The 483,261-nt window shown below is 56.2% G+C and overlaps 31 protein-coding genes and 2 long non-coding RNA genes across 175 annotated transcripts; 15 read left to right on the top strand and 18 right to left on the bottom strand.

Moving 5' to 3' along the window:
• The first annotated feature begins 5,054 nt into the window (after positions 1-5,054).
• ZMYND19 (zinc finger MYND-type containing 19) lies at positions 5,055-19,719 on the top strand. Of its 2 annotated transcripts, none has more exons than XM_070594812.1 (6): positions 5,055-5,275; positions 6,503-6,562; positions 7,280-7,386; positions 7,949-8,089; positions 18,623-18,803; positions 19,098-19,719. In XM_070594812.1, the coding sequence occupies exons 1-6, from the start codon at positions 5,225-5,227 to the stop codon at positions 19,239-19,241; spliced, it is 684 nt and encodes a 227-aa protein (XP_070450913.1). In that variant the 5' UTR covers positions 5,055-5,224; the 3' UTR covers positions 19,242-19,719. The 2 variants fall into 2 exon arrangements, with proteins under 2 accessions (XP_070450913.1, XP_008523299.2); XM_008525077.2 differs by lacking the exon at positions 5,055-5,275 and adding an exon at positions 5,319-5,855.
• Positions 19,720-20,643: 924 nt separating this feature from the next.
• DPH7 (diphthamide biosynthesis 7) lies at positions 20,644-41,151 on the top strand. The gene is made up of 10 exons (XM_070595811.1): positions 20,644-20,667; positions 22,692-23,333; positions 24,060-24,193; positions 24,585-24,672; positions 26,574-26,665; positions 27,090-27,262; positions 31,397-31,466; positions 31,593-31,658; positions 31,975-32,147; positions 40,648-41,151. Exons 1-10 carry the CDS (start codon positions 20,644-20,646, stop codon positions 41,097-41,099), a joined length of 1,914 nt encoding a protein of 637 aa, XP_070451912.1. The 3' UTR covers positions 41,100-41,151.
• A 1,613-nt stretch (positions 41,152-42,764) lies between these two features.
• Positions 42,765-43,639, bottom strand: MRPL41 (mitochondrial ribosomal protein L41). The gene has a single exon (XM_008525112.2). It carries the CDS (start codon positions 43,449-43,451, stop codon positions 43,044-43,046), a length of 408 nt encoding a protein of 135 aa, XP_008523334.2. The 5' UTR covers positions 43,452-43,639; the 3' UTR covers positions 42,765-43,043.
• On the top strand, positions 43,605-132,557 carry PNPLA7 (patatin like phospholipase domain containing 7). Of its 49 annotated transcripts, none has more exons than XM_070594773.1 (36): positions 43,605-43,756; positions 44,669-44,825; positions 46,363-46,437; positions 46,597-46,684; positions 47,111-47,190; positions 48,733-48,824; positions 49,003-49,143; positions 49,721-49,880; positions 51,573-51,653; positions 62,588-62,716; positions 63,204-63,284; positions 64,158-64,284; positions 65,034-65,174; positions 70,119-70,219; positions 70,361-70,507; positions 82,189-82,266; positions 84,068-84,273; positions 85,929-86,060; positions 87,366-87,489; positions 88,093-88,206; positions 96,102-96,171; positions 103,047-103,196; positions 112,482-112,545; positions 112,777-112,945; positions 114,268-114,450; positions 115,372-115,490; positions 124,876-125,032; positions 127,864-127,980; positions 128,136-128,205; positions 129,385-129,501; positions 130,067-130,215; positions 130,632-130,784; positions 130,902-131,012; positions 131,496-131,580; positions 131,834-131,937; positions 132,100-132,557. In XM_070594773.1, exons 2-36 carry the CDS (start codon positions 44,799-44,801, stop codon positions 132,196-132,198), a joined length of 4,041 nt encoding a protein of 1,346 aa, XP_070450874.1. In that variant the 5' UTR covers positions 43,605-43,756; positions 44,669-44,798; the 3' UTR covers positions 132,199-132,557. The 49 variants fall into 49 exon arrangements, with proteins under 49 accessions (XP_070450874.1, XP_070450871.1, XP_070450867.1 ...); XM_070594770.1 differs by having other exon boundaries at positions 43,634-43,756; positions 65,031-65,174; XM_070594766.1 differs by having other exon boundaries at positions 43,634-43,756; positions 46,289-46,437.
• Positions 125,805-129,389, bottom strand: LOC103554166 (uncharacterized). Its single transcript, XR_011533243.1, has 2 exons — positions 128,591-129,389; positions 125,805-126,444 (listed from the first exon to the last, which is right to left on the bottom strand). It is a non-coding gene; the product is annotated as an uncharacterized lncRNA (long non-coding RNA).
• Positions 132,558-133,219: 662 nt separating the features above from the next.
• Positions 133,220-143,370, top strand: NSMF (NMDA receptor synaptonuclear signaling and neuronal migration factor). Of its 4 annotated transcripts, XM_070594795.1 has the most exons (16): positions 133,220-133,511; positions 133,928-133,989; positions 134,700-135,206; positions 136,395-136,470; positions 137,326-137,331; positions 137,646-137,714; positions 138,614-138,666; positions 139,521-139,614; positions 140,213-140,333; positions 140,792-140,875; positions 140,972-141,005; positions 141,098-141,168; positions 141,325-141,404; positions 141,664-141,766; positions 141,993-142,068; positions 142,156-143,370. In XM_070594795.1, the coding sequence occupies exons 1-16, from the start codon at positions 133,441-133,443 to the stop codon at positions 142,251-142,253; spliced, it is 1,605 nt and encodes a 534-aa protein (XP_070450896.1). In that variant the 5' UTR covers positions 133,220-133,440; the 3' UTR covers positions 142,254-143,370. The 4 variants fall into 4 exon arrangements, with proteins under 4 accessions (XP_070450896.1, XP_070450897.1, XP_070450894.1 ...); XM_070594796.1 differs by lacking the exon at positions 137,326-137,331; XM_070594793.1 differs by lacking the exon at positions 140,972-141,005 and having other exon boundaries at positions 141,043-141,168.
• Positions 143,371-150,765: 7,395 nt separating this feature from the next.
• ENTPD8 (ectonucleoside triphosphate diphosphohydrolase 8) lies at positions 150,766-155,761 on the top strand. 15 transcript variants are annotated; one of them, XM_070594801.1, is made up of 11 exons: positions 150,791-150,848; positions 151,571-151,686; positions 152,008-152,152; positions 152,239-152,356; positions 152,948-153,098; positions 153,231-153,384; positions 153,486-153,716; positions 153,807-154,070; positions 154,382-154,492; positions 154,767-154,901; positions 154,988-155,761. In XM_070594801.1, the coding sequence occupies exons 3-11, from the start codon at positions 152,027-152,029 to the stop codon at positions 155,177-155,179; spliced, it is 1,482 nt and encodes a 493-aa protein (XP_070450902.1). In that variant the 5' UTR covers positions 150,791-150,848; positions 151,571-151,686; positions 152,008-152,026; the 3' UTR covers positions 155,180-155,761. The 15 variants fall into 15 exon arrangements, 14 of the variants coding, with proteins under 14 accessions (XP_008523327.2, XP_070450900.1, XP_070450910.1 ...); XM_070594798.1 differs by having other exon boundaries at positions 153,231-153,390; XM_008525105.2 differs by lacking the exon at positions 151,571-151,686 and having other exon boundaries at positions 150,766-150,848; positions 153,231-153,390.
• NOXA1 (NADPH oxidase activator 1) lies at positions 155,716-166,072 on the bottom strand. Of its 2 annotated transcripts, XM_070594811.1 has the most exons (15): positions 165,541-165,678; positions 163,619-163,688; positions 163,362-163,444; positions 162,323-162,431; positions 160,934-161,068; positions 160,525-160,632; positions 159,449-159,508; positions 159,147-159,190; positions 158,428-158,515; positions 157,234-157,273; positions 156,990-157,048; positions 156,622-156,776; positions 156,218-156,332; positions 155,999-156,113; positions 155,716-155,891 (listed from the first exon to the last, which is right to left on the bottom strand). In XM_070594811.1, the coding sequence occupies exons 2-15, from the start codon at positions 163,622-163,624 to the stop codon at positions 155,809-155,811; spliced, it is 1,200 nt and encodes a 399-aa protein (XP_070450912.1). In that variant the 5' UTR covers positions 163,625-163,688; positions 165,541-165,678; the 3' UTR covers positions 155,716-155,808. The 2 variants fall into 2 exon arrangements, with proteins under 2 accessions (XP_070450912.1, XP_008523320.1); XM_008525098.2 differs by lacking the exon at positions 163,619-163,688 and having other exon boundaries at positions 165,541-166,072.
• A 127-nt stretch (positions 166,073-166,199) lies between these two features.
• EXD3 (exonuclease 3'-5' domain containing 3) lies at positions 166,200-261,670 on the top strand. 14 transcript variants are annotated; one of them, XM_070594729.1, is made up of 23 exons: positions 166,242-166,381; positions 183,730-183,782; positions 187,968-188,109; positions 198,256-198,320; positions 204,502-204,675; positions 205,068-205,235; positions 210,943-210,996; positions 212,101-212,240; positions 221,196-221,296; positions 227,472-227,545; positions 227,661-227,699; positions 229,722-229,888; positions 230,555-230,678; positions 230,960-231,152; positions 231,268-231,377; positions 231,820-231,982; positions 232,067-232,233; positions 233,359-233,520; positions 244,149-244,202; positions 244,439-244,570; positions 259,107-259,200; positions 260,991-261,029; positions 261,314-261,670. In XM_070594729.1, exons 3-23 carry the CDS (start codon positions 188,016-188,018, stop codon positions 261,607-261,609), a joined length of 2,610 nt encoding a protein of 869 aa, XP_070450830.1. In that variant the 5' UTR covers positions 166,242-166,381; positions 183,730-183,782; positions 187,968-188,015; the 3' UTR covers positions 261,610-261,670. The 14 variants fall into 14 exon arrangements, with proteins under 14 accessions (XP_070450836.1, XP_070450829.1, XP_070450826.1 ...); XM_070594726.1 differs by having other exon boundaries at positions 204,499-204,675; XM_070594728.1 differs by lacking the exon at positions 183,730-183,782 and having other exon boundaries at positions 166,207-166,381.
• LOC139079546 (uncharacterized) lies at positions 248,332-252,240 on the bottom strand. 3 transcript variants are annotated; one of them, XR_011533240.1, is made up of 5 exons: positions 251,013-252,240; positions 250,807-250,891; positions 250,611-250,702; positions 249,689-249,842; positions 248,332-249,165 (listed from the first exon to the last, which is right to left on the bottom strand). It is a non-coding gene; the product is annotated as an uncharacterized lncRNA (long non-coding RNA). The 3 variants fall into 3 exon arrangements; XR_011533241.1 differs by having other exon boundaries at positions 250,606-250,702; positions 251,013-251,151; XR_011533239.1 differs by lacking the exon at positions 250,611-250,702 and having other exon boundaries at positions 251,013-252,225.
• A 4,878-nt stretch (positions 261,671-266,548) lies between the features above and the next one.
• NRARP (NOTCH regulated ankyrin repeat protein) lies at positions 266,549-267,859 on the top strand. Its single transcript, XM_070594738.1, has one exon. The coding sequence runs from the start codon at positions 266,664-266,666 to the stop codon at positions 267,708-267,710; it is 1,047 nt and encodes a 348-aa protein (XP_070450839.1). The 5' UTR covers positions 266,549-266,663; the 3' UTR covers positions 267,711-267,859.
• Positions 267,860-281,852: 13,993 nt separating this feature from the next.
• On the bottom strand, positions 281,853-284,300 carry TOR4A (torsin family 4 member A). Its single transcript, XM_008539023.2, has 2 exons — positions 284,048-284,300; positions 281,853-283,284 (listed from the first exon to the last, which is right to left on the bottom strand). The coding sequence occupies exon 2, from the start codon at positions 283,245-283,247 to the stop codon at positions 281,991-281,993; it is 1,257 nt and encodes a 418-aa protein (XP_008537245.2). The 5' UTR covers positions 283,248-283,284; positions 284,048-284,300; the 3' UTR covers positions 281,853-281,990.
• A 2,846-nt stretch (positions 284,301-287,146) lies between these two features.
• On the bottom strand, positions 287,147-298,376 carry NELFB (negative elongation factor complex member B). The gene is made up of 15 exons (XM_008539006.2): positions 298,297-298,376; positions 296,832-297,432; positions 296,578-296,741; positions 296,281-296,380; positions 295,665-295,895; positions 293,619-293,804; positions 293,352-293,411; positions 292,837-292,949; positions 292,088-292,190; positions 291,754-291,849; positions 291,396-291,538; positions 291,188-291,294; positions 288,414-288,555; positions 288,208-288,316; positions 287,147-288,103 (listed from the first exon to the last, which is right to left on the bottom strand). Exons 1-15 carry the CDS (start codon positions 298,374-298,376, stop codon positions 287,957-287,959), a joined length of 2,382 nt encoding a protein of 793 aa, XP_008537228.2. The 3' UTR covers positions 287,147-287,956.
• Positions 298,377-299,426: 1,050 nt separating this feature from the next.
• On the bottom strand, positions 299,427-301,233 carry STPG3 (sperm-tail PG-rich repeat containing 3). Of its 2 annotated transcripts, none has more exons than XM_070595940.1 (6): positions 301,041-301,233; positions 300,780-300,937; positions 300,536-300,670; positions 300,348-300,436; positions 299,924-300,230; positions 299,427-299,801 (listed from the first exon to the last, which is right to left on the bottom strand). In XM_070595940.1, exons 1-6 carry the CDS (start codon positions 301,145-301,147, stop codon positions 299,668-299,670), a joined length of 930 nt encoding a protein of 309 aa, XP_070452041.1. In that variant the 5' UTR covers positions 301,148-301,233; the 3' UTR covers positions 299,427-299,667. The 2 variants fall into 2 exon arrangements, with proteins under 2 accessions (XP_070452041.1, XP_070452042.1); XM_070595941.1 differs by having other exon boundaries at positions 300,044-300,230; positions 301,041-301,226.
• Positions 301,224-308,656, top strand: CIMIP2A (ciliary microtubule inner protein 2A). Of its 20 annotated transcripts, none has more exons than XM_070595927.1 (9): positions 301,251-301,323; positions 302,295-302,427; positions 303,215-303,348; positions 304,488-304,702; positions 304,790-305,052; positions 305,141-305,267; positions 305,586-305,680; positions 306,008-306,125; positions 306,591-308,656. In XM_070595927.1, exons 3-9 carry the CDS (start codon positions 303,293-303,295, stop codon positions 306,677-306,679), a joined length of 963 nt encoding a protein of 320 aa, XP_070452028.1. In that variant the 5' UTR covers positions 301,251-301,323; positions 302,295-302,427; positions 303,215-303,292; the 3' UTR covers positions 306,680-308,656. The 20 variants fall into 20 exon arrangements, with proteins under 20 accessions (XP_008537234.2, XP_008537237.2, XP_070452022.1 ...); XM_070595931.1 differs by having other exon boundaries at positions 301,254-301,323; positions 302,295-302,479; XM_070595926.1 differs by having other exon boundaries at positions 301,259-301,323; positions 302,250-302,427.
• Positions 306,670-309,603, bottom strand: TUBB4B (tubulin beta 4B class IVb). Its single transcript, XM_070595919.1, has 4 exons — positions 309,014-309,603; positions 308,617-308,725; positions 308,422-308,532; positions 306,670-307,892 (listed from the first exon to the last, which is right to left on the bottom strand). Exons 1-4 carry the CDS (start codon positions 309,068-309,070, stop codon positions 306,832-306,834), a joined length of 1,338 nt encoding a protein of 445 aa, XP_070452020.1. The 5' UTR covers positions 309,071-309,603; the 3' UTR covers positions 306,670-306,831.
• A 3,403-nt stretch (positions 309,604-313,006) lies between these two features.
• Positions 313,007-319,380, bottom strand: SLC34A3 (solute carrier family 34 member 3). 15 transcript variants are annotated; one of them, XM_070595901.1, is made up of 14 exons: positions 318,637-319,380; positions 317,736-317,872; positions 317,425-317,514; positions 316,739-316,867; positions 316,514-316,657; positions 316,330-316,441; positions 316,049-316,244; positions 315,788-315,877; positions 315,604-315,691; positions 315,358-315,525; positions 315,168-315,284; positions 314,970-315,094; positions 313,913-313,987; positions 313,007-313,600 (listed from the first exon to the last, which is right to left on the bottom strand). In XM_070595901.1, the coding sequence occupies exons 1-14, from the start codon at positions 319,275-319,277 to the stop codon at positions 313,136-313,138; spliced, it is 2,577 nt and encodes an 858-aa protein (XP_070452002.1). In that variant the 5' UTR covers positions 319,278-319,380; the 3' UTR covers positions 313,007-313,135. The 15 variants fall into 15 exon arrangements, with proteins under 15 accessions (XP_070452002.1, XP_070452009.1, XP_070452008.1 ...); XM_070595908.1 differs by having other exon boundaries at positions 317,808-317,934; positions 318,637-318,721; XM_070595907.1 differs by having other exon boundaries at positions 317,808-317,934; positions 318,534-318,643.
• A 956-nt stretch (positions 319,381-320,336) lies between these two features.
• On the bottom strand, positions 320,337-321,242 carry RNF224 (ring finger protein 224). Its single transcript, XM_070595916.1, has one exon. It carries the CDS (start codon positions 321,116-321,118, stop codon positions 320,462-320,464), a length of 657 nt encoding a protein of 218 aa, XP_070452017.1. The 5' UTR covers positions 321,119-321,242; the 3' UTR covers positions 320,337-320,461.
• Positions 321,243-323,099: 1,857 nt separating this feature from the next.
• On the bottom strand, positions 323,100-327,483 carry CYSRT1 (cysteine rich tail 1). Of its 4 annotated transcripts, none has more exons than XM_070595918.1 (3): positions 327,353-327,483; positions 324,177-324,445; positions 323,100-323,827 (listed from the first exon to the last, which is right to left on the bottom strand). In XM_070595918.1, exons 2-3 carry the CDS (start codon positions 324,286-324,288, stop codon positions 323,400-323,402), a joined length of 540 nt encoding a protein of 179 aa, XP_070452019.1. In that variant the 5' UTR covers positions 324,289-324,445; positions 327,353-327,483; the 3' UTR covers positions 323,100-323,399. The 4 variants fall into 4 exon arrangements, with proteins under 4 accessions (XP_070452019.1, XP_008537240.1, XP_008537241.1 ...); XM_008539018.2 differs by lacking the exon at positions 327,353-327,483 and adding an exon at positions 324,711-325,254 and having other exon boundaries at positions 324,177-324,268; XM_008539019.2 differs by lacking the exon at positions 327,353-327,483 and adding an exon at positions 324,711-325,236.
• Positions 327,484-327,624: 141 nt separating this feature from the next.
• RNF208 (ring finger protein 208) lies at positions 327,625-328,847 on the top strand. The gene has a single exon (XM_008539025.2). The coding sequence runs from the start codon at positions 327,885-327,887 to the stop codon at positions 328,680-328,682; it is 798 nt and encodes a 265-aa protein (XP_008537247.2). The 5' UTR covers positions 327,625-327,884; the 3' UTR covers positions 328,683-328,847.
• A 645-nt stretch (positions 328,848-329,492) lies between these two features.
• LOC139079673 (ring finger protein-like) lies at positions 329,493-331,488 on the bottom strand. Its single transcript, XM_070595979.1, has one exon. The coding sequence runs from the start codon at positions 331,360-331,362 to the stop codon at positions 330,337-330,339; it is 1,026 nt and encodes a 341-aa protein (XP_070452080.1). The 5' UTR covers positions 331,363-331,488; the 3' UTR covers positions 329,493-330,336.
• Positions 331,489-331,829: 341 nt separating this feature from the next.
• Positions 331,830-341,284, bottom strand: NDOR1 (NADPH dependent diflavin oxidoreductase 1). 12 transcript variants are annotated; one of them, XM_070595972.1, is made up of 14 exons: positions 341,046-341,284; positions 340,672-340,700; positions 336,491-336,588; positions 335,274-335,372; positions 335,092-335,193; positions 334,802-335,011; positions 334,182-334,303; positions 333,795-334,015; positions 333,611-333,718; positions 333,315-333,429; positions 333,044-333,190; positions 332,827-332,945; positions 332,649-332,743; positions 331,830-332,566 (listed from the first exon to the last, which is right to left on the bottom strand). In XM_070595972.1, the coding sequence occupies exons 2-14, from the start codon at positions 340,675-340,677 to the stop codon at positions 332,422-332,424; spliced, it is 1,587 nt and encodes a 528-aa protein (XP_070452073.1). In that variant the 5' UTR covers positions 340,678-340,700; positions 341,046-341,284; the 3' UTR covers positions 331,830-332,421. The 12 variants fall into 12 exon arrangements, with proteins under 12 accessions (XP_070452073.1, XP_070452079.1, XP_070452068.1 ...); XM_070595978.1 differs by having other exon boundaries at positions 331,830-332,511; XM_070595967.1 differs by having other exon boundaries at positions 340,672-340,749; positions 341,046-341,282.
• A 113-nt stretch (positions 341,285-341,397) lies between these two features.
• On the top strand, positions 341,398-343,673 carry TMEM203 (transmembrane protein 203). Of its 2 annotated transcripts, none has more exons than XM_070595981.1 (2): positions 341,398-342,052; positions 343,535-343,673. In XM_070595981.1, exon 1 carries the CDS (start codon positions 341,548-341,550, stop codon positions 341,956-341,958), a length of 411 nt encoding a protein of 136 aa, XP_070452082.1. In that variant the 5' UTR covers positions 341,398-341,547; the 3' UTR covers positions 341,959-342,052; positions 343,535-343,673. The 2 variants fall into 2 exon arrangements, with proteins under 2 accessions (XP_070452082.1, XP_070452083.1); XM_070595982.1 differs by having other exon boundaries at positions 343,540-343,664.
• Positions 343,674-345,047: 1,374 nt separating this feature from the next.
• TPRN (taperin) lies at positions 345,048-353,898 on the top strand. Its single transcript, XM_008539027.2, has 4 exons — positions 345,048-347,068; positions 352,852-353,104; positions 353,201-353,307; positions 353,412-353,898. The coding sequence occupies exons 1-4, from the start codon at positions 345,149-345,151 to the stop codon at positions 353,472-353,474; spliced, it is 2,343 nt and encodes a 780-aa protein (XP_008537249.2). The 5' UTR covers positions 345,048-345,148; the 3' UTR covers positions 353,475-353,898.
• A 1,364-nt stretch (positions 353,899-355,262) lies between these two features.
• On the bottom strand, positions 355,263-357,091 carry SSNA1 (SS nuclear autoantigen 1). The gene is made up of 3 exons (XM_070595984.1): positions 356,902-357,091; positions 356,268-356,467; positions 355,263-355,838 (listed from the first exon to the last, which is right to left on the bottom strand). Exons 1-3 carry the CDS (start codon positions 356,951-356,953, stop codon positions 355,728-355,730), a joined length of 363 nt encoding a protein of 120 aa, XP_070452085.1. The 5' UTR covers positions 356,954-357,091; the 3' UTR covers positions 355,263-355,727.
• Positions 356,962-369,270, top strand: ANAPC2 (anaphase promoting complex subunit 2). Its single transcript, XM_070595964.1, has 13 exons — positions 356,962-357,270; positions 357,530-358,152; positions 359,169-359,301; positions 360,306-360,480; positions 360,908-361,027; positions 361,479-361,596; positions 362,271-362,452; positions 362,834-362,975; positions 363,353-363,428; positions 363,517-363,720; positions 368,178-368,307; positions 368,553-368,788; positions 368,898-369,270. The coding sequence occupies exons 1-13, from the start codon at positions 357,133-357,135 to the stop codon at positions 369,108-369,110; spliced, it is 2,490 nt and encodes an 829-aa protein (XP_070452065.1). The 5' UTR covers positions 356,962-357,132; the 3' UTR covers positions 369,111-369,270.
• Positions 369,271-371,688: 2,418 nt separating this feature from the next.
• TMEM210 (transmembrane protein 210) lies at positions 371,689-372,834 on the top strand. Its single transcript, XM_008539022.2, has 4 exons — positions 371,689-371,868; positions 372,011-372,146; positions 372,373-372,402; positions 372,588-372,834. Exons 1-4 carry the CDS (start codon positions 371,781-371,783, stop codon positions 372,787-372,789), a joined length of 456 nt encoding a protein of 151 aa, XP_008537244.1. The 5' UTR covers positions 371,689-371,780; the 3' UTR covers positions 372,790-372,834.
• On the top strand, positions 372,636-374,995 carry LRRC26 (leucine rich repeat containing 26). The gene is made up of 2 exons (XM_070595980.1): positions 372,636-374,473; positions 374,561-374,995. Exons 1-2 carry the CDS (start codon positions 373,801-373,803, stop codon positions 374,875-374,877), a joined length of 990 nt encoding a protein of 329 aa, XP_070452081.1. The 5' UTR covers positions 372,636-373,800; the 3' UTR covers positions 374,878-374,995.
• On the bottom strand, positions 374,961-400,358 carry GRIN1 (glutamate ionotropic receptor NMDA type subunit 1). 9 transcript variants are annotated; one of them, XM_070595954.1, is made up of 21 exons: positions 399,426-400,151; positions 396,764-396,898; positions 393,908-394,084; positions 391,662-391,724; positions 390,773-390,873; positions 385,977-386,098; positions 385,732-385,906; positions 384,385-384,529; positions 384,204-384,287; positions 382,077-382,218; positions 381,854-381,981; positions 381,457-381,621; positions 381,262-381,380; positions 381,036-381,148; positions 380,814-380,962; positions 380,559-380,716; positions 380,129-380,290; positions 379,819-379,928; positions 379,567-379,712; positions 378,215-378,325; positions 374,961-376,240 (listed from the first exon to the last, which is right to left on the bottom strand). In XM_070595954.1, the coding sequence occupies exons 1-21, from the start codon at positions 399,681-399,683 to the stop codon at positions 376,124-376,126; spliced, it is 2,880 nt and encodes a 959-aa protein (XP_070452055.1). In that variant the 5' UTR covers positions 399,684-400,151; the 3' UTR covers positions 374,961-376,123. The 9 variants fall into 9 exon arrangements, with proteins under 9 accessions (XP_070452055.1, XP_070452056.1, XP_070452061.1 ...); XM_070595955.1 differs by having other exon boundaries at positions 374,961-375,873; XM_070595960.1 differs by lacking the exon at positions 378,215-378,325 and having other exon boundaries at positions 374,961-375,873; positions 399,426-400,200.
• Positions 400,359-413,343: 12,985 nt separating this feature from the next.
• Positions 413,344-428,042, top strand: LOC139079680 (endoplasmic reticulum mannosyl-oligosaccharide 1,2-alpha-mannosidase-like). The gene is given in 14 exon segments (XM_070596016.1): positions 413,344-413,394; positions 413,397-413,561; positions 414,140-414,248; positions 415,921-416,036; positions 419,056-419,210; positions 419,491-419,600; positions 420,984-421,169; positions 421,886-422,034; positions 422,375-422,563; positions 424,732-424,922; positions 425,292-425,412; positions 425,919-426,116; positions 426,188-426,319; positions 427,089-428,042. Coding segments are annotated over 14 exon segments (2,076 nt in total). The 3' UTR covers positions 427,293-428,042.
• Positions 428,043-429,222: 1,180 nt separating this feature from the next.
• On the bottom strand, positions 429,223-434,322 carry DPP7 (dipeptidyl peptidase 7). Its single transcript, XM_008544785.2, has 13 exons — positions 433,035-434,322; positions 432,841-432,954; positions 432,619-432,758; positions 432,372-432,535; positions 432,008-432,143; positions 431,853-431,934; positions 431,567-431,733; positions 431,283-431,343; positions 430,802-430,920; positions 430,517-430,673; positions 430,294-430,358; positions 429,790-429,860; positions 429,223-429,666 (listed from the first exon to the last, which is right to left on the bottom strand). The coding sequence occupies exons 1-13, from the start codon at positions 433,099-433,101 to the stop codon at positions 429,531-429,533; spliced, it is 1,479 nt and encodes a 492-aa protein (XP_008543007.2). The 5' UTR covers positions 433,102-434,322; the 3' UTR covers positions 429,223-429,530.
• Positions 434,323-442,181: 7,859 nt separating this feature from the next.
• Positions 442,182-475,065, bottom strand: LOC103568009 (endoplasmic reticulum mannosyl-oligosaccharide 1,2-alpha-mannosidase). Of its 2 annotated transcripts, none has more exons than XM_070596015.1 (13): positions 474,361-475,065; positions 465,511-465,619; positions 463,724-463,839; positions 460,387-460,541; positions 459,997-460,106; positions 458,428-458,613; positions 448,199-448,347; positions 447,670-447,858; positions 445,311-445,501; positions 444,821-444,941; positions 444,117-444,314; positions 443,914-444,045; positions 442,182-443,143 (listed from the first exon to the last, which is right to left on the bottom strand). In XM_070596015.1, the coding sequence occupies exons 1-13, from the start codon at positions 474,880-474,882 to the stop codon at positions 442,940-442,942; spliced, it is 2,382 nt and encodes a 793-aa protein (XP_070452116.1). In that variant the 5' UTR covers positions 474,883-475,065; the 3' UTR covers positions 442,182-442,939. The 2 variants fall into 2 exon arrangements, with proteins under 2 accessions (XP_070452116.1, XP_070452115.1); XM_070596014.1 differs by having other exon boundaries at positions 460,387-460,538; positions 474,361-474,897.
• A 644-nt stretch (positions 475,066-475,709) lies between these two features.
• UAP1L1 (UDP-N-acetylglucosamine pyrophosphorylase 1 like 1) lies at positions 475,710-482,794 on the bottom strand. Of its 3 annotated transcripts, XM_070596017.1 has the most exons (9): positions 482,434-482,794; positions 481,538-481,742; positions 481,123-481,298; positions 480,640-480,812; positions 480,175-480,368; positions 479,561-479,701; positions 478,851-479,036; positions 478,145-478,211; positions 475,710-477,661 (listed from the first exon to the last, which is right to left on the bottom strand). In XM_070596017.1, exons 1-9 carry the CDS (start codon positions 482,720-482,722, stop codon positions 477,578-477,580), a joined length of 1,515 nt encoding a protein of 504 aa, XP_070452118.1. In that variant the 5' UTR covers positions 482,723-482,794; the 3' UTR covers positions 475,710-477,577. The 3 variants fall into 3 exon arrangements, with proteins under 3 accessions (XP_070452118.1, XP_070452119.1, XP_070452120.1); XM_070596018.1 differs by lacking the exon at positions 478,145-478,211 and having other exon boundaries at positions 482,434-482,776; XM_070596019.1 differs by lacking the exon at positions 475,710-477,661 and having other exon boundaries at positions 478,145-478,702; positions 482,434-482,777.
• Between the last annotated feature and the right edge of the window lie 467 nt (positions 482,795-483,261).

Raw genomic sequence — 483,261 nt, 5'->3', positions numbered from 1 at the left:
ACTTGCTTTAACTGGTAGAACTGCGGCAACAGACATGCTATACCAGTTGCAGGTTCTTAGGAGGCCTGGCAGCCTCTGTTTTCATTCCCTTGGAGTCCTGAGCTGCCAGGTAAAAATATCTGGTTACCCTGCTGGAGCGATCACACACAGAGAGAGAATGCCTGGACACGTGAGTGAAACCACCTCGAACTTCCTGCCTCAATCACACACCCGGTGTCTGTGGCTGCACAAGTGACCCTGGCTGTTTCAGCTGTCCGTCAATGCATAACAAACCACCCCAACTCCCTACTTATTATGAAAACTAGGCTGCACTCAGCTGGGAGGTTCTGCTCTGTGTGTTGTCTGCTGGGGATAGAATGTCCAAGGTGTCTTTTTCGCTTATACATCTGCCACCTTGTGTGGAGGTATCTCTTCCACAAGGCCTCTCCACAAGGTTAGTTTGGTCTTCTGCACAGCATGATGGTCTCCAGAGAGTGATACTGATTACCTGGCAGCATGCCCCCAAGAGAGAGGAAGGTGAGGCTGCCAGTCCTCGGGCCTGGGCTCAGGAGTCCCGGAACTTTCTACCACCTTAAATGCATCAAAACAGTCACAGGATTGCTGTGGGTGGAGCATCACACACTCACAGGGAGGGAAGGATTGATGGTATCAATGTGAGAACCTACCACGCCAGCCAACAACAGCAGAACCAACCATCTGAGCCCAATCTAGATTACAGAATCATGAGAAAATAAATAGCTTTTGTTTTAAGCCACTAAGTTTTGGGGTGGTTTATTATGCAGCAATAAATAACTGCAACAGACATTGGTACTTAGAAGTGAGGCACTGCCATTCCAAAATTCTAAAATATGGCACTGACTTTGGAACCAGGCGGCAGGAGGACACAGGCAGGGCAGTGAGAACATTGCTGTTGAAGGTTGGAGAAAGGCTGACCCATGTTGGGTATTAGCAGAAAAATGGCGAAACCATTGCCTGTAGTAATGTGGAAGACAGAGAATGTATCCAACAATCTGATTTTCCTGGCAGAAAGCTTAAAGGGCCAGTTGACTTCTTTCAGTTGTTTGTGATACAGTGAAGGAAAAGAGAAAGGAAGTAAAGAAGTAACTGTTGCATGTTCCAGCAGAAGTTAGAGGAAATAATTTCAAAGCCAAGTCTTGCTGAGTTGGAAAATAAAAACTATTTCTCATTCCCAAGCCTTTCCAGGCAGCAAGAGTTTCCCAAGGTGAGCGATGGTGTCCTGACGGAAATCAAATCCAGGATCCTGCCAGCAAAACACGGCCTCAGGGTTAAAACAAATTTAAGGGTGTGGCTGTATGATCCCTTGTTAAGACCTCTGAAAAACTGGGGGGGGAGGGGTCCTTGTAGACCCTGTCAGCCATACAAAAGCGCTTCTGAGGATCTTGAGGTCATTGTCCCACAGCCCTTGACTTGTAGCCCGTGGTAGAGAGGAGCCTTCTCAAAGACATTTGCAGTGTAGCTTTTGTCTAATGAAGTGAGTTTTAATTTGATACATAGAAAATTCCACAAAGTTTTTTTTTAAGGGTTGTATCTGCTTGAACTAAAATGGACAAGAGTTTGAAATAGAAGAGGCCTCTGGGCCGCCAACTTTCTAGAGGCGAGAAGCTGAGGAAGCTACTCAGCTGCAAAAATGGGCCATTTCCTACGGAAAAGGGAGGATGACCAAGAGTGCAGGGCCAAGAGCCCAGAAGGAGAAGCCAAGCACTGCTAAAAGAGTAGATTAGGGAACCACCTGCAGGGAACAGACAGGCCTGATCAAGGAACACTGTGACAGATGCCTGGCTGAATTAAAAATTGCTATGGGGGCTGGCCCGATGGTGCAGTGGTTAAGTGCGCATGTTCCGCTTCAGCAGCCCAGGGTTCGCCGGTTCAGATCTCGGGTGCGGACATGGCATGGCTTGGCAAGCCATGCTGTGGTAGGCGTCCCACATATAAAATGGAGGAAGATGGGCATGCATGTTAGCTCAGGGCCAGTCTTCCTCAGCAAAAAAGAGGAGTATTGGCAGCAGATGTTAGCTCAGGGCTAATCTTCCTCAAAAAAAAAAATTGCTATGGAACACTGACTACAGAGTGTACTCCTCCTTTTTGAACAAGGTGTCTATTCAGTTATCCTGTCCTCCACCATAGAATGTTGGGTATGGGGGGAGGCAGATAACATGCCTCTGGAGCAAAAGGGTGCCTCATCCTGAGGTGCCTCATCCACAACTGGCCCTGTTGCATATCACAAAATACTGGACTCTAAGCCTAACCCCTTTTCTTATTATTTTTTTTCCTTTTTCTCCCCAAAGCCCCCCAGTACATAGTTGTACGTTCTTTGTTGTGGGTCCTTCTAGTTGTGGCATGTGGGATGCCGCCTCAGCATGGTTTGATGAGCAGTGCCATGTCCGCGCCCAGGATTCGAACCAACAAAACACTGGGCCGCCTGCAGTGGAGTGTATGAACTTAACCACTCGGCCACGGGGCCAGTCCCTAAGCCTAAGCCCTTGACGAGATGGTAACACTGGGGGTCTTAGCAGGCACAGTGTGCAATCTTCACATGGGAAGAGCATGGATCATTAGGCGCCAGAGGGCGGACTGGACAGGCTGTTCCACTGGCAGCTCTCCAATGAACCACACTTCCCAAGCCCCCCAATGAACTTGTGCTCTTGTGCACAGCCCTCCTACATCGATTTTGGGCTTGCCCACATGACTTGCTTTGGCCTGTGAGATACTAGAAGCATGATTCAAGCAGAGACCCAATAAATGCTTGCCCAATGGCACTTGTCACATACAGCACAGCCTCCAAGCTGCAAGGAAGCCTTCCCATCCTGCCTGGCCATGTGGGGAAATCATGGATAATAAGCCAACACACAGAGAGAGGTTACATGGAAGAGAAATGAGGTGCTCCAGTCAAATTCCCAGCTGATACCATGTGGAACCGAAGATCCCTAGTTAATCAGAATTGTGAGAAATTATAAATCAACATTCTTTTAAGTCACTAAGTTTGGGGTGTTTTGTTACACATTGGTAGATAACTGAAACATATGGTGGTCACCGACAACTGCAGCTCTCTCACAAGCTCAAATCTACACATCTTTGACCACCACCTCCTGTCCTAGCTCAGTCCCTCTAGCGCCCTGACTCCTGTTTTCAGTAAAAAACACCTCAGGAGAATTGTCTGTCTCATGGTCTACAGTTGTCTCCTTCTACTCCCTCTTAACCTATTCAGGGACTCATTCCCCCACCACACACACCATCAAAATCGTGCTTGTCAAGGTAACTAATGCCCTTGTGTTGTGTTGCTCAATCTATTGATTAACTCCCAATCCTCACCTTCCAGGACCTCTCAGCAGCATTTGACATGCTGAGCCCTCCCTCTACCACATGTGCTGTCTTCTCTGGGCTTCTGTGCCACCGCCCCCCCTGGTTCTCCTCCTACATCTTCTTTCTCCTGGCTGGCTCCTCCTCTTTCTAGCCTCTCTTCCCCTTAACATGGGAGTATCAGGGCTCAGTCTTTGACCTCTCTTTATCTGCATTTTCTCCCATGATGATCTCATCCAGTTGTGTGGCTTTAAATACAACAAATATGCTAATGAATGCCAAATTTATATCCCCAGGCTGGACATCTCCCCTGAATTGTATACTCATATATTCAACTGTTTGTAACCTTAACATGTAGCATGAGTGAGAAATACATTCTTATTTTGCTAAGCCACTGAAAATTTGGGAGTGTTTGTTACTGCAGCATAACCAGGGCTACCCTAGCTGTTACAGAACACTACCACCATGTGTGTCCAAACACCATCATTTCTTGGCTTAGCCCTTGCATTCATTTCCTAAACAGCCTTCCAGTCTTTCCCAGTATAAACTATGGTCTCCATCAGCCAGCGTGAGTCATTGAAAGGCTACTCCCCTGTTCAGATCCTCCAACGTCCTCACTTCTTTCTGAGGTCAAAGTCCTCACAGAGCCTACATGACCCCCATTCCTACCACTCTGACCTTGTCATCTGTTGCTCTCCTTCACTCCAGTCTGGTCACAACTCCACTGCTGTCTGAGGCCTCCTCTGCTCACCACCTTCACTAGGACCCCAACCCCCTAACGCTTATCTACTTGTTTCTGCCATAGCATTGATCACTTTCTAACATGGTCCTCACCATGGGCCTTGTCTGCCTCCCTCCCTGGAATACAAGGAGTTTTTAATTTGTCTTGTGCACTAGTGTAGAGTAGTTTCAGTGGGTAGGGGGTGAAAGCCCAGCTGGAGTGGTTGCCAGGAGACATGGCTGGTGGGCAGAAGGGCACCCACAGCCATCAGGCCCTGGAGCTCCTGTTTCGGAAAGACCTGGACCATTCGGCGCCCTGGCGCCTCGCCCCATCTGTTAAGGAGCTTGAGGCCCCGGGAAGGTGGGTGCAGCCTGAGGATGGGCAGGGTGAGGGAGCCCAGGGCCCCGCGGTCCTGAGCCTGGCCCCGTGGTGAGGACGCGGCGGGCGGCCGGGGAGAAGGGCGCTCAGGCGCTCGCCAGCGGGCCGCGCTCCAGGTGGGGCTCGGGCCACCTTCCCGCGTCGCGCAAGCACTGCCCCGGCCGCTACTCCGCAGCGGCCCGCGGGCTCTGGGCCCGACCCCGCCCCGCGCCTCCTGCCCGGCGCCCTGGGCACGGGGAACGAACCTAGGGAGCCGCAGCGGGTCCCGCCCAGAGCCCACCTGCAGGGCCCCTGCAGCCCGCGCCGGGGCGGAGACGGGCGGGGGCCGCCGGGGCCGGGGCCAGGAGCGCCGCCGCCCGCACAAAGCTTCCCGCGAAGCTGACGTCGCGCGGGGCGGCCGCGCAGGCACCGCCCCCGGCCGCGCCCCTCCCCCGCGCTCGCCCTGCTCCTCAGCGCGCAGGCGCACTAGCCCTCCTCCCATTGGCTGCGGCGCGGCGGCGCGCGGCGGCCGGCGCAGGACGCGCCCCGCGATTGGCCGGGCGGCGGCGGGCGGGGGTGTGTCCGCGCCGCGCCCCGCCCTCGGCCCCGCTCGCGGTGGTGCGCGCGGCGGCGGCGGCGGCGGCGCGTGGCAGGTCCGGCGGGCGCGAGGCGGCGGCGGCCCGCGTCCGGCCCAGCCTCGTCCCGCCCGCCCGCCCGCCGGCCCCGGCCCCGGCCCCGGCCCGCCCGCTGGCGCCCCGCGGCCCCGACCCGGCCCCGACCCGGCGCCTCCCGAGGGAGCGGCGCCGCCGGCCGAGCGCAGGCCCGGCCATGACCGACTTCAAATTGGGCATCGTGCGGCTCGGCCGGGTGGCTGGGAAGGTGAGCGGCGCGGGGCCGGGGGCGCGGGCTCTGGCCGGGGCCGGGGGCCCGGGCGCCACGGGCGCGGGGGCGGGCGGTTGTGCGGCCGGCGGGCCGGCGGCGTGTCCCTGCGGGGCGGCCCTCCTCGGGCCGCAGCCTGGGGCTCGGGCCGTGTGCCTTGGCCGGGGGAGGTGGGGGCTGTCGGGCTGCACCTGCGGCCGCGGGGAGCGCTGCGTCCGTCCGAGGCGGCGCGCTCGCTCCCTGCCAAGACGCGGTGTGCGCGCCGCTCCGTGCCTGCCGGTCGGCGGTGGAGCTTCGCGCAGGTTTCACCCTGCCAGCGGTGGCCACGTCTGGCTGAGCCTCAGTGGCCCTCGCCAGAGTAGGGCCTCCCTCTGCTCTTCTCCCTCACCTGGCCCCGCCCTCCGTGTGTTCGAAGCTGGGGCTTCTGGCACCTGTGGGCATCCAGGCTTGGCTGTTTCCAGGAGCCGGCCGGCCGTGCTGCTGCACCAGCCACGGACCTTACCTTGGATGGGAACACTGTTCCCATCACCAGCGGCGGAAGCTTCTGGTGGGAGAGAGGAGCAGAGGCAGTCAGATGAAGGTAAAACCGATTCAGATCCTAGAAGAAAAGCTTTCCAAGCACGAGTGAGACTAAGAGTGAGACTGGTCGGTTTGGGACGTTTTCTGCCTTTCCTGCAGAGGAATGTGGCTTTCTAACTAGGGAGAATGGGCTTCTTTCAGCGTTGAGACCCTTTCTGACTCAGTGACTGGTTGCATTAATGTCGTCCTTTAAAACTTTTATCTGGAATGTTTCAGACAGATAAAAAAACAAAAAAAGACAATTTAGTGTGCACCTGTGTCTCAATCACCTACCTTAATAAATAAACATTAACGGAAGTCTTTTGGATGTTCTGCCTCAATACTGGTCCCCTCGCTCTACTCCAGTGAAGCCATCATCTTGGACTGGGTTTATTGCCACATTAAAACGCACAGCGTAGAGGTTGGCCAGTTCAGTGCCATTTCTTATGGTTAGTCTCATGCAGATGGGAAGTGACGCCCACTACCAGCTCCTCTGGTTCGGTCTGGAGTGAGGAATGACCACCTTTGGCACATCTCCCTGCTCCTTGGGGTAGACTGCCCCGTGCCCCTCACCTGCTGATCTCTCTCTGTGTGAAGGGGCCATTTCTGCCTGTTACTAATACCTTGCACTGACCCCAATTTGTAACTTTTTGAAACGTTAATTTCCAGACCAAGTACACACTGATAGATGAGCAAGACATCCCGCTGGTGGAGGGCTACTCCTTTGAGGTAAGGATGGCCGTCCCTTTGCCTGGGGAGGGTCGCAAGGGATGGGTTTTCTTGCCTGTGCTGTGAGGGCAGGACCATGCCTGTGAGCTGGCCCATGAAGCCTGTTGAGCCCGAGGCCTCTGCAATGCTGGCCCTGACCCGCCCCTGCCGGGTTGCTGGCTCTTCCTAGAAAACAGACCACACTGTGTCATGTTTGTGGCTGACTGTTCAATGGGACAGCCCCCCTTCTGGTGCCACCCCACCTCTCCTCTGGTGTTGGCCCCGTGTCCTCGCCACCCTCTGTCTGTGTGAGCCTCCCTGCCCTTGCCTCTTGTCTGCTTGATGACCTGCTCCTTCCCTTCCAGCCTCCAGGAGTCTGGGGCCACCATGCCTTTACTTCAGCTCTTCCTGCTCTTACGGTAGTTATTCAGTCAGGGATTTCTCTCTTTCAGTGGATTGTGGGCTTTCTTTAAGCGCAGAAAGCTTATTTCTCTTTCCATGGTGTTGTGCAGAGTGGTTCGCGAGTGTGTCTTACTTGAATGCAGGCGAGTACTTTTTGGGATGTGTTGGCTTCTTGGTGCCGTGTGTGGGAGCCTCCTCAGACCCCCAGCTTCCCAGGAACCGGCCTGGCATTTTCCCCTCTGGCTTCTTTGTTTCACTTGATTTTTCTGAGAGGGATTTGAAATGTTGCCGAGAATCAGAGGTTTTTTAGCAGGACTGTTCCTTGTCTCTTCTCAGGCCCGGATGGATGTCGATGCGGATGGAAATGGTGCTAAGATATTTGCATATGCCTTCGACAAAAACCGAGGAAGGGGGTCTGGAAGGCTCCTTCACGAGCTGCTTTGGTGGGTATTTTTGAGCTGTTTGTTTCCTGCCTTGGGTCCTACATGAGCCCTGGTTCCCACAGGGTGTGTGGGGACAAGTGGTGTTCTCCCCAAGACCCCCAGTTACTTTTGCATCATTTCCACTGACCCAGAGGAATGACTGATTTGAATCTCACGGCACTCAGTCTTCACACATCAGGTGGGCTTTCTGCTCTCATGCTCACTCTGGACACAGAGGCTTTTGCTGAGCCTGTTGGTGGGATGTGGGGAAGGGGCTGCTTGTCCTCAGTGTGCATGGTGGAGTTTGGAAATGCCTGGGGCCACTCAGTCGGGCAATCTCTAGGCTGTGTTAGATGGTGTGGGGTTGCATCCTTGGCTCCCTGCAGCCCAGCTCTTGAATCCAGGGGCTGAGTGGTCAACGTGCTCTGCCCTGTTTGGGGCACAGACTGACATTCGTGGATTCCTCTTGGCACCCTTGCTCCTGACACGTCTTCATCAATGTGATGAGGAGCCCATTCAGGTCATGTGACTGAGATGTCTAGGGGCCAGAGGAGGCTGACCTAGAGAGCTGTCTGTTTCCTAGGGAGCGGCACCGGGGAGGCATTGCTCCCGGGTTTCAGGTGGTGCATCTCAATGCTGTGACCGTGGACAATCGCCTGGACAACCTGCAGCTGGTGCCGTGGGGCTGGCGGCCCAAAGCCGAGGAGACCTCCAGCAAACAAAGGTGGGTCTTCTGAGGGCTGGTGATGCTGGCAGTGGTGCGCACCCCCAGCTGATGTTGCCCAGAGGGGTCATTGTCTCTGCTTTGTGCTCTGATGCTTCTGTGGGTTTGGGGACCTTGGTTATTTCCCTTCAAAGTGTGGGGTTCTCCTCTTCTTTGGGGCAGGATGAGATTTTGATGCTTCTTTTTTGGGGTTGGTTTTCTGATGCTTAGCTTTAGCAAGAACGGTTGTGTGGGCAGGACTTCTGCTCCATGCTCCTGGGAGACGTTGGACATCTGTCTCAGGGGTGCCCCTTGTGCTCTTGTGTTGAACAGTTTGCCTAAGCAGTGGTCTAAAGGGAGCAGGACAGTGTGGTTCGGGGCTCAGCCACCTCCTCTCCACAGTCCTGGAGACAGTGCTTCTGCCCGGGATGGCACAGGCATCCCACCTGGGCAGGTAGGATGCTTGAGGGGAGTTCCCGAGGCCCCAGGAGCAGTCCAACTGTGAGCTTCAAGGAGCCCTTGGAGAGGGCTGGGGGGCCCGCGCAGCGCAGGTGGCAACAGTGGGATCACTCAGCCAGCCACGCTTGGTGGTGAGGCGACAGTCCCCAGCCTATGAGAAGGCTATGCCCAGACCGACGCTGCTGCAGCTCTGGAGGGTATCCTGTGCTCCACACACCCATCATTTCCTACATGGCTTTGGCAGGGTGAGGGGACCAGGGGCTGGGGTCTCTGCTCTGATGTTAAAAGTTTGACCCTACAGTTCTCTCATGCTGCTCTTGAGGGAAGCTGACCTTTTTATAACAGTTGAGTAGGATTTTTATCTTCCTGGGGCTTATGTTAGTCTGGACTTTTGGTTGCAGGTGCCAGTTTGGCTGAAGCAAAACCAGGGCACTTATGGGCTTCCCCCAGCTGAGACATAGAAAGCCACAAAGGCAGCACCTCCAGTTATTCCTCTGGAGTAGCCACCTGAGCAGCAGACTCGCCTTCCACAGGTGGAGTGTTCTGTGGCATCGAGGAAGTCCTAGGGTCAACTCTGGTTAGCTTACTTCGAATCACTTTTTACCCCAGAGTTGGGGACGGGAGGGCTCTGTCATCAAACAGAACGAAGATTGTGTCATCAACAGAAGAGTAAGGGCAGCTGAGGAGGCAAACCAGTATCCACACACTTCACCCTGGGTGGTCCAACAGTGTAGATGCCGGGACCTGCCCTTCTGACTCCACGCAGGTGTCCTTCAGTGTGGACGCCAGGACCTGCCTCTCTGACTCCTCGCAGGTGTCCTACTGCCCATCCTTCACCCAGCGACGGAGCCCCTCCTTCCGGGATCTGGGCTGTGAAATCTCTCGTTTGAGGCAGGTCTCCATGTGACTCATGGGCTGGCCAGTCTGTGGCTGATTGTCACGTCTACTCATTTGAACACTCTTCGTAGTCGTGAGATAAGATATCCACTACTACGAACATCTGTTTGGGTGGAATAGGGCTGAATATTTGGTACTAAAAAGGGTGTCCCCTCCTAATCTCTTCCCCAACCCAAACTAGCTGTCTGTCCAGTGCTGTCCCTTCCTGCCCCTGCCTCTGGCCCAGCCTCCCGCCTTATGGGCCCCAACTGGTGGGCTCTGTGAACGACCCACGGGAGGGAGCCTCGTGAATGTGGCCTTGGGGCTGGTCCTGGGCCTCCTACGAGTGGCTTGGAGGAGAATGAGGCAGCCAAACTACAGCCCACCAGAGAATACCGGACAGGGTAGCCCTGGCGTATAACTGACTCTTTTCCAAACAAGCGTTCTTTTTTTTTTTCCCCTTTTTCCATTTTTTTGTTAATCGAATGATACAAAACAACCATCATTCTGTAAATGCCCAAGCCCCCAGCTGGTCCTCCTTCCCAGAGTCACACCCTACTCAGCCTCTCCCCAATCCTGCTGTCTCTCTTCCCCTGCCCTAGCCCAGGGACAAAGTCCTGGCAGGAGGCTGGGATGGGCATTACATGTGCTTCCATTTTTCAGCGGGTGGCCTCCACACAGCTGGTTCTTTTATTTTTTAACTGAGATTTAATTTAATTTAATTTTTTTGGTGAGGAAGAGTGGCCCTGAGCTAACACCTGTTTTTGCTTGAGGAAGATTGTCCCTGAGGTAACATCTGTGCCAGTCTTTCTCTATTTTTTGTACATGGGATCCTCCCACAGCATGGCCTAATGACTGGTGTGTAGGTCCACACCTGGGATCCAAACTCGCAAACCCTGGGCCACCAATCTGGAGCGCACGCTCTTAACCACTATGCCAATGGGCCAACCCCCAAGGCTGGTTCTTGTAGTGGGGACCACCCTGTCTGTGAGAAGCCCCCCAGCTTCTCCTAGGCCTGCATCTTCCACTCTGCTTTCCTGGCATCACTTTGGTGTGGGGCCTCTAGGGCAGCTCAGTAACAGGTGGTAGGACCTCTTTGCAAAGGTTCCTTTTCCTGCCTTTCTGCCTTTGAAGGCTGGCTGGGGCAAGACCTTGCTTCTTATAGGACTTCATTGAAGGGCTCAGAAAGTGGCCAGATCCTCCTACGTCCCGACTCCCCTTTTTGTCTTTAAGAAAAATTATCTATTTATTTTATTTTTTTGAGGAAGATTAGCCCTAAGCTAACATCCGTGCCCATCCTCCTCTACTTTATATGTGGGACACCACGACAGCATGGCTCAACAAGCAGTGTGTAGGTCTGCATCTGGGATCTGAACTGCTAACCCTGGGCTGCCGAAGTGGAACATGTGAACTTAACCACTGTGCCACCGGGCTGACCCCTAAAAAAAATTTTATTGTGGTAGAATACACATAACATTTATGATCTTGACTGTTTCTAAGTGCACAGTTCTGTGGCATTTAGTACATTCACGTCACTATACAGGCATCCCCATCATCATCTCCAGGACTTTCTCATCTTCCCAGACTGAAGCTCTGTCCCCATTGAACACTCACCCCCTCCCCTTCCCCAGCCCCCGGCACCACCCCACTTCCTGTCTGTATGGATTTGACTCCTCTAACCTTGCATGAGTGGAGTCCTACAGGATTTGTCCTTTTGTGTTGGCTCTTTTCAGTGAGCACGATGTCCTCAAGGTCTTTCCCTGTCGTAGCACATGTCAGGATTGCCATCCTTTCTAAGGCTGCATAATATTCCACTGTGTGGATAAACCACATTTTGTTAATCCATTCACCCGTTGATGGACACTTGGGTTGCTTCCACGTTTTGGCTGTTGTGAATAATGCTGCTATGAACGTGGATGTCCTATGAACAGGGTCTTTGAGACCCTGGTTTCAACTCTTTGATAGGTGCTCGGAAGTCGGATTGCTGGATCATATATAAGTGCTATTTTTAGTGTTTTGAGGAGCTGCCATCCTGTTTTCCACAGCAGCTGCACCACTTTGCATTCCTACCAATAGTGCACGGGGTCCCAGTCTCTCACCTCTGCGCTAGCACTGCTTTTCTATTTGTTTGTTTGGGGTAGCCATCCCAATAGTGTGAGGTGGGACCTCATTGTAGCTTTGATTTGCATTTCCCTGATGATCAGTGATGTTGAGCATCTTTTCATGTGCTTCTTGGCTATTTGTGTATTTCTTTGGAGAAATGTCTATTCAGGTCCTTTGCCTGTTTCCTAATTGGGTTATTTGTGTTTTTTTTAAGATTTTATTTTTCCTTTTTCTCCGCAAAGCCCCCTGGTACATAGTTGTATATTTTTAGTTGTGGGTCCTTCCAGTTGTGGTATGTGGGATGCCACCGCAGCATGGCCCAATGAGCGGTGCCATGTCTGTGCCCAAGATCCGAACCGGCGAAACCCTGGGCCAATCCTGGGCTGCCGAAGCGGAGCATGCAGACTTAACCACTCGGCTACAGGGCCAGCCCCGGCTTATTTTTTTTCTTGTTGAGTTGTAGGAGCTGTCTGTATATCCTGGATATCTCTTATCAGATACACGATTTGCAAATATTTTCTCCCATTCTGCTTGTTGCCTTTTTACTCTGGATAGTCTTTTTAAAAATTTTTTATTGAGGTTATGATAGTTTACAACATTATGAAATTTCAGTTGTACGATATTATGTCAGTCATCTTCACCCTTTGTGCCTGCCCCCCACCCCGCTTCCCCCCTGGTAACCACTAATCTCTTAGTCCATGTGTTTATCTTCCACATATGAGTGGAATGATGCAGAGTTTGTCTTTATCTGGCTTATTCCGCTTAACATAACACCCTCAAAAGTCCATTCATGTTGTTGCAAATGGGGCACTTTTGTCCTTTTTTTATGGCTGAGTAGTATTCCATTGTATGTACATACCACATCTTCTTTATCCAGTCCTCAGTGGATGGGCACTTGGGTCACTTCCATGTCTTAGCTATTGTGAATAAGGCTGCAATGAATATAGGGGTGCGTGAGTCTCTGAATCATTGATTTCAAGTTCTTTGGATAAATACCCAGTAGTGGGATGGCTGGGTCTTGTGTTATTTCTATTTTTAATTTTTTGAGAAATCTCCATGGTGTTTTCCACAGTGGCTGCACCAGTTTGCATTCCCACCAGCAGTGTATGGGGGTCCCTTTTTCTCCACCACCTCTCCAACATTTGTTATTTTTGGTCTTGGTAATTATAGCCATTCTAATGTATGTCAGGTGATATCTTAGTGTAGTTTTGATTTGCATTTCCCTGATGATCAGTGATGATGAGCATCTTTTCATGTGCCTAATGGCCATCCATATATCTTTTTTGGAGAAATGTCTGTTCATATCCCCTGCCCATTTTTTGATCAGGTTGTTTGATGTTTTGTTGTTGAGTTGTGTGAGTTCTTTATGTATTATGGAGATTAACCCTTTGTTGGATATTCGGTTTGCAAATATTTTTTCCCAGTTGGTGGGTTGTCTTTTCGTTTCAATCCTGTTTTCCCTTGCCTTGTAGATGCTCTTTAGTCTGATGAAGTCCTCCTTTTTATCCTTTCTGTTGTTTCCTTTGTCCAAGAAGACATGGTGTCCAAAAAGATCCTTTTAAGACCGATGTCAGGGTCTGACCCTGTGGCCGAGTGGTTAAGTTCATGTGCTCCACTTCAGCAGCCCAGGGTTTCGCTGGCTCATCGGGCCATGCTGAGGCGCCATCCCACATGCCACAACTGGAAGGACCCACAACTAAAACTAAACAACTATGTACCAGAGGGCTTTGGGGAGAAAAAGGAAAAATAAAATATTTTAAAAAGAAAAAAAAAGACCCATGTCAAAGAGTGTACTGCCTATATTTTCTCATAGAAGTCTTTTTGGTTTCAGGTCTTAACTTTAAGTCTTTGGTCCATTTTGAGTTTATTTTTGTGAATGGCGTAAGAGAATGGTCTACTTTGATTCTTTTGCATGTGGCTGTCCAGTTTTCACAACACCATTTGTTGAAGAGACTTTCCTTTCTCTGTTGTATGTTCTCAGCTCCTTTGTCAAAGATTAGCTGTCCATAGATGTGTGGTTTTATTTCTGGGCTTTCAGTTCTGTTCCATTGATCTACGTGTCTGTTTTTGTACCAGTACCATGCTGTTTTGATTACTATAGCTTTGTCGTGTATTTTGAAGTCAGGGATTATGATGCCTCCAGCTTCATTCTTTTTTCTCAGGAGTGCTTTAGCAATTCTGGATCTTTTGTTGCCCCATAGGAATTCTAGGATCCTTTGTTCTATTTCCATGAAGAATATCACTGGGATTCTAATTGGGATTGCATTGAATCTGTAGATTGCTTTAGGTAGTATGGACATTTTAACTATGTTTATTCTTCCAGTCCATGTGCATGGAATGTCTTTCCATCTCTATATCTCGTCATCAGTTTCTTTCAGGAAAGTCTTAGAGTTTTCATTTTATAGGTCTTTCACTTTTCTTGGTTAAATTTATTCCAAGGTATTTTATTCTTTTCGTTGCGATTGTGTTCTTGAATTCTCTTTCTATCAGTTTGTTATTAGAGCATAGAAATGCAACTGATCTTTGTAAGTTGATTTTGTACCCTGCAACTTTTCTGTAATTGTTGATTATTTCCAGTAGCTTTCCGATCGATTTTTTAGGATTTTTCTGTATATAAAATCATATTGGGGGTTGGCCCAGCGGAGCAGCGGTTAAGTGCACACATTCCACTTCTTGGTGGCCCAGGGTTTGCTGATTCAGATCCTGGGTGCGGACATGACACCGCTTGGCAAAAGCCATGCTGTGGTAGGTGTCCCATGTATAAAGTAGAGGAAGATGGGCCTGGATGTTAGCTCAGGGCCAGTCTTCCTCAGTAAAAAGAGGAGGATTGGCAGTAGTTAGCTCAGGGCTAATCTTCCTCAAAAAAAAAAAAATCATGTCATCTGCAAACAGTGAGAGTTTCACTTCTTCATTGCCTATTTTGGATTCCTTTTATTTCTTTTTCTTGCCTAATTGCTCTGGCCAATACCTCCAGTACTCTGTTGAATAAGAGTGGCTATAGTGGGCATCCTTGTCTTGTTCCTGTTCTCAGAGGGATGGTGTTCAGTTTTTCCCCACTGAGTATGACATTGGCTGTGGATTTGTCATATACGGCCTTTATTATGTTGAGGTACTTTCCTTCTATCCCCATTTTATTGAGAGCTTTTATTATAAATGGATGTCGGATCTTGTCGAATGCTCTCTTTCCATCTATTGAGATGATCATGTGGTTTTTGTTCCTCATTTCATTGGTGTGGTGTATCTCATTGATTGATTTGTGGATGTTGAACCATCCCCGTGTCCCTGATATAAATCCCACTTGATCATGGTGTATGATCTTTTTAATGTATTGCTGTATTCTGGTTGCCAATATTTTATTGAGGATTTTTGCATCTATGTTCATCAGCAGTATTGGCCTGTAATTTTCCTTCTTTGTGTTGTCCTTGTCTGGCTTTGGTATTGGGGTGTTGCTGGCCTTGTAAAACGTGTTAGGAAGTGCTCCATCTTCCTCAGTTTTCTGGAGTAGTTTGAGAAGGATAGATGTTAAATCTTCTTTGAATGTTTGGTAGAATTCTTCAGAGAAGCCATCTGGTCCTGAACTTTTATTTTTGGGGAGGGTTTTGATTACTGTTTCAAACTCTTTACTTGTGATTGGTCTATTCAGATTCTCTATTTCTTCTTGATTCAGTTTGGGGAGGTTGTATGAGTCTAAGAATTTATCCATTTCTTTTAGGTTGTCCAATTTGTTGGCATATAGTTTTTCATAGTATTCTCTTATAATCCTTTGTATTTCAGTGGTAGCCATTGTAATTGCTCCTTTTTCATTTCTAATTTTATTTATTTGAGTCTTTTCTCTTTTTTTTTCTTAGTGAGCCTGGCTAAGGGTATGTCAATTTTATTTTCTTGAAGAACCAGCTCTTTGTTTCTTTGATCCTTTCTATTGTCTTTTTTGTTTCAATTTCATTTTATTTCTGCTCTCATTTTTATTATTTCCCTCCTTCTACTGACTTTGGGCTTTGTTCTTCTTTTTCTAATTCTGTTAGGTGTAGTTTGAGATTGCTTATTTGGGATTTTTCTTGTTTGTTGAGGTGAGCCTGTTTTGCAGTGAATTTCCCTCTTAGGACCACTTTTGCTGCATCCCAAATGAGTTAGTATGGTGTGTTTTCATTTTCTTTTGTCTCCAGATAATATTTGATTTCTCCTTTGATTTCTTCAATGATCCATTGGTCATTCAGTAGCATGTTGTTTAATCTCCACATCTTTGCCCCTTTCTCAGCTTTTTTTCTTGGAATTGATTTCTAGTTTCATAGTTTTATGGTTGGAAAAGATGCTTGATATTATTTCAGTCCTCTTAAATTTATTGAGGCTTACCTTGTTACCAACATATGGTCTATCCTTGAGAATGTTCCATGCGCACTTGAGAAGAATGTGTGACCTGCTGTTTTGGATGGAGTGTTCTATATATATCTATTAAGTCCATCTGGTCTAGTTTTTCATTTAATTCTACAATTACCTTGTTGACTTTCTGTCTGGATGATCTACCATTGGTGTTAGTGGGGTGTTGAGGTCCCCTCCTATTATCGGATTGTTGTTGACATCTCCTTGTAGTTTCGTTAATAGTAGCTTCATGTACTTTGGTGCTCCTGTGTTGGGTGCATGTATATTTATAAGGGTTATGTCTTCTTGATAGAATGTCCCTTTGATCATTGTACACTGCCCCTCTTTGTCTCTCTTTACCTGTCTTGTCTTGACATCTACTTTGTCTGATATAAGTATGGTGACACCTGCTTTGTTTTGTTTGCCATTAGCTTGGAGTATCATCTTCTATCCATTCACTCTGAGTCTGTGTTTGTCTCTAGAGCTGAGATGCGTTTCCTGGAGGGAGCATGTTGTTGGGTCTTGTTCTTTAATCCCTCCCTCCACTCTGTGTCTGTTTTTTGGAGAATTCAGTCCATTTACATTTAGAGTGATGATTGAAATGTGGGGGCCTGATGCTGCCATTTTATCACTTGTTTTACAGTTCTGCATTTCCTTTGTTTCTCGTCCCATGTATTTCCAGCTACCAATTCAGTTAGGTAGTTTTCTTAGTTTTCTCTTTATTTGTAATTTGTATCTCTGTTCTAATTATTTGTTTAGTGGTTACTATGTGGTTTGTATAAAACATCTCATAGATGAGAGAGTACATTTTCTGATGACCTTTTATTTCCTTAGACCAAGCTGGTTCCATCCCTTTCTGCTTCCCCTTCTAAGTTGTTATTGTCACATCTTTTTTCTTGTGTTGTGAGTTTGTGGTTAAAATGACAAGATTATATTTATTCTTAGTGTTTTCCTTCCCTTTATTTTTAACATTATACGTAAGCATTTGCTAACCTGTTCTGATGGAAAGCTGCAATTTTCTGACTTTGTCTTTCTACTTATCTCTTTGCTCAGGGTTTTGTAACCCCTTTCCTTTGTTTTTTCCCCCCCAGTTATGAGGGCCTTCCTGAGTACTTCTTGCAGGGGGGGTTTTGTGGCTATGAACTCCCTTAGCTTTTGTTTATCTGGGAAAGTTTTTATTTCTCCGTCATATCTGAAGGATATTTTCTCTGGATAGAGTATTCTTGGCTGAAAGTTTTTGTTCTTCATAGATTTGAATATGTCATTCCATTCTCTCCTACCCTGTAAGGTTTCTGCTCAGAAACCCGCTGAAACCCTGATAGGGGTTACTTTCTAGGTTATTTTCTTTTGCCTTGCTGCCCGTAATGTTTTTTCTTTGTCACTGACTTTTGCCAGCTTTACTATTATATGCCTTGAAGTTGGTCTTTTTACATTGATGTAATTAGGAGATCTATTGGCCACACGGATTTCCATCTCCTTCCCCAGATTTGGGAAGTTCTCGGCTATTATTTGTTTGAACAAGGTTTTTGCTCCTTTCTCCTCTTCTCTTTCTCGGATACCTATTATCCTTATGTTGCATTTCCTAATTGAGTCAGATATTTCTTATGGCTAGTGTCTCTTGATGCACACAAACTTTAAATTTCCATGAAGCCCAATTTGTCTGATTTTTCCTTTGTTGTCTCTGCCTCTGGCTTCATATCAAGAAGTCATTGCCAGGGCCTGGCCCCGTAGCCGAGTGGTTAAGTTCGCCTGCTCCGCTTTCGTGGCCCAGGATTTTGCTGGTTTGGATCCTGGGCGCGGACGTGGCCCTGCTCATCAGGCCGTGCTGAGGCAGCATCCCACATGCCACACTAGAAGGACCCACAACTGAAAATACACAACTATGTACCAGGGGGGCTTTGGGAGAAAAAGGAAAAAGTAAAATCTTTAAAAGAAAAAAAAGAAGAAGTCATTGCCAAATCCAGTGTTGTGAAGCTGATGCCCCGTGTTTTCTTCTGAGAGTTTTATTGTTTAAGTCCTTGTCCATTTCGAGTTACTTTTTGTATATGGTGCTAAATGAGGGTGACCGTTTCCCTTTTTTAACCAAATTCCTCTAGGCTTGGCCCCTCTAGAGGGTGGGTGAGTTGAAGGGGATGGTTCACCTGTCCCTTTGCTCTCGCAGTGGCATCTCCTTTGAATCCCAGCTCCAGAGGTGGCTGCTCGCTGCCCTGCACTTGCCCCACCCAGCCTGTGCCCCTTGTGGGGCCTGTTACAGGCACCTCAGTTCTAGCATCAGGTACAATTCTTCAGTTGCAAGCATCTGGTCCACTCAAGCAAGATAAGTGTTTAGAAGGATGTAGAGCAGCTCACAGTAACGAAGGGGAGGTGACCAGTCAGGGGCAGAAGCAGATGGCTCTGGGGCCATGAGCAGGAAGAAGGGCTGCCTGGCCTGCTCAGGTGCCCTGGGCTCTGTCCGCTCCCAGGAAACACTGCACACTCTGTGCCTCTGTGTGCCTGTTAGTCCCAGGTGTTGGGGAGATTGATGGAGGAGGCAGACACAGCTCTGCCCTTATCTTAGTGAGAAGATAGGACACGCTCAGTACTTGAGCTCACATGGAGATGAGCCCATGCAGTGTGGGTAGGCCAAAGAAAAGTCAAGTTGCTGTAACAGAGATGGGGGCAAAGGGTATTGTGAGCAAGAAGAAACGGCCTGTCCCTCTTGGAGTCCTGCTGTGATCCTGTCTGGCTGGAGTGTACTGAGCATCCTCTTCTCTCTCTAAGGGAGCAGAGCTTATATTGGCTTGCGATTCAGCAGCTTCCCACGGACCCCATAGAAGAGCAGTTCCCCGTCTTGAATGTGACCCGGTACTATAACGCCAATGGGGACGTGGTGGAGGAGGAGGAGAATTCCTGCACCTACTACGAGTGCCATTACCCTCCCTGCACGATGATCGAGAAGCAGGTACACACCCTCTGCGAGCACTGGCTCTGGGCCGCTCCATACCCTGATGCCCCAGCCTTGGTCGTGGCGAGGGTCTCGTCACTGCAGACTCTGCAGTGCCTCTCTGAGAGCTCCCTTTTCTCACAGCTTCTCCTCTGGTGGCTGTTCCTTTGTGGTTGCCTAACCAGGCCCCAGACCCTCCAGCCTCCGTGCGTGGGGTTGCTGTGTCCTTCCTGATTCTTAGATGTAGTTCCTGCCCCACAGTGGATTCCCTGGCGTGACCTGAAGCCACGGCTGTTCTGTGTGTTCTTGCAGCTCCGGGAGTTCAACATCTGTGGGCGCTGCCAGGTGGCCAGGTACTGTGGCTCCCAGTGCCAGCAGAAGGACTGGCCTGCCCACAAGAAGCACTGTCGGGAGAAGAAGCGCCCCTTCCAGCACGAGCTAGAGCCGGAGCGGTGACGGGCAGCAGGGCGGCAGTGCAGCCCCCGTGCACGTGGCTTCCAGACCTTCCTCGGGCACAGCAGACACAGACTGGTGGTTGAACCTGGAAGTGCTGAAGGAGCCAGTGATGCGCACCCAGGACAGCCGCCGTGGAGCCCCTTGTCGTGGGCACTTTGTGCGGGCACAGCGCTCCCCTCCAAGTGTTAACCTCAAGCAGAGACAGCTGGGGAGGCTCCCGCCAGGATGCTTCTCATTATTTATATGTTAATATGTTTGTAAACTCATGTACAGTTTTTTTGTGGGGGGAGGCAGTGAGAGGGTTAGAAATTACAAATAGAATCATTTGTGGTAATCTTCAAATGGCAAACAGCCGGGCCACATGCCTAAAAACTGTCATGTGGCAGATGCTTCTCTCCTGGGCAGCTGCAGCCTGAAGAGCATGGGCTGTGTGGAGTCATAGCCACAAGGCAAAGTAAAGGGGTGGAGTCGTCTGGTGCCTTGGCTGTTCTCTGACCTCCTCTTCACCCCTTATGCTGTTGAGGGTTTTTTCTGAGTGGATCGGGGCTGTCTGGGTGTGGGGTGTGAGGCTCGCCCTCACGTCTGGAATTCCTGAGCGAGTGTGTGGCAGGCGTGGAATGTTTTTGGCCCTGGCACCGGTAAATCGTCACTGTGACTGAGGCACTGAGTGGCTGGGTGCTCGCCTTCTGGCCAGCAGGCCCGGGAATTGAAGCAGCAAGGGTGAGTGCTGCTTCCCCGTCCACGGTGTTGGGCTGTGGCCCCCTGGGCCAGGCCTCCTCCCTTCTGGGAGCCATAGTCTGAGGGCTGGGCAGCATCTTGTACACCTTGCAGAGTCATCTCGGAGCAGCGAGCCAGGCTGTGTGGCCAGGCTCTTGCTGGTCTCCGGGTCCAGCCAACCAGCCTGCTAGAGGCCTTGCTTCCTGGGAGAATGAACACTGGCCATCCCACCTCTGACTGTCTATCCTGGGCCTTCCTGGTCCCACATCAGTCCTGTGGGCTCCTGCTATACCTTCCCTCCTGAAGCTCTTCTGTTATCTTCCAGGATGCCCTCTGTGTTCTCACTCCTTCCCTGGCTGGGGACAGCCCCTTGGTGGCCTTTGTCCTGTAAGCTGAGTTTCTGGTAGCTTCTTTTGCACTACTTGAGTCTTCCTGGGCAGTGTGTCCTGGAGAACAGGACTGGGGAGACAGATGATGGCAGTGTGCAGAGAGCAGGAGGGATCAATCCTCACCCTGAGGAAGGGGTTTTCTGAAGGTGAGAACTTCACATGCCCTGCACGTTTTCGCCGAGAAGCTCCCCTTTGCCCCTGTGTGGTCAGGTAGGGCATATTTTCTTCATTGGGGATGTTTTTGCTGCATAGATAAGGTCTGCTCTAGGTCCCTCCAGATCCTAGGCTAGGCAGTAATGGGGGCTCTGAAAGCTATCGAGGTAGGGAATTGTGTGATCCTGAGAGAGTGCTGGCCCTAGAGACAGCAGCTGGCGTGAGCCCTCAGGACTTTCCCAGGGCTGGGGTAGCTCTTGCTTCCAGAGGCCAGCTCTGGCCTGGATTGTTGGCGTGGTGTCCTGTGTAGACAGGCGTGTTAGGGTTTGGTGGCCAGGCACTCCAGCCTGTGTACATTCCCTGACCAGCACAAATTATTCTGCAGTCAGCTGTTCATCAGAAAATCACATTGAAGGGGAGGTGCCCAGGATCTTTTGGCTGACCCATAGAATGCCATGCTGGGTCCGGATACCAGGTTGCTCTCTACTGGGTCACGTGGCTCATCTGGGATAGCCTTGACCTGGGGACTGCTATCTAACATAGCCACCAGCAGTTGGTGGCTGTCCCTGTGCTATTTGTTAGAGAGCCCCACGTCTGTGCTGGTGAAGGGCTCTGGGCCGGGGCTGGGAAGGGAGCCGTAGGGCTCTGGAGTTTGCCCGTGCAGCAGGGCCTCCTGGAGCAGATGCCATCATGAAGGTGCTGTGGGGTCCAGACTTTTTATCCGTTTGCTTCCCTTGTCCCTGATCTGATACGCAGCCCCTGGCTGCTTTTCTCATGGCTCCAACCTCTTGCTCTTTGTAGACATACATCTGAGAATGTCTATGAAAGTTCAACATTTAGGTAGTCAGAACACAGGGTTTGTTTCTCACCTGTTCAGAGTGAAGTGTGGGGCTGCTGGCCTGACCGTTTTTTGTGCCAGATCGACACGTGTGGTTGAGTCAGTTCAGAATGTCCTGGTGCTTCCTGAACAGCCTTTCCTGGTGCTGTGCTTCAGCTGCCGTCTGAGATGCTGACTCGTAGCTATATTTCTGGCCATAGCCTTGCTTCAGAACTGCAGGCTGAATAGCAAGGCATCCATGAGGATTTCGTTCAACAGGTCGTTTTCCTGGAGCTGCCATAACAAACTGGGTAGCTGCAAACAGCAAAACGTATTGTCTCGGCTCTGGAGGCCGTCAAGGTGTTGGCAGGGTCACGCTCCCCTAAAAGGCACTAGGGCAGGGTATTCTGGGCCTCTCCTCACTCGTGACAGCCTCAGACCTTGTAGGTGCATCATACCCATCTGACATCTTTGTATTGTCTTCCCTCTTTGGGTGTCTGTCTGTGACAAAGCAAATCTCCCCTTCATGAGGACAGAGTCCTATTGGATTAGAGCCCACCCAAACGACCTCATTTTAACTGGATTACTTCTGTAAAGACCATTTCTAAAGGTACATTCTGAGGTACTGTGGGATAGGACTTCAATATATCTTTTTGGGGGGGACACAATTCAATGCATAATGTCCAAAACATGCCTTTCCCAAACCTGTCCTTTAGAGCACACTAGTCTTTTTATTTATGTTTTCCTCTTCTCCCCAAAGCTCCCCAGTACATCGTGTGTATTCTAGTTGTGAGTGCCTCTGGTTGTACTATGTGGGACGCCACCTCAGCATGGCCTGATAACCAGTGCCATTTCCACACCCAGGATCTGAACCCGTGAAACTGGGCCGCAGAAGTGGAGTGCATGAACCTAACCATTGGGCCAGGGGGCCAGCCCCTGCACTCATGTTTTTAAATGGCGTCAGCACCTACTCAATTTTCCAAATCAGATGGGAGCTCTGCTGGGCTTCCTCCCTCATATCCTAAATCTAACTGGCCAACAGACCCCTGCCCCTTGGGCCCACATACTCCCCCTCCTGCCCTCTGTCCACTTTCCTGCCCAGCACCCTACCATGGGCTCTGCAGCTGGCCCTGTCTCCTTAGTCCCCTGTCCTCGCCCACCCATGCGCCCCAGTTCTTGCCCTATGGGCAGCCCCTAAAGTAGACATGAGGAGGGCAGCCAAGGCCCAACCCCTTTGGGGGGATCGTGGACTTCGCACACCCCCGCTTCCAGCGGCCGGCTTCCCTCCTGCTCCCGTTTCGGGGTCCAGCTACCCCACGATTCCCCGCGGGACTCACTCCGTGCGGACTTGGCGGTCCCCTCCCAAGCCCCTAGTCTCGCCGGCAGGGCCGGGCATGCACCCTGCCACGTGGGGTCCGCCGGCCGGTAGGGGGCGCGGGAGCCCAGCCTCGCGGGGAGGTGGCGGTGGCCGGAAGTCCTCCCCGCTGCCCGGGAGGAGTCAGGAAGCGACTGCGGAAGTGGAAGAAGTGCGATCCTTGGGCTGCGGCGTGCGCTGACCCCTTGTGTCCCGGGCCGCTAGCCTTAGCCCCGTTCTCCCCGCCGCCCCGGCCCACTGGCCCTGCGACCCCGCTCTCCCCGCCGCCCCGGCCCACTGGCCCTGCGACCCAGCTCTCCTCGCCGCCCAGACCCACTGACCTCGCGACCCCGCTCTCCCCGCCGCCCCGGCCACTGGCCCTGCGACCCCGCTCTCCGCGCCGCCCCGGCCCCGCGCCGCCTCCCATCCTGGCCTCGTCACCCCGTCTCTGCCGTCCGGTCTCCTCCACGTCGGTCCCCACCGGGTCCTTCTCCGACTGCTGGGCGACGGGCAGCCGCGTCCTCCTGTTGCAGACGGTGGACACGGAGTACACGGCGGACTCGGTGGAATGGTGTCCGCTGGAAGGCTGCAGGCACCTGCTGGCCTGCGGCACCTACCAGCTGCGGAAGCCAGAGGACCAGCCCGCCGACCCGGAGAGCAAGGTGCGCGGAGCCCGCCTGGCTTCGAGCTGTCTCCACCCTGGGGCTCGGGTCTGCGCTCCCCAAGTGCCGTTTCCCCAAAAGCTAAAGTTCCAAACTCCTCACGTAAGAGGTCTCAGGAAGGGCGAGAAAAGGCTGTAGAGAGGCACAGCTGACCTCAGGCTTTGGGATCTCTGTCTGGTCTGCAGCGGGGGAGGCTGAAAGAGAAAAGTCTCCTGTGGAGTGGCACAGGAGATGAAGCTACGACATTGGCTTTGTGGCCAAAAGGTAGGCTAGAAACGGGCATCTTGAAAGCAGAATGTCGTCCCTGTGCAGGTGAGGCTCGAGCTTGTGGATGAAGTCTAGAGGAAAGAGAAAATGGAATTTCCTGGGAGCTATACCTAATCTCTTGAAGGCGTCTGCGCGGATCCCAACCAGGCCTCCTATAAGAGTGTGAGCTGGCTCTGGAGCAGCAGGCCGAACCCAGGACTGTCCAGGCGAACTGGGTCCTGCGGTGACCCTTACCATAGCTGTTCCGTGCCAGCTGTTCAGAAGGAGCAAGTGCTGGGTCCCACAGAGCTTGTCTCCCTGCTCATTAGTCACATGCAGGAGAAGAGACAATAAAGGGTGCTGCTTCCAGGCAGAGTTCCAGACCCTTAGCAAACCTTTTCTTTCCCTCGATCCCTTTTTCCATCCTTTGGGTTCCTCAGTATCTATTAGGGTAATCAGAACACATCTGTGTTTTTATAGAGCGGACTGGACATAGACGAGCCTCAGGTCCGTTTAGGACGTCTCTACCTGTATAGTTTCAATGAGGACGGCTCTGCTTGCCCCCTGGTTGAGATCCAAAGAGGAGATACTTCTGCAATCCTGGACATGAAGTGGTACGACAGTAACAATCCCACTTGTGTGGGGTTTGTCATGAGTATCTTTTCAGTTAGCCAGGGAGCCTGATGCCTGGCAGCATGCAACAAGATGAGGAAGCCTCTGAACTTTGGATGCCTTTATTTACTATCCTGCTCACCTCTGGGCACTTGGATGCTTAGACTTGGGCTCATTTCCTTTGTCAGTTTTTGAGCCCTAGAGTTAGTATCAGTCTGGGAAGTGGTGTTAGTTTCCTGATTCGTAAGCTGAGGAAACTTTTTGGTGCAGAATTGTAGGCTCCAACCTGGTTTTGGAGCTGAAATTTAAATAATAAATTACTGGGGTGCATAATGCTCTTCTGTACTCTGGGCATATCCCGTATTCTGACTGGCATGTGAATTCTCTCCTCAGGTGCCACGTCCCGGTGGCCGGCCATGCCCTCTTGTGTGTGGCAGATGCTAGTGGATCCATAGAGCTGCTCCGCTTGGTGGGATCCGAGGTCAGTGACTGGGGCCAGGCTTTGTGGGGGGTGGAAGGAAGCTGAATGGAGAGGGTTTGGGAAGGAGGCTGGGCTGATACGAACATTCTTCTAGGATAGTTTCTGCTCAGTGGTGAACTTTATCATAGAACATTTGAAGGTAGCATGTAGTCTATTTTAAATTATTGGGTTCTGCATCGAACTCCAAGAGGAGGTCACCTTTGTGTAACCGGCTGAAAGACTGAAGTGACAGGCACTTCATTCACCTGTCAATGGATTTGAAAGTTCTTCCGTAAGGAAAGCCTGGACCAGCATTCTTGAGTTGATGATTCTGGGGCTAAGAATAGCAATAAATTTCCTATGTAAAAATGGTACAGTGGCCCCCCCCCCACCATAAGCATACATTCCAAGACCCCCAGTGGATGCCTGAAACTGCAGATAGTACCGAATCCTACATATACATACTTAGAATAAAGTTTAACTTATAAATTAGGCACAGTAAGAGATTAACAATAATAACTAATAATAAAATAGAACAAGTTTAGCAATATACTGTAACAAAACTTAATATAGATTTTAGCAACCTCAGCATGTGATTTTTTTTCTTATCCAGAACTTTCATCTTTTCACTTAAAGGAAGCACTTTCTGGCTTCTCTTTGGCATATCTGAGTTGCTAGCATCATTGCTCTTGCGCTTTGGGGCCATCATTAAGTAAAATAAGGGCTACTTGAACACAAGCGCTGCGATACCATGACAGTTGCTCTGTTAACTAAGTTGGCTACTAAGTGACTAATGAGCAGGTAGCATATACAGTGTGGATCCGATGGACAAAGGGGTGATTCACATCCTGGGTGGGACGGAGTGGGACAGCACAAGATTTCACACTGCTCAGAATGGTGTGCAACTTAAAACTTATGAATTGTTTACTTCTGGAATTTTGCATTTAATATTTTTGGACCGCAGTTGACCGTGGGTAGCAAACCACAGATAAGAGGAGACTAGTGCATTTGTCACTGATAATTAGGAAATCGTATGATCTCTGTGTGAATTTTTCCAAGAATTTGACAGTGATCCTGCAGTATGCATTTGCAAAATGACTGCATCTGAGTGTGGGGGAGGGAGGGGACAGGGAAGTCATATAGTGAGTGGGGTGAAGTAAACAGGCCACAAGACCTGACTCTGGGAGGGATCCACACTGACATGACTGCTATGAGTGGGATTGGAGCAGAGGTCCAGCTTGCATTAGATTCATGGCAACTGAGGGCTTATGTGGAAAGGGGCTTGTTTCATACCAGCTGAGAGAAGCAACCCTGTCTTAAGAATGAGGGAGGAAATATCTGAGGAAGTATGTGGGCCCGTAAATCAGAGTTCAAGGCAGGAGCAGATACACCCAAGAGAGGACCCTGATGAAGCAGCCTGCTGGGAGCCTGTTGACAGAGTTAAGCACTATCCAGATTGTTCAGGTAATGAAAGCTTACGTAGATCTTAGAAAAGAGAAACAGCATTTTAATGGCTAGTTGTGGCTTCTGAAAGGGAAACCAGAGGAAGGTTCCCATTATCTCCTCGCTGGATTCAGAACACGCGCGCATCCTTGGAGGCCTGGGGAGATGGAGAGTGTGTCCCAGAGGTGCTTCCCGGAGCCTGCAGAGTTGCTGTCGTAGTGTCTAGGAGTGCATGGGCAACAAAAGCTGAGGGCCCTGCTTCCTCTGAGGTCGTGTGTGGGAAAGCCCTCCCGCAGGTGTGTGAGCTCCTGGAGGTAGGGGCCAGTTTTCCATTGTCTTCAGGTTCTGCTATGAATGAGTGACTGAACTTGGTTCCCCCAGCAGTGGATGAGGGAACAATGGCACACCTGAACTGGAGGAGCAGTTTTCTCAGGGTTCTGGGCTGTTTCCCTTAGAATGCGTTCCTTTCTCTCCAGTAGAATACCTACACACTGCAGCCGTTTTCCACGTTCGCCCTGGACAAGCACTGTCTGGCCTTGTCCCTCGATTGGTCCACTGGGAAAACTGGGAGGTAAGGGCCAGCGTTGCTGAGGAGTCTGAGTCTTTCCTCTGAGGATCCGTTCCTATTTTCATGCATGCGAGCCTTAGGGCCACCTCTGCCAGGCTTGATTGTGTTTCCCAAACCTGGGAACATCATGACGAGTCCTAATCGGAAAAGAAAAGAATCCCAGCCTTTTACATGAAGAGGGACAGTTCTTTCATCAGGAGGAGCCGACACAGGTTTATTTTGACAAGCTAGGTGGTAGCTTTGGTCTCTGCCAGCTGTCCAAGCTGGCCCCTTAAGAGGCATGTCCATGTCCCAGGTCTATGGAGAACCTCTCCCATGACGTGTTTTAGGGGAATAAAATGTCACCAGTTGAGAACTAGAAGAGGGTGATGAGTTTGGGTCAATGAATAAAGTTCAGCTGGTTTCTCTGTTGGTTCTCTGTGTCCAGAGCCAATGACCAGCCCTTGAAAATCATTAGCAGTGACTCCAGAGGGAAGCTCCACCTCATACGTGTGAACGAGGCGGGGCCCAGACTGCATGATGTGGCCACGTGGCAAGCCCATCACTTCGAGGCCTGGATTGCTGCTTTCAATTACTGGCAGACGGAAATCGTGTATTCAGGTTTGTGCTCCTCCGCTGGGTGTCACCCCATGAGGCGGGGAGCCAGGTGGTCATCACGGCCCCTTTCTGGAGATGTGCTGAGGGAAGCACACTGGGCACGTGTCAGGGCCGTGATTCTGGACATGCTGAGATCTTGAAGGCCTTCTGTGGAGAGGGTCTATTCTGGGATGGAAGCTGTCGTTGGTGCTCACCACTTAAGTGTTCCTCTGGAGCCCAGTACGGCTTGCTGCAGGCCTTGCAGCGTCTGGGGAGGCACGGAAGCCAGTGCTGGAGCAGCAGGAGCCCTGCTTCTGTGGTGCTCTCAGTGTCAAATCCCTTTGCTGTCACTCTCAGAATCCAGGCAGAACTCCCACGCTCTCTGCCTGGCACTTCTGGGTCCATGTTGACTCTGTCCCGTTGGGTTTCAGGTTTGTCTGCTCCCTTTTGGGGTACAGTTTACCTTCCCAAAGAGAAGGAAGTGTGGGAGGGGTAGGATTAACCTCCTGGCATTGGGAGTGGCGTGGATTTGGGGGATGCTGGTGTGGGATGAGAAATGAACAGAACCAGTGGCTCCAGGAATGAGAACACATCGGTCAGCCTCTCTCACCCCGGTGCACATAAACTCATGGGAGGGGGAGGTGTTGGTCTCTGAGAGAAGACAGAGGAGCTGCTGAATTTTCAGAGAGGCAAAGAAGAGGCCTGACCCCTCGCCGCCTCCTCTGTCCAGTTGCTGGTCGTGTGCTGAATGAACTTCACACTGAGAGGTGAGGTCAGGGGTCTTCCGTTGCGGTGTCAGGAAGCCGCCAGACTCACCCCAGCCCGGCAGAACCACTTTTCCTGAGGTCTTCATTGAGGACCATGGAACCCAGTTCAGTAGGGGCCTTCAACTCTGTCTTACTTGGCCCCTCAGCAGCATTCAGCGTGCGCCCCCGATCCTGGCATGCTCTTTTCCCTGGGTTGTCATGACACCATGCTGTCCTGACTGTCCTCTCCTTTCTGATGGTTCTGCATTCTGCTTTGCTGTCTCCTTTCCCTCTGCGTGAAAGTCATCATTGTCCTCTGGCCTCTGTCTGGATCCTCTTCTCACTCTGCATTGTTCCTCTCTGGACTTACTGTCTCTCTTGCAGAAACAGCTGCGTTTTGGTTGTTTAATCAGACCTGTTTTTCTAAGCTCTTAATCCATTTATCTTGCCAGCTACCCAGTAGTCCTGCGAGGGTGCTTCCTGGGCCCACGGTTCTGGAGCTGAGCCCGTCACTCCCTGTGTCGCCCTGTTTGCACGTCTGCTCCTCCCTTCATGTCCTGAGCCCGGGACAGGGTCTGGTTGCCCAAGGCAGACATCTCTGCCCTCAGTCCTCCAGTGAGTCGGAGTCCTATTAGTTTATCTTCTAACCCTTTCTCAGAATTGGCCATCTCTTTCTCCCTCCACCTGTCCGGGCCACCCTCTCATCTCGTTTGTCATAGCAGAGCACTAAGTGATAACCCTGTGTTCATTCCTGACCCTTTCCAATCTGATCTCCACGCTGTAGCCAGAGCGATTGTTTTAAAGACACGCAAACTTTATCACACTTCACTCCTTGTTAAACCCTTTGCAGCTCCCATCCAGAATATTTGTTGAAACCCCCTCAGCCTTGCATATGTAATCAGGTCCGTGCCTACCTTTCTGGCCTTATTTTGAGTGACTCCTCTTTGTTCTCAGTCTTCTTTTCCTCAAACATTCCATGTTCTCTCTAATCTCAGTGTTTGATCACATGATGTTTCCTTCACGGGTTAATCTACTTTTCTGGCAGAGCTCAGCTTAAAATCTTATCTTTAGAAATGCTGGCCAGGTCTGACCCCCTGTCATTGCTCTCATGGCACCCAGTGCTTATCCTAATTATGATTATGTGTTTAATGCTTATCTTCCCCTGAGAGAGTCTTTTCTGCATTATTTGTTATTATTTCTGCATTATCTGCACAGCTTTGAGGAGTCTCAGTGAGAGCAATAAAGATTTAATTTTCTGAGGTCTCTCATTCTTGGGTAAGTTCTTGTACTTTCAAGTGTGGCTGATTCAGAGCAAGGATCTAATGGGGCGATGACATAATAACTCAGGAGCAATTCATTCACTCAGCGAATGTTTACTGAGACCTACTGTGACACCCTGTCTCAGGTGCCGGGGAGACATCAGTGAACAAGACAGACAGTGGTCCCTACTTTCCTTCAGTTCACACTGAGTATGAGGAGATGGACAGTGAACACTAAGAATACTGTGTAATAAATAAGGAATTGCACAGTAGGTCAGAGGTGATAAGTGCTTTGGAAAGAAGAAAGGTAGAAAGGGTGAGGGATCAGGGCACTGCAGGCAGATGCTGATAGTGCTGTTATAGAGTGTCATCACGGTAGGCGAAGGCCCTAAGGCAAGAGAGAGCCTGGTGTGTAGAAGAGTAGCAAGTAGCCAGTATGGCCAGAATGAGAGGAGTGAGTGGTAGAGTAGAAGGTGAGATCAGAGATCACAGGGCCTTGCAAGGCACAGGAAGGACTTTGCCTTTTGCTCAGAGTGAAATAGGAGCCACTGTGAGATACTGAAGAGAAGAATGACATTTTAGGACTTATATTTTAAAATTTAAGAGGATCTTTTTGGCTAATGTATTGAGTATAGACTGTAAGGGGGAGAGGGCAGAACCTGGAACCTAGAGACCTGTCATCCAGGTGAGTGATGAGAAGGACTCAGACCTAGTTAGGAGCAGTGGAGATGAGGAAAAGTGGTAGGACTCTGGATATGTGTGAAGGTAGATCAACAGGATTTCCTGCTGGAGTGAATGTGAAATGTGAGAGAAAGAGGAGAGTCCAGTGTGTAAAGAAGCCACAACCAGTTCTCTACTAATTTGTCACAGAATGGCAGCTCAAATTTGATGCTTGCCCACAGACTTTGTGCCAGGGTCGACTGATTCTGCTGGTTCATTTAGTCGTACATCCTGTTCATCCCCTATCCCTTCTGTTACAGGGATCTGTAGATGGGTGGGTGGGTGGATGGAAGGTGAATGGGTGGGTGGATGGATGGATGGACATATGGGTGGGTGGGTGGGTAGATGGATAGAAGGTGGGTGGATGGATGGTGGATAGATGGACAGATGAGTGGGTGGATGGCTGACTGGAAAGTGGGTGGGTGGGTGGCGGGTGGATGGCTGGCTGGAAGGTGGATGAATGGTTGGGTAGGTGGCTAGATAGATGGATAAGTGGATGTATGGGTGGTGGATGGAAGGTGGATGGGTGGGTGGGTGGGTGGGTGGGTGGGTGGATGATGGATGGATGGATGGATGATAGATAGGTGGTGAATGGATAGGTGGATGGTGGATGGATGAATGGATGGGTGTGTGAATGGATGAATGGTTGGGTGGTTGGATGGATGAAAGTGGATGGGTGGATGAATGGTGGATGGATGGAGTGGTCAGGTCTAGGTGTTTTTCTTGTTTTTTGTTTTTGCTTTTGATTTTTGCTTCTCTTCATCCTCCTTCTGGGCCCTGCTCATCAGCTTTTCTTCCCTTCCTCAAGTTACCGCTGTCTCCCTATATCTTGGTGTTGCTTTTCTTCGGAGACTGTTGTGGATCAGGGCACCAACTCTCCTGTTTTCCTGTTCTTTCAGTTCCCCTAAAACAAGCGCAGAGGTCCTTTTTACTGTAAGATTACAAAGAACATTTCCCTTTAAAACACATGAGGGTGTCCTGAAGGGCTGAAGGTTCCAGAACCATAAGAAGTCCTTGTGTTCGCTACCTCCTACCTGCAGTTCCTGTTCAGAGTTCTTTGATATGACAACTCTGGTTCACGGCAGCCAGGAGCATTGACTGCTGGGGCTTGAATAGAAGGCAGTTGAGCTACATGTGACCTGGTAACTCTACCCCTGTAACTTCCTGGTCTTCCCTTTATTCCTACAGATGTAGCCCATCGGTCTTTCCCTTCTTCCCTGCAGGCACCCTCTTCAAGTCTGAAGACACAGTTATGGCACAGGGTGACTGTTTCTGAGGTGCTGTCTCTGGGGCTCTTCTGCCTCATGACAACCTGAAACCACCCAGGAAAAGTCACCCATGGGAATTTCCTCACAGACATAAATTCCCTCCCTGAGAAATGGCCACTTCCTCTCATCGATGCCATTGTCACTGGGTGTTTCTGTTTCCACAAGGTGGGGACGATGGCCTTCTGAAAGGCTGGGACACCAGGACCCCTGGCACATCTGTGTTCACCAGCAAGAGGTAAATCATCAAGGGGCCAGCATTTGGCATGAAACGCCAACTGTCCCTGTCCCTCCTCTGTGGACTTGCCACTGGAGAAGTGCCCCTGCCTGGGCGCTTGCTCAGGCCTTGCCCTTTTGTTTATAGACACTCCATGGGTGTGTGCAGCATCCAAAGTAGTCCCCATCGAGAGAACATCTTGGCCACGGGAAGGTGAGTCCACTAAAGTTGGTTCACAGGGTCCTAGCATCTCTCACTCCCTTTTCTTGTGTTGACCATTGCAATGTTTCATCAGACCATCACAGGGTCCTAGCATCTCTCACTCCCTTTTCTCGTGTTGACCATTGCGATGTTCCATCGGGCCGGCTCTCAAACCAGAGTGTAGTATCTGGGTTTAGGGAAGGGGTCTTTGTCCTAGAGGGATGAGTGGGATGGGTCTCCCCAGGAGGTGTTCCCTGCCACCTAGGGGCCTTGGGGAATAAGTGGGCATTGGCTTTCCTGCATGCTTTCTCTGATTGATTGGTTTCAGCTATGATGAGCACGTTCTGCTGTGGGACACTCGGAACATGAAGCAGCCATTTGCAGACATGCCTGTGCAGGGCGGGGTGTGGAGGCTCAAGTGGCACCCTTTCCACTACCACCTGCTCTTGGCAGCGTGTATGCACAACGGCTTTAAGATCTTCAACTGCCGAAAGGCAATAGGTGAGTAGGGGACCCTTGGCAGCTGAGGCTCCCAATTTCCTGCCCCCTCGCTCTACCAAGCTCTTCCTTCATCCTCCCAATATTCCCAGTGTCACACCCTAGGCCTTACCATGATCCATCATCGCACCAACTCCGCAATCTCAGTTTCAAGCATTCTGCTAACTGTGGTTCTTACATGACCAGCTCTGTTATTCTAGAACCTTCTGCATTTTAGCCATTCTCTGACCCTATTGGGACCTCTGTCTAGAAGTGTTAGCACTTGTCACTTTCATGATCATCCTTGGCCCACCTTCTGCCATGTTCTTCCTGCCTGTGGACAGTGTGGTCTCCATGGGCTGGTATTCCAAACATGCCTGAATTCTCTTCCCTTGCTCCCTTTCTCACACTCTCTGGGCAGAACCCAGCACTGGTCAAAACCCAACTCTGCTTATGCCCGAGCCACAGAATGTGACTGGAGGGAAACAGTCATCCTGCGGGGTCTCACTTCAAGTTTATACTCCAGTACGTCCTCGGAATTGCTAGGTGAACCATGGCCTTTCTCTAGCCAGTAATTCTTCCCTGTCAGAACGATTTCATGTTTTCCTCTCTCTTCTCAAACCCCCAACACCCCATTTTCCCTCCTCGTTCTCAGTTCTTGATCTCCCCTACCCCTCCTCTGTACAGACACCCCTTGCCTGCCCACCATTGCTCCTATGTCAGTCTCAGCTTCGCCCTGGGCTGTCCTGAAGGATGTCCTTCCTCTTCTGTACCTTCAGTTCTTCTGTCTCTTCTGCGTCATTTCTGTTAGTTGTATGAACATGCTGTAATAGTTCTCATCTTCAGACAACTTGAGGTCTTTCTTCTTTTTCCATGTAGGTATTTACAGTGGTAAGTTGTCCCCTGAACACTGCTTTTGCCACATGCCATATGTTTTGGTATGTTGTATCTTTATTTTCATTCTTCTCAAAGTATTTTTTAATTTCCCTTGTGATTCCTTCTTTGACTCATTAGTTATTTATGAGTGTGTTGTTTAGTTTCCTCATTTTGCTAACTGTCCTAAATTTCTTTCTGTTATTGCTTTCTTTTTTTCTGGAGTGGGATGAGGGACATTGGCCTTGAGCTAACATCTGTTGCCAATCTTCCTCTCTCCTTTTTTTCTCCCCAAAGCCCCAGGACATAGTTGTATATCCTAGTTGCAAGTCCTTCTAGTTATTCTATGTGGGATGCTGCCACAGCATGGCCTGATGAAGCAGTGCTAGGTCTGCACCTGGGATCTGAACCAGCGAACCCCGGGCTGCCTAAGCAGAGCGCGCGAACTTAACCACTGTGCCACCCGGCAGGCCCCCTGTTATTGATTTCTAATTTTACTCCGTTGTGGATTCTTTTTAAGTTTGCTGACACTTGTTCTGTGGTGCTTCCGGAGCGTGCCCCGTGCTCTTTGGAAGAGTGTGCTCTGCTGTCATGGGCAGGGTGCCTGCAATGTCTGCTCAGCATCCTGTCTCCTTGCTGATCTTCCATCTGGTGGTTCATTGTTGAAAGTGCAATATTGAAGTTTCCAACTGTTAGTGTTGAATTGTCTTTCCTCCCTCATTTCTGTAAGTTTTGCTTGTATTTTGGGGCTCTGTTGTTAGGTGTGTATGTGTTTATAACTGTTGTGTTTTCCTAGTGTACTGACCCTCTTATCATTATGAGGTCCCCTCTTTATCTCTGCTCACTTTTTTGTTTCAAAGTTCATTTCGTCTGGTATCAGTAGAGCCACTCAAGCTCTCTTAACGGTTGCTGTTTGCATGATGCATCTTTTCTGATCCTTTGCCTTCTGTCTCTTCATAGCTTTGGATCTGAAATGTGTCTCCTGTATCAGGGTATGCATTTTTGTCAGGAACATTACAGAAGTGAGATTCTGCCCTCCTTCGTGTGCTGCGTCAGGGCACCTGGTGCCACTCTGTCCCTTTACTGCCGATGTTAATGCGATCACTTGTGAAGATGGTCTCCCCCGGGGTTCTCCATCACAAAGAATTACAAAGATCCCCTTTGTCATGAATAGCAGTCTGTGGTGAGAGTCTTTGCACCTGTGTTCCTCAGCAGACTTTCACTCAATCCGGTGATGACTCTTGACTGGATAAATTATTGCTGTAAGTACAAGATGGTGATTCTCTATTATCATCCTTTCTACATTTTTAAATTAATGTTCTTTTGTAAGGAAGAGCATTCTTTTCTCCCATATGTCTGTCTGTATTTAATATCCATAAAGATTCATGAATTTTTATGTTATTCAATTGGTCATAATCCATTATTGCCATTATTCATTATAATGTTCACATTGTCCTAGAGTTTTCCCATGAAAGCCCCTTTAAGCTGTCTCCTGTGTCCTTTTCACACGTCTCTGTTGATTTTTGAGTACTTCCTTGCTTTTTGGCACAAGATATTCCAGGTTCATTTTGTGTTTTACCTCTCCTATACCTGGAATCAGCTGTTCTCCACGGAATCCTGGATTCTTAGCCGCGAGTAGTGTTTAGAATCAAAGATCTGGTAATTAGTTGTCTTGTAATACTGGGATGTCATGTGTACGTGTGTATGTGTGTGTTAGAACATGAATTCATGTTGATGGCTCTAATTCCATGCCAACTTTCGCCGTCCCCATTCTGCATGTGTCTCCTTTCTCCAGGGAAAACTCTGGCTTCCACTGAATGTTTACTCACATGCTTAACCTTACAGAGTGGCCACTGGTGTCACGGCAAAGCAAGGCTGAGAAGCAAATTCAGGATACTCTTGCAGTTCTCTTTGTTAGAATGATTTGATGTAGTCAAAGTACTGTGTTCAAAAGTTACTTGGATTATGTTGGTTTTTTTTTTTTCCTGTGTAGTTATTTGAAATACAATTAGGTCCCTTTTTTTAAGGATTTTTTTCTTCATCCTCATTGATTTAATTTTTATCTTTTGAATGTGTAAAACATTAACAATGTTCTAGAAATTAAAATTACATTAAGAAGTATGCTCAGAGGAATATCAGACCCTCCCCACCTTAGTCCTGCTCACCTTTTATAGATAACCCATTTCATTAGGTTTCAGTTATAATTGTGTCTTTTTACAAAAATAAGCGTATACACATATATATACATATTCATACTTCTCCTTTCTTATACAAAAGATACACTGTGTACACTCTTTCATGCTTTGTTTATTTTATTTAAAAATATATCCTGGAAATCAATCCACATTGCTTCATAGAGGTCTTTGTTCTTTTAAAGTTATATAGTACTCCATGTAGTGGGTATACCATATTTTTTTCATCCAATTTTCTATGTGAGTATTCGGGTTATTTCTAGTATTTTGCATTTATAAATAATGTTTCCTATGTATCTTGTTTTGCATATGTATTTTCATTTTGTTGGAGGTATATCTTTAGGGTTACTGCCTAGATGTGGGATTGCGGGGTCAAAGGATCAACATAGGGGCTGGCCCAGTGGCGCAGTGGTTAAGTTCGCACATTCCGCTTCTCGGAGGCCCAGGGCTCAATGGTTCGGATCCCGGGTGCGGACATGGCACTGCTTGGCACGCCATGCTGTGGTAGGTGTCCCACATATACAGTGGAGGAAGATGGGCACAGATGTTAGCTCAGGGCCAGGCTTCCTCAGCAAAAAGAGGAGGACTGGCAGTAGTTAGCTCAGGGCTAATCTTCCTCAAAAAGGAAAAAAAAAAAGGATCAATATATATCCAATTTCATTATCTCACCAGCCACATATGAGAATGCTGGCTTCCCTACAGCTTTGCCAACAGAATATGTTGTCCAGTTTGGGGATTTTTGCATCTGACAGGTAAGAAATGGCATCAGAGTAGTTTAAATTTGCATATCTGAAATTATGAGTGAAATTGAATATTTTTTCTTATGATAAAGGGCTGGTTTTATGAATTATCTTTGTGTATCTTTTGCCTGTTTTTCTCTCTGGTTTCTGATCTTTTTTCCCCCTTGGTTTTACAGAGTTCTTATATATTACTGGCAGTAGCCCTTTGTCTCTGGTGTATATTAGAAATATTTTCTTTCAGTTCTTGATTTTGCCCATGGTGTTTTTTTCTCCCATGCAAAAGTTTTCTTTTTTCTTTTAATGTAATCAAATTTATAGATTTTGTTTTCACTGAATCTGGATTTTGAGTCAGTTAAAAAGCCTTTCCCCCACACACTCAGTTTATAAAGGAATTTACCAGCGTTTTTCTTCTCATGCCTGTATCATTTCAGTTTTTGCAGTTAGAACTGTTTTCTGGTGAGGAAGATTGTCCCTGAGCTGACGTCTGTGCCAATCTTCCTCTCTTTTGTACGTGGGACGCGCCACAGCACAGCTGCTGCTGCACGTACACTTAGCTGCTACAGCCCTGGGCAGGCCCCTACAGTTGGGACTTTGATCCAGGTTCTAACATATGGTGTGTGGAGCTGTCTGAATCGAGATGCCACCTTTGTATGCTCACTTTCCATGTGTACTTACATCAATTTCTTGTCTTCCTACTCTGTCCCCCTGGCCAGGGTCACATGCTTTGATCCTGGAGCTTTGATCCTGGAGCTTCACAGTGCACTTGTAAGAACAGGCTTGCTACCTCCTCTCACTCTTCTTTTTCAAGGACTTCTTGACTATTACTATATTTTGAACTTGAGCATCAACTTATCTTGTCCCAAAAAAAAGCTTATTGGCTTTTTCTTTTCTTTTCTTGGTGAGGAAAATTTGTCCTGAGTTAACATCCATTGCCAATCCTCCTCTGTTTTTGCTTGAGGAAGACTAGCCCTGAGCTAACATCTCTGCCAGTCTTTGTCTGCTTTATATGTGGGAGGCCTCCATAGCATGGCTGATGAGTGGAGTAGGTCTGTGCCCAGGATCTGAACCCACAAATGTGGGCCACCAAAGCAGAACGAGCAGAACTTTAAGCACTCGGCCACAGGGCTGGCCCCTTATTGGCTTTTTATAGATAGGATTGCATTAAATATAAATTAATTTTACAACTGACTTATTTTATCATCTGGGGTCATCTTATGCAAGAAAAGGGATATCTCCATTTGTTCAAGTCTGTTCTTGTATCTTTCAGAGGGTTTTAACATTTTTATATATATACATTGTACATTTCTTGTTAACTTCATTCCTAAGTAGTTTATCTTTTTTGTTGCTGTTGTGATGGGGTTTTCTCTTTCATTTTATCTTCTAAATGGATACTGTCTGAGTATTTGAAAGCTACTGTTTTTTTGGTTAGAAATTTCGTATGCTGCTACCTTACTAAATTTCTTGGTTTCTGTTAGTCTTATCATTGATTCTCTGAGTTTTCCAAGTAAATATCATGTCATCTGCAAAAAGATATGGTTTTATTCTTTATTTTCCAATTCTAATGCTTCTAATTGTTTTCTCTTGTTTCATCCACTGATATCTCCAATACAGTTTCAGAACGGTGAAGGGCATCCTGCCTTTTTTCTGACCTTGATGGGATGTGGTTACCATTGAGTGTGATGATGTATGAGGGCTAAAGTGTGTCTATTTTATTATATTGCAGAAGTATCCCTCAATTTCTGTTTTCCTGAGTATTTTTTTAAAATCAGGAATTGCTGAATTTTTGTCAAATGCTTTTATAATATCTATTGAGCTATGTTATTTTTCTCCTTCAATAATTAATATGGTAAATTTTATTTGTGGATTTCCTAATATGGAATATATTCCTAGAATAAATCCCACTTGATTATGGTATATTATTTTTTTTATGTAATATTGGACTCTGGTGATATTTTATTTAGGATTTTGCACTAATGTTGAAAGGTGACAAATTTTCTTATGTGCTATTTTTATTAAGATTAGGTATCAGCATTATCTTTGGTTCATGTTAAAATCAAAACCAAAAGTGTGAAAATTATTCTTCATTTTCTCTTCTCTTGATTAATTTATATATCATTTGGATTGTCTTTTCTTTGAAGATTTGGTAAAATTCTCCTGTGGACTGTCTGGGCCTGATCTATTTTGCATGGTAGTCCCTTGATAACTTCCTCTGCGTTTTTCTCTGGAAATTGGTTTGTTTATACTTTATGTCTCTACTGGGGTCAGTTTTGGTGAACTGTATTCTCCTAGGCTATTATTAATTTCATCTACATTTTAAAATTTATTTGCATTAAGATGTGTAGAGAAGTCACTTGTGATTAAAAAAATCCTCTTTAATGGTTATTTCCCCTTTGTCATGTTTTACTTTATATATTTATGCAAATATACAAATATATACGCAAAGTTCTCTCTTTCTCCTCAGTTAGGTTAGCTAGGGCTTTGTCATTTCTTCTGTAAAGAAGTGGGGTTCTAATTTTTTATTAGTTGTGTGGTTTTTTCTCTTCTCTACCTCATCACTCCCACCTTTGATCTTTGTGGTTTCCCTCCTTGTGCCTCCTTTGTTCTTTTTCTAGTGTTGCAGGTTGGGAATACAATTCATGTAACTTTATTATTTTGCTTATATTAATTTAAGTGTTTTTATGTCTGAATTTTTCTCTGATTTAAGCATATTTTTAGGTTCTGATGTGTAGTACAGTGATGCTCTGCATAATGACATTTGGGCCAATGACAGACCGCATGTAGGATGGGGGTCTCGTACAATTTGTCCCACGGAGCCTAGGTGTGCAGTGGGCCCTACCATCTAGGTTGTGTAAGTCACTCTGCGATATTCGCACAGTGGCAGAATCGCCCAAGGACACATTTCTCAGAAGGCATTCCCGTTGTTAAGTGACACGTAACTGTAATTTCATTTTCCCTTTTTTTTGTTTTTTAAGATTGGCACCTGAGCTAACGACTGTTGCCAATCTTTTTTTTTTTCCTGCTTTTTCTCCCCAAATCCCTCCTGTACGTAGTTGTATATTTTAGTTGTGGGTCCTTCTAGTTGTGGCATGTGTGGCATGTGTGGCCACCTCAACATGGCTTAATGAGCAGTGCCATGTCCGTGCCCAGGATCAGAACCAGCGAAACCCTGGGCTGCTGAAGCAGAGCGGAGCACATGAACTTAACCATTCAGCCACGGGGCCAGCCCCTCATTTTCACTTTTTAAAAAGGAATTTTGTGATTTGAGTTTATATTTCCCCTTTTACCCAAGTGTGGTTTAGTAGAACGTTTTAAAATTTCTAAGTGTAAAGACTTTTTTTTTGACTGTTATTAATTTCTAGTTTTATTGCATTATGATTAGAGAGCATTGCTTATACTATTTCTCCTTGATGGAATTTTTCAATCCTTTGTTGCCTAACATGATTGTTCTGTTTGTGTTTCACATGCACTTGAGTAGGAGATGTGCTCTCTGTTACTAGGTGTGCTATTACTGTGCAGCCAGAAGACCTGCTGTATTCACTGGGTTACCTGGGCCTGGAAGGGGTCCTGGCCAGGAGCAGGCGCTTTGAGTGGTTGTTGGATGAAAGACTGTTGCGGGCCCTTATTGTCCCAGCAACCCCATCTCTTGATCTTGTCCAGGCGTTAACAGAGGGGCAAGGATGGTCTCCTGGGGAGCTTCCTCCAATGCCTGTTGCCCGAGCACCTCTCCAGCTGTCTGTGGTCCAGCATCTGGCTTCTCTGGAGCCGCCTCTGCCCAGGTGCAGCCCTGGGTTAGGGAGTAGGATCTCCTGTGTCATGGTTGTGTTTTTGGCGTGTTTTCTAATTCCAGCATCGACCTAGTCTGTGCCTGGCCTTTCCTTATCACTGCTCATTCTGATTGCAACTCAGAGACTGTGGCATTTATCCCTGTACTTGAGAGGCAGCAGTGGCCACCCTTTCAGTGTTGGGGCTGTCCAGGCTCACTGAAGACCTGAATAGCCACCGGCTTCCAGCTGGTGACAGTTTTCTAAGTCCACATCCCCAGCTCACTGGCCACTAGTTTTCCACGGCTGCTCTTGCCAGCCTCAGCCTTGCCCTGGACCCTAGACCACCTCAGGGTTGGCGACACTTTATTTCTTTTTCTGGTCAAATGTCACTCTCAAACCTTCTACAGCTGGTACCATTTGGAAGGAGCTCTGACCTCCTTCCAGTCCCGCCCTCAAAGTTGCCATAGCAACTCACCCTAAGGATAACTGCTCATGTGTAAACTCTTGAATGACTCCTTTCCAAGCTAAAATCCGAATTCTTTAATGGAGCATGCTGAGCTTTGCATGATTCTGATCCTCCAGACATGTGTCACCACTCGACAGCCTTCAGCCATGTCCACTTGTTTGCAGTTCCTCACACACCAGGTTTTTTCTACCACTGTACTTCACAACGTTTGTTCCGTTTCTCATACATCTGCTTCCCTCCCATCTGGCAAACTCCTTTGTCCTTTGCTTTCAGTCTTAACTGAGAGGCTTTTGCCAAGTCCTCTGACTTGGAAAAGCACCCTTGCACGTGGGGTTCTGTGTCCTCTCAGGCACACACAGTGGTTGCTGATGAATGAGCAGCTGTTCTTGGCAGAGTCTCCCTTTGAGGGTGGGCAGGGACCATTAGTTGGGGTGACAAGACTGACTCTGGGTAACATTGCATTTCCCATGTTCTCCTGTCTCACTCCAGAGGAGAAGCAGGAATCATACACAGTCTCTGTGTCTCAAACATTGCCCAACTCACTGGTGTATGGAGCTGACTGGTCCTGGCTCTACTTCCGCCGTCTGCCACAGACCCAGCAGTCATTCTGCTTAGGGTCCTTTCCCTGCAGCGACCCAGAAGCCGGAACAACAGAAGTCTGTAACCAGAAGGTTGTAGGCCAGTCACCTGCACCCTCTTCTGATCATTTAGCAGATGATGATGGAGAGGGTCGTACTAGACTCCAGCGGGGAGGCAAACCGAGGTCTTCTTTCCAGCTACTCACAGAGAACTCAAAGAGCAGCGGCCAGCTGCACACTGTGGGGTCGAAAATCTCTGACGACGACCCTCGTCTGGAAGGAGCAAACTCTGACAGCACTCTTCTAGCCACATGCTCCTTTTATGACCACGTTCTTCACCTCTGGAAGTGGCAGAACAGCTGAGCTAGGGGAGAGGCTGCTTGGTTTGAAATAAAGACCATTTCCACAAATAAAACCAAGAGTGCAGCTTTACTTTGTCTGTGAATGAACTGCCCTCAGACCATCTCCTTGAGATTCTTACTGCAGTCTCTGCAGGTTACTGTGTGGGGCTCATTGCATCTTATGGAATCTACAGTGCAGACAGTTAATAAGCCCTTGGCTTCTCTTCTAGAAACCTATCTGGCTGGGGCCCTTGAAAATGGTGATTCTGTCTGGCAGCAAGGGGCCTTTGCCCAAGGCTAGCAGGCTGCTGGGTGCAGGGAGTAGGCGGGCTTGGTTCCCAGCTCTCAAACTTGTCAGTTTCTTGTATGAACTTGACTTTTAGTTTTTCATACTTATTTAAGCAACTATTTATATTAACTAAACGTTCTTTTTTTTTTTTTTTAAAGATTTTATTTTTTCCTTTTTCTCCCCAAAGCCCCCCAGTACATAGTTGTGTATTCTTCGTTGTGGGTTCTTCTAGTTGTGGCACGTGGGACGCTGCCTCAGAGTGGTCTGATGAGCAGTGCCATGTCCGCGCCCAGGATTCGAACTAACGAAACACTGGGCCGCCTGCTGCGGAGTGCGCGAACTTAACCACTTGGCCACGGGGCCAGCCCCTAACTAAACGTTCTTTTTAAAGCTACTTTATAACACCAAAAACAGTTTTATGTGAACACTTAAAAAGATCACCTCATCATGGCACCAGAAGTGCCTGCATTAGTCTCCTGTGCAGATAAGCAAAGGGAGCGTGTACATGTTCTGAGTTGCCTTAGTGGGTCACGAACGTGTATAGATTAATCACCCTTCCTCCTTGTGGCCTTAGTAAACTGAATAGCTTCCAAACCCTGGATACAGTAGCTCCAGGAACATAACTGGGTTTGTGACTCATCTGACTCCCACATCCTTGTCTCTGTGGAAGGAAAGGTACAGGCCACTGTTGAATCTGTCAAATCCTCAGCATCTGCTAATATGATACACGGGTGTCCAGACTCAGAACACACACTTCTATCCTTTGCCTTCTTGTTTTCTGATGATACAATGAAACATGCCAATATAGGTCAGATGTGTTATAAGAAATTATTCTATGCTAAAATGATCAATTCCCAGCTACTGGCCCATTTGTTTCAACAGAAAATTGTTGAATGCTTCTTCAGAGTTTGTGTTAGGATATTTGACTCAAGGGCCAATTAAATATTGAACAGAATACAAAAGATCTCAGGCACTATGCACTGAAACAGGCCAACACACAGAGGAAGGAAGCTGGATACTACAGGAATCCTAGTTTTGGCACTGTGTGGCCTCTTTAGGTTTGCCCCAAGAGGGCGGTTTCGTTCACCTGAGTCCCCGAAAAACAGTTGCTTTGGAACCCATAAAGAATGTGCCCATGGGTTGTTCCTTTGGGTGAAGAATTCGGGATGAATTAACCAGTGTTGACATGCGGCGCGATCTGCTTAGTAACTTCTCTCCTACAAGCTAAGGGATGTCTTCTCGCCCGTGGCCTTCTCCCCAGAACCTTTTGGCGTGGAAGACGACTGTTCATCTCTTAGGGAATGGTCTGACTAGAAGAACTTCGCCCAGGTCCCTACATTTCACCTGTTAGGTTGCATGCTTGCTTTTCAATGACCAGATGCCAAAATACACGCTGGATGGTAGCCGAGGTCTTTAATAGAATCGAACCAGGGGGAGGCCTCCCGACCCGCCCAACCTGGGACTGGCGGCCAGGGAGGACGGCGGGGCGCAGTCCGGGGAGGGCGCCGGGGAGGACGGCGCGGCGCAGTCCGGGGAGGGCGCCGGGGAGGACGGCGCGGCGCAGTCCGGGGAGGGCGCCCGGGAGGACGGCGGGGCGCAGTCCCGGGAGGACGCCGGGGAGGACGGCGGGGTGCAGCCGCGCGCAGTCCGTCGCTCGGCCCCGCGCCGCCCCCGCTCCTAGCGCGGGAAGTTCTTGGGGTACAGCTGGAAGAGCTTGCCCTCCTGGGTGGGCTCGAAGCCGTACTTGTCCAGGCGCTCGGGGTCGAAGGTGCCGTCCCGGAAGTCCCTCTCGATGGCCGGAGCCGCCACGTCCCGGAAGAGCTGCTCGGCCGTCAGGGGCGCGTCCGCGCCGGCGGGGGCGCGGTAGTTCACGTAGGGTTTGAGCCGGAAGCCGGCCAGCTCGGGCACCACCAGCTCCGGGACCATCTCCCGCACCTGCACGAACTTCCCGTCGCGGCCGTGGACGCCGGTGCCCTTGGCGCCGCGGCCCTTGCAGAAGGTGCGCGGGCCCCGCTTGCTGGTCCACCTGCTCATCCGGTCGGCGCCCCGCACCAGGCCGCGGGCCGCCCCGCTCAGGAGGCCCATGCTGGCGCTGCCCGACACGAGCTCTCCCAGCACGCGGCCGCAGCGACCGTCCGCAGCCTCCGGAAACTCGCACGCACCGGTCCCCGGCGCTGCACTTCCGGCGCCCACGACGACTTCCGGCGCCCAGCGTCCGGCCGCAGCGAGGGCAGCTCCGATTGGCTACGCCGAGTCCAATGCGCAGCCGGGGCGACGGCGAGCGCTGACGCCGGGGCGGGGCGTCGAGGGCGGGGCAGAGCGGCGCGCGCGGGCGTCGGGAGCGCGGGCGCCGGCAGCGGTGAAAGTGCGGGTGTTGCTGGGCGGTCCAGGTGAGTGGCCGCCGAACGTCCTGAGGTGGCAAGGCCGGGGTTCCCCCAGCCCGGCCGGACGCGCGCTGCCCACAGGCTCGCCCGGCCCTGCGATGCGCGGTGAGCCGCCTGTGGCAGCCGGACCCTGTGGGAGCGCCCTCTCGGACCCCGGACGTCAACAGCTGCCCCCAACCCCACGCCCCCTAGCGCCCACAGCCCCCCAAGCCTACGGCCCGGCCCCCCAGCCCCACGGCCCCCCAAACCCCATGCCAACCCCACGCCCCCCTCATTCGCTGCCCCCGCCCGGCCGTCCCAGCCCCCAGTTCTCCGGCACTGCTGTCCCAGGTGGAGAAGCGAAGGCTCCGTCCCACCGCAGGCCTGGGGCCAGGGAGAGGGGCCTGGCCGGGGTACTAGGGGAGCGGAGCTGGGGTCACGGGGCTGCTGCCCTTTAGGAGACCCATCTGAGAGAGAAGTGTTTTCCACGCGGGACGGGGAGGACACGGACCCCGCCCCTGCTTGCTGCGCCCTCCCTTCTGTGGGTGGGAGTTTGGAAGAGAGGGATCCTCCGTTGCTGCCACTTTTCTAGGGGGCCTGGGAGCCACAGGGTGAAGGCCCCAGACCTGGCTCCTCCCCACCGGACAGGCCGGGGAGCAGGGCCGGTCCCCAAGGTCATCATTCTGGACCCAGCACAGCACCTTGAGGCCTGCTCCACGCTGCAGGGGCAATCCCGGGCACAGGCCGCTGTGCCCGGCCCAGGTGCCCACGCCCGCCCTTGCCCGGCTGGCTGGGCGAGGAGCCCGGACTTGGCTGCGGTTCTAGGTGTCCCGGTGGCCCCATAAGGGCTGTTTACAGGGAGGGCAGCGGCTCCAGTGCTCGCGACCAGACGGCCTCTCTCCGTGGGGGCATGGTGTCTCACCAGGGTCTTCCTCGCAGTGAGAACTAACTTCAGTGGAGAGGACCCTGGTGGAAAAGGCTAAGAGCGGGGCTCTGCCACCCGAGCGCAGGCCTGTGCGTTTGAACCAGTCTCTCCTTTTCACGTTGGCTGTTTGTGTGATTCCCAGCCATGGAGCAAGAGGACACCAGCCCAGAGGTATGGAACCCGAGGATTCCAAGGATGCATCAGAGCCTTAGAATGCCCCGTCGGGGCATTTCTCGACCAGTAGAAAGGGGCTTAGCTCTGCTCTGCCGCCCGCTCCTTCCAGCCGCGTATGGGTGTGGCCCCTCGGCCCCTCTGCCCTTGTCAGTGCTGGCCCTGCCTCTTCTCCCCGCAGGTCACAACTGTCCAGCTTCTGCTTCCCCTGAGGACTTTGCCTGCCTGTTTTAGGGTCTTTTTCTCAGTGGACTGTCTGTAGCACATTACAAAAGGTTTTACTTCTAAACCAAAAAATTTAGATGCATTAGAACAACGGCAAAAAGCTAGAAGAGTCTGAGATGCCTACCTGTAGGAGACGGTGTAAATAAGTTAGGGGACACCGTGGGACCCTTTCCTTGAGTGGCCCTGGCTGTCCTCCAAGTGGTGATTGAGCTCTGAGGAACACACTTAAGTGAAGGGTGTGGTCGTGGGTGCTCTTCTGCTGCCTGGCTGATAAGTTCTTGAGAGCTGAGCGCACGGGCCAGGAGGGGCTGGGTACCTCAGCTCTGAGGTCCCGCTGAGCCCCCACTCTTCCATTTGCCTCCGAACCAAGTTTAAAAGGTTGAGTTTTCTGGACCATTTCCTTATTCTGTCTTGATCCAACATTCTGCTTTTGAGGTGCTTTCTTAGCACCCTTCGATTTCGTTGGGTTTTCTGGCATTGATGCTGTGTCTGGTCCTGGCTCTCTGAGGGATTGGGCAAGCTGCTTTAATCCTTGGCACTTATGTAGAAACTTGAAAGAATTAGCGAGTACCTCTCACTCCCACCCCATCCTGTTCCTGGCTGCTTGGGAGGAGGTACCAGGAAGAATGGAGACTGGCTACTTGTTTGGCTGGTTTCTCTCTTGTTTTCATGTTCATCTTGGGGAATGAGCCAGCATCCTCCGTATGGGTGGCACCAGCCGTCTACCCACTCACTGTCCTGCGCTCACTGTTCTCTCTTTCCTCCCTCCCTTGGGTCTGGACTTCTGGAGCCCTTGTGAACTCCTTCCTGGGGAGGTGGTAGGGGAGCAGGCACACGGAGCCCTTCTCTGCTGTGAGCTGGTATCAATCAGAATCCAGATGGCACCTTGGGGTTTCTCAGCTCTGCTAGTGTGTGGGATTCCCTGTGCCCTGGGACCAGCAGCACGTCGTCCTGTTGGTGATCAGAGGGCACTGAGAAATGGCTTTTGCACCCTGTGTAGCCAACTGGGTTCACTCCTCTACACTTGCATCTTGAGGAACTGGAAAGGCAAGGATTAGGGATTCAGATGCATTAATGATGCCTGGAGCATTTGTCGACACAGCACAGCTGCTGGCCCTGCCCAGCTGCTCCATGGGTGCCTGTGGGAGACAGGTTGCTCTCTATGGCTTCTGAGCAGATGGACCCAGAGGACCTCAGCAAACCGGAAGATGGCTGCTGACTTCCTCCCTGACCCACAGCTCTGCTCTTGCTGCCCTGGGAAGCCAGAGCCATGCCCGTCCTGACCCTGCCTGACTGCGGTGTTTTTCTCCAGGCTGGCTTCTGTCTGGGCGCCACCCTGCGATCCTGGGTGCTGCAGCTGATGGAGCAGCCTTCACAGGCCGCCATGGTAACCACCTCATGCTCCTGGGAAACGGGCAGGTCCCAGGTTCTGCGGCCTGTTTCACCCCTGGCTGCCCCGGCCCTTTTGTGCCCAGCCTGTGGTCAGGGCTGGGAGGGGCTCCACAGTGGCCTTGCTAACAGGTGCTCTGTCTATGACCTTGCCCAGCTGATGGGGATTGCGATTGGAGCGCTCCTGGCCCTGGCCCTCGTTGGCGTCACCGTCTTTTTCATGTACAGAAAGTTTAGTCAGTTCGGTGAGTATCTTGCTTCCGCCTCCAGCTTACAGGCTCGGAGGGTGGGGAGGTCTGGATGGCCTGCCATGTGTTCTGAGCTCCCTGGAGCAGCCCTCAAGCCCGTAGTGGCTTTTGTTGGAAACTGCTGGCTTCTCCAGGCAGAGGCTAAGCACGTTGGATCCACGGAATTTGAGTCTATTTGGCACTTTCTCAGCTCTCGTTTCCGAGCTTGGCTGCAATGAGAACAGATGCGATTCCTTCTTCCTAGGAGCTTATCCATCACAGCCTGGGACAAGAGGCTGCATGCCTTTCTTACGTGCTGTGTGATGTCACGGGGCAGGATGAGTTCATTGCGCACACCACCCACCATCCGGGTGGCCCTCCGAGAACCCTCATGCCTCGAGGTGGCCAGCCCTGGCTCAGGTGGTCCTTTTGCTCCCCTTGCAGGACAGGTGCAGCCCACTCCTCAGTACAGGTTCCGGAAGAGAGACAAAGTGATGTTTTACGGCCGAAAGATCATGAGAAAGGTAACTTGTGCTGCAGGCCCTGGGTGGCACGGCTCCCTTCCTGCAGGCTGCTGTGGAATGGGGCTCCTGGCAGTCCATGGCCAGAGGCCTTGACTCCACCTAGCCCAGGGAGCAGCTCCTGCCTGGGGGCCCTGGGGCCGGGGAAGGTCTGGGGCGGGGTGCAGCTGTGTTGAAGACTGCTTTGGCAAGTGTGGAGAGATGGAGGCCTTGTTGGCCCCGTGAGGTGGATGTTTGTCTTAACTGGAAAAGAGGACAAGAGGCCACTTCAAGAAACCTGGGGCACATGGGCACAGAGGGTCCCAGCTCTGGTGCTGAGATTGGTGGTCCTGCCGGGATTTGGGGCCAGGTCCCCATGAGGGAAGCTGTGAGGCTCCCTTTCCGTGTCAAGCACTCATCTCGGAGATGAGCAGCCTGTCCAGCCCTTCCTGGTTACCCCCAGCCCCCTGCCACTCAGAGGTCAGGAAGGGCTTAACAGACCACCCAGAGGTTTACTGGGCCTAAAATATAGGCTTAAGATACTTGCAGACATTTTAAAATAATCTCTATTTGTTACTTGTCTCTGGCTACATGATTGGTTCGTGTTCATTGTAGAAAATTTGCAATATCAGATGACAGGGTATGTGAGTGTCCTTGCAGTGTCAGGCGTTGTGGAAGGGAGGATGAATTGGACCTGCTGATGAGCTGTGGTGCCAGGTAGAGCCTGAACACAGCTGCAGCCTGCTCTGTCTGGTAGGGGCCAGGCTCTGGTGTGTGGGGACAGCGTGCAGGTCTGCCTTGCAGCCTCCTGCAGGGCCACACAGAGTGACCCACAGGTCTTGAAGGCACCCGTGAGTGGTTGGGTGGGAGGTCGTCCGCCAGTGGTCCCTCTGAGGACTGTGCAGTGGCAAACTGAACCTGGGCTGAGGAGGACAGGAACCTGGTCCCAGGGTGCTGCAACACCTGGCAGGGAAGGAGAGTCTTGGTGACCACACACCCACAACCCCAGCTGACACTGTGGAGCAGACACAGCTCGGGGAGCTGAGGGACAGTGCGGGGCAGTGGCTGCCGACAAGGGCCTGCCTGTATACAGGGTGGGAACCAGGCCCTCTGCGCTCCTCACCACCACTGTTCGGGGCAGTTGAATTAGCGTTGACTGTGGGGAAGAGGCAAAGAGCTTCAAGACCTGGGACGGTTGTGCAGGGACCTGGGCTGGAGGGGAAAGAGGTAGCCAGGCCGGCAGGGGCACAGAGGGCAGACTTTTAAAGGACTGTGGGAAGGGGTTGCCATGACAGAAGAGAGGCAGAGCAGAGTCAGCCTTGCAGGCAGAGGGGACACAGCCCTGAGGACACAGCTCTGAGAGCACTGGCTGCTTGGGGACATGGTCACATGGTGCGTCTTTGTCAACAGCACCAAGGGTGGTTCTCCGTTTCCTGGGCAGCTAGGTGATAGGACTGTGGGCGGTCCACAGGGCAAGTCCTGAGGGCTGGGACTTACCCCTGAAGTTGAAAACTGGATCCAGCCAGTTGCCACATCCTGACTTGGCGTCTCCCTTTCGCTCTGCAGGTAACCACGCTCCCCAACACACTTGTGGGGAACACAGCCGCACCCCGGCAGCGGGTGAGGAAGAGGACCAAGGTGCTGTCTTTGGCCAAGAGGTACTGGAGGCGCCCTTCAGACCCCATTGCATCCTAGTTGCCTTCCCTGGTGGGCGTTGCTGAGTCTCCTGGATGTCGCCACTGCCTGTGGCTGCCCCACCTTGGGGTTTGTGGCTTCGTGCTGTCTGCTTTGACCTCTGGGCTTCTGCTCCAGGTGTGTGGATCTCTGCTTTTGTAGGATTCTGCGTTTCAAGAAGGAATACCCTACCCTCCAGCCAAAGGAGCCCCCACCCTCCCTGCTGGAGGCTGACCTCACAGAATTTGACGTGAAGAATTCTCACCTGCCGTCGGAAGTGTTGTACATGCTGAAAAATGTTCGGTAAGAGAAGCCAGGCACGGGAGGCCTGCTTGCTGGCGACTGGCTGCAGCCTGGCATCAGAGGTGTGCACTTGCTGTGGCTGCTGGTGGCTGCAAAGCTGCTCTCCTTGTGCTGCCTCTGCCCCTGGCAGGCAGCAGAGCCTCCTTGCTGGCTCTTTCCTGTTGTGTTTGTTTGCTTGCCGGTGTTTTCACCTTCAGGAGGAGACTCAGAACAGGTGTGGGAAGTGTGTGGCTGGACCATCTGGGTTCCCTGCCATCTCTCCCTGGAAACCCCGTTCCTCTTTCTCACCCCGTTTCCCCATCCAGGGAGGGCTCTTCTCCACCTGCCGTTGGTTATGCATCGGGTTCAAATTCAATCACGGATTGAGAGTTCTTTGAGCCGATGGGAAAACAGCTTATGAGAATTCCTGAAGTTTGAGCTGCTGTCCTAAGAGGGATTCCAGGCTGCTGGTGCTGCGGGGTCTGCAGCCCTGTGAAAGCTAGCTCTGTGCATTTGGCGGTGGCCTGTATCCCCGTCAGCCTCTTTCAAAGGCTGTTCTTCCTGGAAGGCTCCCATGTGTGTGCTCTGGTTCCTGCAGGGTCCTGGGCCACTTTGAGAAGCCACTGTTCCTGGAACTTTGCAAACACATGGTCTTTGTGCAGCTGCTCGAAGGGGAGCATGTCTTCCGGCCGGGGGAGCCAGACACCAGCATCTATGTGGTGCAGGATGGGCGGCTGGAAGTCTGCATCCAGGACACAGTAAGAGCGCTTGTCACACATGCAGGAGGTTAGGGGCACAGAGTGAGGTGGAGGGTGTGGTCTGTTGTGTTTTTACTTAGAGGTTGCCACCTTAAAACTTTTTAAAGTTTTCCACTGAAAAAGTGCAAATTAAAAAATTTTAGTTCTTTAGGGAAGAAGGCATACTTTGATTGCAACATCAGAACACAGCTGCTTTTTTGATGTTGGCGTGTTACCTTTCATACACATGCCTGTCGTTTAGTGGTTTCAGTGGCATTTAGTGGTTTAGTTTCTGTGTTTCACTCCATATATCCTAAGCATTTTGAAATGTTTCTCCCACTTCCTCAGAACACCCTTCAGTGATTGGGTATTGATCTGCCATGATCAATTGCACCCTTGCCTTATTTCCAGGTTTAAGATTATAAATAATTTTAACTCCAAGAAAATAATTAAGGTATTAATTCAGCTGAAGCTAAATACTTGCTTGCTGCCTCTGTTAAATCACAATTGCCCTTGAATCACAATTGCCAGGGGATGACCTCCAGGCCAAACATACTGAGATCTTTTTTTTTTTTTTTTTTTTTTTGGTGAGGAAGATTGGCTCTGAGCTAATCATCTGTTGCCAATCTTCTTTTTTTTTTTTTTGCTTGAGGAAGACTAGCCCTGAGCTAACATCTGTGCCAATCTTCCTCTATCTTCTATGTGGGTCAATGCCACAGCATAGCTTGATAAGTGGTGTGGGTCTGGGCCCAGGATTCGAACCTGTGAACCCAGGCCTCTGAATTGGACTGCACCGGACTTAACCACAGGGTCGGCCCTAGCACTGAGATCTTGTTGCTTTTCAGGAGGGGCATATGGATTCATTTGCCCAGAGATGTGTGACCCAGGCTTCCCACCACTTGTTATTGTTTAAAGCAGACACTAGTGAACCCCAGACTGTATGAGGTTCCCCCCAGCCTTACGGAAGTTCCCACCTGCCAGAGCCCTGGGGTTGGGCCCTGACCCAGGACAGCTCCTGCATGTCCTTTGGGTTTCTAGACCCCAGTGTTTCAGGGTAGAACCCTCACCTGTGTGGCTTTAGCTCTGACTGGACTTGATGGGATCATTAGGAAGGAAATGGCCTTCATCCAGTTGCCTACAGTCAGTGCCGTCAGCGTCCTGGGCTGTGGTCATCTAGCTGGTGGGCCTTCCTCAGAAGTGCTGGAGCCTTTGAGCCGGATAGAAGGGCTCATGGAGTGTTAGCAGAGCTGGTCCAAGCAAGTTCCAAGGCTTTTCCTGGGCCTCGCTGAGATGAAGCTCCTGTGTTAAATCACCAGTACTGCATGGTTTTCTTTCTCTTTCTCTAGTGGGAAAATGTATCAAAATGCTACCGTTTATACTGAAAATGGCTAAAGTTGGCTCTCACAGCTCTTCTAGTTAGGCCAGCAAACTCACTTAGGTTTTGTGAAATTCAGTCTGAATTCTCCCAGTGAGGACATGCCGTGGGGCTGAAAGGCTGTGCTCAGGCTGGGCTGGGTTCTTCATTCTTCTTATTCCTTCTCATTTTTCTGTCCTCTGCTTCGGAGCTTATCACATCTCTAGTTCCCGCAAGTTGCCTGGGGTGCAGCCTCTGCCCCTCGAGACAGGCGGCGGTGGTGGCTGGCTTGCCCAGCTGGCCTGGGCTGGGCCAAGCCTCCCGTGAATGGACCACTCTGCTCTGCTTCCCACACACAGGACGGCACGGAGGTGGCGGTCAAAGAGGTTCTGGCTGGCGACAGCGTGCACAGTCTCCTCAGCATCCTGGATGTCATCACTGTGAGTCCCCTCGGGTGCCCAGCTTCACCTGGACTGCCAGCAGGTCCCTCAGCACCAAGGCCAGTTATCCACAGTGAGGGCCTGGTCTGGCATGGGAGGGACCCCCAGGAGGTCAGGGGTGCGTGTCGGAGCACCTTTGTCCCTGTGTTTAAGAAGAGCTGGGCGTTTCCGTACAGTTTTGACTGTCTCTTAAGTGATTATTTTTTGGACTGAGTGACACGTGCACGTGGTCCAAGATTGAAGAGGCACAAAATGTTGTGTAGAGAAAATGCTTCCTCCTCCTTCAGGCCCTGGGGCCCCTTCCCAGGAGGGACCGTCTCTGGATCTCCTGGGCTAACGTGTGTCTCTCTGTTGCCCCCAGTCTTTTGTTGTTCATTGTTGCAGTGAATGGTCTTGTGTGGACATCGTTTCATATGTTAGAAAACCAATCTTAGGACAAATCCTTAGGAGAGACTTGCTGGAACCAAGGGGATGCACCCCCACAGAGGCCAAACACCAGTCACGTGTGGGGGTGCCCGTTCCTCACCCCCACCAACTAGTGAGCTGTCTAATATTTGATCTTCACTAGTCCAGTCAATTGAAAAATAGCATCTCCCCTTGTGAGGTTTAAACTTTTTGTTATGGAACATCTCAAACCTCTTCAGAAGTAGAGAGAACAGTAACATCGATTTGTGTGCCCATCGCCAGTGGCAAAAGTCTCAGCTCAGCCCCTCCTTCCCCCACTAACCAGAATTTAATGTTCATTTAATTTTCTTCTGAGTAAAGTCGACAGACAAGAAAACAAGCCTTCAGCCTATATTAGCTGAACTTTGATAAATGCATACACTTGTGTAACTCAAACGATATATTTGATTTTAATCTTATCCATTGAAGCTATCCCTTTTGTTTTAATTTTTGCTGTATATTGAGGCAACTTGTCCTCAGTTTCTCCAGACATTGCACGGAGGGGTCTCCAGAGCACTCAGGCAGAACCTTAGGGGTGCACCCACGCAAGGCCCAGAGTCCTGATCCTTGTGTGACACAATGGTGGAGCCCTTGGCAGGTGTCTTCTGATCCAGCCCTTACTTTTTGTGCTCCACACAGAGACTTTAGGGGTGTTTCTGGTACTCACCATGTACTCATCAGACTGGCACAGACCTGCTTTGCGCTGTTTTGAGGCCTGGGGTGGAGGCGTGGACAGGACTCCGGCATCTTGCTGTGCCCCTGGGACCTGGCGTGTCTTCACAAGACGCCTGGCCAGGCTGAGAGGAGCACCACCTCCTCTGAGCAAGGCTGGCACATGGCCTGGAGGCAGCCTCTGCCTGGAGCGTTGTGCTGGGAGAAGGTACGGGGAAGTGCAGTTCAGGCCAGAGCAGGGTCTGGGCCGTGGCTCTGGCTGGTGTGCGTCTGGATTTGGAAGGCACTGGTGGGCTTGAAAAGGCCAGAGGTCGAGATGGGCTGTCAGTGCACGTGGAGAGGGATTAGGGAGTTGGCGGCTCTGCACCCCTCTCCACCTCAGCTGGGTTTAAGCAAAAAATAGCTTTGACACAAATGGGCTGGAGGCCTTCTCTGTTCTGCTTGTTTTTGGCTGATCCAGATCTCATTGTGTCTTTTGGGTTGAATTCCATTTCTTGCAGAGTTGTGTGCTGTGAGCAAGGCCAGGGTTCCCGCTGTCCCCCAGCCGGCTGCAGGTGTCTTGTCCTGGTGTTAGTGGTCAGCCCTGCCCCTCCTCCCTGCCAGCAGGACTCTGTCTCCCCTGAGTAGGTGGGAAAAGAGAATGGGTGACACTGGAGAGAAAATGAGTCTGTATTGTAACTAATTGATCATTTGGAAGGCTGTCACTTTTGCCTCACCAAACATTTTTGTCATTTTAAAAGAATTTTAATTCTTATTCAAATAACGTGGACAAATTCTAAAAACATATTTGATGTTTTATGCACCGCAGCTGTCTGTTCCACTGCACCTTCCCTGGAAAAGCCGCTCCCAGCTCTTTCTGGCTTCTCTGTGCAAACTGCTGCTCTTGCTGTTCCCTAATTCTTCCGTTTGAGACCCCTGTCGACTTCCTGCCCTGGAAAACGAAGGCAGTTCTTCTCTTCGTTGCCCTGCTCGCCTGCCTGCTCCTCCCAGCCCGTGAAGCCGCACCCCCGCAGTCTTCTTCTGCCCCTCACACCGAGCCTGTGAGGCCTGCAGGAAGTTTGTCTTTCTTCGAACTTTGCTCTCCCCGAGTTAACAGTCGCCTCCTTCTTGGTTGCTTGGTTCTCTGCGCTCTTCCTGCACTGACACCCTGACCCAGCGCTCGTCTGAGCCCCCATCCTGCAGTCCTGTCTGACCTCCACGCCCGGGGCCACTCCCCTCAGCTCCTTGCCCCTCACCTTGGGGTCCTTCCTTTCCTCTAGTTTTGGGGGGCAAATCCTCCATCAGCTTCCTGAGAGGGTGCAGGAGAGAGAGTGTTAAACCCTACAAATCTAGAACTGTTTTCTTCTACACTACCATTGTCTTTTGGTGGTGCTTTCCAAGAGAACTCCTCAACTCTGTTTTCCAAACCTTCCATTGAATTTTGAATTTCTGTCTCCATGTTTTTTATTTCAAGAGCTCGTTTTTTTCCCTCTGAATGTTTTTCTTTTTTTAAATAACATCTTGTTCTTTTGTCATGGATGAAGTAAAATGAGTTTTTCTTTTGCTCCCCATGTCAGCTCTGGCTCTCATGAACTTTTCTTCTCTGTTTATTTTGGCTTCCGTCTTTCAGATTGGGGCTTTTCTTGTTCCCAAAAGTCCACTTACTTGAGAGTGAAGTGCCCGTTGGACCTGGCTGCACAAGCAGCACAGCTGAGCGCAGACATGTCATGGTACCAGAACATGGGGCCAGAGAGGCCAGACACAGAGCGCGCGCTTACATGAGGCTTGGCATGAGTGAGTCTAACATGTGATGTAGAGCCAGGTGGTCACTATTTTAGGATCTGTGAGCCACGTGGTCTCTGTGCAGCTACTCGACTCAGCCGTCCTAGTGCCCATGAGCGTGCGTGGCTGTGTTCCAGCAAAGCTTTATCTACAAAAACAGGCGCTGGGTAGGATTTGGCCCTTGGGCTGTGGTTTGCCCTCTGTGACAGAGGCAGATTAGGGTTACATGTCAGGGCTAGGTTGATTTGGGCTTAGGGGAGGCGTACGGTAATGTGGGTTGCTAGAAATGTTCTATATCTTCATTTGAGTGGTGGTTATATGGGTTAATTATGAAAAGACAAATAGAGTGAGCTACTTGGAAGCTAGATGTGAGCCCACGTTTGCTCAGCGCCTGTCCCCTGGGGCTCCCTGCAGGAAGGCTGGCAGGGGGTCCACAGCTGAGAGTGTAGGTCTTTCTCTAGAGCAGAGTCCCAGAGGAGAACCCACCAATATCCTGCTGGGCTTGGAGTCAGGGAAGGCGTCTGGGGGTGCCCACATCCAAGTGGACACTGTCCTCTGGCCTGGGAGTGAGATGGCACTCCTCCCATGGCTGTGCCTGATGTCCTGGTGCTCACACCTGTCTGCTTCACTGTCTCCAGAAGAACACCGGTGGCCGGCTGCAGGGGAGGGGAGAGGATGTGGGCCAAGCAGCCTGCAAGGATCGGTTTTCACTGTCTTGGCTCTATACCCTGAAGAGAACGTTTCAGCTTTCACTGGACAGCCCGTCAGTTCCATTAGCTGCCCCTCTGTCGCTTACTCTGCATCAGCTTCCAGGATGTTGCTGACCTGTCTCCTCTGCTCTTAGCTTTTGTCTTCATCCTTGGAGGTTCGTGTCTTTCTAACAGAGCAGAGAGGAGCACATGTGCCCTGAGGGAATGGGGTTAGGCGTTTACCTTCAGACTGCCGTTTTTAATGGGTAGTAGGCTTTGTGATTATTTTTTTCCAGTTGAAGTAACAATATATTTTTTGACACTGAGGCAATTTTGATTCTTTTATTTACTTTTCTTTCCAGTTTTATTGAGAAATAATTGACGTATATCACTGTATACGTTTAAGCATGGTGGTTTGATTGACATGTATTGTGAATTGATAACAGGATGTCTGTGTCTAGTTAACATCCATCATCTCATATAGCTACAGTTAGAAGAAGAGGGATTTCTGCTTGTGATGGGAATCCTTAGGTCTGCTCTCAGCAACGTTCCTGTACTTCGTCCAGCAGTGTGGAGCTGCGGTCCCCATGTTGTGCATTACGTCTCCAGTGCTTATTTATCTTATAACTGGAAGTTTGTACTTTTGACCACTTTCCTCTAATTCCCCCTCCCCCTACTATTTTAATTTTTATAAATTTGTTATGAAATATTTCAGCTATACCAAAAGCACGCTATAGTAGGAAAACATATCAGCTGTCACCCAGCTTATGTAGCGATCACCCTGGCCAGCTGTCACTCAGGTTAGCTGTAAACCGTCAGTACCATGTAGTCACCCACCCACCCTCTGGTTTCAGCCCCTCCTTTCCTTGGGGGCAGCTGCTCCTCCAAGTTTTCTCTGGCCCCCTCGCACGTGTGGCATAATTGTGCAGAACTCTGTTCTGCAGCCTCCTTGGTTTGTGCAGGGTTCTTAGCATAAGAGCCCTCCGTGTGGATGGGGGTTGTTCTAGTCCAGTCTCTGTTCCACTATTGATCTCTCTGTTGCTGATTGACATTTAGGTTGTTACATTGTTTTCTGTTGCACCTTGTGCTGCTGAGAACATTTGTAAACACAGGCAAGTGTGAGGCTTTCTTGGGGGTCTGTACCTGGGCCTTGTTCATACCCGGAGTGACACAGCCTCTCCCTGTGGTTTTTATAGTTTCTTGATTTTAGGTAAGGGTGAGGGCACTTTTCTTCTGACAGGTCAATTTGAAAATATAATGCCCACAAGCCATTTTTGGCGATAGCTGCTAAGTTGTCATTCCTTCTCCTACCCTCCCTCCAAACATTAACACACTTTTCTCTGATTCTGGAATGGAGATGAGAACTCCTGTCTGATAGGGTTTGTGGAGACGTTCCTCCTTGGTTCTCCTAGGGTCTCCTAGCTGCTTGACTTGCTGGTGAATGGAGATGGACTGGCTTCACAGGGCCTGTAGAGACAGCCGGGAAGTGGGGTGAGGCCATGTCCAAGATACACCATCCACCCCTGTGAGCCAGAGGAAGAGGGTGTCCACTCTCCACAGAGCAACCAAGCAGTGCATAAATGGCGAGAGGCATGCCGGGAATCTGGAGCCGGCCTGGACACCTGGCAGGCAACTGCTCAGTATCATTCTGTGCTCATGTTTCTTGTGGTGTGGTTATGGGTCTCTTAGGGGCAACTTTCTCTTCATAAAGGATTTGAAAGAGCAGAAAGGAGTCCAAGCAGAAGAAATAGGACTGAGTTCTAGAGCTCACTTAGAATGTCCTGAGAACCAGATGCCCAGTGTTCCTGACACACAGGGTTGTGCAGCAGGAGGGGCCTCTGCCAGGTTTGCCTCAGGGTATAGCAGTGTCTGGAGATTGGTTTCACCTTGCTTAAATTCTCATTTGCATGGCCCAGCATCTGAAAGTCCTCCCTAACAGCAGCAGCAACAAGTCTCATCACACAAGTGAGCTGCTGTCTGTGGTGATTTATTAGGCTTCTTCATTCTGGCTTTCAAAGAAGAAGGAAATTGAGATTTTTATTTTTGATAAAACTAAAATAGAGTTCCAGTTCTGCTGTGGCAGGGTGCTGCCCCTACAGCCTCTCTCTCCTGCTGATTACAGCTAAAAACTCTGGACAAAATTCAAGAAGCAGTTACTGAAGACTGAAAAGTAGGCAGATTGTGGGTGGGAATGAAAGCAGGAGAAGCAGTCCACGCAGGGTGAGTTCCCAGGTTTTCCTCTGTTGTCTCACTGTGCTGCCTCAGTGGCGGCCCAGTCAGGAAGCCAGAGCTCTGATAGGAACCCGTCTTTCTGAGAGCGGGAGAGTGTGTGTGTGTGGATCCTGGAAGAAGACGTCTGAAGAAGCAGGTCCCCTGAGGCTGTCTGTGAACCTCTCCCAGTCTCCGAGCAGACCCAGCAGTGCAGCACAGACCCTGAGAGCTGGATGAAGAGTCAGACTAACCCCCGTGGAGGGCACCCACGCAGGATGGAGAAGGCCTCAGAGGCCACACTTTGGGACCCACTGCCCACAGGTGGTAGAACAGAACGTGTGTCTGAACCTAACCAGCTGATAACCTGCTAAAAAAATCAACATTCTCCAGAAACTTTTAACCTAAACCTAACCATATCAATAATAATGTTGAATACACAAATTAAGTAACCGAGGTGGACAGATTGGATGGAAATACCAAGATCCAACTATATGCTGACTTCATGAAACCCACTTTAAATGTAAACACTTAGATTAAAGATAAAAGGATGGGGAAAGTCCCATTATAACTCCAATTAACATAAAAATGAAGGGCTCTATTAATATCAGACAGAGTGGACTTCAAACCAAGAAATGTTACCAGAGGGGCTGGCCCCGTGGCCTAGTGGTTAAGTTCGTGCACTCCGCTGCAAGTGGCCCAGTGTTTTGTTGGTTCGAATCCTGGGCGCGGACATGGCACTGCTCATCAAACCACGCTGAGGCAGCGTCCCACGTGCCACAACTAGAAGGACCCACAACGAAGAATATACAGCTATGTACCGGGGGGCTTTGGGGAGAAAAAGGGAAAAATAAAATCTTTAAAAAAAAAAAAAAGAAATGTTACCAGAGATAAAGAGGGATATCACTCACCAAGAAGATATAACCATCCCAAAGGTGTGTGCACTTAACAACAGTTTCCAATACATAATTTCAGAAGTGGAACAGAAACTGACAAAACTGACAAGAGAAATAGACAAATCCATGGTTGTAGTTGGTGACTTTAACTTTTCTCTCAGTAATCAATAGACCAAGCAGGCAGAGAATCTGCAGAGATAAAAAGAAATCTGAACAACGCTATCAGCCACCTTGATTAGTTAATTGATTAACTTATCGAACACTGTTGAACACTGGACTCAACAACAGCAAAACACACGTTCTTTTCAAGGGCATGTTGGGCGCTCACAAGACATGCTGGTGTTCTGGGCCGTAAAAGAAATGTTAATAAATTTTAAGGAACTGAAATCATCAAAGTCTGTCCTCTGATTATAATGGTATTAAACTAGAAATCAATAACAGGAAGAAATATAAGAACTCCCCTAAATAGTTGGAAATTTAAAAATACATTTCTAAATAAAGCATTGGTCATAGAAGTTGCAAGGAAATAAAAATATTTCAAACTAAATGAAAATGTAACATATCAAGATTTGTGGAGTGCAGCTAAAGTAGTGCATAGAGGAAAATTTATAACATAAAATGCTTGTATTAGAAGAGAAAGAAGGTCACCAGTCAATGATCTAAGCTTTTATCTTAAGAAACTAGGAAGAGCAGATGAAAATGCAAAGCAAGCAGAAAGAAGACAATAATAAAGATAAAAGCAGAAATCAGTGAAATTGAAAATAGAGAAACAACAGGAGAATCAGTGAGAACAGAAGCTGGCTCTCAGAGAGCATCAGTAACATGGAGAAACCTATTGCCAGACCAGTGAAGAAGAAATGGAGAAGACAAGCTACCAACATCAGAAATGAAGGAGGGGACGTGTCTACAGACTCTATAGATGTAAAAAGATGAATAAGGGAATGTTATGAACAACTTTATGCCCCTAAAATCCACAACTTAGTTGAAATCAACAAAGTCCTGGAAAGAGAAGTACCGGAGCTCCTCAGTAAGACTTAGACTGTCTGAACAGTCGTGTCTACCAGAGATAGCAGATTTGTAGTTGAAGTCCATCCCACAAGGAAAACTCCAGGTATAAGTGGCTTCACTGTGGCATTCTGCTCAACATTTAAAGAAGAAATCATGCTAATTTTACACAAACTCTTCCAGAAAAGTGCAGAGAAGGAAATACTTCCCAAATCAATTTTGAGCCAGTATTACCCACGTACCAAACCAGACAAAGACATTCCCAGAAAAGAAGATTGCTGGCCAATATCTCTCATGAACAGAAATGCAAAATCCTCAGTGTTAGATAATCCTGAAACACTCTCATGTGTTAGATATCCTCTAAGATCCTCATACACTAGAGATCCTCTGATACCCTCGTACACTAGATACCCTCCAATACCCTCATGTATTGGAGGTCCTCCGGTAGCCTCATGTGTTAGAAATCCACAGTATCCTCATATATTAGATATCCTCTGATATCTTCATATATTAGATATCCACATTATCCTCAAATATTAGAAATTTGAGTCCAGCAATATATAAAAAAATGATAATACCTAATGATTTTGTAGAGTTTATTCCAGGAATGTAGGACTGTTACATCATTTGAAAATCAATCAATGTGATTCACCATATCAACAGACTAAAGAGAAAAACCATATGCATCTCAATAGTTTCAGAAAAAGCATTTGACAGAATTCAGCTTCCACTCATGTTAAAAACTCTCAGAAAACTAGGAAAAGAAGAGCATTTCCCATATCCAGTAAAGGACATCTATAAAAAGCCCCACAGCTAACGTCATGCTTAGTTGGGGGAGACTGAATGCTTTCCCTTGAAGATGGGAAATAAGCCCGGAATGTCCATTCTCACCGCTCCTGCTCAGCATCGTATCGGAGGTCCTCCTCAGGGTAATGAGGGGAGAGAGAAAGAAGCAGCACACATGTTGGAAGAGAGAAAGGTAAAACAGTCTCTATTTTCAAACAACGTGATTATCTATCTAGAAAATCCTGTAGAATCTACTAGAAAGCTACCAGAACTTATGAGTGAGCATGGCAAGGTTACAAAACCAATACTAAATAAAACCAATTGTATTTCTATATGTTAGCAATTAGAAATTGGAAACTGAGGTTTTAAAGAATGGTAGTGTTTATAATAGCACCACAGCCCACACAATAGTTAAGTATTAACAGAATATGTGCAGGTTATGTGTGTACAGCACTGAAGAAGGACGTCAAAGAAGGCTTGAATGAATTCGAGGAATATGTGTTTTCATGGACTGGGAGACTCAATACTGTTAAGAAGGCAGATTTCCCCAAATTGTTCAACAGAATTCCAATCAAAATCCCAGCAGGCTTTTTTTTTTTTTCCTAGAAATAGATTGATTATAAAATTATATGGAAAGGCAAAGGAACTAGAAGTAGCTAGAAGAATTTGAAAAAGAAAACAAAGCCGAAGGACTCACGACTTGATTTCAAGACAGTGTGATGGTGGACACTGACGGGCAGAGCTGGGCAGACAGTCCAGAAGTCGGTGCATATGTGGAGTGAGCCGATCTCTGACCGAGGTGCAGAGGCAGCTCGCCGGAGAGAGCACCGTCTTTTCAACAGGGTGCCAGAACAGTGGACAGGATGTGCAGACATGCGTCTCAACCCACACTTCACCCTAACTCCAAATGGATCACAGACCTAGATGTGAAACCTGGAAGTATAGAATTTTCTGAAGAAAACTTTTGTTCCCTTGTGATTTGCAAAGATTTCTCAGACGTGACACAAAAAACACGATCCATGAGAGAAAAAAATTGGAAAATTAGATTTCACCAAAATTAAAAACTTGTGGTTTATGAAAAACACTGTTAAAAGGATGAAAAGTCAACCTACAGACTGGGAGAAAATATTTGCAAAACATGACTCTGATAAAGGACTTGTATCAGAGTATACAAAAATCTCTCAAAACTCAATATTAAGAAAACAAGCAATTCACGAAAAAGACAAAAGGTCTAAACAGACATTTCACTATAGATAATATGACAATGTCAGAGAAGTACATGAAAAGTCACTCGTCATCAGTAGTCATTTGGGAAATGAGAGTTAAAACCGTGGTGAGATACAACCCACCTCTTGGAATGATGGATTAGACTGATAGAATCGAGGCCACAAGACAAAGTCTGCAGGCTCTCTCCTCCTGGAGGTGGGGAACACCCCAGCCCTCTAATCCTGGAGTCAGTCCTCCTGGTGTGGCCAGCCCCATCCTGAGACTGCCGAGGTCCACCCTGCATAATAGAAACACTGCTAACACTTGGGGACTTCCAAGGGTTGAGAGGCTCCTCTGAGGAACCGGAGAACAAGACTGGCCAAATTCTTCATCCTACAACCCTGACAGTGCAGGTATAGTGTGTAGGAGTCACCCAAAACTCTCATTTGTTGCTGGTGGGACTGCAAAGTGCTGCAGCCCCTGTGAAACAGATTGGTAGTTTCTTAAAAGTTATAGATGCATATACCATATGACCCAGAAGTCCCACTCCTAGATATTTAGCAAGAGAAATGAAAACTTTGTTGACACAAAACCCTGTATGTGAATATTGTAGCAGCTTTATTTATAATTACCAAAACTGGAAAAAATCCAAATGTCCTTCAAACTGCTGGATAGATAAACTGATGCATCTGTAAAACAGACTAGTTCTCAGCAGTCAAGGGCACAATGTTCTGGTACAGGAGCAGCATGATGAATCCCAAGTGCATCATCTCAGTGAAAGGAGCCAGACCCCCATGTCATTCCACGTAGGTGACATTTTGACAAAGGCAACCCCATCAGGAAAGAAAAGAGCTGAGTTGTTGCTGGGAACCAGCAGTGGGAGGAGAAAGCGATGACGGGACTCAGAGCTGTGCACCAGTCAGCGTGAAGCTCACTGCACAAGACAGTACCTTGACTGAAAGCCAGTTCCCAGAAGACAGAAGCCGAGTGCTGCCGACTCGTCCTCGTCCGTGTGGAGTCCTGTTGGCACTCTGCTTCTCAAGCCGAGCCTCCTCCTCAGAGGCCCTGTGCTCACGGCAGGGCGAGGCTCTGCCTCAGGGTTGTTTGGTGGGGTGGTCCTAGCTCCACGGGGTAGGGTGTCTCACACATCCTTTTGGAGAGCAGGGTTCTGAGAGGTGTGACAGTCGAGACCAGCACAGGGACTTGGAGAGCGGGTTCTGAAATCTCAGGACAGGCGAGAGCAGACTAACTGGAGCTGTTGTTACAGGGCCACACTGCACCGTACAAAACAGTGTCAGCCCGTGCCGCTGCCGCATCCACTGTCCTCCGGCTTCCAGCCGCGGCTTTCCAAGGAGTTTTTGAGAAATACCCTGAAACCCTCGTGAGGGTGGTGCAGGTGCGTTGCTCTTCTAGTCAAGCTCTCCGTCTGCCATGGGCTGTCTCAGGGCAGGTCCCAGATCGTCAGTTTATGTGTGGCTTCGGAGTCTGGTAGCTATGAAGACGCATCCCAGACTGTGGGATTGATGTCGTGGCAGGACAGACTGCTGGCATGGTGGGGTTCTGGGTGGGTGTAAGGAGGACTAAGGTGGTTTTTAAGAAATTTTGTAAGACATATTTTACAATAAAAATTCACCTTCATAACCTCAAAGAGGTCCTCAAATCTCCCACTAAACCCCAAAAGAGTGCGTTTTTTATTATTAAACTTCTTGTTTTGAAGTAATTTTAGATTTACAGAAAACTTGTGAAAACAATGAAAGTGTTCCCTCATGCCCCTAATGCTAACATCTTGGGGGACCACAGTGAGTTGTCACAACACCCCAAGGTGGCTCCGGGTGTCTGGGGGAGGTGCCAAGCCTGGTACAGGTGGCCCCTCTCTCTCACAGATCATCATGGTGCGGCTGCAGAGGGTCACCTTTCTGGCTCTGCACAACTACCTGGGCCTCACCACGGAGCTCTTCAACCCCGTAAGTGCAGCCTCAGCCTCCTAATCTCTGGTCCTGGGACCCTGGGCTTTGGGAGGGGATGATGGGCCAAGTTTACTTGTCTGGGCCTCGATTCTCCTGGGGTCTTGTGCTAGGAACCAGTTAAGTGGAGGAAGGTGGCATTCCTTCTCAGGTGGTGGAATGTGTCCACCCTGGAGACTCGCCACCTGTTTGCGAGTGGCCTTGTTGTACCTCCACTGTTCCCGTTCCAGGAGAGTCTGGGCTTGGCCTGAATGCGGCTCCTCAAATCACCCCATTCCGTAAGCACGCCTGCCCCTTTCCAGCTCCTCCGTGGCGCACACTGAGCTGACCGCTGTCCAGTGGAGCTGTCACCTCCTGTCCCCTCCCGCCCCAGAGAGTTCTTGTGAGAATGAAACGAGCTGATCGCTTTGCCTGCCTTGTCCCCATAGCCTGAAACAGTGCCTGGTACTGGGGAGCCCAGTGCCTGTTTGTGGACCCTCAAACAAATCCCCTGCAGGTCCCAAGTGCCAGCAGACATTTGTTGTCAGTGTCAGATTTCACTTGGATGTTCTCCCTAGTTTTGATGATATTTTAGGTTGTGTCTTCTTCCCTTGTTGATATTTCAGAGTATATCCTGTTGTTTTCTGCATTATTCTTCATCTTCCTGAAGAGTATGAAGGTTTCTGACAATTTTGACTGTCATTTAAACTTGATAGAGACGCTGGGATAGAATGCGGCTCAGCCTCGGCCCCTGACACAGACCAGGGCTCCTTTCACATCACTGCTTTCCTGGGCAGTGCCTCCTCTCTTTCTGGGAAATGGGGCTTTTTCTCAAGGGTTTCACACCAGCCCAGGTGTGCTCCTGGAGCAGCCTGCTTCTTTCGCATGTCCCAGGAGAGCCAGGCCATCCCCCTCGTGTCTGTAGCCAGTCTGGCTGTTGGAAAGACCAAGAGGCAGGTGAGCTGCAGCCCTGAGGAGCGACTCGAGAAGTCCCTGCGGCCTCAGGAGTCCTGCGACCCAGGTACTGCCCCGGGACTGACCTCCAGCCTTCTTCCCTCCCTCCCACCCCTCCAGTCACCACCTTTCACCTTCTGTCACTGTGGGAAGACCTGGCCCCCGGGAAAAGACACTCAGGGAGCAAGTTCCAAGCTTCGCTTTCTGACCACACTGCTCTGAGCTCTCCAGAGGGGCTTAGATTTGGGGAAATAAACTGTCCTTGAGGCTTCTTGGCCAGGAGTCACCTCCAGAGTGATGGCGTAACACGCAGCCACACTAATAGATGTGGGAGATGTCACCTGTTTATAAACAAGTGACTAACAAAGTCTGTGAAGTTCAGCGTCCTTACTGGAAGGTTATTTTGGATTCATTCACCTGAGGGACAGGTGGAGCCCTGAAGCTTGCCAAGCTCATCCCAGGTGTGCTCAGACGGCCACCTTGACTAAGAATGCCACTCACAAAGGGACATTGCTTCCACCTGGGGCTTTAGTTTACCCTCAAGGTGCTCGGCTGGCAGCAAGCAGCCAGTCAGTTCTGGAAGACCTTGGAGTAGGGGCGGAGCAGGGCCTGGGTCTGAGGCTGGCACTCACTCATCACTCACCTAGGCAGATGGGCACAGGTGATTGGCCAGGCAGGGCAGGTGATGAGGATGTAGCCCGAGGTGGCAGATGTGCAGGGCCACAGAGGGCTGTCTCTGGGCCTCGAGACAGGTGGTTGTGTGCTGCTGTGGGAACAGAGGCCTTGCTTCCTGTCAGTCTTGTCTCGTCCCAGCAGATCATGGGGGCAGCCGTGCAGCAGCCTCTGGGCCTCTGCTGAAGAGGAGCCATTCCGTCCCACTGCCTTCTGTCCACAAAGAGATCTCGGATGAGCTCGGCAAGGCCCAGGCAGGTGACAAGGCCCCTTCGGCTCCACCAGGTAAAGGACCTGAGCTTGGAGCGTTCATAAGGTGGGCAAGCCTTCAGGCCCAGAGGACCCTGCGCCCACACTCTGGCTCTTGATTTGAGGCAGTGGTGGGCTTCTTACTGCCCTGAACATCCTGTGGGCTCCTCTCCACATTGCCCCTGGCTCACCACTGCCCCTGGCGCCGGTGCACATGAAGCTTCTCCTGGCCAGGCCCTGTGTGCCCTTCCTGCCCCTGCGGGCATGTCTACCCCCGCACCGTCCTTTCTCCTTGTGCTGGGCTCTGCCCACCAGCATGCTAACATGCTGTGTCCTCCCCGAAAGGTTTTTCCTGGGCCCTCTGTACCCCTGAGCCGTCACCCAGGTTTGCTTTCATTGCAGCAGAATTCTCCCCAGGGGGCCCTGCACCGCTCCCCCCCCCCCCCCCCCACACACACACAGACTTTGTCTCTGCTTTGTTTTCTTTCCGGAATCTCAGTTGCAGAGTTTTCTTATCCCTTTGGTCATCGATTGTTTCTCTTCGCCTCTCCCCGAGGGCCTTCCCCTGTGAGGACCTTTGTTGTGACCTTTGCTTGCTTGTGAGTTTCACAGCCTGGATGGTTTGCGTGGGTGCATCCTGGCAGTGGCCCACGGGGCGGCTGGGAGTGATGTGCCCATGAAGCCTACAGCTAGTGGGCTGTCAACACTCCCCCACAAACCAGCTCACTCCTTACCACCTTTCTAATTTTGCTCTTATGTTTGTTAGAAAGTGTGTTTTGTTTTCACTTGCATTTTGTGGCTTGCTGGCAAGTTTCATCACCTCCTTGACAGCTCTTTGGTTCCCTCTTTAGGAGTTGTCTGTTTGTATTCTTTGCCCATTTTCTGCAGTTTCTTGAGGTTTTCTTGTTGGTTTGTATTAATTCTTTTTGTGCTCCAGGTGGAGAACCCTCGTCAGTGTTAGTTGCTCAGATGTCTTCTCCTGATCTCTGTCATCTGGAAGCACGGCCGGGGCGCCTGCACGCTGCAGGAGCCCTCATGTTCCTTTATTGAAACCTTGCACGTTGTGTTTCGAGTCTTCCTCTTTTCTTGTTCCCAGGTCATAAGTATATTCTAGAGTCTTTCTGTTAGCTTTTCAGTTTTGCCTTCCACATTGAGGTCTTTCATTCCTTGTCATTCTCTCTTGCATATGTTCAAGGTAAGAAAGTCAGCTTTTTCTTACTCTATAGAGTGTTAATTTGCCCAACACCATCAACAAAACACTCTTTCATTTACCTTGCTGTTTTGGTATCGTTTTCATTAGGTATCAAGTTTCTGAATCTACATGATGTTTTGTTTAATGACAGCTTTTTTGAGATATAATTCACATACCATAAAGTTCACCCTTTTAAAGTGTATAATTTAGTGGCTTTTGGTATGGTCACAAAATTGTGCATCAATTGCCACTATCTAATTCCCAGAACTTCCCCCCCACAAAGATTAACCCCTGAGCTAACATCTGTTGCCAATCTTCTTGCTTTTCTTCCTTTTTTTTTTCTTCATCTCCCCAAAGTCCCCCAGTACATAGTTGTATATTCTAGTTGTGAGTGCCTCTGGCTGTGCTATGTGGGACGCCGCCTCAGCATGGCCTGATGAGCAGTGCTAGGTCCACGCCTAGGATCGGAACTGGCAAAGGCCTGGGCCACCAAAGTGGAGCACGCGAACTTAATCACTCAGCCACAGGGCTGGCCCCTAATTCCAGGACATTTTCATCACCCAGTAAAGAAACCCTGTACCCCTTAGCCATCACTCCCCATGCCCTAGCCCCCAGCCCTGGCAACCACCAGTCTGCTTTCAATTTCTATGGATTTGTCTGTTCTGGATATTTCATAACTTGGATCTACTTTTTAGGTATTTTTGGTGTTCTGCTGGTTTATTTGCCTGTTTCTTTACTAACACCAAGTTATTTTTTGTTTTCACTAACTGTTTATGGATGTAAATATGTGTTAGAATATGTAAATCCTAAGAGGACAGTTTGATGAATTTTCACAAACTGAACTCATCTGTGAGACCAGCACCCAGATAAAGAAACTAGTGTCCCAAGCCCCGTTTGTGCTTCTCCACTTACCACCAGCAGTGATATTTAGACGGCAGCAGCCTGTCCCACCAGTGACACCTACTCTCCTGATCTCTGATGGTTCAGACTGCTTTTGAGTCTGGCTTCTTGTGCTGAGCCTTGTGTTTGTGACATCCATCCGTGTTGCTGTGTAGCCATATGCACCCGTCCTCACTGTCGTGCAATGTTTTATTGTGTGAATATACTGCATTTAGATGTCTGTTGAATATACATGTACATTTTCTCATCGGAACTGCTGATCATAGAATGCACATATGTTTAGCTTGGGAGATCCTGCCAATGGTTTTCCAAGCATTTGTCCTGATGTGTACTCCCACCAGCCTCATAAGACTGTCTGGTTGCTCCAGTCTGCACTGTTCAGCACAGAATCACCCGCCACATGTGGCTGTTTACATTTAAATTCTAACAATTTGATCCCCAGACCTACTCAGGGGCTCATTGGCCTTGTGTGTCAGACAGTGTAGCTTACAGGCCACACAGCCTACAGGCCACACAGCCTACAGGCCACGCCATCTTGCAGGAAGTCGTCCTCCCCAGCCTGTGCTGTTTTCCATCTTTTCCATTTTGGCCCTTCTGTGCCCTGCAGGGGGTTCTTGTGGCTGTAACTCCAGCTTCCTGATGACTCCCGAGCCTGAGCACCTTCCATCTCCAAGGGGATGGTGTTGAGTTTTCTTTTGCCTGTTTTCCTTTTAGGTTATCTTTCATTTTCTTGTTGATCAATAGGAGTTGTTTAGGTACTCTCTGTATGAGTCCTTTGTTGGATGTATGTATTAAAAATATTTTCTGCTCACTCTTCACTCTCTTAATGATATCTTTTGATGAATAGAAGTTTTTAAATTTAATTATAGTCCAATTTATCAATTTTTTTCTTTTGTGGTTAATATATTTTGTGTCCCATTTGGGAAATCTGCCTGTAAGATTGAACGTTTGCCTTTTGTATTCACCCATCTAGGACTGACTCTTTTGTCTGAAGTGAGTCGGGGTCAAGATACATGTTTTCCCATATGGCTGTCCAGTTGACCTGCCACGTTTAAAAATATATGTTTAGTGAATTTTTTCAAATAAAAGAAGCTTAAATGATAGATAACTGAAAATAATAGCAATCCACATATAATGACATTTGAGTGTGAATTATCCAGTTCCGTGAACATATCCAGTTAACATTCCTACAGATACAGAGCTGCCTTTCCTCTGGTCTATATAGATATGACACTCATATATATAGGACATATTTCTGGAAAACATCAGAGATACTCAACATTTTAAGTTTTATAAACTGTGTGATTATAACAAAAGCATTCTATAGAAATGTATAGCCTTTAATGTATGCATGTTCTTATCACAAGGAGTATGGTTGGGTTTTGTTTTTAAAATAGATATTGGTATCATTATACCTTGGCTTATTAGTAATAAATAATAACAAAACAGTAATATGATAATATGAAATGCACAACATAATATATGTTATATAACAATGTAATACTGTAATAAATGCTATGAATATATGGTATCTTAGAATGGACAAAAACAGCTATTAACTGCTATGTTATTTTAAACTTTTCAAAATCTTATTAATATGATAAGAAAATAGCTGCACATATTTAAGTATTTTCCTATGAAACATAACCTTTAAAAAAATTAGTGGAGGTTGGTCTTTGTGGTTCCTTGTAATGAATCTCACATTTTCTTTTTTCACGTGAGTACAGACTGTGCTCTTCTGCCAGTGAAGGTGGTAAGGCAAAGTCACTCTTGAGCCACAGGCAGACCCCACTGTTGCCAGGCAAAGGGCTTTAGTGCGCGTTCTGCACGGGCCGTGGTCTGGTCGGGCAAGTGCCCAGGGTGTCGTCAGCCCCCTCCCACGCTCTTCTCTGCTTTCGTCTAAAACTGGACATTTGCCATAAAACTGAGAATTTGCAATTTCTGTGTGGTTCTGACGCCAGCTTTCTGTGATTGCCTGAAGTTGGTTTAAATCTATGATTGCAGATTCTTCAGCTTTACTTTTTAGCTCCGTGCTTCCCTGAAGAGTGGTATACAGCCATTGCCCGACGGGCCTGTGCACACAGACACGCTGCGCAGCAGCTGCCTTCCCACGCCCCTTCCCAGAGGAGGCACTGTCCTGACCTTTTCACACTTAGGGTTTAAATGCTGACAGTACTTTACTGAGGCACGAGTAACAGAGTGCAGTGTGCCAGCCTCAGTGCGCAGCTCCCTGAGTCCTGACTGCCCTGCACACCGTGGGACAGCGGGAGGCCGAGGTCAGCAGTCAGTCCTCCCTACGCCTTACCTGCGTTTCTGGTTTGGACTATTCTGGAACTTCTGTGATGGAGCGTGCAGGATGTGCTCTCTGTCGGGAGCCCTCCACTCAGCGTCATGCCCTGGAGACTGAGCCGTACCACGGGCACCCGCCGTTTGCAGTGTTGGAGGCTCGTTGATCTCTCTTGTCGGGGCCGAGTGCTGTGTGCAGGATCTCTTGGCGTTTCAGAACGACCTGAGGAGTAGGCATTAGGACTTCAGCATTTTGGATGAGGGAACCGTGGCTTAGAGAAGTCGCTTGCACATACATGGTGCTCGTACATGGTGGGCCTGGGATGCAGACCTCGGTGTTTGATCCAAAGCTCATGTCCTTGCCAGAGTTCACAGCACCTGCTCTAGAGGTTTGCTCGTGCAGGGACTGAATAAAGTTGGTTGTGGCTTGTGAACAAGCAGGACAGCACAGAGGCTTGGCGCTCCCGTGATCTGAGCCTCATCTACCAGGGTCTGTGCTGCTTTGGGTTCCAGGGGGTGCTCAGCCAGCCTTCGGGGAGTGTGTACAGACCAGCGCGTCCGGTCGACCAGTGCGATGTCCTGAGTCTCCCCTCTGTTTGTAGGGAGCGTCGCAGGTGCCCCCTCAGACCTGAGGATGGCCTGTGACCGCGCCAGGGTTGTCCTACAGGCAGAGGAGCGCCCTGCGAGTGCCGTGGCCAGCAAGGTAGCCGCTCCTCTTCTTACCTCTGCTCTTCCGCTCTACCCTCCCCTGGTGCTGGTGTTCCTTTTGGGGTCCGAGGCTGGCGGGGCCCCCTACCCTTCCCCTCCCATGTCCCCTCTGATTATGCTTCTGTGTTCTCTCAAGTCCAAGAAAAGCGTGGTGGTTGCGGAGACACCATCTGCAGTCTTCCACTACGAGGACAGCACTTCGGATGAGACTGCTGCCAGCAGGAAGACAGATGCCATCTTCAGAGCTGCCAAGAAGGACCTGCTCACTCTGATGAAGCTGGATGTAAGTAGCCCTCCTCCTGCCTTCTCCCTGGCCAGGCTGAGTGGCGAGAGGTGCACAGTCTGTTGAGAGGTGGGTGGGCACCTGGCTCTCCTGCAGACGCTTCCTCCTTAGGAACCACTCCTCTCAGGCTGCGTGTCCCAGCTGGGGGCAGCCGCAGCCCTGCCTGAGCAAGACCCCCTCTGGGGAGGGCTCAGGAGAGCGTGGCTTCACAGACCCTCTCCCCTGGAGCTCTCCTGGCGTGTCTGTGCCCAGCAGCCCTGCTGGCCCTGCGCTTCTCCAGGTGCCTGCAGGTGGCGGGGCAGTGGGTGTGGGTCACATGTGTTCCCAGGCTTTGGACGCCACCCAGAATGCTGATCCAGGGCTGAAAGTGGTGGCACTCCCAACTGTGTCTTCATCACTTGCACATTTTTTATTTATCCTCTTTTCCCCTCACAGTTTAAAACGTTACGGATGCCTTACATACAGGAGAGAAGGAACACCTGTGAAACCCCAGTGTCGATGACTAGACAGTTAGCAGCTACCGACACCTGGTGCCCTCTGCGGCATGGCTCCTTCCTCTAGACAGACCGTGGCCCTGGGCCTGTGTGTGGGCTTTGTCTGAGTGGCTGCTCCTGTGTGTCCTTTGCTCTGCGTCATGTCTGTGGGTCGCCCACATCACTGCCTCTGGTGGGGGCTCTGTTGTTCTTGGGCCAGTATGTGAAAACACCGAGTGTGCCCATCTTTCGTCCCTGCTGGAGGGCACATGTGCCTGGTCACGCGTGTGTCTCCATCCCTGGGGTGTGCATCGTCCCCTGTCCAAACTGGCAGACAAGGGCTCCTGTGGCCCTGCATCTGTGCTGGTGGATTCGGACGTTTCCCTGTTGGGTCATGTGGGGCGTGGGGCAAGCAAGGCTTTGTTTTCCTGAGGTTCCCGGGTTCCTGTGTGGGTGTATTTGGTTCGTCTGCCTCGTGGGAGGCAGTGCTTCAAACCGTCTGCCCGTTTCTCTCTCTTTTCCTTTTTTACTTTTAGGGTTTCTTTAAGTTTCCTGAGTAAATCTTTGGTTGGTTAGGTCTTGCACATAGTTCTTTGCTCCAGGATTTGCCGTTTTTGCCTCTGAGTGCTGTCTTCAGTGGCTGGAAGTTCCTAATCGTGATGCTGTAAACTTATCAATCTTTTCCTTATGGTTAGTGCTCTTTGTGCTTTGTTTAAGAAACATTTCCTTATTTTGGCTTCATAAAGATTTTTTCTATATTGTTGTCTAAAAGTTTTATTGCTTCACCTTTCTTAAATTTTTTTTTTTTAAAGATTTAATTTTTATCCTTTTTCTCCCCAAAGCCCCCCGGTACATAGTTGTATATTCTTCATTGTGGGTCCTTCTAGTTGTGGCATGTGGGACGCTGCCTCAGCGTGGCTTGATGAGCAGTGCCATGTCCGTGCCCAGGATTCGAACCAACGAAACACTGGGCTGCCTGCAGCGCCGCACGCGAACTTAACCACTCAGCCACGGGGCCAGCCCCCACCTTTCTTAAATTTTAATGCAGATGGATTTAATTTTTCTGCACAATTCAAGGAAGGACTCGGATTCTATATATTTTTGCTCGTGGATTCCTGGTTGGCCCAGCATCATGCTTGGAAAGTCTGACCTTTCCCACTGTCTGCTATGCCTCTGTCATAAACCAGGTCTGTCTGGGTCCTCCATTCTGTTTCTCCACTGTTTTTTGGTGTCCGCACATGGTGGTGCAGCTTTGCACCGGGCCACCCTCCCAGGCACCCGGGAAAAGGAAACAAGGCTTTCTCCCCACACCCTCCCAAGGCACGCTCCGAGCTCTGAGGCAGTGACTTTCCCTCTGTCCAGAGTCTTCACTGAAATCCAAGGGAGACCGAGGCTGCAGGGGCTCCCCTCCTCCAGTTGCCTCTCTTCTCAGAGGCTGCAGGGGCCCACTCCTCCAGTTGCCTCTCTTCTCAGAGGCTGCAGGGGCTCACTCCTCCAGTTTCCTTTCTTCTCCCAGGAAACTCCACCACGGGAGGTTTAGGTTGCAGGCTGGCAACATCTCGCCGGCTCCGGCCCCAGTCTTGCTGCTGGACATCGGGTGCTGGTCTTTGCTCCTTTGAAAGTGACTCTTTCCTTTTGCTGCTCCTAAGATATTTCTTTTGTCTTTGGTTTTCTGCAATTTCACTATGATAGAACTGGGTGTGGATTTCTTTTTATTTATCTTGCATGAAACTCACTGGGCTTCTTCAATCTGTGTCTCTGAATTCCTTTTGAGAAATTTATCAGCATTACTCTTTAAATATTGTCTGTGCCCATTTTCTCTCTTCTCCTTCAGAAACTCAAATGAATGTATGTTCTCATTTATTCTTCGTTAGTCTTACCCTTTCTTCTGGATTTTCCATTAAAAAAGTCTGTCTATCCTTGAATATAGATATTTTTATTTAAGTTCACTAATTCTGTTTTTACAGTGCTAATCTGCTGGTAAACCCGTGTGTGGAGTGCTTAAGTTTCGTTATCCTATTTTGTGGTTCAAGAATGTCTACTTTTAAATCCGCTGTCACGGTTGAATAGTTTGTAGTTATGGCCAAATGTTCCAAATTTGGCTCTCATCTTCTTCAACAGTGAGCACTCCTGCGTTTCTGTAGGTGTCAGGCCTCTCCCTCAGAGTCCCTGGTTTGTTCCTGTGATCCTTGCCCAGAGTGCCTATCTCTCGTTGTGCCTTGTTGTCCTGGGTGACTGTGTGTACGGCGCTCACTTGTGGGAATCACCTGAGCCCGAGACGATGGCACCTTCTTGCAGGAGGGGCCCTGGTCCTTATATTCAAGCTCGAGGCCACCCAGACATCCCAAAGCTGGGCTTCGGAATTCCTCAGTTATGTTTAAAAAATTTCTATTTATTATATTTAATCCAGCAATAAAACTGTCAGATTATTTTAGTGACATTTTCTCAGTTTCATTTTAAAAACTTTAAACAAACTTATTTTTATTATTTTATTTTTATATTCAGTCATTGGTTCATCTAGAATTTATTTGTTTTCCGTCTTCTTATTCACCATGGAAAGCTTCAAATGCGTCAAAAGGCAGTGGTGATAGCCTTAGGAACCCCAGGTGCCTACCCCCCAGCCAGGGATCACTGCTCACAGCAAGTCTTTCTCCAGCTCCACTGCCAGCCCTCCCCAGTTATGTTCCGTCTGAAAATTTCAAACAGTGTCCTGGACATCCCTCTCTGAAGGCTGAGGATGCTGTTTTAAAACAAATCCATAATGTCATTCTCACAACTAAAATGTTGAACAGGCTCATATCATGATCCACCCAGCCAGTGTTCGTGTTTCCTCAGCTGCATTGTGAATGGGTTTTTTCAATACTTGTTAAATTTTTTTAGCAGACTTTATTTTTTAGAGCAGTTTTAAGTTCACAGCAAAATTGGGGAGATTGTAGAGATTTCCCATAGATCCCCCTGCCCATACACATGCACAGCCTCCCCCGTTATCAGCGTCCCCCCCAGATGTCCATTTATTGCAGTTGATGAAGCTACCCATCATTATCACAGAGTCCACAGATTACATTTGGGTTCACTCTTGGTGGTGTACATTCTGTGGGTTTGGACAATGTATAATGACATGTGTTCATGATTACGGTACTGTAAAGAGGGTTTTACTGCCCTAAAAATTCTCTGTGTTCTGCCTGTTCGTCCCTGCCCCCCCAACTGCTTACAACCACTGATCCTTTTACTGTCTCCATAGCTTTGCCTTTTCTAGAGTGTCATACAGTTGGAATTGTACATATGCAGCTTCTTCAGATTGGCTTCTTTCACTCAGTCATATGCATCTAAGGTTCCTCCTTGTGTTTTCAGGCCTTGATAGCTCATTTCTTTTTTTTTTTTTTAATGCTTGATTCCCCTTTTAAAAGAGACACTCATTTTATTTTATTTAATATTTATTTGTATTTTTGATGAGGCAGATTGTCGCTGAGCTAACATCTGTGCCAATCTTCCTCTATTTTATATGTGGGATGCCCCTACAGCGTGGCTTAATGAGCAGTGTGTAGGTTTGTGCCCAGGATCCGAACTGGTGAACCCTGGGCTGCAGAAGCGGAGCACGTGAACTTAACCACTGCGCCACCGGGCAGCCCCTCAATAACTCATTTCTTTTTAGTGCTGAATGATATTCCACTGTCTAGATGTACTACCATTTATTTATCCATCCGCTTACTGAAGGGCATCTTGGTTTCTTCCAAGTTTTGGCAATTATGAGTAAAGCTGCTATAAATATCTGTGTGCGGGTTTTTGTGTGGACCTAATTTTTCAACTCATCTGGGTAAATACCAAGGAAGATGATTGCAGGATCATATGGTAAAAGTATGTTTAGTTTTGTAGGAAACTGCCAGACTGTGTTCCAAATTGGCTGTGCTGTTGTGTGTTCCCACCAGCAATGGATGAGAGTCCCTGCTGCTCCACATCCTCACCAGCATGTGGTGTTTCCAGTGTTCTGGATTTTGTCCATTCTAATAGGTGTGTAGTAGTATCTCGTTGTTTTAATTTGCCCTTCCCTGATGACATGTGATGTAGCATCTTTTCATAGGCTTATTTGCCATCCGTATTCTTTGGTGAGATGTCCATTACAGCCTTTGGCCCATTTTTTAACCAAGTTATTTGTTTTCTTATTGTTGAGTTCTAAGAGTTCTTTGTTTGTTTTGGATAAAAATCCTTTATCAGATGTGACTTTTGCAAATATTTTTTCCCAGTCTGTGACTTGCCTTTTCATTCTCTTGACAGTGTCTTTCACAGGGCAGAAATTTTTAATTTTAATGAAGTCCAGCTTATCAATTCTTTTTCTAATGGATCATGGCTTTGGTATTGTAGTTAAAAAGTCATCACCCAAAGCAAAGTCATGTAAATTTTCTCCTATCTTCTAGGAGTTTTGTAATTTTGTGTTTTACTTTTGGGTCTATGATCCATTTTGAGTTAATTTTTGTGAAGAATGTAAGGTCTGTGTCTAGACTCATTTTTGCACGTGGATTTCCAGTTGTTCCAGCACCATTTATTGAAAAGGCTATCATTTCTCCCTTTTATTGCCGTTGCCCCTGTATCAAAGATCAGTTGACTATATTTATGGAGGGTCTACTTTTGGGTTCTCTATTCTGTTCCATTGGTCTTTTTGTCAATATTTCACCAATACCACACTGTTTTGATAACTGTCGCTTTACTGTAAATCTTTTATTGACAGGTAGTGTCAGGTTTCTGACCTTGTTCTTCACCTTCAATGTTGTGTTGGCTGTTCTGGGTCCTTTGTCTCTTCAGTATAAACTTTAGAATCAGTTTGTCAATATCCACAAAATAAATTGCTGGAATTTTGACTGGGATTGCATTGAATCTGTAGATCAAGTGGGAAAGAACTGACGCTGTGACAATATTGAGTCCTCCTATCCATGGACATGGTCTGTTTCTCTAATTATTTAGTTCTTGTTTGTTTTCTTTCATCAGAGTTGTGTAGTTTTCTCATAGAGATCTTGTACATATGTTGTTAGATTTAATACTTAAGTATTTCATTTTTTGGGGTGCTAATGTAAGTGTTATTGTGGTTTTATTTTCAAATTCCACTTGTTTATTGCTGGCATATAGGAAAGCAATTGACTTTTGTGTCATAACCTTGTATCCTGCTATAATTGCTTATTAGTTCCAAGAGTTTTTTTGTTGATTCTTTTGGATTTTCTACATAGACGATCATGCCATCTATGAATAAAGAGAGTTTTATTTCTTCCTTCCCAATGTGTATACATTTTATTTCCTTTTCTTGTCTTATTGCATTAGCTAGGATTTCCAGTGTGACAGTGAAACGGAGTGGTGAGGAGGTATCCTTGCCTTGTACCTGATCTTAATGGGAAAGCTTTGAGTTTCTCACTGTTAAGTGTTATGTTAGCTGTAGATTTTTTATAGATATTCTTTATCAAGTTGAGAGAATTCTCTCTTTGTAATTTACTGAGAGTTTTTATCATGAATGGGTGTTTGATTTTGTCAAATGCTTTTTCTTCATCTGTTAATAGGATCCTGTGGTTTTTCCTCTTTAGCCTATTGATGTGATGGGTTACATTAATTGATTTTCAAATGTTGAATCAGCCTTGTATAAGTGGGACAAGTCCTAGTTGGTTGTTTTGTATAATTCTTTTTATATGTTGTTGGATTCAGTTTGCTAATGCTTTATTGAGAATTTTTACATCTATGTTCATGAGAGGTATTGGTTTGTGATTTTCTTTTGTTATAATGCCTTTATCTGGCTTTGGTGTTAGGGAAAGGCTGGCCTCATAGAATGAGTTAAGAAGTATTCTCTCTGCTTCTATCTTCTGAAAAAGATTGTAGAGAATTGTCATAATTTCTTCCTTAATATTTGGTAGAATCTACCAGTTAACTCATCTAGTCCTGGTACTTTCTGTTCCGTAAGGTTGTTAATTGTTGATTCAATTTCTTTAATAGATATAGGCCTATTCAGATTGTCTCTTTTTGTGTGAGTTTTGGTGGATTATGTCTTTTAAGGAATTGGCTCATTTAATCTAGGTTATCAAATTTGTGGGCATAGGGTTGTTCATAGTATTCCTTTATTATCCTTTTAATGTCCATGGGATCTGTAGTGATGGCCCCTCTTTCATTTCTGATATTAGTAATTTGTGTCTTCTCTTTGTTTTCTTAGTTACCCTAACTAGAGGCTTATCAATTTTATTGATCTTTTCAAAGAACCAATTTTTGGCTTTGTTGATTTTCTCTATTGATTTCCTGTTTTCAATTTTATTGATTTCTGCCTAATTAATTTCTGTTCTAAATTTTATCATTTCTTTTCTTCTGCTCACGTTGGATTTAATTTGCTCTTCTTTTTCTAGTTTCCTAAGCAGAAGCTTAGATTATTGATATTAGATCTTCTTTTCTAATATGTGCTGTCAGTGTTACAAATTTACCTCAAAGCACTGCTTTCACTAGATCCCACAAATTTTGATAAGTTGTTTTTTCATTTTCATTTAGTTCAAAATATTTTCAAATTTCTCTTGAGATTTCTGCTTTGACCATGTGTTATTTAGAAGTATACTGTTTAATCTCCAAGTATTTGGGGGATTTTCCAGCTATCTTTCTGGGTTTTTTAAAATTTTATTTTTAAAAAATTTGTTATTTTTAAAAAATTTCCTTTTTCTCCCCAAAGCCCCCTAGTACATAGTTATATTTTCTAGTTGTGGGTCCTTCTAGTTGTGGCATGTGGGATGCCACCTCAGCATGACCTGATGAGCAGTGTCATGTCTGCGCCCAGAATCCAATACAGTGAAACCTTGGGCCGCCAAAGCGGAGCGTGTGAACTTAACCGCTCAACCATGGGGCCGGCCCCTATCTTTCTGTTATTGATTTCTAGTTTCATTCCATTGTGGTCTGAGAGCAGATATTGTACTATTTCTGTTCTTTTAAATTTGTGAAGGTGTGTTTTACGGCCCAGAACGTAGTCTATGTTGGTGAAGGTTCCATGGGAGTTTGAGAAGAATGTGTGTTCTGCTCTCATTGGACAAAGTGGTCTATAGATGCCGTTTGTATCCAGTCGATTGATGATGCTGTTGAGTTCAACTGTGTCCTTACTGATGTTATGCCTGCTGGTTCTGTCCATTTTTTTGAGAGGGGTGTTGAAGTCTCCAACTGTAATAATAGATGTGTTTGTTTCTCCTTGCAGTTCTATCAGTTTTTGCCTCACCTATTTTGATGCTCTGCTGTTAGGTGCATACACATTCTCTTTTGGATTGTTGTGTCTTCTTGGAGAATTGACTCCTTTGTCATTCATTATGCAATGCCCTTCTTTATCCTTGATAATTTTCCTTTTCTGAAGTCTGCTCTGTATGAAATTAATACATCTATTCCTGCTTTCTTCTGGTTAGTGTTAGCGTGGTATATCTTTCTCCAACCATCTACTTTTAATCTATATATGTCTTTATATTTAAAGTAGGCTTCTTGTAGTCAATGTCTGGATGGATCTTGTTTTTTTAGCTACTCTGACTATCTTTGTCTTTTAATTGGTGTCCTTAGACCATTGATGTTTAAAGTGATTGTTGATATAGTTGGATTAATACCTACCATATTTGTTATTGTTTTTCATTTGTTCCCCTTGGTCTGTGTTCCTATTTTTGTCTACCACTCTTTTTCTTCTTTTTGTGGTTTTAATTGAAAATTTTATGCGATTCCATTTTCTCTCCTTTCTTAGCTTATCTGTTATACTTCTTTTTTCAGTGGTTGCCCTACAGTGAGCAATGTACACTTACAGTCAGTCCAAGTCCTCTTTCTAATAACACAGTGACATAATAAGAAATATATATATTGGTCTCTGCCCTCAGTTCCTGACACAGAGCTCCTGAATCCTTGGAATTTGCTGGGTTCTAGGAAATGAGACAACTCTTCATAGGCTCCTGGATCTGGGCCTGGTCACCAGAAAGACGAAGCCATGGTCAGAAGCTTGGAGCTTTTAGCTCCACCGCCATCCTCCAGGGAGAGGAGGGAGACTGGAGATGGAGTTCAAAATCCGTTGTGCCTGTGTGATGAAACCTCCATGAAAATCCCTGAACTGTGGGGTTTGGAGAGTTTCTAGGTGGGTGGATACATGCACACTGGGAGGGTGGCACACCCCAGCTCCATGGGGACAGAAGCTCTTATGCTTGGGACCTTTCATGTCCTTCCCTATGCATGTCTTCATCTGGCTGTTCATCTGTGTCCTTTATCACATCCTGTATTATGTAGTAAACCAGTAAACGAGTTATGTGAGCCGTTCTGGCAAATTACTGAACCTCAGGAGGGGATTGTGAGAAGCCCTATTTATAGCCAAGCTGGACAGAAGTGTCGGGGACCCTCTACTTGCGATTGATATCTGAGGTAGGGGGAGTCTCGTGGGACTGAGCCCCTCTCCTGTGGGATCTGATGCTCACTCCAGGTAGTTGGTGTCGGAAATGAATCCTAGGGCACCCAGTTGGTGTTCAGAGAGTTGGAGAATTGCTTGGTGTGTGTGGGGAAAAAACCCACACATTTGATGTCAGAAATATTCAGTGTGTAGAGAAAAAGGGATTCTTTCCTTAATCGCTATACCACTTTGTAGGTAGTGCAAGTACCTTATAATAACAAAATAACCATAAACCCTCCCTCCGGTCCTTGCATGGTTGCTGTCTTTCATTTCCCCTGCATATAAATGGACGTAGTTGAGTACATTGTTGCATTTTCATTTTGAACAAACTTACCTGTTAGATCAATTAAGAATAAGAACAATGAAAAGTTTTACTTTACCTTGCTTCTTCCTTCTTTAACACTTTCCTTTATGGAGATCTGAGTTTGTGATCTGTGCCGTCTTCCTTTTCTCTAAAGAACTTCTTTTAACATTTCTTGCAAGGAAGGTCTATTGGCAACAAATTCTCTGGGGTTTTTTTTTTCTTTTTATTGAGTTCATAATAGTTTACATCATTGTGAAATTTCAGTTGTACGTTATTTCCTGTCTGTCACCACATAAGTGCTCCCTTTCACCCCCTGTGCCTACACCCACTCCCCTTCCTCTGGTAACCACTGAACTGTTTTCTTTGCCCATGTGTTTGTTCATATTCCACATATGAGTGAAATCATATGGTGTTTGTCTTTCTCAGTCTGGCTTATTTCACTTAGCATAATTCCCTCCAGGTCTTTCCATGTTGTTGTAAATGGGATGACTTTGTCTTTTTTTGTGGCTGAGTACTAGTCCATTGTATTTATATACCATATCTTCTTTATCCAATCATCAGTGGTTGGACACTTGGGTTGCCACGTCTTGGCTATCGTGAATAGTGCTGCAGTGAACACAGGGGTGTATATGTTACTTTGAATTGTTGATTTCAAGTTGTTTGGGTAGATACCCAGTAGTGGGATAGCTGGGTCATATGGTAATTCTATTTTTAGTTTTCTTGAGGAATCTCTATGGTGTTTTCCATAGTGGCTGCACCAGTTTGCATTCCCACCAGCAGTGTACGAGGGTTCCCTTCTCTCCACACCCTCTCCAACATTTGTTATTTTTAGTCTTAGTGATTATAGCCATTTTAACAAGTGTAAGGTGGTATCTTAGGGTAGTTTTGATTTTCATTTCCCTAATGATTAGTGATGTTGAACATCTTTTCACATGTTTATTGGCCATCTGTATATCTTCTTTGGAAAAATGTCTCTTCATATCCTCTGCCCATTTTTTTTTTTTTTGGTTTTTATTGTTTTTTTTTAATTTTTATTGAGATTACGGCAGTTTACAATCTTGTGAAATTTCAGTTGTACATTGTTGTTTGTCAGTCATGTTGTAGGTGCACCACTTTACCCTTTGTGCCCACCCCACCCCCCTTCCCCTGGTAACCACCAATCAGTTCTCTTTGTCTACATGTTTAACTTCCACATGCGAGTGGAGTCATACAGAGATTGTCTTTCTCTATCTGGCTTATTTCACTTAACATAATTCCCTCAAGGTCCATCCATGTTGTTGTGAATGGAACGATTTTATTCTTTTTTATGGCTGAGTAGTATTCCATTATACACACACACACACACACACACACACACACACACACACCCCCATATCTTTGATCAGTTGTTTATTTTCTTATTGTTCAGTTGTGTGAGTTCCTTATATATTATGGAGATTAACCCCTTGTCAGATACATGATTTCCAAATATTTTCTCCCAGTTGGTGGGTTGTTTCTTTGTTTTGATTCTAGTTTCTTTCAAATTCTCTCGGTTTTTGTTTGTCTAAGAAAGTCTTTATTTCTCCTTCACTTTTGAAGGATAATTTCACAGTGTACAGAACTTTGGCTTGGTGGTTTTTTTCTTTCAACACTTTAAATATTTCAGTCCACTCTCTTGCCTGCGTGGTTTCTGAGGAGAAGTCAGATGGAATGCTTATCTTTTTCCTCCATTGATAAGGTATTTTCACCTCTGGCTTCTTGCAGGGATTTTTCTTTATCCGTGACTTTCTCTAATTTGAATATGATATGCCAAGGTATAGTTTCTCTGCTTGGTGTTCTCTGAGCTTCCTGTGGTTTAGTGTCTGACATTAATTTCAGTCATTAGTGCTTCAGTGTTTCTTTTGTTTCTTTCTGTCTTCTCCTTCTGGAATCCCCATCATGCATATGTTACACCTTTTGTAGTTGACCCACAGTCCTTGGATATTCTGTTCTGTTTTTATCAGTCTTTTTTCTCTCTGCTTTTCAGTTTTGGAGGGTTCTGCTGACATGCTCTCCAGTGTGGAGATGCTCTCCTTAGCCGGAGCAGCCTGGACACCGGGTGTGAAGAGGCATCCATTGCAGTCTGTGCTCCTGACCTGGAGCGTGTGGCTTGTATGGAAGAGGGCATCCCACCCTTGTTCTTGCCAGTTGGTCCAGCACCGTTCATTAAATAAATCACCTTTCTCACTGAAATGAAATCCTCTCTCTGTTACATAAGTTCACAAAAATGTTGATGTGCATTTCTGATTTTCTGTCTGTCCCACGATGTTCTGTGTGTCCTGTGCCGATATCACCAGTTTGATATTGTGGCTTTACAGAGTGCCCTGGCATCTGCTGGGTCCCTGTTCGTGGTCGATCCCCAGAGGGTTTTATGTATTCTGTGCCCATGTGGCTCTGCCACTTTTGGAGCCAGGTGCAGCCTCCATTTAAACTTGTTTCTCTGTGCTCTTTGTGTTGACACTTGCATTTCTGTTTTTAGGACCCTTCACTGTTGGATGGCCGGGTGACCCTTCTCCATGTCCCTGGGGGCACGGTGGTGTCAAGGCAGGGAGACCAGGTGAGCGAAGAGCTGCGGGGTTCGAGGGAGTGGTCACCAAGGCTGCCCAGTCCTGTAGCCTGGTGCTGGACGGAGCTCGGAGGAGGCAGCCTCACTGTGGTCCAGCCTGGGTGTGTGCTGGACGCCCGATGCAGGGTCTGTTCTTCTATTCCTGGAGGGCTCTTTCCCTCAGGCTGTGAAGATGTCTACAGATGTGTCGAGGATCACTGGGCCTGTCCTCTTCACAGGAGTGGCACAGATCCCTGCTTGACATGTGTGCAGACACATGAGTGTTTACAAAGGGTCCTTACTGAGCTCACCAAGTCAGGTGCCGAAGAAATAATTTTGTTGTCTCAGTTTTCAAAACTAGATACAAATGAAAAGTAATTTTGTTTTTCGTAAATGAACCAAATTTCTGATCCTGAGAACCTTGCACTGCTCAGCAGGTGGTGGTGATCTCCAAAGCATCTGCCTCATGCAGCCCGTCTCTCCGGTCATGGCCGTCTGGCCCCTGCGTTAGCATGGTGGACAGTATTTGGTTTGCTTTGCTTTTAAAGCAGCTTTAGTGAGAAAGGTCTTCCTTGCTGGGAGAGCAGACCGAGCCTGGGTCTCCCACTTCTGCGCTGTTCCTCCACTGGAGCAGCAGCATCTGGGCCCGGGTGACCGCAGCTCCTGCCACGGTGCTGAGCTGAGCGCAGAGGTGGGGGCAGGGCATGGAGGACAGACCTGCCGGGCAGCAGGAGCCCATGGGTACCAGGACGGGAAGACGCAGAGGCCCCAGCCTGTGGGGAGCTGGGCACTTCAGGCCTCCTGAGGCCTCTCACGGAGACTTCCCCACAGGCGTCAGCAACCTTGTCCTCTCTCCCTCCCTCTTTTCTTTTTTCTCTTTGTCTTCACCATAAGCAAGAAAGACTTCTCCTTTTCCTCAGAGGAAGCACACTGCCGACTCTCCTGCACGGCTGGGAAGGCACTCTCCTCCCTTAGCAGGCCTCAGTCCTCTCCAGAACCTTCTGCAGCACTGAGCACCCAGGTGCCCCTCAGAGGCTGCGGCTGGAGCAACAGCTGGCCTCTGTCTGCCCCCTGGCCTCCCAGACCCTCAGGCAGCTCAGAGCCCATGAAGCACAATCAAGCCCCCCTGATTTCTGCACAAACCAGAGAGAAGGGGTCCGACTAGGGTAGGGTGAGCAGATCTGGAAGGAGGTTGTATGATGGACACAGTCAGCTGTGGTTGGCATCAAAGTGCCCTCATGGCATGTCTACAGACGTTGGACCCAAAATGCCCGTCACATGTGCATGGTGGTGTGGTATGGGGAGGGGTCTGCTGGCCGGTCTGGTGTCCACCCATTCACCAGCAAAGCCTGTCAGGGCTGCATGGAGAGAGAAGGCAGTACCCTCGGAGCTGCTCCGTGCTGCTGTTGCCTGGCAGCCAGGGACTCGGGGCCTGGGAGAGGCCCACCCAGCCACAGGCATGGCAGTGTGGGCTGACCAGCGTGCAGGCTGTGGGCCGCTTTTAAGGGAGAGGTTATGTCGTCATCTCTGGTGAACATTGAGCTGATCACGTATTTGGGTAGAACAGTTAAACACGTGGGCGCCAGGATGGAAAGCATGTGCGTCTGTGGCCAGGCTCACTGCTGTGGACCTACTGAAAAAGTAATCTCCTGTGTTGGCAACTAAATGATAAAACTATAGACATGCTGGAATATTTCCAGTGAGAGTCTGTGCCCAGGGCAAGTGACAGCAGCTTGCCTGGAGGCTCCTTGGCCCAGCCCGCTGCAGAGCCCGGGCCTTATGGGGTCCCCGGCTGACGCCTCTCGTTTGGCAGGATGTGAACATCCTCTTCGTGGTCTCGGGACTGCTGCACGTGTACCAGCGAAAGATCGACAGCGAGGAGGACACCTGCCTGTTCGTCACACGCCCTGGGGAGATGGTGGGCCAGCTGGCCGTGCTCACCGGCGAACCCCTCATCTTCACCATCAAGGCCAACAGGGACTGCAGCTTCCTCTCCATCTCCAAGGCACACTTCTATGAGTGAGTCCTGCCCTGTCCCCACTGCTGTCCGACTGCCAGGCTCCCGCCCTGCCCCGCGAGGCCTGGCTCCTCTATGTGGCGCTGCCTGGCCTTCTGAGCTCGTTGGTGTCACATGGGCTGTCGTGGGGCCCACACTGGGCGTCTCACAGGTCCTGCCCCTCACCCTGCTCACACTCGAGGAGACAGAGTCCAGGGAGAAAGGCAGGACAGGGGTGAGATGCAGGAAGGGGTGTTGTGCTGCAGGGCAGCCACCACGCCCCTCTGCCTCTGGAAGCTGAGGTGAGCTCGGGCTCCTTCTCAGGAAGGTGGTTAGTGTGGTCGTCTCCTTGGCTGGACGTAAACTGTGGTCAACCCCTGCCGGTCCCTCCAGGTGCAGACCTGTCCTTCGCCTGCCGGAGGAGCATGGGGCCCATGCCTTGCCTGATCCCTGTGTGTGTGTCATCTGTGTGTCTATGTGTGAGTGTCGATGTGTGTATATTTGTGTCCATGTGCACCCACATGTGTGTCCCTGTGTGTTTGTCATTTTTTATCTGTGTATGCCTATGTGTGTCTCTGTGTCTTTGTGTTCGTGTGTCCATGTGTCTGTCTGTGTATATCTGTGTGTGCCTGTGTGGTCTGTGTGTTTTTAAGTGTGTGTCTGTGTGTGTGCTCACAGCGTGAGTCCCCTGATATAGGCAGCTCCTGCCCTGCAGACTTCCTCCGACTGGTGCCCTGAGAAATCCCATGCCCCTGGGCTTTATATACCAGATTCACATCTCCCACCAAACTCCCTCCTGAGTTCAGGCTCGTGTGTTGGGCTGCCGTCCTGACGTTCCCCAAGATGTCTCAGGGGCTTCCACAATCTGACCTCCAAAGCAGAACTTCATATTTTCCCCCAATTTGCTCCTGTTCCTGTTTTTGTGATCCCAGCGACTGGTAGCTCCACTTGCCCCTTGCTCAGGCCTGAGTCACAGAGTCGTCCCAGCCCCTACACTCTCCATTGTCAGTCCAGCCTGACTGCAGCCTGTGAGCTGACCACTCCCCCTACTGCTGCCTTCCGGAAGCCTCCACAGTATAGTGGAGTGCCCTGCTTCTGCCTTAATCCTCAGCAGCTTGTTCACACATGGCAGCCAGGGAGACAGGCTGATCATGTTCCTGCTGGCCGGAGCCTGCCAGTGACTTCCATCACATCCACGATCGGCCTAGCACCTTTCCTTTTCCCGCTCAAGGCCCCGTGTGGTCTCTGCCCACCGACCTCTTGGTCACGTCCTCACTCCTGTGCCCTCCAATCAGCCCCCCAGCTCTCCCCACTCTGGTCTTCCTGGGACTGTCATGGGGCCAAGGGCTTTGCATCCCACTGCCAGTATTGGGGCCTTATGCATGGCCTGTGCTCCGAGGACATCCGTGGGGTAGGCAACAGCCTGGAGAGGGGCTCCAAAGGTTCTTCCAAAGCCGCTGGCCCCTGGGCACACATGGGCTGCAGTAGAGCAGGTGGCTGACCAGGTGCTCTGCCCTGTTCTAGCCCTTGGCCGGTATCTGCGTGCCCAGCTACATGGGCATTGTGGTTTGATAAGTGGGGTGCAGGTCCTGCCTACTGTCAAGCGCAGTGGTCTGGAGCGAAGGGTAGAGCGGTGGGAGTGGCTGTGTGACGTGGGGTGACTGGGCTGGCTTGGCAGGATCATGCGGAAGCAGCCAACTGTTGTGCTGGGCGTCGCGCACACCCTGGTGAAGCGGATGTCTTCCTTTGTGCGGCAAATTGATTTTGCGCTGGACTGGATGGAGGTGGAGGCGGGGCGCGCCATCTACAGGTAAGTGCACACTTTTCTGCCGTCTGTGCTGTCCTGACTGAAAGTAGGGCAGCTGTGAGCAGGGCTCAGGTGGGATGGAGACTGCTGAAAGGAGGGTGAGTCCCCTCTGGCTCTGCTCCCCGCGGCCACCCAGGAGCACGCTTTGTGGCCTCCTCCGGGCTTTTGTGCACACATGCACACACTCAGACACACGCTTTTTCATGAGCGTCTTTCCATATCAGTACATACGAATCCACACTGTCCTTTAAGATGAGCAACAGAAGCAGTGTGCAGACAGCGTCTGTGGAGGTTCTCTGTGCTGAACAGTCCCTGTGGCCTCAGGGGCATCCTTAGCTCCAGTGGAATGACAGCAGAATTCAGCCTCACACTCACCCAATCAGACAGACCTGTATTAGAGCTGTCAATTTTCATGGTACTAAAAATTGAAAGTAGGGCTTGGCCCAGTGGCGCAGCAGGTAAGTTCGCACACTCTGGCGGCCTGGGCTTTGCCAGTTTGGATCCCGGGCATGGACCTATGCACCGCTTGTCAAGCCATGCTGTGGCAGGTGTCCCACATGTAAAGTAGAGGGAGATGGCACAGATGTTAGCTCAGGGCCAATCTTCCTTAAAAAAAAAAAATTGAAACTAAGGAAATTTTAAGTATTTAATTTTTTTTTCCTGAGAAAGATTAGCCCTGAGCTAACATCTATGACAATCTTCCTCCCTTTTTTTTTTTTGCTTGAGGAAGATTAGCCCTGAGCTAACATCTGTGCCAATCTTCCTCTATTTTATATGTGGGTCACCGCCACAGCGTGGCTGACCAGTGGAGTAGGCCCATGCTCAGGATCCAAACTCGTGAACCCCAGGCCACCAAAGCGAAGCTCGCTGAACTTAACCACTACGCCACCAGGCTGGCCCCTAAACATTTCACTATTTATTTAAAAATCACAATAAACCTTTTACATGGTAGCATATGTATTTTTTAATGGAAAAATAACTACATTTTCCAAAACAAAACAATTTAGTAAGAAGACTGCATTCTTTTTTTTTGGTGAGGAAGATTTTCCCTGAGTTGACATCCGTTGCCAATCCTCCTCTATTTTGTATATGGGAGACCACCACATCATGGCTTGATGAGCGGTGTGCAGGTCTACTCCTGGGATCTGAACCCATGAACCCGGGCTGCTGAAGCAGAGCACACCAAACTTTAACCACTACACCACTGGGCTGGCCCCCAGACTGCGTTCTTTTTTTCTTTGCCACCTCCAGTGGCTGTGGGCTTCCCAGCGGTGCGCTGCTTACTCCCAGCAACCTCTGTCCCCACAGGCAGGGGGACAAGTCAGACTGTACCTACATCGTCCTCAGTGGCCGGCTACGCTCAGTGATCCGAAAGGACGATGGCAAAAAGCGCCTGGCGGGGGAGTATGGCCGAGGAGACCTCATCGGTGTGGTAGGGCCAGGCCCCCACCCCGCACCCTGCCTCGGGAGCCCTCATCCAGGGCGCAGGCCTTTCCTGTGTGGCCCCAGTGCTCCACCCACAGTTTTCAGGGTGGCTGGCCTGCCCCCAGCCTGGGCTGCAGCGCTAGGGGTGCATGAGCCGCAAGAGTTGCCTCCTGCAGGTCCCCAGGGAGAGTGGCTGGCTGGGTGCGGGGAGGCTTGAGAGTGGCCTCTTCGCCCTCCCCCAGAACAGGCCTGTCAAGGTGGTTCCTCCAAGACCCTTGTGTGTAGAATGAAGCCCTGAGTGAGTCACAGCTGACTTGCCTCTTCTTGGTGCCTTATAGGGCAGCCTGTCTGGGGGTGTGGGGGCCCCTTTGGCCTCTTGCAGGTTCTAGTGCTGCTGACAGTATGTCCACTTGCCAACGCTCACTGACGCTTCCTCCACCAGTGCAGGGGTGGGAGGATGAGCTCCTCTCCCTCCCATTTCTCACCTGCACGCCATGTTCTGGAAGGGCTGCCATGCACTCTGCTCTCCAGTTCTGGGCGCAACCAGCTGGGCCCTGCAGGGCTGGTGGGCATGAGCTGTGAGGCCCCAGCATCCCAGCTTCTCTTCCAGGTGGAGACCCTCACCCACCAGGCCAGGGCGACCACAGTGCATGCAGTTCGGGACTCAGAGCTGGCCAAGCTTCCGGCAGGAGCCTTAACATCCATCAAGCGCAGGTACCCACAGGTAAGGGCCCCTGTTCCAAGCTGCGTTAGGGAAGCAGGACATTCAGACTGAAATCATCATTGCCATGCAGTGGGTTGCATCCTGTACTAAGAGCCAGAGTGAGGTACAGATTGAAACATAACCTGGAACAGTCAGGTTTCATGGTTTGAAAGGAAATGTCAGCATGGACTAGCCCATAGGGATGAGGGCCTCAGGGCAGGTGGCCTGGGCACAGGCAGGAGGCGGGAGCAGCGTGTGGGGCCCAGCAAGTGAAGCTACCTGGCACCGCCATGTTCCTACGACTTCCCCCAGATGAGCCATCTCACAAGCGATATGTAAAACCAGTAAGGTTTGGGATTGGGGTTGGGGTTAGGGTTAGGATGTTTACAACAAGTGGGAACATGGCATGATGAAAGTGCAGTTTTAGATGGTGTGGGAGCTTTCCTACTCTCGCAACTCAGGAAAGGTGAAATTGAAATTTGGAGAGGGCGGATGTAGGCTCAGGCCAGCTGGCGGTTAGTTCAGGCAGCAAAATGAGGGGGGTTCGCCGTGCTTTGGGGGTAGTTGCTGTGGCTAGTTTTCTGATATTCGCCTCCCTGTCTCTAGGTAATAAGAGTGCAGCCAAGGAAATGGGGGAGTCTGTGACCTCAGGGGTCTGGAGGAGGTGGGACAGGGCTGCTGCTGGACAGAATCAGTAGTAGCGGCTGCCTGAGAAAGGACTGGCCTGAGGCAACTGTGAAGGCTCAGGCGCGCTCCTTCCCTGTTAGAATGCATGCACGTGTCCTGCAGATGTCTCCCTTCTAGAACATGGAAAATCTCCCGGTTTATTTTTGAAGTTAACATGACTTTAATACCAAAATTTGATAAAAATAAGGCAGAAAGCTTTTAATCATTTCTCTTAGTACCATAGCTATAAATACTCTAACTATTAGGAAATCAACTATAAAAACTATGTGTCTTATTAGGGTTTATTAAGGAATGTTAATCCAGTGTTGGAAAGTTATTAAAATATGCTTAATTATGGCAAGAATTAAAAGAGAAGCCCCTTACGATTATATCAAGATATTTGACAAAATTCAGCCATTACTAATAAACACTCTAAATAAAATAGGAGTGAAAGGAGACCTGTTAAATATAACAGAGACCGTTTATTCCAGACCACCAAAGTCTAGAACAAGACAGACTCCTCGTTAGCTAACACAAAAAGTTTAAAAAGTGAAATGACTGATATATATTTGGATAAGGACTAAAAATTATATTTGCAGATAATATATATCTTTTTTTACTAGAAAACTCCAAGGAAACAAACTACAAAAATTTGAAAGAGAAATTGGTAGAGTTCTGTGGATCAAGATCAACATACCCAAATCAAAAATTTCCTCTTGTCAACTTAAAAAGCAAATTTGCCTATTGCTTTACCCTCAAAATGAGTTTATTTGGGAATAGCCAAAAGAATTGCCATTTGGGACATACAAATGCAAACCACAGGCAAATCCAGACAACACAGGAGGGAGGAAAGGGGGAGAGAGAGGGTGGGGCTGCTCTAAAGGAAAGTCTATTGGGGGAGAGGAATAGATCAGGGCAGGAACGGCTTCCCATTGGCTGGGCTGTGGCATTTCTGGTTAGCTGAGCTGCAGCGTTTCTGATTGGCTGGGCTATGGTGTTTCTAATTGCCTGGGCTGCAGCATTTCTGATTGGCTGGGCTGTGACATTTCTGATTGGATGGGCTGTTGCCGGGTGGGAGAGAAGTCTTCCCTTGGAGGGAAAATGGTTGTCCTGCTTGTTTGAACTAGTTGGTGATGCATGGGCTGAGGCCTCCCCTGCAGGCCCACCCTACCCAGCTTAGTTTCGTTTTTCACTCATTTCACAGTTTGCACTTCAAATCCCCAGGTAGAAATGGAAAAGGAGCAGCCGTCCCAGTTAAAGTAGCAGCGTTCTTAAGAGATCAGTCAGGCAGATGCTGGCTTCTTGAGCAGGCGGCAGGAAGTGGCTGCAGGCCTTGCTATGTCCTGTGTGGGCTGGCCCAGTCCCATTACAGGGCAAGGCTTTTCACTCAGAAACCAGGTAAGGGATGTTTTTTTTGGACAGTGTAGAGTGCTTCCCTGGGGAAGCAGCTCGTGAGACCAGCTGGCTCTGAGGCCGGTACCCAAACGCCAGCATCTACAGGAGTCTTTCCTCGGGGCCGCCCCAGTCTCCTTGGTGGCACAAAGGAGCTGGCACCGGGAGAGGCTGGAGTCTCCCCTTGATGTGCTGCGTGGTTCTGGCTCCTGTGTTCACCCTTCCGTCTCTGGGCTGGTGCCCCTGCAATGACAACCCCAGGGGCTCTGTCTCCAGCCTCCTGGGATTGTGGGGGCTTTTGATTGCTCTGGTGATTTTGTCATTCATGCTGCTGCTGCTTCTTTTTCTTTGGCATCTGAGCTAACATCTGTTGCCAGTCTTTTTTTCCTTCTTCCCCCCAGAGCCTCCTAGTACATAGTTGTATATTCTAGTTATGAGTGCCTCTGGTTGTGCTATGTGGGATGCCACCTCAGCATGGCCTGTGGAGTGGTGGTGCCATGTTCATGCCCGGGATCCAAACCGACAAAACCCCACTGAAGTGGAGCTGTCAGAATCCCAGGCCACTGGAGTGGAGTGTGCAAACTTAACCACACGGGGCCAGCCCCTCATTCTTGCTTCTTTCCATGGTTACGGTCTGCGTTTCCTGTAAGGGAAAGCTTTCTGCTCTTCCCATGTATTTATTCATTGATTTTGTGTGTTGGTGTTGACTCAGGAGTCTTCTTTTACTATTAGAGGGTTTGTAATCCTTTGCTGTTGTCAACCTACAAAAATGGAAACCAGTTTAAGAGGCAAAGCATTTATTTGGGATCAAAGAATTGCAACTTGGGGAGCACAGATTCAGGTAGGAACCCAAATAGTGTCCTAGTAGAGAGTAAAATTCAGAGGCTCTTAAAGGCAAAGAGGGAAGGTTGTATTAGAAAGAATGTTAATTGGAGTTGTAGGCAGAGAGCTAGTCTTGGCTAAACACGGATTGACTGTTGATTCTATCTTTGAAAAGTCCACCATCCTGTTTTTGTGATCAGGATATCTGTTCTACTGACTTCTCCAATGATTGCTTGTAAAACAACTGCTGTTTTGGCCCAGCCCAAAGGTTTGGTCTAGTCTAAGGTTCAAGACAGCAAGGCAGTTTCTCTGGAAAGGCAGCTCCAACTCCATTTTAAAATGGCTCCACCATAGTCAACTTTGACACCATCATCTTTCATTTGGATATATGTTTCCCAAATTTGGCCCTGGGGGGCTCCTAGGGCTCCTTCCGACTACCCTTTTTGTTCCCTACCTTGGCACTGGTGGCTGCATTTCTGCCTGGAGCCGTGGTCCCTTTGGTGGAGCTGGGTCCTGGGGATGTTGGCCCACTCAGTGGGCAGAGCAAGGGACCATGGCAAGGGACCAAGATGAGCATCTCCCCATCAGCAGTGAGAACGTCTGCTCCCACATCCTGACCTATTTATTTATGAGCAAGTGCGGCCCCTCCCTCAGGACCACCCCCTACTGCCACAGAATGTCACTGTTGCCACCCCCTAAACAGACACTCCCACCCCACACCAGACTGCTGCTGTCCCCTCACACCCCTATCACTTCCAGTTCTTAGAACCCTCTTCTCTCTGTGTCCACTAGACCTGGGCTAGGGGCTGCCATGGGATGGGTGAAGTCCCCAGGCATTTCCATGGGAGCACCCAGTCTCACCCCAGGTCACCCAGCCCCACTCACCCTCCTGAGACTCACCAGAGGAGACCCCTTTCTTCCCTCCCTTGGCCTATGTCTTGTGGGGTGAATCGAATCTGATGGGACTCGAATCTGATGGCCCTGCTAATGTCTTGTTTAAGGACCAGGAGACCCCAACAGATGGCAGAATGCTCATCATGGTGGCTGGGGCCAGCTCGTGTGCCACCAGGAGCTTTGGGGTCACTGGGAGCAAGGGCGAGCAGGGCCATGTTCTGCCTGGGAGGCCACAGCTCCAGAGTGACTACTGGTTTGAGGGTTAGGGTATCCTAGAGGCTGGTGCCCTCGTCATCAGGAAATACCTCTCAGCTGCACCTTTTGAGGCCACTGCACAACACATGATGTGGTACTGTCCTGCCAGCAGTTTTGGGTGGCATGGTGTGGGGTGGGGCCCATGGGGCCCATGGTCATAACTGGCCCCTGGTTTTTGGTGATGCTCTGTAGAGTCAGATGCTTTGAGAGTCCTCAGATGGGGGCAGAAAAGGCCAACCACCACTGGAATGAGTGTGGGTCCTGTCGAGGCAAGCCCTGCTGTTGGGCCCTCCTGCTGAGGACAGAGGCTGGTCGTGCTCCCGTCGGCTGCCTCTTCTGCAGGGCTGCTCCCTCGTGGGCCCAGAAAAAGACCCTCTGCTCACACTCACTCCCTCGGGGGCCCCAGACCATCCCCATCTCCAGCAACCTTCCTGCTGCTTTCTACCTCTGCCTCAGCGCCTTTCTGTCTGCACAGTGGGGCCAGGGTCCTCCCACCCTTTGGGGGGTCATCCTCGGAGGGGGCTGCAGCTTTCAGCTTAAGCCAACACCCAAGTAGACCAGGCAAGCAAGCTGGAGTCTTCCTTCGTCCTGTCAGCAAGTTGAGTGGCAGCGCCTGGGTGTAGTGTGAGCTGACAGAGGAGTCAGTGCAACAGGGAGCTTACAGGGCTGGGCCCCAGCTTGTGCAGCTCACAGGAGCCCTGAGCCAGACCTGATGCTTCTTCTCTATCGCACAGCCGGTTGCTGCTGGGCTGCCCAACAACAGCTGGGGTGCGGTGGACACATGCTCAGAGCAACCAGGTGGGGGCTGCCCTGGTTGTGTGCTCTCCCGCAGGCATGTGCTCTCCTGCAGGCATCTAGCCTTGTCCTGGACTCTGGGCTGCACACTCTATGGTGGGTCGGTGAGCTCACCCCTGGCCCTCCAGCACAGGGAACCACCAGCCACACCCCCTGTGGTGGGGCTGCTCCCAGTCAGCCCCTGTCTCATCCTCAACAGCAACTGGCCACTTGCTGTCTCTTGGATTTCATATAAATGAAATAATACCAAACACAGTATTTTGTGTCTGGCTTCTGTTGCTGGGTTGGTATTTGAGGGATCCATGTTATTCTGGGTGTTGCTGACACGTTCTTTTTATTGTTACGTAATATTCCACTGTGTACCACAGCTCCTTGATCCACTCTCCCTTTGATGCGTATTTGGCTTGTTTCCAGTTTGAGGTTGTTATGAAAAGGCTGCTAAAAATGTTCTTGTATAAATATTTTTATGGCACATTTTTCATTTCTCTTGGTAGCTACCTAAGAGTGGACTTGCTGGGTGATAGAGCAGACATATCTAACTTTTAAAGAAATTGCCAACCAGTTCTGAGTCCCACCACCATGCTCTGCATCATCACCAGTGCTTAGAGTGATTATCTCCTTTGATGTTAGCTGTTCTCTTGGCAGGAAATGGCACCTGTTGTAGTTAGAATTTGCATTTCCCTGTTGAGTAAAGGTGTCGAGCACCATTTCATGTGTTCATTGGCCTACTTTGAAACTTTTTCACTTGGTATAGAAATGATCACTTTTTAAATTAGCTTTAACTTAGAATTATTATTAATTTGTAATTGTGAGAATTATATCGTGGTTATGTTTTTAAAGGCTCTTAGATTTTAGAGGTACAAATTCAAATGTTAATGGATAAAATGCTATGTTTGGGATTGGCTTCAAAAATTTTCAGGTTGTGTGTGTGATGTGAGATGATTGGAGCTGGGTGATGGGAAAGTGGGGTTCACTGTACTTGTCTCTCTGCCTTTGTGTGTGTCTGGAATTTTCCATAACAAAATGCAGTTTTTTAATTAGCTCCATTTAAGAGTTTGATGCTTGATTAGTTATATATAAACCAGACTCCTTTTTAGCTTCTGTTTTGGACCACTCTGCTCAAACTATTTTTTAACTCACATCCTAAAATTTGGAGAGTTTCACTTGCATCTTCTGTGGGTCTTTGGCTCCAGGCATCCTGGGGGTAAAAGTGGATCTCTGAGTTAGCTTTCAGGGGGAGGGCTGGCTGGCAGGGGCCAGGGGCCGCTGGTTCCTGTAGCATAAGGTCTCAGTCAACTGTGTCCAGAGTCAGCCCCAGAGCTCTCAGCTATAGACGGACAGGAAGCAAACCAGAGGCTGAGGCTTGGGAAGGCAGAGTGCAGGATGTCGATGTAAATAACCCATAATCAATCTATAAATCAAAATTGAGGTGAGATTATTATGAACCAGGTTTGAGGAGTGTGACCCGGGGCTTTCCTTCCCCAAGGAAGGCAGGGCACCAAGGAGTGGGTGTACAGAGTGGTTATATACAGTCTTGGAACAAAGAGCATTCATCACGTATGACAGGAATGTCTCTTTACTGCTGTCACGAGATGCTCAGCTGGCACAGCACGTCAGTGGTCAGCAGGTCAGTGGTCACAAGGTGAGACAGCAGATCGGTAATTAATCCTTAGTTTCCAGGAAGAGATGCTTGTCCTTAAAGACATGCCAATGTAGGGGAAGCTACATCCCTGTCTTTAAGGGTGTCATTCTTGTCTTTGGAACATAGTAAATGTTTTAAAGCAGATGTACAATGCATGCTTAACAGGCCACGTCAGGTCCTTTTGGAAAAACAAGGTCAGGCCAAATTAGTTTTAAACCAAATGGCTTCCTCATATACTCCAATATGTCCTATTGCTTTTGATTTATTTGTCAAGGAACAGAAGCAGCATTTGCCTTAGGAGCAGTATCAAAATTACGTCGTCAGTGCTTTCAACTTGCTATCCTAGATAATTTCAGTTTTGTTGAAGCTGACAGCAGCTTCTCTTTTCACACTGATCCTGCACTGTATCTAAGAGTCACAGTAATAGGCTGCCTGTACAGTACATCCTCTGTCATGTTGTAAACTTTAGCAATTAAAAAATATCTAACTCACTTTATTTTTATACAAAAGTATTTAAAAGTAAATTGCAGATATTTTGACGTTCCAACCTTAAATACTTCGGTCTTTGACTCTAAAAATTTAGTATTAATATAACCAACAATAGCATTATTATGTTGTCAACTTAAAAAGCAAATTTGCCTGTTATTTTATCTCAAAACGAGTTTTTTCAGAAATAGCCAAAAGAATTGCAATTCAGGATACGCATACTATGGTGAACCATAAGCAAATCCGGAGAACACAGGAGGGAGCTGCTTTTATAGAGAAAAGGGGGAGAGGGCGGGGCTGCTCTAGAGGGAAGTCCACTGGGGGAGAGGAACAGATCAGGACTACAGCAGCTTCTCATTGGCTGAGCTGCGGCATTTCTGATTGGCTGGGCTGTTGCCAGGTGGGAGAGTAGTCTTCCCTCAGTGTTAAAGTGGTTGTACTTCCTGTTTGGAGTAATTGACGTGCACCATGCGGTGAGGGCTCCTCTGCAGGCCGCCCTGTACAGTGTAGTTAGGTTTCTTTATTATTTCCCACAATATTTAAAATGTGGTATTTCCCGAGTATTATGTAATGCCCTGCCCATGTGTCCCCCAGGCCAGGTGCTCAGGAGTGAGTGGTGAGCCCCTGGCTCTGGGGAAGCCCCTCAGGGCCTGAGGGACACCTCTCCTGTCCTGTCATGCCTGCCACGTGGTCATGGTTTTCCCTGGTGTCGGCCCAGGTTTCCTGCCTTGGATGTGAGAGGAGCAGCCAGGGGTGCAAGGTCGTAGGGCATGTTCCCCTCACACCTGCCAGCCGGCCGCAGGGTCAGGTAGGTCCCAGTTCCCGGGACCAGACGGCTGACCCCAGTGCCTGCCCAGGCCCAGAGCAAGTTACAGCTGTGATGGTGTGAAAACGTGGATTCAAGGTACTTGCTTTTTGGTTTAAAATGTGTGGTTTGGGGTCTCAGTTCTTTCTGTGCCCCCAGGTTGTGACTCGGCTGATTCACCTCTTGGGCGAGAAGATCCTGGGCAGCCTTCAGCAGGGAACTGCAACAGGTGCGTCTCCGGGCCTGGCACCTGAGAGCCCTGCCCACCTCACTCAAATCCCAGCCCACTTCACCCATAGCTCCGCCCACCTCACTTAGTGCCACGCCTGCCTCACCCAGAGCCCCGCCCACCTCACTGGAGCCACACTCATCTCAGCCGTGCTCATCTCACTCAAGGCCCCTCCCACCTCACTTAGCGCCTCGCCCACCTCATGAGCCCCACCCAGCTCGCCCAGAGCCCTGTCGCATCCCCCAGAGCTGTGCTCGCTGCTGCCGGGAGCCCCGCCTCCCTCAGTGAAGTCCCAGCACCTTGCCTCGTGCCCCACGTGCGCTGAGCCCTGCCCACATGGCTGGCGCCCCGCCCACCAGCCCCGCACTCTGAGCTTGTTGAGGCTGCTGGGATTTTGGCAGCCAGAGAACTTGCTGAAATACACGTTGGTGTGGGCAGCACTGGGCAGGCTCTAGTCTTTGAGCTCCCTCTCCCGGCTGTGCTTGTTGGCTCGCGGGACAGAGGCAAAGGAGTCTATATGGATGGCGTGGACCTGTGCTGAGCAGCAAAGATGGTGACTCTTCTAGAATGTTAGGAGTTTTTCTGTCTCACCTTACCTATCCTCTTCTAGTTCTTTTTTTATTGCAGTAACATTGGATTATAACATTATATAACTTTCAGGTATACATTGTAATATATTTTGAATTCTGTGTAGATTACATCATGTTCACCACCTGAAGACTAATTACCATCCAGCACCACAAACATGTGCCTAATCACCCCTTTTGCCCTCCTCCCTCCCCCCTTCCCCCATGGTAACCACCAATCCAATCTCTGTTGCTATGTGTGTGTTTGTCATTGTTTTTATCTTCTACTTGTAAGTGAGATCATATGGTATTTGACTTTCTCCCTTTGAGTTATTCCACTTAGCATAATACCCTCAAGGTCCACCCATGGTGTCACAAATGGCCGGATTTCATCATTTCTTATGGCTGAGTATTATTCCATTGTGTATATATACCGCATCTTCCTTATCCATTCCTTTGATGGGCACCTAACGTTGCTTCCAAGTCTTGGCTATTGTGAATAATGCTACGATGGTAGGGGTGCATGTATCCTTATGCATTCTTGTTTTCATGTTCTTTGGATAAATACCCAGCAGTGGAATAGCTGGATCATACGGTAGATCTATTCTTAATTTTCTGAGGAAACTCCATACTGTTTTCCATAGTGGCTGCACCAGTTTGCACTCTCACCAGCAGTGTACAAGGGCTCTTCTAGTTTTTTTTTTTTTTTGAGGAAGATTAGCCCTGAGCTAACATCTGCTGCCAATCCTACTCTTTTTGCTGAGGAAGACTGGCCCTGAGCTAACATCCATGCCCATCTTCCTCCACTTTATATGTGGGACACCTGCCACAGCATGGCTTGCCAAGCGGTGCCATGTCCACATCCAGGATCTGAACCAGCGAACCCTGGGCCGCCAAAGCAGAACGTGCGAACTTAACCGCTGTGCCACCGGGCTGGCCCCTGTTCTTCTAGTTCTAATTATGAGAAAGTGCCTTCTTCAGGAGCCACTCACTATGAGCTCTAGGCTCACTGGCCTCAGACAGTTTGAGGACTGTGATTGCGCCATCTGAGTCTCTCCTGGTCAAGAGTGTGGGATTCCAGCCTTCTTGCTGTTTGATGACCACCTTCTTGCTTTGGCCTGTCCTCTCTGCCCTGAGCACCTGTCAGGAGAGCCTTGCCTCCCTCTACCCCAAGCCACCACCCCAGCGTCACATCCCTGACCCCCGTCCACCCCCAGTGTTCTCAACTCCTCAGTGCCCATTTTCCGCTTCTCCCAGCACTTGTTGCCACCTGACACGTCGCATGTCTTCCTAGTTAGCTCATTTATTGTCTGTCTGCAGCACCAGTGAGCGAGCTACAGCGGGGCCAGACTCTGTCTCTTGTCTCCAGTGGTAACCTAGGCACAGAACTGAACGTTCATTGAAGGCATGAAGGGTGGGCACGTGTGCCATGTGGAGGCAGCCAAGTGGGGTGGGCACCACCCCATTACACTCATCTCAGCTAACCACATCTGCACAGACCGCTTCCAAAAGAGGTCACCTTCGGAGGTTCCTGGTGGACATGAAGGGTGGACACGTGTGCCATGTGGCGGCAGCCAAGTGGGGCGGGCACCACCCTATTACACTCATCTCAGCTAACCACATCTGCACAGACCGTTTCCAAAGGAGGTCACATGCGGAGGTTCCTGGTGGACATGAATTTTTGGGAGTTGCTGTTTAATACGTCGTATATCTTTTTTTGTTTTACTTTTAACCAACATGCATGGTTGTGTTTGAAGTGAGTTTCTTGTAGAAAGCACACGAAACTTTCTTGTAGAAAGTTGGGTCATGTTTTTCTCATTCCTTCTGATAATCTGTGTTATTTGTGTTCAGACCATTTACATTTAATGTGATTATTCATATATTAGGATTTATGTCTGTCATTTTATTTGTTTTCTGTTCTCCCCCCTTTTTTTTTCAGTGTTACTCTAATTCCTCTTTCCCATCCTTTTTTTTTTTTTTTTTTTTTTTTTAAAGATTTTATTTTTTCCTTTTTCTCCCCAAAGCCCCCCGGTACATAGTTGTGCACTCTTCGTTGCGGGTTCCTCTAGTTGTGGCATGTGGGACGCTGCCTCAGCGTGGTCTGACGAGCAGCGCCATGTCCGCGCCCAGGATTCGAACCAACGAAACACTGGGCCGCCTGCAGCGGAGCGCGCGAACTTAACCACTCGGCCACGGGGCCAGCCCCTTTCCCATCCTCTTTTGAGTTGCTTGAATGTTTTTGAGTATTCCATTTTTATTCGGTTGTGGTTTCCAGTACATTTCTTCATACACTATTTTCAGTAATTGCTCTAGGGATTGCCATACTCATAATTAACTTATCCTTGTTTTTTAAGATCAACGTTTTATAACTTTAAGTGGAATGTGGAAACCTTATCACTGTTTAGGTCACTTTATTCTTCACTTTTGTTGTCTTAAATAATACTGCTACAAACATTGAAAACTCCCTCACACAGTGTTACAACGTTTCCTTTCAGCCATCAAACACAAGGTTTAAAACTTGAGAGGAGTATAGTCTATGATCTTTACCATTTCTGTCGCTCATTGTTCATCCTGGTGTTCGAAACTTCCTCCTGGTATCATTTCCTTCCTTTGTAGTAGTCCTTTTAGAGCAGGTCTGCTGCCTACAAATTCTCTTAATTCTTCTTTGTCTGAGAATGTCTTTACTTCACCTTCATCCTGAAGGTTATTTTTTGCTGGATGTGCAGTTCTGTTTTGACCATCCTTTTATTTCAGCACTTTAAAAATTTCGTGCCAGTTCCTTCTGGCCTCCATTACTCCTAGCAAGGTTCTGTCATTTGAGCTGTTCTCGGTTAACTGGCATGTCCTTTCTCTCTGGCACTGTCCTAGCAAGGTTCTGTCATTTGAGCTGTTCTCGGTTAACTGGCATGTCCTTTCTCTCTGGGGCTGTCCTAGCAAGGTTCTGTCATTTGAGCTGTTCTCAGTTAACTGGCATGTCCTTTCTCTCTGGCGCTGTCCTAACAGGGTTCTGGCATTTGAGCTGTTCCTGGTTAGGTGGCATGTCCTTTCTCTCTGGCGCTGTCCTAGCAAGCGTTCTGGCATTTGAGCTGTTCCCGGTTAGCTGGCACGTCCTTTCTCTCTGGGGCTGTCCTAGCAGGGTGCTGGCATTTGAGCTGTTCCCGGTTAGCTGGCACGTCCTTTCTCTCTGGGGCTGTCCTAGCAGGGTGCTGGCATTTGAGCTGTTCCTGGTTAAGTGGTGCCTCCTTTCTCTCTGGTGCTGTCCTCGCAAGGGTGCTGGCATTTGAGCTGTTCCCGGTTAGCTGGCATGTCCTTTCTCTCTGGCGCTGTCCTAGCAGGGTGCTGGCATTTGAGCTGTTCCTGGTTAGGTGGTGCCTCCTTTCTCTCTGGTGCTGTCCTCGCAAGGGTTCTGGCATTTGAGCTGTTCCCGGTTAGGTGGCGCGTCCTTTCTCTCTGGCACTGTCCTAGCAGGGTTCTGTCATTTGAGCTGTTCCCGGTTAGCTGGCACGTCCTTTCTCTCTGGCGCTGTCCTAGCAGGGTTCTGGCATTTGAGCTGTTCCCGGTTAGCTGGCACATCCTTTCTCTCTGCCGCTGTCCTAGCAGGGTGCTGGCGTTTGAGCTGTTCCCGGTGAGGTAGTGCATCCTTTCTCTCTGGTGGTGTTCAAGATGCTTTTGTCTTTAGTTTTTTATAAATCTGATTTTGCAGGGTCTGGGCATGAATTTCTTTGGGTGTATCCTGTTTGGTGTTTGCTCATCTTGAATCTGTAGGTGTATATCTTTTACCAAATTTGGGAAGATTTTGGCCTTTTTTCCTTCAAATATTCTTTCTGCCCTGTATCTTCCTCCTCTTCTGGTAATCCAATAATGCAAATATTAGACCTTTTGTTGTTGTCCCAAAGGTCTCTGGGACACTCTTGGCATTTTCCATCTTTTTTCCTCCCTGTGATGTTCAGATTGAGTAGTTTCTTTTGATCTTTCTTAAAAGTTATTTGCTCTTTTCTCTGTCTTCTTGATTCTGCTCTCAAGCCCATCCAGAGAGATTTTTGTTTCGGTTATTTATGCATTTGTTTGAAAACTGTTCATGTTTGCTGTTTCTGGCTGATTATGATCGCTGCTTTATTGTTCTTGTCAGGTAATTCCAAATTCTGTGACATGTTGTCACTTTTGTCTGTTGATTGTCTTTTCTCACATTAGCTGAGATTGTCCTGGCTCTTGGTATACTTGGTAGTTTTGGGTTGTATGCTCTATTTTGAGTATTCTGGTAAGAGACACTGGTTCCCAATTAAATCTATTTTAGCAGACTGTCAGTGTGCATATATTCACAGAGCATCTCCTGGCCTCATTCCTTGGCTGTTTGAATGTTTGATTCTCAAGGTCTTTGCAGAATCACTGTGGTCTTCCCTGCCTGTGCGCTACCCAGAGCCAGAGTGAAGGCCGCTAGTATTCCACATGTGTTCTATTCTCAGAGCCTCTGCTGTCCGCTTCCAGCTGGTTTCATGCATGGGCTACTTGGGGGTGAGCCCAGGACTTCGTATGAGCTTTAGAGGATTCCTTTCTCCACCTCCCTCCTCTCTGTGATCTCCCCCTTCTAGTTAGAGTGTCACCTCTGCTTGCTAGTGCAGGCCATGGAGAGTTGGGGGGCTCCACCTTCCTGTGTCTACAGCCCTCCATGCAGGTGGGGAGCTAGTGTTTGCTTAGTGAAGGGGGCCCCCCAGAAAGTCTCCCTGGAGGGAGCACCCAGTGGGGATGGGGAGGGAGAGGGATGGACCTTGCCTGGCCATAACTGGGAGGGGGGCACTGCTGCTTTTGTGGCATTAGTAGGGTGGTCTTCCTTTGAGTCAGGGTCCCTAGCTGATCCACCCTCCTCTCTGCACTCTCCTGCGTTTCCTGAGCACTGCAGTCAGGGTCTCCTTACGTCTCCTGGCAGTGGCTAGGTGGGATGTGCCTGCTCCATCTCCCTCTAGCCAGAACCAGAACCTCCTAAGAACCTTTCTTAAAGGCTAACAAAGAGCTACACAAAACTAGCAATAGAATCCCCCTTTGGTTCTACCTTAAATGGAGGATTCTGACATCAGAGGTCACTGGGAAAGACAGAGAGGAAGGGGATTCAGCAAGGAAAACTTCAGGAGAGCCAGTGAAAGGGAACCCCTCTGCTGCCCTGTGTGTGACCAGTGACCAGCTCACTTTTCTTTCCCTGCCCCCAGATTAGCTCTTAGCAGCCTCCTCTCTCTGCTGTCCTGCATCTTCCCAGGTGGCTTCTGGGTCAGGCTGTACAGGGACCCATGCTCCACTGCTCAGGAACTGCTGCCCTGCAGCAGCAAGGTGAGCAGAGGGAGAAATGGATGCCCTCTTGGAGGAGCTGGGCCTTTCTGGTGTGGCCAGTACCTGTGTCTGGCCGTGAACTTTAGTGGTTGACAGGGTCTGTCTGTGTGGGAGCCAGAATGGCTGGCTAGGCCAGGCACCAGCGTGGAGCAGGCTGGGGAGCGAGCAGTCAGGGAGCCAGGAAGAGAGCCCTCGGCATGTCCAGACCCCAGGAGACCAGGATCTGACTGGAATGTGGTGACAGGAGGGATGAGGCTGCCCTCTTGGCCACCTCCATGAAAACAGGAGATGCCACTAGCCAAGAAGTGACTTGGTTGTTGCAAATAAACTTACCCTGCCCTCTCTATGCCTGCTGTGGTAGGGCTTGTGGAGGCACCATGGCTTCCTGGGCCTCAGTGTCTAGGGAAGGAGAGCCTGTGGTCTCAGGGGCAGGAGGCTGTGCCTGCACTGACTGCCCCTCACAGGCTCGGGCTCCTGCCTCCAGGCCACAGCCCTGACCTCCCCAGGGGCCGTTCTGAGCCTGCCTTTGGTGTCTGGAAGCCCCATGCAGACAAGACAATAGAAATATGTCTGTCGACCTTGTAAAGGCTCACACTGTTGGCTGATTCTAGAGGGAGTGGTGGAGAACTCCAGGAGGGGCGCTTGAAAGGACGGTCCTCACCTGCAAAACATTTGAACTATTCAAGCTGTTTCTGGGCCTCACGTTCTTTCCAAACGCCATGCCTTGTCTCCATTTCCCCTTCAGTGTCCGGGGTGTGTGAGAAACAAGGGTACTCGCTGTATGGTCTGCTTCTTCAGCAGGACAGGCAGGCCCAGAGACCAGGTGGGCAAGAGAAGCTTTAGTTATGGAGACCAGGAGGACCCAGGCCTGTTCCCCTTGTCCCAGGCCACTTGTGCTGTGGTGTCATCTGACAACCTCTGGACACACCTAGACACTGTCCGAGTGGCGGCCCGACCCCTCAGGCCGACACACCTCCCTGTGCTTCGCAGGTCACCAGTTTGGGCTACATGCTGCAGGCGGCAAGTGGGACTCAGGGAACCCCCCCAGCAACCTGTCCACAGTGGCCGTGATGCCCGTGTCAGAGGACGTGCCCCTCACCACCTTCGCCCTGGAGCTCAAGCACGCCCTCAGTGCCATTGGTAAGCCCCACCTACTCCTGCCTCTGTCCTTCTAGGTTCTTCTGAAAGTGCAGTTGTCGCCTTGTGGCTAAGCCCTGGGTGCTGGGGAGGACTGTCCGCAGTGGGCAGAAGACCATCTGTCAGGCGTCTCTGGGCAGTCTCACTGGGGAAACCGTGTCTCGCAGCAGCTGGTGTGAGTCACGCAGCCCGCTCCTCCAGGACGCTTAGACCTTCCTGAACACAGAGCGTGTGCTCGAGACCACGGCGCTCAGACCCCCAAACTCCCCGCCGAGAGCCCGTCTTGGGTTCTGTGCCTCCTGGGAGGCACATGCCAGCTGCTCCACTACTTGGAGGGGACGCTGCAGTGGCTGGGGAGTTGGCTGACCACATGGAAAACACCCTTGTTTGGGATCAGGAAGCTTGGGCAGTGTTTCCAGATTCCTGACAGCTGTTAGACTTTGAGATTCAAGAATAAGAAATTGAAATTCCTGAGAACTCTTATGAATTCTCAAAATTATGAAGTATTCCATATTCTTAACACTTATTTATAAGTTTTTATAGACTATTTGTAACTAACCATTGACAGTAAGTCAATTTTCTGGGATAGGGTTATACTAAAAGTTTCAGGGGTTGTCTTTAAAAAATGATAGAATAATAAATGCAATAAATGTTATATTACTGTCATGCAACAATATATTGTGACAGGAGTATATATTTTCTTTTTTTTTCTTTTTTTTGAGGAAGATTAGCCCTGAGCTAACTTCAATGCCCATCTTTCTCTACTTTGTATGTGGGATGCCTACCACAGCATGGCTTGCCAAGCGGTGGCATGTCCACACCCGGCATCTGAACTGGCAAACCCCAGGCCACTGAAGCGGAACATGTGCACTTAACTGCTGTGCCACTGGACTGGCCCCAGGAGTATATATTTTAATATGAAAATGCCCTCTACCTGATACAGACATTTGATAATAGAAAGCATTAAATAAATGCCAAATAAAAATGATGTATAAAATTGAAAGATAGTACTATAAATATTTAATATTTAAAAGTTATTTTCACCCCAAAATGAAACTTTAAAACACAGAAAGGATTAATTGCCCTATTAGTCTCGCTCTTTGTTTTATGGCAAATATTCCAGATGTAGAGAATTCCATTCCTTTTCCCTTGACTTTGCCCACGTCGCTCAGGGTGCATCCAGAAGCATCTTCAGGTTGCACAGTAGAGATGCATTCCTTCCTAAAAGCTTATTCCCTTTTTTAAAAAAACTTTATTTTGAATAATTATAGATTCATAGGAAGTTGCAACAAATAGTAGAGAGACGCACATGCCCCCCCCCGGTGGCGTAGCTGCGGCGCCGTATCCAGGCCGGGAGACTGACGTTGGTGTGGCCTCCAGGCCTTCGTCTGAGGTCCCCAGTCTCTTTCTGTCTCTCTTTTTCTGGTATGTTAGAGTCTGTTCTGCCCTAGTCTTGTCTCTCCTGCTAGCAGCAAGCTCTAGAAGGCAGGGGACATATTCTACTTATTTGTGGACCCCCAGCGTCTCTCTCAGTTGTTTATAATTATTAACGGCAGTTGTTCAAAATATCTCGATTGAGTGATCATTAATAAGGCTGTTGGGTCTGACTGGGGCCAGACTGGATTCCCCTGGTAGCCAAGAGGCCGTCCTGGGCAATGGTTCAATTTCAGCTTCCTTCAGTTACTTCGCCATTTTCTGTCTTTAAAGAGAGGCAGTAGGTCCAGATGAAGAGCACCCTCACCAGAGCGTGAACGTCAGTCTGGCTGATGCTGCTCACTTCAATTTGCATAAAGTTTTATGGTTTTATTTTTTATTGATGTATAATTGACATACAATATGCTGTTAGTTTCAAGTGTACAACATAGTGATTTGGTATTTTTATATATTATGAAATGATCACCACACTAGGTTTAGGAACCATCTGTCACCACACAAAGTTGTTATAATATTATTGACTAGAGTCTCTATACTATGTATTACATCCCTGTGACTCATTTATTTTATGGCTGGAACACTGTACCTCTTAATCCCCTTCACCTATTTTGCCCATTCCCCAACCCCCTCCCCTCTGAGAACCACCAGTTCTCTGCATCTATGAGTCTGTTTCTGTTTTGTTTGTTCATTTGTTTTGTTTGTAGATTCCACATATAAGTGAAATCATTCAGTATTTGTCTTTCTTTTTCTAAATTATTTCACATAGCATAATACCTTCTATGTCCATCCATGTTGTCGCAAATGGCAAGATTTCATTCTTTTTTATGGCCGAGTAATATTCCATTATATACATACACTATAATATATATATATATACACACACACCACGTCATTTTTATCCATTCATCTTTTGATGAACACTTAGGTTGTTCCCGTATCTTGGCTATTGTAAATAAAGCTGTGATGAATGTAGAGGTGCAAAAAGCTTTTCGAATTAGTGTTTTCATTTTCTTTGCATGAATATCCAGAAGTGAGATTGCTGGATCATATGGTAGATCTACTTTTAATTTTTTGAGGAACCTCTGTTCTCTTTTCCATTGTGGCTGTACCAATTTACATTCCCAACAGTGCACAAGGGTTTCCTTTTCTCCACATCCTCTCCAACATTTGTTATTTCTTGTCTTTTTTTTTTTTTAAGATTGGCCCTGAGCTAACATCTGTTGCCAGTCTTCCTTGTTTTTTCTTCTTCTCCTCCCCAAAATCCCCCAGTACATAGTTGTATATTTTAGTTGTAGGTCCTTCTTATTGTACTATGTGGGATGCTGCCTCAGCATGGCTTGATGAGCGGTGCCATGTCCACACCCAGGATCCAGACCGGTGAAACCCTGGGCCACCGAAGCAGAGCATGTGAACTTAACCATTTGGCCACAAGGCAGCCCTTCTTGTCTTTTTGATAATAGGCATTCTGACTAGTTGTGAGGTGATATCTCACTGTGGCTTTGATTTGCATTTCCCTCATGATTAGTGAATTTGAGCATCTTTTCATGTGTCTGTTGACGACCTGTATGTCTTCTTTGGAAAAATAATCTATTCAGGTCCTCTGCCCATTTTTTGATTGGATTGTATTTTGATATTGAGTTATATGAGTTCTTTATATATTTTGGACATTAACCTCTTATCAAATATATCATTTGAAAATATCTTCTCTCATTCAGTAGGTTGCCTTTCATTTCGTTAATGGTTTCCTTTGCTGTGCAAAAACTTTTTAGTTTGATGTAGGCCCATCTGCTTATTTTTGCTTTTGTTGCCCTTGCCTGGGTAGATATATCCAAAAAACTGTTGCCAAGACTAGTTGAAGAGCTGACTGCCTATATTTTCTTCTTGGAGTTTTATGGTTTCAGGTCTTACATTCACGTCTTTAATCCATTTTGAGTTTATCTTTGTGTCTAGTGTAAGAAAGTGCTCCAGTTTCATTCTTTTGCATGTAGCTGTCCAGTTTTCCCAACTCCATTTATTGAAAAAACTATCTTTTCTCCATTGTATATTCTTGCCTACTTTGTCATAGATTAATTGACCATATAAGTATGGGTTTATTTCTGGGCTCTCTATTATGTTCCATTTGTCTCTGTGTCTGTGCCACTATCATGCTGTTTTGATTACTATAGCTTTGTAGTATAGTTTGAAATCAGGGAGTGTAATACCTCCAGCTTTGTTCTTCTTTTTCAAGATTGTTTTGGCTAGTTGGAGTCTTTTGTGGTTCTATACAAATTTTAACATTGTTTGTTCTATTTCTGTGAAAAATGCCATTGGTATTTTGATAGAGATTGCCTTGAATCTATAGATCACTTTGGGTAGTATGGATATTTTAACAATATTAATTCTTCCAATCTATGAACATGGTATATCTTTCCATTTATTTGTGTCTTCTTCATTTCTTTCATCAATGTTTCAGAGTACATGTCTTTCACCTCCTTGGCTTATTCCTAGGTGTTTTATTCTTTTTGATGAACTCGTAACTGGTATTGTTTTCTTAATTTCTCTCTCTGATTGTTCATTATTAGTGTATAGAAATGCAGCAGATTTCTGTATATTAATTTTGTAACCTGCAACTTCACTGAATTTTAATAGTTCTATAGTTTTTTGGTAGAGTCTTTGGGGTTTTCTATATATAATATCATGTCATCCACAAATAGTGACAGTTTTCCTTCTTCTTTTCCAGTTTGGAAGTCTTTTATTTCTTTTTTTAGTCTGATTGCTGTGGCTAGGAGTTCCAATACTATGTTGAATAAAAGTGATGAGAGAGGGCATCCTTGTCTTCTTCTTGATCTTAGAGGAAAAGCTTTCAGGTTTTCACCATTAGGTATAATGTTGGCTGTGGATTTGCCATACGTGGCCTTTGTTAAGCTGACGTATGTTCCTTCTACATGCACTTTATTGAGAGTTTTTAATCATAAATGGATATTGAATTTTGTCAAATGCTTTCTCTGTGTCTCTTGAGATGACAGTATGATTTTTACTTTCATTTTGTTAATATGTGTATCATGTTGATTGATTTATGGATATTGAACCATCTTTGCATTCCTGGAGTAAATTCCACTTGATCATGGAGTGTGGTCCTTTTAAGATATTGTTGGATTCAGTTTGCTAACATTTTGTTTTGGATTTTGCATCTATGTTCATCAGCAATTTTGGTCTGTAAGTTTCTTTTTTCTGTGTTGTCCTTGTCTGGCTTTGGTATCAGTAAGTTTGGAAGTGTTCTTTCCTCTCCAATTTTTCTGGAATAATTTGAGAATGATAGGTATTAACTCTTCTTTAAATGTTTGGTAGAATTCACCTGTGAAGCTGTTTGGTCATGGGCTTTTGTTTCTTGGGAATTTTTTGATTACTGATTATCAATCAATTCAGATTTTCTATTTCTTTATATATGTTTCTAGAATTTATCCATTTCTCCTAGATTTTCTAATCTGTTGGTGTACAGTTGTTTATAGCAGTCTCACGATCCTTTGCATTTCTGTGGTGTTGGTTGTGACATCTGCTCTTTTGTCTTTGATTTTGTTTGTTTGGGCCTCTCTCTCTTTTTCTTGATGAGTCTGGCTAAACGTTTATCAATTTTGCTTTTCTTTTCAAAGAACCAGCTCTTAGTTCCATTGCTCTTTTCTATTGTTTTTTTAGTCTCTATGTCATTTATTTCCACTCTAATCTTTATTAGTTCCTTCCTTCTGTTAGCTCTGGGTTTAGTTTGATATTCTTTTTCTAGTTACTCAAACTATAAAGTTAGGTTGTTGGTTTGAGATCTTTCTTGTTTTTAAATGTACACACTTATAAACTTCCCTCTTGGCATTCCTCCTGCTGCATCCCATGAGTCTTAGAATGTTGTGTTTCATTTTTGTTTGTCTCAAGGTCTTTTCTAATTTCCCTGTGATTTCTTCTTGACCCATTGGTTGTTTATGTGTGTGTTGTTTAATTTCCACATATTTGTGAATTTTCCAGTTTTCCTACTGTGATTGATTTCTAGTTTCATACCATTGTGATCAGAAAAGACACTTTGTATGATTTCAGTCTTAAAGTTTAAGACATTTTTTGTGGCCTCACATGTAGTCTGTGCTAGAGAGCGTTCTATGTGTGCTTGAGAAGATGTGTGTTCTGCTGCTGTGTGCCTAGCCTCTCTGTGCACTTGGAGAGTATGCAGTGGCGTTTCCTTCTGGCTCTCGTTTGCATTTCCCAGTGACTCAGAGGCCTGTTTATCTGTGGCCCTGGGGAGGCAGGTGGGTGACCCTCTTGTCCCTGTTGATGGCGGCTCTCTGTGTAATTTAGAAATGCACATATTGCAGAGACTGGTGCCTCTCTGTGGCTGGCTTTTTTATTCTTCTAATGATGTCTTTTGACAAACAGAAGTTCTTGATTCTAATGTAGACCAATTTTTTCTTATATTGTTACTGCATTTTGTGTTTTATTGAAGAAACTGCATCCTGCTCCAAAATCACACAGATGTTCTTCTAAAAGCTTTATGGTTTTACCTTTCCTTTTAAGTTTACAATCCATCTGGGATTGGTTTTGGTTAGGACGTGAGGTAGAAGTCAAGATTTGTTTTTTCTATAAGGTCTTCAGCTGACTCAGAACCCTTGTTTAGAAAGACCGGTGGTGGGGGGAGTGGGGGGTGGGGGGTGAAGCTGGCCCCGTGGCTGAGTGGTTGAGCTCAGTGCTCCGCTTCAGCGGCCCAGGGTTTCACCAGTTCAGATCTTGGGTGCACACATGGCACTGCTCATCAAGCCACGCTGAGGCAGCGTCCCACATAGCACAACCAGAGGGACCTACAACTAGAATATATAACTAGATACTGGGGGACCTTGGGGAGAATAATAAAAAAAAAAAAGACCCATCTCTGCCATGGCAGTGCTGTGATGCATTTGCTGAACGTCAGGTGACTGCCTTTAGGTAGAGCGCCTTCACTTCTGAAGGGTGTTTTTGCTGAGTGAAGAGTCCAGGCTGGTATGCGTCTTTGAAGGTATCATTCTGTTTCCTTTGGCTTCTGGAGTTTGGGAAAGAAACTGTTTGGCAGCCAGGCTGGCAGTGACTGCCCAGGCCGCAGCGGTCTGGAGCAGCACCCTGGCAGATGCCCACTTCCACCCAGCCCCACAGGGCCAGAGCACGGGTGCTGATGAGCCATCCTGCATCTCCTCCCTGCCCTGGGCCCACCCCCCACCTGGGCCTTAAGCAGACACCTCCCAGGGACAGGTCAGTCACCACAGCCCTGATTGGTGCGAGCTGCAGTCTGTGCCCTGGGAGCCCCGAGCGCCACCTTTGGGGGCTCCATACTTCCCTGAGAGCCCTCAGAGCCCCCCGAGTCCAGGCAGGGGCCTAGAGCAGGAGACGTGTACCGAAGCAGATAGAGCCAAGCCCAGGGCCCTGGGTGTTCCTGTAGCCAGACATTGCCTGCCTGTCTGTTGTGTCCTGGATGCCCAAGAGGATAGACAGGACGCATCACTGCGGTGCCCAGGAGGGCCTGCCCTCATAGGCACGCAGGGCAGTCTGGCCCGAGAGCCCTGCTCTCTGTCAGACCCATGCAGGATGACCAGCCTGAGCTTGGAGCTCTTCTCTGCGTGACCCCCCCACCCCACAGAGCAGCAGTGCAGCCCACCCTCCACCCCAAGCCCCCCGAGGAAGTGCTTCCTGCATCAGCAAGTTTCTGCCATTTAAGTCAGAGCTGTACACGCACACGGGTCAGACCAGGCTACCACATCTCAGTAGGGTCACCGCCAGTGTACAGGGCGCCCTTAGTTTGTGTGCCTCCAAGAAAGCAGATGCTGCCAGTTGAAATAAAGTGCAGTGATTTCTTGTCTGCTCTTGGAGAAGCTCAGGTATAGGAAGGAAGCCCTGGGGGAAGGCTCAGTTCCTACGCGCTCCCACACGCCTCCTGCACAGCATCGACTGCTGGGTCCTCTTCAGCTCAGGGTCGTGGTGCTTGTCCCTGGCCGTCCAGCGCATCTGTGAGGCAGCATCTTCTGAGACCCAGCCCCGCCCTTGTCTTGGCTTTTGTCCTGATCCCTGCCGCCTTTCCGCAGTCTGATGCTGGCCCTCCTGGTTGAGCAGGCCTCTGACAACTGTTCTGTGGACGCTGGCTCTAAAACACTGTAGATGGAAGAAGTGTGCTGATTTCAGACACAAAAATGTGAAAAGATGTGCATCTCGACACTACAGAGCTAAGCCACATGGAGTCCAGACTTGGGAAGTGACATTATCTTCGTTGTACAAGCTGGTGCTTCCCCTGCCCCAACACACACAGTCTCAGTGCTGCAGAGATTTGACTCCTCTGTGGATAGACGAGGAGATGGAGGTTCAGAGGGGCTGCCTGTCCCTGGACCTGGTGAGCCTGTGAGCTGGTGTAGCCCTCCTAGCTCCTTTTTCTGCATCATGCAGACTCACTGTTCAGAGAGCCTCCTTCATGGGCAGAGGGAAAGGTCGCCTCAGCCACAGGCACTTTCTCATTGAAAGGGGAAAGGCTTCTCATTGCTGTCAAGAAGAGCAAACCTCTAGCAGAGGGAGGGGGCACTCTTGTCTGCCGGCCCTGGGCTACTGCTGTGGACAGGCTGCACATGTCCTGGGGGTGGGCTGCTGCTGTGGACAGATCGCGTGTGTCCCGGGGGTGGGCTGCTGCTGTGGACAGGTGGGGCGTGTCCCGGGGGTGGGCTGCTGCTGTGGACAGGTGGGGCGTGTCCTGGGGGTGGGCTGCTGCTGTGGACAGATCGCGTGTGTCCCGGGGGTGGGCTGCTGCTGTGGACAGGTGGGGCGTGTCCCGGGGGTGGGCTGCTGCTGTGGACAGGTGGGGTGTGTCCCGGGGGTGGGCTGCTGCTGTGGACGGGTCGCGTGTGTCCCGGGGGTGGGCTGCTGCTGTGGACAGGTGGGGCGTGTCCCGGGGGTGGGCTGCTGCTGTGGACGGGTCGCGTGTGTCCCGGGGGTGGGCTGCTGCTGTGGACAGGTGGGGCGTGTCCCGGGGGTGGGCTGCTGCTGTGGACGGGCCGCGCGTGTCCTGGGGGTGGGCTGCTGCTGTGGACGGGCCGCGCGTGTCCTGGGGGTGGGCTGCTGCTGTGGACGGGCCGCGCGTGTCCTGGGGGTGGGCTGCTGCTCTGGATGGGCCACACATGTCCTGGGAGTGGGCTGCTGCTCTGGACAGGCCGCGCGTGTCCTGGGGGTGGGCTGCTGCTGTGGACGGGCCGCGCGTGTCCTGGGGGTGGGCTGCTGCTGTGGACGGGCCGCGCGTGTCCTGGGGGTGGGCTGCTGCTGTGGACGGGCCGCGCGTGTCCTGGGGGTGGGCTGCTGCTCTGGATGGGCCGTGCGTGTCCTGGGAGTGGGCTGCTGCTCTGGATGGGCCGTGCGTGTCCTGGGAGTGGGCTGCTGCTCTGGACAGGCCGCGCGTGTCCTGGGGGTGGGCTGCTGCTGTGGACGGGCCGCGCGTGTCCTGGGGGTGGGCTGCTGCTGTGGACGGGTCGCGTGTGTCCCGGGGGTGGGCTGCTGCTGTGGACAGGTGGGGCGTGTCCCGGGGGTGGGCTGCTGCTGTGGACGGGCCGCGCGTGTCCTGGGGGTGGGCTGCTGCTGTGGACGGGCCACACATGTCCTGGGGGTGGGCTGCTGCTCTGGATGGGCCGTGCGTGTCCTGGGAGTGGGCTGCTGCTCTGGACAGGCCGCGCGTGTCCTGGGGGTGGGCTGCTGCTGTGGACGGGCCGCGCGTGTCCTGGGGGTGGGCTGCTGCTGTGGACAGGCCGCGCGTGTCCTGGGGGTGGGCTGCTGCTGTGGACGGGCCATGCGTGTCCTGGAGCTGGGCTGTCAGGACAGTTGTCTGATTGGTTGTGTTTTCAGGCCCCGTCCTGCTGCTGACCAGCGACAACATAAAACAGCGCCTTGGCTCTGCTGCTCTGGACAGGTACACCAGCCTCCATGTAGGAAACAGGCTGGCCGACTTAGCTTCTTGCTCTCAGCTGGTTTAAGCACAGCCTTGAAATGCATACTCCATGTCTGTGCATACCCCAGCATCTGCATGTCCCTCTGTCTGCGCCCTCCTCTCTCTCTACCTCCCATGTCTGTACGCCTCTCTGTCTGCCTCTCTCTCTGCACCCTGCCATGTCTACACATGCTCTGGCATCTGTGCCCCCAGCATCCATGAGTATCGGCTGTCCAGCTGGCTGGGGCAGCAGGAGGACATCCACCGGATTGTGCTTTACCAGGCAGACAGCACACTCACGCCCTGGACCCAGCGCTGCATCCGGCAAGCTGACTGCATCCTCATCGTGGGTCTAGGGGAGCAGGAGCCCACAGTGGGCGAGGTGAGTTGGCGGGTGCAGAGGGGGGCGCAGGCTCCAGTGGGTGGAGCCGGATGTTGGTGGGGCCGGGCTGAGAGCCTGGCTGGGGGGTGGGGTCGCAGGGCTGCAGGCAGGTCCTGTCTAAGGGCTACCATCTCCTTAGACCCATCTGTTTCTCTGTCTTTTCCTTTGAATGCGATAGTTCAAGAATTCAGGAAAGGATGGATGGTAAGAGCTAGCACCCAGATGTCTGCTCTCCATGTTCTGAGAACATTTTGCTGTGTTTACCTGCTGGTGGTTTTAACACAAAACAGAGCAGGTGCCCTGTGCCTCCCGCGGCCTCTGGAGTTGGAGCCTCTGTCTGTGTTTCATTTTTGCTGTGTGTGTACAACACTGTTTTACAGGTCTAAATTTTATACAAATAGAGCCCTACTTTATAACATTTTGAAATTTCCTTTTTGCCTCAACACTTAGGTTTTAGGGCTCTATCCATAGTTTCACTCATTTTATGGCTGTTTAGTTTCCTGTGAATACCCTGCCATATGTGTTTTCTGAGCCAAGGGGCTGCAAGGTTGTTTCACTATGACAAGCTGTGTGCAGGCGTGTCTCCAGGGTCGCCACCTGGTGGAGCTGCTGGATCACAGAGGATGTGTCTTTGGGCTTACCAGATGCTGCCAAACTGCCTTCCCCACTGCGGGTGCTGTTTTCACTCGTGCTGGTGCTGCGGGCGAGGCCTAGGGCTATGCCCTGTCAGTCCTGTCTGTTTCCACCCTCATGGGTGTAAAGTGGAGTCTCGTCCTGCCTTTAGTTCACATCTTCCATCTCCTTCTTCTGTGCCGTCACTCTGTTCCCATCACAAGCTTCTGCCTCTCTGATCCTGGGGCAGCTAAAAATTCCTCGTCTCTGACGCAGGTTCCTGTTCTGCAGGGAGTGATGCTCCTTTGCAAGGGAGAGTGTTTGCAAGTTACATCATCTGAGAAGGCCACAGTGTGTGTTCTCCAGGAGGTGTGAGAGAAACAGGGACGGGGGCAGCTCCTCCCTTCCTGCATACCCCTGTAGCTCCCTCACAGCCACGCTTGCCTAGCCCAGCACACGGCAGGCACACAGCCGGGCAGACCCCTAGGTCAACGGCTTCGACAGCCAAAGGGCAGAGCACGCCAGTCAAACTAGTTTACAGAACCAGGGCTTCTGCCCTCAGACCCTCCTGGCCTATGTGGGGCTGGTCTGGGAGGCTGCATCCAGCATGGGAACTCTGTAGCCAGCCCCATCCTGGCCTTCAGCTCTGCCCTGCCCAAGTCCTCAGGGTCATCTGGGCCACCTGACACACACGCTCTGCCCTCCCTCAGCTGGAGAGGATGCTGGAGAGCACAGCCGTGCGTGCCCAGAAGCAGCTGATCCTGCTGCACCGGGAGGAGGGGCCAGCACCTTCTCGCACCGTGGAGTGGCTCAACATGCGGAGCTGGTGCTCCGGCCACCTGCACCTCTGCTGTCCCCGCCGCGTTTTCTCGAGGAGGAGCATGCCCAAGCTGGTGAGGCCTGGGCGCAGGCAGGGCCACTGGGGGAAACTCCGGCCTCTGGGCCACAGCCCTCTCCTGACTTGCTTTGCGATTGCATAGTTATTTCCTTCATGTTCTCTATCTTGCTCTCCGTCGTCTGCACTCGTTGAAGCTCTGATGGGTGGCTGGCCTCTTAGTGGGTTTGTCAACTGTGATTGTGAGCTCATGTTTGCTTGAGCTTGATCTTTGGGATTCTTGTGGCCACAGCATGGTGACAGGCCCCCCAGAGAGGCGGGGCCCAGCATAGTGGAGGCACAGGCACAGCTGGGCCACTGAGGGCCAGAACCTGGGAAATATGGGCCTGGCAAGGGGTCAGGGATGGGCCTGAGATTCTCACATTCAGCTGGGGCCTCAGAGGACCCCGGTGACATTGGGTCAGCACCACCGCCTCCTTCTTACAGAAGTGTGCACACATTCTGAGGCACCTCTTCTTTAGGGTGTCCTCAGCCCTAGGAGCCTGGGGCGGGTGGGAGGAGTGCAGAGGCTGCCCATGCTGCAGCCCACCTGGTCCCACCACTCAATGGACAGCATCCTGACAGCTGCATCTGTGCCCAGGAAACCATGCCCTGGAGCACCCTCCGCCTTGGGGCTGGCGGGGTTTCAGCTGGAGTTTAGGCTTGGTGTCTCTTTGGGGACAGCTCTTGGGGGCTCTGTGTCTCCTGCCAGGCCCATGGATATGTGGCCCAGCCACCTGCACTGCCCACTCACCCATGTGCCCTTTGAGAGCCTCCTCCCAGGAGATTCTGAGCACCAAGGTGCTGCCAGAGTCGGTGTCAGACAGATCACACTGTGTGCTAGAGAGAGCTTTGAGTCAGGAGCAGAGAAAACCAGCCTGCTCAGGTCAGGATGCATGGGAACACGGGCCAGCCCTCCATCTACTGGCCCCTCTCTCAGGTGGAGATGTACGAGCGGGTCTTCCAGAGGCCCCCAGACCGGCACTCGGACTTCTCTCGCCTGGCACGGGTGTTGACCGGCAATGCCATCGCCTTGGTGCTTGGAGGAGGGGGAGCAAGGTGAGTTCCTGCCCCCTTCCCATGCGTGTGTGTGTGTGTGTGTGTGTGAGTGTGTGTGTGTGGTGCGTGTGGTGCCTGTGAATGATGCCACGCATATGCTAATGAAGAGGTCTGAGCTCACCCTCTGAGGCAGTCCTCACAGATGAGCACAGTACACCACCAGGCATTTTCCAGCACCTCGGTGCATGTTGCCCAGTGGTGCTTCCCACAGGCTGTCCCTGCTGGCACTCCAGCAACTGCCCCCAGTTTTGATTGTTGTGATGCGGTAGAGGAACATTGTATCTTGTGATTGTCTTTGCTGGACATGTCTGTCTGCCTGCTAGTCATTCGCGTCTCCTCTTCTGAAAACTGTTCTTACCCTTTGCCAGTCTTTCCACTGGGCTCTGGGTGAGTTTCTTTCCATTTAACATCTGCTTTATACAGTAATGATCTGATCTGCTCACAAACCTCGTGAAGCATTCCTTAGTTCTTTGGGCTGGTGAGTTCCCTACAGGACTTGTAACCCAAACGACTTCTTCCCTGAGTTGTCATTCTGACACTCGCCATCCTTCTCCTGAACTTATTTAAAGAGAAATATACACTTGGAGCAGAAATGGAACCCAGGGACCTCAGGAGGTATGATGAGGCCAGGGTCTTCTGGTGACCCAGATGGCACGTGGAGGACTGAGCAGTGCCTCCTGCAACATCTGTGCTGCTAGCCTGGGTTCGGGGCTGGGGGTGCCCTGTGGGGTGGAGTCCCTTGTGCCCCTTGCCATGGTGGACATCAGCACTGCTGGCCAAGTGAGGCGCTCAGGGTGGTCCCTGGGCCAGCTGGCACGTGCTGCTGCTTCCGCATTGTAGCAGGGCCTCCTAAGTGCTCTGTGTCCCGAGTCCTGGCCCTGCCGACGGTGTTGGCCATCTCTCTCCAGTGCCCAGCAGAAGGAGCCTAGCTCAGCACCTTCTGTGGCCCAGGGACATCCCTTTCAAAGGGGACTGGTGGAGGGAGGGGCCCAGAAGGACAGAAGCCCCCTCGGAGCCACCATGTTGGGAGCCGCTCTGCAGAGAGATCTCCTGCCTCTGGAGTCAGACCTGGGTCACACTTGGCCCGTTTTTACCCTTGGCTCATTAGTCAGAGAGATGTAGTCTAGCTTTGAGGCCAAAGAGGACTCAGACCCTCTTCTTTAGAAAGGATCTAAAAACTGATGCAAAGAAGCCTCATAACTGCACTGCTGACTGGATTCACTCCCCTTGCTCCCTGACATTGCAGACTCTGAAGCTTGAAGCCTTGGTCTGTGACCCTACAGACAGGAAGGTGGGTGGAGACCACCCCCTCCTCACTCTGTGCTCCTTCACAGCACACAGTACTGCCTAAAACAGGACAGAAGTGTTGCTGCCAGGCTCCTGGGGCTGAGCCGAAGTGCCATGGACCTGGGGCCCAGGGCTGCATGGCGAGAGAGCCGTATACTGCCCTTGGCTCTGCTTCCACCGCCTGCAGGCAGCAGGCCCAGAACTGCGTGGGATGGCTCTGCACAGGCTGGTTCTGTCACCGTTGAATTCGGCTTGGCCTGGATGACTGCTGTGCTCGTCTGTCTTAGAACTCCAGAGCATCATCTAGTGCCATGCCACACTTTCAGAAGAGTTGCCCAAGGTTGCTGGGCTGAGGGGAGGACCTAGGCTGCATTCCACGGGGCTAGGGCAGGGAGGTAGCCCAGAGCAGATGGCCCAGACTTGGACCTGGTTTTTAGGCCAGGATGGCCCCATCAGCAGCATTTTTAATGAAAAAATACTTAATTGAAAGGCCATATGGCTATTTTCTAAGGCCATGTGGTATTTGTATAACACAAAATAGCAGTCCCCTGCCCATCCTGCCCTGTCACCAAATCCAGAGGGATTCCAGACATAATCACTTCTAGGTTTTTTTCAGTTTTCTGCTTATCTACATTACTAATTAGCATAACATTCCTATTCTACTACTTTTTTTTTCAGTTTTAGATTATTGAGTTCCTGACCTCCTCCCATGTACACAAAGTCAGAGTCTGTCTGTCTATCTCTATCTGTCTATCTCTATCATCTATCATCCATCTGTCATCTCTACATCATCCATCTGTCATCCATCATCTGTCAATCAACCATCTGTCATCCATGCGTCATCCATCTGTCATCCATCATCTGTCATCTCTGCATCATCCATCTGTCATCCATCATCTATCATCTATGCATCATCCATCTATCATTTCTGTGTCATCCATCATCTATCATCTATACATCATCCAGCTGTCATCCATCATCTGTCATCTCTGCATCATCCATCTGTCATCCATCATCTGTCATCTCTGCATCATCCATCTGTCATCCATCATCTATCATCTATGCATCATCCATCTATCATTTCTGTGTCATCCATCATCTATCATCTATACATCATCCATCTGTCATCCATCATCTATCATCCCTGCATCATCCATATATCATCTATATATCATCCATTTGTATCCATCATCTATCATCATCCATCTCTCATCCGTAGATCATCCATCTGCATCCACCATCTATCATCTCTGCGTCATCCATCTATCATCCATACATCATCCATCTGTCATCATCATCTATCGTCTATGCATCATCCATCTATCATCCATCATCTGTCATCTCTGCATCATCCATCTGTCATCCATCATCTATCATCTATGCATCATCCATCCATCATCCATCATCTCTGCATCATCCATATATCATCCATCATCTATCATCTATGCATCATCGATCTGTCATCCATCATCTATCATCTATGCATCATCCTTCTGTCATCCATCATCTATCGTCTAGGCATCATCCATCTGTCATCCATCATCTATCATCTCTGCATCATCCATCTGTCATCTGTTATCTATCATCTCTGCATCATCCATCTGTCATCCATCATCTATCATCTCTACGTCATCCATCTATCATCTATCATCTATCATCTATGCATCATCCATCTATCATTTCTATGTCATCCATCATCTATCATCTATACATCATCCATCTATCATCCATCATCTGTCATCCCTGCATCATCTATCTATCATCTATATATCATCCATTTGTATCCATCGTCTATCATCTATCATCATCCATCTCTCATCCATAGATCATCCATCTGCATCCACCATCTATCATCTCTGCATCATCCATCTATCATCCATACATCATCCATCTGTCATCATCATCTATCGTCTAGGCATCATCCATCTATCACCCATCATCTATCATCTATGCATCATCCATCCATCATCCATCATCTCTGCATCATCCATATATCATCCATCATCTATCATCTATGCATCATCGATCTGTCATCCTTCATCTATCTATGCATCATCCTTCTATCATCCATCATCTATCATCTATGCATCATCGATATGTCATCCATCATCTATTGTCTAGGCATCATCCATCTGTCATCCATCATCTATCATCTCTACATCATCCATCTGTCATCCATCATTTGTCATCTCTGCATCATCCATCTGTCATCCGTCATCTATCATCTATACATCATCCATCTGTCATCCATCATCTGTCATCTCTGCATCATCCATCTATCATCTATGCATCATCTGTCTCTCATCTATCATCCATCTGTTATCTATGTATCATCCATCTATCAGTCATCTATGTATCATCCATCTCTCTCTCTGTTTCCTATCTGTCTATCTGTCCCCCTCCTTAGCACTCATAGTCCCAGTATGGTTCTCTCATGGGTCAAGACAGTACCACTGTTTATATTATGGTGTCAATGTGGGTCTTTTTCAGAGCTGAGCTGTCTCCTACTGTACTGTGTGACTGTATTTCTTTTCTTGGAGTTAATAATTGTTGCAGTTGCCATTTGCTTGGTTTTCTGGGTATCGTTGAGTCATCTCCAGACTCTGCTGGAAGCATTAGCTCCTCTCCATGTCCTCAGACACACCGGGATGTCTCAGCTTAACTTTGCTTGGGATCCACATTCCCACCTCCTTCTAGCTCTGCTGATATGTGGCCCTGGAATTTCCCTTCACCGTCATCCTGAGAACTGCCTTTGTCTCTCTCCTGTGTTCAACTCCATTTCCTGGATTTCATGTCTTCCTCTTTCTTGATCTGTTCCGGATTTTGGTAGAGTTCATACTCTAGAGATTTCCTTAGGAGAAGATGCATGGGAAGTAAAAGTTTTAAGACTATGCACAGCAGAAAATGTCCCCATTCTGCTGTCATGTTTGGATGATGGTTTGAGTATGGAATTCTAGGTGGAAATAATCTTCCCTGAGAATCCTTAAAGCGTGGTTCCATTGTCTCTTTAGCTTCCAGTATTGCTGTTGAGAAGTTCAATGCCATTTTTATTCATGAGGCCTGTTTTCCCTCTGGAAGCTTGTAGGAGAGTCTCTTAATTCTCGTTATTCTGAAAGTGCTGATGCTCTGCCTGGGGGTTGTGCTTTTTCACCCAGTGTACCAGGTGGACTCCCAGAGGGCACTTCACTTTTGGAAATCCATGAACATCAGCTTCGCAGGCGTGGTGCAGTGTTTGCCCTCTTTGTTCTCCCTTCCTGGAGCTCTGATGGTTGGAGACCAGGTGTCTTGGACGAATCCTCTGATTCTCCTATCCCTTCTGTCCCATACTTTCCATCTCTGTCTTTTTGTTCTACTTCCTGGGTGGTTTTTCTCAAATGTGTCTTCTAATTGATCTTTTCTGCTAACATTTTTCTAACGTCTAAGTGCCTTTTTCATAGTGTTCTCTCTCAGCTGCACTAGTGAATGTTGAACTTCTCTGAGAATGTTAATGTAGGTTTTTGCTTGCTTCCCTAGGTTTTCTGCTCTGTGCTGGCTCGTGTCTGACTTTGCTCACGCTGCACAATGTGTGTGAGGCTGTCTGTGTGCTCTGAGCACATCAGCGGTGTGCAGAGTGCTGTTATGTCATCTACCACGCTTGCGTATCCCTGCTCCTGTCAATGGACATCTGGGTCATTTTCTGGTTTGGAGTATTATGAACAAACTGCTATAACCATTCTTGCATAAATCTTTTCTGTGGACGCTTGTTTTCTTTCCTCTTGGGCAAGTATGTAGGAGTGGAATTACTGGGTGTGAGGTCGTTGTACCATTGTACACCCCCACTGGCAATGTTTGAGAGTCCAGGCTGCTTACATTTTGTCAGCCCTTAGTATTGTCAGGATTGTGAATTGTAGCCGTTCTGCTGGATGTGCAGTGGCGCCTCATTGTGGTTCTAATTTGCACCTCGCTGAGGACTAGTGATCTCATGCGCTTGCTGGCCATTTGTGTGTCTTCTTTCATAAAGTGCCGCTTACATTCTTTACTCCTGTTTAACAGGTAGTTTGTCTTTTATTGTTGAGTGAGAAGAGTTACTTATATAGTCTGAATACATGGCTTTTGCCAGATATATTTATTACTAATATTGTTTCTCAATCTTGGACTTTTCATTTTCTTAAAGGCATTTTTCAATAAACAGCTTTTAATTTTGATGAAGTGTGATTTTCCAGTTTGTTTATGGTTGTTATTTCTGGTGTTCTGAGAGCTCTTGCCTATCCCAGGGTCACAAAAAGGTAGTCTATATTTTCTTCAGAAGCTTTATGATTCCAGCTGCACATTTAGGGTTAGGACCCACCTCCAGCGTGTTTGTGAATGGTGTGAGTGAGACTAGAGGCTCTGTTTTCCCACATGGTTATCTTGTTGGTCCACACCATTTGTGGCAGAATTTCCTTCCCTATTGTGTGGCTGTGGCATCAGTGTCAAACACCAAATCGCTCTCCAGGTGTGAGTCTGCGTCTGGGCTGTGTCATGTTCCACTGAGGTGGGTGTTCTCCCCTTGGCGACACCACCGCGTTGTCTCAGTTGCTGTAGCTTTACGGTGAATCTCGACCTCAGGCGGTGTAATTCCTTCAATTGTTTTTTTCAAAATTGTTTTGGCTATTCTAGGTCCTTTGCATTTTCCTGTAAATTTGAGAATCAGCTAAGTATTTTATGGGATTTTTTTGCTATTGTAAATGGTATTTTTATTTATTTTATTTTATTTTATTTTATTTATTTTTTATTTCTCTCTCTTTTTTTTTAAAGATTTTATTTTTTCCTTTTTCTCCCCAAAGCCCCCTAGTACATAGTTGTACATTCTTCGTTGTGGGTCCTTCTAGTTGTGGCATGTGGGACGCTGCCTCAGCATGGTTTGATGAGCAGCGCCATGTCCGTGCCCAGGATTCGAACCAACGAAACACTGGGCCGCCTGCAGCGGAAAGGGTGAACTTAACCACTCAGCCACGGGGCCAGCCCTGTAAATGGTATTTTTAAAATTTCACTTTCAAATTATTTGTTGCCAATATATAGTAATACAATTGATATTGGTAAATTGATCTAATGTCCTACAACCTTGCTAAATTCACTTAATCTAGGAGCTTTTGTGTAGATTATTTTTGGATTTTCTCTATATACAGTTATGTCTTCTGAGAATAAAGACAATATTTTTTCTTTCTTCCCAAAATATATATGTATGCCTTTTGTTTCTTTTTTTTGCCTTATTGCACCAGTTAGAGATTCCAGTACGAGGGTGAATACAAGTGGGGAGTGTAGACACCCTGTCTGTCCCCGGAGTTGAGGAAAAGCACTGTTTCATCATTGAGCTTGATTTCAGCTGTCGGTTTCTGTAGATGCCCTTAATCAGACTGAGGAGGTTTCCAGCTATTCTTAGTTCACTGAGTTTTTACCCTGAATGGTTGTTTTTGTGGATCTGTTGAGATGAATGTAATTTTTCCCCTTTAGTCTGTTAATGTGGTGAATTGCATTGATTGATTTTTAAATAAAAACTAACGTGAATTCTTGGGATAGACTCATTGCTTGTGGTGTGTTGCTGGGTTCCCTTTGAATCTGAGTGAGAATGGACTGCACTTGTCCTTTGAAGTGCATGCAGGTTGGTTTTCTGGCTTCAAAATCAAGTTGGGAAGTGCTGCTCCTTTTCCTGTTCTCTGGAAAATTTTATGTAAAATTTGTGTTATTATTCCTTGTATCTTTAGCAGAATTCACTAGTAAAACTGTCTGGGCATGAAATTTTCTTTGTGAGCATTTAAAAATTAAAAATTCAGTCATTTAGGTAGTTATAATACTATTCAGATTTTCTATTTCTTGTGTGTTCTAGGAATGTGTCCATTTCATCTGCATCTTCCTACCAATGGCATGAAGTTCACACAGCTTCTTACCTTTTTAACTGGAGTATCTGTACAGATGTTCTCTTTTTCATTGCCAATGTTAGTTATTGATACCGTCTCTCTCTTTTCCCTTTTCTTGATCAGTCTTACCAGCAGGTATCAATTGAATTAGTCCTTTGAAACCACCAACGTTTAGCTTTTTGAATCCTATTATATGTTTCTTTTCTGGTTTGTTAATTTCTGCTCTTAATTTTATTCTCTTTGATTCAAGTTTTTCTTCTTTTTCTAACTTATGGGCCAGCAGACATTATCTGTGAAGGGCCCACTGGTAAGTCTGTGGCCTCTGCCGTGACCACAGGGGATGGGGAGGCAGCTGTGTCTGTGCTGCACCTTTGAAGTGATAGATCTTTTTGTTCTCAGGCCGGTTTAAAGGTTTTTTCTGTCTTGGGTTTTCAACAATGTACGCATGGTTTTCTTTTGAATTATGCTTAGAGTTTATAATGCTTCTTGAATCTAAGGCCTGATGTCAATTATCAGTTCTAAAAAACTCCAAACTATCATCTCTTCAGATATTACTTCTGTTTCATCTCTTTCTGGGCTCCAATTATATGTGGGTCAGACCGCTTCACCAGCTCCCATATGTTTTCTAAACTCTTTTATGTTGTTTTTTTGGTGTGTAAGGAAGACTCGCCCTGAGCTAACATCTGTTGCCAGTCTTCCTCTTTTTGTCTGAGGAAGATTGTCCCTGAGCTGACATCTGTGCCCATCTTCCTCTACGTTGTATGTGGGACATCGCCACAGCATGGCTTGACAAGTGGTATGTAGGACTATGCCTGGGATCTGAACCTGTGGACCCTGGGCCATTGAAGGGAGCACGTGAACCTAACCACTATGCGACAAGGCCAGCCCCTCTTTTACATATTTTTTAAAGAATATTATTTTACATATTCCATCCTTTTGATGTTCTATGATTCAATGACTATTTCCTTCTGACCTATCTTTATTTTACCATTTCTATCTTTGGCTGTATGTAGTCTGCTTTAAGCCCATTCACTGAGTACTTCATTTCAATTATTGTTTCTCACTTCTAAAGTTCCCAGTTGGTTCTGTTTTATAGTTTCCAATTCTATACCAAAATTATCAGTTTTGTCTTTAATTTCTTGAACTTTTTCTTTTAGGCTTATCCCTGAGTGCACATTTAAACTTTTTGTGGTGATATTATATATTTTTTATTGTGTTAAAATATACATACTAGAAAATTCACCATTTTAACTATTTGTGAGTATGCAATTTAGTGGCATTGAGTATATTTACAGTGTTTTGAAAACATCACTACTATTCATTTCCAGAACTTTTTCATCTTCCCACACTGAAACTGCATACCCATGAAGCCATAACCTCCCAGCCCCAGCACCCACCTTCCACTTTCTCCAGGTCCCTCATGTGAGTGGAATCCTGCAGTATTTGTCCTTTTGTGACTGCCTCATTTCACTTCACACAGTGTCCTCAGGAATCATCCATGTTGTAGCACGTGTCTGGATTCCCTTCCTCTCGAGGCTGCACAGCATTCCTGCATGTGTGTCTGCTGCTCTTTGTTTACTCAGTCATCCGTCGAGGGGCACTCAGGCTGCTTTCATCTTTTGGCTCCTTGAACTTTTTATGCACAGTCATTTTAAAGCCTGCCTCTGACATCTCTGTTGTCTGGCTCCCTCTGGGTCCACTTCTATTGTCTGTCTTTTCTCCAGGCTTGTGGTTACATGGTATTTTCTCCTCATGTGATTGGTAGTTTTTGGTTGAGAGGTAGACATCACATGAAAAATGGAAGCAGTAGTTTGAGGCTCAGAGTGTCACTCTAGTCAGATGCTGGCTCTCTTGTCCCTGGGGGGCTCATCTGTGTCCCGCCCACCCTGATGCCTGGGTCACTGCCTTAGGGCATTCACCAGGACCCCGCTTTCCAGTGGCCTTGACTCATCTCCCCCACCCCTCCTGAGTCCATCCAAAGCCTGTTCAGCTTCACAGCCTCTCAGACCCCGGTGGGTAGAGGAGGCCGAGTGCTGACATCTAAACAGTGTCCGCAGTCCCTCTCGAAGTCAGTGTCCTCGCCCTATTTTCTGTGACTCGTGCAAGAGTCAGGCACTGAGGAGGGAGTGGGTGGAACACGACGGCCATCTCTGCTGCGGCACAGCAGGTGCTGGTCCTGGGGGCAGTGCTCACTTCCTGCTCTGTGCTCCTGGTTGGTGTAGAGGCTGTGCCCAGGTGGGCATCATCCGGGCCCTGGTGGAGTGCGGTATCCCCGTGGACATGGTCGGAGGGACGTCCATTGGGGCCTTCATGGGTGCCCTGTACTCTGAGGAGCGGAGCTGCAGCCAGATGCGGATCCGGGCCAAGCAGTGGGCCGAGGTAAGGGGCCTCCGCCCTCTCATGTGCACTGCCAGGTCCCTGTGGTGCCGTGGGGGCAGGAGGACATTGGGACTGCTAGCTCCTGCACACAGCTCTGCAGGGCTCTGGCCTCAGAACGTGACTTGAGGAGTGGAGGAGCACAAAGGAAGTAGGAACATCAGTGTTGGGGGGCTGGCTCTGGTTGGTGCCTGGTCTTAATTCATAAAAGTGAGGGCAACACAGAGAGGTCAGCGCCACTGAAAGAAAACTTTCCTGTTATCCACAGTTCCCCCAGAAATGAGAGGCCCTGCCCACCCCCTAGGTACCTCAGGGGAGTACCAGTGCGTGGCAGGAGGCAGAGGGGGCGAGGGGAAGGCCTAGGCCAGAGCCTTCATTGGGGTTTCTGCGGGAAGTGCAAGGCAGGGCAGGTACACAGTTTAAGATTGGTCGTGTGAATAATTCCTGCGGGCTTGGAGCATAGGGGCTGTCCCCAGTTGCCTGGTACCTGACCCCGGGTTGATTTAGGCAGGGGAATAGTGGCTTGGTGTGAGTTTGATAGAGGAGGTGGTCGGGGCTGTGGTTTCTGGATTGGTTGGTCTGCATGAAAGACACGCCCAGGGGCAAGCCCTCTGCTGACTCTTAAGCACTGGCTAGCCCTGGGAGTGCGGTGTGTCCCCGGTCTGTAAGACCCCAAATGCCAGAAAATCAGGACTATGGAAAGTAAGAAAATATAGGTCTTCCTCACTTATGAGGGGGTGATGTCCCAATAAACCCATTGTAAGTTGAAACTATCATACGTCAAAAGTGCATTTAATACACCCAACCTATCAAGTATCATGGCTTAGCCTGGCTTACTTTAACTGTGCTCAGAACACTCACATTAGCTTACAGTTGGGCACAATTGTCTCACACAATGCCTGTCTTATAATAAAGTGTTGGCTGTCCCATGTAATGTACTGAATCCTGTCCTGAAAGCGAAGCAGAGTGGCTGTCTGGGTCCAGTGTGGCTGTCAGGGTCTCGGCTGTTCCCCCTCGTGATCAGGGCTGAGAGGAGCTGTGCTCCCCACTGCTGCCCCGCATCATGAGGGAGGATTGCACTGCACATTGCTGGCCCAGGAAGAGATCAAAATGCAAACTCGGAAGCACGGTTTCTACCGAATGCGTATCCCGTTCGCATATCCTCGTAAAGGCAGAAGATCACGAGCGGAGCCGTCGAGTCGAGGACCATCTGTATAATTAACACAGTTGGCCCTATGATGAATGAAGGCCAGCAGACAGATCCAAAGTCTGAGAAGCTGCGTCTGGACCACTCCCATGGACAGAGCGGAGCATGTAGGCTGTCTGCCTTTCCCAGGGCTCTCCTGCTTGTTTTCGTGGAATAGAGTGGAGCCCGGGCTGAAACTCTGAGTGACATCGAAAGCGTCTGCATTCTCCTTTTAAAAAGAAAAGGAAATTGGTTGTTATCTGTGGTAGAAGCTGTCAGGGCAGGCTGTCTGCTCTGTCCACGTGGTCCCGAGGACACTGCTCCAGAGACGATGCCTTCCCTGAGATGACCCGCCCCGGTCACCCCTCAGTGGGTTGCTCCAAGGAGGGGTCCAGAGGCTGTGCAGCACAAGTCACTAAGGACAGCCTTTGAGAACAGTGGCTTCAGGGGACAGTGTGCTCTAGGCCCACCGAGGGCCTGGTCAGAGGCCGGCTGGCTGCCTCCTTCCCGACCCCTGCCAGTATGGTGCAGGTGTGGGAACGGTCAGGGAGCTTAGGCCTGATGCCCCAAAGCTGAACTGTGGGAGCCCACCGGTGGCCACCCTACAGGGCAGACAGGATGGAATTCTGGCTCTGCCTGTCTGCACGGGCCTGTGCCCCCTGCCAAGCTGAGGGGATAGGGTGGTTGTGGGGGCCACCAGGCTCAGCTCTGCTCTGAACCCCTCTGGTGCTGGGCAGGGGATTCCTCTGGAGTGAGGGCCTTGCTGACTGTGGAGGGCCCTGGGGATGTCCCATGCTGGCCTGGGTCCTTGTCCTCCAGGAGCATGTGTGTTCCCTCTGCTCCTTCCAAAGCAGGATTTTCATGTCAGTGAGAGCCCATAGAGGGAGGGGAACTCACCCCCAGCTGGGGGCCCACCCCATGTTCAGCCCATGCTCCGGGCTTTTCCATCCCAGCTTCTGTCCACACAGAGGCAGGGAGGACCCTTTCTCTCCATCCCTGACCCCTAAGGAGTGAGGTGGCCCTGAGCCCGGGCATTCCTGGACGATGCCCTGGGGAAGGCCAGCGCTGCCCGCCCAGTCGCAGGTCCTGCTCCTCGCAGGGCTAACTGGCCTCCGTCCTCATTGAGGAAGGACGGACCTGGTCCCACCGGAGAGAGAGTGGGGCCCTCTGCAGAGCCGCTGCTCCCCAGGACCCTGACAGAGTGTCCACCGTGATGGAGCATGAGGGCCAACCCCGAGCATGCCAGGGTGGGGCAGCTTCCCCTCCTAAGAAATCTTCGTGGGTATCGTAGCTCTCAGGGACCTCAGCGGGCCAAGACAGCGGTCCTCTTTGCCACTCGCCCACCCGGTGCTGGTCCTGGACTAGGCCTTGTCCCAGCCTCACCTTGCGCTCTCCTCGCTGAGCAGGCAGCAGGACTAGGCTGGCCGGGCCTGCTGGGGGCCAGTGGGTGTCCCTGTGGGAATTCCAGGTCCTGCCACCCAGGCCACAGCATTTGCTCCCCCAGAGATCCCTGCAGGGTGCTGCCCCACCCACAGGATACTTCCCGATGCCCTTGTTGTGTTCGCGGTGGTGCTCTGTCTGTGCCTGCAGGTGGGGGTGTGAGCCCTTCCTCCTCTCCAGGGACCTCATGTGTGCCCTGCCCACTCAGGGTATGACGTCTGTGGTGAGGACCATGCTGGACCTGACCTACCCCATCACCTCCATGTTCTCGGGAGCCGGCTTCAACAACAGCATCTGTAGCGTCTTCAAGGACCGGCAGATCGAGGTGTCCCCGCTGGGCAGGGACCACCCCGGGGAGCCCCAGCATGGCCTGTGACTGGATGCTTGGCTCCTTCCTCATCCCTCCACCCCCTAGGCTCTCAGGGTTGGGGGCTGGCAGCAGGGCAGGATAGCCCCACTGAGCCCTGCCTCCCGTCACAGGACCTGTGGATCCCCTACTTCACCATCACCACAGACATCACTGCCTCAGCCATGCGGGTCCACACAGATGGTGAGAGCCTCCTCCTGGGAAGCGGGGCTCCCTTGACATGGGGCCATGCATGCACAGGGCATAGCCCACTCAGGGCAGGGTGGCTCCAGGGGAGGGCTTTGAAGCACCAGTTTGAGGCAAGGGCAGGAAGAGAGCCTGGTGGCTCCATGAGCCTGGGGAAGCTTCAGATCACCCAAAGGAGGCCAGAGGCTCAGGGAGACCGAACACAGACGTGACCCTGCCATGGGCATGAGGATGGGGGTATGGGGACATAGCCTGGAGTCTGGAGACCCCATAGGCCAGCAGGGCACAAAAAGAGGTGGAGACGACCATGTGAACTGAGTGGGGAGAGGACTAGAAAGAAAGGCACCCTCAGGACATGGGTGCAGACGAAGGGCACACTCACGTTGTGGGTGCAGATGAATGGCACACTCAGGTCGTGGGTGCAGATGAAGGACACACTCAGGACGTGCGTGCAGACGAAGGGCACACTCAGGACGTGCGTGCAGACGAACAGCACACTCAGGTCGTGGGTGCAGACGAAGGGCACACTCAGGACATGGGTGCAGATGAAAGGCACACACAGGACATGGGTGTAGACAAACGGCATACTCAGGATGTGCATGCAGATGAAGGGCACAGTCAGGATGTGGGTGCAGACAAAGGGCACACTCAGATCGTGGGTGCAGATGAAGGGCACGCTCAGGTCATGGTGCTTGTGGTTAGCATAGGCAGCTGGTGGCACTACTAGGATGGGCACAGTGAATCCCTGGGTGGGCAGCTGAGGGCCCTTTCTCAGGCAGAGTGTTTTGGGAGCTGCTGGTTGTGTCTCCTCAGAGGGTGAGCACGGGGCATGTTGGCTGAAGGCTGTGGCACACATCAGCTTGGAGCCTGGCACATTGGAATGTGTTGAGATCGCAGAGCAAGCCTGGCCTTCCTTGGGCCTCCTGTCCCTCCTGTGCTCTGTCCATAGAGAGCCTCCCTCAGGGAGGGTGATGTTCAGGAGTGTGTCCATCTGCCCAGACCTGGTGCCCTCCACCAGAGGGCAGACACTCAGGCTTCATTCATTACCCCACACAGGCGAGGCTCTGAGCCAAGGGTCCACAGCAGGCACCCACCGTGGGTGGCAAAAGGCTCCTCTCCTGCCCCTTGGCTGGGTCCAGCAACCATTCCCCCTGACCCCTCTCGACTTCCTTTTAGGCTCCCTGTGGAGGTATGTGCGTGCAAGCATGTCCCTGTCAGGGTACATGCCCCCCCTCTGCGACCCCAAAGATGGACACCTGCTGATGGACGGTGGCTACATCAACAACCTCCCAGGTACTGCAGTGAGTGGGGAGGGACCGCCCTGGCCCCTGCCTCAGCCACCTCCACTCCTGGGAAGGCCAGTGGTACACGTTTTCCTCAGAGTGTGCCAAGGGGAAATGACAGGCTTGCACGGAGCACAGAGAACATGCACACACACAGATGCACGCCCGCGCACATGCTCGGGCACTGTGTGCTCCCAGCATATGGCTGTGTTTGTCAGCTCAGCAGCGCTCAGAACAAGGGCCAAGTAGCAGAGCTGGGAGCAATTACGTCCAGTCTGTGCCCACAGTCGGAACTAACAGCCTGCAGGTGTTGGGTTTGCTGTCTGGGGAGGCCCCTCCCTTGGGCGCACCTGTCACCTGTTGGACAGTTCTGTACACTCAGCTTCCCACCTCTATAGGCCCTGGTGTGACATGGAGAGGAGACCCTGTCGGTCAGGGCCTCTTGGGCAGGCTCTGTCCCCATCTGCCTTGCTCTGCCCCATTCCCCCAGCTCTGCCCCCATACCCCCAGCTCTGCTCCCACCTGGGACTCTGGTTACCTGTCCCAGCTGGTGACCAGGGCTGCCTCCTCCCCAGCGGATGTGGCCAGGTCGATGGGGGCAAAGGTCGTGATTGCCATTGACGTGGGCAGCCAGGACGAGGTGGACCTGACCAACTATGGCGATGCACTGTCTGGGTGGTGGCTGCTGTGGAAGCGCTGGAACCCCTTGGCCACGAAAGTCAAGGTGGGGCACACCCCTGTGCAATGCCCAGGCAGCGGTGCTCCTCTGCAGCTTCTTGCAGCCCCCTCACACTCTTGTGCCCGTGTCCCTGAGAAGGGGCAGTGCAGTGCCTCCTGGGTGCGGGGGCGGGGGGGTGCCTTCCAGGGAGCTGCTGTCACTCGCTCACCATCCCTGCCCAGCTGGGACCAGCTCTGGGGAAGGGGGACAGGCCTAAAGGCTCCACAGCTCCTCCGGACACATTTTAGGACCCCTCCTGAGTGCCTGCGTTGCCCCCAGGCCTGGTGGAGCTGTGTCTCTCTTGGGGGTGGGGAGGGGAGGGAGGCGACCAGGGCACGAGACACAGGTGGCTGTGCTCTCATGGGGCCCATGGGCCGTGTGGGCACCGGAGAGCATTGCTCAGCAAGCTGTGATGGCGGCAGGTGTTGAACATGGCAGAGATCCAGACGCGCCTGGCCTATGTGTGCTGCGTCCGGCAGCTGGAGATGGTGAAGAGCAGCGACTACTGCGAGTGCCTGCGCCCGCCCATTGACCGCTACCGCACCCTGGACTTTGGCAAATTCGATGAGATCTGTGTGAGTGTTGCTGGGGGCGCAGGGCCACAGGGCCCTCCCCAGCCCCCCACCCTCCCTTCTGAGGACACAGCAGGGGGGCTCTGGCCACCGGTCACGGGGTCCCCGGTGTGTGTGCAGGAAGTGGGGTACCAGCACGGGCGGACGGTGTTTGACATCTGGGGTCGAAGTGGTGTGCTGGAGAAGATGCTACAGGACCGGCAGGGGACGAGCAGGATGAAGGCCTGCGATGTGAGTGCCCAAGCTGATGCCCGCTCCTCCCTTCCTCCCTCCTGTGAGGGCTGGCCCTCCTGTGACCTGTCCTCTGCCCACTGGAGGTACAGGGCTCCCTGCAGCCAGCAGCACCTCAGCTGCTTAGGCCTGCAGAGATGCCCCCCCAGGAGCCAGAAGAAGAGGGCAGGGCAGCAGCCCTGGGGGGGCTGTCTCCTGGCCTCTGCCCTGGTATCCCCTCTCTTTGCCCCCCTCTGGCTCTCCACCCTAGTAGTGCTTGTGGTGGGAGAGGATGGTGGTCTGGATGGGGGTCTGCTCAGGACTCTGCCCATCCTCCATGCACCCACCCCCCTCCAGGGGCTCCAGTACCTCAACAGGCTAGGGCCACAGAGGGTGGCAGAGAGAGTGGGGCTGGGGTCCTGGCGGGGCAGCCAGGGCCTGTGATCCTGAGGGCGTGGGGTGTAGTGGCTTTGGCCAGATGTCTTCTCCACCCTGGCCCTCCAGGCTCTTACCTGCCCCAATGCCTCCTTCACGGATCTTGCCGAGATTGTGTCACGAATCGAGCCTGCCAAGGTGGCTGCAGTGGATGGTGAGTTGGATTCCTGGGATGTGTCTCTGCACAACTGAGGACGGTGGTGGCAGCATCCATTCCTTACCCTTGACACATTGAATGAGCCACCCTGGCCACCAGGCTCCCTCTAGCAGCCTCTGGACCTAGTTGGCAGTGCAACAGGACCCATGCCACTGTGGGAGTCTGTGGCCATGTCCTGCTCTGAGCTCCAGTGGTGCCTGGCATGGCCCCTGCCCTCAGGAGAGGATCAACACAGCCCCTTTCTGCCCAGACGAATCTGACTACCAGACTGAGTACGAGGAGGAGCTGCTCGAGGGCCCCCAGGATGCATACGCCGACTTCCAGTGCGCCCCGGCTGACTCAGGCTCTGACTCGGTGAGCTGCCGGCCCTGCCCTGTGCCCTTTGGCTAAGCCAGCTCTGAGGGCCCCAAGCAGGTGGGCTGCTCTCTCCCAGCTGCCCTGCAGCCCAGGGCCAGAGAACCCCAACCCAGGGTCAGCCCTCTGGGGTCACCCCCACCTTACTGTGTTTACTTCCAGGAGGATGAGCCCTCACTTCAGCATCAGGACCCCAGTCTGGCTTCTGCAAAACTGTCCCGGGACTCCTCATCCCTCTGGCTGTCTGACCAAGATGGGTAGCAATCTCTGCTCAGATCTCTGCTCTGATGTGCCCTGAAGCCAGTATCCCCTGTGGGCCTGTCGCAGAGACCTTGGCTCCTGCAGCTCCTGAGGGCTCTTCCCTGGCCCACCAGGGAGACCCAGCTGGGACCCAGGGCCCTGCCCAGTGGTGCATCCAGCTTCTCCCATGCTGGGGCCCAGCGCTGTGTTGGGGTGTCTCAGGCCTCTCTGCACTGGCAGCTCCCAGTGGAGCGCTCGGTCCTGGCACCCTGTGCACACAGCAGCCCTGGGGGCCCATGCTAGCCCCCGTGAGGCCACCCAGAGATGTTGGAGCCCTTAGTGCTTCCGCTTGGCAGTCAATAAAGGCAGATCTGACTGTGTGGGCCGTGTGGGCCGTGTGGTCCCTGCGCTCCCTGCGCCAAAGTCCCGCGAAGATGGCCAAAGTCCAAACACGAAGATGCACCCAAGGATCCGGGCTGTGGGGCCGCATCCCTGAGGCCATGGTGGGCGGGGCGTTGCCTGCCCTCCTACAAGGTCACCGCGGGGGCAGGAGGGCACCCGGGGCTGGGATGGAGCTGATTCTTCCACACCAAGGATGAGCCCGGCCCGATCTCTCAGGTGGCGTTTCCCCCAGTGCACACAAGACGCTCCCCTGGGACGTGAGACGCCCACACTTTCTTTCTCAGACCCTTAAATGGCACCCGGGGAGGGAGGACTGCCGGCCTGTGAGTCTGAGATCCGCGATGCCTGCAGGTCTCAGAGCAGGGAGGTGGGCCTGTGAGGGCTGGGGAGGCCCTGACCCGAGGGCCAGGCACCCTGCGGCCGGGTTACCGCCTCCCTCAGTTTCCCCGTTCGGGAGACGGGTGAAAGAGCAGAGCCGGGTGGTCCTGCCTCTGTCGCCTAGCCCCGCCCCCCTCCATGACGTCATTATGGGCGGAGCTCATGGGCCCGCGGAGTCGCGATGGGCGGTCCTGCCGAGCCCCGCCCCAGCCCTGACGTCACCGCGGGCGGTCCCTCCACGCCCCGCCCCTGCCCTGACGTCACGGTGGGCGGAGCGCCACCCCCGGTGCCGGCCGCACTCTCCTGGTGCTGCGGGACGCGGAGCGCCCGGCGAGGCCATGCAGGTTCCGGGCCCGAGCCCGAGCCCAAGCCCGAGCCCGAGCCCGAGCCCGAGCCCGAGGCCCGACGCAGCGCAGCTCCCCCGGCGGAGGCGGCGGGCGCGGGGCGCGCTCTGAGGCTGGGGGATGCGCCGCCGCCCCGACCATGGGCGCCGCCGCCTCCCGGAGGAGGGCGCTGAGGAGCGAGGCCATGTCCTCAGTGGCGGCCAAAGTGCGGTGAGTGCGGCCACCGGGCTCAGCGCCCCCGCCCCCTCGGCGTGTCCCGCGCGCCCTTCCCCCGAAACGGGTGCCCGCGCGTCGCCTCCCCGGGGCCCCGCCTGTGTGCGCCCTCCCGAGACTGCAGTGGGCGCGTCGCGCGACCTCACGACCCACGACCCCACATCGGGTGGCGGGGGCTGGACAGAGGAGACCAGGGCCGGGCCAGCAGGTCCAGACGAGGTGCCCCTGGACCCGAGGGTCCCGGAACTGCAACCCGCTCTTCCTGGGCTTTCCCGGTGGAAGGGGTGCCTCGGTGGTGACCCCCGATCCCTCCCTTGCTGGTGCCGAGGGCCCAGGTGTGGGTGGGCTCCTGCGGTAGGAGTGGCGGGGTGGGCCTGTGTGCCCTGATGGCGCACCCCGCTGTCCACCTGCAGAGCAGCCCGAGCGTTTGGCGAGTACCTGTCCCAGAGTCACCCTGAGAACCGGAATGGTGCAGGTAGGGCACGTGAGGTGGTGCCATGGTGGGTCCTCCACAGCCCCCCAACCTAGGGGAGGCTGTCCCTCCGTCAGGCCAGGCCGTGGGGACTATCGGGTGTGAGCTGTGGCAGCTGCCCTGCTGGGCTGGCTTCCTCACGCCCCCTGCCCTCCCTGGCCCAGAGCCCCAGGAGGAGCTCCGAGTCACTCATCACCATGGCACCCACCCAGCCTGGGCCGTTGGCATGGCAACAGGCCTCTTGGCACCCCCAGGGCTGGCACCACTGTGTCTGGGGGCCAGCTGGTGGGGGGGAGGGGAGAAGTTGGCACTGGGCACACGGGTGCAGTGACAGGCTGGGAGGTGGCCTGCTTGTTCCTGCCCTCCCAGATCACCCACAGGTAGCAGAGCCTGTCGCCCCCGCCATGCATGCACGCACGCACGCGCGCGCGCGCGCGCACACACACACACACACACACACACACACACACACACACGAGGGGTCTGGGGCCCAGACAGGAGGGAAACAGGAGCCTGTAGGAGGAGTGTGTAGCTCGGAACCACCTTTCTGAAGACATAAGAGACTTCATTTGGGTTTGGTCAGTAGGGCTTGGGGGTAGCCCCACCCTGCGTATCCAGGCTAGGCACCTGCTGGGTGTTTCTTGCTCTCAGAGCACTGGGAGACTGGAAGGGCAGGACCGGCAGGCTGCAAGCTCCCTGTGCCTCTCCCCCAGACCACTTGCTAGCTGATGCCTACTCTGGCCACGACGGGTCCCCTGAGATGCAGCCAGCCCCTCAGAACAAGCGCCGCCTCTCCCTGGTTTCCAATGGCCGCTATGAGGGCAGCCTCTCGGAGGAGGCGGTCAGCAGGAAGCCGGCTGGTGAGGGCCCCCAACCCCGTGTGTACACCATCTCCGGGGAGCCAGCCCTGCTGCCCAGCCCAGACGCCGAGGCCATCGAGCTGGCTGTAGTGAAGGGGCAGCGGCAGCAGGAGGGGCACCCCCACCACCACAGCCAGTCCCTGCGTGCCAGCCCGGGCAGCAGCCGGGAGGACGTCAGCACGCCCTGCCAGAGCTGGGCAGGCAGCCGCCAGGGCTCCAAGGAATGTCCTGGATGCGCCCAGCTGGCCCCTGGCCCCAGCCCCTCCCTTCGGACTTTTGGGCTGGACCAGCCACCTCTGCCTGAGGCCACCAGCCGCCGCAAGAAGCTGGAGAGGATGTACAGCGTTGACCGTGTGTCTGGTGAGGGGGCTCGTTGTGGGCATGGGCAGCCTCAGGCAGGGTGCTGGTGTCTATGAGCAGCAACCGCTGTGAGGCTTGGACAGGTAGATGGGCCCAGGTCACGGCATGCAAGTAGAGTCCTGCTTCCACATCCCACGCCCCATGTCAGGCCTTATGGTTGGCTTTGTCCTTGGCAGCACTGAGTCAATCGAGGAATGCTTCCTGGAGGAGGGGGCTTGGGAGGATCTTGAGGGTTGACCAGGCCAAAAATATGGCTTAATTGGAAGATCAGGCTGCCTTCAGGGAGTCCTAGGGAACAGTCCTTGCCCCAGGACCCACCCAGTGGGGCTCCCACTCACCTCAGGAGGTACATAACTGTCTGGGCCCTGTCCAGCCAACGGGCCCCTCCCCAGGATTGTTGAGCCGTGCAGGTGTCTGGGGAGCCCTGGAGGCCTTCTGTGTCTGGAAGAGGCCTCCCTGGGACCCCCTGCCTCCTGGTTCTGAGGTCACCTCCTGAAGAACAGAGTTCTAACTAGCTGAGCCACAGTGTCCTTCCAGGATACTTCCTGGGCCTCCAAGTCAGCAACCCACCTGGGCATCAGGGCACAGGCCTGGGGTGTGGGCAGCTCACCTCCATGACCTGTTGCTCCTCTGATAGACGCAAGCAAGGGGATGGGACGGGAGTCAGGGTGAGAGAGTAGAGCTCTAGAATGTGGGATGGGGCACTCAGTAAGGTGGTCTCCACACTTGGCGAGGCTTCCACCTCACCCTTCTGGGAGGGCCCAGGGCAGGGGAGATCTGGCCAAGCGGACGCCAGAGCATCTGTCTGCAGAGAAGGCCCAGAGCCCCCAGGAGAGGCTGCAGCCGTTGTCCCTGCCCTGCCCCCTGACCAAAGGGAGACAGTGAGTCCCTTCCGCAAGCAGCCTGGAGACGGCTGTGCTCTCAAAGAAACACTCCTCAGCTGTGGCAGCCAAAGGGAGAGCTAGGCAGACGGTCAAAGTGTCAGCAGCCACTGAGCTATCTCGGCTTGAACAGCCAAGCAGCTGCACGTTGCCGTGAGGCCCTGCACCCGCCTCCTCCCTCCTGGAAGAGGGCTGGGGGACCCTGCCCCCTCTCCTCCTGGGGCTGCGGCAGACAGCCCGACAGGTGGGTGGGAAGGCTCAGGAGCCCCCAGGCCACCACAGTCACTGCTCCTTTCGTCTCTTCCAGATGACGTCCCCATCCGCACCTGGTTCCCCAAGGAGACCCTCTTCAGCTTCCACACGGCTACCACAACTATGCAAGCGTGAGTCGCATGCCTGATGCGTGCCCACCGTGCGGGGCCCGGGCCGGGGGACCTCCTGCTGGCGCTCAGGAACTACTGCTGGACCCTCTCCCGCCCTCTGAGCCCCCTGAGTCACTGCTTCTGAGCAGCCCCATGTGCCCGTATTCCACCAGGTCTGCAGGAAGTGATGTCGGTCTGGAGGGAGGCCGGTCTGGCTGCTCTCCCCCGGCTCCCACGGCCCCCTGCCCCAAGCCCTCCATTCTCCACTGCCCTGCCCCGACTCCTGCCCCCACAGTCCCTCCAAGCTGTCCATCCTGTCCTCGGGGGACCTGGCCCAGGGCTGCAGCTGATGCAGTCGCCCCTGGCCACTGCCCTACCTCAGCCCCTGTGACCCGACTCTGCCCTCACACATGCCCCAAACAGCAGCCTCCTTGTGCTTCCTGTGCACCTCACGTGACCACAGCTTAGAGGTCCCCTGGGGGTCTGCTCTTCTTTACCTTCCACACACATCTGGGTGTTCTCTCATGGGGTTCCTTCCAAGGAGGCACCCTTTGTTACAGTGTCCCCCACACCAAAGAAGCTCTATCCCCACATGCTACCCCGGGGAGCCTACCGCTGCCCTCGGGCTAGCTGGGGCCACCATCTTTGCTGCCTAAGGCCAGCAGGGCACAGTCAGACCTCTGTGCCGGGCTGACCAGGTCACAGCATCTGGAGGCATGGGCTGTGGTTACCTCAGCGTCCACTGCCCTTTCAGGGGGTGAGGGACCCTCCAAGTCAGTGACAGGAAGGGAATTAACTGCAGGGGGCTTGGGGGCTGAGGGGTCACGGCTTACTGTATCTTCTCTCTCCCGCTGCCCCTTCCCGCCACGACTCCAGCATCTCGTAAGTACCCTGTGGGACCTTGAGCCTGAGGGCACGGCGGTTGTCCCTGGGGGGGCCCTCCCACCCCAAATAGGTTTGGGCAGGCCAGGGACCTGGGCCTTGACTGTGAGGGAGTGCTGTGTCCCAGTGAGCACCAAGGCCACAGTGCAGCCTGCCAGGAGCTGGACTGAGGACAGGGCAAGGCAGGCCAAGACCCTCTGCCTGGCCCAGGGCCCTGGATACCCCCCTGGGCCCTGCGCTCGCACCTCTGTCCCCACGTCTCTGTCCCTCCTGCCTGCGGCCAAGGGCAGTGCTGACTTGCAGCGGTTTCCCAGGGTGTTCAGGGGCTACGCGGAGAGGAAGCGCCGGAAACGGGAGAATGATTCCGCGTCTGTAATCCAGAGGTAGGGCCTGCCAGCCACTCGCCACCAGGGTCCGTCTCTTGTCTGTGCTGCTCTGGCCTGGGCATACCTGGCCCCGGCAGACCCGATGGGGAAAGGGCGGTGGCGACCACTGGCCTGGCCCTGCTCTGGGGACGCGGCAGGCAGGAGAGGTCATGTGGCCTGAACCCCTAGGCCTGTTTTGGGTGCACATTGACAGTTAAACTGCAGCCAGCTGGCCCATAGTGTCTGTCTCTGGTCCTTGAAGCCCAGAGCTGTGGGGTCAGTGGCAAGGCTTACCCTCTCCAGTCCAACCTCAGAGATGTGTCCAGGGAGCCTGTCCGTACGTCTTGGACACTGGGCCTTGGCAAGGCACAAAGTTTGGGGGCAAAGAAGACCTGCCTCTGAAGTGGCTCAGGGACACGGTGCAGGGGGGAGGAGGGCTCGTCTGCAGGCCCCAGACCGACCTGTGGGTGTTGCAGACAGTTGTGCTGCCCTGCCTAGCGGCTGAGTGCAGCAAGCAGGAGCCCTTCACCACTGCGGCGGGAGGCTGGCAGGGCTCAGCCTGTGCCTGGGCCCGAGGAGGGAATGCAGGGGTGGGTGGTGGCGGGGGCCGCCTGAGGGCAGGAGAAGTTTTGAGATGCGGGGTGGGGCAGCAAGAGAAGGCTTGGCCATCGTGCCTTTGTCCTGGCAGCAAAGGGGAGCCCTGGAAGGGTCTCTAGGAGAGGGACTGGGTGGGATTTGCCTCTGGGTGGGCGGTGGGCCAGTGGGAAAGCGTAGGGGCGCGGGGACGAAATTACTGAAAGGGGCAAGGACAGAGCCTCAAGCGCTGTCAGGGGCACTGGCGGGTGGGGAGCGTGGGGGACCCGGGCGCTGCTCAACCCCCTCGGGCCCTCACCGGCCTCCCGTGTTTCCTCCCCCAGGAACTTCCGTAAACACCTCCGCATGGTCGGCAGCCGGCGGGTGAAGGCCCAGAGTAAGACCCCAGCTCGGGGCGCGTTGTGGGGTGGGGGGCGCTGCTCTTGGCCGTCCGGGCTTCGCGTGCTGCTGCTGCGCAGGAAAGACCTGACTCCTGGCCAACCGCCCGGCACTCAGACCCCGCCCCTGGCCCCGCCCGTAGCCCCGCCCCAGCACGCATGCTCAACTCCCTAGGCCTGCCCCCGCCCCTAGCCCCGCTGTGACAGCCTTGGAGCACAGCCCCGCCCACCACTCCCAGACCTGGAACGCCAAGCCTGTAGCCTTCCCTTGGAGCCAGCCTCGCCGTTGGTCCCCATCTACTTCGTGCCACCTTAGGCCCCGCCCCTCCAAGGCCCCACCCCCACCCACTTCAGGCCCCGCCCCATCCCCGCCTCCACTCCAGGCCCCACCCCACCCCACCTCCACTCCAGGCTCCGCCTCTACTGCAGGCCCTGCCCCACCCCACCTCCACTCCAGGCTCCGCCTCTACTGCAGGCCCTGCCCCACCCCACCTCCACTCCAGGCTCCGCCTCTACTGCAGGCCCTGCCCCACCCCACCTCCACTCCAGGCTCCGCCTCTACTGCAGGCCCTGCCCCACCACACCTCCACTCCAGGCTCCGCCTCCACTCCAGGACCCACCCCCCCACTCCAGGCCCCACGGCAGCCCACCTCCACTCCAGGCGGCACCCGGCCCCACTCCCACTCCAGACCCTGCTCCGTCCCCACCTCCACTCAGAGCCTCCACTCTAGGTACAGCCCCTGCACCATTCTGCCTCTACTCCAGGCCCCGCCTCCACTCCAGGCCCCACCCCTGCCCCACCTCTACTCCAGGCCCTGCCCCACCCACTGACCAGTTTCCGCTCTCACTGCAGCGTTCGCCGAGCGGCGTGAGCGGAGCTTCAGCCGGTCCTGGAGCGACCCCACCCCCATGAAAGCCGACACTTCCCACGACTCCCGAGACAGTAGGTGCCGGGTGCAGGCCGGCCCACCTCCCCTGAAGTTGCCCTAGGCCTCCAGGCCCCGTGCTCCGCCGGGGGACCTCTGCCCGGTCAGCTAGGCTTCTGCGCTTCTGCTCTCTGAGTCTCAGTTTACCTGTCTATGAGGTGGGGCGCCTGGCACCTCTGACCTCAGGCAGGGTTAACTAATGGCGCAGCAGGGCCCGGCAGGGTCGCCTCTAGGGCCCTGCTCTGCCTGGGCTCGTGTGCTGCCTGTGCTCCAGTGGGCCTGAAAGGTAGGTGCCATGGTGCCCAGTCCTCCCTGGTCCAGGGCACAGGCTTAACAGGCTAGAGCCTACACTTGCACGCTGGCTCCCATCTGCCTTACACCCAGGTCCACTGGCCTCTCTAGTCCGGGAGCTCCAGTCTGGTGGCAGTGGCTGTTTTTGCTGGGTTGGTGGTCACTTTGGCTTGGCTCTGTCACCCACCCCGGGGTTTTTGGCTGGCCTGGAGGATCCTCCAGGATGTGGCTTGCCAGCACTGTCCACTGCCCATCGCTGGGGGCCACAGCTGGACAGTCAGTACTGCCAACGGTTTGCATCCTGGTGACCATCCTGCTCCGCAGGTAGTGATCTGCAGAGCTCGCACTGCACCCTGGGTGAAGCCTTCGAGGACTTGGACTGGGAGACCGAGAAGGGCCTGGAGGCTGTGGCCTGTGACACTGAAGGCTTCTTGCCGCCCAAGGTCATGGTGAGGCACAGCCACCCCAGTGCTTCTCCAGCCAGGCCTGTGCTTGTGGGGGGCCCTTTTCCTCCGGAAGCCTAACTGGTTCTGCCTGGGATTAAAGCAGCCACTGCGGGCTGCCCAGCAAGGAGAATGTCTCAGGAGCTACACCAAGGCCTGCCTAGGAGAGGGGGTCTCATGGGGCTCCACATGGACCCCCTAGCAGAGGGGGTCTCGTGGGGCTCCACATGGGCTGCCTGGTAGAGAACGGGTCTCATGGGGCTCCACGTGGGCTGCCTAGCGGAGGGAGTCTCATGGGGCCCCACATGGGCTGCCCAGGTGAGAGGGGTTCTGGTGGGGCCCCACATGGGCTGCCCAGTAGGGAGGGGGTTGGTGGGGCTGCACCCTGGGCTGCCTAGCAGTGGGGGGTGATCTCCTGGGGCTTCCACTCCCCTCGGCTCTGAGCAGTTTCCATGTTTCCCCAGCTCATCTCCTCTAAGGTGCCCAAAGCCGAGTACATCCCCACCATCATCCGCAGGGACGACCCCTCCATCATCCCCATCCTCTACGTGAGTGTCTGCCCAGCCCCTCCTTGTCCCCCGATGTGGGGTGGGGGTGCTGCCTGAGAGGGACTCTGACGCAGGTGTGGCCTGTGTCTGTCCTAGGACCACGAGCACGCGACCTTTGAGGACATCTTGGGTATGTGCCCTTCAATCCCACCGTCTTCTGGTCCTAGGCTGGGGGGTGCATGCAGGCCGCGGGGGGCAGCACTCACACCTCTCCCTCCCCAGAGGAGATAGAGAAGAAGCTGAACATCTACCACAAGGGGGCTAAGATCTGGAAGATGCTGATTTTCTGCCAGGTGGGGCTCGGTCCCTTCTGGGCCAGGAGTGGGGTGGGGGTCGAGGATGCCACCTCCGTGGGTGTGCACGTGTGTGCACATGAGCATGTATGGGGGGCGGAGCATGGGCAGATACCTCGTGTGCGAGGCCCTCCAGCCGACCACAGTCTCTTACAGGGTGGTCCAGGACATCTCTACCTACTCAAGAACAAGGTGGCCACTTTTGCTAAAGTGGAGAAGGAAGAAGACATGATCCAGTGAGCAAGCGAGGCTGCCTGTGGCTGGGGGGCCTGGAGGCGGTGTCCACCAGCACAACCTGACCCCACAGCCCCCTTTCCACAATATTCCTGTCTCTGGAGCTGAGCCTTGGGCCTTGGGCCCACCCTCCTCACACCTGAGGACCTGGACCCTGTCCTGCTCCTCCTCGCACCTGGGGACCCTGGGCCCTGGCCTGCCTCTCCTCACACCTGGGGGCCTGGCCTGGAGACTACCTGTGACCCTTCTCTCTCCCACCAGCTTCTGGAAGCGGTTGAGCCGCTTGATGAGCAAAGTGAACCCAGAGCCGAATGTCATCCACATCATGGGCTGTTACATTCTGGGGAATCCCAATGGAGAGAAGGTACAGGAATCCCAAACTCCACTCCAGGCTTTTAGAAACCCCAGACTCATGAAAAGACTTGACAAAACTCATTTCTCCTCAAGTTTCTTTTCCCTTTTCCTTTAATCCTCCTAGAGAAAACCCCTGCGCCTGAGACCAGCCAGTTGTGGGGGCTCCTGCCCCTCGCCCACCACTCCCCCTCCCTCTCCCTCCTGCCCTGAACTCACAGCCCCGCCCCTCCTTACAGCTGTTCCAGAACCTCAGGACCCTCATGACCCCTTACAGGGTCACCTTTGAGTCGCCCCTGGAGTTGTCGGCCCAAGGTGAGTTGGCTGGGCTGGTTCCCAGACTGCACGGTGGGGTCCGGGAGGCAGCGGCCTGAGCCCCCGGCCTTGCCCCTTCCTGCCCAGGGAAGCAGATGATTGAGACCTACTTTGACTTCCGGCTGTACCGCCTGTGGAAAAGCCGCCAGCACTCGAAGCTGCTGGACTTCGAGGACGTTCTGTGAGGGGCAAGGCCACCACCCAGCCGCTTCCTCGGACCGGCGGCTGGAACGGGGCTGCCACGTGCCGCGTGGGACCACATGGGTTGTGGTCTCCGCGCCCACTTCAGGGCACTCTCAGACGTCACTCAGGTTCCCTCCTGGGGTCGGGTCCTCCCTGCGCCATGGGCCACAGGAGCCACAGCCCCCAGGCTCCTCCGGGAGGAGCTTCACCCACCACGGCTGGCGGGCGCTCGGCAGCCAGGCGCTGAATGGGCCTGGCCCTGGGCGGAGGCTGCGCCTTGGGCCACTCCTCTGCGTGGGCTCATAGAAATAAGTGCAATTTTCTACGCCTCTGAAACAATTTAAAGGGAAGCAGCGTTACTAGTTAACTAGTTAAGTGCTATGTTACTAGTCACAGCGTAAACAGCCAGCCCAGCGTGTGTTCAGGACCCTCTCTGCCCCCTAGCCCCTAGCCCCCAGCCCCCAGCCCTGCGTATTTGATCACCAGCACCAGGAGACCCGTCTATGGGGCCAGCGGCGGCCGGCTGCCCTGTTCGGCCAGTCCCCATCCTCCGTGCTTGCACTCCTCTTGCCACCCCTGCTTATCTGATCTTGGTGGCACCGCCCAGCAGGGGTGTGGGCAGCAGGAGAGGGCGCACTTTCCCTTCTCAGAGGAGGCGCTGGGTCGAGCTGGGCCTACCTGCTCCTTGTCCTCTGGGGCCTGCCTGGCTCCCTGCTACTGCTGTCTGGTTCAGCTTTTGCTGGCTTGGGCTGGAGGCCACCCCCCCATGCAGAGGCCTGGGGGCTTGGAGGCCTGCCGGGGCTGGGCCCCAGTGGGCGAGAACCCCACCACATGCTGCAGTGGGGCCTGGACCCTACATCCCAGGCCCCAGAGCTGAGCAACTGGTGGTCGGTGGGCCTGCAGCCTTGCCCAAGCCCAGTGGGGCGGGCCCTCTTGTATATAGCTAGGGCTCGGGGGCAGGCCCCCCTTTGCAGAGCCTGAGTCTGAGGATGCCTGGCTATGCCCTCGGCCGAGGGTGGGGTGGGGCATGGGCCAGGCTCTGAGCAGTGTACGATACCCCTTAGAGTGACCATTAAACCTGACCCTCCGCTGCGGCCGCCGCATGGGTCTCCTCTCTCAGCACCGTCTGTTACCTCCCTGGGCCCAGGAGCTTCTGGGCCTGCTGGTCTGAGGCCACTGCTGTGATGGCCACCTGCACACCCCCACCTGGACTGAGGGGGCTGGGGCTCCCCTGCCGGCGACACACTCCATGAGGGTTGGGGACAGGGCTCCCAGGGCTCCCATAGTGTCCAGGCGGAGGGATGGAGAAGAGCAGATCCTTGAGATGGCTGCATGGGGTGGGAGGAGTTGGTTCTGGGAAGGGGCCGAGCAGGGTGTGGAGGGGAGAACAGAGACACCCCCACCCCCTGCCGCCTCTGCCCCCACCCCCAGGCCCCTAGCAGAGGGCCACTCTGCCCCTCAGGCCATTCTATGCAGAGAGTAAGCAATGTGGCTACAGTGGGAGGCCAAGAAGTGACCAGCTGGCCACCCTTAGCCTCAGTCATCCCTGATGTGCCCAGTGCTGCCCTTCTCCGTGGCCAAGCTGCCACTGGGCACAGCCAGATGTGACCACCCTGGTGGCTGCCGGTCCAGTGGCCTGGGGACAGAGTGGCAGATGCCAACTGGGTGCAGCCAGGGCCACCAAGGGCTGGGGAGAGCAGGAGGCCACCAGCAGATAGCATGGGCAAAGGCCTGTGGTACCAGGGACCTGGAGGCCAGCACTCCTTCATGGGGTGGACGTGCCAGCCCCAGGAGCACACAACTCTGCAGCCTCCAGCTGCTTCTAGGGCGTCCAAGGTGGGGCTGGGGCTGGGGAGCAGAGACATTGGTACCAACATGAATAGATACACTTGTAGGGATTTCTGTTAGATACCAAATGCCTGTCTACATCGTTTCACTTATGAAGTCACTCATCACAAAGTCACACGTGACTGGGGTGTCCTCTGCTCTGTTTTGAGACATGATGCTTCTCCCTGCTCCTCAGGCCTGGAGCCCGCGTGATGCTGCCAGGTGAGCTTCTGTCTGTAGACAAGCCCTACAGGTCACAAGGACAGCACCGTCCAGTGTGGCACACCTGCCCACACATCGTGTGCTAGGAAGGTTCATTCACCTGTCGCCTGCACTCCTGACCCCAGGAGCAGCCAGGAGCCCTGTCATGCACCCCTGCCCCTCGCCGGTCTCTAATGGGGACCCTGCAGTCGCGGGTCTAGGGCTGCTGCAGCAAGTGTCCACCCTACACAGCCCTGAGGGTCGGCCATGGCGGGTCAGGGCAGGAGGCTCACGGGCTGGCGTCTGGTTTACAAGATTCCATCCCTCACCCATAACTACCAAGGAGAAGCGTGATAGAGGAAAAGACGTCAAACCTGGGAGTTACCCAGGAGCAAGCCCAGTACAAACGTGGAAGGTGGTGGCAGATGAGGAGGTCAGCTGGGCAGGGCAGGGGGCAGGGCCAGTGCAGGTCACCACAGCCACCCACCCACCTGCCCCAATTGGGATGCAGAAGCAGAAGCACAGCCAAGATAGTTGGGGAAGAAATATTTGCAACACATGTGAGGGAGAAAGATTAAGGTCCTTAATATATAAAGAGCTGTTGTATATTGATAAGAACGAGAAGAACTGATAGGGAAAGTGAGCAGAGACCTGAGGAGATGCTCAGAAGATGAAGTGGCCACCAGGTGATGGGGTCTTAACCCTGTTAGGAATCCAGTAGGAGCCAACACAAGGAGTGAGGTGTTACTTCTCGCCTGTTGGTTTGGCAAAAATTGTGAAGGACATTGGTGCCCTATGCTGGTGAACATGTGGGAGAAAGGTAGTGGGAACTGCTGTGGCCTTTTTGGAAAATAATCTGTCACTAGCTTTTAAAATGTAATCGATAAACTGGCACGCTCGTAGAGCCAGCACCTGCCTCTGGGGCCTTCTGTGAATATGGCTACTATCCTACTGTTCGTGCCATTAATTGGGGCGAGGCCAGATCATGTGGATGAGCATGAGCAGATCATCCCAAAGGCTGATCATTAAGAGAGAAGGATGGTCATGTAAGAGGCCCAAGTACACTGTTTAAAGTGATTCAACGTTGGCGAAGCTGACACCGACGAAGCAAGTCCTGCACATGCACTGTGCGCATGTGCCTCCGTGGTCACCCACCCGCTGTGTGCTCATGCACACCCGTGATCACCCACCCCCTGTGTGCGCATGCACCCGACGTGATCACCCACCTGCTGTGGGCGCATGTGCCTCCGTGATCACCTGCCCAGAACAAAAATAGAGGGAACAAAGAAAAAAAAACCAAAATAATAAAATGCTGGACCTAAATTCGAACATATCAATAATTACACCAGATGTAAGTGATCGCTCTCATCACTTAGGAAATTCCAAAGATTTTAAGAGCTATGAGCCAGAAACAGATAAAGACAAAATGTGTGTTATATATATATATATATATATATATATATATATCTCACAATATCTCAATCTGTTTACAAGAAACTCACTTCAAATATGATATAGGTAGATTAAAAGTAAAAGGATGGGAGATGATATACATGCAAATACGAATCAAAAGAGGATAAAAGAGGCCATGCTAATATCACACAAAGTACACTTTGGAGCAAAGAGAATTACTGGCGATAAAGAGAACATTACATGTTGATAAAAGGGCCAGTTATTCAAGAAACTAACAGTTCTAAAGGTATGTACCTAACAACACAGCTTCAAAACATTTGAAGCATGGGAAAAAAAATGTTAAGCAAAAATTAGCAACTGAAAGTGGAAACAATATAAATGCACAATGCAGTTGGAGACGTCAGCACTTCTCTCTCACTAATACAACTGGTAGACAGAGAATCAGCAAGAATATGAAATAAATGAACAACACCATCAACCAACTGGACGTAGGGAGAATTATAGGATATTCCAATACCCAAGTGCATGTGGAAATTCACCAAGATAAAACACAACTTGATTCAAAAAAGTGAGGACCTTAACAAATTTAAAATAATCAAAAACATGATTATGTTTTCTGACTATAATGGAACTAGACTAGAAATCCATAAAAGGAAAACGTTGGGAAATCTCCAGTCACTTGGAAATTAAACAACACAATACTAAATCCATGGACCAAAGAGGAAGTCTAAAGGGAAATCTAAAATATTTTGAGCAGAATGAAATTAAAATATAGCCTATAAACAAATTGAGAGATGCAGCTAAAGTAGTGCTTAGAGGGAAATCTATAACACAAATACCTTAGAAAAGAAGAAAGGTCTCTGGGGTGGGCCCCATGGCTGAGTGGTTAAGTTCTCGTGCTCTGCTTTGGTGGCCTGGGGTTCAGCAGTTCAGATTCTGGGCACGGACCTACACACCACTCTTCAGGCCATGCTGTGGTGGCATCCCAAATAGAAGAACTAGAATGACCTACAACTAGGATATACAACTATGTACTGGGGCTTTGGGGAGAAAAATAAAGAGGAAGATTGGCAACGGATGTTAGCTCAGGGCCAACCTTCCTCACCAAAAAGCATTTCGAAAAAGAAAAGAAGAAAGGTCTCAAGTCAACCTAAGCTTCTACTTAAGAAATCAGAAAAGGAAGAGCAATATAAACCCAAATCAAGTAGAATAAAGGAAGTAAATGTAAGAGCAGAAACCTAAAGCAGGTAAAGACGAAAAAACAATCGGAAAAAACAGCGAAACAAAAAGCTGTTTCTTTGGAATGATCAATAAAATCGATAAGCCTCTAGAAACTGGCAAAAGAGCAGGCACAAATTACCAATATCAGGAATGAGAGGGGGCTGTCACTATAGACTTCACAAGGATAGCAAAGGAATGAATAACTGAATATCTATTCACACATTCAACAGCTTAGATGAAACAGACCAATTCCTCAAAAGCCACAAACTACCAAAACTCACTCAGCATGAAATAGATAGTTTGAATAGCCCTGTCACTACTAAAGAAATTGAATTTGTAGTTAAATATCTTCTGGAAAAGAAAGTCTACGATGGCTTCACTGGCAAGTTATACAAAACACTGAAAGAAGAAATAAACATTCTACAAATCCCTTCCAGAGAAGAAAAGGAAGCACAACTTCCCAACTCAGTTTACAAGTCCAGCATTACCCCAATACTGGAACCAGCCCTAAAAAGCAGCCTGTAAACCTTGTGAACACAGCTGCAAAAATCCTCCACAAATACAGTCATTCTCATTGTTTGAGGTAGTTATGCCCTAGAGAGTTGCTGCAAACACCTTTAGCAAACACTGAGCCCCGCTCCTGGGGAAACACGGGCTTAGGTTCCCGAAAGTTGCCGGACTTTGTCTGCAGTGTCAACAGTGGACAGTGTGAACAGTAAAAATAGAACCGCCAGTTATTTTACCAGCAAAATGGGTTTATTCTGGAATAGCAGAGGAACTGCCTTTTGGGACAAGCAAGCTATGGCAGAACCACAGGCAAGCCCAGCCAGCAGAGGGGAGGAATGTCACGCTACAGAGAAAAAGGAGGGAGTTGGGCGCAGGGGTGGGGAGGTGATGAGCAAAAGGCCCTTGGAGGAGAGCAGGAGTCTGGGGTTGCGACGGCTCCTCATGGGCTGAGCTGCGATGTTTTCCCATTGGCTGGGCCTGTTGCTGGGCCAGGAGAAAGTCGTCCCAAATCCATCTTTTTTCCTTTTTTTTTTTTAAGATTGGCACCAGGTGCTCAATCTCAGCTGAGAAAATGCACATTGGGGACTCACATTTTTTATTGCTCTGCACTTGTCCACAAATGACCCACAAAAACACTGCAAGAATTGATTTTGGAATTACAAAAAAATTTTGGTTAGCAGGCAAAATTGCTAACACAAAATCCACAAATAATGAGGACCAACTGCATTAGCAAATCAAATGAAATCCAAGTAATACATAACATAAGGCACCACAGTCAAGTGGAGTTTAATCCTGAGAATGTAAAGTGGTTCAGTATTGAAGAAAGCCAATCAATGTAAGCCACCCTATCGAGAGTCTGAAGAATACAAATCACACGAACATATTAATGGATGAAGAAAAAGTATTGACAAAATACAACATTCATTCATGATGGAAACTTCTCTGGCAAACTAGAATGGAAGTTCCTCAGCCTGATAAAGTCCTCTACCGAACACCCACAACTAACCCCACGCTCGATGGTGACCCACTGACGGCTTTTCCCTGGAGGCTGGAACAAGGCAAAGATGTCCACTCACCACTCCTGCTCGACACACAGCTGAAGCCTTAGCCAGTGCAAAGAGGCAAGGAAGAGTAATGAGAGGCGTGCACATTGGAGAGGAGGAAATGAGCTATCCCTGTTTACAGACATGATTGTCTGTGTCAAAAATTCCAAGGAATCTATACACAAACTCCTAGAACTAATAAGTGAGCTTAGCAGGGTGGCAGGACATAAGGTCAACACATAAAAAAATCATGTTTCTATTTACTGCTAATGAACAATTGAAAACTGAATTAAAAAAGAATACAATTTACACCAGCTCTCCCCAAAATGAAATACTTAGATATAAATCTAAGAAAACATATACTGGATCATTATTCTGAAAACTAGAAAATACCGATGAAAGAAAATTTTAAAAAGACTTAAATCCTAAATAAATGGAGAGAAGAGAAATTGTGCTCATGGAATGGAAGACTCAGAATTATAAAGACACCAATTTCTTCCCCAAATGATCCTTGACTTAACATAATGTCAATAAAAATTTCAGGAGAATTTTTTTGTGGACACGGAGGGGCTGACTATAGAGTTCAAGTGGCAGGGAAGAGGGACCGGAATAGCTCAAACAAGTCTGAAAAAGAAGAAGAAAGTTAGAGGACTCCTTGCACAACATGAAGACCTACTATGTGGTGGCCCCAATCACGACAGAACGGGGCCAAGAGAGACCCACAGGAGTGCGGCCATTTGCACACAAGAGCAAAGGACTTCATGGAGAAAGGATGGTCTTCTCAACAAACGGTGCTGGAGCGACCAGGCATCCATCTGTGGAGAAAGCGAGCCTGACGAGGCCACGCGTCTCATTCACAGAGGAACTCCGAATGGACTGCAGTCTAACGGTGCATCTGAGGCTGAGACGCTCAGCAGAAAGGAATCTTCACGACCTGGGGACAGGCGAAAAGTCCTTAGTAACAACATGCAAAGCACCATCCATAAAAGAACAAATTGATAAGTTGGGTTTCATAGGAATTTAAGAATTTGCTCTGTGGAATACACTAAGACCCTGAAAAGACGAGCTGCAGACTGGGAGAAAACATGTACAAACCCCTTAGCTGACAAAGACCTAGAGCAGAATGTATAAAGAAGTCTCTAAACAGGAAGAAATCAGACAATCCAATTAAAAAGTCGGCAAAATACGCGGCATTTCATCCGGGGATCTGTATTTGCACATGAACACGAGGGCGGGCCCTGCCTCACCAGCCATCAGTGCACATTAAAACCACAGTGAGGTCTCACTGCACCCACCAGATCGGCCAAAATGAGGACGTGTGACACATGCTGGGGGGATGCCGAGGAAGCAGATTTCTGGCCCTGGGAAACCTTTGGGCAGTTTCTAGTCAAGTGAAATGTGTCTTGATTGACCACACAGCCCGGCAGTCAGTCTCCTGGGGGAGGAATAAGTGTGGGTCCGACGAGGACTTGTGCATGGATGTCCACAGCAGCTCCACACGGTCGGACGTAGAAACTCCCCAGATGCCTTTGACGGGCAAGGGGCTCTGCAAACTGCGGCCTGTCCACCCGTCCGTGAAGCTGGACCGATGCGGCTGCAGAGGAGAGGTGGCTGGAGCCCACAACAGCCCTGAGCCCCAGGCCTCAAGCGGAAGAAGCCAACTCAGTCCATCTCTGTGACCTTCTCCCAAAGACACTTGTGGCAGGAGAGCCGACGGGTGGGGCTGGGGCGGGTGTGACCACAAGGGACACAGGACGGAGTGCTGGGTGATTCTGACTGCGGTGGTGGTCACATGAATCCACACAAGTGCACCAAAAAGGAGCAGTTTTACCACATGCTTAAAAACAACCAAACACGGCAGCACTAAGAGGCCGAACCTTGGCCTCCTCCCTGGACCGCAGGCTGGTCCGGCTCCAGCCTTTGCTCTGAAGGAGCCCTTGGCCTCTGGTTCTTTCCGGTCACCTGACTCCGACCAACCAGCCCTCAGCTGAGCCCTGGCACCCAATCTTCCCGCTGAGGGAGGGCAGGGTCAGAGGGTAAAGTCAGCAGCCTCCAAGGAGGGGCGGGGCCAACCTGGGCAGGTCACTGGGGTGACTCTGGGCAGCTGGTGGAGGGGACGACCCTGGGCAGTGGGGAGAAGACCCTGGGTGGGGGCCTGAGCTCAACCCCACTGAGCCTCAGTTGGCGGGTCTGCGAGCCAGGGGAAGGCAGCACTGCCTGCAGCGTACCCCACTCCAGGCTCCTTACCTGCCTTGCGCGGACCCAGGTCCGGGTGGGCGGTGACCAGCTAAGGGAGGGGAGTCTGGGGAGGCGGGGCAGCACCTGGCAGTGCCTGAGGGACAGCAGTCCAGCTGACTCTGCTCAGCCCGCTGTCCACCAGCCCAGGTGAGGGGGCTGTCCTGGTCTGAGGGGGGTGGTCCTGGTCTGAGGGAGTGGTCCTGGTCTGAGGGGGTGTTCTGACTGTGGGGGCATTTGCCCATCCTCTTTGCCCACCCACCTGGGGCTCAAGCTGGGGGTCTCAGGTTGCCATATTCCCTGGAGGTGGCATGTGAGGTGGGGTCCTGGTTCCCTGGCCCCTCCTGGCACCTGGTTGTCTCTGGGAGGTACCTGTGGCCTGGGTTCTGATTGGGGACACAGGCGGGGTCCCATCTGGGCCTGGCCAGGTCACCTGTGCTCTCTGAGCCTTGGTCTTCCCTCCTTAAAATGGGAGTATAACCCACACAGCCTGTCCCCGTGTGGCCAGGAGCCCTAGGACAGACACGGCATGGTCCCTGTGTCTCACCCCGTGTGGATGAAGTATGTTAGGAATGTTGGCATTCTGGCGGGACGTGCAATATGACACAAAATCACATGAGTCTCACGGTCCGGAGACCTCAGAGAGCTGCTCCCTTTGGGCAGTGGCGCCGGCTGGCCTGGGGCTCCTGATGACCCTGTGTGCACTGCCCAATGCGGGGACATCTGGGGCCACAGCCACTGAGCTGGGCACCTCCGCCCTGTGCAGCCTGCTTTCCAGGGTCAGCCACGGTCACCTGCTGAGGGACCATCTGGGGCCAACTAAAAAGTTTCAAAATCAGATTAGAGAAACCTGAGGTTAGGTTTTCAAATAGAAACCAGGCGTCTTTGTTCTGAATGCTTGGCATTGAGGTCCTTCAGCGGAGAAATCGTGCTTCCCGGGACCCAGCTGATCTCATTGCCAGGTCCCACACGGGGCCGCCTGGAAACAGTAAGTTGTCCAGGTGGCCACCTGCCCCCACCTGGTTCAGGCCTGACCACAGGCCTCCCTGGGGGGCGCTGCAAATAGGAGGCAGGTGGAGTCTGGGGGGTGTGGAGAGCAGGGCTGCCCAGGGAACAGGGTAGCTCCACTGGTCTTGAAGGGGCATTAGAAAGGGCTCTCCTGGACGCTGTCAGTGTGTGGCCTGGTCTCTGGACCTGCCCGCTGACCCAGAGGTGGGCCACCTGGGCCTCAGGGAGGACAGAGTGGCTCTCCAGGGCAGCAGCGTCTGCAGCCAGAGGTCTCGTGCCCACTGCTGTCCACCCCCCGCAGGTGCCCACCTTGCCCCACCATGGGGCTGACTCGGAGGGAGCAGGTCCTCAGGGCCCTGCTGGGGGCTGCGGCAGCCTCAGGCCTCACCACACTCATTCTCATCCTGGTGGAGGCCACCAACGTGCTCCTGCCCGCAGACATCAAGGTGTGCCCCAGGCCCGAGTGGGGCAGGCTGGGCTGGCTGAGCGGTGCACCAACCCTACATCCTCCTGACCCTGGTGTCACCCCCAGTTCGGGATCGTGTTCGACGCCGGGTCCTCCCACACGTCCCTCTTTGTGTATCAGTGGCCAGCAGACAAGGAGAATGACACAGGCGTGGTTAGCCAGGCCCTGGCCTGCCAGGTGAAAGGTCAGTGGGCAGTTCCATCAATGGTGGGCGTATGCTGGGAGCTGCCGACCACTGGCTAGGACTCCCAGGTGGGTGCAGGTTTGGGAACCAGCGCAGGCTGAGCCCTCAGCAAATCAGTAAATCAGTCTAAAGGAAAGGGGCCCATGGAGACAGAGCTGGTCCCCGGGGTGCTGGGCCAGAGCCTGCATTTGCCCCCAGGGCCTGGGAGATGCCCCCGCCTGGGGCTGCAGAGACCATGCCTGCCTCCTCCAGCTCCTAGGGGCTCCAGGAGCTCCTGGGCTTGTGGTCACGTCACTGCAGCCTCTCCCACCTCTTCCCTGTCTATCTTAATTCTCCCTCTCCTCTCTCCTATAAAGCCACTAGTCACTGGATTTAGGGCCCACCTGAGGAATCCAGGATGCTCTCATTTTAAGATCCTTGACTTAATCACATTTGCAAAGACCCTTTTTCCAAATAAGGTCCCTTTCTCAGGTTCCGGGTGTCAGGATGTGGGCATGTCTTTTGTGGGGCCCCCATTCAGCTCACCACAGGTCCTTTCAGCACTACCAGCCTTCAGGGCCTGGAGCCTCATCCTAGGGTGTTATGTTTCAGGGCCTGGAATCTCCTCCTATACCTCTGACCCTGCACAGGCTGGCGAGAGCCTGAAGGGCTGCCTGGAGGAGGCACTGGCACTGATCCCAAAGGCCCAGCATCAGGAAACGCCCATGTTCCTGGGGGCCACGGCTGGCATGAGGCTGCTCAGGTGAGCTGGGCTGGTGTGGGGCCTGCACGTGGCCGTGAGGAGCAGCCGTGAGAGCTGTGGTCTCAACACCTGGGGCAGGGTGGAGTGGGTGCGGGCGTCTAGCCAGCTTCAGCCCTGGTCATCTCTGCCCAGCCAGAAGAACAGCTCTCAGGCGAGAGACATCTTTGCGGCAGTCACCCAGTTCCTGAGCCAGTCTCCCGTGGACTTTAGGGGTGCTGAGCTCCTGGCTGGGCAGGATGAAGGTGCCTTAGGTTGGATCACCATCAATTACGTCCTGGGCATGCTGGTACAGGTGCCACGGGCAGCCCCAGGGCAGGGGCTGGATGACCAGGGGCTGTGGGTCACTGTGGCTGGTCCTGGGACTCAGTGCCTCTTGTCTGTGGTCAGTACTCCTTCTCTGGAGAATGGATCCGGCCTCCAGAAGGGATGCTGGTGGGTGCCCTGGACATGGGTGGGGCCTCCACCCAGATCACCTTCGTGCCTGGAGGCCCCATACTGGACGGGAACACACAGACCACGCTCCGGCTCTACGGCCTCGACCACAGCGTCTACACCCACAGCTACCTCTGCTTCGGGCGTGACCAGATGCTGAACAGGCTCCTGGCTGGGCTGGTGCAGGTTGGCTCACCCACAGAGGAGGCAGTGGTGCAACGGGGTGGCCCCATGGCCCTGGGCAGGTGCTCAGGCCACCTCCTGTCCTCCCTGCAGAGCAGCCCGGCCCCCCTGGTCCGCCACCCGTGCTATCATAGCGGCTACCAGGGCACGCTGTCCCTGGCCTCGCTGTATGCATCACCCTGTGTCCACACCACAGCCCCCCTGAACCTCACCCGGAACCTCACTGTGGAGGGGACAGGGAACCCCAGGGCCTGCGTCTCGGCCATCCGTGATCTCTTTGACTTCCTGAGCTGCGAGGGCCGAGCAGACTGTGCCTTCAACGGGGTCTACCAGCCCCCCGTGCGGGGCCAGTTCTACGTGAGCACTCCACACTGCCCCCCCTCAGGCTCCCAGCTTCCTTCTGGAGCCCCCGAAGCCTGGCCCCAGATGGGCCCAGGGCAGGTGGGCCCAGGGTGAACCCTGGACAGGTGGGACAGGGTCCCAGGACAGGTGGGCCCAGGGTGAGCCCAGGGTGGGTGGGCCCAGGGTGAGCCTGAGGCAGGGGGACAGGGGGCTCTGGGACCCCATGTGTTGGGGGTTGGGGAGCTAACCTGGTTTGTGCTGGAGCCTCCTCCAGCCCCACAACAGTCCCAGTGCAGACCCATCCGTCTCCCCTCCCTGCCCCCCAGGCCTTCTCCAACTTCTACTATACCCTCCACTTCCTGAACCTCACCTCCAGGCAGCCGCTGGCCACCGTCAACACCAGTGTCTGGGAGTTCTGCCAGAGGCCCTGGAAGCTGGTGGGTGGGTCCCAGGGCTGCCTGCCCCAACCCAGGCTCCCCGGCCTCCCCAGTCTGCAGCTGTTGAGGTGCAGACTTCACTGAGCAGGGAATTGGTGGGACCCCATCCGGGCAGTGTGGCCAACAGGGTTTAGGGGGAGCCATGGGAAGGGAGGACAGCCCCTTGGCCGTCCCCCTCCAGGCAGGAGTCCCAGGGTCACACCCCCAGGTGGGAGCAGCCTCTGGTGGGTGGGAGGTGAGGCCTCACCTGGATCCTTGCATCCCGGGCCCTCAGGTGGAGGCGAGCTCACCCGGGCAGGACCGCTGGCTGCGTGACTATTGCGCCTCGGGGCTGTACATCCTCACGCTCCTACTTGAGGGCTACAGGTTCAGTGAGGACACCTGGCCCAACATCGAATTCCGCAAGCAGGTGACTGCCTCCCAGGGACCCAGCCATCAGCCCCTGGGGAAGGGTGGCTCTGGGGCAGCAGCCCTGATAGCCAGTGTGTCCCACAGGCCGGTGGCACTGACATCGGCTGGACATTGGGCTACATGCTGAACCTGACCAACATGATCCCGGCTGAGGCACCTGCCCAGTGGCGGGCGGAGAGCTACAGCATCTGGGTGGCTGGAGTCGTCTTCACGGTGCTGACTCTCGTGGCCATTCTCGGAGCTGCTGCAGTCCAGCTTTTCTGGCCCCAGGACTAAGCTGGGCTGCCACCTGATGCTGGAAGGCAGAGACCCAGCTCCCATAGCTCAGCGGGGCTGCCCCAGCCTGGATGCCTGAGCTGGCTTGAGCCTTCCTGAGCCCCTGACCCCTGTGGGGCCTCCCAGGGGCTTGTCCTGTGGGCTCTGGGCTCAGGATTGCTCTGGCTATGGAAACTGCACCATGGTCCCCCATCCGGTACCCCTGGGTCCCCCTCTCCACCATGCTTCCCAGGCCAGCGGGTGCCTTTCTGCACCAGTGCTAAGCCACCAGGACCTCTGTGGCATTCCAGGGCCGTGTGACTGCAAAGTCAGTGGGACGTGGGGCTGGGTCGAGCCAGAGGGTGAGGAGTGACCACTGCAGCAAGAAGGGGCCTGGCTTCCTGGGAGGGGCTGGCGGTTGGGCCCCAGGGTCTCTAGGAGCTGGCAGAGCCTCGGGACGAGGCTGGGGGAGGGACCCAGCCTGAGGGACAGTGTCCATGCTCTTCTCCTGGAGCAGCCCCACCCCACACTCTTGGAATCGGAATGCGGACCACACCTTAGAGGGGGCAGATTGCTTTTATTAAAACCTTCTTTGCTGTTGGACTTCTTAGGGTGATCTTGCCAGGCTGGGGGCGAGGGGCTCCTCACAGTCAGCAGCCAGCCTGGACCACAAAGCACTTGGGGAAGATGCCAACGCGGCTGTCACAGTGGCCCTCCAGCCACTCCTGGTCCACTGCAAGGGGGCGTCAGGGCTCCTCAGGGCACCACACGGAGTCTCGCGGATCCTCATGCCCCAGGCCGCCCAGCGGGGTGACAGGAGAGGGTCGATACTGGCCCTACCTTCACACAGGACATCCACGGTGTCCCCCGGCTGGAGGTCCAGGTCCTCAGGCCCCTGGGCACGGTAGCTGTGCTGGGCCACCACCTGGTAGAGGACAGGCCGGCCGCCCACTCCCTGCGGCAGAGGGCAGGGCTGCATGGCCAGCCGGACACCGGAGAAGGGCCTGGGGCCTCCCCGGCGATGGCTGCCTAACCCACCCACACTCTCCGGAGGCTCACCCGGCACTGGATCCGCAGCCCCCCAGGGCCACCAGCCACGTCCCGCCAGGCCCTCTGCAGCACCTCCTCCCCGCAGAGGGGAACCCAGTGGCCGTCATCACTGGGGTCTCGGTAACTGCAAAGAGACCCCTCGGAGTGGGCAGCAGGGACTGCCACCCTATGCAGGGGCAGAGGCTGCGGGGACGGCGCCGACCTCTGAACTCTGCAGCCTCTGATGCCCCCAGCCCCTCTTTCAGCTGCTACCTTGGGACTCCCACCCTGGGCTGGAGCTGAGAGGGGCCAGCTCAGAGCCCCCACCCTCCTGCCCAAGGCAGAGCTCCCCGCTGCCCCTCACTTGACCCCTGGCTCAGAGCGCCCCCCTGCCAGCCCTGCTCAGTGGCAGCAGGGGTGGCTTTCCAGCCCACCTGAGCTGCCCTTGCTGAGCCTGGTGAGGGAGGGCCCGGCTCAGCAGGGCCCGCAGGCTGGACACGTCTGCACCTCTCGGGGCCTTCAGGGCCAGGGTGAAGGCGCACTGCACCGTGATGGTCACCAAGGCCTCGGGGTCCTCGGCAGCCATGCCCTGGGGCCAGGTGGGGAGGTGGCAGTTGGTCTCTGAAGCCCCAGGTCTCCATGCCCAGGGCCTGACCAGGGTGGGCTTCCGGCGGGGTGGGGGGCAGGGACTGAGAGGGTGGAGGGAGCCGGGGCTGAGGGCCTGGAAGGCTTCATCAGCTGGGTCCCTGGGGCCCTCACGTCCCTGGGGAGTGTGAGTGACGAGAGGACCAGTGCTTCTCACCCCAGCACCTGCGGGATCCTCAGAGGGGCCGGGGCTCGACCCGCCAGCTGCCAGCAGCCCTGAGAAGCGGCACAAAGCAGGGACTCAGGGGACCATACCCCCCAAAGTGGGCATTTTGGACTAGAGGAGCTGTGGGGTAGCTAGCCTGATGCCGCCAGCTTCCTCCTTGGGGACAAAGAGACTGTTCCCAGGGCTCTCTCCACAGAGCGCCCCCACCCACCACCTGTGCTCAGGACACCCTTACCTGGAGGAACCTGTTTGCCAGCTTGCTCCACGTGGGGCCTCTGCAAGGAAAGCCACAGGCTGGGGGTGCTGCTGGGCCTGGGGTGGGGGCAGCTTTCCTGGCCTGGGGCTTGTCAGGGGTGGTGCCTGGATGCTGTCCCAGCAGAGCCAGTGGTGAGGGGCGTGGCCTGTGAGCCAGGCAGGAAGCCACAAGTCCACAATTCAGGGCATGAACCAGGCCCCCACAGGCCTGGAGGCTACAGACTGGCTGCCTGGCACCAGCAGGGACAGACCTGTTGTCCCCAGGCCACCACGAGGCGGCAGCTCCAGCTGGGTGCTCCCGGGGACCCCAGGAGGCTGAGGACTGAGGCCAGGGACTAGCTGGACTTCACCCCCGTGTTGGGCACTAACTGGTGGGCATACTGGAGGGGCCCACGGTCCAGGCCACTCTGGCCAACTCAGATCCAAGGAAGGTTTGAGAGTTCGACTGAGTTTGTAAATGATACTTTTAGCCTTCATCAGAGTCCCCAGCTGGTTAAAGCATTTAGGAAGCTTGCCTGTTAGATCAGGAGGTCAAGTGTGTAAGAAGCCAATATATGAACTTAGTAAGTGCAGCTTGGACGGCCTGTGGGAATTAACTAAGCACAGGTGTAACGGGATGGGCTGCTTTTAAGGGTGCTGATCTCTGCCACTCAGGCTAATTGAGCATCGGTGGAAGCGAAAGTGAGGGTAGCCATCTATCTTTTCATCATGTCCCTCGATAAACTGAATGTTAAATTTAACCACCCTCTCTGTGCGTGGGAGGCTCCCGACACTGGCTGTGGGCAGTGGTCAGCCGCACCCTCCCACCACACCCGCCCGGGAGAAGCCTACGTCCTTCCTTCCTCAGCCTCGCCCCAGCACGCGGGGCATCGGGGGCAGTCCCGTGTCCAGGAAGGAAGGCTGAGGTGACGGTCACCCTGACTGAGGGGTGGGAGCCCCAAGGCCAGGATGTGCGGGCTACAGGCCCGGCCCCTCCAGACCCCAAGGAGGGGTGAGGACCGCCAGGCCCATCTATGCACTGCTGAACATCAGCACGTCCCTGACCCCTGGCAGGCGCCACCGCCACCTGCCCTACCCTGAGACCCTCACAGGCTGGTCCCCACACTCAGCCTGGGCAGAGGGTCCTCCCAGTCCTGCGGCCCCTGCTCGGCCTGCCCGGCCCCAGCTCACTCACCCACTTGTCGCAGGGGATCATCTCTGCATCGGGGGGCATCCTGGGGCCATGGGGGGTGCCAGCTCTGCAGGGGCCTGTCTCGCCAGCCCTGAGGGAGGAGCGGCCCTTGTTCTCAGGGCTCACTCTCCCCTGACACAGCCTGGCCAGGCCTCCTTCCCTGGGCTGAGAGCCTCTGTGAAAGGCGGGCCTGAGCGTGGAGACGGGGGCAGTGTGGGGCAGGGCCTGGGGCTTGGCGCTTGCTCTGCGTCCCCACATCCTTGCAACCTTGAGCACCCGCCATCGGAACGGCCCCATCTGTGAAGCCTGGGTCTGGTGGTGCCCAAGGGGCTGCTCGTGTCAGCCTGCAGCCCAGCCTGAGCCCCTCCCCAGTGCCCCCGCTTTGACCCTCAGTGCTGCCCAGAGTCACGGCGACTTCAGTCTCAGCCTCCCTCTGAGGCTTGCACGGTGGTTCTAGCGGAGGTGGGCAGGGGGCTCTTCCCCCAGGAGCACCCGCTGAGCACAGCCCGAGCCCCTGGACAGATGGGGAGTGGGAGAGAGGGAGGGGCTGGACGCCCATTCCTCGGCCCTGGGGCTCCAGCCAGTTTTGATCTGGAAGGGGGACGTGATGGTTCTGGGCCCCGGCCAGGAGTGACCGTGCTGGGTGTGTGCAGGGGTTCTGGCCTCAGGGGCTGGAACGCAGGCCCCCCAGCAGGGCTTCCACTCGACAGGCCCCTGCCTACCGTGGGGCAGTCCCAGGTCTGGTTTCACCAGCTGTATCCTGAACCTGTGGGCACAGAGTGACGTCCTCACTCAGGACTCAGAGGCCCACAGTGAGTGCCAGGCAGGCATGACTCCTCATTTCACAGACCCCCAAACAGACAGCACAGCCACCCTCAGCTCAAATGAGAGGGGCATTGGGGAACCCCCGGGAGGATCAGGGCACCCGTGGCATTCTCCTTCCTGGACAATGGAGGGTCTGGAGCCCTCTGACCCTCAACACGCCAGAGAATGAGGAGCCTGGGCTGGAAGGCCGCCCACCCACCTGGGGCCGCTGGCGCCAGACGCCCTTGTGCTGGTCCTCAGGGATGCTGGAGGTGACCACCTGGTGAGGGACAGCAGCAAGACAGTCAGGTCATGGGGTGCCCGGCCGCACCCCCAGGGACCTGCGCTGTCCACTCCCTGTACCCCATCTCCTGTCTGCTGGATGGGGGCTGCCCACACCTGGCCCAAGGCTGCCGGACCACTGCAGGGGGCTGGGAGGTGCGAAGAGCAAGACTGATAAACAAAGCAGCTGTGCTGATAATTTTAACTTAGTTTTAGTACAACTTTTAAGGTATTTTTGTTTCTTGGAAACAGTCTGCTGTGACAAGCGGACTGTAAATTGATGGGTTTGTGCAGCTCAGAGCCCCTCCTCCACTGAGCCCACCCACCACACACCAGCAAACATTTGCAAAGACGTGCTGTTGGCAGCGCGTGCCCTCACCAGTGGCTGCACACGGCCACACACAGCACACTGGCCCTCAGGTGACCCCAGGCACCACCAGCTCGAGACCAAAGTGAACTCCCTTTGTGCACACAGGGAGTCATTTCCCCGCGTCCCGCCACGGCCCCGGGGCTGGCTGCTCCTGTGATTTTGGTGTTGCTGCCTGGTCCTGACCCAGGGTGGGCATGATGTGGCCTTGCCCCCCTGCCCCCGCCCGGGATCTCGTTTCTGAGGCAGAGATGCAGGGAGACACAGAGACATGTGGCAACAGTGAGGCCAGGGATCGTGGCTGAGGTGGGGCAGGGGCAGCACCCCCGGGCTCACTGTCCAGAAGGCACGAGCCCGCCCTCTGCAGCCACCTTCCATTGGGTTCTGCCCCAGAGCTGTGAGCCCCACTGGAAACACTGCCCCAACCCGGGAGCCCAGGCATGTCCGCAGTTTGAGGGCAGCCTTGTGCCCACTCTCCACCCACCAAGGCTTTTATAACCACATGGACCAGACCCCATGTGCCCCTGGGAACGCAGCTCAAGACACCCTGCAAGCTCAGCACGAGCCTGGCCACCTGCTCTGGCCTGCCTGGCACTGCTGGCCCCTGAGCCCTTGCACCCGAGAAACGAGAACCTGCCTCTATTTACCTTGGCCTTGCCCAAGAAATCCACAGGCTCCAGGTGCTCCAGGTGCCGCCTTTGGGGCCGGAAGACCTCGCCCCTGGGGACTCGCCGGGGCTGCAATGGGGCCTGTTTCTGGAGGGAGACAGGCCAATGCAGACCTGAGCCTCTGACTGGGCCTGTGGCTGCAGGAGCCCCTGAGCTTGGGGCAGCTTGGGGCAGCTTGGGGCCCCTCACCCACTTCCCATAGGCCATGGGAAGCCCAGGCCCAGCCCCCACACCTTGGCACAGGGCCACCTCCTTCCACAAGTTTCTTCATCTCATCTAATTGGTCTTGGAGGGGCTGTTCAGACGTGAGCCCCAAACTGCAGGCAGTGGGCCCCAAAGCCCACCTGAGCCAGCTCAGGAGCCCAGGGGGCGGCCGAGCTCTTCTCACCTGCACTTGGCCCAGGGCAGTGTCCAGGCTGTTGCGGGCCCCTTCTGGCCCCTTGGAGATGGCTTCCTCTAGGCTGTGTGTGGCCTCGGCCCAGAGCCCCAGCCCACACTGTGCTGCAGCCACATTGAACAGCACCTGGCAGCGAGGTGGGAGGTGACAGCAGGGGCCAGGGCCTGGGCCCGGGCCCACTCCTGGATCAGCCCCACTGACCCCAACCATAAGCCGGCCAGCCCTGGCCCCACCCCTGGCCCCGCCCTGACCCAGCGCCCCGCTCCCCAGCGCCAGCAGCAGAGGGCTCAGTGCTGCCCTCTCCACACCCCCAGTTGGAGTGACTCATCGCTCTGGGTCTTTTCTGCTCTGGGTCACCCCATTCTGCGTCTGGCCCGACCCCGTCATGGCCCCCTCTTCCCTGTGCTGTCCTGTCCACTGCAACCCCAAGAGTCCAGGCTGTGTCTCAGGAACCCTTTTCTCAGCTGGTCCCCTCCCAGAGGTGAAAGGACGCTCAGAGGGACACACTGGATTGAGTTAAGGCCGTCGCTAGGCGGGATGTGCTTGGGCAGAAGCAAAGTCGCCTGCTGCTCCTGGGAGCCGACCCTCCCAGTGACCCCTCGCTGCTGTGGGGATGGCAAGTGCTCGCCCATCCTGGCCTCATGCCGACGGGAGAAACCAACTGGCCCCTTCCCACAGCCCTTTGTCCCCACAGGCTGCGTGTGGGTGACAGTGTGCTCCTGGAGCCAGGTGGCTGCCCTCTGGCGATCCTGCTACAGGTCCTGGTGGGGTCGTGGGGGGGCCAGCTCCCCAGGCCCTGCCCTGCACTGTTCAGTGCCCTGGGCTGGGGGACACAGGTGGGCTGTGCCTCAGCACCTGGCGGGACTTTCCCACAACTTGTTTACTGTCACACAGGCTGTTCCCAGGAGCTGGAAGGCAGTGTGTTTCCGGGAGCGCTCCTCCCTCAGCGCCAACCTGACCCAGGCGGGGCCCAGGAACAGGGCCAAGCAGGGCCAAGGTGGGGATGCCCCGCCCGCCCCTACCAGGGGCCCATGGCCAAGCTGTGTTCCCTCCTGACCCCCTCACCTTTCCCCACTCCGCTGACTCTCCGACCCACCTCTGCTTCTCCTGGGTGGAAGCGCGCCTGGGGGCCCCCCCGCCCCCTGCAGCCCCAAGCCTCCTCGGGGCAGAGGAGTGGCTAGCAGGGACTGCGGGCACTTCTGGCCAGGGGGACCATCTCAGTCAATGTGGCCCCGCCTGTGGCAGTGACAAGACAGAGGGGCCCAGAGCACGGGGCCTTAAGCCCACCTGGCCCTCTGCCCATGGACAGCACCCCTGGAGGCCCCAGCCAGCCCCAGCTCTTGGTGGCCAGCTCCCTGCACGAGCCCAGTGCACCCTCACCTCCCAGGCCTGCAGCTGGAACCGCAGGCCCAGCTGTGTGTAGTCGATGGTGGCATTACCCCTCAGCTGTGCCAGGGCCAGCCGGAAGTCGGACAGGGCCTCCTGGAACCTGTGGGAGGCAGGGGGTTGGGGGTGGGGCCTCAGTGGCCACAGGGAAAGGGGCTGAGCCCTGCCCCAGCTGTCCCCCGCCTTGGCTCCTGGGACCCTGCTAGGGGCAGTGGAGGTCACCCAGGTCTCAGCACACAGTGGGCACTCAAGTCCCGATGAACGGGTCAAGGGTCAATATGCGATGTGGCTGTGCAGGGCAGGGGGACGTCTCAGGTGTGAGGTGATGCCCAGCTCTGGTCCAGCTCTGACTTCTGGCATGTCACTCCCCTGCCCAGGGCCCCTGTCTGCACCCCGGACCCTCCTCCACACCCTGGCTGTGCAGGGTGCCCTGGGCATTTCCCTCCTGCTCCTCAGGCTCCCACCCCACAGGCCTTCCCCTGCAGAGTCCCCTTGGAAACTCCCCAGCCCCTACCAGAATGCCCCAGGCAGGCCCCTGGGTTGACAAGAGGAGGAGGTGGCCCCCAGAGCTGGCCTGCCCTGTCCAGGACTTTCTGTGGGGCTTGTCTTGGGGGTCAGGTGGGGGGCAGAGGCCAGGCCTGTCCTGCAGCCCGATTCCTTCTCTGGGAAGGGCCACGGTGCAGAGAGCCTGGGTGCGCAGTGAGGACCCCAACCCCCTCTGTGTCCTGGGACACACCACTCCTCTAGCCCTGCCCTCAGTTCCTGCCCCTGCAGCATGGGCATAATCACATCATCCCTGCTACAGCAAAGGAAGGGACACCCACAGCACAGAGCAAGGGTCACCGCGGGGCTCTCTCCCCCGTCCCACTCCAGCATGACCACAGCGTCCTACCCCAGGCTCCCCTGGAGCCATTGAGGAGGGGGTCGGCGAGAGGAGGCGACCCGTGGGGAGAGAGGAGGAGGGAGGAGAACAGGAATGGACTTTGCGGAGACAAAGCGCCATCAGAGAAGGAACACGGACCTCCGCGCTCACCTCTCCAGCTGGAAGTTGGCCACTCCTCGCTGGAAGAAGCCTACAGCCATGCAGGCGTCCTTGGTCACCGCTTGGTCAAATGCCTAGGTACAAGAATGCTCATGGAATGCTAAGGTCTGTAACACCATCACCCCCGTGTCACACAGTTCAGGCAGAAGACCAGAGTTGGGGCCCAGGGATTCTATCAGCCCTGTGACAGCTGCCTGCAGGTGAAGCCTCCTGCAGCAGCCCAGGGCTTCCACCCCCATGCCGGGCACCTGCATTGCTGTTCACGTCCCTCCACTGCCAGCGAAGCCAGCCTTAGCTCCAGAGGTGCCTTGTGACGGGCTAGAGCACAGCAAGGTGGTGTCACAAACCAATTTGTTTACCCAGAGAACAAAGAGAAACGATAGAAGGAAACACTCCAGCACATTAATAATAGTTATCTCTGGGGAATGAAGTTATGCAAGATTTTTGTCTTTTTTAAATCCTATTTTTGGTAGTTCATACAAAATGACACACTTCTTATCTATCAAAATCAAAAGGAACAAGAACACAAAAGTCTTAGTAGGTGTGTCAAGCACAGCTCTTCCTTAAACAGACTCAGAAATCACTTTGCCTGTTCCTGACGCGGACAGCAGTCATCAGCTAAACACAGGCAATAGGAGAAGGATCGTGGTCTTTCTCTTATGGTCTGGCTGAGCTGGGGGCTTGTTGTCGAAGTGAGTTTGACCAAGGGTGAAGGCACGCACAGGGGCACTGACGTGTGGAGACCACTCCGTGAAAACCATTTGTTTGCCACCTCGCCATGCGGAGCAGTCAAATCAAAGCTTACATCAGGTTCCTACCAGGAGACTGCATCCCAGCCACACCCCTGCTCACCCTGTCCGCTCCTCAGAGACAACGAGTTTGATTAACTATAGCTGATCCACCTGCTTTGTAGAATCCCCATATTTCCAACAAACATGACCCGCTGTTGTTACTTAATTTTAGTGACTTTAGACAGTCCTCCTCTTCCTGTTAGGGTAGAAAAAAATTTAACACTCAGACTGCTCGGCCTGCAACCTTTGTTCCCTCTCTAGTTAAATCACAGTTTATGAGTAGGTGATGACTGAGTTGGCCTAAGACCTGTGACTTCCTGCTGAACCACCTTAGCGTCCAGTGATTGGAAACCCTTTCTTGCCTAACATTTTAAAACTGAAATTGTTACTGAGAATTGTAGATTCATACACAGATGCAAGAAGCGACAGAGACGATCCTTGTACACTTTGCCCAGTTTCTCCCAATGGTGAAGTTTTGCAAGACATTGACACTGATACTCTCCGTAACATCCCGTCCTCTTTTCTTTTCACCTATGCAATTTTCCAGAGAGCTGTCATTGACCATTTGAACAACTGTGGGAACCTGGTTCTTTCAGCTGCGAGGATCGGGGAGCAGAATGATGGGCAGGGTGCTGCCAGCTTTCTGCCACGCACTGTGGAATGTGTATCACTGTGATGGACACGAAGCATTTAAAGGCAGAGTGGCCCTGCACTGCCCCCTGGGCAGGAGCAGGTGTGTGCGTGCCCGTGTGCACCCCAAGCTCTTGGTTCTGTTTTGGGGAGCAGGCTGGGAGACAGGTAAGCACCAAGATCTGGGCTTTTGGCACCAGTAAGACAGATCTTGTCCCCTCCTCATCACCACAGGTGTTTGCTGAAGCCCCTGCTCCAAACCCTACACCTTGGGGGGCAAGGAAGCCCCTCCCCAGTGCATCCTGCCTAGAGCCAGTTTCCAGGTGTGTTAGCACCTGATCCAGTGTTCACTGACCTTCCCCTGGGCTGTAGAGTCTGGCACGTGGTCATCACATAGTGGAGGCTGTGAGGGAGCCCTGCGCCCCCATCCTGGTCCTGACTCAGCTCAGGGTGGGGTGCCCCCACTACACAGCTCCCACCTGCCTTAGGTGTTCACTGAGGCGGAACACTAGGGAGACATCCCCAGGTGACCATCAGGAGGAAGAGCAGGGGATCCCCCTAGGTCACCATGGAGAGGTAGGTGGGTGGGGGACTCTGGACTCACCCCTGAAGCTGGGTCTTTATCACACTGCTCAAGGGCCAGGCTCACGGTAAGTAAGGACCCCAGGGCCAGAGATCAGCCCCTCTCGCCCCGCCCCCTGGTCCCTCTGCGACCAGTCCCGGCCGCCAGTGTCAGGCCCCTGGCTCACCCGCAGCGCGGCCTCTGGGTCCCCGGCCAGCAGGTGCACGCAGCCCACGTTGAAGCACATCCTGGCAGGCGGCTCTGGGATTCCCGAGAAGAGCCGCAGGGCGCAGCTCCAGTCCCCGCGCGCCACGGCCTGCGCGCCCTGGTGCCAGTCGCGCACCTGGTCCCCAAGCGAGGGCATGGCAGCGAGGACACGGCCGGCTACAGCGGAGGTCGGCGCTTCCGGGCCGGGGCGCGGTCGGCGGGGTGGGGTCCCGTGAGGGAGACCTCCCGTGGGAGGACCGGGCCGAGGACCTCGGAGCAGGGGCTGGGGGGCCCTCCGAACCGGGCAGCGGGCTGGGGCTGGTGGGGGATGCCCTCCGAGCTGGGCGGGGGTTTGGGGTGGGGGTGGGAGGGTGCCCTCAGAGCCGGGCAGAGGGCTGGGGCGGAGAGGGCACCGGACACTGGGCGCGGGAGTGTCGGTGGGTTCCAGGTGCGCCGCACCTCCTGCCGAGCCCCGCGCCAAGGGGCGGAGCGGCCCCGCCCCTCCCGGCCTGACCACGCCCCCCCAGGCCGGCCCCGCCCCCGACCTATCCACGCCCCGCCCCAGGCCGGCCCCGCCCTCCCGCACGGCCCCGCCCCCAGCCTGCGGCCGGCCCCTCCCCATCCGGCCGTGCCCGCCCCCTCCCGCGTCGGCCCCGCCCCTCGAGGCTGATGCCCCAGCTCCTTGCGCTCGCGCTTCCCTTCCGCCGCCCACAGCTCGCGCGGCCGCGTCGGCGCCCGTGCTCCGGGAAAAGCGGTCCGGGCCCGCTGTGGACGCCGCTGCCGCGGCCGGCCAAGGTTCCGGGCGGACCCCGCCGGCTGAGGTGAGGGATCCCGAGCCGAGTGCGGCGGGCGCGGGCTGGGCCGGGTCCAGGGGCTGCGGGGCGGGTGCGGCTCCGCCCAGCGCCGCTCTGTGGACGAGCTGGCGGCCTGGCCGGCCTCGGGCCCGCTGTGGCCCCCGCCCGCGAGCGCGCCAGGCCCTCGGCCCCCGGGCTATGCGGGAGGGGCGGGCACGCCCTGGGGTCGCCCGCCGGCAGCCGGCGCTGGAGGGGGACACAGCTGGACGCTCACCCCCCAGGTGGGGAAACTGAGGCCCAGAGTGGGGGAAGCAGGTCGTGGTTGCCGTCCTTAAAAAAAATGAAAGAGCCAGTTGTTTCGCCCCCGGAAATTAATAAAGAAACCGAACTACAGCACGCGGAAGGCCTGTAGGGGAGCCCGGCCCCGTCACGTGGCAATCACTCCAAACAGGAAGTACAACCACTTTAACGCTGAGGGAAGACTTCTCTCCCACCTGGCAACAGCCCAGCCAATCGGAAATGTCACAGCTCAGCCAACCAGAAACACCACAGCTGAGCCAATCAGAAATGCCATGGCTGAGCCAATCAGAAATGCTGCAGCTTAGCCAATTGGAAATGTCACAGCTCAGCCAATCAGAAACACTGCAGTTGAGCCAATCAGAAATGCTGCAGTTCAGCCAATCAGAAGTGCTGCGGCTCAGCCAATCAGGAATGCCACAGTCCAGCCAATCAGAAATGTTGCAGCCCAGCCAATCAGAAATGCCACAGCTCAGCCAGTGAGAAGCTGTTGACCCCTGATCTGTTCCTCTCCCCCAATGGACTTTCCTTTAGAACAGCTCCACCCTCTCCCCCTTTTCTCTATAAAAGCAGCTCCCTCCCGTGTTTGCTGGATTTCCCTGTGGTTTGTATTTGCACATCTGAGTTGTACTTCTTTGGCTATTTCTGAATAAGCTCGTTTTGACGGTAAAATAGCTGGAAAGTTTGCTTTTGAGTTGACTATAGACAAAATGAGTTTATTCGCGAATGGCAGAGGAATTGCAATTCAGGAAATATAAACTATGGTGAACCACAGGCACGTCCTAAGAGGAAGGGGGAAGGTCAGCTTTTATTAGGTTTTGGGAGGAGATTGGGGAGGATTGTGTTGAACAAACATTCACTGCAGGAGAACGAAATCAGATTGGTGGCTTTTCATTGATTGCAAGTGGTGGACAGTCTGTCATTACTGAGTCTTTCTTCTTGCTGTTGTTGGCCTTAAAAAGAAAACAACAGCCAGTTATTTTACCAGCAAAATGGGTTTATTCTGGAATAGCAGAGGAACTGCCTTTTGGGACAAGCAAGCTATGGCAGAACCACAGGCAAGCCCAGCCAGCAGAGGGGAGGAATGTCACGCTACAGAGAAAAAGGAGGGAGTTGGGCGCAGGGGTGGGGAGGTGATGAGCAAAAGGCCCTTGGAGGAGAGCAGGAGTCTGGGGTTGCGACGGCTCCTCATGGGCTGAGCTGCGATGTTTTCCCATTGGCTGGGCCTGTTGCTGGGCCAGGAGAAAGTCGTCCTTCCTCCTGCTGGGGTGGTAAAGTGGGCGGCTTCCTGCCCAGAACTGCGCAGGTTGAGATGGTGGTGTGTGCCTGAGAGCTCCGCCTACAGGGCTTCCCAGCTCTGTTTTAAATGAGGTTTTCTCTTTATTAATTTTCACACTAGGCAAATTGAGATGAGTGGTATTCACAGCTTCCTGACTCCGTTTTCCTTGCCTCTTTTTCACATTTTCCCCTTTTGAGCAAGATCTTTCTGTGAAAGCATTTATGGTCAAGTTCTGGTTGTTTATTTATCAAATTTTTTCCCCTGGTCCCTCAGCTGGGAAGGACCTTTCCCAGGAGCTTTGTTGCAGGGCGGGCGGATGGTGATTGGAAACCATAGAGGCCACATTCGAGCATCAGGGAAGCTAGAAGGAGGGGCTCTCAGGCGTTTTCCACTTTTAAGTTCGGGGTTTGTCTAGGTCATAGCATTGGGATTCATTTTGAAATGCTGGACTATCATCACTTTATTTGGCACACCATTTCTGCAGACTCAACAGGCAATAGTAGAAAATTTTAAAGTGATTATGCAAAATGAAATTAAAAGCAATATGACAAATTCAGTTTATATGATGGTTCTAAACTATGACCCTAGACCTGAAGGTAACCAGCTGAACAAATCAAAAGACCAGTCAGTTGAAATTTGTTGTAACCAATGGGCTTGTTCTCTAATTTTATGTAGTTGAGTTTCTACTTCCCAGAGGAATTTATCCAAGTGCAACAGGCAGTGTTTCCTATTGCACATACGCTTCCTTGTTCAGCAGGTAAATAATCAAGAGCTATTCTGTTGTCTAAAACCCCTTTGGCTAAGGAATCAAGTGATCTTTCTTGGGCAGTTATTGCCTTGGCAGTGGAATCCTCAACTTCTAGTGTCAGAGAGAGCTTTCTGATCATCTGTTCATTGGCACTTACCCCAATAAGAGGTAATAATGCCCTTTTCAGGGAGTAGGACATAGAATCAGGTGTGTGTCCTGGGAGTTCTCTTTTAAGACAATTGTGAGGGTTTAGTGGAGAGGACCAATGGGAGGCCTCAGATTTGTTATAAATAGAAAATAGAAAAGTAAATACAGCAAGAGCGCAGTGTCCTTTTATCCTCCAGCTGTCAAGACAATGAGTTGCCCAAGCATGGGGGCCATTGCTGAAGGCTTCGCATAAAAAAGAGTAGCCAGGATGTAAACATAGGGCTCCCTCATAAGTATTAGCATTTATGAACCCATTGGTCAGTATACAGAGTGGCATCGTTCAGCCAAGGCTCAAATACTGTATTATTACATATGGAAAGACTACCCAAATATCCGGATCTGACAGCAAGCCTACAAATGGTATGGGTTATGCTGCTGCTTTGCAGTATCTTTTATGTATTTGATGGATCTAGGGGCTGGCCCCGTGGCCAAGTGGTTAAGTTTGCGTGCTCCGCTGCAGGCGGCCCAGTGTTTCATTGGTTCGAATCCTGGGCGTGGACATGGCACTGCTCATCAAGCCACGCTGAAGCGGCGTCCCACATGCCACAACTAGAAGGACCCACAACGAAGAATATACAACTATGTACTGGGGGGCTTTGGGGAGAAAAAGGAAAAAAAAAAAAAACCTTCAATGGATCTAATTTTCCCTTTCCAGGGTTGGTTAAAATGAGGCAAGGAATGAGGGCATGCAGATTTAATATTCTAACCTAATAAAGGGGATGTTCAGAGCAGTTTAGGCATGCTGTGGCATTTGGGGTCCCGGTGAAATTGCTTATGGGGTGAACTAAGGGGTCACTGCTATTGTGGACAGATTGAGGTTTCTGGTGACAAATCTAACAATTGGAGAGGTTTCCCGCTTTTGCAGTAGATTGGGAAATGCGGCTAAGAGTATTGTCTGTCTAAGGAAAAGAGGGAACAGTAACGCTTTTGGACATGGGATTTGGAGAGCTTCCACAAATTTGCCAGTTGGGTCATAATGATGACATTGGTATGTTCAACTAGTCCTAAAGACTGAGACTGATTTAAAATGTCTGGGAGCAGTGTGGAAAGGTTTCCCAGGATTGTATTTTGGCAGGTGGGGCAAGCAAAGTAGCACTTTTTGTGACCTTATTAATATTTCCTCACCAGTATCAGCAGACAAATGATTTAATACATGTCCTGTAGTCAGTAATGGGAATTTTAGAGTCTCTGGCAGGACTGGATTATTATTTGGCCCAAACCAGAGTTCTCTCTTTTTTATCAAACCAACAGTTACTAGATTTCCAATTTTGTTTTTCCTTTTCTGGGGCCAATTGTTGGGCATCTCTGGCCAACTTTTCTAGATCATCATTTGGGGAAACATCCCTTTGGACCATGGCAGAGGCATGGCTATTGGTTTCCTTGAGAACAGTGTTCTTGGTGGAAATATCAGGGAGGTGGTTCCCTTTAGCTTCCAGGGAGCCAAGTTTGGAATGCACAGGGACCTTGATTATGGCCAGAGCAGCAGGCAAAAGTATAGCATCTAATAATTCCTGAGCATAAGGGCTGTTTTTAATTTTGTCTGTGCTAGAAGTAAAGAAACCATTTGTTTCCGTAACATTGCAAAATTGTGAGCCACTGCAAAGGCATATCTACTGTCAGTGTAAACGTTGGCAGTTTTGTCCTTAGCTAAAATGAAGGCCCAAGTAAGAGCATATAATTCAGCCTGTTGGGCCAAAGTAGCCAAAGGCAAATGTGCTGCCTTGATGACTTCAGAAGGAGTTGCAATTACAAATCCAGCACAATATTTGCCATTTTCACTTTCCAAGTAAGAACATCAGTGAACCATGAGAAATCTGCGTCATCCAAAGAGTTTCCTGCAAATCATCACGGGGAGTCAGGAGGTGATCTGTTGGAGGCAAACAGTCATGAGGAGTATCGTCTTTAGAGGAGGGAGAAGGGTGGCAGGGTTTAGGCTATTACAGGGAGAAAGGGTTATAGGAGGAGCAGTTAGCGAGAGGGTCTCATAGGAGGTGAGACGAGAGGCTGAAAGCTGTTGTGTGTGGTGAGAGATAAGAAGAGCTTCCACAGCATGTACACAAAGATGGTTGGGGGAGCCCATGATTGTTTCCTTGGTGGCCTTAACCAGGACAGTGGCAGGAATGGCTCTGAGGCAGGGGGGTATCTTCATGCCACAGGGTCTAGTTGTTGGCTATAATATCCTATGAGTCAATGATGGTCCCATGTTTTTGGGTGAATACCCCAAGGGCATTTCCTTCCTTTTCATACACAAAAAGGAGAAAAGGAAGTTGATAATTGCGATGTTGAAGGGCAGGGGGGTTTATTTTTAAGGTATTAAAAACTAGGTCATCCTGATCTTCCCATGTAATCGGGTCAGAGTTGCTGGTTTTGAGTAGGGCATATAAAGGCTGGGCCATGAAAGAAAGATTTGGAACCCAGTTCCAGCAATAGCTGGCCAGTCTGAGAAATTCTCACAATTGGTGTTTGGTTTTTGATTTTGGGAAGTTCAGGATGCCCTGACCTCTATCTGGATCTAAGTGTAGCCCTTGTTCTGAGGTCAGGTGTCTTAAACAGTGAAGTTAAGTTTGAACAAACTGCAGTTTTTCTTTGGCGACCTTGTATTCCTTTAAGGCTGAACATTTTAACAGGTGGATGCTGTCCTCCTCCGAAGAGGCTTGGGAAAGGGAGCAGAGAAGCAAGTCATCTGCATATTGTAATAGAGCAGAACCTTCAGGAAATCTTATGTCTCCTAAATCAGCTTGTAAGGTTTGCAAGACCAAGAAGGACTTTCAGTAAAACCCTGGGGCATCACTGTCCCGGTGTATTGTTGTCCTTCCCAAGTGAAAGCGAAGAGATGTTGCCTGGCCTTATCCACAGAGATGCTGAACAAGGTGCTGCATAAGTCAGCCACTGGGGAAAATTTGCCTTTGGTGGGGATGGAGGCCCATGAAGTGTGGGGATGAAGAACAGCAGGGCAATGAGGGATGACAGTAGTGTTTATTGCTTGGAGGGCCTGGACAAGTCTCCATCCTCAGCCCTTAGATTTTCTCACAGGTGAAATAGGGGTGTCACAGGGACTCGTGCCGGGGATAATGAGGCCTCATGGTCTTCTGTTATTGCCTGAATGCCTTGAAGTGTCTCTCTTTTTTTAAAAAAAAAAAAAAGATTTTATTTTTCCTTTTTCTCCCCAAAGCCCCTCGGTACACAGTTGTATATTTTCAGTTGTGGGTCCTTTTAGTTGTGGCATGTGGGAGGCCACCTCAGCATGGACTGATGAGCCGTGCCATGTCCGCGCCCAGGATCCGACCTGGTGAAACCCGGAGCGAACTTAGCCACTCGGCCACAGGGCCAGCCCCAAAGGGTCTCTTTATTTATAGGGTATTGCTGGATTCTGGGGAGAGGCTTTGAGGGATTTATTTGGATCTTAATAGGAGGTGCGCTCTGGATTCTGCCGAAATCAGTTGAGGGTTTTGCCCATAAGGAAGGTGACAGCTGATCCAACAGAGACAACTGGTTAGCGTCCTTGGAATTAGCTCTAGCCATCAGAGATGGAGCAAATAATGGGCGTTGAAGGGTCGTGTGGTTCACCTGATTGGCTATTTTGGTTGCTCCTGTTGAATTCTAGAATTATGGAGAAAGAAATTCCAGTATGGTATTTCTCTAAAAAATCTCAGCCCAATAAATGAATAGGGGCAGAGGAACTAAAGAAAAAGGAGTGGGCACCTTTTAGAGGGCCTAAACAAAAGGGGACGGTTTAGAGACAGGGGCCTCTTGAAGTTTGAGACCCACTGTCTGAACTGTTTCAGTTCTCCGAGGCAGGGGCTGTTTCATAACAGTGGGCTTGAGCAGCCAGAGTGTAGCACTGGTGTCAGTAAGGACAGAGAGAGACTCATTCCCAATCTGGAGAGTTGTTTCTCCAAGATGGGTCGGTCAGAAGAAGGATTGGGGAAATCCCCTGTGATTCCTCAGAGTCCCATCACTGGAAGCGGGAGGGCGCTGGAAGGATCGGCCAGAGGGCTGAAGCTGTTTGGAGCATTTCAGCTTATAACGGTTTTTTCCCAGTGTCCCAGCTTCTGCAGTAACGGCAGAGGCCAGGAGGGTTTTCAGTTCGTTTAGAGTTCTCCATTTGTTGTGGTTGCAAATTAAGGATCTCTGTGGTCTTCTTTTTTGTTGAATCCTCTGGGATACAGGCAAGCTGATTTGATATATTAACTGAATTTGGAGTGAGCGTAGTTTCCCATTCCTTCCTGGTCCTTTTAACTAAAAGAGAAAGATCCTGGTTCAATATGTTAATAAACATGGAGTTAATGGCTACCTGAGTGGATTCAACATTTAAAGGAAGACCAGAATTTTCCTTAAAAACAATCTGCAGTTGATTATAATAGTCGTGAGCAGGTTCGTCAGGTTTTTTCATGCAAGCCTGAATTTTGTTCCAACCAACAGGCTTAGGAAAAGCTTTTGTAATTGTTTGGTGAGGTTCTGTAGCAGTTGTTCAGGCATCCTGCCAAAAAGTGGAAGTCTGTTTTTCTAAATCCTTTGAGGATTTTCCCATCAGGCAATTTTCATCCAATGTTGGGCCTGACCTTCACTGACAAGCCTGTGGACTAATTGATATAAATCTGAGAAACCAAGTTGATAAGTTTGAATAACTATGTTAAATTCTTCAGCAAATCTATGAAGATCCTCAGTTACTTTGGGAAAGTCTGACTATGGCTCGTAATTCAGCCTTAGTCCAGGGAACATAAGAAATCAAGGATTTAGCAGCTGGATCTTCAAAGGGCTTAACTTTAAAGGGGTAAGTTCTGAGAGGGTCAGAGGAAGAGGGAGTGAGGAGAGGTTCAGAGAAACAGGAAAGTTCAGTGAGAGGATTAGAAGGGGGAAGTGGAGGGTCTAGAGAAGGTAGGGGCGGCTTGGAAAGGACAGAGGAAGATGGCGGAGGCAGAGCCTGAGCACGAGACAGCTGCTGCACATCCAGAGACACACGACCGGGGAGGGACGGCGAGCCCTCAGAAAGCGTTTTGACGTCTTTCGATTGTTTGTTCACGCCAGTTAATTTAGAAGTGTGTGTTGTAAAGAGGCAGTTTTCGAGTCTTGAATACACTTGGAAGGCTCCAGCTACCAGTTAAAATATGCGTGCCTTTCAATTTCTTTCATTTTAGAGCTGCGGTCTTCTAATTTAGTTCTGAGAAAAGCAAGTTTGGCAGATGGAAAGTTCCTCATAATGGCCACTGGAGTTCTAAATTATCTTTGATTAAGTTGGTCAATTTAGTTAAAATTGTGTATGAGGAGGGACCCTAGTTTTTAAACATAAAACTGGCTGGGGTCCCTGAAGGAGGGCTGCCCTTGGAGCATTTGGATGACTGGGATCCCATTTCTCAGAGGTTTTCTTGGAAGCAAAAGAAAAATTCCTAAATAGTGTCAACTTAAAAGGCAAATTTGCTAGTTATTTTGCCCTCAAAACAAGTATATTCAGGACTAGCCAGAAGAACTGCTGTTCGGGATGTGTGTGCTATGCAAACCATAAGCAAATCCAGAGAACGCGGGAGGAAGCTGCTTTTATAGAGAAAAGGGGGAGAGGGCGGAGCTGTTCTACTTTCTAAAGGAAAGTCCATTGGGGGAGAGGAACAGATCAGGATGACACCGGCTCCTCATTGGCTGGGCTGCAGCATTTCTGATTGGCTGAGCTGCAGTGTTTCTGATTGGCTGAGTGCAATGTTTCTAATTGGCCAGGCTGTGGCATTTCTGATTAGCTGAGCTGCAGTGTTTCTGATTGCCAAGCTGTGACATTTCTGATTGGCTGGGCTGTGGCATTTCTGATTGGCTTGGCTGTGGTGTTTCTGATTGGCTAGGTTGTGGCATTTCTGATTGGCTGTGCTGCAGTGTTTCTCATTGGCTGGGCTGCAGTGTTTCTGATTGGCTAGGTTGTGGCATTTCTGATTGGCTGGGCTGCAGCATTTCTGTTTGGCTAGGTTGTGGCATTTCTGATTGGCTGGGCTGCAGTGTTTCTGATTGGCTGGGCTGTGGCATTTCTGATTGGCTGGGCTGCAGCGTTTCTGATTGGCTAGGTTGTGGCATTTCTGATTGGCTGAGCTGCAGTGTTTCTGATTGGCTGGGCTGTTGCCGGGTGGGAGAGAAGTCTTCCCTCAGTGGTAAAGTGGTTGTACTTCCGGTTTGGAGTGACTGAGGAGGTGCTGGGGCCGGGGCTCCCCTGCAGGCCTCCCTGTACTGTGTAGTTGAGGTTTCTGCTATTAATTTCCACAATAGCCTGATTCCAAAGGAATTACCCTGAAATTCTAGCATGCTTCCAGTAAGAAAACAAAGGAGTACTCACCAAAAGGACAGTGCCTTCACAAAGAGTAAAAACAGATCCTAAATAAAGTCAGAGAGCTCAAAATGCAAGAGAGCAGAGCTTGATCCAGGAGAGTTACCCTCCAATTCCAGGGTCGGCAAGAAAGCAGTGAGCCTAGTGGGCTCTGTGGGTACAGGCCCCTGTTTGCTCAACAGCCTTGGAGTTCTTGAGGGTCTTCTTTTGATCCTACTTCTGATCACCAAGTAATGTCGTCCTTAAGAATGAAATAGTTGTTGTACCCAAAAAATGAATTTATTCAGCCACAGCAGAGGAATTGCAATTCAGGAAATACAAGCTATGGAGAACCATAGGCAAGTCCAAAGAGAAAAATGGGCTGTCGCCTTTATTAGGTTTTGGGAGGAAGCTGAGCAACTTGAGCAGGTTGAAAAAACAAGTTCATCGCAGGAGACGGAAATCAGAGTGGCAGCTTTTCATTGGCTGCAGGCGGTGAACAGTCTGTCATTCCTGAGGTGCGGGAGTCTTCTTTCTTCCTGCCAGCTATGCAAATTGGGGCGAGTGGCATATGCCTGTGCGCCCTCCTTTCATGGTTTCCCGACTCCATTTTGGAATCAAGTTTCCTTATCCATTTGTCACACAGTATTGCCCCAGCGTTAACAAAAATCATGACCACAGAAGAAGTACACAACTTTAACACAGACAGTGAAGGTACTGAAATTGTTAAAGATTTTGTTTACTTTGGTTCAGTCATCAGTTTAAATGGAGACTGGAGCTGAGAAATCAAGACAAGACTGAGACTTGAAAGGGCAGCCATGGAAGAATTAGGAAAGATCATCGAGTATAAGGAAGCATCATTAGAGAGCAGAGCCAAGGTCATCCACACCCTCTCTTCCCAGCTACGACCTACGGGTGTGAAAGTTGGGCAGTGAAGAAGGCCAGCAGGAAAAAAATGGATCCATTTGAAATAGGATGTTAGAGGAGAGCTCTCTGGACCCCCTGCCAGAACCTGAGACGAGTCCTGTGAATGGCTTGGAAGGTGCCTGCGCCACAAGGACCCTGCTTCCTCACCAGCTGGGACTCAGCCTCCCCAGCCGCTGGCTGGAGGCGGGCAGGCGCCCTCGCCTCCGCTCCGTCCCAGATTCCCGGTGTGGACGCTCAGGTCTCACAACACGCCTCCCCCTCTGCCATCCTCCCTGGTTTCCCAGCAGCGTCTACGTTTGCTCGGGGTCACTGTCACCCCTGCAGCTCTGCCCAGTCCTGCCTTGGGGAGTTCGGCTACCTCAGCTGCTGCCCCCATCCACCGTCCCTCCGTGGACTCCCTGTGGCCAACAGCTGCAGTCCTCACCCCCACCCTGTCCTTGCAGCTCACAGTCTCCGCCAGACAACCCCTCACCCACCGGGGCCTCCAGTCCCCCGAGGCCCCTTTGTCCGGGCTGAGGGGCCTGGTCACACTGACTGGTCTCTGTCTTGACCACGAGCCTCAGGTGGGTCAGGAGGGGCCTGGTCAGCTCACTCGCTCCTCCCATGACTGGGCTCCTTCCCCGTCCTTTCTCCTCGGCCCCACTTGGCCTGTCTTGCCTCCCAGCCCGGGACCTGACCCTCTGCTTCCTGGAGAAAATGGAAGCAGCCGGAAGGGGACCCCCCCAGTGTCTGCACCCACAGACCTGCCTCCCCCCTGAGGACCCCTGCTCCTGAGAGGGGTCCCCCCGTGCCCTAACCCTCTGGTATCCCCAAGGTGCCTCAGGGTGCTCCTCTCTCCTGGCATTATTTCCCCTCACTATAGGGTCAGCCCATCGACCTTACAGTTGTACTGTTATTCTTCCCATCTTAAACCAAAAACTCCCCCAAAACCGAAGACCTGACACCTCACACTTGTTCTTTGCTCTCCTTTGCAGCAAAACTCCTTAAAAGAGTTGTTGGTACTTAAAGTCTCCAGTACTTTTTAGAAATTAATATAATTCACATATCATAAAATTCACTTTTTTTTTTTTTTAAAGATTGGCACCTGAGCTAACAACTGTTGCCAATTTTTTTTTTTCTTCTTCTTTTTCTCCCCAAAGCCCCCCGGTACATAGTTGTATATTCTTCATTGTGGGTCCCTCTAGTTGTGGCATGTGGGATGCCGCCTCAGCGTGGTTTGATGAGCAGTGCCATGTCCGCGCCCAGGATTTGAACCAACGAAACACTGGGCCGCCTGCAGCGGAGGGCGGGAACCTAACCACTTGGCCACGGGGCCAGCCCCCTTGGTTGCAATTTTGACTGTAGTTTTCAAGATGGTAATTCTTTTGTTCATTTGTTTCAAGGTGGTATGGTCTTGAAAACTGGCTAAAGGGTATATGGGGTGTTTCTATAATAATTTCTTACAAGTACATGTATATCTACAATTATCTCAAAATAAAATGTTTAATGTTTTTTAAATAAAATTTTAAGAAGGTCTCAATTACAGGTTTTTCTATCTTACAGATATCCTGAAAGTTGGAGTGATTAAATCACTTCTAAGATTCTTCCAGCTCTAACATTCAATGATTTAAATGTTTTTTAAAAACTTCCTTATGTTTGAGCTAAAATCTATTCCCAGGTAGATGTTGAGGTGTCTGGAATGGCTGTGATGCACCGAGTCCTAGGGGCACCCTCATAAGGAAGCTGCACGGCCCCCTCCCCAGGCGGGCCGTCCTGTGGTTGCTCACAGCGTCGAAGGGAGACTGCCCAGGCTCCGGCTTGAATTGTGCCTCCTCCGTGTCCAGCTTTGTGTGGGCAGACCCGCCAAGACTGTTTGGCTCACACAATGCCTCTATCAGTGGAAGCGTCCAGAAAGGGAACTATTTCCTAAGGTGAGAAGATGACCAGAGGTCAGCCTGGTGCTGGAACTTACTTCCAAGGGAACTCGATAATTCTCTGTGGTTAATTCTCGAGCACAGATGTCAATCAAATGGTCAGGAGTGGGGTATTTGGGAATTGATTATAGCCCAATGCAAGGAAGTTTTTGTTTTGTTTTTTTTTTTTAACGATGAGCACTTTCCAAGAAAAAATAAAGTGCCGCGAAGGATTTTTCTCTCAGGAAATAAAAATAGCCTTGGGGGCTGGCCCCGTGGCTGAGTGGTTAAGTTCGCGTGCTCCGCTGCAGGCAGCCCAGTGTTTTGTTGGTTTGAATCCTGGGCGCGGACATGGCACCGCTCATCGAGCCACGCTGAGGCAGCGTCCCACATGCCACAACTAGAAGGACCCACAACGAAGAATATACAACTATGTACCTGGGGGCTTTGGGGAGAAAAAGGAATAAAATAAAAAATCTTTAAAAAAAAAAAAATAGCCTTGGATATGGTTTAGACACTTGGCGACCAAGATGAGCTCCATGGGACCTGGGTCTACCCTGGGCTGCGTCTGTAAGACAAGTTCATAGAGTGCCTCCCAGGTCAGGACGCTCACTGTCAGCCGCCTCTCCCTGAGGGCTCGTTGAGGTGGTACCCACTGTCGAGCTCACTGCTCAGGACTCATGTCTGCAAAACCCACCACTTCAGCCTGTTTTCAGGCTGCTGGCCTTTAACACATTAACTGAGGACCTGGCCCCCCCACCCCACCCCAGCAAATCATCTTAAAGAAGAAAACCAGAAAGGATGGGGAAGGGTGGCACTGAGACAGGTGCGGCGTGCTCTTCTCCGGCCAGCAAAGGCAGCCTGCACGGCAGGGGAGTGGTACAGACAGAAGTGGCTCAAGATTAATCTCTTTTGAGGTTCAGAGTTGAAAGAATATACAACAGGGAAATTTTTAATTCACTCCAGCAGGACTGCGTGGTGGTCAGGGGCTTCCTCCTCCTGCGAGGTAGGCGTCCCAGTGTCATTTGGACCTGGAGGCAGCGCCATTCATCTGTCTTTACTCTCAAGATGTAAACCCACATCCCTTCTACTCTCCCTGCAGCTTCAAACTAAAAATGTGCTGCTGCTGCTCTCTGAGCTGATTTCTACCCACAGGCCTTCCAAGTGGGTGTCCGTACTAGGACTGTAGAGTTGGACACGAAACCCGTCCGCCGCCGTGTGGCCACCACACCGTGACCGCTGAGGGCCGGGCCTGCCCCCGGCTGTGTGCTGCTGTCGCAGGGGGAAGTAGGACAGAGTGGGGGTGGGAACAGAGCAACCGGCCGGCGCAGTGCTACGTCTGATGAGTCTGGTGATGCGGAAACAGTCTGCGAGGAAGAAGACAGTCCACGGAACGCACTGCGCTCGGGGCTTCCAGGCCTGGTTCCCGACTTCCAAGCGTAAAGGGCCGGTCTGAGGAGCTTCCAGAGAAACAGCGGGTCATCTGCAAAGGAAGGAGGCCCAGGCCAGGAGCAGCTCTGGATGTCGGAAGGAAGAGGGACATCTACGGACTCTTACGAGAAAAAGGCAAATCCAGGGAGCCTGTATTTGACCAAAAAGTGTTTGTGGTGGAGAAGGAAACCGTGCCCCAAAAAGTCAGAAACACAGAAGAAACCAAAAGGAAGAAGAGGGGGTTAATAAAGTGAAAGCTTAACTAAATAATTAAGTCAGAAAGTGTGAAATTAATAAAACTAAAAGCTAGTTCTTTGAAAAGAGCAATGAAATAAGCTTCTGACAAGACTAATTAAGGGGAAACAAGAAAGAAATGAAAAAAAAATACTCAACATTAATGAGAGATGCACAGATGTGAAGATTTACAGCGTGCACACTGATATTATGGGATAACTTCTGAGCAAGACCATCTATCCAAACAGACCTGAGAAGACGCAGAAAACCGGAGCCGGCGCTAAGCATCAGACAAAACAGGTCAGGAAAGTTCCCGCCACACAGGCGCCAGACTGGCGCTGGTGAGTCCTTGCGGCCCGTGCAACTGTGCCGTCCTGGACGTGGGTCCCCAGCCCCAGGTGAGGCTTGAGGTGACGCAGCCCCTGCCTCATCCTGGCTGCAACCCCCAGAGACCCTGAGCCACGACCACTGGGCCCAGCTGCTCCCAATTCCTGGCCCCGACACCAGGGGACAGTAAATGCTAGTGGTGGTTCTGAGCTGCTGAGTTTGGGGCAGGCCGCTGAGCAGCACAAGATAACCGATAGGAGAGGGTACAGCCGTCGGGCTTGACCACGAGGGCGGAGCTGGAGCCGGGCTCCAGGAGACCGAGCTCTGCAGCGGGGAGCGCCTGGTGCCAGCGGCCGGAGTGGCCACCTCCTGCACATCCCGTCTGGTGGCCGGGCCGGGGAGCAAGCAGGCGCGACCATCTCCTTTCTGAAGCTGATTCCATGGTAGCTGATTTTACCTTTTGAAAATAATGTTTGGGGGGTGTTTTTCATGAATACAAAGTGGAGTGTGTTCATTGTATAATGTTTACAAAATAGAAAAAATAAAAGAATGGACAGACAGCTGGTGGTCTGCGCCCCCAGGGCCGGCTCGGGGGTCGGAGGCCCGGCGGACCCTCGGTCACACGTCCCACTTGGTTCTGACGAGGCCCCGCCCACTGCTGCACGGCCGCTTCAGTTAAATATGGCTTCATGCCACACTGGGAGGGTTTTATCCATGACGTTAAATATTTTTGTAAAATGTCATTTTTAAATAGCCGTTCATAGTTCATTGGATTTCTACCCCATTTTGTCCGTTAGGAGGCCCTCGGTAAGAGCAGCCGGGGAGTGGGGAAGCCACACGAACAGTGGGGTGGTGACCTCGGCCCTCTGCCCCTGCCGCATCTGGGGGGGCCGGTTCCTCCCTGTGCTGTGGGCGATGGGCTCGCAGAGCGGCGTGGGTGCAGGGAAAATCCAGATCCAGGGCTGAAGCCCACGCAGTCAACCCGAGTGACCGTGACAACATGGCTCACAGCCCGTATGCAGAAGACCCAGCCTGTCACTGCTGCTCGGAAGCCCTCGCGCTTCTTGCCCCCACGCCCCCCGGGGTCGCTGAAAAGTCACTTTCTTGTGTTTAAAATTGGCGGTCTTGACTTTTAAAGAAAGGAACGGCCCTTAAATCAGTAAGTGAAAAATCACTCCCGCTAAGATGGATAAAGTGAAAAAGACAGACCCCAACAGGTGTCTGTGAGGATGTGGGGCACCCGCGACGCTCCTGCACCGTGGCGGGAGCGTAAACTGCAGCCGCAGCCGTGGACGGTCTGGTGGGTCCACAGAAGGTTAAACACAGAGTCACGCGTGGCCCAGCAGGTCTGCTCCTAGGGGTCCACCGAGAGAAGTGACAGCCTGTGTCCACACGGAGACCTGTGCCTGAACGTTCACAGCAGCCAAAGCTGGTGACAGAGGGCCGCCCGGTGGCGCAGCAGTTAAGTTCGCATGTTCCACTTCGGCGGCCCAGGGTTCGCCGGTTCGGATCCCAGGTGTAGACATGGCACCGCTTGGCAATCATGCTGTGGCAGGCGTCCCACATATAAAGTAGAGGAAGATGGGCACGGATGTTAGTTCAAGGCCAGTCTTCCTCAGCAAAAGGAGGAGGATTGGCAGCAGATGTTAGCTCAGAGCTAATCTTCCTCAAAGAAAAAAAAAAGCTGGAAACAACCCCAATGTCCATTAACAAATAGACATGGTCCATCACACCATGGAACGTTACTCAGCCGTGAACAGGAATAAGTGCCGACACACGCTGCCAATGGCGAACCTTGAAAACATCAGCCGAATGAGAGAAGCCAGACAGAATCCTCACTCTTCATGTGGTTCCATTTGTATGAAATGTCCAGAACGAGCAAATCCACAGAGACAGAAAGTGGATTCGTGGTTGCCAGAGTGACTACTATGGGCACAGGGTGAGTCCTTCTGGGTGATGAGATGTTCTGGAATCAGTGGTGGTGGTTGCACACACCTGAATGTACTGAAACATGGAGCTCACTTGAGAAGGGTGAGTTTTAGGGTGTGTGGATGATGTCAGTACAGCTCTGAACTCACCAAGATGTTTCACAAACATTTAATTGTTTGAAAACCAATTGAAGAAGCTCTCAAGTGAGTGTGTTGTTTAACTGAAGAGGCCTGAGCGCCCCCTGTTTGCAGGGGTCCGGGCTGTGCACCCCCATGTCCCTGGGGATCTGGGGTGGTGACCGTGTCCCCACCTGCATTTGGAGTTTGGGGACAGCAGAGTGAATTTCCCGGGTGCGGCTGTGAGGGTCGGGGGCCACGTGGTCCAGGCTGTGTGCTTGTCCTGCTCCGTGCGTCCGGCAGGCCCCCCGTGGGCAAGCAGAGCTTTGTGGGGCCCGGGCAGCTGCGTGGGGGAGGCAGCCGGGTGCCTCTGGGCCACTGTTCTGTCGGTCGGCTGCTTTTCTCTTTCAAAACCAGGGTGTCCAGCAGAAATATGTGAACCACACGTGCAATTTTAAATTTTCTAGTAGACGCACTAAAAATATAAAAAGAAATGGGAAATTAATTTTAATAATAAATTTTATTTAACCCCAGTATACCCAAAATATTATCATTCCCACACGTAACCCACGTAAAAATCAGTGTGAGGCATTGTATGCAGTCTGTAACGTGTGCAGTTTGTGCTCACGGCGGGTGCGGCTGTCCCGTGGGACGGGGGCGGGCCGGTGTGAGGGCTGGGAGGGATGGCGCTCCAGGCCTCAAGGCCTCCCCTGTGGGGGTGACGGCTTCTCGGGCTCCGAGGCCAGTGCTGACTGGCCGCATCCCAGCCTGCCTCCACTGTGCTCCGGGCACGAGTCTTGTCGGTAACGTGGAGGGTAGCCACCGTCCACAGGGCCTGTGAGGGGTGGGCGAGGCAGGGGCGGCCCTGGCGAGGGGTCATTCTCTCAGAAGGATTCGTAGCACACTGGGCAGTGAGGCTGCTCAGGGAGGTGGAGCCTGGGGACTGCCAGCCCCCCTTATTACCCCCTCTTGGGCCCCACCTGCCACCGTGATGAAGGGCACAGGGAGCACCTGGGGGGGACATGTAGCCGGCTCCCTCATAATTGTGGAACACGTAGACCAAATAAAACAGCCAGTTCTTTTCCCAGCCAGATGGGTTTATTTGGGAAGGGCAGAGGAACCACAACTCGAGGGACAAGCAAGCTGTAGCTAAACCACAGGCAAGTGCAGCAAACGCAGGAGAGGAGCATTACTTTGTAGAGAAAAAGGAGAAAGCTGGGAGGGGTTGTTGGAAGGAAAGTCTATTGTCTGCTGGAGGAGAGCGAGGGTGCGGGGTGGTGACGGCTTCTCACTGGCTGGGCTGCTGGGCAGGGAGAACTCCTCCTGCTGGGGTGGTGATTGACGATTCTCCCTGTTGGGTCTGTAACTGACGTCCACTGGCTGCACTGAGGACTCCCTGGTTGTGGCCTCCTGTCTCCATGTGAAATAAGGCCTCCTTTATGCTGCTTCCCAGGCAGGAGTTGTGAGGGGCCCTGGGGCATGGGAGCCAAGAGCACGGCCGGCATGCAGGGCCCAGCGGGCTGGCGTCGACTGGGATGGGGTGCCCAAGCGTGGGGTGCAGGCTCCCGTGGCTGTGGTGGCTCTGGGACACGTGTGGAGGAACCTGCAGGAAGGCGCCAGTCCCACCTCGTTGTGGCAGAAGGGCGCGTCCCTCCACCTGGCACCGGGGCCCAAACGGAGCACTAACCCTGAGCGCGTGTCTCTGCAGAGACACAGACAGACACCCAGACAGCAGAGGGATGACAAGAAGGTGAAGGTGAGGTAAGTGTGGCTTTTAACAATTTTCTTTTGCATTAATTTTTCAAAATTTGCAGATTTGTTTAGTTTTCTAAGTAATCCTCTGTATGCTTAATTGCCTTTATAAACAGTAAAAGGCAATTAAAAAGCAAATAATAATGAACAGTGGAATAGTGGAGAGAACTGGGGTAAGGCCCGGGTTCAGGCCTGCCTGAAGCTGTTCTCATCTGTGAAGTGGATGGCAGCCCCCGGGCTCTGCTGAGGGTCAGAGAGAATGGGGTGTGGTGCCGCTGGCCCCCGGGCCCCCTCAGGCACTCTGACCCTTCCCCTCAGAGCCAGCATGGGGACCCTCTGCCACTCTCTGGGGAAGGGCACACGGGTATCCAGCCCCGCTGTTATGGTCGAATTGTGTCCCCCTCAAAATTCACTTGTTGTGGTCCTAGCCCCCAGGACCCTAGAATGTGACTGCGTTTGGAGATGGGGGTCTTTACAGAGGTAATTAAGGTAAGATGAGGTCATTGGGGGGGCCCTGATCCCACCCGACTGACGTCCTAGGAGAGGAGATCAGGACGCAGACAGGCAGAGGGGCAATCACATGAGGACACAGAGGGAAGGCTGGTCTACACACCAAGGAGAGGCGTCAGGAGGAGCCACCCCTCCCAGACCGGGAGAAGACGTTCTGTGGTTGGGCCGCATCTGTGGTGCTTTGGCCCCAGGGGCCCATCTCTGCATAGGGTAGGATTGTAATGCCCCATGGAGACCGTGTCCCACAGTCCCAGCTCTCCATTTCCTGGGGAGAAGCCCAGGCTGGGCGTCCATCCATCCAAGCTGGTGGTGGGAGAAGCTTGCACACCTCTGGGGCAGGTGGGGAGCGATTTCCGAGAAGAGAACGAGCAGGCCGACGTCCCATATGGACGCAGGTGCAACAGTCTTGGAGAGGCGGAAGGGCAGCCGGGTGTGCTGTGTGCGCCAGGTTTGCCCCGAGGTGCTGGTACTCGCGTGCTGGCTGCTTGTCCCTGGCCCACTGAGGCCCGTTAGAGTGAGAGTGAAGGCATTAAAAAGGAAAAGTGCTCAGGGCGAAGAGGAGGGAAGAAGGAAAACACCCATGGGAGAGGAGAGCAGAGGCCGGTGTGGCTGTCTGCCCGCCCGGGCCTGAAGCCTGCAGCCCAGCCCAGGACTCTTCCCAGGAAGGGCTCAGACCCCGACCCTCTGGGGATCCGAGCCGCGGCAGCCGATGCCCACCCACAGGTGGGGACAGGACGGTTTCTTCCTGACAGACTGGCCGAGAGGAGAGGCCTTCGGGCCCTGGCCTTCCAGGCCCTGTTGCCCACCGTGAGGCCCACCATTCCCAGGGGCGCCCCGCTCGGCTCCCCAGACAGCTGTGCGGTGCCTCACTCTCAAGTGTGAGCAGCCGTCCCAGACGCTTGAGACACTTCTGAGAGGAAAGACGGGCACTGCGCGAACAGGAAAGAAGGCGGCCGTGTGGAAGAACAAGGGCAGGACCGAGCCTCGAGGCCCTCAGAGGGCAGGAGCAGAAAGACTCTTGGATATTGTTGAAATTTTGACAGTAGAAGTGGATAATTCAATGAAAGGGTTGCAAAATACAGTTCAGGAAATTTCCCTAAAAGGCAGAGAAGAGGAAAGATAAGAAAATTAGAGGTTCCGCCAGGAAGCCTGCCGTGGAAGTCAGAGAAGTTCCAGGAGGAGAGGACGGAGAACAGAGGCAGGACGTCATCAAGGAAAGGTACAAGGACGTGTCCCAGAACAGAAGGGCGTGTGCACACCCGGTGCGCCCCGCACCCTCCACCCTCCTGAGACCCCGCATGCCGTTGGGGAAGACCCCCCCAGGAGAAGAAGAAAAGCATCCTACGTGTGATTCAGAGTCATGTGGCTCCAGACCCCTCAGCACCGACCCCAGGAGCTGGAAGGCGTGGAGGACCGTCAGCGTCTCGTGTCTGGGGGTGGCCTTTCACCTGCAGCCCGCGCGCAGCCTGCCTGCCGGCCAAGGGTTAGTGCCCAGTGAAGACGTTTCCAGACAACCAAAGACTTGATAATGTTCCTCCCCTCGTGGTTCTTCTCAGGAAGCTCCTGGAGAATGTGCTCCTCTAGAACCAGGAGGAAACCGAGAACGTGCAGACTTGGAAGCAGGAAATGCAGGACGTACCAGGAGAGAAGGGGGAAGGGGCCCCGGGGCTGGAGAGCAGCGTCCAGACTGAGACAGGAGGCAGGGCTGGAGAAGGGCGTCTCTAAGCAGTGGTGGGGTGTGCTGAGAGAGGCTCTGTGGGGCTGTCGGAGCGTCCCGTCAACGATGGCCACACGGAAACCTAGCGGCTGCGAAGTGGTGAAAATCTTTCTGTCGCCCTTCCACCCTCCCGTTCTTTAGACGGGATCATTCCTATTGATCCGTCTTCAGATTGACCGACTCCCTGTCTGCTGTCAAGCCCAGTAAGTGAACTCCATTCCGGTGATTATACTTTTTATTAGAGAATTACCTTTTAGTTCTTTTATGTAGTTTCGTGCAATTTTTGTTTCTCCCTCTCTGTACTCATCAAGACCATATTTTCCTTTAAGTTTTTGAACATTTTCCATTTATTCTTTGAACACACAATAGTTGCGTTTGCTAAATCCAACATCTGTGCCACCTTGGAGTTGCTTTCTATTATCTGGGTTTTTTTGCATTTTCTCCCTTTGACTATGGGTCACATTTTCCAGTTTCTTTGTAGATCTTGTGATTTTTATATTGTGTATTGATACATTGTAGAGATTTGGGGTTCTGTTGTCTTCCTGTGAAGAATGTTGATTTTTGTTCTCGTAGGCAGTTAATTTCTAGCTGATTACCTTGAACTGGCGGCCGTGGTGTGACATTTTGTTAGGTGAACCCTTGTCTTGGTGGTATTCAGCCTACGAAGGGTCCCCTGTGGGTGTTATCGGGGCTTTTGGTTTCAGATTTTGGGGCGAGTCTAGAATGGGGCTCACTTGGCTGGTCCTAAGGTGTGGTCTTTCTGGAGTCTCAGCTAGGTGCCGAGCTCTGGGCTGGGCTGGACTCCACTGTGTCCAGCACTGCTTGACTGTTAGCGTCTCTGTTGCGCTCGCGGCCCTGGGGCAGCTGCTCCTGGGAGCTTTGGGGGCCCTGCATTGCTCAGATGCACTTCTGGTGCCCTGAACATTCCCTCCTCCTGGCGCCCTGCCCTGAAGATGCGCCGCCACCTCCTCTCGGTGGGGCGCTGTCCCCCCGGGGCCCCAGGTCAGTGGTCTTGGCTGGGAGATTGCCCTGGGCAGCAGCCGGCCATCCTGGGGCCCACCTTGGGCGCGGCCCCGCTGTCAGGAGGCAAGGTGGTGTGTTGCCTGTTGTCCAGAAGTCAGGGGCCTAAAATATGTTGTCTGGATGATGTTGTTTGCAGTGGGAGGGCCAGCCCAGCACCATCGCTCCGCGTGGCTGGAGCAGAAGCCTGGAGCAAACTGTGCAAGAAAGGAAAGTCGCTGTGGTCCACACGCGGCTCAGCTGTGAGCATGTTTATGTGGCTGGGCTCGGCTCTTCGTAGATACTGAGTCAGAGCTGTTTTAGGAGGTTGCGGGATGTGGGGGCGCTGGGGTACCAGAGTGAATTCTTACCTTGAATTTGATTAGTAAGACGGGAGCCTCGAGAGAGAACCTATCAGCGTATTAGTTAGAAGTAGGGATGTAAATCTCCAAAGGAGTAGCCAAACCAGCTCCTGCGAGTGGTTCCTCTAGGCGGGAGCTGGGGGGAAGGAGGCGCGGTGGCGGGATCTGGGGTTTACACGCTGGGCCACGTGTGTGTTGCTGGGCTACAAATGAAAACTGCATGTGAGAAGGAAGTGTTTAAGGCCTCATGTGAACAGACTAAAGCAGGAAGAACAGGATGGTCTCCATAAATGTAGGAAAGTGTCTTGCATAAAACATGCCTTCACGGGAACCCTGTCGGCCACCTGGGTTTGGTCGCAGCTTGTTGCCAGCCTGGATGGTTAGAGCTGGTGAGCCCATGTGGGTTAGCTCGTGGGTCCTCATGGCAGGTCCACCTCTGAGTTCAGCACTAAGCGTCCCCAGGTCCAGCAGGGGGAGCCGAGGCCACCTGGGCCTCCCACCTCTGAGACCACAGAGGTGGGCCTGCATGGGCCCCCCCATCAGGATCCAATCTCCCCTCTGTGTGGAGCCCGCAGCCTCACTGCAGCTTGCTGTCTTCTGCACTAGCTCCTCACTCCTTGAGCTGCCTGCCGCCTTCCCCATCCTGCCCTGAGGATGGACCCAGGAGACCCCACTGCTGGAGACACCACTGCTGGAGACCCCGCTGCTGGAGACCCTGCTGGCGACGCCGCTGGTGACCCTGCTGGTGGTGAGTGCCGATCCACAGGAGTGCCCCTCACATCCCCAAGTCTGACTGGGTTGCGCTTGGCAGGGCTACCTGTGGGGTGGGTGTGAGCTGTGTGCAGGGTGCATGTGTGGAATGCACGTGCGTGTGTGGGGTGCATATGCCAGATGCATGTGTGAGGTGCATGTGTGGGGATGTGCACATGTAGGGTGTGAGTACACGGTCTGTGTGTCTGTGGTGCACACGCAGGATGTGTGCTCAGGGTACGTGTGCAGGGTCTATGTGGGGGGGTGCAGACTGCATGTATGTATATGGCGCCTGCGCTTGGGGCACATGTGCGCACACTGGGCAGGGACCCCAGGTGGGAGGGGTCTGGGCGCTGCGGCTGTGTGTGGGTCTGGGGCGCATGGGGCGGCCTCAGGTGTGGACGCGGGTGCCCAGGTGGCCACCAGCACAGCCTTCCTGTCCTGAGGGTCAGGGCAGGTGCTCCCCTTTGCCCTGGGAAGGGTCCTGCCGGCCCTGGGGTACAGGACCGTGGCCTCGCCATCCTGCAGTGGCTGCCTGCCGGCCCCTTGCTTGACAGCAGAAATGGAGGACTGTCTGTGGCTGGACGGACACTCAAATGTGGGGAGCAGGGGTGCGTGTGGACTGCTGGGAATGGTGGGCTTTGCTCTGAATCCTGGTGCTGCACCCCAGGCTAAGTCTGTCCTCCCCAGAGCTCTGGTCTGGATGCAAAGGCATTTTATCCGTCTTGCCGAGGAGGAGGGAGCTGGGACGTCTCTGAGAAACAGGAGCCCTGGGCCAGGCACGGAGAGCGTGGGAGCTCAGGGACCACTCGGACCCCACCTCCACCCAGGCTCCGAGGAGGGGTGGTGCAGGGCGTGGGCCCTGGGTCCTGGCTGGAGATGAGGGGCCTGTCTGGTCATAGAAGTCCCCTGAGCAGGGGAGGCATTTCACTTTGGCGGCTGTAGATGTGATCAGCAAAATGCTGTTTTCTTGTTTCCATCCTAAGAACTCGTCACAAGAGTCCCAGCATGCCCCTTTTGTCTGGCAGCCACTGTTCCCAGATGTTCCCCACAGTGGCCTCCAAACTGGGTCATCACGTTTAGGGCATCTGCTCTGGCCATCAGGACAACCGGAGACAGGAGCGGGGACCCAGGGGCTGGGGGTCCGGGGCCCAGGGCTGGTGGGGGGTGGGGTGGGCAGGGACCTGGGGCTTAGAGGGTGGCAGGTGGTGCCCGTGGGGGACATGGGCACATGGGGCATCTTCAGGCCCCCAGGCAGGACCACTCTCTCTCTTGGGGCTACATCCTGGCTGGCGTGTCAGGCCCTCTTGTGTCTGCCCTTTTCCCCTGGCCGCGTGTGGGGTGGGGCCAGCCCTGATGTCACACCTGGATGTCACACCTGAAGCTCGGCCTGATGGTGGGCAGAGCGGGGCCTCCTCCCCGGGCTCTTCCATGCTTCACCCTTCACCTGCTGGAGCTGGCAAAGGGGCAGGCCACTGGAGCAGTTCTGCTGGGGCCTGGGGCAGAGTTTCATCTCCTTTCACTCTGCGCTGCCTGGAATGACGTGCCCTGCAGAAGGCCCACAGTCACCCCAGACGAGTGCAGACCAAGGGTCTGTCGCAGGGTGGTCTCCTCTGTCACAGGCCGCCCCCTCATCCCTGCTGCTGCTCAGGCTGCCCAGGCACTTGTTCTGCTGTGACCCCTCCCCCCCTCCTGGAGTTGTCCTTGGGGGTCCGGACCCACCCAGAAGGCACCACAGCCCCCTGGTGGGGCCTCCAGCCTGCCCTTCCCAGCTGAGGCTCTCTGCCTCGGTTTCCCCCTGACACACCTGCTCCTGTGGGAGCTGAGACTCTCTGCAGGCTCCAGGGCTACACCCTGTGCGCCTGCCGTGTTCAGGGAGCGTTGCGGGCGATGCAGCTGCAGCGCCATGTGAGATCCAGCCTCGGCACTGCAGGACCATATCCCTGGGGCAGAAGAGGAGACTGAGGCTAGAGGGGTCGGGCTCCTCCCAGGCCAGGACTCCGCCTCCAGTGGGCGAGTGGCATCTTCGGGGGGCTGCCCCTGTGCAGGGCCGGGGTCCCCTGCTGGGAACTCGGGCAGGCGGGAGAGCAGTGAGTGAGCAGAGCGCTGCCCCGTCCTGCAGGTGGTGGGGAGCCAGGACCCCGACGGCCCAGCTGGGCCCCTCCCAGCCTCTGTGCCACCCACCAGGATCCTGGAAGGGCTGCGGCGTTGGCCCTCTCCTGTGGCGCCACCCTCAGGTGCACACAGCCTGTCGGAGTGGGGACCATCCGGGGCGGGGACCGGGCACTGCCTTCCCCTCCGCGTGCAGGGTGGGCTCGTTTCCTCAGGATTCCTGAGGCCTTCAGCCAGCACCTTCTCCCACTGTCCTCCACCCGCGGTTCCTCAGGCCCTTGACACCCATCCTGCTGTGACTCCTGGATCAGACACAGCCCCCCAGATCAGACACACTCTCCATGGAATAAACACGCCGCCCTGAATAGCCACAGCCCCCCCCGAATCAGACAACCCCCCCAGGAATAAACGTGCTCCGCCCGGATCAGACATGGCCCCTGGCCTGCCTTGTGCAGCCCGGTCCCCCGCCTGCTTGGGGAGTCCAGCTCTGTTGACAAGGCTGGCCTTAGGAAGGCCTCTGGGAGAGACCTCCGGCCAGGCCTTCTTGGTGGGCATCTCGGCACCAGGGTCTGGGGTGGCACCCCCAGGATGCTTCTGGACCCTCGGCTGGTTTTGCCAGTGAGCAGGACCTTCCTGTCTGTGGACCTGGAATTCTGACACCCTCGAAGCCTCAGGGCCTCGCTTTGCCTTGGACCGTCTCGAGGGAAGGCTGAGTGCCGGCGTCAGAGGGTCCGCCTCTGGGTAGTCCGAAGAGTGTCCGCTTGGCCTCCTCTGGCCTGTCCTGCTGCTGGGGGCGGGGACACCAGGGGCAGGTGGCCGTTTCCTCCCATCCTCCCCTCTCCCGAGGCCAAGAAAACCTTCTCCAGCTGAGAACGTCAGCAGGGCCCAAAGATCGCTTCCTGCCTGAAAACGTGGCCCTCGCGTGGGCAGACATGGCTGGGCCTTGTCGCTGAAGTCCGGCTGGTTCGGGTTTTGGGGGCGCTGGACGGGCCTTGGTGAGGAACCGGGAAGTCTGGTAGACAGAGTGAAATCGCTTCTCAGCGGAGGGAGGGCAGGAGCAACACTGCAGGAAGCCCATTCCTCCCCTCCAGTCCCTGCAGGCTTGTGCTGAACCTGGAACCTCCAGCTGCTTCCTGGAGCAAGGCCCTCCCAACGGCCCACCCTGTGTGCCGGCCACTGCATGGCTGGCTCCACCTGGTGTCAGCTGCTAAGGGGAGGGCTGCCCCTGGCCCCTGAGGCTGCGGAACCAGCCTTGGGCTGTGACAAGAGGGAGGCCATGAAAACAGGCAACACAGCCCCCTGCTAGGAGAGAGGGCTCGCTTTCCTTGCTGTGTGACCATGGGCAAGTTACTGAACCTCTCTGTGTTTCTTCATCTGAGAAGAATGGTGGTGACACTCAGCTCCATTTGTGTGTCCTGAATGAAAATCCACGAGAACATCAAGCTTGGAGTGTGTGCCTTGTGATCTCGTTTAGTGTTGGATCCAGGTGGAATTTATTTTGCTGTGAGACGTGAGGTGTGGGTCCAGCTTTACTGTATTTCCAGAAGACCGTTCAGATGTCCCAGCAGTACTCAGTGAACAGTCCACCACTAGTCCCGTACTGGACTCCCCCACGAGCTGGGGGCTCTCCAGCTTCCCCTTCGGTTCCTCTTTGTCTGTTCAGGTGCCAGTTTCACATGTTTTAGTGGCTGTGCTTTCATGATGTTTCAGCTTCTGGCAGGACAAAACCCCCTCCTCGCCCCTTTTTCAGTTTCCCTTTTGTTTTCCATGCAGATGGCAGAATGGGCTTGTTTGGTTCCTCAGAAACCCTGCTGGCGCCTTGAGTGGGTCTCCCCGAGTTTGTGGTGAACGCCGGCATCCGGCAGCTTCTCTCCTGTGGGGCAAGGCCCCTGGTCTGCTTCCCACCCTCGAGAGGGACTGAGGAGCAGCGGTGCCTTCCCTGGGGGTGCCCGCCCGGCTGAGGCCCTGAGGGACGAGCCGACCGCCAGTCTGAGTCTGATGCAGCAGCCAGTGCACTGGACAGGCTTCCGCGAGGGGCGTTTGCTGGCGCGTGGACGCAGCGGCCGGTGCACTGGGCAGGCTTCTGCGAGGGGGCGTTCACTGGCGCATGCTCCTTTGTCCTCAGAGGTGTTTTCTTTTAATAGATCTTGCACATTTTCGGCCACTTTTTAGCGTTAGGTGTGTCACCCTTTAAAACTCTTGCTGTTAGCAGCCTCTTTTCTTGGGCACATTTCCCTGCTTGGTGAGGGAACCCGGGGGCCCGTGCGCTGATGGGCGTGCACGCCCCCAAGGGACCCGGGGCTGGAGGAAGGCCCACTGCTTTGCTCAGTCCTGTCCGCAGTCCGCGAGGGCTTGCCTCTCCCTGTGGGGTTCAGCATCTCTCTGTGTGGACGCCCTGCCCCGGCTGTGTGCCACCGGTGCTTGGGGCTCCCGCGCTGAGGACGGGAAGGTCTGTCTGTGAGGCTCAGGGTTGGCTGGATGAAGCAAGATGACCCCGTGCAGACAACACCCCGTCACCCTGTTCCCAGATGGGGTGGGTCCTTGGGGCAGCCAGTGTGGACAGACTTACACTGCCTGCTGGGTTTGGGTGCCATGTGTGGGCGGCTCCGGCAGGTTTCTGAGCAGCAGCATTTGGATTTGGGGGCTCATGCGAGCTCCTGTCCCCTCACCTGCCACCTCTGTCCTCGCTGGGCCCCGCTTGGGAGGGGCCGAGTCCACCCATCGTGCCCCAGCCTCACCCGAGACCCGGGCCTAGAGGGCAGATGGGTGGGCTGGAGAGAGTGACGGCCCATCTCTGCAGAGGTGCCTCCCCCGCAGGGCGTCAGGAGGCCACCTGCTGCAGGGGTGTTGCTGCAGAGGGGTGAGCTCCCTCATCTGGTGTGGTGGGCAGCGCACTGGGGGCAGCCTCTCAGACCAGGCCTGTGGGAGGTGCAGCCAGGTCTGCAGATGCGATGGGGGCTCCCGCTACAACCCTTCCTCAGGCTGATGCCCAGGGTGGCCCCTGTGCTCCGCTCGTTGGCGGTTCCGCTGCTGCCAGCAGGTGCCCAAGGGCAGCGGGGTGGGGACGGCCGTTCCTGGGGCTGAAGGAGGCGGACGCTGCAACGAGCACAGATGTCCTGGTTCCTCCCTCAAGGGCCGTCAGGCCACCCCACAGAGAGGGCGGGTCTGGCCTGGGCAGCTGGGGCTCAGCGTACGTGGTGCTGCCCCAGCTGTGCCGACGGAAGTGCAGACTGACTGTGGGACCTTGGCAGATCCGTACCCAAGAGCAGCCACAGGCCCGGGTTACGGGGTCTCTCAGGGGGGCGGAGGGCCCAGGGGAGGCCCCCACTCAGGGTGGCTTTGTGGACGCACGTGCAGCAGGCTCCCTGCAGGGCAGCCAGGTGTCCACTGCTCGGCTCAGCCACACCCAGCCAGTTCCTGAGACCTCATTGCCCCCAACTCCAGCATCTTTTTAATCTTATTTCTCTCCACCAGCCTCACGACAGGCGGTAACAGGAGGTCTTTAGAGAAGGTAACTTAGCAGCTGAACATTTTCTAAAATGAGTCCGTCTCTTGAAGGGAAGGTGACTCGGTTCACGGGGTGTGTTCTGCACAAAGTGCTGTCTGCCGTCCTGCCCTTCCCTGACCCTGCGGCCCTCCTCCTCCCCTCGGCCATCTCGGTTGCTCCTGGAGGCAGCCCGGCAGCTCTCTGTGTCCGGCGGGCGCTGGGGAAGCACAGGGAGGACACAGCACAAGGATGGAGGGGCAGGTCGGAGGGCCGGCCATCCCCCTGCCCACCCCCACTCCCACGCAGTTGGAGCTGCTGTTCGCTGAGCCCCCAGCACATGTGGGGAGGGTGGGCAGGGACGGATGGCCCAGGGCACAGACGCTGATTCTTAAGCTTGAGTTTCTTTCCTGCATCCTGGACACACAGTGCCCCCCCCCCCGACCTCCCCACATGCTCCTTGGGAGGGGTCAGGGGTCAGGCTCCAGGCCAGAAGCCATCTGCCCTGCCGTCCCAGGTCCGGGACATCAGGGTGGCATTAGCTGTGGACTTGGGCCTGGGGCGGCAGGGCATCTGACGTCCACCCCGCGGACAGAGGGCCCTTTGGCGCCGGCCTCCTGCGCTTGCCCTGATTTAGGGAAGCTGGCACCCAGCCTGTCTGGCCCCTCCAGCTGCCTGCCGGGCCCTTCAGAGGAATAGCACCCTGAGCCTACCTTCCGGTGGGCGTATGTACCCTGGCTACCCACAGCACGTCTATGCCATGCCCACACCACCCACGTATAGCCAGACCCACACCCATGCCCACGCCACCCATGCCACGCCCATGTGTGGCCACACCCACGCCTGCCCACACATGTGGGCCCACTCTACCAGCCTGTCCACACCTCCCCAGGTGCCCTCCAGCTCCAGCTTCTAGGGTTCTCCTAGCAACCACATGAGCTGGCAACTACAAGCATGTGCGTGCGTGCCTGGCCCTGGCACCATCCGATGGTCACTATGGAGTCTCCCTTAAGCCCTGGGCCACAGCCTTGAACAAGGCCAGTGTGGTCACTCTCAGGAGCTGGCAGCATCTTGAGGGTACAAACACTAAATCAACAGCCCATGAGCAGGGTTGGCTGCGGTGGCTGGGCCAAGGGCGGGTCCAGGGGAGAGCACAGCAGGGCCGGTGGTTGCGGGTGCTTGGGGAGCAGGGGGCAGGCCTGGGGTCTGCGTGACGGCTGAGGCTGGGAGGGCTGTGCTGGGCTGTGGCTTCCACCCCAGAGGCCAGCGGACCACTAGGGAGCAGTGAAGGGAGGAGCAGCCTGGCCTGGCCTGTGTCTGTAGGATTTTCTCGGGCTGGGCTTGCTCTGTGGGCACAAGTGGGGAGCAGGGAGACCCCTCAGGCAGCTGGACCGCAGGTGGGGGCCGAGGACCAGGTGTGACAGGACGTGGGCCGCCTTTCACGCCCCTCACCTGCTGCCCTGAGGTGGTCCTCTTGACCGCAGGACCCCTTCATGTGAGTGTGCCCTTCAGGAGACCCGCCCACCCCTCGTCAGGGTCCTCGGGCGTCTCCCCGTCCATCTCGCTTGGACCTACGGTCCCTGGACAGATCGTTTGCAGGTATGAGGCAGGCTTGACATCTCAGCGTTCTCAAGGAGGGCAGACTCTGGGGCCAAACTGGCCACACAACAGAGTCCGCGCATGCCCTGCCTGGCTCAGGGTCTCCACACTGGGCCCTGTCTGCCCGTCTCTGGGCCAGCACCCTCCATCTTAATGACTGTGGCTCTGTCGTAACTCAGCCTTGGGTGGGGTAGGCCTCTTGTCTCCCCGTGATTTCTGCCTGTGTTCAGATCAGCTGTTAAAAGACAGGCACTTGCAGGCCCACCCACACACTCACATGCACACTCACCCCCCACACCCACATGCTCACACACTCACACACTCACTCACACACCCGGACGCACCGCTGCTGTTTTGATTGGAGTGGTATAGAAACCGTGAGTTAATTTTGGAAGAAATTCACAACTTTACGTTGTTGATCCTGTGGTATACCCCTTCCTTAATTAGGTCTTTCTGTTTTTGTTTTTACTTTCAAGGACTATATATTTTTTTGGAGCAGTCTTAGATTCGCAGCAAAATTAAGAAAGTACAGGGATTTCCCACGTGCCCCTTGCCCCCACCACGTGCACAGCCTCCCCCGTTGTCAGCACCCCCCCCAGAGTGTCTGTCTGATACAGCCATGCACCTCCACTGATGCCTCACAAGCGCCACAGACCGTGGTTTACGCTGGGGTTCACTCTGGGTGCGGTACGTTCTGTGGGTTTGGACAAACGTGTAAGGACACGAGTCTGTCACTATAGTCTCAGCGGAGTGTTTTCACTGCTCTAAAAGCCCTCTGCTCGCAAGTTCGTGCCCCCGCCCCCGCCCCCCGCAGCCCCTGAGCTTTGCTGTCCTGGCAGTTCGGCCTTTTCAGGTTGGCTCCTTCACTTGGAGACAAGCATGAAGGTTCTCCGTGTCTCCTTGTGGCTCAGTAGCTCATGTGTTTTTAGTGCTGAATGATATTCCATTCATGGAGGGACCAGAGTTCGTTTACCAGAGTAACGATGTTTTCATTTTTGCCTGTCGGAGTTTCATGCCTGTAATTCTCCTTGCTGCTCTGCTCTGCAGGGGCCTCCAGGGCTGGGCTGGTGGGCAGGGGCGTCCTCCAGGGCACCCTCTCACAGCGGGAGCTGTCAGCCTGCGGCTCTGTGTCTGCGGGGTTTGCAGATGCTTTTGCCTGGTTGAGGAAGTTCCCTCTGTTCCTAGTTTGCTGAGTTATTTCTTAAACCATGAATAGAACTTCCTTTCACAAACTGCTTGTTCTGCGTCTGCCGAGCAGGTGGTACAATTTTTTCCTGTATCCCGTGGACGAGCCACACCACAGGCTTTCCGATGCTCAGTCGGCGTTGGTTTCGGGAATGCGCCAGCATCGCACTCGGCTCCAGTGGCCTTCGTTGAGAGTCTGACTGCTGCTGTCTCATCTGGGTCCTGCTGGGCTGCCCTGCAGGGTTTGGTTCAGGTGTCCCCATGTGGGGCCTTCCGCTCTGCGTCTGGTCTTCTGTAGGAGCCTGGCAGGTTGCCGCTGTCCCCTCGATTCTTGGGTAGATTTGCTGATGAAGCCACCTGGGCTCCTGAACCCCCAGAGTTGAACTGGACAATCTGCTAGTGACCTTCCCTCCCCCAACGTACAGGCTCACAGTCAGGTCCTGACTCTGACCCCTGACCCCACCCCCCACCATGTGAGGGGGCATGACCAGGGTCCTGACCCCAACCCTGACCCCCACTGTGTGATGGGGCATGGTGGGGGGTCCTGACCCTGACCTAACCCCACCATGTGAGGGGGTGTGGCCAGGATCCTGTGTAGGTACCAGGGGCTTCTCCTGCCATCTCCTGGCCTGGGGTCGGGGCACACCAGGAGCCCAGCCCCCTTGGCTGCCTTCCCTCCTGTCCTCCACAGACTGCAGCTGTGTGGCCCCTGATGGTTCTTGACAAAAGGACAGGAGGTTTATCTGGACGTTTCCTCTGGGTCTTGCGTTCTGTGACTCCTCACTGGGGCTGGAAAGGCTTAGAGTTGGACAGCGACGTCGTATTTCAGCAGAACTTGCACAGTGAGGAGGGGCCGGGAGCTGCTGCTGGGGAGGTGCCCAGCCCTCCGAGGCAGCCAGGGGGCTGGTGGCTGTGGGTGACTCAGAGCTGGGTGCCTGGGCCCCTGGTCTCAGAGGTGGCTTTCTTTTCCAAAACCAAGAGCAGGCAGTGGCGACCTTTCCAGGCCAGCCAGCCCTCCTTGGCTTTGACCTCAGACCTGGTCTGAGGGCGCTGTCCCTTTTCCAGTGTGAGGGTGACCCTGACCTCCCGAGGTGGGCCCAGTGTTCTGGTGGAGTCCCTGCCATGGCCAGCACTTTGTGGTCTCCATGCCCAGTTCTGCCGCGGGGGCAAGGGCTCAGGCGAGCAAGAGAGGGTCAGGGCTTATGGGTGGGGGCTGCAGGGAGCAGTGGCCGAGGTGGTGGGGAGTGCTTGGGGGAGCAGCCAGCCTGCACAGGGTGTAGGAGGAACCAGGGAGGAGAGCAGGGTGAGGCAGAAGCCAGGACCTCTTCAGGACCTCAGTAGAGGCTGGAGGCCAGATATGGTGGGCAGTGGGTGAGGGTGGGCTGTGACACGGTGCAGAAGGATGGGCGTGCCATACCCCACTGGGCTTGCCCTGACGGGCTCAGCCAGCCTATTTGGGGCCGGTCCGTGCTGCAGGCATGGTCCTGGTGTCCGACACCCCTTCCCTGCTCGTACATCATGGCCATTCTGAGACCTGCAGCCCATGATGGCTGCAGTGTGAGCCACAGGAGAGGCCCAGCACTGCTAGGTGGCTAGGCTCTGGGTCCCAGGGAAGGGACAGTGGGGAGCTCTGGCCAGAGAGGGCACAAGAGGCTGTGGATGCTAGCGGCATCTGGGGGGAGCCCCCAGTGTTGGTGGAGGTGGCTCAGAGGGCTCTGTAGTAGCCACACAGCCCCTCCCATGGCCCTTGTCTTGTCCCCCCAGGCCAGGACCCGCTTCTGTTCCTGCAGGCCCTGCAGCCGCTCTGGTCCACGCGGGAGCTGCGGCAGGTGAGCACGTGGGGGTGGACGCCCGGCTACCAGCTTCAGTGGGCTGTCTTGTCTGAATGTTCTGGTGGCACTTGGGGGTTGGAGCCCTGGGGTGAGGCCTGCCAGACGCTGGTGGACACAGGCCCCTGAGGCTCAGAGTGGGAGGGAAGAGCCTGCGGCTACCACCCAGCTTCTGCGCAACACAAGGGACCTGGCAGGCCATGGCTGCATGTGCACGGTGTGGGGCCAGGGCGCCCACTGGCCCGCCCCAGGCCTGGTCTACAGCTGCCCTTCTCAGGGAGGGCAGCCCAACAGCTTATCTGGCCAGCGGGGGGCGTGTGTGGTCCGGCAGGAGGAGGCAGCCCTGGCAGGGTTCTGCAGCCACAGCCGCTGCCCCCAGACTGCATCCCACCATGGTGGTGAGGGCACTGCCCAACCCTTGGCCCTCCTGCCCTTCGGTTTGCTCCCTGAGCAGCAGAAGAGTGAGGTCGCCCGGCTCCCCGGGAGGACACAGAAGTCCAGCTGCTCAGGCTACAGGGCCCACGGGTGGCTCAAGGGACAGGGCTGCATCCTCGTGCCAGCCTGACGAGGGTGGGCCAGCGCCCAGACCCGGGGCAGGCTCGTGAGGGTGGGCACCCAGAGCAGGCAAGCTTCGGAGCACACGCATGCTCTGGAGGGGGTGTCCGTGGGCTCGAGGGGCTGAGGGAAGACGTGCAGAGTTCACAGCTTGCAGGACATCCTCTGGCTCCGTGCTGCTTCTCGGCGCGGGGGACACCCTGGGTCAGTGGCCAGACTTCCGGGCTCGACTTCTCTCCCTGCGTGGTTGAGCCGCAAGCACTTGGGCCTCCGAGTGGCCAGCTCACTCCAGCCATCAGCCAGAGAACCAGAGATTTTACAAAAACCAAAGACTCTTTGATTTTTAAATTTTTATTCCCTGTGGCCTTGAGGTTATGACTGAGGAGACGTGACCACGTTTGTGTGAACAGATCATCTGATGTCAGACGTCCTGTGTGTCCGGGGCAGGCCTCGCGTGGTCGCTGCACGTGGCCTTGTGCATTTCTACGTCTGGTTGTCTGTCCTGGTGTCAGGCTGAGCCGGCCTTGTGGACGGGGCTGGGAGTGCCCTTCTTGCCTGTCCTCCGGATCATCAGTTGATGACAGGGATTACTTGTTCCTCGGGAGTTTGGAAGGGCGTGTGCAGTTCTGCCTGGGCCCGGGGTGGAGGGGTAAATATCTAACTAAGACCCAGTTTCCTCAAGGGTCATGGCCCCTGTGGAGGGTCCGCTCCTGGTTTTATTTCTCCCGGAAGCGCCGTGCCTCCCACGTCATCACCATTGCGGCTAGGTTCTGCACAGTCTCCGGCCCCCGCTGCCTCTTCACTGCTCTCCTCTCTTCTGTGGCTGGTCTGGCAGGCCACGCTGCTGGTCGGCTCCACTGTCCCTTTGTTCTAGTTCGTCAAGTTCTGTCCTTGTCTTTGAAATCCTCTGCCAGCCCAGGGCGCTGCTGTTTCCCAGTGTTCTGCTCCCGCCCACGTTGTCCACTTCTGGCCACCTCTTCTCTGATGCATGCACCCCTCATTCTGCTCCTCGCCACCCTTGTCCTCCTTTTCGACTCTTTTCTGAGGCTCGTAAGGTGCCTCCAGAGGAGCCCACGGTGTATGTTGACACCACTGTGCTCTTTGTTGCTACTGTGGCACAGCGCTGTCCGCGAGCTTTAGTTTCAGTGCCAGGAGGCGTGCTCTGTGGCCACTTGGCACAGATGTTCCAGGTGTCCCTGGGCAGCGAGCTCCCTACCTGGCGATTGGCTCTCAGAGCTTCCACCTGGAGGGGACACACATCATCTCCCCTCTCGGTCCACTCACCAGAGCTGGACCTAGGGTCAGGTGAGTGGACGTGCACCATGCTGCCCAGTGTCCAGTGCCCCAGGGGGTGGGGCAGGGGTGGCAGCTCCCTGCAGTGTCCACGAGGTGGTGGGGAGGTGTGGGGGATGTACTCGGAGCATGTGGAGGGTAAGGGCCCACAAATGCGGGGTGTTGAGGGACGCAGGCTCCTGCCTGGCTTCAGGCTGCAGGCGGCTGGACACCTACATGTGGCCAAAGCCCTGAGGATGAGGTGCGGACAGCCCGGACGGCCCGGGGCCAAGGAGCGCAGGCTGTGCAAGAGCAGTGGGTCCCTGAAGGCCAGCCGTGCACGTGGAGGTTGCAGGGACCCCAGCAGGTCAGGACAGGGAAACTGGGCTGCGTTTGGAGAACTGGGGGTTTTGATAGAAGGATGAAAGAAGTGGGGCGCTGGGGAGAGTGGGGTGGTGTGAGGGCTGTGGTTGTCCTTGAAGACGGGAGCAGAAGCGGGAGGTTTGGGTGCTGATGGGAGTAACCAGGATAGAGGGATGGACAAGTGTCCTCAGAGCCCCAAGGGGGAATGGCGGAGAAATGGGAGGTGGAGGAGGGGTGAGTCAGCGGGAAGGACAGTGATCCTCAAAGGGGCCCCGCGCGGTACATTCCCTGGGAGCTTGTTGGAAATGCTGGTTCTGGGGCGCACCCAGTCCTGCCAGATCAGAACCAGGTTATTTTAACAGGTCCTCTGGGGCTCTGGTGCCACACAAACCCAAGGACCATGTGGGGTGATTTCAGCAGCACTGAGCTCACTAAGGTCAGGCGCGGGTGGGTGCTAGGGGAGCAGCAACTTCACCTCTGGAATACAAGCCAGGAATAGGGGGACTGAAGACACAGAGGGTGACCGGGCACAGGCCCAGCCTGGTGGGAGGTGGGAGACGGAGGAGCGATCAGAGGGGGAGGGGAAGTCGGCCAGGGTCTCAGGGCTGGGGGACCGAAGCATCATCGACGCGGATGCTGAGACCACAGGAAGAGCACGGGAGCAGTAGGGGAGAGGGGAACAAGGGCTGGGACCTGAGGGGTTGGGCGGCGAGTGACCAGCGGCTGCTGGGCCTGGTACGCTAGGGCCCCAGGGCTGTGGGGCAGAGGGGCCTTGGGCCCCGGGCTACAGGAGCCCAGCACGCCCTCAGGGCCACTGCACGTTGTTGTGCTCTTCGTGTGTTTATTCTTTCATTTCACTCATAATTTTAGGCACACTCGTTTTCCATTTCTGTTCCCAGGTTGGTGTTCTCTTATCCCTAATCTTAGGGCAACAGTCATCCTGCCTGTGGTGACCGTCCCTCATGTGTCTCATTTTTTACCATGAGCTCATTGGAGCGCAGCTTCTCCCTTGGTGGCCAAGGTCCAGGTCCAGGTCCAGCACCAGGTCCCCTGGGTGCCGCCAAGACTGGCCTCCCGGGCCACAGGTCAGCACACCCAGGCCGTGTGGCCTGCAGGCCGTGCTCGGGAGCGGCCTTGCCTTCCCTCCTGGAGTCCAGGACAAGGGACTTGCCGCCCAATTGCTCGTCCCTGCGGGGCAGCCCCTGGGTGTCCCGCGCCTCAGCCTGGTCTCCCGCTGCGCGGGTGTTGCGCCTCCCAGCAGGCTTACCCCTCATGCGCACGCCCAGTCCTTGCAGAGCCCGCGTCCTCCCTGGACATCTGGAGAGGGCGTCTCCTGGGCTCCCCTGAGGGGAGAGCCTGCCTCTTGCTCTGGCAAGTACGCAGACTGCTCGCATGTGGCGCCTCCTGTCACAATGAGGCTGAGTGCCCTGTGCCCCAGAGTGTCCTGGGGAGGCACCACCCACACCCTGGACTGGCCCGGCCCACCGCCTGCCTGCTGTCCTTGTGCAGTGGAGGCGCTCTCGTGGGGAAGGTGCGTGCAGTCAGGACGGGGTGATGCAGGGCTGCAGACCTGAGAGGCGCTCTCCCGAGGTGGAGTCCCTGCGGGCTGCTGGGAGGGCTCCTCCCTCTCGGGGAAGAGGCTGGAGCAGAGCCAGGGGGTGCCAGGGCCCCTGATGTTGATGCAGCCGTGAGCCAGGCCTGCGGACCCTGTGGGGTATGACACGTGCAGGCTGCCCCTGCTTTGGCCCCTGCGCCAGGCGAGTGCCCCCCACAGGGGTCTAGGGACGGTGCAGAGCTGTCCTGCTTAGGACACTGAGCCACGTCGCTCCACCCCGGCACCGTCAGCCCCCCAGTCATTGCTCTGAGCGCTTTGGGCCATGGGCTGGAATGCTCCAGCAGCGGGAGGGGGTGAGGCCTGGCTGCGTGGGGGCAAGACCCCCTGCGCTTTGCAGGCCAGGCTGCAGAGGGGCTCCCAGTGGCATTCCCAGCTGCAGGCTGCGGTGTGCATCCAGCTTCCCCAGAGCCCCAAAAGCTGATGGCCACCGGCGCTGCACTGCTGGTGCCCTCGAGCTGCTCTTCTGAGCCTTCTCAGGGGAGGGGGCAGAGTCGGCCCCCAGGTGCAGAGGGCGGAGCCCTTGGCCCAGCTGAGCCTGCAGTGGGCAGTGGGCATCTCGGAAGGACGTGCCCACTCACTCCCCTGAGCCTTCCCGGGGCTTCATTGGCCATCACAGGAGAGTCCCACTGTGGAGGGCGGCTGGCCCATATCTCTTCCCGCCTCTGCATGGAGCGAGTCTGGGGGCTTCAGGGGCCGCCCCGCTGGGAAGGGGTCTGTGTTGACTTGCAGGGTCCACTTGGGCATCCATCCTTCCTGCAATGCACCCAGGCCCAGCTGCCCATCACCCAGCCACAAGAAGGATGGTGGCTCCTTTGGAAAAACCAACGCTACTGGTCAGTGGGCACCTGGCCTGGAGCTGGGAGGTCTTTACTCAGGGGCTCTTCTTCCAGCCCCCTGCCCTGGCCCGTGGCCAGACGCACACCCTCTGCCTGCTGGTGGCGGAGGGCTCGGCCACGTCTAGCGCGAGGCCCATGGTGGGAGCTGCCCCGGGAGGAAGGAGACGTGACTTCTGCCTGAGCTGCCTTCTGGCGGGAGAACCAGCCAGGAGCCGCGCGTCCCCGTCACGCAGCCTCTCCACTTGCTCTTGGAGCCTCTCAGGGCTGCTTCGCGGAGGCCACGGATGGGAACTGTGCCTGAGTGAGGTGGGACCAAAGACTGGAGCAGCGTCTTTCTAGATCTTTCCTGTCCATGAGCCAGAAGGTGGCAATTACTCAGACTCAGCTCTTCCTTAACGCCCTCCTAGGGGGTGTTGAGCGGCTGGTGCAGACCCCACCCACTCCCTGGCGATGGGGACAGTGGCCCCAGGACTCTGTGGAAACCACGGCCCCTGCTGGGTACCCCCAGGCCCGTGGGATGTGCTGTGACCTCTGCCCGCCTGTCCCTGAGGGTGGCAGCCTCACAGCATTTGAGGCTCTTTTTGGTCTATCCAGCAGGTTCCAGTGGCCACAGCAGGGCAGTTGGGCCTCGTCTCCTTGCTCCTTACGGGGTGACCATTGGTGTGTGTGGGGAGTGAGTGCGGCTGCTGTTTCCTGAGCTCCCGGCCAGGGAGGGTGGGCCCAGGAGAGGTCCCTGTGGCCCGGGCACATCCTTGGTCGCAGTGTATTTCACTGACCTGGATGGCTGGGTCCGGCGGCGGATGCCCTGCTCGCTCTGAAGCCTGTAGTGGAGCACACCCATGTGCCCTGAGACGTGGGAGGAGAGAGCACACCCACGTGCCCCGAGACGTGGGAGGAGACAGCACACCCATGTGCCCCGAGACGTGGGAGGAGACAGCACATCCACCTGCCCCGAGACGTGGGAGAAAAGAGCACACCCACCTGCCCCGAGACGTGGGAGGAGAGAGCACACCCACGTGCCCTGAGACGTGGGAGGAGACAGCACACGTGCTCTGGGTTTTCTTTTTCCAGCTCTTACGTGTCTGGAGGTCTTCTGCAGCGCAGGAGACATAAAAGTAAACAGAGGGCACTTCTAATTTTGGGTTTTTCTTTCCTTTTTTGTTTCCCATTGCTTGCTGGCCCCGCTAACCGTCACTGTCACCAAAGGGCTAGCACTGTTTCTGTACTGCGCAGGAGACCGGGTCACAGATAAGTGACTGGAGCCTCTGGGATGGAGCCTGCCCTCAGTCTGGCCTAGGGAACAAGCTCTCTGTCTTAATGGGACCATTAGTGGGGACAATGACCGCCGCCTGGGGCCTGGGTGCAGTGGACCAGAACAGAATCTCGCGGCACGGAAAGCAGTGGAGGCGAGGGTGGTGCTGAATGGCTGAGCTGGCCCCTGCATAGACCACACTTCAGAGTCTCCGCTGGGGTGGGGGGGTGCTCCCACGAAGGTTTGAGTGTGACAAAGTGACAATGAGGTTTTGTGTCTCTGCAACAGCTCCGGGAGGAAGCCTGGCGGGGGTTTGCTGCCCTGGATAACCCGCTTGCCGGTCTCCTGGACATGCTGGAGGGCAGCCGGGGCTGGCAGGGGAAGGACCCCTCCCTGGAGGCCTGGGTCACCTGTGAGCTGCAGCGCTGGCTGCAGGCACAGCCGCGCCCGGGCCAGGCCCAGGTGAGCCCCACCGGAGGCCTCATAGGCCATGTTCCAAAGACAAGTCTCTTCCCGCCCTGCCCACCCCTCTCGGCACAGTGGGCTCCATGGTGGCCTGATCAGGACTCTGCAGCCGGTGGAGCCTCCCCATGGTGGGCGGCGGCTCGGGCACTTGGCCTTAAGACTGGCCTGTGGGCTTGACCCTCAGCCTCCTGACAGCCGGATATCCCCCTTGCCCGTGCCCTGCCCTCCAGACCTTGTCTGCTCCCAGCGTCCACCTGCGGGTGCAGGGCTGCAGTGCTGGACTTCCTGGGCCAGGCCTGCCCTGGCCCCAAGCCCCTGCCCATGTTAGGCCCCATGACCCTGACTGCAGGATGCCACCTCGTACTGAGGCCAGGTCTCGGGTCTCCCAGTGCAGCCTGGGGCTGAAGGAGCTGCAGGCCCGTGCAGTCAGGGTCCTCGCCGAGAGCCCCCCCAGCCTCGCCGGGCCGCTGGTCAGCATCTTCCAGCTGCAGGATGCAGACCGAAGCCCCCTGCTGGCCTACGTCCGTCAACTCCACCAGGAGGGCAAGTTTAAAGAAGTGAGTGTGGCTTTCCACGTGGTTCTGGGCCCGGGGAGGGGACGCAGGGCTCCTCCCGATTCCCAGGCCACGGGCAGGGTCTGCGCCTGGCGTCAGCAGGGAGGTGAGAGCCAGGCTGAGGGGCTCAGGGGTCCACCTCTCCCCCCTCCACTGTGAGGGGCTGCATGGGGGCTTCAGTTCTGGCACAGAGGGTTCCAGGGGCCAGGCCACCTGGAGGCCCAGCTCAGGGCCGTGTGGTGCCTCGGGGTCCTGGGAGCCCCTCACACTGACTGACCTGAGAAAGGGGCTGTGCACAGCCCCCCACGCAGTGCCTGGGCCTATAGCACCATGCCCGGGACTGTACCACGGCACCCAGGGTCCTTCCTTCTGTAAGCTCAGCGGCACCGGGATGCCCCGGGTCTGGCCTGGAAGGCCGTGTGGCAAACTGCTTGCTGTCCAGCCTCCAATAAATCCTGGAAACGCTCATGGGGGGCAAAGGGGAGTGAGGTTGAGGGGAAGCTAGCAACGATCCCTCTGCACACATCTGCCACCCTCCGGCCTAGATCAGACAGCCGGACTCCCCACACCTCAGCCCCGACCCAGAATCTCCCACAGCTGATCACCTCCAGGTTGGGGGCCCCTTCTCCCAGCTCCTGCCCCTGCCCAGGCCCAACCCCAGAATCACTTGGCCTCCGTGATGGCGTGGTCTGGGGCGGGAAGCCACGACCCCACCGAGACCACTCTGGGCCCAGCTGCTGCTCCTTGAGGACAGAACCAGCCCTGCAGGTCCTCATGGTGGCCCAGCCGGCTGCGCTAGGCTGGGAGACTGGCCACTTGGCTCCTGTCCCAGCAGCAAGGTCTGGTCAGGAACAGCATGCGTATCCAGGCGTCCACAGGAACAACCTCCCCAGGAGCCCTGGGCGCTGCACTTGCCGCCTCCCTGCACCATCAGGGGCCCGGCCCTGGCACAAAGGGACCGCACTCTGGGTGGTATCCACTCCTGCGTGTCTGCTGGTTCACTTGGACCAGGGCAGGCCAGCAGCGGAGACCCTGGGAGGATTCCCGAGGATGCTCTTGGCTCCTGGCTGTTGCCGGGCTGGGGCAGGATGCGTGTCCTGCTCGTGCCAGAGACCCTAGACCAGCCCCTTGGCGTGGCTCTGGGGTTTTTTGCTAAAGTTTAGTGTGGGCATCTCGGGGCACAGATCACTGGTCATGCCAGTCGAGAGGCGCCCAGGGTGTGTGAAGCATTTGGGCATGGGCTGCCCAAGGGAGAGGTCATTTGGTCCTGTGCCATGGGAGGGGCTGGTCAGAAATGACAGACGTGGAAATGTGGGTTAGTAGCTGGGAGTCTCTAGGTAAGAGCTTGTGGGGCTTCTGGAGTCTTGGCAGGTTCGCTGAGTCTCCTTTTTGAGCAGTGCCACCCTCACTGAAGCTCAGAGGGTTTGAGAGGAAGATAGAGCCCTGAAGTCGTGGACTCAGGCATCCCCAGGCCTAGCCAGCAGCTCTAGGAATGACTTGGGTCTGCATGAGGCAGCAGGGAGCAGTGGGGCCTACGGAGCACAGAGAGGAGGCGGCCCCATGTGAGGTGGCTCTGAGTGGCTGCTGCAGGTGCGAGGGGCCCCCGAGGCCTGTGTGCCTTTGTGCCCTGAGATGTGAGGATCACAGTGTGGAGCGGGAGAGGTGGAGGAGGCCCGGCAGCCCACTCGGGGTGCACCATCATTGAGGGATGAGTCCAGTGTTCCAGGAGGTCCAGACTCACTCCTGGCTCCCACCACCCCTACTGCCTTGTCTGGCCCAAGGACGAGCCTAATTCAGGAAGAGTGCTGCTCGTGGCGGCCAGGGGCAAGGCGGGCTCTGAGGCAAGATCCAGGTCCGCCCTGCATGGGTCCCTCTTCCCAAGAGTCCTGTCCAAGAGACCCATGGGAATTTAGGCAGTGGGGTCGCCCAGCCTTGCCCAGACCACTGGAACGCCCGTCCCTCGGAGGCGCGGGCCATGTGTGGGCAGCGCTGGGCTCTGCCATGGCCTTGTCGCCTGACACGCCCAGCCCAGGCCTTCATCTCCCGGCTGCTGAGTGGCGCTGAGAGACCACGATGGCCACGCCGGGAACAATGCGGGACTGGGCTCCCACTCAGGTGGCGCGAGGCCGTTCTCCGCAGGCCGGATGGGTGGCGGTGCCTGCGAAGAATGCAGGGAGGCAGAAGGCAGGCTAGTGTTTCGGCCGTCTTCTGTTACACTCAGCCTTTCAAAGAGTGTCTGGGGCCTGCTGAATGCTCCTCCCTTGCGCTCCGAGGCAGGAATCCCAACACAAAGGGGGCTCTTGTCCCGCACAGGCCCCTTCTGCGAAGAAAAGCCATTGTCCCGGAGCGGGGCCGCCCGGCAGGCGGTGCATGCTCCAGTGCCCACCGCCGCGCCCAGCCCGAAAGGGGCCGCATTCAGGCCTGTCCGCTCGGATTAGCAGGGGCTCATGACTTAATGTGCGGCGATATTTCATGTCCAGGCGGCGGCTGGCTCTGGGCGGGATGAATGCCTGCTTTTGTCTACTGCGTTATTTTATTTACATTTTTTAAACAGCTTATCAAGGTAAAAAGATAGCTTTGCTTTAAAAAAAAAAAAAAAAAGGCCCCTTGGCTCCAGGCCTGCGCTGAGCCGTGGAGGTGGGAGGCGGGCCCATCCTGGGGTCTGAGGCCGCCGAGTCCGCCCGGTGGAACAGACGGACCAGGGTCCTGGGGAATGCTTCTCTGTCGCTGCCGCCACGGCCGCTCTGGGTTGCAGCCAGCATCTCTCTTCTTAGTGGCCTACTCTCATCCTTCTATGAGGAGGTCAGCAAGCCCCACCAGGTGCCAAGTGGGCCCAGCCCTGGGCAGTTTCCTTCTTGGGGTCCCCTCCACCGGGCCTGCATCTGGGGCCAGCAGTTGATCTGCCTGCACCTTTGGGGCCTGCCGTGTGACCAGGCAGTGGGCAGGGGCGGCCTGGCCTGCCACCACCTCAGCAGAAGTTCACACTGAGAAATGGCCTGAGATGAACAGAACCACACGGAGCCCCTGAGCCCCAAGACGGAGGGCAGGCCAAGGGGCTTCCTGGTTCTGCTGCCAGTCGGCCCCCAGCTCACCACAGCCACCCCTGATGGAGCCGAGGTGTCCTCCCTGAGACTGAGCCGCCTCCCCCTTGTCCTGTGCCCACCCCTCAGCCAGCCTCCAGGCTGTGTATGCAGGGTGTGGGTGCAGAATGAGGGCATCTCCCAAACTCCCTGGGGTGTCTATGGCCTTCCATCCCCCAACACGCTGGCCCCCCCACCCCCTGCAGCGTCCACACAGGCCACCTGGCCAGGAGAGGGCACTCTGGGTGTGCGGAGAGCTCCAGCTGGGCCTGGACAGAAAGCTGGCTGCGCTAGAGGAATCAGGGAGGAGAGGAGGGCTGTGCTGTGCCCTTCAAGCTCCTCCTGAAAGCGTCACTGTGTGGCCAGGAAGGGTGTGTATGCATCTCACAGGTGAGGCCTGAGCTGCATGTCCAGGGAGGGCAGGCTCCAAGCATAACCTGCCCTTCCATGCTGGCCCTCCACGCCCTCCTCAGCCAGTGCACACTGAGAGCCCACTGCATAGGCACTGCAGGCCAGGGCCTGACCGCAGGGCCACAGCTGAGTGGGCTGAGGCTGGCACAGCAGGCCCCCTGGAAGCCGTTGGCTCCTCGGCGGGAAGGGAGTCCTGGCAGGCAGGAAGGGGAGCCTCCCCGTGGGCAGTGACCCAACTCCAGGCTGCCATACATGAGGAAGCTCCTGCTGCTGCTGTGAGGGGCAGTGCCCCCCGCGACCCAGGCCGCCATCCCAGGCCACCCCCAAGCTTGAGGCCTCACTCCAGGATTCAGAGAGTTCTTGGGTGCCTAGGGGGCCCACTGAGGGCTGGACCCACCAGATGATGGAGACTGATAACCCAGCAGAGATGATGGGGGAGCTCACGGTGCGGCTTCACGTCCCTGCTCACCTCTCCTGCAGTCCCTGGCCCAGGGCCTGGCCTGGGGGATGGGACATCCCAGGCCCCCAGGCCTCCCTCCCATGCCCTTTCTCCTCCTGCTGTGGCCTGGCCTGTCCAAGCCCAGGTCCAGGCGTTGGCCCTGGAGGAGCCTGGAAGCCAGGCCAGAGCACAGCAGACGCAGGACAGGGCAGGGGGCCTCTGACTATCCTAGGTTCTGAACTTGGGGTGCGAGGCCACTGGGTGTGCACACTGGCCTTCCTGGGTGAGGGTCCAGTGCGCTCAGCTTCTCAGCAGGTGTCCAGTCCAGAAGAGGTCCGAGCCATCCTGTGAGGGTGGAGCAGCCCACAGGGAAGTTGGCAGCACGGTGGCCCTGCCCCCCTCCCACCGTCCTGAGCCCCTCCCCCTCCCCTGGCTCCTCCCCAGGCCCTTCCTCCCACCCCTCTCCCAGCCTCTCCCCCAAGTTCTGCACTCCTTCCCAGCCCCTCCCTCTCGCACCTCTTCCCCATCCCCCTCCTGGTCCTGTCCCTAAGCCCCGCACCCCTTCACCAACCCTCTCCTCGTCTCCCCAGCCCTTTCCCCGCCCCCTCCCTCTACCCCCGGCCCCACGGGGCCTGGCGAGGCCGAGCCCTGGACACCAGCCAGGCTGTGGAGCTGCCGGGTCAGCGCCGGGCAGGGAAGTGCCCCGGCCCTGCGCCCCCGCCCCGCGCGACCGGGGCTGGAGACCGGAGAGCCTTTCCCAGGCCGCTATTTTGGTCCTCTCTGCGAGCGGGTGGCCGGCTGCTCTGCGGTTATTTTTGCTCATAATGGGAGCGCGATGTATGGAAATTATTAATAGCAGCGCTACGTGCGGGCGCGCAGAGCAGCGGCGTTTCTCTGCCGGGTACAGGAGAAGCTGGGCCGGGGTCCGGTTCTCAGGTTCTCAGCCGGGCGCGCTCCCCCAGCCCGGCGATGGCTGCCCCGGGAAGCGGGCGTGCGCGGCGCCTCGCGCTCCGTGGACCCAGGGGCAGCTCTGCTGGCCCCCAACACCGATCGCACCAGGTTCTCCTCCAGCGCTCCAGGGGGGGCCGCCCACTGCACGCGCAGACAGCCGTGTGCTCTTAGCGGTTTAGGGGCGCACAGAGTGTCCCTTGTGGAAAGTGCTCAGAGGCCAGGAGGAGCCCCTGCACGTTCTCAGGCCGCAGCCCCTCGCACCTCCAGAGTGCACAGAGCAGGGGTCCCCCGCCCTGGCCCCTTGCTGTGGGCACCATGGCTGCCACGCTGGGCACTTACCTGAGGGGGGGCGGTGCTTCTGGGAGCATTGGGGCAGGTGAGAACAGGTGTGGGGAAAGTAGCGTGTGCCAGTGTCGGGATTCCTGGGCATCCCGGCCCGTGGATAGGTGATGCCAGTTTCTGCCTCTGTCTTCTGCCCTTCCCTTTGAGTCCTCTACCCATTCATCAGCCCTGACCTGGGCCGCTTGGACCCAGCACCCACCTCGAGGCCCCATCCAGGCCACACCCCAGTCTGGGAGGCACAGGGGTCATTTCCACCTGCCCCACCCCATGTGGAACCTGGCTCAGTACAGGCGGGGCTTGTCAGCTGGGATGCTTCTGGATTCCAGGCCCCTTGGCCTGGAGGCCATGCCGCTGGACCAGAACAGTCCCCATCGCTGTGCCTACCTCGACTCAGAGGTGACCAGGCTTCAGTGCAGAAGGGCGGAGCCCTCACCGCGAGCTGCTGGTCCCTCCTGGCCCAGTCTAACCCACTCTCTTTGATTGCCAGGCTGTCATGCTGAGCACAAAGCTGAAGCTGCAGCCAGAACTAGATGTGGAAAAGGTACGTGTCTTCCCGTGTAAATTGTTTAGGTTCCAACTTGGGTAAAGGCCATATCTCCAGACCACAGTTTGGGGAGGGGAGTCTCCCACCACCGCGCCTTGGGCTTTGCTCCCCACAGGGTGGGGCCAGTAGTGCTGGAAGGCAGGGGTCACACGTGGCTGCTTGACCACGCAGGGGAGGCCCAAGAGGAGGGGCAGGGAGAGGCCAGCAAGTGCCTCTGAGCAGTGGGCTTCTGTGTGATGCGCTCAGAAACTGGCAGATCACTAGGATCCCACCAAGCTATCTTTCTCTGACGTGCAGTGGCCAGAAGAGATTTTTGGGGACAGGGGCTCCCCATGAAGACCCCCCCCAACACCTTGGGGTCCTGCCCTGGCGGATGGGCCCCCATCCAACCTGGGCTCTAGGCAGCCTGACCTATGTGACCTTGTGGGGGTGTGGAATGGAGGCCAAGAGGGGTCTTTTGTGGGGGCCACTGGGAGGGGGGCTTTGTCGAGGCTTGGTTCTTATTGGGGGAACAGCCAGCACGTCCCAAGGCCCAATGCCACAGTCAGGTTCTCCCTAGGGATTTCCTGGAGGGCCTATGCAGCTTGGGGATCTGGTTGGTGTTTGCCAGGCACAAGTGCTGACATGTTGTCTTTCCCGTGGCAAGACATTCCTGGGCCACCAGGGGCCCTGCTGGTGGTTGGTTTCCATCCTGTGCCCCTCCCCCAGCTCGGTGAAGACAAAGAGGAGACAGTTGAGCTTCCCCAGGATCCTCCTTACTTCTTGGGGCCTCCAGTCCTTTGTCGTGAAGATGGGGATGACCACAGAGCCCTAGGGACGAGGCCCAGGGCACAGTGGGGCCTAGGCGGGGGGAGTACATCATGCTCAGGAACCAGCGTGTGGAGTTTCATGGAGGTGCTCAGGCACTTGGCTGGACCTCTGAGCTCCCTGAGGACGGGGAGGGTGTCAGATGGACCCATCCCCAGGCCATCTCTGTGTGACACTCCGGCTACTCTGGCTCTGGGCTGGAGGTGAGTCTGGGGTCTTGGCTCAGGGATGAAGACTGCGTGTGGAGGCACCGGGCGCCTGTAGGGCTGTGGCCTGAGGGTCTGCTGCCCCCAGATGGGCACCCCGCTGCTCCTCCAGGACAAGGTGAACCTCGTGGAGCGCTATGTGGATGGCTTCCCGGATCTCCAGAGGCGGCTGCTGGTCCTCATGGACTCCTGGTGCCAGCCCGACTTTGACATCAGAGTCGTCGCCAGGTGAGCCCCCGGGAAGGGGCGTGGGAGGGACAGCAGGCACAGGGGAAGCCACTCGCACAGCCCCCGCAGGCTCTCACCAGGTGTGTGTTGCGACCCGGTCAGCAGTGGTCTGCTCTGGAGCCAGGGGACTGGGCCTGACAGGAACGGGTGTGAGAATCACCTGCTCTTAGAGGCACAAAAGTAATTCTCCTCGGTGGCTCCTTCCCTGTGCAGCCCTGGGAGTCATGCTGCCTATTCATTCGTTCGTTCCTTCGTTCCTTTATCTAACAAATGTTTTTGGAGCACCTGTGGTGTGAAATCTGTCCCCGCAGTTACAGAGAAACAGCAGTGCGCCAGCAGGGAGCCCTTGCGGGTCAGGAAGCTGTGTGTGCACGTGCCTGTGTTTGTGTGTGAGATACGAAGGTGTCGCCTGAGCGTGGGGCCGGGGGGGCATCTGGGAGGAGGAGACTTCCTGCCACATATCTGGGGGTGGCCCAAGGGTGAAGCGGAGCTCAGAGGTCCGTGAAGCTTCCCTGGGCCACTTCGCCATCAGCAGGCAGCAGTGGCCACCCCCTGCTCCGTGCGCCCACAGACTGCAGGCTCCAGCAGCAGCCGGCCCTGCCCACCCTCCCTGGAGCGATGGGCAAGTCACTTTCACTTCTGCATTTGTCTCCTCCTCCCCGCAGTGGGGCTGATGCTGCCTGTCGCAAAGGGTTGTTGTGACTTCACATCCTGTGAAGCAGACGGGCACATGCCTCACCAGGCCAGGCAGCGTGAGCCGCGTCCCTCTCACCACGTGTTTACGTGACAGATGTAGGCAGAGCAAACAGGAATGTGCTGATGGGGCCAGAGCAGAGTCCTCACTGTGAGGAGGGGACACAGGGATGGATGAGGGGGTGAGGACGGCCCTGGAGGTTAGATTTCACTGTAGATATTGGTTCAAATTAGTGATTTAAAATAATTTCCTAGGTCTGTGCTCTGAAAGGGCCTAGAAGCAATGGCATGCTGTGGTGAGGAGCATGCCTAGCCACCAGATCTTGGTTCCTAAGTGCCATTCGCCACTGAAGGAACCAGGGCTCCATGGAGAATAGACTGGGAATAAAAATAGTGGTGCTACTGGGGCAGATTACCTTGAATTGCTAAAAATTGATGACCCCAGGGGCCAGCCTGGAGGCGCAGCAGTGAAGTTTGGGCACTCCTCTTTGGTGGCCTGGGAGTCGCACGTTTGGATCCCAGGCGTGGACCTACACTGCTCCTCAGCCACGCTGTGGCAGCATCCTACATACAAAATAGAAGAAGATTGGCACACATGCTCGCTCAGTGACAATGTTCCTCACCAAAAAAAAAAAAAATCCACGAGTCCAGAGTGATACTCAAGGGAGGAAGGGAGGAAAGCTCTTTTCTACAGTATGCCAGCTAAGAAACGAAAGAGGAATGATGAAATTAAAAATCACCATTTTGTAACTACCAATAAAATAATTGATTCAGGCACAGATCATGAAGAGATGCTAAGAAAGAAAGAGATAAAATACAAATTACCAATATCAGGAATGAAAAAAAGAACATCACTACAGATCTTGCAAACACCAGAACAGTAATAAGGATATTGTTTACACCTTGATGCAAATGCATTTGATAACTTAGATGTAATAGAAAACAGTTTACCAAAATTGATACTGGGAAAAATAGAAAATTTGAGTGATCCTATATCTGTTAAATAAATATAATCTGTAGTTTAGAACTTCACCGCAAAAGAAAACTTTAGACCCAGATGGCTTCCCTGGTGAATTCTTCCAAATATTCGAGGAAGAGATCATACCACTCTCACACAGATTCTTCCAGAGAATACAAAAGAAGGAGTACATCCCACCTTGTTTTATTCAGCCGGTTTAAGCCTTGATACCAGAACTTACAAAGGACATTAGGAGAAAGGAAAATTAAAGCTTAATGTATCTCATGAACATAGGTACAAGAATACTAAACAAAATGTCAGCAGTCAAACCAACTGACATATTGAAGAATTAATCAAGAAAATGAGAAGACAAGTTCACAATGAAGAAAGTATTTGTAAAAGACACATCTGATAAAGGACTGTTGTCCACAATATACACAGTTCTCTTAAAACTCAACAATAAAACAAACAACCCAATTTAAAAAATGGGCCAAAGACCTTAGCAGACACCTCACCAAAGACATACGGATGGCAAGCAAATGAAAAGATGCTCCGCGTCACATGTCATCAGGTAAGTGCAAAATTAAAACAACGAGATACCACTACACACCTATTAGAATGGCCAAAATCCAGAGCACTGACGCCACCAAATGCTAGTGAGGATGCGGAGCTGCAGGAATGCACAATGGTACAGCCCCTTTTGAAGACACTTGGCAGTTTCTTACAAAACTAAACCTGCTCTGAGAGCCAGCCCGGTGGCATAGTGGTTAAGTTCTCGTGCTCTGCTTTGGCAGCTTGGGATTCATGAGTTTGGATCCTGGGTGCAACCTGTGCACCGCTTATCAAGCCCTGCTGTGTCAGCATCTCACATATAAAATAGAGGAAGATTGGCACAGATGTTAGCTCAGCGACAACCTTCCTCACAAAAAAAATGACAAAAAAACCCCAAACCTACTGCTGCCATACAATCCAGCAATTGTATGTATCCAAAGGCTTTGAAAACTTATGGCTACACAAAAACTCTATAAACATGGACGTTTATAGAAGCTTTCTTCATGATTGCCAAAACTTGGAGGCAACCAAGGTGTCCTTCAGTAGGTGAATGGATACATGAACTGTGGTCCATCCAGACATGGAGTATTATTCAGTGATAAAAAGATATGAGCTATCAAACTCTGAAAAGACATGGAAGAACCTTAGATGCCTATGACCAAGTGAAAGAAGCCAATCTGAAGAAGCTTCGTGCTGTAAGACTCAACTCTGACATTCTGGAAAAGGCAGCACTTGGAGACAGTAAGAAGACCAGTGGTTATGAGAAGGTGAGGATGGATGGGTGGAGCACAGAGGGTTTTAGGGCAGTGAATCTCCTCTGTATGGTTCTGTAACAGTGGATACACGTGATTACACATTTGTCAAGATTTGTAGCATATACATCCCCAAGGGTGAACCCTAATGTAAACTATGGGTGTTGGGTGATGATGACGTGTAGGTTCATCGGTTCTAACAAATGGGCACTGATGGGGGATGTTGATAATTGGGGAGGCTGTGCATGTGTGGGGTTCAGGGGTTATATGGAAATCTATGTGCTTTCTGCTCAGTTTTGCTGTGAAATTAAAACTGCCGTAAAAAAAGTAGTGTGTTTCTTTAAAAAGTACTGTTCCATGATCAAGTGGAATTTATTTCAGGAATGCAAGGTTGATTTAACATTCAAAGATCAATCGTAATTCACCCCATTAACAGATTAGATAACAAAGAATATATAAGTATCTCAATATGTAAAGAAAAAGGCTATAAAATTCAACTTATTCATGATTTAAAAAACTCTCAGCAAACTGCAAATAAAAAGAAACTTCCTTAATCTGATAAAATTACTGACCAAAAAAAACTACAGCAAGCATCATTTTTTTTTAAAAATAAAAGTCTTATTGAGGTATGATTACTGTGTCATAAACTGCGTGTTTGGACTGTATAATTTTGTAACTCCTGATATATGCGCATGTCCATGAAACCATCACAAGTGACATACTGCAGCCCTAGCGCCCCTCACTGTCCCCGGGGGGGGTCACTGCTCTGCTTTGTGTTACTGTAGATTCTTTTACATTTTCTAGAACATTACATAAATGGAATTATGTATTACAGCTTCTTTCTCTCAGCACAATTATTTTGAGATTCATCCTTTTTTTTTCCTCAATGGGGAAAAACTGAAAGCCATCCCTCTGAGAACAGGAACAAGACAAGGGTGCCCCCTCTCGCCACTCTTTTCCAGGATAGTACTGGAGGTTTTGGGCAGAGCATTTAGGCAAGAAAAAGAAAGAAAAGGGATCCAAATAGGGAGTGAGGAAGTGAAACTTGCTGTTTGCAGATGACATGATTTTATATACAGCAAATCCTAAAGAATCCATCGGAAAGCTATTAGAAATAATCAACAATTACAGCAAAGTTTCAGGGTATGAAATAGACTTACAAAAATCAGTTGTGTTTCTATACTCTAATAACAAACTAACAGAAAGAGAAGTCAAGAACACAATCCCATTCACAATCACAACAAAAAGAATAAAATACCTTGGAGTGAATTTAACCAAGGAGGTGAAGGACTTATACAATGAAAAATATAAGACATTATTGAAAGAAATTGATGGTGATGTAAAGTAATGGAAAGATATTCCATGCACATGGATTGGAAGAATAAATATAGTTAAAATGTCCATGCTATCCAAAGCAATCTACAGATTCAGTGCAATCTCAATCAGAATCCCAATGACATTCTTCACAGGAATAGAACAAAGAATCCTAAAATTCATATAGAACAACAAAAGACCCCCTAATAGCTAAAGCAATCCTTAGAAAACAGAACACAGCTGGAGGCATCACAATCCCAGACTTCAGAATATACTACAAAGCCACAGTAATCAAAACAGCATAGGGGCCCACTCGGTGGCGCAGTGGTTGAGTTTGCATGTTCAGCTTCGGTGGTCCAGGGTTCGCAGGTTCAGAACCAGGGTGCAGATGTGGTACCACTTGTCAAGCCATGCTGTGGTAGGCGTCCCACATATAAAGTAGAGGAAGATGGGCACAGATGTTAGCTCAGCGCCAGTCTTCCTCAGTAAAAAGAGGAGGATTGGCAGCAGATGTTAGCTCAGGGCTAATCTTTTTAACAAAAACCACAAACAAAAACAAGAAAACCCAGCATGGTGCTGGTACAAAAACAGACACACAGATCAATGGAACAGAATTGAAAGCCCAGAAATAAAACCACACATCTACAGACAGCTAATCTTCAACAAAGGAGCTAAGAACGTACAATGGAGAAAGCAAAGTCTCTTGAACGGTGTTGTGAAAACTGGACAGTCACACGCAAAAGAATGAAAGTACACCATTACCTTATGCCATACAGAAAAACTAACTCAAAATGGATCAAAGATTTGAATGTAAGACCTGAAACCATAAAACTCCTAGAAGAAAATACAGGCAGTATGTTCTCTGACATCGGTCTTAAAAGGATCTTTTCAAATACCATGTCTACTCAGACAAGGGAAACAAAAGAAAAAATAAACAAGTGGGACTTCATCAGACTAAAGAGCTTCTGCAAGGCAAGGGAAACCATGAACAAAATGAAAAGACAACCCACCTCTTGGGAGGAAATATTTGCAAATCCTACATCTGGCAAGGGGTTAATCTCCAAAATATATAAAGAACTCACGCAACTCAACAACAACAAAAACAACCCAATCAAAAACTGGGCAGAGGATATGAACAGACATTTTTCCAAAGAAGACAGATGGCCAACAGGCACATGAAAAGATGTTCAACATCACTAATCATCAGGGAAATGCAAATCAAAACTACGCTAAGATATCACCCATTAGAATGGCGATAATCACCAAGAGGAAAAATAACAAGTGTTGGAGAGGTTGTGGAGAAAAGCAACCCTCGTACACTGCTGGTGGGAATGCAACTGGTGCAGCCACTATGGAAAAGAGTATGGAGATTCCTCAAAAAATTAAAAATAGAAATACTGTATGATCCAGCTATCTCACTGCTGGGTATTTCTCCAAAGAACTTGAAATCAACAATACAAAGAGATTTATGCTTCCCTGTGTTCATTGCAGCATTATTCATAACAGCCAAGAAGTGGAAGCGACCCAAGTGCCCATCCAATGATGAATGAATAAAGAAGATGCGATGTATATATATGATGGAGTACTATGCAGCTATAAAAACAGACAAAATCGTCCCAGTCGCAACAATATGGATGGTACAACACCTTGAGGGTGTTACGTTAAGTGAGATAAGCCAGACAGAGAAAGACAAACACTGCATGATTTCACTCATATGTGGAAGATAAACAAGCACACAGACAAAGAGAGCAGATCAGTGGTTACCAGAGGGAAGGTGGGTGGGCACAAAGGGTGAAGGGGCACGTATGTGTGACGACTGACCAATAATAATGTACAAATGAAATGTCACAACTTTGTAAACAATCATAACCTTAATAAAAATAAATAAGTAAAAAAGAAGGGTGCTATTCTGTCTTTTTTTTTTTTTCAGTACATCAGGGCACTGAAGTTAGCAGTGAGCTCTCTCTCTTTTTTTTTGAGGAGATTGGCCCTGAGCTAACATCTGTTGCCAATCTTGCTCTTTTTTTCTCTCCCCAAAGCCCCAGCACATACTTGTATGTTCTAGTTGTAGGTTCTTCTAGTTGTGCTGTGTGGGACGCCCCCTCAGCATGGCTTGAGCAGTGTGTAGGTCCGCACCCAGGATCTGAACTGGCGAACCCCGGGCTGCTAAAGTGGAACGCACAAACTTCACCACACATTCACACAGCCGGCCCCCATATTGTTGTTGTTGTCAGGAGTTCATTCTTTGTGTTGCCGAGTGGCATTCCAGTGTATCGATGGACCATGTTTCTTTATCCTTCACCTGTTGATGGACATCTGGGTTGTTTCCAGTTTGTGCCTGTCACAGATAAAGCTGCTGTGAACATTCATGGCCAGTCTTTGTGTGGACGCGTGCTCTCATTTCTCTCAGGTGAATACCTAGGAGTGCACTGGCCGGGTCACATGAGAGATGTGTATTCAGTTTTTTGAGAAACCACCAAGGTGTTTTCCAAAATGGTTGTACTGTTTCGCATTTCCTCCAGCAGCAAATGCGAACTACAGTTGCTCCATATTCTTGCTAATACTTGGTGTGATTGATCTTTTGCCCTTTAGCCATTCTGATAGACATGTAGTGATATCTCATTGTGGTTTTGATTTGCATTTCCCTTATGACTAGTGATGTCAAGCATATTTCCATGTGCTTATTTGCCATCTGTCTGTCTTCTTGGGAGAAGTAGCTGCTCCATCTTTTGCACATTTTTAAATTAAGTTGATTGTTTTCATGTAACTAAGTTTTGAGAGATTTAAAAATACAATCTGGGTAAAAGTCCCTTATCAGATATGTTATTTGCAGACATTTTACCCTTATCTTTTCAGTCTTTTAATCATGTCTTTCAAAGAACAAAAGTTCTTAATTTATTGAAGTCCAATTTATCAATTTTTTAAAAAAAAAAATCATGGATCGCGCTTTTAGTGTTGTACCTAAGAAATCTTTGCCTAACTCAAGGGCACATTTTCTCCTATGCTTACTTCTAGAAGTTTTATAATTTTAGGTTTTACGTTTTTTAGGGAATTTTTTTATATATGATGCTAGCTATAGTTGAAGCTCTTTTTTCACATGTGGATGTCTAAGTGTTCCTTTGTTGTAAAAGACTGGGCGTTCCCGTGAGCTGTCCTCACATCTTTGTCAGCTGTCCGAATGTGTGCAGGGCTGTCTCGGGACTCCCCACTCTGTTCTGTGACTCGTCTGTCGGTTTACTGCCAGCACCGCCTGGCTTTGACTACTGTAGCTTTATGGTAAGTGTTAAAGTCTTCACTCTCCAATTCTGTTCTTCTGACTCAAAGTCATTTTCATTATTCTAGAACTTTTGCATTTCTATATGAATTTTAGAATCCGTTTGTCAATTTCTACCCCCCAAAAAAGCCTCCTGGGCAGGAGAGCATAGCCAGGGCTGGGAGACCTCAGTCAGCGGACGCGGAGGAACGATTAAAACAATCACGAATCTGTGATCCAGATCTTTACGGAGATGCTGCGTCTGTGATAAGTGACGGACTATACACAGGAGCTTTCAGAACACCGAACAGAACTCTGGTCAATAAAACATACGATGGCAAATGAAAAGCTTAACAAAAGGTTTGCAAGATAGATTTGAAGATTTCATCCAAAAAGTAGTACGAAACAAAGAGAAGGAAAATCAGAGAGAAAAGATTTTAAAAAAACAATTTGAGATTCTGTCAAAAAGGCCCAGTACCCAAATAAGGGGAACTCCAGAAAGAAAGAAAAGAGAACCTGGAAGGGAGGAAATTACCAAATAATTCAATGAGGGCCGGTTCCCAGTCAGAGGGATGTGGCAGCCAGGCTGAGTGGGTTTGCACTGTGGCCAGCGAGTGGACAGGAAGACCCACGCTGTGGCCAAGAAGAACCCTCAAAACCTCAGAAAGAGCAGGGGTCAAACGGGGCCCTGAGCCCAGTGCTCAGGGAAGTTCTTTCACCCCAGAAGTCTCAGCTCAGCCGAACCCCCAGGCAGAGTACAGGCCTCACACATGCACCTTCTCCAGATGCACATTCCACGCACCCCACCTTGGCAGACTGCTGTGGAGTCGCTCTGCCACAGCCTGGACGTGGGAGGGGTGCAAGGTGACACAGACCACAATGGGCAGGGGTCTGGGGGGCAGCCATCGGCTGGGGGTGGGTGTGGCCTGCTCACCCCGTGGTGAGCCCGGGGTAAAGTCAGCTCGGTTCTCAGGACGGGAAACTAAGGAAGCAATAAAACTAGACAAGTACCAACCCCGTGGAGAGCTGGCGATTGTGGCTTAGCTGCTGATAATATTTGCACAGTTGTAGTATTGTAAACGCAGCATGTACGAATTAACTGAAAACTCGGATATTATTATTTGGAGAGGATGAGGAAGGAGAGACTTCCATGGTGAGGTGTCCATACAAAATACCTAAAACTGAACAATCAAGAGATCACAATACAGGTGAACTGGGAAACATGGACACAAATTCTAGACCATGACAAAATTGTTGTGCAAGGAGCTGGCGCCAGGCGGGGTGGGGTGACATGCTGCCTTTTCTATCAGCATTGTAGAATTACTTGGCTTTTAAACTGTGCACGTGTATGACTGATGAAAATAAAAATCTTAAAATGTATTAACTTAAAAAGAAAGCACCGCCAGGCAGGAGCCATGTCTCTCTCCCCGCAGGCAGCACCTGAAGGTGACCTCCTTGAAGCTGGAGAAGCTGAGCCCCAAAGTGCTGAGTCGGCAGGTCCTGCACCTGCTGGAGCGGTTCGGTCTGGACCCAGGTGAGTGAGGCCTCCACACCCTGCAACGGGGGCGGGTGAGCCCACCTGCACACGCCCAGGGATGCACAGGGCTAGTGCGGCCTGTGGTTCAGCCCCACCAGGATCTGCCCACCCCTGTGTTGTCTTCCTGTCTCCTGCCCTGCTCCGCCTCTGCAGCCCACCCTAGGCCTGGTCACTGAGCAGCAGACTGGGGTCTGCGAGCCGCTCTGCCCACCTGGCTTGTCTGCAGGGAGGTTGGGCCTGGCCTGTGCTCCTTCCTCCTCCCCCGTGGTGATCATGGGCATCCTTGTCTTTCACTCACTTCAAAGGAAAAGTCTTACTGATTATGTTTTGTAGATTACTGATAATGTAGATTACAGATTACTGATAATGTTTTGTAGATTCACTTTATTAGATTATGGAAATTCTACTCAATTCCTAGTTTGCTGAGACTGTTAATCAGAAATGGATGTTGAATTTTATCAAATGTTCTTTCTGCATTATCTGTTGGGATAATGACAGGCTTTTTCCCTAGTGGTCTGTTAGTACGTTGGATTACACGAATTGACTTTACAATGTCAAACCGACCTTGCATTCCTGTGGTAGCCCCATCTCAGTCATGTTGCATTACCATTTATATACATTGCCAGGCCTACTTTGCCAACTTTTTTTTATTTAAGGATTTTTGCATCTGTTTTCACACCTGAAGTTGGACTCAGACTTTCCTTTCCTGAAATGTGTTTTTTTTTCAGGGAATTTGTCTATTCCACTTACAGTTCCAAGTGACTGTCAGAAGTTGTTCATCATATCCCCTTGCTGTCCTTCAAGTGTCTGCAGAATTCTTGATACTAGTTATTTGAGCCTTCTCTTTTTTTCTTATTTTATTTCTCTTGATCAGTCTCACTGGAACTTTTAGCCTTTTCAAGTAACTTTAGGCTTTTTTTCCCCAGTTCTGTTGAGATATAATTGACATATAACGTTGCGTTAGTTTTAGGTGTACCACCATATAATGATTTGATGTACATATATCTTGCAAAATGATCACCACAAAAGTTTAGTTAACATTCATCACCTAGATAGTTAGTTTTTTTTCTTAGCGTGAGAAATGCTAAGGCCTATATGATATGGTATTGTGAACTTTAGTCATGTGCTGCACATGACATCCCCAGGACTTGCTTACCCTATAACTGGAAGTTTGTACTTCTGACTCCCTTCATACATTTTGCCCACACTCCCCACCCCTGCCCCTGGCAGCCACCATTCTGTCCTTTGCAACTAGGAATCAGTTTCTTTAGATTCCACATATAAATGAGGTCAGATGGTATTTGTCTTGTCTATCTGACTTACTTCACTTAGCATAGTGCCATCAAGGTCCATCTGTATTGTCACAAATGGCAGGATCCTTCTTTTTTATGGCTGAATAATATTCCGCTGTATGTATATTCCACATCTTCTTTATCCACTCGTCCATCGATGGACACTCGGGTTGTTTCCATGTCTTGGCTGTTGTGAATAACGCTGCAGTGAACGTGGGGTACAGATATCTCTTGAGATAGTGATTTGTTTCCTTTGGATAAATACCCAGTAGTGGGATAGCTGGATCACATGGTATTTCTATTTTTAATTTTTTGAGAAATCTCCATACTGTTTTCCATTGTGGCTGCACCAGTTTACATTCCTACCAACGGTGCGAGAGGGTTCCCTTTTCTCCACGTCTTTGCCAACACTTGTTACCTCATGTCTTTTTGATACTAGCCATTCTGACAAGTGTGAGGTGATATCTCACTGTGGTTTTGATTAGCCTTTCCCTGATGATTAGTGATGTTGGCTCTTTGTATGTCTTCTTTGGAAAAATGTCTGTTTGGGTCCTTTGCCCATTTCTTATTGGGTTATTTGAGGTGTTTTGCTTCTGAGTTGTATGAGTTCATTATATATTTTGGATATTAGCCCCTTATCCAATACATGGTTTGCAGATACTTTCTCCCACTCCTTAGGTGGCCTTTTCGTTCTATTAATGGTTTCTTTGCTGAGCAGAAGATTTTGGTGGGACATCATCCCATTTGTTGATTTTTGCTTTTGTTGCTTTGCTTTTGGCTTTTTTGATCCTCTCTGTTGTGTGCCCGCCCCAGCCCACTAAACTAAATTTTAAGCCTTCTTTCTTCTTAAATATATTCTCCAAGTTTCAACATTATTATTATTTTTCAGCTCAAGATATTTTCTAATTTCTCTTGTAATTCTTTTCTTTCACCCATGGGCTAATTAGAAGCGTGTTTCCTAATTTCTAAGCTATGTGACATTTTTAGTTATCCTTCTGGTGTGGTCTCTTAGCCTCATTGTGATCAGAGACCATATTTCATCTAATGTCAGTCGTTTGATTGGGTTGAAATGTGCTGTTATGAAGAAATCTATCTTCTCATCTTTGAAAGCAATCTGTCTTTTTTCTCTGGATACTTTTAGGATCTTCCTTTGTCTTTGGTATTCTACAGTTTCACTGTCAAGAGACTAGTTATAGATTTCGTTTTATTTATCTTGCTTGGGATTTATTGGGCCTTTTGAGTCTGTGCATTGGCGTCCTCAACGAGCTCTGGAAGTTCTCGGTCATTGTCTCTTTAGGCATTGCCTCTTCCCCTTTCCTCCCTCGAGCCTCCTTCTGGGACGCCGCATGACCGCTCTTCTCCTCTCTCCTCCGTGGGTTTTAACGCCATGTGTATTTTACATCCCTTCTCTTCTGTGTCGTGTAGTCTGGGTAATTTCTTCTGCTCTCCCTTCTACTTCACTAATTCTCTCTTCATCTGTGTCCAGCGTACTATGAAATCCATGCACTATTTATATTTCGATTGTTGTATTTCCAGCTCTGGAAGTTATAACTTGGTTCTTTTTGAGACCTGCCATTTTACTCTGTATGGCTTCCTGTTCCCTGAAGATATTTATTTATGTATTTATTTTTGAGGAAGATTAGCCCTGAGCTAACATCTGCCACCAATCCTACCCTTTTTGCTGAGGAAGACTGGCCCTGAGCTAACATCCGTGCCCATCTTCCTCTGCTTTATATGTGGGACGCCTACCACAGCATAGGTTGACAAGTGGTGCCGTGTCCGCACCCAGGATCCGAACTGGTGAACCCTGGGCCACTGAGGCGGAACGTGCAAACTTAACTGCTGCACCACTGGGCCAGCCCCTGAAGATATTTCTGATTTTGCCTTTTTTTTCTTTGAACATCCTACTCCTAGTTGCTTTCTGGTCTTTGTCTGAATTTCAGCCCCCTCCTTGGCTGTCACTGTCTGATTTCTCTGCCTCACTGACTGGGAGGCTAGTCAGCATCAGTGTGTGTGTGAGTCTCCAGCCTTGCATGAAGGTGCCGGCCTCCAGAAAGGAGAACACTGTTTGTGGCTTTTTGCAAATATGGAGGCGCAACATTGAGAGGTTTTGGTTCATGATTTTAAACAGCCCCTCTGCTGGCATTAGGTGTGAGGATGGGAGAAACAAGAAGAGGTGTGGACGTCTGCAGACTGGCAGTGGGTCCATCAGGGTCAGCCAGGAGCAAAGAGCTGCTGGCCCTGCTGGCAAAGGGGACGCAACCTGAAGCATGGGCTGGATCTGAGAGGACTGGCAGGGCAGTGGGACCCCTGAGGCATGGGGAGGGGAAACAGCTGCCGGAAGGGGCCACCCTCAGGCTGTAGAATAAAATCAAGAGGGTGGAGTTTTAGACCCAGAAGCTCCAAGGAGGGGCCCAGCCCTGCAGTGCCAAAGTGGCTGGGCTGACTGGAGTGTGGGGCCACAGTCCCTGCAGCTGAAGAGCTGCCTCTGTGCTGACGCCAAAGGAGTGGACCGGGGGCAGGTCCCTCTCCCCTCTCAGGAGCCCTGCCCCATGCAGAGGTCACCTGCGGGCCTGTCCTGGGCGCCAGGTCAGGGAACCCTGCTGGTGTCACTGAGCGGGAAGGCGGAGTGGGGACACCCAGGCCAGGCTGCCTGCAGCAGGGGCTCCCCGGGGAGCTCGGCACAGGATCACCCGGAGGGGTGATGGTGGCTGCTGTCGAGGTGAGGGCTGTGCCGCCTCCCTGGCAGAGGCTCCCCGACCCAGGACCCAGGACCCTGCAGGGGGAGGGAAGCGGGTGTGAGGCCTACAGACCAGGCGTGTGGGCAGGCCGTGCAGGGGGCCACGGCTGGGCCTGGGGTGCAGGCTCTGAGCAGGGCCATCCTTCCTTCCGGCAGCCCTGCCACACCTCCCTTGACGGACCTGGCTCCCACTCGGGGTTGGGTTGTGGCCTCGGCAGGCCCGGGGCCTTTGGAGGCCTCAGACTGGCCTTAGCCCAGTGCCCCCAGGACAGAGTGTGCCCCCTTGAGGGTCCACCCCACACGCAGCCACAGCCACGCCCGAGGCTGGAGCAGGTTTGGTGCCCAGTTCCCCTGGATGGTAGGCCCTCCTCTCCTGAGCCTGTAGGGGGCTGGGAGGGCCGGCGGACAGAGGGCGGGGCACATGCTTCCTGTGGGTGTCCGGGCCAGTGGCCCCGCTGGGGAGCAGGGAGGCTGTCCGCCCGGGATACAGGTGCCCACCCAGGCCTCCCGCCATGTGCGTGATCCCCGGGCCCTTCGGCAGCTTCCCCAGCTGGCTCCAGGGGTCTGTCCCAGACAAGAGGCCTCAGGGTTGCAGGGCTGCCCCTTTGCAGGAGACCTGGTAGTTCCTAATTTGAGACAATACAAGTCAGCATTTCAAGGTCCTAAAGACTGCCCACCCAGAGGGAGGGGGAGCGGCGCCCCCTGCAGTCCTTGCCATGTGTCTGTCATCGCGGCGTGTCCTCTGTTGGTGGACAGAAAACAGATAGAGAACTGGAGGTCCTGCTCGCCCCTCCACCCTGAGCTGCCCCCAGCCCACCCAGGCCAGGGTCCTGGGTGGAGCCCAGGCACGAGGCAGCGGGACGCAGTGTGGCCCAGGTCTTCGTTGGACATCAGGTGGTCAGGCCTCACTTGTCTGCACCTTTGCCTGTGAAGATCTGTTTCCTGCAGCGTGAGCAAGAGCGTCCAGGTTTGGGTTGGCGCTCAGTGCGGGCTGCCGCGTGAATTCCTCCTGTCAGTGTGGCGCCGTCTCAGGAGGCATTGGACAAAGTACCCCACTGGCAAAATGATGTGTGAAATCGTAGGCGTGTCAGGAAAGCTGGTTTCTGTCTGTTTGCAGATCTGAGTGTACGTCCGCTGCAGCAGGAACCTTGGCCTTTGGCCTTTGTCTCTGCCCAGAGGGCTCCTCTTTCAGCAATTCCTTCCTTCTTTGAGGAATTCATTCATTTCTGCATGCCTGCCTCAGGTTTTGTCTAAGCACCACCTGTGCAGTGTTGTCAGGGTTCCCAAGTGGCCTGCAAGGCACATCCGCAGGGTCTGGAGCCCTCCAGGTCCTGCATCTGGCCTGGGCAGGAAGGGGAGTGAGGGCACCCTGCCCCCCATCCAAAGAGTGGCTGGTTGCCTGCCTGGCGAGCTCCAGCCTCTGGGCAGCACTGGCCTCTGTTGTGCTCAGATGACATCCCTGCAGCAAAGGTGCTCCCCGTGCTGGGCGTGGGTGCTGGCCGGGGCGGCCTCAGCCCTGACAGGCAGGTCCCGGCTGAGGTCCGGGGAAGACAGGCCCCCACCGAGAGGCGTGGGTGGGCAGGGCTCTGTGGTCAGCATCCCACCGGGACCCACCAGGGTTCGAGGACAGCCGGCACCATGAAGGAGGAACAGCAGCTGGCTGGCTGGCTGGGCAGTGCCCTTCCTGGGCCTCCTCGGGCTCTGGATGGAATATGGAAGTGAGGCTGTGAGCAAACGTCAGACTGTAAACACGTGAGCAGGACGCCCTTCCTCAAGGAGTTCACACTCCGGTGAAGGAAGGACCTGCGTGTCCTGAAGGGCCCTGCCCGGAGAAGAGGCGGGAACGTCTGGTGGGCTGCTGCCCTCGGGACACCTGTGCAGAGGGAAGCTCAGCCGGGGGCACCGTGGGACTCAAGGTGCTGGTTAGAGGGGCGGGCAGAGGGCTCTGGGGCTCTGCCCGGGCGGGGGGCACCCACCTTCAGGCTTGCAGGGCGGCTCTGGTGTTGGGTGGAACCAAGCAGAGGCCAAGGCCGCCGGGGGCGGGGAGAGTGGGGGGGAGGGGAGTGGGAAGATGGGCAGGGCTATGCGCTCCCCAGCCCGTACTCGGCTCCCCGGCGCTGAGCCCGGCCCTCTCTTTCAGCCTTGTGTCCCAACGTTGTCGCCCAGCAGCGCCTGGCTGCCCTGCGGTACCTGTGCTACAAGCGGTTTGTGGAGGTGCGTGGCCCTTGGTGGCAGGCGCGAGCTCGGGCCTGTGCGGTGGGTGTCCCGGCAGGCCTCTCGGCCTCTGGGCTGCTGCTGGAGAAGGTCACCTTGGTGTTCACTTTTGCAGAGAAGCATGTCTCAGGAGAACTGGGCCGACCACGTGCAGGTGAGTTTGGAGGGGTCCTGTCAGCCCCCACCGGGCTTCTGGAGGCCCTGCCTGGTGTGGGCACTCAACTGAGGCCTGGGCAAGGCCGGGGGCGAGTTCCCCTGAGAAAGTGTGTGCATGTGGCTCACGTGTGCGTGGGTGTGGCCAGACAGCTTCCAGATGGCTCACGAGCTGCTGGGTCGGTTTCCCCGATGGCCTGGCAGGTGGGGGAGCAGACGATGCAGAGAAAGGGCCCCTCCCCTCTGAGCAGAGATGCCACACCTGAGGGGAAGCTGGACCCCGGGCCTCAGGTATGCCCACCCCTGTCAGAAGGCGGTGTGCAAGAGGCGCACTCAGGGGGCGGGCTTTGCAAGAGGACCCCGCTGGGTAAGGCAGGGCCAGAGTGGCCCGGGACCCAGGAGCCCCCTTCACCTGTCCTGTCCAGGGCCCCAGGCGATGGAGGAGGAGAGGTTTGCTGAAGGTTCTGCCATGTTCACTGAGAGAAAACGCTAGACTGTCCTCGGGTGCCCTGCTTGCTCACGGCTCTGTACGCCCCCGAGGCCCAGTGAGGGTTGAGCCCCCAGACCCCTAGAAAAGAGGCAACTGCCCCCTGGGGTGATGCAGGGCAGCGAGTAGTTGGACTGCAAGGTCCACGCCCAGGGCTGGGGCCGCAGATCCCATCAGGACAGACCCTCTGGCAGCCCTTGTCCTTTAGACCTGAGCTGGACGCGGGGGTCACCATGGAAGCCAAGCTGTCCCCTGACCCCAGGGGTCTTCATGAGCACGGAGCTTCCTCAACCCCAGGTGAAATGGCCTTGGAGGAAGGTGGGGGTCTGTGGGAACCCGGGGGCAGTGTGTACAAGAACTGTGGGCTGGTCAGTGGACCTGGGAGTCACCTTCTCCTGGGCGGACAGCATAGCATCTGGTGTCCTGAGTGGCATCCAGTGGGGGGCAGCGCTGAGCCACCCCTGGAGTGATGGGGGGGGGGTGGTGAGTGAGTCACCAGAGAGGAACTCGGACCCGCGGGCAAGTCCCGGAAGGCCGGTCCCCCCTGGGTGCCAAGGCCGAGCCAGCCGGAAGGGCAGCGGACATCCTGAAGAATGTGGAGGGGTTTCCGCATATTGTCGTCCACGTGGGAACCCGCAGCCTGTGGGAAGCGGACGGCCTGCAGCTACTGGGGGCACAGTGCTGTCTGGGGAGGTGGCCCTGCCCATCAACCAGCAGGGCTTCTCAGGGAGCACGGAGGCCCCGGGGGCCGGAGGTCAGAAGGACGAGGGGCTCAGACTCCAGGCAGGGTGGGCTCCCATCTCCTCTCACTGAGCTACGGCGACCTGTGACTTCATGGACACGAGAGCTCAGCCAGGACTGAGACCTCCATCGGAAACCTGGTGGTGCAGCTGGCCAGGCCTCAGCCTAGGTTTCCTGAGGCTGAGGTGGGAGGCCCTGCGGCTGCGTGAGCTTCTCTGCTCCTGCACTGGGCACTGGTGTGGAGCCCCCAGCTGGATGAGAGACAGCCTTGTGTGGCCCCCATGGTCACTGCCTCCCCAAGGGCCACCTGTATGTCCAATCTCTGGACCATGGGTGCAGGAGTGTCCTGTGGCCTCACCCACCCCTGAGCCTAACAGCTGGTCAGAGGGCTGGGGGTGAGGAGGTGCCAAGGGGGTACAAGGGTGGAGAGGATGTTCTAGAAAGACGGTCCAGGGGCGGGGTGCCACGAGGAGGGGCTGTTGGCAGATCTGGGCAAGAGCAGCAGTGTGGGGTGGGGGCTTGGAGATGAGGAGAAGGGCCTGGCTGAGGCCGTGGAGTCGGGCTGGGCTGTGGGCTGAGGATGGTGGCCCTTCGCCCTGGCCCTGTCGAGGCCCCTCAGTATCTCAGTCACTGCAGAGTGGTGGTCACGGGAGCTCTGGCTTTCAGGGGACAGTCTCTTCCTCCCAGGGACTCAGAGCCAGGTCTGAGGAGTGAGCTGTGGGCCTGGGGCTGCCAGGACTGTCTCAGCCCCTCAGGGCAGAGCCAGGCAGTTCAGTCCACGTCCTGTCCCCCCAGGACCTAGTGGGGCAGAATGAGTGGCTGCAGGAGCAGCTGCTGAAGCTGCTGACCTCTCACAGCGACATGGCCACAGCCGCCCAGTGTGCCCTGGACCTTTCGCTGCCCGAAGCACGGCTGCCGGCCACAGTGGCCGCGGAACTCAGCCGACTCAGGCTCCAGGAGAGGTGAGCACCCCCCAGGCTCAGGTGGCCACAATGGCGACATACTCTTGGGAAACAACTCCATGGGTCACAAGTGCCAGTGGCTTAGGAATTAGAAAATAAGAGAAAACCAAGGGGCTGGCCTGGTGGCCTAGTGGTTAAAGCCCCACGTGCTCCACTTTGGTGTCCTGGGTTCCTGGGTTCGGATCCCAGGTGCAGACCTGCTCCACTCATCAGCCGTGCTGTGGAAGCATGCCACATACAAAATAGAGGAAGACTGGCACAGATGTGGGCTCAGGGCTAATCTTCCTCAAGCAGGAAAAAAAAAGGAAGATTGGCAACAGATGTTACCTCAGGGTCAATCTTCCTCACCAAAAAAAAGAGAGAAGAAACTAAGAATGGGCGCAGGCTCTCATTCCCAGAATGCAGGGTGCAAAGAGCAGATGGGATCCTAACCACCATGTCCACAGACCCAAGAGCCACATCCCCCACCAGGCTGCACTCCCCAGGAGCCGGAGGAACCACAGTTGGGAGGGCAGGGGTGTGTGGGTGGAGGATACAGGAGGCCAGACCCAGCAGACCCCTGCCCCTCCGGGTCAGCCCTGCTCCAGTCAGGCTGGACGTGCTGGGGTGGGTTGGGGGCACCAGGGACCCAGGGCACTGGGGGTGCCACAGCTCCACTCCTCCCAGGATGGCCGAGGCACCTTTTGAGGACAGGAGGGACGATTACTACCAGCTGCCCGTCGCCAGGGAGAATGTGCACTTCCTGGCCTCGTGGGAGGACCTGGCCAGGCACGAGGAGGAGCTGCTGCAGGTTGGTTACCAGCTCTGGCTGTTCGTCAGGCCTCTGGGTGCTGGGTGCACAGCAGCCCCCACCGCACCTGGCTCTCCATCCTGCCCCACCCCCAGGCGCCCCGCAGAGCGGGCACTCATCCCACCGACGTGAGGCCCACCCCGAGACACCTGCCCTTGGGCACTTAACCTCTTCTTGGCAGAGCTCACGGGGTGATGAGGCCCTCCCAACGCAGACCACCTCAGCTGGACTCTGGCCGTCAGGCTCAGCTGTGCCAGCTCACACTGCCCCTCTGTCTGCAGCCAGGCCTGGTCGGCGTGGACCTGGAGTGGAGGCCCTCGTTTGGCACGGGGGGCCGGCCCCAGGTGTCGCTCATGCAGGTGGCCGTGGAGGGCCACGTGTTCCTCCTGGACCTGTTGGTGCTCTCGCAGACGTCCCAGGCTTTCTCTCAGCTGGTGCTCCGGCTGCTCTCAGACCCCTCCATCACCAAGCTGGGTGAGCACAGCCCCTGGCCCTGCACCCCAGCCCTGCCTGCCCCAGGGGAGGGTGCCGGGGTGAGGCTGGGGCCTCTTCGTCCAGTGGCTGTCACACCGATAGCCCTTGCCCCTAGGTTATGGGATGGCAGGGGACCTGCGGAGCCTAGGAGCCTCCTGCCCTGCCCTGGCCCACGTGGAGAAGCAGCTTCGGGGCAGCCTGGACCTGCAGCAGGTGCACAGGCAGGTCAGTAGGGCAGAGGTGGGGACGGGGTGGGGGCATCTGTGATCCCAGGGGGTTGCTCCCCACTCTACTGAGTTACCCACACAGCCACGCCTGGGCAGGGATCTTCCACCACAAGCTGGTGGGCTGTCTGTGGTCAGGTCTTGCTCATGGTCTCTCAGTAACTTTTGGGCTGGCCCCAGCCCTGCTCCCTGGCCACAAGTCACCAGGGCCCCAGAGCACAGGGTCCCCCAGGGAAGGAGTGTCAGCACACAACCCCACACTTTCCCTAGAACCAGCTCTGGGCTCCTCTCCGAGGAGCTCCTTGCACACACCCTTGGGGGTTAAGACATCACCCCCAGAGCTGACCAGTGACTGCCTCGGCCGCCCACACCCTTCTGCCCCAGCACTGGCTGTTCCTTCTCCAGGGCAGGCCCCTCACCACCAGGGGGCACTGTCTTGGCAGATGCGGGTGGTGGACATGCCAGCCCCCAGCGTGGATGGGACCAAGGGGCCGCGGGGCCTCAGCCTCCTGGTGCAGCAGGTTCTGGGCAAGCCCCTGGACAAGAGGCAGCAGCTCTCCAACTGGGACCGGCGGCCACTGAGTGAGGCACAGCTGGTCTATGCAGGTGCGCAGCCCCCACTTCCCCCCACACTCCTACACCCCCACACCCCAAACACTGGAGGCTGACGCCAACCCCTGCCCACCCCAGCCACCGACGCCTACTGCCTGTTGGAGGTGTACCGAGTGCTGTGCAGAGACCCCACCCGCTTCCACCTGTCGGAGGACCTGGCCAAGAGCCTGAGGCCAGGGCGCAGCCAGAGACCGGGGGCCCGGGAGCAGCCCAGCCGACAGGAGGCCTCAGCCCTGCCGCAGCAGGTGGGTGAAGCTCCTCCGGGTCCCTTCATCAGGATCCTCAGGGAGGAGAATCACTGTCCTTAAAACTGGGACCTTACAGGGGTGGAGGCCTGGGGGGATCAGCTGCTTCCAGTAGGGCTCGGGTTCCTCCATGATGGACCCCCTGCCTGGAGAGAAGGAAAGCAGAACCATGGGTTAGCTTCCTGGAGGAGGAGGGGTCCCCAGCCCTCCTAACACCAGGTCTGATGTGACCCCGACCAAGGTTCAGGGCAGCATCTAGCTGTGTCCCCCTGCACACGCTTGGAGATTAATAGCAGAAACCTGAACTGAGCTGGGTGGGGAGGGCCTGCAGGGCAGAGCCCGGCCCCAGCACATCCTCAGTCACTCCAAACAGGAAGTACAACCACTTTACCTCTGAGGGAAGACTTCTCTCCTACCTGGGAACAGCCCAGCCAATCAGAAACACTGCAGCCCAGCCAATCAGAAACGCCACAGCCCAGCCAATCGGAAATGCTGCAGCTCAGCCAATCAGAAACGCCACAGCCCAGCCAATCAGAAATGCCGCAGCCCAGCCAGTCAGAAATGCCACAGGCCAGCCAGTCAGAAATGCCGCAGCTCAGCCAATCAGAAACACCACAGCCCAGCCAATCAAATGCCACAGCCCAGCCAATGAGGAGCCCTTGTCACCCTGATGTGATCCTCTCCCCGAATGGACTTCTCTTTAGAGCAGCCCCTCCCTCTCCACTTTTCTCTATAAAAGCAGCTCCCTCTTTGTTCTCCAGATTTGCGTGTGGTTTGCTTAACATGTGTATAGTGAGTTACAATTCTTTGGACTATTCCCAAATAAACTCGTTTGGGCCAAAATAACAGGCAAATTTGCTTTTTAAGTTGACAGCCCTGAGCCCCTTGCCCCAGTGCACACACAACCCAAGAATTGTGTGCAGGCCCCTCTTGGGGTCCGGGGTGGGTGACCTTGTATCATTTTGCCTGTCTGTTTTTTCTGCTGTTTTCTGCACTGAGTGCATATTGCTCATGCTTCTCTTTTTAAAGTGAAAAAAAAGAGCTGACCACATGGCCCTCAGGTCCCCACCACGTCCAGAGTGGGCCAGAGGTGGCCATGGGCTGCTGAGCAGGTCTGTGTTGCAGGTGCCTGTGGCTGAAGGCGAGGACACCACCCCGGAGATCCAGGCCAGAGCCTTCCGCGTGGTGTGTGACAGCATGCTGCAGGGGCTGGCACGGAGCCTCCGCTGTCTGGGCGTGGATGTGCTCGTGCTGGGCACCGGCGAGGACCACCGCAGGGCGGCTGAGGTGAGCAGACCTGGGGCTCAGGGCCCTGCTGTCTCCCTGTTTGGCCTTGTGTCCATTAGGAACAGGGCTGTGTCTGGGGTTGCCACAGAGGGCAGAGCTCCCCTGAGTTGTCAGGGACACTGTCGTCAAGGACAGAGATGTTTACAGCTTCCTGGCACATGGGGTCTGCCAGCTGCAGCCCTCGTGGCTCCTTTGGTGAGTGGGCCTGACACAGGAAGACCCTGGGTGGTCCCAGTCCCTCATTGGCCTTTGGCCCCTGGAAACACTGCATCCATAAGGCCCTTCCCTCCTCCCAGAAGCCAAGAGGAGATGCTGGTCATCTGGGGTGCAGGGTGCTCCCCCTGCAGGAGGCTCTGTTCACACCCACCGCAGGGAGGGACCAGCCCAGGGTCATAAGGAAACCCGGACCAGGGGTCTTAGAATTTCAGGGGTCTGAACTTGGATGCTGAACTTTTTTTTTACAGGTTTATTTAAATATAATTCATGCTACATAATTCACTCCTTAAAATGCACAATTCACTGGTTTTTTGTACATTAGCAGAGTTGTGCAAACGTCACCACAGTCAATTTTAGAACATTTTCATGGCCCATTAAATGGTCTCTCCCACCACCCCTTCCCCCAGCCCATGGCAGTTTGGTTTCTGTCTCTCTAGATTTGCGTGTTGTGGACATTTCATAAAGTGTAATCCTACAACATGTGGGCTTTTGTGGCTGGCGTCTTTCACTTGACATAGTATTTTCCAGGTTCATCTATGTTGTAGCATCTGTCAGTGCTTCACTCCTTTCTATGACCAAATAAAGTTCCATTGTACGGATGAACCACAGTGTGTTTATCTGCTCTGCCATTCATCAGTCAACACTTGGACTGTTTGTACTTCTTGGCTGTTGAGAATTGAGCTGCTGTGGAAGAGCACAGAGATGGCTGTATCATCATTTTCATTTTTAATATGTGGTTTCTTTCATACATTTAAAAACATTCTTCTGGGAAGGGGTCTCCAGGCTCACCAGAAAGCTGGCCACTGCACAGAGCTGTTCAGGGGCCCTGGGACTGCAGAGCAGTGGGGTCTGTCCATCAGTAGGTGGTGTGTAACAAGAACACACTGCCATTCCACGCACACTGCGCTAGGCCCTGGGAAGGCAGCCATGTGTGCTTCAGCTCACCAGATCCTTCCGGCACACCCAGGAACGGTATTCTTCGTGTCCCTCCCTTGCTAGTGAGGAAGCTGAGGCGGGAGAAATAGAGACCTGCCCGTGCTGCTGGCCTGAATGTGGGGAGGCTGCGGGGGGCAGGCAGAGCTGGGGGAAGACAGGCCCTGCCTGGTCGGAGCCCCGTCTCCTGTACTGGACCCTGGCATTCCTGGCGAATGTCCACTCTCTCCCCCATCCCTGGCTCCTCGTGGGCCGCGTCTCCTGGAGGCCTGGTCCCAGCATTTAGGAAAGGAGGAGCTGGTTGTGCCAAGGGTAACGCTGGCTGCCCTCCCTATAGAAACCCCTCTGTCTCCTAGCCAGAGTTGTTTCCACCTTATTGGGGGCTGCAAGGACCAGCCTTGCTCCTCAAGGACGCGAGGCAAGGCATCAGCAGTCCGGGACCCAGGGCTCAGGGGGAGGTGACTTTCCACCAGCCCCCGAAAGTGCAGGGGTCTCCACCAGATGGGAGGCAGGGTTGGCCCCTTGTTCTCCCTCGCCATATTATACCTGTGAATTTTTACATTATGTGGCAAAAAGGGTTTGCAGGTGTAATTTCCTAATCAATTGACCTCAAAATAGATTATTTTGGATTTTTCCAAATCCAAAATTTGGTGCACCCAGTGTCGTCATGTGAGCCCTTAAAAGCAGAAATGGAAGGCAGGAGCCAGACTGAAAGCCCAGGAAGGCTTGGATGTGCTGTCGTTGCTTGAAGGTGGAGGCCGCACGTCAGGGAGACAGGGACCTCACTCCTGCAGCCACCAGGGACTGGGTCCTGCCGGCGCCGAGGGAGCCTGGGAGTGGGTGCCTGCACGGAGCCCAGCTGCCAGCACCCTGGTTTCTGTGTGGAGCCTCTGAGCAGAGCCGCAGGGCGCACCTGGACTAGACTCCCACCGAGCTGCGTTTGATGCTGTGGAAGCTGCTGTGGCAAGACTAGACAACACCCAGATTGTGGTGCCTGAGGGGGGCGCTGCTGCAGCCGGCACCTAAAGACGGGGAAGTAGCGTTGAAATCAAGTAGTGGGCAGAGGCTAGAGGAGTTTTGAGGGTCCTGCTAGAAAAGGTGTAGACGGCCTTGAACAGGCTGCTGGTAGACATGCGGGTTTTTAGGGCTGAGCTGGTGAGGGCTCAGGGAAGGGAGGGGAAGAGCAGAGAAAGCTGGTCCATCTGGGCAGCGCCTACAGAGCTGAGAACAGACTGCTGGTGGGAATGCGGGTGTGGAGGAAGAAAGGGAAGCTGACCCGCTGGAGCTGGGCTGTCTATGCCCAAGAACATGAGAACAACAGGCACCCCAGTCCCCTCCCTGAGGGACACAGGACATGGGATTCATTGGTATTATTCATGACGTGAACCTGAGAGGTGCAGGCCAGGTCCTGGCCCTCCGTGTGCTAACCTGCTAGTTATGGCCGAGTCTCACCCGTAGGCTTTCCACAGTCCTTGTAACTTGTTCCATCTCCTAGGTCTTCTGATCCGAGTGCTTAGTGAATTCTGTATTTTCAGCACACGCTCTATGAAGTGGTGGGCTCTGTGTTCTCCTTCATCTGTCTCTGTAGCTTCGAGGCTTGTTTGCTCAGGTGAACATTCCGGACAATTGGGCAAGTGTGTGTCTGCTCAGTCACACCCGTAATGCTCTCTCTGACGCAGGGACAGCCCTTCCGGCATTTTCTGTAGAGAACAGCTTTTGCGGTGGGAGCCATTGCATCCCTTTGGCTGTTTTAATGTTTTATTCTATGGATCTTCCCAAATCACATGTTTCCCCATCAGACCTCCTGAGTCGATGGGTTAGTCCTTTTGTATAAAAGGGTTATGCTTTGGGTTTCATTTTCTGTACCTTTCGTGATGAGCATTCTCAATACACTTACAAGCATTACGAAAACAAGAAGGCACTGCTGGCGAGGGCTCAGGGAAGTGGGGCCACCTGTCCCTGGAGGAGGAGTGGTCCCTGCCGCACGGTGGCCGAGAGCGCAGTGGTGCTGTGTCCTGAGCTTGAGGGGGAGCAGGCCATTCACAGATGAACTGAGGGGTATTCAGCTGTGAGACCTCCCAGCAGCCAAAGGTGCGGCCTGGGTCTACTTGCTGCTTGTCATCAAGGGTGAGAGGAGATCTGTCAAGTGAGAAGGAGGCAGAACTCAGTGATTTGGGAAATTCTCAGCCTGTCCAGATGGCATAGGATGCTAAAATTTATGATCGCTCCCAAAAGCCTGGCTGCGAGAAGAGGCCGTGTATGTCTACACGAAAGCCAAAGGTCAGAGGGGGCAGTCACAAGAGTGGCGTGGGCCTTGAGGACCTCACCCAGACCTGAGCCCTCAGCCACCTCTTCGTAGCCAAGGTTAGAGGAGAAATTCCCTCCGGGGTGGACGGCTCCAGGCTGTGCGCACAGTGGTCCTGCTGCTCGTGATCCCCCGACGGCCTGCCCTACGGGCTCAGATGTGCCTGGGCAGCCCCACGTCGTAAGCCAGTTCTTGTGATCAGTCTCTCTCTGTCTCTCCCGCTGGTTCTGCTTCTCTAGGCGACCCTGACTCAGACAGTTGTTGGTTCCAGAAGTGGTTCCAGGGTAGGGTCTTCAGGATGCGTTCTCCGCGTCGGTCTCCTAATCTGATAGATTTAAAGGCACTGTCTCCAGTGGTAAAGAGGTCACTGGTGGTCCGTGGTGTGATGTGGCAAAAGTTACCCAAAGTGATGCCATTGGATGCCCCTGGTTGAATGCCTGCAGAAGGAGAGATTCTGAGTGACCGTGCATTTGCCGCTCAGGACACTTGAGTCACAGTAGCGAGTACAATGGGACCGGCTGGCCGCTCTCACTGTGCGGGGAAGTGGGAGACAGAGGGATGTGTGCAGGCTGCACGTCCCCGGCTCACGCTCTGCATGAGGATCCTGAGAGCTTCTACATCTCAGAAGCATCTCTTCTGCTGCCCCAGAAGCAGCCCTGCTCTCCTGAAGCCGCAGCTGAGACTGTGGAGACCACCCCAGAGTCATGCTGTGACGGGCTGAGTTACGACATGAGCTGCACTCCCCGTTGGTGGTGTCAAACCGTCCGTCTTCCCACTCCTGTTGGTGTAAAATTATAGTCCGTGTTTTTTTTTTAAAGATTGGCATCTGAGCTAACAACTGTTCCCAATCTTTTATTATTATTGCTTTTTCTCCCCAAATACCCCCAGTACATAGTTGTATATTTTAGTTGTGGGTCCTTCTAGTTGTGGCATGTGGGACGCCGCCTCAACATGGCCTGATGAGCGGTGCCATGTCCATGCCCGGGATCTGAACCTGCGAAACCCTGGGCCGCCAAAGCAGAGCGAGCGAACTTAACTACTCAGCCACGGGGCCGGCCCCTATTCCATGTATTTTAACTCGTCTTTCTCTGAGTCTCCGTGAAGTTGAGTGTCTTTTCACATGTTCACTAGCTCCTTGTGCCTTCTGCTCTGTGAACTGCCTTGTGCAAAAGAGGGTTAATGGAGCAGGTCGGACACTGTCCTGAGAACAGCCTGCTTGCAAGGCTGGTCCTCGGCTGGCCTTGGGAGCGTGGCTGGTAAACGGTTCCCTGGCTGAGGTGAACCTGTCGCTAAATGGTGAGGTGGCTCCCTGTGCCTGGACCATGCCACAGCATGGTCTCTGTGGACACTTGTTCCTTCTGGGCGTCTGCAGTGTGGGTGTCTGCCAGGCAGAGCCCTGGTACAGACATCAGGTGCTGAGTCTGACGGACAACACGCACTGTGCGTGTTATTACAGCCCTGAAGGAGCGGCTCTGCTTGTCCCAGTGGCTCTGCCGGGAGCGGACTCTGGAAGCTTCTGCCTGGTTTCCTCTGCTCTTTGCCCTCCACCTTTCCCGCTGCTGATGTCACTTCGCCTCCTTTCCCCGACATGAACCTTCGCCGTGAGCAGGACTGTTCTGAGTCCAGTCCACCTCATGAGTCCTTGGACCCGGGGGTGGTTTGGGACCCTCGGCCCCTCTGCCCGAGTCGCCCTGGCAGCACACTCGTCTTCGTCCCTCTGGCTTCACCGTCCCCTTGACATCTGGCAGGACATGCCCGCCTGGTCCTCCTTTGCCCTTTGCCCTTTCTGTAAGTTTAGAAAGAGCCCATAGGTGGGGCTCTGCTTGGCACTGCACCCACTCGTAAACCACGTCAGGGGACAGTGCGTCTCCCACCCACGATGTTTATCTGACATTTCTCTGACGTGTTCCACGCACAGTGAACACGCTGCACGAAGCCCTGTGCGTCGTTGGTTAGGGCTGCCCGGAGCTCTGTGTTTTTGCTGCTGTAGCAAACGTGCTGTTGTTTCCTGTTGCAGGCGTGCGGCAGCTCTAGGTTGCGTCAGAATTGGTCTCCTATCCAGAAACCTTGCGAAACGCCCCTCAGTTTTACTGAATCAGCTGTCAATTCTTTGGGGTTCTCTTTGTGGGTATCACCCCCGAACAATGATAGTTTTATTCCTTCCTTTCCAATCCTTGTAGTTTTCGTTTCTTTCTCTTATGCTATGACATTATCCAAGACAGTATTGAATCGGAGCAGTGGTTGTGGCCGTCTACCTCGTTTCTTAGTTAAAAGGGAATGTTCAGGGGCCCAGCCCAGTGGCGTAGTGGTTAAGTTTACATGCTCCGCTTAGGCAGCCCGGGGTTCGTTGGTTCAGATCCTGGGCGTGGACCTACACAACACTTATCAAGCTGTGCAGTGGCGTTGACACATAGAAAATAAAAGACTGGCACAGATGTTAGCTCAGTGACAATCTTACTCAGCAAAAAGAGGAAGATTGGCAACAGATGTTAGCTCAGGGCCAATCTTCCTCACCAAAAATAATAAAAATAAATGAATGAGTGAATGAATGAATGAATGGGAATGTTCACGTGAAGTGCAATGGTTGCTAGACAGACTCCCCATCCCGGGATCCCACGTTGGCTGCAGGGTTTTGTTACGAAAGAGATTGGGTTCCGCCTAGTGCTTTCTCTGCAGCTGTTGAGATAATCATGGACTTTTTTCCCTTTAATCTGTGAATGTGATGAACCACATGCTTAGCATCTTTAATTTGGAACTGACCTGGCGTTTTAGGGTTGAACCCCACTCAGCCGAGAATCTTCCCTTTTTATGTGTCGCTGCTGTGGTCTGTGGTTCTCGTTTGGAAATTTGGGTCTATCTACAGAGTACGTCTGACACAGAACTTTTCTTTCTCGTCATCATCTTTTCTAGCCTCATAAACAAGTTGGGAGTCTCTCCTCTTCTCTGTTTTCTGCAGCTTTGAGTACTGTTTAGATTATCTTCTCCTCAGATGTTGGCTGACTTCCTGCAAAGCTTCCTGGGCACAGCATTCCGGGGCAGGAGTTTCTAGCGCTGATCCTTTTTATGTAATAGTTGTAGGATACCTAGTCGTCTGCATCTTCTCCAGTCGCTTTTGGTAATTGTATCTTTTTCTGGAATGTGTCCATTTCGTCCAATGTTTCTGATGCCTAGAGAGGCTGATCCTCTGTTAAAGCTGGGCTGTGTCTGGGCTGTGTTCGCGCCCACCCTGCTTGCTGCTCGCACGCGTCCCCCTTTCTCCTGAGCTCACAGACAGCGTCAACTCAGTGAGTCTTTTCAGGGAGCCAGTATTTGGCTTTGTTGATCCTCTCGGTTGCATTTTTGTTTTCTATCTCATTAATTTCTATTCTTATCTTTATAGTTTCCTTCCTTTTGCTTTCTTGGGGTTATTTCCAAGTGGCGTGCTTAGCTCTGTAATTTTCAGCCTTTTAAATTTTACGATGTAAACATTCGAGACCATAAATTTTTCTTGAAGTGGTGTTTTCACCGCATTCCATCAGTTTTGATATATAATGTTTTCATTATTTTTTAGTTCTAGTAATTTTTGAGTGTCCATTATAATTACTTATTTGACTTAAGAATTCTTTAGAAGGCTGTTTTTCAATTGCAGAAAGCTTGGAGTTTTGGAGCTTTTTAGTTATCTTTTTTTTTTTTTTTTTTTTTGAGGAAGACTGGCCCTGAGCTAACATCTGTGCCCATCTTCCTCCACTTTATATGTGGGACGCCTACCACAGCATGGCTTGCTAAACGATGCCATGTCCACACCCGGGATCCAAACTGGCGAACCCCAGGCCACCGAAGTGAAATGTGCGAACTTAACCACTGTGCCACCAGGTCGGCCCCTTTAGTTATCTTTTTAAAATGGGTTTCTAACCTAACTGAATTATAGTCAAGGAGCAGAGTCGGTATACTGCCTATTTAGATACTTGTGAAGACTTGCTTTGTAGCCAAGTAGATGATCCTTTTTCTAAAGGTTCCGTGTGGACTCTAAAAGGATGCGTATTCTTCCCGAGTCGTGTTCATGTCTCTCTCTCTCATGCCTCCAAATCATCTGCGTCTTATCTGATTCTTTTTCTGCCCGATTCTGTCAGAGGCTGAGAGAGCTGTACTGCCATCTCCTATGATGGTGGATTCATCAGATTCTCCTTGTAGTCATGTCAGTATTTGCCTTCTATGTTTTAAAGTTGTGTTATTAGGTGCATGTGCATACCATTTTTAGAATTCTTTTATCTCCCTCTTGAGTGACATTTTCTCCAATCACAAGGTGAGCTTCCTTGGCTCCAGTAAAGCTCTTTGCCATAAAGGCTGTTTGAACTTAGAGCAGGACATTTCTCCAGCAGCCTTTGGTTCATGTTCGTACATCACATTCTCTTCCTCCACTTGCAACCCACCTTTTACTCTTATATATTAGGTGCATTTCATATAACTGCTTCTGGCTGGATTTTTTAAAACTTTAGTCTGACAATCTTTGTTTTCAACTAATTAGTTTAGTCCATTTACATTTATTGTAATTACAGGTATAATTTGAGTCTAGCTGTACTGTCCTAATTTGGGCTTTATATCCATCCTACTTTTTCTGTTCTTTTTTCCTTTTGTTTCTTGTATTCTTTTAGCTTCTTTACCCTTCTTCTGTTTTTCCCTGTATTAGTTTCAAAGTTATAAATTCAATTTCTGTTCTTCTAGGAGTCACCCTAGAAACCTCACCATGTGTATCTGAGTTGACAACATCTGAAGTTAAAATTAATACAGGGATCTTAGATCAGTTTCGCCTTCTGACCCCCTTCCCATCTTGCCTGCTATTATTTTCCCATATTTTAACACCATGCGATTTCTCTCAATTCTACACATTAGACACTATCGTATTTGTTTTGTGTATTCCGTGGCTTTTAGAGCTGATGTTGTGTGGACATGCACATGCATGGCAGACCTTGCATCAAGACAAGGCCAGCTCTTTCTTGCTAAAAGGACTTCCTTCACCAGGTCCCTTCACTGGGGCCGTTTTTCCCTGAAGAATCTCCATGCCTTCTCTCTCCTGAAGGAAGATGTTGCTGGGTTTATGATTGCAGTCTGACAGAACTGTGACAACAGCCACGGTCCTTTGGGGCCCACTGTCACTGCTGAGCCTGTCACCAGTGCTGCATCACCTCTGGTGGCCGGGCTGCTTTCCTCCTGACTGCCCTTCCTTGTGTTTACTTCAGCTGTGCTTGTTGGTTTTTAATTTTGTTTTTTATTCATCACGCAGGTGTATATTTGTAGCCACTTGATTTAGTGCTTTTTTCTTACCTTTTTGTGGTAAAATATACATAACTTAAAATTTATCATTTTAGCCACATTTAAATGTACAATTCAGTGGCATTAAGTACATTCACCATGTTGTGTAACCGCCTCCACTGTCTGTTCCCAGAACAACTTCATCATCCAAACAAAACCTCCGCAGCCGTGAAGCAGTCTTTCTCCATCTCCCTGCCCGGCCCCTGGTGACCGCTGTCCCACTTTCTGTCCCTGTGAATTTGACTCCTCTAGGTCCCTCATATAAGTGGAATCAGACGATATTTGTCCTTTTGTGACTGGCTTATTTTGCTGAGTTTAACTCTTTGAGAAACTGCCATACTGTTTTCTGCACCATTTTACGTTCCCAACAGCAATGGACAAGGGCTCCAATTTTTCTACATCTTCACCAACACTTATTTTCCTTGTTAAAAAAATAAAAGCCATCCTAAGGGGTGTGACGTTGTGTCTCATGGTGGTTCTGATCTTCATTTCCCTCATGACTAATGATGCTGAGCATCTTTTCAAGGGCTTGTTGGCCATGTGTGTCTCTTCTTTGGAGAAACGTCTATTTGAGTCCTTTGCCCATTTTTCAGTTGGGTTATTTGCTTTTTTGCTGTTGAGTTTTAGGAGTTGTCTATATATTCTGGGTAGTAATCCACGATCAGATATATGATTTGTAAGTATTTTTGCCCATTCTGTGGGTTGTCTTCTCACTTCCTTAATAGTGTCCTATGATGTACAAAAGCTTTTAATTTTCATAAAGTCCAATTTTCCTATTTTTGATTTTGTTGTCTTTGCTTTTGGTGCCACATCCAAGAAATCATTGCCAAATGCAATGTCATGACATTTTCCCCTACGTTTTCTTTTAAGAGTTTTGTAGTTTTAGCTCTTATGTTTTTGAGTTGGCCCCTAGCATGCTCCAAAGATAACTCACGATTTTTCAGGATGCATGCTGAGCACATCGATACACCTGTCCTTCACATTTCTGCCCATTGCAGCTGTCACCCCACTGATGTGCACTTGCCTCCCCCACTACCCCCCTATGGCATGTGGGAGCCTTCCTTGGACCCTGGGTCCTTCTGACAGGACACTTGTAGACTTTGACACTTCTTTGCTTTCTGATATGATGAGACATCCAAGCTTCACTTTGTGCATTTTCTGCTTCAAGCCTGGAGTCAGCTATTTCTTTAAAGAGCCCTGGTTCCCTTTGGCATGAAACCTATTTAGAAACCAGTCTGGGCACAGGTGCTCACGGCCACAGGGTTGGTTCTTGCTTGTAGGCCTTGGCAGTGGGCAGAGTGATGAAATATGTTTAAATATTTATTTATAAAAGACATCAGAAATTCATACTAAAGCTTTCTGTTCAGATCTGGGGTTTATTGTGTAATCTCCTTAATTTTAGTCCATATCTCCTTTCTCTCAGCTGAAAATCCTAACACTCAAACACCAGCATTTTCTGTGTGTTGTATGTCACAATTCACACACGAACGTTTCAGAATGGCAGTCTCAATATCGTCACCAACAACAGCACGACTGCAGAGTTTTTCTGTCTTTGGTCTGTAGTGCGGCCCCCTCAAGACACATGGTCAGTTTCCCGTGTTTTGATGTCACTTGGAATACTGCTCTCTTTGTGGTTCATTTGTTTCATCTTCTTTGGATTTTTAGAGATTGGTTTTTAAGTTTAATTTTGTTTGCGAGTATGTAAAATGTTTGCATGATTCTAAGACCAAATCTGTCAACCAAGGTAATGCCCAGGGCTTGGGCTGCAGGCATCTGACGGCTGCTCGGGTCCCAAGCAGAGGCAGCTCTGGGGACAAGCGAGGGCCTGCGGGTGTCCTGGGAGCCGGCACACTCCCCTCACCTGCCGCTCTTCCCTCCGGCACAGGTCGCCAGGCAGGAGGGGAGGGTCATCCTGACGTCAGGGCTGCCGTACCACAAGGTGAGGACCCCGCACACAGCTGACACCTGAGCCTCATCCTCCCACTGGGGCCTCGGGCCCGGCCTAACCCTCTGCCACCCCCACCTCGGGCTCTGCTTGCCATGGGGCCGATGAGGGTGGGGCTGACCCACCCGGGTGGCTGAGGGGAGGCTCTTGACCTCTGAGCTGAGGTGGGTGGGGCGGGCCTGGGCAGGTTCTGGGTTTGTGCCCACCTCTCAGCGGCCGCATCTCTGCAGCTCCGGGCCCAGGTCAGGGCTGGGCGCTGTCTCTCGGTGGACTGCTCCCTCAAGGCCCGGCAGCAGGCGAAGGCTGTGCTCAGGCATTTCAACGTGCGCGTCACCCACGCCGACATCTTCAGCCGCTGCCAGGTGGGTCCCACACGCCCCGGGCCTGCCAGGGAGCCACCTCTCTGACAGGCAAGGCCCATCATGTCTCTGGCCAGTGGCAGGATGGTAAAGGCCATGTGTCTGAGCAGCGGCTGCTGCCTAATTTGTGGCCTTTTTACCTCTTCCTCCCACCCCCACCCCGACACCCACACGCGTGGCCGGGGCACTGCATTCTGGGGTCAGGAGGTGGCAGAGCCTCAGCCAGCACAGCCATGAGGGGCAGCTGTGGGCTGAGGGGCAGCTCAGATGGGGTGTCCGTTCAGATTTGGGGTATTTCCTCCTGCACCCAGGGCTGGCCTCCTGTGGGGCTTCTGGATGGAGTAAAGGGACCCAAGGAAGTCACATCTGGCTGGCAGGTCCCATTTTCTGAGGGCAACGTCAAGAGGCCCAGATGGCCATTGGGTCCACCCTGACATCTTGAAGGGTCTGGGCGAGGAAATCCTCAGGTTGGGACAGCTGTGTCCAGGGTTGAGATCCACAAGGGGCCTGGGGCCAGGGCGCCGTGTGCTGACTCACGCTGGGGAGGGGCTCCCTCCTCTCCCTCCCCTGCGGGCCTGGGGGCACTGTCCCAGCTCTGGAGCCCTCATCCTGTCAGGCTGAGAGGGAGGTGACGTGGCCTTTGTGCCTGGCCCTGCCAGGCTGGGGCGTGGCTGCTTGGTGTTGGGGTCTCCCCGGAGTATGGCGGGCAGAGGGCCGTGGGGTCAGTCCCGGCGCGCCACGCTGGCTCCTGATGCGGAGCACCAGCTATTCCCAGAACATTCTGGAGTTCGGGCCACCATGATGACGTTCCATCAGGAGCAGCTCTCCAAGTCCAGCTGTTTGGTGGTAGCTCAGCCCCACCTCTGGGTGCCAGGGGAAAGGCTGGCCCCACCCAGGGCACGGGCGAACGCCGCCCTCCACTCCGTGGCAGCTGCGTAGTGCCATCTCCATCTGAGTTTTGCTGCATCCGTGCACTTCTGTGCCCAGTACCCGCAGGGCCACGCCCAGCAGAGTGAGGGAGGAAGGAGTGGAGGCTTCTGTTTCCAGGCCAAGCCCCGCCGCCGGCCTGGGGTGCAGTCTGTGCAAACCCCAGGCCCCTGCACTGCCAGGATGGCGGGGAGCTCACTCGGAGCCTTTCCTTAGTGTTGAGCTCTGGGAGGCAGGAACCCCGTCTGCCGTCTCTTTGTCTGTGCTCAAGCCCGAGTGTTGTAAAGACCCCAGGACGTCCGGACGCCTGGGAGGCATTTTAATGAGCTTTTCAGAGCCTCTGCTGGTGCATTTTCTTAAGAAAACAGGAAGGTGGGTAGCTGGGAGGAAACCCCCGCTGGCCCCCCAGGAAGCCGCGTGCTGGGGAGCAGCCTGACGCTCCTTCAGACCCGCAAGGGCCAGGCACTGCAGGCGCCCTCTGTGCCCCTGAGCAGATGGGGGGGGGAGGGGGAGCCTCCAGGCCTTGCTGCCCCCTCCTCCCCCCTCCCCACACCGTGGGCACTGCCTCTAGGCCCCGCCACCAGCCATCACCCCACCACAGCCACAGCCCCCTGGCTAAAGGTGCCCTGCCCTGCCTGGGGGGAGAGCAGGCTGCAGGACCTGGCAGAGTGAGAGAGCCCGTGGCCGCGTGGGGCCGCTTCAAAGGCTGAGAGGCAGAGCTGCACCCAGATCAGGGACCAGCAAGTGCATGGGCTGGAGAGGGCAGCGCTTGGCCGCACCAGGGAGGGCCAGCGTTGGGATCTGTCCCGGCTGCAGCAGAGGGGACAGACTCAGAGTGTTCTGACGCAGGTGGGGGGATGCGAGGATGCAGGAGACCCAGGAGCAGGTGCTGTGTGTGCCCAGGCGGGAGGCGGGAGCAGGTGCTGTGTGTGCCCAGGCGGGAGGCCGTGGTGACTTGCGCCTGAGTGGCAGCTGCAGCAGGTGAGGAGCAGAGCGTTCAGAGCACGATTCAGCGCCTGGCCAGCTCCTAGGGCTTAGGCCGAGCCCCTGGCTGGCGGGGAGGGAGGGTGCTGGCTCTGGGCTCTTGGGGGTCTGGTCTGGAGGGCATGTCAGGCACCAGCCTCCTGGGAGCACCAAGCCCTGGGCAAGGGTAGTGCGTAGGGAAGGGGATCATGGGGTGCCTCGGCCCCAACTCACTGCCCAGCTGGGGGCCCTGCCCTGCGCCATCTCTGTTTGCAGTAAACATGCATTCTGCATGTGGTCAGCTGGTGAGAGGACAGAGACAGGGCCCATGGCCCTGGCAGGAAGCAGAGGCCGAAGTGAGGGGCTGGCCACTGCACAGCAGCAGGCGGGAATGCAGGCGTGAGGCTGGGCCCAGTGTCCGATGGCCTTTGTCGGCCCCTGAGGCCCGAGGCTGTCCAGCTCAGCTCAGAGGAAGGCAGGCTGGGTGGGCCCCAGGGCAGGACCCTCCCTGGGTGGCAGATAGCTGTTGGGGTGGTCCATGATATGCACAAGGACACCGAAAGGCCTGCACGATGGGGCCAGGATGGCAGAGAGGGGGTCTCTGAGAAGCCAGGGTTTCTGAATTGGAACCTGGCCTTGGTCACCACGGAGGTGTCTTGGGCAGGGCGGGACCGAATTCGCTCCACGTCAGCAGACTGCCAGTGTTAGTGCTTAGGTGGGAGGCAAGGTCGCCACCGTGGTTCACAGGCCACAGACTCTGTCACCGTGAGCAGAGGCAGCTCAAGTTCCGTCGTGTCTGCACCAGGGCTGGGTAGCCTCAGGCTACGTCCCACCACCTGCTCCCCTAGCCCCCAGCCATGCGTTCTCAGCCGAAACCCAGGAGCTCAGCCTGGGCAGCGGCCAGGAACTCTGACCACCAGCCCTGCACACCAGTGGGCCCCTCTCCCAACCCGATGCCTGGAGAGAAGCTGTTCTCAGGGCCGGCCAAGGTGGACCTGAGGCCCTCCCATAGGTGGACACCAAGAAGCCCAGCAAAGGTGCTTCACGGACACCCAAGGTGGTGCCTGAGGCTCAGCACAGTGGCCGGCCAGCTCCTGCATCTGCAGATCTCTGCTCCGCCCACAGACCCCTGCTCTGCCACCATAGGCTACAGTGAGGGCGGGCCTGGAGCATAAGCCCGACTGGGCATCAGAAGGTGCTGGCCGCTGGCCAGCAGAGAGCAGCACACTTAGGAATGACCCCAAGAGAGCCTGTCCTGTGCCCCCAGCGGGCCTGAGCACTCTGGATGCTGGCTCTGAGCCGTCACTGCCCCCGGCCCAGGCCAGAGCTGGCCACCTCCCTGGAGAGCTCCGGCCGCCAAGCTGTTTCCATTCTCTTTTCCTTCCTTCTGCTATTTTGGTGCTTTTCCCGAGGGGAAGCCCTTGACACACGGAGCGTTCCCAGAGAGAGCCACTGCTGTTGGTTGGCGGGTCGGGTACAGCTCGGGCCGTGAGCGGAGACGGAGAGGGCCGGGGTCTGTGCTTTGCCCCGGCGCCCAGCACCTGACCCCGAGCAGCACTGACGCTCCACGTGGCGTGTGCCCTGGGCGCTGGGATCCGCCTCTGGAGCATCAGCTCGTGAGGATGGAGACCCTCTCAAGGCCAGGAGCCACGTGGGAGCCTCTGTGGGCAGGGAGAGGGCCCATGGGTGCCCTGGGGCCCAGTGTTGAGGGGCCATGGGTCTCTCATTGTGACCCCTGAAGCTGGTGACCTGGGCCTGGGATTGTCCATCAGGAACGTACGCCAAGAGGACGTTCCCAGTGCCGTCCACCATGGGAAAATATTTTATCATAGAAATGTGAGTTTAAAAAAAAGCCTAAACAAGAACCCCTGACGTAGCCAGGCGTAACGTCTATTTTTACTGTCCCTCCGGTCCTCCCCCGCCGTGGTAGGGAGCGGGCCGTAGCCCCCCTGTGGGAGTGGGTGAGTGTCCTGGAAGTTGGTGACGTCGGCCCCCGGAAGTGGGCACCCAGGAGGACAGTGACCTCGAGGAACTCTCAGGGAGAGCCAAACGTGGGGCCCCCAGAAGGCAGAGGAGGCTGCATTGGGGAGCTGAACCTCAGGGGCCAGGTCAGGGCACTCAGGAGGCCCCAGACTGGGCAGGGCCTGGGAGGGAGGTGGACGCCGGCCCAGGCTGCTCTCTGGTGGGGAGAGGGATACGAACAGAGGGCCCTTGGGACGGGGAATGCAGGGGACTCCCAGGCAGCCGCACCCCCAGTGCCCACACCCAGAACCTGGAGGCCAGGCCCAGGGGCCAGCTGGGGCGCCTGTGCCCGGCCCAGTCCCTGGGCCTGGAGACCCTCCCTCTATCCTGATGACTGACTGCAGACGGAGCGACGGAGGGACGGACAGGAAGAGGCGCAGCAGCCGCTGACCCCGCCCCTCCCCGGCCTTTGTGCTCCGCGGCCCCAGCCCCGTTCCCACACTCAGTGGCCCTGGGGTCACACAGGCACAAAGGCTTCAGGAGGGGCCGTCACCCTGTGCAGGGAGAGACCCAAGCCCTCTGGCTCCGGAGGCTGTGCTGGGGCCGGCCTTGGGGTCTCGGGAGGAGAATGCTCCGGAGCAGCAGCGTGGAGGGTTCTGGCACTGTCACGGGGCCTCACGGGCAGGCTTCAGCAGGACTGGGGCCCGGCACACCCCCAGACTCGGGACGCCGGCCAGGGTGATGCCCTGGGGGTGACAGCAGGGAAGGCCCAGGCCGGTCACCCCAAAAGGCCGCCCCTCAACCCTCCCTCTCTCTTCCAGAAAAGCCCTGAGTCTCAGCCAGAGCCTAGTGTCAGTTCCGCCAGGTGGCCCACGGGGGGACTGAGGACCTGGACCCCACTGGCCTGGGGGCCCCCCAGCTCCTGGCGACCCTGACCCTATCCCGGCTGCTTTACAAAGGATCCTGGCAGTGCTGGGCCAGCCTGTCAGCGACACCCACGACACCGAAGCAGCTGCCACTGGGCGCAGCCCCTCCAGCAGGCAGCTAGCACCGCCTGCTCCACGGGGATCCTGCCCCAAGCCACCCTGTGTTGTCCAGGAAGTGTGATGAGGCTACACTGGGCCCTCTGCCCCCAGCCCACCCCTCCCGTCCCCCTCGGGTGTGTTGTCCCTTGGAGCGGCCTGGGCTGAGGGACCCGCTGTGGCTCCTCTGGGCCAGCGCCTGGGGAGGGCAGGTGCGTGAGTCCCCCCCACCCAGCTCCCAGCTCACCTCTCCTTCTCGAGTCTGTCCACATGGGGGTGAGCCAGGACCCAGCGGTCAGCACCACGCCTCTCTGGACCTTCTTCCTGACAGAGTGCTTCAAACGGGTGTTCCCATCAGCCGTCTGGGGTCCCCTTGGAATGGGGCTTCTCTGGCTGTATTCCTACACGTTGACAGGAGAGTGAGCACAGGGTCACTTTCAAAAAGAGCTGACACACTTCAAGTCAAAGCTCAGAGGGCACGGACACCCCCAATGCAGGACAGGCACATAGCCCAGACAGGTGCTCCCTGCTGCCCGGGCTGCGTGGGGGGGGACAGGACCGCGGGCATGGGTGCATGGACACGCAGGGTGTAGTAGACAGCTGGCACCCTGGATGGAGAAAACCATGGCCAAGACGCTGAGTCAGGCCAGTGTGACATGGGCCTGAGGTGGAGCTGAGGTCAGGCTGCCAAGAACATGGGGAGGGGCAGGAGAGGCTTCTAGAGCCAGTGCTGGCTGCCCCAGGCAGAGCTGGCCATGCGGGCTCTCTCGGCACTGTTCTCTCAGCCTGTGGTGGTGTCCACATGAGGCCAAGGTAGGCAGCAAGAGAACACCAGTCCCCAAACACAAAGTCTGGGGGTCCTTCCCTGCACATCTCGGCATGCCACCATCACAGTTCCACTCCCTGAGGCCCCCAGCCACAGAGCCATCCGGCAGCACTAGCCAGATGTGTCAAAGGCCAGCTCCCAAACCTGTGGCTCACTGGGCCCTGAAGAGGTGGGGAGGGTGAGCAGAGCCCCCAACGACCTGCCTTCCACAGGGCGAGGGGCACACGGCGCCAGCCAGGCCTCTATCCCAGTCCGGGGGACCCCGAGGTGCAGGGAGGTGGACAGCCCGCTGAGGTCCTGTGGCTGGGGTTGGGTTAGCAGCAGGTTGGGACACACACCCTACCCTGGATGTCAGCGCACCGCGGCCCCAGAGTTAAATCGCACGAAATTCAAATTTCAGCTCCATAAGTGAAGTTGTGTTGGCAGCAGCTGTGCCTGTGGGTCCACACACTGCCCACAGCTGCTCTCGCAGGGCCCACGCGGCAGTTCCAGGAAAGCCCCTGCCTCCCTGCCCGCCGGGGCCCATGGCATGGACTGACCGTGCCCAGGGGCCTGGCTGGCATCGGACGGGGAAGGAGCACTCTTCCTCTGGAGCAGCTGCCAGCTTCAGAGCGGAAGCAGGGCCTGGGAGCCAGGGGGCAGTTAGCTCTTTGTTGGGTGGCCATGGGGCCTGGCTCAGGACAGCAGACCTGACCTCTGCAGACCCCCTGTCCTCTCAGCCCTGGGTGAAGGAGTCAGGACTTGCCTGGCCAGCCTCAGAAGTGTGAGCCAAAAGCAGCCAGCCCCTTGGGGCTGCAGATAAAGGTGGCCGTGGGCAGCCGTGCAGTGGGTCTGGGAGGGTCCTCAGGGTGACAGAGCAGGGTCTGCTGGGCAGCCACTACTCCATCTGTGTCCTGACAGGCCAGACGGCCAGTGCAGCAGGGCACCCCGTGGTCAGGAGGCAGCAGGAGCAGGAGAGCATCACCCCACTCGCACCCGGCCACCTTCCCTCCCCAGCTGCAGAGTGGGGCAGGCTGGGGAGTGGGGGCGTGCCTTCCTGCCCCCAGCAGCCCTGCCCACTGCCCACCCACCCGCCCTCCTGAGGCAGGGATGCTGCGGTGGAGCTCTGCCGCGTCCATCTTTGGGCACATCTGGGACAAGCACAGACCGCGAAGGTCTCCAGGGGAGGCGGGGCGTCCTCTGGAGCAGCATCGCTGGAGGGGACTGGGGGCCCTGCCCTGGGTAGGATGGGGCCTGGGAGGGGCCTCAGGAAGAGGGACCCAGGAAGGGAGAGGCCCGCTTGAAAGAGCCCTGCGCCCCTCCCTGAAGGCAGGGGAGCGAGCGGCACAGGGTGCATTGTAGGGGCCCTCAGGGAAGTAGGGAGTCAGGCTCTGGCAGGGACTGCTGCTTCCTCGGCCCCAATCTCAGGAGGCTTTCCGGGGCACCTCTCCTGCTTGGCATCAGTCAGTGGCTCTGGGAGGGGATGGAGATGGGGGGAGCAAGAGACCCCTACCCCTGCACTCAGCCCAACACCTACCCCCTCCATCCTGCCAGCCCCCCAGTCACACCAGCCCCCTGTCCACAATGTCCTCCCACCGACCACACTGGGCTCCTCATCACACCCCAGCATAGCACCTGAGCTCCCAGCCTCTCCACCTGGTCTGTCAAGCCCCAGTTTAGATGTCACCTCCTCCAGGAAGTCCTCCCAGCCCCCAGCTCAATCTAGGGAACATCATTGCCCTTTGGAGCAGCACTTTGGGACTCCCTTCTCCCTGGGCCTAGAGCACAGGGGTCGGGGATGGTCTCCTGGCCCATGTGCTGGCCTGACTTGAGTGGGTGACAGGTCCAGAGACTTTAAAGCAGATTCAGACTGCCCAGCTGCAAGGCATTGGGTTCAGGATGTGCTGCCCGCTGACCGAGGACCGGCTCCACTTGTCCGTGGGAGGCGACAAGGGCCGCCCCCGGGACAGCTTGGCTTCGGCCCCACCCCCACTTCCCCAACTGGTTGGCACCCCCACCCCTGCCCCGCGCCCCTGGCTGGAGAGGTCCCTCACCCCACCTCTGCCCCGTGCCCCGTGGCAAGAGGGGTCCCCCATCCCACCCTCCCCGCTGCCCCCCGCGAGAGGAGTGCCCACCCCACCCCCGCAGCCCTGGGCAAGAGGGGTCCCCCACACCACCCAACCCCCGCGGCTCTCGGCGAGAGGGGTCCCCCACCCCACCCCATCCCTCCCCCGCGGGCCCCCGCGAGAGGGATCCCCACCCCACCCCCGCGGCCCCTGGCGAGAGGGGTCCCCCATCCCACCCCCACACCGGCGCGGGAAGTCGGCGGCGGCCGTTTGCTTTTGAATCCTGCGGCGCCCTCAGTGGCCCTTTCAAAGCCGGCGGGGCGGGGTGGGGGCCGTTCCCAGCGCGCCCCGCCCCTCCCCCCGCTTTCCCACGCGGCCGGGCCGCCGGCGGGTTCTCACGGCCCGCCGCCCCTCCCCCGTCTGGGAACGGCCGCCGCTGGGGGTGCCCGGAGCCCGGGATGGGGCGCCTGGCGGGCTCCTCGGGGATGGGGGTGCGCCTAGTGTGGGTGCTGGCGGGCCACGGGGAGGGGTTCTGCCTGTGGGGGTGCCGGGCGGCCCCCGGGGGGGGGGTATGTACCGCCTAGTGGGGGTGCTGGGGGGCCACGTGGGGTTATGTACCCCTAGTGAGAATGCTGGGGGGGCCACGTGGGGGGTATGTACCACCTAGTGGGGGTGCTGGAGGGCCATGGGGGAGGTGCCACCTAGTGGCAGTGCTGGGGGGCCACAGGGGGTATGTACCACCTAGTGGGAGTGCTGGGGGGGGCCATGGGGGTATGTGCTGCCTAGTGAGAATGCTGGGGGTCCACGAGGGAGAGTGGTATGTGCTGCTTAGTGGGGGAACTGGGGGGCCACAGGGGAAGGGGGGTCTGTGCTGCTTAGTGGGGGTGCTGGGGGAGGGGACTGTGTGCTGCCTGGAGGGGAGCTGAGGGGGCTCAAGTGGGGTGTGACTGCCCCCCAGGGCCTGAGGCCAGGGGGCATCCACTGGCCCAGATTGTATTTGGTATCATGCAGGACAGGTGGTCACCCCCAAACACATGTCCGGGAGAGACCTAGGGGTCCTGGCATGCCTGCGTTGTACCTGGGGACAGTGAGCGCTGACCTCCCCCTGGGCATCTCTCACTGCCTGTCTCTTCTTCTCAGCAGCCTGGGAAGGCTAGGGCACCGAGTTTGGCAAATACAAAACCCTACCGACCATGAACCTCAGGAAACAGCAGCCACGTTCCCAGGCAGAAAGTATCTAAGCATTATCTGAAATTCAGTGAGGGCCCGTGTTCCCCTGGCCCCCCTGGAGGGGGCTGTGACTGGCCAATGTCAGATTGAGTAAGCGTAGCGGGAAGGCTGGGCCCTGTCCAGGCCCTGTGGCTCACATCCCTTGGCCTGCCTGGATGGCCGTCAGCCCTGGCCCAGCCAAGTGAGCTGGATCATCGGGTCTCATCCTGAGGGGCCTTAGATAGCCCAGGCTGGGCTGCCTGCCCTGCTGTCCCCACACAGCGGGGTCTGCATGTCCCAGTCCAGAGCGGGCCCTGGGCTGTGGCTGGTACAGTTGGAGGAGGGTAAAGGCTTGCAGGCCCGAGGGACCCAGGTTGGGTAGTGGGCGCAAAGCGAGCCATCAGGAGGCCGGCCTGCCCATCCTGTCTGCAGGGCTTCCCAAGACTCAGACCCTCCCGTCTGCTGCTGGCTGTCACCCTGGGCAGGCAGCGCCTCACCTTCGGGACCTGGTTGTCGTCCCTGCTGCGTCCTGAACGCCTCATTTGTCCTTCTGCCCAGGGCTCCCAAGACATGGCTCTTCTGCCACCCGGAAAACGGAAGCCCCAGGAACAGAGCTCCCACACTCCCCGTGGGTGCACGCAGGCTGTTCACACACAGACACGCTCCCACTGTCGGGGCAACACGTAAAGTCACATCCACTCACACTGCCACACACAGGCTCCATGTTCGAACCTGACGCGCCCAGTCACACAGGCCCTGTGTCCACACGTATGACACACACAGTCACACACACTCCCATGTTCACGCTCCTGATTCACGCTTACACAAAGACACACTCAGCCACTCTGATGCTGGGCGCTCTTGTACTCCGAGTACCTGGGTGCCTGTGAGAGAGACACCTGCAGAGCCACGGCCCCTGACCCCCCAGGGACCTGCACTGAGCAGTGCCTGAAGGCCAGGAGCTTGGGGGGCGGAGCCTGCTGGCTGGGGGTCTGAAAGTCTGCTTCATGGGGACAGAAGACCACCATTGTTAGGTTTTAACCCCCACCTCCACCCTGTGCATGCCCGTGCACCATCCCCAGCCCCACGCTTCCCTGGGGGCCTGGGGCCTGGCCCTTCTGCCCCAGCATGTGCCCCTCACGGCCCTTGAACCTATCTCCAGTGGAAAACCTGGCCAAACCTGGAGGAGCTGCGCCCAGTGCTGGGGCCAAGAGGGTCTTCCCAGCTCCTGGGCCACGTCACCTTTGGAGGCAGATGGCAAAGGGCCCCCACAAGGTGCAGCAGGGACAGCGTGGGAGAGCGAGGTGTGGAGCAGACCCAGGCCTCAGCCGGCAGGAGGGCGGAACCTAATTGCTTCCTCCCGGCCACAGTCCCGCCCCATCCGGCGAGGTGTCAGGCCAACAGCCCAGGCCAGGGGTCTTTCATCCCAGCACTTTGTCCCTGCACCCAGCACCATTTGTTGGGGCGGCTCTGGGGGGTCAAGGTGGACCGGCCAGCCTGGGGAGGCGTCAGGACCCGCCCGTCCCAGGAGGGCAAGGGGGGACTGTGGGGGGTGGTGGTTGGCAGGGACCAAATGGGCAAGTGCCCTGCCGACGTGACACTGGTGTCCTGAAGCTGAGACTCACCCGTTTCACCCCCTCCCCTGACGTGAGTGTCTGCGACACTTGCCGTGTGTAGGTGTGCTCATGGAAGGTGCTGGAAGCCCTCAGCGCCATGCTGGCTTTTCTCACCAGGTGCTGGGATGGAGAGACGCCTGTGTTCTTGGGTTCTTCCCCTTTGCACTAAGTGAGCAAGAAGTGACCCATTAGTCTAGAGCTGGCACAGCTTCCCAGCCGAAGCCCCCCTCCTCCCTGCCTGTGGGGTCAGAACGGGGTCTCCCATGGCCTGGGCAGCAGACTGCCCGCCTCCATCCGCCGCACAGGGGCCTGGCTCCCACCGGGTGGGGGCCGCAGGGGTGGCGGGGCCCTGCTCAGAGCCCCAGCAGCACAGGCCGTCAGGCCCAAGCTGAAGTTTCCACAACCTGCCCCTTGCTTGGAAGCAGGGGGTCCCACCCCATCTTGGGGAGCCAGCGCCTGGCTGGGCACAGACTACACAGCCCTCAGGAGCATGCCCAAGGGGCCGGCCATCTCTCAGCTGAGAGGTGGGCCGAGCCTCTTGGCTCCGGGGCCTGCTGGGCGGGGAGAGCAGGGCTGTGGGAATTCCCGGGCAGTGGCCGCAGGAGGAGGGGGCGGGGCGCTGGCTGCTGGTGGGGTGCGGAGCCCCACCCAGGTCCTCTCAGGAGTGGGCCCTCCACTCGGCTCCCAGCCTGGACAGGCTACTTCCTGCTGCCCTGCTCCCTTGAGAGCAGGGGTTCTCTCTCACGCCCCATCCCTGGGGGCCCCAGGCTCATCCCACCCTCCCCTCTCCCTCAGCCCCCACTCAGTGAGGCTCCGGGTGTTTATGGGTGGCCGACAGGCCTAGTCCATCTGGACTCTCTGGCTCTCAGCCCCGGGAGGGACCGGTGGGCTCCAGGGAGCAGCACGTGCAGGACTCCTCTGCAGCCACCGCCTGGCCTGCCCACGACGTTCCGTGGCCCTGGCTGGGCCTACCCGAGCCTTCTCCACCCCCACACTTGTGCACCAGCCGTCCATGTTCTGTGTGTGTACAGCAGACACCTGCAGGCCCACGTTCGAGGGCAGGGCAGGTGGGGACACACGGTTCAGTATAGACACTGTGACTGCCCCGCTCTGCTCTGGCTCTGCTGGCCCAGATCACTCCCTGGGCGGACGTGGCTGGGATTCCTGGGCCCAGCACGGAGAGCAGGCTGGCTCCAGCTGCCCCCCGCCGAGTCACAGCCTCGCTTGCTCGGAGGAACTGGCAGGTGTCCCAGTGCCTGCTGCTGGCCCTCCTTGCGCCGGCAAAGCCGAGCGCAAGGCTTGGTGCTCCAAGGCCAGGGTGCACCCCAGCAGCCCTTTCCCACCCTCCTCAGGTGTAGGGGCAGCAGGGGCTGCAGAGAGTGGACTGCCAGGTCAGACCTGCCTGGCTGCGGGTCCAGGGGCCCTGCCAGTCTCCAGGACCGCCCAGCCCCGGGGAGGCAGCCTCACGCCCCTGCCTCAGGCGGTCCCCAGCCGTGCCTTGAGTCGGCGGGCGGCAGGCAGGGCAGGCGTTGGCTCCAGGCAGGGCAGGCGTTGGCTCCGAGCAGCGAGCAGCGGGAGCCAGCCGTGGGAACCAGGTCCGCAGGCGGACCCCTGGGACCGCAGAGCCAGGAGCCTTCCCAGCTCCTCCTGCCCCCACTCACCTGGCCCCTCCCACCCAGCAGGCTCTGGGGGCGGAGGCCAGCCCTGCCCTCAGGCTTTCTCTCCTGGCAGCCTCAGATAGGGTGTGCATGGTGGCCGGACCCACAGGACCACACCACCCATCCTCTGTCCAGGCTCCCTCACCACCTCCCACTGGTCTCTGCCCAGACCCACTGGCATCCTAAGGCTGGGGCTGCACGGGCCCCTCGGGGAAGGGGGCATGGCTCAGAAGCCACCTGCGCACACACCCCCTGGGGGGCAGTGTGAGGGCCCTGGTGTGGGGTTCTGGCCAGCCGAGAGCCGTGTAACCCTGAGCGAGTTACCCAGTCTCTCCCGAGGAGTCTCTCTCTTCACTATGGGAAGGCAGAGGCTCTGCCTCTTAGTGTCAGAGAGGCCAGGCCTGCCCCGACAGCCTCCGTCAAAAGGTGGCCACTGCCTGCCCATGGCAAGGGGTCGGGCAAGGGTTGCTGGACCCCAGAGTGGAAAGGAGATGGACAGGGAGGCCCTCAGTGCTGGGCCCTGCTGTGGATAAGAGACACAGGGTAAGGGGGACCAGCAGGCACAGAACCGGATTTTCTGGCTAGGGGGTGGGCAGGGCCTCCCGGGGCCTATCAGGGTGACAGCAAGGCCCGAGAGTGGGCAGCTGCCGTGGGAAAACCGGCACCGGTGGTTCCCGAGGGTGGGGCCAGGTCCTTGCAAAGGGCACGGGGCATTTGTCTGCGTGTGGTGACTCAGCATGAGCTGGCGGCCCCGCCCAGGCGTTCACACCGGGCCCAGGTTCTGGGAAGGCTGGCAGACCCCTCACAGATGACCCCACCCTACCCTGCCACTGTGCCCTCCCTCCCACCCCTGATGGCACTGTCCCCTTGGGGGGCCTGGACAGGGAGAGCATGGGCCTCTGTGGCAGGTGGCCCAGGGCAGCACCCAGAGACTAGACTGCCCACTTGGCCTCAGCTCCTTTCCCAACTGGACCTAGAGTGACCACAGGCCAGATCTGCAGCCAGGCTCTGCCTGCACTCCTGTCCCAGGAAGCCCCTGGACCTGCGACCAGGAGGGCAGGGCCCACCTCCCCGTGCCAGAGGCCAGTCCAGAGTCTGGCTGGGAGAGGTGGTCAGGGAGACAGGAGACCCCCCAGACGGTTGGGGAGGAGGGTCCTGCCAGGGGATCAGCCCAGCCTGGGCCCAACCCATCCAGCACCCCCAGGCCCTGGCTCCCCCGCCAACTGCAATGCTGGAGGCGGAGTGTGAGGCCACCGGTAGTGGTGTCGAAAGCCCTGTGGGAAAAGGGCGGGTGGGGGCAGGGCGGGGCCCCTGAAGTGGGCACGCCCTGTGGCTCCAGGGGCCTGTGGCTGCCGCCTACCTACCTGCCCTGGGAGCTATGTCATCCAGGGTGCTGGCGCTCATCCAGGAGGGACGGAGGGAGTGATCACAGGAGCGCAAGTTGTGGCCCCTCCCCCTGTGGCCTGGGAACCCCCCATGCCCTGCCCTCAGCTTGCCCTCCCCCTGCAGGCTGCTCCCATGTCCAGGAGGGCTGTCTCCACGGGTACCTGTGTGTACCCCGGTCTCAGTGGGCACCCCACCCCTCCTGCCCTCCCACAGGGCCCTCCCCGCCTCGCCCTGGCAATCCTGGGGTCCAGACTCACCTCCCTGCCAGGCAGTGACCTTCATGGGGCAGCCCTGGGGTGGCCGCACTGGGAGGGCAAGATGGGCCTCCCAAACCCCCTCCCCACCCCCAGGGTCTTCATAAGGTCAGTGGGGCTGAGCCGAGCTTTTCCCAGGAGTGCACTGCAAGTCCTAGGCAAGGTCCCAACAAAGAAGCAGAAGTGGCTCACTTCTGACCCCTCGCCCCTGCAGGGGCGGGCACCCCGCACAGTCAAGAAACGTGGACACCAAAATGGCCCCTGCTCGCCCTGCAGTGGCTGCGGGCTCAGGGCAGCTGTAGGGCTACCCACCCTGACCCTCAGATGCTGGGCCCTACATCCCCCACGGTGCTGAGCTGGCCCAGCCGGGAGCCAGGCCTGGCTCTGCCCTCGTGGGCTCCGGGGTTGGGGAGGACAATCAGGTGATGGCAGGGTCCCACAGGGGCTCAGGAGCCAGAAGAGGCCACCCAGGCAGGGCCCACTAGGAGCTAGTGGAGTCAGGGAGGGCTCCCAGGAGGTAGTGCGTCCCGGGATCCTGCAGGGAGAGGAAGGGATGTGCCATTTTTCTCTGTGAAAAACCCTGGGCAGACCCAGAGCTGCAGGACACATGGGGCTGGGGCGGGGTGGATAGAGGGAGCCTCCCTTGGCCTCAGCACCTCCTCCACCCCCAGGCCTGTAACTGTGACCAGTACCTGAAGGTCTCCAAGGACATGATGAAGCAGCTCATGGGGCTCAGCGGCCACCAGGAAAGCCCCAGCAACACAGGCGAGTGCACCCCACAGTGTTAGGCGTGGGCTTGGTGGGGTCTGTGGATGGCAGCCCAGATGCTGGGTGCCCCTGGGCTCACCTGCAGGAATGGCCAGCAGGATGCTAGCCAGGGGGCTGATGGCAAGGTACCAATAGGCAAAAAGTCAGCCCTCACGGCCAGGATGGGACCCCTCAGCCTCTGTCCTCTCTGGGGGTGTGCAGGCCGCCAACCCAGGGAGCCAGGGCACTCAGGCGCTCGGGGCCCCTCTGGGGCGGTGTACAACACCCTGTCTCCAGCGGGCCCTGCTCCACTGCTGCTCACCCTGCCTGCATGTGGAGTGCGCATACACACCAGCGCACACACGCACACATACGTGTATGACCCCACAGAGATACATGCACGCTCATTCATAGGGACACACACAGGAGCACACACGTTCGCTTGTATGCCTGTGCACACAACTTGAACATAGATGAGCCTGGCACATGGGAGGAAGGATGTCCACACCACCCCCCCCCCACCCAGGGCAGGTCCTACCGGGGGACCTAGCCTCAGTTTCCCTTTTGTAGGTGTAGAAAAAGGGTGCAGGGCACCCAGAGCTTTGAGGTCAGCAGTCGGGGCAGTGAATGTGCCAGCTGATCTACCACTGGCCCCCCACCTTCCAGAGAGAGGGGCCCGGCAGAGGGGGCCCTGGAGAGAGCCCAGTGGCTCCTCAGGCTCCGGACCCTCCTCAGTGTGGGGCAGGGATGGGTGCAGAGGAGGGCAGCTGGGTCCCTCTGGTGGGGTTAGCCTGAGGCCTGGCTCCGTCTGCACAGATGGTACCCCTCCAGGACCCTGCTCTTGTCCTTCCTGCCTCCCTCTGAGGTTCAGGGCCACCCACACAGTTGGTGAGCTGTCGTGACAGCCTGTGTCCAGCCCCGGGCAGCTCTCAGCTTTCCACAGCATGGTCTTGACATGCCCGAGGCCCAGGAGGGGAGGAACAGAGCGTGAGCAGTGCCCACTGCAGGGGCTGCCAGGCTCCAGCCCCCTCTGAGCCCCCCACCCCACCCAGAGGCTCACACTTGGCCTGGGGGGTGGGCAGCACCCCTGTGGGCTGTCTCGTGTCTCAGGGGCCACCCAGTAAGGGCTTGGGCCAAGCAGGCTGGGGCAAGGCAGTGAGGCCAGCTGGAGGTCATGGCCTCGCTGGGCTCCAGGGAGGCTGTGGCGCTGGTCAGGTTCTCATCCATTCAGGTTAATCTGGAGCCATCTGTAGAGGAATGTTTGCTGAGCAAATTACGAGGGTCAGCAGGACTGGGGGGACCTCTCCCACCTGCTGGCCAGGGCTCCTCGGCCTTGCTGCCCTCGGCCCCACACTCCTCCCTCAGCCCCCAGCAGCCTGGCCGTCTCCCTGTGCTCAGTGGGGGTGGGGCCGTCTCACAGGGTCAGAAGGAGCCAGCCCCCAGGATCTCTCTAGCACCCCGAGCTCTGGGGGGCCCTGCTGCCAGCTGCCACTAAACTCGCTGCTTGGCAGAGGCTTATCTGCTCAGCGCCATAGCCGGCCGCCCCCACCGCGCCGCTCTCAGGCCCCCGAGTGCCCCAATCGGCCCATCTCTCGCCCAAAACATGTTTCCTAAGGACCTTTGAGCCCCAAGAACCTTCCAAGGTGTGAGTTCCCATAGGAGGGGACTGAGCTGGCACAGAAGCTTCTCCGTCCCCTGCCCTTTGCCCTCTCCACTGGGGATGGGGCAGAGGCTGGGCACTTGGAGGTGCGTGGTAGGCATGGGGGCTGCCAACGGCCCTGGGAGTCCCTGACATCCTTGATTGGCAGGTGACGAGGATGCCCAGAGCAAGGATGCCCAGGAGCCAGGTGAGCACTGGGGCCGCCCCTGAGGACTCACGGTGTCCCGGCACCTGAACTCACCCCAAGACAGTGTTTGGGTGCTGGCCAGTAGAGGGGGCAGCTCGGAGGGAATGGACCCTGTGCCCTGGGTCGGGGGTAGAGGCTGGGGATCAGTGGCCTGTAACCAGGGGCCCGGGTCGGATGAGGCAGAGGGTCTGGTGGGTGGAAGCGCGAAGAGGAGCTGCTGGGGAGAGCAGGTGGGGCGTGTGCCCAAAGGCCACGGCTCAGGGTGGCCGCCTCCACCTGTCCAGGCTCAGCCCCAGCAGAGGCCCCCGGGGGCAGCACCTACGACCCGCCCTGCCGCTGGCTGGAGGCGTCAGATCTGCAGGCCAGTGTGCCGGGCACACTGGGCAACGGCACCCGGCTGCAGCTGGCGGGGGTCCCCGTGGGCGTGCTGCGGCGGCCGGGGCTGCGGCACTTCTACTGCTGCACCGGCTGCGGCAAGGTCTTCTGGGAGGGCTCCCACCTGGGCCGCGTCACTGCGAACTTCCACGAGGTCCTGGAGGGGCCCCCGGCTCCTGCGAGTCCAGCCAGCAGCCCCTCGTGAGGACCCGGCCCCAGCCCCTTGGAGGTGGGCGGGCCAGCCGACAATAAAAGTGCAAAGGCGAGAGCTGGGCTCTTCCTGTGCTCATTCCACGCACCTGAGGCTCTGGGTGCAGGGGCCCAGCCCCCACCACTGCTGGGGAGGATGAAGGTTTCCACGCGGTCAGAACGCTCGGCCCCTGAGCCGAGAACTGCCCGCTGCTCAGGAGTGAGGCAGGCCGGAGGTAGGAAGGGCATGCCCGGTGGAGGAAATGGCCTGAGCAAAGGCCCAAGGGCTGCACCAAAGTGCCTCCCCAGGTCAGCTGGAGCCCCTTGGGGCTGGAGGGGTGGGGTAGGACAGACAGGCCCCCCCCACCTTGCTGTGGCAGTAAATGCCACAAGCCTCCAGGCCAGGCAGGACAGGGTCTTCCCTGCTTCCCCCCAGCAGGTCTCAGGGCCCCAGAAAAGCCGGCCTCTAAACCCTCCGGGGGCCCCCAACTCCAGGGAGCATGGATGGTGGGATCCTGGGGGTCTGGGTCCTTTAGGCCAGGTTGGGGGCTTCCTAGGGACCAGGCTCCAGCCCAGCCAGTCTGGGAGGCAGAGGAGCTGCCCCTAAGGAAGGCCGCAGCCTGGAGGGGAGGCCTGCCTCCCTTGAGTCTGCTGCCCTGGCCCCCTCCCTGGCTGGGGCCTCACCCCTGGGCCTTTCCCTTACCCCCCAGGTTAGACCAGGGTGGCCTCTCATGAGAGAAGGCAGCAACCACAGCCACACGGGAGGGCCCTGCACACACGTGTATTTGCATCTCTGTTCTTACAACTACAGAAAGTAGCTGCTGCTGCTACGCCCACTCTGGGGGAAACTGAGGCTCAGACCCGTTGCTGACACCCGGAGGGCCAAGGGTACCAGTGCCAGGTGTAGCGGGGAGAGGGGTGCCAGAGGAAGGGGCCCCTGCGTAGGGGCTTCTGCAAGCGGCCAGCCTGGTCCCAGACTCTATCTTGCCCTCACCACCTCCTCTGGCTCACCCCCCAGGAATGCGCCCCCCCCCCCCCACATCCCTTTCCTGTCCTTCCTGCCTGGAACGGAAACCAGCTCAGATTTGGCTGGGGAGCACAGGCGGAAGCCTCCAGGCGGCTGGGGCCCGGAGCCAGCACAGGGCTGCCACCTCTGCCCAGGGCAGAGCACACCTGCAGGCCCAGGTGGGATGGCCGTGGGCATCAGGTGGGCACTGGCAATGCCAGGCCAGCCTCTGCCCTGTCCTTGGGTTGTTGATTGCACTGGGGCTGGCCACTGCCTGGGCCCCCCAGGGATGCAACCCCAGTAGGGGTGGGGGCTCATGCCAGGGGGCTGCACAGGCATCCTGCCACGTTCCACATCCTGTCCTTTCCCTTGGAGTGCCCACCGTGTGCCGGGCGCCAGTCCACTCACCCCCCCGCAGCCCCGGGGCCAGCTGGGCCAGGGCGCCACTCCACAGATGGAGACGCTGAGGGCCAGCCCAGGCTGAGCAGGCAACCCTGGCCTTCCTCCTCCTGGAGGTCACTGCTGAGCCCGAGGTTCAGGCAGGGTCAGGCACCAAGGTGAACAGGTGAACTGGACCCTCTGTGGCTGGGGTGCTGCTTCCAGGAGTGCAACCTCCGGCCCCACGTCCTGTCCTGGGGAGGCAGCCCCAACCACACTCCGTCGCCTGTGGAGTTAAGAGGAAGTAACTGGGATGCCAGACCCGCTTCCCAGCCCAGCTACATCCTGGAGACTGCTCTGACCCGAGACCCTGGCCTTGCAGCCAGCCCTGGACAGAGGCCAGAGCCAGCAAGAGGCCGGGGACCATGGGCTCAGGAGACGGGAGACCGTGTGTCCTTCCCATTCCTCCAGGCAGGTCTGGCCCAAGCCCCACTCTGCCCTTCCGCCCTGTGCAACTTCTAGAAAGAGGAGAGGGCAGCTGACAGGGACCTGTTCTCAGCGAGGTCCTCATGGCAGCACCTATGCCATCCAGCCTGCCCTCCTGCCTCCCTACTCGTCTGCTGCCCAGACTAGCCGTGTCTCTCTGGGGAAACCCCCCACCTCTCTGGGCTCACCTGCTCACTGCCAGCCCACCCTGGTGCTGGGGTCCCCCCACCCTAGGCCCCCACCCCAGCTCCTGAGCCATCAGGGGTCAGCCCAAAGTGCCTTCCTCAGCCCCAGGATCCAGCCAGGGGTCAGACACCAGGCGGACAGGGTGGGCTGTGGCCCAGGTGCCAGGCCGTGCCCTGTGCGGCCAACCGGGTGGGCAGGAGCCGCCACAGCGAGTGTCTGCTGCAGTTCCGCCCGCGTCCTTCCTCTGCTCCGGCCGCGCTGGCCCCGGGCAGAGTGTTTGTTATTTGATCTCTATCCTCTCGGCCCTTCTACCAGGTGTCTGGGCTGCTGGGAAGAAACGCTCTCCTCTTTCCCACGCTCCCCGACACATTTTAATGAATTAGCTGGAAGCCCCGCCCCCACTGCCCGCCTGCCCACTCACCCTCCCTCCCCTGTCTAGGCCTTTAAGGTGGCCGCAGGCCTCGGCCTAGGGCTGGCCAGCCACCCCTTCACCGCTGTTCTCCCCCCGCCAGCCCACCCAGACCTTCCCAGCCTGGGTTCCAGAATGTCCCCAAGCTGCCTGCATTGCTCCCTCACTGCTCACTGCTCTGAGACTCCAAAGGAAGGGGATGCCTGGAAGGCGAAGGGGACCCTCTCCAACTCTGGCCTTCACCCCACCATCACCTTCCAGGCGGCACCCTGGGGCCAGCCCCCCCGGGGGGACAGGGTGCAGCTTTGTAGTCAGGGTTGGGTGTGTCCCCCAGATCCCAAGTCTGGGGCTTCTCCTTGAGAGCCAGTGGACTCCTTGCCAGTTTGTGGTCGTGATGACAATGCCAAGGAACCCACAAACACGGGAGAGGGGCTTCTCTAAGCTGTGGGGCGGGGCCTGGCACATAGGGAGCCCCTCGCCACCCCTCCAAGGCATTTGGAGCAAATATCGTCCTTTTGGACGGGCCTTTCAGCAAACGTTTAGGAAATGCTTGCTGGAAGCCGCACGTCCCTCTCCCCATCGTGTCCTCAAATGGGCAGCTCTGGGACATGGGGTGTGGACCAGAGTGACTTGGCCACGGTGGAGGAGCACTAGCCATGGGCGACCCATCGGCTTCCCACGGACAGGGTGGCTGTCACCTGAGCCCCAGAGATAAGCAGCCGGTGGCAGGGGGCTCAGCGCTGGGTGCACAGCAGTGGGAGGTCCAGGCACCCCTGTCTGACCCTCCCTCCAAACAGGGGGTGGAGCAGGCGGTGACCTCAGACTAGGCTTCCGTGGCCACTCCAGCCACACTGTCCCTGCCGCGGCGCCTCAGCCACCGATTTCATGGCCCGTGGTGGCGGCCGTGCTTTCCCACACTGAGCTCACAGGGCCCCTTTGTCCGCCTGCCCTGATGCCTGCCGCGGGTGTCAATGGGACTTTTCTCCCAGGCTCTGCTCCCGGGCCCAGCAGGGTCTCCAGATGCCCTTCTCCAGGCCAGGGGGCCTGAGCCAACCTGGGCTGGGGCCTGTCTGTGAGCCCACCACCTTCTAGGGGTGGCTCTGGGCATGGCTGGGACTTGGCAGAGACAAGAAAAACCCAGATGTGACCAGGAGTTCCCTAACTCTTGCCCACCCAAACGTGTTCTCAGAGCTGCGCCCTCCAGCCCAGCCCCATTCCAGGGAGCAGCGGCCAGCAGGGTGGCATGTGCCCAGGTCACAGCCCTGTGCAGGGACACACGCTTACTCTCTCCAAGGTTCCCTGTCCAGAGGTGAACATGGGCCCGAGTGGACAGGGCCCAGTGTGGCCTTGGGTCAGCCTCCCAGGCCACCCATGCTCTCATCCCTGGTGTTGAGGCGGCAGGGTGTTGGAGGTGGTCAGGGTCCAGCTGTTCACAGTCCAGCAGCGACTGATCCCAGGCCCTCTTACTGGGCCCAGGGACACAGCTCTGCAGGATGAGCAGGATGAGGGAGGGGCTCCCAAGGGCAGCAGCACCCCCAGTCACACCCTTGGCCCACAGAGCACAGGGCTTGGGCTCAGGGCTCCCATCTCTGCTCAGCCCTGGGCTTACCCACATGCACACTGGGGGGCTCTTGGGGACAGCAGGTCTGAGCAGAACAGCTAGACCACCGGCTCAGGAAGACCCCAGGGGAGCAGCGAGGGTCAGGTCTAAGGGCAGCTGGCCAGAGGTGGACAGCCCTGGGGTGGCCGCCCCAGTTTTTCCTGCAGTTTGGCTGCGACCCCTCCCAGAGCACGGAGCAAGGTGGGGGCATACCCACGTGGGTCTCAAGGCGTGGAGGGCGTGGGGCAGACCCCACAGGAACCTGTCCCCCAACAAGGCTTGACAGGGTGCTCTCCCCAGCTGAGGTGCACAGCTGCCTCCCCAGGAATTCCCGCTCCGTTCTGAAGGAATTCAAGTTGCTGCGTGCTGGTCGCCGCCCTGCCTGCTGCTCTGAGAATCATTCCTCCTTAATTTCCAGCCACCACAGTCGGGCTGTAAACTGTAAAATCCTAACGAGGGAATTTGACGGCAGCGTCAATAAAAAATGAACTTACAACTTGGAAATGAGTCATCTCAAGAGTTCCCTTTCGGAGCAATCCTTGGTGACTTTCCTGGGGCTGCTCACCTGGCCAGGCCTTACCTGTCCCCGTTCATGCTGATGGGGGTGGCCCAGGAAAAGGAGGAGGTCCTGCTGCCGACTGCACCCCACTGCGGAGCTTCCGCGGAACCCGCCCCAGCCCCGGACTTCCATCCAGAGACCCCGCGCTTCATCAGGACCCCGCGCTTCATCAGGACTGGACTGAAAGCTCCTCATACCAGGCGGGTTGGGGCGCAAACACGGGGTGACCCGAGAAGCCAGGGGAGCTGCCCTCGCGCGTGACGGCCCCGCGTGGCTTAGGTCACACGCCCGAGCTGCTCGTGGATTTGTCACCCGCGTGGGCCGTGTGTCCTGGGCGGGTCCCCAAGCCGGGCGCGGCCGGCGTGCTGGGGACGCGGAGGGTCCCTGGCCGGCGCTCCGGAAGCACGGAGCGACACCCGGGGTCTCTACCCCGGCCGGGGTCTGAGATGCCCCGAACCCCCACCCAGGGGAGGCCGCCCTCGGGGTCGCACTTGGCCCGGGGTCCCGGCCTGGGTCTGTCCACGAAGGGAGCCTGGAATTACCCCACGTGGCCGCAGGGAGAGTGGGCCGGACGACCGCGGCGGCGCAGCCAGGATCCCCCCACTGCCACCTGGCTCCCCGCCCCGCGCGGCCGCCGACCAGCGCCCCCTGCGGTGGAGTGCGCCGCCGCCCGTCCCGCCCCCGGGCTCGCCCCGCCCCGCCCCGCGCGGGCGCCGCCCAATCGGCGGGCCGCCGGCGCGCGCGTCACGGGCGCCCATTGTCATGCAAATATAAAGGAGGTAAAAGGCGCCCCGGCGCGGCGGGCGGGCGAGCGCAGAGGTGTGTGGGGAGGCGCGCGGGGGCGCGTGGGAGCCGCAGCCGCAGCGAGCAGGACCAGGAGCGCGCGGCGCTGCCGCCCCGGCCCGGCGGGCCCCGCGAGCGCAGCGCCCGCCCCCGTCGCCCGCCCGCCGGGCGCGGCTGGATGCGGCGGGGGCCCCGCGGCGGCGGCCCCCGGCCCCCAGCGCCCGGAGCGCCCAGGGGCGGCGTGCGGGGCCCGGGGGCGCCGCGCCGTCCATGCGCTCAGGCGCGCCCCGAGACCGCCGGGGGCCCGCGCCGCAGCCGCCGCCGCCGCCGCCCGCGCTGAGCCGCGGCCCGCGCCCGGCGGCAGCATGAGCCAGGCCGAGCTGTCCACCTGCTCGGCGCCGCAGACGCAGCGCATCTTCCAGGAGGCCGTGCGCAAGGGCAACACGCAGGAGCTGCAGTCGCTGCTGCAGAACATGACCAACTGCGAGTTCAACGTGAACTCGTTCGGGCCCGAGGGCCAGACGGCGCTGCACCAGTCCGTCATCGACGGCAACCTGGAGCTCGTGAAGCTGCTGGTCAAGTTCGGCGCCGACATCCGCCTGGCCAACCGTGACGGCTGGAGCGCGCTGCACATCGCTGCGTTCGGGGGCCACCAGGACATCGTGCTCTATCTCATCACCAAGGCCAAGTACGCGGGCAGCGGCCGGTGATGCCCGCCAGGACCCGGCCCCGCGCGTGTCGTCTCTGCTGTCCCTTCCCGCCAACTACCTCGGTGTTCGCCCGGGCCACGACGAGTCCGGCGCGCGCGTCCGTGCCCACGGGGGCCGCGCGGCGCCCGCTGCCCGGGGTCGGCGCCCCCCCGCGGCCGCCGGGACCCGCCCGAGAGCTTCCCACGGCCCCGCCCGCCGCCTCGCGGGTGGGGGCGGGGCGCGGGCTGCAGCCCCTTTGAAATTTGAGTCTCGATGCCAGCGAGTTCGGAATCCCGAGACACCGGATCCTCCGCTCAAAATGTTTTCTCCCGAAGGTGGAAGGACCCGCGGCCGGAGCCGCCGCCGCCGAGGAGCCACCGCGGGGCGTGCCTGCGCCGGGACGCGCGCCCGAGGAGGCGCTCCGCTGTTGCTGGGGTTCTAAACTATTTATCACGTGTGTGTATATTTGTGGGTGAAGTTTGTGCGCCTGCTTTTTTTGTTTGGAAAATATTGTGCGTGGTCAATGTGGTTATTGGGGGAGGGAGATGCATTTTTTTTTTCTAGTCTTAAAACTAAAAACTTGAGTCTCTCGTTTCTTGGTTGCACTGAAAATACCGCCCAGCCTGATGGTTTTCCCGTGCTCTTCCCTCTGCCTCCTGTTTCTCTTCCTCAGCCCTGTCCCCCTCGTCTCCGCCTTCCCCTCTCCCCTCCCTCGTCTCTCACATTCACACTCACACACACGCGATTCCGTGTGAGTTTGGGAAGCCCCAGGCCCCCCTCCGCCTTCTCCCGTGAGAGGTCACCATCCCCAGAGCTCCTGGTTTTGCAGAGTTTCCGCGGGAGCCTGGGTGCTCGGGTGTGGTGGGGGCGTGGAGGGGACCAGACTTTTCTAGCGGTTCTCTTATAGTTAACAGTTGGTTGCACACTTTTTTAAAAAGTAAATGGATTTGCCACGATTAAATGTCATAACATTTATGACAATATAAAATATTAACATATTTTAAGCCAAGTTTTAGGTGTATTTTTAAAATCTTGGTTATAAACCCAATTTTAAAGGGCGTTGTATCCAGCGTTGTGAAGGCAACAGTGTACCCATATTTATATTTTTATAAAATACCTATAAGACTGTGAATCGCTTGTGCTAATTGCTGAGTGAGTTGAAGGACCTGTTTGCCCCTGTTCAGCCTCCCAGAGCTTCAAGGACCCGATTCGAATCCGAAAATCCTGCCATGGGGGAGGGGCCGCGCGAGGACCTGGGCCGGAGGTGGTGCTTCTTCGTTACTTTCTGTCTCGAAAGGCGCCTTTCCTGGTCTGCGAAGTTCCAATTTTCTATGCAACCCCACACCCCTTGTTGTTTTGATCCCGAGAAATAAAAGGGAGGCTGAATTATTCAAATTTAAATGAGGCTTCCCCTGGGTAGAAGGGCTGCTGACCCTTCGTGCAAAAATGGGGAGCACTTGAGGACACAGGTGGGTGGAGGCCCTTTGTGCGTGGCTAGTCAGATTCGGGCAGTCATCTGTGGCTTTTTATAAAACCTTGTGTGAGAAGAATATATTGATAATGTCAGTGAAACAAGCAGACATTGAAACTGAGGCACAGATTACTCCAAAAGGAGTTTTTCTGTATATTTTTTCTAGATGCAAATACCTTTTTAATTATGTTAATTAATGTTAAGACTTTCTAGGCTCGTATGGAAGCTGTGTGTGGGTCCCCGTGTGACCACGTTGAACTGAAGTCTGCAGCACATTCCTGAGTGTACGATATAGACTGGTAGCCCAACGTGAAGAATTTATAAATAAATTTCTCATTGATCTTTTTATATTAAAAAAAGTTTGTTGGTTCTTCCCGGGCTTGGCACCCAGGACGAGGGTCAGGCTGCAACACGCTGTCTGTGGGTGAGGACTGCACAATGCTTGGTTTGTTTTCACCTCAAGACGGAGCCTGGCAAACGGGCCTCAGGCTCGGCTCAACTGCCAACCCGAGTCAGCCACATACAGGACTTGAGAGGTGCCAGGGGCCAACCCTCGTCCAGCATGGGCAGCCTGGGCCACCCCGAGAGCACCCGGACCGGCGTACAGCCCGTTTCCTCCGCTCCCTGGCAAAGCAGCTGAGGCCTCCCCGTGGAAAATTCTGCTTGAAGCTCTTGCCGCCCTCCAGCCAGCCTGGGAAGCCTCGGTCCCCGGAGGGACCAGGCCCCTCTTCTGTCTGCTCCCCAGGCTGCTGTGGGTCAGTGCTGGGCCACCTGCTGCACAGAAGCGATATCTTTTAAATTTGGGAGAGCACCATAGTTGCTCACTCATGATGAGTAAAAGGCCCCCTTCTCCGCTCCAGCCCCTGGTGGCTTCTGGGCGCTGAAGAGGCCAGCAGCACGCCCCTGGAGCCAGCCACTCCCCGAAGAGCACAGACCCAAGCTAGACTTGAGTGTCAGCCAGCATCCCTGTGTGTGAGGTGATGAGTGGAGCAGGAGCCGGGGGTCTGTTTCCAGGACCTGTGAGAGATGAGTGGAGACTCTTGGCCCACACCTGAGACACCTTCAGGGGGCCTGCATGGGGTGGGGGGTGCAGGAAAGGACCCTCGACAGGTCCAGAGTGCAAGGACACATGCCCAGCAAGAGTAGCCTGCCAGCAGGAGCCCGGAGGGGCGAGGGAACTTCTTGTAACAGTTTCAGACCCTCAGGAACAGCCTAGGGGTGTCAGCTTCCCTGTGGGGAGACATGCAGTGCCCTTTCTGCACGCACAGGAAGCTTTTCCCGCTGTGCCTTCTTTGCTCCTGCTTGGCGTGCTGGCTCTGTCCTGCCCTGGAGGGTTTTCCGAGCACATTTTCCCTTGGTTAACAGGCATTTTCTGTCCCCTGGTTGGCCTCCTAGACTGGGGCCAGCTCTGTCCTTAGACCTTGCAGAAGTGAATGGAATACTTGATGCAAATGAGCTCGCTGGGAGGTGCTGTCCACCCAGCGCTCCCAGGCTGGCGTGGGAAGGCCCGCCCTGAGTCTTCAGGGGCCAGCGGGCTGCGGTGCTGGCTGAGGGTGCCTGGCTGCAAAAGGATAGTTGCTACAAGAACTTGGATGCTGTTGGGGTGTCTGGAGAATGAAGTCATGCCTGGGCACTATCTGGGCCACCCTCCATTTCCTGCCTAGGGCCCTGCTGCCCACAGGAGGGGGGGAAGCCGGCTGAAGAACGGAAGGCAGCACTTGTTCTTGGCGTGAGCCGGTGCTGGGGGCGGGCCCTAGTGAGGCGCTGCCCCTGCAGTCTGCTTAAAGTTCTCCCACAGTGGAGAGTCCAGCCGGCCAGTGAGGCTTGGGCACTGGGGCACTGCGAGGGCACGTGGCCGCCCCCAGGGGAGCCTGTCTGTGCTCCTTGAAGCCCCCTGTTCTGGAAGACACCTTCGAGGGGCTTTGTGCTGTTCATGGGAGGGACAGTGTTCTCTCCAGCGTGGACAAAAGGAAGCCGGGCCCTGCTTGGCCCCACAGCTTCAAGGGGAGCCCTGGTGGTCGTGCTGCCCTCCTCCTCATGTGCTGTTCTGTGCACAGACAACCCACCAGCCTGGGGCCTGACTGGTGGTGAGGGACTCAAGTGTGACCAAGGACACACTGGCCTCCCTTTCGTGGGGCAGAGCCCTAGGAAGCAGACACATGCTTTAAAGCCACGGTTGTCGTTCCAGCAAGTGGGGTCAGAGCTATAAATAAACGAGTGGACACTGCAGGCTCTCGCTTCGGGACCTCTGTGCTCAGCAAACAGGAAGTGGTGCTAACTGTGGCCGGTTGGCCAATGCTGTCACCTGGGAGTCCCCACCACCCCTCCCCAGGCAGGCCTTCTGGGTGGAAACATCTTTGCAAGCCTCTTTGTGGCCCAGATGAGAGAAAATGCACAGCTGCCTCTCCCTGCCTGGCGTCAGGAGCCACAGGTGCATGTGGAGGCCATGTCAGGGTCCTAGCCAGAGGCTCAGAGGTGACCCAGGGCAGAGGGCTCCCACAAGCAGGGGCTGGGCTACTGGGAACCCCTGGAGTGGCTGCTATGGAAAAAGGAGACGTAGCAACTGGGCAGGGGCAGGGGCAGGGGCAGGGGCAGGGGCAGGGCCCGCCCCACTCCCACAGCTAGGAGTGCTAGCTGCTCCGGTCCAACTGTCTGTCTCTCTGACCTGACCCTGGCTGGAGGCAGGAAGCATTTACTGTTGGAATGGATGCCAGAGAGAGACCAGGAAATGCAGGAAGATGATCAGCCAGAAAGAGTGACGTCCAAAGCCAGGAGGTGTGGAAGCCAGGACGGAGCCGGCCAGATGCGGGAGGGCAGGATTTGGAGGCCAGGACCAAGGGCCAGGGAGGCGGGTTAGGAGGAGGAGAGGGAGCGGGCTGCCCTTTGGGTCTGTCCCCCAAAGGCCTTGTGGCTCAGCACAGGGCGGTGCAGAGCGGGGTGTACATAGGCACAGGGGCACAGCCCTGCAGCTCCCGCTTCTGGGAGGCCAAGTACCTCCTGATGGCCCAGCGAAGCCTGCAGAGAGGAGGCCGACGTCCACGCGGGCTTTGAAGGATGGGAAAAGAGGCCTGGCGCAAGGGGGCAGCTGGGGAACAAAGCCTGCGGCCGGAGTGTGAGGGCGCAGGCCACAGGGGGCCGCGGGAGGTCTGGGAACCGCCGCGACGGCTCCTCCCGAGGCCCCAGGGCGACCCCCCCTGGTGCTTCAGGGTCCCGGAGGCCGCCCGCCCCCACCGCCAGCCGCACACTCCGCCCTGTGGCAGGGCACCCCGCGCCCCCACCCGCACTGCCCTGGCTCGGGCGGGCGCATTCTTCTGCTTGGCTGTACGTCGGCCTGTCCCTCCGCGCGTCCGTCTGTCGGTCTTTCTTCTCTCGCCCCCTCCGAAGTCGCGGCCCCATTCATTCCCGAGGCCTCTGCCCTTTCCTCCGCGCGGCCGGGCTCGGCGAGCAGCTGCTATGCTAATGAGGGCGGGGGGGCGGGCGCTGGCCGGGGGGCGGCGAGGGAACCCGCGTGCGGAGGCTGGGGGCTCGGCAGTAAGTGGGGCGGGGGGTGCTGGGCAGTAGGGGGCCTGGCCCGGGGCGGGGGGTGCGCGATCACAGAGGCACTGTCTTTGCGTTCAAAGCCGGCGGGGGCCATTCGCGGCCGGTGGGGCGCGGCTGCGGGCGCACTCGGAAAGCGCCCCGGGCGGGTGGGGACCTACTGGCCGCCCCCGCACCCACTCGCGGGGCGCGGGGCGTGAGGGTGGGGACCAGCTGTCATCTCTGTTCTAGGGTCACGGCCCGGGACCCGCGGCTCTTTCCGGAGGCCCCCACCCGCGCGCCCACCCGACGCCGCTGCGCGTGGGGCTCCGGTGCGCCCCGCGGGGGTGGGGGTCTGAGCCAAGACGGACGGTCGGACGCCCCGCCCGCCCCGGGCCTGAGTGGTTGGACGCCGGAGGAGAGTACGGGTGGGATCCGCCAAGAGGACGGACCCCGGCGCGCGGCGATACCGGGACGGGGCGGGGGTGGGCCCGAGCGGGAGACACGAACCCCAGCCGCCCACCCGGCGTCCGAGGGGCGGCGAGCCTGGCCACCGGACCTAGGACGCCCCGTGCCCAGGCCCCCACCTCGCCCCCGCCTCGGGCGGCAATCCCCTAGAGGGCCGGGCGGGCGCGTCCGCAGTGGGTGGGGGGCTTTCCGGTGCCGTGTCTGCTCGGGCGCGTGCGCGGGCCGAGCGCGGAGCTCGGGCTCTGCTGCCCTCCTGCGGCCGCGGCGGGCACTGCGCCCGGGGGGCCTGGGGACCGAGGCGCCACGACCCCCGCGGGCCCCTCGCCACACCCGGGCGCCGCCGCCCCGCCTGCTGCGGACGCCGGGCCACGTCGTCGGACCAGCGCCCCGCACCCGCACTGGGTCTGGAGCGCGCCCTCGTCTCGGAAGGTGGCCGCTGGGCGGGCGGTGCGCCGGGCAGGGTCCGGGGCGGTGGGCGGGGCGGCGGCTGAGGAGCCTGCACCAGGGCTGCGCCGCGGGGCCGGCTTAGGGAGCCGGAGGCGTTGCCCACAGGAGCGGCCAGGACCAGCGAGGCCAGCTCTGAGCAGAAGCTCAGGCTGCAGCCCCGAAGCTGGCTTTACTGTGTGGGGACAGGGTGACGGTGCCAGAGGAAGATGCCGAAAGGACAAGAATAAGCGAGGACCGTCCCAGGACTCCCTTGGGCGATCTCGGGAGAAAACCCCCAGCAGGCCCTTGGTGATCCTTACTGAGGTTACACCTCTGCCAATTTGTGGGGCGTAGAGGGAACCAGACCACCGGGCCCTTTTGTGGAAGGGCTGCCACAGAGGCCCCAGGCCATGTGGTTAGAGATGGTGGTCATCCCCGCTGCCCCACAGGGAGGGCCCTAGGGCAGGGTTAGTGCATCTGCAGTGTCTGAGGACGGGGCAGGTGTGTTCACCCCATAGTGGCTCCTGGCATCTGCAGTCCCCAGAAGGAGACCCAAACCGGGCCTGGGGGGAGTGACGTGGTCACGGTCCTCCTCCAGCAGTTGGCAGTGGTGTGCTGTTCTCCCATTTGGTCCAGTGGGGAAGGGAGGACATTCCAGGGCCCCAGGGCCGTGAAGAGAGGACGATCAGCAGGACACAGGATCTGTCGCAGCCCCGTGGACATGGCCACCACGTGTCACACTTCAAGACCCAGACCACATCCCTCAGAACCATCAGAACCAGTCATGGGTGCTGCCAGATCACCCCACAGAGCCTGGAGCCTCAGCAGAGAGGGCTGAGGGTGGGCAAGGGTCTGACGGTCACGTGGAGGCTGGCATTGGAATTGCCGTCTTCCAGCCATCTCCTCGGCAGCCCCATTCCCATGGAAGTGACTATGCCAGGCACGTGCAGGGAGAGACCTCTCTCTCAGTTGGTAGGCTTGCCTGCTCAGGGATGGCGCCTGGAGCCCAGGCTTACCCCTGGCATATGTTCCCTCACCAGATAAAACCCACCTCTGCCGGTCTGCGGTCCTCCTCATTGGTACCCTATGGACAAAAACCCCCAAGGGGACCAAGCCCAAAATGTCTCATATCGTTTCCAAAGAGATATGACAAATTTCAAAACAGCCGTGGCGCAAACAAGACAGATCTATTTCTCATCGGAGGAGGTGGAGCAGGTGGTCCAGGGCTGGTACATGGCGTGCGCATGCAGGCTCCTCAGACATTGTTCCACTGGGTGAGTCTTTCATTCACATGACTCAAAATGGTGGCCAAGATCCAGCTATGAAGTCTGCATTCCAGCCAACAGTAAGGAGGAAGAAATGAACTAAGGCTTGGGCCCTCTCCCTCCAGAAGCTTCCTAGAAGCTGTGCTTTGGGAGCAGTTCCACGTCTGCTCACAGCCCATTGGCTAGGACTGAGTCACATGGCCAGCCACTGCTGGTGCCCGGCTTAAAATGGAGGAAGAGTGGCTGCAGCCTTTTGGGGCGGCAGTGGTCTGTGCCTGCCCTGGTGGCATCAGCCTGGGGGCTGTGCTGTCTGTGGTTTGTGCTCCCCTTGCTCTTGCCCGTTGGGAACGCACTCCATGCTCTGGCTTTGGAGGCCTGTACTTGGAGCTTCCTAAGAATTGAAACCGTGAGGCCGGCTCCGTGGCCGAGTGGTTAAGTTCGTGCGCTCCGCTGCGGCAGCCCGGGGTTCGGATTCTGGGCGTGGACATAGCACCGCTCGTCAGGCCACGTTGAGGCGGCGTCCCACATCCCACAACTAGAAGGATGTGCAACTAAGATATACAACTGTGTACAGGGAGGGGGTTGGGGAGATAAAGCAGAAAAAAAAAAAAAAGAATTGAAACTGTCCAACAACAAACAGACCAGAGCAATAAATCGAAGCACTCCTGAGCGTCAGCGAGGCCAGCCTCCTGCTGTGCTGGGACTTACACCTCCGGGCCTGAGCGATGGGACCTGCACAGCCCCCTAGAGAAGGAGGAGGGGTAGGCGTCTGGACTCCCGCTCGCGGTGTGTAGTCTGTCCACACGGCTCGCTCTCCCTGAGAGCCCGGGTCCTGTTTTCCACAGTGGACACGAGGCGACAGGTCAGGTGAGCAAGGTGGTCTTGTGCGGCCGTCAGAAATTAAGCCAGTTTCTGCTTGAATGGCCTGGGAAGTGCCCCGGAAGCCCCTGCCCCCGAGCCAGGGAGGCAGGAGTGGGTCAGCCCTCTGCTCCCTCGGCTCCTGGCTCCTGGTTCTTCCGCCTGACCCCCCCTCCCCCTTATCTTGGAAGAAAGTAATGAGTAACCCAGCACTTTGAGTCCTCAAGGTTATTTTGTCAATAAAGTCCTTCTCAAGTCTTGCGTGATGTCTCCGTGTGGGTGACTTCTTTTCATTTTAATCGAGGCTGAAAGAAAATCGTTAGGTTTATCATTCATATTCCAAAAAATCAACTTCACTGTGGTATAATTTACACAGTAAAGTGCAGCCATTTGGACTGTACGCATTGATAGAGGTTTATGCCCATGTAACAAAAGCCGTAATCAAAGCAGCATTTCCATCAGCCCCAAACGTGCCCCCAAGCCCCTCTTGGCCCGTGCCCCGCCCCTGCCCCAGGCCACCCTGGGCTGATCTCCCTCCGTGGGTTAGCCGTGCCTGTTCTAGAATGGCACACACAAGGATTTGTGTGCTGTGTACTTTTTTGGTCCTCCTTCTGACACTTGGCGTAACGCTTTGGAGATTCACCCATGTCATTGCATGTTTCGGTAACTTCTGGGGGGTATGGGTCTTTTTTCTTTTTTTCTGTTATTTTTCACTACAAAAATCCGCTGGTACCACACGAAGCGCGGGATAGTTTTCGCTGGTAGTTTTTCAGTTGACAGAATTATTATCCTCAGTAAATAATTCCTGAGGGCACCTCAGAGAACCCCGGGGAGTGGCCACGGTCCACCCCTTACATCCCCTCCCCCCAGCATCACCAGGGGACGCCCCAGGCCCTCTTCTCCTGGGCTCTGAGCCCTAAGGCCTGGCTTTCCGACCCTAGAGTGTCCGCAGAGCCAGACTCCCCCAGGGACGGGGCCAGGCTCACTGCGTGGAAGGCTGTGAGCTTGAGACCTGGGGCTTCTTAGCCAGAGAAGAGAGGAGCGAGCTGTGTACCAGCCACTCTGCGAGGACTGATACGTGAACTACCGGTGTCGTGGGGTACGGTCAGTACACAAAAATTAATTGTGTTGCTGTATCCTATCCATCAACATTTAGAAAATGAAACTTTAAAAATACCCCTATGGTAGTGCAGCCAGGTACCCTGAGGGGTACTGTAGATATTAAACCAACTTGCTGTTTTTCCTGTGTGACTTGAGGGGTGACTCGGGGTCTTGAGGATTCGTGAGTTCGTTTCGCAGAAGAAAGACAATGCCTCTGGGGAGGTTGTGATCACTGGATGGCCCGCCCTCAACAGCCGCCGAAGCCCAGAAGTCAGACTGCCCAGGGACTCACCGACAGTGACCCTTCTGTTTCTCCCAAACTCCTCCCGCCAAGCCCCTTAGCTGCTTAAAACCCCTGCTTTCTGTTCTTGGGGAGGCGGATTTGAGGGAACCCAGGCTCCCGCCAACTCGTCTTGGCCAATTGGAATAAACCTTCTCCATCTCCAAGCACCACGTCCCAGTGTTTGGCTTGCTGGGCACCAGGCACGTGAACTTGAGACCAAGAGGGTCGGTATCTGCAGCGTGACAACACTTGGAACACTTAAGGATGAGCTGATGAGGGACATGGACCCTCTGCCGTGAAGCCGCGAGCACTGCTGAGAGAAACGTCAGAAGATCTAAATTAGAGGACAGACATCCCATTCATGGTCTGGAAGACTCAGTGTGTTAAAATGTCACTTCTGTCCAAACTCAACGGTAGATTCAATGCAATGACAATTAGAATTCCAGCAGGTTTTTTGTCGTGTCAATTTAGAAATTGACAAGATGATTTAAAAAATTAATTTGGAAAGACAAATGACAAAATAATCTTGAAAATAACAAAGTTGGAGGAGTCCAAGATTTACTCCAGCAATCAAGATAGAATCCAGAAATAGCCCCACACACATGCTGTTACATTATTTCCATGAGAGCGCCCATGCAGTCCCATGAGGTGAGGACAGTCTCTCCAACAAACGGTACGTGAACAACATTTATCCATTTGTGACAAAGAACGTCAGGCCTCACCTCACACCATTTGTAAAAAGCAACTCGAGGTGGATTACAGACCTTTTAAAGGTAAATGTTATAATGATAAAATTGCTGAAACAAAACAAAAAGGAACATCTCCACAGCCTCGGGATGGGCATGGCTCTCAGAGAAGACGCAGCACATACCGTAAAGAAAAGTGATCAATAGGACTTCCTCAAACTACGATTTTCTGTTTCTCAAGAAAGACCATCAAGAAAATAGAAGTATAAGCAAGAAAATATCCGCAACACAATGTACAACAGAGAATTTGTACCCAGAGTTTATAAAGAACTCCTGCTACTGAAAAACAGAAGAGGGCCCAGCCCACTGGCATAGTAGTTAAGTTTGCACGCTCCAGTTAGATAGCCTGGGTTTGCGGGTTTGGTTCCTGGGCACAGACCCACGCCACTTGTCAAGCCATGCTGTGGCAGTGACCCACATACAAAATAGAGGAAGACTGGTACAAATGGCAGCTCAGGGCCAATCTTCCTTAGCAAAAAAAAAAAAAAAAACCCCAAAAAAACCCACACACCTTTTTTATCGTGAAAATTAAAAAACAACCTACAGATTGGTAGAAAATATTTGCAAATCATATAACTGATAAAAGACCTATAGCCAGAAGATATAAAGACCTCTTACAACTCAATAAGAAGACCGTAACTCAAATAAAATTAGAACCGCCCCCCCTAGAATGGCTATAATAAAAAAGACTGTCAATAACAAGTGTTGGCTAGGCTGTGGAGCGGGGAAGCCCTCACACACTGCTGGTGGGATGTCAAATGGTGCAGCCACTGTGGAAAGCAATTTGGCAGTTTCTCAAAAAAATTAAACAAAATTTTTTTTCATATGACTCAGCAATTCCACTCCTTGGTATTTATTCAGAACAAATGAAAACATGTGTCCACACAAAAATATTTTTGGCAAATCTTCCTTGCACCATTTATTCCTAATAGCCAAAAAGTGGAAAACGTCCAAAAGTCCACTGAATGGTGAATGGGTAGACATGTCTGGTCACAGTGGAATGCTCTGTAGCAAGAGCAAGAGAGGCTCCCACCGCTGCCACGTCTGCGGGCACGGCGAGGCTCAGAACCACCATGCCACATGGAAGGAGCCAGAACAAAAGCTGCAAAAGACTCCACTGACCGGAGGTGCTCTTTAGAAGAAGGCAAACCTGTGGAGACAGCGGACTGCTCGCTGTCTGAGAAAGGAGGGGGGCGGAGCTCTCTGGAGTGACGGAAACATCCTGAGCCTGAATTGTGGTGTTTGCACAACTGCACGTTTACTAAAAATCATTAAATCACCCACTTAAAATGAGTAAATTTTGTGGTATGTAAATGATATCTCCAACAAGCTGTTTTTAAAAATAAAGAAACAAGAAGTTACAACATAAAAATCAAACCAAACCAGACTGGTTAGGGTTGTAAAGTTAGGTGGTTAAAGTATGAAGTAAACAAGTCAGGAATAATCTCGAAACTTGGGCAGCTGTCGCCTGGGGTGGGGCCGGGCAGGGCCGGAGGAGAGGTCGGCGAGCAAGAGGGACCCTGAGGGCTTCTGGGAGATGACCAGCTCGTTTCCTGATCTGGACGGTGAGCACACGAGTGCTTTGTGCTTGCTTTGTGATGAACTTTGAACGTATATATTTTGCTTTATACATTTTTCTCGATGTATCTTACATTACACAACAGGGTCCCTTTATAATACAACCAAAAGCTCTATGGTTCCTAGGAACAAATCTAACAAAGATGAGCAAGACCTGTCTGCAGAAGATTACAAAGCCCTGTTGAAAGATGTTAAATCAGGCCTTAACGAACGTATTCTGAAGGGATCAACATTCGCCAAATTGACCTGCAGTCAATGCAATTCCAGTGAAACTCTGAAAGGATTTTCGAAGACTGTGACAAAATCAAGTTCTAAGAAAAAAGGCCCAAGAAGAGCCAAGGCACTCCTCAAGAAGGACGCTGCGGTGCGCAGGGCTCCCAGACAGAGGCTGTGGCCATGGGGAGCACAGGCTGGCCAGGGAAGGGAGGAGAGGGCATGAGACCGTGCACAGGCAGGAGGGAGACGGTAGACCTGGAAGTGGGGCATCTGACAAAGCAGGACCTGGTTCATAAACAAGTCAACGAAAATTAAATAGAATAATAACGGCTTCGGTGCGGGGCTGAATAAAAAGGAGAGTTAAGACAGCTGATGAGAACGCCCTTAAGTTGGATGTGGGTGACCGAAAGGCCTCGAACTGCCCACAGAAGGGTGCAGGACGAGTAAGACCGGGTGTTGGTGGTCCAACAGACAACTGAGTAAGGAAAACAGGCTGGGCATCGGAAGGCCACACAAAACCGCCGAGAAATAAAAATGCAGCTCAGAGTAAGTGGGACGGCTAAAAGCCACAAACGGCAGGCTCAGTCCATCAACGTGAGGTCCCGGCCTCCCCCTGGACGCGCCTGGACTGCAGATCCCGACGGTGCCCGGCACACTCGCGGCCTCCAGGAGGTGGGGCTCGTCCCTCGCCGCGCACACGCGGTGGCGGTGGCAGAGCCCGGCCGACACAGCGCGGGGGCCCCGACCCGGCCGCCCCCGTCCCCGGGCGCCATCGGAGCGGGAGGAGCCGGCCCCTGCCCGCCCTCCTGTCCCGGGCCGGGGGTCTGCGCGCCGCCAGCCGCTTCCCTCGCCCGAGGGAGGCCAGGCGCCGGGGGCTCAACCCCGTCTCCCTCGCGCAGACCTCGGCCGGGTCCGCGGACGACCACCAGGGCGAGAAGGGCTGGCGGGACAGGGGGCTCCGACCGCGCGGCACCCTCGGGGAGCCGCCCCGCGAGTGGCTCTAGGGACACCAGCCCCGGTGGCCGCGGACCCTGCGCAGGGCTCCGAGGGCGGGGATCCGGCCGAGTTCGAACGCCGGGAGCGCTCAGCCTCACGCCGACTCCGCTCGGCACGTGCTCTCGCGCGCCCGCGGCCCGAGCTCCCGGCCCGGCCTGGCCCAGCCCGCCGCACCCCGGCGGCCAGCTCCGGCCCGTCTGGGCCTTGGTGTCGCGTAGCGGTCGCCTGTGCACGGCTTTCCCCCCACGTGGGCCGGGCCCGCGGCGGGGGCGGCACGGAGTCGCGGAACCAGCCCCTGCGACCCCCGGCACTCCATGCTGACCCGGCGGCCACCAGGCGGCAGCACTGAGGCCACCCCGCCGCCCTCGGGGAGCCGCGGCGGCGGAAAGGCGCCCACAGCACCTTCCCCAAATCTTCGGCCGGAGGGGGGGCCGTGTGAGGCCGCGCGCCCCGCCCCGCCCCGGACATCGGGCTCCGAGAGCTTGCAGCTCCCGGAAACGCGACTGCAGCGGGGGAGGGGGGCCTGCCGGGCGCCTGGGGAGGGGCCAAGTTGGCAGGGATGAGGCCCTCACCTCAGCCCTGGGAAGCAGTGGGGCCAAGTGTCCGCACCTCTGCCGCCGTCTAAGGGATGCCCACTCAGATGCTTCTCCGGGTAAGTGCCCTGGGGCAGGTCGGTGGCCAAGGCAGGGGGATCCAACAGTTCAGGGCCCCCTACTTAGGCCCACCTTCTACTACTGTCACCCTGAGAGTCCCCCTTCCAGAGCATTCAGAAGACTCCACTGGATCAGCTCATTGGGTGGAGAACTCACCCACCCCATGGGCTTCCGGGAGCTCCTGGCCCACAGGTCACAAGAACTCCAGGCTTTCCGCTCATTTCAGGCAGTGGAGAAGCGTCCTGGCCTTCGGGCCCCCAGGTGAGCAGGTGTGCAGGGCTGGGCTGGTGTGTGTGCAATGGCTGCTGCAGGCACCCCACAGAGCAGTGGTCACATCCAGCTCTGCAGGGTATCAGCTGTGTGACCCTGGCCCCTGCTCACCCTCTCTGAGGTCATCCATCCTCTCTACCATGGGGTCAGGCTGCCCACCTCCTGGGGTGCTAATATGTGGGCACACAGCAGGTGCAGAGATAAGGACTGGATTGGGAGATGGCAGACTCAGGGCTCTGAGAGGGGTTGGAATTGGAAATGGGAGTTCAGCGCTGACCCACCCCCACAGCCTCCCTAGATCCCAGTGTTAACCAGCCAGGGGACCACACACAGATTTATTATGGGCCTCAGGGGCCTGGTGCAAATTCGCAGGGTCCCCTCCCTCCTACTGCCACCATACACTCAAACGTCCCCTCGTGCCTGCTAGCATCCACCATGTCTGCCTGCGCCTATGCTACAAGAGGTTCACCCGGGCCACCACCTGCTTGCAGCCGGTGACGGCAAACTCGCGGCCTGCCACGCGGTAGTAGCTGAGCTGCCCGGCCAGAAGCTCAGCGTGGGCCTGCTCCGGGAAGAAGCCCTCCCCGGCCATCTCGTCCCGGAAGCAGTTGACTATGTCCCGCTTGTCCAGCAGCAGGAAAGGCACAATGGCCGCGGCCTGCCACAGCGGGTGCTCGCGGACCAGGAGCGCCTGCAAGCTGCTGCGCAGTTCCTCCTCGGCCCACATCGCCGCAGCCGCAGCCTCGGCACTGTGGGCACCGTGGGCGCCGTCGGGGCGCAGGGGCAGCGCGCGGGACGCGTTCTGCAGCACGAATCGCGTGATGTGCGGGCCACCGGTGCGGCTGAGCAGCACGTAGATGGCGTTGTGGAAGGGGTGCGAGCGCTGTGGCTGCAGGAAGCCATGCAGCTCGTCCAGCAGCGCCGCCGGCATGAGCTCCACCTCGTCCAGCACCAAGAGCGGGGTCTTCTCCTCCGCCTCGGCCCGCGCCACCACGTCGGCCACGCGCTGCGCCAGCTCCTCGCGGCAGTCCTGCGCGGCGCGCGGCTCAGGGCAGTGGTGCTGCGCGTGGTACTGCAGTACGAGCGCGCCGTCCTCAAGCACCGCGCGGAAGTGGCGTGCCAGCAGGCGGCCCACGTGGCTCTTGCCCACACCGCTGGGCCCGTGCAGAGCCAGGAGCAGCGGGCGGCTGTGCACGTGCGTGGCCAGGTAGTCCCGCAGCAGCGCCACGATGCGCCCCACAGCAGCCGGCTGGCCGAACACGGCGCGCTGCAGCGCCTTCTCCAGCCCGTCCAGGTCGTAGCGCTGCGCGTTATCATCTAGGTTCTCGATGGCGTTGAGCACCTGGAAGCCCACGATGGCCACGAGCAACAATAGGCAGCGCTGCGCGCGGCTCCGGTGTTCTGCGCGCGGCCGGCACTTGCGCGAGGTCTCGGGGTAGAGTACCACGCGGCTGCGCCGGCGCCTTTTGCGCGGCGTCCTCGAAGGCGGCTCGGCGGGGTCGTCGAAGGTGAAGAATCGTGGCTGGTCCGGGTTCGCGCGCGGCGCCTGGGGCCCGCAGTCCGGCCCGACGCCCGGCGGGAGGCGCCGCTTGCGCAGCAGGCACACGCGGCGGCGCAGTCGCACCACGGCGCGCACGGGAGCCATCACGCTAGGGCCTGGGGCGCCGGGGGCCACGGCCGCGGTCTCCAGGCTGGTCTGGCCGCGGTCCATGGCGCAGGGGCTGCGCTCGGCATACACGTCGCCCTCCCTGCAACAGGAAGATGGGGAGGGTCCCCAGACTTCCGCACGGCAGACTGAGACCCTTCCCAGGAGTGATCTCACCCCCCTAGGAGGCCCCAGAGTGCAGTCGGAGTTGTGCCACAGCCAGGGCCTTGTCCCGGGCTCGCTGGGCCACAGTCGCCCCTTGACCTGGAAGCGGCTCCCCGCAGGGCCCCAATGCAAATCTCCAGGGTCCTCCCATAAACAGCCGTGGGCCTTGAGGAAGTGGCTAGGGGGAGGTGGGAGGCACAGCTTATCCGGCGGCCGCCCTGGCTTCCTGGAGGAGGAGTCGGGTGCCGGCCAGGCGCCGATTAGGGGTGAAGAGGGGTCAAGGCCGACCCCGCCCCTGCCCGCAGCTCCGACTACCCGGCGCCAGGGGCCCTCAGCGTCCTTAGAGGGGGCCACGGGAAGCAGAGGCAGAGGCCCGAGCACCCCCAGAGCCCGGACGGCCCCCACACACTGAAGAACACTTCGGGGAGAGGGTCTGGCCAGAACTTCTGCTTATGAGAATGGGCCCCAGCCCTGTCCCCAGGCTGAACCCAGACCTCCCAGCCCTCAGCCCCAAATTGGGATCCTCCCAACATCCTCCAGTAAACACACTGATGGAGTGGCGCCAGGGAGCCCCCCAGGGACGGATGGGGGTGGGGTGGAAAGAGGGACAGAAAGATGAGCTGGAGGAGGGACAGCCAAGAGGAGACAGAGCTGGGTAGACGCAGGGCGGCGGCCCTGGCCCCCAACCCACCCCCCCATACCTGCAGCTGAGTGAGATCAGGCTCCTGCCAGCCCCAGCCCCTGGGGCAGCCCCCTGCCCCCACCAGACGCTGGGGCCCCACTCAGGAAGCAGAAAATGCTGGCTTCCTGGTGAGGGTCGAGGTGGGGTCAGGCGCCTGGCTAGGCCAGCCCAGGCTTGGAGGGGCAGCGACACCTGTGGGTCCCCAGGGAGCGTCTGAACAGAGGAAGCTCGGAGAGGTTTCCGCTTCTATGCAAAGGAAGTGAGTCAGGGGTGCGGCGCGGGCGGGACTTAGGCTGGATGGAGGCGCCAGATGGGGAGGCGTGGCTGGCTTGCCCAGGTCCCTGGGCCAGCAGGTCACCTACCGTTCTCAGGCCTGCAGCCCTCTGAGCCCTCCTGGCTCTGTCCAGGCTCAGGATGCCTGGTGAGGCTGAGGGCATCCCCTTCCCCAGGGTCCTGGGCCCTTGTGCCTCCGTCTGCCCTCCAAGAACCCCCACCACCCCAGGAACATCTCCTCCTGCATCTGACCACCACAGGGCCCGGGGGGTTCCAGGCTGCCTGTAAGCAAGAAGGGGAGTAGAGCAAGAGGGGGTCCCCTGCCCAGCTGGTGTCCCCCAGTCTCTCCCTATTCTCTTTTTCCCCACCCACCTCTTCCCCTCCCCTGATCCCAGTGTGGATCCCCCAGGCTAGGGCTCATTTCCTTTTCCTCCCCGTCCTCCTCTACCAGGGCCTGGGGCTCTATCACCCCCACCAACCCTTCCCCTGTCCCCAGCCTAGAGCCCCTCCTCCTCTGCCCCCCACCCCGACAGGGCAGCACACGCAGGGACCAAGTTCCAGAACTGAGGAAGGACCCCCACGTGTGGCTCAGGGTCCTGGTGATGGAGCAAATTTAGAAAGAACTTGGGCCAAAAGTTGGCAGATGGGGGCTCTGGAGCCTTCCCTGGCCACCCCCATTCCTACTGTGCACAGAGGGGCCTCCTGGATGGCCCTCCCCTCCTCCCACCTGACCAAGGAGCTGGTCTCTGCCAGGCCCAGCCTGAAAGCCCCTCACCTGTGCCCAGGCCCGTCTCTGGGCCTCCTCAAGAGTGGCTTGTCCACCAGTAATGCCCTCAAGCCACCCTGGCCCTGCCCCCATCTGTGCCCTAAAGGCACGGTGGCAGTCCTGAGTCCCTGGCGCAGGGCCCCACCCTAGAGTCTGTCCTGCCCATGGCCCCCACTCCTCCCAGCCTCCCCACCGCCACCCCTCTGCCCACACAGGTCCCTCCCTCATCAGGGAAATGTTGGTCATGGGCTTGGGCTCCCCTTCTCTCCAGGACACGGGCTCCCACGCCTCCTGGTGACATGTGGGAGCTCCTCTCTGTCCATCTGTCCAGTGCCCTCTGCAGGACAGCTGCACTGAGGGACAGCTGCTTCTCCACGTCCTCCTTTCCAGCCTCAGGGCCTGCTCCCCGGGAACCACTGCCCCTTCTCTGTGCAGGACCGGGTGCTTGGGGGCCCCTTGGGCACCTCACCCACCATATGGCCTGGCGGAGCTGTGAGCCCATGCAGGGCCTTCCTGGGACCAGGCCCTGCCCATCTCTGTGGTTCCGGCACGGGACGGGGGTCCTCAGGGGCCTCGGGCTTTCTCTAGTCTCCAAGCTGCTGCTGCCTTAGGGAGGACCCCCTTGAGGGGCACATACAAGAAAAACTGCAGTGGGGGCAGGACTGTCTCCAGCGGCCAGTTGGCTGCTTCTGCTGGAGGCTGACCCACCACGCCTGGGGTCCAGAGCCCCATTGCTGGGGTGAGGAGGGACGTGGCAGGAGTCAAGAAGATCAGGCCTGGAGGGCCCACCCCCAGGGGTCAAGGGTGAACCTGAGCCCAGGGCTAAGGCCTTGCCTCCATGCACCTTCTCCCCCACCTCCAGGGGTGAAGGGAGCCCTAGGACCCCACCTTTCCCTATGTCCCTGGACCAACCCCATCGCACCCTGTGACCTGATCCGGGAGGCCTCCCTTCCCACCCCTTCTTCCTGTGCACACCCCATGGTCCCGCCCCAGATTCACGGTCATGTCTCCAACCTCTTCTCTGCACAGACCCTTCAGCCCAGTGGGGACTTGGCCTCCCCAGCCGCTGGCTGGAGGCGGGCGGGCGGCCTCGCCTCCTCTTCGTCCCAGATTCCCGGTGTGGACGCTCAGGTCTCACAACACGCCTCCCCCTCTGCCATCCTCCCTGGTTTCCCAGCAGCGTCTGCGTTTGCTCGGGGTCACTGTCACCCCTGCAGCTCTGCCCAGTCCTGCCTTGGGGAGTTCGGCTACCTCAGCTGCTGCCCCCATCCACCGTCCCTCCGTGGACTCCTTGTGGCCAACAGCTGCAGTCCTCACCCCCACCCTGTCCTTGCAGCTCACAGTCTCCGCCAGACAACCCCTCACCCACCGGGGCCTCCAGTCCCCCGAGGCCCCTTTGTCCGGGCTGAGGGGCCTGGTCACACTGACTGGTCTCTGTCTTGACCACGAGCCTCAGGTGGGTCAGGAGGGGCCTGGTCAGCTCACTCGCTCCTCCCATGACTGGGCTCCTTCCCCGTCCTTTCTCCTCGGCCCCACTTGGCCTGTCTTGCCTCCCAGCCCGGGACCTGGCCCTCTGCTTCCTGGAGAAAATGGAAGCAGCCGGAAGGGGACCCCCCCAGTGTCTGCACCCACAGACCTGCCTCCCCTCTGAGAACCCCTGCTCCCGAGAGGGCCCCCCGTGCCCTGGCCCTGCCCCTCTGGCACGCTGGGCAGCAGCCCAGCAGCCCCCCCCATCTGCTTTTCACTCACTGCGTCATTCCCATCAGTGCACAGTGGGTGTCTCCTGTCCCTCCCACACCTGCAGAGCTGCACCTGTCAAGGTCACGGTGACCTTGCAGCTGTCACCACTGGTGGTGGGCAGTAAGGCGGCCCACCCAGAGCTGACTGCAGTCAGTCTCGGGGCCTCTGGCAGCCTGGACAGAGCATGGCTACACCCAGGCCTTACCTCCTGCACCTGCTGCCCGGGAGGGCCGAACACCCAGACTGTGTCCCACAAAGACAAAAATGCCCCCAAGAAGGCACCTCCCCACCCTGCACTGAGCCAACTTTGGGGGCACACACAGACAGCTCACTCACTGATTTACCAAAACGCCTTTTATTTACATGAGTAAAAGCCTCTTGTGTGCAACAGCAGTCCCTCACCTGGCCAAGATGCTGCAGCTGAGCAAGGAGCACGTGGCTCCCAGGGTAAACTGAGGCAGCAGGCGGGGGCCTGGGCTTTCCTAGCTATGCCTGCTACACAGGTGCTGCTGCCCAGGGGAGGAGCGGCTCCCCACCTGTGGTTGGGTCAGCGGACCGTCCACCGACAAACTGCAGGAGCTCCTGGGAGATGTCCGGACCCAGCAAACCGTGGAATTTAGCCGATCAGTCGGTGCCAACACGCTGGCCCTGCCCCTTTCCCCTCAGGCCTCGGCCCCCTGCCCTCTCCCCTTAGAAAACAGCTGGCTTATTCCTAATCCCAACCACTGCCTGCCTGTCTCCCCACAGTGTGGAAACCCACAGTGTCAGGCAGGAACAAGCAAACTTCCCAGGGCCTGGGAGTGCAAGGAGCCATGCTGGGCCCTGCAGACCTGGAGCAGGGCCTGAGCTCCTCGGAGCTGACCAGGGGCCCTCAAGGGGCAGGGACACAGGTCCCATTCACGCAAACAGCACACACCTCCCAGGACGCCATTCAGGGCAGGGCTAAGGTGCAGAGGAAGGGCACTCTGCCCACAGGACAGTCCCGGGGGTCTTGGCTTAGCCCACCCCCAGCCCCATGAGTGGCCAGTCAGCCTCCAGAGGAAACGGGGCCCTGGCTTCGCAGGTCCAGGGGAGCCTCTTCTCCTGGCAACCAGGGCTACCGTCCCCACCAGGGGCCCTGTCCACTCCCCAGGGGCCCCAGGCAAAGCCTCAGAGCCCAGCCGGGGCAGGCACGGTGGGCAGGGGCAGCTCCAGGGCCGGCGTCTCTGCAGTCTGGGCCGGGCTGGGCTTCTGATGGTCCAGCTGCTCCAGCTTCTCACCGAGCTGGGAGTACAGCTCCTTCACCGCTTCTCCACTCTGTTAGGAGGCACACACTTCAGGGTCAGCCCAGGGCTCCTCAGAGCATGTCCACACAGACAACGCACAGACGTGGAGAGGATCAGGGGTGTTGGGGCACCCACCTGGCCCGTGGGCTCCAGTGCCTTTTGCAGGGCCTGCAGCTTGGATGGCGCCACGCGGTGGTGCAGGTGGACTAGGAGCCGCAGCACGTGCCGCTGAACGTTCTCCTTCCTGGAAGAGGCCACGACCAGGCTGCAGGGGCCCCGAGCCACCCTCCCCGCAGCTGCTCCAGCAACCCCCCCCCCGGCCCGGCTGGGTGGACAGGCACCTCGGGGAGGCGGTGAGCAGGAAGCCATCAAAGAGGCTGCTGCAGAAGTCCTCCAGGGCGAACTCATCAGCCAGCAGCGCCAGGTTCCCCGTCAGCAGGTGGAGGAAGATGTCGCCGAACGCCAGGTCGCCAAAGGTCTCCACTGCAGGCAGAGCAGGCGTTGGTGGTCCAGCCCGCCACCCACGGCCCTCGCCCAGGGGCCCTCTGCCCCCCAGACCTCAAATTGTGGGGAGACCACAAAGCAGCACAGACTTCTGAAAACAGGGTGCCCAGTTTCCCTGAGAGCCAGAACCTGGGCCTGGACAGGCGAGGAGACACCAGGGGCGGCCAGGGACAGGGCAGGGGTCTGGCCTGCAGTGAAGGAGGCTACTGGGGAGGGCTGGCGGGGAAGAACGAGGGCCCGTCACTGCTTATCACTCTGCCCGGTGACCAAGGGACTGTGGGTTAAGCGGACTCCAGAAGAGCGAGAACACCTAACACACAACAGTAAGTCCCAACGAAGCTCACTGATGACCAGCGACAGGATGGCCTGAGTGCCCCGCCAGCAGGAGTGAAGAGCCAGCCGGAGGGTGGCAGGGCAGGGGGACGCACACCCAGACATAATGGCTGTGGAGGCTGCTACAGAGACACTGACAGGGCACTTTGTCACAACGACCTGGCTGACACCACCTGAGCCCACAGAGCTACTCAATGTCACCGGGAGACGCAGGCACCACTGGATGCACCAAGGTGCACTCCTGCCCCACATCTGCCTGGAGGCTCAGCCGGCCTCACGGCCAGCAGCCAGTTTACAGGACACATGGGCAGGCGCCCAGTCACGATGCTAGGGAGGCCGCCAGCAAAGTCTCGACCAGGGAAAAATGCCCTGGTTCTCCCAACAAGTTCCACATAACCCTACACACTGAGAGACCTGAGGGGCGGCGAGGGAACGCCAGGGTGAATCGCAGCCCCTGCTCAAATCCTGACCTGAACAAACCATCTGTACAAAATGTCATGGGATGATCAGGGAACGGGGCCACTGCAGGGCCTGGACCCAAAGGCAACCACGGGCTGCAGGCACGGTGTTTAAGAGTGTCCTTTGTTGAGACACCCGCTCTTTATTCAGAGCTGGCATGCTGGGAGTCTGGATTTCCATCCAGACCATCACCAGAGGACGTGACCGTGGAGGTGGGTGACAGGCACTGGGCTTCGCCATGCTGTGCTCTGCTCTTCTTTTTTTGGGGGGAGGGGGGAAGATTAGCCCTGAGCTAACATGTGCTGCCAATCCTCTTTTTGCTGAGGAAGACCAGCCATGAGCTAACATCCGTGCCATCTTCCTCTACTTTATACGCCTACCACAGCATGGCCTGACAAGCAGTGCCATGTCCGCACCCAGGATCTGAACCAGCGAACCCCAGGCTGCCAAAGCGGAATGTGCGCATTTACCCGCTGTGCCACTGGGCTGGCCCCTCTGCTCTCATCAAAAATTCCCACAACAGAAAGTTAAAAAGTAAACGGGAGAATTTAAAAATCAACGCCGCTCTTATTAGGACCTACTAAGAACATAAAAGAACATGTGCACACTTCCTGGACGCAATCACAAGATCCCAGCCCCCAGGCAGCAGCGCACGGCTGGACACACAGATGCTCCCACTGCAGGCAGGATACCCCATTTCTAGCCGACACAATTAGAGAGAAAGAAACAAAAGTACTGAAAGGAACAGAAAGGATGCAGCAAGTTCAAGCTTTTTATAACTGTGTTCCTAGAAGTCTCCAAAAACAGACAGACAAGCTACATCCCCTGTGGATGGCAGAAGGACGGCCCTGAGAGACGTCCACATCCCGACCGAGGAGCCTGTGGACATGCCTTCTTATGTGGTGACAGGCCCTGAGATGGGAGATGATCCTGTGTGACCCAGGGGCCAAGATTATCACAGGGTCCTTACGGGAGGGAGGTGGGAGGGCCAGAGTCAGAGAGACATGCAGACAGGAAGCTGGGAGGACAAAGTTGAGGATGGAGGGGGCCAGGAGGCAAGGATGTGGGCGGCTCCCAGAAGCAGGAGGACACAAGGAAAGGGACTCTCCCTGGAGTCTCCAAGCCCTGCCCATACCTTGACTGCAGCCCCAGACTCACTTCACTCCTGACCTCCAGAACTGTCAGAGAGGACCTTTCTGTTGTTGGGCTAGACGGTGGCTGGGTATAAACTAATACCCACAAAAGACGTAACACACGCCCCACCACCAGGTGTGACAGCGACCCAGAAACACGCTTAGTGAGCAATGTGCAAAATCTTTACATAGAAGCCTCAACACCCAGACAAAACCTGAGGCAGCAGAGACCCTGGGCCAGTGTGTGCGGTGGGAAGGCCAGGTGCTCCAAGAAGCCCCTCCTCCCTGACTTGACCTGCAGTTTACTCTTGAAAGGGGTCCACTCAGACCCCTCCCTCTTCTTCCTGGCTTGCAGCAACCCACTCCTACATGCAGCCAGAAGATCCTGAGGGAAGTGGCCTCTTCACTGCCTTGGAGGGGAGCTCTCTCAATCATCTGAAGACTTGAGGGGCCCACACCCCTCGCCAGTTAGGGTAAAATTAAGGTGGCTCTTCTGCCACTCAGGAAAGGATGCTTTAACAAATGGTGAGAAGAGGGAAGGGCACTTATGGAAAGACAAAGCTGAGCTCCCCTCACTTCTGCACCAAATAACCTCCAAGCAGACAGACTTGACGGTGAACCAAGCGAGCCTGTGGAGGCAGGCAGCGGGACGGAGGGCAGGGGCGACGCGGGCACCCCAGACTCACCCAGCCCGGGCAGCAGGCGCAGCAGCGCGTTCTTGTTCCTCTGCTTAGTGATGTGCAGCACGTAGTACAGCCCCACCTCGCAGGCCATGCGCTGCTCCTGCAGGAACCTACGCCCGGCCGGGGCCATCAGCCCACGGGGCGCGTCCACACAGCCTCCAGGGGACCCGCGGGCTCGGGGCCCCTCCCACCATGGCCCTCAAGCCCGTACTTGGTGAAACTCTCCGGCAGCGTGTTCGGGTACGTGACGGGGGCTTTCTCCTCGGCTGGCAGCTTCTGGTCGACGTTGAAGGTGTGGTCGTCCACCACGAAGGACATGAGCGTGGGCAGGAACCTGGTGATGAGCTCCACCTCCTGGGGCAGGACAGGCCTGAGAGCTCGTCCAGCACATCCTGCCTTCGTCCCGCACTGTCCCCACCCTCAGCCACCTCCCTCAAGTCCCTCTTTCCTGGATGTCGGTGGGGGGCCGTCCCTCCTTCCCACCTCCCGAGACTCCACCTTCCCAATCCTCCTCAGCCCCACAGCCCCTCAGGGGCAGCGGCAGGAAGGCGCACAGCCGGGTGAGTTACCATCTTGGGCTCCTTGAACACCTGGCTGTCGATCATGTCCCATGCCCCCTGGCCCAGCGCCAGCAGCCTGAGCAGCAGCAAGAGGTCGGGGCTGTCCTGCAGGGAAACCAAGGCCTCAGCACAAGCTCACCTGACCTTCACTGTCCCAACCTCGATCACTGCCCAGCAGGGTCCGGGCACTGAGCCCAGGACTGTCGGCTTTGCTCACAGGTCCCCACACCTCCACCCGTGTGTGGGGAGCGTGTGCTGTCCCCGGGCCAGCATAGGCCTGGCCACAGCACTCCAGCCACACGCCCACCCAGAAGGCAGCGAGCCGCCAGCCAAGCGCACTCACCCTGGGCAGCGTCTCCTGGCCGACCAGTTCCTGCAGGTGCCTAACGGTGCTCAGCGACAGGGTGTTGATGGCAAAGGGGTCACACAGAATCATGGACAGATCCCTGAGAGGACAATCCCAGGGTATCAGCATGGGATGCTCTCAACCCACCAAGGCGTGGCCACGGGCTGGGCTGCCTCAGCCACTGACCAGGGGAGACGGCCCCTCCACACGGAGCAAGCCCATGCCATCCTGGACTTCTTCCAAAGAAAAGCTCACAGTTTGTAACTTGCCTGTAACTTACTTAAGAAACTGAAGAATTAAGGTTTTTAAAAAACGAAGGTCCCATTTTGGTTCTGAGAACCTGACCCAGACCACGTAAATTCAGCCACAGTCCCACAAAGGCAACTACAGGGAGAAGGAGCCATGGAAGGGGGCGAGATGGAGCCCACGCAGAGAGGACAAGGCTGGGAACCAGATCCCACCACCTCCGGGCACAGTGGGCCCAGGATGGGACTTACCACCCACCGCTCAGCTCGCAGGAGGGCCCAGGCTGCGGCAGACACCAGAGCCCCGGCCTGGCGCCCACTTGCCCAGACTGCGGCAGCCTCATCCCAAGCAGCCGAGTTTCTCAGCTGTGGGGGGTGCCAGGCAGCCCTCCTGAAATGGACTGGAATAAACACCCCACTCCCAACCAGACAGCGTCTCGTCCAGACGCCCGTGGTCAGGACCCCGGGGGGCTGGGGCGCCTGCACAAGGCCAACTCTTACCCCAGGACTTGCTCCTGACCCTTCTTTACTCCGTCGAGAAACCCCTGCAGCTCCCGGGCCCTCTTGCTGTCCACAAACCGCTCGCGGATGCAGGCGTCCAGGCACCAGGTGAACTGCAGAAGGAAGCCCAGTCAGGACGCAGCGCTCACCCTCGCCTCTTGCTGGGGCACAGCCGCGCCCAAGCCAGAGGTAAGCATCAGGACCCGCCACCCGCATCACGGGGGCTGGGCTTGGTGCCAAGAACAGGATGGTGCAAAGGTGCGCAGGTCCAAGGGCCCGAGTCCCAAGGGGTCAGGCAGTGTGTGGAGGAGGCAACATTTGAGTTTTGCTCTAAAAGGGGCCTCCCTGGTGGCCCTTGGGTGGGGGAGGACGCTGCAGTCTCAGGCAGTGACACTGCCTCAGGTTGCACAGCGTCCGTGCTGAGGACAAGGGCAGTGTAGAAAGCTGTTCCTGGAGCACAGAGCTCGCCAACGAGCAGCCCCCGAAGGCTCTGGAGCAGGGGACGGCCAGAGAACCTGGGAAGACCGAAGGCGGCAGGAGCAAGGGTCCAGGAGCGGCCAGGGAGCCTGCTCTGGCTGGAGTTAAGGAAGAGAGAGAGTGGGCGAGTGAGGGAGGTGCCGGAGGACACCCCGTCCCCTAGGCAGTCAGCAGAGGGGGCAGCACACAGGAGGTGGCCCGGTGGGCAGGCAGTCAGAGCCCAGGGACCAGGATCATCGCATCCAAGGGGAGGGGAGAGAGAAGGCAAGGAAGAGACCAGAGTGAAGGGGGGCAGGGGCCACCACCTTGTGGCAGGGGTCCACGGAGCAGATGTCGCCAACATCCAGGTCGTGCAAGGACATGAGCAGCTCGGCACGCAGCGTGCAGTAGTGCACGTTCCGCGTCCGCAGGAAGAGGGTCCGTAAGAACTGCAGCACCATGTCGTACAGCTTGACGTTCTTCCCCACCATCTGCGTCAGCTTCTGCACCACCTGGTTGGCGAGAGCCCCACGGCACGGCATCACCAAGCCCCAGTGACAGCACACTGACCCTGACGTTCATCCTCTCTACTTGTTTGGTGGCCAAAATCTCCTCTCTCACAGAATGCTGGCTCCATGTCAGGTGGCGGCAGGTGTGGTTTTTAAGAAAGTGAACCCCACGTCAGGCCCCACACCTTCTCTGAAAGGCCATCAGCCTGTGACCCGGTGAGCCAGCGCGAGGAGACTCAGGCTAGATGACGACACACAGCGGCTACCTCAGCGTCTGGTCAAGGCCTTGCTGGGGTCCACTCAGACCCAGCCCGGGCCGCCTGGCTCCCCATCTTCTCCTGCAGCTTGAGGCCTTGAGACCACCCCATCCCCCTATAGCACCTGCAGGTGCCCCTCTGCAGGGACCGCCCAGCTCCACAGCCTGCCCTACGTGCATGGCTCTTGCCTTGCTGTCAGCCAGTGGGAGAGCTCTACTCACTGCTCACCGGCCGGAATAGAAGAAGGGCTCACAGGTCAACCTGGGGTACAAGCACCGCAGCAGCCCAGGTACTAAGCTGGACACAGCAGGTGGAGAGGCCAGGAGGGGTGGCAGGAGCAGTGACCAGCCTGACAGACCCTCTCGAGGGCCCCTGCGAGGACTCTACAGCAGGCCTCAGGGACCCCAACGAGCTGAGCAGAGCGAGGCATACACCTGTCTCAGCACCCTCATCCTGGGCACCACTAACAGGCACAACGGCTAACATGTACCAGCCCTGATGATGGTCTGGGCCCTGCCTAACATGCAAACAAGAGGGTACAAGGCCAGCTGAGCATACAACCACGGCCCTATCAACTGACCCACACACTGAGGACCATGAGATAACACGTTAACCTGCCTCGACCTTCTCCTCGGGCAGCAGTGCAGGCCACACCTGCAGCAGGAAGGACCCAGGCCCCGAGGGGGACCCTGGCTTGGAAGGCAGTGTGAAGGGGTAGCAGGCCACAGGCTGACTGCAGCCCCAGGCCAGGCTCCCCACAGTGGGCAGGAACGTGAAGAGGTAGCGTCTGGCCACCATGGAGGCTTGGTTTCACCTGCAGGCAGGTGCCACCGACGCCTCGGACCTGGTTCCAGGAGGGAGTGCTCAATCCAGGGGAAGGTGACAGTGACAAGTACCAGACACTGGCCAAGGGGCGTCTGGTGTTGAGTTCTTCCACGTCCAGTGTGCTCTCCTGAGGTTTCGCATGTCTGGTGTGACCTAGGATCTAATCTAATGTTTTTTCCCAAATGTCTGGCCACCGGTCGCAGCCCCACTTGCTGAGTGGGCTACAAGTGTGTCTCCTGGCCCAAGAGAAGTCTGTCAGGGAGCCGGCCTCACTGCCCAGGGGTTAAGTTTGGCGCCTCCGCCTCAGTGGCTCAGGTTCAGTTCCTGGGCATAGACCTATACCACTTGTCCGTCCGCGGCCATGCTGTGGCGGCATCCACATACAAAACAGAGAACTGGCACAGATGTCAGCTCAGAAACCATCTTCCTCAAGCAAAAAGAGAAAGGCTGATGACAGATGTTAGCTCAGTACAAATCTTCCTTAGCACACACACACAAAAAGTTTCTCAGACAAAGTTTGACACACAAGTCAAACATCAAAACAGAAGAAACTTAACCAGAGTTGAAAAAAGACTGGAAAACTTAAATGCAAAAGCTTGTCACGTCCTCAAGCGCCAAGCTCACAAAACCAAGAAGATGCACGCCAGGCAAAGTGCTGCAAGGGCCCCTCTCGCCAGCCACGTGTACAAGCCCACCCTTTCGGGAGCAAAACCTCCCAGACATCCACCATGGGGGAAGGGGCTGGCCAGGGCCTGGCACATAGCCCTGCCTTGTGCCTCACCTCACCCTGGCGCCTCGTCTTGGGGGAAGGACTGAAGAAGTTGTGCAGGACAGAGAGCTCCGTGCTGAAGAGCGCACTCTCCTTCTCCAGGATGTACTGCTTGAGCAGGGGGGAGACCTCGTCGCCGAAGAGTGCCTGGTTGTCCTGCCAGATCTGCCGCTTCACCTCCACAGCGCAGGCCCGGTACAGCTCCTTGTCGGCCATCACCAGCTTCAGCTTCTTCTCAGGAACCTGCTCGACCCCACAGGCTGCCCATGAGCAATGCCTGTGCCCCGGGGTCTCCCTCAAGACAGGTCAAGAGGCCTCAGCCCCCCACTAGAGACCACCTCGAGTCCAGCCTGATCCAGGGGGGGGCCTGTGATGGCCCCCAGGCTCCAGTAGGTACTGGCAGCCCTGCTGAACACAAACAGCTCTTTCCTTAAAAAACCCCATACCCCAGCTCACGTCCGGCGCTTGCCTGTGCATAGCTCACCAGGGGGACCAGGCACAGAGAATGCTCCTCGCAGCCGCACCTGCCTTGTGCTAAACCGGCGCCAGACAGGCGCACATGCAAAGCCCACCGAGCCAGGGCACGGTGCGGCCAGAGCCCTGGACACGCTGACCCCACGGCCTTTACCTTGGGCAGGTGTTTCATGACGCACATCACCACCGGCTGCAGGGACGGCATCTTCACCAGAGAGAAGCTCTTCTCCAGGAGGTCTTCCAATTTCTTGTACCTGGAAAGACTCGCACGACTAAGGGGGAGCCCAGGATCGAGCAAGAAGCAGCTGCCACCTGTCACCACAGAGACGACGGCTGGGGAGCCGCTGTGCACACGCGGACGCGGGGAGCGGCCCCCGGTCGAGGAGGGCCGGCCGGCCGAGGCGGCAGCCAGCGCTGCGCAGGCGGCCGCTCGCCGCGCCTGCCCACCCACCTCTCCTCCGCCTTCCCCTCCGAGGCGATGGCCGACACGCGCTCCAGCAGCTTGTCCCGCAGCTCGTCGAACACCGACTGGTGGAACTCGAGGCGCGGCGTGCCGTGCAGGTCCAGGAAAGGCAGGGCCGACTGCAGCGAGGGCAGCAGCACGCCGTTCTCCGTCTGCGGGGCGAGGGCGCGCGGTCGGTGGCGCTCACTCCGGGGCGCCGACCGAGCTCGCGCGCCCTCCGGGACGGGCGCGCCCCCGCCCACCTGGAACTGCTCGATGGCCTTGAGCGGCTCCGTGCAGTTGGTCAGCGTCTCCTTCAGGTCCTCGCCGTTGGCCACGCCCAGGTCCTGCAGCCCCGCGAACATGGCCGAGGCCCCGGCCGCCGCCCGGCTCGGCGCCCCATCCCCACCGCGCTCCCCCGGCGCCGCCGCGGGCCCCCCAGCAGCCCGTTCGCCCGGGCCTCGGGGGCCGCCCGCGCTCCGCTCCCCGGCGCCCTCCAGCTCGGCCCGTCCCGCCCGCGCGGCTGCCCTCGGACCGCGGCGGCCCACTTCCGCCCCGCACAGCCTGGTCCGCCCGCCAAACCGCCCCCCGGAAACGCCAGCGCCGCGGCGCAGATGTTCCGGGCAGCGGAGCCCGGCCCAGGACCAGGCTGCGCGGCCGTGGGAGACGGCGGTGCCCGGATGACGCAGCGAGGCCCCGCCCCCGCGCCGGCCATGCCCACCTCGGCGGCCCCGCCCCGCCGCTCCTCCCGCACCTGGGCCGCTGGTCTTCCCGCCGCCCCGTCGCTCGCCCCAGGCTGCTGGCTCCGCCCAGCCCCGGTTCGCCGTCCGCCCCGCGGCGCCCGCCGCCTCTGGCCTCTTCTTCCTCTCGGGGTCCCAGAAGAACCCACGCCCCGGGGCGGGGTGCCGAGGGGCACCCGGGGGAGGGGCCCACGGGAATGGGACGCCGGAGAAGGGGGAGGAGCACGGGAGAGGGGATGAGGCAGGCAGGGTCGGCCTGCTTTATGAATTTCAGAACTGATTTTTTTGCCAAGTATGTGTTATCTTTATAATCATGAAAAGTGATTCATTTTTTACCTCACAGCAGCCTTTTGACGTTGAGAATATTTTTGCTTGAGGAAATGGGACGCTGCCGCCCTAGAAGCTCCCTGCACGGGGTCCCACCAGGTGCACGACCCTCTCCCTGGAACTTGGCTTCCTCCTTGTCAAACGGGGACTGGGGACGGAGTTCACACCATAGGGTTGTCGCAGAGACTAAAATCTGAGTGTGCCTCCAATGGAGGGTGCCTCGCAGAGACTTGGGTGCACAGAGGGAGTGTGACAAAGGACAGCTGTCCTCTTGTTGCCGTGAGCATCTAACCCCTAGGCTGACCCACGGAGGTAGGCCCTCAGGCTGAGTTCCAGCCTGATTCGCTGCGAATGTGAGTGCCAGTTTCCATAGTGTCCCTTGTCCCTTGTGGTACAAGAAGCTCAGACGGGGCCGGTAGGCACTGCCTGCTCTGTGCCCTTCCTAGGCTCCCCATTGCTAAGTGTGCAAGCCCTGGACCCAGAATTCCACCTCTCCACCTCTCTGCAACCTCTCCACCCCTCTAGCTCACCTCCTTCGATCCCCCCAGCCCCGTGTCCTCCAAAGCTTGGCAGCACCAGGTGTCACACCCTCTCCCTTTTTATGTGCCTTGGCTTATGGGGTTTGCTCTGCTAGAAACTCTCTTCCTGCTGCATGGCACACTCTTGCCCATCGAAAGCCCATTCCTCCACCACCTCCTCCAGGAAGACCTCCCTCAGCCCAGCTGGAGGGGATTTCTCCATCCTTCCTGCTGGTTCCAGTCCTGGCTTTGAGCCCTAGGGGTTGCTGATAGTGCAGCTGTGAGCAGGGCTCCTGGTCTCCCCACCCTGGGCCAAGCTCCCAAGGCCGGGGCTCCCACCGCTCTGTCTCTGCTGCCCACTTGCCAAGCTGGGCCACCCAGGGCCTAGCAATGACCATCTGCAGTCTGACTGCCCTGATTCCTGGGGGCACTGGGGCTCAACCCCCAGCAGGTTCAGCTCTAGAGGAGGTCACAGGTGCATGGTGCTCAGACTCCCTGGGCCTTGGCCTCCCTGCAGAAGGGGGAGCTGACGCCATGGGGGCAGCTGTTGCTGTGCCCTTTTGAAGGCATGAGCTCTGGCAGAGGAGTTGGAGGAGGGGCCTAGTCAGGACTGGACTTCTATCACTAGTGCAGTGACAGGAGCCACCAGCAGCTGGGCTGAGGCCCCTTCAGGGAGGTAGTCTTGGGGCCAACCCCTGGGTAGGAGGGCAGGCTGATGGTGAAGTGGGGTCCAATGGCCAGGCTACTGCCACAGGCAGGGACAGGGCCCCAGTGACTGAAGAAGGCCCAGGGAGTCTACTATATGTGGCCCGGCCTTAGTGGCCTTGGGTAAGTTCAAAGGGTCTTTGGGCAGGTGCTGGGGGCAGTAGGCCAGGCCTTGACAAGCTGGTCCTCTGGACACTCCCTGGTGGCTGTGCAGGCTGCCCTCACCTCAAGATGACAGATCAGCGAGTCTGGCCCCCACCACCGCCCCAACAGTCAGTTCTTTGTCTCAGCAAGAAGCCTGACCCTTGGGTAGACTGACAGGTGGACTGGTCCCCTGGATGGCACAGCTAGTTGGAGGTGTCCCACAGTGCCCACAGGGCCCCCTCCCATCCTGTCCTGGGCCAGGAAGTCCCAGGCTACCACCCTACACACCTTAAAGAAGAGAGCACTGAAGGGGAAGTGAAGGGAGAGCCCTGGTCAAGGCAAGCCAGACATGACAGGTCAGCAGCAGACCACATCTGCAGGATGCTTCACTGGGTAAAGGACGGCAGCCAGGCACATGAAAGAATTTGGAAGAACCAACAGCATCTCTGTATAGCAAGGGGTGGACAGGTGGGGACTTCAGGCTGGGCTGTCCTCATCCACAGCTCACAGAAGGGTCTGCCGGCCAGCATGGTGGATCAGGGTGCCCAGGGGGGTCAGAAAGCCAGACTGTGGGGTGCTGAGTTTCAGAGGGAGGCCTGGGAAGGCCCCCAGGGAAGCCAGGCTTCCATGTGATAACCAGGTGGGCCGGCTGTGCCCAGTGGACTCTAGAGTGTGCAGAAGGGGCCAGTGTCATGACGCTTGGGTCTTCGCACGCCCTGGATGACCGCTCTGGGCGCTGAGGGGAAGCGCGAGTTATAGCAATCCTCCACATAGTAGGCAGCTGGGCTGGGGGTGCAGGCTGCAGAAAGAGAAGGCCCCATGCCACTACAGCGCGCCAGCGGCTGCCCAGCTCCCACCTCCCCCAAGGCCCCTGTCCCCACCCGGGAGCCTGCCTGGCCTTCCTCTCTGAGGCCTCCTTACAGGAGCTGATCCAGGAGGCAAACGCAGGTGAGTGGCTCATGGTGCACATGGGTGCGCGTGGGCTCTGCAGTCGGCACCCGGGAACGATGTCGTAGGTGTTGGGGCCAGGGCGCTTCTTACCACCTGGGGCCTGCAGGGAGGCCTGGAAGAGGGACTGCGCATGGTGACGGTGATGTGCACCCCCTACCCGTGGCAGCCCGGGCTGGATGCGGGCCTCAGGTGTCTTGGAAGCGGGGCGGTGGCCTCCAAAACTGCAGGCCGGGAAGGCAGACTGGCTGAGCGGCTGGTAGTTGGCAGGTGATGGCCACTGTGGGGGAGGAGGCTGCTGCAGGCCACTGCCCCACCCAGCCCCCCTACCCCCAACAGGCCCCCTCCCGCCCTGTCCCTCAGAGGGCCCCACGGGACCTGCAGGCAAACCCCGCACCTTCTGTTCTCTGTTAAAGTCCGTTTTCTGCATGAAGGGGGTTTCACTCTGGAACCACATGGTCTGCCATGCCCTGCGGCCACCACCCTCTGCAGTGGGGGGCAGTGTTGGGGAGGGGAGATGAGTGATGGGCCCGCTCCCAGGGCAAGGGGCCAGGCGGTGGGGAGAGCACAGGGAAGGGCACGCACCACGGCAGGGGTGCTTGCGGCCGATGCTGAAGTGGGGATGTGGGGAGGACTCGCGCACTGAGGCATCCGGCACCTGGTACTTGGTGGGGCCAGGGACATCCAGGTCCGTCACGATGGGGGGTCGCTGCTCCAGCACTGGCGGGAAGCAAGCTCTGGGCCTGGGTCCTCCCAGCAGGCCCCTCCCCAACCCTGCCCCTCTTGCCAAGACCAGCCGGCGTGAGGTGTAGCCAGGCCCCTCACTCACACAGCTCCCTCAGGTTCTGGGTGCACATAAGTGGGGGCTTCTGAAGGGCGTCCGTTTGCATCCTGAGGCCAACCGGGAACTCTTGCACCCCTGGGGGCCACATCTCATCCCAGGCAGGCCCTGGCTCTGGCCTCCAGAACAGCACAGCACCATTGGGCCTGCAAGGGAGACGGACAGCCACTGTCCACCTAGCCCAATGGCCGCCCCATAAAGGCTGCACACTGCGCCCCCCCCAGCCCACCCACTCCTCTTAGAAGTTACTGGGTGGGCACAGGCAGCTTCTGCCTCAGGGGGCCACGGGTCCAGTGTTTGCCTCCATTGATGTAAAAATTTGCCAGGAATTTTACGGCCTTCTGGTCAAAATTCATTGTCAGGATTCCTAGTTCCCTTCCCTGGGGACACCACAGGGCTCTGTGACCTCACTGACCGGTCATGGACTCCCCTCCCCCCCGTTGCCAGGGACTGCATGGTGAAGGAACATTGTCCAGCCCTGGAGGGGGTGGTGCAGTGGGAACCCAGAGGGGCCCCTCCCCTGACCTGCCAGGTGGGTCACCCTGGGGTCAGCCTTGGCCAAGAGGCCCCCTAGCCTGCCCAGTGACTGCTGGCTTGGCCTCTTTTCCTCTCTTCCCCTCTTCCTTGTCACAGTCCTCCCCTTCTGGTGGACTTTGGGGTACCCTGGAGGACCAGGGTCCACTGTAGCAGGGCTTCTGAGAGGGCTGAGGTCCCGGCAGAAGGTAGAGAAGGGAGCTGGTGCAATGGGATGTCCAGCTGTGTGAGGCCAGCAGGAAGGATGCGTGGGGGTAGGGTGGGGGGTCCAGGCAGGCTCCCTGGAGGAGGAGGAGCCCCCGCTGGAGACCCAGCTCTGAGAAGTGCAAAGCAACGGTGGGTGGGTCTGGACCACGACCCCAGAGGCAGCCCTGGCCGTGGAGCTGCCTGGTGGCCCAGGCAGGGCTGAGGTGTGTGGGCTTGTCTTCTGTTTGGGGGCACAGAGGCAAGAAGGTGTCACAGACAGACACGGCTGTCCAGGTGAAACGCAAAGGAATAATGAGCCCGAGTGGGCGAGAGCCCGTCTGGGCACCAGGGCCCTCACAGTGCCCTCCAGAGCTGACCTGTGGGCCAGCCCCAGCCCTGGCCTTGGCCTAATTGACCCAGGCAGGGCCCGGTCAAGAACATCTCATCCTTGGGCCTTCCCCTCCCTGACAAGGTCTCTTCCTCTCCTCATCCCTTCCACCCAGCTCTGACCTTGCCTGGCCTCGGGAGGTGCTCCAGATGGACTGAGGGTTGGACAGACAGACGGAGCATTGCTTGAAGAGACACATTTTATTAGGGCAAAGGGCTCACAACCTGTGCTCCAGGGCCTTCCCGTGTTACAGTGTTCTCTGAGGGCATAATTGACAGTGGCTGCAGAGGTGGTTTTATTTACAAAGCCCTTGTATTGGACATTTAGGTTAGTTCCATTTCTCCCTGTAGCAAATATTGCACGTGTCTTCAACCAAACGTCAATCGTTTCCTTAGGATAGAGTCCTACCAGTGGAGGCAATGGGTCAAAGAATGTAAGGTCTTGTAGACTTGATCTGCATTCGCAACTTGTGCTCCAGATGGCGTCTATCAAATGAGAGTGGACGTGGCGCATGTGAGCCCAGTGGCGGTGAGCGCCAAAACCGCCTGACCAGCGTTTTGTCAACACTTACCTGATTCAGGTCCAACCTCTGTCCATGTGTTCACTGACTGGGTTTTTAAGATGTTCACAGTGTGTATATGTTTTCCTGCTGGGGTGTGTGTTTTGTTCTGTAGAGTTTCTTATACTGATATCATATCTGTTCGTAACACTTGTTGCACACTTTCCCCCCGTTTACAGTTTGCCTTTTTGTATTGTTTATGCTGTTTTTTGACGTGTACTTGAACTTGCTATTTTTTTCCTTTATGATATTTTCCCTCATTTTTATGGTTAGAAAGTCCTTTCTATACCAAAAAAAAAAAAAATCAGGATTTGTTTAAAAGGGAAAACAGTGCCCAGCTCCAGGGGAAAGACCCCGCAGGACAGGCTCCTGGCACCTCTCAGGCTCAGGAACCTCATCGCTGAGGCTCAAGATGATGCCTCCAAAGCTTCCAGGGCCTCTCATCTGAGGAGGGGGCTTGGGGTGGGAGCTCCTTTAGCTTCATCCTGTGGGGGCTGCTTTTAGTTGGCAGCTGGCCTCCTAGCGGGAGGGAGCAAGAGTCCAGGCCCAACCCTGCCCCCACTTCTTGGCAGGGCCAACTTGGCTGCATTGACAGTCCCGATTTTCTGAGCCCTGAGGTCTTCATTGTGACACCTCCCCAGCCTGTTTCCTGTCTGAGCCTCGATATCCCACCTGTAAAATGGGTGTGCTCACAGGGTTAAGGGGCCTGGCCCAGGTGCTGCTCAACAATGCCAGCCTCTTCACAATGGTTGCTAGGCAACAGGGCCTCCTATCAGGGAGGGGAGCCAGACCTGCAGAAGGGGACTGGAGCCAGCAAGGCGGAGTTGAGGCAAGATGACAGCTACTCAGAAACACAATCTCTTCACGCCAGAACCTCACTATATCCCTGGGTAAGCGCTGGAGCCCTGGAGGAGGCTGGGGTCCGTGGAGAATGGGGGAGCAAGGTGGGGGGCTAAGGGCCCAAGGCCAGCTACAAGGGGAGCTCCAGGGAGTGGGGGTGAGGCCCGAGGGGTGGAGGGGCCTGGGGCAGGAGTGCTTGGGAGTGTCAAGGGCCTGGGCCTACACACCCTCTGGCCGCCGGCATGTCTGTCTGTCTGTCTTTCTGTCGAGAGCAGAAAATGGGGACAGCCCAACAGCTGGCGGAGGCTGTCTAAGTCCCTGCAGGACGCTCACTCCAGAGTAATCCATGCTTTAAAGTCCAGATGAGCATCCGGAGTAAGCCAACAGGCAGGAGCGTAAGGCTGCCTTGCTAGGTGCTCCTCCGTGTGAAAGAGAAACACGAGCCCTCCACAGAGTGTGTGTGTGCACACCCCCCCACACACAGATTCAAGGGAGAAAGGGAAGGGGCTGGGAAGGAGCCAGGCCTAACTTTTCACCACAGTTCTGAGGGAAAAGATGGGACGGAAGATACTGAAAAGGGCTCTGACCTCAGCTTCAGCTTCGCTTATCTCTTAAACTAGCAAACTGAATTCACTTTGTTAAAAGAAAACAATTCACACTCCTTGGGGGATCACACAGGCCCCCAGCAGCACTGAACTACCCACCACTCCCCTCGTGGCCTGCTGCTGTGATGTCTATACCACTTTCCCACATGGCTCAACCGTCACCCCCTACCAGTCGCCCTCCTGTCCAGCTCCCAAACTCTGTCCCATACAGTTGTCTACTGGCTGCCTAGGTGGCAAAAGTCTGGACCAACCTTCCCAGTGGGACCAACTTGTATATAATGGGCTTCCCTGTGCCTTGGCCCCTGTCTGGACCCCGTCACCATCCTTGTAAATGCTTTGAGGGGGTAGAGGTCCTTGTTGTTGAAGGATGGCAATTGATGGTGGTGATGACAATGGAGCTCACCTCCTCTGGGCCAGGCCTGTTCTCGGGCCTGGAATGTGCCATCCACTCAAGCTTCAAGAGCCCCAGCAGGCAGGTGAGGTCAGGTGCCTTGCCTGTGGCCGGGAGGCTGGATCCACACCCTGCTTTCAGGGGCCCTGCCCTCGCCCACTGGCCCCGCCTCTTCCTCCTCTTCTCTTTGCAGCTATGCTGGCTTCTACCCTCAGCTGCGCTACCAGGTGGGGAACACCTATGGGCGCACCACAGCGCAGCTGCTCACAGACCCGAGCGTGCGCAAGAGCCCCTGCTCCGTGCTGTCCCCCACATCCAAGCCCAAGTTCATCGAGGACTTCAGCAAGTCCAAGCCACCTTGGATCCCCTGCCGCAACCTGATTGAGCCCTACATCCCCCACTACACTGGTGAGTCACCTGCCCACCGGCCCGGCCCCTCCCGGGCCCTCCCTGATGCCTGTTGTCGCTCACAGCCATCCTGCCCTGTCCGTACAGGTCTGAAGCCCTACAAGAACTTTGAGATCCTGGGTCGATTCCCACCCCAGGAGGCGGACACCCAGGGGCCACCTGGGGTACAGAACGCATCCGCGCAGGTCCAGCTGCCTGCAGGCTTCATGCCCTATCCCTGCTACCCTCCACGCTCACCAGGCAGGAAGGGGGACTCCAGGGACTTTGGACACCCGGGCCTGCAGCTGGCCTATGGGGAAGAGGGCTGGAAGAGCACCATCCCTGACCACGAAGCCCCTGGGTGGCACCAGGTAACTAGAAGATGCGCCAGGACTGAGCCTCACCCCAGCCAGACCCAGGTCGGGGCTGGGGTGGTGACTTGCCCCCTCTCCATCCCAGCTGTACCACTACAGGAGGGACGAGTGCCTGCCCCCAGCCCGCCAGCAGGAGACACTAGATGTGGGCAGGTTCCACAGGCTGCCCCAGCTGGATCACCCCAAACTGATCCAACGCAAGGCCATCTCAGGTGGGCACCCAGGGCCTGGGTAGGAAAGGGGGACACCCCCTTCAAGGCTTCAGGGGCCTAGGCAGGATGAAGGGTGAGAGCAAGTGAGGAGTGATGCTGTGGGCCCGTCCTGCCCTGAGACCTGCTTCCTGGAGCCCCGCTTCTCCCAAGGCCGGAAGCTCCTGCCTGCCCATTTCCATCCGACCCAGCAGACAGTCACCAATGTTTAGGAAAGGGAAGGAGCCCAGACAGACCCACAACACACCTGGGAGCCGGTGGGTATGCCCAGGGCAAGGCAGAGGGGATCTGGAGCGGGACCCTGACCTCTTCCTCCCCCAGGCTATGCTGGCTTTGTCCCCCGGTTTGCCTGGGTGTTGGGGATGAATTACCGCAATGGGGTCACACAGGCTATGGACGAGTTTGACAAGAACCAGGTACAAAGACACCATCCCTGGGCCTGCTCCGGAGTGCCCAACTCCACCTGCAGGGTGGTCTGTACGCCTCTGAGCGAGCAGGAGGACGGGGCTGTGAAGGCCAGACTTCCTTAGAGGCCTGGGGAGGGGGTTCTGCCTGGCCCAAAGAGGCTGCTCGCCCCCTTGGTTCCCTGCTTTGGAGCAATGTGGGGAGTGGGGAAGACAGGAGCCCCTTGAACATTAGCTACTTCCCAGGAGAATGCCAGCCCCACCCCGCCCCAGGACATTTTTCTTGCTGGTTACCACATGGGGGAGGCAGCACATCTCAGTGCCTGCCTGTTTCCCCAGTTCCTGTTCAGAAATCCCATCTGTGCCCTGGGTGAGCGGTTGCCCAGGACACACTGGCCCAGCAACACCATCTACAGCAGCAAAGGCCTCATACCTTTCTACATGGGCTTCATACCATGTGAGTGCACAGAGGGGGTCCAGGCCCACCTCATTCGGACCAGGTCACAGGGACCAGGTCACAGTGACCAGGCCCCTGTGGGGAGGGGGGGGGCAGCTGGGGCCCCTCACCTATGCTGCACCACTGGCACAGGGCCAACTGTATTACCACATTGTCCCCAGGGTCCCTTGCAGTAGGACTGCCCCCCCCCCCACCCATCCCCCACTGTGGAAGGGGCTCAGCAACCTCTTCTACTAAAAGCTGCAGATGGAGGCCAGCTGTCTCCAGACCTACTGACTCCCTGCAAGTTTAGCACAGACAGGCCAGGCCAGGCTCGCCCTCAGGAGGCAGGTGCCCAGGGCAGCCCCAGGCTCCTCAGAGGCCTTCATGTTCACAGCCTGTGCTGACCCCTCCAGCAGCTACTTGTAGGCTCACCATGGGCGCACAGCAAGCCCAGGAGCCCAATGGCAGCACTGCCCTTTGTAGCCATGCAGAACAACTTTGCGCTGACGTTTGGGAACAGTACCCGTAAGGCCTATCAGAAGGAAATGAAGAGGCGAAAACAGACACTATGAAAACGCTTTAATGATGGTGTCTGTACAGCACATGACATCAAGACAGGAAGGAGAGCAAGTGGACACACAATGAGACGTGGCTATCAGGGAACAGACTGCGAGTGAATAAAGAGTTCACAAGGCTCCCGTGCTCTACCGGGTATCAGACAGCTCTAGGCCACCTCCTCCTCCGCCTCCTCCTCAAACTCGCCCTCCTCCTCGGCCGTGGCGTCCTGGTACTGCTGGTACTCGGACACCAGATCATTCATGTTGCTCTCGGCCTCGGTGAACTCCATCTCGTCCATGCCCTCGCCCGTGTACCAGTGCAGGAAGGCCTTGCGCCGGAACATGGCTGTGAATTGCTCCGAGATGCGCTTGAACAGCTCCTGGATGGCTGTGCTGTTGCCGATGAAGGTGGCGGACATTTTTAGCCCCCGAGGTGGGATGTCACAGACAGCTGTTTTCACATTGTTGGGGATCCACTCGACAAAATAGCTGCTATTCTTGTTTTGAACGTTAAGCATCTGCTCATCCACCTCCTTCATGGACATTCGACCCCTGAACACAGCAGCTACCGTCAGGTAGCGGCCGTGGCGGGGGTCGCAGGCAGCCATCATGTTCTTGGCATCAAACATCTGCTGGGTGAGCTCTGGCACCGTCAGGGCCCGGTACTGCTGGCTGCCCCGGCTGGTCAGTGGGGCAAAGCCAGGCATGAAAAAGTGCAGGCGGGGGAAGGGGACCATGTTGACAGCCAACTTGCGCAGGTCAGCATTGAGCTGGCCAGGGAAGCGCAGACAGGTGGTGACCCCACTCATGGTGGCCGACACCAGGTGATTCAGATCACCGTACGTGGGTGTGGTCAGTTTTAGGGTTCGGAAGCAGATGTCATACAGGGCCTCATTATCAATGCAATAGGTCTCGTCTGTGTTTTCTACGAGCTGGTGGACTGAGAGGGTGGCATTGTAGGGTTCCACCACCGTGTCCGACACCTTGGGAGAGGGTACCACACTAAATGTGTTCATGATCCTGTCTGGGTACTCCTCTCGGATCTTGCTGATAAGAAGGGTACCCATCCCAGAACCAGTCCCCCCACCCAGGGAGTGGGTCAGCTGAAAGCCCTGCAGGCAGTCACAGCTCTCAGCCTCCTTCCTCACGACGTCCAGCACCGAGTCGACCAGCTCTGCACCTTCTGTGTAGTGCCCCTTGGCCCAGTTGTTCCCCGCACCACTCTGACCTGCAAAAGAGGGCAGTCGATCGCTCTTTGGCCAAGGGTCTGATCACCAATGTCAAAATGGCCAAATAACCCGGAGTGAGAAGACACACAGAACTGACCCTGCCGGTAGAGCCTACGGACCCCCAAACCGATAACACAACAGCCTGCCTCGTTCAAACTTAAGTTAGGGATCAAGACAAAATGACTTAACAAGCCAGCTCCTCCCACGGGCAGCTCCTGCCAATTCCCAAGGACAGACGGGCCACCAGAGCTGCAACCGCCTCTAGCACAGCCATCACCACAGGCAGATTACATCTGCCCGCTCCTTTGCGGGTGGACAGCTGGGCCTTCCTCCCAAAGCCGCTTTAGGAAAGGGGATTGAGTGACTGCAGCGGGGAGGACAGTGTCCAGGGGCCCTAGCTGCTGCTCGGGGGACAGAGTGGATCAGAATCTCGATTCCGCGGTACTGACGGTGGTGACCTTGAGCACCTCTTAACCTTTGAGCCATCCCGGCTAACAGGCCGCCTCCCAGCCCCCATCCACGGCTCACCGAAGACGAAGTTGTCCGGCCTGAAGATCTGCCCGAAGGGCCCGGACCGCACGGAGTCCATGGTGCCCGGCTCCAGGTCCACGAGCACGGCGCGGGGCACGTACTTGCCACCTGGGGGGCGAGTGGGAGGGCGTCAGCAGGCGGGGGAGTAGGGCTGGGGCGGCAGGAAGAGTGGGAAGGGGCGCGGGGTCTCACCGGTGGCCTCGTTGTAATACACGTTGATCCGCTCCAGCTGCAGATCGCTGTCCCCGTGGTAAGTGCCAGTAGGGTCGATGCCATGCTCGTCACTGATCACCTCCCAGAACTGCGAGACGCGGGCGGGCCGGGGCTGAGTCACGCCGGCGGTGTCCGGAGCCGGCCCCACCCCGGACGGGCGCCGCCCTGCCCTCCCCCGCCGCCGGGTCCGTCCTCGGGGGCTCCTGCCGCCGCCCCGGCCCCGGCCCCGACCCCAGCCCCGACTCCGACCCCCACCCTCTCACCGGCCCCGCGCGGGGCCGCAATGCGGGGGCGCCACCCGCCCGCTGCCGCCATCTTTCCCGTCCGCCCGCCCCGCCCGGCAGACCCGCGCCGGCCGCGGCACCCCGCCGCCCACCTTGGCGCCGATCTGGTTGCCGCACTGGCCGGCCTGCAGGTGCACGATCTCTCTCATGGCGACGGCAGCAGCGGCGGCGGCGCAGGCGGAAGGACGGAAAAAAGAGCCGAGCAGGAGGCGCGCAGAGTGCTACAACCGACGCTCGGCCGGCGCTTATATGCCCGCCGTGCCCGCCTCCGCCGGCCTCGTATTGGGCTGCCAGAACGAGGCTGGCAAGCGGCCTCTTTTGATTGGCTGTAGCTTCGTCAATCGGGCATCCTAGTGCCCGCCTTCCCAACGCCTTTCGCTGTTTATTGGTCGGCGGCGGCCTCTGCTCTCCCTATCAAAACTCCCCCCCTCGCGCTGCGGTGGTCTGTCCATTGGGTGTTTCAAATGATTGATTTGTCCTCTCATTGGCTGGCTCCGGAAAGCACGCCGCCAGGCCGGCGCGATTGGCCGCGCGGGGCCAGCGTCCTGGTAACCGCCGCAGTGCCGCGGCGGCGCGCGCGGGCTCGGGGCGCGGCGCTCGGCTGGGCCGCGGGGGCGGCAGGTGTCTCGGCGGCCCCAGCGGGCGAGCGCATGCCCGGGCCCCGCCGTGCGTTTCTCGGGGGGGGCCGCCGCGAGTGAGGGCGCGCGTGGGCCGGCCTCGCCGCCCGCGGGTCTCGCTCGGAGCCCAGGAGTGGCGCGAGGCGGCGCGCGGCAGACAAATGGGGCCTGGGGCGGAGGGGCCCCTGCGCCCCTCCCGGCGCGGTCAGGTGCGGAGCACGTGGGCGCGGCGCCCGGCCCCGGGGAGGGGCCTGCCCGGCAGCCGCGCCTGTTGTGGAGACGCGCTGGCCCCGCGCCCGTCGCCTTGGTGCCCCGGCCCCAGGAGCGCGCCGAGCCGCGTGCAGCCGCGGGCCGGCCCCCCACCTCCGGGCTCCCCGGCCCTGGGACCCCGGCCACGGATCTGCCTGCCGGGGCTGACCAGTGCTTCTACTTTTTCCTGATTTACGTTTAGGAAGAAAAAAAAACAACGTACAGGTTATGAAATTACATGTGTTCGCGCCTTCAGTCAATCGCTTTAAAAACAGTACGCTTGCGTTATATTTTTGTAACGTTTTTAAAGAGAAAAAGTTACTCCCTTGTGTCTGCCCTGACGGTCCCTCTTGCGGTGACCACCGGGGCCTCTCCAGATTCGGGTTTTCTCGGTGAACTTCTTACCCTCCTTTGCCCCTACGCCGAGGGTGTTGGGGGCAGCAGCTGGTTGTTTATTTTCCTCTCTCTGGGGGGAATGCGCTCCCCTCCTCTCTAACACGTAAAATGAGGGCACTGTGGCGACTGCGGCGTAGCCGACTGAAAGTGTTACCTGGATGGACAGCGGCGCGCTGGCCAGAGACTAGCCTTCCCATCCCATCCCCGGGACAGTGGTCGGGACTGCAGTGCTGACCTGGAGGGTGAGTCAGCACAGTGACGGGCCGTCGGTCCCAGCAGGGCCTAGGGGACCAGCCGCCTCCCCCACAGACCGGTCCAGGGAGGCAGGCCTGGCTTCTGTGGACCACAGGTGTCCCTCGTGGGGCGCGCAGGGCCACTGCCTGCATCCTGGGTCTGCGCAGTGCCCTGCAAAGTAGCTTAGCTGCCCAAGCGGCAGTTGGCAAGGCTGAGGCGCTGCAGTAGGGAGGCTGCTGCGGCTTCTCAGCACTGAGTTGTGCAGATCCACAAATTGGTGAGACAAGGAGCAGCTCACCTTTCTCCCCAGTGAGCCGTGCGAAGCTCTGCTAAGGTGGCTCTTTGAGGTGTTTGTCAAAGCCCCCCAGACCCCCCAGGCCATGTGGCCAGAGACCCCCACTGGAAAAGGCCCCTGCTTCCTGTGAGTGTGCACAGGGTTGGGAGTTGAGTGTGGCACCCCCATTTTACAGGTAACAAAATAGTTCTTGTGTCACCAGCCTAGGTGTGATCCCCAGAGCCCCCCCTGGCACCAGGTAGTCCGGCGTGCCCCGCCCGTTGCCTGTGCAAGGTGGATACTAGCTGGGGACAAGACAGCAGGAGCCTCCCTTGGGCCTGCGCTGGGCTGGTGGGAGGAGACCCTGCAGGTCCCCACCCTCAGCCAAGGGTGTTCCTGCCTGGGCCCAGTGGGGGTTTGTGGCCTCGCGGGATGCAGAGCAGAGAAGGCCAGAGGCGCAGGGAAGCCCAGGCAGGGGCCGTGGGAGCGCTGGGCGGCTGGCCCTCCCACCCTAGCCTGCAGCTGTTAGAGGGAGGCATCCACAACGGCAGCTCTGTTTACTGGTGGCCATGGTCCCAGCGGGAGGGTGCGTTACCGCCAGGCAGGGGCAGCAGGCAGACAGTCGTTTGTGGCCTCAAAGGACCTGGCGGTCAGCCTTTGTGGGCGGCCTCACCCGGAAGGAGAGGTGTGGGGTACTTTCTTCCCCTCTCACTGCCTCCCGGCTGTGGAGAGGGGGCCCCCTGCGTCCCCAGGGAACTAGCCAGGCCTGGCTCCTCCTCAGGGACTTGTATCAGAGGGACCACGAAGCTGATGTCAGATCTGCAGGAATGCACTGAAGTCACAGAAGTGGGGGGAACCCAAGAAGGGTGCATGGACCTGCCTCCGAGGTCTCGCTCTGGCCAGGCCTCTCATGGCTCCCAGGAGTGGGGGCTACCTCCCTCGGTGGACAGGGGGATCCTCAGGCTCAGGAGGCCTAGGAGCTTGTTGGGGGAAGGGGACCTGGGGGGAGCTGAGAGGGGCTGGGAGTACCCCAGGTGGGGACTGAGGGGACTGTGACGTGACGGCGGGGGACACAGTGGGGGGTGGGGTGGGGCTGGTGACTGAGAGGGGCTGGGGTCTGGGGGGTCTGAGGGGACTGAGAGGGTGGGGGTTGGTGTTTGCTGAGAGAACCAGAAGGGGAGTAAAAGGACAGGACCAGGGGCAAGAACTGGCCCTGGGGCTCTGCAGCCTTATCTGACCATCACACTTCTCCCCCACTGGGTCTGGCTAGGCAAGCCCGTGTAGGGGAGTGCTGAGAAGGAAGGGGCGCCCCCATCAGGGCAGCGTCTCTGGCCCAGAAGGAGGTGACTGGCCACAGTGGCAGACTCTCTAAGGAGAAGGGCAACCCAGGCACTTGATCAGGGCCAGCCCCCGGCCGCTGGTCTGTCCCTGTGGCCCCTCTCGGGGCCGAGTTCTGGTGGAGCGCAATTCACTGAAGTTTGCTTTTTCCGTGGGTGGCTGGGGCGTCGGGCTGGGGTTGTGGGCAGCACAGGGCTGGAGGGGCGGGAGGCCCAGGCTGCTTCCTTGGTGTCCGGTTACTGGCTGGCCGGCAGACCAGCCTTCCTGTGTAGAAACCTGCTGCACCACTGCGGGAGGGGCAAGGGCAGGGGGTGGGGCAGGGGCAGCGCTCAGCCCTGGAGGCCCTCGTGGTGGGGGAGGGGGCTCACGCATGGGCTCCAGGTGCCGTGGCACCAGGGGTCACTGGTAGGACCTGCTTCCTGGGACATGTTGGGGTCTGAGCACCTGCTCACCCGGGCCCTGGAGGGTAGTGCCACTGTGGCCACAAGGTACAGGCCAGGGTGCCCGGGAAACCTGAGCGTGGGCTCTCCTGCCCCCTGGCCCCATGCACCTCCATTCCCCCCACCCTCGCAGCCCTGTACCCCCCCGAGCCCAGCCTCCTTGCAAGCATTCCTGGGCATGGTGTGTGAGAGCCGGCTGCTCCTGCCTCTTGCACCCTCAGGGAAGGGCCCGGCAGCATCCAGCCTTTCCTGGCCCCAGCTTCTTGCTGCGGGAGGTCTCCACGCTCTGGACTCGCCTTCTGTCCCCAGCAGCCGTGGAGAGAAACAGAGCTACAGTCTGGGGCTCAGGGGTCAGCTGTGTGCCCACACCCACTGGGCGGCTAGGTCCCATGCAGGCTCGCCACGGTCTGGCCGCGGGCCCGAGTGTCCGCTAGGGGGCAGCCTTGCACTGCCCCACGCCCAGCTGTCCTCAGAGGCCAGCCTGGGACCCTCCCCCCAGTGCCCCTGTCAGGGGAGTGAAGACCACTCACACCTGGGTCACAGCTTCTTCTTTATTTGCAAAGAACGTGAGCCAGACGACTCAGAAGTCCACTGCTACAGGGATCACCCAGGGTACCCAGAGGTCAGTGGGCAAGGGTTGTGGGGGTCCCCGGGGGTGCCCACCCCTCACAACTGCTGGGAGGCCAGCACCTCAGGGTTCTCGTGGCAGTGGGCCTCCTTGGCGGTGGCCCGAGGTGGGCTGCGGGCCCTGCAGGGGCAGCAGCGGCTCACCAGGCGGTCCCAGGGCTCCAGAGACCGGAGCCAGAGGGGCAGCCAGGCCCAGGAGCGCACATGGTGGGGTAGCCAGGCTGGCCGGTGCTGCTGCAGGACGTTGATCAGGACAACGAAGAGCACCAGCCCGGCCAGGGGCCCCCCAACGGCAGCCAGCACTGTGCCGCCTGCCAGGGAGAGCCCAAAGGTGGCCAGTGGCAGCAGCAGGAAGCTGAGCAGCAGGTAGGCAATGGCCACCCAGCGGTATTGGGCGGTCAGGTCCCCGAAGCGCTTGGCCAGTGGAATGGGCAGCCGCAGGACAGGCACCACGTACCACAGCAGGATGCCGCCCAGGTTGAAGAAGAAGTGGATGAGGGCGACCTGGAGAGTGGGAGGGCAGGCAGGGGCAGGAGTCTGGGCCTGATGGCCCAGGGTCCCCTGGGCTCCCCAGGATGCCTGCCCTGCCCTGCCCTGGCAGAAATGGGGCCAAGTCCAAAGCCTGTCTGGGGTCCTGCTCGTTGACTGAGATGGGTCACCTGGAAAGGCAGACTCCCACCAGGTGTGGCACACTCCTCCCGCCCCCCCCAACACCGTGAGGGTCAAGAGCCCAGTCTGGCATCCCAGTGTGGTAATGGCATTGTTGATGGCTGCATGGATCTGACCTGCCCCTGGGCTGGCTTAGCTTGTGCACACCTCATGCCTAGTGACCCCGATCCTTCTCATCCCTGAGTTGACTTGGCCACCCAGCCCTGGGCTCTGGTCTGGCTCCTGTGGGGAGGAGGTGCAAGGCCACATGTGGAGGGAACACAGCCCCCTCCAATGGCTGCTGGACTCCAGGACTGGTGCAGCAGGTGCAGTCTGGAGGGCTTCCTGGAGGAGGTGGGGCAGGGGCCTGCCCTGGGAGGGTCTGGGAGGACAGAGACGGAGCAGAGGCAAAAGGGCAGATGGGAGTCAGGGGAACCAGGGCTCATCTCTTCTTGTGGGTGCAGCCCAGAGAGGTCCAGGCTTTCAGAAGCTGCACCTGTCTGGACCCGAGCAGAGGTGGTGGAGGAGGGAAGCTCGAGCCAGGGCAGTGGACCACAAAAGGGGTGAGTTGGAGAGAGAATCAGCAGAACTAAACGAGTCTGGTTGGGGGGCATAGAGCTGGGGGGCTGGAGGGAGGCATCCTGGAGGCAGAACTGTGTCTAGGGGCATGGAGCGCCCAGCATAGGTGGGGTGCAGCCTTCACAAGAGGATGGCATGTCATCCAGGTAGGGACCTGCTGGGTTTAGGTGACTGGCGGGCAAGAGGGGCATCCTGGAGGTGGTGAAATAGAGGGCTTGAGGCCCCACAGGGCTGAGAGGCCTCGAAGGAACACAGCCAGGAGCATAGGGTCAGGGGTAAAGGAACAGGGGCCCCCTGGGGAAGGTTGGGGAGGGGCTGCCAAAGAGAAAGGAAGAGAGGGCACCCTAAGTCCACATGATCCTGGAGATGATGAGGTCACAGGACAGGAAGATCAGGGCTGGGGGTCTGGGAGATGCTCACAGGGTCCCTGGGGTCTGAGGAGATGAGGCTGCCGGTCTGAGCGGGCAGCCAGAGGTGGGTCCCAGGAGAGCTTAGGCCATGGCCAGCCTGAGGCCCTAGGGCAGGCCTCACACCTCCTGTCCACAGGGCTGGACTCGAGGGAACCGGGCCCAAAGGAAAGCCCCAGGCCAGCGCTGGGAGTTGAGGGGGCTGTTGGGGGCTGGGGAGGGGTGAGGGAAGGTGGTACCTGGACGGCGCTGAGCAGCATGTCTGCGGGGCTGGCTAGGGCCGCCAGCAGAGCCGTGGTGGTGGTGCCAATGTTAGAGCCCAGGAAGAGGGGGTACGCGCGCTCCAGGCTGATCACCCTCACCCCTGGGGAAGCCAGGGGTCACCATGGGGCCCTGAGCCCCGCACCTGAAACCCAGTGCCTGCCCGCCACACTCACCCATGAGCGGCACAATGGCGGCCGTAAAGACGCTGCTGCTCTGGAGCATGAAGGTCAGGCTGGCACCCACGAGGATGGCCAGGTAGCCGCTGAGCCAGCCGAATGGGAAGGGGAAGTCTGGGGAGAGAGCTAGGTCACCCCGGGCCCAGTCTCCCTGCCCCCGCCCCTGCCAAGGCCCCGCATCCCACACCAGCGTTGATGACAGTCCTCACGGCCTGGGCAACACGGCCGCGCAGCACGGAGTTGAGCAGCTTGACGAGGAGGACGAGGCAGGAGCAGAGCCCGAGCAGGGAAGCTGCCAGCAGGATGAAGCCCACGGCCAGGTCCGTGAGCGCCGTTCCTGCGAACAGGTGGTGGCCTGGTGGCAGGGTGGGGGCAGGTGAGTGGTGGCCAGCTTGTGGGGTGGGCAGGGGTAGGGGCGGGCGCCGGGCCTCACAGGGCAGGTGCTCCAGGGCGGCTGAGCTGTTCCTCTCAGGGCAGGAGTCGGAGGTGGCCACTCCACAGTTGCTGCCATTCCCCGTGGTCTGAGGAGGTGAGGTGAGGTGGGCTCAGGATGGGCTCAGAGTGGGCAAGACTGGGTAATTCAGCAGGTCGGAGTTCGAGGGTCAGAGGCACCTTACCATCTCCCCCCTGGTGCCACACCATCGCTTGACGAGGCTGCTGTTGGTGGCATTGCCTGTGGCACTTCCCGTAATCACATTGGCATCCAGCTGGGGGACAGAGGGGCCGCAACCGTCTGCTGGACCCTCAGGACTCGCCTGGGGCTCAGACGCCCACAGCCCAGCCCAGTCCACTGTCCCCTCCCCTCCCCCACCCAGCGCAGGGCCCAGACTCTTCTGCTCTGTCCCTTCCACCCCCCAACTCCAGCGTGCTGTCCTCACCTGCACAACAAGGTGTGTGAGTGGCTGCGTCAGCACCTTGAGGATGTCAGGTGCACGCCCCCCAGGCTGCAGGCTGGTGGTGCCCAGGGCCAGAGCGCTGAGCCTCTCCAGTGGGGCCATGGCACTCTCCAGTGGCAGCAAGAGCAGCACTGTGAGCCAGTTGAAGATGCTGTGCACGGCTGAGCCGCCGAAGGCCCTGTGGTCGCATGGAGTCGAGTGGTCAGTGGTGGCCTTGGCCGCGGCCTGGACTGCAGCCCCTGGCCCCTGCCCTACCCACTTACCTCCGAAACTCATCCCGGTCCCCTGACTGTGCCATTGAGACCAGGGTGCTGGTGATGGACGTGCCCACATTGACGCCCATGATGATGGGCACCGAAGCCTGGACGGTCAGCACTGTGGGGGTTGCTGTGTCAGGCCCCCGCGCCCGCCACCCCCCCACCGTCCCGGGAGGAGAGGGCCACTTACACTTAGAGGCCACCATGCTGACCACAATGGAGGAGGACGTGCTGGAGCTCTGCACGAGAACTGTGACCAGCACACCAATGACCAGTCCAGCCACAGGGTTGGACAACACCATGTTGTCCTTGAAGATGTCTCCAGCCACTTTGCCTACACCAAGAAGAGAGGTGCACTGAGGCTGTGGAGGGCTGGCTGCCCAGCCCACCCCCAGCCACCTGGCCGGTCACTCACTGCCCAGCAGCTGGAAGGCAGAGCTGAGGATGTCCAGGGAGCAGATGAAGAGGTAGAGGCTGCCCAGGAGCCCACAGGCCTTGAGGAAGCCAATGACCACCCGGAGCACCCTGCCGGCCAAGCTGAGCTCTGAGGACACAACACAAGGCTGTCCTCAGCCAGCCCTTGCCTTGCGCTGCCCAGCACCCCCCCCACCCAGGTCACTTCCTTCTCTGACCCCCAGGGCAGGGCTTGGGCCCCCCTCTGTCCTCCTGGGGCAGGGCCTGGGTGGCCCGCCTCTGTTCCCCAGGGCAAGGTCTGAGTCAGTCTCCTCTGGGCCCCCCTCTGTCCTCCAAGGCAGGGCCTGGGCTTTCCTTTGTCCTCCCGGGGCAGGGCCTGGGCGACCCTCCTCTGTTCTTTTGCAGAAGGGCTAAGCAAACAGCCCCTAGGGCCCCCCAGAAGCCTAACTGCCAGCAAGAGAGAGGAAGAGGGGCAGGCTGGGCAGCAGTGGCTCTCGTCTCTGGACAGGGCAAGCAGCCAAGCTGAGGAACAAAAGTTCCCCAAGTGGCAGTCTGCATGGTGGGTTTCCATGTGGCCTGTTGGGGCAAACCCCCTCCCTGCTCTCTCTCTCTGAGGACCCTTTCCATATTCAGATCCTAAGGAGTTGGAGCCCCCTTTAACCAGTTACCTGCCACCTCCAGACCTACCTTTCCAGGATTGGCCAGTGTCCTTCAGCTCAGGGAGGGCCCAGGGGTCCGTGTCCCTCTCTTCCAAGACCAGGGCAGAACCAGAGGTCCCTGCAGGGGTTGGGATCAAGAAGGACCAGGGCCCCAGCCATTCCCTGGGCACCCCTCAGGTGGGGCAAAAGGGGGTGAAGGGGACTGTGGATGGGGGCCTGATGAGGTTCAGCAGCAGGAAGCAGGGAGCCAGGGCCCTCTAGCTTGTGTGGCCCTAACAGAGCTGTCATGAGCCCCCGGAGGCTCTCAGGAGACTGGCTGGAGCCCCTCTCCCTGCTTACCCAGAGCAATGGGACAGGGCCTGATGGGTGGGCAGAGGCAGGCGGAGACCTTGGCCGTGGGGCTCCTGGTACCTGCATTTCCCAGACTCCGGTTAACCAGGCCAACCAGGTCCAGAGTAGTGGGGGGGACCTGGCCACTGGTGAGGGAATTCGGCATGGATTTCAGGCAGGGGCAGACCCAGGCCCAAGCCGGGATCTCCTGGGGGAAGAGCAGGTCAGACACATCTCCTCCCCCTGCCCCACCAGGTCTTGGGGTCCCCTGATCTGAGACCTTGCCGACTGTCCTCCTTTCCCACCCCCTGCTGGCCTTGGTGACCTCCCCTTTTCTCCATCCACAGGGGGATGGCTACAGTGACCTCAGGTCACTGTTAGGTGAGTCTAGTCCAATGTCGGGGCACTGCCGGCTTCCTCACTGGTGCTAGCTGGAAGAAGACCTTGAGGGTGGCCCAGGGCACAGGGTGCCGGGGTGCTGGCCAGAAGTGGCCAGGATCCAGGAACCCAGGGACCTGTGCTATCGGGTGTCATCGGGGGCACTGCAGATGGTCCTGACTTAGACTTTGGAATTTGATACCAAATAGTGATGTCTCCGCTTGATAAGGGACCCACCCCTGGCGATAGGGAGCAGGGCAGGGGGCTCGGGCACCCCCACCCCACCTCAAGTGTCCTCTCTGCAGCCTGTGGATCCAGAGCCCCTGTCTAGCCCTTCTTGACTCCCTCTCAGTCCCCAGGGCTCAGGTCCTGGGGGGCTTTCTGTTACCCCTCCCTCCTGGTCACCAGAAGCTGGTCTCTCGCCCTCACCTCCTGGAAGCTAAGGGTGCAGAGGGCTCAGCCCTAGGCCTGAAGGTCACCCAGCCCCAGCCCCGGTGTCCCTGGGCCCCCGCCTGGCTCTAGAAGCTCCTACCTGTGTGGGTAGTGAGGGGGCACCTGTGGGGAAGAGGTATAGGGCGGGAGCCGCTGCAGGTCAAAGATCTGCTGGGCGCACACATGACCTGCTGTGCGCTGAGCCCCATTAATGTTTACCCAGGAGCTGAGTCCCCCAGGTACCTGCCGTAGCCCCAGGCACCTGCCTTGTCCAGGTCCCAATGTCACCTTGGGGCAGGCACTCTGGGCCCCCAGCCCAACCCTCTTGGAGGGGAGTTTCTCCCTGGACAGGCCCCAAGCCAGGCCAGGGGCGTTGCAGGGCTGGGCGCCCGCCTTTGGTGCTAGACTTCCACAAGTAGACGCCTGTGGAACGCTGCTGGACACTGCATGCTGCCCGCCCAGCCGGTTGGCCAGGGGCCCCTGGGGAAGTCTGCCCCAAGTTCTGCAGACCTTATCGTGGTCATCCCTGCCCTGGTCAGCTGGTGGGAAGGAAGCCTTTTGCGTCAGGGGAGCAGAGAGGGCACCAGCCCCAGAGGTCATCCAGTTCAGATCCAGGTTCAGGGAGGGCTGGGCTCCACAGAGCTCCCCGGAGCCCAGTCTCAGCGGTGAGCAGTGACGGTTGACTACGTTGTGTCTCCATCTGCAAGTGGGGGGAGGGCAGGGCCCCTCCCCAGGCCACATTGCTACCCGGCCCACCGCCCAAGCCCATCTGGACTAAGAGACTCAGCCCACCTTCTCCTCTCCCCAGCTGAGTCCTGATTGGCTCCACTGCTTGTGGGATGCCCCTTCTTGGGGTCAGTCCCCTTCCCGGGATGTTGGGAGGAAGAGCTGCCCCTGCTGGGGCCAGCCCCTCCCCCTCCTCCTTGGGCCTGATCTCCCCAGGGGGTCTGCTGGCCCAGCACCCTGCTGGCTGCCCCCTCCATTGCTGTGTGCCTGGGAGACTTTGCCCCAGGGAAGGAGGAGGTCTCAGAGTGTCCTCTCAGCAAATTCTCTCATCCCTCCCCGTCTTGGCACCCGCTGCCCAGGGTGGGCCCCGCAGTCCCTCCCAGGGGCTCCTGAGTGACAGCTCCTGCCCAGGTGAGGATGGAGATGTTGCAGCCTGACTTGGGGGGCGTCTGCGTCCATAGCCTCCAGCAGCTACTCTGGTCCCTCTGAAGGGTCTGTGTGGTGGTCACTGGGAGGCAGAAGGAAGCTGAGAGCCAGGAAAGGGCCCAGCATGGGTGCAGTCCTACTGAGCTGTGTGAACTGAGGCAGGTCCCCACCCTCTCTGGGCCTAGAGCCAGCCCTACCTAGGGCCCTCTCCTTGGACACCTGTCACAGGGGTGACTTCGTGGCCGCAGGGGACCCTCCTGGAACGGCGCCCAACACACGGTGGCAGCGCAGTGAGCTTTGCTGAGTGAATGAACTTCACAGGCTGCCTTGCAGGCCAGGGACGAAGGAAGTGGCTCTTCCTCTGTTCCTAGATCACCCCTCAGGGACGTCTTACAGGGGAGGGGAGACCTGCTCCAGCACCAGCAGGGACAGCCTGGCCCGCCCTGCCCCTCAGAAGCCGTCCTCTGAGCTGAGTCCAGGCCGGGCTGGCCTTCAGGCGACTCTGACAGAGGCACCCTCCAGCCCCCATGCAGTCAGGCCAGCTTGTGGCCTGGGAATCCTGGCCAGGAGAGGCAGGAGGTCACCCGCAGGGTCTCACGGTGCTACGGGCACAGGCCCCAACCTTAGTCTGTGGCCGGGGTTGTCCGTGTTGGGCAGCTCCCAGGACACTCTGCCCCCAGGCTGTTCTGGGTGGGCCGTGCTGCAGGCAGAGGTCCCGAGGCAGGCCGGCTGCGGGCAGCGGCTCCCCTGCCAGGAGTAGCAGTGGCCGGAGCTCAGACCTCAGGGCTGCCTGGAGGCTCCCAGCAGAGGTTGCCGCAGCCCCAGCAGCAGCATCTGGGTTGTGGGAAGTCGGGCTGGGGGCCCAAGGTGGGGCAGAGCCTGGCCGGCTGCTGAGTGATGGCAGTGCTGCCTTTGAGGGGCGCAGGGGGCTGGGGCTCCATGTGAGATGGCTCCCGCTCGGCCTTGACTGCCAAGAAGGTGGCCAGGTCGAGGTCCAGCATGGCCACCCCTCCACGGGGCGTGGGCGTGCTCTGGCGGCACTGCGGGCAGGGGATCCAGCGCTGCTCATTGGTCCGTGTGTCCAGACGCCGCACGCACGCCTGGCAAAACGTGTGGCCACAGTAGAGGCGGCGTGGCAGGTGCCCGGTGAGGTTGTAGGCCGAGTAGCAGATGATGCAGTCGCCCCGCCGGGTCCCAGCAGCTGTCCCCTCCTCGGAGGCCTGGGGACCTTCTGGCTGCAGCATCCTGGGGGAGGTGAGCAGGGGAGCTGCAGCCACCCCGCTGCCTCTGTGACAGCCCCTCATGGGCGGGCCCGGCACCGGGAGCCCACTCCAGAGAACAAGAGTCCAGGTTTCTGCAGACCCGGGAGGGTGAGTGGTGGCCGGTGGGGCCAGCAGACGCCAGGCTCTGGGCACAGCCTGGGTTCCCATGGCTGCTGGCTGAGTAGCATCCTGTCCCCCTGTTTGGTCCCTCTCAGTGGCCTTCCTGCTCAGCCCCCACCCATGCCAGCCTGCCTGAGCCCCAGGGCTCTCTTACCTGCACCGTCCGCTCTGCTGGGTGGTATGCCCAGCCAGAGGGTGGCCAGGGGTGGGGGGGACCCAGGGCGCCCTGCGGCTCCCTCCCTGGGGCTCGCATTACTGGCCGAGCCCGGCCGAGTCAGCTGGTGGCTATGGGCAGGCGTGGGCTCCCCTTTCAGCCACAAAGCACTTGCAACTGGATCCACCACAACCACCATCACTGCAGGAGATAAGGTGCCCCCCACTCAGTCCTGCCAGCCCCCTCCGTGCCCAGACCCAGGCCGGGCTCTGATGCTGTGCTCTCCACGGCCTCTCTTCTCGCCTTGCCCGCCCAAACCCGCCCCCATCATGCTCGCCCACATAAACCTGGCCTCGCCTTGGGTGACCGACGCATGTTCTTCGGCTTTTGGTTCAAGCATTGCCTCCTCCAGGAAGCCTGCCAGGACCCCCACTGACTAAGATCCCTGAGGGCTCTGCTCCTCCGCAGCTCAGTCACAGTGTGCATGTCCCTATTGCTTTATCCCGACATCTTCAACCCTGCCTGGGCTGGGTCTGTCATGTTCTCATCACAGGGTAGTAGCCAGCCATGCAAAGCCCCAAGAAGGCGCTCAAACACAGGTGTGGAGATCCCCACTCACACCCAGGGACCACCCAGAAGCTCTCTGAGGCACAGGGCGCTTTGGGCAGCCCGGGCTGCCTGCATCAGAGGCCACCTCTCCTGGCATCTGCCTGGCTGCAGCCCGGGGGCCAGCCTAGTGACCGGGCCAGGAGAAAGGGGTGTGTCAAGAAGGGAGGGATGTGTCAAGAAGAGTCAGGATGGGGTCCCAGGACCCTCACCACCTGGCTGGGAGGGAGCCAAGGGCCAGAGGGGCCCCTCCTTATTCCTATCGCCCTGGCAGTCTGCAGCCTCCCGGACTGGTCAGACGGGTTTCTGTGGCTGGCCTGGGTGGGGTCACCCTCTGGTGGGGGCTGGCCATGGCGCGGAGGCCGGGAGTCTGGCACACGTGAGTCCCTGCACAGTCAGGCCAGTGACATATCGGCCCACACCCAGAGACTGGTCCTGCTGTGTGGTCAGTCACCATGGGTCAGAGGAGGGCTGGCACCAAAACCCGTCTGTCCTGTGAGCCCGGCTTGGCTTCCTACTCCAGCCATCTCTGCCCGGCCCTGGAAACTTCAGGGTGCCAGGGCTGGCCTCACCACTCGCTCCTGGCCTCACCCCAGTGGTGAGACAATGCCAGCACTCGCCACCTCAGCTCCTGCACGCCCCTGACCAGGCATGCCATGCTGCTCGGTCAGATGAAGGGCCAGGCCTGGCCCAGGACCTTCTCTGCCCACCTTCTCCAGGAAGCCCAGGTCCCGGAGGCAGGACAGTGGGTGAGCAGCATGGCCTGGGTGCCGCACAGCAGATGTTCAGATGTTTCAAGGGAAACCAGAAGAACGCCTCAGTGAGGTAGGGCAGTGACTCACGGGTGGCAGGGCTTGGTCCTGGCCGCCCGGGCTCCCACTCCCAGAAACTCGCCAGCACCAGTCCCACCCACCACCATCCTGCCAATTTGATCCTCCTCCTGGAGGCCTTTCCTGTGGCTCCACACCCGGGTTCCATACACGGCATCCTCCTGCTGTCTGACTCAGGGACTGCCCTGTCTCCCAGGTTCGGCCTTGGCCCTGGAGAATGCAGAGTAGCTTGAACCCAGGCCTGGCCGGGCCAGAGCAGGGGACACACTCTCGCCCCTCCTGTCCAGCCTCTGGGCAGACCTGAGGCCTGCAGCGCAGCTTAGAGTGTCATGAGGCAGTGGCTTCCCCCGACTAAAGTCCCAGAGGCTGGGGGCCTGTGGTGTGGTCCAGTCTGGGACCCATCCCGAAGGGGGCAGCAGCAAGGGAGAAGAGTCGCCAGAACAAAGCTCACTGTACTTTATTGCCTGAGGCCTGGGCCTTGAGGGAGGTGGTCAAGGGTGTCCCCGGAGGCTGCCATCCTGGCCAGTGCCCAGGGCTCCTTTTCAAGGGGCCTGAGCAGAGATGTTGGCCTTCTTGGTGAGCAGTTGTCCTTCTCCAGGCTGGAAAGTGGCTGATGCCCATGACAGTGGCCCAGTGGCTTCCCCAAATGTCCAGGCCCTGCTGTGGCCGCCTGAGCAGAGAATGGGGCTTGTTGTGCTAGGGGTCCTGTGGCAGGCCCCCCAGCCCGGTGAAGGCTGGGCTAGGAGACAACACAGCAGCTGTGGCAGCGGCAGAAGCGAGGGCAGTGGCAGCAGGAGCAACAAGGGCAGCAGCAGCAGTGGTGGGCGATGTCGTCACCACGCCCAACAGGTGGCAGGCCAGCATAGGTCAGTCCTGCAGGGCGCTGCTCACTGCCATAGGGGTTGCCGGGCTGCTGCCAGGCTTGCTGGCCCTGGACAGGCGCGGCCCCTTTGGCCCCCTTGGCGCCCTTGGGCCCTAGGGCCTCCTCGGTGGGCTGTAGGAGTCGGGTGGGCTCCGGGGTGCAGGACCCCACAGGCAGAGGCTGCGACTCCGAGGAGGGAGCCACCTCCAGCTGCTGCTCCAGGTCAGGCCGCAGGTGAGCCCGGGGGATGCTGATGTGGGAATACGGGTTCTTGACGACCATCTCGTGGGGATCCATGGCCCGGCCTGGCAGGGGTGGGCAGAGGAGACCAGATTGGCTCACTGGAGGGGAATGGCTGCAGCCCAAGAAAGCCCACCCTAGGAAGAGCCAGGCTGTGAAGATACAGAGTATGCGAGGCCTGTGTGTCAGCGTGTGTGTTCAAGGCCTGTGTGTCAGTGCGTGTGCATGGGGCTGAGCCGAGGGTGAGGGAGCGGGAGGCCGGTGTCTCCCAGCCACCCCCCAGGTGTCCTTCCCCTCCCAGAGTGGCAGTGCCCTGCCCGGAGCAGGGACTGGCCTGGCAGAGGCTGGGAGATGCAGCTGAGCTGGTCCCATGGGAGAACCCAGTGTAGGGAAGGCCCTCGGCCTAGGACCCACCTGAAGTGGCGATGGCAGCAGTCTGTCCTCTTGTCCTCTGGGCCAGGTCCCAGTGCCTGTGAGCTGAGCCACCAGCAGCCGCCTTTTCCCTCCTGGGGAGGGGCGGGGCCATGGGGCGGTGCTCAAAGATGGGGTTCCCAGGATCTCAGGAGGCCCCTGCTCCTGAGCACAGGCCACTGCCCACCCGTGCCTCTCCGGTGGGCGGCAGCCACCAGTCCCGGTGACTCAGCCTCGATGCATCCAGAGCATGCCCTGGGCCCTCCAGGGATCTGCAGTTCACCAGGAACAAGGGCAAGAGGTGAGCCTGCCGTCAGGCCCTCAAATGCCAGGCCTGCAGATGGTCTGCCGACCCTAGCCATCACTCACACACCTCAGAGCCCCTGCTTTGGGGCAGAGGTCAGAGGTCCTCCCTGGAACCCATAGCCTCTACCTGGCAGACAGAGACCAAAACGGTGAGAGCACAGACTACTAGGAGGTTTGCTGTTTTTTATCTGATAAATGTTTCATTTACACAGCTTTGCCAATAAAACTTACCTTACAGTTGGCGACATGGGCTTCATGCACAAGTGACATTTCCAGCTCATTTCTGAAACTGCACTTTCTCTCTGGTTGGTGGGCTGGGGGCAAGTCCGCCCCCGCGTTCCCATCCTCGGCCCTCGGACCCACTCCCACTTTCATCTGTAAGGTGGCGCAGAGCGCCCGCCACACAGGGTAGCTGTGTGTGGGGTGACGACGGCTGTGATCACTGGGATCTGGGCCTGGCACTGGTGAGCAGCCCCTGGGGCGGCCGGGGCAGTGGGGTGCTGCCCGGACCCGCACCCCTATTCCTTGGCGCCTGGGGAAATCCCCAGGAAGGGCGGGATCAAGTCAGACGTGGCCCAGAGGTCAGGGTGACCGGGTCCTGCGTGAGGCCGGTTAGACCGGTCTGGACACGAGTTCTACCGATGCGGCACCGGATGTGGGGAACCGGGCCCGGGACCCCAGACTTGAGAGGTGGCCGACAGAGCCCACTGCGCAGGCGCCATAAACCCCGCCCCTGCAGACTCCGCCCCTTGCTGCTAGGTGAGGGCTAGCGCATGCGCGAAACAGACCTGGGGCGGCCGGTGGGAACTTTATTCCCCAGAAGCCTCCGCGCTCGAGGGTTCCCCTAAAGACCTGGTTCGGGGTCCGCTGGCCTCGGACGGTCCAGGACCCGGCTTGGGCCTCCCCAGCTCTGGACCGCGGGCTCGGGAGGCGCGGACTCGGGTGGGCTCGGAGTCGGGGGCGCTGCACGGGGCGGGACCTCATCCCTAGGGGCGGGGTGCGGCCTCGGGGGAGGGGTGGGACCGGGTGGCTGGTGCCTCCTGTGGTGCGCACCCAGGGTCGGTGGGCAGCAGAGCACGTGGCCCAGGCTGGACTCCCAGCCCTCCCCTGGCCTGGGCTGCCTCAGTTGCCCCACCTTAATGCCAGGGCCCCATAAGGCCTTCGCTGTCCATCCCTCCCGCCAGGCTCCTGCTCTCGCTGAATGGCGGAGGAAACTGAGGCCCAGACACTAGCCCGAGGTCACACAGTCGTCAAGTCCGGCCCTCTGGGGCACGGACGCTCCTCCAGCCTGTCCTACCTACGCGGGCTCCCTCACTTGGAACACCGACCTCTCTGGGCTCTGCTGGCCTGCAGGACACGGGCTAGGCCTAGCCAGGTGCAGTCTGGCCTGTACGGAGGAGAGGGGTCTGTGGTCAGAAGGGGCTGGACTGTCTAGGGTCAGGTGCAGAGCCCAGGACTGGTGTGGTGGCTGCGGCGGGTCAGGGGACAGCACTCTGGAGGCCCCTGCAGCCCTGGCCCCCGGCCTGTTGTTGCCAGCATGTCCTTCCTCCTCCCTCTCACCTGAGGGCTCCCCACAGACGCAAGGTGCATCCCAGGGGAGCAGGGAAGCCTGGCCTCACCAGGAAGCAGAAAGGAATGGGGCCTCTGCTGGGTGGGGTCAGGTTAGCACACAACTATGTGGCAGCAGGACACGTGCTGACCTGATGGGATGCCGGAAAGGGCCACCCCACCCTGGTAGGTGTGTGTCCTCCGTGGGCTGCTCCACTGCGGCCTGTCTAGCCCGTCTGTTTGACCTTCCACATACGCCTCACCCCACCCATCTGTCCAAACGTCCTGTCTTTGGAGCCTTCTCCCAACCACGGCCCCTGCATCCTTCCACTCCTCTGATATCAGCTTGCCCACCCCCACTCATCCACTAATGGTCACCTCGGCCTCTGAGCCTGCCAGCGCTGGGGACAACCTGGGTGCACCTGTGAGCAGGGAACTCCAGAGGCATGACCACTGGGGGCAGAGTGGAAGGACAAGCAGATACCCTGACTCCCCGGGGGCGACACAAGGCAGTCCAAGGGTGGGCCCCTGGGAACCAGCTTTTCTCCCACCACTCTGGGCTCCCGTCCCCTTCCTCCCTCTGGCATTGTGAGGCATCGGGCTGCGAAAAGCAGGATATCCCTTCCAGAGTTGGAGGGGAGGCTTGACTAGGACCCACGGTCAATCAGGGGAGGACTGGTGGGGAAGGCTGGAGAGGGGGGCGCGGGGGTCGGCGGCGGATCGAGGGGCGGCCGAGAGACTGGCCCCGCCCCGCGGACCCCGCGCGGGTCCCCAGACGGGGGGTGGCGCTGCGGGCGCGGGCGGGCGCCGCGCGCACTGCGGTCCCCGCGCCTCCGCCGCAGAGCGCGCCACGCTCCGCACGCACCTGCGCCGCCGCCGCCGCCGCCGCCGCCGCCGCCGCCGCGCCGAGCCCCGCGCCCGCGCCCGCGCCCAGCGCCCCGCGCCCCCAGGAGCCGCCGCGGCCGCGCCATCGCCCGAGGTCGCCGCGGAGCCGCCGGAGCCGCGGGAGCCGCGGGAGCCGCCGGGCCGAGGCGCGGGCGCCGCATCGGGGCCTGCCTTTGAGACAACCTCTGCGGCGGCGGCGCGCGGCCCGGGGACGCCAGGCTGGGGCAGGTGAGCGCGGGCGGGGCCAGATGGCCGCGGGGTCGCAACTCGCCGCCCCTCCCCACCCGGGCAGGGGTCGCGTCTCGGGGGCGGGGACTGGGGAGGGGCTGGGTTCCCAATCTAGCGCGGGTCGGGGTCAGAGGTCGGGCGCCTGGTCTTTTGTGCAAGGCGTGGGTGGGGGTGAGGGTGGGTCCGGGCGCTGCTTTCACGCTGTCTCTCACCTGCAGCTCCGGCCTGGTCCAGGCCTCTCCGCTCCCGTCGCCGCCGAGCCCGCGGCCGGGGTCCACCCGCAGCCAGGGCTCAGGCTAACTGCCTTCCCTGGGCGCCCTGTCCTGGAGCCATGGGGCCCACCTAGCCCCTGCCTGCCCGGATGTCCCGGCCCGGGGACTGCTGACCTCGGCTGCAGGGGGAGCCCCCCCCACGCCCCCTCGCCATCCTCAGCAGCTGGAGACCCTGGGTGAGCCCCTGGGCCAGACCTCCAGCCCAGGGCAGCCCCCCACACCCCCCTGCCCCCGCCTCCCTCCCCCTCCTCCGCCCCTTCTTCCTTCTCCTAGGACTGGACCAGAGAAGCCGCTGTGGCCACTGGGGGGTGCCCTGCCGCCCCAGCTCTCACCAGCAGCCCCCAGGAGTCCACAGGGCAGCCCGGGTCCTCACCAGGCCTGGCAGGACCAGGATGCTGCCCCCTCTCCTCCCTCCCGGCGCCACCCAACGCCCCTACCCACCCAAACACCCAGTCTGACAGGAGACAGCCGGATGCCGTCTGACCTTGGGCCCGAGGGGGGCAGTGGCTGGCCGGGCCTCCTCATGTCCTGCCTGAAGGGCCCTCATGTCATCCTCAAGATGGAGGCCATGAAGATTGTCCACCCTGAGAAGTTCCCCGAGCTGCAGGCGGCCGCCCCCTGCTTCCCACCTGCACCCCGGCCCACCCCTGCTCTGGCACCCAAGCGCGCCTGGCCCTCAGACACGGAGATCATCGTCAACCAGGCATGTGGGGGGGACATGCCTGCCCTGGAAGGGACGCCCCGCACCCCACCTCTGCCACGTCGGCCCCGCAAGGGCAGTGCAGAGCTGGGCTTCCCCCGAGTGGCACCGGCGGATGAGGTCATCGTGAATCAGTACGTTATCAGGCCTGGCCCTGGCACCTCGGGGGCCTCCGCCGTGGCAGCACCGGCTGCAGGGGAGCCCCTGGAGTGCCCCACCTGCGGGCACACGTACAACGTCACGCAGCGGCGGCCCCGGGTGCTGTCCTGCCTGCACTCTGTGTGTGAGCAGTGCCTGCAGATCCTCTATGAGTCCTGCCCCAAATACAAGTTCATCTCCTGCCCCACCTGCCGCCGCGAGACTGTGCTCTTCACTGACTACGGCCTGGCCGCACTGGCCGTCAACACGTCCATCCTGAGCCGCCTGCCCCCCGAGGCGCTGACTGCCCCGGCCGGTGGCCAGTGGGGGGGCGAGCCCGAGGGCAGCTGCTACCAGACCTTCCGGCAGTACTGTGGGGCCGCCTGCACCTGCCACGTGCGGAACCCGCTGTCTGCCTGCTCCATCATGTAGCACCTGCCCGCCCGCCACTGCCCGCCATTCTCACTCGCCGCTTGGTCAGGGATCTGGCCCTGCCCTGTCACTCGCTGACCCTCGCCCATCACAGCTTCTGGCCCCTACCCATGTGGCATTGTCGCTGCAGCCAACTTTGCCATTAAAACTCTTTGCCAAAGTTTGCACCTTGTTCCCTGAAGCCTGCTCTTGTGCCCTGTGCCCAGACCTGGGCCAGGGGGCCACTGAGAGCCGCAACCCAGACAGGGTCCAGCCTGGAGCTGCCAGAGGGAGGCCCAGTGTGCTTGGGGTCAGCCTGCTCTGCTCGCTGGGGGCCAGGGTGGGCCCGGCATGCCCCTCAGAAGGGCTGGGCCTGCCAGGTGTGTGTGTGTGTGTGTGTGTGTGTGTGTGTGCGCGCGCGTACGTGCGTGCGCATGCGTGCATATGTATACGTGAATGCTTCATACATCCATGCAGAGCCAGCAGGCTGTGTGTGCTGGGCAGCACTGAGTGGGCAGGTGTGCAGATAGGGCCTAGCTGGGCAAAGGGAGGATGTTTCCTCTGCACTGGCCACTGAATGGCTATGTGGGGGACAAGTCAGTCTGCTTGGCTCTTGGTGCCCACCTGGGCCTCTGAGGTTGTGTGGGAATGGCCCTTGGGCCAGTCTGAGTTGGGGTTGGGACCAGGACTGGCTGTGATCGTGGTGAGGTACGAGGACCCAGGGGCCTCCTGTCTGGAACTCGGACGACCTGGATTTGGAGATGGAGGAGAGTGGAGGAGAGCCACCTGGATGGTGAAGACAGAGTAAAGGTGGTGGTGACAACGCAGGAGTGACAGCTCCAAGGCAGCTGTTTATTGAGAGTTCTTTCTAGTGCCAGGCACAGTGCTCAGCGTGGCCCCAACCAGCCCAGGAGGCAGCGCGGACTGTGTCCGTCCTTCAGACAAAGGCCCCAGGATCGGCAATGTGAGGGTGCAGGGCAGTCAGGGGCCTCAGCCTGCATGCTCTGGCTCCGAGGCATGGCTGGGCCCTTGTCCTTTGACCTCAGGGGCTTGTGCTGGACCCCCAGCCGCTTGGGCCCACCCCCTTGGGTCCTGACCCGGCCGGGAGGAGGCCCTTTGTGGGCTGAGCTTGCACAGCAAGGGTCCCTCCCCTTGGCTGCCGTGACCTTCAGAGAACACACACTGGCCCTTATCTGGAACACGGGTGGCAAGGGGGCGGGGGTAGGGGGCCTGCAGGTGCCTCTGCCCAGGGCCCCACCCTCTCCAAGGAACCTGCACTGTTCACTGTCGTGTGGGCTGTGCCCCCTTGCAGACGGGCCTGGCTTGGGGTGGAGACGGCCCAGTGTCAGTATGATGTCTGTCCATTGAGGTGCCTGGTCACAGACCTCCTCTAGCGTTGTCCTTGGGCACTGGTGGCCAGTCTCTGGACAGCAGGGAGGTTTGGAGTCTCTGGCTGGGTCAGGCGCTGAACACAGGCTTCTGGGTGGCCCTGGGTCCCAGTCTTGGGTCTTGATTGAAGGTTAGTGCCCTGGTCAACCTTAGGCTTTCCGGCCTGGTCATCAGGCCTCAGGGCAAGATGCTCCCAAGGCCCTGTGGCACTGAGGCTTCGGGACGCGGCAACCAGTCTGGGCCTTCTGGTCTGTTGGTGGCAGGGCTATCCAGGCATGGGTGCTGCTCAGCGGCCGGAGCGGTCCAGCAGCATGAAAAGCAGCCCCAGCAGCATGAGCGGCATGAAGATGAGCAGCAGCCCCAGCAGCTCGAGGGCCAGCAGGCCCAGCAGTGCCAGGCGGCGGGCACAGGGCCCTCGTCCCCGCAGGGCCCATAGCCGGGCGCCTAGGCAAGGCGGGCAGGGCAGGAAGGGCAGGCAGCCCCGGCCGCCCACACGCCCTGCCAGGAAGCGCAGCTGGTAGCGGTGCTCTAGGGAGGCCCAGGGCCCAGGGCCCCGGCGGGGGGGCGCTGGGGGCGTGGGGGGCGGGGGGCGCTGGGGCCCGTCGGCCTGCAGCAGCTGCTCCTGCAGCCGGCGGATCTCCCACTCGAGCATGGGCGTCTTCTGGCGACACAGCGGGCAGCGCACGCGGCCCAGGTCGGCGCTGGGGGCCGTGCCCAGCAGCTGGTGCAGGCAGCCCACGCACAGGCCGTGGCCACAGTTCAACAGGGCCAGGCGGCGCTCACTGGGCCCATAGGGCTCCGTGCAGATGGGGCACTCGTCTTCCCCTTGCTCCTTCTCCTTGTCCTCCCCCAAGGACCCGGCCCAGGGGCAGGCTGGGGCTGTGGCCCCCAGCAGGGGCTCACTGTCCGGAGTCCTGGCACCCTGGGAGCTCCCCAGAGCCCCACTGTCCAACCCTTCATCTGCTGGCACTTGGCGCAGTGGGTCCAGGCCCTCAGAGCCGAGGGAGGCCGAAGGTGGACTGGCAAGCCCAGAGCTGGGGTCAGCAGGGCCGTAAGTGGGGACCCAAGGGCACAGTTCAGGGGTGGGAGCCCGGAAGCAGGAGTCAGGATGGGTGGGCTGGGACCCCAGGGTGGCGACGGGGTGGCTGAGGCTGGGAAGGTCAGCGTGGTCCTCAGGGGCTGGGGCAGGGTCTGGCACTGACCTCGCAGCAGCTGCCGCTTCCTCCGGGCTCCGTGCCCCACCAAAAGTAAACTTCGCTTGGGCCCCAGCGCTGTGCCAGCTCCAGGCGACCCCTGGGCCAGCTTGTGCCATCCCCACCTGATCCGCCCCAGCCAGGCCGCAGCCACAGCCTACTTGTGTCAGTGACTGACCGACAGACAGACTGACTCCAGGCAGCAGTGCTGGGCAGGCCAGCCTGCCTGACTCCTCCGACAGGAACTCTCCTCCCAGAGCTGAAGGCCCCTCCCAGGGGCTGGGACAGCATCCACCCTCCCCCTCCTGGCCACACCCCCTCCGCCCTCCTCCACCCTGTCACACCCCCTACCTCCTGGGCCTCACCCCCTCCCTGCCGGACCTGGCCCAGGGCCTTCCCTTTCCTTCCTTCCTTTCCAGGGCCCCTCTCCAGGACCCGCATGCTTGGCTGTCAGAGCCAGAGTCAAGCTTGTACAAGGCGGGCAAACAGCTGGTGCCCCATGTTAGAATCAGGAACCACAGGCGGGCCACCCCACCACTTGAGGCACCAGGACAAGCACAAAAAAAAGCAGGTCAGAAGCAGCCACTCAGAGCCCACAATTTATTGCTGAGGCTTTCCCAGAACCAGACAAAGAACATGTGTGCTGGGTGGGCCTCTTCCCGCTGCTCGGGGTCCTTGCTGTCTTCAAGCCCAAGCCTGAGCCCTGTGAAGCCCAAGATGGCACTGAGCACTTCGTGGTACGGCATGGAGATGTAGCAAAAGGTGACTGGTAACCCACTGTCCCCCAGGGCAGAGGAGGGGGCATTTGGCCTTCCCAGGGACCCTGCACCCCAGATTCCTAGGCTTTCTGAAAGCTGGCATCTGGGCAGGTCCCCTGATGCCCATCAGGCTGCCAGTAGCTTCTTGGGTCCTGTGCAACCCAGGGCAGCACTCTGACCAGGACCCAAGTTGGAGCCAGTGGGGACAGGCCAGTAGTAACCTGGAACCCTGGACAAGGCGGGTGGATTCAAAGCTGGGTAGAGTGGGGTGGGGTGGGGTGGTAGTAGGGCAGTGGGGGTCCAGGCTGAGTGTGGGACCCTGGGTGGACTGGAGTGCGGCTGTGCAGGAGGACTGGCCATCCCCCGCCTGGGATCACATAGGGCGGGAGGAGACAATGACCGCCCCAGCAGGATGGCTTCTCAGGCCCACGTTTCAGTCTGGAAACGCAGTGTCCGCTGCAGCCTGGCAAGGTAGGCAGCGGCGTCAGGGCTGGAGAGCCCGCCCTCCTCCTGGAAGATGGACATCAGGGCTTCTGACACATCCACTGGCATGTACTTGGCATTGCTGGAGGGACAGGCCAGAGGGGGCTCAGTGAGGCTGGGACCCTCAGAGGGCTGGCTCCCACCCAACCCATACTCAGGCTCACCCTGCGAGGTAGAAGTAAGCACCCTGGTGGTCCAGCAGCTCCCACACCAGCGGCCCGAGTTCCCGGAGCCGGTGCTGCACGTACACCTTCTGCTCCTGCAGGCGGGGCACACGGGGGTGAGTCTGTACCCCCAGCCTCCCGCCCCAGGCTCCCCCGCCCCTGCTCTTTGCACACCCACCTGCTCCCGGGAGAAGGCTGTGACCAGGGTCAGGCAGCCCCTCTTCTCCAGCTCCTTCCACTCGGGCTCCCAGTAGAAGTCCTGGTCCCGCTGGCGGCAGCCGAAGAACAAGAAGTTTCCTGGGGAAACGCAGGGTGTCCTCGAGTCTGGACTTGAGCCTGTGAGGCTCAGCCTGGCCAGCCCAGCCACCATCCTGCCCTGGGCCCTCTGCACTCACTGGTCTGACCCTGGGCCACACGCTCCTGGACAGTCGCTCGGAAGGGGGCCACACCAGTGCCAGGCCCCACCATGATCACAGGTGTGTCTGGTGTCTCTGGGAAGGTCAGGCTCCCAGGCCGCACCCACAGGGGCACCCGGACAGGTCCTATTGCAGGAGGGAAGCGCCTGAAAGAGGCTCGGAGGCCCAGAGCCCCAGCCCAGGACAGGCCATGGTGAGTGCAAAAGGGGGCTCAGGACCCAGACCCCACCCACCAGAGAGCTACGGTCACCTTGTCCAGGGTCCAGGGACGCCAGCCAGGAGGAGCAGAGGCCCCGGCGGGGCTCCTTGAGGCGTGTCTGGTACTGCACCACAGCCACGAGGATCTGCAGCCTCGAGGGGTGAGCCTGGGGGATGGGATGGTGGGTGTCCTGCCCCGGTGGGCTACCCCTGCCTCCCACCTCAGGGTCAGCCAGGTGTGGGGTTGATGTCAAGGGTCAGGGGGCAGCCCCCCGCCGGTACACCAGGCCCTGCTGCCCCCCCAGAGGCCCCAGCCCTGGCTTCCCTGAGGCCGGTCCTGGCTCTCACCAGCAGGGAGGAGGCGATGGAGAAGGCCCGTGGCCGGATCAGGGGGACGAGGTCCAACAGGTAGTCTGGGGGGATGGCTCCAGCCGTGTGTGGGAAGTCGCACAAAACCTGCGTGGAGACAGTCTCAGAGGGCTGTGGCCAGCTCGGCAACACTGCCCACCTGCCCGCCCAGCCCCACCCGCACCTCCAGGACTGTCCTGCGGGGCCGGCTGCAGTACTCGCACAGCTCCTCCTGGCCTTGGGCAGAGCTGAACTCCAGCAGCTTCTCTCGCTCCAGCTTGTGGGGGGAGAGACAGGCCAGCAGCTCAAAGAAGGAGCGGCGCGGCACGCTGGTGATGTCCAGGTACTGGGACACAAGGCGCCGCACAGAGCAGGGCTGGGGCAGCTGCACGGGGCAGGGGACACCTGCAGCAGGGAGTGGGAGACCGTGGGGTGCCGGACACAGGGGAGGGCAGAACACGCTGTGGACCCCGAGGTAGAGGAGAGCGAGGGTGGGGGGCGGCCCGAGCTCCCGGGGTGCCCCTCCTCCCAGGGCTCCCACAGCTCCCAAACCCCCACTCTGGGGCCACACCTGGCTCCCGCGGCTGCAGTGTGAAGCACTGGTCGGGGTCCAGGCCCAGCAGCTGGCAGAACTGCTGGACGTGGGGGGCTATGTTCTTGGGCTGGATCAGCACCACATCGCCAGCTGTAAAGCTGTGAGGGGAGGACACCGTGACGGGGGGGAGCACCGTGAGGGGAGGACACTGCTCTGAGGGGAGGACGCTGTGAGGGGGGATGCAGTAGGGGGCACGCTGTGAGGGGAGGACCCTGTGCTCTGAGGGGAGGATGCTGTGAGAGGAGGATGCTGTGTGGGGAGGACACTGGGCTCTGAGGGGAGGATGCTGTGAGGGGAGGATGCTGTGTGGGGAGGACACTGTGCTCTGAGGGGAGGAGGCTGTGAGGGGGGACACTGTGCGGTGAGGACACTGTGCTCTGAGGGGAGGATTCTGTGAGGGGAGAACACTGTGAGGCGAGGACACCGTGAGGGGAGGACACTGTGCTCTCAGGGGAGGACACTGTGAGGGGAGGACATCGTGAAGGGAGGACAGACTGTGGGGAGGACACTGGCCTGCGTCCCCCCGCCGCCTTGGTGGTGCCCTCCACGGGTCCCCAGACCGGAAAGGCTGCTCACTTGGTGTCTTGGCCCCTCACCTGAGCCCAGAGCCTGTGATGTCGAACTCGATCAGGCGAACATCCTGGAAGTGCAAGGGGCCGGTGACCCTCTGGTTGGAGACCATGGGTGCGAGGAAAGGGTGCAGCTCTGAAGGGGGATCCTGGGGGTCCATCCTGGCCACATGCTGCTCCTCAGAGTGTGTGACGGGGGCCTCCTCCAGAAACTGCAAGGTGAACTTGGAGGGCAAACTGTGGAGGGTGCACACTCGTCAGGCTGTCGGCAGGGCCTGGAGGAGCTGCCCCTCGGGAGGCCCCTAGCCCACACTCACGGAATGCCAGTGGGGATGATGCCCAGGTCGAGGGGCACTGGGTGCAGGTCCAGCACCTTCTTCCACAGGTCGTGCAGCCAGGGGTCAATGGCGGCATCGGGCCTGGAGAGAGCACATGTGCACTGGTCTCAGGGGACCCTGCTCATGCTGGGCCCTCAGGGGGCCCCCCCTTCCACACTCACCCCAGCTCATGCTGGTCATCGCCCAGGCACATGGGCAGCAGGGCACTGCCCCCGAGCTGCAGCAGCCGTCGGTGTAGCTTCTTGGCCACAAAATTGAACCTGTGCAGAGAGTGCGAGGCTGGCCCCGAACCAGGCTCTGTGCAAGGCAGAGGGCAGAGCCCCACAGGGGCCCCGAAGAGACCTCCGGCATGATGGATGCTCAATCCCGGGGTCCCTGGAGTGTGGGGGGTTCCTCAGATCTTTCTGGGGTCTTTCTGTTCTCACTGCCAACTCCTTAAATGGCAGCTCCTCCCAGGAATGCTGGTGGCAGTAGGGGCTCCCACCCGCCCTTGTGTCTGTGGGCACGTGCCCCAACGTGAACGAATGCCTACATTCAGCACAGAACAAACGCCCCAGGAGATGAAGGTCACCCTGTCCCCCATTTTCTGTCTTTTCACCTGCGCAATCATGGGCCTCCTCCTGCCGTGTCCAGCTTTGGAGGCGTCCATACCCAACGACCCCTCCCTCAGCCCATGTGCTGGACAAGCAGGGGTTTCAGTGACAATGCCATGCATACCCTTGAACACAAATTCCTCAGGACTTCCTTGGGGAATAATGCAGAGCAATACTACTCTTTGCTTAAAACACAGATATGTCATGATGATGTTGAAAGAAAAGGGAGCAAAGGTGGCCACTCTGCCATGCCCAGGGACATGGTGGCCTTGGGGGGCTCCCGGGGTCTGGGACTTTTCCACGTCTGCCGCCTACCCCACTGTGCTGTTCTCTGTGCTCTCTGTAAGCCCAATTATCTCACGATCATATCTCACAAACATCTCACATGGTTTCATAAAAATGGGGAAAGAGTGGGAGGACCTACGTTGTCTCAAGTCATATGAAGACATATGGCGCTGGCTTGTCTCAGGGCAGCTGCACACTGGCTAAGGCCCTGGATGTCCAGATTCAGACATCACCTCCTGCCTTGAAAGATGCCTCAAGCATACCCCCGAGCCTGGCCTCCACTTTGCTGCCCTGCCTGCCTCTTTGAGCCCCCAGGGCCCCTGGGCCTGGAGGAGGCACCCACTAGGGAGTGTCTGTGGGACCAGGACGCACAGCCAGGGCCACGGCCTGAAGTCTGGTGGGAGCCTGGGGGCTGGGTCACATGTCCCTCTGCCAGGATACTTTGTGCTCAACCTTGAGGACAGTCCCCTCAGGCCAGCAGCCCGCCCACCCCGACTCACTTGGCGTAAGAGGAATCCCCAAGGCCCAGGACAGCAAAGTCCATCTGACAGAGGGAGGTCGACGGTAGGTTCTTCCGGAATATGAACCTCCAGAAGTTCTACAGCCAGAAGAAACCCAGTTAGCAGCCTCAGGGTTGGGTGGGGAGGGCCTGTGTCCTGGATCTTCCCAGAACTCTGCTTTCCTGCTCTTTAAGAGCTTTGTCATCAAGACAACAACACCAGTTTTTATTCCACCACAATGGAAAAAATTTGGAAAAAGGCAGAAAATCGACAAAGAGTAGATGATGTCCCAGAACTACCACCAGAGTGTTGGGCTCCACTCCTTCCCGGGGGAGAGGGTGCTGGGAGCAGGTGCACCTTCTCACCTTGGGGGGCAGGCTGGAGGATGGCCCTGACGCTCACCAGGGAGGTGCCTGCTACCGGCTGCTCCCCCTCAGCTCTCCCCAGGGTGGAGGAAGCGCCTGCTCCTACTTGGGTTGGCCCCTCTCCTTCAAACCAAGAGTCCGGTGTCCCGAGGGCCCCTCGGTTCTCAGCCCTGTCACGGACTGGGGCCTCTGCAGCCACAGAAGAGGCTCTGGGCTGAGCTGGCAGAGCTGGCAGCCCCTCTTCGGTCCTAGCCTCACCTCAAAGGGTGGAACTTCCTCCCTTTGGAACCTCTTTCTTGGCCCTGAGCCACCATCAGGCCACTCCACACGAGTTCCCCATCCCCACGGCCCCCACCTGACCCTGTATGCTGGATGAGGACCCACATCTGTCCCCATTCCCTGTGCACCCTCACCTCCATGCATCCAGCCATCCCAGGGGGCCTTACACACAGACCCGCGAGGTCCAGGCCCCAGTCCCTCTCCTGCCACCACAGGCTCACCCACCAGGTGGCCCTGGTCAGAGCACGTCCTGTTCCACAACTTGACCTGGGCTCCCTGCAGACCTTGAGGCGCTTCTAAGAAACAGTTTCACATCACCTTCAGCCCGTGGAGACCTCAGCCCCTCGACACTGGCCTCTGTGTACGGTCCAGAGGCCTGCTGGGGTGGAGGGACCCTGGCTCTGCCCGCCTGCCCTGGAGTGCCCCCTGGTCTTCTCAAAGACTTGGCTGGATCAGCCGCCGCTGGGGACAAAGCGCTCTGCCTCCTGAGACCTCCCCTGCACACTCGTGCTGAGACCTGTTTCCTGCCGCCTGCAGAGAACCCCCTCCAGGTGCTTCCTGGTAAAGGGTCCAGGGAAGACACAATTCTCATGACTCTGCATGTCTGAAAATGCCGATTCTCCCCACACACTGACTGGCAGATCGGCAGGGCACACCTGGGGTTGAACCATCCTCCCTAAAAACCTGAGGCTCTGCTCTGAGCTGGCCCAGCTGGGTGGTCACTGCTGAGAATCCGGTGCCCCTCTGTGACTTGCTCTGTCCCCAACAGCTGAAACTCATGATGACGTGCCTCCATGGGAACCCTTTTCAGTCACCACCCACGGGGCCCTCCAGAGCATGTGGCAGGCTCTCAGGCTAAAGGCCGGGCCTCCGGTTCTGGGATGTTTTCCTATTTCCTTCATCATTTTCCCCCCTCCCTCTGCTCTCTTCTTCCTGTTCTGAAGCTACTGGAATGAGCTTAGAATTCTGGCATTTTCTTTCTGGTTTCCTATCTCATTTTTTGTTATACTTTTCGGTAGAATTTCGCAACTTTATTTTCTGATCTTTTAAGGTTTTCCCGACACTACTTTAAAGCACATTTTCTCAGCCTCCAGCTGGGCCCGTTGTGCGCATTCTTGTCCCATGGATGTGGAGTTCTCTCCCTTCTCTGCAGACACCGGTCCCCAAGTTCCCTAAGTGCTTCCCTTGGTCTCTGTCTCTCACTGGTGTCTCTCCTTGAGGGCATGGTGGTTCTATGTGGTCTATTTGTACTTAAGAGGCCGACAGAAAACCGTGAGTTTGGGCCTAGGGATCCAGCTACCCAGCCTTCTGCTGCGGTCACCCAGTTTCCCCAGAGAGGGCCCCTCTCGTCGGCTGCTGGCAAGGCACACCTGACCCCAGCACTCTCAGAGGACTGCAGCAAGCAGGCTGGTGCCTTCTTGTTTAGTATGCAGCCATCCCCAAACCTGGTTTCCAGCAGGAGCAGTGTCCCCGCCTCCATGTCCCTGGGCCCCTGGTCTACACCCTCGAGGAGCCTCCAGTCCCTGCTGTGGTTGGGGAACCCCACTCCTGACCACCTCCATGAAGGTGTCCATCCCTGCACTCTTCCGTTCTTTATCCACCTTTGTCCCGGCAGGATCATCATCACCTTTGTTCTGCTGGCTTCCAGTGTCGAGATCACACCTCGGCCCTGACTGCCCGGCCTACTGACCTGATGGAGGTCTTTGTCCCCCCTCCCTTCCCACGCCCTGCATCTTCTGCACCCACCTTTCACCTCCTGCCTCTGATTCCCTCCGACTCACCTTCCCTCCCATCCTCTTCCTGTCCAAAGAGCCCCCTCTGCATGCACTGGGGCCTCCCCCTGGGTCTCCCACATCATCCTCACTCCAATCCCCTTCTTCAATCTTCACCCTCTTTCTCCCATCAGCATTTCAACAGGCCTGAGTCTCTCCCATGTTATAAATACCTTATTTTTAACCACTTAGCCCCATTCACAGCCAGAATCTCTTTTGAGTGGTTTAACGTATAGACATCCTTAAAAGACTATCTCCAATTACTCGCTTGTTGATCTCATGACCCTGGAATCCATCTTCTCTCCCTGTGAGCCACTGAAACTGCTCTCCCCCGCCCCCCGAGGTCACCAACAGTCCCTTTGCTGATAAACCCCACTGATGCCTCTCGGACCTTATCTTACTTGTCTCCAGTGCAGCTTTGAGTGCTGGAGACCTTCCTCTTGAATAGTCACCTCCCTGCCCTGGACCTTGGAGACGGCACACTCCTGCTGACCACTGTTGGGGCCACTTTCCTGCCCCCTCACAGGCTTTTCTCTAGCTCTGATGCCCTTGGCGTTTAGGGGGGCCTGTCCTAGGGGAGGGAGAAGCTTCCTTTCGCAGGCCTCTGAGCCAGGATCCTCATGTGAGCTACAGACCTACCACACATCTCCACCTGGACAGCTTCCAGGCACCTAGCCCTCCCTAGTCTCTTAATTCTGTGTGTGGAACCACCTTCCATGCTGGCACCCAAACCCAAATCCCTGTCTTGATTCCATCTTCTTCCTCTTCTGAGATCCATTTGAACGCATGTCCTGCCAAATCTACCTCCTTAACATCTCTGGAACATGTCCACTTTCCTCTGCTCTGCCGCAGCCTGGTCAGGCTGCTAGTCTCCTGCCTGCTCCATGCACCCCCATGTTGTTCTTGCTCTCCTACAGCCTGTCCCCATTGTGGACAAGAGGTTTTGCTAAAATACTAATGTGACAGTGTCACCCCTGTAGACTCCACGGCCTCACTGTGGCTGCCAGCTCCTTGGGATTGAGCCTGGCTTCCTGTCTCTCCTCTCCTCTCCTCTCCCACCCCAATGCACTCCTTGGCTCAGATCCTGAGCCACTTTCCACTATTCCCAGAGGCCAGGCTGTCTTTCGCCTCTGTGAGCACTGCTCCCTCTTTCCTGGTGCCTGGCTAGCCCCCACTCACCCTTTAGGACTTAGCCTACACTTAGTTCTTCCAGAAAGCTCTCCCTGAGACCCCAGGTTGGGCTAGATAGCCCTTATTAATGCTCCCATAACATCTGGCACCTTCCCCAGCAGTATGTAATTCCTCGCATTGTAACTGCCTGTTAAACTTGTTGCTTCTGCTATATTGTGAGCTCCATAAGAGTAGAAATGTGGCCATGGGGTTTATAACTGGATTCCCAGCACTAGATCATGCTTGGACTATCATGTGTGCTCAAACGGTGGTCAAAGAATTGGAGAATTTTCCCTGAAAGTCAAACAGTTTTGAAACACACACAAAACCCAGACCAGATTCATATATACCTGTGGAAAAATACGGAAAGTTAAAACGGAGAACAAGGCTATTTGGCAGCCTGCAAAGAGTTTATTAGGAAGCAGAGCACCCAGCTCCACCCAAAGACATCCTCCCAAACCCACGCTGGTGCAGCAGGTCTGGGAGGACAACTACTTATTGTGCTTCTGGACTCTCTAGGCAATGAAAACAGGGTGAGGGTCGAGGGCAGGGATCTGAGCTCCTGAGCAGAGAAAGTCCCTTCAGTCAGCCTTACCTTCATGTTGTCAGGGGGATCTCCTTGGCCTGTAGTTGCACAAACAAATATCACCAAGGGCTCATTAATCAGATTCACCTCAACGAAAAGACACACGTGTCAGACGTCGGGCTTTAGCGACCAGACATCCTCCCGCAGCCCCCTCTCCTTCACTCGGGGTCAGGGGGCAAAGGGACTCCGCACCCGCGAGAGCCGGCCTGTCTCCCCACTTCCAGGTCCACCCTCCAACCTGCCCCTTCTCCACGTGCTAAGCTGAGCCGCCGTTCCCAAGCTCGCCCGTCCCCTAAATCCGCTGCCACGGAAGGTCCCGCTTTCACACAGCGCGGCGCCCCGGGCCCGCTCGCTCTCCCCACCGAGGCCCAGGGAGCCCTCACCACCGGGTAGGAGTCCAGGGCCTGCACCAGGCAGCCGAGCCGCCGGCGCCGGGCCTCGCGGCCCAGCCTCTCCGACACATCCTGCGCCGTGCCTGTCTGGCTGCCGAAAAGGACCAGAAGCCGCGGTGTCGGCATCGAGGCTCGCCTCCGGACCCCAGCGCCCCGGAACCCCAGCAGCCAGCGCTCCCACGCTCTGGCGCCGGGCCGACCTCGACTTCCGGCTCCCGGCGTCGGCCGGAAGTGACGTCCTCAGGCCGCGCCCGGCGGGGCATGGCGTCCGAGCGAGGCCGGTGTCCGCTGGCGGCCAGTGCTGGGTCCCGGGCCGGGGCCGGGGGATCGGCGGCGCGCCGGGGCCGAAGGCCGGGGCAGGCGGGGCCGCTCGCTGCCTCTCGCTCGCCGCGGCGGCCACGGCGGCAGGCGCCGGCGAGGTCCGCGGGGAGAGGAGGCGCAGTCCGGCGGGTGGGCCGCTCGGCCGGGCCCGGGCCCGCGCTCAACCGGCGCGATGCTCTTCTCGCTCCGGGAGCTGGTGCAGTGGCTGGGCTTTGCCACCTTCGAGATCTTCGTTCACCTGTTGGCCCTGTTGGTGTTCTCAGTGCTGCTGGCGCTGCGTGTGGACGGCCTGGCCCCCGGCCTCTCCTGGTGGAATGTGTTCGTGCCCTTCTTTGCCGCTGACGGTCTCAGCACCTACTTCACCACCATCGTGTCCGTGCGCCTCTTCCAGGACGGAGAGAAGCGGCTGGCCGTGCTCCGCCTCTTCTGGGTCCTCACGGTTCTTAGCCTCAAGTTTGTCTTCGAGATGTTGTTGTGCCAGAAGCTGGTAGAGCAGACTCGGGAGCTCTGGTTCGGCCTGATCACGTCTCCAGTCTTCATTCTCCTGCAGCTGCTCATGATCCGTGCTTGCCGGGTCAACTAGCCTCGCAGAGGGGCGAGAGAGGGAGCTCTGGATAGCTAGAATTCTGGACCCCCAGCTGAGGTCCCACTTCCACCGCACCAGAGAAGAAGTCTAGGTCTGAAAGCAATGCCAGCTTGTGCCCTGCTGAGTGCCCAGTTTTCTCCATACCAATGTCTGAAATTGTTCCCTCAGCAGGGCTAAAACGAGCAGCCTTGCTCACTAAAATGTATTTCCTGTTATTTCATGCTTTGAATAGCTAATCCTGAGTTGAGATCTTGAGAAGGTCCCCAGGCCAGACAGTCCTGAACACCTCTGACAGTTGAAAACTGCATATAAGTGAAATGTTTTGATGGGCTCTGAGTATTTTCATGGATCCTGGGAAGGTGCCCCCTGTGCAAAGGCTGCAAAGCTGGACTCGGGGATTTCCTTTGGCCAGCAGTGCTGACCTAAGAGCTCACTGCCCCATTCATCCAGACATGACTTCCTTAGACACTTGAGTTCTAAGAAGTGTAAACCAGCTTCTGTCTCCTGCCCTGTGCCACTGGGGAGGATGGCCCTTTCTTCATTCCAGCCCAGACAGACAGGAGTATGTTGAATAAGCATGATCGGGACCCTATCTGGACATCTGTCACCTGAGAAAAGAACTTTGCTTTCAAGGCGCTGCTTGGCTTCCTATCCTAGTAGATTACAGTGTCATGACTTTTCCACCACCTTGTGGCCGGCACTGTTAGTGCACCTGAGACAGATTTAGGCTTCCCTAAGGGACCAGAGAGAGGAACAGGTGCTCTGATGCTCATGGGCATTGATACCTACAAATGGGAAGTTTGCAGATGGTCTCAGCCCAAAGCCTGAGGTCTTTGATTAGATGCTAGTCAGGTGCCAAATGAGAACATTTGCTGAGATAAAAATAAAATAAGAGAATGTTTTGCTGAAATGCACAGTGGTTGCCTGACTTCTTAAGGGTGAAATAAGATGAATGCTGAGACTCTCTTGCTGTATGATGTAGCTGGTTACAGAGCTGAGGTTTTAGGGGGGCTTGAACTCAGCTAGAGCTTCATGGGTGGATAGAGGGGGTGGAGAATCCCTGCTTCCTGCCTAGGGGCTGGGGTGAAGACAACGGGGTAAGCCTGTGTGGAGGACCTACCAAGTAGGTGTGACATCAGAACCTTGATTTCCTCCTGGTGTGTGGTCTTTGTGGGCCTTGTTGACAGTCTAGGGCAGGGGTCACCAAACTATGGCCTGAGGCCTGTTTTTGTGCTGCCCATCAGCTAAGAATGATTTTTACATTTTCCAAGGGTTGTAAAAATGAAGAATGTGTGACAGAAAGTCAATGTGGCTGTAGTGCACAGTCTCTCAGTCTTGGCACTGTGGGTCTTTTGGGTTGGATTATTCTTTGCTCTGTGTGTGTGTGTGTGTGTGGGCGGGCTGTCCTGAGCATTGTAGAGTTTAGCAGCATCCCTGGCCTCTACTCACTAGATTCCAGTAGCATCCCTCATGTGTGACAACCAAAAGTGTCTCCAGACATTGCTAAATCTCCTGGGGAAAAGACAGCCCTGGTGAGAACCACTAGGCTAAAATTCTGTCTGGCTCTTTCCAGAACAGGTTCGCAGACTCTTGTTCTGGTGAAGCAGCTTTGTGACCCTTTGCCTGGGATGGATGCTGCATGGCCTGAACCACTGAGATGCTTGACTTGGAGACTGGCCTGGTTTGCCCCACAGCTATAAGACTGTCTCCCACCGAGGATTGGCATAACTTGTGTCAAAGCCAGATGCAAGCTGAACCTTGGGAGTAGGTTTCCTTTTAGTCTTATTTTTAGGTTGCCTGTTTTGTTGTTCCCTGTTTTATTCTGGTAGTTCAGAATGAGATAATCCTGTTGGTGTGGAAGTGAACATAAGGCTTGGCTTCCTTTGGAAAGGTGGTTTGAGGAGAGTCTGGGGGATGAGACACTTGACTTCTGGAAGGCTGAAATCCAGTTTGTTTTCTGCAGCTTAATAGAGTGGGCAGGAGTAAGGCAGCAGTAAAGCGGTGGTAGCTGCAGACTGCCATGGGACCCAGAGGCTGCGAAGGGCACTGCAGGTGGAAACCAGCCCCAAGTCTTTGCAGAGCCCCAGGTGCCCTTGGAGCCCCGTTCCTGAAGGTGAGTGGTGTGGGAGGCAGTAGTGTTGTTACTGAGCAACTACTGACTGCAGGGCAGTGATGGAAAGGCAGGTGACACCTGCCCGTGTCGATGCCCCTAACTTCCCCTTGTCCCCTTGACTCCAGTGGGCCTCAAAGAATGTGGTGAGCACAGTGCAGCCCTCAACGGGGAGTAAGTTTTCTCATGGCATGTGGGTGGGGAAGCTGTGCCCTCAGTGTCAGTGGCAGCCCTACCAGCCTTGGGATAGGGGAAGTTCAACAGATGAAAGAGGAGTACCCTGGCGGGGGCAACAGGGTGGAATAGGACGCCCGGCTTTGGCCGCTCTTTCTGCGCTGGAGAACTCCGGGCCTGCTTGTGTGCGGGGAAGGCGTCCTCTTCCTGTCTGCCTCCTCCCAGCTTCCGCACTTGCGTCCGTGCTTGGTGGGCTGTGGAGGGCAAAGTGCGGTAGAGCTGCTCCCGCTTGTCTGAGGAAGAGAGTCGGATCTGGGTCCGGCAAAAGCTAGAGGTTCCAGAGAAACCGATTCCTCAGCACTGGTGGGGCTCCAGCATTGAAATCTCCACTAGGTCCCGCAGGGGACGGAGGGCCGCAGGTGGGCAGTCCTGGGACCTGGAGGCGGGAGGCTGGTGTGCAGCCAGTGCGCCGCCCACGGGAGCGGGACAGCCTTCCGGTCCCGGGCCGGCCCTTCCTCCACCGCGCTCTCAGCGAGGGAACGGGTCGGGCTGGGTGCTGGCACGACAAAGACCCAGCGCGGCCAAGGTCACCCGCGACGCGGGGCCCAGGGGTTGGGCTCAGGCTGTCAGCCAGGACCCGCCCCCGCCGGGCTCCTCCCCCGGCGCCGCGGGCCAGGGCGCAGAGGCGGAAGTGGGGGCCACCAATGAGCGGCGCGAGGCGTCGGGGCGTGTCAAAGGGAGGGCCTTCCCCAATGGCGTTGGCCCCGGCTGTGGGCGCTGTCCAATGAGGCCCGCGGGAAGGTAGGGTCAAAGAGAAAGTCCTCCAATCAGCACGGCAAGCCATGCTCCCCTGCCATAGGTGGGGCCGCCAGGCGCGGGGCGGGTCTGAGCGGGCCTCCCCCAATGGGCGGCGGCAGGTGGGCGTGGCCGCAGCGCGAAGGCCGGCGGCGGGCGGTGGCCGCAGTTCACTGCGCGCGCTGGCTCCGGCGGCCGCTCTGCAGCATGGCCGGGCTGGGGCGGCCGGGCCCGGGGCCTCGCTCCGCGCTGCCCGCCTGGAAGCGCGAGATCCTGGAGAGGAAGCGGGCTAAGCTGGCCGCCCTGAGCGGGGTCGCGGGCCCAGCGTCGGCGGCCGGGGCGGGGGCTGAGGCGGGCGCGGCGGGGCCCGCAGGGCCGGCGGCCGAGCGGCTGGTGCTGGCGGACAGCCTGGGCCCGCTGCGCGAGAACCCGTTCATGCGGCTCGAGTCGGAGCGGCGGCGCGGGGCGCAGCGCGGCGCGGGCGCGGGCGCGGCGGGGGCGCGGCCGGTTCAGCAGCTGCTGGAGCTGTACTGCCGCGTGCCGGGCGTGCGCACCATCCGCGCCGACAACATCCTCATCATCGAGTCGGCGCCCGACTTCCCGCCCGCCGCCCCCGGCCCCGGCCCCGGCCCCGCCGCCCACATTCGCGCCGCCGAGGTCCTGGTGTACGAGGCGCCCCCGCCGCCCGGGCGCGTCAGCCGCCTGCTCCAAAAGTTCGACCCGCCGGCCCCGCCGCGCCGCCGGGAGAGCCCGGAGCGCGGTCGGCCCCCCCCGCCGCCGCCCGCCGACCCCGCGGCCGACCCGCGCGTGGGCGAGCGCGCCGCCTGCCTCGAGCCCGAGCGCCGCGGTGCGGGCCCCGGGACCCGGCGCAGCGACTTCCTGCAGAAGACCGGCAGCAACTCTTTCACCGTCCACCCCCGGGGTCTGCATCGCGCCGCGGTCGCTCGCCCGCCCCTCAATGGGCCTGCGGCCCCCGAGACCCGGGCCGGCGCTGCCAACGGCCTCGCGGGCTCTGCGCCCGCGCCGGGCGAGTGGAAGCCAAAGGTGGAGTCGGGGGATCTCCCCGCCTGCCCGCCCCTCAGCCCTAGGACCCCCAGTGCCACTCCAGCCGCGGCCCCGGCCTTGCCCACGCCCAGCCCTGCCAGTGCCACTCCCAGCCAGCGCCAGTGGGTCTCTGCGGCCACCAGCGCCAACGACTCCTTCGAGATACGACCGGCCTCCAAACCGGACATGGACGTGATTCCCACCGGGGACATTCAAGCCCGGGCTCTGGCCAGCCTCCGTTTGAACTCCCGCAACTCGTTCGTGTTCATCCCCAAGCACAAGGTCTCTGGGGCCCCTCCTACAGAAAGAAGGTACACTGTGGGCCTGCCGGAGGGAGAGATTGGCTGGGTCTCCCAGCGTGTGGAGCGTGAAGCCCAGCTGGTGTCAGAAGTGGATGGCACACCTGGCCATGGAAGGAGCCCCTTGGGGTTTGAGGAGGGGGGCTGCCCCAGGCCAGCCACTGCCCTCCTGGACCAGGCCATTAGGTGGCAGAGGGCGTCCTCACCACCCCCATCCCCACCAGTGGCCACCGAAGCTGAGCCTGCCCAGGGCTTTGGGGTTCCCGGCTTGGCCAAGAATGGCAGGAAGCATGGGAGGCCAGGGCTGCCCATCACCTTCATCGATGAGGTGGACTCAGAGAATGAGGTCTCCCAAGAAGCCAAACTGCCCTGCTCTGGGGCCGGTGCACCTCCCTGGTACCACTCCCGCCCGGCCAGGCCTGGGCACCCGTCAGAGCTCCAGCACCGAGGTGGCAACACTTTCACGGTGGTGCCCAGGAGAAGGCCAGGGGCCCTGCAAGCCAACAGGGAGCCTGTGCCACTGGAGGCAGAGAAAGAGGAGGTGGGTAGCCTCTCAGAGCCCCCTGCTGTCCAGGGAACTGCACTGAAGAAACGCTACCCCACTGTGCATGAGATCGAGGTGATTGGCGGCTACCTGGCCCTGCAGAAGTCTTGCCTCACCAAGGCTGGCTCCTCAAGAAAGAAGGTCAGTGGTGGGGGCAGGGTCACTGGCCGGGAGGAGAGAGGTGATGGGTCACACAGCTGAGGGTATAGTATGTGCCCTGTTCCCAGGACAACTGGCCTGGGCAAGGGGTGGTTTCTACATGGCCTGGAGGTGAGATGGGGCTCAGTGGCTCTGCAGGCTCCAGGAGGGGCTGAGCTGGGGGGAATCCCTGGCCTGGGCCCCAGAGAAGCTCCGATAAACTAGGGGCCATGGGGACGGCTTGCCTACTCTATGTCGAAAGGCTGTTGGGGATGGTCAGCCCAGCCAGCACTGTGGCTGCCTGTTGGTCCGTGCAGTTCCGTTTGGAATTGGCTGGGCAGGCCTGACCCATTGTGGGTCTAGCTGGGAGAAGTTCTCTTGGGCCTGGTAGCTCTGTCCTGGCCCTGGTTTGAGAGAGTAGTCTGGTGTGGTCTCCTGGAGTCCTGGCTTATGGGTGTAGCAGGTGCCAGGATGAAGTGCAAAGAGGCAGGAGGCCTGTGATTCTGGTGGGGTCGGATCCCTGCCTTGCTGTTAGCTTGTGGGCGCAGCACAGGGAGCCATTCGGAAGGGGCTGTCAACTCCCCAGAAGGTCTGCTGGCTGAAGCTCAACCGGACCTGGCCTCGGGCAAGTGATTATTGAGTTCCTGGTGTGTGTCAGGCCTAGTCTGAGCCTGGGGTGTGATGCTGGGGAACAATGAAGAGGCCCCCTCACTGGGGAGGAGGGGCCTAGGGCAGAGAGGGACCCAGGTGCAGGGCCAGGAGTCCTGTGGGAGCCTCACTCTCTGGGCAGCCCTGCCTGGTGGCCTGGAACTCTCTGAACACAAGAAAACGTTCTTCAGATTCTTCCTGGTCAGTCTAGCTCCTGTGTCTGGCCCTGGGGCAAATTCCAAGGCCAGCCCCACATGACCCCATCAGCAGCTGCAGGGCAGATGCGCCTTTCCCTGGAACTGAGATGGCACTTAGCAGGCTTCTCCTTTGGCTGCTGGTGTCTAGGCTGGCCCCTGGGGCCATCTCTGCCCCCAACCTCAGTTGCCTTGGGGTGATGGGGATGGTGATGTGACTCGAGTCAAACCTAAGCACCCTCACCATTGCCTTGCTCGTTCAGTCTCATCAGATGCACCACCTCCTTCCTCTGTTTGCTTCCTTTCCACCTTCTGCCTCGGTTGGCCTTGGTACAGTCCCTCCCTGTGTCATCCTTCTCTTTGGGTAAGGGCATGAGCACTCCTGCCAGCTCCATCTGCCGGCTCAGACATCCGTGCCTGTCTCCCACAGTGCTTCCGGTGGGCCCCCCACCCTTCCCGTGTGCCTAACCTTGCCTCACCCTTTTTTCTGTGACACAGGCCATGACTCTCCCACCCTTGCCCCTGCCCTTTCCCTTGGAGGTGCGGTCCACCCAGCAGCCTGGCTGCCGCCTCCACCCCCCTTGTCTTCTCGTCCCTCTCCTGCTTCCTGACCCTTGACCCTGGCCACCGTGGGAGGTGGTCCTTTCCCATGTTGGCCCAAGAAGTGGAGGTGATAACAGCTCCCTGCCTCGTGGATGAGGAAGCTGAGGCTGGCAGAGGCCATGGAGCTTATGGGGCAGAAACTGAGTGCAGGGTTCTGTTCTAGAGCCCTGGCCTTAATGTGGCTATCCTTCTACCCTGAGCCTGGCTCTCCTGGGGCTGGAGAGTTGCAGCCTAGAGCCTGGTCATCCCCCCCTAGCTGGGGACGGGGTCACTAGTGGCAGTGGGTGGGGCCATAGGGCAGGAAAAAGTGACAAGAAGAAGCCAACCCCAGCCTGGAGGGAGAGGGACTCAGATCAGCATGAGGGAGTTGGGGGTCCAGATGGATGACGCCTGGCATGGCCAAGTGGCCTGGCTAGGGCCCTGCCAGAGCAGCACGACGCGCTGGCAATGACTTCCTGCCTGGACATGTGCCAGCTGCCCTGCCCAGGGAGAGCCGGAAAGCCTGTTGGTGGAACTGAGGTCTGGGGCTGCCCAGCTTTTCAGAGCAGCTTGCTGGCCTCGGACTGCCCCCTGTGTTCTGCCCCTTCCCTGTTGTCCCTCCTGTCTGTGGCCCCTGGGCATTCCTCCTGCTGCTTCTCCAGGCCCAGATCACTCCAGCCAGCCTGTGGTTTGTGTCACTGTCTTGCTCCCCCCAACCCCGGCTGAGGATGTGATGGGCTGGAGGCTCACGTTGACCCCTGTATGGCTGACTGACCGGGGGCAGTGGTGGGAGGTGCTGGTGCTTTTTCTGGGGGGCCATGTGAGGTTCAGCTCTGCAGGGGGCTGTCTGGGCAGCAGAGGTCGAGGGAGCCTGCCCCTGGGTTGGCACTTCAGTAGAGGCTGTTATGCCCTCATCTGGCCTTAGAGGGCTACAGACCTGCCCTGTGTGGTGGGGGCGCCCGCCATGTAACTGGGAGGCCTGCCTGGTGGGTACCTGTCCCTGTCCCCACTTAGTTATCTTTTGGCAGAATGGCAGATGTCCTTTCTCTCCCTCTCTCCCTGGAGGGCCAACCTGGGGCTGGCTGCTGCAAGGTGTTGGGCCATGCCCCCTCACCCCTGCCGCTGCCCCAGGGTTCCTGTGGGTGGGGCTGTCAGCAGCTGCCCACACCACCTCCCCTGCTTGGTGCTGAGCACCTCTCCCTTTTGTGAGGTGCCACCTGGACTCTTGCCTGTCTGGCGGCTCCTTCCCCTCCCCTTTCTCCTCCTTACTCTCTTACCTACCAGTCCTTTGCCCAGTCTGAGCATATCAGCGTGCCCAGGGCTCAATCCTCAACACCCTGGGCCATCCACCCTCACCTGCGGTGCAGTCGCCACTCCAGCACCCCAACTTTGCTGGCCCAGCCTTGGCCTTTAGCCTCACTCCGGTCTTCAGACCTTTGGGGCTCCTGCCGTTGGGGGCCTGCTCCCCACCAGTTCTTCCTAATGAGGCTGTCTCCTTACTAGCGTGGAGCGCCACACCCACTGCCATGCGGGGTGGGGTACCAGGCTTCTTGAGGTGCTGCGGCTACATTCCTGTCCTCCGGCCTGCTTTCCCGCCCTCCCTGCTTCCCCCCTGGCATAGGGTCTGCCCTGGGTTAGGGGCTGCAGTTGACTCAGGGTGTCCCACCTGGGCAGCTGTGGGAACTTTGGTGGGGGCTGTGTGGTGGTCCTGTTGCCCCTTGGAACTCGAGCTGAGTGAGGGATGGGAGTGGGCACATGTGTGCTGGGGAGTGAGGGACACAGCGGGGTGCTCACCCCCAGCCAGGGCTGGCCTGCTTGGCCCAGAGTCCAGGGTGGACACCCTTCAGTAACCCGAGCTGGGTGTGCATGGGTGGGGCGAGGTGAGAGGGAACAAAGGGCCTGTGAGAGCCGGGAGGTGGGCCGGGCCGGGACCCACCTGCTGCTGCTTTCCGGTGCAGCGGGCAAAGTCCCCAAGAGCCAGGTGACCAGGTGTGTGCAAGTGCCAGCCCCGGGCCACGCCCCTCCAACCCGTCCGATCTGCCTGGGTCTGGAGGCTGGCCCCCCAGCAGCGTGAGTCATGGGGCGTCCTGTGACCCACAGACCTGCACCCACGAGGAGGGAGGCTTGTGAGAACTGCCCTGCCGCCTGGCCAGGCTGTGCCAGGCTCGGTGCCTGCGTGCGCCCAGCCCCCTCAGTCTCCCTGCTGGGAGCTAGTCATGTGGACTAATGAGGGCACGCTAATCCAGCCAGGCCCTGGCAGCTGGCCCTTCCCGTATCTTCAGTAGTGGGGGATGGGCCCAGAAAGCTCAGGGTCGTCAGGGCAACACCATGTACCCAGGGGTGACTGGGAGCCCAGTTCACTGTGGGGCCTTGGGACAGGAGGGTGCCCCTGGGCTGGTAGCCCTATCCTGCCTTGGGCTCCTCTTGGGGTATCTGTCCCTGAATCCCAGAGGGCCAGTCCTGGAGAGCTAGGCAACTCCATCCCCGAACTGGTTGGCAGTGAGTGGGCACCTGTGGGTTCTGGTAGTCACCCCCCTATGACACTCTCTGTCCTGTTGGCCTCCTGGAGCAGGGCAGCTGGAGGTTTGGGGGGGCTGCCAGGGAATAAGTAAGGTGAGGTATAGTATGCCTTTGAGTGACAGGAGCAAACATCTCACTCCTGATTGGCTGACTCAGGTGGTCTGCTCAGGTCCCTGACTGCTTGGCTGTGCAGACAGCTGGGGAAAGGGGGGCTGGGACGAGGCGGCCGGGACTAGGCCAGCAGCTTGCCCGGCAGGTGACTGTATGTGAGCCGTGCTGAGATGGGAGAGATCAGGAGCTTGGTGGGTGGGTAGGGGTGCCCACGCTGGGCTGCATGTGCAGGTGTGGCTGTGGGAGGAGAGGGGCAGGAGCAGGTGCCCTTGTTTCTGGACCCTGGCTCAGCAGGACAGTGCCTCCCACTCTTGGTGGGTCCTGCATGTGTCCTCCGAGGCCAGTGCCAGGGTCCCTCTGCTGCCCCAGGCTGCAAGCCCTGCCCTCCTATGTGGCCCCTCCTCATCCTGCTGTCCCTGGGCCCCATGGTTCTCTGCCTGGGGGCCTGGCTTCTGCCTCTGGCTCCTTCCAGGGGAGGAGGAGGAACTTGAGCTGGCCGCTGGTGTCCTGTGCCCAGGAGTTTAATATTTCGAGATCCAGCAGGGCTGCTCCCATCTGCTGCAGGCGGGTGGCTCTCGTATTCATTACCGACCCGTTGGGCCCAGCCGAGCCCTGCTGAGTAGGCCTGGGGGGCATGCGGCTCTTGTGGGGAGCCAAGTCCCTGGTTGGGGAGGGCGAGGATCCTGACCCTGAGTGTCTCAGCCCTTCTGCTGATGCTTTCCCCACTGCCCATCAGGACCACCAGCCTAGCCTGGGCTCTGAGGCTGCTGGAAGACGGAAGGAATTTGCTTGGGCGTGAGATCTTGAAGTCTGCAGAATGGGCAGGGTGGATGAGGGCCAGAGGGCTGCCTGGGTGGGAGAAAAGGGTCGGTGACCCCCACTCGGTGCAGCCTTGGACCAACGCTGACTCAGTTTGTAAAGGGGGTGACAGCACTTGGTGCCACCTTCCTGGTGCTGGCACATAGCAGCTACCCAGCTTTGGCACCTTGTGGGCCCTTAGGGGACCTTGAGGGCCTGGCCTTGGGTGTGCCAGGCCCTTGACCAGCAGTGGTGGTCCATACTGAGCTGGGTGAGCAGAGTTGTGCAGGTGCCCAGCAAGCCAAGATGTTGTAAACTCGGTTCTGGAGAAAGGCCCCTCTGAGGATGTAGCCGCCCCCCCCCCCCCCCAAGGATGTGGGCCCCCATGTTCAGTCTCTCTTGGACCCTGCTCCGGCCATGAAGCCACTAAGTGGGAGGAGATGTGGCTGGTGCTCTGTTTCCTTGAGAAGGCAGCCCTCTGACCCTTGGAGCTGCCTTAGAGGCTTCTGGAGACCCCAAGACTTGGGGCTTCTCGTGCTGGCTGGGGTCTGGTCCCTGGGAGGGGTGGGTCACTTGGGGTGATCTGATCCTGGGCCTGGGGTGTGGGTAGGGGACAGGTGGTGGAGAGGGGATGGGTGGGGCCTGGGTGCAGGGGTTTGGACACACTGGCCCTGGGTCTGCCGTGGGCAGCCAGACCCAGCCCTCCTTGGGTCCCTGTGGCCTGGTCCTGAAGGGTCCAGATGGAGAGGTTGTCTCTGAGGAGGGGCGCCCCACCTCTCAGAGCCTCTGAAGGGCTGATGGTGTGTTCTGCTACCTGCTCGGGGCTGACGCCCTTCACTGTGCCCCTCAAGGTCCCTGCACTGGCTCGGTCTGGCTAGAGGAGCCCTGGCGGCCAGGCAGCAGGGCCCTTGCTGACATGCCTTCTGCCCCTAGATGAAGATCTCCTTCAACGACAAGAGCCTGCAGACCACATTTGAGTACCCTTCCGAGAGCTCTCTGGTGCAGGAGGCGGAAGCTGAGGAGGAGGAGGAGGAAGAGGAGGAAGAAGGGGAGGAGGAGGAAGAGGAGGAGGAAGGGTCAGGCTCAGAGGAGGTGGTGGAGAAGCCTTTTGCACTCTTCCTGCCCCGAGCCACATTCGTGAACAGCGTGGGGCCCGAGAGCCCTCGGCTGCCGGACAGCAGCTCAGGTGAGTGCCCACCTGCTGGAATGGGCAGCCTTGTGTGTAGCCTGGGCCACATGTCCGCGCATCCACACGTCCACGCGTGTACCCCTCGGTCCGCAGGGCTGTCCAGCTACACTCCAAAGCACACCATGGCCTTCAGCAAGTGGCAGGAGCAGACACTGGAGCAGGCCCCCAGGGAGGTGGAACCCACGCTGAAGGAGGTCATGGTGAGCCAGGGCAGGGTGGGTGGATGCCCAGGGTGCAGGTCTGGGTGGGGGTGGTCTCTAAGGCCTGGATGAGCCCCATTGGCTGTCTCTGTGCCCTCTCTCAGCTCACCCCCGCCAGTCAGAACGACCTCTCGGACTTCCGCAGCGAGCCAGCCCTCTATTTCTGACCCCGGCTCTGCCAGGACGGCCAAGGCTGAAACCCAGGAGCTCTGCACCCCTCTTCTGCCCTGCTGGGCTCTGTGCCCCATATTGCACCCTCCCTTCTTGGGGCCTCACAGCCATGCTGGTACTCAGGGCCTGAGCCTGGAGCACCTGGGGCTCCTCTTTCTCTTGGGGCCGTCTGGGTCTTGCTCTCTGGCCCTGGTTTGGGGGCGCTGCCTGTGGAAGAGGGATGGGGTCCTGGCAGATGCTTTGCCCAGCAGCTGCCAAGCGTGTCTGAGGTGAAGAGCTGGCCTGGCTGCCTGTCTCCTGCAGGACTCCAAGCCCCCTCAGCCCACACTCCTTATGGCAGAGCTCAGCCTGCCCCCTTTGTGATGAATGGCAAGTCTTTTCTTGCCTCTGATGATGGACTCAATAAACAGCACTGGACGAGCTGCCTCTGCCTTTCTTGCATGGCCCTTGGCCTGAGAAGGGGGCGGAGAGGTGGTCACCTGCAGGAGGCCACAAGGGTGTGATGGGGCCCAACTTAGACATCTGCTCAGGTGTAGGAGGGGCCCTAGGTGGCACCCCCATCCTGGTGGTCCAGGCTCTCATTCCCTACAAGCCCACTTGTCTGGTTTCTCTCAGCTACCCTGTCGCTCGGGAGAGGGCTTCCCTGTGTCTGCCCCCACCTCTGGAGCAGCCCTCTCTCCACAGGGCTGGCACAGGGGGAGGTATCATGGAAGTTGGGACATCAGGCCTGCTCTCTGGGGTCTGGAACTCCATGTGCTCAGGGCGGCAGGCGTGGGAGTGCTGCAGCTGTTGGGTCTGAAGGGCCAAGAGTCTGGGATGGGACAAAGGTCAGGGCAGGGGGTGGGCACAGCCTCAGGGATCTTGCCTCCCATTTGGCTTAGAAAGCTCCCTGACCCACGGGAGCCTGCTGCAAGGCTGTGACAGGCAGACCGCTCCCCTGGTGTCACTACTAGTGGCTGGCCGGGAAACCCGACAGATCTGAGAGGTGATGGAAGGTGACAGGAGACGCAGAGCTGCCCACTGGGGAGCAACTGCAGGCTGACACTGGGGCCATTTGCAATCCAGGCCTCAAATGACAGTCTCTCCCTCCTGGAGAGTCAAGCCCATAAGAAATGCCACCTGGCCAGGCTTGGGAGGGAGGACAGTGTTTTCGGGGTATTTTCTTGGTAGGAGTGGACCCAGTTTTCTCCAGACTCTTCACTAACATGCTTCCCAAGTCTGCCCAGCCCACCCTGGGCAGCAGCTGCAGGAACCCCAGCAGGGCTGACAGGGCCACAGAGACAGAGCCAGAGAAGAGCCAGGATGGAGGTCTGGGCCCCAGGCCACATGGAAAGCTGGAAGTGGACACACTTGGTGTGTGGCCAGGGAGGGCGGAAGGCAGTGGTGCCATTGGGATGAGCACAGTTTGGAATCAGGGAGCTAGGGTGCAATCCTTGCTGGGGGACCTCAGCCCAGGAAGGGTGTCTCCCTGGGCCAGGCCTTATGCTGGACACCAGGGTGTGGCAGAGACCAGGATAAGGATGAACTGTGTGCTGGAGTCAGGGGAAGGGAGCCAGGGGCCCTGGTCGGGGGAGAGAGTGGACAATGATGGTCATAGGAGATCCTCAGGGGCACCCTCAACTTTGTCCTCAAGGCCAGTGAGGCTGGTCACAAGGAAAGCCACTCCAGGCTCTCCTCTCTCCCTCTCACAGAGGAGCTACACCACAGCTGATAAGAGGCTCATGTTCTGGCTCTCAGGGTGTTCGGCAGCCCCAAACTCCTGACACAAGCAGCAGGCTGGCATGGATCTTTACAAAGACAACCTTTATTAACAGTCACAGGCCACAAGGGCGAGGTCTAAGGTGAAAGAAGAGCCGCAGCTCTTCCCCCACTCACCTGGCCTGGGCACCCGCTGGCGGAGGGACAAGGTGAGGGGCCTCCCATGGTGGTGAGACTACAAGCAGGACCCTCCCCACAGCCCAGGGGGGTGTGGGGGCCTCAGAGAAGCCCTGAGTAGAGCTGGCCCATAGCTTGCCCTCCCTGCAGCCTGTGTGAGGGCAGGGCCAGGACCCCCACTGATGGCCTGTGCCCAGAGCTTTTCTTGTCACCCAGGGCCAGTGGAGGTTGGCAGCTGCCTCTCTTGGCACCCAAGACAGCGAAAGAAGACAGCTGCTGTCATGAAGAACAAAGACATTGTGAAGACAGACTTGCTGGGGGCCGAGTCGTTGATGGGTACAGTGGAGACAGGGCCCTCCCCACCTGTGGCCTCATCAGCTGTCCTTGTTGCCTCCACTGCTTTTCTGCTCAGAGGCTGTGGCTTTAGTCAGATTCCCTGCTTCCCTCTTCAGGACACTAAGCAGAGTCTGTGAGCTCTCCAGGATCTGGGAACAGAGATAGGCACAAGACAGTTCCTCCCATTGAAAAGCTCTTGTGGCCCAGCCCCCCTCACACACTGTGCCAGGGCCAGACTGTGGGGTCTATGGGACAGGAGCAGGTGAGAAAAAGCCCCTGAGGGGACAGGCGAACAGGATCAGCGGGGCCCTTTTCCCTCTGAGTCTAACCCAAAGCCCCTCCGTTGCACCCTGGGAAAGCTAGGCCATGTGAGCCCTGGCTCCTGCTGCCACTCTGCTGCTGCCCTTCTGCTGCTCATGGTACCCAGTACGGTGCAAAGAACAGGACCTACGATGCACCAGGCCCCACTGACAGCTGCGCTGTCACTCCACAGTGGGTCCGGCCACACCGCTGTCCTGTCGCCTCTGCTTGTGGGCAGCCTCAGGCCAAAAACCACCTAGGGACTCCCCGAGCCCCACCTTGAGGTAGGCGGCCTCCGTCTCTGCGATGGTCCGGTCAAACTCGTTGCGAGAGGCGATCTTGCGTGCCAGGTTCTCGTTGACTCGGGCCAGCTTCTCTGTCAACTGTCTCACTTCGTTCTGCAGCCGCTGCTTCTCGTCCTCCTCCTGCTGGATCTGCCGGCACAACTCGTCCCGCTTCTGGCACAGGTCCTCGATGCCTAGGGTGGGTGGGGAGGCGCAGGCGCTGTGGGCCCAGGGCAGGAAGGAGCACCACCCCTCCCAGTCTGAAGCCCACCGCTTTGTAACACAGAAGGGTGGTGGCGGGCCCGGATGCCAGCAGAGTCACCTTCCGCCCGGCCCGGCCAGTGTCCACCTCCAGGGTCTCAGGGTTAAACAAGGCACCGCACGAGACCGCCGCGGGGCCGGGGACAGCGCATGCTCAAGCCCTCCGTCCTCCTGCTCGCCCCACAGATATCCAGCCCTCGGCTACGCCACACTCTGGCCGCGCGCGGGGCAGGTCCGCACGGCCTCCGCGCCACCCGGCTGGACACGTACGCACCGGCCGCGCGCTGCGGGCCGTCCCGCCTGGGCCTGCGGGCCGCCAAGCCCCGCGCCCTCCCGCTGCCCGGGGGCCCGCCGCGCGGCCGCTCACACTTGACCAACTCGTTGTTGTAATTCTGCAGCGCCGCGCCCTGCTGGGTCATGGTAGCCGCCCGGGCTCGGCCGCGCCAACCGCCGCTACAGCATCGCCGCCCGCGCCTGCGCACTGCCTCCCGACGGCGTGCCCGCCACAAGACACCGCCGCGCGCCTTGTGTGCATCATCGCCGTGCGCGCCCAACCCTGCGTCAACTCCGCGCGCCGGGCCGGCGGCTCTGGGGCCAGATGGCGGCGGCGGCGGCGGCGGCGGCGGCGGCGGCGGCGGCGGCGGAGGGGTGCGGCGACCCCGGGCCTGCGCAGGAGCTGCTGGTGGCCTGGAATACCGTGAGCACCGGGCTAGTGCCGCCGGCCGCGCTAGGACTGGTGAGGCCCGGGAGGAGGCTTTGTTGGGGCGCCCGCCCTCGGGTCCCTGCGGCGCCATCCTCGCCCGCCCCTGTCCTGCCCCCTCCTCCACGGTCTCGCCTCGTTCGGCTCCCCGCAACCCTTCCGCGGTGTCGGGCCGGCATGCGCGCCCCGCGGACCAGGGGCAGCGGGGTTTCCACAGCCTCCCCTCCGCCCGTCCCTTCCCCACCTCTCCCCGCCTCTCCGCTGTGTTCCCTCCTTACGGTTGCCTGCACGCCAGGCGTCCTCCCGGACCAGCGGTGCGGTCCCGCCGAAGGAGGAGGAGCTGCGGGCGGCGGTGGAAGTTCTGAGGGGCCACGGTCTGCACTCAGTCCTGGAGGAGTGGTTCGTAGAGGTGCTGCAGAACGATCTACAGGCCAACATCTCCCTCGAGTTCTGGAATACCATCTCCCAGCGCGAGAACTGTGCGGACGAGCCTCAGTGCCTTCTGCTGCTCCTTGACGCTTTCGGCCTGCTGGAGAGCCGTCTGGATCCCTACCTGCATAGCCTAGAGCTCCTGGAGAAATGGACTCGCCTGGGCTTGCTGATGGGCACCGGCGCTCAGGGGCTTCGGGAAAAAGTCCACACCACGTTGCGGGGCGTCCTGTTCTTTTCCACTCCCAGAACCTTTCAGGAGATGATCCAGCGCCTCTATGGGCGCTTCTTGAGAGTCTATATGCAGAGTAAGAGAAAGGGAGAAGGGGGCACAGACCCGGAACTGGAGGGGGAATTGGACAGCAGGTATGCCCGACGCCGGTACTACCGGCTTCTGCAGAGCCCGCTGTGTGCGGGATGTGGCAGTGACAAGCAGCAATGCTGGTGCCGCCAGGCGCTGGAGCAGTTCCATCAGCTGAGCCAGGTCCTGTGAGTACTCACACTTGTGTGGTCTTGCCCTTGTCCCTCCTGACTCCCACTTGCTCCCCTGTGTCCAGCTAGTCTCTGCAGAGAGCTGGTAAGCTGGCTGGGGGTCCCTGCCACCTGTCCTGGTAGCCACAGACATGACAGAGGGAGGGTCCCCAGGATCCCTGTGCTGCAGGTTTGCGCCTTTTGTTTTGGATGCAGGTGTGTCTCTCTCTCACTCACGCTAGCCCAGGGTTCCATGCTTTGCTTACGCTAAGATCTTGTGTGAGTCCAAGCTTCCTGGGCTACACAGAATTCTGCCGTACCTTCTGTAGGCTAACTAGGGGAGAAGTGATGTTCATCCTACCTTGTAACTGCAAAAGGTGGGCTTGTTGCTTTTCCTCTCCAGAATGAGTTGGAGATTAGGCCGACATGCTGGGCAAGTGATTGCCTTCTCAACCTTTTGAAGAGGGAAGGCTTTTGTTGTTGTTGTTAGCACTAGGTTTTTATTGCACGGGTCCTCCACTCTCTGTGGCCACGTAAGACAATTTTGTCACTTTGAGTGCAGTGGTGGCAGTGCAACTGCCAAGGGAGTGGTCCTGTTGCTGGCAGGGGCCAGGGAGGCCCTGAAGGGCTTCTGTTGGGTTCATTCCAGATGAAAGTTACCTAGAAAGGTTCTTTTTCATCTCTTCTTGCATCCCTTTCTTATTGTAGATGAGGGTCTGTGCTGAAAAGCAGACACAGCAGTATCTATATTTAAGTGGCCAGAGAAGGGATGTATTAAGCTGTTGTTTCACAGCCATTTCTAGATGAGGCTTTGGTCCTTGGTAGCCATATACGCAGCTCACCTGGGGAAGGCCAGTGCCCTGGCCCGGGCAGACAGGCCCGCTGAGGAGGGAGGGTAGTGCCTTGTCCGTGCTCCGTCCTCCCAGGGACTTTTCCTCGAAGCCCTTGGCACACTTGTGCCCCCTACCAGGAGGGCTGTGGAGAGGTGTGCACTGGATGTGCGCTGCATGCTCACAGGCAGGACTCTCCTCCAGACACAGGCTCAGTCTGCTGGAGCGGGTCAGTGCTGAGGCCGTGACCACCACCTTGCACCAGGTGACGCGGGAGCGGATGGAGGACCGCTGCCGGGGCGAGTACGAACGCTCCTTCCTGCGTGAGTTCCACAAGGTGAGGCCGCTCCCTCGGGCCAGGTCCATTTGGACTGGAGGATAGGCTTCTGGCAAACCCAACACTCTGGCTTCAGAAGCGGCCAGAGAATGGAGACCTCACTGGCGGCTGAAGCTGTCTTGGTGCTGGGTGGAGGCCAGTTTTTCTGGGCCCACCCTGGTGACAGTGAGGAAGAGCCTGTGACATGCTCAGCGAGGTCTGTGCACAGTCCCATGGCTGCAGGCAGTGCCAAGGTCTGGGGTGTCCCACTGAGGGGCCTCGGGGTGCCCATGCTGTTAGAGTGTGGTCTGGGGCTCTGCTCTGGGCTCCCCAGAGTCATGGAGGAGCTGGGTCCAGCCTCGGGCCATCCAGCCTGCTCCCCTTCCCCCTTGTGTTTCTCTGCTGTTTCCTAGTGTTCACCTCCCGAGGATGCAGATTAGCTGCGACAGAGAATTCAAAGCAAGTGTCCCTCCTTGTAACAGTGGTCTGAAGTGGGTGGGAGCCTAGAGGCTTGGTTGGGGCAGCTGTGCTACCCCCAGGTGGCAGTGTCCAGGTGGTCTCATTGGTGGTTGGATGGTCTGTGGGGGGACGTATGCGTCCTCAGGTCCATGTGGCAGTATCTCCTGTAGATTTACGTGTGTGCGTTTGAAATGTTCTCAGTATACGCTGTGTTGTCTGCACGTGGGGGGCTGGTTGTGTACTTGGCCCCAGGGCAAGTCTGTCCGCTCAGGTGGAGGCGAGCACATTCTCAGTGCCCTGCGTCAGGGTCGCTGTAGCCAGAGACAAGTGTGGGCACTGATGCACTTGGAGGGGTGTGGGGGTGCATTGATGGAGGGCCTGGGACTCCTCCTTTGGTCTCCTCATCCTGCTGATTGGCATGTGCTCCTGGCCTCCAGAGCAGGTGGCCTTGGGGAATCCCCTGGGCCTGGCCAGCAGGGTAGGTAGCTGTGGGCTTCTCCCAGCCTCTCTTCTGGATCAGGCTGGGGCTCAGCCCCCACCATCCGACACCTGTGCTCTCCCGACAGTGGATCGAGAGGGTGGTTGGCTGGCTGGGCAAGGTGTTCCTGCAGGACAGCCCCGCCAGGCCTGCATCCCCTGAGGCTGGCAACACGCTGCGCCGCTGGCGCTGCCACGTGCAGAGGTTCTTCTACCGCGTCTATGCCAGCCTCCGCATCGAGGAGCTCTTCAGCATCATCCGAGGTCGGCCCCCACACACCTGCCTTCCTTGTGCCTGTGCCCTTCAGCTCCGTGGGTGGGGAGGGACACTTGGGGCTGTGCTGTCTGAGTGTGTCCTGGTGTGGCTCATCCCAACCCACTGTCGGGATCAGGTGTGAAATGGTGCCTGATGGTGCTTCTGGGTGTCTACCCCTGTCCCTCAGCCTCACTTCCCTGCTCTGGACTGGCCTGTGAGCGTTGTTCTGTCCCTCTGCCCTCTAGGCAGTTGTGGTCAAGTGTGTGGGCATGTGAAGGTGCAAGGGCAACGTGTGGCACCTGCAGGTGTCAGTCCTGGTTGTCAGACGTAGGTGTGGCTGCTCGACGTTTGGCTGGCTGCCTCCGTGTCCTCTCTCATACCCACAGTGAGTGTGCACCATGGATGTGTTTGCAAGCCCTGACCCTCTTCCTGCAGACTTCCCGGACTCTCGGCCAGCTGTCGAGGACCTCAAGTACTGCCTGGAAAGAACTGACCAGAGGCAGCAGCTGCTCGTGTCCCTCAAGGCCGCCCTGGAGACGCGTCTCCTCCACCCAGGTGCCTTGGGCTCTGCCCACCCACTGTTGAGCCCTGGGAGCCAGACCCCGGAGCCTCAGGGTCCAACCTGCCAGCCTGCAGGGCCTAGGCAGGAAGCGGGTTAAGGAAAAGCCTTGTGCAGTCTTCAGGGGAGGCTGGGGACCCTCTGCTTCACCCTCCTTTGAAGGGAGTCGTGGGAACTGACAGGTTTGGCCTGGGCGTGGAGGCAGTGCATGATCCCCCCAGAATGAACTGCCTGCTAAGAGGGGGCTTGGATCTTGGAAAGTTCTGGAGAAAGCATGTGTGAGTGGGTGTAGGTGGGGGGAGAAGGGGGCAGCTCCTGCAGGTCGCGCCGGTCTAGGGAGTGAGGTCCAGTGGCAACCTGAGGACCACCTGACCAGTGTGCAGCTGCTCAATGTCCCTGTGTTGTCCTGGGTGCCACTGTGACCCTGTCTCTTTCTCCTGACCCTAGGTGTCAACACGTGTGACATCATCACTCTCTACATCTCCGCCATCAAGGCACTCCGGGTGCTGGACCCCTCCATGGTCGTCCTGGAGGTGGCATGTGAGCCCATCCGCCGCTACCTGAGGTGGGTGTCACGCTGGCTCCAGGAGCTGCTCAGACTTGGGGGAGCTGAGCTCCCTGTGGGGGCAGTGCAGCTGGGGATGTGGCCCTTGGGACACCAGGGCCACTCCGTCCCTCCTGCTGGGCCGAGGGGCCTCGCCTTTCCTCTTACTGACGCCAGTTCCTGTCCCTGTCACTCATTGTCACCATGCCTGTGTGCAGGCGCTGGGGGCCCCGCTTGGCAGCCCAGCAGAGAGGTGCCCCTGCTCAGTTTTGCCTTGCACTGACCAGGCCCCCAGGCTAGCTGGGGAGGAGTGGGGCCCTTGCTCAGCCTTTCCCATAATGAGGAACAGAGACTCAGGCTGTCTGCGGGAGAACGTGTTGGAGCCACTGCCGTGGCACAGCTACCCAGAGACCTGGGGGAGCTGGGAGCATCTGGAGCTGCTCTGACTGGTATCTGCTGTCTCTCAGCCATGAACAGCCTGGCTTTATGTCTGTCTTGTCAGCTTAGCTCCTGCTGCCCCCAGAAAATGGTGGTGTTTTGTTTTAATGTTTTTTTTCTTCTGAGAAAAAGTTTCATGGATCTGCTTTTAGCGTTGGCCAACTGGTGCTGGCTGCAGGGGTCAGGTGGGATCATGTGGTCAGGCAGGGCCAGCAGCAGGAGGCACCATGTGGGCCCGCATTACTCATACCCGGCAGGACGCGGGAGGACACAGTGCGACAGATCGTGGCTGGGCTGACAGGGGACTCAGATGGGACAGGAGACTTGGCTGTTGAGCTGTCCAAGACAGACCCGGCAAGCCTGGAGACTGGCCAGGACAGTGAGGACGACTCCGGCGAGCCCGAGGACTGGGTCCCCGACCCTGTGGATGCTGACCCAGGTCCACCCCCGCCAGCCCCACAGGCTCTGGATTGTGAGGGAGGGTCCAGTGGCACTCTGCTTGAGTTTGTTGCCATGAGTGTTTTGGGACTTGAGGGGTCAGTGGTCAGTACCCAGCCCAGTCCAGTTTCCCGGGGTGCTTGAGCTGGCTGTGGCGGGCTCGTGGTGGGCCGTGTCCCCATCCAGGCCCACAGGAGGGCGCCTGCTTGCCCACCTGCCTCGCTGCTCCTGCTGCTGGTGGAGAGGATTCCTTGGTGGCTTGTGCACTCACTGCCTCGACCTGGGCCTTGTGGGCTCCACAGGGTGGGCCCTGCCTAGGTGCAGATGACGTTGCCTCCGTCCCCACGAGGTGCCAGTGGTGCCCCCTCCTTGTGCTGTGCAGGGAAGTCCAGCTCCAAGCGGCGCTCCTCGGACATCATCAGCCTGCTGGTTAGCATCTACGGCAGCAAGGACCTCTTCATCAACGAGTATCGCTCACTGCTGGCTGACCGCCTCCTGCACCAGTTCAGCTTCAGCCCTGAGCGGTGAGGCCTGCGAGGCGCCGCCGGGCTCCGGGGCTGCCATGCGCTCTGCGTCTGACCGCCCTCTGTCGACTGCTGTGTCTGCGAGGAGCTGTGTCGCCTGAGGCTGGGCAGGGACTGGCCTCGGCTCAGCTGCTGCCTGGGCGGGCCCTGGTGCAGGGGGAGCAGGTCTCTGGGGACTTGCAGGCCTCTGCCGGGACGGAGCAGGCACGGGGCTGTGATGGCTGGAGCTGCACTTCCTGCTTCTCTTCCACACCTGGGGGCATCCCTTCCCTGCATGGGGGTGCCTGTGCAGCCTGTATGGAGGTGTTGGGTGCTCTGCTGTGGGTGCTGGTTGGGGCAGGGACATGCCACACCCCCTAAGACATGTGTCCTTCCAGGGAGATCCGCAACGTGGAGCTGCTGAAGCTGCGCTTTGGCGAGGCCCCAATGCACTTCTGTGAGGTCATGCTGAAGGTGGGCGCCCAGGGCTCCCTGCCCACCTGTCCTGGTCTCCCCAGACCAGACCCAGGGTCTTTGTGAGACCCCTGTCTCCTTACCCCAGGACATGGCAGACTCCCGCCGAATCAATGCCAACATCCGTGAGGAGGATGAGAAGCGGCCCGTGGAGGAGCAGCCGCCATTTGGGGTCTATGCTGTCATCCTGTCCAGCGAGTTCTGGCCGCCCTTCAAGGACGAGAAACTAGAGGTCCCTGAGGACATCAGGGAGGCCCTGGAGGTCTACTGCAAGAAGTATGAGAAGCTGAAGGTACTGTCCAGGCTCCCCTGTGGCAGGGGCGAAGCACAGGTGGGCTGCGGCCTGACCTGGTGCCCCTTCCACACCTGGCTTGCTCAGGACAGTGCCAGGCTGCGCAGGGACAGCAGGGCATGGCCGTCTCTGCAGTCGCTCTCGCTCTTCCTGCCGTGCCCTTCTGATGCCCCTCACGTGTCTCTGCATTGGGGCGAGAGGGTGGGGCCAATGCTGTGCTCCCCCTGCCTTCCCTTCTAGGAGCCTGCGTGCGAGCACGTGTGCGTGGATGGGCATGCGTGCATGTGCTCTTGCATGTACTTGAGGTGGGGACGCATCGCCTGTCTGAGCGTCCTCTTCCACCGTTCACCCTCTGGCCTTTCAGACTGGGGTTTGGCGTGCCACGCTTGCCCCAGGGAGAGTCAGGGGGCGTCCACCCAGGAGCCTCCAGGAAGTCTCCAGATTGCTCTCGAGGCATATGAGCTCCGTGACCCTACTGTGTCCCTGGCCTTACCCCAGCTTACTTCCCTGGAAGCTGCTTTCCTGCCTTCCAGGGCGCTGGAAGAACAGTGCCGACTGCTGTTGGGGCCCTGGGGGTATGGGCTCAGTGAGGAGGAGAGGCTGGAGCACTGCAGGTGTGCGGTGTGGTGAGGAGCGGGGCCGGGATGGGGACTAGCTGAGTTCTGCGCTTGTCCCTTCCAGCGGCTAAGCCCGGCAGTCCTGGGGCGGGGAGTCCAGGTGGTAGATGTGGCAGGAGGGGCCTGGTGTGGGCAGGAGGTGACAGTATGTAGGAGGGCCTTTCCTTCCAGGTGATGGTACAGCAGAGATGTGGTGGGAGAGAGGAGGGAGTTAGGACTTGTCCCAGGTTTCTGGGGACAGGTGGAGAAGCAGGGTCTGGGGTGTTCAGTCTGACAAGTGGGTTGTGGGGCCTGAGAGGCCGCAGGGTGCAGCCCAGAGAGCACTTCGGCCTGAGGGGACACTGAGCACCCAAGTGAGGATGAGTCCAGCAGGCACCCAGGGTGCAGACCCTGAGCCCCAGGAGCTCCTGGGACACCTCCAGAGATGGGGGCCAGTAACCAGGGCTTGAAGAGTCCTTGGGACACAGCCCCAGGAGGGAGGCAGGTAGGGCTGGGGTGGAGTAGGTGGGGGGGGAGGCAGCGGGAGAGGAGGCAGCTTCTCCAGGTTTGCTGTGAGAGAGGTGCTGGGTGTAGCTGCATTTGGTGTCATAGGCCAAGAACCTAGTTCCTAGAGAGGAGGGCTCAGTGCAGGACAGCCAGTCCCTGGACAGGGACTTCTTTCCAGAGATGAGGGCAGGGCCCTGGAGCGAGGAGGCTCGAGTGAACTTGCAGCCTTTGAGGGTCTGAGTGGCGCCTGCTGGCTACCCACCCCCCACCCCCCACCCCCCTGTACTTTCCACTCCTGCCTGTGTCATGGCGCTGGCTTGTGGAGCCTGCCAGCGCTGCACCACCTCCTCCTGGTTGAGGACATCTGTGTGCTCGGTGCCCTCTCCTCGCCCTTCTGGCTGCCCCGTTGGTGTGTAGCCTCCCTGTGCTCTCCATTGCCCCTGCCGGGAGAGGCCCGACTGGCCTCCACCAGGGTCTCCACTTGGGTCCCGGGGGTGGCTCAGCCACATCCTGCTGCTCAAGCTCAATGCACCTGATGTGATGCACCCAGTGCACTTGGTCTTCACTCCAGTTGCACTTGTAGTGGCTAGGGTGGGTCCTAAGGCTGTGTCAAGAGGGCAGGCCTGTGGCCACAATGCCTCTGCCTCCCACCAGCTGAGCTCCTGGCCTGAGGACTGTGGTGGACATGTGTGGGTGGTGGTGCAGCCCGCAGTGTCCTTGCCTGTGCTGTCTGCTGCTGGGCCTTGCGTCTGCCCAGCTACAGGCTGGAGCGGTGGTTGTAAAAGTCATGGCCTTGGAGCCAGAGCTCCTGGCTGCAGCTTTGCTGGTTGCAACCTGGGCAAGCTGCGACTCTCCTTCCATTTTCTCGGCAAAGTAGGGATCGGTATTGCCGCCCCCCTGAGAGCTGTGGGGACTGTGGAAGGTCCTGTGGCTGTACTGGTGTCCTGGGGGCGGCCGTAGCAAAGTACCACAAATGGGGGCTTGAAGCAACAGAAGTTTATTGTCATAGTTCTGGCAGCTAGAAGTCCAAAGTCAGGGTGTCATAGGATTGTGCTCCCTCCCAAGGCTCCAGGGGAGAGTGCTTCCTTGCCTCGTCCAGCTTCTGGTGGCTCCAGGTGCTCCTTGGCTTGTAGCTGCATCACTTGAACTTCTGTCTCTGTTATCACGTGGCTTTTTCCTGTCTCTTTGTCTAAATTTCCCTTTTCTTGTAAGGACACTAGTCATATTGGATTAAGGGCTCACCCATCCTATTCCAGTATGACTTCATGTTAAATAGTTGTCATTTCTAGGTAAGGTTACATTCTGAGCTACTGGGTATTAGACTTTAATATCTTTTGGGGGAGGTCACAGTTCAACTCATGAGAGTCCACCATCTGGTACCCTAAAATGCTTGTCTTTCCCACGTGCAAAATCCATTCAGCCTATTCCAACATCCCCAAAGTCTTAACTTTTCCAGCACCAACTCTAGGTTCAGTCTCATCTACATGCCAAGTTAAGGTCCCAGATCTCAGCATCTACAGAACATCTCCGTCAGGTTCAGGAACAGTTCCTCCTGGAGCACAGCTCCTCCTCAGCTGTGGACCTGTGAAACCAGACAAGTAGCTGTCTGCTTCCAAAGGACAGTTGTGGGACAGGTGTAAGGCAGATACGCCATTCCCAAAGGGAGAAGCTGCCAGGAAGGAAGGAAAGAAGGAAGGAAGGAAGGGGTCTCAGGCCCTGAGCAAGTCTGAAGCCCAGCAGAGGAGGTTCTGTTTGATTTCAAGGACTGAGAAAACCTTCCTTGGCTTGAGGCTGTCTTCTCGGCCCACAGGGTGCCTCTGCTAGGCCTCTGCACTGAAGCTTCGCTCAGATTCATGCTCTCATTGGCTGTCTCTCCCTTTTGGTCCAGGCTGGCAGTGTTTCTACTGGTATAAAATCCTCAGAAACCTTGTTGGCCTCCACGCAGGTCATGGGCGTCCAAGCCATCAGTCACAGGCCCTCACATTTGTCTTGGACAGCCACTCTCTGTCCTGGCTTCTCTAAGCCTGCTGGTGGCTCCACCATCACATGCTCAACTCTTTGGCCACACTCTTGGCTCTGTCTTCAGAGCACACAGAAGAATGTCCTGATCATCAAGTGCCGCCTCCTGTGGCTCACCAGTTCTCTCCGCTTTGCCTCTTGCATTTTACTACCAGCGGCAAGGAAACACCAGGCTGCACCTTGCACACTTTGCTTGGAAATCTTGGCTAAATATCCCAGGTCATCACCTGCAAGTTCTGCTTCCCACTCAGCAGAACACGTCTCTGCTACCTTCTGATGAGGGTCACCCTTCCTCTTTCCATTGACGCTTGCTCCTTTCAACAGACTTCACCAGAGTGGCCTCTACTGTCCATGTTTCTACCAACAGTCTCTTCAGAGCAATCCAGGCTTTTACAAGCATGCGGCTCAGAACTCTCCCAGCCTCCACCCAGCTCCCAGCTCCACAGCCACTTCCACATTTTTAGTTACGTGTTACAGCAGCACCCCTGTCCCAGGATCAAAATCTGAATTGCTTTCCTGTGGCACCTACAACAAAGTACCACAAACCAGGTGGCTGAAAACGACAGAAATGTCTCAGTTCTGGAGGCCTCCAGACTCTGTGACCAAGGTGTTGGCAGGTCTGCGCTTCCTCTGAAAGCTGTAGGAGAGCCCTTCCTGCCTCTTTGGCTTCTGGTGGGGCCAGCAGTCCTTGGCATTTCTTGGCTTGTAGCCACATCACTCCCGTCTCTACCTCCATCTCACTTGGCTCTCTTGTGTCTGTGTCTTGACTCCATCTTCCCTCTCCTTGTAAGGACATCGATATGTTAGATTAGGGCCCACTCTATTCCAGGGTGACCTCATCTTAACTAATTACATCTGCAGCAATCCTGTTTCCGGGTCAGGCCCCATTCTGAGTTCCCCTGTTTCCAGGTCAGGGCCCATTCCAAGGTCCCCTGTTTCCGGGTCAGGCCTCATTCCAAGGTCCCCTGTTTCCGGGTCAGGCCTCATTCCAAGGTCCCCTGTTTCCGGGTCAGATCCCATTCCAAGGTCCCCTGTTTCCAGGTCAGGCCCCATTCTGAGGTCCTGGGGGGTAAGACTTGGGTCTCTTCTGGAGCCAGTTCAACTCCTAGCAGCAGCCCTCATGGTTAGGCCCTCAGGGTTACGTCATGATGGTTGAGGGAGGGGGGACTGGAGCCCCGCCTTGTGCTCATCCTGCTGCTGCCTGTCTGCCTGCTGGGGGGTCGGGGGAGCAGGTCAGGGAGCCCTTTCCTCAGCTGGGGCCAGGTAGCAGAGCTTTGTCCAGCTGGACCCAGCCAGATCTGCTGGGCTGCTTGTGCTGACCCCAGCCCTCCCCAGGCCATGCGGACCCTCAGCTGGAAGCACACCCTGGGCCTAGTGACCATGGATGTGGAGCTGGCCGACCGCACCCTGTCTGTGGCAGTGACCCCTGTGCAGGCGGTGGTCTTGCTGTACTTCCAGGACCAAGGTAAGCCTACCAGACCCTAGCCGGCCTGCCCCAGCCATGCCTCCTGGGAGCCAGTGCTGGGTCCTGATCTCTGTCTGCTGAGGGGTGGGCCATGCAGGCAGCAGCCCCTTCCCTCCCCTTTCCCATGGGGCCTGGCTGGGCCGCCTGGTCCCTCTGACCTCTGGGAAGCTGAACTGGGCTAACAAGGTGGAGGGAGGCTCGGCCTTGCCCAGTCTGCCCAGAGTGCCTGGCTGCCCCGCACACAGCCAGCTGGACGCTGGAGGAGCTGAGCAAGGTGGTGAAGATGCCCGTGGCGCTGCTGCGGCGGCGGATGTCAGTGTGGCTGCAGCAAGGTGTGCTGCGGGAGGAACCTGCCGGCACCTTCTCTGTGGTCGAAGAGGAGCGGCCCCAGGACCGAGACAACATGGTGCTCATTGACAGCGATGACGAGAGCGACTCGGGCATGGCCTCCCAGGCTGACCAGAAGGAGGAGGAGCTGCTGGTGCGCCCGGGGGTGGGGTGGCGCAGGGGGATGGCTGGCTTGGGTTTCCGTGTGGTAGTAGCCTGGATGGTGGCCTGCCTGATGGCTGGCCTGGCCGCTGTCCCCCTAGCTCTTCTGGACGTACATCCAGGCCATGCTGACCAACCTGGAGAGCCTCTCGCTGGAGCGCATCTACAGCATGCTCCGCATGTTTGTGGTGACTGGGCCAGCGCTGGCTGAGATTGACCTGCAGGAGCTCCAGGGCTTCCTGCAGAAAAAGGTGCGCGACCAGCAACTCATCTACTCGGCCGGCGTCTACCGCCTGCCCAAGAACTGCAGCTGACCTGCCAGGCCCTTCCCACACCATCCCTGCCTCATCCTCACCTCGGCGTGTCCTGCTCAGCCCACCCGCCCCTCACCCAGTGCCCCCCATGCTCCTGCCCAGCTCCCACACGCCCCTGCCCAGCCCCGAGACTACAGAGTAAAGCAGATGGTTCTTCATCCTTTCCCTGTCCTGGTGGCTTTGTGGGCCCCTCAGGGACAGGTGATCCAGGGTCTCCCGCCAGATGAGCCTCCCTGTCACCTGGCAGGGCCTCCCTCCTTGGGAGCAGATGAGGGAAGCTGCCCGAGGAGCCAGCCCAGCCCTGGCCTGCACACCTGTCTTTGGGCTCCAAACCTGAAGGAGTCCTGGCACGTGGGTGACTCTGGGCTGCACCAGCCAGGGTAGGGCTTCAGATCTGAGGCCTGAGGCTCAGGCAGACGTGCACCAGGGCTTGGCTTCCCTCGAACCACCCCTGGGGCCTCCAGCTGCAGCCTCACTCCTCTGGCCTTTGAAAGGAACCTTTAGGGTCACCCTCCCTCTACCCAACCTGAGGGTCTGGCCCCGAGGTGCTGAGCGGAGAGCCCCAGGGCTGCTGCTGGGACGTGCGGGCTTGGTAAGAGGGGCTTGGTAAGAGGCTAGCGTTGGCTGAGCTTCCCCTGCTAAGGCAAGAACTTCCCGCATCTGCAGCAGGAGGGGCTGACCGGGACGCACGCTGGGGCAGAAGGACTGTCCCACGCTAGGGCTGGGCTGCTGCAGTGCTCGGGGCTCACAGTGAAGTGTGCTTTCAGAAAGCCGCCAGACGTGTGGCCTCAGTGCTCGTGTCCTGAGATGAAGGGCCCCACGAGCCCAGCCTTCCCCAGCGCAGGGGCGCAGGGCTGGTGTGTCCAGAACACAGGGTCCTGTCCAAGGCCCATTTGGGGACCCAGCACTGTCCAGGCTCAGGAGGCAGCGGAAGGTTGGCTCCACCCAGGCCTTCAGAGTTGCCCTGGGCGCCACAGCCTCCGTTGCTGAGAACTTGCTGGTCTGACAGGACCTGCTCTAGTCTGGTGGTGCTGTCCTCACAGGCAACAAAGGCCCTTTGGAACCTGCATCCCCACTGTTCCGCTCTCGCCCAGGAGCGGTTCATTCCTAGGCCCCAGACAGCTCCTGAATCCCCACCAGGCTGCCTCCCAGTGCTCGCCCCAATCTCTCTGCTTTGCCCTGCTCCGCATAGGAGTCCTGATGGCAGTCCCACTTCCAGAACTTTCTCTCCTTACTCCAGAGAATTCTGTTTGCACAGGGCTGAAAGGAGGAAATGGTAGGAGTTAGGCACATTAGCCTGAGCCATTTGAGGAGTTTGACGAGCCAGCAGCTCCCTCCCTTAGCCTCCATGTGCCAGTCTGCTCCAGGGCTGGCTGTGCTGGGGGCACAAGGGGAGCTGCTGCCCTCCTCTGACTTCTAGTGGAGGCCCTCCCTGGCACCAGGCTGGGTGCGCCTTCGTCATCTTAACCAGGATGCAAACCTGCTGGACTGGCCTGGCAAGGTGGCAGCACTAGCCCCTGGGCACACCTGTTCTATGTTCCTTTGGACTTGGTTTGCGGACGAGCGTGGTAAAACTCAGTGTGTCTTGGGTCACAACATCACTCAAGAGGTGCAGAGGTGTGCAAGGAGCTGCTGGCTGGTCCCTGAGGGCCCCACCAGGAGGAGGGCACCTGTGCCAGGAGTCAGGGAGGTCCCTGGTGGCCAGGGGCCAGCTGGGGCCAAGCTGTGCCCTTCCCCCTGGTGCCCAGTGGGATCATCGTGGGACGTGGGACGCGCGTTTCCTCCTGCTTGTGGTTTGCTTGGCAGGTCCTCAGGAGTGGGCAGGGGCCGGGAGGAGGCTGAAGTTAACCCTGACCACGCCAGCCTGCAGGCAAGTCCCTTGAGCGGCGCTTGCCTGGTCTGCAGGAAGCTGCAAGGGAACAGAGCCTTGGAGGGGAGGGCGGGCGGGCCAGAGGTGGCAGTGGGCTCTAACTTTACTGCCACATTTAAGCCGGGCCTCAGACGCTGCCTGCAGTCATTTCTGAGCCACCTGCTCCTAGAGGAGGATGTTCTGGGGAGATTTGTGGCCTGTGGGCAGTGCCCCGCTTCCCGGGTGATTAGGGATCCCTAAGGGGCCCTCCAGACCTGGACATTGCTGGGGTGTGGCCAGGACCCTCCTCAAAACAGCCAGTGTGAGGGCAGTGGGCACAGGCCCAGGCCTGGCCCCCTCGGTCCCTGCTTGTCCCAGTCTCAGGTGGAGGGTGGTGACTTGGGTCAGCTGGAGCCCAGGCCCCCTGAGCTGCTGCAGCTCTTACCTTGACGGAGAAACTGAGGCCCAGTGCTGCCCGCTGTGGGCCTTCAGGTTTCCCAGCCAGGCCACTGTCTCCACCGCCCCAGGGGCCCAAGTGCAGGCCCCACCCCTTCCCTATGAAGCAGCATCCACCTGAGGCCAGGGCAGCCCCACCATTGTCTCTGTCTCAGATCCGGCCAGGGCACTAGGAGTGGCTCCTGTCTACCCTACCTAAACCCCTAGGCTGCCTGCCCAGAGCTCCTCCAATCCTGGTCCCCAGGGGTGAGTGAAGCTCCAGCTGGGGCCCTGCCCCCACCCTCCCTACCTCACAGCCCAACTGTGAGGTCAGCACCTTCTGATGAGTTCCGTCCAGAGATTTGTGGTGGGGCCGGGGGCTGGACATGGCCCCCTGTCCCCAGCCTGACTCCTGCCTGGTCGGCAGCCCCCTCTGCGTGATATGTGTGTCCCTTTTGCTCATCCCAGCTGCAGGTGCCTCCTCCTGTCCCCAAGCCCTGCCCCAGCCAGGGCCCTCCCTGATCCAGGCAGGCCAGGCGTGCATGTCCTGGTGGCCACATGGTGGGGGGTGCCCCAGGGTCCTCCACCACGGTTGACGATGGCCCTGTCTCTGCAGCTGGAACCTACTGCGAGTGCAGCCTTGGCCTCAGTCGCGAGGCCCTGATCGCCCTGCTCGTGGTCCTGGCGGGTGTCAGCGCCAGCTGCTTCTGTGCTCTCGTCATCGTGGCAGTTGGCGTCCTGCGAGCCAAGGGGTGCGTGAGCCCCAGGGCCAGGGTGGGTGGGTGAGGGCCTAGGGCCATGCTGCCCACCTTGGGTTCTCAGTCTTGCTGGGAGAAGGGCCTCTGCTCCTGGGTGGATGTCACCACGGGCTTGAGAATGGCAGTTCCAGACTGGGTTGGTGGGGTGCAGAGGGCACTTCTGGGCTCCTGGAGCCCAGCCCCATTGTTCCTGGATTCATACCTACCTTTATCCTCCCAGTGAAACATGCCCTGGACACATGGACAGCAGGTGAGTGACCCCAGGGGAAGACCCCAAGGATGAGCTGTGCCCTTGTTCCCTGCCCCGCGAGGTGCAGTTCACAGACACATCAGGGGCCCTGACCCCAGGGCTGGGTGTGTCCTGGGTGGTCAAGGCCATGTGAGCCCATGCTGATGGCCCCCTGCCACTGACCTGACCTGGCCTGTGGTGTGCAGGTTGGTGGGGCACTTTGGGGTCCAGGAAGATCACATGGACTTGCACACGGTGCATGTGGAGTCCCACCTCGTGGACCCTGACCTGGAGGTCTCCATGATGCCGGCCCTGGAGGATCACGGTCTCATGGCCATCCCCATGGACTCGAGAGCCCCGTCCGTGACTCTGGAGGAGCCACCCTGCCCACCACCACTACATGAGTAGGGCTGCACAGCGAGGGGGAAGGGGAATTAAAAAGTATTTAGTGGTTCTGTGCTGTCCTCCCTGCCGGCAGCTCCTAGAGCCCTGCGCCATGCAGCTGTGTCACGGAGTGGGAAGGGGTCTGAGCGCACCTGGGTCATTTCTTTTATTTTTAATAGGGGTGCCCCGTGCCCACACCAGGCACCTGCTGTCCACCTTTCAGGGCAGGGAACCATACCCCTGGGGTCTCCACTTCCTCCTGCCCTGGTTTCAGCCTAGCTCCTCCCTGCATCTTCTGCTTTGTCCCATGAAGCTGGCAGGGCTCCTGGGCCCCTGCCCACCCTGCCCCCATCCCCACCCCTGGAAACCCCAGGACAGGATGTACAACTCTGGTGACTCCAGAGGGAGCAGCATTTGACAGGAGGACTTGGGCTGGTGCCCTGCCCCACCCATAAAGTGTCCTTGAGGTTCCAGGTGAGTCCTTAGAAGGCAGACTTCACGCTGCCTCCCAGCCTTCCCCCACAGCCTGCCCCTGGGCCCAGTCCCTAGCATGTGCTGTGCCCCACCAATCACCCACCATCAGGATGGGACAGGGCCTATGTGGGGGGCCACTGTGTGTATGCACTGAGGTCACTCTGCTGAGCCAGAGATGGCCTGAGACCGCGGTGAGGAGCAAAGGTGCATTCCTTGTGTCGCATCTACGAGTTGGGTGGGTGCAGCTGCTCAGGCCTCAGCAGGGCCGGGTGTGGCGGACGACGCCGAGGAGCGGGTGGGGGGGCGGGGTGGCGTCTCGTCAGCGTCGCTGCTGGCGCGGAGCCATGAGGAGCCCGGGAGCTCCGGGACAGGTGGCTGGCAGTGCCGGGCGCTGGCTTTGTGCCCAGCCCCCGCCCTAGGCGCGGGACGAGCCATGGGACAGGAACTGCCGGCGCGAGCCCGAGGCGGAGAGTTAATATCTGTGCGGGCGCCGCAGGGACGGACGGGCTCCGGGGACGCACGGACAGCAGGCCTCCCCCCGCAGGTCCCACTCCTGCCCCCATGCGGAGCCCCTCTTTTCTCTCGTGGCCGCCGCCACCACTGTTGCTGCTGCTACTGTCTCCGTGGCCAGTCTGGGCCCAGGCGTCGGCTGCGGCCGCCCCCTCGGGAGCCCGGGGAGACTTGGCCTGCCCCGAGGCGTGCGCGTGCGCGCCAGGCGGTCAGGCCAACTGCTCCCGGCGCGAGCTGCCCGCCGTACCAGGGGGCCTGAACTGGAGCGTGCTCGCGCTGCTGCTGGACCACAACCGCGTGCGCGCGTTGCCGCCCGGTGCCTTCGTGGGCGCTGGGGCACTGCTACGCCTGGACCTGCGCGAGAATGGGCTGCGCTGGATGCACGCGCGGGCCTTCTGGGGCCTGGGCGCGCTGCAGCACCTCGACCTCAGCGCCAACCAGCTGGAAGCGCTAGCCCCCGGTACCTTCGCGCGGCTGCGCGCTCTGCGCGCCCTCTCGCTGGCCGGCAATCGGCTAGCGCGCCTGGAACCTGCGGCCCTGGGCGCACTCCCGCTGCTGCACGAGCTCAGCCTGCAAGATAACCAGCTGTCTGCGCTCCCTCCCGGCCTACTGGCCTGCCTGCCCGCTCTCAATGCGCTGCGCCTCCGTGGCAACCCCTGGGCCTGCGGCTGCGCTCTGCGCCCGCTCTGCATCTGGCTGCGCAGGCACCCACGGCCCGCGCCAGGTGAGCCCTGGGGGATGGGGGCGGGGGCGGTCGGGGGCTACCACTAACGCCGCCGCCGCCTCCTGACGCCGCGCCGGTGTCCCGCAGAGGCCGAGACGCTGCTCTGCGTGTCGCCGGGGAACCTGGTGCTCAGTCCCTTGACCGCCTTCCCCGACGCCGCCTTCAACCACTGCGCGCAGTCACTCGCCCCGCGGGACCTGGCCGTGGTCTACGCACTCGGGCCCGTGTCCTTCCTTGCCAGCCTGGCCGCCTGCCTGGCGCTGGGCACCATGATCACCGCCTGCCGCACGCGCCGCCGCCGCCTCGCCGCCGCCCGCCGCCCACCGAGGAGACCGCCGGATCCCGGGCCCTGCTCGGCCTCGCTCGCAGACACTGGGAGCCCCGCCGCCGCCGCCCAAGCCTGAGCGGGCTGCGGCTGCCCTCGAATCTTCCCTGTATGCCCTGCCCCCCTTCACACTCCCTGCAGGCGTCAACAAGCGACACAAACTGAAATTTTCATGACATTCCTTTAGGCATCACCACTGCACACACCGGGTGGGGGGGGGGCGGTGCGCGCCGGGCCCCTGGGGGGAGGGGCAGCGCGCAACTGCATACCGGCCGCAGGGGAAGGCACACACTCGAACACGGGAAGGGCTGGACCTGTACAAGGTGGCAGGCAGGGCTGAGGACAGTCCCGAGCCAGCGTCTGGGGAGGCCCATCCTGGGCTGCAGGCCGGAGGAGGCAAAGACAAAGCTCGGTCCTCTGGAGTCTGGAGGAGGAGGTCTGACCGAGGCAGCAGGAGCCGGAGCAGCCCCTAGGAAGTGCCTGCCAGCTGGGGGTCAGGGTCTGCTACTGGGGAAGGGCAGGGCCAACTGGGGGGATGGGGTAAAGCGGAAGAGGAGCCAGGGTAAGAAGAGGAGGGGGTGGAGCCGAGGCTGCCAGGAGTGGGTGCTGGAGGAGGGGTGACCCAGCCAGCTGGGGCTGCGGGCCCCCATGGCGGCTCTGGTGGTGGCTGGGGAAGGATGGGGCTTCAGTCTCTGCTCCAAGCCCCTCCGTCCAGGGCCAGGTTAGCCCCTCTCCTCACTGCTCAGAGACCCCAGGGCCCTGCCTCTGCCGGAGTGCCCTGTGGCCCTGCCCAGCCAGCTCAGCTCTGGCCCGTCCTCAGCCACTCTGGTCCGTGCCTGGGTCCGGCAGGGGCTGCCTGCCAGGCAGCAGGGTGGGCGGACAGACGGACGGGAGGCCCAGGGTGGGCAGTCTCGGGCGGGTGGGCTTCCCTCAGGCCTTCCCGAGCAGCAGGACCCATCAGTGTCCTTGGCCGGGCTAACTGGGCAGGTGGGCGCCTCCGGGGGCCTCACACCACGGTGCTGACCGAGGGATCTGAGAGGTTGAGCGGGCCCGTGATATCAGTGGGATGGTACTGCTGCAAAATAGAAATACACAGACAAGGCAGCCCGTTAGCCCAACGCTTGGGGGCGCGCGTGGGGCCGGGACGGGTGGACCAGCCAGCCGGTCGACCGGCAGGCAGGCGGGCGCGGCCTGGGGGAGGCTGGGGGGCGCTCCTCCCCCTGACCCCGTCGTGCTCCGGGACTCTGCGTGGACCGGGCCGCTGTCCCGTCCGTCTGTCTGTCTGTCTGCGGGGGAGGGGGGCAGAGGAGGGCAGGCAGGGCGTCTCAGCTCTCCCTATGACGGGCACACATCTGCAGCTGGCCCTCCTCCCTCTCAATAGCGCGTCGCGGCAGCACTGTGTCTTTTTGGTTTTGCAAAGCGCCGCGTCCACCCCCGGTGCTCTATAAATAAGAACCAACAATCAATACCCGCTGGCCCCGCGGCCTCCAGGGACCCCAGCCCTGAGCTCCCAGTGCCGCCCTGGCCCGGACCAGCCACAGGACAGGGGCAGAGGATCTCAGCGGCCGGACCGACCCCACCCCTCCCGACAGAGCCCCCCACCCAGGCCTCCCTCCGAGCAGGTGCCCAGCCCGAAACAGGGTGGGAGCTGGGCCGCCCTCCCCCGCCCAGCCCCCCCAGCTGGCAGTCCCCCCAGTCATCCCTGTAGGGCAAGGTCAGCCCCAGATGCCACGTGGCACCAGGGCTGGCCTGGGGATGGTCCCTGGTGCCCAGGGTGGCTTGGGCAAGGAGTCTGCTGGGCGCATGTCTCCGGAGAGGCACTGTGAGGGTCTGTGAGCTGCACCTGGACCAGCTAAGGGGCGTGTGTATCTGCTCCGGGGCAGGGGGAGCGGGGGGGTGGGGGCGGGATTCAGTGACGCCCTCAGAAAGTGGCCCATCACCTGCATGACTTGTGCTCCTCCTTTCAGCTCTCTGCGGGGACACCTCTCCCTGGGCCTGCCCTGATCCTCCTCCCCTCTGGTCCTGCTTTCTCACTCTCCTCTTCCTGCACCCCTGGTGGGGCTCCTGGCTCAAACTCTGCCCACTTTTCCAGGCCCATGGACCCTCACTCTCCACCCACCCTCCCTATGTCGAGCCCCTCCTGGGAAGCAGAGTAGCCAGGCCTCATGGGCCTCTCTTGGGGCATCACCCTGGACTCAGATTGCTCTGTGCCAAGCCCTGTCTGTGTCCTGAGATCTGCTCCTCTTCCCATGCACTGGGGAGGAGGGAGAAGGGCTGCAAATCCCACTTCCACCTTGGAGCGTAAGCCCCTGTGGGGTGATGCCACTTCCTCTGGGCTGGAGGCCAAACCCACCCCTGAACTGCAGGGAGGCTGCTGGGCCGAGGGCTGTGGTGGCTCTGGGCAGCCTCCACCCCACTTGGGACCAGGGTGTCCCTAGCAAAGCTGGGTCCATTTTGGGGGGTTTTGGTCCAAGTGTATACATCTGGTGCAGTGACAAGCTGCCCAAGGCAGGAGGGCAGGGAATTCTGGGCTCAGGCAGAAGGCCTGGCTCTGACTGGCCCTGAGGGGTGGGGCTGGGGGTCAGGAGCTGAGGCATTGGTCTCCTCCGTGGAGGCCTCCCCTTCCTGGGCCTCTGTCCGGGAACCTCAGTGCCCCGGCTCTGTAGGCCACGCTCAGCCTGGGGTGGGGGCCACCCCCTCTGGTCCCACCCATTCCCCCACCTGATGGTTCCCTGTGGCTGGGGGCCTGTTCCAAATCCAGGCCCCAGCCGTCCACCCAGATGGAGCCAGGCCCGGCCCCCAGCCCCGGCCCACACAGAGACCACATGGAGGGGATGCAACAGGCATGGCTCTGGTGAGACACGTGAGACAGGTGTCTGCGTGGCGGGGCTGGCGGCCAGACAGATGGGCGGATGGAAATCACAGCCACCCCTCCATGGACGTCGCAGGGAGGGAGAGAGGGCGGTGGGCCCCTCTGAGAGAAGCTGGAGAAACGGACGTAACAGAGAGGTGGCGTGGCCTCCCGAGGTGAGGAGCCGGGGCAGGGCGGCTCTGGGCTCCCAGGGGCCCCGGGCACAGCCCCGAGGTGGTGAGGCTGACTGGCTGACCAACAACATGACACAGCTTCAAGATGGCGCATGGCGTCATGGCATGTGGGGGGCAGACTAACGCAGAGACACATGGGGAACGAGGACCCAGCGAGGGCCAGCGGGAGAAAGGACCGAGAGAGAGGGGTCTAGAAAGTCGGAGAGAGAAGACCTAGTGTGCTGGGCAAATAGAGATGAGAGGCCACAGCAGTCAGAGGTGGGGTGGGATGACGGGGGAGGGGAGAGGGCACGCCTGACGCACGGGACACAGACACGGAGGGCGGGCGAGAGAAGAGTCGGAGACGTGGGACTGGGCGTTCTTCCCCTTACCGTGTCTTTGGAGGACCTACGTCTCTTGAAGCTGGAAGCCAGGGTGGAGGTGATAGCCCTAAATGTGGCTTTCTTTTTAGGGTCAGGCTCTGCTCTACCACTCTTTCTATCCTAAAATGAATATGTATAAGTGATTAGATGGCTAAGGGTGGCGGCCACACCTGCCCTCGCCTGCTTCTCGGGGGCTGCTGCCCGGCCTGGCTGGCCACTCGGGCCCTCGCTCCTGCCTGCGTTCCTGTGCTAGACAGTCAGACCAACAGCCGGACATGCGCAGGCAGCCTCTGCTCCTACCCGGGTCTCCGGCCTGACCTTGCTTGTGCTGGGGCTGAGCTTGGGGGGGTCCCGTCTGGCTCTCTTCCTGAGAGATCCACCTGGCTCGCTGGCTCCTGGGTGGCCCTGGTTTACAGGCGTCCCAAGGAGGAGGGGCCCTCCGAGCACTGGAGGAGTCTCCCTGTCGGCCCCACCAGCCATTCTGACCCCCAAGGGGGCACACCAAGATTCAGGAAGGGGCCGAGGGGCTGAAGGCAGGTGGCGAGATGAACTGGAGCCATAGATAGATTGACGCAGCTCCCGGGACCATGGCCTCGGGTCTGATGGCCAGGATGGCCCTGTGCCTACCAGTGAGAGCAGAGACCAGGTCCCAAGAGCAAGAGGGGACAGATGAGAGGTGTGGGGGCTCCAGCAACCCCGTCCCCCCATGGCCCTCCCTCTCTGCCATGCCAGCTTCATCCCAGGACACAGGCTCTGGGGAGGCACCCAGAGAAAGAGAAGAGATGGAGCAAACCGGAACTGGACCGTGGGGCACAAGCCTGCGGGCTGCACAGGTGGGCTGTGGCTACCCTACACGCAGCCAGTCCCCTGCTGGTGGCAAATTCGCACAGACACGGCCTGGGGTGCCAGGCGGGGCTGGCCGGCGGATTCAGACTGGAGTTTTGCAGCACAGAACACAGCAGGGCAGCAGGGAAGGGGGTCCCGGGAGGGTGCCGAGGAGGAGGTGGGGCGGCGAGGGCAGAATGCGTCTCGGACTCACGTGCTACACCCAGGTGGGTCCCTGTCTTACCCTGCCTCAGTTTGCCTTCCTATGGAATGGGCGCCGGCGGGCGACTCTGGAGACAGAGGGGCCAGGTGGAGGCTTGGAGCAAGGCGTGTGGCCTCCCTCAGCTGGCTTTGCAGTGGGCAGCCACCTGCAGGCGGCCCCGCACCAGCGCTGCCCCTGGCCATGGCTCCTAGCTCCAGTCCTGCCCACATGAGCTCCTGGGAGTCAGAGCCAGCGCTTCGGCCTGCGGGGATGGAGGGGGGCCGGGGCCAGGCCGGGCCATGGGCACCAGGCCTCGGAGGGTGGCCTGCCCTACCTGTAGGTTCTTCCGCCACACATTCACCGCTGCGAAGGCCAGCTGCATCTGCTTCCGGCGAGCGTCCTTGTGCCTCTTGTAGGCGATCTCAATGAAGATCAGGAATATTCCTGCCACGATGCCTCCAGCCACCAGCATGAAGACCCCTGTGGGCCAGGACCCAGCCCCTCAGCGGTTGTCTGGCCAGGCTGCGGGCCCCCTGGAGAACCCACACAGTGTCGGGAGAGGCTTTGAGGGGAATGGCGGACCCACCTGCCATGTTCTCGAAGGTGAGGGTAGCAGGGGCGTTGCTGCGAGAGTCACACTCCTGGTACCGCACCCACGTTTTGTCCAGGTCTTCCATAAAGCCGTTCTCATGGGACCTGGGTGGGCGGGGCGTGTGAGCCAGGGCCCGGAGCTGGGAGGCCTCCGAGGCGAGAAGAAGGCTGAAGTGGGAGGGCGTGCGCGGCGGGGTCCGAAGTGGGCGGGGCCTGGCCTGGGTGGGGCAGCACCTGTGTGGTGGGGTCTGGCACTGGGGAGGCTGTTGGCGAGGCATGGAGGAGGGCAGACGAGGCTGACTCACTTGAGGATGGACAGGGAGACGTTCTGCTTCCAGGGGCTGTCCTTGCGCATGCCGATGCCGAAGCCTGAGCGGAAGAACAACTCGCCCGTGGTCACCAGGTCGCACTTCTGCGAGGCCTCGAATTCCAGCACCGCGGAATCCCAGATGAAGGCATGCAGCTTGCTGCGGGTAGGGGCAGGGGTCACAGGAGCCCCGCACAGTCGGGCTGCCCTCGCTCCCGCACGCACGCGTGCACTACTTCGTCCTGCCAGCCTGGAAACCTCGATTCCCCTCCTGTGGTTCCCATCCAGCCTGGACACGCTCACTTTTCCTGTATCGGTGGACGCCCCTCTTGTCCGGCCCCCCTCTCCTTTGTCCCGCCTGGCCCTCCTCGTCCCTTCGCCTGTGGACCCCCCACGCCGTCCCGTCCTCTCGCTCCCCTTCCCCTCACTTGTCCCGCACGGCCTGGATGGCCTCGGCTGCGCTCTCGTAGTTGTGCTTCTCCATGTGCCGGTACATGGTGCTCAGCTCCACCTGCCGCCGGAAGTAGATGTCCACCGAGCTCTGCTTCACCGTCGCGTAGATGAACTTATCTGAGGGGTTCCTCAGCTGCGGGGTAGAGGGCGGGGCTCGAGGCTGCTCTAGGCCCCGCCCAGGGCACGCCCCCGCGGACCTCACTCGCCGCCCCCCAGCGCGCCGGTCTCACCCGCGGGTCATTGATGCCGGTGATGCGCTCCTCGGGCCGGTCCAGCACCAGGAAGGCCGCCAGGTTGGCGGTGTAGGAGGCCACGATGATCATGGCGAAGCCGGCCCACACCATGCCCAGGATGCGCGCCGAGAAACTTCGAGGGGCGCCTGTGGGCAGAGACGGTGAGCTCCGTGCGAGCAATCGCGGGCGGAGAGGGACGGGGCCCGAGCCTGGCCTCACCTTCCCCGATGCCCGAGTTGAGCAGGACGCCCCAGGAGAACCACATGGCCGAAGACAGGGTCAGCGCGTCCTCCTCCTCCTCCTCACTGTTCACCTTGAACCGGCCGAAGGGGCTGCGGGGCGCAGAGGGCGGGCGGGAGAGGGCGGGAGAGGCAGCCCCGCCCCGCCCCTCATCCGCTGCGCCAGCCCCGCAAGTGGAAGTGTCCGGCCCGCGGGCCGCGCTCACCTGAAGCGGTCCAGCAGGTACAGCATCACGGCCACCACGTGCACCGACAGCCCCACTAGCAGCCACAGTGTGCTCTGGAAGGGCTGCATGAACGAGTCCAGTGTGCTCCGGGGTATCTCCTGTTGGTGGACTGGCCGTCAGCGCCGCCCGGGCCCTCCCAGGACTCCACCCCGCCCCCGCCGCACCCCTGTCCACCTTCTTGACCAGAATGGTCAGGCCCTGGTACTTGAAGGGCTTGGAGAACTCGATGTACTGCGCCCGCTCGTTGTTGATGGTCAGCGGCGCCACGATCATGTCCGCCTGACCGCTGAGCAGCTCGCCCATCATCCCGTTCCACTCCTTCTTATTACTGTTGTTCACCTGTGGGCGATACAGCCGGTGGGGACGCGGACACCGTCGGCGCCACTCCCGCGACAGGCTCCCGCCCTAGCCCATCTCAGGGGTCGCCCACTCCAGACTCCGCCTTAGCTCGCAGGCCCCGCCCATCCAACAGCAGACCACGCCCACCCCGTCCCTCCCACCTGCAGGCCCCGCCCAGCCAAGGCCGTGCCCTAGCAAGACCGGGTCCGCGCGGCTCAGGATCCACGCTTACCCGCTCCTGCGTGCCGAACTTGCCATCGGCCACCAGGTGCACCTCATAGGTGAAGTTCATGGTCCGCGCCAGCTTGATGAGCAGATCGATGCAGAAGCCGTAGCAGCACTGAGGCACGGTGTGGCGTGCTGGGTGCGGGGGGTGGGGGAGAGTGTAACCGCGGGGCTCCGGCCTGTGCTGTCCGCCCTGAGCCCGCGCCCCAGCTCCCTAGCCCGGCACTCACGGCTGCCCGGCGACGTGTCGTTGGGCCCAGTGCAGATCACCTTCTTGACCGGGTCCCCGTTAACTGTGAACTCCTCCTTGCACGTGCCGTCGCTCAGTGTGGGCTTGACGTACACGAAGGGCTCCTGGTGGATCGTCACGATCTGGGCGAGAGAGGAGACCCAGCCTGGACCACCCGCCCTGGGCTGCCCCGGGGCGCTGTCCTCTTCTCAGTGCCCACTCTCCCCTGCAGCCCCTCCAAATCCCTGACGTTCCCCCACCTCCCGCCTCTGCCGCTCTCTGGAGCCTCCCTGCTTGGCTTCAGGTGGTCAGTCCACGTTCTCCTCGGCCACAGTCAGCATCACCTGCCTGCTGCCCTCAGGGGTGGCCCCAGACTCCCCGGACCACCCATGCCACCTCAGCGATCAGAAGGCACACAGCCTCCCAAAACACTCTGCCCTTAGCCACTTTTCCTTGGGGTCTTGGCTTACACATCCTTCCCTCCATCAGAGGAGCCTGGTGGAATGTCCCGTCTGCCTGGGCACCGTCTCTGACTTCTCAGGGATGAGAAACTCCCCGTGCTAGACCAGAGCCTGCCCCCTGCCCCGTGGCACCCATGAGCATGGGGGCATGTCCACCGACACCCACTCAGAGCCTGCACAGGACCTGGGACCCATGGGGATCACCCTTGTCTGATCACCTGGCCTCTCCTGGCCCTCATCCTCCCCAGCAGTGAGTCCCTGTCTGATCATCGGTCCTTCCTCCCTCTTCCACAGCTGATGCTGCCCCGTCTTCCACGGCCTGCCTCTTCAGAGCAGGGGCCCCTCGGGGCTCATACTGGGGCTCTCTCCCTGACTTCAGGGACCCGTAGCCTGAGGGTGGGGAGGACAGATATGGGGCAGAGGGGGCTGAACTGAGCACCGCATGCTGACGAGGCGTCCGAGGGGAGGTGATGTGGGAGTTGAGCCTACAAAGTAAGCAGGGATGGTGTGAGAGGCACCCTCCACTGGGGGCTGGGGGAGGGTGAGCCTCAGCCACGACGACAGCATTTTGGCTTCTCCCCCGGGGGACTGGGAACCCCTGAAGGAGCTTATTTGCTTTTTAATCTTTCATCATTTTTTTCTGTTACACAAGAATATATGTTTGTGCCTTTAAAAAGTCAATGAGACAAAAAAAAAGAAAGAAAGAAAAGTGAAAACGAGCCATCTGCATCAAACAGCCTGGATGCGGCCATCTGGTTATCATATTGAGCTGTTATTTTCAGGATTTCCAACTCGAGGAGAGGCCGTGCTGGCTTTGGGAAAGCCCAGTCTGCCTGTCACAAAGGGTTGTGACCCCTGGGCAGGTGCTGACAAAGGGGTCTGGGTGAGAGGCCCCGGGGTGTGGGCTCAGAAATCAAATAGGGCCAAGAGACATTTGAAGACTTGGGGACACTGGGGCACGTTGGTTGGGCAGATTGCACTTAGAGTCCTTGCCTTTGGAGATTGAAGGTCCTGGTCTCACGCTGGTGTGGGTCAGCATAGGGAGGGACGTAGGGAGGGTAGAGGGGCCCAGGGATGAGCCCAAAGGAGCAGGAAGGAGTCAGGCCAAGGAAGAGAAGCCATGAGGGATAAGGCCAGCCCAGGGAGGGAGCAAAGGAGGGAATGGCCAGCCATGGGGAAGGCAGGGAGGCCAGGGTCAAAAGGGCAGTTTGAGCCAGTCATGGCAGGAGGTCCTGAAGGCTGGGCAGGGGGTGGCTAGGACCACCTGGAGGAGTGATAAGGATGTGGAGGTGGCATCCCCAGGGCCAGGACTCAGGATAGAGAGTGCTGAAGCTGAAATCTACAGAATGACCACCCATCTGTCCCTCTGTCCTCCATCAGCTCATCCCCAGGGGAGTCCTGCCCCACAGGGCTTCCCCAGACTTAAGTGGGGTTGGGTGAGGAGGGGCATTGGAGAGAGTCCATGGGATGAGGGGTGAGTAGCTTCCTCTCCTCCCTCCACCTGCTCTCCCTGCTTTCTCTGCGGTGCCAGGTGTGTTTGATGGCAGCCAGGTGCTGGTCCCATCCCCACTTCTTATAGTCACTTTCGTTGGCCTCACTGTCTCCTTCTCTGGGCCTGAGGGGTTGGATGGAGTGTTCGGGGTGTGGAGCTGAGGCAGGCCCCCCACCTTCAGTCTGGTGGACATCTGGTACCCTCGGGGCTTCTCCGTCTCTCCGCCTGGCCAGATGATCTTTCTGTCATTGGGGATGACCTGGGGGTGGGAGTATGAGATGGAGGGTGGCCACGCAGGGGTCTTGGCCCCAGGACCCTAAGGCCCCAGCCCCCACCCCCTCATGACCCCCACCTACGTGGGTGCCATTGTAGATGCCCACTTGCACCAGCTTGCGGTTCTGCAGGTTCATGATGCTGTAGTTGGCAAACTTCCGGTCCCCGTCCTCATTAAACTCCACGCGGCCAGTCACCCCATCGGCGTATTTGGAAGACATCAGGACTCTGGACAGGACATTGGAATAGACTTATCAGGGACGCGCTGTCTCCCTGGCCTCCCGAGAAGCTCGAGCCCCTCCTTCTGCCCCAGTCCCAAGAAGGAAAGATTGGCAGATGTCAGACCCTCCTGCTGTGAGTCTGACGGATGGTGTGCCTGTCTGCCCGTACCAGATGGACAGCACAGTTCTAGCAGCCCATTGAGTCCTGGGTGCCAGACCCTGTTTCGAGGGATTTCTGTGGGTTGGGATGTTTGATCCTCACAGCAGGTGTTCTTGCTTTACAGATGAGGAGGCAGAAGCCCGGGGAGGACTCAGTGGCCCGTTTGCCAGTGAGTGGGGGAGGCAGGGCTGAAGTCCTGTCTCCCTATATGAGCACATCTGTGTGTGTGTGTGTACACACGTGGTGTGCCCATCTGGCCATATCTGTGTGCACATGTGATCCTTGTGTGGGATGCACTCCCATGCGTGTACTTGTGGCACATATGTGTGTGCCATGTGCCTGTCTGAGTCTGTCTGTGTGCACATGGACATGCATGTGTGCACGTGTGCTGCCTGTACCTGCAGTTGTGTGTGTTCCTGTTGTGGGCAACATGAACCATGTTTCTCCAACATGCTACTCAGTGTGTGTGGGGGGGTGTCTAATGATGAGCTGGGCCAGCCCACCCTGGTGGCATGGTGTCCAGGGTGCTGTGAGCTAACTCTTGCCCCACTGCAGCCGTCCACTTCGGTCTTTGGTCAACCTTGGCTCTCTACAGGCTTGGGTGCCATCCCTGGGCTCCTTGTCTGACCTTCTGGGTCCCTGGAAGCTCCCAGTCCCCACCTGCAGTAGAAGCCTCCTCCCAAGGGCTGTCAGCCACCCCGAGGAGTGGGGTGGGGTCTCAGGGTTGGCTGCAGTGTTAAACGGTGAGGGCTGGAGCAGTGGAGAAGGCCAGGACTTCTGCGACATTCAAGGCTCTGGTGTCAGTGTGGGAAACGGGGTGGACGAGTATCACAGTGGAGATGGTGGTGGGGGTGGAGAGGAGGTGGGGGGAGAGGAGGGAAGTGGGAAAGGTGACTGTATCTGTAGGATGTGGGCAGCAGGCTGCGCTGGACCACCCGCTGAAGAGCGACTAGTCCCGCCTCCTAAGAGTGCCCACCCGTCCCGAAGGCGGCCCCGCCCACTTCCGGAAGAGTCGCCACGTCCACCTCTAGAAGGATGAGCCCGCTCACCTCTTGAAGAGCGGCCCTGTCTTCCAGATGTTGGTGTTGCCCACGCAGCCCCGCGGCGGGTCGGTGATGTTCTCCTTCTCCAGAAGCTCGTGCACCGCCTGCGCCACCACGCCCACGGCGTCGCTGATGTGCGCCGACTCGTTCTTGCCGTTGATGAGCTGCAGCCCGATGATGCCTGGGAGAGCGTCCCTTCGCTTAGAGCCCGTGGGGAGCCCCGCCCGCGGCCCCAGAGACCCAGCACTCACCGTCCGGGGCGTAGCGCAGGGCATTCCCTGAGATCTCGCGCTCCCCCACCAGCCACACGTACCCCGAACCGGTCATGTTCAGCATCGCGGCTGCGCGGTACACGGTGGCAGCATCGTCCTCGCTGTGGGGCAGAGCGGGGTGACGGGCCAGGACTCCAGCCGTCCCCTCCCCGCGGTCGGTTCTGGGGTCCTCCTCTGGAGCAGGGTGACAGGAATGGGGCCCAGACGCCCAGAGCTTCCCAAGCCACTCTGGCTGGCTCCCAGCCCTTGCTGGGCAGGCTTAGGTTGACCCAGGATGGTGATGGATCACCATGGATGGATCACTTGCTCCGCAGGTACCAGGCACAGTTCTAAGTGCTTTACATGGACTGCCTTATTTAGTTCTCACAATATCCCTATGAGGCAGGCATTAGTACTATCCCTGTGTCGGGAGGGGAAACTGAGGCACCCAGTGCACACAAGTGGTGGTAAGTAGCAGAGTCAGGTCTGCGCCTGGACAGTCAATCCCAGAGCCCATGCTCCTGTGACTTCCTGGACAGGTCATGCTCCCTCTGGTCCTCCATGTCTAAACGTGTGAAATGGTCAGATGCTGGTGGGACCCAGTGCCTGGGAGCTGTGTGGAGCATTGCAGCAGAAGCCGCTGGAGAGCCCTGGAAGGGCTCATCCTTCTGGAATCTGCACAAGCAGCTGGGCTCCCCCTGTCCGGGGCTGGGGCTGCCGGCAGGACAGAGCACAGGCTGCGGCTTGCAGGCACACATGGTCCTGAGCTTTTGGGGTGTCCTCGCAGGTGAGCCCCTATGGTCCCGGTCCTCTGGAGCTGGGGTCTCCCTGGTTGGGTCAAGGACCCTGGACCTGGACCCAGCAGGGAAGAGAAGGTGGGGCTGTGGGGGCCACTGAGGGTCCTCTCGTGCTTCCTACCTTCCCTTCCCTGACGGGATGGAACTGGCCCCAGATGGGCCTGGACCATGACTAGCACTTTGTTTCTCCAATGCTTGGGCAGTGGGACGCAAAGAGCTTGGGCAGTTTGGCTGAGTGTTGGCTTATTCTCACAATGGCTGACCCTGGAAACCAAGGTGACCCTAGGCTCCCTGAGGAGTCTGCATACAATATGCTCGAGGATTAGCCAACAAAGAAATTCAGACCTTCAGTATTTGCTCTAAATGACAAGGCTACTGTGGGATGTAAGAACACAAAACAGAGACGTTCCAGGCAGCACCACACTGGTGACCCAGATGAGAGCATCCAACCATGACTGCCCAGCCAAACCAGCCCTGTACGTGTCACGGCGCAGCGTGCATGCTGTCAACGGTGCTCACAAAACCTAGCAGAGAAGCTCGTCTGCTTGCCACTATTCGGGTCTATGGCATTTGACTTAGCGGAATGAGCACACACCTATGCTTGTGTCTGTGTAAATCGATATCAGTAGAAGAGTTGTGAACAAAAGCCTGATCAACCCATCAAAGTGTTTTATGAAATGGCCAAACCCAGTAAGGACAATTTCAGGAAGGTAAAAATGAAGAGTATCTTCCTGAAACAAATTCTCTGCACCCTGTAGAAAATTGGTCAAGAATTAAGATTGGCTTCGTGAGGTCTCTGCAAAATGCTCTCAACAGCCACCATGTACAAAATGTGGCAAGTGGAAGTGCCAGGGTCAAGAGGCCCCGTGTCTGCCACTGTCCAGGGGACAGCCTTGCCTCCCTGGGCTCCTGGGAGCTGGGCATGCTGGGCTGGCTGGGCTGCCCTCTGCTGTGGGATTCTGGTTCTCTGCTCCAAGGAGCTCAGCGTGTGAGGGGAGGGGTCCCTTCCTGCCCTGACAGCACAGGGGCCTTGCACAGATTCAAGAGGGGTGTTGGTGGGTGTGGTTGATGTGAGGGCTATGCCTTTGGGGGCAGTGTAAGTACATGTGTGGAGTATGTGCATGTACACAGTGTGTGATGTGTATAATGTGTATGTACATAAGCATGAGTACATGTATATGTTGGAGTGCAACATAAATGGTAGAGTATTTATGGTCGAGCACATGATCGTGTAACGTGTATGCTTATATATAAAGGTGCACATGTGTCTGTGTATAAGTGTGTACGGTATTTGTGTGTGTGATGTGCCTGTGTGTATGCATGTGAATGTCCTGTGTGTATGTGCATGGTGTGTATATGGTGCATGTGTGTATGTGCATGCATTATGTACAGTGTGTATATGGTGCATACGCTTGTACGGGGGTGCATGTGGATGTGTGTATATGGCATGTGCATGTGTATACAGTATGTGTTCATGTTGTTTGTATGTGTGTGCATGTGCTGGCTTTGCGTATGGTGTGTACACAGTGCACATGCATGTATAGTGTGTACAAGCATGTGTATGTGTGGTATGTGCATGTGTGCACAGATGGTGTGCATGCAGTGTGTGTGAACATGCATTTGCTATGTATGGTGTTCAATGTTTGTGCATGTGTATATGTGTGTGAACATGTGGTGTGTGCACACATGTGTGCATGAGTGGTGTGAATATGCTGTGTGCCTGTGCACATGTGTGCACGTTAGTTTACATTTGTGCATGTGTGGTGTGTATATGACGTGCATGTACATGTGGTGTTATATGGTGTATGCTCATGTGCATGCATGCGTGTGGTGTGCACATAGTTTGTGAAAATGTCTCTCTGTGTATGTAGTGTGTGCAACATCTGTCATGACCACGTCCCCTTCCCTGGACTGACCTCGTTCTTGGAGCCACATCTGGCAAACCTGTCCTTGATCCTGGGGACTGGTGACACAAGGCAAGCCCCCCTCAGCCCATGTCCAGGGGCTTCCCCATGGCTGCAGCATGTGTCTTGGGGTCTCACTGACCAGAGGGAAAGCAGTGGAGAAGGTGCCCTCCCCTCTTCTGGGAGCCGAGCATGGTAGGGTTCTGCAGATTGTTTTTTGTGTTTTTTTTTTGAGGAAGATCAGCCCTGAGCTAACATCTGCTGCCAATCCTCCTCTTTTTGCTGAGGAAGACTGGCCCTGAGCTAACATCTGTGCCCATCTTCCTCTACTTTATATGTGGGACGCCTATGACAGCATGGCTTGCCAAGCAGTGTCATGTCGGCACCCAGGATCCAAACCAGTGAACCCCGGACCACCGAAGCGGAATGTGTGCGCTTAACCACTTCACCACCGCGCTGGCCCCCATGGAGGCCTCCAGGAGGCTGCGGATTGATTTTATGCATGGCTTTCTGGCCCCTGTCCTGGTGGCCACTCTGGTTACAATGTATAGATTGGGCAGGTCTGGTTTGGTGTGAACTCATCCTTTGTAAAAGCGTCCAACAGTTGAACACCTATGTTTTGGGGTAATGGGTTCCTTGAGTTGCTCTGTCCCGGATGAAGGGGACTTCAGATCACTAGCCAACTGCCCACTTGTCCTTCTGTCTGTCCATTGGTCCACCCATCCATCCATCCATCCATCCTTTCATTCCACCACATCCACAAAATCTCTCTCAAGCTCTATAATGAGTGAGGGGAAGGGGAAACAAAGGAGAAATAAAAGGAAAGGGTCTGACAGGCTTTGTCTGGGCGCAGCTTTCCCTGGGCGGGGCTTTCCTTGGGGCGGGGTTTTCCCAGGGGCGGGGCTTTCCCTGGGCGGGGCTTTCCCTGGGGTGGGGCTTTCCCTGGGCGGGGCTTGCCTTGGGCAGTGATCGCTTTGGGAGAGCCTTGCTCCGGAAGGGGCTGTGCACCCCCTTGACTTTGTGTGGGCACGTCCTTAAACCTTTCTCCTGAAGCCCTCCCCTCAGTGCTCAGGGTTGGATGGTCAGCACGGGCAAGTGACTCATGACTCTGAGCCCTGGGTTCGCACTGCAAAATGGGGGGCAGTGGGGATTTAGCTCCTTCCTGTTGCACTCATCTGGCCGCTGTGAGCTCTGGAGTGGGGCTGCTTCCTGCCGTCCAGCTGGAGGAGCCCTGGTGGGCCCCACTGCACTCTATCCTGGGAGGAGGTGGGCACCTCGCTCTGAGGTTTATTGACTGAATGTGCGAAAGGACACCTCCCTGCCACTCAGAATATTGCTGGCTCTTTCCAGCACTCCGGACAGCAGCGTTTGGGGTGTGTTCTCTGGGCCAGGTGACCCCTGCTGCTTTTCTCCACTCTGTTGGAGCCTGGCAGAGCTTCTAGGACAGGGCAGACAGTCCACCCAGGCCCTCCTGGCTGTCCCATGGGATGCGGTTCTTCTTTTTCCCATTCTGAGTGGTCTGGCCTTTCCCTTCCCGGGAGAACTTAGTCATTTGCAAATAGGGAGATTTTTTATTGTGGGTTGGTTCCTGGGGTCACAGTGTGGGTCAGGCCCTATCCAGCGGCAGCGTGGTATTCAGGGGTCCCTAATTGGCTGCCTACTCCAACTGCTCCCATCCTTCAGTGCTATGACTCGGGCCCTCTCCCTGCCATGGGCCTTCCCACCTGGGCTCACCTGCATACCACACATCACTTACCTGGGCCCTTTCCCTGACCCCAGCTCCCAGAGCCCCGTGTCACCCCATCTATCACCGGGGTTGTGTTGGCCTTCCTAAGGGCAGGGGCCTGTCCACCTCCCATCCCCAAAGCCCAGCTCAGGGCCAGCGGCAGCAGGTGCCTGTGGAAGGGAGGAAGGACCCAGGGAGGGTTGAACAGATAGACGGTGTTGCCTTCTCGGGTCACCAGGTGTACGTGGTGGGGACTCTCTTTGGCAAGGGCATTTTGGAAGCTGAAGCTCAATTTCAGCCCAACGTTGCCTGGGCCCTGGCCAGGTGCAGCCTGGGTGGAGTTGGGGGAGGGGCCCGGCACGCCCTCACCTGGCAGAGAGGATGATGACCCGGGCCTCCAACTCCCGCGCCTCCATCAGCAGAGCCGTCACATTCTTGGTCCCCGGGTCGAACTGCAGCACCTTCTCAGCCTGTGGTGTGAGCAGAAGTGTTAGCAGGCAGCCTGGGCAGGGGACACAGCGCCTCAGGGTGAGAGTCGGACCACAGCCGCTAGGAACCCCGAGGCAGCTTAGCTAGGGCTGCGGCGGCCTGCACCTGCCACCTGCACTGTCCACTTGCCTTCCTGGCTCTTCGCCTGGCCTGGCCTCGCTCGTCCTTTCTTCAGCCTGCTCACTCTCCTGTGCTTGCTTTCTGCTCTCTCTGCATCTCTCTTTCCACCTCTCACTCCTGTCCTCATTTTTGCACTGAGCATGCAAGCTGAAGTGGACCGAGACTCAGAAAGAGGCGTGCAGCGGACAGGAAACAGAAAAGAGTTTTGGAATGCAACCGGGAGTGGAGATGGGGCTGACTGTTCCAAAACCATGGGAGATCCTCTTGGGCCTTATTCTGAGGCCCCTGCAGGAGTGGCCCAGACCCCGGCAGGCAGGCGGGCGGCTGGGCGGGTGGGCTCCCTCCTGGGTTCCTCGAGGAAACCCTGGGGGTCCCAGAGATTTGCATGCACTTCCCGGAGAGCAGCTCCTCCTGCGGCCGCACCTGCCTCTCGGGCGCAGGCCAAGACCGAGGCCATGGTGGGTGGGCCGTGGGTACCCACACAGCCGCGCCTGCCCTCTCCTGCCTGCGGCTGCCTGCCTCTCGACCTCACTCTCCTCACTGCTCGGGCCTGCGGCGCGGCTGGGCCAGACGGCGGCCCTAGTGGCCGAGGCGCCGGAGGCCAGGGCTCCCTAGTCGGTGGGTGGCGTGCACGTCCATGCATATATACCTTGGGTCCGCGCTTGTTGTCATAGGACAGTTGGTCGAGGTTTTCATAGTTCCTTTTTTTACTCTGATGAATAATGTGCACAGAGAAAATATGCAGACACAGAAGAAGATTATAAACGGTTGAAAATGACGGCGCTAAAGCTATCACACCACCTCCTCGGACGTCTGCAGACGGGCGGGACCTGGAGCTCGCAAACACCTAGGCCGGGGCGGGCCGGGACCGGGTGGGGCCGAGGGACGAGGGGCTTGGGGCCACTGAGGCTCCCTCCCGGAGCTGTGCTCTTGGAAACGGTCACACTTGGGAGAAACGGAGGCCCTGTCCGCGTCCATGCCAAATGTGTCCATTTGGGGTCCCACCTGCCACCCCCACCCCTGCCATGCACCTGCTGTGTGGCCCCAGCAGTACCCACCCCATCCCACGTCAGTCCTGAATGGGGAGGGAGCACCTCCTCCCCGCTCCCTGCCCCCTCTGTCCCTCCCCCTCCCCGGGTCCTCCCTCTGCCTCTCTTAGAGATCTGGGTGTTCTGTTCTCACAAACTGGTGTGTGCACACTCATCGACCCACGTGTGTGATGGAGGTCCAGTGTGATAAGAGTTTGTGTGCATATGTGTGCACAGGGGTGACATGCATCCGTGGACATCTGCATGGGAATGTTAGTCTGCGTAAGCCCATGCGGGGAGTGAGGACCAGTGCCATCTGAACACTTGTGTGGGTGTATGCACGGTCATGTGCTGTGAGCTAGTGGGGTGAGCATGCCCATGGGCCACATCCCTGTGTGTGAGTGCCTAGGCTGGGCCATGACAATGCGTGGGAAGGTGCGTGTGGTCTGTGTGGCGGGAGGTGTGCAGTGTGAGGAAGTTGTCTTGAGAACGGCCGCCTGTGCCTATGAGAGTGAGTGCAGGTGGCTAGGTATGTGGAGTGTGACTGATGAGCATGTGTGCATGTGCACTGGGCTTGCAAGTACATGTGGCTATGGGTGGACATGCCAGGAGGTAACACACCTGCTGCATGTGTGGGGTGCTATCTCAAGAGGGGTGGGGCCCTGTAGTGCTGGTAGCCAGCCCTCCCTCCCAGACTTAGCCAATCCCCCAAAGCAGGAACCCCCAGGACCCTCTGGGCCTGTCCTCTGGCTTCACCCCCCCCAACCGGTGCCCTCTACTCCCTTCAGGGCCTATGGCACCTTGAGGGGCCCTGGGTTGGCACTAAGATTAATGAAGCCAGCTCTGACTTCACGGACAGAGCATGCTCCCTGCCACCCCCTTGGTCTGGCCTCCCACGGCCCTCCCCAGCCTGGGCCTCCCTCCCTCTCTGCCCTGCTTGGCTTCCACTTGACCCGTGGGCTGTGGCCTGGGTGCCAAACGCCCAGGTCTCTGGGCTGGGTGAAGGTGAGACCCTGGGCCTCCTTTGGTGAGCACCAGCTCCTCCTCAGGCTGGCACTGGGGGATAGGGGTCACTTGGACCCCCAGAAATCCTTGCTCTGGTGTCTCCACAGCCCCACAGAGTGGGGGCCAGGCAGGGATGGAGTGGTCAGTGTGTCCTAGAGCCAGGCATCTAATTGGTCCCAGGAGGAGTCCAGAGCCTAGCCCCATGGTGGGAGGTGAGGAGAGGAAGGCACTGGGTGCAGGAGGGGGAGCGGGAGCCTGAAGGGGGCAGGGTCCGGGCTGGGGGTGGGGCATGGCAGATATCCCCAGGTGGGGTTTTGGTGAGGGTGATGGGTGGCTGGGAGGTGGAGGGCTGCAGGGGAGGCGAGGCCAGTGTGAAGACATGGCATGAGTGACAGCAGAGAGGGGGCTAGGTCTTTTGGGGAGGGTGCATGGTGCGTTGTCGTCACCATCACACTGAGAGGGGCGCCCTAGAGGAGGCTGCTGGGGGGCTGGGCCCGGCCAGTCTGCCTGGGAGGGTGGCGGGAGTCACAGGGTAGGGGCAGAGCGGTCAGGGTCCGGCGGGGCTCTGGCCTGCGGACCCACGAGGAGGGAGGGGGTGTTTGCGGAGCTCCAGGTGGTCCTGCCCTCGCCCCGCAGGGACTGACACGAAGGAGATTTCGACTAATGGCAAAAGCAAGTGAAATGAGCCGAGGACAGGCTGGGGCGGGCGCTCGCCAGACGCGTGGTGCTGACCATGCACGATGGAAAGAAAGGGTGTTCACACACGGGCCACAGACACAGCGGGCGCTCGCCCGGCTCCTGCTCCTGCTCCTGCTCGGCTCTGACTCTGCGCCGAGGCGCCCCGCCCACGCCCGGGCCTCACCTTGGACTCGCGCTCCTCCAGCAGCGTCTCCAGGCGCTTCTGCGCGGCCCGGCCCTCGTGGTCGTCGCTGACCAGGAGGATGATGTGGTTCCAGCTGTAGACGCGCATCATCTCAAACCAGACGCTCGACTGGTGGGAGTAGGGTGGCACCGTGCGCAGGAAGCTCAGGTGGATGCTCTGTGGGGATACCGGAGGCTGATGGGTGGGAGGGACCGAGACCTCTGCCAGGCTGGCGAAGGCAGACCAGCGCTTCCCCTGCTGCTGCCCTGATACGGCTGGGGGACGCTTCTAGACCCCAGACACCGGGGTCCCTACTGCTCCCCACTCCTCCCTTTACACTAATGGGGGATGCTCCCCAGCAGACAGGGACCCAGTGGGACTTCCTGATACCCCTGCCCTCACACCATTCTCTTCTCCCTCCTCCCCCCGCCCCCGAGTCTGAGAAAAAGAGGCTGGGTGTTTGCCAGCAGCACCCTGACCACATTGGGTGTCTGTGGGAGTGCCCCTGGGGCAGCTCCCCACCTTCCGGGCAGCACCCCCTGCTGGACAACTTAGACTCAGAAAGTTCTCCCTGACATGCAGCATCTCAAAGATCCCCTCTGGGGCCACACGCTGTCCTTCTACAGTTATTTACATAACCGTAGTATTTGTTAGGAAGTTTCCACTCTCGGGGTTAAACATTTCATCTCTTCACCAAGCCCAGAGGTTGTCGCTTGCTGGCTTGACTTGCTTGTCTGTGTGCACTAACCACCAGGGAAGGGCATGCTGGGACTCAGGCATGGAGCAGGCTCTGCCCTCCTCAGCCTAGGTTCTGTGTCTGTCCAGGAAGCACTAGTCCCTTTAGCATCCCTGGGGACAGACACTGATCTTGTGGTCCTCTGGGACCTCCAGGTTCTTTTTTCACCTGCTCCCTCTGTGTGACCTGGGGGCAGTGCCTTGGAACCCAAGTGCAAGAATGCCCCTTTGCCTCTGTCCACCGTTCACCTGGCAACATGGCTGCAAGGGAGTTGTAGTTGGGGTCTTGGTCTGGCTCTCACCCAGGCCTTCCTGGTTCATGTGTTGGGCACAGACTGGCTGTTCGTTGGGACCACGAGTGGAGCCAGGGTGGCGTTGCGAGGTTTGACCATTAGGTTTGCTCTCATGCCGGACCAGAGCGTTGGACCACAATCTGGCTCTGGGCTGGGGGCTCCTGCTGGGCTGGGGTCCTGCCCTGGGAGGGGGCTCCCCCAGCCTCTCCTGTGCTCCACCAGCTGTTTTCCTGCACTTTTCTCCCCTTTGCGTGTGAGGTGACCAGTGCCCAGAGAGGCAAAGGAGGCAGGGCTGGAGGGCTCAGGCAGGACATTTTGTTTCTCCACAGCTGTGGTCTCAGTGCCTCTGAGCATTCAGGGTGTCTCAGCTGTGTGCCGAGCTGCCAGGGCCCCAGGAAGGGTGGCTGCTCTGGCCTCCAATTAATCTCCTCCCTGGAAGGCCTTCTCAGAGAGCCCCACATCCTGGCCTCACTAACCCCTCGCCTCCGGGCAGACCCATCCCTGACCTCCCCAGAGACCCCTGGCTGGGATGACCTCTGTGCCGTAGGTGGCTTTATCTAAGACTCTGGGCTCCCAGCAGGATGAATTTGGAGAAGACGAGGAAACCCAGGAAGCTTCGGGCACACAGCTCAGCTCTCTGGCCCCTCAGTTCAGGCACCAAGCTGGATGTCCCCTGCCAAGCAGCCCCTTGGGGACTGTCTGCTGGTGGCCCCAGACCTGGAGGGAGATGAGGAGCAGGCTGTGGCAGCCCTCTTAGCCTCTTGGTGGCTAGTTTGCACTCCAGCTGATGGGTCCTCTCAGAACTGTGGGCAGACACTGTGGGAGAGCTGTTGACCTAGAGCAAGTGTCCTGCAAAACCAACCTGGTGACCTCTTGGCTCTTCCAGCTGCCGCTCCAGGATTGGACACCTCTAGCCAGAAGCCCCAGCCTGCGGCCACAAGAGCACCCCATGATGCTGAGCAGTGGTCAGGCCGGCCCCTCCTGCCGTGAGCTGTTCCTCATTCACCCTGCACAGGCCCTGCGGTGGGAAGGGCTGGGAACCACAGCTTCCTCGCTGCCTGGTATCCAGTCCCAGGCTTTTCCTCCTCCTGGAGCCCCCTTCTCCAGCTCTCCAAAGCCCGCCCGTCATGTTGTCCAGGAAGCCTCCCTGTGTATGTCTTCTCCTGGCCCACAGAGATCTCTGCTGCTTCGGGGGGCTTGCTGTTGGTGCCTGTCACCTGTCAGTGGGCCATCTGCCCAAGGGGGTGTGTGTATGTAGCTGCACACATATGTGAGCATAGGTGTAAGTATGTAAGTGTGGGCATGTATGAGTGTGTGATGGAACATAAGTGTGTGTGTGGGGAGGGTGAATATGTTAGTGTTATGTGATTGTGTACCTGAGTGTGAATGTATGAGTATGCGTGCAAATGTGCATATGGCTGAGTGTGTGTGAGAGCACACGAGTGTGCATGTGAGTGTGTTTGTGTGCATGTGCTCATGGGTTTGTATAGGTGTGAGTGTATGGATTTGTTTGTGTCTGTGTGAGTTTATGTGTTGTGAGTGTGTATACAGGTGAGCAGGTGCATGAGTGTGGGTGAGTTTGTGTGTTTATGAAACTATGAATGTGTGTGGGTGTGTGTGTGAGCGTGCCCAAATGCGTGAGCTCATGTATTGCCTTGCTGCTCCTTGAGCACAGAGCCCATGGCCTGAGTACCTCTGTGCCCCTGCCCCATCCTGGCACAGCACCTGCCCACCCTCCTTCCTCCTCCCCAGCAGCTGCAAGAGCCAGCCACCCAGGTCTGAAGACAGGAGCAGAGCAGCGGGGTCCCCATTGAGTGGTCAGGCTTACCTTGTCTGAGTAGATGGACATGCGGGTGGTCAGCCCCAGGACAGGGATGCGGTAGAAGCCAGCTGTGTAGGAGACGGGGGTGGGAGTGAAGTGGTCGTTGGGGGTAGGTGGGTGGCTAACTAGGATGGCATAGACCTGTGGACACAAGGTACAAGGTCAGCTCAAGCAGGGGGCAGTCCGAGCACTGTGCCAGAGCCAGCCATCAGAAACGGCAGAGGCTGAACCTGGCAGGCCAATGGGGGGCGGGGCACCTGGGGGGCACCACTTTTGTACACACACAGCCCCAGGAGCACACACCTACGAGGCAGGGGGACAACACCCCATAACCACCCTCTGACTATACATGAATTGTAGGGAAAGGCAGAGGCAGAGCTGGATCCCAAGAGGACACACCGGGAGGTGGCAGGTCCCTCCTCACCCGTCTGCTAGGGCCTCCCCTCAGTCCCCCGACACTGGGGGGCTGCCCTGAGGTGTGTGGGGAGACTCTGAAAGGGGGGCAAAGGCCTGTCCCTGTGATGTCTGGGAACTGTACACGCCACCCCGGCCGGGCAGGGCAGCAGGGCTGGTCTTACGTCATGCTGACAGCCACACCTAGGATACCCACTGTCCCTTCTCTCAAGCAGAGGTAGGCGGAAGCTGGTGCTCCCGAGAGGGAGGGCAGCTCCAGAAGGTCTGACTCAAGCACCACAGACGGAACTTTAGTGGGAGAAGCCAGGCAAGGAGCTGCCCGGGGGCCAGGGTCCCTTTTGCTGGTGTCTTCCAGGGGCAGGCTGAGCTCAGCTCAGCTTGAACAAGGCCCAGGGCTGACTTTGATCAATGACCACATCCTCAAGGAAGGGAAGGGAGGCACTGGGGGGCAGCCCCACCTTCCTGCCGGAACCAAGGCCCCAGTCGGCAGGTATGAAGCCAGTGGCTCAGCCCCGAGGCAGGGAGACAGAATCGGGGGCAGATGGCTCGGCAGTTCCACACCACCCCACATTAGAAGAACCTGCATGTGTCCCACCTGTGCCTTTTCCCGTCTCTGAGCCACAGGGCCCACCTGATTCTGCAAACGGGGGCGGGGGGCGGTGAGTGTGCTGGCCTCACATGGCAGGGGCGATGGCTGCCATGCTAGCACAGTGCCTGGCTTGCAGGGTGTACTCAGTGAGTGACAGGTGCTGCCATCACTTCTGCTGTGGCACTGGCTGTTCTCTAAGGGGACAATGCCCACAGAGAGCAGAACTGTGAGTGAGTTAGAGGAGGGATCCCCAGAAAGGGTCCCACCTGGACTCCCTGATTCCACTCCTTCATGTCCCTCCCCCATGCCAGATGGAACATGTGACCAAAGCTGCTGGCCACAGAGGCTTCACCTAGTCCTGTCCCATGCTGCCCTGGGCTGGGGCACAGGAGTGGATTGTGAGTGGCGAGGGGCAGATTTCCGAGCAAGGCTCTGGCCTCTGCAGTTGGAGCTGCTGGACTGGTCTCCCTCCCCTAGCCTCATCTCCAGTCTTCGCCTGAGGGCCTGGCCAACGTTTGCATGAGGATGTGTGTACACACGTGTGACCACACAGGTGTTCATGAGTGTGTGCTGGGATATGCGTGTGTATACTGTATGCCCCAACATGCCTGCATTTGTATGTGTGTGTGTATGTGTGATTGAGCCCAGTGTGGAAGACACACGTGTTTGCATTGCAGCTGGGCATGCCAAGCAGTGTATGGCACATGAGTGTGTGTGTCCATGGATGTGTATGTGTGGGTGGGCAGGTGTGCATGTGAGTGAGCATGTGCAATTGGTTGTGTAATGCGGATGTGCATGAGTGTGTGGTAGTGTAAGTCTGTGCATCTCTGTGCACAAACATGGATGTACTGTGTATGTGCGTGTGTGTGCTTGTGTCTGTCTGTGGATGTGGCGTGGCTGGCAGGTGAGTGTGTGTGAGCAGCGCTTGGCCTGGTGTCGTCCCGCCTCTTACATAAAGGGCTGCATTGCAGTGATCCCGTGGCTTCATTGGGATTCAGCAGGCGGTGCGGCCCAGGGGCGGACAGCTACGACAGGCAAAATCTCAGGAGTCGTGTCCTCCCCCGCTGCGCTGGCTGCCAGCGGCTCCCATGCTGTGCCCTGACACCTCCCACATGTGCAGTCCCCACTCCCACCCTATGGAATACCCTGCTTCGACACCTCGGCCATTTCCCATCTTGGGCAGACCTGCAGGTGGGGGAAGGGGAGGGACGAAGGGAAGGAGATGGAGAAGCAGAAACAAAGCTGTCCCCAGACCCCATCCAGCTTGAAGCCCTTCAGTGCATGCACGTGAGCCCAGAATGCCCACCCCCACGCGCACACCCAGCGATGGAACAAACTGCCAAATGCCTGCCTGCCATATGTCTGCACACACTGGTCAGGATCTGGAGCCCTGGGACCCTTGTGAGGACTGGCCACTGTGGCAGGGGACCAGTCTGGGAGCCAAGAGGGGGAACTGGCAGACATTGGTATTTGGCTGCTAGTAAGACCACCCCTCTCCAAAAGGAGCCAGCTGACTTAGGGGTCCTCTCTTAAAGGAAGGAGAGGGCTAAGAGAGGATGGAATGAAACTGGGACAGCAGGAGGAATGGAGGGTGGTGGAGGGAGGGGGGAGTGGAGGGGGGAGGGGCAAAAGAGGGCACAGCAGGAGCCCTGGGGGGGCCGGCACCTGGCTGGAGATGAGGTCCTCGCACACCGACAAGGCCATCTGGATGGCGTTGGGCTTGTGGGTGACAGAGGTGGCGTTGAGCTGGATCTTCCAGGAGCCGTGCCGCTTGTTGGCCTGGTTCACAGCCTCGCGGAACATCTGCTCGTGCTTCCGCGTGCTCAGCACCGCGCCGATATTGACGATCTTGGGGTCGCAGGAGGCACGGGCGAAGGAGCAGGAGAAGAGCAGGGCGAGTGTCAGCAAGCGCATGGTGCTCATGGGCTCGGGGCAGCGCCCTGGCTCTGGGCAGCACAAATGCGGGGCCCTTGGCGCATCCCCAGCGGGGTGCCCCGGCCGTCCTGCGCGCGCCCGATCCCGCGGGCTGGGGGCGCCACGTCTTCCCCGGGAGCCCGAGTCCCGGGACGTCTGCGGGAGGGAAGGGGGCCCACGGGCTCCGCCGGCCGGGGGTTCCCGGGCGCGTGCGTCCCCGCGCTGGCCCTGGCGCTGCCGCTGTCCGCGGTGCTGAAGCGGTTCCCGGCGCTGCCCTGGGCGCCCGGCGCCGAGAGGACACCGGGCGGCGGCTCCTCCCGGGCTTCGCTGGTCCGATTCCCGACGCTGCGGCGACTGCGGCAGCTGCGGAGCCGCGAGCGGGGCCAACGTCTCCTACCCCTCCCGCCGCCCCCGCTTCCCAACACGGAGCCGAAGGGGGGGCGCCTCCCGCGCCTGAGTGTGCGCCTGCGTTCGTGTGAGCATTCGTCAGGATGCGCGGGAGCGGGGAGCGCCTGCGTGAGAGTGTGTGTGCGAGTGCAAGTGTGTGCGTGTGCGCGCGTGTCCGTGTGTGTAGGTGTCGCTGGGACAGTGACCTGGCTGTCTCGGTCCTGCAGGGAGCTGAGTCCGTGTCACTGCGTGCAGCCTTGCATATCTTTTAACATGACCGAACGTGTGCCAGTTTGTGTGTGTGTGCACGCGCATGCACAAGTCCTCACCCATAGTCAGCTATATTTCAGGGCCTGACTCTGCCCCCTGGAGGCCTAGAGGTGTGGAGAGGCCCTAAGCCATGCCTCTGGGGAGGGACAGGGGGCTCCTCTCTCCAGAAGGCTCAAAAATGGGGGAGAGACCTCATTTGTCTGGCCATGTGACTTGGACTCCCCCTGGAGGTTTTAGAAAAATAGAAGGGGTGACAGGGGCTGCCCCCATGTTGAGCTGGATCTTCCAGGAGAGTCTGGGGGTCTGGACCCAAACCAGCTGTGGAAAAACCAAGGCCAGAGGAAGCTGTGTCTGCAGCCACATGGGACTAAGGTTAGACACCAGGAAGCACTTGCTCCAGCGAGGTGTGTGCTGGGATAGACATTCAATTCCCCTGCTTCAACCCTTCTCCCCTCTGCAGCTCCTCCATAATTCACTCCCAGCCCCCACTCTTCGGCCCCTTTCCAGAGGCTCCCTCACCTCTCAGGTCCTCAGGATCCTAATTCTTTGTCCCTACCACCTCTGGAGTGTGCTTCCCCCTCCCTAAGGCAAAGGATGGCTGAGACTCCACCCCTTGCCAGTGACATCACCGTTTCCAATAGCAACTGAGGATTCTGCAGACCCAACAGCAAAAGCCCCCAATGAGGACAAAGCAGGGTCGCCCCCACACCTACGTGATGTCCTGAGCAGCCAAGAGGGAGGAGCCATGCCCCTCCCATCAGGGCCCCACTCCCTGTCACCCCTGCAGTTCTCATCACTAGGCTGACCCCCCCCCTCCAGAACCACACACAGACCCCACACTGCGGGACCCTCTGGCACTGAGTTGTGCGCCCTTTCTTGGCCCCTTCTCTCTCAATGCAAGGGAACTGTTGCTTGGGGGCTAGTCTTCCCACACCCTGCTGCAGCCCCTCAGCTCTCCATTCAGGGATTAAGGTCCCCAGTGGAAGGAACTCCAGCCCTGGGCACACTTACTCGACCCTTGGGCTCACCGGAGGGCATGTGGGGGCTGCTCAGGGGCCAAGAGCTGGCCCCATCCCCACAGGGTCTGTGGCCGATCTCCAGGCTTCTGTGGCCTCTGGCAGGTCAGAGCTTGGAGGCTGCATGGGTGCATGGGGTTGGGCAGCCACCAGGTCAGCCAGCTCTGCTGTGGCCCAGACAGCTCCAGGACAGTGTGGGGAGGAAAAGGATTCAGCAGGGGCTGCAGCCAGAGGCCTGGCCGCTCCCACCCACCCCAGTCCCCCAGTGGGGTGCTGGAACGGCTCCTACTGGCACTCGAGGGGCCATTTCTAAATATTCAGAAATCTGTGAGCTGGCTGTTACATGGTTGGGAGCTTGCAATTGGCCATGGTGGGAGTATTTATACCATGGAAATTGCCAAACCCTGAAAACCAGGGCCCTTTTTTTTCTCTTCAGAGTATGTTTACCAGCACGCCACCGCCCCCCAGGCTAGGGGTGCTCGGGCTCTTGTCTGGAGCCCCTTGTGCAGCTCCCAGTGTTCATGGATGGGGTGGAGGCTGTGCCTGTGCCCCAGGCCTCGGCTCCCTCCCAGAAATGAGTCTCTCCTGGGGTCAGCTCTCCATTTTACCTGGTGGGCTTTGTCCCCACCTCCCATCATGGCGGTGTGGCTGTAGGATGCCTGACTTGCTTTGCCCTGAGGTGACAGATGAACTGGCTGGGACTTGAGCCCTGTCAATCCTGGTGAGTCAAATTCTGTGGGGAGAACCAAAGAGACTGGGGTGCTGTCTCTGGCCCCAGGTGGGGAGGGAGGCCAGGTCCTGCCCCAAGCCTCCATGGGGAGGTGCCCTCTGGATGCACGGCCACCTCAGTGTTCACTCATTCTGCCCAACATCTGGTCTCTCCTCTGGGAACTGCAGCCACACTCCAACAGTGGGCTCCAGAATGGGCTGTCAGTCATAGATGCAGACCCCCCCCTTGGCCTCAGTCAATTGGCCGAGGGGTTGTCACATGACCCAAGCCAACCACTCAGGGTTCTTCCCTGAGATTTTGGCCAGAGCAGAAACTGGGACAAGAATCCATTTCTACATCTTCTCTGGAGATGAATCTCTGAGAATTGGGGCTCAAGAGCCACCTGTGGACACATCTCTGTCAAGAGAAAGCCAGTTTGAGAGGAGAAAGCTGACAGGCAGGGAACAGCAGGTGTCCAAGAGCTGTGTCCAGACACCTTGCCCTTGGCTGGCCAAGTGGTCAGAGGACAGGACTTTGCCTGGTGTCCACCTGCTGTGAGGGCCTGCCTCCCACTCAGTACTGGGAAATGGGGCTGGCCATCAGCAGACCTGGCTGCCAGGTGAAGACATGGCCTGGAGTCAGGGTCTCTGTCCTCTGCTCTGGGGAAGCCGGGGGCCCTCCCAGAGAGCAGCCTCAGACACCAATGATGCCGTCTTGCTTCTCTCATGTTGACTTCCACTCACACACCTTTGCTCACATGGTTCTGCTGCCTGCCTCCACCACAGGAGCCCTCCTATTCTTGTCCCCATCCTCTCTGGCTTTCCAAATTCCACCTTTCCAGGAAGCCCATCTTCCCAATACCACAAAGTCCCCACAGATCCCATTGTGGGCAAGACTCAACATTCACATTTAATTCACTCAACACATACTGAGCACATCCCATGTGGCAAGCACTGTTCTGAGTGCTGGGGACGGCGGTGGGAGGGGGAGCCCCCAGCTCAAAGCACATGGAAAGCAAATCAGTACTTAGACCATTTCATGCAGCCTCCCATACTCTGAAGAGAAGGAAAGCAGAGTAGGAGGATGGAGAGTGACAGGACTGTGTGGTGGGTTTCACATGTCTGCAGTTTCTTTGCATCCCCTCCAAAGGGGGAGCCCACATGGAGAGGACTTGGTGACTTTTCTATTTTTTTTTTCTGCTTTATCTCCCCAAATCCCCCTGGTACATAGTTGTATATCTTAGTTGCAGATCCTTTTTTTTTTCTGCACCACATTCTACTTGTGGCAGAAGTGATGATGTGTGACTTCCATCTGGCACTGTCCTTCTTGGGCCCTCTGCTCTGGGGGAAGCCGGCTGGCTGCCTGTCGTGAGGAAGTCCACCAGCCCTGGGAGGGGCTGTTGTGGAGAGGAACCCTATGCCAGTGGCCTCCTGCCAACGGCCAGCACCAATGAGCCAGATGTGGGAATGCAACACCTTGGAAACCCCAGAGGCCCTCTGGCCCCAGTCGAGCCTTCAGATGACCACAGCCCTGGCTGATGTCTTGATTGTCACCTCAGGAGAGACTCTGAGCCTGAACCACTCTGTCACACTGCTCTAGAATTCCTGACCACAGAAACTGTGGGGATAATAAATGTTTATTGTTGTTTTAAACATCAAGTTTTGGGGCAATTTGTTGTTCAGCAATAGACAACTAACTAATCAGTACAGGTTGCTATTTTTGTGAATGCCTCCCCTAAAAGACGTTTGAGAAGATATCTGAATGGAGTGAGAGAGTGAGCCATGCAAATATCTGAGGAAAGAGTGTTCCAGAAAGAGGGAGTGGCACTTGCAAAGGCCCTGTGGTGGAAGCGTGTGGCATGGAGCAGAGTGAGTGAGAAGCAGACAGGGAGGATGCTGGGAGGACATGGGTCAGATCATGTGGGACCGAGTAGGCCATGATGAGGGCCTCACCTTTACTCTAAGTGAGACAGGAAGCCATTGAAGGGATTAGACCAGGAGAGTGACACGATTCAACTTATTCTTTAGAAAGGACCACCTGGCTGCTCTGTGGATAACCAAGAAAGGAAGGAGGGTGGCCAGCCAGGAAGTTACTGGGGTAATCCATGTGCCAGGCGAGAGACGGAGAGGTGACAAGACACGGGACGAGGAAGGCGAGGAGCCAAGAATAACACTGAAGTTTTGTCCTGAGCAACTGAGAGAACGGGGACACTACTTACTGGAAATGAAAATGTGGGGGCTGAGCAGGTTTTTTGAAGTGGGAATCAAGATTTCAATTTTCTTATAAAGTTCCCACTAAGTGCTCTATAGATCCCACCAATTTTGATAGCTGTGTTTTTATTTTCTTTCAGTTACACATCTTTTCTAATTCCCCTCGTGACTTTTTCTTTGATTTATGGGTTATTTAGAAGTGTGTTATTCAATTTTCAAATATTTGGAGACTTTCCAGATATCTTTCTGATATTGATTTTTATTTTAATGTCAATATGGTCCGAGAACATACATTGTATGATTTTAAATACATTGAGACTTGTTTTATGGTCCACAATATGGCTTTTCTTGGTGAATGCTCCATGTGCAGCAGAGAAAATTCTAGTGTATTCTTCTGTTGTTGGGTGGAGTGTTCTAATAAATATAAATATATCTCATTGTGATTTTAATTAGCATTTCCCTAATGACTAATTTTGGGCATCTTTTCATATGCTTATTGATCTTATGTATATCTTCTTTGGAGAAATGTCCATTCAAGAGGAAGATTAGCCCTGAGCTAATATCTGCTGCCAATCCTCCTCTTTTTGCTGAAGACGACTGGCCCTGAGCTAACATCTGTGCCCATCTTCCTCTCCTTTATATGTGGGACACCTGCCACAGCATGGCTTGACAAGCAGTGCCTAGGTCCACACCAGGGATCCCAACTGGTGAACCCTGGGTCACCTAAGCGGAATGTGTAAACTTAACCTCTGCGTCACCCAGCTGGCCCCCTGTTGCCCATTTTTATTGGGTTAATTATCCTCTTAATATTGAGTTGTAAGGGGGGCTGGCCCCATGGCCGAGTGGTTAAGTTCGCGCGTTCTGCTTCAGTGGCCCAGGGTTTCACCAGTTCGGATCCTGGGCATGGACATGGAACCACTCATCAGGCCACGATGAGGTGGCGTCCCACACAGCACAACCAGAGGCACTCACAACTAGAATATACAACTATGTACTGGGGGCGTTGGGGAGAAGAAGGGGGAAAAAAAAGATGGGCAGCAGATGTCAGCTCAGGTGCCAATCTTTATAATATATATATACTGAGTTGTAAGGACCCTTTATATATTCTCGATAAAAGTCTTTTGTCAGATATATGTTCTACAAATATTTTCTCCAAGTCTGTGACTTGTCTTGTCATTTTCTTAACATTGTCTTTAAAGTGTCAGAGTTTTAAATTTTGATGAAGTCCAATTACCAATTTTTTTCTTTCGATTGTGCTTTTGGTGTATCTAAGTTATCTTTGCCTAGCCTAAAGTCACGAAGATTTTAGTTTATGTTTTCTTCTAAGAGTTTTGTAGTTTTAGCTCTTACATTTAAGTCTACGATCCATTTTGAGTTTTGCGCGCGTGTGTGTGTGTGGTATGAGGCAAGGTCTAAATCGATTCATTTGTATGTCGTTTTCTTGTGATGCCTCTGTCTGGTTTTGGGGTCAGGTTAATATTGACCTCATAGAATGAGTTGGGAAGTGTTTCCTCCTATTTTGTTTCTGGAAGAGCTTGTGAAGGAGTGGTGTTAATTCTTTGGTAGAATTCAACAGTATGACCACCTGGGCTTGGGCTTTTTTTGGGGAGGAACGGAGGTTTTTAAATTACTAATCCAATTTCTTTATAGGTTATTCACATTTTCTATTTCCTCTTGCATCAGTTTTGGTAATTTGTATCTTTTTAGGAATTTGTCCATTTCATCTAAACTGGTTTATTGACATAAAGTTGTTCATAACATTCCTTTACAATCTTTTTATTTCTGTGAGGTCAGTAGTGATGGCCCCTCTTTCATTCTTGATTTTATTTTTTCTTTATCAGTCTAGCTAAACATTTTTCAATTCTGTTGATCTTCCCAAAGAAATGCCTGTCTCACTAATTTTCTCTGTCATTTTTCTGCTTTTTATTTCACTCACTTCTTCTCTAACCTTTATTCTTTTCTCCTGCTTGTTTTGTATTTAGTTTGCTCATTTTTTCCTAGCTTCTTGAAGCAGGAACTTAGGTTTTAAATTTTGAGGTCTTTCATCTCTTCTACTATAAATGTTTACAGTTATGCATTTCCCTCTCAGCTCTGCTTTAGCTTCATCCTATAATTTTTGACTTTGTTTATTTGTTTTCATTCAGTTCAAAATATTTTCTTTATTTTATTTTATATTTTTTAAAGATTTTTTTAAATTTTTCCTTTTTCTCCCCAAAGCCCCCCAGAACATAGTTGTGTATTTTTTTTTTAGTTGTGGGTCCTTCTAGTTGTGGTATGTGGGATGCCACCTCAGCATGGCCTGATGAGCAGTGCCATGTCCATGCCCAGGATCCGCACCAGCAAAACCCTGGGCCGCAGAAGCAGAGCACACGAACTTAACCACTCCACCACGGGGCAGGCCCCCCAGATATTTCCTATTTTCCCTTGTGATTTCTTCTTTGACCCCTGGTTCATTTAGAAATGTGTTGTTTTAATTTCCCAAATATGTATGGATTTCCAAAACCTTTCTTCTTTTTATTTCTAGTTTAACACCATTGTGGTTAAAATACGTTGCATAACTTTCAACACGTTAAGTTTGCGTAGACTTGTTTTTCGGCCTAGCACGTGGTCTATGCTGGAGAATGTTGCATGTACACTTGAGAGGAAAGTGTGACCTGCTGTTGTCAGCTGGAGTGCTCTGTGGCTGCTGGTCAGGTCACACTGGTTGCCAGCGTTGTTCAAGTCTTCTTAACTCGCTGATATTCTGCCTAGTTGTTCCATCTATTATTGAGAGTGGAATATTAAATCTTATTTTTGAATTGTCTATTTCTCTCTTCATTTGGGTAAACTTTTTGCTTCATGTATTTTGGGGCTCTGGTTTTAGGTGCACATAGATTTTAATGGTTATATTGGAAAAATAATATATCACGCAAACAGCAACCAGAAGAGAGCTGGCTGCACTAATATCAGATGAAATGGACTTTAAGACAAACGTTGTTATCAGGGACAAAGGGTTCTGTGATCCTCTCAGCACTTTGAAGCTTTGCTTTCTGGCATCAGGTAGCCAATGAGCAGTCTGTTGCTCACTGGACCGTTGCTCCCTGTGGCTGACCTGTTTTTCCTCTCTGAAGTCTTTTGAGACCTTCATTGGTCCTTGGAACTCTGAAACTTCACAAGGATGTGTCTCACAGTGGGCTTTGTTCATCCATCCTGCCTGGCTTGGACCTGGGATATTTTCAGCTACAGAATTTCTTCCGTTAGGCTCTCACAATTTCCTCCCTTCCATTTTCCCTCTTTTATTTCTCAAAGCCTTATTCTTTGACTGTGAGATCTCCTACGTGACTCCCTGGTGACCCCTTGGGATTCCAAGTGCAGTCTGGTGGACCAGCAGTACAGCAGCATCTCCTGGGAAGATGTAGGAGCTTCAGAACCTCAGACCTCGCTCCAGACCCCAGAGTGAGACTCTGCTTTTTTTTTTTTTTTCCTGAGGAAGATTTGCCCTGAGCTAACATCTGTTGCCAATCTTCCTCTTTTTTTTTTCGCTTGAGGAAGATGGGCCCTCAGCTGACATCTGTGCCAGTCTTCTTCTATTTTGTACGTGGGTCACTGCACAGCATGGCTGACAAGTGGGGTAGGTCCACACCCAGGATCTGAACCCGTGAACCTGGGCTGCCAAAGTGGAGTGTGCTGAACTTAACCACCATGCCATGGGGCCGGCCTCGAGTCAGACTCTGCATTTTAAGAAGATCTGCAGATGGTTTGTTTGCACAGGAAGATCTGAGAAGCACTGGGAGAGGCCTCTAATTTTTTTGCTTTTTTTTTTCCCTCTATGTTCTGGTATATTTCCACTACTCTGTCTTCCAAAGTAATTACTGAAGTTTTTTCAGCAATAATACTTTTAGTTTCCAAGAGCTTCTCTTATTCTTTCTCTTTTACAGCAATCTATTCATCTATAATAGACGCAATGCCTCCTTGAGTCTCTCTGGGGGTTTAATGCCATCAATCCCGGATTCTTTGTTTCCGGGGTGGCTGTGCTTCTTGCTTATGTGGATCTTTCTCTTCCAGCTGCTGGTTTCCTTCACCCCTGAATCAGCCTTGCTCGAATCTTCCTAGTTCAGAAAGAGGGGGCCGGGTGACTTTTCTAGGTGGCTACTGTGCACTTTGTCTGCTCTTTGCCCACCAGTCTCTCCGGACTGTAAAGGCTGCAGGAGCTCTAGGGCAGCAGGTGGGAGCCGCCCCAGGCTGAGCAGTCCCTAAATGCTGGGGTGAGGGGACGTGGTGGACATGGAGACTCCCTACCAGGAAAGACTTACTGTCCAGCTGCAGACAGCGTGGTCAGCAGGCAGCCCCCAGCGGTCAGCTCCTGCAGGGTCAGCCCGCAGAGAGCCACCTCGCACATGGTCATGCCCTCTCGGACACCTGGTGACTGAGCCGGGTGAAGGTACAAAAGTCTGGTCAGTTCAGCCTGACTGAGGCTCCAGCAGGCTGGCGTCACCATCCGACTTCTCCCTCTGCCCAATCCTGCTTCCTCTCATGTCCTTTCACAGTGTGGAACCCCAACAGCTATTCTGCACCTCAAACTCCATCTCAGTGTCTGCTTCTGGGGACCCCACCTGGGACGGCTGTTCTCTGGAATGGTCTGAGGAGCCTGGCAGTAAGATGGGGTTTGCTGCTGGGTCAGGACTGCCCTGCTGGCAGCAAGGACTCAGGGTGGGGGGACCCGGGCACTGGTGGGCGGTGGAGCTGGCAGGAGCTGGCCCAGGGGGGCCATCCAGCCATCAAAGCTTTGCCGGGGGTGAATCAGGATATGTGTTAGTGGGAGGGATGGGAATGCGCTGGTGAGTGGCCCCATGTGTCAGGCGATTGAGATTTTGGACCAAATAGGCCATCAGGACTGGATGTATTCAACAGGAAGATAAAACACTCAAGGGCCGGGGCGGGCTGCTGAGGGCCAGGGGTGAAGGCCAGGCAGGGCTCTGTCACTTATGCAGAAGTTCTCATCCCCTGAAGGGAGGGTGGACGAAGCCCAGGCCCTGATATTCAGAACAGCTGAACCTTGAGGACACAGTCACCGGCCAAGGCTGGCCTGCCGAGCCAGGGCCAGAGGTCTGGGTGGGAAGCCCGGGGCTGCATGCTTGGGTTGAAAGGCCCCTGAGGCTTCAACCCTGAGTCTTCTGAACCTTCTGAGCCGGCAGATGTGGCTCCCACCAGCTCCAGCCCCTGGGAGATGTGCAGAGACTCAGCCTCCTCCCCCGAGACAACTCACGACCCCTTCAGCTCTCCCACCTCCCGGCCATGAGGCCTTTGCTAGGGGGAGCCAAGCAGAACCCAGCAAACCCAGTCTGTGCCTGGAGGCAAAGGAGGCCCCACCTCCACCCCGAGGAGCCACAGGACCCCACCAGCAGGCATTGGGGAACTGGGGCCGGCCCGTGGTACTGGACGCTACGGGCCTTACCAGGGCCTACAATGTCCAGCGGAGAGGGAGGTTTCCAGACTCTGGAGCTCTCTCTCAAGATGCCAGATTAAGACATTCACAAACACCCTTAGAAGTTAGCAGGAACTCGTCATTAGATGAGAGGTGGAGAGGCCACTGTCGCTACGGCAGACAGCAGAGGGCAGGAGGGGAGGCTCAGGGAGACAGAGAGGCTGGACAGGACACATACCCATGAGCCTGGTGATGCCAAAGGCTGCCAGCTCTGGGTGGGGTCCACATGATCAACTGGCAGACCCTGTGGTGTGGGAGGCATCAGTGGTGAGGAAGATGCCATGTGGAGTTTGTGGCCCCAGTGGGAGTCACATGCAGGCTGTGGCTGGAGAAGGCCACAGTGCCAGCAGCAGAGAACTGAGTGTCTTTGGAGAAACAGCTGCTGGTAGGTCACCGGGTCCTGGCAGAGACACACCTGTATGAGCAACCCTGGCCTGAGAAGGACACGGCTTTTTAGGACCCATAGGGGTTATGGTCAGGGAAACTCCCTAGAGCTTCTGGAAGGAAAGTGGGCTCCAGGCTTTCAGCTGTGGACAGGAGGGAGAAGGAAGGGGCCCGAGGCCTCTGCCGGGAGCTGGGACAGCCCCCGCCCCTCAGCCCAGTCCTTTCATGGTCTCCTCACTGAGACGGACCCAGCAGGTGCCAGAGCCCAGAAGATACAAGGGGCCACCTTTCCCATGGTGTCCAGTCCAGGGCCTGGGTGAGGGGCCAGACCAGCAGAGGCGAGCAGCCAGCTCAGCCACAGGTGGGGCCACGTCCACCACAGTCCTGCTGGGCATGTGGGCAGTGAGCCAGGCCCAGAGCGAGTGGGGCAGGGAGGCGACCCATGTCATGAGAAATGACAGGAAGGCGGTTCCTCTGCCCCACACGCAGATCCGCGTGGTGAGAAGGAGTGCCAGCCACACGGAGAAGCATCTCTGCAGACGTGCGGGTCAGGGGAGGAGAGGAGGGGACAGTGTCCTTCCCTCACAGGGTGACATGTTTACAGGGGCTGCCCCTCCCTCCCTCGAGGCTGAACCAGTGACCGGGATGGGCCGGGGGCTCACAGCCCAGCCCCCTCCCTGCCCAGCTGAAGCCACTGCAGAAGGAGTCTGACTCCTCCATAAGGGCTGTCTGCGCCGGGAGAGCTGGCTCTCAGAGAAGCTCGGCTTGCACACCTGAGACTCAGTTCTCTCCATCCCTCTCCAAGGCCTCAGCCTCGGTCACGTCAGTGGCTGGCGTAAGATGCTTAATTTTATGTGCTTCCTCCAGAATCAGCAGGACCAATACGGGTGGCCTCCTGCAGTGGGTGACTAATTGGAATTCACCTAGGTGGGCAGTGCCATCCCTCGCCCGGCCCCCCAGGAGCTTCTAACAGATCTTGGTGCTCACGCTCCTCCCCTGCTCTCTGGGGGGGACACAGCCTCCATATTTGGGGCCACGGCCCTCGCTACTCCCCTGCAGCCTGGCCGAGGCTGGAGGAAACCAGCTGGCTCTGGCCTCTTCCCCTAGCTTTGCGGTCTGGGCCCCAGCGCCTGCTCTCCCTTCTGGAAAACAACACAGTGGCTCCCACCTCTCCCTGTGATGTGAGGAGCAGCATTAAATGCAGGCTGATGCTCCACCAGGTCACCCGAACCTCCCTGGCCCCCCACTGCAGCCCACGCATGAAAACCGCTGGTTTCCCCAGGGCAAGGATGCTGGCTGGGGGGTGGGTTCAGATGCAGCTGGACTCCAGTGGTTTGGAGCAGACAGAGGCTGCGTCCAGGCATCCCGACTCTGGCGTGACAGCCCGGTCAGGGCCACGCCCAGGCTCTGCCAGCCTTTTGCAAACCTCAGATTCGAACCACATGCCTTAGGATTCTTCTCTCAGCTGCTCCACAGGCAAGCAGAGGGCCAGGGGCACAGGAGGGTCGGCCAAGCTGGGGGCCTGGGTCCAGGTTGGGTCCAGGTTCTGCCCACCTTAGCTCCTCACTGCCCTAACTGCACCACCTTTTTTCTACACAAGTCGAGTTAGTTGGGTAAATGGTTGTAACAGCTCGCTCTTTAAACGTTTTATTTTCAAATAATTATACCTTCACATAAAGTTTCAAACAGCACAGACAGGTCCCGGGGACCCTTTGCAGTTTCCTGCAGCGTTGGCGTCTTACGTGATCACAGGACACCAGCGGGCCAGGGGAGGCTGCTGCTGCTCTGCAGCACTCATCGCAGGTGTGGACTCCTGTGCCGCCCTGCACTCGAGAGGCAGATGTCCCCTCACCACAGAGACTCCCTCGTGCTGCTTTAAGTCACCCCTATCTCTGACCCCGGACTCCTGCGAATGAAACTGAGTTTTGAAAGACTGTCCGACTCTTGATTTTCCACAGTGCGCAGGTGATTTCCGATAAACAGGAGGTGCGGTGACTGACCCCCGGCCTGGCGAGTGCAGGTTTGACCAGCACGTGTGTGATGGGAAGAGCACCAGGTGTTCACAGCTCTGCTCCATCCAGGGGCTGGAGCCCACTGGGGGCCCTTTGGGAACAAGAGCCCATGCTGAGCCGAACCGGCTCTGGGCTGCCCAGGGATCCCCTCGTGCTCCCGTCCAGCTCTTCACCAGGGTCTCAGGGGCCCTGAGACAACCTGGTGGGTCAGGCACCCTGGGGGCGGGCCCACAACCTGCCCCTTGACCCGGTTCCGCAGGGGTGGCTCTGGCACTCTCAGCTTGAGAGCCTGGTGACTCGCCCTCCTGCACGCGCATCCTCCAGATGCCACCATTTCCCTGGTGACAGGCTGTGCAGGGAGGGACGCCTGAGGGCATCGCTGGGACTACCAGCAGAGACCTCAGAGACGACCCTAGGAGAGCAGGGGGCAGGAGAGTGGACGAGCTTCCTGGAGCAGGTTCGGACAAGCGAGGGGCTGAGCAGGGGGCGCACACGCGGGGGAGCCCTCCGGACACCCAGAAAGGCTGCAGCCGGGACGGCCGGAGGCAGCGTGTCCCCCAAAGGGCAGCGGGCATTCTGGCCTGGAGAGCCCCCGGGAGGGCCGAGTTTGGGGTCCGGCAGGGCAAGCTCCGGGCAGGCGGAGCCGGGCAGACCTCGAGCGCAGGGCCGGGGGCGCTCCGCGCGCGTGCGGATCGCAAACACCGCAGAGCCTCGTGCACCTCGAAGACGCGGGGGCGGGACGCGGCCCCGAGAGCCGCCGGCTCGGGCCCCTCAGGGGCGACAGGGCGAGTCCCGCGGGCCGCCCGCGCCGGGCTCTGCCGGCTCGCTGAGCCCAGTCGGCGCGCGGGTCCCGCAGCGGGGGCGCAGGGGCCCGGCGGGCATGGCGGCGGGGCCGGCCGGTGCTCACCGCCACAGCCCCCGGGGCGCAGCGGGGCCACCATCGAGGCCCGGGAGCCCGCGGCGATCCGAGGCCACGTCTCTCGAAGCGCAGGGAGCCGCAGGACTCAGGAGAGATACGCGCAGGCGCCAGCAGACGCCTGCGCCGTGGGGTGTGAGGTCATCGCGCAGACGCGAGAGCGCGCCGTCGCAGGAGCCGTAGGACGTATACACACAGGCAGGTCGAAGGGAGGGCGTGCGCAGGCGCAGTGGGGTTAGGAGGGCGCGGCACAAGCGCGTTGGCGGCGCAGCCCAATGGGCGGGGTGTGGACCGCACTGCGATGGCTGCCCGCGGGTGTAGGAGCGGCGGAGTCCTCGGCTCCTCTCAGAGCCCGGCCTCCTGACGCCGCCAGTAGGCGGGGTCCCCCGGGCTGCCTCCGCCGCTGTCATGTATCCGCCGCCGCCGCCGGCGCCGCCTCGGGACTTCATCTCGGTGACGCTGAGCCCGGGGCAGGGCTACGACGGCAGCAAGAGCCGGCGGCGGCGCTCCTGCTGGAGGGTGAGGGTCGGGCCGGGCCCCGTCCGTCGCGCCGCCGTCCGTCGTGCAGAAGCGCGAGCGGTCGTCCCGGGTCGGGGCTCGGAGGCCGGCCGCCGCAGCCGTCCGTCGGGGCCGAGCCCCGCGGGGAGGTCGGGGAGGGGCCGAGGGAGGCCGCCCACTGGTCTCCGCGTGGAGCGGAGCCTGAGGTCCCCGCTGTAGGGTCTCCCTCAGCACGAAGAGGAACAAGCACCACCTGTTTAACCGCGTGCGGTCCCTGGTGGTCTTGGGCCGCAGGGCGTCCACACACCGCATCTGGGCAGGTGCAAGACCCGGCCGGGTGTAAGCCAGAACGCGAGCTGTGGGACTCGTCCTCCGCCGCCCGCGCAACACGACAGAGGTGGCTTCCACGTCTGTTATTTCATCTTACGTGTGTCGTCCCAGCCCGTGGTCCCTGCTGAGAGGGAGCAAGGTTCAGAAACAAGAGAACTCGCCCCTGACCTTCTGAATTACTCGTCATCCTCGCTGAGTTTCTGGCCTTTGGAGAAAGTTCCAGTTGCATTATTTTCGGTAAAAAGTGTCCTTCTCTGTCCTTCCCTTAGAAATGGAAGCAGCTGTCGAGATTACAGCGGAACGTGATCCTCTTCCTCCTCGCGTTTCTGCTGCTCTGTGGGCTCCTGTCCTACATCAGCGTGGCTGACCAGTGGACAGGTATCAGCTACTCGTGTGCCTTAAAATGACAGGTGTGGGTCGTGGAGGGTGGACAGGCAGAAGCGGTCTTGCAGTCTGCCTTCACCCGCTCCAGGAGGCACGAATGTCAACGACTCGGCAGAAACTCAGATAGAAGGAAGCTCAGTGTTTCACCCGCCTTGCTAGGACGGGGATGTTCACTGACGTGTGACTGCTCCTGAGTGTCTGGCGTCAGTCCTGGTACCTCCCTCCTCTGCGTCTCGCAGAGAAATTCAGTCCTGACGTTGAATGCTCAGCCTAAATGCATTGGGCGAATTTCATAACGCATGTTAACGCGGGTTTGGAAAGGACCGGGCTGAGTTCTGCTGCGGATGTAGAGAATCCTGAATTTCTCTAAGATTGCTTCTTTTAGGAGGAAAGCTTAAGAGCTGCCCCAGGTCGCTCAAGTAAACGGCCTGTTTGCCACCAATTGTGCCTCCTGGAGTGGAAGATTAAGGCCAGGTATTTTGGGTTATGGCTTGGGGATAAGGACAAAACTGCCAAGTGTTTTTAAAAGCTTTGATTCTTTGGCCATTCCTTTTTTTTTTTTTTTTAACTGAGGTCCTATTGGTTTATAACGCTGTGTAATTTCAGGTGTACGTTATTATATATCAGTTTCTGTATAGCCTGCATTGTGCTCACCGCCAATAGTCTAATTTTTATGTCACCATATAAATGTGCCCCTTTGCCCCTCCCCCTTCCCCTCTGGTCACCACTGTGTGCTTTGTCCGTGTGTTAGTTTATGTTCACTTGTGAGTGAAATCATACGGTGTTTGTCTTTCTCTATCTGGCTTATATCGCTTACCATAATACCCTCAAGGTCCATCCATATTGTTGCAAATGGGGCGATTTTGGTTTTTGTTGCGGCTGATTAGTCTTCCATCCTCTATATGTAGACATCGCATCTTCATCCAGTTACCTGTAGAAGTGCACTTGGGTTGCTTCCATGTCTTGGCTATTGTGACTCATGCTGCAGTGAACAAAGGGGTGCATAGTCTCATCGTATTGTTGGTTTCATGTTCTTCGGATAGAAACACAGTTGTGGGTCAGCTGGATCGTACGGTATTTCTATTTTTGTGTTTTTGAGGAATCTTCTCACTGTTTTCCATTGTGGCTGCACCAATTTGCATTTCCACCAGCAGTGTATGAGGGTTCCCTTTTCTCCACGTCCTCTGCGACATTTGTTATTTTTTGTCTTGTTAATTATAGCCGTTCTGACAGGTGTGAGGTGATATCTCACTCTCGTTTTGATTTGCATTTCCCTAATGATTAGTGACATTGAACATCTTTTCATGTGCCTGTTGGCCATCTGTCTGTCTTCTTGGAAAAATGTCCGTTCATATCCTGTGTCCGTTTTTCCATCGGGTTGTTTGTCTTTTTGTTGTTGAGTTGTGTGAGTTCTTTATATATTTTGGAAATTAACCCCTTTTCGGATACATGATTTGCAAATACGTGCTCCCAGTTGGTGGGTTGTCTTTTCGTTTTGTTCCTGGTTTCCTTTGTCTTTGGCCATTCTTGCACAGTTAAGTGAGCGTGCTGAGGGCGCCTGCTCTCCCCCGTAGGGAATAACACCCGTCTGCGCGTGTTCTCCGCCCACTTTGAGTCTCCTCTAGGCCTGTGGCCTATGTGAGATACATGACATTCTCTTGTTTAGCCCCAGCTGGCAGGTCCGCAGAAGAGCACAAGATGAGACCAGCAAAGCCACCCGTCTTGCCAGCTCCTCAGAAGGCAGATGCTAAGGCAGAACACTTCCCGGGGGTCTTACCTCAGGTACTTTCGATAAAGCGAACGTGGAGTTGCAACCGGGGTCAGTTCCAGAAGCACTTGAAAACACGTGATGTTTCCACCAGATTGGGATGAATTCTTTGTCTTAGCGTTTGTTTGATGTTTTCACTTCACACTCGTTATCCTGGGGGGCTGGACGAGGCTTGGGGAAGGCAGGAGGGCTGTTCTCTCCTTTGTTCTTCTTGGAGCACCTGCTGTGTGCCGGATGCTGTGTCAGGTGATGAACAAACAGACCTGTCCCTTCCCTCAGAGCTGCAGGCTGGCGGGAGGGAAGGCGAGACACAGCAACAAACAGAAGCAGGCAGGTGGCCCGGGGTGCGCCTCCCACAGGGAAGAGAGCAGCCACCCGGGAGACAGGGCTGGAGCGGGTGCCGGTGAGGGAGCGCTCTCCGACCAGGGGACACTGAATCGCAGTCCAAAGGCTGAGGAGCCGCTGGCGCTGCGTAGAGTCGGGAGAGCGTGGCTGGAGGGCAATGAAACTGGCCTGGGCAGGAGGGCCTGGGCGGAGCCAGGGGCTGGGCTCAGTGCAGAGGGCCCTGTGGGTCCTCGTGGGGCGTGAGCAGCACTAGAGGCTTCAGGGGCACAGACACGGGAGGGGGCTGGGCTCAGTGCAGAGGGCCTGGGCTCAGTGCAGAGGGCCCTGTGGGTCCTTGTGGGGCATGAGCAGCACTAGAGGCTTCAGGGGCACAGACAGGGGAGGGGGCTGGGCTCAGTGCAGAGGGCCCCATGGGTCCTCGCGGGGCGTGAGGAGCACTAGAGGCTTCAGGGGCACAGACACGGGAGGGGGCTGGGCTCAGTGCAGAGGGCCCCATGGGTCCTCGCGGGGCGTGAGGAGCACTAGAGGCTTCAGGGGCACAGACACGGGAGGGGGCTGGGCTCAGTGCAGAGGGCCCTGCGGGTCCTCACGGGGCATGAGCAGCACTAGAGGCTTCAGGGGCACAGACACGGGAGAGGGCTGGGCTCAGTGCAGAGAGCCCTGCGGGTCCTCGCAGGGCGTGGGCAGCACTAGAGGCTTCAGGGGCACAGACACGGGATGGGGCTGGGCTCAGTGCAGAGGGCCCTGCCCCGGGTCCTCGTGGGGCATGAGCAGCACTAGAGGCTTCAGGGGCACAGACACGGGATGGGGCTGGGCTCAGTGCAGAGGGCCCTGCGGGTCCTCGTGGGGCATGAGCAGCACTAGAGGCTTCAGGGGCTCAGACACGGGAGGGGGCTGGGCTCAGTGCTGAGGGCCCCGTGGGTCCTCGTGGGGCGTGAGCAGCACTAGTGGCTTCAGGGGCACAGACAGGGGAGGGGGCTGGGCTCAGTGCAGAGGGCCCTGTGGGTCCTCGTGGGGGCGTGAGCAGCACTAGAGGCTTCAGGGGCACAGACACGGGAAGGCTCTGAGGTGGGATGTCTGAGATTTTCACCGTGAAGATTCTCTGGCCGCTGGGTGGAGACGTGGTGTGGAGCATCAGGAGTGGAGGCAGGAGGCAGGAGAGCTGAGCTGCCTGCACCGTGGGGAGAGTGTGCGGCTGGAGAAAGGCTGGGCAGGACTGGGCCTGCTTCAAGGGGAGGGAGGGGCCAGCAGAAGCCAAGTAGTTCCTGGCTGGGGACATGCAGGTGCTCCCTTCTGGACCTGCCCAGTTCCAGGTTCCTGGGGCCCCAAGGAGAAGTGCACGTGCCACGAGGTCAGGATCAGAGTCTGGGCACGGGAGAGGTTTGAGAGTCCACAGTAAGGGGTGTGTGTTGTCTAGAAAGGGAGGAGGAAGGGCCGGGCATGATCTGGAGGCACCCCCACCCTTACCATCTGGGCTGGGGAGGAGAAGACAGGCCGTGGAGACGAGAGGGCAGTCAGGAGGCAGCCAGAGAAGCAAGAACCATCCCCTCCCAGAGCATGCCTTTGAGAACCCAGTGCCCTCTGACCTGGGGACACTCTTGGTCGCTAGTCAGGGGATCGATGTGGGCTGAGGCGGCACCGGGGAGAGGATCCTGGGCCAGGGGCTGGCTCCACCCTGCAGGGCTGCCCTGGGGAGAGAGAGGAGCCCACTCTCCACACTGTCTCACTCTCACTCTGTGTGTAGAAAGGAGAATTTCCTCCCCTTTGGAAGGGACAAGCGTTTCTCTCGCTTCTTTGGGCCTCTCTTTTGCATATGGACTCTGAAGTGTGTGAAAGCAGAACGTGGCATGTTTCCCCAGCAAAAGGCACATTTCCACTGCGCGAAATGTCTGTAGTCCAGTCTCTGGTGTCCAGCAGGGTCTGGATGGTAAGGGGTGAAAGTGTCCGTCTCTGCTGCAAGGCTTCGGGGAAGGCTGCCCTTCTGCAGGCCCTGGGGCCTCTCTCGTGAGGACCCCAGGACTGTTCCTGAGACCTGTCTCAGCCATGGTGCTGTGGCAGGGCCACACCCCACTCTCTCTGCCAAGGGGCCCAGCTCTGAGTCGGTTGCATCTTTACAAGGAGAACGTCTTCCCGGATTATGGGGACGCTGAAAAGCAAGTCGTCCTCCTTCCCGTCCTCGTCCTCGGGAGGAGCCGTCGTCACACCCACTGTTGAGGGTGCCACCCCGTCCGGGAGAGTGCTGCACTCAACACAGCGCCTGAGCCCTGCGCTCTGTCCCTGGCCCCGGCACCCTCTGCCTCCGCTTTGTTCTGAGGATGAAGCGGGGCAGTGCCAGGGCAACAGTGTTCTTTGAGGATGTGGTTCTAAGCCTTTCTTGCTACCCCTAGGGTCTGTGACAGCCTGGAAATATGCCGGGCCAGGGGCTGAACCCGCTGTCGAGGGCTGCGCTGACCCGTCGGCAGAGTCTCCAGCAGGGTGGTCAGGGCCAGGAGAGCGTGCAGAAGGACCTGCCTCCCGAGTCTGCATTCGTGATGACAAATGAAAACAGTTTCCTTTGGGGCTGTGCTCCTCGGCCCGTCCACCGCGCCCGTGGGGTTGGGTTTGACTGGGAGAGTGTCCCAGAGGGAAAAGGAACAGCGGCTCCTAGGCTCGCAGTTACTTTCACAAGTGACTCTCACTTTTGTCTAGAAGCCTCCACGGCATTTCCGACGGGGACCACCCAACCTGCAGATTAGAGCCCCCGATAAAGGCTCGAAGGACATGAGGCAGGGTGACACGCAGAGGAGGGAAGAGGCTGAAGGTGGCGCTCGCCAGAAAGAAAACGCCCAGAGAACGATCGTCAGGTACAAGGAGCACCAGAGATGGGTCTGAACGTGCGGAAACGCTGCGGCTGGTCCATTTGGTGTTTCCTTTTCTGAAAAACAAAGATAAAAAACCAGCATAACGTCTGCAGGATATTCTCCTTGCGAAGCAGACACTGTGCGCCCCATCGTGAGGGCAGGGCCCTGCCTTCTTAAAGTCCTCCCGCGTGGAAGGTGGGGCTGAGCACAGTGGGGCGGTGACCCCGGGGCGTTTGCATCTGTGCCCTGCGCTGGCTGACTGCTCTTCCTTCCCTCCCTGCAGCTGGAGGGGAGCAGTGATTGAGCCTGAGCAGGGCACCGAAGCCCCCTCCAGAAAGGCAGACGCCCCCACCGGGCCTGCCTTGCAGGCCACCAGGATTCAGAATCAACCAGGTAAGGCCCCACCTGTGCCCTCCCAGCCTCATCTGGGCCTTCTGAGGGAAAGGGCATGTGGACAGGCAGATGGGCGTCCAGGGTATGTGGTGGAGCACTGCTGTCCCTTCACGTGCTGGTCATCCCTCCTCACCCAGGTGGGCCCAGGTCCTTGGGGTCACACGCTCTTTAGAGCTCTGGCGCCCACCTGTGGCTCCTTGATGGCCCGTGGTCCCATGCCTCAGCCCCAGGAGGAGCGCGTATTCGGGGCTCATCTCCCTGCAGTGTCTGGGCCACCAGGGGCCTGAGGATGTGCAGATAGCTGCTCCCTGGCGTCTCCACCCAGGCCTGCTGGGTTGGGCAGCTCTGTGGGTCCCTGTGTTCTGGCTCTGGTCCTTGAGGGCCTGCTGGGCACTGGCGCTTCGTAAACTGTGTGCAGCCTGTCTGCCTCATTCTGACGACGCCCTTTGAGGTAATTAGTCTCTTGGATCCCCATTCCACAGACGAGAACCGGGGTTAGGTCAGTACCTGCCCAGGCCATCTGCCTCATGTGTGGGGTCTTGTGCCAGGCCAGCTGAATCTGGGTCCCAGGCCCATGACTCTCCATCGTCCTGCTGGTGCCTCTGATGGAAGGATGAGGGAGCCCAGGGCCAGGACTTGTAGCCGGTCATGGGGGATACAGAGTGATTGTGTGCCATTCGGAACGGACGGCACAGCCGTGGCTGTCAACACGAATAGGCTTCACGCCACACTCAGAGGACGTGTGGTGTGAGGCCGTGGACACACAGGGAACCATCCACGTGGGAACCCTGTGTGTTGTATGTGGTCCTCCCATGCATGGAGAGAAGATGCCTCCCCTCGTCGTCCTGAGGGGGCTCTGGAAAGGCCAGAGAGGGGCCTTGGGTGCATCTGCTCCACGGTATTTCCTTGAAAATGCCTGGAGCTGAAGTGGCAGAACGTGGGTACCTGTGAGGTTAGGTGTTCTTGTCTGAGTCCCCAGCCCCTGTCATGTTTGACATTCCCAAACCTGGAGTGGAATGCACACGTTGCCACGGGATCCACCACACTGGTCTGCTGCCTCAAATGCCTTTTCCTGCAGAGTGCTCCCTGTGGCCCCAGAGGGTAGTACCTGCCTGGCCCCTGGTGGAGGTTGACAGGACCTGGCCAGGCATTCGAGAGTCCAAGCTGTCGTGTGCGGGCCCCGGAGGCCTCGCTGGCTTGGTGGCTGTGTCCAGCTGTGAGGGTCAGACCTTCGGCTCTGAGCCCCAACCTTCCCTGCTGTCCACTGCTGCCCGTGGCCCTGGATGGTGTCCCCCATGTCAGGGTCACTCACAGGGGCCACAGAGGGTCTCTGTTTGCGCCCTGACCGGGGCTAGTCTTCCTGACCTGCTTCCCTCCTTCCAGGCTCCCCGAACGGGCGCCAGAAGGCCGTGATAGAGGCCTTCCGCCATGCCTGGACCGGATACCGCAAGTTTGCCTGGGGCCACGACGAGCTGAAACCTGTGTCCAGGTCCTTCAGCGAGTGGTTTGGCCTCGGCCTCACTCTGATCGACGCCCTGGACACCATGTGGATTTTGAACCTGAAAAAAGGTATCTTCTCGTTGCGTCGCGTGGGCCGAGTTCTCGGTGTGTGATGCTTGTGCGGGGCAGAGAGCCGCAGCCACGAGGACCTACAGTGCTGTTTACACTACACTGACCATCGAGTGCATCTGCTGGGTGAAGGCGGTTCCTTTTTCACCTTACGTCCAGGCGCCCTGGGGACGCTCAGGACAGCTGTCCCCGACACCCCCTGCTGAGAGCTGAGCTTGGACCCCAGACAGGCGTCCAGGGGCATTTGCAGCCTATGTTTCTGCCGCAGTTGGGAGGGGCTCTATGCCGGGAGGTGACACGTGATCTGATGTAGTTGCCCCCTCCCGAATCTCTCCCCAACATCGTCCTTATCCCACACGGATTGGGTTACACTGGGATTGTGTGTCTTTAGTTATCTCTGAATTGATATTTAAACACCCATTGTAAGTTTTCTGAATAGGCTCAAGACTACCACTGAATTTCTCATGTGATCCTTTGTATGGTAGCCTTTGGTCGTTGACCTTTCGTGCTTACACTGCATGGGTTTTCCCCACCTACATGCTGGCTCCGTCTTATCTGTGGAGCTGCAGACTTCAGACTTCACACCTTACAGTAGGAAATGATGGTGAAACCCTGGAGGAGAAGGATGGACACAAGTATGCATGCAGCCCCAGAGCGGGAGGTCACATAGGAACAGCAAGACTATGTGTTCCTGACTCTGCTGTTTCATGTTATAGAGTTTGAAGAAGCCAGGACGTGGGTGTCCAAGAAGTTAGTGTTTCAGAAGGATGTTGACGTCAACCTGTTTGAGAGCACCATCCGCATCCTTGGGGGTCTTCTGAGCGCCTACCACCTGTCTGGGGACCACCTCTTCCTGGAGAAAGCGGTGAGTGTCCTTGCGCCAGGAGGGCAGCTGCCCCACAGGGAGATGAGGCTCGGGTATTAGCAGCGTGCCCTCGCTGGTGGGACCCTGGGTGGCCGTTTCCGGTTTTCTCTCCTCCAGTCCATTGGAGTGTGCTTTGTGGGCGTGAGCTGACGCAGCGCTGCCTCCCACGCTGCACCCTGCAGGAAAGTGCGCTGGGAGCCCAGTGTGCCAGCTCACTTGTGCCACCCAACTGGTGTGTCTCCACTGAATTGGATGAAAATGGGTGACGGGTTAGCACCGTGAAGCATAGACAAGGCCACTCTGACTGGGAGCGCTGATTGCTCGCTGTGTTGTGTCTCAGGAAGATTTTGGGAACCGGCTGCTGCCCGCCTTCCAAACGCCCTCCAAGATTCCATACTCTGATGTGAACATCGGCACTGGGGTTGCCCACCCGCCGCGCTGGACCTCGGACAGCACGGTGGCCGAGGTGACGAGCATTCAGCTGGAGTTCCGAGAGCTCTCCCGTCTCACGGGAGTTAAGAAGTTTCAGGTACGGAGGGGCTGGGACCTGGCTGAAGCGGGGATTCCTGTGGGAGCGCTCAGTGGCTCGTCGCGGGAAGTGCGGGTTTGTGAGGACGTTGACCCTGGGCCGCAAGACCCTGTCCTTTTCTTAAAAGCTTTTTCTTAGAGAGTCCCATTTTCTCATTGATAAGAGATGCCCAGGCATGGAAGGCATTGGCTGGAGGGTGAGCAAGTCCTCTACCCCAGCCCTGCCCTGGTGCAGTGCGTGTCCTTAGGGCCCTGACAGAGCTGACAGCTTGTCGTGCAGTGCCCTGCTTGGCCCTGAGTCCCCCGGCAGTGTGTCTGGAGCCTCCTTTGTGCCAGTGCGGGAGGCCTTCTTGCTCATGGCTGCGTGGTGTTGGATGTGTTGAGATGCTGGTGTTTTTTAGCCAGTTCTGTGCTGGTGACATTGCAGTCATCCCGCCGTTGGCCTCCCGTGGTGCTGGAACCTGGAGCAGCACCTGGAATGGGCACCTGGGCTCGGGTGGGCGTCTGTCCTCGGTGGACTGCTGGGAGTGACGTTCTGTCTTGCGAGCACCCTGTGTGTGATGTAGTGGGCATGCGCTATGTGGAGTGAAGGCGCGATCCACGTTTGTTTTCTAACTTGCTGCCCCATTGTTGAAATGTTTTCATGCCTTAACCGTGCACCCTCTTGGAAGTGTCGCTGTTCTCATGGATGAACTTCAAGTACGTGGGGGTGCTTCTGAAATGGGCGTTCCATTCCATTCTGTGTTCCTCTTTTTTTACGTTGAGGTAGAATTCACATATCAAGAAATTTGCCTTTCCACGTGTACACTGCAGCGTACTCACACGTCTGCCGACATCATCAGTCTAATTGCAGAACTGTTTCCTCACCCGAAATGAAAGCCAGAACCCATCAGCCGTCCCTCCCGTTCTCCGATGCCTCCGCCCCAGGAAACACAGTGGCCTCGTCTCTGTAGATTTCTCTATTCCGAACCTTTTGTATAAATGAAATCCTATGATGTGGGTCATTCGTTTTAAGGTACGTCCACTCTGTAGGACGTGTCATAATTTTGTTTTTACGGCCACTGTACCCCATAGCGTGCGTGAGCCACGTGTTGTCATCCAGACAGCAGCTTATGAACGCCTGGGTTGTTGTGACTCGGGGAGAGTAAGCAGAGTGCTCCTGTGCACAGGTCCTGCCAGTGCCCGAGGCTCCGCTTTTCCACAGTTTGGCGCACTTGTTATTTCTGTCCTTTCCACCATAGCCATCCTAGTGGGTGTGGAATGGCGTCTGATTTGGGCTTTGATTAAATAATGGTGAACCGTGCAGCAGCTTTCCATGTGCCAGTTGGCCGTCTGTTTACCTCTGTGTGGAAATGTGTGTTCAGGTCTGTTTATTGACTGGAGAAGCCTTCTTTCTGTTGTTGAGTTGTAATGCAAAAACTCGGCGTTTTCGCTACTTCCTCCTGAGACGTCCCCAGGCACCCACATGTTCCGGGTCTCTGCAGTAGCTGGAGGCAAAGTGGAACGAAGCAGCCAACCTCAGAGGAGCCCTCAGTGGTGGTGGACGTGTAGGGTAGAGACAGGAAATCTCGCGGGTGCAGGGTCCTGAGCACTGTGGGAAAATGTGCACAGAGCCCTGGGAGCACAGATGCGCGGTGCTGCCCGGGCCGGACAGGTGGCTCGGAGGAGCTGAGGTGGGTTGGGTCTTGAAGGACCAGTAGGAGTTCCCCAGGTGGACGAGGAGTCAGGGTGGTTGACGTCTTTAGCAGCAACCCGGGCTCGGAAGCAGACGTGCCGGCCTTCCCTCCAGGAAGGGGGAGCAGGTGGCCGTGCCTTGGCCGGTGGTCCTGAGAACAGTGGCTGTTGTTTGAGACACGGTACTCCTTTAATGAGGCTTGGGAACTGTCGGGAGAGCGAGTTCAGCCCTCTCAGGGCCAGTGGCGCCAGCCGGCCCATCGAGGTGGCCGTGTCTGAGCAGATGGACCTGGTTGCTGTGTGGTGTGGGCCATTCTTCAGAAACCCCTGCCAAGGGCAGTGCCTGAGGGATGCCGTGGGCCAGGACCGGCCTGCTCACTCCTCCACCGGGAAGCCACCCGTCATGAGGAGGGCAGGCCTCAGGCAGCCCTGCTCTGCAGCTGGCCCAGAGCTCTGCGCCCTCGCTCACCTGCACTCTCCCCATGTCTGCCCCAGGAGGCCGCAGAGGAGGTGACGAGGCACGTTCACTCCCTGTCCGGGAAGAAGGACGGGCTGGTACCCATGTTCATCAACACACACACTGGCCTCTTCACCCACACGGGAGTGTTCACCTTGGGCGCCAGGGCCGACAGCTACTACGAGTACCTGCTGAAACAGTGGATCCAGGGCGGCAAGAAGGAGACGCAGTGAGGCCTGTTCTGCTGCCTTGGGCGGGCCCCCTGAGGCTCTGCTTGTCCTGGGCTTCTGGGTGGGAACCAGCGGCCGTGCCAAGCCCGGTCTTGGACCCTCCATGGGGGAATGTATTCCTTCTCAGCACAGCCTGGAGCTCTGCAGAGGCTGGTCTCGGCTGGTTGAGAGGAACAGGCCCTCTCAAGGGCAGAAGGGCTGCCCTGCCCCAGACCTCCACCCCCAGGCTCCGTGCTGTTGCCCAGGCAGGGCCGGGCCTCGGGCCCCTAGCGTGCGGATGGCAGCTCATGGTTATGCGCCTGTTCCCGGGTAACTAGGGGCTGTGCACCCGCCTGGCCTGGGCAGACCAGACCTGCTGGTCTCCACAGGTTACTGGAAGACTACATTGCAGGCATCGAGGGCATCAAAAGGCACCTGCTGCACAAATCTGAACCCAGGAAGCTCACCTTTGTGGGGGAACTCACCCACGGCCGCTTCAGTGCCAAGATGGTGAGCATGTGTGTGGTCCAAGCAGGGCCTGGGGGGGAGCTTCGAGACACACCCGTTTGTCCTTGACGCCTGATGGCTTCATGAGTCTGGACGTGGGAGAGAACAGTGCAATTCTGGCCGTGGATGTGAGCTGGGACAGGTAGACGCTGGCTGCGTGACCTGCCTAGCCCATGGTGGCTGGAGGATCTGAGGTCTGTGACGTGCCAGGGGCCCTCCCCCAGGACCCCACCCCCAGCCCTCCTGCAGCCCCTGGTCCCTTGGTGTTTATGGAGGAGGGTGGAGGAGTGGGGACGGCCTGGGTCAGCATTTGCTCCCCGGGAGGCGGGTGTCCCTGCACCGGCCTCTCCCCTGCCCACGCTGACCCCCAGCGCTTGGCCTGTAGTTCAGTCACCAGTGGTGCTCCTGCCGTTGAGGACGTCGAGAACACCACTCAGGCCTGGTGGCTCCGGCGTTGAGCCCCGTGCAGCCTCAGGCTCAGCGGTGCTGAGGAGACCCTCTGATTTCAGGACCACCTGGTGTGCTTCCTGCCAGGCACACTGGCTCTGGGCGCCCACCACGGCCTGCCTGCCGAGCACATGGAGCTGGCCCAGGCCCTGATGGACACCTGCTACCAGATGAACCGTCAGATGGAGACAGGCCTGAGCCCCGAAATCGTGCACTTCAACCTGTACCCCCAGACGACCCAAAAGGACGTGCAGGTCAAGGTGAGCCGCGGCCGGGCTCAGCCCCGGGTGGGGACACCACGGGGGCTCACCTGCGCCTGTCTCCTCCCCAGCCGGCCGACAGGCACAACCTGTTGCGGCCCGAGACGGTGGAGAGTCTGTTCTACCTGTACCGCTTCACGGGGGACCGCAAGTACCAGGACTGGGGCTGGGAGATCCTGCAGAGCTTCAACACGTACACGCGGGTGAGCCTCGCTCGCCACCCCATCGGTGTCCCCAGCTCCCCGCTGGTCACTGGCCGGGCAGTTCCTCTAGGGATCAGGGAGGGGCATGCTTGCTGTGGCCTTGAGGTTGCCCCGCCCAGGGTCTCGAGCCCTTGGGTGTCCCTTGGTCCTGTCTCGAGGCACCAGCCTGTGTGGGGAGGGTCCCTACAGTGGCCCGATGCGCACAGAGCATGTCCCTCCTGGATCCTCTGTGGCATGGGCAGCCCTTTCCACCGGGGCATCGACTTTGGGACCACTGCTCCCCAGGAAGGGTGCCACGACCAGAACGCTGCCCCCACTGTCTCAGGCCCGGCTGCCCGTTTTAGTCAGGGCCACGGCCCAGAGAAGGTCATGCCGTGCCCAGGGCCCACCACCCACCCTGGCAGAGCCAGGGTTGACCTTTGCCCTCTGGGGTGTGAGGCAGTGGGTTCTGGACCCGTGGGGTGACCTCGGAGACTTCGCAAGGGCTCTCCCGGGTTCTAGGTGTGGCGCTTTCCATCTGGTCACTTGAGGACAGCCGTCATCTCCCAGGAGTCTCTGGGGGAAGCGCAGCTGACCTCTAGGGCAACAGGTCAGGTCCCCTGTGGACCTTGGTGTCCTCCACCGCAGACCTGCCCTGAGGCCGTGCGTGCTGCAGTGAGGTGGGGGGGGTTGTGTCTCTGGCTGGTGCCCTCCCGAGGGCTGAGCCTGGGAGTGGGGGGCGGGCTGTGCCCGCAGCCGTGACTGGGCCGCCGCCTTGGCTCTCGTGCAGGTCCCCTCGGGCGGCTTCTCTTCCATCAGCAACGTCCAGGACCCCCGCAACCCCCAGCCCAGGGACAAGATGGAGAGCTTCTTCTTGGGGGAGACACTCAAGTACCTGTATCTGCTCTTCTCCGACGACCCGGACCTGCTCAGCCTGGACACCTACGTGTTCAACACCGAGGCTCACCCCCTGCCCATCTGGGCCCCTGCCTAGGGCGGGATGGCTCCCAAGTGGGCGCTGCCCGGGGGTCTGATGCGTCCTGTCATGGAGGCCCCTGGGTAGATCCAGCCTCCTTTGACCTTGGCCATGTGGTGTCCACCCAGCTGGCTGGACGTGCTCCAGGCCTGGCTGCTGATGGAGCCCGGTGTGTGACGGGGCCGGGGTGTCTGGGGCCTCGTGAGATGCTTGGGGCAGCTGCTGGGCGCCAGGTGGTCCTCCACTGGCTCTGGACTCCTCGTCTGTGGCTCTCATCAGGACACCATCAGGAGCGAGTCTGAAGAAATCCTTGCTGTGATTCAGGTGGTAGCGTCCTTGGGGGCGGCTCCTTCCTTCTTCCTGAGGAAACTCGAATCATGACTTAAACATTCCTGAAAACTGAACGTCCTCCTGTCGGCCCATGCAAGAGCTTCTTGGGGGTCCCAGGGCCTCTGGTTGCCTTCTGTGGCTGCCGTGGGTCCTCAGTGCCCACACTGTGTTCAGAGACAAGCTGAGAGGCCAGCCAGGATGCAGCTCGGCCTTGGCATCTGAGCCTGTTGATGTGCCCTGACCCGAGGGTCTCTGGGGGGGGCATCTGTGATCTCATGGTTGTTCTGGCTCCTGGCCGGCTGTGGTGTTTACACGTTGGACTCAGGGATCCTCCCCCGACCCTGCAGGGGCTGGGAGGGCTAGTGGGCAAGTTCATCCTGCTCCCAGGCCACCCCGATAGAATGGACTTCTCAGTTGGGATAAAGTAGATTTGCTAACTGTGGTGTCTCCCATCTTTCGAAGTGAGTGTTTCCTGAAGCATATGGGTGGTACTTGGGGGAGGTGTGCCTGGGTCAGGCCTCATATCCTGTCCCCTGAGGTCAGGATTCCTGTTATCACTTGCAGGCAGGAGCCTTTGGAAGTGCTGTGGGCTTTATGGGACAGGCTCTGGTCCCTGTGGGTCCTGGAGTGATGATGAGGACGGGCGGGGGCAATGCCAGTGTGGTGGGAACAGGGAGCCACACTTGGCATCTGCTGTGCGCGCTTCTCCTCTGATGTGTGGGACACCTGCACCTCAGGGTTCCTCCTTCATGTGTGGGCTTGTCCTTTGTCCTGCCTGCAGGTTCTGTCTGTTAGGACTGACCCAAGGGTGCTTTTCTGGAGAGAAGACAGAAACCTGGGGCTCGGCAGGGGTCCCCTGCCTCCAGGACCGGATGACCTCGTAGGACAGGCTCAGTTCTTCCCTCTGTGTTAAGCATGAGGGACCCATTTCCCTCTTCATTTCTAGATCCTTCTTCCCTCAGAAGCCAGAGTGTCCCCGACTGCTGGGCATGGCTCTGTAGGGGTCTAGGCTCCCAACGTTGGGCAGGGCCTTGGTTCTCGTTCCCTGCTCCTGGTGACACTCAGGTGTCTCAGTGGCAGCCCCTCACATTCCCACAGCCCCCCACCTGTGCTTTCCTCCTCGACTTACCAAGCCCGGCTCACAAGCCGTATGTTCTGTGCCTGGAAAGATGTACAGGGCCTGTTTCTGAAGTGGCCTCTCATCCCAGCCCTCACAGTTGCCAGCTGCCTGCCCTGCAGAGAGCCCCCCACCACTGGAGGGCGTGTCGTCCTCCCCGCTGGCCCTCTAAGCCTCAGTGGTAGCTGTGCAGCAGGACTGGGGACAGCAAGCATGTGCACTCAGACACCTGGCTGCCAGGTGGGTCCTGAGGCAGCTGAGAAAGGCAGGTTCTCCACCCCACGCCCCAGGCCTGGCCCCAAGCAGATGGACTTGGAGGGGGTGGAGGTGCAGAGCCACGTTCCCTCAGTGGGGCTGCCTGGATGGATGCTCAGGGCAGTGGCATTGGTGATGTTGAAGGGAATCACTTGGCTACCTCTTGTCTTTGGTGTTGCGGATCAACTGGCCATGGGAAAGGTCGACTCCCTTCTCCCCGTCACCCCAAAACGGCAAACAACAGCGTTGAGGATTCTGTTTTATTGAATGTGTGGCTGATTTTAGGAAGTCATGCACCATGGCTTCACCGCATTGGGCTCCCTCCTCCCAGGCAAACCACAGACAGGACATGATGCAATTGGCCAGGCTTCCAGCCGTTTGTTCAGCCCCTCCCTTGGGTAAGACCACCCCCCCGCCCCCAGCCCCGCCAGCCTGGGCTGAGCTCTGGGCTTAGGAGTTCCAGGTTTGGGAAGATGGACTGCAGGTCATCCCCGGAATCTCTCCTGAGATGCTACCCTGTGGGTCCTCTCTGGTCCTAGCTGGGGGAGCGCCCCTCAGGCTCTGCGTCCCCCACGCTTTGCCAGCTGCAGCCACTGCTGACGTCTGGCTGCCTTGACCCACTCACTGATGAGGGTGGCCTCAAGCTTGCGTGCTTCCAGGACGGACACAGGGTCTTCTGGGTGGGATGCTCTGAGGAGCAGGCGTGGGGACACTCAGCTGGGCAGGCAGACCCCACCCTCCTGCCACCCCCAGCCCATATCCAGCTGTCGGCACAGGCCAGGCGCAGTGCCACCTCCTAGGTCAGGACTGCACCTGAGGTCTAGGTGGTGGGCTCCCCCCTGGATGGTGATGGCGAGGACTGACGCACTCAGGTTACTCCGGATCTGTCGTCAAGGGAGCCTCCTGTCAGGTGTGCAATGTGTGCTCCGCCACAATCAGCCCCATCTCAGCCCTCCCCACGCAGCCTGCTTGTGGAGTGCAGCTAAAGCAGTAACTTGAGGTGGCTGCATAGGCTCCAATGATCCCATTAAAAGGAGAGGTGAAGATTAATGAGCCGGATGTCAGTTCATGTTAAGAAGTTGGAAAAGAACCAAAAAGGGGAGGAGCAAATAATGAAGATTGGAGCAAAAATGAAGGAAGTACAGAACTGAGATGTGGATATTGGCAAAGGTGACATCAGTTCTCGAGAAGATTCTAGCAAGCCCAGAAGGAAAACCCTGCACAGGTCTGCTATTAAAAACTAACAAGGCCACCAACAGGTCAGCAAGGAGTACTGGGACCCACGTGGGGGCAGTGGCTCCCCAGGGCATGACTCACCCCTCCGCCTGCCCAGGGGTCCAGGTCACCATTGGAGAAGATGATGTTGCTGGCAGCTTTGAGGTCTGAAAGGGACAGAGCAAGCAGTGGTGGGGACCGGGGACCTCAGATCCCTGAGCTGTGGGGCAGATCACACCCCAGCTTTGCCCCTGGGAGTGAGGGATCAGAGCCAGCTCAGTGCAGAGGGAAGGGTGCTGCCCCCCACCCCTGCCTTGAGCCTTACCACCCCCCCCAAAGCTGGTCTGCAGCCAGTCCCGCCGGGGCCACACGCCCCATGTGTCCAGGCAATACTGCTGGCGGAGGGCCTCGGTGAATGGCAGGTCAGGGAAGATGTCTGTCACATTGTTGCTGGAAAATGTCAGGTTGATCTCGGTGCAGGCCTGCAGGATGCCCCACACGATGGTCAGGCTGGTGGGGTGGGGTACCTCATTCGGCACCCCCATCCCTGGCAGTCCCAGGCCCTCACCAACCCCATACCTTCAGTCCCAGGCCCCCAGCAGCCCCATACCTGGTAGTCCCAGGCCTTGGCATCAGGGCCTAAGCCACAGCCTGTGGGGTCCGCACAGGCCTGGTACTGTAGGTAGATGTCATAGCATGGCTCTGTCCCTGAGGAGTTGTACACTAACCCTGGATGAGAGAAGGATGGGGCCGGGTGCCTGGACACTCTCCCTGCCCCCTCAGAGAGGTTCTGTGTGCCTAGCAAGCAGCGAGGTCCCTAGTGTCTGTGCTATCAGCTCCTGCCCTGGCTGCTGAGGGTGGCCCACCCCTTCCAGCAGGGCCTCCCCACTGGCCCTCCCAGAGGGCCCTTGGAGCAGCACCCCCCAGGCTGGGCCAGGAGTCGGGGTGGCCACTTCCTTCTGCAGGGACTGTGGGGGCATCTCTGCTCCCTGCCCCACAGGGCCCTCACTGGGCCTGGCTGCTACCCACCTGCCCACACCAATGTTAGGTCCCACACTGGGCGGCATCCCAGGCCTGAGGGACAGACGCACCTGCCAGTGCTCGGAGCCCCCTGATCCTCTGACTCTCACTCAGCAGCTGGGCGCAGCCGACCTGAGGGTGCGAGCAGAGCGCTCAGCAGAAGACCCCCACTTGCAGCCTGCAGTCCCCCTCTTTGGTTCACCCTTCCCTGGTCCCAGGCTGCAGAGTGGGTGGGACGCCCTCGGGGCTGGCTGGCACTGACCACTCCAGGGCAGCTGGCCCGTCCCTGTGCATGGGGCACTACCCTCCCCAACTCCACCCCACCTCCCCCTGCGCTGGAAGCAGGCCTCCTCGCCTTGATGGGGTTGGCAGGGAGGTGCCCTATGAAGTCGGTGGGGTATGGGTAGTCCATCATGGCCAGGACAGTGAAGGCATTCCGGGCGAAGCCAAAGAGCTGGGTCAGGTCCTTCGGGCTGGAGAGCAGCTGGCAGGTGCCGAACTCCTGGCTGACTGTGTCGTAGGCTGCCAGGTGGGGCGGGACAAGGGCCTTTGGAGGCTGCTGGCATGTGTCGGGTGGGGGTCGGGGGTAGGGTGGTGTGGGGGGCGAGGGGTGATTGGCAGGTGGGGTGCAGCCCTCTCACCTCCCTGTAGGAACAAGTCCTTGATCTGCCGGAAGGCGTCCCGCACACCCTGGGCACACTTGGAGCTTTGGCTCTCAAAGTCCTGGAGAAAGGAATGGCGGTGGCTGCAGCTGTGCCGCACCCTGGGCCTGCCCGGGCCCGGAGCCCTGACTCACCGCCGAGACGTCCTGGAAGAACTGGTAAGAGTTGCAGAGACCTGCCACAGCCAGGACGGGCGCACTGGCCGCCAGTGCACCCGCCACGAGGTGGGGGTACTTCATCCTCATGTAGGCGCTGAGCATCCCCCCGTAGCTGGGTGGAGGTGCAGGGTCAGGGCCGAGGCCCTACCACTGCAGCGCCCCCTTGTCCACCTGCCCCAGGGAGTCTCTGGTGGCCTCTCCCAGCTAGGCCTGTGCCCCAACACCTGCATCCCTCCCCAGGGCCCACGGGTGCCCCCAAGAAGGACCCGAGACTTCTAAGACCCACAGAAGTTCTGGTCCTGGGGCCAAGTCGGCATTTGTTCCTTGGAGAGACACCCACCTCCCGCCGAAGGCGATAGCGGGGGCGTCCCAGGCCCCAAGGTCCTGCCGCAGCACCCGGAGCAGCCTGGCGAAGTCGGCCAGCGCCTGCTCCACGGTCAGCAGCTCTGTGTGCCCGCGCTGCGTGGACTGCTTGCCAAACGGAAGTGACTTTCCGTAGTAGCGCTGTGGACAGGTGACGGTGGACACTGACCCTGTGGCCTCCCGCCCAGCTCCCCGGCCCCACAGCCTGCTGCCCAGGAACCCACATGTTCTGCAAAGATGACCAGGGCTGCCTGCTGTGCCGCCAGCTCCAGAATGAACCCCGAGTTGTTGGCAAAGGACCACACGTCCCCCTCATTGCCGGTGTAGAAGAAGATGGGCCCCTCGCCTCTTTTCCAGAACTTCTCTGTTGGGTGGAGGCAGGGAGGGGGTGGAGTGAGACATGGGACAGGTCCCCCAGGGTCCCGGGGTCCCCAGGGTGACCTCACCTGACACCAGGTACCGCTGGAGGAAGGTCTTGTTGCCAAACCTCTCGAAGTTGAAATGGTCCAGGAGCTGCTCAAAGTAGAGCTCCTGAAAGTCGGGATCTGTCACTCTGTGGGCTGGAGGGACACGACGCTCAGTGGTCGGCGGGACACTGGAGGGGGGCTGGTGGGAGGAGGGTCTGTGGGTCCGCACTCACCTCTGGCCTCTAGGCTGCACAGCCCCAGCATCAGCGGCAGGGCCAGGACCCAGGGCTGGGCGCCCATGTCTGCTTTGCCGGCAGTGGCAGGTCACGTGAGCAGTGTCACATGACTGGCGGGACACCCTCACGTGACAGCCTGGGTGAGGCTGTGAGTGAGTGGAGCCAGCTTCTGGGTCCTTCCCTCGGGTTCCTGGCCCCAGTGTGTCACCATGGCGACGGTCGCTAGGGGGACGCGTGACGTGGCAGAGGGTTCAAGGGCCTGGCTGAGGCAAGGACATGTGCCCAGCCCACACCAAGAGCCGTGGAGAGGGAGGGTTGCCCAGGGCAGGTCCGCCCCACGCCTCCCCCCGCTGGTCCTCCAGGCTGGTCCTGATTAGCAACCACACTTGCTCTCTGCCCTGGGGGTGACCCAGGCGGCACATCGCCACCACACACACACCCGGGCGACAAGTGCCTGGCCCGCTGCCAGGCCCCCTTCCAGCCTCAGGGCCACACAGCGATGTCCTGGGCCGGGTCCTCCTGTGGACAGGCCCGCAGGGGAGGGGCAGCTCTCAAGGGCAGGGTTGGGAAGTCCACCAACCCCTGAGGCGGGGGGCGGGGGGCTTGGGAAGATGGAGGTGTTGGGAAGAGCGTTCCCTCGTAGAGGATTGGTGTCCCTGAGAAAGGAGCATGGGGCCATCCAAGCGACAGTGCAGGGCCATGGGGCTGCGGCACGGGGCGGGCGGGGGCCTTGGGGCCCAGGCAGGAGTTTGGGGTGTGCTCTGAGGGGTTTGGGCAGCCCAGGAATGAGGCTGCTGAAAGCCCAGGGAGGGAGGAGGAGGTGTCCCGAGGCCTCTGCCGGGAGCTGGGACACCCCCAGCCCCTCAGGCCAGTCCTTTCATGAGGCTCCTCACTGAGACAGGCCTGGCAGGTGCCAGTGCCCAGAAGATGCAAGGGGCCACCTATCCTGTGGTGTCCAGTCCAGGCTCTGGGTGAGGGGCCAGACCAGCAGAGGCAAGCAGCCAGCTCAGCCACACGTGGGGCCACGTCCACCACAGTCCTGCTGGGCATGTGGGCAGTGAGCCAGGCCCAGAGCGGGTGGGGCGGGGAGGCAACTCTGCTCCAGGCTGCAGATGGAAGGGGAGTTGCCCGTCCCCACTCCCAAGACTGTCTCTGGCCAGTGTGAGCGCTGGTCTCTGCCCGGGCACAGTCTGTCCGGTGCTGGGATGGCCCAGGCCGGGGCTGGGGTCCTGGGCTCTCTCTGCAGCCAGGGAACCCATGTCCCCAGACCAGGCTGGGACTGAACAGGGAGGACTGACAGCTTGGGTCAGCCCTTTGCCTGCCCCTCAAGTGTCCCAAGACCATTGCTGTGGCAACCACCATGGTGACAATGATTGTTCACCACGTCATACCACCCCCTGGGTGTGGTCACCCCATGGTCACCCAGTGCCACACCACAATCACCCCAAAGTCCCTATCCCCATCCCCATGTCCTTGTGTCCCTCATGTCCCCCATCCCCCTGTTCCCATCCCCTTGTCCCTGTGTCCCCATGTCCCCATCTGTGTCCCCATTTCCCTGTCCCCATCCCTGTGTCCTCACATCCTCACCCCCATGTCCCTATGTCCCCGTATTCCTATATCCCTGTTCCTGTGTCCCCCTGTCACCATCCCTGTGTCCCTGTGTCCCCATCTGCGTCCCCATCCTCGTATGCCTATATCCCCATGTCCCTGTCCCCATGTCCCTGTGACCCCATGTTCCCACCCAATGTCCCCCTGTCCCCATCCCCGTGTCCTCATGTTCCCACATCCCAATCCCCATGTCCCCATGTTCCCATGTTCCCATCCCCATGTCCCCGTGTCCCCATGTCCTCGTCCCCGTGTCCCCATGTCCCCATCCTCATATCCCTGTGTGCCCAGGTTCCCATCTCCCCATTCCTGTGTCCCCATCCCCACACCCAGGGCTGCCTGTCCTGTGTTGAGTAGAGAGCTGCCCTTGCAGGGCCCTCACAGCCTCCGCACGGTGTGGGCCAGGACACGACACAAGGACGTGCAACTCCTTCTCCCTGGATGGCAGCCCCTCCCCAGGCTACTCCCGCTCCGGTCTCCTCCTCTCTCAGCTCATGTGCCTGACCCCCAGCTCCCCACCATAGACCCACCACGTCCCCCCTCAAACCCTCCAGGCAGCTCCTCTATGCCTGGAGTGGCACTGAGAAGGCCTAGAGAGGTGCATTCTGATTCTCCCTGAGACTGTCCTGCCACAGTCTGGTGGCCCTGAGCATGCAGGTACGTCTGGGGGTCCAGAAGCCCTCTCTCCAACTGCCCAGGGCCAATGACTTTGGGGACAAAGCTGTGGTCTGATCCCACCTCCATGGCCCGCAGATTTGGGGAGCCAGGCCCAATCCCTCACTGCCACCTGCTCTGCCCCTTTCAGACTTGAAGCTGCCAGAAGTGGGGGGTGGGGGTGGGGAACAGAGGTGGTCCCCAAGTCCATTCCGTTGCTCTCAGCTCTGACCCGTGCTGCGCCTACAGTTACAGCCATTTTCATTTATGAGTATTAAATGATACCCTTTTAACCATGTTTAACTTCATTGGTTTAAGTGCATCTGCAAGGCTATGCAGCCATCATCATATATTTCCAAAACTATTTCATCATCCCAAACAGAAACCTCCACCCATTAAACACTCACCCTCCCCTCCCCTCGCCCCTGGCAAGCTCCATTCTGCTGTCTCTATGAGTTTGCCCATTCTGGATACCTCATGTGAGTGCAGTCATACAGAGTTTGTCTTTTTGTGTCTGGCTTGTTTCACTCAGCATAATGTCTTCAAGGAGCATCCATGTCCTAGCATGTGTCAGGATTTCCTTCCTTTTTAAAGGGAATATTCCATTGTATGGATAGACTGCGTTTTGCTTATCCATTCATCCATCGATGGACACTTGGATCGCTTCCATGTTTTAGCTATTGTGAGTAATTCTGCTGTGAACAGGGGTGTAACGTATCTCTTTGAGACTCTGCTTTCAATTCTTTGGGGTCTATCTATACCCAGAAGGGGGATTACTGGATCACATGGTAATTATATATTTCATTTTTTGAAAAACCATCAAATTGTTTTCCATAGTGGCTGCACCATTTTACATTCTAATCAACAATGCATAAAGGTTCCCGTTGCTCCACGTTGTCGCCAGCACTGCTTTTCTGTTTGTTTGACAGCAGCCATCCCACTAGTGTGAGGTGGGATCTCATTGTGGCTTTGATTTGCATTTCCCTGATGATCAGTGATGTCGAGTATCTTTTCATGTGCTTATCGGACGTTTGTGTATCTTCTCTGGGGAAATGTCTATTCAGGTCCTTGACCCATTTTCAAATGATCAAGGAGTGTCCCCAAGTCAGTCCCAGTGCTCTCAGCTCTGACGCATGCTGCACCTGTAGTCATGGCCATGTTCGTTGATGTGTGTGTGAAATTATGCATAATATATAATGTACCATTTTGTGTTGGGTTTTTTTTAGGAAGATTGGCCCTGAGCTAACATCTGTAGCCAATCTTCCTCTTTTTTTCCTGCCCCCAAAGCCCCAGTGCATAGCTGTATATCCTAGTTGTAAGTCATTCTAGTTCTTCTATGTGGGATGCTGCCTCAGCATGGCTTGATAAGCGGTGCCATGTCTGTGCCCAGGATCTGTACTGGCAAACCCTGGGCCACCAAAGCGCAGCACGAACGTAGCCATTCAGCCACAGGCCAGCCCCTATAACGCACTGTTTTAATATCATGAAAGGGGTTTTTATTTTTTGTTGAGGTTTTTTTGTTGAATTTGTGGAGGTTTCTTTTTTTTTTATTGTTGAGCTCTAGGATTTAAAAAAATATATTCTGGATACTAATCCTTGATCAGATTTATAATTTGCATATATTTTCTCCCCTTCTGTGGGTTGCCTTTTAACTGGTACACACGAGTTTTTATTTTGATGATGTCCAATTGGTCTATTTCTTCTTTTCTTGCTTTTGTTTTTGGAGTCTTATCTAAGAATCCATTGTCAAATCCATGGTTATGAAGATTTACCCTTATTTTTTTCCTAACAGTTTTATGGTTTTAGTTCTTATATTTAGGTCATTGATCCATTTTGAGTTAATTTTTGTATACTATACTATATATATGTATACATATATATATGTATAATATAAAATTAATATTTTGTATTTTGGTGTGATGTAGGGGTCCATCTTCATTCTTTGCATGTGGAAATCCAGTTTTCCCAGCACCATCTGTTGAAGACAAAGTTCTTTCCTCCACTGAATAAATTTACCACCCTTGCAAAAGTCAATTTGCCATAAAAGTATGAGTTTATTTCTGGACTCTCACTTCTGTTCCATGGGTCTTATGTCTACCCTTATGCCAGCACCACACTGATTTGAATACTGTGCCTTTGTAGTAAGTTTTGAAATTGGGAAATGTGTGTCCTCCAACTTCATTCTTGTTTTTCAAGATTATTTTGTCTGTAACGGGGCCCCTTGCAATTCCACGGGGATTTGAGGATTGACATTTCCATTTCTGCAAAAATGTGCTGTTGGGATTTTGATGGGGATTGCGTTGAGTCTGTCGCTCACCTTGGGTGGTACTGACATGTTAAATTATGTCCTCCTGCCCATGGACAGAAGATGTCTTTCCGCTTATTTATGTCTTCTTTTCTTTCAGTCGTGTTTTGTAATTTTCAGTGTACAAGTATATCACCTCCTTGGTTAAATTTATTCCTAGTCATTTTATTCTTTTAGATGCCATTTTAAATGAAATTGCTTTCTTAATTTCCTTTTTGGATTGTTCATTGCAGATGCATAGAAACATAACTGATTTTGTTTGTTGATCTAGTACCCTGAAACTTTCCTGAATTTGCTTGTTAGCTCTAGTGGCTTTCTTATGAATTCTTTGGGATTTTCTGTATACAAGACTATATCATCTGCGAATAGAGACAGTTTTACTTCTTTCTTCCCATTTGAATGTCTTTTGTTTCTTTTTCTTGTCTAAGTCCTCTGACTAGAACTCCCAGCACAATATTCAATAGCAGTGGTAAGAGCAGGCATCCTTGTCTTATTCCTGACCTTAGAGGAAAAGCTTTGTCTTTCCCTGTTGAATGTGATGTTAGCTGTGGGTTTTTCATAAATGCTGTTTATCGTGTTCAGGAAGTTCCCTTCTATTCCTAATTTTATGAGTGTGTCTACCATGAAAGGGTGTTGGCTTTTGTCAAATGTCTTTTCTATGTCAATTGAAATGATGATGTGTTTTCCCACTTTGTTCTATTGATGTAGTGTATCACATTGATTGATTTTCTTGTATTGAATCACCCTTGCTTCCCGGGGTAAGTGCCACGTAGTCATGGTGTAAAATCCTTTTAATACACTGTTGGATTTGTCAGTATTTTGCTGAGGGTTTTTGCATCAATATTCATAAGAAATATTGTAGTTTTCTTTTATTGCGATATCTTTATCTGGTTTTGGTAGCAGAGTAATGTTGGCCTCAGAGAATGAATTAGGAAGTGTTACTGCCTCTTCAATTTTCTGAGAGAGTTTGAGAAGATTGGTGTTAATTCTTCTTTAAATGTTTGGTAAAATTCACCAGTGAAGCCATCTGGTCCTTGAGCTTTTCTTTGTTGGGAGTTTTTTTTATTATTATTATTGTATCAGTCTCCTTATTTATTATAGGTCTGTTGAGATTTTCTTTATCTCTTGAGTTAGTTTAGGTAATTCCTGCACTTCTGGGAATTTGTTCATCTTATCAAGATTATCAAATTTGTTGGCATACAATTTTTAATAGTATTCTCTTATAATCCTTATTTCTGTAAGGTCAGTAGTAACGCCCTCATTGTATTTCTGATAATAGTTATTTGTGTCTTCTCCTTTTTTTCTTTGTTAGTTTAGGTAAAGGCTTGTCAATTTTGTGGATATTTTCAAAGGACCAACTTTTGGGTTTATTGTTTTTCTATTCTCTGTTTTTCTTATCTCCATTCTACTCTATAATTTCCTTCCTTCTGCAAGCTTTGGGTTTAATTTGCTCTTCTTTTCCTAGTCCCATAAGGTGTAAGTCTAGGTGTTGATTTGAGATCTTTATTCTTTTTTAATGTAGCTGTTTAAAGCCCTAAATTTACATCTGAGTACAGCCTTTGCTGCACCCTGTAAATCCTGTATGTTGTGCTTTCATTTTCAGTCGTCTCTAAGTATTTTCTAATTTCCCTTCTGATTTCCTCTTTGACCCATTGTTTGAGAGTGTGGTGTTTAATTTCCACATATTTGTGAATTTTCCAGCTTTCCCTCTGATACTAATTTCTAGCTTCATTCCATTGTGGATAGAAGATACTTTGTATTATTTCCATCTTTTAAAATGGGGGCCAGCTCCATGGCCGAGTGGTTGGGTTTGTGCGCTCTGCTTCGGTGGCCCAGGGTTTTGCCAGTTCAGATCCTGCGCACAGACGTGGCACCACTCATCAAGCCATACTGAGGTAGCATCCCACATACCACAACTACAGGGACCCACAGCTAAAAAAAATACGCAACGAGGTACCGGGGGACTTTGGGGAGAAAAAGGAAAAATAAAATCTTTAAAATGTATTGACTTGTTTTGTGGCCTAACATATGGTCTGTCCTGGAGAATGTTCTATGTGCACTTGAGAAGAAGGTATATTCTGCTGTTGCTGGGTGGAGCGTTCTGTATGTCTGTTAGGTCTAGTTAGCTTGTTCTAGTACAGTGGTGTTCAAGTCCTCTATTTCCTTACTGATCTTCTGTCTGGATGTTCTATCCATTGTTGAAGTCTCCAACTATGACTATAGAATTGTCCATTTCTCTCTCCAGTTCTGTCGTTTGCTTCGTGTATTGTGGGACTCTTCTGTTTGGTGCATATATGTTTATCACTGTTATATCTTCTTCATGAATTGATCCTGTTATCAATATATGGTGTCCTTATCTCTTTTTTCCCATGGAAAAACCCTCCTGCTTATTGGTCAAATAAAAATAAAATGATCTGCATGTATCTTTATCTCTTATAACAGTTTTTTATTTAAAGTCTATTTTGTCTGATATTAGCAGAACCACCCATGTTCCCTTTTGGTAGCTATTTGCACGGGATCCTTTTTCCATTCTTTCACTTTCAGTCTATTTGTATCTTGGAAACCAAAGGGAGTGTCTCCAAGGCAGCACATAGTTGGATCATGTTGGGTTGTTTTAATCAGTTCTGCCAATGTCTGATTTTGATTGGAGAATTTGATCCATTTGCATTAAAAAGTAATTACTGGTGAAGAAGGACTTATTTCTGCCATTTTCTCTTTATTTTCTGTACATCTTATGCCTTTTTGTCCCTCATTTCCTCCATGACTACCTTCTTTTTTTCTTCAGTGAAACATTTTGATTCACTTGTCATTTCCTTTGTAGTGTATCTTTTAGAATATTTTCTTTGTGGTTACCGTGAGAATACGTTTAACATCTTAAATTTATAAAAATCTACTTCAAATGGACACCAGCTTTTCTCAATAACATACATAGCCTATGATTCTAAACAGCTCTATCCCATGCCTCATGTGTCGTTGTTGTCACAAATTACATCTTTGTACATTGTGTGCCCAGTAACATAAATTTGTAATTATTTTTTATGCATTTGTCTTTTAAATCCTGTAGGTAATAAAAGGTGGAGTTACAACCAAAATACAAGAACACTGTTTTTTATAACTACCCATGATTTTGCCTTTAGCAGAGGTCTTTATTTCTCCCCATGGCTTTGAGTTACTATCTAGTGTCCTTTCATTTCAATCTGAAGGACTCCCTTTAGCATTTGTGCATGGCAAGTCTGGTGGCAACAGACTCCCTCAGCTGTTGTTTATCTGGGAATGTCTTAAATCCTCCCACATTTTTTGAAGATCAGTTTTGCTAGATACAGAATTCTTGGTTGACAACTTTTTTCATTCATCACTTTAAATATATCATTCCATTGCTTTCTGGCCTGTATAGTGTTTTTGATGAGACACTGGCTGTCACTCTTATTGAAGATCCCTTGTACATGTCAAGTCACTTCTCTCGTGCTGTTTTCAATATTCTGTCTTTCAACAGTTTGATTATTTAAGTGTCTTAGTGTGGGTCACTGAGTTGATCCTACTTGGAGTTCATTAAGCTTCTTAGATTTGTAGATTCCTATCTTTCATCAAATTTGGGAAGTTTTCAACAATATTTTTTCAAATATTCTTTTTGTCCCTTTCTCCCTTGTCTGAGATTCCTATAATGCACATATGGGACCCACTTAGAATGGGATCCCAGAGGCCCCTTGGGCTCTGTTCACTGTTCTTCATTCTTTTTTCTTTCTGCTCCTCATGTTAGATAGTTTCAATATTCCTATCTCCGCACTCTTTCTTCTTCCTGCTCAAATCTGCTATTGAACTCCTCTAAAGAATTTTTCTTCTCAAATATTATACTTTTCAGTATGAGACTTTATTTTGTTCCTTTTAATAATTTCTCTTTATTGCTATTCTCAGCTCATTCATACATTATTTTCCGGATTTACTTTAGTTCCATGTGCATGTTCTCCTTGAGCTCTTTGAGCATATTTAAGACAGTTCTGTTAAAGTCTTACTCTAATAATTCGGAAGTCTGGACTTCTTCAAGGATGGTTTCTGTCAACTAATTTTGTTCCTTTGAGTGGAACATACCTTCCTGCTTTTTTTCCTTGTGATTTTGTTGTTGCTATTGTTGAAAGCTGGTTGTAGTGGTTCCGCTTGTTTTTTGATGTTTCCATGGGGGGAGTAAGAGCTTGGAGCTGCCTTCTCTGCCATATTGTTGACATTCTTTCCTCTCCTTTGCCTTTGCTGGTCTGTTATTTTATACCTAAGTTCTGTATTTCATTAACTTTTGCTCCAATCTTCATCATATGCTACTCCACCTTTGCTGTTTGTCTGTCTTTGAGGTAGGCTGAATAAGATGTCCACTGCCCATTCCCCAAACTGTGAATGTTACCTTATATGACAACAGGGAAGTGGTAGGTGTATATTAACTTAAGGATTGAAGATGGAAGGATCATCCTGGATAGAAACTTGAATCTCAGTGGACTGAATTTTGAGGTTGTAACCCCCCAAAAAAGGGTTTCTCTCAATTCACACCCAGAAGATTCACAGTGACAGAGATCCACTTACCAACATGGGAAATGTCACAGTTACAGTATATATACTTTGACTGTGAATGAAAAGTCCATTTTATCGGGGTGGCCTGGGAGCAGGATGAACTTGCCCACTAGCCCTTCCAGCCCCTGCAGGGTCGGGGGAGGATCCCTGAGTCCAACGTGTAAACACCACAGCCGGCCAGGAGCCAGAACAACCATGAGATCACAGATGCCCCCCCCAGAGACCCTCGGGTCAGGGCACATCAACAGGCTCAGATGCCAAGGCCGAGCTGCATCCTGGCTGGCCTCTCAGCTTGTCTCTGAACACAGTGTGGGCACTGAGGACCCACGGCAGCCACAGAAGGCAACCAGAGGCCCTGGGACCCCCAAGAAGCTCTTGCATGGGCCGACAGGAGGACGTTCAGTTTTCAGGAATGTTTAAGTCATGATTCGAGTTTCCTCAGGAAGAAGGAAGGAGCCGCCCCCAAGGACGCTACCACCTGAATCACAGCAAGGATTTCTTCAGACTCGCTCCTGATGGTGTCCTGATGAGAGCCACAGACGAGGAGTCCAGAGCCAGTGGAGGACCACCTGGCGCCCAGCAGCTGCCCCAAGCATCTCACGAGGCCCCAGACACCCCGGCCCCGTCACACACCGGGCTCCATCAGCAGCCAGGCCTGGAGCACGTCCAGCCAGCTGGGTGGACACCACATGGCCAAGGTCAAAGGAGGCTGGATCTACCCAGGGGCCTCCATGACAGGACGCATCAGACCCCCGGGCAGCGCCCACTTGGGAGCCATCCCGCCCTAGGCAGGGGCCCAGATGGGCAGGGGGTGAGCCTCGGTGTTGAACACGTAGGTGTCCAGGCTGAGCAGGTCCGGGTCGTCGGAGAAGAGCAGATACAGGTACTTGAGTGTCTCCCCCAAGAAGAAGCTCTCCATCTTGTCCCTGGGCTGGGGGTTGCGGGGGTCCTGGACGTTGCTGATGGAAGAGAAGCCGCCCGAGGGGACCTGCACGAGAGCCAAGGCGGCGGCCCAGTCACGGCTGCGGGCACAGCCCGCCCCCCACTCCCAGGCTCAGCCCTCGGGAGGGCACCAGCCAGAGACACAACCCCCCCCCACCTCACTGCAGCACGCACGGCCTCAGGGCAGGTCTGCGGTGGAGGACACCAAGGTCCACAGGGGACCTGACCTGCTGCCCTAGAGGTCAGCTGCGCTTCCCCCAGAGACTCCTGGGAGATGACGGCTGTCCTCAAGTGACCAGATGGAAAGCGCCACACCTAGAACCCGGGAGAGCCCTTGCGAAGTCTCCGAGGTCACCCCACGGGTCCAGAACCCACTGCCTCACACCCCAGAGGGCAAAGGTCAACCCTGGCTCTGCCAGGGTGGGTGGTGGGCCCTGGGCACGGCATGACCTTCTCTGGGCCGTGGCCCTGACTAAAACGGGCAGCCGGGCCTGAGACAGTGGGGGCAGCGTTCTGGTCGTGGCACCCTTCCTGGGGAGCAGTGGTCCCAAAGTCGATGCCCGGGTGGAAAGGGCTGCCCATGCCACAGAGGATCCAGGAGGGACATGCTCTGTGCGCATCGGGCCACTGTAGGGACCCTCCCCACACAGGCTGGTGCCTCGAGACAGGACCAAGGGACACCCAAGGGCTCGAGACCCTGGGCGGGGCAACCTCAAGGCCACAGCAAGCATGCCCCTCCCTGATCCCTAGAGGAACTGCCCGGCCAGTGACCAGCGGGGAGCTGGGGACACCGATGGGGTGGCGAGCGAGGCTCACCCGCGTGTACGTGTTGAAGCTCTGCAGGATCTCCCAGCCCCAGTCCTGGTACTTGCGGTCCCCCGTGAAGCGGTACAGGTAGAACAGACTCTCCACCGTCTCGGGCCGCAACAGGTTGTGCCTGTCGGCCGGCTGGGGAGGAGACAGGCGCAGGTGAGCCCCCGTGGTGTCCCCACCCGGGGCTGAGCCCGGCCGCGGCTCACCTTGACCTGCACGTCCTTTTGGGTCGTCTGGGGGTACAGGTTGAAGTGCACGATTTCGGGGCTCAGGCCTGTCTCCATCTGACGGTTCATCTGGTAGCAGGTGTCCATCAGGGCCTGGGCCAGCTCCATGTGCTCGGCAGGCAGGCCGTGGTGGGCGCCCAGAGCCAGTGTGCCTGGCAGGAAGCACACCAGGTGGTCCTGAAATCAGAGGGTCTCCTCAGCACCGCTGAGCCTGAGGCTGCACGGGGCTCAACGCCGGAGCCACCAGGCCTGAGTGGTGTTCTCGACGTCCTCAACGGCAGGAGCACCACTGGTGACTGAACTACAGGCCAAGCGCTGGGGGTCAGCGTGGGCAGGGGAGAGGCCGGTGCAGGGACACCCGCCTCCCGGGGAGCAAATGCTGACCCAGGCCGTCCCCACTCCTCCACCCTCCTCCATAAACACCAAGGGACCAGGGGCTGCAGGAGGGCTGGGGGTGGGGTCCTGGGGGAGGGCCCCTGGCACGTCACAGACCTCAGATCCTCCAGCCACCATGGGCTAGGCAGGTCACGCAGCCAGCGTCTACCTGTCCCAGCTCACATCCACGGCCAGAATTGCACTGTTCTCTCCCACGTCCAGACTCATGAAGCCATCAGGCGTCAAGGACAAACGGGTGTGTCTCGAAGCTCCCCCCCAGGCCCTGCTTGGACCACACACATGCTCACCATCTTGGCACTGAAGCGGCCGTGGGTGAGTTCCCCCACAAAGGTGAGCTTCCTGGGTTCAGATTTGTGCAGCAGGTGCCTTTTGATGCCCTCGATGCCTGCAATGTAGTCTTCCAGTAACCTGTGGAGACCAGCAGGTCTGGTCTGCCCAGGCCAGGCGGGTGCACAGCCCCTAGTTACCCGGGAACAGGCGCATAACCATGAGCTGCCATCCGCACGCTAGGGGCCCGAGGCCCGGCCCTGCCTGGGCAACAGCACGGAGCCTGGGGGTGGAGGTCTGGGGCAGGGCAGCCCTTCTGCCCTTGAGAGGGCCTGTTCCTCTCAACCAGCCGAGACCAGCCTCTGCAGAGCTCCAGGCTGTGCTGAGAAGGAATACATTCCCCCATGGAGGGTCCAAGACCGGGCTTGGCACGGCCGCTGGTTCCCATCCAGAAGCCCAGGACAAGCAGAGCCTCAGGGGGCCCGCCCAAGGCAGCAGAACAGGCCTCACTGCGTCTCCTTCTTGCCGCCCTGGATCCACTGTTTCAGCAGGTACTCGTAGTAGCTGTCGGCCCTGGCGCCCAAGGTGAACACTCCCGTGTGGGTGAAGAGGCCAGTGTGTGTGTTGATGAACATGGGTACCAGCCCGTCCTTCTTCCCGGACAGGGAGTGAACGTGCCTCGTCACCTCCTCTGCGGCCTCCTGGGGCAGACATGGGGAGAGTGCAGGTGAGCGAGGGCGCAGAGCTCTGGGCCAGCTGCAGAGCAGGGCTGCCTGAGGCCTGCCCTCCTCATGACGGGTGGCTTCCCGGTGGAGGAGTGAGCAGGCCGGTCCTGGCCCACGGCATCCCTCAGGCACTGCCCTTGGCAGGGGTTTCTGAAGAATGGCCCACACCACACAGCAACCAGGTCCATCTGCTCAGACACGGCCACCTCGATGGGCCGGCTGGCGCCACTGGCCCTGAGAGGGCTGAACTCGCTCTCCCGACAGTTCCCAAGCCTCATTAAAGGAGTACCGTGTCTCAAACAACAGCCACTGTTCTCAGGACCACCGGCCAAGGCACGGCCACCTGCTCCCCCTTCCTGGAGGGAAGGCCGGCACGTCTGCTTCCGAGCCCGGGTTGCTGCTAAAGACGTCAACCACCCTGACTCCTCGTCCACCTGGGGAACTCCTACTGGTCCTTCAAGACCCAACCCACCTCAGCTCCTCCGAGCCACCTGTCCGGCCCGGGCAGCACCGCGCATCTGTGCTCCCAGGGCTCTGTGCACATTTTCCCACAGTGCTCAGGACCCTGCACCCGCGAGATTTCCTGTCTCTACCCTACACGTCCACCACCACTGAGGGCTCCTCTGAGGTTGGCTGCTTCGTTCCACTTTGCCTCCAGCTACTGCAGAGACCCGGAACATGTGGGTGCCTGGGGACGTCTCAGGAGGAAGTAGCGAAAACGCCGAGTTTTTGCATTACAACTCAACAACAGAAAGAAGGCTTCTCCAGTCAATAAACAGACCTGAACACACATTTCCACACAGAGGTAAACAGACGGCCAACTGGCACATGGAAAGCTGCTGCACGGTTCACCATTATTTAATCAAAGCCCAAATCAGACGCCATTCCACACCCACTAGGATGGCTATGGTGGAAAGGACAGAAATAACAAGTGCGCCAAACTGTGGAAAAGCGGAGCCTCGGGCACTGGCAGGACCTGTGCACAGGAGCACTCTGCTTACTCTCCCCGAGTCACAACAACCCAGGCATTCATAAGCTGCTGTCTGGATGACAACACGTGGCTCACGCACGCTATGGGGTACGGTGCCCGTAAAAACAAAATTCTGACACGTCCTACAGCGTGGACATACCTTAAAACAAATGACCCACATCATAGGATTTCATTTATACAAAAGGTTCGGAATAGAGAAATCTACAGAGACGAGGCCACTGTGTTTCCTGGGGCGGAGGCATCGGAGAACGGGAGGGACGGCTGATGGGTTCTGGCTTTGATTTCAGGTGAGGAAACAGTTCTGCAATTAGACTGATGATGCCGGCAGACGTGTGAGTACGCTGCAGTGTACACGTGGAAAGGCGAATTTCTTGATATGTGAATTCTACCTCAACGTAAAAAAAGAGGAACACAGAATGGAATGGAACGCCCATTTCAGAAGCACCCCCACGTACTTGAAGTTCATCCATGAGAACAGCGACACTTCCAAGAGGGTGCACGGTTAAGGCATGAAAACATTTCAACAATGGGGCAGCAAGTTAGAAAACAAACGTGGATCGCGCCTTCACTCCACATAGCGCATGCCCACTGCATCACACACAGGGTGCTCGCAAGACAGAACGTCACTCCCAGCAGTCCACCGAGGACAGACGCCCACCCGAGCCCAGGTGCCCATTCCAGGTGCTGCTCCAGGTTCCAGCACCACGGGAGGCCAACGGCGGGATGACTGCAATGTCACCAGCACAGAACTGGCTAAAAAACACCAGCATCTCAACACATCCAACACCACGCAGCCATGAGCAAGAAGGCCTCCCGCACTGGCACAAAGGAGGCTCCAGACACACTGCCGGGGGACTCAGGGCCAAGCAGGGCACTGCACGACAAGCTGTCAGCTCTGTCAGGGCCCTAAGGACACGCACTGCACCAGGGCAGGGCTGGGGTAGAGGACTTGCTCACCCTCCAGCCAATGCCTTCCATGCCTGGGCATCTCTTATCAATGAGAAAATGGGACTCTCTAAGAAAAAGCTTTTAAGAAAAGGACAGGGTCTTGCGGCCCAGGGTCAACGTCCTCACAAACCCGCACTTCCCGCGACGAGCCACTGAGCGCTCCCACAGGAATCCCCGCTTCAGCCAGGTCCCAGCCCCTCCGTACCTGAAACTTCTTAACTCCCGTGAGACGGGAGAGCTCTCGGAACTCCAGCTGAATGCTCGTCACCTCGGCCACCGTGCTGTCCGAGGTCCAGCGCGGCGGGTGGGCAACCCCAGTGCCGATGTTCACATCAGAGTATGGAATCTTGGAGGGCGTTTGGAAGGCGGGCAGCAGCCGGTTCCCAAAATCTTCCTGAGACACAACACAGCGAGCAATCAGCGCTCCCAGTCAGAGTGGCCTTGTCTATGCTTCACGGTGCTAACCCGTCACCCATTTTCATCCAATTCAGTGGAGACACACCAGTTGGGTGGCACAAGTGAGCTGGCGCACTGGGCTCCCAGCGCACTTTCCTGCAGGGTGCAGCGTGGGAGGCAGCGCTGCGTCAGCTCACGCCCACAAAGCACACTCCAATGGACTGGAGGAGAGAAAACCGGAAACGGCCACCCAGGGTCCCACCAGCGAGGGCACGCTGCTAATACCCGAGCCTCATCTCCCTGTGGGGCAGCTGCCCTCCTGGCGCAAGGACACTCACCGCTTTCTCCAGGAAGAGGTGGTCCCCAGACAGGTGGTAGGCGCTCAGAAGCCCCCCAAGGATGCGGATGGTGCTCTCAAACAGGTTGACGTCAACATCCTTCTGAAACACTAACTTCTTGGACACCCATGTCCTGGCTTCTTTAAATTCTATGACATGAAACAGTGGAGGGTCGGGAACACAGTCCTGGTGTTCCTGTGTGATCTGTCACTCCTGCGTGTTAACTTGAAAAGCCTCAAAACAAATTCATTCAGGAACAGCCATTGAATTGTCATTCAGGAAACGGGTGCTAGGGGAACCACAGGCAAACCTGCACAACACAAGAGGGAGCTGCTTTTATAGAGAAAAGGGGGAGAGGGCGGGGCTGCTCTAAAGGGAAGTCCACTGGAGGAGAGGAACACATCAGGGCAGGAAAGGCTCCTCATTGGCTGGGCTGCAGCGTTTCTGATGGCTGGGCTGTTGCAGGGTGGGAGAGAAATCTTCCCTCAGAAGTAAGTGGTTTTACTTCCTTTCTGAGATGCAAGTCTGTCTCCCTGTTTGGAGTAATTGATGATGTGTGATGGGGGTGAGAGCTGCCCCGTGTGTCTTTTCCATCCACTTTAGTTGAGGTTTCTTTTATTAATTTCCACATTTCCCCTTTTGATCAAGATGTTTCTCTGAAAGCATCACTGATCAGCAGTCAGGTTCTCTGCTTGTAGTGGTCTTGTCCCTTGGTGCCAGGAAGGACCCTTCCTGGGTGTCGTGTCCGTGTTGGAGATAAAGTACATAGTGGTTGGAGACCATTTAGGCCACGTTTGAGTAACAAGGAAGGTTAGGAGGGAGAACTCTCAGGCATTTCCCATACGAAGTCTATATTTCTCCAAGGTCATAGGTGATGGAGATTATCTCGAAGTGCCTTATTGGGCATGTCAGTTTTACAGAGGTTCGACAGGTAACAGGTAAAGAATTCACTACAAGTGTACAGAGTGAGATTAAGAGCAGTGCTATAAGCCCAGTCTGCAGGACGGTTCTGAATCAGGAGCACAGGCCAGGTAACCAGCTGAACCAATCAAAAGACTGGATAGTGAGGTGACATTTGTTGAGGCCACTGTGCTTGCTCTCTAGTCTTCTGTAACTGGGTTTCTACTTTCCCAGAGGCATTCGTCCACGGGCAACAGGAGGTGTTCACCCCTGCACAGACACCTCCTTGCTCAGCATGTATGTGATCCGGGGCTATACGATTATCCAAAACTACCTTGATCAATGAGTTAAGCGACCATTATTGAGCTGAAATTGCTTTTGCTGAGGGGTCAGCCAAGTGTCAGGGAGAGCAACAACATTTGTTTGCTGACACTCACTCTGATCCAGGGGAAGAAAGCTCTTTCTTTGGAGGCAAACCCAGACTCGCATCCGCCTCCTGGGAGTTCTCATTTAGGGTGACTATGGAGATTCAATGGGAGAGATCAATGGAAGCTCTCTTTGGTTATGCAGAGAGAACAGGACATTGAATCTGGCAAAGGCACACCATCCTTGTATTCTCCAGCTGTCAAGGTAACGAGTTGCCCAAGCAGGAAGGCCATTACTGAAACCTCCACGTAACCAGGGGTGTGCATAAGCCTCCCACATAAGTGACATCATCTATAGACTCGTTCATCGGCCTAGGGTGTTAGTGTTATATGACCAAGGCTCAGGTACTGTGTTGTTACATACCAAGAGATTGCCTAAATAGGACGTTCAGAAATATACGAACAATGTGACTTACATTGATGGTCCCGTAAAATTTTTCATACAAATATTCAAAAGATCTTGTCTTCTCCACCCAAGGCTGGGTCAAATTAAAGCAAGGAATGAGTTTAGACAGGCTTAGCACCCTCACTCCATAAAATGAGCCAGCAAAACAATTAGACAAACAATGGTATCTGGAATCCTAGTGAAATTACTTTCTGGGTGCACTAAGGGGTCATTACTGCCTTGGGCAGCCTGAGTTTCTGATGGCAAATCCAGCAATCAGAGAGGTTTCCCCTTTTTGTGAGGAATTGGAAAGCTCAGACAAGAGCATTGTCCTTCCAGGAAAGAGAGAAAAAATAAAGAAAAACAGTGGGTATACAGGGCTGGTCCAGTCCTGTTGGGAAAGCTGTTGCCTCAGAGGTCAGCTGCTTCAAATCCTGGTGAATTTTACCCTCACATCACTGGATGGAGTGCAGGTCCACTCAGGGTCTGGTGCCTTTTTCAGGTGCGACATGTGGATCCAGGAGTCCACTCCCTGGAGTTTGGTGGCACAAGGGTTAGTCGACCGTACCTGACAGAGCCCTTCCAGTGAGGCTGGAGAGAGTCCTTCTGAGGTGTCTTTTCCAGTAAACAAAAGCTTCAGGTTGTAGAGTGTGATGCTTAAGGCCTTTGTCTCCTGGGGTGCACTGTGAAAAGACTGCTCGACGCAAGTATGGTTATTTTCATCCGAAGCAGTTAGGCCTTTAAGATACTGAAGCATGTCTCCCTTTACCTGCTGAGGATCGAGAGAAGCAGAAGCCAAGCACATTGCGCGACCTGTGATTACTTCAAAGGCTGCGAGTTTATGCGTTCCTCAGATTTAGGAGGGCCAGTGGAAGTGGCCAGGGTATCTGAAGGGTTTCCACAGACTTTGTTTACTGAGTCTTAAAGCTGTTGGTATGTTTGAACAGCCCAGAGGGTTGAGGATTATCAGCACAGCGAAAACGCTGCAGAGCTGGCCAAACAGCACAGACCTGTGGAGGCACTTGACCCATGAAATGAGTTTCTGGGTCACTATGATGTTCAGGGGGGTTCCCCAGGTGGGATAATCTTTTATAACAGAATTTTAGGCACAGAATAAGCAGTAGCCTGTCTATAAGGGAGAGCGTCAGTCCAGTGAGAAAAGATACAGACCATGACTGAGGCATACTGACATCCATGAGACAGAGGAGTTGTATAAAATCCATTTACCAAACCTCGAATGATGTGTTGGACGATTGAAAGTTTCCAAGGAGCCGAGTGGCCAGGTTTCCTGAACTGTGTTTGGGCAGGTAGGGCGAGCAGATAGGCATGTTTTGCAGCTCTCCTAAGATTTCCCTCCAGTACTGGTGCATAAAGCTTACCATTTTTTTCTGTAGACCAATGATGTACACTGGTTAGTAAGGGGAATTTTAGAGTTTTTGATGGGACTTTGTTGTTATTTGGCCCAAACCAGAGCCTTCTCTCTCTCTTTTTTTTGTTTCTTTTTTTTTATTAATGTTATGATAGATTACAACCTTGTGAGATTTCAGTTGTACATTATTGTTAGTCTTGTTGTGGGTACACCACTTCCCCCTTTGTGCCCTCCCCCCAACCCCCCTTTCCCCTGTTGACCATGGATCAGTTCTCCTTGTCTATATGTTATCTTCCACCTATGAGTGGGGTCATATACAGTTCGTCTTTCTCTGTCTGGCTTATTTCGCTTAGCATAATACTCTCGAGGTCCATCCATGTTGCTGCGAATGAACCAATTTTGTCCTTTTTTATGGCTGAGTAGTATTCCATTGTGTATATATACCACATCTTCTTTATCCAATCATCAGTTTCTGGGTATGTAGGTTGGTTCCATGTCTTGGCTATCGTAAATAATGCTGCGATGAACATAGGGGTGCAAGGGACTCTTGGGATTTCTGATTTCAGGTTCTTAGGATAGATACCCAGTAATGGGATGGCTGGGTCATAGGGTATTTCTATTTTTAACTTTTTGAGAAATCTCCATACTGTTTTCCATAGTGGCTGTACCAGTTTGCATTCCCACCAACAGTGTATGAGGGTTCCTTTTTCTCCACAACCTCTCCAACATTTGTCACTCTTGGTTTTGGATGTTTTTGCCAATCTAACGGGTATAAGGTGATATTTTAGTGTAGTTTTGATTTGCATTTCCCTGATGATTAGCGATGATGAACATCTTTTCATGTGTCTATTGGCCATACCTATATCTTCTTTGGAGAAATGTCTGTTCATGTCCTCTGCCCATTTTTTGATCGGGTTGTTTGTTTTTTTGTTGTTAAGCCGTGTGAGTTCTTTGTATATTATGGAGATTAACCCTTTGTTGGATAAGTGGCTTGTAAATATTTTTTCCCAATTAGTGAGCTGTTTTTTTGTTTCAATCCTGTTTTCCCTTGCCTTAAAGAAGCTCTTTAGTCTGATGAAGTCCCATTTGTTTATTTTTTCTATTGTTTCCCTCAACTGAGGAGTTATAGTGTCCGAAAAGATTCTTTTGAAACTGATGTCAAAGAGTGTACTGCCTGTATTCTCTTCTAGAAGACTTATTGTTTCAGGTCTAATCTTTAGGTCTTTGATCCATTTTGAGTTTATTTTGGTGTGTGGTGAAAAAGAATGGTCAATTTTCAATCTTTTGCATGTGGCTGTCCAGTTTTCCCAGCACCATTTGTTGAAGAGACTTTCTTTTCTCCATTGTAGGCCCTCTCAGAGCCTTCTCTTTTTATCAAGCCAACAATTGCTGAATTTCCAATCTTGCTTTTCCTTTTCTGAAGCCAAATGTTGGGCTTTCTAGCCAGTTTTTCCAAGCTGTCATTTGGAGAAGCATCCCTTTGGGCCATGGCAGGGGTTTGGCTACTGTCTGCTCCTTTCAGAGCAGCATTCTTTGCAGAAGTGTCAGCAAAGTGATCTTCCCTAGCTTCCCGAGAGTCAGCTTTAGGACGCCTGTGATCTTAGGAAGCAGCGGGTGAGGCTAAAGCAGCGGGTAAGGCTAAAGCAGCGGGTGAGGATAAAGCAGCGGGTGAGGATATCACATGCAGTGGTGCTGAACACCAGGACTATTTTTAACGTTACCCCACTGGAAGGGAGGAGACCATGTTGCTTCCACAGCATCCCAAAATCCCAGGCAACGCTGAAAAGTGCACCTGCTATCAGTATAGATGTTGGTGGTCCTGCTCTTGGCTGGGATACAGGCCTGTGTAAATGCACATAATTTGGCTTGTTGGGCCATAGTAGCTAAGGGCAAGGGTGCGACTCCAATTATATCAAAAGGCACTGATAGCACATATCCAGCACAATATTTACCATTGTCACTCTTTAAATAAGACCCACCAGTAAAGCATGAGATGTCGGTGTTGCTCAGAGGAGCTTCTTGTATGTCGTCAGGAGGAGTCAGGAGGAGGCCTGTCAGTGTTAAGCAGTCATGGGGAACCTCGTTGGTAGCAGAGGAGTGAAGGGTGGCAGGTTAAGGTTATTGCAGCAAGAAAGAATAATGCGAGGAGTAGGTAGTAAGAGGATCTCATAAGAGGTGAGACAGCTGGCTGAAAGATGTTGTGTGTGGTGAGAACTTAAGAGGCCTCCACTGCATGGGGTATAAAAATGGTTAAAGGGGGTCCCACAACTATTTCCTTGGTGGCCTGAACAAAAAGGGCAGTGGCAGGAATGGTTCTAAGGCAGGAAGGGTCTCCTTTTGCTACAGGGTCCAGCTGCTGGCTAGAGTACCCTATGGGTCCCGTGTGGTTCCTGTGTATTCATGTGAGCACCCAGAGGGCACTCACTTCCTTCTCATACATAAAAAGGAAAAAGGGGAGCTGGCAGTTTGGATGCCTAAGGGCAGGGGAGTTTATGAAGCTCTCTTTTTTTTCCTCCCCAAAGCCCCAGTACATAGCTGTATATCCTAGTTGTAAGTCCTTCTGGTTCTTCTATGTGGGATGCTGCCACAGCATGGCTTGATGAGTGGTGTGTAGGTCTGTGCCCAGGATCCGAACCAGCAAACCCTGGGCTGCCAAAGTGGAGTGCACAACCGTAACCACTCGGCCATGGGGCTGGCCTCCTATGAAGCTCTCTTTTAGGACTTTGAAGGCTGTGCCATCCTGTTCTCCTCACAAGATTGCATCTTGGTTCTTGTTTCCTAGTGAGACATACAAGAGTTGGCCATAAAAGAAAAATTTGGGATCCAATTTCAGTAGTAGCCAACCAGCCCAACCAGCCCATGACAACCTCACAGCTGACAGTTGGGGATTTGGGGAAGCTCAGGACACCATGAAGACTGTCTGGATCTAGGTGCAGCCCTGGTTCTGATATGAAGTGCCCCAAACACCAAACCTGGGGTTGGACAAACTGCACTTTCTCCTTGGCGACCTTGTGTCCCTTTAGAGCTAAAAGCCTTAGTAAGCAGATGTTGTCTCTTGCTGTGAGGAGGCCTACGGAGAAGAGGAAAGAAGCAAATCATCTACACACTGCAGCAAAGCAGAACCTCTAGGAAACTGTGCGTCATCCAGATCTGCCTTCAGGACTCGTGGAAAGTACGGACTCACAGTAAAGCCCTGAGGCATCACTGTCCAGGCGAATTGTTTTCCTTCCCGAGTGAAAGTGAAGAGGTACTGGCTGTCATCACCTGGGACAAAGGAACATGCTGCACAAGTTGGTCACGGTGAAGAATCTGCTTTCAGGTGGGACAGCTGCCAGGGTCAGAAACAACTGGGAGCCGAGGAAGGAAAATGATATTTATTGCTCAGAGGTCATGGACCATCTCCATCCTCTGCCACTGGGTTTTCTTACAGTTAAAATAAGAGTGTTACAAGGACTAGTACAGGGGATAAGGAAGCCTTGGGCCTTACAATCTTCTATTACTGGCCCAAAGCCTCGGAGAGCTTCTTTATCTATAGGGTATTGATTAATTTTAGAGAAAGGCTTTGAAGGCTCTATTTTGGATTTTGGTAAGATGTCCACTGTGGACTCTGCCCATATCAGTTGCAGACTCTGTCCATAAGGAGGGTTGTAACTAGAGATAAACGGCTAGTGTCCTTAAAATTGGTTTTAAGGTTGTCAGAGATGGAGCAACTAAAAGATGTTGAAGGGTCGTTTGACTCACCTAGTTGACCATTTTGGTTGCTGCTATCACTGCTGCATCAAATTCTAGAATTATTTCCCCCTTTTGGGAGAAAGAATTACCAGCATAGTATTTCCTCAAGAAATCTTGGCCCAACAGATGAATAGGAGCAGAGGAACTAAGGAGAAAAGAGTGAGTGTCCCTCAGAGGGCCCAGACAAAACGGGATGGGTTAGACACAGGGGCCTGCTGGGGTTGTTTGAGACCCCACTGTTTGAACGGTTTCAGTTCTCCGAGGCAGGGGCTGTTTCCTAACAGTGGGCTTGAGCACCGGGACTGTAGCACTGGTGTCAGTCAGTCTGGGGAAAGATTCATTCCCAATCTGGAGAGTGCTTTCCCCCAGGTGATTAAGGGAAAGGACTGGGAAGAGCCCCTGTGCTTTTTCCGAGCCCTGACATTGGGGATGGAGAAGCCATTGGAAGGATTAGTTGGGGGCTGAAAACCTCTGGAAATTTTTAGCTTGGGGCAGTCCTTTCCCCACTGTCCTGGCTCTTTACAGAAATGACAAAGACCAGAAAATTTCTGGTTTCATCCAGAGGCCTCCATTTTTTGGAGATGAAAATTTACGATTTTTGTGGTCTTTTTTTCTAGTTAAATCCTCTAAGGTGCAGGCAAGATGAGTTGCCACATTTACCAAATCTGGAGTGGACGTGGCCTCCCACTCCGCCAGGTTCTCTTCACTAACAGGGAAAGATCCTCGGTCAGTGCATTAACAAACACAGAATTAAAAGCTGTCCAAGTAGATTTAGTTTCCATGGGAGGCCCGAATCTTCTTTGAAAAAGATCTGAAGTCAACTCCAATAGTCAGGAACAGGTTCATCAGGCTTTTGCACACAAGCCTGAATTTTGCTCTAATCAACAGGCTTGGGAAAGGCTCCTGGGATGGCTTCGTGGGGTTTTCCAGAAAGTGTTCTAACCTCTTACCAAAAGTTAGGAGTTCGTTTTCCTAAATCTGTTTCAGGTTGTTCCCATTGGGCAAGTTTCATCCAATGTTGGGCCTGGCCTTCCCCCAAAAGCATGTGAACTAGCTGATGTAAATCTGAAGACCCAGGCTGGTAGGTCTGAACCACTATATTAAATTCATCAGCAAATCTATGGGGGTCCTCAGTTGCCTTTGGAAAATCCTTAACAATGGCTCACAATTCAGCTTTAGTCCAGGGAACATGAGAGATCTGAAGTTTGGCTTCTTAGAGGGTTTACATTTAAAACGGAAGGTTCTAACAGGTTCAGAAGAAGCGGCAAGGGTACGTTCAGAGGAGGATGGAAGTTCGGCAAGAGAATTTGAGTGAGGGAGTGGAGGGTACAGAGAAGGTGGGGGAGGTGCAGAGGAGAAGAGACGAAGATGGCCTCAGGGGCAAAGCCTGGGCACAAGGTGGCTGCCAGAGTGGGGTCTGAGTCAAAGGAGTCTGGAAGACAAACAAGATGGCATCTGAGACAGAGAAAGGGGAAAGGGGCAGGCGGCTTCAGAAGCCGTTTTGTTCTCCCTCCGTTTTTGAGTTGTTTCAGCTGATTTAGACAAGGTATCTGGTAGTGAGTCGATTTTAGAGCTTTGTGCGCATCCAGAAACCGCCAGGCACCAATGGAAACAGACGTATTGTTCATTTTGCTTAATTTTAGAGCTGTGGTCTTCCAATCTGGTTTTAAGAAAAGTGATTTTGGGGCGATCGAAAGTTCCCCATAGTGGCCATTGCAGTTCTGGACTGCTTTTGGTCTGTTTGGCCCACTTACTTAAAAATGGACATGTAGGAGGCCCAAAGTTCTTAAACATAAACCCAGCAGGGTCCCCAAAGGAGAGTCGCCCTCAGAACATTTAGATGACTGGGATCCCATTTCTGAAATTTTTTCTGAAAACCCAAGAAAGTTGCTATCGTCCTAGCCCTGATCCCCAAAGGAATCTAAAGATAAAAGAAAGTTGCTGGATTCCCATCCTTGATTCAAAAGGAATCTGAAAACTAAAGAAAAACTCCTGGATTCTCAGCAAGCTGGAGCCCCAAAAGGAACTGTGCTACCTTCAGAAAACACACAGCAAGGGCAACGCCTTGAACCTGGAGGACAAAGTTCCTCTCCCAATCCCAAATAAAGTGAGAGAGCCCAGAACACACGGAGAGTGCAGAGCGGAGCTCGGAATCTGAGAGGACACTCACCAGGCCGAAAGCAGGCCACAAGTCACAGACACGATAGCACAAGGGGCTCAGTGTGGGTACCTCGTTCAGTTCTGGGGGCTGCCATCTCTCAGGGGTTGCCTCCTTTGGATCCCACTTCTGACATCAAATATGTTAACTTGAAAAGGCTCAAAACAAGTTTATTTGGGAGAAGTCAAAATAACTGCAATTGAGGATTTCCATGCTACAAGAACCACAGGCAAATCTGGAGAACACAGGAGGGAGCAGCTTTTACAGAGAAAAGGGGGAGAGGGCAGGGCTGCTCTAGAGGAAAGACCACTGGGGTAGAGGAACAGATCAGGGTGGGGACGGCTCTTCATTGGCTGGGCTGTGGCATTTCTGATTGGCAAAGCTGCAGTGTTTCTGATTGGCTGAGCTGCAGCATTTCTGATTGGCTGGGCTATGGCATTTCTGATTGGCTGGACTGTGGTGTTTCTGATTGGCTGGGCTGTTACCGGGTGGGAGAGAACTCTTCCCTCAGAGGTAAAGTGGTTGTACTTCCTGTTTGGAGTGACTGAGGTTGTGCTGGGGCCGGGGCTGCCCTGCAGGCCTCCCTGTACAGCGTAGGTGAGGTTTCTGTTATGAATTTACACAGGGGTACATGCATTCTTGTATCCATCCTTCTCCTCCAGGGTTTCACTGTCATTTCCTACTGTAAGGGGTGAAGTCTGACGTCTGCAACTCTGCCAGCGTGTAGGTGGGGAAAACCAATGCAGTGTAAGCACGAACGGTTAATAACCAAAAACCACCATACAAAGGACCACGTGAGAAATTCAGTGGTAGTCTTCAGCCTATTCAGAGAACTTACAATGGGTGTTTAAATATCAATTCAGAGATAACTAAAGACACACAATCCCAGTGTAACCCAATCCGTGTGGGATAAGGACGATGTTGGGGAGAGATTCGGGAGGGGGCAACTACATCAGATCACGTGTCACCTCCCGGCATAGAGCCCCTCCCAACTGCGGCAGAAACATAGGCTGCAAATGCCCCTGGACGCCTGTCTGGGGTCCAAGCTCAGCTCTCAGCAGGGTGTGTCGGGGACAGCTGTCCTGAGCGTCCCCAGGGCGCCTGGACATAAGGTGAAAAAGGAACCGCCTTCACCCAGCAGATGCACTCCATGGTCAGTGTAGTGTAAACAGCACTGTAGGTCCTCGTGGCTGCGGCTCTCTGCCCCGCACAAGCATCACACACCGAGAACTCGGCCCATGCAACGGAACGAGAAGATACCTTTTTTCAGGTTCAAAATCCACATGGTGTCCAGGGCGTCGATCAGAGTGAGGCCGAGGCCAAACCACTCGCTGAAGGACCTGGACACAGGTTTCAGCTCGTCGTGGCCCCAGGCAAACTTGCGGTATCCGGTCCAGGCATGGCGGAAGGCCTCTATCACGGCCTTCTGGCGCCCGTTCGGGGAGCCTGGAAGGAGGGAAGCAGGTCAGGAAGACTAGCCCCAGTCAGGGCGCAAACAGAGACCCTCTGTGGCCCCTGTGAGTGACCCTGACATGGGGGACACCATCCAGGGCCACGGGCAGCAGTGGACAGCAGGGAAGGTTGGGGCTCAGAGCCGAAGGTCTGACCCTCACAGCTGGACACAGCCACCAAGCCAGCGAGGCCTCCGGGGCCCGCACACGACAGCTTGGACTCTCGAATGCCTGGCCAGGTCCTGTCAACCTCCACCAGGGGCCAGGCAGGTACTACCCTCTGGGGCCACAGGGAGCACTCTGCAGGAAAAGGCATTTGAGGCAGCAGACCAGTGTGGTGGATCCCGTGGCAACGTGTGCATTCCACTCCAGGTTTGGGAATGTCAAACATGACAGGGGCTGGGGACTCAGACAAGAACACCTAACCTCACAGGTACCCACGTTCTGCCACTTCAGCTCCAGGCATTTTCAAGGAAATACCGTGGAGCAGATGCACCCAAGGCCCCTCTCTGGCCTTTCCAGAGCCCCCTCAGGACGACGAGGGGAGGCATCTTCTCTCCATGCATGGGAGGACCACATACAACACACAGGGTTCCCACGTGGATGGTTCCCTGTGTGTCCACGGCCTCACACCACACGTCCTCTGAGTGTGGCGTGAAGCCTATTCGTGTTGACAGCCACGGCTGTGCCGTCCGTTCCGAATGGCACACAATCACTCTGTATCCCCCATGACCAGCTACAAGTCCTGGCCCTGGGCTCCCTCATCCTTCCATCAGAGGCACCAGCAGGACGATGGAGAGTCATGGGCCTGGGACCCAGATTCAGCTGGCCTGGCACAAGACCCCACACATGAGGCAGATGGCCTGGGCAGGTACTGACCTAACCCCGGTTCTCGTCTGTGCAATGGGGATCCAAGAGACTAATTACCTCAAAGGGCGTCGTCAGAATGAGGCAGACAGGCTGCACACAGTTTACGAAGCGCCAGTGCCCAGCAGGCCCTCAAGGACCAGAGCCAGAACACAGGGACCCACAGAGCTGCCCAACCCAGCAGGCCTGGGTGGAGACGCCAGGGAGCAGCTATCTGCACATCCTCAGGCCCCTGGTGGCCCAGACACTGCAGGGAGATGAGCCCCGAATACGCGCTCCTCCTGGGGCTGAGGCATGGGACCACGGGCCATCAAGGAGCCACAGGTGGTCGCCAGAGCTCTAAAGAGCGTGTGACCCCAAGGACCTGGGCCCACCTGGGTGAGGAGGGATGACCAGCACGTGAAGGGACAGCAGTGCTCCACCACATACCCTGGACGCCCATCTGCCTGTCCACATGCCCTTTCCCTCAGAAGGCCCAGATGAGGCTGGGAGGGCACAGGTGGGGCCTTACCTGGTTGATTCTGAATCCTGGTGGCCTGCAAGGCAGGCCCGGTGGGGGCGTCTGCCTTTCTGGAGGGGGCTTCGGTGCCCTGCTCAGGCTCAATCACTGCTCCCCTCCAGCTGCAGGGAGGGAAGGAAGAGCAGTCAGCCAGCGCAGGGCACAGATGCAAACGCCCCGGGGTCACCGCCCCACTGTGCTCAGCCCCACCTTCCACGCGGGAGGACTTTAAGAAGGCAGGGCCCTGCCCTCACGATGGGGCGCACAGTGTCTGCTTCGCAAGGAGAATATCCTGCAGACGTTATGCTGGTTTTTTATCTTTGTTTTTCAGAAAAGGAAACACCAAATGGACCAGCCGCAGCGTTTCCGCACGTTCAGACCCATCTCTGGTGCTCCTTGTACCTGACGATCCTTCTCTGGGCGTTTTCTTTCTGGCGAGCGCCACCTTCAGCCTCTTCCCTCCTCTGCGTGTCACCCTGCCTCATGTCCTTCGAGCCTTTATCGGGGGCTCTAATCTGCAGGTTGGGTGGTCCCCGTCGGAAATGCCGTGGAGGCTTCTAGACAAAAGTGAGAGTCACTTGTGAAAGTAACTGCGAGCCTAGGAGCCGCTGTTCCTTTTCCCTCTGGGACACTCTCCCAGTCAAACCCAACCCCACGGGCGCGGTGGACGGGCCGAGGAGCACAGCCCCAAAGGAAACTGTTTTCATTTGTCATCACGAATGCAGACTCGGGAGGCAGGTCCTTCTGCACGCTCTCCTGGCCCTGACCACCCTGCTGGAGACTCTGCCGACGGGTCAGCGCAGCCCTCGACAGCGGGTTCAGCCCCTGGCCCGGCATATTTCCAGGCTGTCACAGACCCTAGGGGTAGCAAGAAAGGCTTAGAACCACATCCTCAAAGAACACTGTTGCCCTGGCACTGCCCCGCTTCATCCTCAGAACAAAGCGGGAGGCAGAGGGTGCCGGGGCCAGGGACAGAGCACAGGGCTCAGGCGCTGTGTTGAGTGCAGCACTCTCCCGGACGGGGTGGCACCCTCAACAGTGGGTGTGACGACGGCTCCTCCCGAGGACGAGGACGGGAAGGAGGACGACTTGCAATGGAAAAGTCTCTGCTTTTCAGCGTCCCCGTAATCCGGGAAGACGTTCTCCTTGTAAAGATGCAACCGACTCAGAGCTGGGCCCCTTGGCAGAGAGAGTGGGGTGTGGCCCTGCCACAGCACCATGGCTGAGACAGGTCTCAGGAACAGTCCTGGGGTCCTCACAAGAGAGGCCCCAGGGCCTGCAGAAGGGCAGCCTTCCCCGAGGCCTTGCAGCAGAGACGGACACTTTCACCCCTTACCATCCAGACCCTGCTGGACACCAGAGACTGGACTACAGACATTTCGCGCAGTGGAAATGTGCCTTTTGCTGGGGAAACATGCCACGTTCTGCTTTCACACACTTCAGAGTCCATATGCAAAAGAGAGGCCCAAAGAAGCGAGAGAAACGCTTGTCCCTTCCAAAGGGGAGGAAATTCTCCTTTCTACACACAGAGTGAGAGTGAGACAGTGTGGAGAGTGGGCTCCTCTCTCTCCCCAGGGCAGCCCTGCAGGGTGGAGCCAGCCCCTGGCCCAGGATCCTCTCCCCGGGGCCGCCTCAGCCCACATCGATCCCCTGACTAGCGACCAAGAGTGTCCCCAGGTCAGAGGGCACTGGGTTCTCAAAGGCATGCTCTGGGAGGGGATGGTTCTTGCTTCTCTGGCTGCCTCCTGACTGCCCTCTCGTCTCCACGGCCTGTCTTCTCCTCCCCAGCCCAGATGGTAAGGGTGGGGGTGCCTCCAGATCATGCCCGGCCCTTCCTCCTCCCTTTCTAGACAACACACACCCCTTACTGTGGACTCTCAAACCTCTCCCGTGCCCAGACTCTGATCCTGACCTCGTGGCACGTGCACTTCTCCTTGGGGCCCCAGGAACCTGGAACTGGGCAGGTCCAGAAGGGAGCACCTGCATGTCCCCAGCCAGGAACTACTTGGCTTCTGCTGGCCCCTCCCTCCCCTTGAAGCAGGCCCAGTCCTGCCCAGCCTTTCTCCAGCCGCACACTCTCCCCACGGTGCAGGCAGCTCAGCTCTCCTGCCTCCTGCCTCCACTCCTGATGCTCCACACCACGTCTCCACCCAGCGGCCAGAGAATCTTCACGGTGAAAATCTCAGACATCCCACCTCAGAGCCTTCCCGTGTCTGTGCCCCTGAAGCCTCTAGTGCTGCTCACGCCCCCACGAGGACCCACAGGGCCCTCTGCACTGAGCCCAGCCCCCTCCCCTGTCTGTGCCCCTGAAGCCTCTAGTGCTGCTCACGCCCCACGAGGACCCACGGGGCCCTCAGCACTGAGCCCAGCCCCATCCCGTGTCTGTGCCCCTGAAGCCTCTAGTGCTGCTCATGCCCCACGAGGACCCGCAGGGCCCTCTGCACTGAGCCCAGCCCCATCCCGTGTCTGTGCCCCTGAAGCCTCTAGTGCTGCTCATGCCCCACGAGGACCCGCAGGGCCCTCTGCACTGAGCCCAGCCCCGTCCCGTGTCTGTGCCCCTGAAGCCTCTAGTGCTGCTCACGCCCCACGAGGACCCACAGGGCCCTCTGCACTGAGCCCAGCCCCCTCCCCTGTCTGTGCCCCTGAAGCCTCTAGTGCTGCTCATGCCCCGTGAGGACCCGCAGGGCCCTCTGCACTGAGCCCAGCCCCCTCCCGTGTCTGAGCCCCTGAAGCCTCTAGTGCTCCTCACGCCCCGCGAGGACCCATGGGGCCCTCTGCACTGAGCCCAGCCCCCTCCCCTGTCTGTGCCCCTGAAGCCTCTAGTGCTGCTCACGCCCCGCGAGGACCCACAGGGCCCTCTGCACTGAGCCCAGCCCCCTCCCCTGTCTGTGCCCCTGAAGCCTCTAGTGCTGCTCATGCCCCACAAGGACCCACAGGGCCCTCTGCACTGAGCCCAGCCCCCTCCCCTGTCTGTGCCCCTGAAGCCTCTAGTGCTGCTCACGCCCCACGAGGACCCACGGGGCCCTCTGCACTGAGCCCAGCCCCATCCCGTGTCTGTGCCCCTGAAGCCTCTAGTGCTGCTCATGCCCCACAAGGACCCACAGGGCCCTCTGCACTGAGCCCAGCCCCCTCCCCTGTCTGTGCCCCTGAAGCCTCTAGTGCTGCTCATGCCCCACAAGGACCCACAGGGCCCTCTGCACTGAGCCCAGCCCCTGGCTCCGCCCAGGCCCTCCTGCCCAGGCCAGTTTCATTGCCCTCCAGCCACGCTCTCCCGACTCTACGCAGCGCCAGCGGCTCCTCAGCCTTTGGACTGCGATTCAGTGTCCCCTGGTCGGAGAGCGCTCCCTCACCGGCACCCGCTCCAGCCCTGTCTCCCGGGTGGCTGCTCTCTTCCCTGTGGGAGGCGCACCCCGGGCCACCTGCCTGCTTCTGTTTGTTGCTGTGTCTCGCCTTCCCTCCCGCCAGCCTGCATCTCTGAGGGAAGGGACAGGTCTGTTTGTTCATCACCTGACACAGCATCCGGCACACAGCAGGTGCTCCAAGAAGAACAAAGGAGAGAACAGCCCTCCTGCCTTCCCCAAGCCTCGTCCAGCCCCCCAGGATAACGAGTGTGAAGTGAAAACATCAAACAAACGCTAAGACAAAGAATTCATCCCAATCTGGTGGAAACATCACGTGTTTTCAAGTGCTTCTGGAACTGACCCCGGTTGCAACTCCACGTTCGCTTTATCGAAAGTACCTGAGGTAAGACCCCCGGGACGTGTTCTGCCTTAGCATCTGCCTTCTGAGGAGCTGGCAAGACGGGTGGCTTTGCTGGTCTCATCTTGTGCTCTTCTGCGGACCTGCCAGCTGGGGCTAAACAAGAGAATGTCATGCATCTCACATAGGCCACAGGCCTAGAGGAGACTCAAAGTGGGCGGAGAACACGCGCAGACGGGTGTTATTCCCTACGGGGGAGAGCAGGCGCCCTCAGCACGCTCACTTAACTGTGCAAGAATGGCCAAAGACAAAGGAAACCAGGAACAAAACGAAAAGACAACCCACCAACTGGGAGCACGTATTTGCAAATCATGTATCCGAAAAGGGGTTAATTTCCAAAATATATAAAGAACTCACACAACTCAACAACAAAAAGACAAACAACCCGATGGAAAAACGGACACAGGATATGAACGGACATTTTTCCAAGAAGACAGACAGATGGCCAACAGGCACATGAAAAGATGTTCAATGTCACTAATCATTAGGGAAATGCAAATCAAAACGAGAGTGAGATATCACCTCACACCTGTCAGAACGGCTATAATTAACAAGACAAAAAATAACAAATGTCGCAGAGGACATGGAGAAAAGGGAACCCTCATACACTGCTGGTGGAAATGCAAATTGGTGCAGCCACAATGGAAAACAGTGAGAAGATTCCTCAAAAACACAAAAATAGAAATACCGTACGATCCAGCTGACCCACAACTGTGTTTCTATCCGAAGAACATGAAACCAACAATACGACGAGACTATGCACCCCTTTGTTCACTGCAGCATGAGTCACAATAGCCAAGACATGGAAGCAACCCAAGTGCACTTCTACAGGAAACTGGATGAAGATGCGATGTCTACATATAGAGGATGGAAGACTAATCAGCCGCAACAAAAACCAAAATCGCCCCATTTGCAACAATATGGATGGACCTTGAGGGTATTATGGTAAGCGATATAAGCCAGATAGAGAAAGACAAACACCGTATGATTTCACTCACAAGTGAGCATAAACTAACACACGGACAAAGCACACAGTGGTGACCAGAGGGGAAGGGGGAGGGGCAAAGGGGCACATTTATATGGTGACGTAAAAATTAGACTATTGGTGGTGAGCACAATGCAGGCTATACAGAAACTGATATATAATAACGTACACCTGAAATTACACAGCGTTACAAACCAATAGGACCTCAGTTAAAAAAAAAAAAAAAGGAATGGCCAAAGAACCAAAGCTTTTAAAAACACTTGGCAGTTTTGTCCTTATCCCCAAGCCATAACCCAAAATACCTGGCCTTAATCTTCCACTCCAGGAGGCACAATTGGTGGCAAACAGGCCGTTTACTTGAGCGACCTGGGGCAGCTCTTAAGCTTTCCTCCTAAAAGAAGCAATCTTAGAGAAATTCAGGATTCTCTACATCCGCAGCAGAACTCGGCCCGGTCCTTTCCAAACCCGCGTTAACATGTGTTATGAAATTCGCCCAATGCATTTAGGCTGAGCATTCAACGTCAGGACTGAATTTCTCTGCGAGACGCAGAGGAGGGAGGTACCAGGACTGACGCCAGACACTCAGGAGCAGTCACACGTCAGTGAACATCCCCGTCCTAGCAAGGCGGGTGAAACACTGAGCTTCCTTCTATCTGAGTTTCTGCCGAGTCGCTGACATTCGTGCCTCCTGGAGCGGGTGAAGGCAGACTGCAAGACCGCTTCTGCCTGTCCACCCTCCACGACCCACACCTGTCATTTTAAGGCACACGAGTAGCTGATACCTGTCCACTGGTCAGCCACGCTGATGTAGGACAGGAGCCCACAGAGCAGCAGAAACGCGAGGAGGAAGAGGATCACATTCCGCTGTAATCTCGACAGCTGCTTCCATTTCTAAGGGAAGGACAGAGAAGGACACTTTTTACCGAAAATAATGCAACTGGAACTTTCTCCAAAGGCCAGAAACTCAGCGAGGATGACGAGTAATTCAGAAGGTCAGGGGCGAGTTCTCTTGTTTCTGAACCTTGTTCCCTCTCAGCAGGGACCACGGGCTGGGACGACACACGTAAGATGAAATAACAGACGTGGAAGCCACCTCTGTCGTGTTGCGCGGGCGGCGGAGGACGAGTCCCACACCTCGCGTTCTGGCTTACACCCGGCCGGGTCTTGCACCTGCCCAGATGCGGTGTGTGGACGCCCTGCGGCCCAAGACCACCAGGGACCGCACGCGGTTAAACAGGTGGTGCTTGTTCCTCTTCGTGCTGAGGGAGACCCTACAGCGGGGACCTTAGGTGTCTCAGTAAGAGGGTGTTAGGAAGCTCCAGGAGCTGACGTTTATTTCCCGGTCCCCCTTTATGCCAAGGACTAATGACGTCAGGCCACAGGACATTAACTAATGATATAGAGATTTCCCACTTCTGGGGTTTTGTTGATTAAACTCAAAAGAGTGTGCACTTAAGGTGTGTGCTGTTGAGTCAGGGAGCATCTTTCTTCTCTTTTTGGATGAGTGGTTGAACCATTTGACATGACAATGGCTTTCAGTAGTATTTAGGACTGGGCATGGGGCCGGCCCTGTGGCGCAGAGGTTAAGTTCGCACGTTCCGCTTCTCGGGCGCCCGGGTTTCGCCGGTTCGGATCCCGGGTGCGGACATGGCACCGCTTGGCATGCCATGCTGTGGTAGGCATCCGACATATAATGGAGAAGAAGATGGGCACGGATGTTAGCTCAGGGCCAGGCTTCCTCAGCAAAAAGAGGAGGACTGGCAGCAGATGTTAGCTCAGGGCTAATCTTCCTCAAAAAAAAAAAAGAGACTGGGCAGGATCATTGGCTAATTGTAACACAGGCAATTGGCAGAAATAAAATGATGGTTATTCCTTGTAATAGGCTTTGAAGCCAAGAATGTAGATTTGAGACCAGGCAATGAAAACAGCTGGGTCTGTTTTAGGTAGCTTCCTCCTCCCTCTATCCCTCCCTTTTTTTTTTTATCCTAGTCACAGATGATTATTTTCTCTGTAGTATTTTTTCTCTGTATTCTCTGTAGTAGTATTTTCTCTGTGGTATTAACAAGAAATATTATAGGAAACATTTTCCCTCGGTTAGCTAAGAGGAAATCAAGGACTATGGAATAATCCATGACAACTCCGGTTAGTGTTAGAAAACTCTAGGTTTTCTTTAGCTTTTAAAGCTGTGAAACAGAAGAAAGGAAACCTCATTTAAAATGGGGTCAGGAGGCCAAAACCCTCACCCACTGCTACTCCACATCAATTACAGACCCCAACAGGAAGGCATCAGTTATGGACTCCAACAGGAAGAAGCGTCAATTACTACCCCAGCAGGAGGAAGGAAGATTTCCTCCTTGACCAGCAACTCAGCCAATGAGAAACAATCACCACCCTGAACTCTCACTCTCCTCCAATGGACTTTCATTCAAAATGACCCCTTCCAGCCTCCTCCTTTTTCTCTCCAAAGTAATGTTCCTCTCCTTTGTTTCTGGACTTGCCAGTGGTTTTTGCTATAGCTTACTTGTCTCGAATTGCAGTTTCTCTGTATTCCTGAATAAACCCATTTTGCTGGTAAAATAACTGGCTATTTTATTTGTTTAGGTCAACATTACATGATGATCAGAAGTGGGACCCAGAGAAGACCCCCAACAACTCTGAGGCTGGTGAGAAACGGGTGCTGGTACCCACAGAGCCCACTGGGCGCACTGCTTTCTGGCCGACCCTGGAGTTGGAGGGTAAGTCTCTCCTGGATCCCAAATCTGCTCCCTTTGGGTTTTGAGCTCTCCGGGTTTATTCAGATCTGTTGCATACAGGCTTCATCCTTTCTGTTTAAAGCCTTTGTCCTTTCTGTGAGTACCCATTTGTATAGTTAGGCCTATTGGAAGTGTGTAGCATTTGGCTTAATTGCTTTGGAATTGGGAATTTTTCTTTTGCTCTAGAGAAAAGGCTCTAAGAAATGGGATCCCAGGCATCTGAATGCTTTGAGGCTCCCCCTTCAGGGACCCTGGCCAGTTTTATATCTAAAAACTGCACTTCATCCTCATGTGCATTTCTACCTAATGGACTGACATAATCAAGAGTAGTTTAGATGCAGAACTTTATAAAAGAAAAAATGAATCCAAAAAGCACCCTAAAAATGATCCTTATATCATGCAAATTAAAAAAACCTTTAGTTAAAAAAAAAACTTTGGCCATTGGAGCAGGTAACCTTAACTTAGTCCTTCTGCCAGAAAATTTTTATGAGTTTTGTACCTGAGATATGGCTAAAAATTTAAACTAAGACACTAAGATCTCTGTGTTTATCTGTATGTTATGTATGTCCAAGTATGTATGTTATAGATCTGTGATCTTGGTCTACCTACAGATAGTGTTGCCAAAATTAATTTGGAAAAGAGCTCTATTTAATTGGCTTAAGGAAAATCAAATGCTTATATAAAAGAATTCTCAGGAATATAATAAAAATTAATGCAAATGCTTTTCAAGTTCCCGTGATGTGGGAAAATATTTGGGATTAAAGCTAGTTTGTTTGTTCATTTAATTAAAACAGGCATGTCTTTAGTTGTCTGCATTAAATATAACATTATGATTCTCTGTTGCAAAATTTGTCAGCAAAAAAACATTCACTTGAGATGATGGCTGATTTTGTCTAATATCTCGTGAAAGTTTTGTCAATAATCTGAATATAATTGTTGGGGGAAAATTATTTAGATAGATGAAAATGAGATAAGAACTTTTAGGCGCAATAATTATGTTTTATGTTTGCTTAAAATAGCACCCCAAATCTTTTTGGGTAATTTAAAACTTTAGTGTTTTGGTAAGTTAAATGATGGGATTTCATTGAATATCTGAATCATTCTCCAAACGAGATAAAATACTGAAACATTAATTACTGAACATAGGTTTGTCCTCTTTTGGCTTCCTAGTGTAGATAAACCAAATACAAATTTGGTTCTGTTAGTAACCATGTCTTGTGTCACATTGAAAGATTATACTCTCTAAAAGGGCATGTGTTTCTAGAAATTATGAAATACATTTATAAATTTACCAGTCCACAATTGCTTACTTCTTAGTTTTCACTAGGAATCAAGGATTCTAAGGGTTAAGAATTCTAATTAACATATGTGATTAGAGCTACTAAGAATAAGGGAAACATCCCCATATGCAAAGAAAGTGGGGTGTGTGTTTTTGGTTAGAAAAAGGTATGAGCTATGGAGATATATTTTTGTTGAAGAAAAAGGAAGTAATTTTGTCCTAAAGTAAAATGGTGGCCAGAATAAGAAAAGATAGGACAAAATTTTAATGTAAAAAGAAAATTATAGGTTTGTGAAACAGGAATCTTTGGAAAGAAATTTTATATGCTATCAAGCTGGATAAGATTAAATAAAATAACTATAAAGGTTTTAAAATAAGTTTTAAAATCAATAGTGTGCTATGTAAAACTATAACTCAATGTTCTTTCATCTGCTGAAAGAACAAAGTTTACTTGGGCTACTGGTCTGCTCCTGCTAAGAGATTGTGAAAGGTTTCTCCCTACCTTTTGGTTTTTATCAAAATTATCTCTTGTGCTTTATGATAAAAGCTGAGTCTTTTCTATTAAAAAGAGCTAAGGTTTTTGCAGCTATGTAACCTTCTATATTTGTCTTTGAAGTCTTCGGTCACTTTGGTTAAATGGATAATTAAATATTGTTTCATAATTTTCTGTGACCCTATTTTGTCAAATGTCCAAAAACTTTTGATATTTTTGACAAACTTCCTCCCTGAAAAAATCAAATTCTAAATAAAATCTTTCTAATCTGAAAGTAACTTTGGGAATTTCCAGAAGGCCCCTGAGACTTAAAGGATTTGTTCTCTCTTCTTATAAAAAAAGAGTTGTTAAACTAATTTGGCTTATTTGATACATCAAATTACATGGGAAGCATTGTCATGTAAATGATGATAAACTTTAGGTTATATTCTATAGGTGAAGGTTATTAAAATAAATGTTCCAGGGGCCGGCCCCGTGGCCGAGTGGTTAAGTTGGCGTGCTCAGCTTCAGCAGCCTGGGGTTTTGCCTGTTCGGATCCCGGGCGCGGACATGGCACCGCTTGTCAGGCCATGCTGAGGCGGCGTCCCACATGGCACAACCAGAAGAACCTACAGCTAGAATATACAACAATGTGCTGGGATATTTGAGGAGAATAAGAAGAAAATAAATAAATAAATGTTCTAGAGATTGTAGGAAAATTCCTAAAATTCTGTTATGTCCTGGTATAATGTTATCAGTCATACTTTTAAGATGTCACAGAAATGACCAGATTTACCTGTCAATTATGCTATAACGAACCTTCATCAGATCTTTAACCATTAATACTTTTAAGTCTTTTGTCATTTACTGACAGTTATTGCTTTACTCTGGTGCTTTTGCAAATATGTCTCCTCTTCAGAGAAATTCACGGAAAAGATCCTGACCAATACTCTAGAGTGCACGTGTTTGATAACTTGAAGACCATCACACTGCACTGGATTTAAAGGACACCTTTTCTCCTCTCCCTTGAGAAAATGTATCTTTGCAACAAGGGTTAAAACATTTATCCTTGTCTCCCTACCTGATCCCTCCAGAATTAAAAATGGGTGTAACTGTGGAAAGATAAATTATGTTTGTACCTTTGTAGATATTAAATTCTAGTCCCATTAATTGCCTTTAACATTTGCTATATAGCTATAAGCTGAACTGGATCCTAAATCCTTCTAGTTTCCTTAAATGTCTATGACTCTCCAAACTGACACAATTTTAGTGCCTTTAAAATCTCCTTGGAAGGGACTATACCAGGTCCTCCTCACTACCCAGATGGCAGCCTAGCTTCAGGGACTTGAATCTTGGGTACACATCTCACAGCTAAAGAAGGCTCCACCTGACACGCAGTCCTGCACAAACACTGGAGATCTCCAAATCAAACTGACTAGGAAGAGAAGCAGCCGACATCTGAGGCACAGCTTTCCCACGACGACCAGACCAGGCCTTATATGCTTTTCTCATTGTTGCTTCTTTTCTCTCTCTCTTTCATAGAAACACGATGCCCTTGTCCATATTGCCTAAACCCTAGCAAAAGAGAGAAACCTCTTCTTTTGATTATGGCCTTTTGGAAACACATGGCCCTGTGACAAATTAATCTTTTCCCTTGCTTTTTCTGAAGGGTTAGAAAGTTCAGAATTCACAGAAGCATTTCTTTCACCTGGACTATTAACTGACTGAGTTCTTATCCACATTCAGAAATGTGCAGCCTTACAGGCTGTATTACTGACAACACGTTCACTTCCAAACAGTTCTTCTGAGATAACAGTGCCGTTTTAATACGTATTTGAAGTTTTGCGATTTTCGTGAAGAGTTGGTCAGCTGTTGCTTCATGTTTATCCCGGCACTGTCTTCCCACTGCATTCGGTCAGTTCTTTCAGTCGGGGTGTGCTCTTGCCGTGTTCACTGTTCTATTTTCTCTTCATGACAAAATGGAAGCCTCCCATTGATCCACTTTACTAAACCTTCATGGCTGCCTTGAGCAGCAACTTCCAGGAGGTATACGTGACTGTCTTTGCCTCTGTAGGGAGAGCCTTTTCCCCCCTGGACTGGAGTAAATGCCAATGAGAACATGATTAGAAACCCCTCCCTAACATTAGGAGAGCTAGCCAATTCCACAGCAAAAACCTGTAACAGCCAACAAAAATCACTCAACTCGGGGCTGGCCCCGTGGCTGAGTGGTTAAGTTTGCAACGCCCGCTCTGCTTCGGTGGCCCAGGGTTTCACCGGTTCGAATCCTGGGCACGGACATGGCACCACTCATCGGGCCACACTGAGGTGGCATCCTACATGCCACAACTAAAATATGCAACTATGGAAGGTCAGGTGGGGGGGGGATTTGGGGAGAAAAAGCAGAAGAAAAAAAAAAGATTGGCAACAGTTGTTAGCTCAGGTGCCAATCGTTAAAAAAAAAAATCACTTAACTTGTTGGCTAAGGTAGTCTTAGCCTTTGATTACTTACTTGTTGAGCTGGAAGGCATTTCTGCAATAGCAGACACCACCCACGGCACTTGGACAAACTCCTCTGGGGAAAGAGAAACTCAACTGGATAGTATCAGGGAGCAAGCACACTGGCTGCAACAAGTTTTATCTTACTCTTGATGGTCCTTTCATTTGTTTGGTTGGCTACCTTCAGGCTTAGGATCCTAGTTTAGAACCATCACACAATTTGGAATTGTTATGTTACTTTTGATTCTGTTTTGTGTAATTATCTTTAAGTTTTGTACTGGTTGCCTGCCAAACCTTTTGTAAAAACAAAGTACCCAATAAGGTGATGCTGGTTCAGTGCTTTGAAATGATCTCCAACACTTACAGCCTTTCTAAGATACAGACTTTAGATGTGAAGTGCCTGAGAGTTCTCCCTCCCACCCCTCCTTGTTACTCAAAGTGACCTCAGCAGGTGTCCAGTCCGTGCATTTCCCCTCCAAGTGGAACACAGCACTGAATTCTTGATCAGTGATGTGTCTGAAGAAAGATCTTGATAAAAAGGGGAAGATATGAAACAGAATAAAGCCAACTTCATTTAAATTGGGTTCAGGGGTCCCAGCCTGCTGGTGTACTGGTTAAGTTCGCATGCATTGCTTCAGTGGCCCAGAGTTCGCAGGTTTGGATCCCGGTCATGGACCTACACATCGCTCATCAGTCATGCTGTGGCAGCATCCCACACACAAAATAGAGGAAGATTGGCACAGATGTTAGCTCAGGGACAATCTTCTTCAAGCCAAAGAGGAAAACTGGCAACACATGTTAGCTCTGGGCTAATCTTCCCCACCAAAAAATAAAAAATAAAATAAAATAAAATGGGGTCAGGAAGCCAAAAGACGGAGCTTTACACACTACTACTCAGTGTCAATTACAGACCTAACAGGAAGAATCATCAGTTGCCACCACAGCAGGAAGATTTCCTCCTTGACCAGCAACTCAGCTAATGAGAAAGTGTCACCACCCTGAACTCTTGCTCTCCTCCAATGGATTTTTGTTCAAAATGACCCCTTCCAACTTCCTCCTTTTTCCCTATAAAATAACGTTCCTCTCCTTTGTTTGGTGGACTTGCCTATGGCTTTTGCTATAGCTTGCTCGTCCCGAATTGCAATTCCTCTGCTATTCCCGAATAAACCCATTTTGCTGGTAAAATAACTGGCTGTTGGCTGTTATTTTATGGTTAACAAAGCAGTGGTGCCATTGGTTACTTCTGCTAGGGTCAGAGACAAGTTCTGAACCACGTTTTCTAGTTGTTTTATTTCTGCTGGGGGATCTGTAGCTCAGAGGATGGGTGAAGGGGAATTAGTCATCCCTGGTGGCAGTTTTCCTAATAGCTTATACTTGCATTATTTTTCACACTCCTGGCTATTCTTTTTAAGGAATGTGATTTCTTGAAGGGATGGGAATTTTACGTATATGGCATTGTCTACCAATTATTCTGAGTACATAGGATGTTAATGCGCAGTAGGCAGGTATGACCCTGATGCTGATGTAAGGAGCACCCTGTGGAACCTGGACTGCATTATAAGTAAAGTATCACTTATTCTGAGAGGAGCGAGTCAAGTTTGTGCCCCTTGACACATTCAAATTCCTTGAGTGGAACTAAACACTTCCTGCAAAGCAAGCTGAGAACAAACTGACTCCGGGTGCTCGCCCCAAGACACCCCTGACCCACCAGGCCGTGTGACAGGACTGCAGGAAGCTCAGCAGACACGGTTTACAGAAGCAAGGTCAAGGTCCAATTTTTATGACTTAAATTTGGGATCAGTGATGTGAAGGAAACTTAAGTACCAAAACCTGCTTGTGGCAGGGCTGTCAGGGGAAGAGGCAGAAGAGAGTTTTGTTTTTCCTTAATTGCTGGGAAACCAGGGGGGCCAAAAATAACAGTAGGAAGATAATGGAGATTGTATTAATGTTTTTTTTGTCACCTATCAATGGCCAAACAACACCTGACTCCAGGCACAAGATAAGAATAGCAAAGCAGCTCTAAGAGGCACACACCCGAGACACAGGAAGTTCTTAGAAGGTTTTGAAGCGGCTACTGGGGCAAAGTCTGTCCAAAGGAAACGGATCTGAGAAGAAACCTGAATGCCGAGCTCGAGGATGGGCTGACGAACAACGCCGAAGCCATGAGAAAGCACACAAAGCATTAGACAAGCACATGTCAGAGGCCAGAACACGGTTTTACCAAAGCAAAACGCAAGTGTAGCCAGACAACCACAGTCCCGCCCAGGGCTCCTTCCGGGCCGCGCCCACGCAGCGCCCAGCGGGCAGCGACAGACACGCGAGCTCGGCCCAGCGGGCTCGGTCCGAGGCAGTGACCCGCAGCTCCTTCAACGCCCTCCAGCCGCAGACCGGACACTGCGGCCGCCGCACGGGTCCCAGGACTCGGGCTTGGGCGGGCGATCTCGGGGGGACTCGGCCCTGGGCCGGGCACCGGCGGGCAGGGGTGGCCCGGTCAGTCGGCGCGCAGACAAGACTCAGCAGCCACGTCGGGTCTTGCTGGGTGGTGGCTGAGGTCCGGCCGCCGCGGCAGGGCACTCGAGACCCGCGGACACGCCGGGCCGCCCGCGGGGGCCCAGCCCGGCCCGACCCTCACCCTCCAGCACGACCGCGACCGCGGGCTCTGGCTGCCGTCGAGGCCCTGCTGCGGGCTCAGCAGCACCGACACGAAGTCCCGAGGCGGCGCCGGCGGAGTCATGCAGGAGTCCGGCCTGGCGGCTGCGCCGAACCACGAAGCGCGGGGTCGGGGCCCCAACTGGCCGGCCGTCGCGCGCGTCAACAATCGGGCTCCGCTAGCGCAGCGCGCACGCGCAGGAACGGATCCCACGTGCGGCCTACTGCGCCTGCGCCCCTCCGCGCCTGCTTCCCGCGCTCGCAGGGCTTCGCGCCCGCGCCGGCCTCTTACCCCCCTCTCCCCCCCGGCGGTGGCCATGGCAACAAGGCGGGCGCGGCCCCCTGCGGCGCGGGCTTTCCGGCAGTCCCTGTGAGCCGTGCGCCCCCGCTGAGGGATCCCCGCGCCGACTGGGCTCAGCGAGCCGGCAGAGCTCGGCGCGGGCGGCCTGTGGGACTCGCCCTGTCGCCCCTGCGGGGCCCGAGGCGGCGGCTCTCGGGGCCGCATCCCGCCCCCGTGTCTTCGCGGTGCACGAGGCGTCCCTGCGCTCTGCGGTGTTTGCGATCCGCAAGCGCGCGGAGCGCCCCCGGCCCTGCGCTCGAGGTCTGCCCGGCTCCGCCTGCCCGGAGCTTGCCCTGCCGGACCCCAAACTCGGCCCTCCCGGGGGCTCTCCAGGCCAGAATGCCCGCTGCCCTTTGGGGGACACGCTGCCTCCGGCCGTCCCGGCTGCAGCCTTTCTGGGTGTCCGGAGGGCTCCCCCGCGTGTGCGCCCCCTGTTCAGCCCCTCGCTTGTCCGAACCTGCTCCAGGAAGCTCGTCCGCTCTCCTGCCCCCTGCTCTCCTAGGGTCGTCTCTGAGGTCTCTGCTGGTAGTCCCAGCGATGCCCTCAGGCGTCCCTCCCTGCACAGCCTGTCACCAGGGAAATGGTGGCATCTGGAGGATGCGCGTGCAGGAGGGCGAGTCACCAGGCTCTCAAGCTGAGAGTGCCAGAGCCACCCCTGCGGAACCGGGTCAAGGGGCAGGTTGTGGGCCCGCCCCCAGGGTGCCTGACCCACCAGGTTGTCTCAGGGCCCCTGAGACCCTGGTGAAGAGCTGGACGGGAGCACGAGGGGATCCCTGGGCAGCCCAGAGCCAGTTCGGCTCAGTGTGGGCTCTTGTTCCCAAAGGGCCCCCAGTGGGCTCCAGCCCCTGGATGGAGCAGAGCTGTGAACACCTGGTGCTCTTCCCATCACACACGTGCTGGTCAAACCTGCACTCGCCAGGCCGGGGGTCAGTCACCGCACCTCCTGTTTATCGGAAATCACCTGCGCACTGTGGAAAATCAAGAGTCGGACAGTCTTTCAAAACTCAGTTTCATTCGCAGGAGTCCGGGGTCAGAGATAGGGGTGACTTAAAGCAGCACGAGGGAGGTCTCTGTGGTGAGGGGACATCTGCCTCTCGAGTGCAGGGTGGCACAGGAGTCCACACCTGTGATGAGTGCTGCAGAGCAGCAGCAGCCTCCCCTGGCCCGCTGGTGTCCTGTGATCACGTGAGACGCCAACGCTGCAGGAAACTGCAAAGGGTCCCCGGGACCTGTCTGTGCTGTTTGAAACTTTATGTGAAGGTATAATTATTTGAAAATAAAACGTTTAAAGAGCGAGCTGTTACAACCATTTACCCAACTAACTCGACTTGTGTAGAAAAAAGGTGGTGCAGTCAGGGCAGTGAGGAGCCAAGGTGGGCAGAACCTGGACCCAACCTGGACCCAGGCCCCCAGCTTGGCTGACCCTCCTGTGCCCCTGGCCCTCTGCTTGCCTGTGGAGCAGCTGAGAGAAGAATCCTGAGGCATGTGGTTCGAATCTGAGGTTTGCAAAAGGCTGGCAGAGCCTGGGCGTGGCCCTGACCAGGCTGTCACGCCAGGGTCGGGATGCCTGGACGCAGCCTCTGTCTGCTCCAAACCGCTGGAGTCCATCTGCATCTGAACCCACCCCGAGCCAGCATCCTTGCCCTGGGGAAACCAGCGGTTTTCATGCGTGGGCTGCAGTGGGGGGCCAGGGAGGTTCGGGTGACCTGGTGGAGCATCAGGCTGCATTTAATGCTGCTCCTCACATCACAGGGAGAGGTGGGAGCAACTGTGTTGTTTTCCAGAGGGGAGAGCAGGCGCTGGGGCCCAGACCGCAAAGCTAGGGGAAGAGGCCAGAGCCAGCTGGTTTCCTCCAGCCTCGGCCAGGCTGCAGGGGAGTAGCGAGGGCCGTGGCCCCAAATATGGAGGCTGTGTCCCCCCCAGAGAGCAGGGGAGGAGCGTGAGCACCAAGATCTGTTAGAAGCTCCTGGGGGGCCGGGCGAGGGATGGCACTGCCCACCTAGGTGAATTCCAATTAGTCACCCACTGCAGGAGGCCACCCGTATTGGTCCTGCTGATTCTGGAGGAAGCACATAAAATTAAGCATCTTACGCCAGCCACTGACGTGACCGAGGCTGAGGCCTCGGAGAGGGATGGAGAGAACTGAGTCTCAGGTGTGCAAGCCGAGCTTCTCTGAGAGCCAGCTCTCCCGGCGCAGACAGCCCTTATGGAGGAGTCAGACTCCTTCTGCAGTGGCTTCAGCTGGGCAGGGAGGGGGCTGGGCTGTGAGCCCCCGGCCCATCCCGGTCACTGGTTCAGCCTCGAGGGAGGGAGGGGCAGCCCCTGTAAACACGTCACCCTGTGAGGGAAGGACACTGTCCCCTCCTCTCCTCCCCTGACCCGCACGTCTGCAGAGATGCTTCTCCGTGTGGCTGGCACTCCTTCTCACCACCGCGGATCTGCGTGTGGGGCAGAGGAGCCGCCTTCCTGTCATGTCTCATCACATCTCAGCTCGGACAGCAGAGGCAGGGCCCGCTGCTCTCGCTGCTGGATGAGGATGATGCCACACCTCCCTCGGGCCCCACCCCACAGCCTTCTCTCAGCCCCACGGTCCAAGGTCTTGAGTCCCTCTGCCTCCTGCTCAGACTCCACAGCCGGGAGCTAAGCCAAGATCTTGAGTTGGCCTACGGCAGGCCTGGGGTCACTTGTGTCCATGGAAATGGGTGACAGGAGAGGTCCCACCCTCCTGGAGAAAACCAGTGCACTTCCTTCTGTGTTCCACACGCCGGAAACGCACAGCAGCCTGCCTTCCTACCCAGAGCCCCAGGTTGGGTCACGTCTTCAGTGCTGGGGACCCCGGGTGGGCAGGTCTGGCAGTGAGTCAGGGCTGCAGCGCCCTGGCCCGGTTCTCGTCCAGGATGAGCGGGGACTGGAACGCCCGGCCTCGCAGGTACACCTCCAGACCCTGGAAACAGGCAAGCCAGGATGGCCAAGTGTCCACCTCTCAGCCCCCGGGCAGGGTCCCAATTCTCCCTGGAGCCTGGGAGGGGCAGGGCCAGAGAGGCTTCTAGAAACAAAGGTCAGATGCCTCCTCAAGACCAGAGGCCAGCATGAGCTGTCCCGACAAGCTCTGGCCAGAACTTACCAGAGAAGGAAAGGGGCCCACATTTCTCTCAGCAAGGCTCCCACAGAAGCACGACTCCCCGAACCCCGGACTCAGGCCTGGCCCGGCTCGTTCTCCGCACCCCTCCCTGGACCTGTGAGGGCCTCTCAACACCTCACCCCACCCCACAACCCAGAGGATCCTCTGCAACGTAAGAGATTATTTACCCCCCTGGTAAACTGAGGCAGGGCTTGACTTTCCACTCACACACCCACCTCTCCCCAGTCTTCCTCCAGTCCTCAAGCCCCACCCTAGAAAGGCCATACGCAGGCTTGGGGCTCTCACCTCTCCAGAGTAGGACACCAAGGGCGAGATCTCACACACAGCCGCAGGCTCTCCACTGCCGCGCGGGCTGGGGGAGGCCACCTGTCAGCATCTGCTCAGGGGTGCACACCCGGGCCCTCTCCCAGCACCATCCTCCCCTGCCTGGCCCTCCCCGCCTAAAAGGGACCACCACACCCAGCCCCCGAAGCCCCATCTCGGCCATTCCTCTTCCTGTGGGCACCCAGAGCCTGGAGCAAACTGCCCCCACCCGAGTGACAGGCCCTGATCTGGGCTGGAACCCCCACCCTGGGATCCTGCACAGACCTGGGCAGCCAGGTTGAGGTGGCAGCATGAACAACCAGAGAGTTTGAAACCTAATGTCCTTTGCTTTTCTGGGCCTGAACAGTGACCTGCCTTGTTGTTTCCTCAATGTCATGCCTGGGTCCTACTTTTAAAGCTTATGAATGAGCCAGAAAGGGCTGCAACCCCCACCTCCCAGGGCCCTGAGCAGACCTCCAGAGGTTGGGCCAAATGGCTGCAGTGGAGGTCACCATATGGCTGGGCTGGGCACACAGGCACCTGTATTCAATGTGGGGCCAGAACAGAAGCCCTCTGCACCCACCCCCACTCAGACAGCTGCAGAGCCAGCAGCGCCCTGGGGCTGAGGGTGGGGCCCTGACACCCTGACACATTGCCCTTTGGGCAGTGCCCTGGGGCCCACACTCACCTGGGCAGTTCGGTGAGCTGGGCCCCGTGAGCATCCAGGAAGTGGGCCCCGGCCTGCAGGGCCCAGCGGTAGTGCTGAGCGAGTAGGGCCCGCCGGGTGGTGGAGGGGTTGTCCCTGTCGGCCGAGTCAGCATTCTTCAGAGGGGAGAACTCCTCCTCCCGCAGCACTTCAAAGGCCACGAAGTTCCTGGCGGAGAAAAGAGCTGGTGACCTGGTGTCCTGGCCCGGAGGCCCTGACGCTGGGCAGGTGAAGGCCAGGCCGGGATTACGGTGACTAAGTGGTGCCGGGTCTGGGAGCAGCAGCCTAGGCAGGACCCCACAGACACAATGAGCCTTTCTCCTGAGCCCTCCTTTCCATTCCCACCAGCCAAAACGCCAGACCCTGGGACCCCAGAGTGAGAGCATGACACTGTGGGAGCCTGGGCTGGAAACAGCCCCCTAACCCCAGGCGAGGGGCAGGTGGAGGGCTCAGGAGGGGGCACGGTGTCTCCCAAAGTCCACAGCCCCAAGGACTTCCACTGCCTTCCACATTCCCTGTGCTCCCATCCCCGGGGTCTGCTTCCTCTGGCCTTCTCCCTCTGAGACCTGCTCCCCACTGCAAAGGGGCACTCCCACCCCTCCCCAGCCCAGCCCCCAGCCTCCACTTCCCTTTCAGAACCCACCACCAAAACAGAAAGAGGGAAGAAAAAAATAATGACTTCTACCACTAACTTAGCAAACTGGAACACATCAAACACAAACTTCTCCATCTTTATCCCATTCGGTTTTAGCGGCTTTACCGGGTTTCCCTCCTCGTCCACGTATGGGACCTTCTTCACAGCCACGTGTGGCTTCAGCAAGGGCTCAAACTCCCTGAGAGAATGGGAAGACAGGAGGAAGAAAGACGAAGTTTAGACAGGACGCTGTGGGAGCCCCATCCGCACGTCTTGGCTTGGCCCACCAGGAGGGCAGGCCGGCAGGCGGTCGCCACAGGGCTAGGAGCAGTGGAGCTGAGCCCAGTCTCTGGGAGGGCACAGGCACCCCCTCGCACTCGGGAGGCTGAGAGCCATGCCTGAGAGCCAGGCACCTTCAGCCACATTCCTGCCCAGGCAAAATGGCAGTGGGCCACGCCGCAGGAGGAACAGGCCACCCTGGCCACAGAGCCTCACACCAGCTCTTGAGGCTCTCTGGTGCCTCCAGTGTGTTCGAATGCAAGAACCTTTCTCCACCCCAACCCACAGGAGGCTCCTGACCACAGCCTGGCCAGGATCATGTCAGCCTCCAGTCACTGGCCTGGCTCGCCCCGACGGCACTGGTCAGCATTCGAGGTCACCAGCTGCACACACCTCGTGACCATCTGAAGGAAGCCTCGGGTGAAGAAGTGGTTGCAGATGTTGCCTGCATTATAGAGCAGGCCCCCATCCGGTGCGCGAAGCTGCGCAATCTCGGGGCTGATCTCGCTGTACTCGACCACCTGGGGGACACCGTCCACCAGGCACACCACGCCCACGGGCTCCTCAGGGTATGCCTTTTCCACCACCTGCAGCCCCACAGGAAGGGCCAGGAAGGCTAGGAGAGGGTGGGCAAGGCGGACCAGGGGCGGGGCTGGGAGGAGGGGGTGCGGCAAGGCAGGACAGGGGCGGGGCCGTGGGAGGGGCGGGACAAGGAGGGAGGCTGGGAGGAGGGGGCGGGGCAAGGCAGGGAGGGGCTGGGGAGGGGCAGGCAACGCAGACTGGGGCGGGGCTTGTGGCAGGGGCGGAGCAGGGCAAGAAGGGAAGGTGTGAGGAGGGGGCGGGGCAAGGAGGACTCACCTTTGCGCCGCAGTCCGCGCCCCGCAATACGCAGAAGCCGATGAAGACGGGGTCAGCGAGCCGCACCAGGATGTTGTCCACGCAGTACACATGCACAAACTCAACTCCTCGGCGCTCCATGTCCTCCAGGATCCGGTGGTCCGCCAGCGCGCGGTAGAGTCCCCCGTTGCCGTCTGCAGAGGGAGAAAGGCTCTTGAGAGGGCTCCAGCCCGGCCTCAGCTGGCTAGTCCAGGGCATGGTGGAGGCAGGGGGGGCCCTCGGGACTGGACCTTGTGCCTGAGGCAGCTCTCTGTCACTTTCCAAGTAGCCCTGTGGTTGTTCCACGTGACAGATGGGAATCAAGGCTCAGAGGGGGGAGGCCACCGCCCAGACCCACACAGCCTGTGGGCAGCACATTCTGGCCTCTGTCCCAGTCCTCCTGACCCCTGGCTAGCTGCACATTCTAAGCCAGGCTGTCCCTCCTTGTTTCAGAGTGGGGTGTACCTGGGGCCATGGCAACCTTGTCTTTCCGCTCCAGGATGGCCCTGCCATCGAAGGTCACAGCAGGCAGCATGCGCTGCTCAAACATGATCACATTGTTGGGGTCCAGATGGAAGAAGTCATTCTCCTTGAAGAACTCCGCGGTGGGCCCCAGTGTGAACTCACTCGTCATGATGTACCTGCAAGGGGAGGCAAGGCTGAGCCGGCCTTTTGGAGGGCCTGGCAACTCTGGCACACAGGCCTCTGAGAGGGGCTGCCATCAGGGTCCAGTCTGGGACCAGGGTCAGGCCTCAGCCTGGGTGGGTGCTGGGCTTTGTTCAGGGCTGTGCTGGGGTTGGGGTTCAAGTCTTGGGTGGCACAGGGCTGGGGCTACATGGGGGGACCACTTGGGGGCCAACGTAATGCAGAGAGGGCACACCAGGGCACAGTGCAGCGGGTCCCGTGGCGCTCGCCAGCCAGTTGCTCCACCCGCCGAATCCGCTCTGCCTGCAGCTGATACAGGGTCTTCTGGCTGGGCAGCCCCACCTGATACATGCCCTTGGGGTAGGTCACACCCAGGCGAGTGCCCTGCCCACCAGCCAGCAGCAGCACAGCCACCTTGTTCAGGGCGATCTGGTGGAAACCTGGGGGTACGGGGTGCCATGAGGGGGTGCCTGGGACCCGTCACACCACCTCCCCTTCACTTTAGAGCAAGCTAAACTTGCGCCTGGGACTATGACACTTCTGACAGCTGCAGGACAGACATTTCCAGATAACACTCTGATCTGATCTGGGCCAGGGCCCCACCCAAACCTAACCTTCTCCCGACCCTTCAGGGGTTCTGATGACATCCTCCTGGATTAATTTCCAACCTGGGTCCTTCAGAGGAAACACCAGGTCGGCCTGGTCAGAGGTGTGCAGCTGGGACCCTGGGCAGGCTCTCCTCCAGGAGCACCTCCCTCACCTCCAGGCCAAGAGGCCAGGAGTGCACTCGCGCCGGCGCTGTTGTGAAAAGTGTGTGAAAAGCAAGTGTGCAAGGGGTCCCCTGCTGTCAATACGCTTGTGGGCTGGGCAGCTGGCCATCCAGGTGTGCGCAAGCACAAAGTACCCTACCAAGCGAATGCGGCCGGGGGGCGGCTGCCAGCTTGGAAGCGTTTAGGGGCTCCACACCCCAGTCGCGGGCTGGTACGTGTGAGAGGGGAGGACACTTCACAAAAAAATTAAGGCAAACTGAACTTTTCCAAGCACGACCTCTCCTCTGAACTCTCTCTATGGTCAAGGCCCCCTTCCGGCCGGCCAGAGGCGCCCCGCGGCCCGAACCCCTGCCCCACCTACCTTCCTCCTCCCAGAGCCGCCGCGTCTCGGGGTCGCTCCGGCTCGCGCTGCCCACGCGCTCGGGGGGCAGGGGCCGCAGGCGCGTGGCCAGGCCGGGCGGCGGGCCCGGGGGGCGTGCGCAGGCCGCGGCCGCGCTCCGGCAGTGCTCGCGCAGCGCTTCGGGCTCCAGCGGCTCCAGCTCGGCCAGCAGCGCGGCGCGCGGCCCCGGCGCCAGCTCGGCGCAGAAGCGCAGGAGGTGCTCCTGGCCGGCGCGCTGCAGCCGGGCGCGCACGTCCCGCTCCGAGGCCATGTCGCCGCCGCCGGCCGCGTTGGCAACTCGTGACCCGCGCGCTCCGACTAGCGTCACGGGACACGGAGGGCGGTGCCGGCCCCAGCGGGGCGGACCCAGGCCCCCCGCTTCGACCCCGCCCCCGCCCCCGCCCGGACCCTTGCCGGCCGGGCCTCGGTCCCCTCTGGCCGCGCCCCCGCCCCGGCCCCGCCTGGGCCCCGCCCGCGCCTGCTCGGAGGCAGCTGGCGAACTGCTGGGGTCTGGCCCACCGCCGCGGGCGGAGGAGCGGGACCCGGCGCTAGGGACACCGAGGCGTAGGGGCCCGGCGTGCACCGAGTCGGGGAGCACCCCCCACAGGTTCTGCTGCGCCCATGGCTCCGGGCGCGTGAGGGCTGACTTCACTCCTAATCCACCCGCCTCTCTGCCCACAGCCCTGGGGGCGGGGCACCGCAGGAGGAGGCTGGGGTCTGTCTCTGCCCGCGGCCATGTTTGTTTGCATTTACCAGACGCCTGGCGGCAGGGACAACAGTCCAGGGGCTCAGTGAAGAGGCCACAGTCAG

This window comes from Equus przewalskii, chromosome 26 (genome assembly GCF_037783145.1).
Source record: "Equus przewalskii isolate Varuska chromosome 26, EquPr2, whole genome shotgun sequence".
NCBI lineage: Eukaryota > Metazoa > Chordata > Mammalia > Perissodactyla > Equidae > Equus > Equus przewalskii.
The sequence above is the reverse complement of the archived record's forward strand: the minus strand, read 5'-3'. Positions and strand labels throughout refer to the sequence as shown.

Bases quoted from the DNA above. Each gene is read 5' to 3' on its own strand.
- ZMYND19 (XM_070594812.1), top strand. From the start codon at position 5,225: ATGACCGACTTCAAATTGGGCATCGTGCGGCTCGGCCGGGTGGCTGGG. The intron at 5,276-6,502 runs GTGAGCGGCGCG...GTTAATTTCCAG, and splicing joins TCGGCCGGGTGGCTGGGAAG to ACCAAGTACACACTGATAGA. The intron at 7,387-7,948 runs GTGGGTATTTTT...TCTGTTTCCTAG, and splicing joins CTCCTTCACGAGCTGCTTTG to GGAGCGGCACCGGGGAGGCA.
- DPH7 (XM_070595811.1), top strand. From the start codon at position 20,644: ATGGGGGCTCTGAAAGCTATCGAG. The intron at 23,334-24,059 runs GTGCGCGGAGCC...GTGTTTTTATAG, and splicing joins CCGCCGACCCGGAGAGCAAG to AGCGGACTGGACATAGACGA. The intron at 31,467-31,592 runs GTAAATCATCAA...TTTTGTTTATAG, and splicing joins TCTGTGTTCACCAGCAAGAG to ACACTCCATGGGTGTGTGCA.
- MRPL41 (XM_008525112.2), bottom strand. From the start codon at position 43,451: ATGGGCCTCCTGAGCGGGGCGGCCCGCGGCCTGGTGCGGGGCGCCGAC.
- PNPLA7 (XM_070594740.1), top strand. From the start codon at position 46,321: ATGCCCGTCCTGACCCTGCCTGACTGCGGTGTTTTTCTCCAGGCTGGC. The intron at 47,191-48,732 runs GTAACTTGTGCT...TTCGCTCTGCAG, and splicing joins GCCGAAAGATCATGAGAAAG to GTAACCACGCTCCCCAACAC. The intron at 62,717-63,203 runs GTGCGTTGCTCT...TCTCTCTCACAG, and splicing joins CCCTCGTGAGGGTGGTGCAG to ATCATCATGGTGCGGCTGCA.
- NSMF (XM_070594793.1), top strand. From the start codon at position 133,441: ATGGGCGCCGCCGCCTCCCGGAGGAGGGCGCTGAGGAGCGAGGCCATG. The intron at 139,615-140,212 runs GTGCCGGGTGCA...CTCCGCAGGTAG, and splicing joins CACGACTCCCGAGACAGTAG to TGATCTGCAGAGCTCGCACT. The intron at 141,405-141,663 runs GTGAGCAAGCGA...CTCTCCCACCAG, and splicing joins AAGGAAGAAGACATGATCCA to CTTCTGGAAGCGGTTGAGCC.
- ENTPD8 (XM_008525105.2), top strand. From the start codon at position 152,027: ATGGGGCTGACTCGGAGGGAGCAGGTCCTCAGGGCCCTGCTGGGGGCT. The intron at 152,357-152,947 runs GTCAGTGGGCAG...GTTATGTTTCAG, and splicing joins CCTGGCCTGCCAGGTGAAAG to GGCCTGGAATCTCCTCCTAT. The intron at 154,071-154,381 runs GTGAGCACTCCA...CCTGCCCCCCAG, and splicing joins CCGTGCGGGGCCAGTTCTAC to GCCTTCTCCAACTTCTACTA.
- NOXA1 (XM_008525098.2), bottom strand. From the start codon at position 165,717: ATGCCCTCGCTTGGGGACCAGGTGCGCGACTGGCACCAGGGCGCGCAG. The intron at 157,274-158,427 runs GTGAGTGAGCTG...CTTTCCTTGCAG, and splicing joins TGATCCCCTGCGACAAGTGG to AGGCCCCACGTGGAGCAAGC. The intron at 155,892-155,998 runs GTAGGGCCAGTA...GCCCCCTTGCAG, and splicing joins CGTGGATGTCCTGTGTGAAG to TGGACCAGGAGTGGCTGGAG.
- EXD3 (XM_070594722.1), top strand. From the start codon at position 197,204: ATGGTTCTTGACAAAAGGACAGGAGGTTTATCTGGACGTTTCCTCTGG. The intron at 197,334-198,255 runs GTGAGGAGGGGC...TTGTCCCCCCAG, and splicing joins ATTTCAGCAGAACTTGCACA to GCCAGGACCCGCTTCTGTTC. The intron at 244,571-259,106 runs GTGGGTCCCACA...CTCCACCCCCAG, and splicing joins ACATCTTCAGCCGCTGCCAG to GCCTGTAACTGTGACCAGTA.
- NRARP (XM_070594738.1), top strand. From the start codon at position 266,664: ATGCCCCGAACCCCCACCCAGGGGAGGCCGCCCTCGGGGTCGCACTTG.
- TOR4A (XM_008539023.2), bottom strand. From the start codon at position 283,247: ATGGACCGCGGCCAGACCAGCCTGGAGACCGCGGCCGTGGCCCCCGGC.
- NELFB (XM_008539006.2), bottom strand. From the start codon at position 298,376: ATGGAGAAATCCCCTCCAGCTGGGCTGAGGGAGGTCTTCCTGGAGGAG. The intron at 296,381-296,577 runs GTGGGTGGGCAG...GAGTCTTTCCAG, and splicing joins GAGGGGAAGGCGGAGGAGAG to GTACAAGAAATTGGAAGACC. The intron at 288,104-288,207 runs GTGGGTGCCCCA...GCCTCCTAACAG, and splicing joins CACTGGAGCCCACGGGCCAG to AGTGGAGAAGCGGTGAAGGA.
- STPG3 (XM_070595940.1), bottom strand. From the start codon at position 301,147: ATGAATTTTGACCAGAAGGCCGTAAAATTCCTGGCAAATTTTTACATC. The intron at 300,671-300,779 runs GTGAGTGAGGGG...GCTTCCCGCCAG, and splicing joins CCAGAACCTGAGGGAGCTGT to TGCTGGAGCAGCGACCCCCC. The intron at 300,437-300,535 runs GTGCGTGCCCTT...CCCCCACTGCAG, and splicing joins CCGCAAGCACCCCTGCCGTG to AGGGTGGTGGCCGCAGGGCA.
- CIMIP2A (XM_070595921.1), top strand. From the start codon at position 303,293: ATGACAGCTACTCAGAAACACAATCTCTTCACGCCAGAACCTCACTAT. The intron at 304,703-304,789 runs GTGAGTCACCTG...CTGTCCGTACAG, and splicing joins CTACATCCCCCACTACACTG to GTCTGAAGCCCTACAAGAAC. The intron at 306,126-306,365 runs GTGAGTGCACAG...TTCTACTAAAAG, and splicing joins CTACATGGGCTTCATACCAT to CTGCAGATGGAGGCCAGCTG.
- TUBB4B (XM_070595919.1), bottom strand. From the start codon at position 309,070: ATGAGAGAGATCGTGCACCTGCAGGCCGGCCAGTGCGGCAACCAGATC. The intron at 308,533-308,616 runs GTGAGACCCCGC...CTCGCCCCCCAG, and splicing joins GTATTACAACGAGGCCACCG to GTGGCAAGTACGTGCCCCGC. The intron at 307,893-308,421 runs GTGAGCCGTGGA...CCTCTTTTGCAG, and splicing joins GCCGGACAACTTCGTCTTCG to GTCAGAGTGGTGCGGGGAAC.
- SLC34A3 (XM_070595900.1), bottom strand. From the start codon at position 319,277: ATGTGGCCTGGGGAGGGGCCCTGCCCTCCCCCCACTTGCAGATGGAGA. The intron at 317,515-317,735 runs GTAAGCAGGGAG...CAACCCCTGCAG, and splicing joins GCCCTGTCCCATTGCTCTGG to GGACCTCTGGTTCTGCCCTG. The intron at 316,658-316,738 runs GTGAGTGACCGG...TTCTTGGTGTAG, and splicing joins TGCCTTCCAGCTGCTGGGCA to GCAAAGTGGCTGGAGACATC.
- RNF224 (XM_070595916.1), bottom strand. From the start codon at position 321,118: ATGGGAACCCAGGCTGTGCCCAGAGCCTGGCGTCTGCTGGCCCCACCG.
- CYSRT1 (XM_008539018.2), bottom strand. From the start codon at position 324,823: ATGGGAACGCGGGGGCGGACTTGCCCCCAGCCCACCAACCAGAGAGAA. The intron at 324,269-324,710 runs GTAAGTTTTATT...GCCCCTCCCCAG, and splicing joins CCCATGTCGCCAACTGTAAG to GAGGGAAAAGGCGGCTGCTG. The intron at 323,828-324,176 runs GTGGGTCCTAGG...CACCCCTGCCAG, and splicing joins TGCTGCCATCGCCACTTCAG to GCCGGGCCATGGATCCCCAC.
- RNF208 (XM_008539025.2), top strand. From the start codon at position 327,885: ATGCCGTCTGACCTTGGGCCCGAGGGGGGCAGTGGCTGGCCGGGCCTC.
- LOC139079673 (XM_070595979.1), bottom strand. From the start codon at position 331,362: ATGGCACAAGCTGGCCCAGGGGTCGCCTGGAGCTGGCACAGCGCTGGG.
- NDOR1 (XM_070595966.1), bottom strand. From the start codon at position 341,180: ATGCCGACACCGCGGCTTCTGGTCCTTTTCGGCAGCCAGACAGGCACG. The intron at 335,194-335,273 runs GTGAGTGTGGAA...TGCTCTCTCCAG, and splicing joins GATGACCAGCATGAGCTGGG to GCCCGATGCCGCCATTGACC. The intron at 334,016-334,181 runs GTGTGGCCCCAG...TCCCTGCTGCAG, and splicing joins ACTGCAGCCGCGGGAGCCAG to GTGTCCCCTGCCCCGTGCAG.
- TMEM203 (XM_070595981.1), top strand. From the start codon at position 341,548: ATGCTCTTCTCGCTCCGGGAGCTGGTGCAGTGGCTGGGCTTTGCCACC.
- TPRN (XM_008539027.2), top strand. From the start codon at position 345,149: ATGGGCGGCGGCAGGTGGGCGTGGCCGCAGCGCGAAGGCCGGCGGCGG. The intron at 347,069-352,851 runs GTCAGTGGTGGG...TTCTGCCCCTAG, and splicing joins CTGGCTCCTCAAGAAAGAAG to ATGAAGATCTCCTTCAACGA. The intron at 353,105-353,200 runs GTGAGTGCCCAC...CTCGGTCCGCAG, and splicing joins GCTGCCGGACAGCAGCTCAG to GGCTGTCCAGCTACACTCCA.
- SSNA1 (XM_070595984.1), bottom strand. From the start codon at position 356,953: ATGACCCAGCAGGGCGCGGCGCTGCAGAATTACAACAACGAGTTGGTC. The intron at 356,468-356,901 runs GTGAGCGGCCGC...CACCCACCCTAG, and splicing joins CAACAACGAGTTGGTCAAGT to GCATCGAGGACCTGTGCCAG. The intron at 355,839-356,267 runs GTGGGGCTCGGG...CTCTGTTCCCAG, and splicing joins CGGAGGCCGCCTACCTCAAG to ATCCTGGAGAGCTCACAGAC.
- ANAPC2 (XM_070595964.1), top strand. From the start codon at position 357,133: ATGGCGGCGGCGGCGGCGGCGGCGGCGGCGGCGGCGGCGGCGGCGGAG. The intron at 357,271-357,529 runs GTGAGGCCCGGG...CCTGCACGCCAG, and splicing joins CGCCGGCCGCGCTAGGACTG to GCGTCCTCCCGGACCAGCGG. The intron at 359,302-360,305 runs GTGAGGCCGCTC...CTCTCCCGACAG, and splicing joins TCCTGCGTGAGTTCCACAAG to TGGATCGAGAGGGTGGTTGG.
- TMEM210 (XM_008539022.2), top strand. From the start codon at position 371,781: ATGGCCCCCTGTCCCCAGCCTGACTCCTGCCTGGTCGGCAGCCCCCTC. The intron at 371,869-372,010 runs GTGCCTCCTCCT...CTGTCTCTGCAG, and splicing joins TTTGCTCATCCCAGCTGCAG to CTGGAACCTACTGCGAGTGC. The intron at 372,403-372,587 runs GTGAGTGACCCC...TGTGGTGTGCAG, and splicing joins CCTGGACACATGGACAGCAG to GTTGGTGGGGCACTTTGGGG.
- LRRC26 (XM_070595980.1), top strand. From the start codon at position 373,801: ATGCGGAGCCCCTCTTTTCTCTCGTGGCCGCCGCCACCACTGTTGCTG. The intron at 374,474-374,560 runs GTGAGCCCTGGG...GGTGTCCCGCAG, and splicing joins GCACCCACGGCCCGCGCCAG to AGGCCGAGACGCTGCTCTGC.
- GRIN1 (XM_070595954.1), bottom strand. From the start codon at position 399,683: ATGAGCACCATGCGCTTGCTGACACTCGCCCTGCTCTTCTCCTGCTCC. The intron at 381,149-381,261 runs GTGAGCGCGGCC...TGCGCCCCGCAG, and splicing joins TACCTGCTGGACCGCTTCAG to CCCCTTCGGCCGGTTCAAGG. The intron at 378,326-379,566 runs GTAGGGCAGGCC...TATTCATTTTAG, and splicing joins TGTGGCGGAAGAACCTACAG to GATAGAAAGAGTGGTAGAGC.
- DPP7 (XM_008544785.2), bottom strand. From the start codon at position 433,101: ATGGGCGCCCAGCCCTGGGTCCTGGCCCTGCCGCTGATGCTGGGGCTG. The intron at 430,359-430,516 runs GTAAGGCTCAAG...TGTCCCTTTCAG, and splicing joins GACCAGCTTTGGGGGGGGTG to ACCTCAAAGCTGCCAGCAAC. The intron at 429,667-429,789 runs GTGCAGTCCTGA...CCTGCTCCTCAG, and splicing joins GCCCACCACCTAGACCTCAG to AGCATCCCACCCAGAAGACC.
- LOC103568009 (XM_070596015.1), bottom strand. From the start codon at position 474,882: ATGCGGCCCCGAGAGCCGCCGCCTCGGGCCCCGCAGGGGCGACAGGGC. The intron at 460,542-463,723 runs GTACTTTCGATA...ACTTTTGTCTAG, and splicing joins TCCCGGGGGTCTTACCTCAG to AAGCCTCCACGGCATTTCCG. The intron at 460,107-460,386 runs GTACAAGGAGCA...CCCTCCCTGCAG, and splicing joins GCCCAGAGAAGGATCGTCAG to CTGGAGGGGAGCAGTGATTG.
- UAP1L1 (XM_070596017.1), bottom strand. From the start codon at position 482,722: ATGGCCTCGGAGCGGGACGTGCGCGCCCGGCTGCAGCGCGCCGGCCAG. The intron at 481,299-481,537 runs GTGTGCCCTCTC...CTCCCCTTGCAG, and splicing joins ACCCGCTGCACTGTGCCCTG to GTACATCATGACGAGTGAGT. The intron at 480,369-480,639 runs GTGAGTCCTCCT...GTGGGGCTGCAG, and splicing joins GCGCGGACTGCGGCGCAAAG to GTGGTGGAAAAGGCATACCC.